Raw genomic sequence first — 529,546 nt, forward strand, 5'->3', positions numbered from 1 at the left:
TGTAAAAACTCAGTGGCTTCAAATGTATCAGAGGCCAAGTGATTCGGTGGGGACACAGTGGTTCGATTAAGTTCAAATAATACAGATCTGATGTGAACCAAGCACAAACACTCACCATATACGAGTCAAAATGAAAAATGTAAAGTATGTGAACTGCGGATAACAATCCCTTATCTTAGGTTTCGATGGCTACCTACACCTTAGTCTAAACTACTAAAATTATTTTGTCCATCGTATCACTTATATCTACATCGGTGTTGCCGTGATATTAATAGTTGATGTACATATTTACTACAATTCATGTAGGAAGAGGTTGACAGACGAAATGCAAATATTGCGTAACCCTATTGCCCAATATACCCCTCCCATGGAAGTTGTCCACTGCCATAACTTGCAAATGTGTCCAACATTATTTTCTAACCCTTTTGGATTACTGTACTGTTCACCTATCGCTGCACTCTTTAAGTTGCCACTTAACCAATTTTATACTTGATGCAACATCGCATTCCGTGACACTTAGCTAATAGGTATATGTCCGTTTATATTTGATTTTAGCTAGTCAAATATTTTGACCAGTTTTTAGGTACCATGACATTTTGACCCATGCAGATAGTTTCAGACTCATTAAAGTCATTAGGCAGAATATGATGACACTGGAGGATGTACTTAAGATCCGGATAATCATCTCATATGCTACCACACTTGGCCTTAATGCAACCTGAGAATGATTAGACATGGTTATAGGAGATACCCTTAGTCTTAGGGATGGTATACATTTCATTTTGAGATTTACGTTCAGACATATAAGTGGCCTACTATATTTCTCTTTTTCTTCTTTTCCTTTTTATTCTATCAATTCCACTTGGTATAATTCTGCATAATTGTATAGGACTTATATGTAGGGAGATAGACATTTTTGATACACAGAGACTGAGAATCTTCTTTGTAACCATGACTATATGAGGCAGCTACTGGCATTGCATTAATCCACTCAGCACAATGTGGGATGGCCTACATAAGGGTCCTAATGAAGTGCCTACGATGACCAGGTGTTTGATGATTTTATAGTACGACTGCATTGGTTTACTTCATGAATGCAACTGCGTTTTAAGACAAACTCTTTTATGCTTTTTATCGTTAATATTGTGGCAACTGTTTGTCATACCACACATAATACGACCTAGACCACACATATGTAACTTATGAATTCAGACATGGTTGTCACATTTTCTTGTATTTTAATTTATTTTATTGTCATTTATATTAGTTAATTATTCTATTAAAAAAAATTCTTCCACTGTTCCACTGCACATACATGTATGCAGTACATTTGATGTGTTGCATGGCCTATTACAACTGTGGGGTATGGTTTTATGAATAATAGTGTATACATATGTTCATACATCATGTTATATTCGAGTAAAACAGTGGAAACTATTAACAACAGTATGACATTGGCAGAAGCATATGTGCCCTAATGTTACATATTGTTTTAGTGATATACAATATGGCTTTTTGAGCCACTTAAATAGTTACCATGATACCTGTCAATTGTTAATGTATGTTCAATATTTTTTATAATAGTACATTTCTTCTACTCATTGTACAGGGGCCTGAAGATGGCATCAGTATAATGCCAAAACTGGTAGCACACAGAAGTTCATAAAATAAAATAAATTTCTACAATACATACGGCTGTTGGTAAATTATTGCAAGGAAAAAAAATGTGTTTAGTTCAACACACGCTGGGCTACAAATTAACATTATTTTCACTTAGCTGAATGTATTCTTTAATATATTTTTCATAGTTTAAAGTTGCCAGCCACAAATTAAAAAAACTCAATTTTTGAACAGTGGTTTTCCAAAGAAAGATTAATTTCTCAGCTTTAATATTTTTTCTACTAGTACACTGTATAGTATAGTTACTTTTTATGGAGTATCAATGGTGAGCAGCTTACAGTTTAAAAAAATACACTATTTTAAAAAATGAATTTTTTAAATTTTTCCGTTTTGTGGCCTGCAATATCTTTGTTGGGGGACCAGATAAAAATCTGAAAATTTCACAGTTAATAGACTTTTGTGATATCAAACTTCAGTATGAATTTCAACTTTGAGATTCAATTGGAAGTTTTTACCTTTAACTTAAACTTCAAAAAAGTTAAATTATTTCATGTTCTGGTACACTTTGGTTAAAAACTGTTAAAGACAGCGAGCTGAAATTTTGTTCACTGTCTTAAAACATGCTTAACTAAACAGCAGACTTCTTTTGTGACTTAACTTTGAAAATAAAATGCTCTTTTCTAGAAAAACCGTAAATTCATTTCCAAAATTTTTTATAATCATACTTACAATTTTTTTGTACCACAATTTACGACAGCACCATCTTTCAATAGTCTGATTTAAAGATGATAGAGTAAAGAATACACAGGAAAAAATAATCTTTCTGCTTTGTTTGTATTTGGAGTAATGTGTACCTGCACCTATGGTGTACGTAAATAATCAGCACAATTTATTTCACTTGCAACAAAAAAATACAATTAAAAAAATGTTTGAGCTAAAGCTGTGGTTCATACATGAAAGGGTCAATCCATACAAAGTGGTCCAAGGAAAAAATAATTGGTTGCTTGACCAGAGAGTGTTGAACTAAATGTATTTCATCTGAAAGGCTTAGGACAATCCACTACTGAATAATTGCAAAAAAATGTAGAATCTTGCAAATACGAAAAAACGCATGTGACCTGGAACAAATATGGCCACCATTTCAAAATAATAAACAATAATTTTTTTAAAAAAATATTTTTGTTATTACTAAACATTGGGGAATTCACCCAGCAAATATAAAATTTTTCTGAGATGGTCAAGCAACCAATTTAATGTTAAGCACAAGAGAACAGATGTTATCTGTAATCCACAGACCGTGTATACAAAAAATTTCTAGGAAAATCTGTAGCTATTCAGTCTTTAAAAACGAAAGTTTGGGAAGTGAGGTCGCCACTTCTTGTTCTCACTTCTGTTGTGTCAGGGGAAGTGATCAGAGATATTTGTTGGGTCATTGTGTAACTTCAAGTTATTGTTGAATAATAACTGTTACTTTCCTGTTAAAGGTTTCTGCAGTTACTTTTAGACTCCCTTAGAAGGAATACCTCGAGGTAATTGTATCAGGATTGTACACACATTGTTAGAGAGCAAAATACACTATCGTTTGTGGAAATTGCAACACCAAGAAGGAAATGCATGAATTCAATTAATTCAACACCACAGGTTAGGTACATGAAAAGTAACAAATCATTACCTTTTCAGATCTGTATATGTCCCTTGAGCCCTACTATTCAGTATGTCGTGTGGGCACTATGTGCTGCAATTAGAGCTGCTATTCGCCGTGGCATTGAATCAATAAGGTTCTGAATATGTTCCTGAGGGATTTCCCTCGATGCAATTTGTATTCGAGCCCACAAATCTGTGACACCAGTTACTGGAGGACCGTGACACACCAGGTGCCGACAACCATACCCACGACACATTCGATGGGCGACGTGTGGTGAATGTGCTGGCCAGGGAAGCAATGGTACCCGTCGCTCTTTGAAGAAGGCCTGTACATTCCTGGCAATATGTGGCCAGGCATTGTCCTGTTGAAATGTGACCTGTGGAGATGCCTGAAGCAGGAGGAGTATGTCAGGCTCCACGACCTCCGTTAGGTACAGGTTGCTGTTCAGAGTGCCCGGAGTACGTACATGAGGCGAGATCTGTTGTAACTGATGGCACCCCAAACCTTCACACCTGGTGCGTGTCCACTATGCCGCTCCACGATGTAGCCCTCCAGGTTGCGCTCATCACAGTACCGCTGGACACGTATACGGCCATCACTGTAGGACATGTTGAAGTGGGACTCATCTGAAAAGATTACACGTTGCCACTCAGCACCACAGTGATGGTGTTCACGTGCCCATTGCAGTTGGAGGAGCTTGTGGTTTTCTGGACAAAGGAAGCCAAGGTAATGGCATGCATGTGTTCAGTCCAAACTGCAGCAGACGGTGACAAACCATGGGTGCAGAAAAGTTCATACCTGTTGCAGTGCCCCAGTGACGAGCCAACACTGTGGATGATGCTGTATGGTCCGTAATGGCCATGCGGACAAGATCCTGTGCTGTGGTCACGTTCCGTGGTCCAGTTTCCGCTCGTTGCTGCACACGACCTTCCTCTATCCCCTGCTTCCACACACACATCACTGTCGTAGCAGCGTGCCCTGTGTGAGCCGAAATGTCATGGTACGACCCACTCGCATGCCGATACTGCTCCCATTGCTGTCGACAAGGCTTACTGGCACTCTGTATTGTTTCCACCTTGTGTGACAGCTCTGCACCAACTAGATTGGGCACAAGACCAACTCTGTCGGACCGTCATGAAAGGGCTGTGCTCGGCGTACGTGTACCCCATCTCGCTGCAAAATGTATCACGTATTGCTTGCACACCGATTGCCACTTCCACCAAGTGTTGCTCCATTCGGATAATTCCTTCTCAGCGTTGCACTTTACACAAACAGCAGTGTAGCTTATAGGGTCATGTTGGTTACGTATCATGTACATATGAAGTCGAACCTTTGCATTCTTCACTACAAAGTTGTATGCTAATTCCATTTTCTTGAATCTTCCTTTACTTGTGGTGTTGTCTAATCCATTTTATTATATCTGCTCTTGTAAATAGTTAAATTTATCACATCTTTTGATGTTTCATTTTGTCATACAATATTTGTAATCTGGTTTAGCAGCAATTTTGGGAAGTGTTTTTGTCATTATCTTTGCACCTGTTTTGTCCTTAGAGATTACTGCAATATCATCAGCAAAAGTGACACATTTCACCCCAGATCTTCAGCTTCCTTGACATAGATGGATTCCTTAGATATTTTTCTCTTGTATCTCTTCATTCCACTGTCTCTTGATCTTTTATAAGACCAAATTGAAGCAAATCGGTGAGAGCCCATCACCCTGCCACACAACTGTGTTAATTCCGAGGGTTTCAAAAACTTTTAGGAATTTAACTTTCAGAGTTATCTCTGTGTGTGTCTGTTCAACTAATAGTCTGCTGGTTTAGTTGATACCTGCTTCTTTCAGTATTAGGAATACTGTGTGCCCGACTACATTATTGTAGGCATGTATTAAGTCAATGAATAAGACAACTGTGTTAAGGTTCCACATTGTTCTGATTCTGAGGATTGCTTCCAAGTTGAAAATTTTTTCTGAACACGATCTATTTTTCTGAACCCTGCTTGGTACTCGTCAATTGTGGGGTCTGCTTGGTCTTTTCTCTTATTCAGCTTTGGATATAATTTTGTGGGTGACTGGAAGTAAAGATTTGCCTTGATAATTATTGGTGTCTGTTCTGTCGCCCTTCTTATGTAGCAGTTGGATTATGGCTTGTTTTCTGTCATCAGGTATTCTTCCTTTCCCCCAGAAATCTTTAATAACCTCATAAATATTTTCATCTTCTTTCTTCCCTCCCAATTTCCCCATCTCAGCTGATATCCCGTTGTCACATGGTGCTCTGTTGTTTTTCAGCTGGACAGTGTATTTTAAGTCTGATGCAGTGACAGTGGTTCTGAAGGTGGGTTTTCCATTTGAGGCTATTTGGAAATTAGTCATTGTGTTAGTTCCTCACAATTTCTAAGATTTTTGAAGTATTTTGTTAGTAACTTACAGTTGTATTTGTTGTTGGAATCAGTTTGCCTGTTGAATCGTTGCCGTGTGGGCTCACTCACTGGCTTGTACCCTGATATTTCTTCTTTGAAGACTTTGTAGAAGTCTGTAGTGTTGTTCTGTCTGAAATTTGTATCTGTTACCTATAGTCATTTTTGTTATATTTTAGCTCCTCTGTTTGAATATTATTTTATGTCTGTCTTCTGATCTCAGTGAATGTGTGTCAGTCTCTCTCCTTTTAGCCGCTGTTAGTCTATGCTCTGCCACTTCATCACATATCTTACTCCACCATCCTGTTTCCTTGTTGTTCTTGTTCTTTCACTGTTTCCACTGTGACATATCTGCTCTCATCCCAATTTCCCATTTCCTTTGTGTGAAGCTTTTTAATGAATTCATTCCTGTTGTCTGAGAGAAAAGGTTTTCAAGTCTATGGACTTTTTTAATTTTGGGTTTGGTTTTTTAGGTTGAAAGCTGTCACTGATTTCTGTCAAAAAGCAGTTCAAATCTATACGTAGTTCTCTTCTGACCAATACATCCATAACTTTTGTATCGATTTGTTTGGTTAATGCCACATTATGCAATTGATATGAGCCTGAAGGTGTATTAGGAGAAGACAAGGTCTTCTTTTCCATGGTAATTTTCTGAAAGAGGTTGACATTAGTTTTAAATCGAACTGTCTACAGAAGTTGATGATCCGTTGGTATTGGGAAAATTTCCACTAATGCCTTGTATTTTTCTTCTCTGCCAATCCATATATTGAAGTCCCTAAGAAGTACTTTTATGTGGTGGTGTGATATTTTTTGATTGTCCATTTTCTAGTTTTTCCCAAAACTATTCGACCTTTTCTGGATTTTTTTCTATTGTCATTGTTGGTAGGTGTATGTGCATTTATGACCATAGAGCCCTTGTTTGCTGATCAGAATGAGAGAATTGATATTTGCTCTGATGGGGACACAAAATTTGCTATGCATTCTGTTAGATTCCGTTCCAAGCATAAGTGACTTTCTGTTTATTCTTTATGGCCTGTTCCCCTTTATAAATCCTGTACGCCTCTGGTTCAGATGAATTCTCATCTCCACATCTAGTTTCCTGGAAATATTGGTATGAGTATGTTGTGTCTGTTTAATACATCCATCAGTTGTTTAGGTTTCCCAGTCTTTAGTGAAGTGTCAATGTTCAGTGTGCCTAGCAGATGTTTTTTCTTAGACCTTATGTGAGACATTCTAGGAAGCTCCAACTCTTTCTTACATGATGTTCTATGTTTTCCAGAATTTGATGGCCTAGTTGCATCGCTGTTTCCAACAATGGAGTACTTTTGCATTCAGTGTTTATGATCATGTCTTCGTTGAAAGTAAATTAGGAAGGGTTGTTAACCCCTTTGTGGGATGTTAAATCTGTAATCAAATTGCCAGATGGGTCTTAACAGGACACCAAGCATGGGAACTAATGCCTTTTGTAGCCAAACACTTTGGTAACAGATGCTATTGATTTTTGCAGCCACCATCTCAGCATGTAGACAGATGCTAATCATGTAGTCACTTGTTGAAGTCAGATACAATATGAATTTTTGTTCTGCTTGGTGCTTTGCCTCTTCTGCTGTATCTTCTGTACTGAGGTCCATCCTTTCCGCCTTTACTACCCATGTGGTAGTGACCAGCTCTTAGAAGTAGACTGTACCGCTTTGGTCATTCAGATCATTGACTGCTGAGCCACGCTGCCGCCCCCTCCCCTGCCCCCTCCTCCCCAACATGTAAAAGCTTAGTCGTTGTGGGGGAGTCGTCTTTATAATATTTCTCATGGTCAGTACTTTCAGTGATGATGTAAAATAGCCACCAATGCTTGATACAGTAAGGGGGGGGGGGGAGAAGAGTAATGACATATGTAAATCATTAAAGGTTATGAAATATAATAAAATAGATAGAGATTTTTATGTGTGTTAAAGTAATAACCACATTGTGCCATCACAGTTGTGATGTGAATTTCCCGAGACCAACCTTCCTTAATTGGTCAAATACTTTTTAATATTTCTTTCACTCTTTCTTCTACCACTAACGAAACAAATATTACACCTCATTGTTGCATGTAGGGACGTATTCATGAATTTTATTGTTCATGTCCAAAACTAACAAAAAATGAAACACAAAATTAAATCTACAACCATAAGCACCACACAGCACTAATAGTTCCAAACCAGAAAATGAATGTATTGCCCATAACTACCAACATCAAAATAACTTACCAACAGATTGTTGTGAACTCTTCCAATATTTGTCTCACAAACAGCACTCAAGAAGTCCAGCAAATCATTAACAGTACTCAAAAAAATGTAGAAGGGAACATCCCACACTAGAGAGTGCCACCACATACCCCAACATGCCCTCTGCAAACACAGTCCATTTGAAATACACTGCAGCAGCATGATGTACCGTGAGACAGTTACATCACAGATCGAAGCAGAAGGACGGTACTTGAAACTTTAGTTGATTCTGTCCAAAAAATTTATTGTGTTATTATATTTTGTATTTAACACTCAACATTTTACCTGTTCCTGTTTCAGCTGCACTTAAGTAATCCACACCTGTCAGCCATATCTGTAGCTTTCAGTCATGCTCTGCATTTCAAATCTTTTTACTCATATGTCAGTTTCCTCACTCCCTTGCTTCATCACCATTAATATTTATTGTGATCTTGTTTCACATTTCTGATTTTTTTTTCTCTTATACTACTCTCAGTTTTTACCTTTCATAACAGAATCTACTAAATTGTGTTGACAATCTATAGTTTGAAAGGAAAAAACTCTCTCTCCTCCCAAACTGTTTCTGTTACCTTTACACTTTCTGCCAGTTTATATCTGTCTGGTTGAAAGCACATCATATCAGCATTTAGAAGGATCCAGATATATATACCCTGCCTTCTTTTAGGATTCATATTCATTTCGAAGCAAATATCACAAGATATCTATAAAGAAAACTGAAATGTAACTGCTCTGTCACTTTCTTTTACAAGCTTTCAGACCTCTGGCACAACATGAAAATTGAGACAGCATTGGAATCTGACCAAATGCCTATATTTATTGGAATAAACTAAAAAGACCAAAATGCTTCCTCTGCAACCACCACATCTTGAATTTAGGTAATTGTGGTTCTTCAAATCATAGCACCCATTTAAGTGTTGGAAGGCAAATGGACACGCATGATAGCTGTTTCATGTTCAAGAGAACGTAGAAAGATCCAAAGGTAAAGAGCTTCCATAACCCTGGTGTGATTCAGGAGTATTAAGACATTTAAGTGTCTTGTCTTTTTTTTTACATTTTATTGTGAGAACTGGATAATTTCATCCTATAGTGCCTGCATCAGTTTGGTTCTACATTTCATTATACGTGAATTCATTGACAACTGAGTACTGTGAGTGTTTTGACAAAATAAGTCATACAATACGCATGTTACCAAACTAATGGAAATGAGTTGGACGTAAACAGCAGAATTTTGGTATACAGTAGAAAAAATCTTTGGAATGTGGCTTAACAGATGATTGATTTTCATGTTTCAGTGTTGCTCAAGCATATCTAAATCAGAAGCGTTTGGATGCTGAAGCAAAGCAGCTTCATCACAGTGCCACTAATTTTGCTAAACAAACACAACAGTGGGTGAGCCTAGTAGAGAGCTTTAGTAGTGCTCTGAAGGAAATAGGAGATGCAGAAAATTGGGCAAGAAGCATTGAAACTGACATGAGAACCATTACAAGTGCTTTGGAATATACATATAAAGGTTGGTTTTATGATTAGTTATTTTATTTTGACTGTTTGTCCTAATCACTCAACTTTCATGTCAAATGTAAATAATAGGAACACTGGTACCATTAGTGGCACTGAGCAATAGATACACACAAACACAAGATGTGCACAAAATGCAGAAATATTTGCACACAAGGATTCAGTTGGAAAAACAAAAGCTTTATTCAGTACAGACTTATGCAGGATAAAGCATTTATTGAAATTTGAATTGTTTTTGTGCAAATGTTATTTTCATTCAGTTTATTAATTTGTGGTGCCCAACAAGAAAATAATCCAAAAGCTGGACATTGCAGCTCGGCTTTCAGACTTACATTGTTTTTCAGATCATGTAGCTACATTGTTTCAACCCAAGTGAGGTCATGTTATACATAGGAATACAAGGGAGGGTAAAGGAGAGGGACAGAATAGAGTACTGCTGAGAAGACATTGTGGTTTAGAGTCCGCACACCTAAAAATCTGACCAAAGTGGCGAGCAGAAAAATGTAGTAGAGATGATTTGGGGGTGGGGGGGCAGCACAAAAAATGGGGTGGCATCAGAATTTTATGTAGTTGTAAGACAAGGATTAGTAGGGATTAGTGCTAGGAAGACAGTGAGTGTGAAGGATGTGATGAAGAAACAGTTCCTACCTGTGCTACTCAGGCAGCATGCTCTGCCTCTGGGTCCTCAAACTTGCTTTTTTTCATGCAGATAAATGTAGTTGATCATAACTACATAGAAACCAATTCAATTAAACTGAGGTGCAGATACTTTTGCATGTGTACAGACACAGTTGTATCTACTTAGGCTGAAAACTGCTTCCTCATGATGATCGATCTCTGGGAGCCCTCAGCTGCAAATAGAAACTATGAGTATCTCTTTGGATATGTTTTTTAACGTACATTCTGCTTTCTTCGTGTCCATGGATAATTTTTTCACACTCCATATAACACCTCTTCATGTTGTAGATATGCTTTTACATCCCAGTCTGATCTTTCTTCTTGTCTGAAATGATATATGTAATCTCCAACCAGCCTGGACAACATGTAAACAGTTTTCTGTTTAAGTGACTAGGTTATAGCAACACACATCATGCAGAGTTTCGATATTTCTAACTTTTTTCAGCATTTGTTTCTCCTTATTTTGTTGCATATTTCGTCACTGATTCTTGTTTTTTAGCAGAAAACAGATGTGTATAAAGCAAAACTATATTCAACACAAGGTGTTGTCTAGGAAAGTGACAGCAAATGGGAGATTATTTTTGGGGAATGAGTGAACATAAGTCACTATTTTCAGTTTTGTTACAACTAAATGGAAGGGAATTGCATCATGTAATATGCAGCTGTAATTATTTTTATTTTTACAGTCAATTTTGGTCAGTCTTATCATCCAAAAATCATAACAGTTATACGTGACTGTATTCCACAATTGCAATAATTAATAAAAATCTCAAAATGCTCCATTTTGTATAACTTGTGACATAACTTATCATGTTCTCATTTGCTACAGTGGAAACTAACAACATGACTAAAACAACTCTAGTCAGGGTTGACTTCAAGATTTTGATTAATTATTGTAATTGTGGACTGCATATAACATCTTGTACAGCTTGAGGGTGATCACATTGTGACCAAAATCAATTGTCAAAATAGAAATAAGTGCAATTGTGTATTGCATGATGCAGTTCCTAAGCTGTATTAAAGCTTTTCAACGTCATCTACAAGACACATTTTAGAACAGCTTAGTTGGAAAAAAATAAGTAATTTTAATGAGCAGTTGGTATTAACAGTACAAATGCAGTTCTTAATAAAATCCATATATCTACATTATTATCTGAAATTTGTCCAAAATATGATAAATGAACTTAGTTCACATCATCATATTATATTCCAAAGCCCATTATTTACTTCTGGTACACATCAGTATGAACTGAAAGCTCTCTATTTGATAAGAATCAATAAATTAATGCTTTTGCTCTCAGCTTGGTGAAAGCTTTTCACTTTGATATCGCTTCAGCACATTACAGTTAATCTCAATACTTATTTTCTGAGACAATTTCTTCATTTGGTCAATAGGTGACATAAAATACCATTCCAGACTTTCCCACAGCAGACTAAAATTTTACATGCCCACCATTTATCAAATCAGTAATTTCTGCTGTAGTAGCCAACAAATGTAACAAATAACAATGAAGCATGCTCAGGATTTAGAACAGATCTTCCATGTTGGCACCAGTCAAAAGATCAGGCTTAATGAAGTGACAGATTTTTTCTTCATGCGTTGCGTGGGGCTACCGATCCTTTGACAATGTAAATATATACAATTCATTGTGAATAGAAGCCCAAACCTCTGTTTATGAATCAGGCTATTGCTCCAGCAGGCAACTAGTCAAAACCTCTTTTGATCCCAAGAATCATGACAGTAGAAACATATTTATCGTCTCAAGAGCAACAGAAGCTACACATTATGAGATAAACATGGAGTTCTTGAGCTTTTCAAAAATATACCTGAAAGTAAGTACTGTCCAGCAATTTTGCCACATAACTAATCAAAGTAAATTCTCTGGTTTCCTAGACATAATGTTAATAATAACTGATTTTTTTTTTCTCCTGTAGCTGATTACTTCCTGTTGTTGTATAGGAAATACTGCTTTTCATGATAGTTTCATACAATTAATCACTTGCTCCTCTGTTTCAGTCTCCCAGGAGTCCTCGTAGAAGACGGAAGTATTCCACTACATTCAAAATTGTAAATAATTTGTCTATGTGTAATAGTTTGTGTCATTACATATTACATGTATACTAATAAAAACTGCATTGTAAATATGAGATTTGCTGAAGTACTACTGGAGATACTCATTTTAAAAAATATACATTCCACAATTTATGTTCTGTTTAAAAAAGCAGTCTGCAAAACTAGCTAAAATTAATCAATTTCTTTGCTGTATCAAAAACACAGTTTTCAATTTCTTGTAGCATACTGACTTGCTTTTTTTTATGCTCTGGCTGTGTGTTGTGGACTTAAGTCCAATAAACTGATATGCAAACATGACACATTTACTTTTCTAAGTGCAACGTAATCTGAAAGCATCTTCCTGTACATCTTACATTTATTTGGCATAAATAAATAAGAACATGCTTTCTTATAAGTAATCTTTCACTATGTTAAGATTTGTAGAATCAGGGAAAAACACAATGTTAAATGCTTACTATACTGTCAGTAAATCAAGGCTTACCTTACTACTCTATGCAGCTGTGCATCATTCAAAATAAAACAGTTAAAATATTTTATGGGCATTTGCATGTTGTAGTCCAGTAAGAAAAGGCTGGGCCTTTCATTTTGCTTGCCTGGAGAATTTCAGAGATGTGCTTCAAAAATTTGCTTATTTTCAAATGTTGATCCTTAGGTGACCTTTCTACTCAAAAAAGGCAGAAACAAAAATCATGTAAAATGATCAGTTCATCATTGTTTGAACTGTGACTCAACTGTTGTTACTGGGTCTTGTTGCTACCATAGTAGATATTAATTGCTAAAGAAGAAGCTAATGTAAGGAAATAACAGTTAACATGAACTGAGACAAGAAGGCAAAAAATGAAACTGTTATACCCCAGCAAATTTTTCTATACTTTCTCCTGTTTGTGTGATTGTATAAAGCGTAATTTTAATTTTTAGATCTCTTCTGACATTAAAAATGTTGTTATGGAAATGAATCCAGAACTAGAATATATTTCTAGGCTTTTGCAACATGTCTTGTTCACTATTAAACCACACCCTACTCCAAATATTCTCCTCTCCACTTTTTTAAAAATTATGCTCACAGTTTCTTCAGAACAGACCTCATGGAAGACGCACTTCCAGGGTTGAGAAAAACATGGGTATTAAAAAAAGTGGGTAAAATTTGGTTTTTTTGTTTTTATTACTAATTAAATAATTCAATTTAAATTACTATGATTAATTTATTCAAGACACTAATCCTTGCTTACAACTACTTTATTAGTGCCTCTTTTCTTGCCCTGCCAGTACTGTATCCATTAAGAGAATCTTCTCCACCTGCAGGCTTGTTTGGTCAAAATAAGATGTAATTCAGGTGAGACCTGAGAAATTAGTGAAGATCTATGAGGTGTGATCAAAAAGTAATGGGATTTTGTTAATTTCACAGGCATCATGCATCTGACTTTAAATTTATTTATTTTTATCTTGTTGGTACACATGTTCCTCTTGTATGTTTGCATTTTCAGCTGTTTGAATAGTTAGTTTATTGTTGACAGCTGAAAAGGTTATACATGTTTTTGAGTGCTCAGTGAATTTTTAATTTCAAAAAAGGTAGATCATAGAATTTGCATTCAGTTTTGCTTGAAAAGTGGAATAAAGTGCAGCAATGCATTCGAAATGTTGACTGTGGCTTTTGGCGAATCTACTATGAGTAATACAGAAGTTTGAGTGGTACAGACATTTCAAAGAGGTTTGAGGAGATGTTGAAGACAACTGCCCTGAATGCTGTAGTACATCAGTTTCTGATGACAATGTGGAAGAAGTAGAAAAAATGGTACTGGAAAGTCACCGAATTACCATCAGAGAGGATGCTGATGTCAGCATATCCTTTGGCTCATTCCAAGCAATTGTTTTTTAATGTTTTGGTCATGAAGCATGTAGCAGCAAAGTTTGTTCCAAAATTGTGGAATTTCGACCGAAGACAACATTGAGTACACACACTTAGGAATTGCTGGATGAAGTCAACAGTGATCCAGAACTTTTAAAGAAAGTTATAGCAGGTGATAAAACATGGGTATAAGATATGATGTCAAAACCGAGGTCCACTCACCCCAGTGGAAATGGCCTGAAGAGCCAAGACTGAAAAAAAAAAAAAAAAAAATTCGAGAAGTTTAATCACATGTGAAGGTTCTTCTCACTGTTTTCTTCGATTACAGTGGGATGGTGCATCAGTTCCTGTTATATGATTATACTGTCAATAAGGAATAATACCTGGAAGTTATTGGCCGTTTGCCTGAAGCAATCCGGAAAAAAAAAAAAAAAAACCTACCAGAATTGTGGCAAAACCACATCACTATAGTTCTCCAGCTCGCACCTCAGTGCTCGTTCATGATTTTTTGGCAAAAGGCGAAACCATTATGTTGCCTCAGCCACTGAATTTGGCAGACATGATTAAATAGTTCAGTTTAAATGACTGCGACTTTCTATTCCCGAGGCTGAAGAGAGCAATGGAAGGACGTAGTTTTGCCACCATTGTAGAGATCAAAACAATCACCGAAGGAGCTGAATACCATAAAGAAAAGTGAATTACAGAAGTAATTCCAAGATTGGAAAAAGTGCTGCCACAAATATTAGGTCTACAACTTTGCTTCCGCCGTTTTGCAATAGACAGCAGTAGCAGCAAGTGGGGTTCGGGTGGTTGGTCATAGGTGAAATACAATAAGCTTAGGCATATGTAAACATAATGCCATAAAAATATTTGTTGATTTGTGATTGCATCATAAGGTTATTCTTGATTAAGTACGTCAACTTATGTACCCATTTCTCATCATTTGTGGGAAGTTTTAATTTTCTGCTTTGACATGAAGAAATTTGCAGCTACGGCTCTTAAAATGCTGGGTAAGACCAATGGTGAGGGAACTATTAGTGGAAGAGTGTGCACAGAATGTTTTCAGTGCCTTAAGAATCGTGATTTTGATGTCGAAGAATGGCATGGTGGTGGAAGACACAACGTTTTTGTAGCTACTGAAACAGATGAAGACAGTCGCAGGACATCATTATTGAAAGCAGTTGATGCATTCGAGCCCAGCACTGAAACACAAACGGCCACAATACAGCGATAGACATGTAAAGATAATTTTGCAGCAAGTCAGTGCTCGACCATTATGTCGCAAAACCCATCAAAATATACATGGAAACATTGAAATGAGAAGTCCTATCCCTCTCGCCATATTCTCAATACATTGCTCTCTGACTACCACCTTTTTCAATCAGTAGCATACAGTCTGGCTGACCAGCACTTCCGATCATATGAACAAGTGCAGAATTGAATCGATTCATGGATCCCCACAAAAGACGTCCAGTTCTTCTGCTACAGGATTCATATGCTATCCAAAAGATGGGAGAATGTAGTGGCTAGCGATGGGCAACACTATGAATCACAATTTTTTTGTAAGATTTTCACAATAAAGCCCTGAACTTCGAGAAAAAATGGCGGAAGCAAATTTGTAGACCTAGTATATCTGAGTAGGATTACTCTGAAGGGGACAAAGTTGATGTTGATGAATAAATAAAGATCTTGTAAGAAAAACAAAAATTCCCACTACTTTTTGATCACAATTTATAAATTTCTGCAGGCTTCCAAAAAGTAGTTAATTGTACACTCATGTTAAGAAAAGAAAAAGAAAACAGAACATCTGGAACAACTAGAGATAGGATTTTCATATTCACAGGACATGTACATTAATATGTTCTGCATAAATGATGAGCATTTCAGTCACCTCAGTCATATGTCCTGTTGCCTGTAGACACAGTGTCTGCCATGGGCCGTTATAATTTGTTCCATGTGTGATGACATTGAGGCGTATAATGAGCAAATGGTGTCCTGTGGTATAACCATCTGTGCTGCATTCCCCTGGTTCCAGACTCCATCTGTTTTGGTTGCCATTAGGTCACATTGCTGCACCTGTTGTTCCACCACATCCCACACATTTTCAATTGGCAACAATTCTGGTGATCTGGCGGGTCATGGCAAAAGTCTGACATATGTGACACCAAGAAGGCACATGTTCATGCAGCAACGTGTTGTCGTGCATTGTCTTGCTGAGAAAAGGTTGCTGGGGTGTTGTGCAGAAAGGTATGGCTACAGTCGCAGGATGTCATTCACATAAGTCATACTGGTAACAGTCCTTGAACACGCACCAACTGTGATTTACGATTGTACCCAATAGCACCCCACACCATAAGGCCATGATTTGTCGCGTATATGTCTTATTTGAATGCAGTCACTGTGATGCTGCTCCCCATCTGTGGCCATCAATTTCAAACAAAAGAACCTGGTTTCATCCAAAAACACTATCTAATGCCATTCCTGTCCCCAGTGATGTCGTTCTATACACCATTGACATCTAGCATGTTTCTGCACATTTGTAAAAGGTAGATGGAGAAATGGATGACACGTACATAACCCACACTGTAATAAATGGCAACAGACTGTCACCTCTGGTAGTGTAGGATGTGTTGCGGCAGAGTCGTGTCGAGACACTTGGTCCCACATGGGCTGTAAAGTACCGGATGGGTGCATCGCATTCTCTCAGGCCAATAATGTGCCTTGTTTCAAACTCATTTATTTAATGGTACATTTATGCACACATCTGCTCAAGGCACACTGATCCATAACCTATGGTTTATAGGAACATCGAGAACCCCAGGTACATATTACTTGTAGGTGGTGTTGCGCCGCGATATTGATGTTTACCTTGAACCTGCGAGCTGACATGGTCCAAATGCTAATGATTTATGCAGAATATACTAACGTAAATTTCATGTGATTATGAATGTCTTATCTCTTAGTCATTCCAGGTGTTCTGTTTTTCTGAACATGAGTGTGCGTTACAGTCATTACTGTATTTTATGGACTATGAGACACTACCGACTATAAGACACGCCTTAATTTTTAAGCAGTTTAAGAAGAAAACATTTTTACCATTTTTATTATTAGATTGCAAAGCCAGGCTAAAGAAAATTCTTAGTTTATAAAATCAAGTGACCTTCAAAGTCCCCAAAAATAATCTGAACCACCACCTCCTCCTCTCACTCTAGAACAAAACTCTTTTATCCACTGACACACTTGTTTGATTGAAGGTCGTTTAAAAGGTCCCTTCAGCGTGAATCATGTTGGGTTTCATCCACCATCCATATGTAAATCCTCTCTCATATAATCATACTTTCAATGGTTTATTTATCAATACGTCAAGAGGTTGCAGTTGTGAAGTAAGTCCTTCAGGAATAACTGCAAATTGTGTATTTCCCTGTCTCAGTTTCTCCTTCACAGAATTTTTCAGGTGACTACTAAACTGATTTAGCACAAGAGAATTCTTCTTCAATAAAGCACCTTTCCTTCTCTCCCACACTCCGTTATTCCATAATTTCAGAAAGTTTTGGCATTGATTGTGATTGAAAATGACCATTGGATTAAGTTTAGCAACATCAACACAACGTGAAAGAACATCAGTTAATGCATTTTGTCATGTCCACTTGTTTTTATAGTTACAGTTTTCACATCTTTCATGGCAACAGTTCCATTACTGGGTACATCAAATGTCAGAGGAGTTTTGTCCAAATTCGCTATTTTGCTTAGTTCTGCACTGGTTTCCTTTCAGTGTTGAATAATAAAGCGATGGAAAGATGATACTTTCTCTTCATACTTTTGTGACATTTTCCGAGATATTTTGGTTTTGGCTCACATGCTAAGTCAGTGACGCTTCATAAACCTATACCACAAACCAACGCCACCCTTAAAGTCTGTTAAGTACCACTGTAGAGCTAGCTTACAAGCATGCAATCAAATCATTTTTGTATTAATTTCAGTGCCATTTTGATGATCACCATGAATCCATTTCAATACATCATCATCTAGCTTTAGCCATTTTGCATTCAGTCCTCTATTTGCACACCTAGTCTTCCTCATTTTTTCAGTTCTTCTGTACTATCCCTTCCCAAATTGTTGCTCAGTTTCCATCTTGTTCTGCACATGCTGTTACTTTCAGTTTATAGTCCACATCATACATATGACTTTTATGTTTTTCCATTACAAAACTGGTTACGAACATAAATATTGTGCTGTTACTGATAACACAGATCACTGTAAATTCTAATTCACCTTCACTGTAGACTGAAATGACACATCACAGGCTAGACAGTGTTCTGTGTTGCGATTGGGGGGGGGGGGGGGGGGGATGTGTGTTAGCAAGCTTGTGAATCCTCACAATTCATGTTCATCACATTGGTGCACTGCTGCTGTCAGCTGAATCCATTGTTGCCAAATAGAGGTAAGTTTCCCTTGAAATCAAATATATGGCCATTTTTAATACTGGTGAGAATTTTAAATCAAACAACAGACATTTTTATATTAATTTCAAGTACAAAGCGCACATGAATTTTCCTGGAAGTGTAAATGTTATTTAGATGTGTTTCTTATATCAAAATAAAAGTTAAAACATGATATTGAGTTTTACTGGGTTTTTTGGCAGGTTGGACAAAAAAAGAAAACTGTGATGGTGTTTTATTCACATTAAATGTAGTTAGTATAATGTTTGATGTGGAACTGTTAGTGTGCACAACTAACTCTATGATAAACAAGTAATTTTCTATGTAATAATGTTAGCCAATCCTATAGGTTGTTCTCGTGAACACTTTACAGCTCTGCATTGTACACTCCTGGAAATTGAAATAAGAACACAGTGAATTCATTGTCCCAGGAAGGGGAAACTTTATTGACACATTCCTGGGGTCAGATACATCACATGATCACACTGACAGAACCACAGGCACATACACACAGGCAACAGAGCATGCACAATGTCGGCACTAGTACAGTGTATATCCACCTTTCGCAGCAATGCAGGCTGCTATTCTCCCATGGAGACGATCGTAGAGATGCTGGATGTAGTCCTGTGGAACGGCTTGCCATGCCATTTCCACCTGGCGCCTCAGTTGGACCAGCGTTCGTGCTGGACGTGCAGACCGCGTGAGACGACGCTTCATCCAGTCCCAAACATGCTCAATGGGGGACAGATCCGGAGATCTTGCTGGCCAGGGTAGTTGACTTACACCTTCTAGAGCACGTTGGGTGGCACGGGATACATGCGGACGTGCATTGTCCTGTTGGAACAGCAAGTTCCCTTGCCGGTCTAGGAATGGTAGAACGATGGGTTCGATGACGGTTTGGATGTACCGTGCACTATTCAGTGTCCCCTCGACGATCACCAGTGGTGTACGGCCAGTGTAGGAGATCGCTCCCCACACCATGATGCCGGGTGTTGGCCCTGTGTGCCTCGGTCGTATGCAGTCCTGATTGTGGCGCTCACCTGCACGGCGCCAAACACGCATACGACCATCATTGGCACCAAGGCAGAAGCGACTGTCATCGCTGAAGACGACACGTCTCCATTCGTCCCTCCATTCACGCCTGTCGCGACACCACTGGAGGCGGGCTGCACGATGTTGGGGCGTGAGCGGAAGACGGCCTAACGGTGTGCGGGACCGTAGCCCAGCTTCATGGAGACGGTTGCGAATGGTCCTCGCCGATACCCCAGGAGCAACAGTGTCCCTAATTTGCTGGGAAGTGGCGGTGCGGTCCCCTACGGCACTGCGTAGGATCCTACGGTCTTGGCGTGCATCCGTGCGTCGCTGCGGTCCGGTCACCTTCCGCCGACCACTGGCGACAACATCCAGGTACTGTGGAGACCTCACGCCTCACGTGTTGAGCAATTCGGCGGTACGTCCACCCGGCCTCCCGCATGCCCACTATACGCCCTTGCTCAAAGTCCGTCAACTGCACATACGGTTCACGTCCACGCTGTCGCGGCATGCTACCAGTGTTAAAGACTGCGATGGAGCTCCGTATGCCACGGCAAACTGGCTGACACTGACGGCGGCGGTGCACAAATGCTGCGCAGCTAGCGCCATTCGACGGCCAACACCGCGGTTCCTGGTTTGTCCGCTGTGCCGTGCGTGTGATCATTGCTTGTACAGCCCTCTCGCAGTGTCCGGAGCAAGTATGGTGGGTCTGACACACCGGTGTCAATGTGTTCTTTTTTCCATTTCCAGGAGTGTATATGAATTTGTGATTATTCAAAGTGCTATGTTCTGGTGTCATTCATCACCAAAATATACCAGATTTTTAAGCAGTAGTTTTTAGTGCGGAATGTGGAAGGGGACATTCATAGAGTTTTAATTATCACTTCAAAAAAGTAGAGTTAGATGGTGGTGTTTGTATGTACATGTCTGAAGTGCTGGTAGACATTGAAATCCCTGTGACAGTACTGTATCACGATGCTAGAGGAGGCGGAACAGAATTGAGCAGCCCACTGATAAAGTGTAGATGGGTAAATCATTTTGTTTTGGCTCCTCTACTGGCATGATGTGGTACTGTTGCACAGGGATTTCAGTGTCTACAATCAGTGTACACATGAACTTGCAAACAAACAACAGTAAGTACTTTTTTGTAGGTGATAAATAAAATTTTATGGTAACCCCTCTTAACTTTCGTTGGTAATATGGCAGATATCCCACTCGAACTTGATCTCCCATCAAACCTGCTGCATTGCGTGTAGGTAGATTCTTCCCTGAGCACAGTGGGTGTTTGAGTAATGTAAAAATTAAGTGGTGACAGGTCTGAAGAAAACCTTTTCACTGACCCAGAAATTGATCACGGAGGAAACCCCAGTCGGGGAAATGTAGGAACTCGTTAGGTAGTACTGATCAGATTGCATTTCATGTTGAGTTCCTCACTGCACAATATAAGTAATGAATAGCTGCTGGTGACTTCATTGTTGCTTTCAAATAGTTAACAGTGAAAAATGTGTGAATAAAATGTGTTTTCAATAACTGTCAATTACTGTTACCTGTCCTCGTATGGCATGTATTCATTGCTCACTTATGATTTAGTTTGAATTTTAAGTAAGCTCTGCATTGTCGTCACATTCATCATATACTATAAGATACTCATACATTTATTCAAATACTTTGGGGCATTTCCTTCATGTTATAAATAAAACAAAAATGAAAAAGATATTAAATGGGGCTGGAGGTATATGTCATGCCTCTGAAAATATAGATGAATGCTGCTTTCACTACATGTCACCCAGCTGCCGTACTGTAGTGCAGACCTGTTAAGGAGGTTGCAACACAAGCACAAGTGCTCGGGCTCACTCGCTGCCTGGAAAGTGAGCGCTTGTGGTAAAACGGGATGGTCAGACATAATCATGTACCGCAAGGGAAATGCAAACTGTGCACTGGCTTCAGAGGAATACCCAAGTGTTAAGTTTGCTGTAGCCTTAGACACAAGCACAGTACTTAGGTGAAGAACAGTTCATTTTAAATTGATGAAAAGCTGCAGTTAGGGCTTATAGACATACAGTGTGACAGTTGTAATAAGTTTCATAATAAAATAAATCTCTCAGATTTTTATAAAAAAAATTTCTTGTCATAAATTTCCAAGACTATAAAACTTTGCAACTGTGATTATGTCAGGGTTTGGATCTACACATTTGTACGAGAGACTTCCGTCCACAATGAAGAGAACAAAATCAATCCACACAACCTCACTGACAGAAATCAACTTAAAAGCGTATCTTCAAATTAGCAGTGCTCAGAAAGTGGTATCAGACATTGGTGCTTTAGTGAAAAGCAAAATAGCAGTATTCATTGATATCCAGTGTTTTGTGTTTAACATTTGAGTGAAAGTCACAAAATACAAGTTGATGTCAATTTTAACTTTATCAAAAAACAGCATTTATCCTAAGACTGCAACAGTCATGAGGAATAATTTGTTTCATACTTACCTGCCCCATGTTCTTCACTTCACCAATTAAAATAAATGTAAGTTTCATTTAATTGTAATTTGTCACAAATGAAACAATCTTAGAAAATAAATGTTTCATAAAAGGCATTAATTAGCCATCATGACAATACATCTCTGTAGAACTAACATCAGTGGCCATAGAACTCACTCACTGAAAACAGTTTCTCTGTGGAACTATGTTATTCTGATTCTTCCCTCCCCTGCCTGCTCCTTCCTGCACTGTTACGCACTGGGTCAACCAGTTGCTCACTGCTGTGGCATGAGCCAGCTTACATGAGTAGATTGGTGGACCATCCTGCTATGATGTCTTTCCTGGCATGCATTGTGTGTCAGTTATTTATATTTGGCATATGCATTTTCAATAAAAGCTGATCTGTAGTATTAGTCTGGGTGGTGTCCATATAGAAAAACGTATTAATTAGATGATGTCATAGATGGTAGGAGTTGAATGTAATGCAGTGGCTCAAATTCCAATTGATCTACCTATAAACAACTGCTTAAGTATATAGTGTTCTGAATATTTCATATTTTAGTGCTAGCTAATTTCTGTGCTGCTAAGTGTACTTACTATTGCATTTTTGAAGAATTTTCAAAATTTGTTGCCTGTTTACTGGTGTGAGAATGGTGGAGTTTGTGTTGCGATTTATATTATCTCATTTTTGTTGGAATATATATGGCTGGAATTCTGAAATACAGTGAGGTATATTGAACAGTGAAAGAGGCAAAATTTGCGACAGATAGTGGCCAATATTTGGTAATTTCTGGGGTTGATCAGTGTAACTAGAATGTGAATACAATGGTATGTTGGTGCGGTACTGGTACAATACCCTCACGTTTTTCAGTGTGGTGTGGCATGTAACATTGGTAGGTTCTATATACGGACTTAAGCCCAAAAGACACGTTACCTTCCAAAAGACCTGTCATCCTGTTGCTTTCAATGATATTTTTTACCTTCACTATTGTGTTGTATGGTTGCCTTTCCAGATTCTCTTGATGCAGTGGACCTACAATGCACTGTCACCAACTCTTTCCATGTGACTTGTTCTCTACCTGCAGGTTGAGGGCTGGAAGAGAGCTTTGTAGTAGTCAATCTATGAAATGATGTGACTGCCTTTAAAGAACTCTTCTGAATTTTGTTTCTCTTACAGGACAATTATGACTCAGGGTGAACAGAATCTCTCATTAATCAGATCATCAACTCAGAACCGAACAGAAGAGAATGATATTTCTCTTCAGCTTTGTTTGTCTGTTTTTGGGTGTTGTTATTGTAGGCAGTGTCCCTTGTCCTATGCCTTCCAAAACCCTGACAAGCCACACCAAAAAGGTGTAAGTGACTCCTTCACAGCAGGTGGAGATGCCAATCCCCATCATGCCTTGGTGATGTTCTGTGCTAGCTTGTCTCACTCCAACACTACTCTACAAACAGTAAACCAACACACATGCAGTAGAAAGTTCTCCACATACTAACTACCTACATGACATTTTCAGTTCTCACAAACATCTTTCATTGACATAAGAGAATAAGAGTGTAACATGTTGTATGAAGAATTCCATGTTACACCATGGGGCAGGGAAGGGAGGGAGGATAGCAGGGTATGGGTGGGACGAGAGAAGTCGTTGCAGCCTGGCAGTGTGTGCAGGAACTAGGTAGTTCCAGGACAAGGCTGCGACACACAGTATCAGGAGGCAGAGGGAGGGCAAAATGGGGAGCTGAAAAGGAGAGGAATAGAGAAGAGGAAGGCTGGTGGTGGCATTGGCAGAGAGTGATGGACAGTTAGGGTGAGGAGACATGAATTGGGAGGAGGTTAGAGGACAGGATGCACAAACTCTGGGGTGGAGGGTATGGGGACAGTAGGTTATCATAGCTTGAGGCTGAGATGACTTTGGGAGTAAATAATGTGTTGTATCTGTGCAGCTCAGAAAAGCTAGTGGTGGTGGTGGGGGGGATCCATATGACCTGGTTTGTGAAGCAGCCATTAATACCAAGCATGTTATGTTCAGTTGCATATTATGCCACAGGGCGTTCCCTTTGCTCTTGGCAACAGTTTGGCAATGGCCATTCATCCTGGTGGTCACACCAGTATTAAAAACTGAGCAATGATTGCAGCAGAACTGGTATATGACATGGCTGCTTTCACACACATGGTACTGCAGAAACACATCTCCATGGCACATGCATCCCAGAACCACTTCTGCTCCCTCTGTAATATACTGTGATTGTACAATCCCAATTACATATGTCACATCCCTGAAATTGAATCCCTTGCACTCCAGCACCTTGAAGAGCATTCCAGGTGCCACCTTCATAAGTTATCCAGTTTGCTGACATATCCTATCCTACCCACAGTGTTTCCTCTCATCAACTGTTTCTAAGCACCCAGACACTGCCTTGCTGACCTTTTCAACTTGCTACATCCATAAAAACTCCCTACCAACACTCCACTAAATCCAGAGATGGAACACACCCAGAACAATGTTGTTAACCTTTCCACCAAAATCATCAGCCCCACAGAAGTTTCAGTCCTATCCAAAAGTCCTCACCATTAGCCGTACACTCAAGCATGTTGGACTTGTCAGATCCCTGCGATGGAAACACTTCTTTCCCACCGATCCTTCTAGCCAAAACAACCTAATTCCAAAATTGAACCCTGCCTCTCCTTGTTCATTCAACCATTATCCTCTCACCTCCAAGTCACCTTCCAGGAGTACCTCACTTCCAACTTGGATTCACCATCTTTCCCCAGGTCCCTTCGTAAGGACACCAACCTTTCAGCTAAAGAAACCACGACCTCAAAACAGATACTGATTAATAATCCTATCTGAGACAAAGGTTCCACCACTGTCATTATGAATGTGGTGACTACCTGGTGGAAGACCTCTTCCAATTGTCTGACTCCTCCATCAATAAACTTTGCCAGAATGATTCCATGCTGTAAGTCCAACATTCCAATCTCTGCTTAAAGCCTTAGGCTCTTCCCAGAATTCCCCCTGAATCCATTTCCCTCCTCACCCCTCACACCCGTCTACATGCTCCCCAAAATGCACAAGCCCAACAATCCTGGACACCCCATTGTAGCTGGTTATTGTGCTCCCACTGAAAGAATTTCAGCTCTCGTTGGCCAACACCCCCTACCAATTGCCCAAAATCAGGCCTCCCACATCAAAGATACCAACCGCTTCCTTCACCAACTCTCCACCATCCCCACTCCTTTACTTCCTGAATCCCTACTCATCACCGTTGATGTCACTTCCCTGTACAACCAACTTCTCTCACGTCTGTTGTCCCAGAGTTGATCATTATCTCTCTCAAAGTCCTTCAGACTCCAAACTAACTAGCTCATTCTTCGTACACTTAACAATTTAATTCTAACACACAGCTACTTCTCCTTTGAAGGGAAGATATACAGTCAAACCCAGGGCACAGTTATGAGCACACATATGGCATCCTCCTGTGTCAACCTGTTACTGGGCCATCTATGGGAAACCTTCCCAGCCCCCCAAACCCCTGGTCTGGTTCAGGTTCACTGGTGATATCTTCCATGATCTGCACTCAGGGCTAAGACACCCTATCCTCATTCCTTCACAACTTTTAAACACCTCCCCCATCTATTTCATCTGTGCTCCTCAGTCCAGTGTGCCATCATTCTGGATGTTGACCTGCTCCTCTCTGATGATGTTCCATCCACACCTTTGTCCACGTTACACCCACCACCCAACATTACCTGCATTTTGATAGTTGCCATCCCTTCCACACCAGAAAACCCCTCCCATAAAGCCTGGCCACCTGTGGATGGCGTGTTTGCAGCAGCAAGAACTCCCGTACACACTATGCTGAAGGTCTCACAAAGGCTTTCATAGACAAGCGCTATCCCCCCTACCATATCCCTGCACACCACTGTTCCACTACTCTCCAGAACCAATTACAAAGGAAGGTTTCCTTCGCCACCCAATATCATCCTGTAATGGAGACTGACCTGACAACATCTTTCGCAAGGGCTGTGATTGTCTATAACCTTGCCCTGAAATGAGGGTCATCCTCCCTAAGATCCTTTCCACCCCTGTCACCCACAAAATCTTCACATCCTTGTCCATCCCTGTGCCTCAGTCCCAACCCCTTGCCACAGGAATAATATCCACAATGGAATTGTGTAAGACACTTCATCAAATAATCCCAACCACTTCTGCCAACTGTTCTACAGACGCTGTGGGAAGACCACTGTCTATCGTTCAAGACCTAGACATGAAGGGCACAGTCAAAGGGTTTCACTTTTTCCTATTAGAGGTTCCACACCTTAATCTTTAGCTAAACAAAAACAACACCTTATCATTTCTGTTTTAATTATGGACATAATTGCTCAACAGTGAATAATGTACAACAGATATTCAAAATGCTGACATGCAGAATGGAGCTATCTTCATTTCAGATAATAAATACAGCAGTTAAATAACCGAACCACCACACTACAGTCAGGATGAACACAACATTAGCGTATGTTAAAGCCTAACTTATTTGTCATTGATGGCTTCATCATTTATACACAACCCTTAGGTCCTCTTCAAATATGTGAACTTTATAACTGTGTGGAATGTGGCATTATCTAGTTATTTCTATGGTCTGGGATGTGATTTCTTACGACAGCAGAAACAGTCTTGTGGTTATATAGCAAAAAGTTTGGGAGAGTGTAATATTATTGGATTTCATATACTTTGCAAATGAGATATTTGTCATAAAAGAAAGGAACAGCCATCGGGCTGTAGTTCGTAAAGATATTAAGCATCTCAGTGCATGTGTAAAGAGACGAAATACTTTATAATGTGCACCTACACCAAGACGCATGTCCAGCATTAAAATATTTCAAATAAACACTATGACCCACTGGGCGCAGATATTTAAATCATTGCCTCAGCACTCGATAGCAATAAGCTGTGAAACATTTGAAAGAGCAATCCATCATTTGTTAAGAAATGTTCTAGAGACTTCATTACCTTTATATGTTTGGTCGCCAACTTGTTAAGAGGTGTTGTGTAGCACCGCTACAAGCTATATTTTATTTAGTGTCAAAAACCATGTAAATCACCAAGCAAAAATGCTTCGGTAAACCGTGTGACACTAAAAAGTACTTACGCGCATGCCAGAACATTTAATTTTTAAGAAATTGCGGACAGACATAAGCAGCGATTGTTGGACTGCTCCATGTAATAGACATAAAAACGTAAGTTTTGTATTCATTGTATATTTGTTAATGTCTATTAGTTTAACGCCTTTGTTCTTTGAGAATATATTGATGCTTCACATATTCTTTTCTTTAAATTCACCACGATGTTTCAATGTATGTAAGCTTTGTTACAAATTCGCTCTTCGTCGCGGTATCTTGATTGTATTCGGGAGGACATTAATGTGATCAATTTCTAATCTGACAACTTTTTAAAAAATTTCACTGTTTTGCACTCAATCCCTTTTTTTTTTTTTTTTTTTTATTTATTCAAATAGGTGCCTTAGGTATTTTCGTCAAAGAATCTGATTGCATGAAGGCAATCTGGGTCAAAGGTCAGTCATGAAACCACCTTCACGTAATCAAACCTTATGTCTCCTGAGCACAATCAAGAACCAACGCATCGGTGATCATCCAAAAGCAGCAAAGCGGAACTGCCACGAGTATGTAATCTAGTGTTATAGGTTGCATTCTTTATCTTGTCGGCAAACATTGCCAGACATTATCATCATTACTGTTATATTTGATTAAATGTGTGCGAGTAGCAAAATCTATAACACTAGAAGAGGAGAGTAAAGTGTCTGAAACTTGATTGTGGAAAATAAGTTAAAATGTGTTTTTTTTTAATAATTATACATGAACATGTCAAAGATTTGCCATGAAACAAGTTTCCTACAGGAAGCATATTCTTGGAAACGGAGTCTTGGCAATTAAGTTATCCTGAAGATGAGGAACAGAAAGATAAGTTGATAATTAAGAGAAATTCAAACTCTTTATTCACCCAGAAAATCTCTATAGAATAATAATGACTGTAGGAACTTATAAAACAATTAAAATGAGAAAATAATGTTTATTTAGTGTGACAAACATTCATGTGGCACTATTTGTTATGGAGCTTTCAAAAGCTGATGTGATTAGTGACTGGACTTGGAGTTTGTATTGTTGCCAGGTATATTAAAATTTTTATTTATCTCTCTTAAATTCTTCTCCCACAAATACATGTTTCTAGAATACAAACACAAGGGAGTGGGAGGGCTGAAGACTTTTGAAAGAGGTGCCTGCGGGAGTCTGTTTGTTGTGAATGGTGCATTGCTCTTTTAGATCTCGTTTGGGTCAAGAAGGTGACTGAGCTAGCAGCACTATCCCAAAATATAATTCCTAACTGTACAATGCTGTGGGCCTGGACAAAATATGCTGTTCGAACACTGTGCAAGCTTGCTTTGTGTACAAGTGTCGGCTGTAGCATAATCTCTTCAGTTGTGCATTTATTTTATGGTGTGTAGCATATAAAATCATATACCATGTGTGTGTGTGTGTGTGTGTGTGTGTCAGTCTTTTTGTTGTGCCTATCTGTTACTGAGCATCTCCGCTATATGGTGAGTAGCAATTTTCGTTTTCATAATATTATTACACATACATATAGTATATCTGCAGGCATAAATGCCTTGATAACTTCAGTGCAGATAAACAGCAGCTTCTGCACATCTTGCAGGAATACAGGACTCGCTGCAAGCAAGTAGGTGAATGGACAGTGGTTGCTACTAGCATGTGACAAATTGAGAATTTGTGTTAGATGGGATGCGTATACGGGTGCTCAGGTTAGTTAAGGCACTCATGTTAAGTGGGAAATCCAGTTTAGACTTCTGGTCAATGCAAATTTTCGACTTGCACCATCAAATTATTTCAATATCCAAATGTGGCTGGGGTCAGTCTCTCCTTCAAAATTTAAAATCATGTTGGAGACAAATGTTTACTAATTATGATTCCAGAGAGGGTGTATTTCCACTGGATTTCATTGCAGCAGAAGTGTTGGAGGCTCCCCCTTTAACAGAAGAGTTGTTTTAGATATATTACTTATATACTGATACTGATACTTATATATACTTATACTGATGGTAAAAGATCACAACCAGAAATAAATAAATAAAATTAATGTTGGCTAATGAATTTTGGGACTGCATTCATCTAAGTAAGATAACTAAGTGAATTAACATTGCAAGGTCACAAGTTCATGTACGCCCAAGGTAAGCCACTGGAAATGTGAAATGCTTGTACAGGGTATACGTAAAGTCTGGGAACACTTTCAATTATTTATTGCACAAGAACCAAACATTGTACAGATATCATAGATATGTCATTTTGAAGAGAAACCCTGAAAGTTTTTTTTTTCTTTTTTTTTCCATGTAAACTGCCACAGCTTAGTTTGGTAATATGCCAATAGCCAGTGCTAGTCAAAAACATGGCACGTTCAGGTGCAGAGTGAGCTTTCTGTATGTTGGAGTTCAACAAAAACAAGTGTGCTACAGCTGTCCAACGGATGTTTAGAACCAAGTACGGTAAGAAGCCACCAACTAGGAAGGCCATTTACCACTGGCACAAAAAATTCGTTACAACAGGTTGCTTGCACCCAGCAAAGAGAAGCAGACGTCCCAGTGTCAGTGAAGTGAATGTGGAGCACGTACGAGAGACATTAATAAGGAGTCCAAAGAAATCAGTGCATCGTGCATTCCGTGAACTTGAAATGGCTCCAATGACAGTGCGGGAAGTCCTGCAACAGAAGCTGGCTATGAAACCATTCAAATTGGAGCTAGTGCAGAAACTCAATGACGACAAAGACAAGAATTTTGAATTTTGTTTGTAGTTGCAACAATTGAATGAGTATGGGGATGGCATTGTTGAGTGCTTAATTTTTAGTGACGAAGCCACTTCCCACACTAATGGGAAAGTGAACAGGCATAATTGTCAATCTGGTGTATAAAGCAATCTTCACCAAAAGCACTGTCACTGGATATTCCTACTTGGACATGTTGCAACAATGCCTCAAATGCAATCGGACTCTCCATCCATCTTACAGTGGGATGGGGCTCCACCCAGTTTTCATCGTGAAGTTCATCCACCCAGTTTTCATCGTGAAGTTCGTGGGTACCTGAACACGGAGCTGCCGCATCAATGGATTGGCCGCGCTACAGAAGAGAACAGCTGTTTCATGAAATGGTCTCCCCGATCACCAGATCTCACTCTGTGTGACTTTTTTCTGTGGGGACACATTAAAGATCTGGTGTATGTACCGCCTCTGCCACATGATGTAGCAGAGCTCTGGGAGAGAATACGGGAAGCAACTGTCACAGTCGACAATGCCATGCTGGGACAGGTACGGCAAGAATTCGATTACTGTATTGACGTCTGTCAGGTCACTCATAGTTCGCCTATCAAATGTTTTTTTTTTTTTTAAAAAAAAGACTTTCACGAGTTTTTTTCAAAATGCAATATGTATGACATCTGTACAATGTTTAGTTCTTGTGCGATAAGTAATTGAAAGTTTTCCCAGACTTTATGTACATCCTGTATACTAATAACCGGTGTAATGACCTGAATGTTGAATGCAAGCATGCATTCTGTTGTGCAGGTGCTGGATGTCAGTTTGGGACTTGGAGCTCCTTGCATGGTGCACTTGGTCGGTCAGTACACAGGCAGTTAATGACGTTTGTGGATAACACTGGAGTTGTCGTCTGATGATGTCCCATATGTGCTCAATTTGAGATAGATCTGGTGATCGAGCAGGCCAAGACAACATGTCAACACTCTGTAGAGTATGTTTGGTTACAACAGCATCACGTGGGTGAGTGTTATCCTATTGGGAAACTCCCTGGAATGCTGTTAATGAATGGCAGCACAGATGTCAAATCACCAGACTGACATACAGTTTTGCAGTCAGGGTGCATGGGATAACCTCAAGAGTGCTTCTGCTGTCATATGAAAACACATCCCAGACCATAACCCCAGGTGTATATCATGTGTGTCTAACACGCAGAAAAGTCAGTTGCAGGCTCTCAACTGGCCTCCTCCTAACCAAAGCACAGCCATTTCTTGCACCGAGGCAAAACCAGCACTCATTGGAAAACACGACGGACTCTGCCCTTTCTTCCAATGAGCTCTCGTACGACACCAGTGAAGTAGCAAATAGCAGTGATTTGGGGTCAGTGGAATGGATACTACAGGATGTCTGGCTCGGAGGTGTCCATGAAGTAACCAATTTTTAATAGTTCATGTGTCACTGTGGTGCCAACTGCTGTCCAAATTGCTGCTGCAGATGCAGTATGATGTGCCAGAGCCATACATCGAACATAATAGTCTTCCCTCTCAGTGGTGCCACATGGCCATCTGGAGCCCAGTCTTCTTGCAACTGTACATTCTTGTGACAACCATTGCCAGGAATCATGTACAGTGGCTACATTCCTGACAGGTCTTTCTGCAGTATCGCAGAAGCAACATCCAGCTTCTTGTAGCCCTATTACACAACGTCATTCAAACTCACATAGGTGTTGATAACAACGTCTTTGTCACCTTAATGGCATTCTTGACTAACATCAATTCACCATGTCCAATCTCAAAGGTAACTAATGCTCTTGACCTTTACAGTCTGTATTTAAAGCAAACCCGATTTGCATCTTCATAGTGGTGCTGCTAGTGCCAGTCTAATGCAACTGGTGTGAAATGTGAATAGACATTATCTGACAGATGTAGAAACATGCCTACCAATTTCTGTTTATGTTGCACAGTTCCTCCTTGATGTTAAGATTTCTTTTCCGTCAGTGTATTTCGATCAGACTAGTCATTTAGCTGGTCTGTAGCTTTATGTAGTTGTCTTGGAGTTTTCTCTGTAAGAAGGATACCAGTGTCACCAGCAAATTTGTGATTCAATGCTTAGACCTAGGTCATTTATGAACAGAAGCAAAAGTATAGATCCAAGACTGAATACTTGAGTTCACATTTTATTTTTCCTGCATCTGAAAAATATGTTCTAGCACTATCACTTAACTGAAGAGTTATTACTACTTATTGTTTTTGATTTGTCAAGGGTAAGAAAAACCATTTTAATGCAGTGCCTCAAATACCAAACTGTTGGAGTTTTTCCAGCAGGATTCCTAGTCAAAATCTTTGCTAGGAAATACCAACAGTATTTTCTTTTTGTCCATTGCTTCTAGAGTGTTTTGCAAAAAACTTCCACTGGCACCAGTTGTACATTTATTTTGCTGGGAACCATGCTGTGCTTCAGAGAGGATTTTGATCATGCCCAGGAATTTTATTAATCTGTTAAACGTGATACTTTCCATGATTTTGGAAAAACCAGATAGTAAAGAGACTGGTCTATAGTTCTCTGCATTTGCTTTGTCACTTTTTTGTGAATAGAGAACACTTTGTCAATTTAAGAAAGTTTGAGAGGATTCCTGCTGAAAGGGATGAGTTTATTATACCTGCAAGGGGCGTTTCAATACTTATAATACATTTGTTTATGATGAAGTCTGGAATACCATTAATTCCCAAGGATATTTTGTTATGTCCTTAGCCAAGTGGTGTAGCAGCCAGTGTTGAAATACACACATTGGAATAACAACTGTTTGTTTCTTAACACGAACTAAACCACATATGGCTTCAGAGGATGAATGCCATGCTACATGATAACAACTGAAATACTGATCCTTGACAATGTCTAACAGACACCCATAGGACGAAATCCATGACTGTTGAATTGGTGAGGAGCAGGGAGGATAAGTGACGACATGGTCCCCTGAGGTTTGAGGTTGGATGCTGATGAGCAGTAAAATGCCATAAGAACATGGTCCCATGAGGTGGTGGCTCACAGGCAGTCCAGACACAGATCCTATGAATCTGTGCCCTTGGGAGCTGCTGATGGAAGTCCAGTGGCATACGGAGCTCGTGGTGAGGGCGAGATGGTACCTCGGTGGGCAGCAAGAGTGACAGGTGTTGGGTCCGTGAAGGAGATTTGTGACAGTTGATGGCCAGTCAGAGCATGGAGCGTTACTGGCTCTTGGGGCATGAAGCACCAATTGAAGTACACTTCCACAGGAGACTACAAGTGCTGTGCCATGTCGACACATTACCATGCAGATGCAAATAAGTGCCAGTGACTGCAGTGCTGTGTACCGCAGCCTGCACGCCATGTATCAGTGGGGCTTGCGCATCCAGATGGTGTGGCAACTCCTACAGGCTTGACAGAAAACAGTTCAGTGACTCTTCTATTGACAAATCAACCTGAAAGATGAGGCAGGGGTTGTACATGGCCCACAAAGCATATCAATAAGTGTGATGGCCAAATATGCAGGGTCACAGCGCTAAATATACTGCACCCCTCGCTCCTTAAAAGAGATGGCTCAGCCATCTCGGAGAAAGGCAGCAACCAAGGGAAGAGACACAACACAGCGACCAGCATAGACTGTCCCAATAACGGGAACAAAACAACAGTACAATTGACCACTGAAAAATATATGCATGAAAAGTTACTAGCATGTTGCTGATTATTGTAACACCTTGCATGCCACAAGCAAGAATCATACATTAAACACTATGCATAAAAACAAAATTGCACAAAAATCTGAATAATAATGTGAGATACCACTACAAGACTGCTGAGCAGTGTTGCAAAACCATTGACATATGAACATGAGAATAGAAAAATCACATAATCATTTCACAATAACTTCCAAAAGCTCAGTACAAGGTGCATGAATATAGTGAACTAAACCACTAAACAACACAAGAAAATTATTCTGACAAAAGAAGCATGCTGTATATGAATATGGGAACAGCAGCTGACCATTGCAGGCAGCAGTGGGAAAGGTTGAGTGTAGGCAGGGCTCGTGGTGAAATATACTTGAAGACGCAACTCAGGGTCCTGAAGAACACATGATGGGATCAGTGGTGCTAGGGGAGACAGTGAGACCAGTAGCAATGGTGCCAGTGGAGACGGCTGGGCTTGCCACAGAGATGGCTGTGGAGGCAGTGGTTGCAAGAGGGCTGGCCATGACAGGGCCGGTGCCGATGGTACTGACAAGAGGGCTGGTGACTACGGGAGGGCCAGCTCTGGGGGCCTGTGTCCAATGGTGTCACATGCAAGTGCTGGGCTGAGGGCAGAGGTATTTCCACTGTAGAACTCCGTCAACAACAAACTGGGTGCCACACAATGCAACAACACTGCAGACAACGTGGCTGAAGGTGGCCCAGCTTGCCACAGACAAAATTCTTGGATTCCCAGTTTGGACACTGTCCATGATCATGCTCACTCAAACACCATGGGGAAGATTGTCCATCGGCACAGCTGGAGGTGATTGTCACTGCAAAAATGAATATCTCACCGTTCCACTAATAAGTCAAGTCTATGTCATCTGGACGAGTCTGGGAAAAACTGACAACACAAACGAAACCCACCCTTGCAATAAAGTGAGCACTGCACTGCATACCTTGTATGCCATTTGCTATAAAGTGCATCTCCAACAGTTGGCGGTATATGGTCCAGTCCTCTTTCTAGCCATCAAACAAATGAAAATTCAGTGCAGATGAATGAGCATCTTACCAAGACATTGCTACCACAATCAAAAACTGTGTGAGCTGAGTGTAACACTCTGCAGCAGTTTCTGAATTTGTTGCCCCTGTAACCAAATGACTTGGATCAAAGACAGTAACGGTGACTAGACAGACAGGATAATTCAAAGGACACCCGAACCCTACACTAAAATACAACTGCTGAAAACAAGTTTCACCAACTTGCAGGTACTGAGAAACTTGGAGAACATATCCAAATGTCTACAAAAATATAGATAACTAAGTTTACATACAATAACTAAATCCAAGAAAGTTATTGTCCAGTACATGGCTGGACACATTTGCACTGTAGTAAGATATTAACAGCCCTAGTGCAGTACACAGTTGGACACACTTCACTGTAGCATGATTTGTGGATTGTGACTAACACCACTGAATACAAACTGGCACAACACAATATGCTTGAATACACTGCTCCAACAAGACGAACTAACACACAAGTGGAAAACCAATTGTTTGAAAACCGCATGAACAGTATAGAAAAAACAAAACCCATCTCCAGAAAAATGATTAATATACATCAAAAACCGTAAAAGAAGTGTGAAGAACAGTCTCATCATCATTGTTACATGTGATGAATGAGAGGAGAGGACACACAAAAAAAACAACTTAACACACATAAGAATTAGCCTCATCATCTTATGTGTAGCAGACAAAACAATGCATTTTAACACACTGAAGAATCAACCTTGTCACCAATTATGTGCTTCGCCATGTAGTGCAGCAGACAGTATTCAAATACACACTCACTTTTCAATAAAAACTGTGTGTTTATTAACATGAACTAAAGTAACTACAGCTTCAGATAACGAATTCTCCCAACAACTTGATAACAACTGAAATGTCAATCCTTGATGATGCCTAACAGGTGCTCTAGGATGAACCCCATAAATGTAGAAGTGGAAGTGAGCAGGGAGAATAAGTAGCAACATGGTCCCATGAGGCTGGCTGCTCGGGGACAGTCAACTGATGAGCAACAATGTGCCACAACGACAAGGTCCTACAAGGGGTGGCTAATGGGCAGTCCAGATGCAGATCCAGCAAGGCAGTGCCATCAGGAGCAGCTGATAGCACTCCAGCATCATATGGGGTTCATGGCAAGGGCGAGACGACAAAAGTTTTGTTGCATCAGTGGTAGGCATTGGGTATGTAGCAGAGACTCAAGGTGACTGACAATTGGTCGCAGCCTGGAGTGTAATTGGCTCGCAAGTGATGAAGTGGTAATCAGAGTACATGTTCGCAGAAGAATACATACATGGTCACTGGACACATAACTGTGTGGATGCGAATAGGTGCCTGCGACTGTAGCACTGTGTACCGCGACCTGCACACCACACATTGGCACAGCGTGCACCTTCAGAGACTGGCAGCTGCAGGAGGCTTGGCAGTAAACAGCCCAGTGACTCTTGTACTTACAAATAAGCTCCAAGGTGAGGCCGTGGCTGTACCTGGCTGTGAAGCATTTTCATAAGTGTGATGGTCAAATATCCAGGAGTGCAGCCCTGTGGTTGGTTTTTTTTTTTTTTTTTTTTTTTTTTTTTTTTTTTTTTTTTTTTTTTTTTTTTTTTTTTACAAGTTTTTGCTATGGGTTTTTTTTTTTTTTTTTTTTTTTTTACACGCACAAGTTTTTGCTATGGGAATGATTTCATTCAGGGTTGTTTCATAGAGAGGAGGCAAGAATTTTGTTGTAGTTGTTTGGACTACCTCTTAATACTAATTATTAGATTTTTGTGTTGTCTGCTTAGTATTGCATGAAGAGATTTGCAGTCTATTGATGTATCAGTAACTTACTTGTTGTCATAATTCAAGGTGACATTTTCCTTTTTACTATTTCCTTCCTGCTTTATTGCTTTCCAAATTGCTTTGCTTTTATTTTCTGACTCTGACATGAGCTTGATTGTAACAGTTAAGAAGGGGGAATATGTTGTTATTATTTCTATAATGGAGCAAATCTTTTTGTGTTGCTTGAGATTTTTTTGTGTTTTGTTATTTATTTTTTTTTTATTTAGACTTGTTTTCCTTACCACGTGTGTTTTGAGAGGAGAAACTGTTTCAAAATATTAGTTGAAGATGCCGCAGAACTTGTCAAAAGTTTTTTTGCTGTCATGGATAGGACAAACTTCTTCCCACCTCTCTCCTGATAATAAGTGATGAATCTTTTTGCACTTTGTGTGTTAAACTTTCTTTTTGTGTGTTAAACTTTCTTGCAGTTAAAATTCTTTTGTGGTTTTGGCTGGGCTGTAAACAGCCTGAGAGGGTTACTCTTGGGCTTCATGATCATTAAAATTTGTATTTATACATTTTGTAGTAAAGGTTGTATTTACAGATATTTGGTCCAGAGTAGTAGCAGTAGTTTTTGTAATTCTTTTTGGGGCTATTGTTTGTTTTAAATTGAATTTATCTGTTAGGTTGAGCAATAGTTCTTTTCTCTCACTTATTCCAAGAAAATCAATGTTGAAATCCCCACATAGTTCTGCCTATTTCTCGCCTGTATGTATCCTGTTTAGCAATGTTTCAAATTTATTGATAAATGATTCAAAGTTCCCATTTGGAGAGTGAAAATACATATGACAACTGTATTTGCACCACTGATTTCTACAACTGTTGGTTCAAAGTTTCTTTCTGCATTGAGAAGAAAATAAAAAAGGGAAGAAGAAAATGGCCAAATACATTGTGTAGAGACATAACCCTCAAGGCTCTTATATAATGAAGTGAAAGAAGATGAAGAATGCAGCACATGAAGGGCTTCAAGTGGATTAAAAATGAGACTTGACGAAGAATTAATGCACTCTGAGCTATTATATGCCAACAATAATTTGGTGGTGGGAATATACTTGAAAGTGAAAAATTTGTGTGAAAGGAAAAGAAATGAAAAAGAATTGTGACAAAGCAGAGACACAGAAAAGTCTCTTAATATTTCTCACTTAATTAAGTAGATCAAAGAACCTATTGTTTCTGGAAAACTTAAATAGCAATGAAGATCAAAACAACTTTTTTGACCAAAAAGGCATATTTCAGAGATTTCAAAAATATGTGGTATTGGAATTAACTGAACAAACAGCTCTCTACCAGCAAAATGCAGTAAACTGACAGTTTGGCAGAACTAAACAATCAGACTGACTGAAAATCAGCTGTAAGAGAATACACTAAACTGAATAATTGCCCATGGGGAGTCGTATGCTCAATTAAAAATGGATGAAGAAAAGTCAGTTAAAGGGGTGTGAAAAGTTGCTTGAATTCAAATCCTAAGCAGCTGCTGTGCAGGAAAAGTTCAAAGCTATGGTACAACAGCCAGAGGTGAATTTCAAAAGGTCTTTTAGTGATGTCACCTAGATACATAGTGAGGTACACTAAAACACTGGAAATGTAAAGCTATTTTGGGGATGAGGTGGCCTGGAAAGCAAAGTGGCTGTGACTCTGTGTCAGAAGGCCAAGTCAGACAAAGTAAATGTGGCTGATTAGACAGGAGTCATCAAAGAGACATAAGGATTGATATAGGAACTATTAGAGTTGGGAGCCACGGAAACCATTTTTGGAAGCCTAGAAATTATGGATGACAATGTACAAAGGAACAACTCAGATTCACACTATGCACAGAAGGAAGACTGAGAACAGGTTGACAATAAATTTCATAAGTTTAAGAACCATATTATTCCATTATTCCACATTCAAATTAAGAGTGTCACATAGTGGGGATTACTGGGTTTCGACAAAGTAACTTGAAAAAGGATTTGATGGAAAAAATGAAGGAGACTAATAATGAGAATTATCAAAGAACAGAAGATAATTTTACAGAGATGATCATAGACTCTGGAAACAAAGTCAGTCTCATAACCAAATTTCTGTAGCCAGTAAAGGTAGACAGTCTTTGGCAGCGACAAGCACATTTATACTGAATTTCATCGGTGACACTGGAAAACCCATAACAGAAGCTGTTTTAGTAGCCCTCAAAATCAAGAGTTATAAAGGGTGATCATAATTAAAGTTCTGGTATCAAAAGGAAAGTGAACCACTGCTCAGAATGACATCAAATATGAACAGTGTACAATTGACGCAGGGGAAAACATCACAAACAAAAAAATTTAATGAAAATTTTACTAAACAGATGGCATTGTAAGTGTCTTAATGTAAATAGGGTCAGCTACAAATGACGTACAACAGCTATGGTTTGAATTGAACATTACACAATTCAATGTACTTGACTGCACAAGTTTTGCAGTCAACGTGGCACTGTTAGCTAAGCCCAAACAGCATAAAAAGCAAAACTACATTGATTTTTAATTATCCTGGGGCCAAAAGCCATGTAAAAAGCAAAATGACATCAGTTTTTAATTGCCTATAGGCCCAAAAACCACATAAAAAGCTAAGTGACATTTTCTAATTGTCATGAGACTGGCATGAGACATGTTCTCTATGCTGTCCACTGTTTTGTGCCACACAGTTGAAAGCGAGAAACAGCATGTTCCACAACAGATCAGAATATCTTGAGAGTTACATTCAGAAACTGTTGCACAGTGTGTACCTTCAGTTCAGCTGTATTTCTAATTGGAGAATTGAACACAACTTCTTTCAGGTAACCTTGCAACCAGAAATCACACATATTACAATCTGTGATTTGGATGGCCAGGCTGTAGGGAAATGAGACGGCTGATAATGCCAGCATTTTCAAAATGCCTCTGCAGGAGCAGGAGCCACTTCACTGTCTGTGCAATGGGTGGAGGAGTGCCAGCTTGCATACAAGTGATACTGACCACAGATCCTCACTGTTGAAGGGTTGGAATGACATTGGTGGGCAAAAGACTCTCATAGCCTTTACCAGTGACGGTATGGGTAACAGGCCCTGCAGGACTCATCTCCTTGAAGAAATATGGACCTACGATAAACCATGCTGCCAGACCCTCACTACAAAGTCACCTTTGCAGAATGATTTGGTACCAGTTAATGTGCCTGTAGATTTTCTGTTGCCCATATTCTGCAATTCTGTGTACTGATATGTCCTTCGAAATGGAAATGGATTTCATCTATCCACAGAACATTCCATGGCTATTCATTGTCCAATTTCAGGCAAGCAAGCAATTCCACAGTGAACACTTGTCTTACTGGGAGGTCAGCAGAAAGCAGCTCCTGAATATGGGTGAGTTTGTATGGGTAGCAATGCATGATGTTTTGTAGGATTTCATGCACTGTGCTCGCAGACGTGTCCAGTGTTCAGGCAATACCTCGTGCACTGCATGTTTGCAAACCACCCTCAACACCCCATGCAGTGCTGTGGCCACACCTTTGACAGATGTCAGATCAACTGTTTTCCTCCCTCTGCCACTTCGCACTTCAAGAGAAGCTGTATTTTTCAAATTTTGTACTCATTTCCTCCAGACTCTTCACATACATTGGACCAGTGCCCTTTTTCATACCCTTGAGTGTCTGGAACTTCTGCAGGGCTACTGATGCACAGTAATCATTCATGTAAAAGAGCTTTACCAGCAGCTTGCAAGCCTTCATGGAGATGTTATGTTGGGTGTCTTGGATGCAAGCTGGATCAACAGCAATGTGCCACTTGTCTGTTGGTCAAAAAGCAAAAATTCTCCCCCTCTGTCATTTCCCCATGCATCAATAATATGCTGTTCACATTTGAAGATAATCTGAGCAGTGGTTCTCTTTCTACAGCGTTTTCAAACTGGAACTTTAAAGTTATGACCAACCTCTAGATTGGAATTGTCTATGATGGTGGTATATCTTTTGAATGTCTCTGTGCTATTAGGAATTGGCTTTTTATTGGAGCGTGAGGCCCTGGTTGATTTTTGTACTGGAATATTACAGTTCACTTATGAGAATGTGGCCAGTACTAGCTAGTTTCTATAGTCTCCCTCATGAGCCATGAACATTGCTGTTGGTGGGGAGGCTTGCGTGCCTCAGCAATGCGGATACCCATACCATTATGCAAACACAATGGAGTGGTATCTGTTGAGAGGCCAGACAAATGTGTGGTTCCTGAAGAGGGGCAGCAGCCTTTTCAGTAGTTTCAGGGCCAGAAGTCTGGATGATTGACTGACCTGGGCATGTAACATCAACCAAAAAAAGCCTTGCTGTGCTGGTACTACTAACGGCTGAAAGCGAGGAGAAACTACAGCCATAATTTTTCCAGAGGGCATGCAGATCTACTGTATGGTTAAATGATGATGGCATTCTCTTAGGTAAAACAGGCCCCCATTCAGATCTCTGGTCAGGGACAACCCAGGAGGATGATGTTATCAGAAGAAACAAAACTGGCACTCTACGGATCAGAGCGTGGAATGTCAGATCTTTTAATCGGGCAAGTAGGTTAGAAAATTTACAAACAAGTGCCAAAGAAACTGGTACAGACATGCGTATTCAAATACAGAGATATGTAAACAGACAAAATACGGCACTGCAATCGGCAACGCCTATATAAGACAAGTGTCTGGTGCAGTTGTTAGATTGGCTTCTGCTTGCTAAAATCAAGATTCAAGTGAGTCTGAACATGGTGTTATAGTCAGCGCACAAGTGATGGGACACAGTATCTCCAAGGTAGCAACGAAGTGGGGATTTTCCTGTAGAGCAATTTCATGAGTGAACCACGAATATCAGGAATCTGGTAAAACATCAAATGTGTGACATCGCTGTGGCTAGAAAAAGATCCTGCAGGAACAGGACCAATGATGACTGAAGAGAATCATTCAATGTAACAGAAGTGCAACCCTTCTGTAAATTTCTGCCAATTTCAATGCTGGGTGTAAGCACATGAACCATTCAATGAAACATCATTGATAAGGGGTTTCGGAGCCAAAGGCCCACTCGTGTACCTGTTTGACTGCACAACACAAAGCTTTATGCCTCACCTGGGTCCGTCAACACCGACATTGAACTGTTGATGACTGGAAACATGTTGCCTGCTCGGATGAGTCTCATTTCAAATTGTATCGAGCAGATGGACGTGTACGGGTATGGAGACAAACCTCATGAATCTATGGCCCCTGCATGTCAGCAGGGGACTGTTCAAGTTGGTGGATGCTCTGTAATGGTGTGCGGCATATGCAGTTGGAGTGATATGGAATGCCTGATATGTCCAGATACGACTCTGACAGGTGACACGTCTGATCACCTGCATCCATTCATGTCCATTGTGCATTCTGATGGACCTGGGTCATTCTGGCAGGACAATGGAACACCCCACACATCCAGAATTGCTACAGAGTGGCTCCAGGAACACTCTTCTGAGTTTAAACACTTCCACTGGCCACCAAACTCCCCAGACATATACATTATTGTGCATCTCTGTGATGCCTTGCACTGTACTGTTCAGAAGAGATCTCCACCCTCTCGTACTCTTACATATTTATGGACAGCCCTGCAAGATTCATGGTGTCAGTTCCCTCCAGCACTACTTCAAACATTAGTCAAGTCTATGCCATGTCGTGTTGCAGCACTTCTACATGCTCGCAGGGTTCCTACACGATATTAGGCAGGTGTATCAGTCTCTTTGGCTCTTCAGTGTAAAAAGGGAAATGGATATGATAAAGTTATATATAGTAGGAGTTAGTGAAGTTTGGTGGCAGGAGGAAGATGACTCATGGTCTGATGAATACAAGGTTATAGATACAAAATCAAATGGAGGTAATACAGGCGTAGGTTTAATAACGAATAAAAAAAAATAGAAATACGGATAACCTACTATGAACAGCACAGTGAATGCATTATTGTAGGCAAGATAGACACAGAGCCAAAACCCACCACAATAGTATAAGTTTATACGCCAATCACTTCACAGATGAAGAGATTGGAGAAGTGTGTGATGAGATAAAAGAAATTATTCAGACAGTTCAGGGAGAACAAAATTTAATAGTCATGGGGGACTGAAATTCGATAGTAGGAAAAGGAAGAGGTGGAAAAAATAGTAGGTGAATATGGAGTGGGGGAAAAATGAAGGAGGAAGCCACCTGGTAGAATTTTGCACAGAGCATAATTTAATCATACCTAACACTTGGTTTAAGAATCATGAAAGAACGTGGTATATGTGGAAGAGACTGAGAGACACCAGAAGGTTTCAGGTTTGTTATGTAACGGTAATACAGAGATTTTGGAACCAGATTTTAAATTTAAGACATTCCCAGGAGCAGATGTGGACTCTGACCACAGATTAAAATGGAAGAAATTGCAAAAAAGGTACGAATTTAACAAGACGGGACGTGGAAATCTGAAAGATCCAGAGGTTTTAGAGAGTTTCAGAGGGAGCATTAGGGAATGATTGACAAGAACAGGGCAAAGGAATACCATAGAGGAGGAATGGGTAGCTTTGTGGGATGGAATGGTGAGGGCAGTGGAGGATCAATTAGGTAAATAGATGAGGACTGGTAAAAATCCTTGGATAACACAAGAGATACTGAATTTAACTGATGAAAGGAGAAAATACAAAAACACAGTAAATAATGTAGGCGAAAGGGAACACAAACATCTAAAAAATGAGACTGACAGGAAATGCAGAATAGTTAAGCAGGGATGGCTAGAGGACAAATGTATGGATTTAGAAGCATATATCACTAGGGGAAAGATAGATACCCATACAGGAAAATTGAAAAGACTTTTGGAGAAAAGAGGACCACCTGTATGAGTATCAAGAGCTCAGATGGAAAACCAGTCCAAAGGAAAGAATGGACAGCAGAAAGGTGGAATGAGTATATAGAGGGCTCTATACAATGGACACTTGAGGGCAATATTATTGGAATGGAAGAGGGCATAGATGAAGATGAGATGGGAAATATGGTACTATGTGAAGTATTTGACAGAGCTCTGAAAGACCTAAGTCAAAACAAGGCACTGGGTGTAAACAAAATTCCATTCGAACTATCAGTTTAATAAGCCTTGGTTGTAAAATACTAATACGTGTTCTTTACAGAAGAATGGGAAAACTGGTAGAAGACAATGTCAGGGAAGTTCAGTTTGGATTCCACAGAAATGTAGGAACACATAAGGCAATACTGACCCTATGACTTATCTTAGAAGACAGGTTAAGGAAAGACAAATCTACGTTTACAGCATCTGTAGACATAAAGAAAGCTTTTGCCAATGTTGTCTGGAATACTCTCTTTCAAATTCTAAAGGTGGCACGGATAAAATACAGAGCCCGAAAGACTATTTACACTTTGTACAGAAACCAGATGGCAGCTACAAGAGTTGAGGGGCACAAAAGTGAAGCAGGGGTTGAGAAGGGAATGAGAAAGGGTTGTAGCGTGTCCACAATGTTATTCAAACTCTATACAGAGCAAGCAGTGAAGGAAACAAAAGTAAAATTTGAAGTAGGAATTAAAATGCTTGGAGGAGAAATAAAAACTTTGAGGTATACCGATGACATCGTAATTCTGTCAGCGACAGCAAAGGACCTGGAAGAGTAGTTGAACGGTATGGACAGCGTCTTGAAACAAGGATATAAGATGAACATCAACAAAAGCAAAACAAGGATAATGGAATGCAGTCGAATTAAATCAGGTGATGTTGAGAAAAATAGATTAGGAAACGAGACATTTAAAGAAGTAGATGAGTTTTGCTATTTGGGAAGCAAAATAAATAGATGATGGTTAAAGTAGAGAGGATATAAAATGTAGACTGTCTATGGCAAGGAAAGCGTTTATGAAGAAGAGAAATCTGTTAACATCGATTATAGATTTAAGTGACAGGAAGTCTTTTTTGAAAGTATTTGTATGGAGTGTAGCAATCCATGTATGGAAGTGAAACATGGATGATAAATAATTTAGACAAGAAGAGAATAGAAGCTTTTGAAATGTGGTGCTACAAAGAATGCTGAAGATTATATGGTTAGATCACATAACTAATCAGGAGGTATTGAATAGAACTGGGGAGAAGAGGAATTTGTGGCACAACTTGACTAAAAGAAGGGATCAGTTGGTAGGACTTGTTCTGAGGCCTTAAGGGATCACCAATTTAGTATCGGGAGGGAAGTGTAAAGGGCAAAGATCGTAGAGGGAGACCAAGAGATTACAGTAAACAGATCAGAAGGATGTAGGCTGCAGTAGTTACTTGGGAATGAATATGCTTGCACATAGAGAAGATAGAGAAGCATGAAGAACTGCATCAAACCAGTCTTTGGACTGGAGACAACGAAAACAACAAGAACAACAACAACAACAACAACAACAACAGTCCGATTCACAAACAATGGTAGTTCATGCAGTTAAAGGCGTGGATGGGGGTTGGATTGTTGCCAGTTCCAAGCGACATTTGTGGTATGCACATCAGAGCCAGAAATAGGATTTTCGCTGGGGGGGGGGGGAGTTTAAATTTGCCCCCCCCCCCCCCCCCCCCCCCATTTCAACCTGCCCCTAAAAAAATCATCAGTTTTATAACAGTAAATTAGGTACTATATTCCTAAATAAGTATCACCATATCATGATATTAACTAATTTTATTGAATAAATTAAAGCCAAAACAAACAAAAAACAAGTTTCAGAAAATATGAGAAATAAAACACAATTACTCATTGTACAATTCATAAATTTAACATTTCACTTACTGATCTTTTTATTTGTGGCAAAAATGTTTTTGACCTCATAATAGTTTATGGAAGCAGTCATTTGTGTTCTATGGCGACTACATTCAGGTTTGTTTGCTGATCATTTCAAATTATTTGGGAATAAAGGAGATCACTCACCAAAAGGCAGAAGTGCTGCATAATCAATAGGTACACAAACAAAAGTTACAGACTTAGCTAGCTTTTGGAATGAAATTCCTTTTTCAAGCTTGTAGGAGAGACACGCACACAAACCCACTCTCCCACTCACATGCACACACCTGTCTCCCTACATTGTGCTCAGTCGACTGCCATCTCTTTCCTGGCCCACGGTGAGTGTACTGGGATGCGGTGCGGTTGCAGGGTGGGGTGGGAGCGAGCATTTGTGCTCCTCAACTAATTTTTAATTAATTTCAGCTTGTTGAAACTGGGTTCTTCAGAGGAAACAGAAGCTGGGATGGTAATGAATATTTTTAAGACTGTAGTAATGTTGGATGCCCCTCTACCAATTTATTTTTATAAATTAAACATAACTTGGATAATCCAGTGGCATGTTGCCAGCCTCTCTCCCTTGCCAGTACAAGGTGCTTGAAGCTTTCATTTCAGAAATAAATTCTTCATTGTTCAGGTCTGCCTAGGTATCTGCCAATTCTGCTTCTTTGGGATTTATGTAATCCACTTCGATTTCTTGAATTTTTGCACCACACAAAATACTAAACTTTGCCTTAATTTTCTCCAGTGCCTTAAACTAATACTCAGCTCCATTATCACTCTGTCAGATATTCCTAACAGGGTCATCCTGAACAAATATTGCTGTGAATGTTCGCAGAGTTCATCCTCTCAAAGCTCACTGGCCATTTTGTGTTTCATCTAATCCTTTTTTCAGAGAATTCCATTGACACGTCATTATGGAAATCAGTAAAACAGCATTAGCAATTAGCAAAGAATAGAATGTCAGTAATGGAGGGGGATTGGCTGCACATCCATCATATCTGAGACTATTTTCTGTCAACTTGGAGGAATGTTAGTTTTACTGAATGGTATCGCTTAGGCTTTTGGGTTCACCCATAGTCTAGGTGTACAGTCTTTAGCTACTAATCAAAATGTCTTGAGTCCAGGGTTTGAGACCAGCTGCTGCTTAAATTCAGAATAAAAATCATCATCAATAGTGACCTAAGATTTATGGCATTAGAAGTCACCCTTCATTCAGACAACAGCCTTATCAAAGAGGGTGGAGGAGCAGACTGAGGTTCAGGGCATCTCTTGCCCTGGAGGTCAGAAACTGTTCCTAAAAGGCGAGGAACCAGCAATGATCAACGGCGTGAGGCTGCAGAAGGCAATCAAAACCACTGCATTAAAGAAATATAATGTTTATCCATAGGACATGTGTACTGTAACTGAAAAGTGTCATTATTGTCTCTCCATTGGCAAAAGATTCCAGACTAGTCCACCATTGGGATCTCCTGGAGGAAACTGTCAAAGGAGAGGTGACGTTGAGAAAAAGATTGAATAACCAACAAAAGGAGAACATTCTATGAGTCAGAAGCTTGAACATGGTACGGAAGGTAGAAAATCTGAAAAGGGAAACCCTAATTCTCAGTCTATATATAGTGGGCATCAGTGAAGTGCAAGGGGAAAGAAGATAAGGATTTCTACTCGGAAGAATATAGGGTAATACATGCCAGCATTCCCAACAACACATTAAGAAATAGACAGTTTATATGAGCATATTGAACATGTAATTTAGTATGTAAAGGGAGATGAAAATCTAACACTCATGGGGGATTGGAACGTGGTTGGAGTAGAAGGAATAGAAGAGAGGGTTGTGGAAAAATACAGGCTTGGCAGTAGGAATGGGAGAGAAGAATGACTAATTGAGTTCTATAGTAAATTTCAGGTGGTAATAGCGAATACTCTGCTCAAGAATCACAAGAGCAGAAAGAATACTTGGAGAAGAGTGGGAGACATGGGAAGGTCCAAGGTGGATTACATAATAGTCAAACAGAGATTTCAAATCGTATATGGGATTGTAAGGTGTACCCAGACACAAAAATAGACTCAGATCATAACTGAGTAATGATGAAGAGTAGACTGAAGTTTAAGACAATCATTCAAAAGAAAAAAATGTGGAAGGTAGTGGGATACTGAAGTACTGATGAATGACAAGACATGTTTGAAGTTCACTAAGATTGTGGATACTGCAATAAGAAATGCCAGAACAGGCAGCTTAGTTAAGGAGAAGGGGACATCTCAAAAAAGGGCAATCACACATGTTGTACAGACAAACATAGGTACCAGCAAGGTAACTGCGAGGAACCCATGGGTAACAGATGAATTATTCAACTGAACATTGAATGAAGGACGTACAAAAGTGTTCAGGAAAAGGTAGGAATACAGCAATACAAAACCATTAGGAATGAAATAAATATAAAATGTGAAATGGCTGAGTGTAAGATGTTAAGAAATCAGAAAAGAAATCATCATCTGGAGGACTAACTCAGCTTTCAGAAAAGCAAAGATGGTTAACTTCAGAGTGCCACATAATAATGATGAAAATATGGTGACCCATTAAGATAAGAAATTAGGGAATTCTCCACAGAATCGGTGAAGGAAGGGACATGGAAAACACTGACAAGGAGAAGGGAGAGGGGAGAGGGTGACAGGACATGTGTTTCAACATAAGAGTGTAACTTCCTAGATGCTAGAGGAAACTGTAGAGGGTAAAAACTGTAGTGAAAAACAGAGATTTTGATACATCCAACAAATATTTGAGGACATAAGATGAAATTGCTACTCTGAGATGAAGAAGTTAGTGCAGGAGAGTAATTCATCATGGGACACATCAAACCAGGCAGAAGACTGATTACTCAAACGAATAGAAAAAATTGTTTATGTGAAGTTAATTGGCTCTGAGCACTATGGGACTTAACATCTATGGTCATCAGTCCCCTAGAACTTAGAACTACTTAAACCTAACTAACCTAAGGACATCACACAACACCCAGTCATCACAAGGCAGAGAAAATCCCTGACCCCACCGGGAATCGACGTGAAGTTAATTCACAATTAGCATAGAATGAACTATCATGTGACGAGAGCAGACTCACTGCACCTGTATCATGTGGGACACCACATCCTTGTCACCTTGGAAGAACTGTAGTTTTATTGAATGGGATCACTTTTTGATTGCACTTGCTTTCGTGTAGTTCTTTGACAATTATTTTTATTAAAATTTAGCAGAAACAAATATTTTATGCTTAATCTAAAAATGAAATTTCACCCAAAATTTGCTGCCTGTGGCAAGTGCCCTCTTTGCAACCCCTGCCCATGTCCAGCCCTCATACACGTACACATGCTTTGTGCTTCAAGGAAGCGTGTTTCCTGTAACTTACATCTCTCATAGCTTATGTACAAGTTGTCATTTATCACCACCATCAGTGATGAACTAATGGAATAAAAATTCATTAAATAATTCAGCATGATAAAGTTTAATGCTAGCATTGATTATGACATTGGCAGCAGAACACTACTTTCGAGCCTACATATTTTGATTGATTACAGGAAAGGCTTGAAGTATCACTATCAACCACAGTACCCTGTGTCAGTTGGGATATCTGAGAAGTGTATTTCATGGGATCCACTGTTAGCATTTTAGGCAATATCTGGACAGGCTTACTCATAAAGAGCAGGAGTAATAAGAGACTTCTGCTACTGATTTAAAATTAATGAACATGTATCACTCTGTGTTTAATTTTACCCCATCTGTGTAACATGCAGACAGACAGTAGAAACAGAGGGGGATAGACAGAATTGAGAAGTGGGTGTATCATTGAAAGTTCAAGATGTTTAACAATAACTCACTGGTACCATTTTTAAGGACAGATGTTCTGTGCGTTTTTATGCTCTAACATTAAGTACTATTGCTCATGTGGACCAAGACTGTCACCCTGTATTTTAAAAGGTGTTAATTCACAAGAGTACAGTTCATTAGCACAATGTACATAATAAAAAGTTATTGGCAAGTACCACTGCATTTACAGTCAAGATCATATATAGAGTGTTCCTATTTAAACATAGGTGTTATCAGTGTTGTGTATCATCCTTTGGGTTGAATATCTCAGTAGGTGTTTTCATTTAATTATTTCTTTCTTTCTTCATTTATTTATTTAGACAGCCATCTGATGCATTTAAACTGATACATTTTGTAATTGGATAGATAAAAAATCTGCTCACCAAATGGTGGCAGGAGAACAAACAAACAAACAAAAGGTATTACAATTTGCAAGCTTTTGGAGCTAATGGCTCCCTCTTCTGGCAGAAGGGTTGAAGGGGAAGGAAGAGGGTTGACGGCAAAGGATTGGTGATGTTTAGCGAAGAGGTAGAGTTTGAAAAGGTCACCCAAAACCCTGGTCACGGGCCTGGTCAGGGGAGACTTACTGGACAGGATGAGAAGAAAACACTGATTACTGGGGAGTGCAATGAACGAGATTTGAAAATAATTATGAAAAATCCGCCTCGATTGCACAAACTACCTGGTGTTTACCTAGGTTTCAGCGTCGGTAACCACACCTTCTTCAGAACAAATATAAAACAGCTTGCCTAAATAGGCATAGTCAAAGGCTAAAATCAACACCTACAGCGGCAAGACCCCATACTCCTGTAGGTGTTGATTTTAGCCTTTGACTATGCCTATTTAGGCAAGCTGTTTTATATTTGTTCTGAAGAAGGTGTGGTTACCCACGCTGAAACCTAGGTAAACACCAGGCAGTTCATGCAATTGAGGTGGATTTTTCATAATTATTTCAATACTTATGATGGCTTATGCGCAACAATGCTGAAAGTTCTGAGATTTGAAAATCTGAGAGCTTAAGGTATAAGATAGGGTAACATACATGACAAGGATTACTACTAAAACACTGTGCATGTCTCAACAAGAGTGAGAAGATAAGTGCTTATATATGAAGGAGGTGGGAGGGAGACAGCCAAAAGCAGGCAGGTCAACTAAATGGAAGTGAGGAAAGGAGTAGTTACTGTGAAGAAATGGTGAGACTGAAGAAATTAACGTAAATTGAGGCAAGGTCGATGGCAAGAACCAAGGTCATGTTGTACACCAGTTCCCACATGCAGAATTCTGGGAAACTGGTGTCTGGGGGAAGAATCCAAATGGTACATGTGTTAAAACAGGCACCTAAAGTCATGAATATCATGTTGTAGAGCATGCTGTCCAAGGCTATTATGTGTTGCCAATACACATCCTCTGCATATGCTCATTCATTCTAACTGGTAACCTGGTGGTAAAGCCAATGTAAAAGGCCAAACAATGGTTACGTAACATCCGGTATATGATGTGTCGTTCACACATGGCTCTCCTTTTGATAGTATATGTGTTGTCAGTTACAGGGTTGGTATAGGTGGTGGTTGGAGGGGACTGGGACACAAGCCATAGGGTTGGGAGATAGGTGCAGGAGGAAAACAGGGTCTAACAAGGATATTGTGGAGACTGGGGGTGTGACAAAAAGCTATTTTAGATGTGGTAGGCAAAATCTCAGACAGAATGAACCTCATTTCAGGGCACCATATGAGGAAGTCATGGCCTTGTTGAAGTAGCTGATTAATACATCAAAGACCACAATAATACAGAGTGACAAATGGTTTACTCCTAAGTTGTTTTTTGGAGGGATAAGCAGTACCAGGACTGGATATGATGGCCTGGGAAATCTGCTTCTGAATTAGGGTGATGGAGTAATTACATTCAGTAAAGGCTGAGTGAGAACGGTGGTGTATTGCTGTAAAGAGTCTGCATCTGAAAAAACATGTTTGCCTCGAATACCAAGACTGTATTGAAGGGAATGTTTGACATGGAAAGGATGGCAACTATCAAAACATAAGTACTGTTGTTTGTTAGTAGGTTTAATGTGAACAGAAGAGTGTAGCTGACCTTCGATGAGGATGAGATCAACATCAAGGAATGTGGCATGGAATTGGAGTAGGACCATTTGAAATATAATTTGGAAGATGTATTTAGATCTTCAGTCGATATGCAAAGATGTCATCAATGTATCTAAACCAAACCAGGGGTTGAAGGCTTATGGATCCCAGGAAAGCTCCCTCCAAATGATCCATGGAGAGGTTGGCATTGGAAAGAGCTATCCTGGTTATCATGGCTGTACCCCTGATCTGTTTGTATGTCTGCCCCTCAAAGGTGAAGTACTTGTTGGTACATATAAAGTTCATTAAGGTGAGCAGGAAGGATGTCATAGGTTTGGTATTACATGGGTACTGGCTGAGGAAATGTTCAGCAACAGACAGACCATGTATGTGGGAGATGTTGGTATAGAGGCAGATGGCCTCAATGGTAACAAGCTAGGTGTGTGATAGGAGTGGGATGGTGCAGATTTTGGACTATCTAGGAAATAGTTGGTATCTTTAACACTGGAGGGAAGTCTTAGTACTACGAGTTGCACATGTTCATCAACCAAGGCAGATATATGTTCAGTGGGTGCTTTCAAGCCAGCATCTATAGGACAGCCATGATAATTGGGTTTATGGATCTTAGGAAGAAGGTAAAAGGTGGGGGTGGGGGGGATAAGAAGTTCTATTGATTGAGGTGTAAGTCCTTGTAAGGGGCGAGGTTTTTAGCAGGGACTGCTGGTCAGTTTGAATCACAGGACGATTTTGACAGCAGATGCTATACATAGAGCTGTCAGACAGCTGGCATGGACCTTCACTTACTTGCTCCTGTCGGTCAAGTACAACAGTGATCCCTCATCCACTGGGAGGATAATGACATAGTCATCGGATTTTATGGAACACAGAGCCTGGAGTTCTGTAGAGCACAGGTTAGGGTCACGTTGAAGAGGCCTGAGGAAGGGTTGTGAAGCAACGCTGGATGTGAGGAATTCTTGGAAAGCTAGTAAGGGATGATTCTGAGGTAATGCTGCTGGATCAAGTCGGAATCGAGGGAGAGTCACCTGTGAAATGATGTGTCATATACCAGCTGTTGTGTAAACACAGTTTAGCCTTTTACATCAGCATGACTACCACCAAGTTACCAGTTAGGATGAATGGGCTTAGACAGAGGGTGTACATTGGCAACACACAATATCCTGTTGCAGAGCACCTTCTACAACATGAGAGTCATGACCTAGGTACCAGTTTTTCAAGACTCCACAAGCCGGAACTGGCACAACATCATGTGCTTGGTTTTCATCACCCGCCTTGCCTTAATTTACATTAATTTCTCCGGTCTCAGCATCTCTTCACAGTAACTATTTCTCTCTTCATTCCCTTTTAATTTTCTACAGCTTTCATTTTCTCAATTGTCTATTTTTCATCATCCCCCTCCCAACTCTGTCACATACAATGCACTGTTGCGGCCACATGTAGTAAGCGTTGCTTCACGCAGTGGAGAATGACAAAACAGAGGCAGCCGGCGATCGCAACATTGCGAAGTAAGTGAGGCACAGATAGCCTTGCTGACAGTTGCAGTCTACCAACAAGCTGACGCAAGGACGCACACAGACCGAGTGCCAAGTGAAGCCTGGAGAGTGCTGAGTAAGGAGAAGTGAGGCCAGCTTGCTTAGTTATACTGCAATATACTGCAGGAGTAATAACAAGAAGCTGCCACCGAGGGTAAAAAACGTCCTCCTGCCTGATATAAATAGTGGAACGACGGCAGCAACGGACAGAAGCCATCAGGAAGCAGTTCAGATCTGAGGACGGATGTGGTCCGTGTTCGAATGTTCAATCTTAGTAGGTGACGATTCTGGAAGTCTGTTCCAGCTCGCAGGAGTCATCCGTTCGCCGCCAGATGTCAACTTCAGCTCTGGGGGTTGGCTCGAGTTTGGTCAGCACCAAGGCTGACTAACTACAGCGAGAACTTCCAGCAGGACCGGCCGCATCGTGGTCTTGGTCACAGGCGCCGCTGGGGACTGACGCCCGGACTTCATGGAAACCCAGCCACGCCGCGTGGTCCGTCCATGATGCGACCTCGCAGACATCGTGACTGACGGCTTCCCAGCCGCTAGTGCAGCAGGCGTCAGCAGCTGACCTCATGGCGATGCGGCTCCAAGTTCATCTCAACACAGGGCATCCTGGCTTAAGTGGAGCACTGGTGGCCTGAGGTTCCCGAGGCGATCAGCAGCGCGAGTTGCGCGCATTGTCGGAGAACCTACACAGCAGCAGCCAGGCGGAGGGATCCGCAGGGCTGGGTAGCGACGACGAGGGAGAAATTGTAAAGAAAGTTAAATAAATAATTGTAAAACTCCACGCCGTCTCAGTCTTTGGCGCAGCCACTGTGTCTGCAACTAACAAGTGCTGCAGAAGCCATAACAAGTGGCCAACAGCCGTGACAAGTAGTGTCAGGTGCACCCACGCCAAGACTTTGACTAGCACCATGCGGAGTAACCGAGAAATACCGAATAGGGTGAGTCCAGCAACTGCCTTCTCTCTATGTTTTCTGTATAGCTAGACATGTCGAGGGTAATGTTAAGGCATGTGAGAGTGTCATTTGAAAGGCCTAGCAGCCTTGTAGACTTATCGCAGATTTGTGGGAATGATAGTCACGTTAACTTAGTACCATCTAAATGTGTAGTGTGTGGATTAACAGGTCACGTTGCTCCTTGCGATAAGTTTGTACCAAGCACTTGTGATGTGTGTGGCTTCTATGGTCATGTAATGGGCTATGTGGTAAGTCTAGATGGCTTGCCATTAGATGTGCTAGGAATTTACTTGCTTCTGGGTAATACAATTTTATTTTTGTGAGGTGAGGTATACCACACTGAAAATGCCAGACACATGTGCAACCGGGACAAGTGATGCCGTAGTCGCATTGACAGAGCAAGTTAAGAAACTGATTGAAGAAAATAAGTTGCAAAATTAGCACATGCAGTGGTTGGAGCAACAATTTTTGCAAAATACTCAATCAGGCTCGGGAAGCGATAGTGTAGAATGGCAGATTGTTCAGCGGCTAATTTGATACCTTCCTTCTTGGGTAAAACATCAGAGGATGTGAATGTTTTCATTGGTGACATACGTAGTACGGCTCGACTCTGTGGCTGGTCGGATGAAATGTGTTTGCAAATGGCGAGGTTACGGTTAGTAGGTGATGCAATGATTTATGTGGCATACCATCAAGGGTTAAAGGATGCTACTACGTTCACAGAGTTGGCTGAGGGATTATTGCAAAGGTTTAGGAAACAAAACAGTGCCAGATTTTTTAGAGAAAAATTGGGGAGGATGATGCAAAAAATGGGTGAAACGGTAGAAGAATTTTCAGACAGAATTAGGAGAACGAATGCGCACACGTATGAGTTAACACAAGATGCGAGTGCAAATGAAGTTCTATTTATCAACTGACATGCCTGCACTGCACAGCCTTTTACATCGGCATGACAACAACTAAACTGGCTGAGCGCATGAACGGACACAGACGAACTGTCCGCCTAGGAGATGCCCAATACCCCGTAGCGGAGCATGCCCTCCAGCATAATTCTACGGACCTAGGAACCTGCTACACCGTATGTGCCATTTGGCTTCTCCCACCCAACACCAGTCCCTCTGAACTGCGGAGATGGGAACTTGCACTCCAACACATCCTTTCATCCCACCATCCCCCTGGACTGAACCTACGTTAAACAATCTCACTCCCATTTACTCTTCAGTCTTCTCCTCTTTCCCTTTCCTCTTAGCCATTCACGCATCTTTTCATCCTACATAGTTGTGTTTATCTTTATACTATATACCTCTTTACTTCTGTATGCATCCTCTTTGGTTTGAAGCTGGCACAGTACTTACAATAGAATATCTTTGGCTTCCCTCTGACAACCATGCCTCCATCCTTGCTACCCTCCCTATTTTCCTTTCCCTGTTGCTTCATAACCTGGGTTGTGAGTAACTGAATCTCCTTTCCCTTCTTCCCTTTCTTTCCCCTCTCTCCTCCCCGATGAAGGAACATTTGTTCCGAAAGCTAGGAACGTAAATTTTCGGTTCTGTTTTATGTGTATCTATCGGCTGTACTGAGCTGAGGTAAGTACTGGCCAGCCCCTCTATCTCTTTGTTAGTATTTGTTCTATTGAAAGAAGCAGAGAATAGAGCTTTAGACGCATTTTTTTCACGATGGATACGGATGGAAAATCCAAGTGACTTAGCAGCAGCATTGCGCATAGCTACACATTTGCAGGAAGTGGATAGCGCCACTAGAAGTTGCAATGACAAGAAAATTTTTTCGTCTTTCAAAGGGTGTTACCGTTGTGGGAAGCAAGGTCATTTTAAGGGACAATGTCGGGAACCGCAGTGTTTCAATTGTCAGAAAATAGGGCATAAGGCACGGCAGTGTAAAGCCAAGAAATGGGTTAATGATACAGCAGGTAAAAAACTGTTAAATGAAAAAGGGAGTGTTCCTGCCGTCAGGAGGCATTCCCAGTAAAAAGAGGTACTCAGAGATTGCATGAAGAGGCGGATTGTAGTTTGATGGTTTGGACAAAAGATAAGTGGCGAAGAGTTTTAGTGAATACTGGAGCACATGTATCAGTTGTCAGTGTGGACCTTGTGGGCAAGAAAGGATTGGAAACTCCGAGATACAGATTGTGCGCAGTAGGTGATAAAAAATTAGATGCACTAGGGACAGCATAGCTCAAGTTTGATATAGGGAACATGTGGTTCCGGGAGCAAATGGAGGTGTTGTCAACTGTGGGACAGGGATTTTCAGCAATACTTGGGTTGGACTTTCTGATTAAACATCACGCCAAAATTGACCTTTCTCAACATACGCTGGAACTCGATGGGAACTTATTCTCAATGGATACAGCCGTTGCAAATGTTTCAGAGTTGCTAGGTGCGCCGATAGCTAAGGTGATACCAACTAAACTGCGTACAAGTGCATTAAAGGTGATTTCATGCGACAAAGTATGAATAGGTACAGGGAAGTTGATCTGGGTACTGGTGGATGTTGATGTGCCACAGCAGGGGTTATTCTTGGTAGAGCCACTACCGAGTAATGAGGTTTTAGATGAAAAGCATTGCTTTATTTGTAGGAGTGTGTCATGGGTAACGGATGTAAATGGGCAGTTTATGGTTCCGGCGAGTTTAGGTAACTTCGGGCGGGATGATGTTGATCTGCCAAAGGGATTAGTAATAGCCACAGTAGATTTAATGGATGAAGAGGACATCGATAGTTCGAGGCTAGACAATGATGTAAAGCAAACCATCAGCACATCTGCACTTCGTGACAAGGTAAATCATTTGAGAGGAAATGATTGTTCGGGTATGGAAGCATTATTACTAAAGTATAAAGCATTGTTTGAAGCACAGGGTATGTTACCTGCTACACCGATAACACAGCAAACACTGCATCATATTCCGACAGGGAATCACACTCGGGTGTATCGTAAGCCATACAGACTACCGAAACAATTACAACCAGTAGTAGAGCAATTAATAGAGCAACAGCTGGAAGATGGGATAATCCAGCACAGTAATAGTCCTTGGTCTAGTAGCGTGGTCCTAGTTCCGAAGAAGACACTGGACAGGTCGAAAAAATTTCGCTTTTGTTGCGATTACAGACATTTGAATGAACGGACAGTGGCGGACGTATATCCGATTCCGAATATCCCAGAAATGTTAGACAACATAGGGCTGTGTAAATTTTTCTCCACTATGGATTTGCGAAGCGGTTATCACCAGATTGAAGTATGTCCGGAGGACAGGGCAAAAACAGCATTTACGACACATTGTGGTCACTTCGAGTATAAAAGAATGCCGTTTGGACTAAAAAACGGTCCAGCAACATTTCAGAGGTTGTTGGATGGAGTGCTTCGTGGGTTGAAACCGAAAAAATGCATGGTGTATCTGGATGACATTATAGTTTTTTCAAGGGCTATAGAGCAGCATGTGGAACGGTTAGAGGAGGTGTTTAAAAGATTAGAGGCAGCACGGCTAACATTAAGTTTGGACAAATGCCGTTTTGCGCAAGCACAAGTAAATTATCTCGGGCACGTTATCAGTCAGGACGGGGTATGGACAGATTCTCGTCTCACTTCTGCAGTACGAGATTTTCCGTTTCCGCAAACGGTTAAACAACTGCAATTGTATATTGGTCTTGCGAGCTATTATTGAAAATTCATACAGGGGTTCACAGAAATAGCGAGGCCACCTACTAAGTTGCTAAGAAAGGGTGTCCCCTTCCAGTAGACGTCAGAGTGCGAGAAAGCATTTCATGAGTTGAAACGGATACTGACATCAGATCTAGTTTTGAAGTTTCCAGACTTTTTGAAGGAGTTTATACCACAATGTGACGCGTCTAATCACACTCTTGGGGTTGTACTTGGGCAAGAAATTGATGGCAAAGAACATCTGATTGCGTTCGCATCTCATCAACTTAACAAGGTGGAACAAAATTACTCCATGACGGAGAAGGAATTGTTGGCGGTAATATATGGGATTTCGTACTTTCCATGTTATCTGTACAGTAGAAGGTTTAAGGTTGTGACGGATCATTCAGCTCTGAAATGGTTATTACGTCTGAAAGACCCAGCGAGTAGGCTAGTGAGATGGGTGCTGAAACTCAGCAAGTTCGATTATGAGGTAATAAACAAGCCAGGTGTGAAACATGCCAATGCTGACGCATTGAGCAGGAAAGTGGCAGTATTACAAGTAACAGGGGTGGCTGAAGATGAGCGGAAAAGGTCACAAGCTGTGGATGGTGACTGCCAATTGTTCAGAAAGCAACCGCAGTTCCTAGTACAGGACGGGTTACTTTGCAGGTCGACGAAATGTGGCCCGCGTGTTGTCGTACCAGCAGCGTTAAGATCTGAAGTTTTGCAACAGGCAGATGACCACTTTATTTCAGGACATGGCGGGAGAAAAGCTATGGATAGGCGGATAGCGAAGAACTTGTGGTGGAGGACATGATGTCAAGACGTGGACGAGTACGTCAGGAATTGTGTGCCATGCACACAGCGTGCGGACTTGAGCCATTAAAAGATTCAGCTTCAAAGATTACCAGAGGCAGACAGACCTTTCCAACAAATCGGAGTCAATGTATTAGGTCCACTTAATAGGAGTGCAGCAGGAAATAAGTATGTGTTAACAGTGATTGATCACTTTTCTAGGTATTTAGTCATGGTCGCATTACCAGATCAGAAAACAAGTATGGTGGCACAAGCTTTAGTTAATAATTGGTTACTCAGGTATGGGATACCTCAGTCCTTAATCTCAGATCAAGGTACTAATTTCACGTCTGATCTGATGAAGCAACTGTGTAAGTTACTGAAGGTAAAGAAACTACAGACTAGTCCATTCCATCCGCAAGAAAACGGACGAACAGAGAGAGTACATCGCACGATCGCTAAGATGTTGACTCACTATGTAAATAGTCAACACACCGACTGGGATGTGAACTTGCAATTCATAACCAGTGCATATAATAGTAAGGTACATACGTCGACAGGATTGTTGCTGTACGAAGTGGTGTATGGGCGGAAGATGCCATCACCTTTTGACATGCTTCGTCCAAGGCTGGGAGCGGAGGGCGAGCATGTAAGGCAATTTGTGAAAACCATTAAGAAAGTATGGCAGAGAGTTAGATGAGCTAACACGAAAGCATTGGAATGACAAGAACGGATGGGAGGTACAACGAGGAAGTTGCCACAGTACAGAGTAGGCCAATGGATGCTACTAGCTAATCCGTATGTTCCAAAAGGGAGAACCAAGAAGTTCACCAACAAGTTCCAGGGACCATACCAGGTAGTAGAAATGACATCACCTGTCAATGTATAATTGCCTACCAAGACAATGGTGATTCACGTTAGTAGAGTTAAGCCATTCCAGGGGGTAGTAGATCCGTGTATATGTACTTCTCCTTCTGGCAGAAAGCGAAAAGAAGTGCCAGAAGCAGATAGTAAACCGGGTATTAACTATAAGTTGCGTTCGAGGGATGTGGAGTTAGCAGTAATTATCATGTGTGTATTATTTTTGTGCACGGGCAGGTGAGTGTGACATTGATGTCACCAAAAAAATTCAGACGGAGTCTGAAGCAGGCAGAGGGAGAGTTTCCAGAGGGGGTAGAGCACGTAGTGCTGGTAATTGAAGCGATTGTGTCACTTTTTTTATCATATGTCTAGGATTAAGGTAAAACAGATCTAGTTAAGGTGTATATAGAGATTAGATTTCCAGTAACTAGTATGGGGAGACAGTATCACTGTTACACAGTGCATCCTTATTCGGTCTGATGGGAATGCATGGGGAAGGGCGTACAGTTCAGGACACAGGAGGTTTTATTAATTTCTAAGGAGGGGGATACTCATGCTACTATGTCGCGTTTAGAGTTGAGTAGATGTCTTACGGAGTCAGTTTCCATTTGTCCATCATGGGTTGTTTTCACGGGCAAGGGGTCGTGTGAGATGCAGTTATTTAGGGTAGAAGCAGAAGCTTCGGAGTGTCGGAGAATAATAGTGAAGCCCACGCCACATTTTCAGCAAGTTGGGAGGCATTGGTTGTATTCTGTATTCACTATGGAGAGGATATCAGCCAAGTGTTATGACAATGGGAATTGGACAGCAACCACGGAGATGGAATTACGGGACAGTGGTTTGCTAATCAACAGGACAAATTGTGAAATAGTAGGGGATCGTTTCAGCTTACCAGCGACAGTCACGGGAGTCACCAAGGTTACAGATACTCATCTGATGGTGTACTGGTTGGCCAGATGCGTCATTCAGTATCGCTCCAGGAGAAAGTTTGACGTATATTAACAACACCTTGGATGCTACACTATTCGATAGATAAACGAGTAGATTCAGAGAAAGATCAAATTTCAATGCAGCAATTATTAAGGCATGTGGAGGAGTACGATACCAGGTGGAAACGTAGCATAGTGACCATTGGTATTTCAACCAGTACTATTACCATGTAGATTGTATTTATCGGTGTTGTATATGTCTTATTAAAATGGAGGATTCAGCATGTTAATGCAAGACCGCTCCATGAGATTCCTGTAGAATGGATTACCAGTGGGGCATGAGTCAGGGCAACCTGGATGTATATAGGGAAGAAGTAGAATATAGGATAGAACTAGAGTAAACGTATAGGGTAAATTCGGTGACGAATTTAATTTTTAGGAGGAGGCAGTGTTGCGGCCACATGTAGTAAGCATTGCTTAACGCAGTGGAGAATGGCAAAACAGAGGCAGCCGGCGATCGCGGCATTGCAAAGTAAGCGCAGCACAGATAGCCTTGCTGACAGTTGCAGTCTACCAACAAGCTGACACAAGGACGCACACAGACCAAGCGCCAAGCGAAGCCTGGAGAGTGCTGAGTAAGGAGAAGTGAGGTCAGCACGCTAAGTTACGCTGCAATATACTGCAGGAGTAACAACAAGAAGCTGCCACCTAGGGTAAAAAACATCCTCCTGCCGGATATAAATAGTGGAGTGACGGCAGCAACGGACAGAAGCCATCAGGAAGCAGTTCAGATCTGAGGACGGACGTGGTCCGTGTCCGAATGTTCAATCTTCATAGATGATGATTCCGGAAGTCTGTTCCAGCTCGCAGGAGTCATCCGTTTGCCGCCAGATGTCAACTTCAGCTCTGGGGGTTGGCCCGAATTCGGTCGGCACCGTGGCTGATCAACTACAGCGAGAACTTCCAGCAGGACTGTCTGCAGCACGGTTTTGGTCACAGGCGCCGCCGGGGACTGACGCCCGGACTTCACAGAAACCCGGCCACGCCGCATGGTCCGTCCATGATGCGACCTCGCGGACATCGTGACTGACGGCTTCCCAGCCGCTGGTGCAGCAGCTGACCTCACAGCGATGCGGCTCCGAGTTCATCTCAACCACAGGGCATCCTGGCTTAAGTGGAGCACTGGGGTGGCCTGAGGCTCCCGAGGCAATCAGCGGCGCGTGTTGCGCACATTGTTCGAGAACCTACACAGCAGCAGCCAGGTGGAGGGATCCGCAGGGCTGGGCAGCGACAATGAGGGAGAAATTGTAAAGAAAGTTAAATAAATAATTGTAAAACTCCACACCACCTCAGTCTTTGGTGCAGCCACTGTCTCTGCCGCTAACAAGTGGTGCAGAAGCCATAACAAGTGGCCATCCATCACAACAGCACTTAGCCTTTTGCTCATAACGATATTGTAGTAGGAATCTCTGTCTTGTGTATTACACTATCTTCCACCTTGAAGCTCTCAGATTTTCAAATTTCATCCAGTGCAGTCACCAGCAATCTGTTTTTCCTTCTCATCCCATCTGATAAGTCTTCCCTGACCTGGGGTTCTGGGTGACTTTTCTGATTTCTGCACCCTTTCTTAAACCTCACCAGTCCTTTTTACCCTTCACCACTCTCTTTCTTCCACTTCAACCCTTCTGCCAGAAAAAGGAACCACTGGCTCCAAAAGCATGCAAACTGTAATACCTTTTGTTTGTGTGTTTTCCTGCTGCTGCTACTTGATGTATATATTTTCTATACATCCAATTACATTATGTTTTCAAAAACTGATTATTTTAATTGATACATTTTTTATCACTATATGTAGGCCTTGACATTTTGACTATATAAGCATATTTATATAGATGAAGATGGTATCTGTTCTTTCGGACCTGTCAAGGGGACATTTGAAAATGTGTGCCCTGACCCGGACTCCTGTTTACATGGCAGACTAAGCCATCAAGGACACAGAGGATAGCGCGACTGCAGGGACTTATCTCTGGTATGCTCCCCGTGAGACCCACATTTCCAACTTACTGTCCACACACCACATTTGTAGTGCCCCTGCCTACTATACTCATTACTCGTGGCAGTCAATCTACTGATTCCCCTAAGAGTTTGAGCAATGTGAGTGCATCCGCACTGAGGAAGATCACTGGCTGATAAGTATTACCTATATGAAGATGTTATCTGTTCTTTTGGACATGTCCGAAAGAACAGATACCATTGGTGATCTTGTAGGTCTCAACTGCTGTGAGTAACGAGTATAGTGGGCAGGGGCACTACAAATGTAGTGTGTGGACAGTAAGTTGGAAATGTGTGTCTCATGGGGAGCATGCCTGAGATAAGCCCCTGCAGTCGCATTATCCTCTGTCTTCTCAATGGCTCAATCGGATAGAGTGACTGTCATGTAAGCAGGAGATCCCGGGTTTGAGTCCCAGTTGGGGGACACATTTTCAACTGTCCCCACTGATATTTAACAATGCCTGTAAACATCTAATGGTCTGGATTTGATTGAAATTTTATATTTATATAGTGTATTCTACAATTTAGTATATATAAAGAACAGATTACAGAATACAGGAAAAACATGCGTGTGTGCGCATGCACGCCCTCCCGCCCCCCCCCCCCCCCCCCTCACACACACACACACACACTCTTTCACATGCATGCACCTGTTTCCGTACGTTGTGCTCAGTCAACTGCCAGCTCTTTCTTAGTCCACGGTGACTGTACTGAAGTGAGGTGGGGGTGTGGAGTGTGCCATGGAGAGAGGCAGTAGGCAGGAGGGGATTGGGGAGAACCATCTAGCGGCTCGTGGGTAAGTGGGGAGCTGTCTGTGGGCTTGCTAGGGGTGCAGGTAGAGGGGGCAGGTGGCAGACAGCTGAACGTGCGATTTTATAGATAAGGGCTTGAGGTAACAGCACACAATTAGATGATGTGGGGGGACAAATTGGGTAGGGGTACCGGGGCAAGGAAGGAGACACACACACACACACACACACACACACACACACACATTGTGTTTGGGGGGGGGGGGGGGCAGTGAGTTACCTTGGTTTAGGCCAGGAAGGTTATAGGAGTGAAGGATGTGCTGTAGGGATAGCACCCATCTGTGCAGCTCATAAAAGCTGCTGCTGCTGCTGGTGGTGGTGGTGGTGGTGGTGGTGGGAACAATCATCCAGATGGCACAGTTTGTGAAGCAGGCATTGAAATCTCACATGTTGTGCTCTGCTGCATGTTGTGTCACTGTGTGGTCCCCCTGTGGAAGACCCAAATGCAAGACCTGCCCAACCCACCCACCCAGCACCGCCTACTCCAGTCCCGTCACAGGCTTTTCCTACCCCATCAGAGGCTGGCCACCTGTGAAAGCAGCCAAGTTACAAACCAGCTCTGCTGCAACCACTGCACAGTGTTTGACACTGATATGACAACCATCCCACTGTCAACTAGAATGACACTCCACTGCTATACTGTTGCCAAAAACAAGGTGGACCATCCAGTGGCACAGCATGCAAGATTTCAATGGCTGCTTCACAACCCATGCCATCAGGAGGAATTTCATTCCAAACACTAGTAAAGTAAAGCTCCGTACCTTTTGTTTGTGTACCTATTGATGACGCAGCACTTCTGCCTTTCGGTGAGTCGCCTCCTTTATTCCTAAATAATTTGTCATTCTCAACCAGAACTTTTTGTACATTAGATTACAGCATAATAAATACATGACATTTTACAGTGTACTGAGGTTTTCTTTGCAGTTTATGAATAATTTTCTACTGTTTAAATTTGCACACATATACAGTGTGTTTCACAATTGCCAGTAGATAAGGAACTCACATCCATAAACGTACTGTTAGGTTCTAAATAAGTTTGAAGATCACCTTCCTCAAATCTCCAACTTCATGGTACGGACACAATGGAGACAATAAGCTATGACTTCTTGTGCTCTATCGGATCCCATGGCAAAGGGCAATGTTTCAAGTTTTCCTTGTCAAGTTCTCTTCTAGGTGATGATGAACATTGTCTTCAAAGTTGAGTGTGCAACATGTCTGTGGAGTACCATAGTCGACGCTCCTAGTTGCAAATGTTTCAGTTTCTTGTAGCCTTTCTTACAGCTGAATGAAAGTGATATGTATTGTCATAATTACAACAATGACTGATTACAGTGGCCTATGCTCTGTCTGCATACCATTAAGTGGGAGATCTGAAATTGATCCGCTCTTGCAAGCTTATTTTGCCTCCCTTTCTAAAAAAGGAGACATAAAACCATTTTAATTATATGGACAAATTTACAGCAACTTCTACCTTGTAAAAGAAAAACAGTGCACACCAGCATGATTTTTGTGACTAGTCACAACGAATGACTTCTTTACAATGTGCATCACAGACAGGATGTTTTTTAATCTACTATGTAGAAAATCACGACAAGCAACCCTGTTAAACAACACAGCATCACCAAGTATACTCTCTTTGACTGGCTATGTTACAACTGATCCTCTCAGATTGAATAAAGTGTGTTGTTGTGTTGTGGTCTTCAGTCCAGAGACTGGTTTGATGCAGCTCTACATGCTCCTCTATCCTGTGCAAGCTGTTTCATCTCTGAGTAACTACTGCAACCTACGTCCTTCTGAATCTGCTTGGTGTATTCATCTCTTGGACTCCCTCTACGATTTTTACTCCCTATGTTTCCCTCCAATACTAAATTTGTGATCTCTTAAGATCCCAGAACAAGTCCTACCAACCGATCCCTTCTTCTAGTCAAGTTGTGCCACAAATTCCTCTTCTCCCGTTCTATTCAGTACCTCCTCATTATGTGACCTACCCTATCATCTTCAGCATTCTCCTGTAGCACCACATTTCAAAAACTTCTATTCTTTTCTTGTCTAAATTATTTATACCGTCCATGTTTCACTTCCATACATGAATGGCTACACTCCATAGAAATACTTTCAGAAAAGACTTCCTGACACTTAAATCTATAATCGAAGTTAACAAATTTCTCTTCTTTGGAAATGCTTTCCTTGCTATAGCCAGTCTACATTTTATATCCTCTCTACTTTGACCATCATTTATTTATTTTGCTTCCCAAATAGCAAAACTCATCTACTTCTTTAAATGTCTCATTTCCTAGTCTACTTCTCTCAGCATCACCTGATTTAATTCAGCTACATTCCATTATCCTTGTTTTGCTTTTGTTGATGTTCATCTTATATCCTCGTTTCAAGACACTGTCCATACCGTTCAACTGCTCTTCCAGGTCCTTTGCTGTCTCTGACAGAATTACAATGTCACTGGCAAACCTCAAAGTTTTTATTTCTCCTCCAAGCATTTTAATTCCTACTCCAAATTTTTCTTTTGTTTCCTTTACTGCTTGCTCAATATACAGAGGTAATAACATCGTGGATATGCTACAGCCCTTTCTCAGTCCCTTCTCAACCATGCTTCACTTTCGTGTCCCTCGACTGTTGTAGCTACTATCTGGTTTCTGTACAAAGTGTAAATAGCCTTTCGCTCTCTGTATTTTTCCGTGACACCTTCAGAATTTGAAAGAGAGTATTCCAGACAACATTGGCAAAAGCTTTCTTTAAGTCCACAGATGCTGTAAATGTAGATTTGTCTTTCCTTAACCTATCTTCTAAGATAAGTCATAGGAACAGTATTGCCTTACGTGTTCCTAAATTTCTGTGGAATCCAAACTGATCTTCCCTGAGGTTGTCTTCTACCAGTTTTCCCATTCTTCTGTAAAGAATTCGTATTAGTATTTTGCAACTGTGACTTATTAAACTGATAGTTTGGTAATCTCGCACCTGGCAACACCTGCTCTCTTTGGGACTGGAATTATTATATTTTTCTTGAAGTCTGAGAGTATTTTGCCTGTCTCATACGTGTTGCTCAACAGTTGGAAGAGAATTTGTCATGGCTGGCTCTCCCAAGGCTATCAGTAGTTCTACTGGAATGTTGTCTACTCTCGGGGCCTTGTTTCAATTTATGTCTTTCAGTGCTCTGCTAAATTCTTCATATCTCCCATTTCATCTTCACCTACATAATAATTGGCCTCAATTACATCACCCTTGTATAGACCCTCTATATACTCCTTCCATCTTTCTGCTTTCCCTTCTTTCTTAGCACTGGTTTTCCATCTGAGCTATTGATATTCACGCAGGTGGTCCTCTTTTCTCCGAAGGTCTCTAATTTTCCTGTAGGCAGTATCTATCTTACCACCTAGTGATATATGTTTCTATGTCCTTACATCTGTCCTCTAGTGATCCCTGCAAGGGCATTTTGCACTTCCTGTCAATCTCATTTTTGAGACAATTATATTCCATTTTGCCTACTTCATTTGATGCATTTTTATATTTTCTCCTTTCATCAATTAACTTAAATATCTCTTCTGCTGCCCAAGAATTCTACTTGCCCTCGTCTTTTTACCTTATTGATCCTCTACTGCCTTCACTATTTCATCTCTCTTCTACTGTATTCCTTTCTCCTGTCCTCGTCAATCATTCCCCAATGCTCCCTCTGAAACTCTCTACAACCTCTAGTTCTTTCAGCTTATCCAGGTCCTACCTGCTTAAATTCCTAGCTTTCTGCAGTTTCTTCAGTTTTAATCTACAGTTCGGTCAGAGTCCACATCTGCTCCTGGAAATGTCTTACAACTTAAAACCTGATTCCTAAACTTCTGCCTTACTATTATATAATCTGTCTGAAATCTTCCAGTGTCTCCAAGCCTCTTCCATGTAAACAACCTTCTTTCATGATTCTTAAACCAAGTGTTATTATGATTAAGTAGTGCTCTCTGCAAAATTCTACCGGGCAGCTGTCTCTTTCATTCCTTATCCCCAGTCCATATTCACCTACTACTTTTCCTTCTCCTCCTATAGAATTCCAGTCCCCCATGAATATTAAATTTTTGCCTCCCTTAACTAGCCGAATAAAGTTGAAGAAAGTACTAGACTTAAAAAAACTGGTTTATCAATCCAACCAATGTATATATTAATAATACACACACCAGATGACTTGGCCTCTAGAAACAATACCAAAGAAAGTTTTTTGTGCTGAATATGGTGAATTCTGCAGCTGTGTAAACTATGAGTGACTGAAATCACAACAGTACTATTACTGCACACTGTCACTGTATTTCTAACTGGGTTCCTTAAGGGCCTCAATACTGCATGTGCAGTGAAAATGTATTTAATTCATTAAATAACAAATGAGTGACTACTGCCATTTTCTGTGACCTTTCAAAGACCTAAGGCCCTTGACTGTGTGAATCATAGCATTCTCTTAAGTAAATTAGAATATTATGGCATTACCAGCAGTGCTGCAAAATGGTTCGAGTTTTACCTAACTAAAAGGAAACAAAGGGTATCATTGTAAAATACCTGTGGAGTAAACTATCGGTATTCATCTGACTGGGAATTAATAAAATGTGTTGTTCTTCAAGTTTCCATTTTGGGTCTATCGCTTTTTCTTGTGTACATTAATGGCCTCTCATATGTTACATTCCCAGATTCTAAGTTTGTTTTGTTTGCAAATGATAGGAACATACCGTAGCAATCAATAGCAAGTCAAGTACCGATTTAGAAATGGCTGCTAATCAAACTTTCGCTCACATTAACAAATGGTTTAAAGTTAATTCACTATAATTAAAGTTTGAAAAGACCACAATATGCAGTTCAGAACCTGTGAGAGATTTCCTTCCAGCAAATGCATAAACATGAAGACATGCAATTTGAAGAGCTTGACATTGTTAAATTCCTGGGATTACAACTTGATGATAAATTCAGTTGGGAAGGTCACACAACAGAACTGCTGAAACGCCTAAACAAGACTGTATTTGTGGTGTGAATTATGTCAGACGTAGGAGATATGAATATAAAAAAACTTTCATATTTTTCTTACTTTCATTAGTGTCATGTGGGACAACATTCTGGAGTAACTCATCAAACCAAGCAAAAGCTTTTAGATTGCGAAAGCACGTAATAGGAATCAATTGTGGGGTGAATTCAAGAACATCATGTAGAAACATGTCAAGGAACTGGGTATTCTTCTCAGTATATTTATTTCTTAATGAAATTTGTTGCACATATATGTATCTTATTTCCAACCGATAACTCAACACACAGTATCAATATGGTACTAGGAATGAGAACAATGTACACAGAGACTTAAAATCACTCACTTTGGTCCAAAAAGGGGTCCAATGTTCAGGAACACATATTTTCAATAAACTGCCAGCAACCATTAAAACTTTGTTTCAGATAAAGCATAGTTTAAACAGAGTTTGGAAGACTTGTTGATAGGCAACTCCTACTCTATTGATGAATATCTTAACAAGGACTGTTACACCAGCTTAAGTAAAAATGTCTGTTAGATTTCAGTTTCGACAGCATTTGGTCACAACAGTCAAAATTCAGTATTCTGTGTATGACAAATTTATTAAAAAGTGCATAACTATGTTCATTCTGACAGTGATACTGTAATGTATTCACACATTTTAACAATCTCCGGACAAATGATCAGGGAAGTGAGTATTATATTCAAATTTTTATGTCTTTTGTGTTATACTTTCTGACTTGGCCCCACATCCATGAGGATCATCTCATTTTTGGATCTGTGGAACAAAACTGAATCTAATCTAACTACTGTATTACTACATGGCATTCTGAACCATAAATAAATGCTGAGATGGAGTGGCTTACATGCCTCATCAATACAGATAGACAAACCGGAGGTACAACCACAATGGAGGAATATCTGTAGACAGTCCAAATAAACCTGTGGTTCCTGCCTCTTCGGTAGTGGCAGGCACACAAGCCCAGATGATTGATTGATTTTGCGTTGTAACATTAGCTAACATGACCGCAATGTATTTATACTGCAAATAGCTGAAAGTGATAGGAAACTACAGCCATTACTTTTTCTGAGGGCATTCAGATCTACTGCATGGTTTAATAATGATGGCATCCTCTTGGGTAAAATATTCCAGAAGTAAAATAGTCACCCAATTAGATCTCTGGGTGGATGCAGGTCAGTAGACGTCATCAGGAAAAACATGACACATTCTACAGGTTGGAGCATGGAATGTTAGATTCCTCAATCAGGTAAGTAGGTTGGAGAATTTACATTTTTAAATACACTGAAGAGCCAAACTTCTTCTATATATAATTTTAACATATCCATTTCCCTTTTACACTGAAGAGCCAAAGAGACTGATACACCTGCCTAATATCGGGTAGGGCTCCCGCGAGCACGCAAAGGTGCCGCAACATGACGTGGCATGAACTCGACTAATGTCTGAAGTAGTGCTGGAGGGAACTGACACCATTAATCCTGCAGGGCTGTCCATACATCCATAAGAGTATCCAGAGGTGGACATCTCTTCTGAACAGCAAGTTGCAAGGCATCACAGGTACGCTCAATAATATTTATGTCTGGGCAGTTCGGTGGCCAGCGGAAGTGCTTAAACTCAGAAGAGTGTTCCCGGAGCGACCCTGCAGCAATTCTATACATTTGAGTGTTCCACTGTCCAGCTGGAATTGCCCATGTCTGTCAGAATGCACAATGGACATGAATGGATGCAGGTGATCAGATAGGATGCTTACGTATGTGTCACCCGCCAGAGTCATATCTAGACGTATCATTTATTTCAACTGCACATGCCCCAGTGCCTCCACCAGCTTGAACACTCTCCTGCTAACATCCAGAGTCCACGGATTCATGAGGTTGTCTCTATACCCGTACACATCTACCCGCTTGATACAATTTGAAACGAGATTCGTCTGAGCAGGCAACATTTTCCCTGTCATTCCAGTCATCAACAGTCCAATGTCGGTGTTGACAGGCCCAGGCAACGCATAAAGCTGTGTGTCATGTGGTCATCAAGGGTGCATGAGTGTGCCTGTGGCTCTGAAACCCATATCAATGACATTTCCTTGAATAGTTCACATGATGACACTTGTTGATGGCCTAGCACTGAAATCTGCAGCAATTTGTGGAAGGGTTGCACTTCTGCCACTTTGAAGGTTTCTCTTCAGTTGTTGTTGGCCCCGTTTTTGCAGGATCTTTTTCCAGCTGCAGTGATGTTGGAGATTTGATGTTTTACTGGACTCCTGATATTTACAGTACACTAGTGAAATGGTCGTACAGGAAAATCTCCACTTCATCACTACCTCGGAGATGCTGTGTTCCATCGCTTGTGCGCCGTCTATAACACCACATTCAGAGTCACTTATATCTTGATAACCTTCCATTTTAGCAGTAGAAACCAATCTAACAACTGCGCCAGATGCTTGTTGTCTTATATAGGCATTGCTGACCGCAGTGCCGTTTTCTGTCTGCTTACCTATCTCTGTATTTGAATACGCAGGTCTTACCAGTTTCTTTGGCACTTAAGTGTGTATAAAAAAGTAAAAGTGGTGGTGGCAGGAAGAACAGGACTTCTGGTCAGATGAGTCGAGGGTTACACAAACAAAATTAATAGGTGGAAGGTGCAGGTTTAGATCTAATGATGAATAAGCAAATAAGAATGCTAACCATTACCAGTCACAATAGAAAGTGATTTTATTTAACACACAACCAGTTGTGGGCTTGTACATATCTTCTAGCTGGTTTACATTCAGGTACAGTTTTCTATATTCTGTGACCGAGATTGACAAAGCTGGTATATCATTATTGTTTTCACACTATACTTCTAACACATTTATGTACAAAAATATTTCATTTTGTACATTTTAACTGTGTTATTCACCATGCTAATTATTGGTGCTTCCATATTGTGTCTTTGATAAAGTAGTGGCACTTCTTCGGGCACAAATGCACTCACAACACATTTACATGTAACGTTATGATAAAAGAGCTTAACTCAAAGGAGTACAGAGATGTCACACATACAGATACATAACAGATACTACAAACTATAAAAAGGAAATTGTTACATGATTCTGGAACACACTGTCATTTACAATATCTAGCATGGTTGCTGGTAAATTACATGAGATTAAATAACATAGGGTTTTTTTTCAGAAAATTGTTAATTGGGAGGTAGCCATGAGTTGCAGTTTTTGATTTTTCAAACAATGGAAAATCCAGGATGGAATGTAACAATATTGTGAAAAGGAAAGTTACTACTCACCATATAGTGGAGATGCTGAGTCACAGACAAGCACAAAAAAAAGACTGTCATAAATATAGCTTTCGGCCAGTAAGGCCTTCGCCAAAATTAGATTACAAACATACACATACACACTCATTCAAATGCATTTGCTTGAGTGTGCATGTGTGTGTGTGTGTCATCTAATTTTGATGAAAGCCTTACTGGCCAAAAGTTATATTTGTGAAAGTCTTTTTGTTGTGCCTATCTGCAACTCAGCATCTCCACTACGGGGTGAGTTTTTGATTTTTAAAATACTTCATTAAAGATGAGTAGAAACGTCTCTTGTTTGCAAGGTCTATTTGTTCAGTGAGTATTAGGTGTGGTGATTTGGAGCTATGGATGTAAATTTCGAGCTCTTCAAGAAGATTCATGTCTATTTAACCTTATATAATTTACCAGCAACCATTCTAGATATTATAAATGATAGCATGGTTCGACAATCATGTAACAAATACATTTTCATAATTTGTAATATCTGCTCTGTATCTGTATGTGTAACACCTCTGTAATTTCACTTATTTCACTTAAGCTCTTTGACAATAACCTCTGTTTTTCAAATGCAAACACATTGTGAGTGCATGTGTGTGTCTGAAGTCACCAATATCTGAGGTACCACTACTTTATCAGAGACGTAGGACAGAAGTACCAATATTTAACATGATAACTAATATAGAGTCAACATGTAAGAAATGAAATATTTTTGTACAAAAATGTGATAAATGTATAATGTGAAAATGACATGGACACATCTGATTTATTAATCTCCAGCACTGTGTGTGAAAACATGTACCTGAATGTATACCATCTGAAGATGGGCAAAAGCCCGAAGCTGATCATGTGGTACATAAAATAGCCTTCTATTGTGACTGGCAGTAGTTATTATTCTGCACCCTATTAAGACTTAGTCACGAAGTTCAACTGCATCCATTATGAATAAAATACATATGAATAAGAATGCAACTAATCTAGTATGAACAGCAAAGACACGAAGACAATACACACAACAGTAGTACACGTTTATATGCCAGCGACCTCCACAAATGATGAAGTGGTTGGAAAACATATGATGGCATAAAAGAATTATTCAGATAGTTGAGAGTGATGAAAATTTTAGTTGTGATAGGGGACTGGAATTCAATAGTACAGTAAGGAAGAGAAGAAAAAATAATTTGAGAACATGGACTGGGGTAAAGGAATCAAAGGGGAAACCATTTAGTAGAATTTTCCACAGGGTACATTTAGCCACTGCAAACACTTGGTTTAAGAATCATGAAAGTAGGTTGTATAAATGAAAGAAATCTAGAGACATGGATAGTTTTCAGTTACGTCAAACAATGGTAAGACAAATGTTGGCCATGAATTGTTCACCGCGTATTTGATTGAAACTGAAGTTGGGCATTTTTGCTACCTGCATTTGGATGTATGTTCTCTTTCACATAGATGGTGGGTTATTCCACTTTTCTTTCCAATTTGTTCTGATGCACCATAAATTTCATCGCATATGGGAACAGAAGAATGTCTACAAGAAAGTAGTAATGCCAAAAAACAATGTCGATTTGCAAACTGACCTACAGAAGATTGATGAATGGTGCAGTCTCTAGCATTTGATTGTAATGGTAAATAAATGTAACATGTTGCAAATACATAGGAATAGAAATCCACTGCTGTACAATACACCACAGATGATAAATTGCTGGAAACAATTTGTACTATAAAATATTTAGGAATAAGTACCAAGAGTAACCTTACGTGAAATGACCACATAAAACATAGTAGAAAAGGCAGACGCCACACACAGATTCATAAGAATATTAAGGAAATGTAACTCATCCACAAAAGAAGCAGCTAATAAGGCACTTTTTCGACCAATTGTTCATCTGTATGAGACCATTACTAGATAGGACTGACAGAAGAGATAAGAGAAGATCCGGAGAAGAGCGGTATGTTTCATCACAGGATCATTTAGTTGGCGCGAGAATGTTGCAGAAATACTCAACAAACTTCATCCACTGGCAGATGCTACAAGAGAAATGTTGGGCCTGATGGAGAGGTTTACTACTGAAGTTTTGAGAGAATACTTTGTGGAAAAAGTTGGACAACATATTACTTCATCCCCACAAATCTTTGGAAATGACCATAATGTGAAAAATTTAAGAAATTAGAACTAATACAGAGGCTTATCAACATCTTTCTTTCCACATGCCGTTCACAAGTGGAACAGGAGTAAGGGGATCAGTCACTGGTACCACAAGTACCCTGAGCCACACATCGGCAAATGGCTTGTGGAGTATTGATGTATGTGTAGATTTTGAAACCAATTCTAAACTGTAAAACTTCTCCAGGGGCATATGTGACCTGACCATAATTTACGAGGGGCATTTGAAAAGTCCATGCAAAGTCTGAGAGATTGCACCACCAGTGCGTGTCGAGGTCATGTTTAGTTTGTAGCTTCTTTGGAAAGAACGCACACCAAGTTTCAGCCATATTGATCTATTTCTTTGTGTTTGGCATTCGTGTGAATCAAGGAAGTCGAGTGATTGTCAAATAATGGACAAAAAAGAATTTTGTGTGATGATTAAACATTACTTGATGGAAGGCAAAACGCCTCAGGAGACTAAAGAGAAGCTCGATAAACATTTCGGTGACTCTGAACCTTTGACTAGAACAGTTTATAAGTGGTTTCAAAATTTTCGGAGTGGTCATATGGGCACAAGTGATGCTGAATGTTCTGGTCACCCTGTGGAGGTTACGACTCCAGAAATCATTGATAAAATCCATAACATGGTGATGGATTACAGCAGAGTTAAGGAGCGTGAGATTGTTAGTGCTGTGGGCATCTCAAATGAATGGGTACATAATATTTTGCATAAACATTTCGACATGAGAAAGCTACCCGCAAGATGGATTCCGTGATTGCTCAAGTTTGACCAAAAATGGAATCGTGAAGTGTTTCAAGGATGGTTTGCAGCTGTTCAGAAAGAACCTGCAGGACTTTAAGCGTCGTTTTATCACTGTGGGTGAAACATGGATACATTACTATACTCCTGAGACCATAGAACAATCTAAACAATGGGTTACCAAGGGAGAATCTGCACCAAAAAAGGGAAAGACCATTCCTTCGGCCGGAAAGGTTATGGTGACTGTCTCTTGAGATTCGCAATGAATAATCCTCATCGACTATCTGGAAAAGGGTAAAACTATTACAGGTGCATATTATTCATTGTTATTGGACTGTTTGAAAACCAAGCTGCAAGAAAAACGGCGAAGACTGGACCGCAAAAAAGTCCTTTTCCATCACGACAATACACCAGCACACACCTCAGCAGTTGTGGTCGCAAAATTAATGGAAATAGGATTCCAACTTGTTTCACATCCCCCCCTATTCTCCAGACTTGGCTCCCTCGGACTACTATTTGTTCCCCAATTTTAAGAAATGGCTGGCGGGACAAAGATTTTATTCAAACGAGGAGGTCATTGCAGCAACTAATAGCTATTTTGCAGACTTGGACAATTCCTATTATTCGGAAGGGATCAAGAAATTAGAACAGCATTGGATGAAGTGTATAAGTCTAAGTCTAAAAGGAGACTATGTCAAAAAATAAAAAACATTTACTGCAAACACGTAAGTAGTTTTTATTTTTGCACTGACTTTTCAAACACCCCTCGTATAGGAATGGGATAATTTCACAAAAACGATAACGCAAAAATAGGGATTTTTACTGAAATTGGCAGTTTTTAGGAGATATTACAAAATTTGTAATTATCCAAATACTCAAGTTATAAATCTGAGGATGTCAGCTTTTTATTAAATCATAACTGATAGTTGTTGAGTACTGAAATTTCATTTTGACTTACCTAAAAGACAACACTGAATATTTTGCAACAACAATGGAATTTGGGAGGGGGGGAACCACATATTTGTGAAAGAAGCACACAGAATTTGTTGACAACACTGAATTTGGCAAGACAAACATGCAATTTGGCAAAAAAGCCAAATTTGGTAAAAAATGCCAAATGGGGAAAAACCATAGAATTTGGCAAAAAATTACAATGCATTTGACAACCACCACAGAATTTGGTGAGAAAAACAAAAAATTGGGCAACACCAAATCTTACAAGAAAACACCACGAAATTTAGCAAGTAACACCACTAATGTGCTAGAAAAACATCAAGTTTTGCAAAAACAATCAAAGCTGCAAAAAATAACACATTATTTGACAGAAAATAAACCGAATTTGGCAAGAACGAACTGATTTGGCAAAAAAATATCAAATTTGTTGAAAAATTTCACCAAATTTGTATAAAAGCCCAACAAATTTGGCAAAAAATTGCACTGAAATGACTAGAAACAATACCAACTTTAGAAACGAAATGAATGTGGTGAAAATATTGAATTTAGCTGAAATAGCAACTAATTTGGCATAAATAACAATGACCTGCCAAAAAAAACAACACCACATTTGACAAAAAAGAACACCGAATTTGGCCATAAATTTATTTTTTCTGTATCTATTTCTTGGTAATGAACTGTAGAGTAAAGCTGAATAAATTGCAGAAAGGTAATACATGACAAAAGGGAGTACAGGTACATATAAAATGAGACTGACAGAAACTGCAAAATGTCTAAGCAGGTATGCCAGGAGGGCAAACACAAGACTTTAGAAGTGTGCATTTCTTGGGAAAAGATTTATTTATTTGCTGTCCATATAGCAACCAGTTTTCAGAAAATATAGCATTAGACACATATTCTGATATAACTGCTTTATTAGTTGTACTTCTTTAGCCACTAAAAGATATAAGAAGAATACAAAGTTGTGAAGTTTTCTGTTTCAATAACAAGCTTATGACTATAAACACAAAGCTTTGTAATCTGAACTCTTCTGTTGAATAACAGCAGTCCTTTATTATTAAGTGCTTCAGTTTATTCATTAATGTAACTATTGTCCTTAATGCCAGTTTTTAGTCTAAAAAGCCAGTCTTTATAGATTGCTAGTGCCCCATCATGGATCTCAATACCATACTAAAGATGTGGTTTTATCAATCCAAAATAAATTTCCAATGGGGTATCACGATCCATGAAGGCTGACACTCATTTTAGCAAATACATATTTGTACTGACTTTCTTACAAATTTGGATCTATTTACACTTCCTATGATTTGTGTTAATCCCAATTACACCCAAAAATTTGCGTATATTTGCATAGCTAATGCCAATGGAGGTATAAATGGAGTAACATCTAATTTCAGAGTATAGTGATGCCAGAAATACATCATCACTCTCTTCTCTTTCTTTACAAATAGATTATTTGCAGTAAGGTAAGTTGACAGAATACTGTAATTGATTTCACTACTGTTGGCAGCAATTTGCATATTACTACCTCAGCTGACAAGGGTTGTGGCATCAGATAGCATACATCACTACAAGTTTGCATCTCAATTAAATCATTAACATACACAAGGAACAGAAAAAGATTTAATAAACTTCCTTGAGGTACACCAAAGTGAAGTATCCTGCAGGTTGATTTATTTGTTAGCAACTGTTCATTCCTTTTTTATATTAACTCAACACTTGTTCCCTGTCTTTTAAATAGGAAATAAGTAGTTTTAAGGCTACTCCTCTCATCTAACATTCTAATTTATGAATTAAAATTGTATAATTCACAGTAGTGAAAGCTTTATTCATATCCAGGAAAGTACCTGTTACCTTGTCTCTTCAATCTAGTTTGTTTAATATGTTAAGCATTGCCAGTGTTGTTACAGCAGATCTTCCTATTTTAAAATTGTGCTGTAGATTGTTGAATATATGGAAATATTGAAGTGTCCGATCCCACCCGACTGCTTTGACCCATGACGTCACAAATATGGCGGAAACGACCATAAACCACGAATCCAATATGGCGCATATGACGTCATTATGTAAACATTATAAAGAAAATACATCGAAAAACAAACACACACACACATTCCACAAAAAGCTTAATGACACTAATGGAACAAGTGTGGGAAATTGGGGTTTTTTGGGTGGGGACAAACTAAATATAAACAAATTTAGACACCCACCCCCATACAAAACCACACAAAATGACGAAAAAAACTGACATCACAAAACTCCCCAAATTCCACTACACACAATATCATCTGGAATCTAACACTTCACTTGATCTATATAGCTCAACAGCTGCTACCGATTCCATAAATTGGGATTGAACACTTCCCTTGACCTACATAGCTCAACAGCAGCTCCCGATTCCATAAATTGGGATCAAACACTTCCCTTGACCTATATAGCTAAACAGCAACTCCCGATTGGGATCGAACACATCCATTGACCTATATAGCTCAAAAACAACTCCTGATACTGGAACACCAACAGCCACAACCACACATTGTAATTGAACACTTCCCTCGACTCCAACACACAACACATACACTAAAAACAAAATAAAATAAAAACTTACCACAACAAAGTTCCGGCGCCACAACCTAGGTCGGCCACCACAATCTCTCTCTCTCTCTCTCTCTCTCTCTCTCTCTCTCTCTCTCTCTCTCTCATACACACACACACACACACACACACACACACACACACACACACACACACACACACACACACAAAAAAAACCACAAACCAACGAAAAAATACTCAACCAAAAAAAGACCCAACCCCCCCGCCAACCTACCCCTCACCCGAAAATAAAAAAACCCATAAACAAAAACCAAATGCAAAATAAAAAAATCTCAATCACACACTACAACTTAACAAAAACTTCAACAAAATAGATCCTCCACAACTAAATCACAAACCAACACACTCCCCCCCCCCCCCCCCCACAAACACTCTAATATGAAATAAACCACCCACCCCACCCTGAGCCGCAGCCGCCCACCCACCCACCGACCCACCCAAACCACCCTAACTAACCACTTTCGGCCTATACATTTTACTAATAGCCCTTAAAAAAAACCGAAAAAAAAAAAATAGCCCTCAGGGACACACTTCCACCAACTACTCATCTAAATGAGACTGGAGGTTGGAAGAGCGCCTCTTCCCACTCTGAAGAACTGACTCAACGGCCCCCCACAGCCCCTCTATAGTATTTGTACCAGCAGCCGTCTCATAATTTTTAAACTCTAAGCTATGGTTAACAACTAAATGATTGAATCCCCTCTCACCCAACTCCCTATATGAAGAAAATGCATTGGAAACTACTGTGGAACCTGGTTATACCCTCCTCAATTAACCCACTAATTCCGCCTTAGACCTCCCTTCCAAAACCCTGAAAACACATTCAGAACACCCACCCACCGGGGAACAACAGTCCCCCACACCCAGACACCAACCACAGATTTACCCCTCCCATACTTCCTTTTCCCAAACTGTGACTCGTCCACCTCCACAACCACTCCAGTCCCCCCCCCCCCCAACTTACCCCTGTACTTAATAAACTCAGAGCGTACTTCACGACAAAACGAAAACCAATCAAGCACGCTCCTCTCTCACACACCAGTCTCATGCGTACAGAAACTATGCGAGGATCTACAACAGAAATAATACATCATCAGTACAATCTCGCACATGCCCAACCTAGACTTCTCGAACCAGGAACCGCGCCGTACGGAACACCAAATGCTATCCTTTCGGCAGTGCCACATATAACTGTCCCTGGTCCGAGACGCTGGAACTTTAGCCAATCTCATTTCTTGCCCACAAATAGAGCACTTTACGATCTCAGCTAACAAACCAAAAATCTGTAAAAAAGCTCCAACAAAGTATTGTCCATCATTGCATGCAGGCGAGTGCTGTTGATCTTATCCTTCATATCCGTACCTGACCAAAAACAACAACCAATTAATTTACTCAAATTAACACACGACCTACAGCGAACAGCACTACATTAACTTTCACACAAAACCACTAAATCGTTAGCTCAATTAAACGAATTCCGCTAGAAACACAGCCAACACTCGAATAATTCAGTGCAATGAGCAAGACCAAAATGAACCCATTACACCAGACAAATTAAAGTCCTGAACACACCACCAGAGGCCACAACACACCATAACACAACGACATCTACAAACACGCCACACTCACAAACCGAACTCCGCGCTGTCATGACGTCACACACCACAACAGCCTCACATCACGGGTCAAAGCCGACAGGTGGGATCGGACGTTTCGGTCAATCCGAATATAAGTGATTCAATACGCCTTGACTCAATTTAATATTACATTTTCTAGGAATTTGCCTAGGTCTGCAGTTAATGATATTTGTCTGTAGTTTTTTAATTTCAATGATTTTCAAGAGGTAGGAAAATGCTCCATGGCACAGGCAGATATTTATTAGGTGGGTCAAAGATTTGACTAATTTTCATCTGTGTTCCTTTAGCAGCTTAGGTCAAATGTCATTTCAGCTGCAAGACATTTTAGCTTGAAGTTTTGGGATGACTGGTAGGAGGTCCCCCTCAGTAATGTCATGGATGAAAAAAGATTGACTAGTGTTTTTAAATACTGCATTTGTGTCAACTGTACTGAACTTATGTATTAATTCCTGACACACTTCTTTTGGGTCATTTGTAGTAAATGATCCTTTTCTGCTCATGACACTGCTTTTTTCCCAGGTACTTTACACAGTTTGTAATTTGTATAAAGATACTGTAATTCAGTACCTCTAAAGTATACATAACACCCTTTCATGTTCTCTCTCAGTTCAATGATTTTAAGAGGGAGATTCCCTGCTTCATAATTGATGTCTTCCTTCATTTATTTTACTATAGGGCACACTTTGTTTAAAGTTCCATTGAATAACTTAATAAATTATTCTATTTATCATACACAGCAGGTAAAAGTCACCTACAGGAAAGTTACAGAGAGGTAGATGCACAAATATCAAAAGCTAAGGTGGCATGTCAGTACGCTGCAAGATGGGCACATTAAATATAATGGCCATTGAAGGAAAATGAACTTAAAGACAATATTATTGAAAAAAAGATGAAGTAGATGAGGATGGGATGGGGTATACAATAAAGCACTGAATGACCAAAGTCAAAACAAAGGCACTGGTTAGACAATATTGCCTCAGACTCATTGACATTCTTGAGATAGCTTTCAGCAGAGATGCCACAGATCACCATCTATCCCACTTTACAGAGCAGACAAGCCTACAAACCCCAAATTCTGTGAAAAGTCATGGACGGCCAGTCATTTGGTGCCTATGGTCATTTCACTGTCCTTAGACTTCTTTCCGTAAATGCTCATGACAACAGCACATGAACATTCCACCAGATTCACCATTTTCGAGGTACACGTTCACAAGCTCTGCATAGTAATAATCTGCCCTTTGTCAAAGTCACTTATTTCAATGGACTTCGCAATTTGCAGCATGTATCTTTGCTTGGGTGAACCCCATCCGTGTCTGTTCAGCTTACATATTTTCGTTATCACGTCACATGCCTCCAATGCCACCAGGCAGCATCCAACGTTGCAGTGGGCAGTGGTCATAATGTTTTTGCTTAGCAGTGTATGAGGCAGACGAAATACCCTTAGTCTTCAAAAGGCATATAATAATACCAATTCCAAAAAAGGTAGGTGCTGACAGGCGCAAAGATTGCTGAAGTAACAATGTAATAACTCATTGTGGCAAAAATACTGACATGAATTATTTACAGATGAATAGATAAACTGGTAGAGGCCGGCCTCTGAGAAGATCAGTTTGGATTCTGCAGAAATGTGAGACAACACAAGACAGTACAGATCCTACAACTTTTCTTAGAAGAAACGTTAAGGAAATGCAAACTTCCATTTATTGCATTGGTAGATTCAGAGAAAGCTCTCACCAATTCGTGGAGTGAAAGGTTATTTACAATTTATACATAAACAGCACAGTTGTTATAAGAGAAAATGCAAATGAAAAGGAAGCTGTCGAGAATGTACTGAGACAGAATTACAGCCTCTCCTCACTGTTATTCCGTCTGTATACTGACAAAGTAGTAAAATTGGAACGGGAATTAGCCTACAGGTTTAGGGAGAAGAAATTGAGGCTTTGAGATTTTCTTAGGGCACTGTTATTTTGTCATGACACGACAAATATTTTGGAAGAACACTTGAACAGAATGAGTAGTGCCCTGGAAGCAGATTATAAGATTGAAATCATCATGTATAAAACAAGAGTGATGAAATGGCATCAGAGTAAATCAGGCAACATCTAGGGATTTAGATTAGGAAATCAGACACTGAATGTAATAAATGACTTTTGATATTTGAGGAGCAAAATACTGAAGATGGCTGAGGCAGAGAGAATATAAAATGTACACTGGTAGTAAAAAGAAAACCATTCTGATAAGAAGATATGATCACATAAAATATAAATTTAAATGTTAGGAACTCTGTTCTGAAGATATTTGTATTAAGTGTAGCTTCGTGTGGCAGTTCAATATGAACAGTAAGCAGTTCAGGCAAGACGATAATAGAAGTTTTTGAAATACAGTGCTCAGAAGAATGCTGAAGATTTGATGGCTGTACAAAGTAACTACTGAAAGGGCACTGAATCCTATTGGCGAAAACAGAAGTTTATGGCGCATCCTGACTAAAAGAAGGGTTCACTTGACAGGACACGTCCCGAGTCGTCATGAAATTTGGTGGCCTAATGTAGTGAAATTGGAAGGTAACAAACTGTAGAGGGAGACAAGCCGCAGTGAGCAGGTTCCAATGGATGCCGGTTGCAGTAGTTGTACAGAGGCAGAGAGATCAGACTAGCATGGGAACCTGCATCAAACTAGTTTTCCCACTAAAAACTACGAGAACACTATAGTAAAGCGCCGGTAACCGAGGGAAAAAAGCTGTGGCCTACAGCTATTGTCGGCATCTACGTGTCCGCTCTGTAGAGAAATTACAACACACACGCAGAATATCCAATAAATAACAAATCAACTCTCATTAAGTGCAAACAAATTTGGTTCTTTTTGTTTCCAACTAGTTTTAAAAGTAACCCATATTTGACACGGACACTTAGGGCAAGTTATTTCCCGTAGTCGACGGCAACGCTACATAATTTCTTTGACCAGAAACGGTTATCTAAAATATTACTAATTGTATACATTTCGATCTTCAAAATAGAGACTGTACATGTCACAATTTCAAGTCGTAAACATTACTTTCAGGCACAAGCACATACACTTGCACTATTAGTTATCATCAACATATGTTTCTTCTTTTTCTTCTTCAAAAACTTGTCGCTTGGTCAAAATATGTTTTTCATCCCGTTCAAGAGCAAACAGGAACAATTTTTTTTATGTACACTGATATCTTTATCTTCGACATATAATGCCACCCACAGAGACTGCGGGTGCCGCCATATTGCCTAAAGGTGGAGTTAGAAAGCGGATGTGGTGTGACAAAAGTTGTCATCTCGTAGAGTTTACTTGAAGGAAAGTGGAATAGTGTTCGCAACAAAATGATCATTGATATTCAACTATGTGGCTACTTTTTAGGAGTTGAAAGTGAAACTGCATCGAATCAGTGAATTTAGTAAGTAATGGGGATTGTGATCGCCCATACGATTTAAGCGTGTAATGGCGTGAACTAAAAAATGCTTATTTTGGCGAGTGAAAGAGGTCACAGTTAATTCAAACCTGAGTTTTCGACCGTCCTCAAACGGTGTGTATACATATGCGGTTGTCAGAAGTTGCCCTTTTAGTGTATGTAGATTTTTTAATCAAACGTCTCATGTCCTTGTAAGGTAAAATTTTGGGTTAATGGTAAAGACCTTCTGGACAAGTATGTGTCATGATCCTAACATGAAGTAGCTTAAGAAAATTTACACCTTAGGTACTCCAGAGTTAATAAAGCTGAATGAATTTGACACTATGATTGGTGTAAAATGCTGCACACTTGACATTTCATTGAGTAAGCCACTCCTAGTGTTAGGCTTCAGATTTTTAAGTAGTATCATACATCTGCGAGTAATTCTTGTTTCGTATTTCGCACCCTGACTGCATTCAGAATTTTGCACCAGTTATTACGGAATTGATATAGATACCACTGTTCTTGGTACAGCTCTACTGTGGTGTCAACTATATAGAAGTTAACTGAACTTGCAACTGAGATGAATGCAAATGTTTATTTTAATAGTGTGTATATAGTACACTAACCAGTGTTTAGTAAAGGCACCTACTAATAATCGTATGCATTGTGGTATGTGAAAAGAAGGGTTTTAGGAAACACCTTGATAATAACTGTGTCAACAAGGTTTTAGAAAATCGTGCAGTAATATGTGATTGTATCATGATGTTGCTGTGACATTAAGCAATATCAAAAAGGTATGCAAGCAATATTTGTTTTCCAAAATATGAACTATAAGTAAATAGATAGCAGTCTATGTGGTGGTGTTCTGCATGTGTTTTCATGTGACACACACATTTTATTTTAATTGTTTGGGCTGTGAACTCAAATGCACAAAAACAAAACCGTACTACTATTCATAGTTATCAGTAATGACATATAGTGTCCTGGTTGTATTAGTTTACCGAATTCTCTGAAGTGAAACAGATGTTTGAAAATATTAATGCTAAGTGTTTGAGGTGTTGTTATATGTCTCATGGTCTCTGTATGTGGCAGTAACAATTAATGCACTGTGCTAGGTATGTGAAGTGTTGCTACTTTCATTGATTAAATATCCTTACAAATTTTCTTGGGTCAACAGAAACATCCGATCTCACGCGTCGGCTTTGACCCGTGACGTAAGGGTGTTGTGGTGTGTGACGTCATTACGGCGCGGAGTTTGGTTTGTGAGTGTGGCATGTTTGTAGATGTTGCCTCGTTGACGTTACCTTAGTAGGAGTTTTAGGGCCTGTAACATATAGTTTACCTTTTTACTGTACTTTTTGTTTTAACGTCGTGTATGAGGCTTTTATCAGTTTGCCATTAGATTGTTCAATCTTTATGGTCTATATGTTTTGTCGCTACTCGTTATGTCTAATGAATCAATATTGTTTTTTTCTTTTTTTTATTTGTTTCTTTTTTTTATCTTTTGATTGACCTACACATTGATCTGTAGCGTAGCCCTGAATACGAGGTTAGGTTGGGAGTTTTTTTTTGGCGGGGGGGGGGGGGGGTCAGGGGGGGGGGGGCAGCCTCCCCCTGCCTGGCCTTGAGTACCACTTGTTTATTATTATCTTTGTTTGCTATCAATGTTAGCAGATTGTTCTTGTGAAACCTTTGTGTGTGTTGTTTTTCTATGTGTTTTCGTCTTTGTGATACGTATGCAACGTTTTTATATCCGCCATATTGGAATTGTCGTTTATGGTCGTTTCCGCCATATTTGTGACGTCATGGGTCAAAGCCGACGGGTTGGATCGGACGCTTCCGTATTTCCATTTTCTTAGCCTACATGCTACTACAGTCACTCACTTCATCATTATTTACTTCACTTCCAGTTACTGAGTGAGGTGGTGCAGTGATTAGCACACTGGACTCGCATTCGGGAGGACGACGGTTCAATCCCGTGTCCGGCCATCCTGATTTAGGTTTCCCATGATTTCCCTAAATTGCTCCAGGCAAATGCCAGGATGGTTCCTTTGAAAGGGCACCGTCGACTTCGTTCCCCCTCCTTCCCTAATCCAATGAGACCGATGACCTCGCTGTTTGGTCTCTTCCCCCAAACAAACCAATCCGATCACTTCCGGTTAATAATGTAACTGGTAACTCTTCAGCTGTTCATTTAAGAGCTTCATTCATTATACACATTCATTATTGCTGGACATAAATGTATTTCAACAGTGCAGCTTGAAATAAGACTGCAGATTATGTGATACTCTTTGGAAGTGAGCAGAAACTCAGTTGATCTCACCTTCTTTGAAACAGGTTAAACGTAAATGGTATGTGACACTTTTTATCCACTTTTCGTTGAGGAGGAAAGTAAGGATGTAGCAGTGTACACATTGAAGGCTGGCCCTAAGTTATCCCAAGTTGCAGGGGGAATCCTCACCCTGTTATCGTCCGCCCGATGCTGAATGATGATTTTCTAAAATGTCAAGGAGGACCCTGCATATGCTGCCCCCCCTCCCGATAAAAAGAATCCAGTAGTATTATCTCCACCAGCAAAAAACAAACGTATGATGTGAAGTGGCTTTAAAAGGGACAATCTTTAGCAATTAAGTCTATTTCAAAGCATAAACTAAAAACTTCTGAGAGCAGCAGCAGCAAAACTTAAGGATCTGGCATAATGTGTCAAAACAGGTGACTGTGTGAGAATATCGTAAACATTAATGCGGTTGGTTGAGCAATGAAACTGCATATCACAGTGCCTGAACCAAATACTAAAGAGGACTAGGATGCACATTAATGGTTTCTGTGTAGTAGACAGTTTGTATAGAATAAGAAGAAGAAGAAATCTCTTACAGGGACATTGGAGATGTCTTGTTATTACAATTTAAGAACAACAAAAATAAAGTAATTCACGTTTACAGGCATGTAAATAGTTACAGGCGTAGCATGACAAGGAGGCGACAGGTATCGATCACGACCTTATAGTACCAACCATCCTGGCATTTGCCTGAAGTGATTTAGGGAAACCATGGAAAACTTAAATTAGGATCGCCACGCTGTTTACAACAGTGCTATCTCATTTAGTTTAAATGTACAGTATTGTTTTACAGGTAAGTTATTTAGTAATGTGAAAGACTAACACTATACTGTTCATTTCTCATTCCCAGTCACTGCGCACAACACATACTGCATGCACATTGTTACATAACATTACACCCATCATCACCAGATGTCAGGACAATTTTGTGCCCCACAACTTCTACATCCACATCTTTTCTCTGCAAACCACCGAGAGGTGTATGGTAGAGGGTACATCCCATTGAACCATTTAACAGGGTTTCTTCCTGTTCCATTCACATATGGAGTGCGGGAAGAATGATTAACTGCCTCTGTGCTTGCAGTAATAGCTTTAATTTTATCCTTACGATTCCTAGAGTAATCATTTAAAACTGGCTCTTGAAACTTTGTTAATATACTTTCTTGGGATAGTTAACATTTATCTTAGAGTCTTCCACTTCTGTTCCTTAGGTATCTCTGTGACACTCTCCCATGACGTAAACAAACCTGTGACCATTCGTGCTGCCCTTCTCTGCATATGTTCAATATCCCCTGTTAGTCCTATCTCATATGGGTCCCAAACAGTTGAGCAATAAGAACAGGTCACACGAGTGATTTGTAAGCAATCTCCTTTGCAGACTAATTGCACTTCCCCAGTATTTTACCAATAAACTAAAGTCTACCACCTGCTTTAATCACAATTGAATCTATGTGCTCATTCCATTTCATATCCCTATAAAGCTGTTACACCCAGGAATTTGTATGAGTTGGCCAATTCCAACAGTGACCCATTCATATAATAGTCACAGGGTAGTGCATTTTTCCATTTTGTGAAGTGAACAATTTTTATTTCTGAACATTGAAAGCAAGTTGCTTATCTTTGCAACACTTTGAAATCTTATCGAGATCTGACTGAATATTTATAAAGCTTCTTTCAGATAGTACTACATTATAGATAACTGCTTGTTCTGCGAAAAGCCTGATTTTTACTGTTAATATTGTCTGTGAGATCATTAATGTACTATGTGAACAGCAAGGGTCCCAACACACTTCCCTGGAGCACACTCGAAATTATTTGTCCCTCTGACAATGACTCTCCATCCAAGATAACATGCTGTGTCCTGCCTACCAAAAAGTTCGTAGTCCAGTCACAAATTTCGCTTGATACCCCATATGATTGAAATTTGACAATAAGTGTAGGTCTGGTACTGAGTTGAGTGCTTTTCAGAAACCAAGAAAAACTGCATCTACATAATTGCCTCAATCCAAAGCTTCAAGTTGTCATATGAGAAAAGTTTCACATGATCAATGTTTTTGGCATGGAGATGGTCATTCTGCTAGAGATACCTCATTATGTTCAAACTCAGAATATGTTCTAAAATTCTGCAATAAATTGATGTCAACAATATTGGATGGTAGTTTTGTGGTTCACTTCTACTATCCTTCTTATGACGGGTGTGACCTGTGCCTTTTTCCGAGAACTGGGCACAGTTTTTTGTTCGAGGGATCTAGGATAGACTGTAGTTAGAAGAGGGGCTAACTCAGCCGCAAATTTAGTATAGAATCTGATGGGTTCCATCAGGGCGTGGAGCTTTGTTCATTTTTAACGATTTCATTTGTTCCTTGACACCACTGACACTAGTACTTATTCATCTTTTCAATAGACCGAGAATTAAATTGGGGCAATTCTCCTGGGTTTTCCGTTGTAAAGGAACATTTGAAAATGGAGTTATGCGTTTCAGCTTTTGCTTTTCGCTATCAGTTTCTGTCTGATTCACTAGGGTCTGGATGCGAACTTTGGTGCCGCAAACAGTCTTTACATATGACCAGTATTTCTTTGAGTTTTGTGAAATATCTGCTGCAGTAGTTGTTGAAACCATCACATATTGCTTTCTTGGCAACCAAACACAGTCATTCAGCATCTCTCTATCTATAACCCTATGCTTTTACACATATTATGCTGTAATCCCTGTTTCTTTAGAAGTTTCTTTACAGTCATTCTGTACCATTGAGGTTCCCTTCCATTGTGAACTGTTCTACTGGGTACGTGCCTCTCCAGTGCTTTGTCAGTTATGCTTTTAAACTTGAGCAAGAGTTCCTCTACATGCTCATGCCCTGTGGTGAAAGTTTCAAGTGCCTCATTGAGGAATGACACTACTGATTTTTTTGTCTAGATTACTGAACATATACATTTTTCTGCTTGTTTTAGTTATCCTTTTTATTTTGGTAATCATTGTTGCCACAACCACGTCATGATCACTGATACCAGTTTCCACGTGGACATCCTCAAAGAGGTCAGGTCTTACTTGCTGCCAGTAGATCCATTATATTTCCATAATGAGTGGGGTTCCCAACTATATGTTCTAGATAGTTTTCAGAGAAGGCGTTTAGTAATGTTCAAGGATGTCTCATCATGCCCACCACTAACAAAACTGTAATTTTCCCAGTTGATTGTTGGATGCTTAAAGGCTGCACCGATAATTACAGTGAGATTGGAGAACTTACGTACAAGTCAACTGAGGTTTCCTCTAAAGCTTTCAGTTTCATCAGGAGATGAATCTGGTGAGTGATAAAACGATCCAGTTTCATTTTATGCCCACCCCTGTTACTGAATCTTGCCCAAACAATAATTTCACATGCAGCTTCAATTTATACCTCAGTGAGTTTGAGTTTCTTGCCCTCTGTGACAAGTACACCACCTCTATATCCCATTTGCCTTTCCTTTCTTTATACACTTAAATTTTCCCCTAAAGTCTTATTGCTATCAATTTCATGTTTCAAACAGCTTTCTGTATCTAGTGAGCTTCATTGCTTTTCACGAGTGTTTCAGACACTGGTACTTTATTGCAAATGCTTCGGCAGTTTGCCATTAGGAATTTAATACTCTCACCTGTTGAGGGATTTCTTTTGATCGTGCAGAGATACTTCCGGGTTTCCTGTAGCTGTCATTATCTTGATTGGATGGAGAGTCGCCTAATCTAAAAGAAACCTTGTGTGCACCCCATACACAGTCAGCTACCTGGGTAGCAGCGTCTGACATTTGGTGTGCACCTGACCTATTTAGGGGAATCGTACAGTTCTCAACCCTATGGCGCAAGTCCAGGAAGTCGCAGCTTAGCTTGTCATTGAACCTTTGAAGTATCTGGTTCAGTCCTTCCACTCAACTTGGAACCAAAGGACCATAATCAGCTCTGGGGACAATACTGCAAATTGTGAGCTTCGTTGAAACTCCACACACAAGGCCGGTCTTCTCAACATTCTCTGCCAGTCACTTGAATGACCCAAGAATGACCTTGGAGCCCAGACAACAGGCACCATTTGTTCCAATGTGCTCCACAATCTGCAAGTGCTTGCACCCTGTCCCCTCAGCTGAATGTCCTCCATGGTTTTTAACTTCCAAGGAGTTCGCCTTTGATCTTGATGGTGCAAATCTTTTTGATCACTGTGACATGCCATTTTTCATTCGATGTTCATGGTGCTAGTTAATAGTTTGTTTCGAACATTCCTTGAAGGTCAACGATGTCCATTTTGTGAAGTGTAATCCTTACGTGCCATAGCATGTTGATCTCTGCGCTCCCAGACACTCATTTTTGTCGCGCTCTTGATGCACAAGGTAAGTCATTAGCAGCTTACATTTTTTTTAATGATATAATTGTTAACACAGCACTTTGAAATGAGCCTTACTAAAGATTGAATTTGTGACCTTGCACACAGGGTATTCCTTATTAGATTGTAGTTTATAAGTTGTAGTCTTCCATATGTTCTTACAACTACATGTACATCTATACACTGCAAACCACTGTGAGGTGCATGGCAGAGGGTCATGGTGTACCAGTTATCAGGGTTTCTTACCATTCCATTCACTTATGGAATGCGGGAAGAATGATTGTTTGAATGCATCTGTGCATGCAGTAATTTTTCTAATCTTATTCTTGTGATCCCTATAGAGTTGTATATGGGGGGTTTCTAAGGTTACCATTAATATTGTCTGCGAGGTCATTAATATACAACATGAACAGCAAGGGCCCCAACACACTTTCCAGAGGTACACCTGAAGTTACTTGTACATCTGACAATGATTTTCCACTCAAGATATGCTGCATCCGTCCTACCAAAACATCCTCATTCCAGTCACAAATTGGACTTATACCCCATATGATCATACTTTTGACAATAAGCGTAGGAGTGGTATGAGTCAAATGCTTTTCGGAAATAAAGAAATCCTGCGTCTACCTGGTTGCCTTGATCCAAATGTTTCAGTATATCATATGAGAAAAGTGCAAGTTTAGTTTCACATGATCAGTGTTTTTGGAATCCATGCTGGTGGACATTGAGGAGGCCGTTCTGTTCAAGATACCTCATTATGTTTGAACTCAGAATATGTACCAGCATTCTACAACAAATCAGTGTCAAGGATATTGGACGGAAATGTTGTGGATCACTTCTTCTGCCCTTCTTGTAGACAGGTGTGACCTGTGCTTTTTTGCAAGAACTGCGCACAGTTTTTGTCCGAGGGGTCTACGATTGATGGTAGTTAGAAGAGGGCCTAACTGACCCACAAATTCAGTATATAATCTGATTGGGATTCCATTGGGCCCTGGAGCTGTGTTCGATTTTAATAATTTCAGCTGTTTCTCAACATCACTCGCACTAATATTTTTTCATTCATCTTTTCAGTGTTATGAGGGTGAAATTGGGGCAGTTCTCCTGGGTTTTCCTTTGTAAAGGAACATTTGAAAATGCAGTTAAGCATTTCAGCTTTTACTTTGCTACCCTCAGTATCAGTTTCTGTCTCATTCGTAAGGGACTGGACACTAACTTTGGTCCTACTAACAGCGTTTCCATATGACCAGAATTTCTTGGGGTTTTCTGAAATATTATTTGATAATATTCTGCTGTAGTAGAAGTTTCTTTAGAATGACTTTATACCAATAGGTTCCCTGCCATTATGAACTGTTCTATTAGGTACATCTCTATCCTGTGCATGGTCAACTATTCTTTTAAGCTAAAGCCATAGTTCCTCTATATGCTCCTGCCTTGTTCTGAAAGTTTCAAGTTCCTCACTGAGCTATGACACTACTGTTTTATCTTTCTCTAGTTTGTTGAACCTATTTACCTTTGTTTTAGTTGTCCTTTTTACTTTGGTAATCATTGTTGCCACAACTGTATCATGATCACTTGTACCAATTTCAGTGTGGAGATCCTCAAAGATGTTGGGTCTATTTGTTGCCATTAGAACCAATATATTTCCATAATGATTGAGCTTCCTAACTTTCTGTTCTAAGTAGTTTCCAGAGAAGGCATTTAGTAATGTTTTGTAGATATCTCAGTCACACCCACCACTAACAAAACTCTAGTTTTCCCAGTTAATTGTTGAAAGTTTTCGGTTACATCAAGGAGATGAGTCTGGTGGGCGATAGACGGATCCAGTTATCATTTATGCCCACCCCTGGTATTGAGGCTTGCCCAAATAATCTCATGTGCAGTGCCAATTTCTATCTCGGTGTATTTGAGTTTCTTGTCTAATGAGACAAATACACCACCTCCATTTCCCATTTGCCGATGCTTTCGATATACACTTAAAATTCCCCCCCAAAATCTCACTGCTATCAATTTCAGGTTTCAACGAGTTTTCTGCATCAAGTAGTATGTGAGCTGCTTTCTGATTTTCATGAGCACTTCAAACTCTGGCAATTTGTTGCAAATGCTGTGGCAGTTAACCATTAGGATTTTAATACTCTTACCGGTAGGAGGCATTTTTTTTATTTATTTATTTATTTTTTAAATCTTACGATGATAATTCCAGGTTGCTTTCAGCTATCGTTAATGGGACTGGATGATGAGTCGCTTAATCTATAAAACTGTTGTATGCACTCACACACAGACAGCTATCTGAGTAACAGCCTGTGATGTGTAGTGAACACATGGTACATTTACGGGGCCCTACAGTTCTCAAAACTAACACAAAAGTCTAGAAAGTCACAGCCTAGCTTGTCACAGAACCTTTGAATTATATGGTTCAGTCCCTCCACTCAACTCAGAACCGAAGGGCCGTGGTCAGTTCTAGGGACAGTGTTGCAAATTGTGAGCTTCATTGAAAATCCGTATGTAAGCCTGTTCTTTCCAAACTTTTCATCCAGTCGCTGAAATGACCCAAATAGGACCTTAGAGCACAGATGAGTTGTTTCAACATTCACCACAATCTGCAGTTGCTTGCACTCTATTCCCTCTAAAAATATGAGTGCTGTAATAGCCTTGTCAACATTTTGAATGTGACTCTCAGGTGTACATATTAAGTGCACCTGGAGTCCTTTCCTGTTGCTTGTTGTCATTTCCCTAAGGGGTGCCATCATTCTCCATATATTTGAAATTCTGATAATTAATAGAACTTAGCTTTTCATATTTTCCTCCTCCTTGACACCGGACAGAACAGTTTCCCAAAAACAGGTGAAGTTAATTCCACAGGCTCAGGTTCAGTGTGAGTCCTTACTGATCCCCATCCACCCTATATAGGACATATGGCTCTACCATTGACACACCACTCACAGTCAAGTATATGAATAATGACAGATCCTGTTCTTTCTGCAGAGGAGACAGGATCCACAATAGAGGATAGTACTTGAGATACCTCTGGTGCCGCTATCGCAGGTACACAGCCCTTGAGAGCTCTTCCAACACACCAGTCCGCAGCAGCTGCCAATCATTTAACAGCAGTCATGGGGATTTCCAGCTGCTTATGAACATCAGCCAACTCATCACATGTTCGAGAACAGCATTCGCAATGGGGCTGCATTTTGACTGTTGCAGTGTATTACAAGGCAGTGAACAAATAACTTTAATTTAAGCCCACTGGTTATCTTTTAATCTGTTGAGCTAAAAAGTTACCGATTCCGTATAAGAATTGAAGCAAATACACAAAACAAGATTTCTGTTAAGACAAGACAAAAACCTTTGGTAAAAGTTACTAGTTTCCTAAAATATTTTGAGGTTAATTCCAGTTGTCATCAAACTCAAAAACAGAGTTAATTTACAATGAATGCAGGTAATATGTAGGAATAATCCTGTTTAATGGAAACTAGATGTAAGAGAATAAGTCTCAAAAACTCACACTTATTTGTGTTGATATACAATGAAATTTGAAATTCAGGAGTGATTTATTGTTTATCGGAACTGTGAATCACACTCTCTGATTTTTTTTTTATTTTTTATTTTTTTTTTTTTGGCGGGGGGGGGGGGGGTGGGGGGGTGGACAACCCCTGTGTATGCAAAACACTTGTACCACTATCTTATAAAAATATAGTTTTCTAAGGTCAGAAAATTCTCAAATATAACCTATTCCTCATGTAATTGTACAATGAAATTAGGGAATGATTGTTTTCAATAAGTGTAGGCCTACTGTTCTCAAAATTTTCAAAAGGGCACAGTTAAGTTTAAGCCCATAATTGAGGATAACAGTACGAGTTTATCAAGGCACTCGCGAATGTTTGAAATTTCACAGTAATTCACAATACAAAACCTGATATATTTGGAAGAATTCTCTGTATTATGTTTTAAAATTGTATTATTTTAGGGGTTGTAATGATTGCTTGATGTTGAATAATAACATTATTATTATTATTATTGTTATTGTCATTTTTCATGAGCGGTCTTAACATTGATACTTACTATTGAATTATTTTTACCATATTTCCACTGGATGGACTATATGGATTCAACATGTACGAGTTTAGTATGTTATTAAGAAAGTGTGTGTGAATTCAGATAATAAACTTTAACTTCATTGACGTGGTATCTTGGTTTCCTTTTAGCATCCCTAAAACTTTTTGTTGGTTTCCTTTATTAAACATCTTCCATATAACTTATTAGATTTCTATATATTTTTTACTTATTTAAGATAGCTGCCTACAACACACTGAATCAAGTAGCGTATTTCATTACACAGCTCAATCCTAAACTCTCATTTTTTAGCTAGTCACGAAAACAATAAAAACTTTGTTTCTGTCTTCTGCTTATTGCATGTTGTAAATGCATTTTTTGTACTTTTGGCAGCATTTAACACCCTCCCCCAAGGCACCAAGTATTCTGTTTTATTGCCATTTAATCTCAGTGTAGCCATTGTACTTGTGCATGTCCACATACAGAGTTTGCTTTTGATGTAGTGTGGTACTGTTCTCTTTTTTCAACTCAGTGACTTTCTTACCGTAAAAATGAGAAAGTAGAAAGCTTGTCAGCTCCTAGATTTAAAAGTATTCCCAGTGAAACTGAGAAAAATGTGTTTTACAAATGAACATCATGAAGGGTATTAGAATTGCTTATAAGAGGCTGCAGAAACATCAGTCCATGTCTGGATCTGCTGTAAAATTGTAGATTATGTGTAGAATGTGTGTAACCTTTATAATTAAATTTCTTGCATGTTTTTTTTCATTATTTTAATTTTTTCTGCAGGGCAATAGGTTAGTGGGTGAGGTGGGAGTAGCAACATGCCGTTCCCACCCCCTCCACCACCACCTGGACCACCTCCACCACCTGTTTTTGGAGGCGGAACACCAAAACTTGCTGGTGATGAAAGTAGGAATCAACTGCTGCAGTCAATTCGGAAGGGCACAACTCTAAAAAAAACTGTTACCTGTGATCGAAGTGCTCCAATAATCTCAGGTAGGCATAAATCATGTGGGTTCTGTCCAAGAAAGTCATGTAATTAGTTTCTGTGCCATTCCAGAGATAGAAGCATATTGTTGTTCAGTCTTTGTTGCAAATGATTTGATGCCACAAGTCACCATGGTTATGTAGGGCTGAATCATAATTTTTCATGCATTTGATATACTGTGTCTTTCTGTGGTAAAATAGGCATCTTAAAATCTTAGATAAAACTCCACGCAGGATACGGAATATGGAGGAATTATATGTGCAAGATAAAAAATCTATTCACCAAAGGGGCAGGAGGAACATCCACCCAAAAGAAAGTTATAATTATGCAAGCTTTTGGAGGCAATGGCTCCTCCTTCCAGCAGAAGCGTTGAGGGTGAAGGAAGACTGGTAAAGAAAAAGGATGGGAGAGGTCTAAGTAAAGGGGTTGATTTCCGAAAACTCACTCGGAACCGCAGGTCAGGGTTGACTTACCGGAGAAGGAAAGACTGATTGCTGGAGACTGCATTGGATGAGATTTGAAAACCTGAGAGCTTAAAGGTGGAAGACACCTTTTATATTGTCAAAAATTGATTGTTTTCACTGTTACATGTATTTGCAAGGCAGTATGTAGCAGTACTATAGGTGACAGCTACTGAAATCACTTAGTATACCATTCCAAATTCATCACTGAGATTACTTTTGACCTGCTTCACCACAAACTGACTTGTGATCTTTGTCCAGAGCCATAGGCAAACTCTACGAACAACCAAGATGTATTATTTGTTGACCATAGTGTAGAACATTGCATTAGGAATCTGGTTAATTGTTTCCCCTGCATACTATCATTCCCCTCCCCAATCTTTGTTCTTGTCATGCTGTCCATCCAACATAACATCTTGACAAAGTCAAGCCACACATTAGGAATAACATAGAATGTGAGAGTTTTCCTGATTTAAGGACAAAAGTAGATACACTATGCCACTTGCTGTTCCTTATATTTGCACCACAGAAGAGATCCTGAAAATTACAAAGTGACCAATATCCACTTCTAAAGTTAATTATTTATACAATCTGAGACAATAGCTGATCCATCTCATTTATTAATGCTCAGGGTACGTGCCTTTACAAACTCTACAAAAAAATTGCTGGACAAGTCATTCAAAACTGTAGACAAACCAGGATGCAACTTCTATACAAACAGGCACCATAAACTGGGAAACATGTGTTTGTCAGAATCTAAAGCAGGCAAGTCATGAGTAGGAAATCTATTGCCATCGAAGTCCAAAGAGGAACCCAACAGCAGCAAATACAGGCAAAGCTGAATACCAAATTATTGCACAATTCTTTATAGAGTACACATAGACTGCTATAGAACATTGACACTCGTAAACAATTAAATGGCTCATAGCAGACTGCAGTTTGTCTTTTATTGGCTCAACTCCAACAAAATCTGAGCTGAAAGCTGTTGAGGAAAAAGGTATTGATTCAACATTTGTTATTACACTAAAGAATATATACATAAGTGCTTCAGCTTCCATTAGACTTCTTCAAGATAGTGAAAAACACAAAATTGAAAGAGGAGTGGGGCAAGGAGGTTCCATGTCACCAAAACTATTCTCATTATTCTTACAGGAAATATGAATATAAACTGGGAAGAGGAATGGATGTGTGTTAATGGAACATACCTAAACCAACCTGTGACTGAACATGGTGTACATATCCCATTGCATAGTCGAACTCTGCCTTGAAAGCATTTTCATGCTCAACATCAGCTGCCCCATCATCATCGTTCTCACTTCGTCATGCCGTCCTCTTCTTAGGTGTGTACTTCTACATCTCCATCTCCATAGATACTCCCAAGCCACCATATGTTGCGAGGCTGAGGGAACCCTGTACCACTACTAGTCGTTTCCTTTCCTGTTCAGTTGCAAATAGAGCGAGGGAAAAATGACTGTCTATGTGCTTCTGAATGAGCCTGATTTCTCGTCTCTTACCTTCATGGTCCTTATGCGCAGTGTATGATGGCGGCAGTTGAATCGTTGGCACAGCTTCAAATGCCAATTCTCAAAATTTTTTCAATAGTGTTTCTCGAAAAGAATGTTGCCTTCCCTCCAGTGATTCCCATTTGAGTTCCTGATGCATCTCCATAACACTTACGTGTTGTTCGAACCTACTGGTAAGAATTGTAGCAGCCCACCTCTGGATTCCTTTGGTGTCTTCCTTCAATATGATGTAGCACAGATCCTAAACACTCAAACAGTACTCAAGAACTGATCGCACCAGCATCCAATAAGCAGTCTCCTTAACAGATGAGCCACTCTTTTTAAAGTTCTCCCAATAAACCAAAGTCGACCATCCACCGTCCCTACCAGAGTTCTCCCATGCTTGCTCCATCTCATATCACTTTGCAACTTTGCACCCAGATGTTCAAATGCCTTGACTGTGTCGAGCTGTACAGTAGTAATATTGTATCCAAACCTTATAGGTTTGATCTTCCTACTCATTCACATTAAGTTAAATTTTTACACATTTAGAGCTAGCTGCCATTCACCACAACAAATGAAAATTTTGTCTAAGTCATCTTGTATCTTCCTACAGTGACTTCGACCACATGGCATCATCAGCAAACAACCACAGGTTGCTGCCCACCTTGTCCGCTAAATCATTTGAGTATATAGAGAACAACAGCGGTCCTATCACCCTTCCACAGGGAACTCCTGACGATACACTTGTCTCTGATGAACACCCACCATCAAGGACAATGTACTGGGTTCTATTACCTAAGAAGTCTTCAAGCCACTCACATATCTGTGAACGTATTCTACTTACTTGACCTTTTTTAACAGCTTGTACTGGGACATCAAGTCAGATACTTCCCGGAAGTCTAGAAATATGGAATCTACGTGTTGCCCTTCATCCATTGTTCGCAGTATATCATGTAACAAAAGCACAAGCCGAGTTTCGCGCGAGTGATACTTTATAAAACAATGCCGATTCACGGACGTAAGCAAGCTCCTCAGTCCCAAGAAAGAGTATTATATTTGAACTTTTATAAAACAATGCCAATTCATGGACATAAGCTTTTCAGTCTCAAGAAAGAATATTATATTTGAACCGACAATAGGTTCAAGGATTCTGCAGTAAACTGAAGTTAGGGATATTAGTCTGTAATTTTACGCCTTCATTATTTTACCTTTTTTATATGTTGTAGTCACCTGCACTTTTTTCCAGTTGCTTGGGACTTTGTGCTGTGCAAGAGATTCGTGATAAATGCAGAATAGGTAAGGGACCAGTGCTGTAGAGTACTGTTTGTAAAATCAAACTTGGATTCTATCCAGACCTGGTGATTTATTTGTTTCTCTATGCCAGGAGTGCTTATTACTACATTGTCTATATGGGAGTCTGTCGGATGGCCAAATGACAGTATGTTTGTACGATTCTCCTGTGTGAACAATTTCATGAATGTGAAATTTAAAACATCAGCTTTCATTTTGCTATCTTCAACTGCCACACCAGACTTGGTCACAAGATCAGTCAGGCATAGCAATTCTGTGTGTGTGGATCACTTCTCATATTTTTGTGTGATATTCCTGGCCCACAAATTCATGGAGTCTTGATAGATACCCTCTTGATCAAGTTGGGAGTTTTGCTTGCAAGACTTGTACTGCTCTTGTGGCCACACGGTGGGTATGTAAATGACTTAGCAGCTGCTCTTACTCATATGTTTGGGAAGCAGATACTAGGTAGTCTCATAACTAAATGACATCTCAGTTGAGTTGAGCAGCTTGAGGTAAGAGCTCTTTAACTGTCCTGCACACTTAATTCAGGTTGATCCTCCATATGCCGAAAGCAGTTGCCTTTTTAGATCACCGATATCCCTTGCTGATTTGTTTACATACTTGACAGTGTACGCTGCACGACTGTACATTTGGAGTGTAAATGGAATGTCCTTTTCTTTTTATATGAGCACATCAGAAGCAAAAGGATTAAAGATGTTGGTCATAATTTGTGGCATGTCTCACTTAAAGGTGAACAGTGGCATGTGCAAGCTAGCTCTGATTATATCTAGATACTCGAGCATGGCCAACTTGGTGGCTATCAAGAACTGGGTGAGGTAGTGTCTCAGCTTTTGGTGCAAATTCTTGGCATGAGTGTGCAGAGCTGAACAAGGCCATCAATCAGTGTTATGGGAAGCAGCTCATGCATCATATCTATGGGCCGGGAAGGCGTGTTAAAATGGCAAGATATTTCGCCAAATTTGGTGCAGGTAAATGTGTACCGAGGAGTCTGTAGAGTGTAGTTGTTCAGCTCTGACATGCCTTCCTTAGCTACAGTAAATAAATCGCTAATGAGTTGCACAGTGTTATTGGAATTCTGTGTGGAGGAAATGGTGGTAGCGGCTGAAAGAGGTTTCGCAAAGGCGCTTCGCAACGCCAGCAAGCTTGTAGAAGTAGATACAACACATCACAGAGTTATTGTTCATTAACTCACATCTTGTAGATCAGTTCATGCCAGTGTTAGCCTTCATGTTTTGGATTTTGCTGACTTGCCATCTCGAGCAACTTCAGCTAACATATTTAATTCATGCTTACTATAAGGAACAAAGTTGGCTTTCGAAGTTGTTGTAGCATCTTACTATTCAATCAATATTGAATGCTGTTTTGTACCATTTTCAGAAATGTCAGATTTCTCTGTATACATGACTCAAGATATTGTTTCTCCTTGATCATGCAACATGTTGTTTTCTGTGTTACCGTAGTACCATCCACGAATGGTGGCATTTTGCGCAGGTCAAGAAACGGACGGTATTGCATTGTTGCCGGATCCAGGCATCAGTTGCGGTATTTGCATACATGTGGTTTGCACTTGATGTAAACATGTATCCTGCAAATTATGTCTCCTACTTGCTTATGCAGAATTTGTCGTTTATCACCACGATCAGTCATGACAATCCCCAACAAATGGAATACAAATTTTCTAAATAACTTACTATGATCACATTGGGTACAAGATTCACAGCAGAACTCTTAGAACACTACTGAATTCTCATTGGCTGTTGGAGAACGCGTGACGTAGATGCGCAGCATGAGCCTAAACCCGACCACCTTTGTTTGTGACTCAAACTGTAACACATCTGAACATGGCTTATATGACTCGCAATCATAGGATCTTCATAACCATACAGATGACATGATGTGGTGTCATAGCCTGATGGTCTCGATGATGCACGTCACTGTTAGTTATCACATATGGTGTGACCATTACTGCTGCCGTAAAGAAATGCACTACACTGTAGTAAGTGGATGAAAGTAACAGCTCCTCCACATGCATCTTGTAGATTATATTCAGCAGCATATTTGATTGTGCTGGAGTTCTGTTGACACACAAATCCTCGTTCCATAGAAGTGTCCTCTCCTTGGCCATTAAGCACTCTGTCTTGACTACGTAGTTGAGCATCTCGATCAGAGCATCATTGTTAGTTGGTGCCTTCTCACTGAGCTCTTTCAAAGCAATTCAGTTGATTGTAATGTTCTAGTGCTGATAGAGTAGGATATTACAGCCATTTCTTCACAAGACCTTATAACCTCTCCTCTAACATACAAAAACATGTGTGTAAGCTGCATCTTTATATTCCATTGAGTAACCATTGACCAAGCGGCGAGACAGCTGTTTAACTGTCTGATCTACACCAATGGGCACATTGATAATTGACCCAACAATTCCCAGTGCACCTCCATGCTCCAAGTGCTTGAGCTGCATAAATATCACTCTGGGTGATATGAGCCAACTAATGATGGTATCCAATGGTGGCAGGTTATTTGGCTTCAGTGGGTACAAGAAGCCATTTGATCTACTTAGTATGGACAACCACCTGCCATCAGGACTCCTAGTAAAATTACTACTTGTATAAAGATCATATAATTGGGGAATGCTTCTGCCAGTATAGTGTGATGTCTAGCCTTTACTCTTTTCAAATTGCATGGGAAGCATAACTGACTGCACACACTGCAAGCAAAGCTGAACTCTCATGCAATGTTGGCCTTGACAAAATAATTTGCACTGTTCACTTGTGATTTTCCATCTCTTGATCTCTGTGATGTTATTGAGCAACCAACCAGTCTACTGTAGCACCCTCCATCAGTGTTCACGTACTGATGCCCAGTGTTTCACCACCGGTTGACAACACAACAATATTTGGTGGTTGGAATATAACTTTACAAAAAGCTAATTTGCAACAGTCATGCACATGTGCCTGCAGTGGTATGATGATAGCACAGCCAAAATGAATACTATATGACAAACATGTACAGACATGATATATCAGTTGTGAGCTCAACCATTGTTCACACATTATAACTCTCATAGTTATTACAATTCAGATCTGACAGTATTTTGCCACTAAAGAAAGTTCAACCAACAAGTAGATAGACATATTCGTCTCAAAAGATTTATCTTTAGATAATAGTCACTGGATGTAATGGTGGGTACAAAGTTCAGAAATCTGGAAATGCGGTCTGTTGATCACACGCCTTTCCATACCGCATTCAAATGATGACATTGACATGTAATGGCTCCGTGGACATACAGCGTAGTGTAGTCTTCAAAGTCTGACATTGGAGACTAATTTTTTCATCACTGTGCCTCTTTTTGTTCACAGATTTGTTTCTGTGTGAGGTTTCACGTATTACTGTTTATTGTTGTCATGATGACATTAGCTTTTCACTTTTTAAATCGGTGATTGGCTCTGTATTCACTGATGATCTTAAGAAAAGTCAACGCATTGCAAACAATTACCACAAGACAATTACTAAAAATGCAGTGACATTGGATAACTATGTTTTTTGGAATCCTGGCATTGAAAGTGAATGATACATAATGATTGTAGTGTCTCATAATTTGTTGTGTATGCTGGTTTTCATGTTGTTGTTGTTGTTGTTGTTGTTGTGGTGGTGGTGGTGGTGGTGGTGGTGGTGGTCTTCAGTCCTGAGACTGGTTTGATGCAGCTCTCCATGCTACTCTATCCTGTGCAAGCTTCTTCATCTCCCAGTAACTACTCCAACCTACATCCTTCTGAATCTGCTTAGTGTATTCATCTCTTGGTCTCCCTCTACGATTTTTACCCTCCACGCTGCCCTCAAATACTAAATTGATGATCCCTTGATGCCTCAGAACATGTCCTACCAACCGATCCCTTCTTCTAGTCAAGTTGTGCCACAAACTCCTCTTCTCCCCAATCCTATTCAATACCTCCTCATTAGTTATGTGATCTACCCATCTAATCTTCAGCATTCTTCTGTAGCACCACATTTCAAAACCTTCTATTCTCTTCTTGTCCACACTATTTATCGTCCATGTTTCACTTCCATGCATGGCTACACTCCATACAAATACTTTCAGAAACGACTTCCAGACACTTAAATCTATACTCGATGTTAACAAATTTCTCTTCTTCAGAAACGCTTTCCTTGCCATTGCCAGTCTACATTTTATATCCTCTCTACTTCGACCATCATCAGTTAGTTTGCTCCCCAAATAGCAAAAATCCTTTACTACATTAAGTGTCTCATTTCCTAATCTAATTCCCTCAGCATCACCCGACTTAATTCGACTACATTCCATTATCCTCGTTTTGCTTTTGTTGATGTTCATCTTATACCCTCCTTTCAAGACACTATCCATTCCGTTCAACTGCTCTTCCAAGTCCTTTGCTGTCTCTGACAGAATTACAATGTCATCAGCAAACCTCAAAGTTTTTATATCTTCTCCATGGATTTTAACACCTACTCCGAATTTTTCTTTTGTTTCCTTCACTGCTTGCTCAATATACAGATTGAACAACATCGGGGAGAGGCTACAACCCTGTCTCACTCCCTTCCCAACCACTGCTTCCCTTCTCCAACTTATGTATTGAACGCAAACAAGGTATATTTGTTACAACATTTTATGTATCTGAACAGTGACATTATTTTTCATTGTATGGGATGTGTGGCATTTAGTTTCTGTAATTATGAAATTTGAGATTCAGATGTAGTCCAACACTTTGATTTTGAATGTCCATTATGTTCCTGAATTGCTCCAAAATTAGGTATTAATTATAATTAATTACATAAATTGTTGAGTATATTTATTAAAGCAATGTTATCAGTCCAAGAAGTGGTAAGATACAAGTGAACTTCCAGTGTCATACTGTTGCCTAACAGAAAATTAATATTTTGTGTTTGTATGACAGCACTAATGTTGTGAAAAGCAACAAATAAGAGAAAAATGAACAAACCCCCACTGTCTCTTTTACATTCAGATTAAAACTTTTATTCCTGACGCATTTGTACACTCTTGCTAGAGCTGTTTATCTTCATTTTGGTTAATTTCAGGTGTCAAAAATTTGTATATATTTAGTGTCTCATATTTGTTGTACAGTTTATACATTGTAATCTCTTTGTTAGTAATGAATGTTGTCCATTGAAGTATATTTTTTACAGGGAAAGTCAAAGGTTCAGACAGCAGTAGTGTCAATGGAAGCACTAACTTCAGCAGCAGTAGCAGCACTAGATTCAACAGCAGCAGCACAGATTTCCCAAAAAACAATGGCCTCGGTGGTCTTTTCAAGGGAGAAATGCCAAAACTGCGACCAACTGGGAGACTAGGTATGTTACTGTCTACATTTCATGGTATGAGTAATTAAATTTATTTATAGTAGCTGTTGCAATTTTGATAACGATAGATCACTGTCGTTGTGCAATAATTGTCTAATGAGGACACAGTATCACTGCTACTTCCTACCATACTGGATACAGATTTCATTACATTTACTTTGCCCCTATTTCTTTCTCTCTCTTAGCATTCTTTACATTAGTATGTTATTAGTGTTGCTTTACCGGCAAATTCTGTTTTTTGATAGATCAGGTAATTATGTTTCATTGTACCACATGCTATTTATATATCTGGCAGTAAATATCAGGATAATTACAAGTGTTGAATAAAACGCCTGTTCCATAAAACGAAGGAAAAAAGATATGGTTTCATGTCCCGTCGATGTCAAAGTCATTGGAGACCGCTGTTCCATACAAACTTTGAGGTGTCTTTCTTAAAGTAAGATAAAGTGGTATGGTACAGTTGTTAGACTTTAGACTTGTGTTCAAGGAGGTGTTATTAACCACAGATCATTTACATTTTGATAGGTGTACAATAACAAAATTTTACATGAAAAATGAACTTTTTTATTTTTTTATGATACCACATTATTATAGAACTCTTCTACTTTATAAACACAGATTCCGATTAGTAGATTCTATGCATACCTCTCAAAGAAACTTTACCAAGTGAGGTGGCGCAGCAGTTAGCACACTGGACTCGCATTCGGGAGGACGACGGTTCAATCCCACGTCCGGCCATCCTGATTTAGGTTTTCCGTGATTTCCCTACATCACTTCAGGCAAATGCCAGGATGGTGCCTTTGAAAGGGCAAGGCCGATTTCCTTCCACATCCTTCCCTAATCTGAGCTTGTGCTCTGTCTCTAATGACCTCATTGTCGACGGGACATTAAACTCTAATTTCCTACTCATCCTACTCCTCAAAGAAACTTTATAGTAGGTCTCTCAGTACCAGGGTTAGTTTGAAAGGAGACCAGCATTAATATAGAAGGGACACAGAGTTGTTGTTGTTTTTTTTTCTGTGACTGGCATGATTAAGTTCAGAATGCCTTTAATTGTTGTCACTGCTTCTTTTCCCACATAAACTGTTTTTACACCAAAAGAGTTGACCCACAAGATATTTCCATAAGTTAAGTGAGATTGGAAGAAAGTTTAATATGAAGACTGAAGCTGTTTCGTACTAACACATGATTTTAACCATTTCGCTGCTGTGGATGTGTATACGTGTCCTGCTACACTGTTCCCTAGGTGCTGTGGATGTGTATACAAGTGCCGCTTGTGTTTTCCTACAGTGCAATGGACATCTGTATGCGTCCTGAGCTTTCACCCAATAGTTTTCAAAAAATTGGCTGATAAGTATTTCATATCAATGGGAACAGCATCTCTCAGTGCAGACATCAGCATTTGGTGAGGAATTAGATTAGGAAATGAGACACTTAAAGTAGTAAAGGAGTTTTGCTATTTAGGGAGTAAAATAACCGATGATGGTCGAAGTAGAGAGGATATAAAATGTAGACTGGCAATGGCAAGGAAAGCGTTTCTCAAGAAGAGGAATTTGTTAACATCGAGTATAGATTTAAGTGTCAGGAAGTCGTTTCTGAAAGTATTTGTATGGAGTGTAGCCATGTATGGAAGTGAAACATGGACGATAACTAGTTTGGACAAGAAGAGAATAGAAGCTTTCGAAATGTGGTGCTACAGAAGAATGCTGAAGATAAGGTGGGTAGATCACATAACTAATGAGGAGGTATTGAATAGGATTGGGGAGAAGAGAAGTTTGTGGCACAACTTGACTAAAAGAAGGGATCGGTTGGTAGGACATGTTTTGAGGCATCAAGGGATCACAAATTTAGCATTGGAGGGCAGTGTGGAGGGTAAAAATCGTAGAGGGAGACCAAGAGACACTAAGCAGATTCAGAAGGATGTAGGTTGCAGTAGATACTGGGAGATGAAGAAGCTTGCACAGGATAGAGTAGCATGGAGAGCTGCATCAAACCAGTCTCAGGACTGAAGACCACAACAACAAGTATTTCATATCAACGGGAACAGCATCTCTCAGTGCAGACACCAGCATTTGGCGAGCAGTAAAGGCATAACAAAAGTGGCCCTCAGCACGTAAATCAGAGAGTGCAGCTGCAGCAGTGAAACGGTTAATTTGCATTGTAAGTAGATCGCATGTGATAGTTTAATGCGTAATTGGTTTCACTGTGCATCCCGTTTCAGTTGTGTGTTCAAATTAATTCCTAGTAGGCATTTGCCTTTTCAATTTGTCTGTGGAGATGGAAGTACAGTAAACCTCGCTGAAAATGGTATCACATGGGACTAAAATAATTTCCAAAATTGAACAAGTTTCCTGACTAAAACAACTCACAAGGCAGCAGTACATAAAATTTGTCAGTTATCGTGTATGAAAGTTGTTGTTGTTGTTGTGGTGGTCTTCAGTCCTTAGACTGGTTTGATGCAGCTCTCCATGCTACTCCATCCTGTGCAAGCTTCTTCATCTCCCAGTACCTACTGCAGCCTACATCCTTCTGAATCTGCTTAGTGTATTCATCTCTTGGTCTTCCTCTATGATTTTTACCCTCCACGCTGCCCTCCAGTACTAAATTGGTGGTCCCTTGATGTCTCAGAACATGTCCTACCAACCGATCTCTTCTTCTAGTCAAGTCGTGCCACAAGCTCCTCTTCTCCCCAGTTCTATTCAATACCTCCACATTAGTTATGTGATCTACCCATCTAATCTTCAGCACATTTCGAAAGCTTCTATTCTCTTCTTGTCTAAACTATTTATCGTCCACGTTCACTTCCATACATGGCTACACTCCATACAAATACTTTCAGAAACGACTTCCTGACATTTAAATCTATACTCGATGTTAACAAATTTCTCTTCTTCAGAAACGCTTTCCTTGCCATTGCCAGTCTACATTTTATATCATCTCTACTTCGTCCATCATCAGTTATTGCGCTCCCCAAATAGCAAAACTCCTTTACTACTTTGTCTCATTTCCTAATCTACTTCCCTCAGCATCACCCGACTTAATTCAACTACATTCCATTATCCTCGTTTTGCTTTTGTTGATGTTCATCTTATACCTTCCTTTCAAGACAATGTCCATTCTGTTCAACTGCTCTTCCAAGTCCTTTGCTGTATCTGACAGAATTACAATGTCATCGGCGAACCTCAAAGTTTTTATTTCTTCTCCATGGATTTTAATACCTACTCCGAACTTTTCTTTTGTTTCCTGTACATCTTACTCAATATACAGATTTAATAACATCGGGGAGAGGCTACAACCCTGTCTCACTCCCTTCCCAACCACTGCTTCCTTTTCATACCCCTCGACTCTTATAACTGCCATCTGCTTTCTGTACAAATTGTAAATAGCCTTTCACTCCCTGTATTTTATCCCTGCCACCTTCAGAATTTGAAAGAAAGTATTCCAATCAACATTGTCAAAAGCTTTCTCTAAGTCTACAAATGCTAGAAACGTAGGTTTGCCTTTTCTTAATCTTTCTTCTAAGATAAGTCGTGGGGTCAGTATTGCCTCTCGTGTTCCAACATTTCTACGGAATCCAAACTGATCTTCCCCGAGGTCGGCTTCTATCAGTTTTTCCATTCGTCTGTAAAGAATTCGCATTAGTGTTTTGCAGCTGTGACTTATTAAACTGATGGTTCGGTAATTTTCACATCTGTCAACACCTGCTTTCTTTGGGATTGGAATTATTATATTACAAAAGTATAAATTTGTAATTAAGCATATATTTACGTACCTTCATTCCTGCACAGTAGATGTTCATTTACTGTACAACAGAACACTTTGACTATTACGCTGACTGCTAAATAATACGGGTACAGCTTTTCTATATTTGTACACTAAATTCATGTATTATTGTATGCGCATATATGTTACTGTTATGTTATTTCGATGTTTTCCCCACATATCAAAGAGGGAAACATGGTTGAATTTCTTGTTCAAAATTGTTTTTCTACTTAATTTTTAGCAACAGCTAGAGAGAATTTGTGTATGGCATAATCCGTATCCCTTTAGGCAGGGGGGTTACCTTCATAGTCTCGGATGTTATGCATATGTTTAGCATATGTTAAAATTCATGAATAAGTAAGAAAGCTGTATTTTTTTGTTTTCTCTAAAAAAAATTCCAGCCCCGAGATACAGGCCTCCAAAGATGACACTGTGAACACAATTTTAAAGATGCGAATTTCAGAAAAAAATTTAAAATGCTGTATCTCTCTTAACAGTTCTAGATATTTTGTTAGAGTTTTTTTTATTTGAAAGATGATTGCTTTATGATTACAGAAGTTTGTTTGGACACATCTGTCAAAGTTCTTTTACTGTCGCCTTTAGAATTTTTATTGTAATTTACAGAAAGATTTTTTTTTCAAAGATTCTAATCCAAAAAAGTTAGATTTTTTTCAGTTGATTAATGCCATAGAGTACTATATTCTCTGTAAAGAACAGCTTCCACTTTTAAGTTGGACAGTTTTATTTTAATTTGTTTAACTTTTAAGGGTAATGTATGTCTTCACTGAAGTTGTTTCTTACTAATTTCTTGTTACAACGTTTATTTCTAATGTCTTTGTTGCAGTTATTTCATATCACTTTCATTGTTGCAGATATTTCTTACACTTTCTTGTAGTTTCTTGTCAGTTTCTTTGTCATGGTTGTTCATTGCAGGCTTCTGTATTGTAGTTGTTCAGTGCTAATTTGTTTACTGAAGAAGCTTCTAAGAAACCTGAGACCATCCAGTGAGTTCTGTGTTTTTGCGTGGAATTTGCCAATTGACACAGTTGTAGTGTTTTTTTGTGAAAAGGACTGTTTAAAATGTTTTCTGACTTGGGCGACACGAAAGAGAAATGCGCTGATTATTTGCATATCCATAAAAGAGTGATATATAAGACAAACAAAAAACACTTTGTTCAATTTGGGAATAAGGGTTATCATTTGAAGACTGTGTTTCAAAGTGAAGATGTTTCCAGTGACGACTTTTTGTGTTCTAAATGTTTTGACAGAACAACAACAATGATAGTATCTGAACAAGGTGAAGCTTCCCATGCTGCAGATGATTCAGATTTTGCATCAATAGAGGAAGAATTAAATACCCTGAATCAGTCAACGACTCTCATAGTCCTGTCAAGAAACTGTGGTCAATGAAGTCGAGTCATACGCTCAGAGCAATTCGGGGATGGTGATTGCATCTTCAACGCGCACGAGCACCTGTTCATAATGCACAGCCTGTGGCGGAGTGGTTGCATGACAATAACATCCCTGTAATAGACTGGCCTGCACAGAGTCCTGGACATCCCTGTAATAGACTGGCCTGCACAGAGTCCTGACCTGAATCCTATAGAACACCTTTGGGATATTTTGGAGCTCTAACTTCGTGCTAGACCCTCACCGACTGACTTCGATACCTCTCCTCAGTGCAGCAGTCCGTGAAGTATGAGCTGCCATTCCCCAAGAAACCTTCCAGCATGTGATTGAACCCTGCAAGCGTGTAAGCTGTCATCAAGGCTAAGCTTGGGCCAACACCATACTGAATTCCAACATTAACGATGGAGGTCGCCACTAACTTGTAAGTCATTTTCAGCCAGGTGTCCAGATACTTTTGATCACATAGTGTACATGACATGCAGTATTAAAGAAACTTTTGCAGTTCATAAGAGCAACTACACAACTTCACATATTGGAAGATCAAAGATTTATGCACTACGACATAAGTGGGTAGTTCCACACCCACCTAGAGATGTCTGTTTATGTGTGTACTGCATGAATTTTGAACTTTGTGTGGTAACTTCGAAGAATTTACTGAAGCACATGACATGTGACACCTTGGTCGGGCGTGTGAAGTCATTATTAATCTGTGATGTAAAGCGAGAGACTTGTTTAAGAGTGTGGTGACTGACCTGGAAAGGGAGGACTGTCTTTAGACACTTGGTCTGGAAGATGTAGCAGATAACTCTGCAGAACTTACATATGCAGACATGAGAGGAAAATAAACTATCAAGAAAACTGTTGCCTTTGACAGTTTCATTGATGGACTTGGTAAATGGTCAGTGAAAGCAGTAACACACCAATATCTGAAGAAATTGCCACAACACATTGCAGAAGTGAAAGGGTCTTTACAGGCTGAAGAACTATGTTTAGTGCTTCACTGTGATTTTGCTGAGAACTGGTCTGTAATTCTCCCTCAAGAAGTACAAGGGTATCATTGGAGTAATGATCAGGTTTCATTTTTTTACAGGAGTGACATATTTTCAAAACAAGACTACAAGTGTTGCCGTTATAAGTGACGACACAGGATATGACTCAGCACATGCTTTGCTAGCAATGCGCAAAATTCTTCGACTGCAAACAGGGGCAGAGAAGACCACCATTATTTCTGATGGTGCACCTTGTCATTTCAAAAATCGTTACCAGCTGTTTGAATTAATTAAATCGCTTGTGCCAACTGAATGGGTATACAGTGCTACTGGTCACAGGAAGGGGCCTTGTGATGGTGTAGGAGGCCTGCTGAAGCACCATGCTGCAAAACATAATCTTTCTAGACCAAATACAACTTTGATTCAGAATGCTGAGAATTTTATGAGAGTCGTGAAATCTTACACATCTACAGCCCTCATTGTTTTGTCCAAAGAGGAAATCGAAGAATTCCTTGAGCAGAAGAAAGAAGAATGGTCCAAACAAACAACTCCCATGAAAGGAATTCAGAAGGCACATTTTTGGACTCACAAAGTGGTGGATAAACTTGTATTGTATGCACTTTAAAGAGCAAGAAAGAAGAAATTTCGTTCATTCAGCCAACACCTCAGAAACTGCAGGATAATATTCAGATTCACAACCTGAGAAGGGGGATGTTTTTGGCATGTGTGTATGACTCTGACTGGTGGATTGCGGAGATTATAGACACCAGTTATGAGTTAAATGAAATTGAAGTGAACTTCATGCTACCACATGGACCAGCTGCTGGATATAGGTTTCCAGCTGAAGGACAACAACAACACAATCAGCAACCACTTCATGTTCACAATGCTTTGACCCCTGCGGGTCCAGGGGTTAGAAGAGGCCCAAGGCATTCCTGCCTGTCGCAAGAGGCGATTAAAAGGAGACTCACATGTTTCGGCCTTTATGTGGTAGTCCCCCATCATGTTTGACGTCCATTTTTCAAAATTTTTCCGAAGAGTAAGCCAATTGAGGAAGAGCGTGTTACATGGTGCATCATGTCCATTGTGCATTGAGATGTTTAGCCCACTTTCTCGCCATACCATTGCAATCCTGCTCAGTCTCCATCTCTTGGGTGAGGAGACACCTTCCTGGGTATCTTTTCCACCATGCACTATGCAGTGTTGCTTTCTGCACCGATGACGACCATGTACTTACTAGCACCTCATATCCAGCATGTTAGCCAGTCGGTTGTGGTGGGGCCGCCATGTACCCTGTTGGTTGTAGCCCCTGACAACATAGGGATCGCTCTGCTGATGCCTGCGCTGTTAATTCCCCACATATGCCATGGAATAGATGCCTATCTCCCTGGGGCATCGGGACTCCTGGCAATGGCCATCCTGCCAGGTGGCCCTTGCTGAGGCTGGGTGGCTCCCGTGGGGAGGGCCCCTGGTTGGAATGGGTGGCATCAGGGCGGATGATACGCCATGGAGTGTTGTATGTCATGTCTTGCTGGTGGTTTGCCGCCAGCAGTCTCTAAGCAGGCAAAGTCTAACTTCAGTGCTAAGAAATATGACCCCAAATCATTCCCCACCCTGGTCACAACATGGGAGGAACGCCACACTAAGGATGACAGTGAATCTTATTCACCCTGGTACCTGATATGTATGGGCATTACTCACTTGTGACAAATTGAGGGATGTTTCTGTTCCATCACCCCCCCCCCCCCCCCCCCCCCGGTATTATATTCCACAGGGACCTTCTTTTGCAGTCTGATGACAAGCTGCGTGCCATTTTAAAGCAGTGAGGTGTTAATTTCGTCCATCGGGGCCTGAGGGATAATCAGGTTGCCACCAGAGCCTTCATCTTATCCTTCGAGGGTGATACACTGCCTGAGAAGGTAAAGGTATGGTATACCGCTGTGACGTCAAGCCATATATCCCTCCCCCAGTGAGGTGCTTTAAGTACTGTACTTCCAGCATGTCAAGATTGTGGGTGTCCATCACATCCCAATACTCCATGTGTCCCGCCTCCCATCTGTGTCAACTGCTGAGAGCACCTTTTACGTTGCTTGCCAGACTGCAGCATTTTACAGAAAGAGAGGAAAATCGTGGAATGTAAGACCCTGGACTGACTGACCTACACTGAGGCTAAGAGGAAATTTGAGTGTCTACATCCTGTGGCTATGACCACCTCTTACGCCGCTACTACGAGAACAGTTGTTGCCCCATCAGTTCCTCGCATTCCTGTCGCCTCTCGGAACCAGAAGACTACACCTGCCCTATTGATGGGGGGGGGGGGGGAGGTGGCACTTCCCTCCCCGTTGCTCCCGCACCACCTGCTTCAAGAGCAACATCCCCCCTCCCCCCCCCCAAACCATTGGGGATACCAGTCCCCACTTATGAGCCTGAAAAGTGTAAGTCTGCTAGTGGGAAAGATGACACTCGCCAGTGGCTGAAGAGCCCAACAGCAACTGGTCAATAGTGCTTCATGCTCATTCTCAGTCCTAGAGACTGAATCACTGAAGTCCTCCCAGCCAGGGAAAACCCAAGGAGCAGCGAGAGAAATCCAAAAATAAGGTTCCCAAGACCAAGGAATTGTGGTGGTACCCACACCACCACTACCTACAAGCACTGCATCTGCGGTCGAAGTGGAGATTTGGGTGTCCACCGAGGACCTAGATCTCACTGGACCCTTAGACACAATGGATATAGACTGCTCAAGCAAAACATTGGTGGCAGCAGGTGACCCTGAGGCGTAAATTGCCTCATTGAATATTCCATGCCTTCCCAGTCTCACGATGATGTCATCCTCCAGTGGAATTACGGCAGTTTTTTCCCCCAACCTGGATGAGCTACGGCAACTGTTAAGCTTTACACCTGCTTTCTGCATTGCCCTCCAGGGAACCTAATTCCCGGCAATGCGGACCCCTGCCCTCCGCAGCTATAAGGGATACTACAGGAACCGTAGCAACTATAATCGAGTGTCAGGTGGAGTTTGCGTTTATGTCCTCAACTCGGTCTGTAGTGAAACTGTGCCCCTTCAAACCCCTCTTCAAGCTGTGGCTATGAGAATAAGGACGACGCAGGAAATAACTGTCTGCAACATATATGTTCCTCCAGATAGTGCAGTATCCCTGAATGTATTAACTGCACTAATTGATCAACTCAGTAAACCTTTCCTACTTCTGGGAGATTTTAAGGCCCACAACCCCTTGGGGGGTGGCACCGTGCTTACTGGCTGAGGCAGAGATGTTGAAACTTCACTGTCTCAGTTCGACCTCTGCCTCTTAAGTACTGGGGCTGCCACACATTTCAGTGTGGTTCATGGTAGTTACTAGGCCTTTGATTTATCGATTTTCCACCCAGGACTTCTCCCATCTATCCACTGGAGAGCACAAGATGACGTGTGTGGTAGTCACCACTTCCCCATCTTCCTCTCACTGCCCCAGCATCAGGCCCATGGACACCTGTCCAGATGGGCTTTAACCAAGGCAGACTGGAAAACTTTCACCTCTGGGGTCACCGTTGACTCTGCCCCACACAGTAACATCAATGGAATGGTTGAGCAGGTGACTTCAACAATAGTTTCTATGGCAAAAAACACAATTCCTTGCTCTTTAGGGTGCCACCCAGCCCCCCCCCCCCCCCTCGAAAGGCAGTACCTTGGTGGTCGCTGGAAGTCACTGCAGCAATTAAGGATCATTGGTGAGCTCCCCAGCAGCATAACTGGCACCCTTCCGTAGAGCACCACATAGCCTTGAAACGGCTTCGTGCCTGTGTTCACCAACTTATCAAACAACAGAAGCAGGAGTGTTGGGAGAGATATGTCTCTACCATTGGGTGCCATATGTCACCTTCCCAAGTCTGGGCGAGGATCAAATGTGTTATCGAGTACCAGACCGCAACAAGTGTTCCCGGTGTTAATATAATGGGTGTATTATCTATTGATGCAAACGTGATTGCCGAGCACTTTCCTAAACACTATGCTCAAGCCCCTGCATCGAAGAACTTGCCCCCCAGCCCTTCGCACCCTCAGACAGAAGGTGGAAAGGAAAGACCTCTCATTCACTACACGCCACAGTGAACCCTATAACGCTCCATTTACAAGAGTGGGAGCTCCTCAGTGCCCTTGCACATTGCCCCGACACAGCTCCTGGGCCAGATCGGATCCACAGTCACATGGTTAAACATCTCTCATTGGACTACAAGTGACATCCACTCGTCATCTTCAACCGGATCTGGTGCGATGGCGTCTTTCCATTGCAATGGTGGGAGACCACCATCATTCCAGTGCTCAAACCTGGTAAAAACCCGCTTTATGTGGATAGATATTGGCCCATCAGCCTCACCAACGTTCTTTGTAAGCTTCTGAAACATATGGTGTGTCGGCTGTTGGGTTGGGTACTGGAGTCACATGGCCTACTGGCTCCATGTCAGGGTGGCTTCCACCAGGGTCGCTTTACCACTGATAATATTGTGTACCTCAAGTCAGCCATCTGAACAGCCTTTTCCAGACGCCAACACCTGGTTGCCGTCTTTTTTGAAGTACAAAAAGTGTATGACACCATGAAGGATAAGGACTTGCAAAGATTGAGGTTAGATGGGTTACAGGAACTAAGGATATGTTGCAGGGAAAGTTTCCAGGTGCATATTTCAGAAAAACCTGGTGTTGATGGGAAGAATTCAGATGGCAAACTGTGGTACACCGCTTGCTCCCTGACGTGATGGCCAGGTGTCTCCTTGCCACAGTTGGCAATGGCCATTCATATGAGCAGACAGATTGTTGGTGGTCATGCCCATGTAAAATGCTGTGCTGTAGTTGCATCTAAGGCAGCCATGCCCTTGATGGGGTACGAAATAGTGTAACAGACCTTTAGTAGACAGTAGTGAGATGTCTTCCATCTCAGTCTTTCAGATTTACATGAGCTGTGGGAAAAGGGATTGGGAGCAGGGATGGAATATGTACAGACACTGATATTGTATGGGTTGTGTGAGTAGTGGGATATCACTGAGGGGGGGGGGGGATAGTGCTGAACATATTTCCCATTTTAGGGTACAGCGAGAGGTCATAGAAACTCTGGTGGAGAATGCAGTTCAGCCTTGTATGATACTGACTCATGATGGGGGCAGTCCTTTGTGGTCAGTCAGTGGGTAGGTGGGGAATGGTAGATGACTGGGAACACAAAGCACGGAAGATTTGTTTGTGGGCAAGATGTGGGGGTAGGGATCTGTCACTGAAGGCCTCAGAGAGATCTGCAGCATACTTAGAGGGGGGTGATCTTCATTGCAGACGCAATGGCCATGGGTAACAAGGCAGTATGGTATGGACTTCACAGTATGTAGTCAGTGGTAGCTGTGGAAGTATAAATATTATTGGTAGCTGGTAGCTCTGATGTGGTCAAAGGTGCTGGTCCAGACAGCCGTGAATTGGAGGTTGATGTCAAGAAAGGTGGCATGGTAGGCTAAGGAGGGCCAGGTGAAGTGAATGGGGTAAAAGACATTGAGTTTCTAGAGGATTGTGGACAGGATAAGGTTTCTAGCAGAAGTAATAGTGGGTGAGAATGTCATTGGTCATGCTGACCAGTAAGGAGGTTGTAAGTTTGGAGTCATTTGGGCACCGAGAGAAGTAGTGTATAGTGGTGGCAAGGTCATGTATATTGGAAATTTTGATATAAAGGAATGTGGCATCAACAATGACAGGCGGTGTGTCTGGTGGTAAAGGAAGATAAAGGAAGGGTACTTTCTGGAAGAGTCAGACAACATACACCTCACATAGTGACCACAATGAGAAAATTCAAGAAACTGGAGTTAATATAGAGGCTTACCAATAATCATTCATGAATGGAACAGGAAAGGGGGATCAGTTAGTGGTACAGAAGTGCTTTCCATAACATTCCATCAGGTGGCTTGCAGAGTATTGATGTAAAAGTAGATAACTGTAATTAGGGAGAGCTGCTAGAGGAAATGGTTACTGTCTTTTATATAGGATGGTAACTTAGAGGTAACAGGCTGAAAATGTTGGCCCACAAGGCAAACACATTTCAATGTGGTCACAGAGCTGGGCCTTGTAGGTGGATGAGATGCTCTCATCTTGTCTTCTGCACCTTGTCTCACTAGCCACAAAGGAACGCCCCTCTTTCTATTCAATACCACCAAGAACTGAAGCAACTGAATCACAGTTTCCTCCGTGGTTTTGACAACTCTCACCTTATTGTGAAATGAGAAATAACATCCTTACTATTCTCCCCACCCCTCACAAAGTGGTATTCTGCCACACACACAACCCCTGCGGGTCCAGGGATTAGAATAGGCCCGAGGTATTCCTGCCTTTCGTAAGAGGTGACTAAAAAGAGTCTCACACATTTCAGCCTTTATGTGATGGTCCCCTGTAGGTTATGACCTCAATTTTTCAAAATTTTCTCGAAGAGTGAACCAATTGGGGAAGAGCGCTTTACATGGTGCATTATGTCCATTGCTCCTTGAGATCTTTAGCCCACTTATCGTCGTCGCACTGCAGTCCAGCTCATTCTCCATCTCTTGGGCAAGGACGCCTTCCTGGGTGTGTTTTCCACAATGCACTATGCAGTGTCACTTTTTGCAGTGAAGATGACCATAGACTTCTTGCACCTCACATCCAGCACAGTAGCCAGTTCATTGTGGTGTGCGGCCGCCATGTACCCTGTTGGTTGTAGCCGCCTGACAACACAGGGATATATCTGCTGATGCCTGCGCTGTTAACTCCCCGTGTATGCGGAGTAGATGCCCGCCACCCTGGGGCATCGGGACTCCCAGCAATGGGCATCCTGCCAGGTGGCCTTTCCTGTAGCTGGATGACGCCCTTGGGGAGGGCCCCTGGTTGGAGTGGGTGGCATCAGGGCACATGACGTGTGATACAGTGTACCATATTATCACTTGCTGGTGATCAAACACCATCAGTCTCTAAGCGTTCAAAGTCTCAGTACAATGCAAGGAAGTATGATCCTAAAACGTTCTCCTCCCTGGCCACACCACGGGAGGAACGCGAGGCTAAGGATGGCAGCGAACCTTATTCACCCTGGTACCTCGTATGTACGAGAACTGATGGGGACTCCTTTGTTTTGATGAAGACACAGTATTTTGTAAAGCATTTGGAGGACAAGTTTGGTGAGGTGGAGGGCTTGTCCAAAACGCGATCTGTGTCAGTCTTGATAAAAACAACATCCTCTGCCCAGTCACGGACATTACTCGCTAACAAGTTGGGAGATGTTTCTGTTACCATCACGCCACACAAGAGCTTAAATATGGTCCAGGGTATTACCTTCCACAGGTATCTTCTTTTGCAGTCTGATGACTATCTGCGCACCAATTTAGAGTGGCAAAGTGTTAATTTTGGGCAGCAACTCCATCAGAGTCCGAGGCATATTCAGGTTGCCACCGGTGCCTTCATCTTGGCCTTCGAGGGTGACACCTTACCTGAAAAGGTCAAGGTGATAGTCTACCACTGTGATGTCAAGCCATATATCCCTCCCCCGATGTGGTGTTTTAAGTGCTGGAAGTTTGGCTATATGTCTTCCTGCTGTACTTCCAGCAGCACATCCCAATAATCCACATGCCCCACCTCCCATCTGTGTCAGCTGTGGAGAGCATCATTCACCTTGCTTGCCAGACTGCAGGATTTTACAGAAAGAGAGGAAAATCGTGGAATGTAAGACCCTGCACCAACTGACCTACACTGTGGCTCAGAGAAAATATGAGCGCCTACATCCTGTGGCTATGACCACCTCATATGCCGCTGCTATGAGAACAGTTGTAGCCTCATCAGTTCCGCGAATTCCAGTCGGCTCTCAGAGCCAGAAGGCTTCACCTGCCCCCTTGACGGTGGGGGGCGCTTCCCCCGCTGTTGCTCCTGCACCACTTACATCGGGAGCACTGCCCCCCCCCCCTGCCCCTCAAACATCGGGTAAATCAGTCCACACTTCTCAGCTGGAGAAGTGCAAGTCTTCTTTGGCTGCTGTCGCCAGGAAGGGGTCCCTTGGGTCACTCTTTTCCCAGGTTTCTGGTAATGGGAAAGATGACACCTGCCAGTGACTTAAAGTGCCCAAAAGCAGCTGGTCGCAGGGCTTCACGGCCCTCCTCAGTCCCAGAGACTGAATCAGTGAAGCCCTCCCAGCCAGAGAAATCCAAGGAGCAGCGAGAAAAGTCCAAAAAGAAGACCCCTAAGACCAAGGAAATTGCGGTGGCACCCACACCACTGCTACCTACAAGCTCTGTGTCTGGGGATAAGGTGGAGATTCTAGAGTCCGCTGAGGACCTAGGTCTCGCCGGACCCTCAGACACAATGGATATTGACTGCTCAGGCAGTATGTTGGTGGCAGCAGGTGACCCTGAGGTGTAAACTGCCTCATTGAATGGTGGCCCAGGTCAGGGCTTCCAATTGCAGTTCATGTCCGATCCCTTCTCTACGAACTGGTGTCCTTGCCTTTACCATTCATGAACACCTCCATGGTGTACACCTAGGCCACGGCTTCGCCTGAACCCTTCACGTGGCCCTAAGGACTCAGTTAATGCTGCGACTCTCTGCTGTCACTTCCTCTCGATTCTCGACATGTACTGGGCCATTAAGTGGTTTACACCGAAGGCTGATGGTCACATTTTCTTTTCCTATGTTCATGGAGGACATATAGAACAGCACTCCTTGTCAGATGGCTGCAGTGTCTTCACTGCAGAACTGTGGCCATATCTTGTGCTCTTGAGCACATCCGCTCATGTCCAGGCGAGTCATTTCTCCAGTGTACTGACTCCTTGAGCAGCCTACAAGCTATCAACCAGTGCTACCCTCATCATCCTTTGGTAGCGACCATCCAGAAGTCCATCTATGCCCTGGAATGGTCCAGTCATTCAGTGGTGTTTGTGGACCCCAGGTCACTTCGAAATCCCAGGTGATGAACTTGCTGACAGGCTGGCCAAACAGGCTACATGGAAACTGCTTGTGGAGATCGGCATCTCTGGAACTGACCTGCGTTCAGTATTACACTGCATAGTGGCTTTGGGAGACAGAGTGGCATAACCTCAGTATGCACAACAAGCTGCTTGCCATTAAGGAAACTACGAATGTGTGGAAGACCTCCATGCATGCCTCTCGCAGGGCTCTGTGGTTTTCTGTCGGCTCCACATAGCCCATATGTGGTTGACGCATGGTTACCTCCTTCGTCACGAGGACCCACCTCAGTGTCGCTGTGGCTCACAAATGACGGTTGTCCATCTCTTGCTGAACTGCCCACTTTTAGCTGCTCTGTGGCAGACTTTTAACTTTCCCACCACCCTACCTTTGGTGTTGTGCGACAATGCCTCAACAGCGACTTAAAGTTTTACATTTTATTCGTGAGGGTGAGTTTCATCATTTGCTCTAAGTTTTAGCATATGTCCTTTGTCCCTGTGTGTCCTGCACCCTAGTGTTTCCAGAGTGGAGGTTTTAATGTGTTGCAGAGAGGCCGGCTTTTCCTTTTTATCCTCATGGTCAGCCAGCCATGGTAACCTGCTTTCTTGTTTTAACCCCCTTGTATCTGTTTCTTGTGTCTTTGTGGTTTTCATGTCCCCTTTTGTCCATTTAAGTGTTTGTTGCCCTTCAGTCGTTGTTGTGGTTTTTCCTTTCATTCTGTTTTGTGTTGTAAGTCTCATTGTATTATTCTCATCCTTGTGGCATTGTTTCCTTTGGAACAAGGGACCGATGACCTCGTAGTTTGGTCCCCCCCCCCCCCCCTTTTAAACCAACCAACCACCCACACAACCTATGCAATATTTATGCCTGTCCCTGTTTCACCCCTGTTCCATACTCCTTTCCTGAGGGCTCAGATCCATGTAAAAGACAGATACGGGACATATTTCATATATCTACCCACTACCACCTACTGCAGTCCTCTCACAATATTTCGTACCCATCAAAGGCAGGGTCTTCAGTAAAAGCAATCATATGATGTGTCAACTTAGCTACAAGCATTGTTCAGCATTCTATGTGGGCATAACCACTAACAGGCTGTCTGTCCACGTGAATGGCCGTAACTGTGGCTAAGAGACAGCTGGACCACTCAATTTTTGAGCATGCTGTGAAACACATGCAACAACTGCTTTGCAGCCTGTGCCATCTGGATTCTTCCCACCAACACTAGCTTTTTTGATATGTGCAATTGTAAACTTTTAGTGCAACATAACCTTCGTTCCTTCATTCTTGCAACCTCCCTTGTCTCAGCCTTTACTAGTCCCTGTCCTTCATCTGCCTCTGTCCCCTTCCCTGCTCTTACTCTGGCCCCACATGTCTTCTATTCCCCCAGTGAACCTGCATAGCCCTTTATCTTTCCCTGCTTGTCTCCTCTCCTTCCTCCCCCCCCCCCTCCCTCCCCTCCCCCAACACCACCCCTTTCCAGTACATTCTCCCAATGCTGCATCTAAAGGCCCACCAACCTATCCATACCACATCCCTGCAGGCTTCCACAGACAGCACAACAGCATCTTCCCTCACACCTACTCTTGTATTCCTCCCCCTCCCCAGCCCATGCTTCTTTGTAGCCCCCATCACCGAACCCAGCAGAGATCAGTGAATATTAACACACATTGCTTGCATTGGAGATATTTGTGTGGTAAATCAACAAATTATGTAGCAGTTGAGAATAAGCTTTGGCTATTTAGGAGAGCTGCCAAACTGAACTTGTTTGTTTAAAGTCAGTTGTTAACAATGTGACATATGGTTACTGATCTCAGGGGCTTTACCCATTGTTTCCTAAGACCAAGATATAGGATCTAAAGAAGTAAACATTTTGTATGTGTGTTAAATGTCTGGCTTTGTATTTACAATTTGATTTGAAGAATTGTGTTGTTCTAGGAGACACAGGAAGTGCATTACAAAACATGACTCAGTCAAGACATTCTCCACCTGCCAGCAATGCTGTAAGTACTCCACACATTTTTTTTTCTAGGTTCTAGGATAGTGTTTTTTAGAGGTACTGCATTAGGCATTATTTAGATACCATAGACAGTGAAAGCTTTCCTACTGGTACTTTAGATCATGTTTTGTAGCCATCACTATAACATGTGTATTTCGATTATTGTCTTTACATCAGAGCAGTTAATGATTTCACTTTGTACCTCTGCAACATGTAAAGTCTATTTATAGTGTCTGTACTTCACATACATTTTAATCAGTGCCATATGCAAGTTTTGTTATATGTCTTTTCATATTACAATTTCTCTGCATTGCCACTCCCATTTAGCATTAGATCATTTCAGTCAGATATGTAACCATCCAGGCTGCTCTGACACCTCCTCCTTCATTTTTGTCTACCCTTATCCTCAAGACAGGTGGGTTTGTTTCATTCTGGGGCGGAGAGACCTCCCCATCCTTTTTAACCTTCCCCGACCTATCCTCTCTCCTCCCCGACATTGGAAACAAAGTTCTGAAAGTAGGTTGTGTTTGTCTTTTACGTTTACATATGTGTGTTGACAGTACTACACATTTCACCCTGTAAAGGAAAATACTGGCAGCAATTCCATCCCACAACTCATTAGTAAACTAGAATATCAGACAGACAGTCATAAACCTTAGAGTGCTGAGTCCTGAGCTTCTGTTCCATTACAGTCTTAACAACAAATAACAAATGCAGACGTAACAAATGTTACCAACAAAAAGTATATCATACTAAAATGGAACCTAAATGGGTTCAGAGCAATGCGGAGTAGCTGAAGCTGCTAGGGCAAGTTAGGTCATTGCACAAGCAAGGTCAATGCAGCATGATTGATTTCTTGTAGTGTCCGTCTTGTTTTGAGTAGTACTTCATTTCTAATTACCTTCATGTTAACAAAAGGTTAAAATCATACCATTTCTTTCTTTTTCTCTGAGCAGCCCATGGTCTGTTCTTTTGGCAAAATTTTAATGTTTATATACTCTCAAACAACTACCGTCTATACTGTGAGACATAATGCTTTATCCATTAATATTAAAACAAAACATTTGACAATTATTAGTACGTCTTCACGTGAAACTGCTTTCTGGTCATACCTATTACTATGCATTTGTTAGTCAAGTGAGCAGTTGCATTGTTTATTATTGTGCTGATTTTCCTTCTTCAAATTGACTGTATGATGACTCCAATTTAGCTTTTACTACACGATACAAAAATTTTAAAACTACTTATTAATCTTGGTGCTTAGTAAATGAATTGGTATTTGATGTGTATGGCTTATAAGTTGTTTGGAGGACACAACTAGTTAAATATAAGACTGCATTTACATGTCCAGTAGTAGTATTCCTCACCAGCGAATGTTGGAGCATTTTATCATAGCAACAGACAATTTCCAATTTGACAGGAAAATGTCTTTCTTAAATCAGAGTTAAATTAGATTCAGTTCATGGATCTGGCTGACCATCACACTGACAAAGTAGTGCATGTCTTTTTCTCTATAGATGTACAAGCAAATTCCACAGGCAATTGCCTTTGTCATGACTACCTTGATCAACATTATTAGATGAAGGCTTACGCGGAAGAAGTCATTGGTTCTAATGAGGTTTTTTTTCTGTACTGTGTTGTAATAATAAACATTTGTAAAGGAAAGAGACACTAATACTATGAGACTTTTCTCTCAATAAGCTTCCGCCCTAGTATGACAAAATTTTTGGTGTGTGTGGGGGAGGGGGGGGGGGGGGCAGGGAAGACAGTAATAACTGGTTTTGTTTAATTTTTTATTCTTTTATTTTCAGAGACAGGATTCCGACAGGCGTCCATATCCTTATGACATTAAAAACAGGGGTCCACCGCCACAACCTCCACCTCCATCTCAGAAGCCATCAATGCCAACAGTAAGAAAATTTATCATATGGAAAATAATATGCAATAAAATTGACAGTTTTATGTGCAGACTGTTTTGTCAATTTTCGTATGCCATTACTTTGTAAACATTTCATAATTATAAAGTTGGAGAGGCTATAAGTAGAGTTTTTAGTACAGTAGTGCTGGTTAGCTTTGCATGGCAGAGAAAGGGCACTGATTAAGGATGTTAAATGCAAGGAGAGAGCTGCCGCATGACAACTAACATAACAAAAGATAGAGCACCTTATTTTTGTATTGGCTTTTTTTTCCTCTCACCATCCTTATTTGTGTAATTCTGGTCACATCATACTGGTCAATTTCTGTGTTGTCATAGGTCATGTAAAAACCTTTAAACATTTTGGTTTGTAGCATGAAGGGGTACTAGAGAACTTAAATCCCAACAGAAGATTTTTTTTTTGAGATACGTTACTTCGTATATACAGAGACAAAACATAATTTGGTTAAGTTTTTGTACAGGTCCATTTGTGAATTAACTCTTGTTTTCCAGCATAAAAGTATTATTGATACATGAAAGTGAATATGACTTATACATCATCACTTCATTGTGCTATGTCTGTTGACACCTTCATAATTGTTTCATTTTTATTATTTTTGTACTGTGTTTATAGAACTCATACTATTACAATAATTGTTGTTATGTGATTAAAGAGCTAACTTTTTAGTGGACTAACTAGTTCATGCTGTGGACTTCACTGCACATATCTTCAACACTTTGCTGATTATTCACATTCAAACAAAAGTTTTATGTTTAAATTTGTGTTGTTTATTGTTAACTTTCATTGTAATATGCAGCTTATGTTCATATGTGAGTATTTTCTTTCTTTGAGTTAGTGATAATTTTGTGAGTGCAAAATATTAAAATTTTCATGTAACTGAAATAAAATTGTTATATGTTATAAGTGCAAAAATGTAAATTTTGGCTTTCGTCATTCGTGTCAGACAGTTCATTTCATAAACTGCTCAAAAAAGTTTTGCACATCTCATGACGCACATAGTTTGCAATTTTTTTAGACTAGAAACATCTTTTAATCACAGGAAATTGAGTTCAGGCACCTGCTTAGAAATTGTCAGTACAGATAAGTAGATATAATGTGTCTATAATAGAAAACATGATAATGCTAATTAAGTACACTGTTCAGTCACCATGTCTCGAAGGGTTATTTCAAGCCTAGACCGCACACACACATTAGTTGTGGAAGTTGCTTGCCAGATTGGCATACGCCACCGTGATGTCATCCATCCATCCATCCATCCATCCATCCATCCACTACCGAAGACATGAAACATTGGAGACTTTCCTCATAATGTGACCCACAGTCAACGTTACCAACTAATGACTGTAACCTGCAAATTATGGATCACAAGAACACCAAATAGGATCCACAGAACAGTGTACTGCCTTTTTTATGGCAATTTGGACAAACCCATCCCAACTGTAGTATGCGAAGGAGATAGTGAAGGCAACACCTGGAATGGAAGTCAGATTGATGGTGTCAGGTTCTTTCCACTGGCAAGTGCAGGATTTGTGTGTCATCAGATGATCGCTGGAGAAGAAAGTGGAGGTGACTTGATAAAAATGCATATCTGAAGCATACAGCGTCATTGGTTCAGCAATGACTTGGGTCAGTCATGTTTCAGACTGTTATCATTTACGGCTTTCTGATGCCTCTCATCGACATCTAAGTTAATTTAAGGACCGTACAATTTGGGGATAGAATCTTCCAAATTAATGAGTAGCCCTACAGTCAGCATTCCATTGGCAAGGTATCGTTTTCAACCAATAATGTATGTGCATTCTGTACCTGTCTTATGAACATTTTCCTCTGGAGGCAAGATTCACATGAGTGGAATGGCCTATGGTAACTGTTGACATGAACCCTACTGAGCATTTTAGAAAAGATGTTAAAAAGTTTGCATGAAAGCTGCTAATTATTTAATGTTGCCTGGCGTATTTATTATGACACACAATGTAATCCAATGAGAACATTCTCCCTTGTGTATAAAATAACATTGCTGCATGGATCACATCAAGCTGGATAATGAAGGTGGCTTGTGAAAAAAGGCAAAGCCTGAAACTAGTTAAAGCCAAAACAAGTCACCCAACATTATACAATTAGCAGTGTTAGTGTAAACTTTTAAAAATGTCTTTTCTTCAATATTTGAGAGCTGCAGGATGTGACATACTGAAAACATTTATACCAATGGAGCATGTTTTTGATAAAGGAAAAATTGAAGAGTACCATCACAGGGATCATCCTCACACATTGGTTGGTTTTAGGAAGGCCACCCAATGAATGGAACATGCTGGAGCAATGACGTATTGTGAAAAGTGTGTACACTGCATTCTAATGAGATCCAAGCATGGGGTGAGCAACATGGTATTGATTTTGATTTCACTGATACGCACATTCAGATATAACCCACTGGAATGTTTTATCAGGCCTTTAGCCTCTGTTTAAGATTATTTTATATAATTCTGAAGAATTAAACAGATTGCTTAACAGCACATTGATTAACTTAAGAACGTTGTTGAATGTATGTTGCATTAGGTAATCAGAACTCTTGAATGGCTAAGATTCAGTTCTGTGAATTTTTTCAACACTCAGCTTGTGCATATGACAGAAATCTGCTGTGACAAGCATTTCTGTTACGTGGGACATCACTCTGATGTAAAAAAGTGATTCATCATTATATATCTTTCTTTTGAAATTCCATTACAGAGAAGTCTATCAAGGTATTCCAGAAAGATTGCATTATTAGCTTCCGAAAATGTAGGTTTCTTCTCCAGAAGAAAGAGGAATTCGTTGGGAGAGGTTGAAAAGGGGAGATGGGGCACTTGGACCCCAAATTAATAGAGCCCCACCCGTTTGGTGGAATGCTGGGACTTAATGACAGCCAGGTCTGTCATTCCTATAACATGGCTTCTATAATTCTAAATCATTAACGAGCACAGGAAGGATATTCAGAGCCACAGCAAGCATAGCCCCATCATACAATTTTCAGAATGTAATAAAATACTCCAAAAACAGAATATCACCAAATTATAGTCTGCAAATAATATCTATTAAAAAAAAAAACATACAGTGGAACATTGATTATCCAAACATCATTTAACCGAACAACCACGTAACTGAAATGTTACTCAGCTGTACTTGTAACCATTTGATCTCTGTTACAATCATTTTGACATTTTAATTATGTCTGAGACAGCAAAGGACTTGGAAGAGCAGTTGAACGGAATGGACAGTGTATTGAAAGGAGGGTATAAGATGAACATCAACAAAAGCAAAATGAGGATAATGGAATGTAGTCGAATTAAGTCAGGTGATGGTGAGGGAATTAGATTAGGCAATGAGACACTTAAAGTAGTAAAGGAGTTTTGCTATTTGGGGAGCAAAATAACTGATGATGGTCGAAGTAGAGAGGATATAAAATGTAGACTGGTAATGGCAAGGAAAGTGTTTCTGAAGAAGAGAAATTTGTTAACATCGAGTATAGATATAAGTGTCAGGAAGTCATTTCTGAAAGTATTTGTATGGAGTGTAGCCATGTATGGAAGTGAAACATGGATGATAAATAGTTTGGACAAGAAGGGAATAGAAGCTTTAGAAATGTGGTGCTACAGAAGAATGCTGAAGATTAGATGGGTAGATCACATAACTAATGAGGAGGTATTGAATAGAATTGGGGAGAAGAGGAGTTTGTTTGTGGCACAACTTGACTAGAAGAAGGGATCGGTTGGTAGGAAATGTTCTGAGGCATCAAGGGATGACCAATTTAGTATTGGAGGGCAGCGTGGAGGGTAAAAATCGTAGAGGGAGACCAAGAAATGAATACACTAAGCAGATTCAGAAGGATGTAGGCTGCAGTAGGTACTGGGAGATGAAGCAGCTTGCACAGGATAGAGTAGCATGGAGAGCTGCATCTAACCAGTCTCAGGACTGAAGACAACAACAACAACAACAACAACAACAACATACAATCATTTGTCTCAACTTTGCTATGTAAAGTAAACTTGCGATATAAAATGCCTGAAGGTAAACATGTTGTCCTTTCTGTGAAAGAGGAATATAAGATTAGTGAACGATTAGAGGAATGTAAATCTGCAAGCAATTTATCTAATACGTTCAAGGTTGGTAAGTCAACAATTACGGATATAAAAATCAGAAGATGAGCATCACAAACTAAGCTTGATTCTACTGATGATGGGTTAACAAGTCACAAAACTAAGAAGCACACCATGAAAACAGAAGGGCAATTTCCTCTCAAATCATACAGGTCAAATGTTCTTGAGTTTGCTGAAAAAATATATGTCAAAGTTCCGCATGATACCTTTCCAAAACTACAATATTCTGATTTTCTTATGATTTGTTAAAATGCTACAGACTATCTAAATGAGAGTATTTGTGAAAATGTCGTAACGAAAGGGAAAATTGAAAAATCATAACAAAGAAACCAAAAACCATAGAGATCTGAATTTCTTTTCAATAAATACTTTGTTCCCAATACCGTGATACATGATTAAAACATACACACTATGAAAATTAGTAACTTTTTGTGATTTTCAAAATTATGTTTTGAAAATATGAATAGTGACAGTATGTGAACTGTCTTGAGAAATGATAAAGTGGAAGGACTGCTAATTTTCAGCTATGAAATTAATGCATTAAATTCTTAAACTGTCAAAATATTTGTACATAAAGATGACAGAATCTGAAATTTTTTGGTTATTTAGAAATTATTTTCACCAAAACCCCTATCCTAAATGTTCTAAAAAATTTCATGATAAGTCAGTTGGTCATTGTACTTAGGGAATGTATAATCAGAGTGGGCAACACTTGTCTGTATAAAATGTGAGAAGTTTTTTAGGTAGACCTAGCTCTACTCTCGAGGTAAAAAAAAAAAATCATTGACACTTAAATATTTAAATTTATTGCTGATTACATTGAGTAAATGTCATGCAAAACTGATATTTCTGAATCAAAGTAATTACTTTATAATGTTATAAGTGAGTGGGAAAACAATTCCTAATTTTGTTTGAAAGCATTTTATAACAAAAAGGAGATACATAATATTTATACCCATTTTTCTTTTTTATGATATTATTCACAAATTATTATTGTCTTCTGTCATGATTTTATTTCTTCATGACAATCCATGAACTAAGATTGCCTATAATGTAACAGTCGACATTACTGTTGAAAAGAGTTCATTTGTTGCTTTCATGTGCTTCTCATTGAACTTCTATATGAACTTAATTTGCACACGGACAAGGATGATCCAACATGAGCAGTACTTGGGAGATGGGAATTGCACACTGTTCTTTTGATGATAGCATTAGCAGGGCCATGAGGTATCATAAAGGAGACAGTTATATCTTGCAACTCACGAGAGATACTTATTATCTGTCCCACCCACCACTGATTGTCAAAAGGAGACAGTTATATCTTGCAACTCACGAGATACTTATTATCTGTCCCACCCACCACTGATTGTCAAACACACAAGAAATGAAGTGATTCACTACAAAGTCTTCTAATATATACTGTGGACCCTGCATTTCACAAACAGTAACAGGCTGCATTTTGTCAAGAACCATTCTTGCAATGTATGTGCCACTCCGGGATGCAACCCAGTAGTAATGACTTGAATGAATTCCTACTAATGGCTTCATAGTAGACCACTATTCTCTCAGTTTTAAATGGAATTCCTTTAATGTACTTTCATTTAGAATTAAAGAGTTTCATGTTTGGTACTCATATTGATATTATCTGTACAAATCCAGTAGCATCTCTTATAGCATCAACAGTTTCATGCTGGAGATTAAATCTTGTTGTTGCAAGATGTTTACAGAGATCTCCTACCCCAACACATGCAATTTTTCCATGATCTGTTGCTGAAAATATTAATTTTTGTCTTAATTCCTGTACTACATTGTTGACCAAGCTCATAAAGCTGAAAGCAGTTTTTAAAATGAGATATTGCACCATCAGTCACATACACATGTTCAGGAAATGCTTGGTCTCTAGATACTATGTCATCAGTTGCCATGCTGACAGCAGAGCATGCATGTGCACTGTCATGAATGAGATCATCACTGACAATAGCGAAACAGTGTGATGTTCCAAGGAAGTGAGCAATACATGTGAATACTGTGATGTGTGCCAGTGATGACTTTGAATTTCCTTCTGCAAAGCAACAAACCAGTACTCAGCAAAGTTGCAATGAAGAACTAATGTGTCAGTATTCCTGGATATGGCTAATTTTACTTCTGCTATGGCCTGTCTTTGAATCTTCTGGATATGATGGTGAGCTGTTCCTTTCATGACCCAATGCCTAACCTCTTTAACAAACTTCCCTGACTCTCACTGTCTTCTTCACCAGCTCTCCCCCTCCCACAGTGCATTGGTTATGTCATTGTCAGTATCCTGAAGGTGTAATGCTTAACAGTCATCACTTCAGCTCCACGGCATTTTGCACACTCCTGCAACCTACTTTTATCTTGTGATTCTTGACATATACACAAAAGCATCAGGGTCATCTCTGTGTACTTCTTCCTGTGACACTGCTTATGGCGAAACTGTTTTCAAATTAGTGAAGTAAATACATGTACATACTTCCTTCACTGGCTGGCATTTTACCCAGTTTGGGATGTAATGAGTAGAATTTTGTGAGATCAGTTTTTAAACTTTGGTTCTCCTTTTTCATTAGGAGATACGCTTCTCCATTTTCTCAAACAGAGATAACATCATCCTGGTTAGGACTTTGCTTCTGCAATCTTTGACACCACTTTGGTAGTATTCCAGAGTAACAGTAAGTGTATCATCTTTCAACAGATGCTCACAGTAAGAATCTGGGCAAGCCCAAATACATTTCTGATTCTTTATTTTATGACCTTTTGAAATAAAATAATGTGAAGAAGTGGGTGTGTATTTCTATATCTGCTGCTTAAGAGTAGCCTATACAAGGGCGATGTACTTGAGGACAATATTATGGAAATGGAAGAGGATGTAGATGAAGATGAAATGGGAGATACGATTCTGCGTGAAGAGTTTGACAGAGCACTGAAAGACCTGAGTCGAAACAAGGCCCCGGGAGTAGACAACATTCCATTAGAACTACTGACGGCCTTGGGAGAGCCAGACCTGACAACACTCTACCATCTGGTGAGCAAGATGTATGAGACAGGCGAAATACCCTCAGACTTCAAGAAGAATATAATAATTCCAATCCCAAAGAAAGCAGGTGTTGACAGATGTGAAAATTACCGAACAATCAGTTTAATAAGCCACAGCTGCAAAATACTAACACGAATTCTTTACAGACGAATGGAAAAACTAGTAGAAGCCGACCTCGGGGAAGATCAGTTTGGATTCCGTAGAAAAACTGGTACATGTGAGGCAATACTGACCTTACGACTTATCTTAGAAGAAAGACTAAGGAAAGGCAAACCTATGTTTCTAGCATTTGTAGACTTAGAGAAGGCTTTTGACAATGTTGACTGGAATACTCTCTTTCAAATTATGAAGGTGGCAGGGGTAAAATACGGGGAGTGAAAGGCTATTTACAATTTGTACAGAAATCAGATGGCAGTTATAAGAGTCGAGGGACATGAAAGGGAAGTAGTGGTTGGGAAGGGAGTAAGACAGGGTTGTAGCCTCTCCCCGATGTTATTCAATCTGTATATTGAGCAAGCAGTAAAGGAAACAAAAGAAAAATTCGGAGTAGGTATTAAAATCCATGGAGAAGAAATAAAAACTTTGAGGTTCGCCGATGACATTGTAATTCTGTCAGAGACAGCAAAGGACTTGGAAGAGCAGTTGAATGGAATGGATGGTGTCTTGAAGGGAGGATATAAGATGAACATCAACAAAAGCAAAACGAGGATAATGGAATGTAGTTGAATTAAGTCGGGTGATGCTGAGGGAATTAGATTAGGAAATGAGACACTTAAAGTAGTAAAGGAGTTTTGCTATTTGGGGAGCAAAATAACTGATGATGATCGAAGTAGAGAGGATATAAAATGTAGACTGGCAATGGCAAGGAAAGCGTTTCTGAAGAAGAGAAATTTGTTAACATTGAGTATAGATTTAAGTGTCAGGAAGTCTTTTCTGAAAGTATTTTACCCGCACTCCTATTTTTGTTCATTATTAAACCTACTCCTGCATTACCCCTATTTGATTTTGTATTTATAACCCTGTATTCACCTGACCAAAAGTCTTGTTCCTCCTGCCACCGAACGTTACTAATTCCCACTATATCTAACTTTAACCTATCCATTTCCCTTTTTCAATTTTCTAACCTACCTGCCCGATCCTCCCCTCATGAACCATGGACCTTGCCATTGGTGGGGAGGCTTGTGTGCCTCAACGATACAGATAGCCGTACCGTAGGTGCAACCACAACGGAGGGGTATCTGTTGAGAGGCCAGACAAACGTGTGGTTCCTGAAGAGGGGCAGCAGCCTTTTCAGTAGTTGCAGGGGCAACATTCTGGGTGATTGACTGATCTGGCCTTGTAACACTAACCAAAATGGCCTTGCTGTTGTGGTACTGCGAACGGCTGAAAACAAGGGGAAACTACAGCCGTAATTTTTCCCGAGGGCATGCAGCTTTACTTTATGGTTAAATGATGATGGCCTCTTCTTGGGTAAAATATTCCGGAGGTAAAATAGTCCCCCATTCGGATCTCCGTGCGGGGACTACTCAAGAGGACGTCGTTATCAGGAGATTCCGTAGACATACTGGCAATACTGATCTTACGACTTATCTTAGAAGAAAGATTAAGCAAAGGCAAACCTATGTTTCTAGCATTTGTAGACTTAGAGAAAGCTTTTGACAATGTTGACTGGAATACTCTCTTTCAAATTCTGAAGGTGGCAGGGGTGAAATACGGGGAGCGAAAGGCTATTTACAATTTGTACAGAAACCAGATAGCAGTTATGAGACTCGATGGGCATGAAAGGAAAGCAGTGGTTGGGAAGGGAGTGAGACAGGGTTGTAGCCTCTCCCCAATGTTATTCAATCCGTATATTGAGCAAGCAGTAAAGGAAACAAAAGAAAAATTCAGAGTAGGTATTAAAATCCAGGGAGAAGAAATAAAAACTTTGAGGTTCGCCGATGACATTTTAATTCTGTCAGAGACAGCAAAGGACTTGGAAGAGCAGTTGAGCGGAATGGACAGTGTCTTGAAAGGAGGGTATAAGATGAACATCAACAAAAGCAAAATGAGGATAATGGAATGTAGTCGAATTAAGTCTGGTGATGGTGAGGGAATTAGATTAGGCAATGAGACACTTAAAGTAATAAAGGAGTTTTGCTATTTGGGGAGCAAAATAACTGATGATGGTCGAAGCAGAGAGGATATAAAATGTAGACTGGCAATGGCAAGGAAAGCGTTTCTGAAGAAGAGAAATTTGTTAACATCGAGTATAGATTTAAGTGTCAGGAAGCCGTTTCTGAAAATATTTGTGTGGAGTGTAGCCATGTACGGAAGTGAAACATGGACAATAAATAGTTTGGACAAGAAGAGAATAGAAGCTTTTGAAATGTGGTGCTACAGAAGACTGTTGAAGATTAGGTGGGTAGATCACGTAACTAATGAGAAGGTATTGAATACGATTGGGGAGAAGAGACGTTTGTTGCACAACTTGACTTGAAGAAGGGATCGGTTGGTAGGACATGTCCTGAGGCATCAAGGGATCACAAATTTAGCATTGGAGGGTAGCGTGGAGGGTAAAATTCGTAGAGGGAGACCAAGAGATGAATACACTAAGCAGATTCAGAAGGATTTAGGTTGCAGTAGGTACTGGGAGATGAAGGAGCTTGCACAGGATAGATTAGCATGGAGAGCTGCATCACACCAGTCTCAGGACTGAAGACCACAACAACAAAAACAACAACAACAACCTGCCCGATTAAGGAATCTGACATTCCACACTCCAATCCGTAGAGCGCCAGTTTTCTTTCTCCTGCTAACGACGTCCTCTTGAGTAGTCCCCGCCTGGAGATCCGAATGGGGAACTATTTTACCCAAGAGGACGCCATCATCATTTAACCATGCAGTAAAGCTGCATGCCCTCGGGAAAAATTACGGCTGTAGTTTCCCGTTGCTTTCAGCCGAAATTTAGTAATGCGAAATATGCAGAACATTGAAAACTTTACACAGAAAAATGTTGCCCACTGTTTTTACACTGACTATGAACATATTAACCAGACAGTATTTTGTGTAATTATCAGAAGTTCTCAGATGAGGGTTTTCGAGTAAATAATTCATAAAACTCATAAAAATGCAATTTTTTTTCCTTTTTAGTAATAAATATGTACGTAATACAGATAGCTGGAGCAGAGAAGATTCATTCATAGTATCTTGTTGTACGACAGAAAAGTTAGCATTCTGTAACTTTCCAAATTAGGGAAAAAAAGAAATTAAGTGGAAAAATTAACTTAAATTCCATATTTTCATCTTAAATTTGTAAGTTAAAGGAAGCCCATAACTGTGCGGGTGTCAACTAAATTTCAACACACTAAGAGGGAGCTTTAACGCAAATCATCTACCAGGTCTCCAGTTTATTAGTTTTATGTTTCTATATAATTTTTTGTTCTCTATTGTTTTAAGAGTTATTTACAAAACATACATTTTTCAAAGGGCCGTACCATGTACAAAAATTAAGATGAAACAAAAATAGTTTATTTCGTAACACTTACAATGTAGAGGTCTAATATACGTTTTTCCAGAGAAATTCATGACTATGAATTGACATGACTTGTACGATTTGAGATGAAATCACCCAGATCTAGATCTAAAAATAAGGGACGTATTGAGGGAAGAAGATTACGCTCTCAAAAACTTTGACAATGGTGACAAAATGTGGGTTAATTGGAAAGCTGTGTGAAGAAAAACCCTTGCTTCACATCATGAATTAGCAGCACCTGGCCCAAAAATAAGCAAGGATTGTTTTATGAAAGTTTTTGTCCCCTCTGTTAAAGCTCATCCGTTAAAGAACGGCAAATGGGAGAAAACATTACTGCTCATTGACAACACACCAACTCATCTGCCATGTGGTATCTTAAACGAAAAGGAAGAGTTCATAAAAGCTCTATTTTTTTCCACCTAACTTAATGTCTTCATTACAGCTCGTGGGATAATACATTACTAAGACTTTCAAACAGTATTACAGAGAAGAATTGTTGTTTAAGTTACTGTTAAAAATGTTGGATTTGAAAGATGCATCCTACATGACTGAACATAATTTGAAAAACTGTCTGGAAGAAAATTGTGAATGTGGTGCAAAGTTCACAAAGTCTACCTAAAAATGACCAACAGAAGCATATGTCTCATATGGTCAGTATGCTAAAAGAATTGTTGCCAAGAATCTGATGAAGAAGACTTCAAGAAAGGATGAATGTCAATGATGCAAATCTGGAACACCAAATTATTCAGCTAAACCTTGTCACTGATAAACCTGACACCACAACAATCTCATTAAGCAGTGTTCCAGAAAATGCAGATGATAATATACGTGATGCTTTTGAAGCATTTACGTGTTTAGATACTTTCTGGTGATGATTTGAAGCTGAAGGTGAAAGTCAGCAGTATCGGATTTCTGTCCTGAAAAAAGTGTGTGGTTCACATGCTAGTAAGTAGGTAGGCTTGCTTGGACAGACCAAAATTAAGGATTTTTTTAAAAGCGTTAATTCTGTTCATATTTGCTGTATATGCAAAATGTATAATCATGTATTACATATCAACAATATTATGAAAATGATGATTGCTGCTCACCATATAGTGGAGATTTTGAGTTACAGACAGGTACAATAAAAAGACTGCTAAACAAGTTTCTTTACTTGTTTAGCAGTCTTTTTATTGTGGTTGTCTGCGACTCAGCATCTCCACTATATGGTGAGTAGCAGCATATCCATTTAACAATACTGTCATTATTCCATCCTGGGTTTTCCATTGTGTTATATATTATTTGTTTACTAGACTACATACATTCCTACTGTAATTGCCTTCATAATAATAAATGAGAATCGTGTTGTTATAAATGTATGTAGTTTTAATTGGTAAATAAAAGTATACAGTTCAATTATCTGAATAAATTGGTTTTCCAATCACCCGTGCCTCCAAATTAGTTCACATAATCACTGCTCTGTATAGTATAAATAGCCACTAGTTGTAGGGACACTTTCTGTAAGTAGTTAACTAATTGTAGATGCTTAACTGAAATTAGAGATGTTTGAAAATTTGACTTGGCAGTAAAGAACTCTTATGTGCAAGTAGCCTGAAGCTTCTCATAACTAATATTGTCATAATATTTATAGTATTATCAAAAGTCATCTTGAATCCACTACAGTTTGAGTCCTATGAAACATGCTTTGTCCTATGAAACATGCTTTTCTGAGACATTTGTTTCAAGCATATGTTCTTTTACAGAGTGCATCGGACTCCGTATTGCAGACGGGATCAGGCCGCTTTAACACAGGTGTACAGTCCTCAGGAAATGGACCACCGTCTTTACCCAGCAAGCCTCCTGTTGGAAGCTATGGAAAACCCAATGTTGCTCCAAAACCTCCATCTGCCAGTTCTCCTGGAAAGCCCTCTCCTCCTCCAAAGAAACTTGTGATGAATGGTAGTAGACCATCAGTGACACGTGCTCAAAGCATGAGGGTGCCTCGCTCTCCACCGGTAGCCCCTCCATTACCTGTATTCCCCCCTGCTGGTAAAGAATTGACAAGCTATCAGAAAGGGACAATGGTTCCACCCGCTTTTCACCAATCGCAGGACTCATTACATCGATATCGTACAAACCCTCCTCCACCTCCACGCACTGCTACTCTACCGTCTAATCTCAGTGGACATAGTATGAAGTCAGTTGCCCCTCTGCCCCCTCCATCAACTCCTCCACCCCCTGCCCCCACTGTCCGTCCGCCAAGGCCACCACAAACTCGACCTCCTCCGCCACCATCACGGATGGGTGCACCGCAGTGCCCTCCCCCTCCACCTCCCACGACAGCGCCACCTCCACCACCGCACAGAACGACTCCTGCTCCTCCACCTCCATCATCACAAGCCAGGCAGGCTCCTTCAGTAAGTATCCTGCTTGTTTTTGTACTACTTTTTCCATTCAAATGCTTTTCATTTAATTGTATGTAAACCTGTGATACTGTAAAAAAATCCTCATTGAGGGTTATTTAAATTGTATAATGTGAATTAAAATGTAAAATGTATAACATAAAAGTGAGCATTAAGAAGTGTATGGTGTTGAAGGCAGAAGGTACTCTTCTGAGCACTACGAGGACTTGTGGTAAAAACCCCAGGAGTACGTACTGAGTATACCCTGCTGTAATAAGATCTATTCTAATTTAGTGGGCTACAGTATGGTGGAAAAAAGTAGACAGAAGGTGGCTACTAAGGAGCTTGCCAAGGTGCAGAGACTGACCTGCTTAGCCTTAACAGATGGAACAAGTAGCTCACCCACTCTGAGATGTAGATCATGCTGGACATGCCTCCATTACACATTTGGATTACAATCAAAACAGTGGCAGGGAATACAGGCTAAAAAATGAAATTAACTGGATACATTTTGGATATCCAGAACTCATACCAATACAGTGAGTGGCAATTCAAGGAATGGTCAGAGAAATGCCGGCTGACCATAAATTAGCTTCCAGCTGTTTCTATTAACCTTTCAGTGTAACACTTGGAAAAAGAGAGTAGCAGAACAACGAACCATCACACCTTTCTGGAGACATAGTCTGGTTGGTTACTGTCAAATCAAAAACAGATGAAGGTGCTGGGGCTGGAGCGTATTAGATACAGCCTAAGCTAAGAGAACAATCTCTCTAGGACAGTTGACCATAGCATTCCAGATGGTAATATCCACGATCAGGGAGAACATAGCATTTAGATATATTCAAACAGCAGGGCAGCTCAACCATCCCTATCAGCCCCTTAAATTGAATCAAAGATCATTGCAGAATGCCATGAAATGTTTGGGATACTGAGCGAAAGCAACAGGGTAAACCAGCTGTGAGTTCATGATCACTTAGTAATTTGCGGCAATGAAAAAGTTGTTAGATCACACAGGATAGGCTCGATGACTCCATTTATTTGGCCAGAGCCTGCCATAACCATCACCATGGTGATGGTAAAATCAAAACTACTTAGCTGGATCAGGAGGCAATACATAGAATATTGGACTATGATCTGAAAACAGAGATAGAGCAAGCTAGTGATCCTGAAGCAATGTTTCAAAAGAAGTTCTTAAATTCTGGACTTCAGGTCACCAATTCCTGAAGAAATCATGCCTGATAAGGTACTAATAAAGGATCTCTTACTACTCTTTAAGGGTACTGGTTAACTTTACTAAAATAACAAGAAGCAAAACTGCACAATAAACTCAGTTTCACTGCGGGCCAAGACCATTTTTGTTTTTGTCTCACTGCGCTAATCAAGTCAAGTGCATGGTGCACTACCATATGTTGTAGGTTGAAGCAGTATTCTTTTGCAGTGATGTATCAGTTTAAGAAACAAATATGAAAATGTAGTACTGTCCTTCGTTCTTTAAAAAGTTAGTGTTGTCGGTAGTTAAAACTGTCAAAGTTCAGAAAGTTGTTGTGCTAGTGATTTAACAACAGCTCTGTGATTTAACACAGGTTTTCAAATATACATATATTGTTTGAGTGTGTGCTGCAAGGTTTCATCTCTGATTTGATTTTGGGGACTATATGTTTTTTAAATGTGTGTTGTTCAGAAAGTTGCATGGAAAGTATCAGTAGAGCCTGTAAGTGTAATAGGTCTATACAAATAAAGAGAGGTAAGCAGTGACAAACCAATTTACTCATAATTAAGAGTATTCTCTTTTGTATATTTGTCAGTATGCATGTCCCTCATAATTTTCGAAACATTTTCCATTTTCCATTTTTACCTCCATGACCCTCCTGAGGTCTGCAGCAGGGCTCTATTTCTCGTATAATTAGCAGTGGCCACAAATTAAAACAGACTTCGAATGTTTGTGAAATAATGAAACATAAACAACAAAATTAAAGATCTGTTAGTGCCCTCCTAAGATGTAATTCATATGCTTCATGTGCCAGGTGTCTACGATGTCAGTTATGAGTGCAAATTTGTTTACATCAGAGAGAGGTATAACTTATGAGTACATAATTGACAGTGTATCAACATTACTTAAAGCTTTGGCATCGAAATAAATTTCCAGTTGTTGAATACCGGACTGACTGCTATAAACATGTACAGCCAAACATAAGAAAAATGGCCATGGTATTCAAGTGGTCCTCCAACATGAACAATGATTATGATTACAAGGAGTTGTTGTTTTGTTTGCCAGCGTATGAATAGACTGCACTTACAAGGCTGTCACATTAAGCACATCTGGAGAAACTTCTGCAGAAGGTACACATCATAAAAAGCTATCCTGTCACTGGTCATCACAGGAACAGCATCACATCTCCTGATTCAGTGACATGTACTTAAAAAAACTCCATAGTAAATTAAAATCAGTTAAGACCCTAAACTCCTCATTCTAGTCATAGAGCAGTTTTTACATTCTTTTGAGGGAATTCTAGAAGGGGTTACAGAGTTACATTGATGAAGACTACTTGCAACAATGGTTGAGATGTTGAATACAGTATAACAGTGTCAAATGGTCTGCAGCACAGAAAGATTGTTAAGGAAAGTTCAGTTTATATGTACATTTTCCTGTTGTAGACTTTCAAGTAGATGGATTGTATATTTTGTTCTGAGAACCCATATCTGTATATGTCATTAAATTCTACTTATACTTTTCTGCATATCCAGATTTAAGTTTTAATGTTCGATTACTGTAGTGAAGTGTGTTTTATAAAAATCTCTCAGAATCGGAAGTAATTTATCAGCTTCATTGCAGTACCGTTAGGCACATGTTCACTTTTGTAGTGCAAACAGCTTCTGTAAAAAGTCCTCATACAAAAAGCAAACAGAACTTCCTGAGGAGACAAATGAATATTTTACAAATATTATTATTATTATTATTATTATTATTATTATTATTTTCAATTATTCCCATTTAAGAGAGCGTTTGAACTTGAATTCCTTTATGATGATTGTTTATGTTTTTATTATTATTATTTATTTCTGTGTATTAGGTGATACATTGTATTTCAAAGTCCATTGTACACTTGTTATGCTTGACTTAAATAGATGTATTTATTAATATTGTTTATTATTATTATTATTATTATTATTATTTTATTATTTTTTTTGTTTAATGGTTTTGGTTTGTTCTGTTGTAGTAGTGTTAGAGAGTGAAAGTCAACATCATTAAAGTGAAGTTATGCTATTGCAGATTCCATGTTCAGCTCCACCCCCACCACCAGTTAGAAATTCGTCAATGAGGAATGGTAATTCTCCAGTTTGTGGTGACATAGAAACAAGATTTGCTGACCATTTTCATGCTGTGCATGAATTTCCACCACCTCCACCATTTAGGAATGTTCCAAAAATATACAATAGCAAAAATGGTAAGTATTAGAGAAAAGCGTGTATTTTTCTTTGATAGAAATTCTTTTGGAAGTTTCTTGTTCACCTGCTGACCGACAGGTATGAAAAATGGTAACTACTGTTCGAAACTATGATGTCTCTGAAATAGAACTTGGTTATGTAGATGATTTCTGTGGCACGTCATTGTAATAAAGTTTTGTCAGATTCCTAACTGCATTAATTGGAAAGTTGTTCATGACATTTTGAGGCAGTATTCCCTGTCCTCCCATTATATAGCAAGAAGAAACATCTCAAAATTCTTGTAGACTTTAGGCATTTAAGTATAAAAGCATAACATTTTGACTTGTGTATTTCCATGTGCATCTACATATACATCCCTGCTCTGAAAATCACTGTGATGTGTACCAGGGCATTTTCCTATTCCATTCACATATGGAGTGTGAAAAGAATGAGTGCTTAAATGTCTCTGCTCGTACTGTGATTATTCTAATCGTGCCTTCGCAGTAGTAAGGGAGCGATATATAATGAGGTTGTAACATATTCATAAATGAAACTCAGTTCTAGAAAATTTCTAGGTGGGTTTTTACGGGACAGTTTATGTCTAATCTTAAAGTGTCTGCCAGTTCAATTCTTTCAAAATATTCATGATACTCTCCCATTGGTCAAATGAACCTTTGACAACATGTGCAGCCCTTCATATTTGTTCAATATCCCCTGTTATTTCTATTTGATATGAGTCCCGCACACTTGGGCAGTATTCCAGGATGTGTGTCATGAGTGTTGTGTATGCAGTCTCCTTTGTAGTCTGGTTGCATTACCCTAATGTTCTACTAATGATCTTCAGTTTGCCACCTGATTTACCTACGACAGAAATAATGTGATTGTTCCATTTTATACTCATATAAATGTTACACACGTGTATTTGTGTGAGTTGAGTGTAGCTGCTTTCCGATAGTACTTCATATGTAGCTATACCATTTGTGAAAAGTCAGATTACTGTTAATATTGTCTGCAAGGTCACCGATACACAACGTGGATAGCAATGGTTCCAACACATTTCACTGGGCACACCCCAAGTTACTTTGACATCTATGGATGACTCTTCTTGCAGGATAAGTTGTGTGTCCCTCTTCACCCTCCCCCCAGTTCCCCCTCCCCCCTAAAAAAAAATCGCAGTCCAGTTACAAATTTTGTTTGCTATCCCATACAATCATACTTTTGATAATAAGTGTAGGTGTGGATGTGGTACAAAGCCAAATACTGTTACTGTTACCCTTCAGATCTACAGTCCTTGAAGGGCCTTGGGCTGCATGTTAATATCCTGTCATTCTATCTGGTCCATTGCTTTCCGTCTCCGTCCTCTGACGCCCAGCTTTTTAATGTCACCCATCTCTTTCTGGGACATCCCTTCCATTGTCTACCTCCATACTTGCCATCAAAATTTGTCTTGCATGCTCTGTCTTCCTCCATTCTGACCATATGTCCTGCCCACCAGCCTTTTTATTTTAAAGGTAGTTACAGTGTCAGGTTCTTCAAAAAGTTGTTTAAGCTCTGCATTCTTACAGATGTGCCAACTTTCTTGGTGGTATATTGGGCCATATATTTTATGCAGAAAGTTTCTCTCCCAAATGCTAAGGATCCTTTCCTCTTTTGTAGTCATGGTCCACATCTTGGCACCATACATATCAACCAATCTTATAATTGTTTTGTAAATGAGGATTTTAGATTTTTGTGATAGAAAAGTGCTTCTAAGCATGGGTAGTGTGGCATAATAGCATGTTTCCTGTTGCTGCTGTAGCTTTCACCTTTGTGCTGATGTCATTTGCCTCTGTGATAGTCGATCCGAGGTACTTGGAAGTGTCTCACACTTACAAACTCCTTGTTGGCTGTCCTGCGATTTGGTGGGTTTCATTGGTTGGTTATTGCAGTATATTTGGTCCTTGTACCTATCTCCAGTTATTGATAGGCATAAGCCAGTACAGCAACGTTTCATGCGAGTAATGCCACATTGTCTGCGTAGGCTAGATACTGTAGTAAGTGATTAAAAATGGTTCCTCCTCTATTTAACTCTGTTTGACGTACAACTTCTTCTACACAGAAGTTGAATAGCAGTGAGGAGATGGTGTCTCCCTGTCTCAGTCCCTTCCTCCCTTCCACTTCTCTGGAGATTCCACCCTGTATTTGTACTTTACACTTGGTTTCACCAAGGGTCATCTTAGAAAGTTTGATGAGCTTCTTAGGTATTCCAGCCTCTTCCATTACATTCCACAATGCCACTCTTGAGATGCTATCATAGGCTTGTTTAAAATCAATATAAAGCTTGTGTATGTTTAATCGATTTTCATAACATTTTTCAAGTAGTATGTGCAGTGTGAATATTTGTTTGGTTGTTGATTGTTTCTTCTAAAGCCACTCTGATAGTCTCCAGTTCTCTCTTCCGCATATGGAGTAAGCCTCCTCGGTAGGATGTTATAGAACACTTTATATGTAGTATTAAGCAGGGAGATCTGTCAGTAGTTCAGAAAGTTTAATTTATCTCCTTTTTTTGTGTATGGGACATGTGATAGCTGTTTTCCATTCCATTGGCATGCTCTCCTCCTGCCAGATACTCAGTATTACTGTATGTATTGCTTTCCACAGTGTTTCAGGGGGTCTTAACACTGGGTCTCACACTGTGCCAAATGCTGTTCAGAATTGAGAAAACATTTGAGTTCACAATATGTTTTGAGATTCTATGAAAAATTATTGTCAAATATATTGGATGGCAATTTCATGAGTGGCTTCTGCTACTCTTCCTGTAAACAAGTGTGACCTGTGTGTTCTTCCAGCTATTGGGCACAGTTTTTTGATCAAGGGTAGATTATAGTAAAAAGAGGGTCATTTAGAAGTTTTAAAGTCTTTTCTCTCATCTGTGTGAAATGTGAGACATTCTGAAAAGTGCATCCTTTAAATTATTATTTGTTCACAAAAGAAAATATGGAAAAACTTACGCTGATGTAGGTAAGTAGTTTATGACAAATTGAGTTCTACATGGAAATAAATGCTGTCTCAACAAATTTCAATTATGAAATCATCTTTAGTGGATATTAGCTGAATGACTCTCATCTTGAAGCAGCAGGATTGGGAAACTTGGTATATGTTTGGTGATAATGTCACTCCTCTTTGTCACTGCAGGGGGAGGGGGGTCTAGACCCATACAAAACATTAAACAGAATAAATTTGAAAATATGTACCATTTCTTCCTTTGTTGTTATTGTTGTTGTCTTTCACATCGTATATCGCTACCTGTGTAAACTGTATTTATCAAACAATTCACCTTTCACTACTCTACATTGTATTTTCAGATCTATCTTATCACTTACAGGACATGCTCCTAAAAGAAAGGATATGAAATCTACCAAGGAAATTTTTTTATAGCAAAAGGCAGGGTTGCATGGGTGCATGTGAGGCAAAATGGGGCTAACGATTAGTGAAGTTGTTGCTCAAGTGAAAATGTAAAATCAGAATTTGCAAATCTTCTGACAAGAAAACAATGAAGGGTGATTAAAAAAGGATTGATACCTATTAGTTTGGAGAATAGAGAAAAGAAGGCTCATAGTAATAGTAGTGAGTAGGCAGGTAAATAGATAGCTAATTGTTTAAACCAAAACAAGGTAAGAAATCTTTGTGTTAAAGTTGGTGAGAAACACCATCTTTAGAAGAGTGAAGAAAAAGTTGTAAGGAAATGGAGGCTGTCTGTGAAAGTTTAAAAAGAGAAGAGGAAGAGAAATAAGAAGAGGGAGACAAGGACAGCAGGGAGGAGGCAGAGGACGAGGAGTGGCATTAGTGGGGGACAAAGAGTATATGCAATAGTAGACGTTAAGTTTAGGATGGATCTATATTGTAGGTTAATTATATGATAATGGAAATACTTACGTGGAGAGTTTTCTCCCTGTATTGAATCTTGGCTGATGTTTGGACAGAAATGTGTTTTTGAAGTTAAAATTTCCCTACATTGAATTCAAAACACTGGTCAGGCATGACGACTGGTGGCAGGCAGGTCTATGAAGTACAAGTTACAGTGGAATTGGTAATAAGTTTGGATGCATGCAGACAAAAAATATCATTAGATCCTATTTGATTATTTAATGATTTCGTGGTGAGAGATGAAGAGCTGGAGTATATTGTTTGGAGAAGATGTTGGTTAGAAGGGTCTGATTTCAAGACATGAATTAATAAAAGTCACAGTGACAGAATGCCTCCACAATTCCTCAGTTACCAAATTAATTATCCCTTGAAGTCTTAGCATGTGCTCTGTCAGCCTATCCTTTCTTTTAGTGAAATTGTTCCATAGCTGTAAAAGAGCCCAAAGTATTAGTGTAAGATCAAAGGAATGCCCACAAAGATGAAAAAATTCGAATCCTACTGATCAGCTGCTAAAGCATTTGCAACAAAGAGACAGAGTTTCAAGTATTACTGAAAAGGAGTGATGTTCATGTAATAGTGGGTACAGAAAGCTGGTTAAAACTCGAGATGACAGCAGTGTGGTTTTGACACAAATCCACTGAGATGGAAATGGAAACTGCATTGAGATTTTTGGATAAGAGTCATTGTCAAGTTTGGGCATAAACTTAAAATGTGGAACATCGAAGATGGAATAATGACAATATTCTTTTCATAATTTTGGGCATAAACTTGTAATTCGACCTTCCTATTGAAACCAGACTTCTCTCTCAGTGTAACCAAAAACTTCAGAGGAAACCTCAATTCACTAGTAAGTAAATTCCCTACCCTTATTTTCACCCTCAGAGGAGAATTCAATCATTGAACAACCAGTTCATAAAATTACAGTTTTGTAAGTGACAGATCTGACAAAAGTACTGCAAAAAAATACTAAATACCTTCTCAGAATACTATCTACAACAGACAGTTTGGAAGCCCCCTCACGATGGAAATACATTTGATCTAATGACAAGAAATAGATCTGAGTTCTTTGAAGATCTCTACATTGAAACTGATATCAGTGAATGTGAAGAAATTATAGCAGCAGTTACTACCAAAATACAAAGGTCAACTAAAACAGTTAGAAAGAGATTTCTATTTTCAGCAAACTAGGTAAAAGGCGGTAGTGCCATACGTCAGTAAGGAACTTGAAATATTCAGCTCTGGGTGGGAGTATTGCAGAACTATGTGTGAAGTACCGCGCACCACTGAAAATATGAATACAATAGATATTAGTGTTAGTGGTGTTGAGTTGAACAAAGCTCTAGGTTCCAGTAGAATTTCTGTCAGATTCTATATAGAATTAGCAGCTGAGTTGTCCCCTCTTTTGACAATAATATATTGTAGATGCTTCAAATAAAATACTGTGCCCAGTAGTTTGAAGAATGCTCAGAAGGGTAGCAGAAGTAATCCACAAAATTAAATTCCAGTTTCCTGATGTCCACCTGTTGTAGAATCTTATAACATATGCTGAGCTCAAACGTAATGGACTTTGAACAGCATGACCTCTTCCACGTCAACCAACATGGATTCTGAACACTTCAGTCATGCAAAATCTAAATTGGACTTCTTTCACATGATCTCCTGAAAACATAGATCAAAGCAATCAAGTGGATTCACCCTTTCTTGACTGCCAAACAGCATTTGATTCAGTTCCACACAGTGTGTGCTAACAAACATACAATCATATCGAGTATCAGACTATATTTGTGACTGGATTGAGGGTTTCTTGGCAGAGGACTCAGCATTCCATATTGGGTGGAGAATCATCAACAGAAGTTCAGTTAGCTTCAGGCGTCCCACTGGGAAGTTTATTGGGACCCTTGTTATTCATGTTCTATATTAATAACATGGTAAATAATGTTAATAGTAAATTTGGACTTCCAACAGGTGATGCAATTATTCATAATGAAGTACTATCTGAAAGATGCTGCATAAATGTCCGCTAGCTCTTGATAAAATTTTAGTGTGTTACAAATATTGGCAATAACCTTAAAATGTACAGAAATGTAAAATTTTGCACTTCATAAAACACAGGAAGCTGTACATTATGACTACAGTATTAATGAATCGCAATCAAAATCTTTCAACTCATACAAAAACCAGGTGTAAAAATTTGTGGGATTTAAATGGAATGATCACATAGACTAATTTGCAGGTAAATCAGGGGGCAGACTTCAGTTCATTGGTAAGACACTAGGAAAATTTAATCATTTTACAAAGTAAATTGCTTACAAAACATGAATGCAATCCATACTACAGTGTTGCTCAGATATGTGGTGCCCATAACAAAAAGGAATAACAGAGAATATTAATTGTATACAAATAATGGGTGATGCAATGAGACCTGAACTGGCAGACACCTATAATAAATGCAATATATCCCAAGTAACTTACAAATTTTCGAGAATCAGCTTTGAGTGAGGAATTTAGGAATACATGTATTACAAACAGGTATATATTGCTCCCGTTGGGCTTTGTCAACTTTTTTTCTCTGTAGTATTCTTGTGTGGCACTATATAACAGAAATTTCTTTTCTCATCTTGTCTGTCGACCATCCACCTTTCAGTTCCGCGTGGTACTATAATCCAGACAGATACTTTCAGAAAAGTCTTACTGAGACAGAATTTATGTTGGATATCAACATATTTGTTGCTATCTGCATTTTTATCACATTTATTTCTGCCATTGTCAGTTATTTTCCTGCCCGAGTAGTAATCTCATCTACTTGTATTGTCTCAATTCCTAATCAGTTTTCTTCAGCAATACCTGGTTTAATTAGCTACATTGTATTACTGTTGTTTTACTTCAGTTGATGTTCATAATATGATTTAGTTTCAAGACAGTATCCAGTTTGCTCAAATGATTTTGCAGGTTCTTTGCTGTATCTTACAAAATTACTATGTCATTCCAGGCCTTAAGGTCTTTCGTGAACTTGAATTCTTTTTCAAATGTCTCTCTTGATTTCCTGTACTGCTTGCTTAAAGTACAGATGAATATAACAGAGAATAGGCTACAATTATGTTTCACTCACATCCCAAGTCAGTTTGAACAAAATGGATGTACAAAATTGTTGAGACTTTCGTGACTTTGTTGATGTATTGCCTGTTGAGTTCTGTTCTGGGTTCTTCAGCTGATGTTTTGCCGGCACATGTGGCTGGAATTTTAGGATGAACCTTTGACAATCCCAGCCACTCGTGCTGGCAAAACGTCAGGAAAATTGTGAAACAAACATCAGCCAAAGTACCTGATACAGAAGCCAACAGGAAATACATGAGAAAGGGGTGTTTTCCTCAGAGAAGCAAAAAACTACATAGGAAGATTCTCCTGGAAACTAAGTGGGAAATTTTCCTTGGGGGAATGAACTATTACTTCTATAGGTCATTATTCCTTTGTGTTCATGAATTTTTTGACAGTATTTTCATGATAAGTCAAGATTTGTATTTTAGATACTTTTGCATTCTAAAAATGTCTGTAAAGCATTCACAGCATTGTAGTCAATAGTTTGTCTCTTGTTTCCTTTTTTCTATTTCTTTTCTTATTTTTACACCTACTTTTTCTGTGTTGCATGTGTGTTTTAACACTAATTAGTGTGTCATTTTTGTCATTCCAGTGTTGAAGCAGCAAGCTTCGTTTTCAGCAAAGCAGCAAGCACCACTACCACCCATGTTGCAGATTGGCAATAAAATGTGGGCAAATGATAGTTCCACATGTTAATCTTGACTAGAAGTAACAGGTCTGTAGTAAAACTATACTTCAATGATACTCAGAAAAATACAGGCTGACTGTTCAGTGGAGCAAATTGTTTTAGTAGACACTTGATTCAATTCTATGAATCTACTTTTGATTAGCACTTCACAAAGATCTAAAGTGTCTCTATCGTACTCTTTGTTGTAGCTGCTGTTTTTTGAGATGAAGGCATTTCAAAGAGAGGAGCAGATTTCATGCTTTTTTTAGTAGTGAGAACTGTGTTGTAGACATACACTTCACATGCTGATACTTACATTTGAATGTTTCCTTAGATTGGTTAGAAAGGCAAGAAGAATTGCCAACAAGTGAGAAGATTTCATGTGCCATATGTTCCAAAACTGAGTCTGTCATTTAAGTGCTTTATGGGATTTATTGCTGTTCTAACAAAAATCATCCCCATTGCATATAAATGTGTGAAGGCACAAAATATTCTGTTGAATAAGGTTGAAATAGCACTGGCCATATGCATGTGTCAAATGAAAACTTCAAGCAAGTATGAGAAGCGTTTACTGGTTGTTTTGCCAAATCTGGCCAGATTCAAATAACCTTCTGTGTGTTTACACTTAAAAGATCAGCAGTACTTCACTGAAACCATTCCTAGATAATGGTTCAGCATGGCCGGTGATGTCCTAGCTCACTAGATTATACCCCAATCAGTTTCTTTGTATGGAGTTATGCAAAAGGTGTTCATAGATTTCAAGCCAGCTTCACTGAAAGAAATGGTATGTCTTACACTGAAGCACCAGACAAACAGCTGTAGGCATGCTTATTTAAATACAGAGATATGTAAACAGGCTGCTACAATGACAGGCTATTAAGATTTAAGAGAGTTTGAAAGTGGTGTTACAGTTGGTGCATGAGCGATGGGACTGTATCTCCAAGGTAGCGATGAAGTGGGGATCTTCCCATACGACCATTTCATGAGTTTACCGTGAATATCAGGAATCCACTAAAACATCAAATTTCCTACATCGCTGCAGCCAGAAGAAGATCCTGCAAGAACGAGACCAACGAAAACTGAAGAGAATCCTTCAGCGTGACAGAAGCACAACCCTTCCACACTTTGCTGCAGATTTCAGTGCTGAGTCATCAACAAGTGTCAGCGTGCGAGCCATTCAGCGAAACATCATCGATATGGATTTTTGGAGCTGAAGGCCCATACATGTACCCTGGGATGACTGCATGACACAAAGATTTACGTCTCGCCTGGGCCTATCAACACCGACATTGGACTTTTGATGACTGGAAACATGTTGCCCGGATGGATGAGTGCCATTCCAAATTGTATCGAGCAGATGGATGTGCACGGTATGGAGACAACCTCATGAATCCATGGACCCTGCATGTCAGCAGGGGACTGTTCAAGATGGTGGAGGCTCTGTAATGGTGTGAGGCTTGTGCAGTTGGAGTGGTGACCCCTAATATGACTCTGACATGTGACACAATTATGTCAGATCACCTGCATCCATTCATGTCCATTGTGCAATCCAACAGACTTGGGCAATTCCAGGAGGACAGTTCAACACCCCAAACGTACAGAATTGCTTTAGAGTGGCTCCAGGAACACTCTTCTGAGTTTAAACACTACCACTGGCCATCATACTCTCGTGGCATGAGCGTTATTTAGCATATGTGGGATGCCTTGCAACTTGTTGTTCAGAAGAGATCTCCACCAGATGTTAGGCAGGTGTACCAGTTTCTTTGGCTCTTTAGTGTATAAGAACTATTCTGACCTGCATGACCTACAGCCATTTTGCAGGTGTATGACAGAGTATACAATAAACAAATAAGGACAAAAATTTAGCCCTTCTGTCAGTGACAAGTAATTATTGTGTATACATTGACTGCAGTAAATTAAAAAAGTCTGCCCTTTCATTTTGGAAGACCTCATATGTATTTATTTGGAAAAAGAGAAGATTGTAAATAACAGTGTATTGTGATGGCAAAGTGAGATCATCTCAGCCTGGCACAGATGCAACATCAATATCAAGGAAATATTGGTTTTGTTATTTGTTGTATAATGTCATTAGTTAAGTGTCAGCTTGATTGGCAGAGCAGCTTTGTTTATAAGGCTATTTGTAGTAGTCATTTTGGGTGTGTTCCATCCAAATAAATAAACTAGAGTAATTTGCTGTTGTAATAATATGTTTCGGATAAATCAAATGCAAATTCTTCCAAAATTGAAGAAGATTTATGAAAAGTTTGGTCCTTCATTTTAAAAAATTAAGAAGTGGCGGACTGAATTCAAATGTAGTTTTACTTCTCTCAAAGATGATGCACGTGAAGAGCATCCCAATCTGCAGTCAGCTAAGAAAACACTGAGCTGTGCAGTGTGGTATTGGGTGTAAAAATGGCTTGCGTAACAGACTTGTCAGAGGGAAGAGTACTAGTACGTTTTTAACTACCGGTAGAGGAAAACTCTAAGGGTGTTGCATTTGTTGAATATTAACAAAAAATAAATAAATAAATTTCTCAGCGATATTAGCCTTGTATAACTAACGCAACCTATCTGATTTTCTGCATCAGTTTGTTGGATGCTCAGTGCAAAGAAAGGTGTCGCCGTTTTCAGCTTCCAGTACAGTTACATCCATTATTTTGTGGGGTGGAATGGTAGTTTCTTGTTGATTACTTTGCATTTGCCCTGTAAGTAGGAAAACCAAGGTATTTTTAAGTTCAATTATTGGGACATAGACATACTCCACAGATTTGACACCCTCTGACTTCCACCAATTCACACCCTAAAGTAATTAGTAACTGGAAAACATTTTGAATTCAGTCAAGACGTAATGGCTGCCATACATGGATACTTTCAGCATACTTCTCAGAATCATACTTTACAAATGGTATCTACATCTACATAAATATTCCGCAAGCCACTCTATGCTGCATGTCGGAGGGTTCCCGGTACAGCCCTTCCTGTTTCACTAGCTAATAGAGCAACAGAGAAAGAACTGTCTGTATTCCTCTGTATGAGCCCTAATTTCTCATATCTTATCTTTGTGGTCCTTGTGCGCAATGTATGTTGGCAGCAGTAGAATCTTTCCACAGTCAGCTTCAAATGCTGGTTCTCTAAATTTTCTCAATAGTGTTTCAGGAAAAGAACAGCGCCTTCCCTCCAGGAATTTCCATTTGAGTTCCCGAAACATCTCCATAACACTTACATGTTGTTCGAACCTACCAGTAACAAATCGAGCAGCCTGCCTCTGAATTGCTATGATGTCTTCCTCCAATCCAATTACTGGCAAAACAGTGGACGTAGCATCCTAGCAAGAGCGCATTCATAAGAAAATTCTTTTTTTACTTAGAAAAGTAGGCTTTTATTGCAAGCACAAGTTTTTCTGACCATTTAGTGACATAAGTGACCATAAATAGTTGAACATGGGTACATAATGTATTCTGCAAATGGAACATGGAATGAAAAAGTTATGTAATACATACATAGTGAAGAACAGTATCCTTGTGCTATCAACTTTTATTCCATAATATATTAATGATAGATCATAGAAGTCATGGTTTGGTGAGATTCATGAAGCACTTTTTTGAGGCTGTGATAGAAATCAGTTTGTTACTTAAGTGACTTGTGATATTACAGACGTAAAACTCTGATAGGTTAAAGATTGATTCACACATCATGGAACAGAAAGGAACGTTAAAACATTGATAGTGTGTTTCTAATGGCAGCATTTACACAGACAGTTAACAAGACAGAATGAAACGTCACTGTCAAGAATTATATGTAAGAAAGTGCTGATGTTGACAAGCGACAGACAGCAATGTGTATTAACATTGGAAGTTAACATAATCTTGCCGCACTCACTCATGTTGCAGTAGTAGTGGATTTTATGTCTTCATGATCTTTAGTCCTTGCTTTGTTTTTGTGACACATTGTGAATGTACACAATGATATTGGATATTTTCTTGAGAGAGTTTTCTCACAAAAGAGAACAAATATGTGAGAGCAAAAATATGTTCATGATTGATAATATCTGTACAAAAGAGAAAACTTGCACAATGCATAAATAAGAACTTAATACATTAAAGAGTTTTCATTAAAAATGCCTTTTTGGATAACAAAATACTCGGCTTTAGTGAATGTGAAAAATACAGGGTCTTTAAAATAATAATAATAATATTTCACTACTGCTGTTCCTTCCCCTTCATCCTCTTCCAGTCCATTCTCAGATCTGTTTTAACTATTACTTTTCTCTTTCCAGTATTGAATGAGGCAGCAGCATCATGGTCTCTTTGAGAAGGGATTCTTTGGAAGTGCTGTTTGCTGCTTTCCTTTTTCTAAAAGTCAGAAGCTGGTGTGATTATACTTCCATGGTGCTTTAATCCCAGGAGACTGCAAACTTTGAAGAATGTTATAATTATGTTTTGTGTTTTTTTCTGGCTGTGGTTAAACTGCATTCGTTATTAATGCCATTGAGAGCAAGCACAAAAGTATGTTTAAATGTGACCTCATTTTGGCTCATCCTGTATAGTGGCTATGTGTTAACTGAAAGACTGACTGTTGTTTCCCTCTGTATCAAAGTATATATACATATATATAAATAGCAAAGCAGTTGTTCACTGTTTAGTGCTTTGGTTTAATACGTAGTGAGAATATAGCAGTTTGCTGTTTATTAAATTGAAACTCTATATTTTAAAATGACAGATGACTATACGTGATTCTTATTAGAACAGCATTGTTGTCGTCTACTCAAAAATGCTGAACAAGTTTTGGAAAAAAAGAGTTTGGATTAACTTTTAATTGTGTACTTTACTATTAGTTAACAGTAATTGCTGTTTTTCAAAAGAAGAAATGTTGAAGTATACTTTATAGTATTGTTGTATTTAATTGTTTATTAACTTATTTTTTTTTTCAAGTGTAGAATATGTTTGTGCCTTTTGGTCCACATATTTACCTGCAATCTGCTGCAGTTTAAGCAGCCAGCTGTGGTGTACAGTGCTTTAAAGTTGTTGAAGTTGGTCTGATATCTCTTTCAAAATGTATTAATTTTTTTAATTCACTTGAACTGTATAATCTCATAAAGCCACTATATTTGCATATAAATTGCCCACTAGAGTATTTGAAAAATTACTAATTCTTTTAAGAAACAAATAAATATTCTGTGCTTATGTTAAAGATTGCACATCTTTGAGGCTATGCAGTGTTATATATGTTGAAATTAATAAAAGCAGTATAGGTGAATGTCATCATATGTAGTTCCACCAGTAAAACATGTGCATACTTCAGTAGGTGATATTTTACAGAGAAAGTTGGTGATTACAGATTAATATGTGTTACACCTGGTATTCTTATGACACAAACTCTCTGAAGTTTCGCTGTATTTTATAAGATTGACAAAGATGGCTTGCATCTTGGTCACATACACATGCTGCATTGAAGTTTCAGGCACAGCCTTCACTGCAAATAATCCTTGTCAATAAAATGAGTAGTAATTTGCATTCAAAGTGAAACTGAAAAAGAAGAGGGTGGGGGTGGGTTGAAAATGCATTATAACAACTTCCAAGTTAGTGAAATCAGTACGTGTTCTGAAAAAATCAATAAAAATTTTCTTGCAATTTTCTAGTCATATTCTACTGTCAGTTGATAACAGCATTTTGAATTTGTTAGTTGCCTAATAAAAACTTTTTGGGGGTGTTTTTTGTATGGGATACTGTTTAACAGAGAGAAAGACAGGTGTGAAGATGCTAGTGGGTAAAAAATGTAATGATTGTATGGTGGTGTTGGCCAGGAGATCCAGGCTGGAATTGCTCGGCCACCTGGTGCGCTAATGGGTTGAATGTAAAATCTTTACATCACATGCATTGAAGTCTTGTGTATCTGACTGGGCAATTCATGTCCATAGGATGGAGAAAAAAATTGTGGGAAATTTGTCTAAAGTTCTTTTTTTACAATTTTTATTCATTGCAGATAATATTATTTACAGATTGTTGCCTAAATGGAGAGCTTTCTCTTGTCATCTTATGAAAGTAATATCACCTCTCTCTCTCTCTCTCTCTCTCTCTCTCTCTCTCTCTCTCTCTCTCTCTCACACACACACACACACACACACACACACACACAAAATTAACCCACTAATTATAGTGTAAAGTCTCATGAGGAGTTTGGTGACAAGAGCAGTCAAAGTGGGCCTGAAGAGAAGAAAAAATAAGATGCTGCAAGAGTGAGAATATCTATTGAAATGATGATTGTTTCCAAAACAGTATTGATAACATACAAGCACTATCAGTTTTTTTGCTGCCGTCTTTGTTGACTTATCTGTTCCTCTTGAGATTGTTTGGATAGTTCCTCTGTCTTTTCAGAACTTTCTTTATGGCAGATGATAAACTATGTACCAAATGTGTTATTTTATTATTGACAGCACTTCCATTTGATATTTTTAAGGGATGGTGGATTATAAGATGGTTTGCTTTGGTGATGGCTTGTTTCCTTTGTAGTATTCCTTTTTGTATTTGTGTTGCAGTTTTGAGTTTACTTCCCTTGCACAACTGTGAATTACCGTAACTGTACTGTTTCATTCATATCTTGTAACAGTGAACTATGCATTAATTATTTGGTGTCAGAAATAATTATTTGCTGTCACTAAATTTATCTGAGCAGTTTCATGTATGATGTTCCCTTACAGTTTAACAATTTCAAGCAATTTAAGAAAAGCACAAAGAAACAGAACTGAAATTGTTTTTCAAAGACCATCTCTCAGACTTATATTTTAAATGGATAGAACAGAGTGCAAAAACTTTGGCAGCTGAAGATAACGTGTGGGTCACAGGAAAAAGTAGTTTGTTCCAGCAACCAATTAGCTCCCCCTAATCAAAGTGCAGCTTGCTCCTGATGTTCAGTATTAGTTAAGGCTCTCCATCCCCTCCCTAAATTTACACATTCCTTATGTAATGTTTTAACTATAATGAATGTTGCTTTAGCCTCACAATTACAATGTCACCAATATTGTCGAAACTACTATTATGTTTTGATACTCTTTGCAGTAGCAATTGAGTACCTAAATCAAGGTGAATAATTTAGTATCATTCTCAGCTTAGCCTCTGACCAGTTGTGGAATTGGTTCAACCTTAACAATGAAGAATGCACTTCACACTATTATTAATAGTGAATTGTTTGGATTTCCTTTTTCCTAACTTATTTTCCCTTTGTCTCCTTTGCGTAACACAATTTTGCACTCCACTTGTTGGTAGACATCAGATGAAGATATGTCCTATTTTGGTCATTGTATTTGCTGTAGTATCTGCAGCTGTAACTTCCTATAATGAGGACAAGGAAGGTAAAAATTACTTGCAACACATATTTGAATAACTGCAGTATTGTGACATATTTTCTAGTGTCATCAGACTTGTATAGGACATCAGCACATCATATCGCTTTTTATTCATTCAGTTTTAAATTAAAATGTAAAATACCACTGAGGAAAGAAACCAAGTCCAAAGTAGTGACTGGATATCTGGCCTTATAAAAAAGTTGAGGAATAATGTGGACCATTAGGAACACAGAAATTTGTTTTCTGAATTACCAACTTGTATGGATTTCAATAGAAATAATTGCATAACGCACTTTGTATCTTCCAGCTACTGTTGTCCTGTAAGTTATTAATGTAATGACAACCAGGCTGTCACTGTTAACCTAGTCACTATATTTTGGCAGTGACTAATTTTAATGGAAGGATATTAGACCTTATGTTAATAACCCAATCCCAGTGCCTAAAGTGCACAGAACTATGTATTATAAAAGTCTTGTAAATAATTGTATAAAGAAAACAGAAATGCAAATGCAACTTATTGTATGTGTTTAAAAATAAAATTATTTTTATCCTCTAAACACTGTAATGATTGAACTGAATGCCCTCTTTATTTTATAAAATTATAACATTTCCAATAGAATCTCTACAAGTCCTCTTTAACCAAACTGTTTTATATAACAGAATAATGAATTCAAATAGGAAAACATCAGGACAACTTTCTTGATGATGATGATGATGATTGATTTGTGGGGTGCTCAACTGCACAGTCAGTAGTGCCCATACGAACTCCCAATTTTTACCAGTCAATTTTCTTTTCACAACCCAATCTAGTGACTCTCACAGATGATGATGATGATGATGATGATGATGATGATGATAACACAAACACCCAGTTCCCGGGCAGAGAAAATCCCCAATGTGGGATCCTGTGATCTTATCTTTGTTATCTATCATATTTGTATATCAACAAGTATATGCATCGGGAGTTGAGGTGGCCAATAAATATAATCAGACATCTGGAAAAAGATAACACACAAGTTTATTTAGGCTGCATACACTTAATAACAGAGATATGTACAATTTTGAGTGCTGTATATTGTTCTGTGTTGCTGAGTATATGCATAGAAAGTTCTTGATTGTAACAAATAGTCTTGAATGTTGATACTTATATACATCACTGAATATCAGTAATGTTCAATAGTTTCATGCTGTACTGATATAATGTCATCTTTCCAGTCCTCTATACTAATGTTGAGAAGTCTATTGATGCACTAATACTTAGGGGCGAAATTCAGAGTGTTGTTACATAAAAAGATGTGATGGCCAATTGGAGCTGCACAATGTGAGGTCATGCGATTTTAACATCCTCTGGTGACTGGTATGTGTGAAACCAGCACTCAGAGAATGGCGTGCGCAGGAAGAGCAAGTGCTAGCACATTGGCGATGGGTTCAAAAGTGTCATCTCCCATGTAGCAATGAGCAACTTGGGGGGGGGGGGGGGGGGTGCAGTCGACGAAGATGCCTGCGACACTAACATTGTGATAATCACTATGTGGAGAAAGATATGCGACTGAAACGAATAGTATAGATATATTAGATCCTCTACTTGCTTGGGGTTGGTGAGGGCCTGTATGTTCCGTGGGAGTCTCCAAGTCAACAAATGCATGATTATTGTCTTAAACTTGGTATCTAAGGATTTACATTTACAGAACCACTGACATGCCTGATTTACTCACTACTGTAGCTGCTGGAAGATTGTGAGAAAAGTTTCCGATCAATAATGTCCTTAACATTTTAAATGGGCAACATGTCAGGTTAATGTGTGGCCCATGAAACAATGATACGCGTTGTTCTTCAAAGAAGACTTACACTTTATCCACCCATTATTAGAGGACTCGTTGACCCAGGAATCATACAAAAGCATATCATTATGGCAATCAGCACACTGTAATGGCAGTCATGTACAGAGTTGAGGAAGCTGTCATCACAGCATTTGTCCACCTCCATAGCTGGGTGTCAGTGCAGCTAATTGCCCTGCAGTGGACACAGATGTGGGAATTGATATGGGGTGCACTTAGCCTCATTAGGCCAGCTGAGGAGCTACTTGACCAATTAGTAACAGTCCCAAAGTCAAGAAACCCAACGACAGTGGGACAGTAATCTGCTGACCACATGCCCTTTCGTACTGCCATGATTTTCAACACACAGTCACCATTAGCACGTCTGAAAATATCTGCACACTTACTCGCTGCACCATACTCTGACATGCACCAACACACCTCTATGAATGTGGACTGCTGCCAGTGCCACTGTGTGACAACCTCAGGTCAAAAGCACCGCACGGTCATACCCTGAGGTGATTTAAACCTTCAGACCACCCAACAGAGTGTTGTTTCACGATGTATCAGCGTTATCCTTAATTTATGAGCATGAGTGTATATCAATAGATCCTGGTGGACAAGAACAAATGAGCTATGTTACAAGCATTAAAACAAGAGTGGTGGTGTAAAAAATCTGAACGTATGTCATTTTTAATTTTTCTGCCGCTCCTCAGATTACATTGTGGCATAATATGAAATATATTTTTGGCACATTCAACTGATGGCTGTATGAATTAATACATTTTGTTTGGCTATGCAGATAAAACTTACCAGTACCTACACAACTGACTCCTTACTGCATACTGACGTCCACTATCACTGGACTGCAGGATACATAGTGGTGCAATTCAACAGTCAATTTTCTGTCTTTAAACATTTTAAATTATGATTTTTGGTATGTGTAGGTACAAAAGACCTTTATTGGTTGCCAAATTTTTAATTTGTTCTTTGCCTAGGACATGTCAGCATTATAATATGTAGATTTATGTTTACCGGCAATTTACGAGCACATTTCAAATAAATTTTCTGCTCCCCTTACTGGAGTATAACCATTGCCTGCTATTGACATGGTTAAGCACATGCATGTCATATGATCTACACTGTGTGTGCACTTTGTGAGTTCATTGGTATGACAGCTACATAGGCTGTCCAAAGTTGTGATATTTCATTTTTTATCATGAAGGTTGCTGGGAAAGTGTACATCACATTGCTTCAAAGTGGTGTGCCGTGGCATGTGCATACTTGAATTATCGATGCTGTGATGAATAGGCCCATCATTTATGGGCCAGGGTATTGGTTCCCCATCAGAATTCACATATTCCAGTGATTGAACCCAACTCATGCATTCAGCATCATGTCGACAGTTGATCAAGGTCAAAGAAAATTTGCAATGTTTTCTACTTTATTTGGAAGCCTCCTGTTTGTAAAATATCTTTTATCCCACAACTCTACTGAGGGCTGAAATGTCTTGCTTTTGGTAAGCACTTGCATATGTCTATCATTTCGACACACGGATAAACTAAGTTTGCTGTGTTTGTTAAGCATTCCTATAACTTCACAGTTCCTTTTTGAGATGTGATCTTCCAACGTAGTCATGCTCCAACAATGAAATACATACAAATGAATTTTACAATGCATCATTATTGTCGTAAACTAGGTATCTAAGGATTTACGTTTATAAAACCACTAACATGCTGGGTTTACTCGCTACTTATTCTCATTCAGTAATCATTTTGGTGTCAGTTACATTTCTTGCCATAAGGGCACCACTCGAAAATATTACTACTATATATTCTTTTATACCTTCATCGTCCGGGGACTGATGACCTGAGATGTTAAGTCCCATAGTGCTCAGAGCCATTTGAACCATACCTTCATCGTCCCTTGGATATTTTCAGCATTACATTACGATTTTATAACATTTTGCAGCCTTTTGCTCAAGGTCAGTCCCTTTTATTTTAAATGTTCATTATGAGCAATTGGTATTTTTAAGTTTCATATTCACATAGTTTTGCTTTACATAAGACAATAGTCAATCAAATTTAAGTTTCATCTTTCAGTATGAAACAGGACAACATGTGTACATAAGTTTCACATGATGTGCATAAACCTCCGTTTATCCATCATAACTCATGTAAGTGTCTTGTCATCCTAGATGCTGAAGAAAACTTCATAGCATGTAAATCATAAGCCACCATAGCTACACCTCTTGCAATTCTATGAGAAGGTGTCTACTAGCCTACAGGAATGGTTATATGGGAAGGCAGCAGCATTTATTTTACTCTGTTACTACAGCCCTTCGTGTATCTATAAGAGCCGTTGAGTACATTATTCGTGAACATTTACTTGTTTTTGTATTAACTCATTTAGTGTTTCCTACCTACTGATAAATTCTGACAATACAACACGGTGTTATAACTGTTTGAGAATACCTGCAATGACTGTCATTCATTGTTTGTGACCTATACCTTTTTCACTACAGGGTATCAGTCTTGTGTATTATGTGGTGTATAAATTTGTTTTTACAAAGATTGTGTCAGGGAATAGCTGTAAGACAGTGTTTGGGTAGCTCATGATCATATGTAAATGCACCATGAACACACATGCTTGGCGCTCTGATAAGCAACTTATGCATATAGTATCTGGTCTGATCACTTGTGGTTTGAAAGCACAAGACCATCTAACGTACTGTAGCTCTTCCATGCGCCCAAATTCACATGCATATTTTTAAACTATTTTTTAAAATTATTTATATTATGGTGCGGACCTTTTTCCTTGGTACGTAACACCTAACCGCTGTGTTCCTTATTTATCCCAGGACGTGTCCATGCAACCTTAGGGTAAGTCTTTCCGCTTCCGGGATTGGAATGACTCCTTACCCTCTCCCTTAAAACCCACATCCTTTCGTCTTTCCCTCTCCTTCCCTCTTTCCTGACGAAGCAACCATTGGTTGCGAAAGCTAGAATTTTGTGTGTATGTTTGTGTTTGTTTGTGTGTCTATCGACGTGCCAGCGCTTTCGTTTGGTCACATCATCTTTGTTTTTAGATGTAATATAGTGTGTGGTATTCTTTCATATACTTTTTTTTTATTTTGTCCACTGTAAATATTCCCGAGATTAATTCTTCTCTCCTTTTAGTTTTAGCTTTGTAGTGTAGACTCTTCATTTCTATCATAGTTAACTCATATTGTAAAGTTCCTAAAATACAATTTGGTTGGCTGTTACTTGCTAAGCTGCTTCAGTCTGTCATTGCATTGGACTACACTGCGCTGTGCACATGTGCAGCGGCTGTTGACTTGTAAGCTAGCCCCACTGTGTGTGCGTAGTGTCTCCCTCTCTGCACTGCATCACATGTTTTGTGTCTCAGGCACATTACTCCAGAGTGTTTAGAGAATGTTCAGATTATTAAAATAAATCTTGCATTCGGCGATAGAAGTGTTTTCAGAGCCTTTTTATGGACATTTAATCATAATCTGAGATAACTAAAACTTATATGTTATTCAATTAACAAACATTAAATAAGCATATGAAAATCTTTCAAATACTAAGCATAAAATTGTGATATACAGGTTAAAATGAACTGTCACCCTTTTTTTTTAATCCTATGCTAACTTTTCCTAGTGCACAAATTCCCACAAATCCTTATGTGGATAGAGCCTTTTTCCTTTCCACAGTTCATGTATAAGTTTCTGGATGTAGGATTTTAGATATGACATACTTATATACAGAAGTTGCCCTTTGTAGTTCAACTTCCCATACTTTGTAGATTTTGGGTGTGGTCTTAGTTAGGAGTACCTGTTGTCCCACATGGAACTCAACATTGCTTCCTAATCTCTTATAGTATGACCTCTTCCTTTGTTCTGCCTTTTCCTCAAGATTGAGCAACACCTAGCATATTTTATCCTCAAGTGGCATCTCTTTCCTAAGAGTTTTAGGTGGTGGTTTTTCCCTGTCATCTACCTGTCTTCTTCCAAACATTAATTCATGCGGTGTAAATCCAGTAGAGATATGTGGAACACTGTTGATGATTTGTTGGAATGGCGTAATATACTCAGTCCATTTTGTGTGTGTTTTTATGGGTATAGGTGTGGATGTTTCTATTGTATTCTTTAAATATTCTCTCTAGTTGTCTTGCCTGTGGGTGGAGTTGAAACACTAGTATGTTTTTAATTCTGTTAGTGTTAATGAATTCTTTCTGTTGGTTACCTACAAAATATGATGCATTATCAGTTAATAATATTTCTGGCTTTCCTACGCTCAAGAGAGTCTTCTATGATTCTTCTAATAATGTTACTTGCAATCACCGACTGCACAGCATACAGTTTGACATATTTTGAAAAAATGTCAAACAAAGCAACAATATACTTTATGCCTCCTTTCCTGTGTGGATACTGTGTAGCTAAATTAATATGGGCTTGTTTGAATGTTTTGTCTTTTGGCATACAATATATTTTTGTATCAACCGAAGGACCTTGCTTTGCAGATTAGAGCAGTAACAGTAGGTGCACTTGGAAACACCATAGTGACCCCAAACATTCTGAGTGTGTAATATAAAATTGTTCACATAGTCATGGCAGACAAACATTCCACTGGCTTTGATTTGGGTAGTGTCAGTGAAGCAATACTCCCATGTAAATCGTAAAAAATTTCTTTACAATATCATTGCCATTTTGTAATTGTTTCGATCTTACCTTTCACCATCTCAGATCTGCTTATTGCAGCTGTTCCATATTCTTACACATCTTAATGTATTATGGCTGTTGTGACTTATCTTGCATTTAAAAAAAAAAAAAAAAAAAAAAAAAAAAAAACTAATTTCTGAATTATGTTCCATAAATTCTAGGAATTTGTCAAGTCCCTGAGATAGCCTTGACGAGGCATCTGCAGTTACATTTTGTCTGCCCTCAGTATATACAATCTCGAAGTAGAACTCTTTCTAATATGAGCACCACCTGGCTATTCTCCAGTGTAACAGTTTGCAAGTTACAAGGAAGAACACAATAAACTATAGCATGTCTACCCCACAGACAGTATTCAAACTTTTTAAACGTCCTTATTACCGGAAGAGCCTTGAATTCTGTTACAGAATGTGGCCATTCAGACTCGGATAATGCTTAACTAATGAATCTAATCACCTTGGGGATAAGCTCCTCAGCCTCATCAGTGATCTGGAATGCTAAAGCACACAGCTGTTGCGTGGACGCATCAGTATGTAAACAGAAATCTTAAGCCATATCAGGATGGTGTAAAATATTGGCAGTCAATAGGGTTTCCCTTATACTATCACAATCAGCCTGACACTGGTCAGTCCTTATCCATGGGTGGTTTTCTGTTAGGAGATTTAACAAGGCATCACTATTTGAAAAATTTTTTGGGCACAAATTTTATAAAAAATGATACTAGGCCTAGATATGCCTTTAGCTGCCCCTTATTCCTAGGTACATGACAGTGTTTGTTTGCGTGAAGTTTCTGTGGGTTTGGGAGTATACCTTGTGGAGATTTTATGTGGCCAAGGAATTTAACTTTTTTCCTTACCAAAATGGGATGTCATTAGATTAGCTGTGACTCCAAACTCAGAAAACCAGTGTAGAACTTGCATTAACAGCCTTAGATGTTCTGCTCAGTGAGGGTGGCTATTTGCAGATCATTGACATAAACAATGAACCTGCTAAATAATTCAGGCCCCAGAATGCAATCCAGGGAGGAAATGAACGTGCCTGTGCTTACATTCAGGCCGAATGGTAAGATGCAGAATTCTTAACTTCTGCCCCTCCACTCAAAGGCTGTATATTGTCAGCTATCCTCATGTAATGCGATCTGCCAGTATGAGAGTCCAAGATCTATTATTGTGAGATATTTGACATTACAGAATTTTAATAACTGTTCCCCTCGGTTGTCAGGGCACATCCTAACTGTTACAGTAACTTTATTTGTCCCTTGGGCATCAAAGATGGGGTTGACACTACCATCTGGCTTACCAATAGCCAAAATAGGTCTACAGTGTAGGGAGAAACAAGGCTATATAATTTTCCATTCTTATCATGCCATTAATTTCGTTTTTCACTGCCTCCTCCTTCGCCCATGGAATGGAATATGAAGAGAAACAGGAAGTTTCATAGGTGTACATCACGATTTTATATTCACATCCTTTTATTATGTGAGGGCATCTTCCAAAAACATGCGTGTCTATCAGTTCCTGAAGCTCCTCTTTTTTGTCTATGGCCAAACATGCAGAATCACTTCACTTGTTGTGTACGATGTTAGGATCTACGTCCTCTTCTGGTAGCTGTTCAACCCCTTGTATATTTCAAAATATAACAGCTGGATAAAATAATTGTACATAGATATTTGAGATGTGCTCTTGTTTATTTTCATTCAAGTTTCTTGTAACCAAGTCTACTGAGAATCATTGGTAATTTATTGTAAAATGGCATTTACCTTTTCCTATATCAATTTGTGCTTGATATTTCCTAAAAATGTCCATACCAATATGGCAATTTACTATGAATTTCACAACTGCTACAAAATATATTGTAAAGAAAAACTATCAGGTTTAACAGGGGTTGCTTGCAGTTTGGCTCCCTTAGACTAGCTTCCAGCTGCTGCGTCTATTTTGCAGTTCTGAAATGGAAGTGTTGGTAAGCACTCTCACTTTTGCAACCCCTTCCATTGGTTTAATTAGCTTTATGCCCCATCCCCTCCATTGGTCATCAAATGGGGACCTATCAAGACTTGTTTAAGTTTTCCTGACTAACCAGGGTACTGACCTCTTGACGTGAGGTAATGTCAACCAAGTGCACTTTGTGTTCTGGTTCCTCCAATTGGTGTCTTGTGCAGCTCTTTATTTGAAATCTTGATGGCCTTGTCCACAATTTGAAACATAATTGTGGTTTGTTGACTATAAGCAGCTGCTGGCAGACTGTTTGATACTATGCTTTTTGCCCATGCCAACTGCCACACAGGTTATTATTGTTGCTAGTTGGTAGTGCATCGTGCACCTGCTGGCTGTATGCTCTCTGATAAGCATAGCCCAATTGGTTAGAATTTTGTCTTCGATTGTTCCTGTAACCTTGTTTGTATTTTTGGCATTTCCCATTGCCAAAGTGGTTCCTATTACCATTGTTGCAAGGTGGGTATGGTTGCCAACTGTGTTAGTTATTGTTACCATTTCCATCTTGCTGTTTCCTTAATCTTGGGAGCTCAACTTGTGCATTGACATTTTGTGTTTGCACTGGCCCTTTCTCATAAATAAAGGTGGACTGGGAGAGTAAGGCCATTCACTATTGTAAAAAAATGGAACACCTAAACCCATCCTTATGTTGTCAATTATAATGTAGCTACCATTTTCAGTGCTTCATTGCACCATATTTAGGCCTTGCTGATGCTGAAGGAATTATCACAGTCCATATAAACGATGCATCAGTGGTCAACAGTTGGTTTACATAGGCCATATGTTGGCCACTTATGCATCATATAGATGGATTGCGATAAACCCTCCAGCATCAACTAAGGTTTGAAGATGGTACATTGAAGCCTCAAAACTGGTAGCTACACAATAAATGACGACATAATGGCAGCTGTAGGTGTTTCATTTTCTTACAAAAAGTACTCTGTCATGTTCTGGAATGGTAATTAATCTTCCACAAATGTGGGCAGGTAGATGGCTTTTCAAAATCTTTTACACATTCACATGGGGGATTGGATTCGTCCAGCATTGAGTTTTATTCAAATATTTCCCAAAGTATTTTCTTAGCCCTCCATGTTTGCTACTGAATGGTGACGGATTAAAAATTTAATGGTGCAACCTCTCCCCTACCGCAGCAGACCAAAATTTATCCAAAAATATTCTCTAGAACTGTTCATAAGTGTGGCATTTTTCTGCCATGCTCATGGCCCATAGCAAGACATCGCATTGCATGCATCCTACAACAAAGTGGTTCTGTTGTGTCTCTTTCTAATTTCTAGGCAACACATTACAAAAGGCCCATATGAGCACCACTGGGTTCATTCTTTGACCTTACGATGAAAAAATAGGGAACTATCTATGCCGTAATAAATCTTCATCTGCTAATAAGGTGGAAAGACACGCAACACTGCCTGTTGCCAGTGTGGCATTGTTTTGGTACAAGGGATTATATTCTGAGAATGGCAGCATGACAGGTATAGTAGTCAGCAGTGCCTGCTGCATCTTGTAACTCCTATCTACTTCATCTGATGGGCTTGTAACAAACTGCAGATAGGTACTACAATTATCTGTCCGGTCTAATGGCACTTGACTGCTTGGCGTCAGATTTTCTTTTTTAGCTTTTGCAGAATTGATTAGGCTACTCCGCAACTTTTCCTCCACTGTTTCAATGCCTGAATCTATCCTAGACAATAGTTCATTCTCTTTTTCCTTCATCACCCCTTCAACTACTTCATGTAAGTTCTGTGTTCCTGAAGTACTGTTTGTGGAAGGGTACTACCTTGGTCTAGCATGCCTGCTTCAGCCGTATCCTTAATTCTCTTACATCTTTGTTATGTCTTTCCTGCTTCTTTTGCACATACTGGATGTTTAAATTTAAATTATCTAGTTGCAATGACAATTCCTGTACCTCTTTTGGGAAACCTTTGCATTCTGACTCAACTCATTTACAGCACGTGTCACAGTGTCCAAATTCTTACATATTTGCGATTGTACCTGTATCATTGTATTTAGTACATCACTTACACCTTTTAACTTACTTCCCAATTGTCCTTGTACCTTGTCTATCAAAGACACTCTTTGATTAAAGTCATTTATATCCTATGAGAAACTCTGCTTTTAATTCCTTTTTGATGTTTACAAGTTTACCCATTAATTCATTAGACAAGTCAACATGTAAATTCCAAATAAGACCCTTGAACTGCAATGTTAAACAAAGACCATCAAATGTTTGCTTTTGTTCCTTTGTAAGATCATTTTTTAAATCATTGAATTTTTGTGTTTGTGTATTGAATTTTGCATCAAAGTATCTTGTTCTCTCTTGCATTAATTGTGTCATATCGGGGTACTGGGTGTGCCCATCATGTTTCATTCAGTTATGTTCCCATTAGGTGTCTGTCTCCCAGGGGAAGTATAATTTAAAGAATCTCTGCTATCGCGCCTTTCATTCTCACCATGGAAGAAAATTCTTACCATTTCATCTACTGTAATCGTCATAGCATTACGAATTACAGCATTACTGTCGTCTTGTGTCCATAACATTTGAAGGATATAGTTGGCTGTCATCAAAGCAACTGACGTTTTCAACTTCACTGTCATTTCTTGTTGTCTGTATTGGCGACATCTTGTGTCTGCATGTTCGCTAATGGACTACCAACAATGGAGCTACCTGATGTACTTATTTTTTCTACTTTCAATAAAACAATTGAACAGCTGAAAATTGTGGAATAAAATGTCCTTTTTGTAATTGTGATGATGCCACTTCACAACCTAACCTGTAGTGCATCACTGACATATACTAAACTTCTTGTTAGCATGACCTAACTGGACACACACTTCTCAACATCAGAATAATTTCTTAACATAAATATCTGTCTTTTTGAAAAGATTGCTTCAAATTGGGGTGTAAATTGGAAAAGGTGGTATGAGTGCTTTTGCAAGAAGCCCTACTTAGTGCAGTTTACTTAGTGCAGTTATGAAAGCGATATGTCATAAACTTTCCCACCTTCAAGTCGCTCTTTTTAGTCTTCTCAATATTAATTCTTCAGTTAATCTTTTCTGGTTTATACATACGATGCATCTGCCTTCCTCTGTTATGATGGTAATTATATACCAACCATGAGACCAAAAAAAGACCACGACAATATACACAAAGATTTTAAAATATACAATTATGTAACATTTAAACAAGAGCCTGGTCCTTTCTCTCCATGGCCCTACCCAAGGGGCAGTCGTCATTGCATAAAAATACAGTTAATTTGGCGAGAGAGAAAGTTATTATGATAGTATCGGACTTCAGTCTTCCACAACATGAACTCAAAATGATTAGTCTTGAAAGTTCTCTTCTTATTAATGATAATTATCTCTTTTCTCTCATAGAACGACAATGTTGATGATGATGCAGTGGTCGTCTTCTTGAGGATTATTCCCATGCACCCAAAGATTTGCTGCCATGGTTCATGATGCATGCAGAGGCGGACAAGTGTACTTAAAGCTTATAGAAATAAAATATTTTTCTTTCATGAGCTATGCATTTTTAGTTGTTAGATACTTAGAAAACAAATATACGTCCATAGACCACAGCGGACAAGAATGGAAGAGCTGTGTTACAAGCATTAAAACAAGAGTGGTGGTGTAACAGATCTGAAGGTACATGTTTTTAATTCTTCCATTGCCCTTCTGGAGTACATTAATGTGGCATAATATGAATTAAAATATCTTTGGTGCATTCAACTGGTGCCTGTATGAATTGCTCTATGCAGATAAACCTTATAGATACCCACACAGTTTCCATTATACAGATTGTTATGACTCATTCAGAAGCTGGTATTGCACTTAATCTCATATAATGACTAGCAAAAAATGCTGCTGTCAGAACACAAAAAGGGCAAATGTGTTTCTCTTTAAAAGGCAGGACAGAAAAGTGGGGAACCAGCTACCTTAATTCACATTCCACCTTCCTCACCAAAAATTTTGGCATGCGGACATATTCACGCTCTGTTAAACGAGAACATTCCAAATCCCTTAAAGTATCTATGTCTCACTGTCTCTTTTTATGCTCTTTGGTTTACAGTATATCCCAGTGCAATTGTCTCCTCCATCTCTTACATTGTCTCCTCTTATCTTTCTTTTCCACTGACACTGTCTCCATAATAATTAAGCAGCTCAAAAATTCTGGAAGGGGGGGATGGGGGTCCAACTTATCTTTTTTCCCAAAAACCCACATTTAAAATTTTGGTCAAAAATGTGCCCTCTCCTATACCAACGTGTTAAAGTCTGCATCTAATATGGTCCAGGCTTCCCAAGTCTGTGTACGGTCTCTTCCATCTTTAGCTCCCACTCTCCCATGTCCACCCACTTTTTTAACAGCCACTCTCTCTCTCGTTGGCCATAAATGTCCCCTATCTCTTTGACTTCCACTGCTTCTATTTTCATACATTTCTCTCTCTCTCTCTCTCCCAGTACCACTTCCTCTCCCCAGCCATCAGTCTTCTCTCTCTTATTGTCCCACTGGCACTCTCCCGTCCACTATAGCTGTCTGTCTAAGGAACATATTCAACAGTGTAGGAAAAGACAGATTGCTATTTACCGTAAAGGAGACATGTAAAGCTGCAGACAGGCACTATCAATAAAGCTTTTTCCCACAACCAGCCTTCATCAGTAAAAAAACACACACACACACACACACACACACACACACACACACACACACACACACACGCGCGCGCGCTACTACCAATTCCAGCATCTTGGGCCAGAATGCTACATCATGTTGGACACAAACAGCAATCCAGAAGGGCAGGGAAGGGAAAAGGATGGTAGTGTAAAGGTGGAAACAGAGACAAATGCTGTTTGGTGGAGCATGCAGGGACTATACTGCCAACAGGTGCAGTGTCAGGAGGTTGTGGAGCAGGGATGTGGGGGGGAAAAAGGAGAGGAGTGGGGATAAATGGGTGGATGCATTGGCAGAGAGCTGCAAATAAACAGGGTGGGAGATGAGAGTAGGGAGGAGATGATAGGACAGAGGGGGCAGAAACTATTGGGTGGAGGGCAAAGGGGCAGCATGTTACCATAGGTTGAGACTGGAATAATTACTGGAGCAGATAATGTGTTGTAAGGATAACTTCATCTGTGTAGTTCAGAAAAGCTGGTGGTGGAGGAAAGGCTCCATATGGCTCAGATAGTGAAGCAGCCATTGAAATCAAGTGTGTTATGTTCAGCTGCATGTTGTGCCACAGGATGATCTACTTTGCTCTTGGCCACAGTTTGGTGGTGGGCATTCATCCTGGTGGACAGCTGTTTGCCTGTCACACCAATACAAAAAGCTGTGCAATGATTGCAGCAGAGCTGGTAAATGACAAGGCTGCTTTCACAGGTGGTCCAACTTGTGATGGGATAGGATAAACCTGTGACAGGACTGGAATAGAAAGTGCTGGCTGGGTAGATTGGGTCTTCCACATGGATAGTATCCTTGTGGCAAGGGGTTAGGATTTGGAGTGGCATAGGGATGGATTAGGATGTTATGGAGGTTGGGTGTGCGATGGAACACCACCTTAGGAGGGGTGATAAGTACCTTGCGTGGGATGTCCCGTATTTCAGGGTACAGTGATAGGTAATCACACAACTGGCAAAGGATGTTGTTTGGTTGTTCCAGTCTGATGTGGTACCGGGTGATGAAGGAGACACTATTTTGTGGCTGGTTCTTGGGGGTGGTGGGAGGATTTGGAGTGTGAGGGGTAATGGCATGCAAGATCTGTTTGCAGAATATGTCTCAGGGATAGTGTGTCTGTCTGTGGAGGCCTTGGTGAAACACTTGCCTTGCTGAGCAAGGGAGTTTTTGTTACAGCAGATATGCCACCCCCGCGTGGCCAATCTTGCTGGGAGGGATTTTTTGGTGTGAAAGGGATAAGAGCTGTCAAAATACAGATACGGTTGGTGGCTGGTGGGTTTAATGTGGACAGAGGTGTGGATGAAGCCATCAGAGAGAAGGAGGTCAACATTTAGGAAGGTGCCATGCTAGGTTGAGGAGGACTACATGAAGCAGATGGAAGAGAAGGTGTTGAGGTTGTGAAGGAACAAAGATAGGGTGTCTTGGCCCTGAGTCTATATCACGAAGGTATCATCAATGAACCTGAACGAGACTAGAAGTTTGGTGTTTTGAGAGGTTAGAAAGGTCTTCTCTAAATGGCCCATAAAGAAGTTGACATAGGATACCATGTGGGTGGCCATGGTTGTGCCATGGATTTGTTTATATGCCTTCCCTTCAAATGAGAAGTAGTTGTAGGTTAGGATAAAGTTAGTTAGGTGTATGAGGAATGAGGTAGTGGCTTTGGAGTCCGAAGGACATTGGGAAAGGTAGTGTTCAATAGCAGTAAGACCATGGGCATGAGGGATGTTGGTGTACAGGGCGTTGGCGTCAACAGTGACAAGTAGGAATTGAGGAGATAAGGAGGTGGGGATGGTGGAGAGTCAGTGAAGGAAATGCAAGTCTTTCAGGTGGGGAGGCTAGGTTATGGGCAATTGGTTGGTGGTGTTAGTCAACAAGGGCCAAAATTCTTTCAGTGGGGACACAATAACCAGCCACAACTGGGTGTCCAGGATTGTTGGGTTTGTGGATTTTGTGGAGCCTGTATAAGGTGGGTGTGCAGGGTCTCATAGGGGTGAGGAGGGAAATGGGTTCAAGGGAAGGACGTAAGGCTTTAAGCAGGTACTGGAGTTTATTATGGACATCTGGGATGGGATCACTTTGGTAGAGTTTATAGGTAGAGGAGTCAGATAATTGGTGGAGGCTTTCTGCCTGGTAGCCATCGCAATTCATAAAAATAGCCATGCAACCTTAGGTGGGAAGGGGGGGATAATGTTTGGAGATGGTTGTATGAACTGGAAGAGGCAGGGTTCAGTGTTGGAAGTAAGGTCGTTTTGGTTGGAGGGATTGGTGGCAAAGATGTGCCTCCACTGCAGGGATTGTGAGGAGGAGAGTAGTTCTTTGATAAGTCCAGCATGGTTAAATTTGGTGTAGGGCAAAAGATAAGGCATTTGGATAGGCCTGAAACCTCTGTGGAGCTGAGGGTTTTGGTGGAAAGGTTAACAAAAGTGTCACAGATGTTAACAAAAGTGTCACAGATATGTTTTGGCTCTTGATGTGGTGGAGAGTTGGTAGGGAGTTTTGGGAGATGTAGCAAGTTGAAAAGGTCACCTAAGCAGAGCTTAGCTGCTATGAGTGGTGGACGAGGAGGAACACTGTGGGTGCAGTAGGGACTGGATAGTGGTGCCCCAAGGCAGCAGTCGGCTGCAGCAGGTTGGATAACTTATAGAGGTGGTGTCTGGAATGCTCCTCCAGGTGCTGGAGAGCAAGGAATTCAGTTTCAGAGACATGATATATGGAGTACGGATTGCAGAGTAGTAGTACCTTGCAGAAGTGGTTCAGGAATGCCTGTGCCATGGAGATGTGTTTTACAGTATCAAGTTTGTGAGGGTGAGGGATTGGCGGCATATGAAAAGGTGTAGGTCATTGTATAAAGAGGGGTGGGATCCAGAGAAAGGAACCTTTACAGTTAGGTCATTTGGGGGGATTCCATGGTTTAGACAGCATTGGAGAAACACGGCGTGAGACCAGGTTTTAGCCAAGGAAAGGGATATTTTTCTGAACTGGTGTAGAAAGATGGAGGGTCCATTGTGGCAGAAATAGTGTAAAGGAAACGGAAATGACACAGAAATGGGCAAAATAGGTGCTGATGATTGTGAGAGGAGCTGGATAACGAAAATACTCCTAAAGATGAGTAGAAATTTCGTAAAGACACACAGAAACATGCACAGATGTGCAAAAATATGCACAGATACATAAAAATATCCAAAAATACACGAAACCATGTAAAAATATGAACAAATATGTTAAAAAAGTTCAGAAATGTGGTTGAAAAGGAGCAATAAGGTATGGGAGTGTATGTGTGTTGCAATAAGTGAAGAGAGAGAGACAGAGAGAGAGAGAGAGAGAGAGAGAGAGAGAGAGAGAGAGGGTGGGAGGAATGGGTTAGGTTGAGGATCAAAAATTTGTGTGGCTTGGGAAGATGTGGAAAGCAAAATGCTAAAGTACATCAGGATGAGGGATGATGTGGGATCAGTAAGAATAAATATAATTGTAACTATCAAAGGAAAGTATCAAAGGAAAGAATTTGGGACATTAGATGCTGCATCAACAACCCACGTGGTCACAAAGTCTGTGTTATGTGCAGATGATCATTGATACAGTGTAGCTCCTTGATACATTGTAGCTCAGAAGTAGATGCAGTTTGGAAAGCAGTGGGTAAACACAGGAATGAAGAGAAAGAATGGACACTGACAAGAGTAGTGCTATAGAGAAGAGTAAAAAAGAAAGAAAGAAAGTATGGAAGAAAGCCATTCAGCAAAAATCAAATGGTGGAAACTCCAGGTAGAAATATGAACAATGTAAGAACAGAACAGACAGATTGCTACATACCATAAAGAAGACAAGGAAGGTGCAGACAGGTACAATTAAAGGACATTCATGCAAAACTTTTGGTCACAACCTTCATCAGGAGAAGACAGAAACACACACCAATCTCTCTCTCTCTCTCTCTCTCTCTCTCTCTCTCTCTCTCTCTCTCTCTCTCACACACACACACACACACACACACACACACACATATATATATATATATATATATATATATATATATAAAGAAAGATGATGAGACTTACCAAACAAAAGCGCTGGCAGGTCGATAGACACACAAACAAACACAAACATACACACAAAATTCTAGCTTTCGCAACCAACGGTTGCCTCGTCAGGAAAGAGGGAAGGAGAGGGAAAGACAAAAGGATTTGGGTTTTAAGGAAGAGGGTAAGGAGTTATTTCAATCCCGGGAGCGGAAAGACTTACCTTAGGGGGGAAAAAAGGACAGGTATACACTCGCGCACACACACACATATCCATCCGCATATACACAGACACAAGCAGACATTTGTAAAGGCAAAGAGTTTGGGCAGAGATGTCAGTCGGGACAGAAGTACAGAGGCAAAGATGATGTTGAAAGACAGGTGAGGTATGAGCGGCGGCAGATTGAAATTAGAAATTAGCGGAGATTGAGGCCTGGCGGATAGCGAGAAGAGAGGATATGCTGAAGGGCAAGTTCCCATCTCCGGAGTTCTGACAGGTTGGTGTTAGTGGGAAGTATCCAGATAACCCGGACGGTGTAACACTGTGCCAAGATGTGCTGGCCGTGCACCAAGGCATGTTTAGCCACAGGGTGATCCTCATTACCAACAAACACTGTCTGCCTGTGTCCATTCATGCGAATGGACAGTTTGTTGCTGGTCATTCCCACATAGAACGCTTCACAGTGTAGGCAGGTCAGTTGGTAAATCACGTGGGTGCTTTCACACGTGGCTCTGCCTTTGATCGTGTACACCTTCCGGGTTACAGGACTGGAATAGGTGGTGGTGGGAGGGTGCATGGGACAGGTTTTACACCGGGGGCGGTTACAGGGGTAGGAGCCAGAGGGTAGGGAAGGTGGTTTGGGGATTTCATAGGGATGAACTAAGAGGTTACGAAGGTTAGGTGGATGGCGGAAAGACACTCTTGGTGGAGTGGGGAGGATTTCATGAAGGATGGATCTCATTTCAGGGCAGGATTTGAGGAAGTCGTATCCCTGCTGGAGAGCCACATTCAGAATCTGATCCAGTCCCGGAAAGTATCCTGTCACAAGTGGGGCACTTTTGGGGTTCTTCTGTGGAAGGTTCCGGGTTTGAGGAGATGAGGAAGTGGCTCTGGTTATTTGCTTCTGTACCAGGTCGGGAGGGTAGTTACGGGATGCAAAAGCTGTTTTCAGGTTGTTGGTGTAATGGTTCAAGGATTCCGGACTGGAGCAGATTCGTTTGCCACGAAGACCTAGGCTGTAGGGAAGGGACCGTTTGATGTGGAATGGGTGGCAGCTGTCATAATGGAGGTACTGTTGCTTGTTGGTGGGTTTGATGTGGACGGACGTGTGAAGCTGGCCATTGGACAGGTGGAGGTCAACGTCAAGGAAAGTGGCATGGGATTTAGAGTAGGACCAGGTGAATCTGATGGAACCAAAGGAGTTGAGGTTGGAGAGGAAATTCTGGAGTTCTTCTTCACTGTGAGTCCAGATCATGAAAATGTCATCAATAAATCTGTACCAAACTTTGGGTTGGCAGGCCTGGGTAACCAAGAAGGCTTCCTCTAAGCGACCCATGAATAGGTTGGCGTACGAGGGGGCCATCCTGGTACCCATGGCTGTTCCCTTTAATTGTTGGTATGTCTGGCCTTCAAAAGTGAAGAAGTTGTGGGTCAGGATGAAGCTGGCTAAGGTAATGAGGAAAGAGGTTTTAGGTAGGGTGGCAGGTGATCGGCGTGAAAGGAAGTGCTCCATCGCAGCGAGGCCCTGGACATGCGGAATATTTGTGTATAAGGACGTGGCATCAATGGTTACAAGGATGGTTTCCGGGGGTAACAGACTGTGTAGGGATTCCAGGCGTTCGAGAAAGTGGTTGGTGTCTTTGGTGAAGGATGGGAGACTGCATGTAATGGGTTGAAGGTGCTGATCTACGTAGGCAGAGATGCGTTCTGTGGGGGCTTGGTAACCAGCTACAATGGGACGGCTGGGATGATTGGGTTTGTGAATTTTGGGAAGAAGGTAGGATTCCTTGAAGCTCCGCCTGGACATCAGGGTAAGGAGCCATTCCAATCCCGGGAGCGGATTTCCATAATCTGCCACCACCAAACCACCATTTTAATACGTCCTCACGTAGTTTTTTCGAAATTTTCCCGTATTTCTCCACCCTTTAACGTGTTTTGGCGGCAACACAACCACCTAACCTCTATGCACATCATTATCTACCTACACAAGTTCACCACAGGATCAACATAGCCCAGCTCTAACCAACCCTTTTCTGCCTTTTTTCACACCAGATCTCCATTTGCTTTCTAGTTTTACCTTTATCTCTCCCCATATATTTTTATATTTATTTTCATTTTCATTTCAGCCTCGTGTTCCACTTTCCACCTTCTAGTACCATGTCACCCTCACAACACCTCCACAATGACCCCATTAAGTTTTATTTACATTCCCTCCGCAAACATGCCTTCGCCCTAGCCAGATTACACTCCCATATTTTATTTTCTCAGGCTTGTCTGACATTTGGCATCACCCCCAAAGGCCTCACACTTAAAGTTCCCATCTCTGGCTGCAACCCTTCTTTCCATCAGTCCCTATACCAGTTCCAAACCGAACAATCCATTGCCCTCACCCACCTAATCCTTCACCTACACATCCACTCAGCCAATCAACACACCCATCAACTCCTGTCCCTAATAAAAGTCCTCAATCTTTCCTCTCCCACATCCACACCGGTTGTTCAGAGCATCCTCCTACAGGCCAACCGTAAATTAGAACAGCATGCCACCCTCCACCTTAAAAAACTATCCAATCTCCTGGTTTCCCAACTCCGGAAAGGCAACTCACTCACCCTTCACAACCTTTCCAGCAAACCTCAACCTCCTCTCACTGCACACAAACCCAGTCGCTCCCATCTACTCAATCTCCCACTTCCAGCTCCACTCCCTCCAAAACCTCAAAATTCCAATCAACACAATCTGGAACCACAACACCCCAATTCAGTAGTTAACCTCTCCTCCAAACCTCTCTCCCAATCCGAAACCTCTGTCCTATCCAAAGGCCTCACCTTCAGCCCCACTCCCAGATTTAACCAAACAGCCCTTGTCAAAGATTTACTGTCCTACACCCGTACTCTCTGCTGGAAATATCACTTTGCCACGAAGAAAAATGATCCTAATCCTACTCCTAATGATCCAACTCCCCAAGATACTATCCAAATTGAACCATGCCTGGAACAGTTCTGTCCTCCGTCACAGCGGGACCCACCTCCTCTTCCTCAAAATCACCCTCTCCTAACCTTCCAGGAATTTCTGACTTCCAGCCTTGCCTCTCAATCCTTCTTAAAAAACCTTAATCCTACTCCCAACATCACCACTGCTGAAGCCCAGGCTATCCGTGATCTGAAGGCTGACCAATCCATCGTCATTCTTCCGGCGGACAAGGGTTCCACGACTGTGGTACTTGATTGTTGGGAGTATGTGGCTGAGGGACTGCGTCAGCTTTCAGACAACACTACTTACAAAGTTTGCCATGGTAATCCCATTCCTGATGGCCAGGCGGAGGTTCAAGGAATCCTCAGAACCTTAGGCCTCCTACAAAACCTTTCACCTGACTCCATCAACCTCCTGACCCCACCAACACCCCGCACCCCGACCTTCTACCTTCTTCCCAAAATTCACAAACCCAATCATCCCGGCCGTCCCATTGTAGCTGGTTACCAAGCCCCCACAGAACGCATCTCTGCCTACGTAGATCAGCACCTTCAACCCATTACATGCAGTCTCCCATCCTTCACCAAAGACACCAACCACTTTCTCGAACGCCTGGAATCCCTACACAGTCTGTTACCCCCGGAAACCATCCTTGTAACCATTGATGCCACGTCCTTATACACAAATATTCCGCATGTCCAGGGCCTCGCTGCGATGGAGCACTTCCTTTCACGCCGATCACCTACCTAAAACCTCTTTCCTCATTACCTTAGCCAGCTTCATCCTGACCCACAACTTCTTCACTTTTGAAGGCCAGACATACCAACAATTAAAGGGAACAGCCATGGGTACCAGGATGGCCCCCTCGTACGCCAACCTATTCATGGGTCGCTTAGAGGAAGCCTTCTTGGTTACCCAGGCCTGCCAACCCAAAGTTTGGTACAGATTTATTGATGACATTTTCATGATCTGGACTCACAGTGAAGAAGAACTCCAGAATTTCCTCTCCAACCTCAACTCCTTTGGTTCCATCAGATTCACCTGGTCCTACTCTAAATCCCATGCCACTTTCCTTGACGTTGACCTCCACCTGTCCAATGGCCAGCTTCACACGTCCGTCCACATCAAACCCACCAACAAGCAACAATACCTCCATTATGACAGCTGCCACCCATTCCACATCAAACGGTCCCTTCCCTACAGCCTAGGTCTTCGTGGCAAACGAATCTGCTCCAGTCCGGAATCCTTGAACCATTACACCAACAACCTGAAAACAGCTTTTGCATCCCGTAACTACCCTCCCGACCTGGTACAGAAGCAATTAACCAGAGCCACTTCCTCATCTCCTCAAACCCGGAACCTTCCACAGAAGAACCCCAAAAGTGCCCCACTTGTGACAGGATACTTTCCGGGACTGGATCAGATTCTGAATGTGGCTCTCCAGCAGGGATACGACTTCCTCAAATCCTGCCCTGAAATGAGATCCATCCTTCATGAAATCCTCCCCACTCCACCAAGAGTGTCTTTCCGCCGTCCACCTAACCTTCGTAACCTCTTAGTTCATCCCTATGAAATCCCCAAACCACCTTCCCTACCCTCTGGCTCCTACCCCTGTAACCGCCCCCGGTGTAAAACCTGTCCCATGCACCCTCCCACCACCACCTATTCCAGTCCTGTAACCCGGAAGGTGTACACGATCAAAGGCAGAGCCACGTGTGAAAGCACCCACGTGATTTACCAACTGACCTGCCTACACTGTGAAGCGTTCTATGTGGGAATGACCAGCAACAAACTGTCCATTCGCATGAGTGGACACAGGCAGACAGTGTTTGTTGGTAATGAGGATCACCCTGTGGCTAAACATGCCTTGGTGCACGGCCAGCACATCTTGGCACAGTGTTACACCGTCCGGGTTATCTGGATACTTCCCACTAACACCAACCTGTCAGAACTCCGGAGATGGGAACTTGCCCTTCAGCATATCCTCTCTTCTCGCTATCCGCCAGGCCTCAATCTCCGCTAATTTCTAATTTCAATCTGCCGCCGCTCATACCTCACCTGTCTTTCAACATCATCTTTGCCTCTGTACTTCCGTCCCGACTGACATCTCTGCCCAAACTCTTTGCCTTTACAAATGTCTGCTTGTGTCTGTGTATATGCGGATGGATATGTGTGTGTGTGCGCGAGTGTATACCTGTCCTTTTTTCCCCCCTAAGGTAAGTCTTTCCGCTCCCGGGATTGGAATGACTCCTTACCCTCTTCCTTAAAACCCAAATCCTTTTGTCTTTCCCTCTCCTTCCCTCTTTCCTGACGAGGCAACCGTTGGTTGCGAAAGCTAGAATTTTGTGTGTATGTTTGTGTTTGTTTGTGTGTCTATCGACCTGCCAGCGCTTTTGTTTGGTAAGTCTCATCATCTTTCTTTTTAAATATATATATATATACACACACACACAAAAACTGCCAACTCCAGCATCTCAGGCCGGAATGCAACATCACATGGGATCAAGCAGCAATCTGGAAGGGCGGGGAAGGGAAGGGGAAGGGATTGTAGTTTATGGGTGGGGAGAGAGATGAACACTGTCTCCAGGGGCTAGACTGCCAAAAGCTGCAGCGTCAAGAGGTTGTGAGGCAGGCAGGAGGAGAAAAAAAAGGATCAAGAAAGAGAGAAATGGGGAAAGATGGGCAGATGTTTTTTGGCAGAGGGCTGCAAGTGAACAGGGTGGGAGATGAGAATGCGGAGGATATGATAGGACAGAGGGGGTGGAAACAGTTGGGTGGAGCATGGGGGACAGTATGTATTGTAGGTTGAGGCCAGGATAATTACAGGAGCGGAGAATGTGTTATAAGGGTAACTCCCATCTGCACAGTTCAGAAAAGCTGGTGGTGGAGGGAAGAATCAAGATGGCTCAAGTTGTGAAGTAGCCATTGAAATCAAATGTTTATGTTCAGCTTCATGGTTTGCTACACAGTAGTCTACTTTCCTAAGCCAGGGCTTAGATTACCTATCATCGTGCTGTGAAATGATACTCCTATCCGAGATACTTACCATTGCTCCTAAAGTGGTGTTCCAATGATCACCCAACCTCCACAACATCCTAGTCCATCGCTATGTTACTCCAAAGCCCAACCCCTTGCCACAAGGATCATATCCCTGTGGAAGACCCAAATGCAAAACCTGCCCAGTCCACTCACCCAGCACTTCCTGTTCCAGTCACAGGTTTATCCTACCCCATCATGGGCTGGGTCACCTGAGAAAGCCATGTGGTTTACCAGATCTGCTGAAATCATTGCACAGCTTTTTATATTGGCATGACTAATGACCAGCTGTCCACCAGGATGAATGGCCACTGCCAAACTGTAGCCAGCAGCAAAATAGATCACCCTGTGTCACAAAATACAGCTGAACGTAACACACTTGGTTCCGATGACTGTTTCATTACCCGAGCCATCTGGATCCTTCCCTCCACCACCAGCTTTTTTGAAGATATTTTAAACTGTGCAGATGGGAGTTATACTTACAACACATTCTCTGCTCTCGTAATTATTCCAGCCTCAACCTATGGTAACTTGCTGTCCCTATGCCCTCCACCCAACTGTTTCCTCACTCTCTGTCCTATCATCTCTCCCCATTATCATCTCCCACCTTGTTTACATGCAACCCTCTGCCAACACATCCACCCGTTGTTTCCCTGCTTCTCTCCTTTTTTTGTTATTTTTTTTTTTTTTTACCAAACTCCTTGCCCCACAACCTCTTGACACTGTGCCTGTTGACAGTCTAGTCCCTGCACAATCCACCAGACAGCATTCGTCTCTGTCCCCACCCATACACTACTATCCATTCCCCTTCCTCGCCACTGGACTCGCATTCGGGAGGACGATGGTTCAATCCTGTGTCTGGCCATCCTGATTTAGGTTTTCCGTGATTTCCCTAAATTGCTGCAGGCAAATGCTGGGATGGTACCTTTGAAAGGGCACGGTCGACTTCCTTCCCCGTTCTTCCCTAATCCGATGAGATTGATGACCTCGCTGTCTGGTCTCCTTCCCCAAACAACCCAACCAACCTTCCTCACCCCCTCCAGAGGTATTAAGTATTATGTGCATAAATATAGTAATTTACAACCTCGGGGTCTAGTTAATGGATAATGATATTCAAAAGAGTTTTGATTTTTCCTGATAACATATTCTTGAGAATACGTGCTAAAATTGTTGATGATTTGCCATGATTAGAAATTACAGTAGAGGCAATCACCATTATTGGTAATGAATGCAGATTTTTGAAAATGAGAAAATGGCATTTCTAGATGAATGTGTAAAGAATCTACACATAAAATTTGAGCTATTTGCTATTGTTAGTTATGTAGATAATTGCAGGCCCACAGTGAAAAAACTGCTTAAAACCGTTTCTGCAGTTTGTTGCATTAGTGTGGTAACTTTTAAACTGTGGGTATTGATAATGGATAACAATATCAAAAAATGTTCCCCAAGAATATCGTCTTAAGAGTACATGGTAAAAATTTTGATAGTCTCCATGAACAGAAATTATTCAAGTAGCCATCCCAAAAATTATTACTTTTGGTAACCAAAATTTACAGTTTTTTGGGGTTTCCTCAGAATTGCTTGTGAACAAATGGTGCATTTGTAAGCTGCCGTAAGGTCAACAGTGTTTAGCACAGTGGACTCACATTCAGGAGGATGATGGTTCAAACCTGTGTCCAGCCACCCAGATTTAGGTTTTACACGATTTCTCTAATCACTCCAGACAAATGGTCCCTTTAAAGGACACAGCTTATTTCCTTCCCCATCCTTGACACAATTTGAGCTTGTACTCAGTCTCTAACAATCTCAATGTTGATAGAACATTAAACCCAATCTTCTTTCTAAGGTCCACACCGAACCCCACCCAATGCAAAAGAACCAACTGATCTGCTTAATTTGCGTGATGTATAAATTTTGATCCTGTATTGTAAGACAGCTACATTATGCCCATACTTCTGATAAATATACAAATGATAAATATACACTAGGCCAAGGGTTATACAAAACACTTGACCCCTTATCTCTGTGATCATCAGAATCCAAGATATGACCCTCTGAAAAACTGCATTTAGCGCACGGCTTTTCAGAACATATTGGTACTGTGCACAGACCAATACTGCACCCGTCAAAGTTGGTGAGGCATACCTGGCACTTGCTTTACCCATTTTATGAGAACTATTCACTGAATGAGTTTACTGTAAAACTAGTCTTTCCTCCCACAGAAGAGGTGTCACTGCTGGGCTTATATGTATGCCTCTCTGTAATAATAACCCATAATGTACACTACGTCTGTGAGACAGCTGTCTAATTTCCTGGTGGTCATCGTTCCACCTTTTCCGTCCATGTACCCTTCAGTTCGAGTGCAGGGAAGGTGAGGTGCTGCTCACCTTATTTCACTTTCAGTAAATGCTTAGTAAAATTGCAGGGCTGTCTCACTGACGTATGGTTCCAGTTCCACAATCATTATTTGCAAGACGTGTTTATCAACATTTCATGTTTATTGTGATAATTATGGTTTAATATATTTCCATGTTTAGCAGTCTTTGTGGTGTGCCTGTCTGCAGGTTAGCGTCTCCTCTGTATGGTGAGTAGCTGTGTAGTCTTCTCATAATACTGTCGTTATTCCAATGTCAATTTTCCATTGTTTGATTCAGTTGTTACGTACAGTTCCTCATAATTAATGTTGCTATGCCGGAGACAAGGTAGCCCCTGCGGACCGGAAACCCATATTACACCCATATTACCCTAAAGCACATCCATATCTCACCACTGACTTCTAGTATCAGCTGCACGCAGTTGATATCAACAAGTGTATGGGCCTGAAGATGACGTTGTTACAATGTTAAAACTAGTTGCCCTAAAGCACGTCCATATCTCACCACTGACTTCTTGTATCAGCCACATGCAGTTGATATCAACAAGTGTATGGGCCTGAAGATGATGTTGTTACAATGTTGAAACTAGTTGCCAAAATAAAATCAACACCTTAAATACAGCTGGAGGAATTTCTTCATTTTTAATATAAAGTGATAATGATATTAATTCAAAACAGAAATTTGATGACTATGGAATGGAGGTTATTGGAACATGTGAAGATGGTCTAAATATAAGTCAGTCAAATCACCATGATTCCTACATTTATGATGAGGGAAACTGTTTCAAATGGAGAAAACATAACCGTCAACTGAAGTCAGAACAGAGAACATAATACCAGGCTACTGATGTGTGATTTACAGCTAATGTCTTGAGTAGGAATCCAGATGTTGGAACAAGTATGGTGGTCTTCTTTTCACTGAAGACAATTTAGATGAGAGTGGTTGAACAATAGAACTGGTAAAATGAAAGTACTCACAAAAGAATCTATCTTTTACACATGATATTTATGTCCTTGAGCTGAAAGTTTTCATAAGCTTACTTGGATTCATAGCAATCTCCAAATCTGGGAATGAATCCATAGATAATATTTTCTCAGTGGATGGAACGGGGCACAATATTTTGATGATTTTTTTTTGTTCATTTCAACGGCTCTTTTATTTGAGAACCCAGAAAACAGGGAAGAATGGAAAAAAGAAGATGTGATTGCCACAGTGTCAAACATTTTTAGCAAATTCATTCGGAACTATCAGCAGTGTTACTCTCCAGGCTGTACTATGAGTGGCAGTCAAATGAAAATTGAATTCCTGCCACAAAGGTTCCATGGAATGGTTACATTTAAATGTAATCACCATACATGTTAAGAAATTAATCCCACTGGGAGACAAGACAATCAATTCCTGTTTTGTAGAATGCTGTCAGTCACTCCCAACTGCTCCACTCTTGCAATTCCTCATCCAACTGAAACCCACACATGCCTTTCCTCAGGTCACCAAAGATGTATCACATGGCAATAGATCTGGGCTGTTACGGAGCATGTCACAGTATTTCCCAACCACATCACTGAAGTGTAGTCTTCATTTGATTGGCAGTGTGGGGACGGGCACAATAGTGCAACAGGATGATTCTATATGACATTGTTCTTGGGCGTTTTGACTTTTTTGATATACCACAATTTCTGCAAACTGTCTTCATAGTGTTTCACATTGATTATGGTTCTATGACCGAGGAACTTGATGAGCTGAAGGCCCCTTCAGTCACATGAGCTGGCCATCATGACCTTACTGGAACTTGTGTGAACAGCTTTTGATTTCTTTGGGGCAAGTGAGATGTGGGATGTTTCCACTGTTGGCTTTGCCATTTGCCCTCAGACTGTCAGAATGCTGCAGATGGAGTCATCCTGTTGCACAATAATGCTTGCGCCCACACTGCCAATCAGACAAAGGCTATGCTTCAGCGATTTGGTTGGGGAACACTGCAACATCCTTCTTACAGCTCAGATGTTTCAACTTGTGATTTTCACACTTTTGGTGACCCAAAGGAAGATATGTGTAGATGTTGGTTTCACTTAGATGAGGAACTGCAAGAGTGGATGCAGCTATGGATCTGTCAGCAGCCAACCACGTTCTACGAAACAGGGAATTGATCATCTTGTTTTCCAGAGTTAAATGTGTTAACAAGTAGGTTGATTACTTTTTAATGGAACCATTCCATGGTCTCATTGTAGTGGGTGTTTGGTTTTCATTTGACTGCCCCATATATATGTATTTAAGAAATTTCTTTGTACCTGCCAAGAAAACCAGTGAAATATGGGTTAAGAATTGTATGTACAACAGACTCTAGGACCTAGTACATCTACATCTACATCTACATGGTTACTCTGCAATTCACACTTAAGTGCCTGGCAGAGGGTTCAAAAATGGCTCAAATGGCTCTAAGCACTATAGGACTTAACATCTGAGGTCATCAGTCCCCTTGACTTAGAACTACTTAAACCTAACTAACCAAAGGACATCACACACATCCATGCCCAAGGCAGGATTCGAACCTGCGACTGTAGCAGCAGCGTGGTTCCAGACTGAAGCACCTAGAACCGCTCGAACACAATGACCGGCGGCAGAGGGTTCATCGAACCATTTTCATACTACATCTCTACCATTCCACTCTTTCTCTTATTTTATTATGATGATCATTTCTCCCTAAGTAGGTTGGTGTCAACAAAATATTTTTGCATTCATCTACATCTACATGACTGCTCTGCAATTCACATTTAAGTGCTTGGCAGAGGGTTCATCGAACCACAATCATACTATCTCTCTACCATTCCACTCCCGAACAGCGCGCAGGAAAAACGGAACGCCTAAACCTTTCTGTTCGAGCTCTGATTTCTCTTATTTTATTTTGATGATCATTCCTGCCTATGTAGGTTGGGCTCAACAAAATATTTTCACATTCGGAAGAGAAAATTTGTGACTGAAATTTCGTAAATAGATCTCGCCACAACGAAAAACGTCTTTGCTGTAATGACTTCCATCCCAACTCACGTATCATATCTGCCACACTCTCTCCCCTATTACGTGATAATACAAAACGAGCTACCCTTTTTTGCACCCTTTCAGTGTCCTCTGTCAATCCCACCTGGAAAGGAACCCACACTGCGCAGCAATATTCTAACAGAGGACGAACAAGTGTAGTGCAAACTGTCTCTTTAGTGGACTTGTTGCATCTTCTAAGTGTCCTGCCAATGAAACGCAACCTTTGGCTCGCCTTCCCCACAATATTATCTATGTGGTCTTTCCAACTGAAGTTGTTTGTAATTTTAACACCCAGGTACTTAGTTGAATTGACAGCCTTGAGAATTGTACTATTTATCAAGTAATCGAATTCCAACGGATTTCTTTTGGAACTCATGTGGATCACCTCACAATTTTCATTATTAAGCGTCAACTGCCACCTGCCACACCATACAGCAATCTTTTCTAAATCGCTTTGCAACTGATACTGGTCTTCGGATGACCTTACTAGACGGTAAATTACAGCATCATCTGCAAACAACCTAAGAGAACTGCTCAGATTGTCACCCAGGTCATGTATATAGATCAGGAACAGCAGAGGTCCCAGGATGCTTCCCTGGGGAACACCTGATATCACTTCAGTTTTACTCGATGATTTGCCGTCTATTACTACGAACTGCAACCTTACGGACATGAAATCACGAATCCAGTCGCACAACTGAGACGATACCCCATAGGCCCGCAGCTTGATTAGAAGTCGCTTGTGAGGAACGGTGTCAAAAGCTATCCGGAAATCTAGAAATATGGAATCAACTTGAGATCCCCTGTCGATAACGGCCATTACTTCGTGCGAATAAAGAGCTAGCTGCGTTGCACAAGAACGTTGTTTTCTGAAACCATGCTGATTACGTATCAATAGATCATTCCCTTCGAGGTGATTCGTAATGTTTGAATACAGTATATGCTCCAAGACCATACTGCAAACTGACGTTAATGATATAGGTCTGTAGTTAGATGGATTACTCCTACTACCCTTCTTAAACATTGGTGCGACCTGCGCAATTTTCCAATCTGTACGTACAGATCTATTGGTGAGCGAGCGGTTGTATATGAGTGCTAAGTAGGGAGCTATTGTATAAGCGTAATCTGAAAGGAACCTAATCGGTATACAATCTGGGCCTGAAGACTTGCCACTATCAAGCGATTTGAGTTGCTTCGTAACCCCTAAGGTATCTACTTCTAAGAAACTCATGCTAGCAGCTGTTCATGTTTCAAATTCTGGAATATTCCATTCGTCTTCCCTGGTGAAGGAATTTCGGAAAACTGCATTCAATAACTCCGCTTTAGCGGCACAGTCGTCGGTAACAGTACCATCGGCACTGCGCAGTGAAGGTATTGACTGCGTCTTGCCGCTTGTGTACTTTACATACGACCAGAATTTCTTCGGATTTTCTACCAAATTTCGAGACAATTTTTCATTGTGGAACCTATTAAAGGCATCTCGCATTGAAGTCTGTGCCAAATTTCATAATTTTAGCCAATCTTCGGGATTTCGCGTTCTTCTGAACTTCGCATGCTTTTTCCGTTGCCTCTGCAACAGCGTTCGGACCTGTTTTGTGTACCACAGGGGATCAGTTCCATCTCTTACCAATTTATGAGGTATGAATCTCTCAATTGCTGTTGCTACTATATCTTTGAATTTGAGCGTCATCTCGTCTACATTTGCATAGTCAGTTCGGAAGGAATGGAGATTGTCTCTTAGGAAGGCTTCTAGTGACACTTTATCCACTTTTTTAAATAAAATTATTTTGTGTTTGTTTCTGGTGGATTTGGAAGAAACGGTATTGAGCCTAGCTACAATGACCTTGTGATCACTAATCCCTGTATCAGTCATGATGCTCTCTATCAGCTCTGGATTGTTTGTGGCTAAGAGGTCAAGTGTGTTTTCGCAACCATTTACAATTCGCGTGGGTTCGTGGACTAACTGCTCAAAATAATTTTCGGGGAAAGCATTTAGGACAATCTCGGAAGATGTTTTCTGCCTACCATCGGTTTTGAACAAGTATTTTTGCCAACATATCGAGGGAAGGTTGAAGTCCCCACCAACTATAACCGTGTGAGTGGGGTATTTATTTGTTACGAGACTCAAATTTTCTCTGAACTGTTCAGCAACTATATCATCGGAGTCTGGGGGTCGGTAGAAGGAGCCAATTATTAACTTCGTTCGGCTGTTAAGTATAACCTCCACCCATACCAATTCACACGGAGTATCTACTTCGACTTCACTACAAGATAAACCACTACTGACAGACACAAACACTCCACCACCAATTCTGCCTAGTCTATCTTTCATGAACACCGTCTGAGACTTCGTAAAAATTTCTGCAGAACTTATTTCAGGCTTTAGCCAGCTTTCTGTACCTATAACAATTTCAGCTTCTGTGCTTTCTATTAGCGCTTGAAGCTCAGGGTCTTTCCCAGCACAACTACAACAATTTACAACTACAATTCCGACTGTTCCTTGATCCAAGCACGTCCTGTATTTGCCATGCACCCTTTGAGATTGCAGCCCACCCCGTACCTTCCTGAGGCCTTCTAACCTAAAAAACCACCCAGTCCACGCCACACAGCCTCCGCTACCCATGTAGCCGCCAGCTGAGTGTAGTGAACTCCTGACCTATTCAGCGGAACCCGAAACCCCACCACCCTATGGCGCAAGTCAAGGAATCTGCAGCCAACACGGTCGCAAAACCGTCTGAGCCTCTGGTTCAGACCCTCCACCCGGCTCTGCACCAAAGGTCCGTAGTCGGTTCTGTCAACAATGCTGCAGATGGTGAGCTCTGCCTTCATCTCGTAAGCAAGACCGGCAGCCTTCACCAAATCAGATAGCCGCTGGAATCCAGAGAGAATTTCCTCAGATCCAAAGCGACACACGTCATTAGTGCCGACATGTGCCACCACCTGCAGCTGGCTGCACCCTGTGCTCTTCATGGCATCCGGAAGGACCCTTTCCACATCAGGAATGACTCCACCTGGAAGGCACACAGAGTGCACACTGGATTTCTTCCCCTCCTTAGCCGCCATATCCCTAAGGGGCCCCATTACGCGATTAACATTGGAGCTCCCAACTACCAATAAGCCCACCCTCTGTGACTGCCTGGACCTTGAAGGCTCAGAAGAGAAAGTTGGTGAATGAAATTTCCTAAACAGATCTCGCCACAAAGAAAACCGCCTTTGTTTCAGTGACTGCCACCCCAACTCGCGTATCATATATCAGTGGCACTCTCACCCCTATTGCATGATAACTCGAAATGAGCTGCCCTTCTTTGCACTTTTTTGATGTCCTCCGTCAATCCTACCTGGTAAGGATGCCACACCGCACAGCAGTATTCCAGCAGAGGACGGACAAGTGTAATGTAGGCTGTCTCTTTAGTGGGTTTGTCGCATCTTATAAGTGTTCTGCCAACAAAGTGCAGTCTTTGTTTCACCATCCCCACAATATTATCTATGTGGTCTTTCCAATTTAAGTTGCTCATAATTGTAATTCCTAGGTATTCAGTCAAATTGAGAGCCCTTAGATTTGTGCGATTTATCGTATACCCAAAATTTATCGGATTTCTTTTTGTACCTATGTGGATGACCTCACACTTTTCTTTGTTTAGTGCCAATTGCCACTTTTCACACTATACAGAAATTCTCTCTAGATCATTTTGTAATTGGAATTGATCGTCTGATGATTTTACTGGACAGTAAATTATAATGTCATCTGCAAACAATCTAAGGGGGCTGCTCAGATTATCACCTTGATCATTTATGTAAATCAGGGACAGCAGATGGCCTATGACACTACCTTGCGGAGTGCCAGATATCACTTCTGTTCGACTCGATGATTTACCGTGTATCACTACGAACTGTAACCTCTCTGAGAGGAAATCATGAGTCCAGTCACACAACTGAGACGATACTCCATATGCACGCAATTTGATTAATAGCTGCTTGTGAGGAACGGTACCAAAAGCCTTCTGGAAATCTAGGAATATGGAATCGATCTGAGATCGCTTGTCGACAGCGCTCATTACTTCATGGGAATAAAGATCTAGCTGTGTTGCACAAGAACGATATTTTCTAAATCCGTGTTGGTTAGGTATCAATAATTCATTTTCTTCTAGGTGATTCATAGTATCTGAGTACAGTATATGCTCCAAAATCCTACAGCAAATTGAGATCAGTGATATGGGTCTGTAATTCAATGGGTTATTCCTATTTCCTTTCTTGAATATTGATGTGACCTGACCTACTTTCCAGTCTTTAGGAACAGACCTTTCATCAAGTGTGCGGTTGTATATGATTGCTAAGAAAAGTGCTATTGTGTCTCCTTACTCTGAAAGGAAACTGATTGGTATACCATCTGGACTGGAAGACTTGCCTTTCTTAAGTGATTTGAGTTGTTTCGCAACACCTAAGGTATCTACTGTTATGTCACTCATGCTAACAGCTGTTCTTGTTTCAAATTCTAGAATATTTACTTCATCTTCTATCATGAAGGAAGTACAGAAAACTGTATTTAGCAACTCTGCTTTAGTGGCACCATCATCGGTAACATTTCCATCGCTACCGCACAGTGACGGTATTGACTGCTTTTTGTCACTGGTGTACTTTACACATGACCAGAATCTCTTTGGGTTTTCTACCATATTTTGAGACAAAGTTTCATTGTGTAAACTATTAAAAGCATCTGGCATTGATGTCCGCACTAAATTTCGAGCTTCCGTAAAATTTAGCCAGTCTTGGAGATTTTGCTTTCTTCTGAATTTGACACGCTTTTTTTCATTGCTTCTGCAACAGTGTTCTGACATTTTTTGTGTACCATGGTGGATCAGTCCTGTCTCTTATTAACTTATGCAGTATGAATCTATCTACTGCTGTCAATACCGTATCTTTGAATTTGAGCCATATCTTGTCTACAATTACATAATTAGCTTGGAAGGAATGGAGACTCCCTCTTAGGAAGGCATCAAGTGAATTTTTATCTGCTGTTATATATATATATATAAAAAAAGAAAGATGATGAGACTTACCCAACAAAAGCGCTGGCAGGTCGATAGACACACAAATAAACACAAACATACACACAAAACTCTAGCTTTCGCAACCAAAGGTTGCCTCGTCAGGAAAGAGGGAAGGAGAAGGAAAGACAAAAGACAAAAGGATATGGGTTTTAACGGTAGTGTTGAAAGCGGAAAAAAAAAAAATTTTTGGTTATGGTTTGGAAGTGGGTTACGTATTGTTACGTACTATTGAGTATATATCGGCGGGATAAAATTGTATACTGGATTACGGTAAAAAAGGAGAAGGTGAATAGAAAGTAAAACTGCTGGCAAACCATAACCAAAAATTTTTTTTTTTTCCGCTTTCAACACTACCCTTCCAAACCATAACCAAAAATTTTTTTTTTTTCCGCTTTCAACACTACCCGTAACCCACTTCCAAACCATAACCAAAAATTTTTTTTTTTTTCCGCTTTCAACACTACCGCGTAACCCACTTCCAAACCATAACCAAAAATTTTTTTTTTTTTTTTTCCGCTTTCAACACTACCGTTAAAACCCATATCCTTTTGTCTTTTGTCTTTCCTTCTCCTTCCCTCTTTCCTGACGAGGCAACCTTTGGTTGCGAAAGCTAGAGTTTTGTGTGTATGTTTGTGTTTATTTGTGTGTCTATCGACCTGCCAGCGCTTTTGTTGGGTAAGTCTCATCATCTTTCTTTTTAAATATATTTTTCCCACGTGGAATGTTTCCCTCTATTATATTCATATATATATATATATATATATATATATATATATATATATATATATATACATATATATATTAAAAAAACAGCATATATATATATATATGATGTTACTTACCAAACGAAAGTGCTGGCACGTCAATAGACACACAAACTTACCTTAGGGTAAGTCTTTCCGCTCCCGGGATTGGAATGACTCCTTACCCTCTCCCTTAAAACCCACATCCTCTCGTCTTTCCCTCTCCTGTTCGGTTTGGAACAATCCATTGCCCTCACCCACCTAATCCTTCACCTACACATCCACTCAGCCAATCAACACACCCATCAACTCCTGTCCCTAATAAAAGTCCTCAATCTTTCCTCTCCCACATCCACACCGGTTGTTCAGAGCATCCTCCTACAGGCCAACTGCAAATTAGAACAGCATGCCACCCTCCACCTTAAAAAACTATCCAATCTCCTGGTTTCCCACCTCCGGAAAGGCAACTCACTCACCCTTCACAACCTTTCCAGCAAACCTCAACCTCCTCTCATTGCACACAAACCCAATCTCTCCCATCTACTCAATCTCCCACTTCCAGCTCCACTCCCTCCAAAACCTCAAAATTCCAATCAACACAATCTGGAACCACAACATCCCAATTCAGTAGTTAACCTCTCCTCCAAACCTCTCTCCCAATCCGAAACCTCTGTCCTATCCAAAGGCCTCACCTTCAGCCCCACTCCCAGATTTAACCAAACAGCCCTTGTCAAAGATTTACTGTCCTACACCCGTACTCTCTGCTGGAAATATCACTTTGCCACGAAGAAAAATGATCCTAATCCTACTCCTAATGATCCAACTCCCCAAGATACTATCCAAATTGAACCATGCCTGGAACAGTTCTGTCCTCCGTCACAGCGGGACCCACCTCCTCTTCCTCAAAATCACCCTCTCCAAACCTTCCAGGAATTTCTGACTTCCAGCCTTGCCTCTCAATCCTTCTTAAAAAACCTTAATCCTACTCCCAACATCACCACTGCTGAAGCCCAGGCTATTCGTGATCTGAAGGCTGACCAATCCATCGTCATTCTTCCGGCGGACAAGGGTTCCACGACTGTGGTTCTTGATCGTCGGGAGTATGTGGCTGAGGAACTGCGTCAGCTTTCAGACAACACTACTTACAAAGTTTGCCATGGTAATCCCATTCCTGATGGCCAGGCGGAGGTTCAAGGAATCCTCAGAACCTTAGGCCCCCTACAAAACCTTTCACCTGACTCCATCAACCTCCTGACCCCACCAACACCCCGCACCCCGACCTTCTACCTTCTTCCCAAAATTCACAAACCCAATCATCCCGGCCGTCCCATTGTAGCTGGTTACCAAGCCCCCACAGAACGCATCTCTGCCTACGTAGATCAGCACCTTCAACCCATTACATGCAGTCTCCCATCCTTCACCAAAGACACCAACCACTTTCTCGAACGCCTGGAATCCCTACACAGTCTGTTACCCCCGGAAACCATCCTTGTAACCATTGATGCCACGTCCTTATACACAAATATTCCGCATGTCCAGGGCCTCGCTGCGATGGAGCACTTCCTTTCACGCCGATCACCTGCCGCCCTACCTAAAACATCTTTCCTCATTACCTTAGCCAGCTTCATCCTGACCCACAACTTTTTCACTTTTGAAGGCCAGACATACCAACAATTAAAGGGAACAGCCATGGGTACCAGGATGGCCCCCTCGTACGCCAACCTATTCATGGGTCGCTTAGAGGAAGCCTTCTTGGTTACCCAGGCCTGCCAACCCAAAGTTTGGTACAGATTTATTGATGACATTTTCATGATCTGGACTCACAGTGAAGAAGAACTCCAGAATTTCCTCTCCAACCTCAACTCCTTTGGTTCCATCAGATTCACCTGGTCCTACTCTAAATCCCATGCCACTTTCCTTGACGTTGACCTCCACCTGTCCAATGGCCAGCTTCACACGTCCGTCCACATCAAACATACCAACAAGCAACAGTACCTCTATTATGACAGCTGCCACCCATTCCACATCAAACGGTCCCTTCCCTACAGCCTAGGTCTTCGTGGCAAACGAATCTGCTCCAGTCCGGAATCCTTGAACCATTACACCAACAACCTGAAAACAGCTTTTGCATCCCGTAACTACCCTCCCGACCTGGTACAGAAGCAAATAACCAGAGCCACTTCCTCATCTCCTCAAACCCAGAACCTTCCACAGAAGAACCCCAAAAGTGCCCCACTTGTGACAGGATACTTTCTGGGACTGGATCAGATTCTGAATGTGGCTCTCCAGCAGGGATACGACTTCCTCAAATCCTGCCCTGAAATGAGATCCATCCTTCATGAAATCCTCCCCACTCCACCAAGAGTGTCTTTCCACCGTCCACCTAACCTTCGTAACCTCTTAGTTCATCCCTATGAAATCCCCAAACCACCTTCCCTACCCTCTGGCTCCTACCCCTGTAACCGCCCCCGGTGTAAAACCTGTCCCATGCACCCTCCCACCACCACCTATTCCAGTCCTGTAACCCGGAAGGTGTACACGAAAGCACCCACGTGATTTACCAACTGACCTGCCTACACTGTGAAGCGTTCTATGTGGGAATGACCAGCAACAAACTGTCCATTCGCATGAATGGACACAGGCAGACAGTGTTTGTTGGTAATGAGGATCACCCTGTGGCTAAACATGCCTTGGTGCACGGCCAGCACATCTTGGCACAGTGTTACACCGTCCGGGTTATCTGGATACTTCCCACTAACACCAACCTGTCAGAACTCCGGAGATGGGAACTTGCCCTTCAGCATATCCTCTCTTCTCGCTATCCGCCAGTCCTCAATCTCCGCTAATTTCTAATTTCAATCTGCCGCCGCTCATACCTCACCTGTCTTTCAACATCATCTTTGCCTCTGTACTTCCGTCCCGACTGACATCTCTGCCCAAACTCTTTGCCTTTACAAATGTCTGCTTGTGTCTGTGTATATGCGGATGGATATGTGTGTGTGTGCGCGAGTGTATACCTGTCCTTTTTTCCCCCTAAGGTAAGTCTTTCTGCTCCCGGGATTGGAATGACTCCTTACCCTCTCCCTTAAAACCCGTATCCTTTTGTCTTTCCTTCTCCTTCCCTCTTTCCTGACGAGGCAACCTTTGGTTGCGAAAGCTAGAATTTTGTGTGCATGTTTGTGTGTCTATCGACCTGCCAGCGCTTTTGTTTGGTAAGTCTCATCATCTTTCTTTTTAAATATATATATATATATATATATATATATATATATATATATATATAATAGAGGGAAACATTCCACGTGGGAAAAATATATCTAAAAAGAAAGATGATGAGACTTACCAAACAAAAGCGCTGGCAGGTCGATAGACACACAAACAAGGTTTTAAGGGAGAGGGTAAGGAGTCATTCCAATCCCGGGAGCGGAAAGACTTACCTTAGGGGGAAAAAAAGGACAGGTATACACTCGCGCACACACACATATCCATCCGCATATACACAGACACAAGCAGACATATGTTTCCCTTTACAAATGTCTGCTTGTGTCTGCGTCCCCGGACTGAGGTTTGGGGACCTGGGAGGTCAAGCATGACGAAAGTGGCGGCTGAGCACACGATCATCACCAAACGATGCGCTCAAGAGATCTTTCACGTGTCTAGCAATATGGGATGGAGTGCCATCCTGCATAAACATCGTATGTTCCAGCAGGTGTTTATCAGCCAGGCTGGGGATGATGTGATTCTGTAACATATCAGCGTACCTCTCACCCATCACGGTAGCAGTTACAAACCCAGAATCACTCATTTCATCGAAGAAAAAAGGCCCGATAATCGTAGATGTGGTAAATCCAACCCATACCGTGACTTTCTCGTCGTGCAATGGAGTTTCCACAACAGTTCTAGGATTTTAGGTAGCCCAAATTCTGGAGTTGTGGGTGCTGACAGACCCTCAGAGTGTGAATTGAGCTTTTTCAGTCCACAACACGTTACTCAACCAATCATCATCTTCTGTCATCTTTTGAAATGCCCACACCGAAAATGCCCTCTGCTTCACTAAATCACCAGGTAACAGTTCATGATGCCGATGGATTTTGTACGGATAGCATCGTAGGGTACGCCTAAGTGCCAACCAAACAGTAGTTCATGGAATGCCAGTGCGACTGCACGAGCGCTGACATCCCCGTGCATAGATGAACCCACTACAGTCTCCATTTCTTCCTGAACTGTCTCAGCAGCATTACGCCTTGTGCTCGGCCGGCCACTATGGAGTCTGTTGTCTAAACAACCCATGGCTTCGATCTTCAAAATCATTCTCACCACAGCTGCATTTGTCAACGGACCTTTACCCATTCGAATCCCCTTCCTATGGTGATAGGATCGTAACACTGAACTAGCACATTCCCCATTCTGATAATACAGCTTCACTAAAAGTGCCTTTTTAGGTAATGTCAACATGCTGTGACTGCTGGTGCATCTGATTCTCTCTCTCATTACAGCTCCTTTTATACATGATTGTCATGCGCAGTCAATGACGTTTTGCTGTTCAGCGCCACCTGTCGGACATTTTGTGAACTTTTGTATTTTTTATTTTTTGTTCTAATAAAACCCCATGTCATTCCAAGCATGTGTGTCAATTTTTACCTCTCTGTCTACATTATTGTGTGGTTTATTAAGTTTTCAAATTTATACTGACTTTTTGATCACCCAGTATTTTCGCCAACAAATCAAGGGTAGATTGAAGTCTCCACCAATTATAACTGTATGAGTGGGGTACTTATTTGTAATGAGATTCAAGTTTTCTTTGAACCATTCAGCTATTATATCGCCTGAGTCCGGGGGTCGGTAGAAGGAGCCAGTTATTATTTCGGTACGGCTGTTGAGTATAACCTCTACCCATAGTAATTCACAGGAACTATCTATTTCAACTTCAGTACAAGATAAACTACTACCAACAGACACTAACATGCCACCACCTACTTGATTTAATCTATCCTCTGTAAAAATTTTGGCAGAATTTATCTCCGGCTTTAGCCAGCTTTCTGTTCCTATAACGATTTCAGCTTCAGTGCTTTCTATCAGTGCTTGAAGCTCTGGTACTTTCCCAACACAGCTACAACAATTTACAACTACAATACCGACTGTTGCTTGGTTGATTCTCGTCATTTCTTTGCCCTGTGCCCTGTGAGACTGGAACCCTTTTTGATCTTTCCCGAGACTGTCTAACCTAAGAAACTGCCCAGTCCACGCCACACAGCCCCTGCTACCCATGTAGCCACCTCCTGTGTGTAATGGACACGTGACCTATTTAGCAGAACCTGAAACCCCACCACCCTATGGCGCAAGTTGAGGAATCTGCAGCCTACACGGTTGCAGAACTGTCTGAGCCTCTGATTCAGAGCCTCCACTCAGCTCTGTACCAAAGGTCCGCAATCAGTCCTGCCGACAATGCTGCAGATGGTGAGTTCTGCCTTCATCTCGCTAGCAAGACTGGCAGTCTTCACCAACTCAGATAGCCACCGGAAACCAGAGAGAATCTCTTCCGATCCATAGCGACACACGTCATTAGTGCCGACATGAGCCACCACCTGCAGTTGGCTGCCCCCTGTACCCCTCATGGCATCTGGAAGGACCCTTTCCACATCTTGGATGACTCCCCCCAGTATGCACACAGAGTGCACATTGGCTTTCTTCCCGTCCTTAGCTGCCATATCCCTAAGGGGCTCCATCACCTGCCTAACATTGGAGCTCCCAATGACAAGCAATCCCACCCTCTGTGCTTGTCCGGACCTCTCAGGAAGGCCCAGTATTTATAAAGAATGTTTCAGAAATACTTTAACAGACTTTGGGGACTTTCTTACACCAAAATACCAGAAAACAAATGTCCAGTAAACAAAGCCTCTAAAATGTATACCTTAAGAGCTACCAGCACTTGTCTAATAGAAAAGATGAGTTTCACAGTATCAAAGATAAACAAGTGCTCATAGCTGTCATCGTATGAATTTTAGAGCCCAGATTTACTAGATTTTTTTTTATTTTTATGAAGGGAACCTGTTTGTGAAAGTATTTTTGAAACACATTGTACATGACCTTCATTGTGGCCTCTAACAAATTTGAAACTTCACATCAAAATGTGGCTATATCCTTGAAAATTTCCAGCACTTTTGTTTCTGATTCTTGGTTGCTTATGAAAGACTGGCATAGCATAGGATTAAAAATTAGAAATATTAGTTCTACATTTTTGAGAAATATAGAGAAGTCCACATTTTCTGATCATCATTTGCGTATCTCCTAAATTTCCTTTTTGATTATTAATGTTTTTGTATGTTACCTTGCTGTCATGTTTGAAAATACATGTTGTAATTAGTGGAGTTGAATAATCAACTGAAAAGATAAGACAATGTTGTACAATTCAGTAGTAAAACTCTGGAGTCTAGCAGACACCATGATACCAGTTACATTACAAAATCATGTAATACCAATAGAGGGTTAATCACTTATTGTTGGTACACTGTTATATACCTCCTCTGAGTTTGGATTTGTTTGGACTGCTAGAAGGCTGATTAATGCATAGGTATTGTGTTCAATTCTCTCTTGCTGCATGAAACTAAGATGATATATAAGTGAAGAATGTACACAAAATTTGGAACAAAATCTGCAAGGAAATACTAGTAGTACACAACTACAACTGGCTACATAGATTTAACTTAATTTTATCAAAAGGAGAAAATGAAAGAACTGAAACTACAGCTATACAGAATGGCTGGTCAGTACTTACTTTCAAATAGTAATACTGTTCATTTGCAGTTCAATGGTACTGCAGTTTTGTATCCTGAGGATAGCAATGGCTAGCAACTGTGTCTTGTAATTTTATATATTTAACTTGAGGTCATCTTTTAAACTTTGATCTCTTTCCACCTCCCCACACCTGCATAATATACTTTCTACTGTACACATTTGTCCCTCTCTTTTCTTAACTATCTGTGCTGCCCTTATTCACCTTGTATCCAACACTACTATTACTCGACTGAGAGGTGATATCTAGCTGACCTGCCAACCAGTTACCAGTGCTAAAATTATCCATCCAGAAGAGAATGGATTCAAATGTTTGATATTATTGTAATATCTTTTGACAGATCTCTCCCTTCTACCAAGATGCCACTACACTAGCCTACCAAGGGAATGCATTAAATAACATTTAAAGGACAATTCACCAGTTATGTGTGTGTTTTGTTCATCAGAGTTTGAGACTGCTTTGTCACAGATGGGCAACAGCAATCTCATTCCACATGATATAGCCGCTCCACAAACACTGCTTGCCTTTCCTCAGAGATCTGTAAAAAATACAACCTATAACAGAACTCTGCCAAACTAAATATAATAAATACTAAATATAAACTAAAAATAATAAATAAATAAATAATAAATATAATAAATAAATATGTCTGCTTGTGTCTGTATATGTGTGGATGGATATGTGTGTGTGTGCGAGTGTATACCCGTCCTTTTTTCCCCCTAAGGTAAGTCTTTCCACTCCCGGGACTGGAATGACTCCTTTCCCTCTCCCTTAAAACCCACATCCTTGCCTCTTTCCCTCTCCTTCCCTCTTTCCTGATGAGGCTACAGTTTGTTGCGAAAGCTTGACTTTTGTGTGTATGTTTGTGTTCGTTTGTGTGTCTGTCGACCTGCCAGCACTTTCATTTGGTAAGTCACATCATCTTTGTTTTTAGGTATATTTTTCCTTCGTGGAATGTTTCCTTCTATCATAACTATATATATATATATATATATATATATATATATATATATATATATATATATATATATGAAACATTCCACGAAGGAAAAATATACCTAAAAACAAAGACGATGTGACTTACCAAATGAAAGTGCTGGCAGGTCGACAGACACACAAACGAACACAAACATACACACAAAATTCAAGCTTTCGCAACAAACTGTTGCCTCATCAGGAAAGAGGGAAGGAGAGGGAAAGACGAAAGGATGTGGGTTTTAAGGGAGAGGGTAAGGAGTCATTCCAGTCCCGGGAGCGGAAAGACTTACCTTAAGGGGAAAAAAGGACGGGTATACACTCGCACACACACACATATCCATCCACACATATACAGACACAAGCAGACATATTTAAAGACAAAGAGTTTGGGCAGAGATGTCAGTCGAGGCAGAAGTGCAGAGGCAAAGATGTTGATGAATGACAGGTGAGGTATGAGTGGAGGAAATTTGAAATTAGCGGAGATTGAGGCCTGGTGGATAACGGGAAGAGAGGATATATTGAAGAGCAAGTTCCCATCTCCGGAGTTCGGATAGGTTGGTGTTAGTAGGAAGTATCCAGGTAACCCGGACGGTGTAACACTGCGCCAAGATGTGCTGGTCGTGCACCAAGGCATGTTTAGCCACAGGGTGATCCTCATTACCAACAAACACTGTCTGCCTGTGTCCATTCATGCGAATGGACAGTTTGTTGCTGGTCATTCCCACATAGAATGCATCACAGTGTAGGCAGGTCAGTTGGTAGATCACGTGGGTGCTTTCACACGTGGCTCTGCCTTTGATTGTGTACACCTTCCGGGTTACAGGACTGGAGTAGGTGGTGGTGGGAGGGTGCATGGGACAGGTTTTACACCGGGGGCGGTTACAAGGGTAGGAGCCAGAGGGTAGGGAAGGTGGTTTGGGGATTTCATAGGGATGAACTAAGAGGTTACGAAGGTTAGGTGGACGGCGGAAAGACACTCTTGGTGGAGTGGGGAGGATTTCATGAAGGATGGATCTCATTTCAGGGCAGGATTTGAGGAAGTCGTATCCCTGCTGGAGAGCCACATTCAGGATCTGATCCAGTCCCGGAAAGTATCCTGTCACAGGTGGGGCACTTTTGTGGTTCTTCTGTGAGAGGTTCTGGGTTTGAGAGGATGAGGAAGTGGCTCTGGTTATTTGCTTCTGTACCAGGTCGGGAGGGTAGTTGCGGGATGCGAAAGCTGTTGTCAGGTTGTTGGTGTAATGCTTCAGGGATTCCGGACTGGAGCAGATTCGTTTGCCACGAAGACCTAGGCTGTAGGGAAGGGACCGTTTGATGTGGAATGGGTGGCAGCTGTCGTAATGGAGGTACTGTTGCTTGTTGGTGGGTTTGATGTGGACGGACGTGTGAAGCTGGCCATTGGACAGGTGAAGGTCAACATCAAGGAAAGTGGCATGGGATTTGGAGTAGGACCAGGTGAATCTGATGGAACCAAAGGAGTTGAGGTTGGAGAGGAAATTCTGGAGCTCTTCTTCACTGTGAGTCCAGATCATGAAGATGTCATCAATAAATCTGTACCAAACTTTGGGTTGGCAGGCCTGGGTAACCAAGAAGGCTTCCTCTAAGCGACCCATGAATAGGTTGGCGTACGAGGGGGCCATCCTGGTACCCATGGCTGTTCCCTTTAATTGTTGGTATGTCTGGTTTTCAAAAGTGAAGAAGTTGTGGGTCAGGATGAAGCTGGCTAAGGTAATGAGGAAAGATGTTTTAGGTAGGGTGGCAGGTGATCGGCGTGAAAGGAAGTGCTCCATCGCAGCGAGGCCCTGGACGTGCGGGATATTTGTGTATAAGGAAGTGGCATCAATGGTTACAAGGATGGTTTCTGGGGGTAACGGATTGGGTAAGGATTCCAGGCGTTCGAGAAAGTGGTTGGTGTCTTTGATGAAGGATGGGAGACTGCATGTAATGGGTTGAAGGTGTTGATCTACGTAGGCAGAGATACGTTCTGTGGGGGCTTGGTAACCAGCTACAATGGGGCGGCCGGGATGATTGGGTTTGTGAATTTTAGGAAGAAGGTAGAAGGTAGGGGTGCGGGGTGTCGGTGGGGTCAGGAGGTTGATGGAGTCAGGTGAAAGGTTTTGTAGGGGGCCTAAGGTTCTGAGGATTCTTTGAAGCTCTGCCTGGACATCAGGAATGGGATTACCTTGGCAAACTTTGTATGTGGTGTTGTCTGAAAGCTGACGCAGTCCCTCAGCCACATACTCCCGACGATCAAGTACCACGGTCGTGGAACCCTTGTCCGCCGGAAGAATGACGATGGACCGGTCAGCCTTCAGATCACGGATAGCCTGGGCTTCAGCAGTGGTGATGTTGGGAGTAGGATTAAGGTTTTTTAAGAAGGATTGAGAGGCAAGGCTGGAAGTCAGAAATTCCTGGAAGGTTTGGAGAGGGTGATTTTGAGGAAGAGGAGGTGGGTCCCGCTGTGACGGAGGACGGAACTGTTCCAGGCAGGGTTCAATTTGGATAGTGTCTTGGGGAGTTGGATCATTAGGGGTAGGATTAGGATCATTTTTCTTCGTGGCAAAGTGATACTTCCAGCAGAGAGTACGAGTGTAGGACAGTAAATCTTTGACGAGGGCTGTTTGGTTGAATCTGGGAGTGGGGCTGAAGGTGAGGCCTTTGGATAGGACAGAGGTTTCGGATTGGGAGAGAGGTTTGGAGGAAAGGTTAACTACTGAATTAGGGTGTTGTGGTGCCAGATTGTGTTGATCGGAATTTTGAGGTTTTGGAGGGAGTGGAGCTGGAAGTGGGAGATTGAGTAGATGGGAGAGACTGGGTTTGTGTGCAATGAGAGGTGGTTGAGGTTTGCTGGAAAGGTTGTGAAGGGTGAGTGAGTTGCCTTTCCGGAGGTGGGAAACCAGGAGATTGGATAGTTTTTTGAGGTGAAGGGTGGCATGCTGTTCTAATTGGCGGTTGGCCTGTAGGAGGATGCTCTGAATAGCCGGTGTGGATGTGGGAGAGGAAAGATTGAGGACTTTTATTAAGGATAGGAGTTGATGGGTGTGTTCATTGGCTGAGTTGATGTGTAGGTGAAGGATTAGGTGGGTGAGGGCAATGGATTGTTCAGTCCCTATACCAGTTCCAAACTGAACAATCCATTGCCCTCACCCACCTAATCCTTCACCTACACATCAACTCAGCCAATGAACACACCCGTCAACTCCTATCCTTAATAAAAGTCCTCAATCTTTCCTCTCCGACATCCACACCGGCTATTCAGAGCATCCTCCTACAGGCCAACCGCCAATTAGAACAGCATGCCACCCTTCACCTCAAAAAACTATCCAATCTCCTGGTTTCCCACCTCCGGAAAGGCAACTCACTCACCCTTCACAACCTTTCCAGCAAACCTCAACCACCTCTCATTGCACACAAACCCAGTCTCTCCCATCTACTCAATCTCCCACTTCCAGCTCCACTCCCTCCAAAACCTCAAAATTCCGATCAACACAATCTGGCACCACAACACCCTAATTCAGTAGTTAACCTTTCCTCCAAACCTCTCTCCCAATCCGAAACCTCTGTCCTATCCAAAGGCCTCACCTTCAGCCCCCACTCCCAGATTCAACCAAACAGCCCTCGTCAAAGATTTACTGTCCTACACTCGTACTCTCTGCTGGAAGTATCACTTTGCCACGAAGAAAAATGATCCTAATCCTACCCCTAATGATCCAACTCCCCAAGACACTATCCAAATTGAACCCTGCCTGGAACAGTTCCGTCCTCCGTCACAGCGGGACCCACCTCCTCTTCCTCAAAATCACCCTCTCCAAACCTTCCAGGAATTTCTGACTTCCAGCCTTGCCTCTCAATCCTTCTTAAAAAACCTTAATCCTACTCCCAACATCACCACTGCTGAAGCCCAGGCTATCCGTGATCTGAAGGCTGACCGGTCCATCGTCATTCTTCCGGCGGACAAGGGTTCCACGACCGTGGTACTTGATCGTCGGGAGTATGTGGCTGAGGGACTGCGTCAGCTTTCAGACAACACCACATACAAAGTTTGCCAAGGTAATCCCATTCCTGATGTCCAGGCAGAGCTTCAAAGAATCCTCAGAACCTTAGGCCCCCTACAAAACCTTTCACCTGACTCCATCAACCTCCTGACCCCACCGACACCCCGCACCCCTACCTTCTACCTTCTTCCTAAAATTCACAAACCCAATCATCCCGGCCGCCCCATTGTAGCTGGTTACCAAGCCCCCACAGAACGTATCTCTGCCTACGTAGATCAACACCTTCAACCCATTACATGCAGTCTCCCATCCTTCATCAAAGACACCAACCACTTTCTCGAACGCCTGGAATCCTTACCCAATCCGTTACCCCCAGAAACCATCCTTGTAACCATTGATGCCACTTCCTTATACACAAATATCCCGCACGTCCAGGGCCTCGCTGCGATGGAGCACTTCCTTTCACGCCGATCACCTGCCACCCTACCTAAAACATCTTTCCTCATTACCTTAGCCAGCTTCATCCTGACCCACAACTTCTTCACTTTTGAAAACCAGACATACCAACAATTAAAGGGAACAGCCATGGGTACCAGGATGGCCCCCTCGTACGCCAACCTATTCATGGGTCGCTTAGAGGAAGCCTTCTTGGTTACCCAGGCCTGCCAACCCAAAGTTTGGTACAGATTTATTGATGACATCTTCATGATCTGGACTCACAGTGAAGAAGAGCTCCAGAATTTCCTCTCCAACCTCAACTCCTTTGGTTCCATCAGATTCACCTGGTCCTACTCCAAATCCCATGCCACTTTCCTTGATGTTGACCTTCACCTGTCCAATGGCCAGCTTCACACGTCCGTCCACATCAAACCCACCAACAAGCAACAGTACCTCCATTACGACAGCTGCCACCCATTCCACATCAAACGGTCCCTTCCCTACAGCCTAGGTCTTCGTGGCAAACGAATCTGCTCCAGTCCGGAATCCCTGAAGCATTACACCAACAACCTGACAACAGCTTTCGCATCCCGCAACTACCCTCCCGACCTGGTACAGAAGCAAATAACCAGAGCCACTTCCTCATCCTCTCAAACCCAGAACCTCTCACAGAAGAACCACAAAAGTGCCCCACCTGTGACAGGATACTTTCCGGGACTGGATCAGATCCTGAATGTGGCTCTCCAGCAGGGATACGACTTCCTCAAATCCTGCCCTGAAATGAGATCCATCCTTCATGAAATCCTCCCCACTCCACCAAGAGTGTCTTTCCGCCGTCCACCTAACCTTCGTAACCTCTTAGTTCATCCCTATGAAATCCCCAAACCACCTTCCCTACCCTCTGGCTCCTACCCTTGTAACCGCCCCCGGTGTAAAACCTGTCCCATGCACCCTCCCACCACCACCTACTCCAGTCCTGTAACCCGGAAGGTGTACACAATCAAAGGCAGAGCCACGTGTGAAAGCACCCACGTGATCTACCAACTGACCTGCCTACACTGTGATGCATTCTATGTGGGAATGACCAGCAACAAACTGTCCATTCGCATGAATGGACACAGGCAGACAGTGTTTGTTGGTAATGAGGATCACCCTGTGGCTAAACATGCCTTGGTGCACGACCAGCACATCTTGGCGCAGTGTTACACCGTCCGGGTTATCTGGATACTTCCTACTAACACCAACCTATCCGAACTCCGGAGATGGGAACTTGCTCTTCAATATATCCTCTCTTCCCGTTATCCACCAGGCCTCAATCTCCGCTAATTTCAAATTTCCTCCACTCATACCTCACCTGTCATTCATCAACATCTTTGCCTCTGCACTTCTGCCTCGACTGACATCTCTGCCCAAACTCTTTGTCTTTAAATATGTCTGCTTGTGTCTGTATATGTGTGGATGGATATGTGTGTGTGTGCGAGTGTATACCCGTCCTTTTTTCCCCTTAAGGTAAGTCTTTCCGCTCCCGGGACTGGAATGACTCCTTACCCTCTCCCTTAAAACCCACATCCTTTCGTCTTTCCCTCTCCTTCCCTCTTTCCTGATGAGGCAACAGTTTGTTGCGAAAGCTTGAATTTTGTGTGTATGTTTGTGTTCGTTTGTGTGTCTGTCGACCTGCCAGCACTTTCATTTGGTAAGTCACATCGTCTTTGTTTTTAGGTATATTTTTCCTTCGTGGAATGTTTCCTTCTATTATAACCATATCATTAATTTGAAACCAACAATTACGTTTGTTATTGTCGCCTTTGCATTTCGAAATCTTTCCTGTCGTCTTATTTCTCTTTTTTCTCTTTATTTTCTCTTTCTGTTTTTACCAGTAGTTTCACTTTGTATTCACCTTCCCCTTTTACCGTAATCTACTATACAATTTTATCCCGCCTATATATGCTCAACAATACGTAACCCACTTCCCAACCATAACCAAAATATTTTATTTTCCGCCTTCAGCACTACCGCTGCTATAAAATCCACCGTTTCTAGTTCAACAACAGCTGCTTTCACGTATTTAACAACCATTTCGGCCAGTTCTAATAACTTTAACTTTATTTCCACTTCCGTTTTTCGCACTTCACTGATCATTTTAGCCGCTCCCCACAGGTTTTAACGTCATTATTTCTACAATTGTTAGCCCCATTTTCGTAATCTTTCACCACAACACCTCTCCTTTAATACGTTTTTTCGAAATTTTCTCGAAATTTTCCCGAATTTCTCCGTCCTTTAACGTGATTTAGCGGCAACACAACCACCTAACCTTTTTGCACATCGCTGTCTACCAACCCAATTTCACCACAGGATCAACTTAACCAACACTTTTTCGTCTTTTTTCGTACCAGATCTCCAATTGCTTTCTAGTTCACCTTTATCTCTCCCCATATATTTCTATCTTTCTTTTTCATTTCAACCTGATGTTAAACTTTCCACCTTCTAATACCATGTCACCCTCACAACACCCCCACAATGACCCCATTAAGTTTTATTTACATTCCCTCCGCAAACATGCCTTCACCCTAGCCAGATTACGCTCACATATTTTATTTTCTCAGGCTTGTCTGAAATTTGGCATAACCCCCAAAGGCCTCACACTTAAAGTTCCCATCTCTGGCTGCAACCCTTCTTTCCATCAGTCCCTATACCAGTTCCAAACTGAACAATCCATTGCCCTCACCCACCTAATCCTTCACCTACACATCAACTCAGCCAATGAACACACCCGTCAACTCCTATCCTTAATAAAAGTCCTCAATCTTTCCTCTCCCACATCCACACCGGCTATTCAGAGCATCCTCCTACAGGCCAACCGCCAATTAGAACAGCATGCCACCCTTCACCTCAAAAAACTATCCAATCTCCTGGTTTCCCACCTCCGGAAAGGCAACTCACTCACCCTTCACAACCTTTCCAGCAAACCTCAACCACCTCTCATTGCACACAAACCCAGTCTCTCCCATCTACTCAATCTCCCACTTCCAGCTCCACTCCCTCCAAAACCTCAAAATTCCGATCAACACAATCTGGCACCACAACACCCTAATTCAGTAGTTAACCTTTCCTCCAAACCTCTCTCCCAATCCGAAACCTCTGTCCTATCCAAAGGCCTCACCTTCAGCCCCACTCCCAGATTCAACCAAACAGCCCTCGTCAAAGATTTACTGTCCTACACTCGTACTCTCTGCTGGAAGTATCACTTTGCCACGAAGAAAAATGATCCTAATCCTACCCCTAATGATCCAACTCCCCAAGACACTATCCAAATTGAACCCTGCCTGGAACAGTTCCGTCCTCCGTCACAGCGGGACCCACCTCCTCTTCCTCAAAATCACCCTCTCCAAACCTTCCAGGAATTTCTGACTTCCAGCCTTGCCTCTCAATCCTTCTTAAAAAACCTTAATCCTACTCCCAACATCACCACTGCTGAAGCCCAGGCTATCCGTGATCTGAAGGCTGACCGGTCCATCGTCATTCTTCCGGCGGACAAGGGTTCCACGACCGTGGTACTTGATCGTCGGGAGTATGTGGCTGAGGGACTGCGTCAGCTTTCAGACAACACCACATACAAAGTTTGCCAAGGTAATCCCATTCCTGATGTCCAGGCAGAGCTTCAAAGAATCCTCAGAACCTTAGGCCCCCTACAAAACCTTTCACCTGACTCCATCAACCTCCTGACCCCACCGACACCCCGCACCCCTACCTTCTACCTTCTTCCTAAAATTCACAAACCCAATCATCCCGGCCGCCCCATTGTAGCTGGTTACCAAGCCCCCACAGAACGTATCTCTGCCTACGTAGATCAACACCTTCAACCCATTACATGCAGTCTCCCATCCTTCATCAAAGACACCAACCACTTTCTCGAACGCCTGGAATCCTTACCCAATCCGTTACCCCCAGAAACCATCCTTGTAACCATTGATGCCACTTCCTTATACACAAATATCCCGCACGTCCAGGGCCTCGCTGCGATGGAGCACTTCCTTTCACGCCGATCACCTGCCACCCTACCTAAAACATCTTTCCTCATTACCTTAGCCAGCTTCATCCTGACCCACAACTTCTTCACTTTTGAAAACCAGACATACCAACAATTAAAGGGAACAGCCATGGGTACCAGGATGGCCCCCTCGTACGCCAACCTATTCATGGGTCGCTTAGAGGAAGCCTTCTTGGTTACCCAGGCCTGCCAACCCAAAGTTTGGTACAGATTTATTGATGACATCTTCATGATCTGGACTCACAGTGAAGAAGAGCTCCAGAATTTCCTCTCCAACCTCAACTCCTTTGGTTCCATCAGATTCACCTGGTCCTACTCCAAATCCCATGCCACTTTCCTTGATGTTGACCTTCACCTGTCCAATGGCCAGCTTCACACGTCCGTCCACATCAAACCCACCAACAAGCAACAGTACCTCCATTACGACAGCTGCCACCCATTCCACATCAAACGGTCCCTTCCCTACAGCCTAGGTCTTCGTGGCAAACGAATCTGCTCCAGTCCGGAATCCCTGAAGCATTACACCAACAACCTGACAACAGCTTTCGCATCCCGCAACTACCCTCCCGACCTGGTACAGAAGCAAATAACCAGAGCCACTTCCTCATCCTCTCAAACCCAGAACCTCTCACAGAAGAACCACAAAAGTGCCCCACCTGTGACAGGATACTTTCCGGGACTGGATCAGATCCTGAATGTGGCTCTCCAGCAGGGATACGACTTCCTCAAATCCTGCCCTGAAATGAGATCCATCCTTCATGAAATCCTCCCCACTCCACCAAGAGTGTCTTTCCGCCGTCCACCTAACCTTCGTAACCTCTTAGTTCATCCCTATGAAATCCCCAAACCACCTTCCCTACCCTCTGGCTCCTACCCTTGTAACCGCCCCCGGTGTAAAACCTGTCCCATGCACCCTCCCACCACCACCTACTCCAGTCCTGTAACCCGGAAGGTGTACACAATCAAAGGCAGAGCCACGTGTGAAAGCACCCACGTGATCTACCAACTGACCTGCCTACACTGTGATGCATTCTATGTGGGAATGACCAGCAACAAACTGTCCATTCGCATGAATGGACACAGGCAGACAGTGTTTGTTGGTAATGAGGATCACCCTGTGGCTAAACATGCCTTGGTGCACGACCAGCACATCTTGGCGCAGTGTTACACCGTCCGGGTTATCTGGATACTTCCTACTAACACCAACCTATCCGAACTCCGGAGATGGGAACTTGCTCTTCAATATATCCTCTCTTCCCGTTATCCACCAGGCCTCAATCTCCGCTAATTTCAAATTTCCTCCACTCATACCTCACCTGTCATTCATCAACATCTTTGCCTCTGCACTTCTGCCTCGACTGACATCTCTGCCCAAACTCTTTGTCTTTAAATATGTCTGCTTGTGTCTGTATATGTGTGGATGGATATGTGTGTGTGTGCGAGTGTATACCCGTCCTTTTTTCCCCTTAAGGTAAGTCTTTCCGCTCCCGGGACTGGAATGACTCCTTACCCTCTCCCTTAAAACCCACATCCTTTCGTCTTTCCCTCTCCTTCCCTCTTTCCTGATGAGGCAACAGTTTGTTGCGAAAGCTTGAATTTTGTGTGTATGTTTGTGTTCGTTTGTGTGTCTGTCGACCTGCCAGCACTTTCATTTGGTAAGTCACATCGTCTTTGTTTTTAGGTATATATATATATATATAAATATATAAATTATGCATCAATTTATATGCGGATTTCCCAGCTATTTATTGCTGTTCTTGGTTTTTCCTAAGTCAAATATTTTGTTCAATAATATTGATTCTGTAAATGCTACTTTACACTTCTTTTTGCTAATAAACATACAGGTAATTTCCCTCCTATAGGGTAGGGGAATGTATGGTTAATACACTGGAGATGATATACAAGTATCACGCTTTTATTAGATGATGACACATTACACTGTGTGCACAATGTAACATGCTCTAGAGCAAACTGCCTGTCCCACATTCCACACTTCCATGTGGAAATGGTAGTCAGCAACCCCATTTGCTGTCTTGTTCTCACAGAACTCCCCACTCCTTACTACAGTGCAGAGTACTGGAGTATGTGCTGCGAGATCAACATTGTCAAGCAGCGAGTGCTATAGCATGAGGTACTGGGGACTTGAGGAGATACTACATCTGCTATTGACAGTGGTGGACCACTTGAGGGTGGTGGCAGCACTAGCAGTGGCATAACCAAGTGTGGCAAGAGGCATGGAGAGTAAGCCTGGTGGGTGACAGTGAGCTCATAAGTCATGGGTGTCAACCGTAATAGTTAGCAGGTTGCGAGCCAGGTGGGGATGAGTTGTCACAAGTGTCTTCATCCTAAAGAACAATTGGGTTGTCCAGGGTGGAGGAGCTCCATGCATCCTTCAGCTTATTGAAGGAGTGCTGTTTATTTCAATGTTGAAGGTGTGTCAACCCAGTTTCAGCACCATGAATGGCTCAATATAGGGCAGTCGTAAGGCCAAACATGTGATGTTGTCACAGAGTATGGCATAAGCATTGTCTGCAAGCTTTATGTGGATGAATGGCTTTGGGGTCAAGTGCACAGAAGAGGGAGGCATTAGCATATTACAGTTATGATTTTTGACAGGTTGCACCAAAGCATGGAGTTCGGTCAAGTCAGGCATGGGAGATAGTAGAACAAATTCTGCTAGCAATATGAGAATCTCACCATGGAGTATTCCCCTGAGCGAGGCATGTAAGTCATCTCTGATTGCTGTACACACACTGAGGAGGACCCACAGAAGGGCTTCAGTCCATGCATCCCATGGCACATGATTGCCATCTTCATCATACAGTGCTACTCTTCCATTAGCCTATTGCTCTGGGGTGGTGCACAATGGTATGATGGCAAGAGATGCCACAGAAGTTACAGACTGATGACACCGATTGGTTGTGATTGCACCCAGGCAACTGAAACGGGATGTTAAAGTTACCACGACAACTCGGGCAGTGATTTCCACCCTGATATCTGTGACCAGCACAGCTTCCATGCAGTGTGAAATGTGATCAAACATGGGGAATAGAAGTCTTTACCACTACAGCACAAGCAGGGGTCAAACAAGGTCCAAATGCAGGTGACGGAAAGTTGTACATGGTTGTCGAAACCATTTGGGGGCATTTATGTGTGGTGGCTCACCTTTCCACACTGGCTCTCTAGGCATTCCTGCATGGCAGTTGCTCCTGATGCCTGACCAAACAAAATTCTCAGTGATCAGCTGGATTATTGGCTTAACTATTAGATGAGCACAGTTGTGCTGACAATCAAAGATGGCCTTTGCATCAATGTGGGGAGGAGCAGTCAAAGCCTGTGCCGGGACATGTCACAGAGGACTCTAGCATCTGAACTGAGAATTGGACGGCGTTAAATTTTGAGACTGGAAGAACTGTCATTGAATAAGTAAGAAACTGTTGGGTCCCACTCTTGCTCGTCAGCTGTAATCTAGAAGGAAGATCATGTGCATGCTTGAGGGGCAGTGGGTGACAATGTTGTCTGCTCCGTGCAGGTAACAGACATTGGTGGGGGACTGGGCAATGAGACAATGTTGTCTGCTCCGTGCAGGTAACAGACATTGGTGGGGGACTGGGCAATGAGATAAAGATGGTAAAATTGTAGTGGGATGACAGTTGCCGATAGGTGATGTATGGCATCCACCAGTGGTTTTAGTCAGTGTATATGATGACATGACAACTCTCAATGTCCTCCCAGAAGTAGCCCACAGCCTCATATACTGTGAGCAACTTGCAATCAAAAGCAGACAATTTTGTTTGAGAAGCTGCTAGTTTCTAGGAAAGGAAACAGAAGGGCTGCATATCATCTGACACTTGTTGCTGGAGGACACTCCTGTACCATACCTGTACCACAGAAGGAAGTGAGAACAAGTCTAGGGCATCATTCATGGCTTTGAAAGTTGGAGGAGAAAATGAAGATATCATCTAGGTATGCGTAACAGAAATTGAGCTTGTAAAGCACCTAATCAATAAATCATTGCCATGTTTCAGAAGCATTCTTCAGTCCATACAGCATGACAAGGAACACTAACAAGGCAAATGGCATAATATGTCGAGGTACCCAGATACGGAATGGGATAACATTGCCATCGGCAGAGCTTGTGTAGTAAGCATTTCTGCCACTAGGCATGTACAGCACAAGTAATTGCCAGTTAAGTGCTACCTGTGTTGTCAACCTGGCTTGTTCTGTTCATCTGCAGCGATTGTTTTTGCTAGCACTGTTTTGCTCTTGTTTTGTTTTTTATGACAAGTGAACAATGTACAGCTGTGAAATTTTGTTTTCCACTCAGTAACTGCTGAGACTGTTTTAATGTTGAGAAGTGTACAAATGTTTTGCTCAGTTTAAAAATGGGGACATGTTGACTGATGACAAACTTCATTCTCGACGTCCATCAACTGCCCAAATCGATGAAAATATTGAAACGTTCATTCCCCCAGCTCAGACCGACAATCAAATCTTTTATTTTGAGGTTCTAAGACCACATAACAATGTTCATAAAAAAAGATCGAATTTTTGGCAGACATGAGACTGGGTCTTCCATCATGACAATGTTCCTGCACACACAGTGGTCTCTGCTAGGCAGATTTTGGCTAAAAGTGGCATGGTTTCGTTTCCCCACACACCTTACTCACATGACCTGGCTCCGTGTGACTTTTTCTTATTTCCACACACGAAAAGAGGCTTGAAAGGACACTGATTTGACAACACTGAAGAAGTCAAGAAAAAAGCAGAAGAGGAGCTGTCAGCCATTTCTAAAGATGACTACTAAAAATGTTTCAAACAGGAGAAGCATCAGTGGGACAAAAGTATTATTTGTAATGGAGAGTATTTTGAAGGGGATAAGTCTGTTTTGTAAACAATATATACACTCCTGGAAATTGAAATAAGAACACCGTGAATTCATTGTCCCAGGAAGGGGAAACTTTATTGACACATTCAGATACATCACATGATCACACTGACAGAACCACAGGCATATAGACACAGGCAACAGAGCATGCACAATGTCGGCACTAGTACAGTGTATATCCACCTTTCGCAGCAATGCAGGCTGCTATTCTCCCATGGAGACGATCGTAGAGATGCTGGATGTAGTCCTGTAGAACGGCTTGCCATGCCATTTCCACCTGGCGCCTCAGTTGGACCAGCGTTCGTGCTGGACGTGCAGACCGCATGAGACGACGCTTCATCCAGTCCCAAACATGCTCAATGGGGGACAGATCCGGAGATCTTGCTGGCCAGGGTAGTTGACTTACACCTTCTAGAGCACGTTGGGTGGCACGGGATACATGCGGACGTGCATTGTCCTGTTGGAACAGCAAGTTCCCTTGCCGGTCTAGGAATGGTAGAACGATGGGTTCGATGACGGTTTGGATGTACCGTGCACTATTCAGTGTCCCCTCGACGATCACCAGTGGTGTACGGCCAGTGTAGGAGATCGCTCCCCACACCATGATGCCGGGTGTTGGCCCTGTGTGCCTCGGTCGTATGCAGTTCTGATTGTGGCGCTCACCTGCACGGCGCCAAACACGCATACGATCATCATTGGCACCAAGGCAGAAGCGACTCTCATCGCTGAAGACGACACGTCTCCATTCGTCCCTCCATTCACGCCTGTCGCGACACCACTGGAGGCGGGCTGCACGATGTTGGGGCGTGAGCGGAAGACGGCCTAACGGTGTGCGGGACCGTAGCCCAGCTTCATGGAGACGGTTGCGAATGGTCCTCGCCGATACCCCAGGAGCAACAGTGTCCCTAATTTGCTGGGAAGTGGTGGTGCGGTCCCCTACGGCACTGCGTAGGATCCTACGGTCTTGGCGTGCATCCGTGCGTCGCTGCGGTCCGGTCCCAGGTCGACGGGCACGTGCACCTTCCGCCGACCACTGGCAACAACATCGATGTACTGTGGAGACCTCACGCCCCACGTGTTGAGCAATTCGGCGGTACGTCCACCCGGCCTCCCGCATGCCCACTATACGCCCTCGCTCAAAGTCCGTCAACTGCACATACGGTTCACGTCCACGCTGTCGCGGCATGCTACCAGTGTTAAAGACTGCGATGGAGCTCCGTATGCCACGGCAAACTGGCTGACACTGACGGCGACGGTGCACAAATGCTGCGCAGCTAGCGCCATTCGACGGCCAACACCGCGGTTCCTGGTGTGTCCGCTGTGCCGTGCGTGTGATCATTGCTTGTATGGCCCTCTCGCAGTGTCCGGAGCAAGTATGGTGGGTCTGACACACCGGTGTCAATGTGTTCCTTTTTCCATTTCCAGGAGTGTAGCTTTTAAAAAATAATTCCCATTTTTTTAGACACCCTTCATAATAACTGTCTTGGCGACATTGTCCAGGTATAGGGGCATTAGATTTTATGCCTTGTGGTAGTCAACCACACTAAGAACAGTTGCCCCCATGAGCATATGCGTGAAATTTTGAATGTTCCGAATGGAGTGACTAATGAATCGTTTGGGAGCTAAAGTGTTCTGTAGTCTCAAGAGAGCTGGACAGAACATCTTTATTAGCAATCAGCTTATTGGGGCAGACCTCAGAACTATCTGAAGGATAAACAACATGTGAATGCAACAGTTTGTCCACAGCTACATTAGCAGAGGAATGTAGGCACAAGACAACATGGCTTTTGAAGAATGGGTGGGCCCGTCATCATACCACTCCTGATTGCACACTGATAAAGTGTAACTCACTGTGAGTCAGCTGACACAGCATTGTTGAGCCAGTGCACTCTGTGGTCCAGCACTCATGAGGGGATCTTCGCATGGACTCTGACAACATCAGGTTTGTTCAGGGTAGATGCCAGCTGACAGGGTGGCGGGAGTGGCTCACTAACAATATTGTGCTGGCTGTGCTGCATACCTGTAAACAATCTGTCCACTAAGGCAAGTTTCTTGCCCAATGGTTCTGCATCATGCTCTGTAACTGCTAACTGTAGTTGAGGTGGGAGTTGGACAATCGCCAGCATACAGAGAATCAGGTCCAGCATCAAAGTGGGGCCCACCAGGGAACATAATTGGTGCCCCAGTTCAGGGGGAGACATCTGGACAGAAATGCAAAAGTGTAGGTTGAGATGCACAGTGGCAATGTGCTGCACAGTCTGATGATGGTTGTAGCATGAGAGCCGAATTGTAATGTATTATTCGTGCTGCCAATAGCATCTGCGGCAATGGTTGTGCACGTGAAGGGATTGCATCTGATGACGGTGATTGTGGTGTGGAACATGCAGCTGGCACGATATCTGTCAGCAGTAACACCAAACATCGAATATCATTGAAGCTTGCTGGAGTAGGAATGCAAGTTCAATAATGGCACCGTTTATGGCAATCATTATGTTGCACTCACTGTGCCTCGCAAAAGAACATTTCCCCTAGCATCCTGGTCTGTTTTCCACATTGTGTGCTGTTAAAGAAAATGAGAACATTGAGTGGTGGCAGGTCCTGATGAAAACAGAGCAGTAGAGCTGAGAGGGACAGCTGACGCAACAGGTTTTATGTCCAGTGGTGCATTATTAATTCACAAGGAGGGGACTTGGTATGAAATTTTGTGGTTACAACAAAATTCACAGTAGTTGGGTCAACATTGTAGGAAGTTTCCCTCATATAGGATAGGGGAACTTATCAGTATTACACCGGATGCTATATACAAGTATAATGCTTTTGTTAGAATGCAATACACTGTGTACATAATCAGGTTCTCAAAACCTACAGCATCAAAGACAAAAGAAAAGTGGTGTCTTTCTCTAGAAAACCAAATATTATGGTGCCTAATGATCTTCAGCAAGCAGAGAAAAGATTTACTTCACTGGAGAAGAAATTTACGGAGGACAGCAAGCTGAATCATGTATGAGATGTAAAAGATTGACCACATTAAAAGTAGACACGAAATCATCCCTTCTGGACAGACACTGAATCACATTTTATCTGCCAAATCATTCTGTAAAGGAAGAAAAGTTAGATGTCACCAATGGAGGACTGTATTCGATGGTCCACTACATGAGAAGAATGGGCCTTGATTTACTCCATGAGATTCTTTCAATATTACTGAGATTCTGTCTATATTTTAGTAGCTTTAATTGCTGATGTTTAATATCAGCATTTCTGCAGAGAGTTCTTCACAGGAAGGGCAGCGATGTCACAAGGTTTTTTTGGTGCAAAGTAATTATGGATCAACACAAGGAAACTTTTGTATTACAACTGATAAAAAGATTATATATGACTTCACCTGGCTGCATGTACAGCTACACTAAGTGATCAAAAGTATCCGGACACCTGGTTGAAAATGACTTACAAGTTCAAGGTGCCGTAGATCAGTAATTCTAGAATTCGATATGGTGTTTGCCCGCCCATAGCCTTGATAACAGCTTCCACTCTCGCACAGGCATAAATTGAATCAGCTGCTGGAAAGTTTCTTGGGGAATGGCAGCCCATTCTTCAAGGAGTGCTGCACTGAGGAGAGGTATCGATGTCGGTCGGTGAGGCCTGACATGAAGTCGGCGTTCCAAAACTTCCCGAAGGTGTTCTATAGGATTCAGGTCAGGACTCTGTGCAGGTCAGTCCATTATGGAGATGTTATTGTCATGTAATCAGTCCGCCACAGGCCATGCATCAAAACAGGTGCTCAGTAATGTTGAAAGATGCAATCGTCATCCCCGAATTGCTCTTCAACACTGGGAAGCAAGAAGGTGCTTAAAACATCAATATTGGCCTGTGCTGTGATAGTGCCACACAAAACAACAAGGGGTGCAAGCCCCTTCCATGAAAAACATGACCACATCGTATCACCACCGCCTCCGAATAGTACTGTTGGCACTACAAACGCTGGCAGATGACATTTACCGGTCATTCGCCGTACCCACACCCGGCCATCGGATAGCCACATTGTGTGCCATGATTCGTCACTCCACACAACGTTTTTCCACTGTTTACGTTCCTTACACCAAGCGAGGCATTGTTTGGCATTTACCAGCGTGATGTGTGTCTTATGAGCAACTGCTCGACCATGACATCCAAGTTTTCTTACCTCCCACCTAACTGTCTTGGTAATTGCAGTGGATCCTGATGCAGTTTGGAATTCCTGTGTGATGATCTGGATAGATGTCTGCCTATTACATATTACAACCCTCTTCAACTGTTGGCGGTCTCTGTCAGTCAACAGACGAGGTCAGCCTGTACGCTTTTGTGGTGTACATGTTCCTTCATGTTCCCTTAAATTCTTCACGTGTGTGGCCATAGTTGCTTTATAATTCATGAGGGTATTTTTTATCCATCATTGCAAACTACAAAAATGTGAGATGTTTTCACCAGACGCGTTTCGCTTTATTGAGGTAAAGCATCATCAGTGGTCTGTAATTAATTTTTTTGCATTTTGATTTGCTTTTTATATCAGAAAACAGTTCATTAAGAAGAGGTTGGTTTGTGCTTATGGTGATTTTTCAGCTGATTTCTCACTTACATCGGGAAATGCCATCTGCTAGCACATCATTGTTTTCCTGTGTTAGACCCTGATAATTTTGGTCTAATTTTTGTGCATAAAAGTGTGTTGTGAGAAATGCATAGTGCTGCAGTACATCTAAAAATTAGACCAAAATTATCAGGGTCTAACACAGAAAAACAACGATGGGTTTCAGATGGCATTTCCCGACGTAAGCGAGAAATCAGCTGAAATATCACCACAAGTACAAATCAACCTATTCTTAACGAACTGTTCTTCGATCTAAAAAGTAAATCATAATGTAGAAAACTGATTTACAGACCACTGATGATGCTTTACCGCAATAAAGCGAAATGTGTCTGGTGAAAACATCATGCATTTTTGTAGTTGCAATGACAGATCAAAAACAGCCTCATGAATGCTTCATGTTTCCACTTCACTATAAAATTGGAAACAGTGGACCTAGGGAAGTTTAGGAGTGTGGAAATCACGCACACAGACGTATGACAAATGACAACCAATCAAATGACCATGCTCGAAGTCCATGAGTTCCGCGGAGTGCCCCATTCTGCTCTCTCACAGCTGATATAGAGTACCTGGCAGCACAATGCACCTAATATGAATAACATATGTTTTTGGGAGTGTCTGGATACTTCTGATCACTTAGCAAGGCATCTTACGGTGCATGGCAGAGGGTTTCCTGTACCAGAACTAGTCATTTCCTTTCCTGTTCCACTTGCAGGTGGAGCGAGGAAAAAAAAAGACTATCTATATGCCTCCATATAAGTCCTAATACCTCATATCTTATCTTTGTGATGTAAGAAGGCAGCAGAAGAATTGCCCTGCAGTCAGCTTCAAATGCCGCCCTACCCATTTGGACTTACCTACAGCCCATTTCTTCTTGCAGCCACACTGAAAGAACTTGCTACAATGCACAAAACGAATTTTCCTTGAACTGCTTTAATTGTTGGCAGTAACATGTATATGGATGATTCTGTAGAAGGTGGTGAAGATGAAAATGCTGTGATTAACTTTTAGAGCTTACATCACCCAAGGGACAAATTAGTCTACCAGTGGCAAAGTGGGCCACAAATTTAAAGCCAACTGATTGCCATTTTTCAGTCAGAAAGTGTCGTGAACACTGGAGATATGGAGGTACTTGGAGTGCATTGGAACATGAAAGCTGATGCGCTCAGTATTGTACACAACAGTGCCACTGACAATAATATAAATGCCCTGACACCAAGAGATAAGTCACTCGAAGCACTGCCAGATTCTTTGACCCACTGGGTTTGTTGTCACCTGTACCTCTCACTGGAAAAATTATTTTACTAGAAATTTGGTCTAGAGGAACTGAATGGGATGGGGTCTTACCTCTTGATCTTGGCAAATGCTGCCAAATGTGGATATCAACTATGCCATCAGTTCGCACATTGGATTCTGTTTCTGAAGACAGTGAATCAGAAATCTGACATTTATGTATGGTGCAACACTAAAAACATTATATCAGTCCATTTAGTTTGCAGTAAAAATAGACTAGTAAGTCTTCCACAGTTGGAACTTCTAGCAATAGTTCTTGAATCAAAACTGGTGTGTTATTTCTGTGTGGCCCCGGGCTACAATGCAGGTCATGCAACATTGTGGACTGACTCAACTGCAGCCTAAGGCTGAATAAAACATGGCCTAAGTGATGGAAGACCTTTGTGTCAAACCGTGTTACGGAAGTTCAAAACTAATGAATCCATCACAGTGGAGACACTGCCTTGGTGAAGCAAACCTGGCTGATCTAATCCCAAATGGTATCACAGAAGATAGGGTTCCATGGGTCTGCTTGGTTAATGAAGAACTGAAAACAATAGCTACTATTTATACAGACAAAAGATCTTTCCTTGGCAGGAAAGAAGAAATTAACAGATCAAGTCTTAATGATAAATATAAGATACTATCTTAACAGCTAAGCGATATAGTAACTGCTACAAACTGTTGTGAATCGCAGGATGGGTACTTCACTTTCAACAGTAGTTAATGAAAGAAAATAGGATATCCAGAGAACTGACAGCATCAGACTTGGGTGAAGCTTGAAGAAATTGGGTTAAAGTTGTTTAACTCCTCGTTACAACAATAGGCCTCTACCATGAAATTCTAAGACAGCTAATTTAATCCCCTCTTGGATAAATGTGTCTTTGTGGATCCAATTCTTCTCAATGGACGGTATCATTTCACCTGTTTACTGGTGCAGCAGACTCACCTACATCACTTTGGGGTAAATGTAGTGTTATATGAAACAAGAACAGAATTCTGGATGTTTATAGCTTGACAGCCAATTAAACATGTCCTACATCACTGCCTACCTTGCAAGATGGTGAAAGCTCACTTTGCTCAACAAACTGAGGCTTTGTTACGAGCTGAACGAGTCTCACCATTGAAACCATTTGATGTCACAGGTACTGACTTTGCTGGCCCATTATATGTCAAGACAGGGACAGGTAATAAAGAAAGCACATATTGCTCTATTCATGTGCACAACAACATGAGCCCTATATCTGGAACTATGCTCAAACATGTCAACTGACAGATTTCATGAAGCCATACAAAGGTTTGTGGACAGACGAGGAGTACCCAGCACAATTTACAAGGACAATGCAACAACCTGCCATTCCACACAAACATAGAGCTAAAGGAGCTCTGGTAGGCTCATGGCATGCGAGAGACACTAGTACCTCTCCCAGCACGTTATCACATGGAAATTCATCGCCCCACATGTGCCTTAGTGGAGAGGACTCTGGGAAGGGATGGTGGAATCTGTCAAATTCTCTCTGAGAAAGGGTTTAGGATAGTCAGAGTTGGATGAAGGAGGTCTCAACACCATCCTAGTCAGCATAGAAGCAGTGTTAAATTCAAGACCCTTTATGCAAAGGGGAGAGAAATCTGAGCCACTGACACCTGCACATTTCTTTGGAAGTGACTCTCAAACGTACGCACAGGTCCAGAACCACCAGTTAAAAATAATTTGTCCAAGCTATGAAACCAGAAGGTGACAGAACATTTCTGGAACAGTGGAACAAAGAGTACCTGATCCTGCTCACTTCCATGAAAATCATCAACAAAGGACAGGTTTAAGAAGATTTCAAGCTGGGTGGTGTCATTCTTCTACAGGAGGATGTTCATCCATGACTTGTGGAGAAAGCCGTAGATAAAAGATTTTCATGAGGGAAGAGATGGGAAGATATGAACTAAAATCTTGTGAACTTCTGAAGCATCCATAATTTCACATCCTATTCTGCTGATCATTTCTGTAGAAGTTGACTAGTGTGGTGAGGATGTTGCAGGTTAATGTGTGTAATTGTAAACACTTTGACAGTACTAATTATCCGTGACTTGATCTGTTGTATATTCCATGTCGTACCCTCCTTTGTGAGAAGTAAATTAATGTTTTATTGGAATCATGGTGTTGCGTGTCCATAATATGTGTAGATCTGCCTGTGTGTAATTAGGTATTACATACTGTTACTCAAACTGACACATATGAACAGCTATAGCTTCTAACACAGTGATTACTGATACTGCTCACTGAAACTATCAGATCAAATACGTGTGCAGACTCCTCCAGATGCCTACTCACCGTTAATGCAATTTGTACAGTAAGAGTTGGGTTTCTGATGACTGCTCTCCTGAAGTCGCACACCAACTGCATAGTAAGCAGTCATTACAATTCCACTGAAGAAACAGCTGAATGGGACATGATGAAGCAGCAGAGGGAAACAGGAGTATGAATTATTTTGCTGCTGAGTCATGCTCCATCCGAGTGTGTGATTTTTCATTGGTATTCATAGGCTTGACTGTGTGTGTGTGTGTGTGTGTGTGTGTGTGTGTGTGTGTGTGGTGGGGGGTGGGATGAGGGGGGTTGGTGGCCGGATTGCCCAGAGCAGCAGAATTCTGTTTACATTTCAGTTTATCCTTCTTGTCCCTGTGAGGTTTTGGTTTCTATCAGGACTTTTCTGTCTTGACCCCTGGGACAGAAGAGGACCATTCTTTTCTATTACCCACAACCTGTGGCTCTTTCAGGCACTGGTTGGTGGTACAATGAATCATCCTCCTCTAACATTACCTTTTTCTTATAGAGATAACATACCATGTATACTATCAATTCTCGCATAAGTTAAAATTATCTCAGCTATTTCACTAAAAGGGTTCACATGATTTTGTATACGATGTATTACATTTCAGGCTAAAATGTATACAAAAGAAATTAAGGTCGATATATACTTACAGTTAATCTTCTTTTAAAAATACGAGAATTACAAAATCTGTGGCATACTTAAAATTCATATTATTAATTGCACAATCTAATGCTACTAATTAAATTTTTTCCTACATTTATTTATGAAATAATGATATAATTTGGTAAAGATTCTCCTCTTGTCAAGAAAGTTTGTAAACTCTCTTGCTTTGTAAACTCTTTGGAAATTGCGAGTACTGCAGAATGTAAGTAGTAGCAGGCATGCCTCAGATGGAAGTAGATATTTTTACGAGTTTTTCACAAACAATGTAATTATTGGTTTTTTGAATGTGGAAATTTTGAAGTTGGTGTGCTTTAGAAGAATGGGACAATATAAAAAGATATTCATATCAATAGACAACTCTTTATCAGTTATTTTGTCTTCAAGAACCAGCAATGGTAAATCAAAATTTTCAGCAGCAAGAATGTACTCCTAGACAACAAGATTTTGAGCCGCCAACAACAACAACAAAAAATCAAATAAAAAAAGTTGTTCTCTTATAATCTTACTCCTCTCAAAGTTTTCAAAATTTGTGCAAAGAATGAGAACTTTAATGGTGATGTGAGGGAGGGTAAGATTACAGTGGCAAACTGCTTGTCTCTTCCCTAATGATGCCAGAAGAGTATATGACATCTCTGGGTGCACAAATAGGATGGTTGCCATTGGTACTGTGAGTGTGAGGATTGAGAGAGCTTATGGATAATGAGTAATGAATGTGATAGAGAACAGTAACAAAGGCAAACATCACTGGCTTTTATGATGGAACAGATGTCCTAGACAAACTGAAACAGAGAAATGTTTTTGATGGAATAACAATTATGTGAAAAGGACAGACTCTTATTTACCACAGAGGAAGCATTGAACAGCCGAAAGGCACATTAAGAAGAGTTTGAGACAGAGAAATGCCAATCTATTCAGGGGAAACTATTCTAGAGGAGTGCAGGCTTTCTCGGCGAATTTCATATATGAAGTCTTCATGGGTTGTCAGCAATGATGATATCCTCCTCAAAGTGTTCTTCAAGTAAAGCCAGGGAGTCTTCTACTGGTACTCATGTGAATTGAAGCTGACTAGTAGGTCTTCATTTTCCAGCTGCATGCCCTGTAGTACTTTCACAAACTATATCAAATATGCAGTACAAACGGATTTTGGGACTCAGTAATCAGAGCGTCCATAGAAATAAGGTTCCACGACAACCTAATCCACTGCAACAGTGGCTACCATCTCAGCACAGCGTGGGAGCCTGCAGTCAGGAAAATCAGAGAAGAACGTTCCGTTCCACCAAGGGCCACAGACGGAGCAGACAGAGATGGATGCTGGGTCACGAACCCCGCACACGTGTGACACAATGTATCCACCGAACAGACTCCATCACAAAGACATCATCGTATCAGTGGTCTCCTTGATCTAGCAAGGCACTCCACATTTTAAATTTTATTCATCTCCACCTTTAGCAATCCAGACTCTGGGAAACACTTGGTCCTAGTAGCAAATGTTTCTCCCTATGACGTGTTGTTGTAGTGTGGTCTTTTGACCAGAGCCCACATTTGTAGAGTCCACATATTGTGACCTAGGATGGCATCACTACAAGCATCTCTGCCTACAACAACTTTAACAACCAATTCTGCTGCTTCCACCCTCGTTGTCTCCAGAACTGCCCCTGTGCAGCTCAGCATGGACTGAATGCTGGCATTGTCCTTGCTGGTACCACAAGACCTTTACAACACAACTATGACCAGGCAGATTAGGTTGCCCCAACAGACAAAACTGAAGATCTTCTGAATTGGGCACTATTTAGACATTTTAAATTGAATATTAGCTCCAGTCATACCAGCAGGCACAATTGCACAATTCCAAGTCATCAGGTCCCATCTTTGACATCTGGCACAAGCCACAGAGGAAGAACGGCCACAACAATGCCTGTACATCATGGGGACAGGAGAAGACTCGTTATACACTGACACTCATAACTTGTTAAATATGGCAGACTGTTTTTGACATACTCCATATCATTATAATTGTGATGGTCCCAATGATTAAACACTTTCGTATTGAATAGTTGTTGTTCAGAAGAGTACAATATAAGATCCCTTGTTTTACAGAAGTGTCTTATTTATTTTGATAGTTGGATATTGGATTTTGTTAGATTAGATTACATTAGATTTACTTTCATTCCAATTGATCCTTAGTGAGGAGGTCCTCCAGGATGTGGAACATGCCAGAAAAACAACAATACATGACAAATATTTACAACTAAAACAAATAAGCTAATGTACCATTACACAGGTCCCAAGTGGAATGATCGTCATTTTTTAATGAACACTATATGAAAGAGTCATTTTACAAATACTAATGCACTGAATTTAAAATTAAAAAGTTTATTTATTTATTTATAAGGTAATAAACATGTAATACAACTACTATAATACTTATTTACAATGAACACATTACTGCACTGAAATGGTGCACACACACACACACACACACACACACACACACACACAAAAAAATCAGTTGGTTTTACTGAGGAATTCATCAATGGAGTAGAAGGAGTTGGCCACCAATAAATCCTTTAGGCTTCTCTTAAACTGAATTTCATTGGTTGTTAAACTTTTTATGGCTGCTGGCAAGTTATTGAAAATGTGTGTTCCTGAATAATGCACACCTTTTTGTACAAGACTAAGTGACTTTAAATCCTTGTGAAGATTATTCTTATTTCAAGTATTAATTCCATGAATTGAGCTGTTGGTTTGAAAAAGTGATATATTTTTAATGACAAATTTCATTAAGGAATAAATATATTGGGAAGCAGTAGTTACGGTAGTATCTCTAGTTCCCTAAACAGGCTTCTGCAGGATGTTCTTGAGTTCACACCACATATAACTCTTACTGCAAGTTTTTGTGCCTGGAAAACTTTAGCTTGGCTTGATGAATTACCCCAAAAAATAATCCCATATGACACTATGGAATGAAAGTAAGCATAGTATGCCAGCTTTTTCATTTTTATATCCCCTACGTCTGACAAAATTCGCACTGCAAACAGAGATTTGTTAAGACGCTTCAGCAGTTCTGTGGTGCGCTCCTCCCAGTTGAATTTATTATCTAGCAGTAATCCAAGATTAAAACTATGTGCCCGACCGAGACTCGAACTCGGGACCTTTGCCTTTCGCGGGCAAGTGCTCTACCATCTGAGCTACCAAAGCACGACTCACGCCCGGTACTCACAGCTATACTTCTGCCAGTACCTCGTCTCCTACCTTCCAAACTTTACAGAAGCTCTCCTTGCAGTTTCATATCAGCGCACACTCCGCTGCAGAGTGAAAATCTCATTCTGTAGTAATCCAAGAATTTAACACTGTCCACTTCTTCTATCTTCTTGTCATTGTATGTTAAACATATACTTGTGGGACACCCCTTACAAGTTCTGAACTGCATGTAGTGTGTTTTTTCAAAGTTAAGTGACAAAGAATTGGCTAGGAACCAGTGATTAATGTCCACAAATATTTTATTAGCTGATCTTTTTAAGACTATACTCATTTTGCTATTTATTGCAATGTTTGTATCATCGGCAAACAAAACGAACTTGGCATCTGGTAATGTTACTGATGAAAGGTCGTTGATATACACAAGAAAAAGTAAGAGCCCCAAAATGGAACCTTGTGGGACCCCACATGTAATTAGTTCCCAGTTGGATGATGCCTGATAGCTTGATACATGTCTCTTTCCTAATAACACCCTTTGTTTCCTGCCAGAGATATAAGATTTGAACCATTTTTGCAGCATTTCCTGTTACACTATAATATTCTAATTTACTTAAAAGGATATTGTGATTTACACAGTAAAATGCCTTAGACAGATCACAAAATATACCAGTTGCCTGCAATTTTTTGTCTAATGAATTAAGCACATTTTCACTGTAAGTGTAGATAGCCTTCTCAATACCAGAACCTTTTAGAAATCCAAACTGTGACTTTGACAGTATGTTATTTGAGATAAGATGGTTATAAAGCCGACTGTACATTACTTTTTCTAAAATTTTTGAGAATGCTGGCAACAGTGAAATTGGACAGAAATTTGATGCTATTTCTTTATCTCCCTTCTTAAACAATGGCTTAACTTCAGCATATTTCAACCATTCAGGAAATATTCCACTGATAAACGACTGGTTACACAGATAGCTTAATATATTACTTAGCTCAGAATCACATTCTTTAATTAACTTTGTTGATATTTCATCATACCCACTAGATGTTTTTGATTTTAAAGATTTTATGATGGACATTATTTCTGTTGGGGTAGTGAGGGTCAAATTCATATTATGGAAGTTACTTGAAATGTCTGGTCTGAGATATTCCATAGCAGCATCTATCGAACCTCACAACCCCGTCTTTTCAGTAACAGTTATAAAATGTTTGTTAAAAAGTTCTGCAACACTATACACATCTGTCACCAATGTATCATTTACTCTTAATGCTATTTGTTCCTCTTCATGTCTGGTTCTACCGGTCTCCTCCTTCACTATATCCCATATTGTCTTTATTTTGTTATCTGAAATGACTATCTTTTCCTTGAAATATGTTTGCTTTGATGTCCGTATTACAGTCTTTAATATTTTGCAGTATTTCTTGTAATGTGCTATAGCATCAAGATCGGAACTGTTTCGGATTGATAGATACAGTTTTCTTTTTGTTTTACAAGATACCCCTATTCCTCGAGTAATCCATAGCTTCTTTGTAGACTTTGCTCTAACCTTGGTAAGTTTTGGGGGAAAACAGTGTTCGAATAAGGTAAGCACTTTATTAGCAAAAGTGTTATATTTTTCATTCATGCCATGAGCACTGTAAACATCAGTCCAGTGAATGTCTCTGAGGAGTGTCCTAAAATAATCAATTTTTGGCTTATTGATTACCCTCTTGAGCTCAGATTTAACAGATTTTGTATCCTGTTCAGTATTAACATTTAACAGAAGGAACTGCATGTCATGATCTGAGAGGCCATTGACTATTGTCTTTGTAATATAATTTTGTTCATTGGACTTTTCTATAAAGATATTATCAATGGCTGTTTGTGAGCATTGGCTACCCTAGTCGGGAACTTTACAGTGGGAATTAAGTTGAATGATTGTGTTACTAACTCAAATAAGTTCTTATTGGGAGGGTCTTTAGGGAAATCTACATTGAAATCACCAGCAACCACTATTTCTTTGTTTTTGTTTGTTAAATGGGCCAGTACAGCTTCAAGGTGGTTTACAAACAGATTAAAGTTACCTGCAGGTGCTCGACATACACTTAATATAATGAAGGATTTTTTGTGAAATTCTACTTCTGTTGCACATGCTTCCATATGCTGTTCTAGGCAAAATTTGTGAATGTCTATGTTCTTAAATTTATGACAGTTCCTGACGAATGTGGCAACTCTTCCTTTCTCCATTTCTGATCTATAAAAGTGAAATGCTAACCTAAACCCTGTAACACTTAAAAGTTCTATACCAGTGGTCACATGATGTTCAGAGAGGCAGATTATGTCAGCTGGGTTTGAAGACTAATTCATCTACGCAGATAGTTAATTCATTAATTTTATTTCTCAGTCCTAGAATATTTTGATGCAATAAAGATAGCTGACATTTTGCATTAACTGAGTTAAAACTGGGTAGAGTTAAAATATCTGCTGACTGTTGAAAATTCTTAACCAACAGCTGTTTATGCTGATGTAATAAGCCGGAATTCTGTTTTTTTTTATTTCTTTCTCAAATTGAAGGTTTGTCTCAGTTCTAACCTCTCTTAAAATTTGCTTTCTTTCTGTCCTCCCTACCCTAAAAAAGGGTCTTTTCTGAATCCTACAACCACTGGTATTTTACCACTCATGACAGTGCCTCCCCCTTTAACTTTCCTGCTATTTCCCCAGCCAATTTACCCTTCCCCTTCCTGTTGAGGTGAAGGCCATGCCTAGTGTAATCCCACCTACTGAGAGAATCAACAGGAAGCACACCAACGTGTGACCCAGCACCCGACATAAGCAGCTGTTCCAGCTCCAAATTAAATCTCTTGACAGAAGAGTTCAAATGAGGTCGGTCATGGCGCCCAAGAACAGATACAAACACAACATTAGTACGCTTCGATGCTGATGCAATCTTTGCCAGGTCACACTCTATACTGTACCCAGGATCTCTGTCAATACTGTTACCTGCCCCATCCACTATAACCACATTGTCTTCCTTAGTGAAATCTTTGCAAAGTGATCCTAAATCCTCTGTCACCTGCTCCAGACCAGCACTAGGTTTAAAAAATTGGTGACCTGGTATTCTGATCCTAGTTCATCCTGCGAAAGTTGGCCAACACCTCTTCCATGGGAACTACCTAACAACAACACTTTCTTTCTCTTTACTGACTTCCCTACCTTCTTACTTTTCAATTTGCTGCTGAAAGTTTTTTGTGCCCTGTCTACACCTGCAACTGCTTGAGGCTCACCAGCTTCTAACTGAGGCAACAGGTCAAATATAAAACTTCCTGGCAGATTAAAACTGTGTGGCCGACCGAGACTCGAACTCGGGACCTTTGCCTTTCGCGGGCAAGTGCTATACCATCTGAGCTACCGAAACACAACTCACACCCAGTCTCACAGCTTTACTTCTGCCAGTATCTCGTCTCCTACCTTCCAAACTTTACAGAAGCTCTCCTGTGAAACTAGCAGAACTAGCACTCCTGAAAGAAAGGATACTGCGGAGACATGGCTTAGCCAAAGCCTGGGGGGATGTTTCCCGAATCTGCCAGGAAGTTTCATATCAGCGCACACTCCGCTGCAGAGTGAAAATCTCATTCAGGTCAAATCTATTTTCCACATTCACCATGAAGCTGTCAGACAAAGTTCTAGGCCTGTTCCTCCTGTTGCCACTTCCCACCTCTCTTTACCCTTCTTCCTCCTTAACCTGTCAAGATCTCCCCTGGCCTTGTCTAACTCAGCCTGAAGGGCGGCAATTTTCCCCTCCTGTTCTAGTATCTTCCTATCTCTACTACAAATCCTACAAAACCACTGACGAGTCTCATTTACTCATGTACTCTTAAACGTCTCACAGTAATGGCAGCACTTTGGAAAATGAAGTTCAATCAGGAGAAGATGACGAATGTCCTGAAATAATAAGGTAAACAAGATTGAATTAACAGGAAATCTTAGCTCCCAATCAGACTTTATTTTGCCAATTAGTATCATGGTAAAGAACCAGCAGAACATTGCTCTCTTTCTTCTTACACCAGTTTCATTATGCTGGGATATCGGCTATTCACTTTATTCATTCGGGTTAAGTATGTACTGCTCCTAGACTTTGGTCGCATTTCTGGATGTCTTTAGGTAATCTATGGGGCAGTGAAATAATACTGTCACATTATTCTAAGGGCGGAAACTTTGCCTCATTTAGTTGTAGTTGTGCACTACTGTACTCACAATTCTGAGTTCAATAAATAACTATCACAAACAGAACCATTTACTACTCTGAAGATAGATCTCACATGAAACCTAGAAACGCATAGCTGAATTCCAGTGCATTAGGAGTGTTGCATTCAAAGCATCAGATGTATCTGAGAAGGGACTGTATAACCAATTGTTTTATTTCAACTGTCATTCACCGCCTCAGTGCATTGCTCAGTCTCTTTTGGTACAAACTGCAGTTTTCAGATGGCTTAGTCAGTTATCTATGTGCTTCTCATGTGTGATGTTTCGGAATGGCATGGAACCAGTACAACATATTTTCTTAATAAAAATACTGCTTCATGAATGTTGATTCATGTTTAGCAACTAAAAACTCCCTCCACAACACAAGCACATAGATTACTTTCTTATTATTGTTGTGACATTTGCCTGCTTTATTTCCTCCGAGTCAACGTACTGCGTTGTTATAATGGCTGAAATATGGGTGTGGAAGTTCAACACTGACTACTTTAAATGATGCAGCCAACAGGTGCACATTTGCGTTTCACAGTTCATTACTTTCACTGTTCACAAACACCCCCCCCCCCCCCCCCCAAAATATACACAGTTAATTTGACCAGTTAACTATTGTTTAACTTTCGATAAGCCTCATTAATAGATTGCAGGCAGTGGTTTACCATTGAACATCTACAAGCAGTAAAAGCCTAACCACATAGTTCACAGTTCTTAAAGAATAAAATGGTACACATGGAACAGACACTGTCATTGTTTTAACACATGGCCTATTTGTGATACAATTATTTCACAGTTAAGCTGATGCATTGTCGTTGATCTAAACATTACGTTTTTTGTCTGAAACTTAGCTGTGGACTGACTGTCTCTGAACCAAAAATCAGGGCCTTATATATCCTCATAAAAATAGGTACTGAAACTACACATTGTTTGATGTTTAATTTAGAAGATTTACAATTAAAAGTTAACTCCTTCAATTAACTACATACTGCAAAAAATTGTGTCTTTTTAACAGTTTCTTTTATTACAAGGGTTAAGCCTTATTGTTTGTTTAAATCATGAAATTGACAAATTTAGTTATGCAAACAATACTTTCAACAAAATTGTTAGTTACTTTGGAATTAATTAAGAGCTGGCATGTTTTCGAATAGAGCCAAATAGATCCTTTAAGAATACTGTTAGTAGAAAATTTATATTTGTTTATAAGTAAACAATAGAATTTAAGTTATGAAACAATTACTGATTTCACCCTATAACAAAAGGATAGTTAGGAATAGTCAAAATAAATTAGGAAATTGATGACATACACAAAAGTAGATCTTGTGTTATATTCTTTAAAACTGAAGGCCAACCTTTCTCTTTTATGAAAACACATATTCTACTCATTTGTTGTTGTGGTCTTCAGTCCTGAGACTAGTTTGATGCAGCTCTCCATGCTACTCTATCCTGTGCTAGCTTCTTCATCTCCCAGTACCTACTGCAGCCTACATCCTTTTGAATCTGCTTAGTGTATTCATCTCTTGGCCTCCCTCTACGATTTTTACCCTCCACACTGCCCTCCAACGCTAAATTTGTGATCCCTTGATGCCTCAGAACATGTCATACCAACCGGTCCCTTCTTCTCGTCAAGGTGTGCCACAAACTCCTCTTCTCCCCAATTCTATTCAATACCTCATTAGTTATGTGATCTACCCCTCTAATCTTCAGCATTGTTCTGTAGCACCCCATCTCGAAAGCTTCTATTCTCTTCCTGTCCAAACTATTTATCGTCCATGTTTCACTTCCATACATGGCTACACTCCATACAAATACTTTCAGAAACGACTTCCTGACACTTAAATCTACACCCGATGTTAACAAATTTTTCTTCTTCAGAAACGCTTTCCTTGCCATTGCCAGTCTACATTTTATATCCTCTCTACTTCGATCATCATCAGTTATTTTGCTCCCCAAATAGCAAAACTCCTTTACTACTTTAAGTGTCTCATTTCCTAATCTAATTCCCTCAGCATCACCCGACTTAATTCGACTACATTCCATTATCCTCATTTTGCTTTTGTTGATGTTTATCTTATATCCTCCCTTCAAGATACTGTCCATTCCATTAAACTGCTCTTCCAAGTCCTTTGCTGTCTATGACAGAATCAGAATGTCATCGGCGAAGCTTAAAGTTTTTATTTTTCTCCATGGATTTTAATACCTACTCCAAATTTTTCTTTTGTTTCCTTTACTGCTTGCTCAATATACAGATTGAATAACATTGGGGAGAGGCTACAACCCTGTCTCACTCTCTTCCCAACCACTGCTTCCTTTTCATGCCCCTCGACTTTTATACCTGCCATCTGGTTTCTGTACAAATTGTAAATAGCGTTTCGCTCCCTGTATTTTACCCCTGCCACTTTCAGAATTTGAAAGAGTATTCCAGTCAACACTGTCAAAAGCTTTCTCCAAGTCAACAAATGCTAGAAATGTAGGTTTGCCTTTTCTTAATCTACCTTCTAAAAAAAGTCGTAGGGTCAGTATTGCCTCACGTGTTCCCAATTTCTACAGAATTCAAACTGATCTTCCCCGAGGTCAGCTTCTACCAGTTTTTCCATTCGTCTGTAAAGAATTCGCGTTAGTATTTTGCAGCCGTGACTTATTAAACTGATAGTTCAGTAATTTTCACATCTGTCAATGCCTGCTTTCTTTGGGATTGGAATTATTATATTCTTCTTGAAGTCAGGGTATTTCACCTGTCTCATACATTTTGCTCACCAGATGGTAGAGTTTTGTCAGGACTGTCTCTCCCACGGCTGTCAGTAGTTCTAATGAAATGTTGTCTACTCCCGGGGCCTTGTTTTGACTCGGGTCTTTCAGTGCTCTATCAAACTCTTCACGCAGTATCGTATCTCCCATTTCATCTTCATCTACATCCTCTTCCCTTTCTATAACATTGCCCTCTTTATATTCATACAAGTGGTTCTCTTTTCTCCAAAAGTCTCTCTAATTTTCCTGTAGGCAGTATCTATCTTACGCCTAGTGAGATAAGCCTCTACATCCTTATATTTGTCCTCTAGCCATGCCTGCTTAATCATTTTGCACTTCCTGTCGACCTCATTTTTGAGACGTTTGTATTCCTTTTGCCTGCTTCATTTACTGCATTTTTATATTTCCTGCTTTCATCAATTAAATTCGTGTTAAATGGCAATTAGTCAGAAATGAAAAAATGAATTTTAAGGAGGCAGATGGCAAAACAAGAGGGGGAGTAAAAATATCCCAGCTTACTTTGTCACATTGTGATTTAGATTTAACAATGACACACACACACACACACACACACACACACACACACACACACACACACACACACACACCTACCTTTAGTAACTGTACTAAACATTTAAGAAAATTTAAGAGTTATAACTTGGTTTCACTTAGTGAGATCGAAGAAAATGTGTCTATGGGGATTAAAAAGAAATTAGAAAAAGCCTTTTAGGTAAACCAGTATTGAAAAGGAATAAATGCCAATTAACCAGTCTACACTCAGAAATCCGAAACGGGAGAAAAATGTTACCCTTCGATGTGAACAAAGTACTCTCAGAACCTAAGAGCTTGTGTAAATCACGATGTTGACGAAGCTTTTTTTGGCACATCATTATGTTTTTTATACTTTTGAGATATGATTAACAGGGACTATTTTTTTCCCAATTGATATCTTTATTCTCTATTTAAGTTATAAGCATCATTAAATCAACAAAGTCATCATTTGGCCACAAAAGGAAAACTCTTTCCTTGCTTATTAGCTCTTTTTTGCTTTTCCTGTAAGCATTCACAGAGAATCTGATCTATAGGTCATGAGTTTCACTGTTTGAATCTTATCAGAGAATTTTAACAATACTCTTCCAAGTTGGGAAGATTTATTTCTTAAACCAAATTATTGCCATTTTGTTTCAGATCGATGGACATTTGACACATCCTTTTGATCAGTTTATCTTATATACTCTCCATAGCACCATTCCTACAAAAACCAACACACATTTCTATCACATGTTTGTGGAGTGCATCAACAAATGAAATAATTATCTGCAACTAATTTACCAAGTTTCTAAAGAATGAAGTGGCCTCTTATGAGCAAAAGGAAAACCATTGTCAATGTAAAGCTCATATTTCAATCAATGGAAACTCCAGGTAGGAATATCAACAATGTAGGAAAAGCCAGATTGCTACTTACCATAAAGACATGTTAAGGTGCAGACAGGCACAATTAAAAGACTCTGACATGCAGCTTTCGGCCACAGCCTTCCTCAGTAAAAGAAACACATACCATTCACACTCACAAGCAAGCACACCTCATGCACACAGGACCGCCAACTCCAACATTCCAGCTCGAGATGCTGTAGCTGGCAGTTGTGTGTGAGTGAGGTGTGCTTGCTTGTGTGTGTGAATGGTATGTCTCTCTTTTACTGATGAAGGCTGTGGCCAAAAGCTTTATGTAGTTGTCTTAATTGTGCCTGTCAACAAATAGACATGTCTTCTTTATGATAAGTAGCAATCTGTCTTTTCCTAAATTGTTAGAGCTCATTTATATTTCAAAATCAAAGTTAATTAAAAAAAGAAAAAGAAGTAACTTTCATGGCGTTGAGAATACGAAGATAAATTATTCATAAAAATGTGAAAGACTGCACAAATGTAACTACGAGGAACAGACAGGATCAGCATACCTTTCTTCCATTGTCCTTATAAAGGTATTTTTAGGGTGAAATAAGAAAATACATAAGCCAACTAAAGTTTCAAAACAAATGTATGTAAAACTTTATTTGATATTTTATAAATATGGTAGTTTAACAGTTCATAAATAAATACAACCTCTGTTTCATTTACAACCAACAATAGGTTCTTGTGCAGCATTGTGGAATTTCATTTCAGTTGTGCCTCTAGCTCTCGTTCAACAATCTTCCTGTATTCGTCAAATCCACCTTCAATACTTTTCACTTTCCCACCTCCACATACCCAAAGTTCTTTACAAACCATTCGAATAAGGCGTTCGTCATGAGACACAAGAATAACCCCACCCTAGAAAAAAATATCAATGTGATTAGTAGTAATATTACTATCAGCTGCAGCATGAAATAAATGATAAACATTTGACAACTAGAACCTGAAAAATCATATTACTTAAATGTGGTAAGGTTAAAGTTCTGAAAAAGCAGCAGCAGCATCTGACTCATGAACTTTTTCATATAGTTAGTACACATCAAGAACTTTACAGTTGGGTGGGGTTAAAATTTTCATAAATATGTCTTTATACACACAACAAAAAAGTTTTGCATCACCTCTATACCAAAAGTTCCAGAACCACACAGAAAATTGGAATAGAGATAAACATCATTTCCACCCTTTTATGGCTCAATACTTGAATGTTGTACCACCATACAGTGAGACCTTCAGAGTTGGTGGTCCAGATTGCTGTACACACCGGTACCTCTAACAACCAGTAGCACGTCCTCTAGCATTGATCGATGCCTGTATTCATCATGGCATACTATCCACAACGCACTGTTTCTCGAGATTGCCCCAATCCAAAAGGCGATCCAGCGTAGATTCCTCAGAGTGGTTGGTGGGTAACGTCATCCAAAAACAGCCCTTTTCAATCTATCCCGGGGCATGTTCGGCAGGGTTCATATCTGGAGAACATGCTGGCCACTCTAGTGCAGCGATGTCAATCCTGAAGGAAGTCATTCACAAGATGTGCCTGATGAGGATGCGAATTGTCATCCATGAAGACAAATGCCTCGCAAATATGCTGCCGATATGGGTGCACTATCGGTCGGAGGATGGCATTCACATATCATACAGCCATTTCGGCACCTTCCATGACCACCTGTGACGTATGTCGGCCCCACATGATGCCACCCCAAAACAGACGGGAACCTCCACCTGGCTGCACTCTCTGGACAGTGTGTCTAAGGCCTTCAGCCTGACCGCGTTGCCTTCAAACAAGTCTCCGATTGGCTGGTTGAATGCATATGTGACACTCATCGGAGAAGAGAGCGTGATGCCAATCCTGAGAAGTCCATTCGGCATGTTGTTGGACCCATCTATATTGCACTGCATGGTGTCGTGGTTGCAGAGATGGACCTTGCCATGGATGTCGGGAGTGAAGTTGCGCATCGTGCAGCCAATTGCTCACAGTTTGAGTCTTAACATGATGTCCTGTGGCTGCACAAAAAAGCATTATTAAACATGTAGGTGTTGCTGTCAGGGCTCCTCCGAGCCATAATCCATAGGTAGCGGTAATCCACTGCTACAGTAGCCCTCGGCAGCCTGAACGAGGCTTGTCATCGACAATTTCTGTCTGTACCACACAGGATGCAAAGGATGGATTTTACAAAGTTGTAATACATGGGTAAAAAAACTGTGGATAAGAACATTATGTAGTGTGTGTGTGTGTGTGGACAGAAGATTTTTGTGGTGTGAGTATCAGATTTTTGACAGTATTAATCTTGTTTTGTGGTACAGCTTCACGAAATCACATCCTTAGTGAAACGTCTTATTGAAGGGTTCCAGGCCTGGCTACTACTTGTTTCAGAGGAGTACAGTACTGACTGTGCTGAACCACAATCCCCACAGAACTTGATTGGGCACAAGTTCATATAACACTTCCAGAACATGGATTATTGTTATACCTGTTTAACAAGTGAACCACTATAAATCTCTCTTAATTTCTTCTGAACGAGGATTAGGAATGAAGTAAAAAGCAAAACATGAGAAAACACGAAAAAAAAATGCTATTCTCATTGAATGAACAAACTTTCAGTTTAGAATCTGCAAAGACCCTTTAAGTGGATGCAGATTATGATGACAATGGAATGATTAATTACATTATGATTCATGAATATTTCTCCAGCTTAAGAACTGGTGTTCAATGACTACCATAACATTACTTACCAACTGAAGATTTATTGCACAGATACACAATGACAAGCAACAAGAAGAACCACCACCAACCAACCCCCCCCCCCTCCCCCCCTCTCCAACTCCAGTTTCCCAAGTGCGGTGTACAAGCACTTGCAACCTTGTCCTGTCTTCATACATCTTTTGCTTCAGGACAACTTCCAATTTGCGTCCTCCTCCCCTGCAACTGATATTTCAGTCTCTATCCAGCATTTTCTTGGTCTTTCCCGTGGTCTTCTTCCTATGAGATTCAGGTTGAAGTACTTTTTGGCAGGTCTTTTGCTGTTCATTCTCATTTTGTACCCATACCACTGAAGCCTGTGTTTGTTTATGACACTGGTAACAGGAACCTCAATACCAGTTCCGTTTCTATTCTCCTCATTCCTGATTATGTCCCTTCTAGTTTATTTGATTCAGAGTTCTAATGAATCTCATTTCTGTTTCCTGAATTCTGCTGAAGTCTTTTTCTTTAGTAGGGTACATGTTTCTAAATCATTTGTAAGGATTGGTACTAAACAGGTGTAGTACATAGTTGCTTTTGCTTTTTGTGGTATCTTATTGTCCCAGAAAAGATTTCTGATTTGACTTAAGAACTGTATGCTTTTTATGTCCTGCTGAGTACTTCCTACTTAACAGTGTTGTCTTTCGTGATCATGCTACCTAGGTACTTGAAATGGGAAACAGATTCTACTTTGACTCCTCCAAGAAATATATTAGAGGTAGTTCTTGTCGGCTGATGGTCATTTCTATCATCTGTGTTTTGCTTATTTTCATTCTTAAATTTTTGAACATGTTATTCCAATAATTAAGCTGCTTCTGTCCCTTGCCATACTATCAAATCATCAGCAAAAACCAGGGTATGTGGTCTGCTGTCTGTTTTCTTAATAAATTTTATTATCTTGTCCACTACTGTTACACACAGCAATGGTGAAAGGGCACTTCCTTGTTGGACACCTCTTTCGAACCATTCCGATTGTCTGTTGCCTATCGGTGAATAAAATTTCAAGAATTTATCATACAACATATGTGCCTCATTGCACACTACTATTTGCAGGGGAAAAAAACCACACTCCCTCCTTTCAATATCTCTAATCTTTACTCATTTACGAGATAGGACGATTATGACAACATGATTTGTGATGCGCAGGGACGCAAAGGGACGTGTTGTGTGCAACTATTTAGGACATAAAACACAACAACTCAAGAATTAAATGAGATACCCTTCTGCTCTCAATTTTAAATAAAATTTTGATACCTTATCTACATTTAATTCACTCCAATGTGTGAGCTAAAATCAACTATGTCCAAAGTTTATGCACTGTGTTTCTACCCCCGCAAACACTCTAAAATTTCATATGAAGTTTTACTTAAGTTGATGCAGCACAGTACACACGCCAGGTAACAAACAGAAATACAGTTCTTTGTCGAGTGAAGATTTGAGATTGTAATATATGCAAAAATCTTTTTTTTCCACCAAATAGTTTTCGAAAAATTGGATTATTGATATTTCGTATCAGCCAGAACACCATCTCTCACCACAGACACAAGCATTTGGCGAGCAGTATAACCATGACAAAAGGAAGTAGAAACACATAGGCTCGGCTAACCGTGAGTTCTGCTGCAATATAGTATATTTACTGCTCAAAGGGTATGGGATGTCACACAGCGAGGCTGTACCATGAACTAACTTTGTCATGAGACTAGGTACAATCACATTCAAATTCAAACTAATGCATGTTGTTACTAAGCAGTGCAAGCATGAAAATTGATCACAAAAAGTGATAACAGAAATTAGCTTTGTAGGAAATCAAGAAAAATGCTGTTTACAACATTAATTTTACTGACAATGAGAACCAGAAAGGTGTGATAGTGTCGACAAAGAAAGCAACGGAAGGTGAAAGATGTTTGACAACCAGGAGTTAAATCACTCAATGGTGAGTAAATTAGAGAAGGATGCGGACAATCTCAAATGGAGCAGGATTCAAGTATGCGTTTGAAAGCAGAACAAGTAAAACGCACATAAATATTTCATTCATGATATCGATAAATGTATTATTAGACAGCAATTTCTGCGATGTCATAAACAACACATAGAAAACGGTCTCTGCACAAGTCAAACAAAAGTTGTGTTCTAGACCAGGAAATAAACATTGAGAAACAACTGTTACATCTATGGAATTTGATTTTAAAATATGTTTGAATAAATTAGTCATTATTTTTCAAACACATTACATTGTGAATAAATGTTGAAAAGTGATAATAACCAACAAATACTGTAAACAGCATCAGGAAACATTTCATTGTTAAGAAAGTAGAGTTTTGCTTCATTGTCATTTCTTATCGACAAATACAACAGGGAAATTTCCATCACGCAAAAATCAATAGAAAAAAATTAAAAATACTTACAGACAAGGAATGCTGAATTTTTGGTATTAACTACGGAGCACTAAAGTTCTCTTTATTATATTGACAAAATTTGGCAAGAAAATCGTTCCCTCTCTATTGCCAACATACCCTCAAACAAAAGTGTACACAACTGGTCTTGCAACTTTGCAAAAAGTAAGACTCTTAGTTGTCACATCTTTCATAGCACTCTCTGACCTGAAAAAATGTCTAATGTCTCTGCTACTAGTACATAAATGTGTGTCACCTTGCCTTTTAATGAAATGCTACTTTGTTGACTAACTTGTCAATGTTGATGCTTTATGCATAAAATACGGGAAAGGCAACCACTCACCTACAAGAGACTTGTGTGTGGCGCATAGACACATGCAACAGAAAATAGTACAGTGAATACTGTTTTTTGTCCAGTATATCAATGCGCCACACATCACTCTACTGTAGATGAGTGGTTGCCTCTCCCTTATTTTAAGTATTGGTCAATCATGGAATCTCTATTATTGCTACATAATTTTGGACTGGATCAGATTCTGAATGTGGCTCTCCAGCAGGGATACGACTTCCTCAAATCCTGCCCTGAAATGAGATCCATCCTTCATGAAATCCTCCCCACTCCACCAAGAGTGTCTTTCCGCCGTCCACCTAACCTTTGTAACCTCTTAGTTCATCCCTATGAAATCCCCAAACCACCTTCCCTACCCTCTGGCTCCTACCCCTGTAACCGCCCCCGGTGTAAAACCTGTCCCATGCACCCTCCCACCACCACCTATTCCAGTCCTGTAACCCGGAAGGTGTACACGATCAAAGGCAGAGCCACGTGTGAAAGCACCCACGTGATTTACCAACTGACCTGCCTACACTGTGAAGCTTTCTATGTGGGAATGACCAGCAACAAACTGTCCATTCGCATGAATGGACACAGGCAGACAGTGTTTGTTGGTAATGAGGATCACCCTGTGGCTAAACATGCCTTGGTGCACGGCCAGCACATCTTGGCACAGTGTTACACCGTCCGGGTTATCTGGATACTTCCCACTAACACCAACCTGTCAGAACTCCGGAGATGGGAACTTGCCCTTCAGCATATCCTCTCTTCTCGCTATCCGCCAGGCCTCAATCTCCGCTAATTTCTAATTTCAATCTGCCGCTGCTCATACCTCACCTGTCTTTCAACATCATCTTTGCCTCTGTACTTCCGTCCCGACTGACATCTCTGCCCAAACTCTTTGCCTTTACAAATGTCTGCTTGTGCCTGTGTATATGCGGATGGATATGTGTGTGTGTGTGTGTGTGTGTGTGTGTGTGTGTGTGTGTGTGTGTGCGCGCGCGCGCGCGCGCGAATGTATACCTGTCCTTTTTTCCCCCTAAGGTAAGTCTTTCCGCTCCCGGGATTGGAATGACTCCTTACCCTCTCCCTTAAAACCCATATCCTTTTGTCTTTCCCTCTCCTTCCCTCTTTCCTGACGAGGCAACCGTTGGTTGCGAAAGCTAGAATTTTGTGTGTGTGTTTGTGTGTCTATCGACCTGCCAGCGCTTTTGTTTGAAAAAAAAAAAAAAAAAAATATATATATATATATATATATATATATATATATATATATATAGTTATAACAGAAGGAAACATTCCACGAAGGAAATATATATATATAAAAAAACAAAGATGATGTGATATATATATATTTATTTATTTATTGATGTGGTCACCGGGAATCAAACCAGAGATCTCAGCATTACCAGCCGAATATGCTAACCATGGTCAATTTGCTTTTGCAGCTATGATATTGCTTTTTGTGTTGTGACATTAGGAAACTAACTGCTGTGTACTGCACCAAAAAGTGTGCGACTACTATTAGAGGAGAAATACTGTGATGGATGTAGAAACTGAAAATATAATGGAATTGGTTGGCATAGATTCGAGCAAATGACCTGAATTGTCATCCATGATAAACAGCAAATGACAAATCAACAGTCACTGATGTGGAAAGCAGTGACATTACTAGGGAAGATAGTTTCATAGATACTGCCAATGAAGCATTGTGAGCAGTTAATGTGAAAAATGTACGTTCTGTTTCTATTCTGCTTCTAAATGGGTACTTCACTTGGTGGCACTCTATGGTTAGCACATCGCAATGCTCCAATTGTAAGATTACTGGAGAGAGTGCTAATGCTACCTTATCACCCTGCTTATCAGGGGTAAATACAGTGATGCTGCCACTGTAGCCAGGTTACCAGTTTGGTCTGCTGAGTAATACATGAATCCATTTTTAAAACAGCAGCATACCAGACACAACAACATATCTTTAAAATACTATAATCTACTTGGCTTTAAATGTAGTGAATATAAGATAGATTATTCTGTAAGCACCAAAAATATATTAACAGTAGTAGCCGTCAGCAGTATAATTAAAATATGGGAATATTTCTGGAAAACACTATATGATCTTTTGCTATATTACCTATGATAGAATAGGAAATTATTAAATAACTGTCTATGTGCCTTCTGGTATTAAAAATGTTGAAAAGTGAAACTGTAGTAACTGGAGATACGAGATAACTGACAAAGGCTGGATCAAAGGAGAAGAATTATATTTTAGAAGCAAATATTCATCACTTTACATTTAGACTCTGATTTTCTGCGTGAATTTAGTGTCTCTCATGATACGGCCACAGCGAAGAAGGCTGAATCAGCAAGATGTTGAAAAATTCAGACAAGGTCATTGTGCAGGAAAGGGCTACAGTACAGTGATTTTGGTTGCGCAACTGTACAACATAAAAAAACTTTATACTTTTGCGATCACAATTATCAAAGTGAAGACTGGGCTGAAAGTTTCTTTTCCAAAGTAGGTTGACAGATTATTTGAAAAGTTATATTCAAATACCATAATTTAGTGTTATGTGATTTATGTGCATACAACATTTATGAAGATGATGAATCAACATTGATTTCAAGTCAAAACAATGCTTAAATAACACATTAAGTGCCGTGTCAGCCACTGGTAACTGACACTAAACTTTCCATTCAGGCTGCGACAGTTGCCAGTGACTGACAGTGTAAAATTCAATATATATAATGAAACAAAATTACACTGTTTTAAATTACAAGGGCATACTGAAAAGTAATGCCTCCAGATTTGTTATGTGGCAACTCCTAAAGCTTTTTAAATAAAACCGATGCTGTAGCCATCAATTGTGGTCTGGTATTGTCATGCTGAAGGTGAGGGTGCTCCAGGTCTGAACAAATTCTTAGAATTTGTTATTTTGGTTTTCTGAGGATCTGTTTCTCATGCACTGACATAGTTATGTTCCACACTGCCATGCTACAATTCGGAAACCTCTAGCAGCAGAGGGTGGCAACTTGTGTCAGCAGAGTGGGAAAGTCAACCAAGTAATATGAATGACATGTACAAGTAATATCTCAACTGATATTGAGAACTGAATAAAAAAATTGGAGCCATTACCTTGCAGCACAAGCTTGTACACTGTTTCGCGTAACTACTTACAGTTTATTTTACTGTTACTTAAAGTTTTATTTATTGCACAACCGTATAATTAATGTGCTTAAATATTTCTGACCAAACAATTTTAACATACTTTATTGAAACACAGTAAAGACAAAAACCGTTGCCCTTCATGTATATCACAACATGCAGCAACTTGTTTAGTCCATTTTCTGGCCATTTCTCTATCACATTGTGCTGCATTTTCTTTACAGTTCACATCTTCACACTGTACAATCTTTTCCGAGTTGTTCTTTTTAGAGTTTGTGTCTTTTATTTTAGTATTTGCAATACTTCTAGATGGAACGTCTTTACCCCGGCAATTTGTGAGGTGCATAGCTAACTTTTCCTTGAATTCAGTAATTCCAATTGGCGATATTTTTATACAAAATGCAAGCATTCAGAATTGCAGTATCCAGTCAGAGCTCAAAGGCACTTCATGGATATGCATAGTGGATGCTACAGGCAATGCTTTGGTCAAGTAATACAGCAAATGCCTTCCTCTGTGAAAGTCTACTACAATTTGTGGTTTCAGATTGTGTTATGGTTGACTTTCAACATTTAAAATATCTGATGAATTCTCTGTGGACAGCAGTAGTCTGTCCCACTTTTTTTCCATTTTGAAGTACTTATTCCTATTTTATTCTTGTTCACAGTTATTTTTTCCCATTTTAACTTTTTTGGTACTACTTGCTGCAGATTTCCCCATCAATCTGAACATAATGTTCCCACTAAATGTATATTTTTGAATAATTTGTCTGCCAATTCCAAACTCTTAAACCAGTTGTTGGTGTACAGCCTATGTCTCTTACTGAATAAATCTCTACACAGAGACATTACAATTTTAATGGGCATAGTGTTTTCCTTTTGTGGAGTTTTCCCTGTATACATACAAAGGGCGTATGTGTAACCACATCCACATCACAACTTAAATATTTTAATTCCATATGTGAGGTGTTTTTGTTTTAAACAATATCTGAATATAATTTGGACACAAATGGAATCAATAATCCATCAATACTTACAGCTTTCGATGGACTATAAATTTTTTTCCAAAGTGTGTGTAAGTGGTTGTATTTTCGACACATGTCTAGAACTATTACTCTTTCAGGACATGACTTTTATTTAAATTTTTCATATATGCAGGATCGTGGAGTCATTATAAATGTAAGGATGGTAGTCTAACAAACTGCATCCATAGAATTAGCCTAAAATTCCACTTCAAATCGTTCCGTACGCATAGTCCCAGATATTTTACAGAAGTAACTGCTACCAGTGTTTGTTCCGCTATCATATAATCATACAATGAAGGATCCTGCTTTCTATGTATTTGCAATGCATTACATTTGTCTATGTTAAGGGTCAGTTGCCACTCCCTGCACCAAGTGCCTATCCGCTGCAGATCTTCCTGCATTTCGCTGCAATTTTCTAAAGGTGCAACTTCTCTGTATACTACAGGATCATCCACAAAAAGCCGCATGGAACTCTCCATTGAGAACAACATGCTGCGTTCTGTTTGCTAAAAACTCTTCAATCCAGCCACACAGCTGGTCTGATATTCCGTAGACTCTTACTTTGTTTATCAGGCAACAGTGAGGAACTGTACTGAACACCTTCCGGAAGTCAAGGAAAATAGCATCTACCTGGGAGCCTGTATCTAATATTTTCTGGGTCTCACGAACAAATAAAGCAAGTTGGGTCTCATACGATCGCTGTTTCCATAATCCATGTTGACTCCTACAGAGTATATTCTGGGTTTCCAGAAATGACATGATACGCGAGCAAAAAACATGTTCTATAATTCTACAACAGATTGATGTCAGAGATATAGTCCTATAGTATTGCGCATCTGCTCGACAACCCTTCTTGAAAACTAGAACTACCTGTGCTCTTTTCCAATCATTTGGAACCTTCCGTTCCTCTAGAGACTTGCAGTACACTGCTGTTAGAAAGGGGGGGGGGGGGCAAGTTCTTTCGTGTAGTCTGTGTAGATTCGAATTGGTATCCCGTCAGGTCCAGTGGACTTTCCTCTATTGAGTAATTTCCCTGGACACTTATTTCGATGTCAGCCATTTTTTCGTTTGTGCGAGGATTTAGAGAAGGAACTGCAGTGCGGTCTTCCTCTGTGAAACAACTTGGGAAAAAGGTGTTTAGTATTTCAGCTTTATGCATGTCATCCTCTGTTTCAATGCCATTATCATCCCAGTGCACACAGTATAATATGTCACTTGCTGCTCTGTCCCTACCACCTGTCCTAAACATCTGAGTGTCCCAGTCTATACCTGGGAAACTGAAATCTCCACCTAAGACTATAAGATGCTGAGGAAATTTATGTGAAATGTATTCCAGATTCTCTCTCAGTTGTTCTGCCACTAATGCTGCTGAGTCGCGAGGTCGGTAAAAGGAGCCAATTATTAACCTAGCTCAGTTGTTGAGTATAACCTCCACCCATAGTAATTCACAGGAACTATCCACTTCTATTTCACCATAGTCATTTTTCAAATGACTGTCGAATTTCCAATATAACAATCTGTTCATCAGACAGTCTTTCAATAATATAACATCACTCAAAATCTTCAGTCTGCACCCAGTCCTGGTTGTGTTAGTGAACACACAGACTTACGTTGAGGCTGTTCCCAATGACTGCTCATGCAATAGCTAAGCCCAAGTTGTTTGCAAAAATGTGTCTATCAGTATCTGCGAAAACTGCGTAATGCTGATGTCTAAAAACTTTTAAGTGATTTCTTTAACTCTAATGGATATTTTGACTGAATTGTTTTATGGCTGGTAAGAAGCTTGGGCCGTCATTGTCATTTGAAGAAGTTATTGATGAGCATGGTGACTCAGTAAGAACTGAATAACTGAACTATTTGCAGTGTATATTTACCTGGTGGATTACTACAAGACAGTACTGTAAGTGAACTGTGATGGTTAGTATGAATATGAACAGTGAGTGTTTGAGCCACACTTAAATATTTGCTGAGTCCTTGGTAGACAGTGTTTTATGAGCTTGTGTTTCAATAACTTTACAATTTACCCTGGGTAATTCTGCCACTGAACTCTTGGTTGTTTGCGAATGCCAACCTGACTGTATATGTTAATCTCACAATACTGAAAAGTAGTTATTGTCCAAACAATAGAACATCTAAGGATAATAAAATATGTGAAAAGTGGAACCAAAATTGTGGTGGTGTGTATTTTTTTCAGCAAAATTCATTACATACTGGATAAGATTTCCAGCTGCAAGACAAGAGACTGAATTGCTACTGAGAAGGCAACAAAGATTACAAAAATCAGGTTGGCACCCTTACAACATGCTACACCTGTCTACCATCAGCTCACACCAGCTGTTTCATGCTTTGGGATGGTACACTGAGTAATCTGGGGCAGTCAAGTTCACACAACCTCCATAGGCAAGCAACAGATGTGGCCTATCCGAACTCTAATGGGGTTCACTTCAGCAAAACCCACTAGGTTCTATTTAAGTAAGGTAACATTTATTGAGCAGTTGACTACTGTATTTCAATTAACACAGTGGTCTTTTACACTAAATTTCATTAACTTGGGAGCAACTTAAATATACTTCATTAACTACTAGCACCATCAAATTATTGTCAATACTATTTCTGTGACTTTTTAATTACTATTAGTGAAGGGAGTGATGGCTACTACTCTCGTATTAAGAAGTCATCAAGAAGAAAAATTGTGCAGACATTTGCATACCGAGCAACAAAAAAGCATGGAGTAATTTCTCAGACAGAGACAAAATTTTCTTAAATGAATGAAAAATTTTCTCAAATATATAACAGATTTTCTAGCATTGATGATAAACTGCAGACAGACTTTGTGGAAGATAAGTTTGAGACAAAAGTTGAGCATTTACATACCACACACAACATTCTAGTGTGTGTGTGTGTGTGTGTGTGTGTGTGTGTGTGTGTGTGTGTGTGTGTGTGTGGTGGGGATTAGTAAATGCAACTGGTAATTTAAATCACGTTGTGAATAAGAATGTTGAAACATGTACAGTCTTCAGAAATGAAAGGCAACCACCACAGAAGTACACACAAATATTAAGGAATGTTTACTCCAGGAGGAGCACAGATAGAAGGAAATAAAGTAACATTGGACTCCTGAATAATACAAAATGGGCGACATAGTTCTTGTCCAAAGCCATAGATGTAGTATAGAAAGTGAGAAAGTAGTTAAAAAAACCTCTGTCCACTACATGCATGACCCTTTGTGGTTATCAGTATGTCACACCCCAATAGTGTTAGTTGTAATGGCACTTGTTAATGTTTCCAAAGAGGTAGACATACGATAAAAAAAGGAAGTGACCCACTGCAGCAGAGATGCTGTTGAATGAGAGTGATGTGACTTACTTTTTTTCTTTTTTCTTTAAGTCATGAGAAAGAGAGGAGACTGTGTTGTGTCATGAGTAAGAAAATACACAAACATTTTTATCACTCTTCATATTGTAACTCTTTTGTTAATAACATAGGATTTTGGCTTAATATAAAGAACATGAAGTGAATCACAGTGCCTGTCCATTTATTTGACAAACAGTTCATCTCATTGTATCAAAATACGAGTTTCTTTCATTAGGTGACACAGTCAACAATTAGAAACTTCCAAGGTGGCTGTATTCGAGACGACCATCGCAGCAGAAGAGGTACTAAGAACTTAAAGCTTTAAACATGGCAGCGTAGTCAGTGACCATTTATAAATTAAAGTGAAAGCAATTACAGCCCTTGGTCACAAAATTTAAGTCTTTTGGCCAGGTTTCGACACTTATAAGTGCCTTCATCAGAAATCAAATATTCAAATTAGGCTATAGCACAAGTACAAAATTATGGGAAAATTTTTTTATACAAAAAGTGTAAGTACTGACTAACAGTACAAGAAAGAAACAGTCCTTACATGTCACATATAAGATAAATATGAAGCAACAAGGCTTTAGTCAAAAATTTAAAAAAGAATACATGGAAGGCGAGCCACTATGGGCTGCTCATACATATAAAGCCACACACCAAACTGAGGCATCCACATTAGCAACTGCGGGCAGGTGAACATTATACCAAGAGTGCCATCTAGTAGCCTAAACGTAAGTAGGCTACTTAACATTTAAAATATACACAGATGAATATTAAGATGAACAGTATTTAGTACATAAACTAACAGGTGAAGTCATGGTAACTTTTTGTTTATATAAAAGCTTAGTACAGTTTGAAGACTGAAAACTGAATAATAATACAAAAAGAAACAGTACTTACATGCCACATATAAAACAAATATCAATCGATAAAACTTTAGACACAGTTTTAAAGTAGAATGCGTGAAAATCAAGCCACTACAAGCTGCTCGCATATGTTGTGCTACAGTTAGCATCAGACTGAGACTCCCGCGTAACAACTGTGGGCAAGTGAACATCCAACGAGAGTGCCATCTAATAGCCACAAGTACAAACTCGGTACTTAACATTCAAATAAAGGCAGACGAATACTATGATGAACATTATTCAGTACATGACGTAAAAGGCAGTATTTTGTTTGACAGCAGCAGATAAGGTAACATTTTGTCTACATCAGAGCTCAGAAGTACAGTTTTCATCCTTTAAACACCATTATAGAAAATACAAAGAGGGCTGAATAACACAGCCTGTAGAAGAATGAGATAACATGAAACACAGCCAATATAAACCATTTAATAAATGAAAAATCATGAGTTGATTTAGATGGAAAAAAACATTTTGGTAACTGCATGAGGAAACCCGAGATCAAATGTCAAGTAACGACTTTATATCGTTTAAGAAGTTTTTATTATGTAATTGTAGCTGCTCATTGAGAATGAGGCTTTCATTTCAAGAAAGGTGTTTAAAGATTTCTAATTCTTCAAAAATGTCTAATATATGCCCTTTCTTCTTAGTGTGCAAAATGTTGATATTGTGAACAGTAATCAGAAGGTGGTCGGCGAAAGACAAATTTTGGGTACTAGTGCCATTTTTCTTAAAAGATATTCTTTATATCTGGTTGGAAAGGCACATCCTGTTTGTCCTATGTAGTAAGGAGAGCAGGTGTCGCAGAAAATCTTATAGACGGCAAAATTTTTTAAAGAGGAACGAGTTGATTTTAAATTATGAATGAAGGTTTTTTTTTTTTCTTCAAATTATTACTGATGGAAAAGGTAATGTTACAGTTGTATTTATTACAAAGAAGACGCTGAATCTGATAGGACATGGGCCCAAGGAAAGAATAGAAAAATATTTTTTTGGGTTGGATTCAATTATAAAGGTGCCAAGCATAGTCACTCTTAACAATTTTCTTTTTAAAGATGTCATCCACTATGCCAGGTTCATATTCATTATTAACTGTTATAGTTTTGAGTAACTTAATTTCTTCATTGAATTTTTCTTTCGAGAGTGGGATAGAAGTAGCACTATGAATGGCAGAGTGAAAGAAAGTGTTTCTATGAGGTGGTGGGTGCATGGAAGGTGCAGGTACAACCTGATCTGTGTATGTTTCTTTAGTAGTCAAGCTACTTCTCACTGTTGTCATACCCTATGAACTAGAGAAAGCTCTGCAAGTGTGGCTAATTTGAAGCCATGTGCAAACAATTTCTAGTCAATACTTTATTTTTATTTATTGTTTTTGTTTACACCTGAAAGAGTTTAACATTTTTCTATACACAAAATAATTTTAATTCTTATATTAAAATTTATGGTCTGCCAGCTATGGAATAAATATTTTATGTAATAGCATAAAAGAAGTGGATTACTTAAATGCCAAATGTTGTTGTCCAAATGTCAACAGAACCCATTTTTGTAATAAAATTAAGGTACGGTCATTGGAATGTCAAGTAAACTTCTTACTGTAATAAGTGGAAGATTGTGGTCAGTCAGATGTGACAGATCCCTTAAAGTAGAACCTAACTGCATACAGCATGTATTAAGCTTCGGTTGTAAAGAAAACAATGATAAATAATTATATGGAAATAACAGAAATTAGTAGAACTGATTCCATTAAAGTCTACATAGTAGCCTGCCTTAGAGAGAAAAATAAGGATAACAGTGAATATAGTAAAAAATACGTATATGCTAACTTGATATAATTCATAAACTATTAGCTTTCAAAAGGAAACCAATAATTATACGGTTGTTTTCAGTATATTTTTAATTGAACGGAACAAAATAAACATGATTATTACTGAAGTATTTGTTGTCTAACTAAAAGGAAGGATTATTCTTATAATATTTCATTATCAAGCTGATTGGCTTAGAAAGCAGAAACACACACAAGGCAAGTGTGAGGAGAGAGAATTTGGATGAATTCATAAATTTTTCTCATAAACATTTGAGATGTGAAATTTTCCACACTTTTATAGTCTATAAATGAGCAAGCATGTGTATAATTAGTTTCCGTTATACCTCTAATAATAAATAAATGGGACCAAAGCACTGAAGAAAGATTTCATTTCTACGCAGCTGGTATCTTGCGTATGTTGAAATAGGGTTTTGTATTTTTATACATGTCTGAGGTACTTAGTGGGCAGCGTGGGACAGATAGTAGAGTATGAGCTTAGTCACTGTTCAAACCAGAAGTCTGAACTTTTATATAATGGAAGTTCATCAGTCAGAAATGAAAGAACTATTTTAATTGACGTAAGAGAAGAATAAGAAATTAAATAACTATTGACGTGCAATCTTGTATTAAAATGTTCAGAAGCAAATAAGCAATTGTCAAAGAAACTAGATAACAGATGAAGTCCAAGTCCAAATTTAGAAAGGAGAAGAGTTATACAGGATGGTTATAATTAACTTTCACTTACTGAGCCAATGTGGACAGGGAACTACGAAACATATGGGTACCCAACTGTATATGAATGATGTTCAGACTAGGCACTGCAGTATTTTTGTTGTTCTTAGTTTAGTGTCATGACTTGCCATTGGGCAATGGTGCAGGTATAGCGAAATATGGCTGAAACGCACGTATCAGAGTGCATTTACAGTTGCAGTCACTCAGCATGGGTCTGGACAAGGAGAGCAGCACTTCACTGGTAAAGCTCTTTTATTGAAAATCACATCCCTCCAACAGCATTGCTCCTCCTCGTGTGTATTGACGTATGAAAGAAATACAAAACAGGAATGCTGGGCTGAAGAGAGAGTAAGGTTGGTTGGTTTAAAGGAGGGGGAAAGGGACCAAACTGCGAGGTCATCGGTCCCTTGTCACTGGTAAAAAAATTACAGAAGGGAAACAAGAAAAGAAAGGTAACGTACAGCACAATAACAGGAGAATGGAAGAACCAGAAGAACAACAGAAAGACAATCAACACTACTACGTACAAAAGAGGAAAAGAAAACCACAGACATAAGCAAGAAACACGTAGAAGGGAGGGACTCTGGCCTCCACCAGGACTTGGTCACCGGACTCGTCCTAAAAGCTCCCATACTAGGCGAACTCGACAGTGGAGCACTGGGCCGAGTAAACGCAACACTGAGGGTGCTGCTGAACCATATACCAGACAAGAGCTCTGTAGAGCTGCAGCAGCGTAGAATGTTCTGTACCCCAGTTGGTGTTGGTCAGGCAGTAGAGGACATTGAGGTACTGCCAGCACTTCTGCTTAAGCTGACAAAGGTGAGGAAGCTAAGCCAATCTGGCTTTGAAAGCCAGTCCTAAGAATAAATATGTCTCCACTAAAGTGAGTGGATTGTCTTTCAGGTAAAGTTCTTGTTCCGGATGAATGCCAACAGAAGTTCATAACACACGACTTTGCGACCGAAAAGTGGAAACCATGGGCTAGAGCCCATGACTGTGGCTTGTGGACAGCTCACTGTAGGTGCCGCTCGGCAACACCAGTACTGGTGGAGCAGTACGACATGCAGAAGTCGTATGCATACAGAGGTGACATGGACGGCCCTACAGCTACTGCTAGACCATTAATGGCCACTAAAAATAGAAAGACACCCAATACAGAGCTCTGCGGGACCCCATTCTTCTGGATATGGGAGGATAGCTATGCGAGGCACCAACTTAGACACAGAAAGTACAAAGCGGCAGAAAATTTTGGATAAAAATCTGAAGCAGACCTCTGAGACCCCAATTGTATAATGTGGCAAGGATATTTTATGTCATCAGGTCATGTCAAACACTTTTCGTAAATAAAAAAAAAAATTAAAAAAAATAAAAATAAAAAAAAAAGACGGTAACCAGGTGTTGGTGTCTGGAAAAGGCTGTTCGGATGGCAGACTCGAGGGACACAGGATGATTAGTGGTAGAGCGATCATGGCAGAAGCCACCCTGACATGGAGCCAGTAGGCCACGTGGCTCCAGGACCCAACCCAACTGCCAACACACCACACGTTCCAGCAGCTTGTAAGCTACTGGAACATTGGCGAGGCTGATGGGCTGATAACTATCAATATCAAGTGGATTCTTACCGGGTTTGAGCACCGGATTGATGGTGCCCTCCCACCACTGCGATGGAAAGACGCTAATTCACCAGATCCGGTTGAAGATGAGAAGGACATGTCGCTTGTAGTTAGACGAGAGATGTTTTATCATCTGGCTGTGGATCCTATCTGGCCCAGGATCATATGTCAAGGCAATGTCCAAGGGCACTGAGGAGCTCCCACTCTATAAATGGGGCGTTACAGGATCCACTGTGCCGTGTAGTGAATGAGAGGACTTTCCCTTACAGCCGCCATTAGACAGTGCGAAAGGCTGGGGAGAAATTCTCTGATGCAAAGGCTCGAGCAAAGTGCTCAGCAAAGCTCTCGGCAATTGTGATTATGTCAGTAGATAACACTCCATCTATGTCAACACCAGGAACACCTATTGGGGTTTAGTGTCCGAAAACACATTTGGCCCTTGCCCAGACTTGGGAAGGTGATGTATGGCACCCAACGGTCACAACGTATCTCTCCCAACACTCCTGCTTCCGCCATTTGGTAAGGTGGTGAACGCAGGCACGGAGCTGTCGAAAGGCTATTAGGTGCTCCAAGGAAGGGTGCCGCTTATGCCGCTGTAGAGCTCGCTGACACTCCTTAATTTCTTTTGTGACTTCCGGCGACCACCAAGGGACTGCCTTTTGCCAGGGGCACCCTAAAGAGCGAGGTATCACATTTTCCATGGCAGAAGGGATTGTTGTAGGCACTGCTCAACCATCACATTGAAGTTCCTGTGTGGGAGAGATTCAATGGTGACAGCAGAGGTGAAAGTTTCCCAGTCTGCCTTGTTTAAAGCCCATCTGGGCAGGCATCCGTGTGCCTGATGGCTGAGCAGTGACAGGAAGATGGGGAAATGGTCATTACCACACTGCTAATCATGTGCTCTCCAGTGGATAGATGGGAGAAGTCCTGGGCTGCATATTGATAAATTAATGGCCGATTACCTGCCAAGAGCCACAGTATTTAAGAGGCAGAGGTCAAACTGAGAAAGTAAAGTTTTGACGTCTCTCTGTCGGCCAGTAAGCACGGTGCCACCCCAAAAGGGGTTACGGGCCTTAAAATCTCCAAAAAGTAGGAAAGATTTAGAGAGCTGATCAATCAGTGCAGCTAATACATTCAGGGATACTACACCATCTGGAGTAAGATATAAGTTGCAGGCAGTTATTTCCTGTGTCGTCCTTATTCTGACAGCCACAGCTTCAAGAGGGGTTTGAAGAGGCATAGTTTCACTACAGACTGAGCTTAGGACATAAACACAAACTTCAACAAACTCTCAATTATAGTCACTATGGTTCCTGTAATATCCCTTAGCTGCGGAGGGCAGTAGTCCGCATTGCCGAGAACCAGGTTTCCTCGAGGACAATGCAGAAAGCAGGTGTAAAGCTTAACAGTTGCTGTAGCTCAGCCAGGAATTGGAAAAAACCACTGCAATTCCACTGGAGGATGACGTCATGAGACTGGGAAGGCATGGAACATTCAATGAGGCAGTTTACGCATCAAGGTCACCTGCTGCCACCAACTTATTGCCGGAGCAGTCTATATCCATTGTGTCTGGCGAGATCAAGGTCCTTGGCGGAACCCAGAATCTCCACCTCATACACAGACGCAGAGCTTGTAGAAAGTGGTGGTGTGGATGCCACTGCAATTCCCTTGGTCTTGGGGATATTCTTTTTGAATATCTCTCGCTGCTCCTTGGGTTTCCCTGGCAGAGAGGACTTCACTGGCTCAGTCTCTGGGACTGAGGATGAGCGTAATGTCCTACGACCAGATGCTTTTGGGCTCTTCAGCTACTGGCAGGTGTCATCTTTCCCACTAGCAGAAACCTGGGAAGCGCACTTCTTCGGTGCAGAAATGGGGACATATCCACAATGCTTGGGGGGGGGGGGGGGGGGGTGAGGTGTTGCCTCCTGAAGTAGGTGGTGAGGAGCAACAGGGAGGGAAGTGGAGAATGAGCAGAAGTGCATAACCACATTGATGAAGGATGGGCATGATGGACACAATGCACCATGTAAGGTGCCCTTCCCCAATTGGCTCGCTCTTCCCAAAAATTTTGAAAAAATTGAGGTCAAACCCTACAGGGGACCATCACATAAAGGCCGAAATGTTTGAGACTCCATTTAGTTGACTCTTATGACAGGCAGGAATACCTCCGGTCTATTCTAACCCCCGGACCCCCCAGTGAGGGGGCTAAAGGAATCTCACTATTTTCAACCTGTAATACAAACATGGAAACAACGTGGTCCAATACAGGATATAAACAACTAATCAAAAATTGAGTGCAGCAGTAATCTTTATATTTATTACATAAAAAATTTCCAATGGAAGATCAGTAATAAAAATTACTCACAGTGAATTTATTTATTGCTTTTCCTAGGGCTTCAATGGTCTCTATGTCTAGATGATTTGTTGGTTCATCAAGCACCAAGAAGTTTGGATTTCCCATACACATCCTGGAAAATGCTACTCGCGACTTTTGTCCTCCAGAGAGACTTCCAACTGTCTGGAGGGCCATGTCTCCAGTAATACCAAAACTTCCCAGCTGCCGCCTGTACTCTTCTATGGGTTTACCTATGAAGAACAAAAATTTTGCAATAAAATAATGCAAAAATTCCGTGTCTAAAATTACACATTTTCCTTCATCTGCAGGCATACACACAAGCATGGCTGCAGCAAATGCTAAAATAGTCAGTGATAGAACCAACAACATAGAACACATTCAGTGTCTGTAACAATACTTCTCCCCACCCATAATACTAAATATAATGAACCATTCCATAACTGTAAGACACGAATTTAAGAAAATATATCAAGCACCTGGATAAGAAGACTGGAGTAATTCCACTGATGAGACATTCATTTCCAACTGATCCACATGATGTTGACTAAAATAGCCAAATTTCAAATTCCGATGAACGTGCCGCATTCCCTTTGTGGGTGTCAGCATGCCCATTATGATTTTAAGTAGAGTCGTTTTACCGGCTCCATTGTCACCAACCTAAACATAATGCTAACATCTTCAAATAATCATGTAACTTTAAGTATAAGTATGCATGTTTGTACTGTACTATAATTATAAGTAATACTACTCTTTTTATGATCTGTTAAAAAGTAATGGAGCAACTTTTCAGTTTGGCACATATGACAATGAACTGAAATAATTAAAAAACATTGTGGCTGGGTGCTACATATCTACAACAACATGGTTGTCTTAACATCTGAGCATTCCCACTATCATGTTTATGAATAATGAAATTATACACAAATTACTGCAGAAACAATGAAAAAGGAGGATGAATTAAATAATAATACTGTGCAAATTTTTGATTCCCAAAACCCAAACAATTTTAAAATATTATTTTCTACACCAAAACAGAACTGGACAGTTGATAGTTATTTAATTAAAATAGGACATACTATGCAAATTCTGGAGTCTAATGTAGCACCAAGGTTGACATCAGTGAAAATTGGCATCTCAGACGAGTATCCAAAAGATACTTCATTAATCTGTAGAATTGGTGGTGACAGTGGTTCAGCATCAGGAAATTTCAGAACAACTTCAATTTCTTTCTCTATGGGTTTGAGTTCTGGCCTGAAAAGCATAGTCAAAATATTAATTTCTGTTGTGCCACATTAACAATTTCGAAATGTTTGGAAAAACATAAAAACATATCCTAAGACAAACATAATTAAGAAAAGGAATCAATCTGCAGTTAACACAACGTGTTTCAACTGTGTGACAAAAGAAGGCTGCTTAATATGTGAAATATTTACATCTATCTCCAAGTTAAGTAACACCATTGTCAAGGCAGTTCTGTAAATTATCATAATACTAGGATTTTTATATTATTATGAAAAGGAAAGTTGCTACTCACCATATAGCAGAGATGCTAGGTCACAGATAGGCACAACAAAGAGACTGTCACAAATAAAGCTTTCGGCCAGTAAGGCCTTCGTCAACAACAAACAAAAACACAAACACACGAAAGCGCGCGTGCAAATGCAACTCTCACACACACAACTGCAGTCTCAGGCAACTGAAACCACACTGTTTGCAGCAACACCAGTGGCGACTGGGTGGGGGTAAGGAGGAGGCTGGAGCAGGGAGGGGGAGGGATAGTATGGTAGGGGTGGTGGACACTGAAGTGCTGCAGGTTGATGGAGGGCAGGGGAGAGGTGGAGGGGCAGGGTCGGGGGTGACTGATGGAGAAGGAGAGAAGTATGAAGACCAGGTGTGATGGTGGAATTACAACTGTGTATTGCTGGAATGGGAACAGGGAAGAGTCTGGGGAGTGAGGACAGTGCCTAACAAAGGTTGAGGCCAGGAGAGTTACGAGAACACAGGATGTGTAGCAGGGAAAGTTCCCACCTACACAATTCAGAAAAGCTGGTGTTGGTGGGAAGGATCCATACAGCACATACTGTGAAGCATGTCATTGAAATGTAGGATGTCACGTATGGCAGCATGTTCAGCAACAGGGTAGTCCACTTGTTTCTTGGCCACAGTTTGTCAGTGGCCATTCATGTGGACAGACAGCTTGTTGGTTGTCATGCCTACATAGAATGCAGCACAGTGGTTGCAGCTTAGCTTGTAGATCACATGACTGGTTTCACAGGTAGCCCTGCCTTTGATGGGACAGGTGATGTTTGTGACGGACTGAAGTAGGTGGCGGTGGGAGGATGTATGGGACAGATCTTGCATCTATGTCTACTATAGGGGTATGAGCCATGAGGTAAGAGATTGGGACCAGGGGTTGTGTAAGGATGGGCGAGTGCATTGTGTAGGTTCGGTGGACGGTGTAATACCACTATGGGAGGAGTGGTTAGGACATTTCTCGTTTCAGGGCACGACGAGAGGTAGTCGAAACCCTAGTGGAGAGTGTAATTCAGTTGCTCCAGTCGTGGGTGGTACTGAGTTATGAGGGGAATGCTGCTCTGTGGCCTGCACTTCACTGTCCACCACCCCTACCACACTATCCCTCTCCCTCCCTGCCCCGGCTTCCTCCTTACCCCCACCCAGTCCACTCCCATCATTCAATGGTGGTGCTGCTGCTAGCAGTGTGCTTTCAGTCACCTGAACTGCAGTCGTGTGTGTTTGTGTCTCTTTTGTTGACGAAAGCCTAACTGGCCGAAAGCTTTATTTGTGACAGTCTTCTTCTTGTGCCTATCTGCGACTCAGCTTCTCTGCTATATGTTGAGTAGCAACTTTCCTTTTGATAATAGTGTTAAGTTCCATCCTGGATTTTCCACTGCTTGATTTAGGCTTTTAATATTTGTGACATTTTCTAAATAATAGCTTCAGGGGTATTAAGTTCTTGCTCTGAGGTGAAAGATATTTTTGTCAAACTTTCTGCACCTGTCATCCAAAGATGTACTGAGATTTCAACCCATCTCTGCAATATCCTAATTCACAAACAACAGAATCCACAATAATTTTTTAACGTGGGTCATGCATCTGGAAACTACTTTGTGCCAAGCATTTCAAATGTATCCCCTCCCCCTTTGAAAATTATTTCAACCCTGTCAATGAGAGTACCCTCAAAATAATTGCATAATCTATGTGTAATTGTCATCAATGTGCCTTTCACAGAGGGTGGCTTTAAAACAACTAACAATTAGAATTAATTCTAACTGATGCAGCCTTTTCTTAACATCAATACGTAAAATAATTTCTGAAACTACTTCACTACTGAAGCTATGTGTGTTCCCTCTTGCTGATGTGAACCCCAAATCTTCATCACAGACAGTTAACTACCGAACACCTATATTGCCATAGTCCATTACAACTAAACCTTTTTTGGTCTGTTCTTTCTTCTTCTTCTTCTTCTTCTTCTTCTTCTTCTACATATATCCAACCTCAAATCTCGAAAGTTCTCTTCTTCAAACATTTTCTGCCACAACACTGACACTATATGCCCTTCAAGCAGTTTTCACGGTAGCAATCACTCAATACATTTTTTACAATCTTAAGTGACACAGCATTACTGATAAACAGCTACTGAATTGATGATAGGCACACACAAGACAGAAAACTTGCTCACTTTCTGAGTGGTGGGAAGAATCTCTGGTAGGATATCCATTTCAGGGTATGACCTGATAATCACAACCCTGGCAGAGGATATGGTTGTCATTCCAGTCCAGGGTGATGGGATGGGTGGGCAATCCTTTCTACCTGATTCTTAGGGACGTCAGATTATTGGGGATATGTGATGATATGGCATGGGAAATCTGCTTGTGGACTAGTTTTTGGGGTAGTCCTTCTCTGTGAAGACCCTCACGTGAGATACCGGGCAGTAGAGTTTGTGTCACTGTAAATTCTCCATGAACAGGCAGCCAAGTTCTATGGGAGAGATTTTTGTGTGTGGAAGGGATAATAGCTGATGAAATGTAGGTACTACTGGTGGTTAGTGGGTTTAATATGGACAGGGGTGTGGATGGAGCCATCAGACATATGGAGCTCTACATCCATGAAGGGGCACACTGGATTGAAGGGGATCAGGTCAAGTGGATAGGAGGGAAGGTGTTGAGATTGTTAAAGAATGAGGAAGTATTTACAATCTACCAGGCTTTCCCTACTATAGATGAACAATTATTTCTGTTAGACGATTAGTGACAAAGAGTTGTAATAAAAGAGTGATGTAATTTTAGGGGTACATACCCCACTTGGTACAAACAGAAGTCTTACAGAATCACTGTGTGTGTGTGTGTGTGTGTGTGTGTGTGTGTGTGTGTGTGTGTTTTAAGACCGCTTTCTCTTATGAATGGGTAGAGGTGTCAAGTTGAAATTTCAGTCACATACTAAGGTATATCGTTCTTTAGCAGTGTGAAAAATTTAAGCTTTTAAGTCCATCCAATCAAAAGCTACGGCAATCTGTATCACGTATTCCATTACCCACAAACTCGCTCATCAAAACCTATACAGGAGTTCCCACTGACCTATAAAAATAAAATTTGGCAAGAAGCAAGGCTTCACACAACAAGTAAAGGAAAAATTCAAAAATAGTTAATTTGTAAGTATACCACATACATATTTTTTTGCCATTTATTGTCTGCCTGCCTGTCATGACCCCTTGTCCTGAGGAACAGTTAGAGATATCAAATTCACACATAAAAATCCATAAATGAATTATCTAAATAAATATTGGGCCTGGTGATCTAGCGGTAAAGCACTTGGATGGGAATCAAAAGATCTTGGGATCGAAATATGTCAGATCACAGATTTTTCAGTCTGTTTTCAGCTAGCCTTCTCCTCTCAATATTGTGAAGAGTCACCAAAAATGTTAAATTTTAGTCCTCCTTGCACTGCTTCCATAACTGGGGTAGGTTAGGACATGTAAGTTGCCAAAGTGGTGTCCAACAAATATGTACAAGAGGCCACTGAGCTACATGAAATAATCATGAATATACATAATTAAGTTCATACGGAACCTCCCAGAATTAAAGTCCTATCAGCACTGCTCTCTTCTTTTTTTAATTATATGCCAGTAAGTGGATGTTCTTATCATTAGTTAAATAAAACCTGAAGCTGGGCTCCCTTGCCCCCCCCCCCCAAATAGTACAACCAGCTGAGTGATTCTGACAACACACAGAGCAGATGTGTTTTAACACCATTCAAAGGCAATGGGAGCCTAATTTATATTGTTGCCTCATGAGGTGACATCTGAGGATCCAGTAATTATTTAAACATGGGGGCTTTTTATTTGTTAAGATATAATAAACAAGTGTGTTGTCATCTAAACTCTGAAAACTGGTTTCTGGTTTCACACAGCTCTACACTAGTCTGTCCTGCACAAACTCCACCTACACATAACTGTTCCAACTCACATGAAACTCATTTGTTTACTATAGACAATACTTAGTATCTGTACAGTTGTTTGCCTAACAATTCCCTCCGTTACCAATCTGACCATTGCATAATGCTACAGGATGTGCTCTGTATCAACCTATCCCTTCTTTTAACGACGACCTAACATACACTTCTTTTCTCACCAAGTCAATTCAGTATCTGTTCATCAGTTGCACTTCAAATATTTTTAGAAAAGATTTTCAAACACTTAAACTTACATTACATATCAAAATATTTCTCTTTCTCTTTTTTTTTTTTTTTTTTTTTTTTTTTTTTTTTTTTTTGCTTTGCTTGCAATTACTTATATCATTTTTACTTTCACTTTAGTCAATTGTTTAGCTGCCCAAACAGCAGAACTCCTACTATGACAGTTTCAATTAGTCACTGTTGATAGTTGTCTATTTTTGTTATGTGCAGTACTCATTCATGACAGTAGTTTGCTATGCAATGGGCTGCAAATGTTGAATTTATTTGAACTGGAAATTACTAATCACAATTAATACAGAAATGAGGCTGCTAACATACAATGAGGAGGTAAGTATAATAAATATGCATTCCTTTTGGTCTTACCCCAGAGAGCACAGCAACAGCTGAGTAAAATACATACAAGTGATGTGTGGACAGAGAGACTAATGAATTCCTACCAGAATCAGGGCTGTGTGTCATGACCAAACAGAATATACTTTAATAAAAAACTGTGTCAGTTGCAAAATTAATACACATCCATAAATAACAGGAAATAAGGCTTCCAATTATGTAAGGTGGGAAGACTAATAGTCTATGATGTGAAAGCACAGTATACCAAATAACTGAACGACAATGTAAACAGACTGCATTTAGGAATGAAAGTATTTACATTTAACAACAAATAATTATTTCTAACCTGTGTGTTGATACTGCTTGATATTAGACAAAAAAACATGAGCTTCCACCACCACCACCACCACAATCCCCCCCAACACCTAAAGGTTATGCCTTGTTGCTGCAAGGACTGCATTTTGGATAGTTACTTTGAGGTTTCTTGCTCACTGGCTGCTTTTAAAACATCATTGGATGTTCTGCCTGTAAAGGGGGTCATTATTGGCCTTCTCCAAATCCAAATTTCAATCATTTCTAAGCTACTTCTGTCCATCTTCACCCGTGCTCAGTTTTCACAGCCATTCAGCTGTGTGCACTTGAGGTGAACAACTGATAAATTGTGTTTTTTTTAATTTTCTATAATAAATTTCATTACTGATCATTATTTTCTTTCACTGACAGCATGCGTTTTTGCTGTTGTCTTCAGTAATTAACATGCCTAAATAACCCTTTTCTTTAATAATTCTATTTATTTTGATGATGATGTCAACTGTTTTCATTTTTTTGTTTATTATTATAATTTTGGTCTTCTGCATATTAACATTTACCTTCACAATTGTTGCCAATTTAGAAAGTTTTTTCCGCATACACAAGAAATGTACATACATCCTTCATCTCCTGTTCGCAATGATTATGTTATGTAAACTTTTTGGTTTTAAATTTCTTTGGCAGAAAATGTAACTTATTTACTATACAACAATGACATTTTGTGACCGATTTACAACAGGAAGCATTATCAATTTTCAGTACCACAATACAGCAAAACTACTGCTCAGTTTGCACTGTAAGTATTTTTACTATCTTCACACAAACCTGTAAGTTCTATCATTAATTCGCTCAACTATCAACAGTTCAAACCACAACATAAGCTCTTGGCTTCCTCACATGCTGCTGCAAGAAACCACAAATGCTTTTCACTACCAACAAGCATGTAGAGGATGCCATCCATCTGACAATGCTGGTTGACCATCAGAACATTTAGTGGATAAAATAATACTTCATAACTGATGCAGAATTATATATTTTTTAAAAATGTCACTGTCTGCTTCACGCACGGACCAAGGTGAAGAAGATTTTATAACGTGTTCTTTCATAAAAAAAACTCTAAAACAGTGATCAATAATTTGTACTAACTGGTTAATTTTAAAAGGCTTACAAGTTCTTGAGCACTTTTTTTTATATAGCTTTGTTCACATTCTGTGTAACTGTCTTGTTCCATCACATGTCAAAGGATGGTACGATCAGCGGATGAACAGTTCCTGCAGGTACATGCAATCAGAGTCTAAAGATATTTGGAGAATAGGTTTAGTAAGTTCATTTGCAAATTTGAGAGATGCAAAAAGTAAAATAAATGAGAGGTGCTGCAACACTTTCCTACTGTTCCTTCACGCAAAGTGAAAAGTGATAACATTCCAAAATGGAAAATTAAACTCCACGTGAAAAAAAATGTTGATAAAAAGAGTGGGAGCAATAGGAACAAAAAATGAACTAAAGACAGAAAAACTGCTTTTACAGTGTAACGAACAGGCAACAAACTCATAATACTGTGGGAATGAAAGATTAATTCCCAAGGGTAGCTAACTGGAGAGAGTAAGATCAGGGAACGATGGAATGGGTACTAATAGAAATCAGCAAGTGCATGAGAGGGAGAAAATGACTGTATTTGATGAATATAGCTGCAAAAGACAGCACTTTTGTGATCTTTGAGACATTGTATGGTTCCTTCAATAGGTTATTAAAATTAATATTGTGCTTTTATGTAAAATACAATGCAGACCTATTTAATAACAGGCAATACATCACAATCTACTCCTATGCATCTGAGATACTTACAGTTTTTCAAGCATCTTGATTTTGCTCTGAACACTTGAAGCCCTGTTTGCATTATAGCGAAATCTGTCAATGAATTCTTGAACATGGGCTCGATGTTGCTGTTGAGCCTCAAACTCCCGCTGCTGATTTCGTAATTTTTCTGTTTTAGTCTTCTCAAAATTCTCGTAGTTCCCCCTGAAATTAACAATAAAAACAAAATAATACAACCAAACAGTTATTATATTTATCAAAAGGTGAGCTCCAGGAAGTAATTGCTGATACTGTATGAATGTAACAATGACGTGCTCCAATCAATACATTTTTTGAAAAAATATCATTCTGCATTAAACTCATTCCTCATTCATCACAAGTAGAATATTTTACAGCTTGCAGAAAGAGAGGTAAACTACACTAACAGCAAGAAACAGATGGCTTTATTTAGAAGAAAAGAAACAACTATCCATCCTTTTCACTGTGCAGTTTTGCTTGCACATTACACTTTGCAAGTGTGAGGCATGGATGCACTCCTTTAATCAACATTTCTGGAACATATGCTTTATTACTGAAATAATGATTATTAATTTGAACTTACCTGTAAGCTTCTATACGTTGGGAATGTAGGTGAAGAATATCAGTGGGCACTGTGTCAAGAAAGTGCCTATCGTGAGAGACAACCAGTAACGTGGTGGGCCAGTTCTGTAAGTAATTCTCTAACCATATGATGGCTTTTATATCCAACATATTAGTAGGCTCATCAAGTAACAGCAGATCAGGTCTGGAACATCACAAACCAAATAATTACTGAATTTTAACTAGCATTACACGGTACATGATCAATAGTTTAAACAAGAAGAGTATAGCGGTTTTCGAAATATGGTGCTACAGAAGAACGCTGAAAATTAGATGGACAGATCACGTAAATAATGAGGTGATACGGAATAGAATTGGAGAGAAGAGGAATTTGTGGTACAACTTGACTAGAAGAAGGGATCGGTCGGTAGAACATGTTCTGAGGCATCAAGGGATCAGCAATTTAGTATTGGAGGGCAGTGTAGTGGGTAAAAATCTTAGAGGGAGACCGAGAGATGAATACACTATGCAGATTCAAAAGGATGTAGGTTGCAGCAGGTACTTTGAGATGAAGCTTGCACAGGATAGGGTAGCATGGAGAGCTGCATCAAACCAGTCACTGGACTGAAGACCACAACAAGAACAACAACAACAACAACAACAACATGACTACAAAAAGCAATAGTCTGCAAATGACCTGTCCCAACAGATTAAAGCTTTGTATTGGACCAAAACCTGTTCCTTGCACTTCATGGAAAGTGACGAAAAAATTTAGCCATTGGAGTATGCCTCACATACCAACTCAAAGCTATATTAAGTACCTTTCTCTCATTTTCCAAAGCACCACCACAGCTTCCCAGCATACACTGCTTCAAAAGTATGCCAGGTAAAAGACTTAACACAGAAAGGAATAGAAAGACATAGCAGAGAATGCCTTATTCCTGTCTAGAAAGTTGTCCAACAATAAAGGATCACCTCTGCAGTGTGTGGGAAAGTAGGAAAGATATGTATTCTCAGTCTGTATACTTAAGTGTAAATTTTCCATGTGCACTTCTATACCTCAGTAGATAATTTCCCCTAACTATGGCCAGTGTGGTCAGAGTTGTTCACACATTGAAACATTTGTAGATTTTGGTTTTTGGAGCAATACTTAAGGTAATTAGGACTGAATAGAAACATTAAAGAAGAGAATGAACTTTTATTTCCTCAATAACATGTCTTTTCTGGATGCAAATTGTTTTAAAATATCCTGCACACCAATAAAACGTTTCTTCTCAAAGACATCTTATCATGCATATTCCACACCTCGTTTGCCTTCCTTCACTGTGGTTGCCAAAAATTCTGGAAAATGCCTGGCTATGAGTTGCTTCTGCTGTCCAAGGTGAGCATCCAATTGTTCTTTGAGACTAATCACAAATTCGAATTGCTATTTTTTGCCACAATGTTTTTTGTATAGAACATACGCATCGAAGCATGCAACATTGACTTATATTCTGACAATATTTTTTCAGTCTACTCTTGGCCATTTGTTAACTTTGCAACTGGGAATTACTCCTATCCATGCATACACTACTCTTTTTGTAATGCACTACAAAATTTGGTTTTTGCACAATGCCACTCCTTGAATTTACTTCTTGTAACATATCATAATGGAAAAGTGTGACCATTTTGACTAGTCTCTCATCCTTCCATTTTATCATCATCTGCTTGTTTCTGTACGCAATTACATGTTTGCTCTTCTTCAGTTTTCCACTATCCCTGAAGGTGGGGAATTCCTTTTTGTTTTTCTGCACTGTACAGACATTATCAGTGTCTGTATAGTCTGTCAACCAAATCTAGACCAGTGTTCCACTTGTCACAGTTCGCTCAGAAAGAGTTACTGTACTCACTGTGAGCGAGCACCAAAACCAATTTGAGAAGTATTGGCCTTCCCATTAGAAACATGACACAAAATTTGTGGACTGATATCTGTCCAACTAATTACAAACAAGCAGGCCACTGGCAGATATATTTATGATGCCAACTTAAATGGTTAAGTAAAGCTGTAAGATGTTCTGATGTTTTGGCAGATAGACTACTGCCTGTGAAAAAGCAATGACCCAGGCAAATCCAGCCTAGCACTTTTGCACTTGGCATGTTTAGATGTACTGCCATTTATATATCTGGATGCTGACAACTCTTTTACATATACAGCTGAAATCACATACCAATTTTACGGTACCAGTTAAATTTTGGTGGATATGTGTATTTGTGGTTGCAGTCTCTTATTCCTGTTTAACATTCAACTATTTGTCAGCCATGACTGCCTGTTATTCTCATCAACTTTTTTGCCCCCTATATAATCCCAATAAATTTCATATCTGTAATAGAACTGTAACATCCTTTTGATTAAAAAGGAAGAAATTATGGAGAAGCTAATTAGAAGTGAAAATGAGGATAACCTGTATCAAAAGGAAAAGCAGTTTGAGAAAACTGTAAAATTATGTCACAAATCACTACTTCTTGTCTTCACCCCCCCCCCCCCCCCCAAACACACACACACACACACACACACACACACACACACACACACACACACAATAAATACATAAATAAATAAATAAATACAGTACTGCCGACAAACACGTAAAAGTATAAACACTATGCTAGCTTTCAGAACTAATAGTTCCTTTCTCAGGGATGGATTGCGACAGCTAGGATAATGTATGTACTTTTAAATGTGTTTATTGGTACTGTATGAAGGTAACTTCTTTGATGGTAATAACAGCCATGATTTCCACAAAATGTCAACTAAACACACAATTTTTGCCTTTTACAGAATTGTGTTCTATACAGGCACAGTAGATATACATTCAGAATCTGAAGAGTGTACAAATGTGGTGAACCAGTTGGAAACTGAGTATGTACAATAAAAATATTCTAGTAAAGAAAATTTATTTCAATCTACTTAATGACCTTATGAATTCAGGACACTATGAACTAGAGAATGAACCCATCATTGTATCATTTTTCTCAATTTTTCTGATCAAAGATCTGACAAAATATATAGGAGATGAAATCTATGGATTTTATTCCACTGTTATTAATAATCAAAAATGCAATTAACCTGGCACATTTGCAAAATGTAAAGCTACAGGATTTGGGGCATGCAATTGTAGTCTGTCTCCTAATGGTTAAGATAGAAAAAGCTCAAAATTAATGATACAGAAAAATGTGCATTTGATCATTTCACATTTTAGCAAACTAGTCCTGATACTGTTTGGCATTAATTCTGAAAATTTATCATTAATAAACTTTAATATTGCTTCACAGAGCTTTTCCTTTGTATCGATAATTCAGCAGTGACTGAGGCAGCTGTCATTCAAATGCTGATTATCTTCTAAACAATTTATGTCAACCAAATGAAAGCCAGTTTCAGACTGACTGTCCTGTACTTTAATGTGTATATACGTGAAAACAGAATAACATAAAATGGATTTCACAATTTGGTTAGAAGTAGTGACATAAAGGCAACTGGTATTTAAGCCCAGATTCACTGTTTTTGTTTCACAGTCAATACAACCACAATCAGCACACAGCAAAGCATTGTTAACACACAGCTATGCGTTTGAAATCACACTGCATGGTAACATTGTTTTATCAAGTATTGCAGGCTTAATAAATATAATAACCGACACGTCTTTAGGAAGGTTTATAAAATAGATAATATTAATATCATAACTGATAATGCTAACTGAAATAAAGGCACAACAGCAATAGGTTCTGAAACCAGGGGAATATAGTTTATGTCTACTACGTGATGCTTTCCACAAAGAGATGTCGCAAAGGAGAAGTCTGGATGTAACCTGCCTATGACACACGAGAAACGCTTGAGATGGATATATCAGGAAAACAGGAGAAAAAGTTTAGGAATCACAATATGTTGTAATTTACAAATTTAATATTGGGAGAGAGGAGCTAAATGAATAAATATCACAAAATTGGAAGTTTTCCACAGAAATTCCACTCCAGGTTGCTGCACAATATTATATCTCCTGGTAGTGCTTCTGCCTTCTTTATGTCAACAAGAATGTCTGACATGTATACAAATTAAGAACTCTAGTACAATGACTCCCTTGGCTAAGGTTGTCCAGAGTAAAATGATACCTTCTGAAGCTATACAGGAAGCAAGGCAGAAGATTCTTTCTTTCTAAAATTCATACAAAATATCTGCTGATCAGTCACCTAACAGTCTCTCTCAGATAAGTGTTTATAAGAATACTACAGTAACTACTCAGAGATGTGCAACCTTTCCGTAGTTTTAGGAAAGAAATCACAACTACCCTTTAGATGCCGACATTCTTCTTGTAACCAGATTTCATTAAAAAGTTCCAAGAGGATTTCCATTTGCTTCAGTATTCAGCTACATCAGCATCCCAAACTGAATTTTGTCAGGGCCACTAACTGTCTTCATACAGACACTATAGATTCTCATACAAAGAATGGCAATTATACATCCTGTTATAACATACTGTTGAGTATGATTTTGTTTTCTTCAGGTCCACTAGACAGTGTTGGCATATAATATCTTGTCCCCCATTAGACATTACAAATATATATTGCCATAACCTGTCCAATGAGGTGGTGTAGTAAGAACAGCCTGCTAAATGGCTGCTACTACAGTTTTACTTTTTCCTTCCAGAAATTGTTATACACAGATCAATACTTGTAACAGTATCAATACAGAGAAGTATTTACTACCACTCTTCTTCATAACATTATTCTTTAAAAAATTGTTAGAAGTAATTTTTCTTTGACCTAAATAAAGTAATGAAAAACAAGACAGAATCTTCTTCCTCACATACCCTTTGAGAAAGGGCAAGTAATGATGTGCAAATATCAAAGGTGTCCAGCACTTGGCAGAGGTCATTCCTAAATGTAAGTCTATATGCACTAACATAAATTAAATATTGGCTCAAACTAACATTTTTTTTTTGTTCCAGACTGCTTACATGATTCACAAGACTATATTTAAGAAAGTGTATGAAGATCAAATTAAGAAAGCATCTTACCTTGAGAACAACGCTCTCGCCAAAGCGAGTCTCATCCGCCAACCACCTGAGAATTCTTTTGTGCAACGCTGCTGCATTTCAGTGGAGAACCCAAGACCATTCAGAATAATACTGGCACGTGCTGGAGCTTTATCAGCTTCTATATTTTGCAGCTGAGTGTAGACATCAGTCAACTCTTGAGTCAATTCAGGTTCTGTGCACCTGAAAAATAAATATGACCAGCAATATGTTTTATAAATATAAATATTTGTTCAATATCAACTGCTGTTCTTAAACTTTTGTATTAATTACAACTGCAGCTAATAACTAAGCTAATATTTAAATAATACTTCTTATAACATACTGTCAGATATGCAACACAGCAATCAAGCTGTAACTTCTGAAAGTAGCAAAGGCAATGTGACTATAGCACGTTTATGTGCAAGAACACGAAACTACTACTAATAGTAGTACTAGTACTACTATGCAGTCCAGAATATTGCTGAAAGTAAGATGCTTTAACACATCAAATGCTTAAAACAAATACAATGAGTTTCTTCAGAGAAATTTTCCATATATTTTTGAACACTCACTCAGTTGTATGGATTTACATCATGTTTATCTCCAAAGTACTCCAGTAATTGTTGTACTTGACTTAAAAGCATATTTTTGTAACTGAGATTTTGTATCAGTTAATTACTTGTGAAATTTATATGGAGGGTTTCAATTTTGAGTGAACCAACAACAAATTGCATGTTTCAAGACATTCAGCTCCAAAGTTAACCACACAAAAATGTTGACATATTGAAGGTAGTTAATGACATTCAACAGACTCCTAAGATATATTCATTGGTGTTTACTGATTTTTTTTTAAACGATACACATATCAAGCATTTAAAAATCATGGTCGTAAAAAGGAAGTAAAATGAAAATTTAACTATTTACTGTCTTATCACAGATGTTACCTTTGCAACAGTCTAGTTTCATTCATATGCACAAAATGTGTGCTATTAAGAGACAATGCCTTGCAAAATTTAAACAGACTTTTGAAGAATCTCATTCACCTTCTGACAACACTACTACAGTGTAATATCCAACCATCTGTGTGACATCTGGTATGTTCTTGTAAAAATCATGGTAAATAGGGTGAATAAGGCACAGTACTGACAAGATGTTTCTTCTTTGGACATTAAGTGTCCATCCTTTGGGATACTTCAGGTTCTGTGCATTGTGAAGTGTGTTGTCATTGTAATTCTACTTAAAATGTATTACATTGGGCTCCTCTTTGTTTATTCTGATATATGATATGCTCATCCAAGCTACAGTTAGTCCATAAACTTTTTTCTTGTTTATTAAAACTGATGTTAAACTGTCAGAGCTGAAAAAAACTGTCACTTTTCATTTCCACCACATGGCTCTGCATGTATTGATTGGGGGCTTTCTTGTGCTTCACCTTTGCAGTTTTAAAGCATTCTTCCAAGGATAAAATTTTTGTTTGTGTAAAACTACAGCATGTAAGTTATCTATTAGCATTTTCATGAGGCTGGCATAGCATACATAAAAGTTTTAAAAACAATGATTTTTTCCATATATTTCATATGGCAAAGTGAACCGATTATGTTACTGAAGCTCACACTGTTCATTGGCTATAATGATCAATTGAAAACATGTCTTTCAATGCGTACTCTACAACATGGTTAATACTTCACCCCCTAGAGGGCAGCACAGCAAATTATCATGTAGTTAGTCCACTTTTGCATATGACAATAGACTCACATAACTGTACACCACAAGCAACCTAGTACAGAATGTATCTTTACTACTTGACTGACCCAGGAGTTCCACATATTTGCCACTGGAACTACACTCAACATCATCACTGTCATTTGACTTGTTAACTTTCATCTATAAGATGGCTTGCTATCTTTTGTTCTCTCCTCCTTGGAAATGATCCGTTTAGGACATACAAGAATACCAAATAAATTTCTCCATATTATGTAGTTAATTATACGCAATTTTTTCAAGAGTGCATAAATGATGAAATGGAATTATTTTAGAATGTGCAAATAAATATTAGTTTTCTGACTAACTCGTTTGTATTTCAAGAAGCATTATAACATATGAGAGAAAAGGCAATTTTGCAACTGTTCATTCCAAAGCTTCTCCGTACTGAAGGTAGAGCTGCTACCATATGTTTCTCAATAACATTTCACTTCGTGAGCTTATAATCCCACTAAATTTCTTCACAACAGTTTTTTGCGAAACAAAACTGACGGAAAAAGAGAAGGGTCTCACTATGACAATTACTGAATACGAAAGGAGGAAGTATAGAACCAGTACCCAAAACAGCGAAGTCAGAATGGAAACAAGACTAGGAATGTTGAAATCTAAGAAGGAAAGACAATAGCCCCAGCTCCAGGATATCTTCCTGGGCAAGAGTGCATCAACAGTGGACCATGTGATAGTGATTTTCATCGATCTATGTAACTGACATCACCAGCTTTGCCCCCGCAGGCTCTGAAAACTGGTCTCAACACCCTACTATTTAAGACCAATGTTGATTATGTGTTCATCGAGAGATATGTTTGGGGGAGAAGGGGTACAAGTACAAGTAGGACTCATGCTTGGAAGATTCTGTACAAATGTAATTATGTATGACTTAGAAGCTTAAATTATTTACACGGTCAAGAGGCAAGAGACATTAGTATTTGAGAAATTTTAACTTTATGCATCTACCCATTCCTGACAAAGAAAGGTATTAACAGACAGATGGATGGATGGATGGATGGACAGTCAAAGTGATCCTATGAGGGCTCTGTTGTGACTGATAGAGGCATGGAATACTAAAAATAAAACACATTTAAGGGGAGCCGGAGGTGGTCAAATCCAAAAAATTACGATTTTTTTTTGCTACTGAAAATTAATTGGAACATTCCTCTTTAATGTAAACTTTGAATTATTGTTCTACTCGCCCTAGAAGTGGACTAATTACCATTTCCCCCCATGCCTGCAGAGGAAATGGGTGGCCACTGAATGCATCTAACACCCTCTCGTGACTTCCTGGCGAACTGCTTGGGATTTTCCCGGCCTGTTACGCATAGAGCGCCTTATGTTACGCATACAGCGAGTGTGCAAGGGTTGGCTACATTGTTTTCTGCGACAAATGAAGCGCTAAGAGCGTGGAACATCGTCTCTTTGCTGTTTACCGTTTCGAATTAGTTCAGTGTTGCGCCTGTTGTTGGTAGCATTATACTTCTTGTGTAAAGCGTTGTTCTGGTTACAATGCCACATTTTAGTAACTGTGTATATAAGAAGAGGAAGAACGTAGGGAAAAGAAAATTAACACTAATACCAAGTTGCGATACTACAACTACTGAAACAGTGCGTTATTCTGCTAAGCAACACATGGCTGGCCATAGCCCTGTGACATCTTCTAGCAAGAAGCTGACTGGTGGAAGTGACAGATTTTGTGAATATGTTAGTGACAGTGATGATATTAACGAAGTACTGAATATTGGATTATCATCTTCTGTGCTGAAAGAAAGTGTTCTGTGCAAAATGTGTTCAAGTGTAGGAGTGGGACTAGAGATAACAAAGCACTTTGGTTTAGCTTGTGAGATGAAGATAATCTGTGCATGTTGCAAGCATCAAGTGACTTTCTACAATTCACATGCCAGTCTCTTTGGTGAAAATGGACGATCTAGAGTGTTTGATGTGAATGTTCGACTTGTGTATGGTCTTCGATCCATTGGAAAAGGGTCTGCTGCTGGTAAACTGTTTTGTGGTATTATGAACTTGCCATCACCTCCAAGCAAATTTGGGTACTACTGTGAACTGGTAGGATCCTCTGTTGAAGATGTGGCTTTGAAAACCATGAAGGAAGCAGTGGAGGAATCTGTAGAAATGAACGGTGGTTCTAGAGATTTGGTAGTGGCATTAGATGGTTCCTGGCAAAAGAGGGGTCATAAATCCCTGAATGGGGTTGTAACTGCTACTTGTGGTGATAGTGCAAAAGTGATACATGTTGCAATATTATCAAAACATTGTAGGTGCAAAAATAAAATCAAAGGAGAGCACAGTGGAACCTGTGAGGCAAATTTTAGTGGATCAAGTGGAGCAATGGAAGTGGACGGAGTGAAACAAATTTTTGAATGTTCAGTTCCCAGATACAACGTTAGGTACAAATACTACCTTGGGGATGGTGACTCCAAAGGTTTCAAGACTATAGAGGAACTGAAACCATATGGAAATGAATTTGTAGTTGAAAAGTTGGAATGCATTGGGCATGTGCAAAAGCGTATGGGCGCTCGGCTTCGAAGGCTCACACAAACTTTGGGTTCAAGTAAGCTCAGTGATGGAAAGACAATAGGAGGGAGAGGTACGCTTACTGAAGAGGTCATTGAACGTCTACAGAGATACTATGGGTATGCTATAAGGCAAAATACTAGTAATGTTAGTGACATGCGAAAAGCAGTGTGGGCATTGTTCCTCCATACTGCCTCTTCCAATGAATACCCTCAACACAGCCTGTGTCCAAAAGATTCCTGGTGCAAATATAATGCAAAAAAGGACTATGATCACAAACATGGTTTGCCAGCAGCTCTGATAAATGCAATAAAACCAATTTTTCATGGCTTAGCACAGCCAGAATTGTTACACAAATGTCTACACGGAAAGACGCAGAATCCTAATGAGAGCGTAAACAATTTGATTTGGAAAGTGATTCCTAAAAGGGTGTTTGTAAGCATAAAAACACTGCACTTTGGCATTTATGATGCAATAGCAACCTACAACCAAGGGAACAGTGTGAAGTGTGAAGTTCTGAAGGCATTAGGATTTACAGCTGGGGTGAACACTGTACGAGCACTAAGAAATATTGACAGAGAAAGGATAAGACGAGCAGAAAGAAGAGAAAGGCATATAAAGTATGATGGAACAACAGGCCAGAAAAGAAGACAGAAGAGGAAGCTTTTGGAGGATGAAGAAAAAGACCCTGATAATCCATCCTATAGTGCAGGTATGTATTGAGAAACTTTGATAGCCATTTCCCGTAAATTAGAATTTTTCGAATACAAGGAACATTTTCTCAAAATCCACTCAAGCTAGAGAGATGAAATTTTTATACAGCATCCCTAGTGGTCAAACTTACATTGTAACACAGCCATTTGGCAATATGTTTAGTTGTTTCATTTCAGTTTAATTATAAAGCAATTATTTGTAAAAAAAATTTGGGTCATTAATAAAAAAAAAAATAATTGGAAGGAAACTAGAAAAGATATTCCAAAATCCCTCTCTCATAACTGCAATACTAAACCACTCTATATGTAAAAAAAAAATTCAAATTTTTCTATTTGGTAGTTTATTCATAAATGTTCCTCCAACTTAGTGATTTTAACATGGGCAGCATAGGCACCTCCGGCTCCCCTTAAGAGTTTTATCACAGTACACTTTACCAGCTTACTTTTCATTTGCACATATTCAAACATGATCTTGCAACATTATCAATGTAATTTTCCTCTTTGTGATGGAACTTTTGTGTAAAAAAACTACAGAAAAATAAATTAATTTTGGAATTCATTGTAGTGCTTACATATTCACTTAATTATTGAACAAGCATACAAGCTTGTAATAACCTTAAAGAGTCTTCAAATCTGTTGGTTTTCTATATTATTTCTACTGAAACATTTGCCTTTATAGTTTTCATTTACCAATGATTGTCTGGCAGAAAAGCTTAAATTTTAGCTTTTAAGAAATCCATGGATGTATAAACACAAGTGACTCACGTTAGTTTAAACTATGTGGACCCAAGGGAGAAAATATAGCCTACAACAGTGCTCACTTAGCAAATTTTAGGAGCTTCAGATGATGATTTCTACATGGAATACTCTCATGAGTGGTCTACGAATGATGCAAGACCCCCATGGCTGGAGTTATAAGTAATGACATATATCCTTTTAATGGGGGATACAACTAACAATTCTAAATTATCTTCAGGGTCATACAAATGACGACTTTGTACTCTCTCCACAACAGGGCCTAAAGAGATACATGCAACATTCTCCAAGGGGTGTAACCTGTCATATAGTGACTCCCCTCAGAAGTAAATGTAAGTAAATGCTTGAACTTACCTTAAGATGGGTCACAAAAAAACTAGTCAAAGCTCTCAAAACAAGTACATAGGTACACACATGAGATCATCTCAACAGGTGTAGTATACATGACAACGAAGCTCTCAAAAGGGGCGGGAAAGGGGGGGGGGGGCAGACATAGGTTAACAGGGAAATGACTAATAGCGAAACAAAAGTGGGATCTTCAGTGTGCTTGAACAGCACAGAAATATTGTTATAATTCCTGCACGTGTGACAACATTGAATACATCTATAATCAGGTTGTATCTCTACTTATTTGAAACATAAATAATGACATACTTTCCTTAATAGGGTGTGGATCATAACATGCACTTCATCCATATGGTTGAAGTATGAATAAAGATGTTTGCATCTCTTACGACAGGGTGGCTGTAAGTAAGGACTATTCTAAAAATGAATGACAGTAATGAAGGTCAGTAAAAAAATCCCATTCCCATCATCCCATGTTAAAATTAATCCATCATCTCTTTGTACCACGTGCAACGGCCTTGCCGCAGTGGATACACTGGTTCCCGTGAGATCACCGAAGTTAAGCGCTGTCGGGTATGGCCGGCACTTGGATGGGTGACCATCCAGCCGCCACGCGCTGTTGCCATTTTACGGGGTGCACTCAGCCTTGTGATGTCAATTGAGGAGCTACTCAACCGAATAGTTGCGGTTCTGGTCAAAGACAACAATCATAACGACCAGGAGAGCGGTGTGCCGACCACACGCCCCTATCTGCATCCTCAACTGAGGATGACACGGCGGTCGGATAGTCCCGATGGGACTGAAGTCTGAGTGCTGCTGCTGTCTCTCTACCTCATACCATTTACAAACCAATTTCTTCACCTTATACCCCCATCTCACAATATGATAGTAAAAGAAAATTTGGTGATAACGTATGTAGGATAGTATTGGAGGGTGGAGATGAGGGTAAGGAAGACCATTGTATTGAAAATTACATGTGGAGAAATACAAGGTGCTCCCTAAAAGTTCCTAGGATACATCAATAAATAAAATTACACTTTACCTGGATCTTATTCGCCACAATCACCTTCAATGTAGTCCCCTTGGTAGTTTATACACTGCTCCCAGTGATTTTTCCATGTACTGATAGCTCCATGGAATCAATTTTTTGTGAGAGAATTTACTATAACTCGCAATTACACTTGAATCCCCTGGACTGAGTGAAATCTTCAGCCTTTCAACTTTAGTCTCATTATGGGGAATTAAACCTTTCAACTTTAGTCTCATCCTGGGGAATTAAAAAAAGACACACCTGATGTCAGGTCAGGTGAATACAGTGGATGAGGATGAGTGGTCATTTTGTTTTTCCACCACAAACTCCAGGATGATCAGAGCAGTGTGTGACATGGCATTGTCATGGTGGAGAAACCAGGCACCCATGTGCCATTTTTATGGACTTCTCTTCTTACATTCTTCCTCAACCACCTCAGACATCACTGTAGAACATTGCACTGACTGACTATGAGGGAAGTACTTCTTATGGACAATTCCTTCAATGTCACAGAAACAGGTGAGCACAAGTTCACTTTACTCTTCAGTTGCCATACTTTCCTGCAATGGGACAACAGACTCTCCCATTCTGACGACTGCTCTGTTTTGATATCATACTCAAAAACCCAGCTTTCATCTCTAATAAAAACCTTCGAAAGAAAGTCTGGTTAAATTTCAAACCTTTCTTGAAGTTCTCTGCAGACTTCCATGTAACGTTATTTCTGGTGGTTGCTGAGAATTCATGGCATGAACTGCACCAATCCGTCACATATGTGGTTTGTTAGATAAAATCCTCTGACACATACCAAAAGATAGCCCTATGATATTGCATGCATCCTGGATAGTCTGGCTAGAATTTTACAGCACCATATTCCAAGCAGTAGTAACATTTTCAGGTGTAACACTGGCTGACAGCCATCCTGAATGTCACTCATTGTCAACATATTTTCTGTCACCTTGAGAATATTTAAACCTGTTGTAAGTTTGCTGAGGACCTAAGGCATCTTCCCCAAATGCTTACTTCAACACGCTGCGTGTTTCTACAGCAGTTTTTCACAGTACGAAATAAAAGTTTAAGGACATGACAATGTAAAATGCACACAAAACTATATGCGGCCACCTAGCAGAAAGTCACTTGAGGCATTGGGTCACGAAAGGAAGCATACAGTACCACCTGGTGGCATTCCATCATACTAGATGGTTCATCCCTATGAAATACCAAAACCACCTTCCCTACCCTCTGGCTCCTACCCTTGTAACCGCCCCCGGTGTAAAACCTGTCCCATGCATCCTCCCACCACCACCTACCCCAATCCTGTAACCTGGAAGGTGTACACGATCAAAGACAGAGCCACGTGTGAAAGCACCCACAAGATTTCCCAACTGACCTGCCTACACTGTGAAGCCTTCTATGTGGGAATGACCAGCAACAAACTGTCCATTCACATGAACGGACACAGGCAGACTGTGTTGGTTGGTAATGAGGATCACCCTGTGGCTAAACATGCCTTGGTGCACGGCCAGCACATCTTGGCACATTGTTACACCGTCCGGGTTATCTGGATACTTCCCACGGACACCAACCTATCAGAACTTCGGAGATGGGAACTTGCCCTTCAATATATCCACTTATCCCATTACCCACCAGGCCTCAACCTCCGCTAATTTCAAGTTGCTGTCCCTCGTACATGACTTGTCATTCAACAACATCTTTGCCTCTGTACTTCCGTCTGGACTGACATCTCTGCTCAACCTCTTTGTCTTTACATATGTCTGCCTGTGTGTGTGTGTGTGTGTGTGTGTGTGTGTGTGTGTGTGTGTCTCCTTTTTTCCCCCTAAGGTAAGTCTTTCCGCTCCCGGGATTGGAATGACTCCTTACCATCTCCCTTAAAACCCACATCCTTTTGTCTTTCCCTTTCCTTCCCTCTTTCCTGATGAAGCAACTGTGGGTTGCGAAAGCTTGAAATTTGTGTTTGCGTGTGTTTTTTGTCTCTATCAACATACCAACACTTTCGTTTGTTAAGTTACAGAATCTTTGTTTTTCGATATATTTTTCCCATGTGGAATGTTTCCCTCTATTACATTCATACTAGATAGACAGGTAGACTCATGAGCTTCAAATATGCTGGGGGTAGCACCTCATACAACAATGAACTCCAGTCTGCTGTCATCATTCTACAAAAATCACAAAGAATGTGATTCCCCTGAGGAAGCATGGTACATAGTTACAACTACATGCCAGTGACGTCGAAAAGAGTACCCCCATAATCATTCGAGGATATATCTGTCGACCCATGTACCTCAATTTGCTTACCGCAGGTGTGAAGCCACTTATCATCCATCTCAAAACATCTTTTTTGTTTCTTCTTGGTTCTCCATAAATATTTAAATTTATCATTATTTATAATACACATTCTAAACTTAAAGACACAATTGAACCTTGTTCTTTCCTTCTGTCGATAATTTTTCCAATTAGTATTAATGTTAAGTCATCACTACACAATGCTATAATAAAAACAGTTAAATCAACATCCAGTACTACCAGACTTTCTAAGCATTTCAGCCAGAGCTGTATACTAAATTACACAATCTCTCCCAAATATATTGTTTACTGGCAATACCTGCTGAAGAAGGTGTATTAACAGACAACTCAATATTTATTTGAATCTTTCATTCAAGTAAATCATTATCACATTCCTCCAAAGTTGTGAAAGTGGAACATGTTATGCCACTTCTCTTTAACCTGTATCTTGCTTTGAAATCTTAAGTCTGACACTAGGGTTTCAAACCTGTATCTGGTATACAAATTTTCAGATTTAGCTTCATAAATGCATTCATAATGCAATATTTGCATATAAGCTTTCACCCTCCCCACGGGGTCGACCTTCCAAAAATGCTGAAATACTTTTTTTTTTTTTTTTTTTGTTTTTTTTTTTTAATTTCTAACCAAGATACCAAATGGGAATTTTCACAGTTTTAGCTTTAAAAATGTTTCATAATGTATTACTTCCATAAAACTTTTTACCCCGTATTTCACCCCCTTGGGTGCTGAATTTCCAAAAACTTTGAAACATTTTTTTTTTATATCTGGGGGTAATGCAGGAGTAGGTGTAATAATGAATTAAAAAAAAAAAAATAGGAGTGCGGGTAAGCTACTACAAACAGCATAGTGAATGCATTATTGTGGCCAAGATAGACACGAAGCCTATGCCTACTACAGTAGTACAAGTTTATATGTCAACTAGCTCTGCAGATGATGATGAAATTCATGAAATGTATGATGAGATAAAAGAAATTATTCAGGTAGTGAAGGGAGACGAAAATTTAATTGTCATGGCTGACGAATTCAAGAGTAGGAAAAGGGAGGGAAGGAAACATAGTAGGTGAATATGGATTGGGGGTAAGAAATGAAAGAGGAAGCTGTCTGGTAGAATTTTGCACAGAGCATAACTTAATCATCGCTAACACTTGGTTCAAGAATCATAAAAGCAGTTTGTATACATGGAAGAATCCTGGAGATACTGGAAGGTATCAGATAGATTATATAATGGTAAGACAGAGATTTAGGAACCAGGTTTTAAACTGTAAGACATTTCCAGCAGCATATGTGGACTCTGACCACAATCTATTGGTTATGAACTGTAGATTAAAACTGAAGAAACTGCAAAAAGGTGGGAATTTCAGGAGATGGGACCTGGATAAACTGACTAAACCAGAGGTTGTACAGAGTTTCAGGGAGAGCATAAGGGAACAATTGACAGGAGTGGGGGAAAGAAATACAGTAGAAGAAGAATGGGTAGCTCTGAGGGATGAAGTAGTGAAGGCAGCAGAGGATCAAGTAGGAAAAGGCAGCAGAGGATCAAGTAGGAAAAGGCAGCAGAGGATCAAGTAGGAAAAAAGACGAGGGCTAGTAGAAATCCTTGGGTAACAGAAGAAATATTGAATTTAATTGATGAAAGGAGAAAATATAAAAATGCAGTAAATGAAGCAAGCAAAAAGGAATACAAACGTCTCAAAAATGAGATCGACAGGAAGTGCAAAATGGCTAAGCAGGGATGGCTAGAGACAAATGTAACGATGTAGAGGCTTATCTCACTAGGGGCAAGACAGATACTGCCTACAGGAAAATTAAAGAGACCTTTGGAGAAAAGAGAACCACTTGTATATCAAGAGCTCAAATGGAAACCCACTTCTAAGCAAAAAAGAGAAAGCAGGAAGGTGGAAGGAGTATACAGAGGGTCTATACAAGGGCCATGTACTTGAGGACAGTATTATGGAAATGGAAGAGAATGTAGATGAAGATGAAATGGGAGATACAATACTGTGTGAAGAGTTTGTCAGAGCACTGAAAGACCTGAGTCGAAACAAGGCCCCGGGAGTAGACAACATTCCATTAGAACTACTGACGGCCTTGGGAGAGCCAGTCCCGACAAAACTCTACCATCTGTTGAGGAAGATGTATGAGACAGGTGAAATACCCTCAGACCTCAAGAAGAATGTAATAATTCCAATCCCAAAGAAAGCAGGTGTTGACACATGTGAAAATTACTGAACTATCCATTTAATAAGTCACAGCTGCAAAATACTAACGCAAATTCTTTACAGACAAATGGAAAAACTGGTAGAAGCCGACCTCGGCCAAGATCAGGTGGATTCCGTAGAAGTGTTGGAACACGTGAGGCAATACTGATCTTACGACTTATCTTAGAAGAAAGATTATGAAAAGGCAAACCTACGTTTCTAGCATTTGTAGACTCAGAGAAAGCTTTTGACTATGTTGGCTGGAAGACTCTCTTTCAAATTCTAACGGTCGCAGGGGTAAAACGCAGGGAGCGAAAGGCTATTTACAATTTGTACAGAAACCAGATGGCAGTTATAAGAGTCGAGGGGCATGAAAGGGAAGCAGTGGTTGGGAAGGGAGTGAGACAGGGTTGTAGCCTCTCCCCGATGTTATTCAATCTGTATATTGAGCAAGCAGTAAAGGAAACAAAAGAAAAATTTGGAGTAGGTATTAAAATCCATGGAGAAGAAATAAAAACTTTGAGGTTCGCTGATGACCTTGTAATTCTGTCAGTGACAGCAAAGAACTTGGAAGAACAATTGAACGGAATGGACAGTGTCTTTAAAGGAGGATGTAAGATGAACATCAACTAAAGCAAAACAAGGATAATGGAATGTAGTCGAATTAAGTCAGGTGATGGTGAGAGAATGATATTAGGAAATGAGACACAAAGTAGTAAAGGAGTTTTGCTATTTGGGGAGCAAAATAACTGATGATGGTCGAAGTAGAGAGGATATAAAATGTAGACTGGCAATGGCAAGGGAAGTGTTTCTGAAGAAGTGAAATTTGTTAACATCAAGTATAGATTTAAGTGTCAGGAAGGCGTTTCTGAAAATATTTGTATGGAGTGTAGGCATGTATGGAAGTGAAACATGGACAATAAATAGTTTGGACAAGAGGAGAATAGAATCTTTCAAAATGTGGCGCTACAGAAGAATGCTGAAGATTAGATTGGTAGATCACATAACTAATGAGGAGGTATTGAATAGAATTGGGGAGAAGAGGTGTCTGTGGCACAACTTGACAAGAAGGGACCAGTTGGTAGGACATGTTCTGAGGCATCAAGGGATTACAAATTTAGCATTGGAGGGCAGCGTGGAGGGTAAAAATCGTAGAGGGAGACCAAGAGATGAATACACTAAGCAGATTCAGAAGGATGTAGGTTGGAGTAGTTACTGGGAGATGAAGAAGCTTGCACAGGATAGAGTAGCGTGGAGAGCTGCATCAAACCCGTCTCAGGATTGAAGAGAACATCAACAACAGCAAATCTGATCTGGAGTTTTTATCAACTTAGAAGCTTATAACCAAAGCAATGTTTCACTTGGGATTCATCTCAGTAACAGGATTCTTTTATAGTTACTCTTCCACAAATTTGCTGTTCTACATACATACTCACAACTGTAACAACGCAAAGAAATAATGAATCTATACGTGATATTGCTCTTAATACATCAGCAGTCAATGGGAACCACAACAACTTTTTCGCTCCATGTTTGTCGATCCTGATCACGAATTGTCAGCGTGAAGTTGACCAGAAATTCAAGCTAGCCACTAACGAAATACTTATCAGCCGATTTTAAGAAAACCATTTCGAGAAAAAAAATTGATACTTTCACATCTTACAGTATCAACAATATTCAAAAAAGGATTGATTGCTACGCAGTGTAAAGATAATGTGTTGAGTTGCAGACAGGCACAGTTTTTTTTTTTTTTTTTTTTGTGGTTTTAGGGCGCACAACTTCAATGGTCATTAGCGCCCTGACTACTCTAAAAATGCACCGTGAGCCACAAGTTGACAACAACAACTAAAAGGAAAAACACAATAAAAGACAGACTGACAGGCATAGGATTAAAAAACTTCATCAAATGTCCTTAGCGAGGTGTGTCAAATTGATAAAACAAAGAACACGAGCAGCTGCTCGTGGGTCATCCGCTAAAATGTCATCGAAAGTATTAGGCAGGTTAAGATCGAGGCGCAGTTGGTTAAGATCGGGACAGGACATTAAAATGTGTCTAACCGTCAGCAAGTGCCCACATGGGCAGAACGGCGCCGGCGCAGCCGTCAGCAGATGGCGATGGCTGAACCGGCAGTGTCCAATCCTTAACCTTGCTAAAACGACCTCCTCCCGCCGAGAAGGGCGTGAGGAGGACGTCCAAGCCACGGGAAGAGGTTTTAAGGCCCGAAGCTTGTTGTCGGTAAGTGCAGCCCAATCGGCATGCCACAGCGACACAACGCGCCGACAAATGACCCTGCTAAAATCGGACGAAGGGACACAACAAGAAGCTGTCCAAGGCTGGAGGACCGCAGCCTTGGCCGCGGCATCTGCAGCTTCATTCCCAGGGATACCGACATGGCCAGGAACCCACATAAAGCTAACCGGCGGACCGACGTCCACCAGCCGCTGAAGAGAGCGTTGGATCCGGTGTACGAAAGGGTGAACCGGGTACGGATCACTGAGGCTCTGGATGGCGCTCAGGGAATCTGAGCAGATGACATAAGCAGAATGTCGGTGGCGGCAGATGTAAAGAACAGCCTGGTAGAGGGCAAAGAGCTCAGCTGTGAAGACCGAACAATGGTCATGGAGCCGGTATTGGAAACTTTGTGCCCCGACTATAAAGGAACACCCGACCCCGTCATTGGTCTTAGAGCCATCTGTATAAATGAAAGTCATGGTGATGAACTTCGAACGAAGTTCCAAAAAACGGGAGTGGTAGACCGAACTGGGGGTGACCTCTTTTGGGAGTGAGCTGAGGTCAAGGTGAACGCGGACCTGAGCCTGGAGCCAAGGTGGCGTGTGGCTCTCGCCCACTCGAAAGGTTGCAGGGAGTGAAAAATTAAGGTGTTGAAGGAGGCGACGAAAGCGAACTCCAGGGGGTAGCAGGGCAGAGACATACAACCTATATTGACGGTCAAGAGAGTCGTCAAAAAAGGAACGATAAGACGGATGGTCGGGCATTGACAGTAGCCGACAGGCATACCGACAAAGCAGTATATCGCGCCGGTAAGTGAGTGGCAATTCGCCAGCGTCAGCATGAAGACTCTCTACGGGACTGGTATAAAATGCTCCGATCGCAAGTCGTAAACCCCGATGTTGTATGGAGTTGAGGCGGCGTAAGATGGATGGCCGTGCAGAGGAGTATACGAAGCTCCCATAATCCAGCTTGGAGCGGACGATCGACCGATATAGACGAAGTAGGACGGTTCGATCCGCTCCCCACGACATACCACTGAGAACACGGAGGACATTTAAAGAACGGGTACAACGGGCGGCCAAATATGACACATGTGGAGACCAGCTAAGTTTCCTGTCAAAGGTAAGGCCTAAAAATTTGGTTGTTTCCACGATTGGGAGAGCAACGGGACCAAGTCGTAAGGACGGTGGGAGAAACTCTTTGTAGCGCCAGAAGTTAATACAGACCGTCTTCTCGGCAGAAAAACGGAAGCCATTGGCGACACTCCAGGAGTAAAGACGGTCAAGAGAACGCTGAAGACAGCGCTCCAGGACACGTGTACGCTGCGCGCTGCAATAGATGGTAAAATCGTCCACAAAAAGAGAGCTTGATACATCAGCTGGGAGGCAATCCATTATTGGATTGATCGCGATGGCGAACAGAGCGACGCTCAAAACTGAGCCCTGTGGCACCCCATTCTCCTGGCGAAAGGTGTCGGACAGGACAGAACCCACACGTACCCTGAACTGTCGATCCATTAAAAAGGAACGAATAAAAAGAGGGAGGCGACCGCGAAGGCCCCATGTATGCATGGTGCGGAGGATGCCCGCCATCCAACAGGTGTCGTAAGCATTCTCTAAATCAAAGAACACAGCCGCGGTCGGGCGCTTCCGCAAGAAGTTATTCATAATGAAGGTCGACAAGGTAACCAGATGGTCAACAGCAGAGCGGCGCCTACGAAATCCACATTGGACATTGGTAAGTAGGCGTCGAGACTCAAGCAGCCAAACCAATCGAGAGTTAACCATTCGCTCCATCACTTTACAGACACAGCTGGTAAGTGAGATAGGTCGGTAACTGGAAGGCAAGTGCTTGTCCTTCCCCGGCTTAGGAATCGGGACAACAATAGACTCGCGCCAGCATGCGGGAACATGTCCCTCAATCCAGATGCGATTGTATGTACGAAGAAGAAAACCTTTACCCGCAGGAGAAAGGTTCTTCAGCATCTGAATATGAATAGAATCAGGCCCTGGAGCGGAGGACCGTGATCGGCCAAGTGCGGTTTCGAGTTCCCGCATGGTGAATGGGGCATTATAACTTTCACAATTCGAGGAGCAAAAGTCAGGTGGCCTAGCCTCCTCTGCCTGTTTGCGGGGGAGGAAGGCAGGGTGGTAATGAGCGGAGCTCGAAACCTCGGCGAAAAAGCGGCCGAAGGCATTGGAGACAGCCTCAGGGGCCACAAGGACTTCATTCGCGACCTTCAAGCCAGAAACTGGGGAGTGGACCTTAGTGCCAGATAGCCGGCGCAGGCTACCCCAGACAACAGAAGAAGGAGTAAAACTGTTGAAGGTGCTTGTGAAAGCAGCCCAGCTGGCTTTCTTGCTTTCGTTAATAATACGACGACACTGAGCACGTAATCGTTTATAATTAATACAATTCGCCACTGTAGGGTGGCGTTTAAAGGTGCGTAAAGCACGTCGACGAGCACGTAAAGCGTCTCTACATGCTGCGGTCCACCAGGGGACCGGTACGCGACGTGGAGAAGAAGTAGGGTGAGGGATGGAATATTCAGCAGCAGCGAGAATGACTTCCGTGAGGTGTGCGACCTGACGATCGCAGCTTGTGAAGGTTTGATCCTGAAAGGTCGCCCTGGAAGAAAAGAGCCCCCAGTCTGCCTTGGAGATGGTCCAACTAGAGGAGCACGGAGAGGGAGTATGCTGCAGGAGATGGATAACACACGGGAAGTGGTCGCTCGAATAAGTATCAGCAAGTGCATACCACTCAAACCGGCATGCAAGTTGGGGAGTACATATAGAGAGGTCTAAATGGGAATAGGTATGAGATGTGTCCGAAAGAAAAGTAGGGGCGCCAGTATTAAGGCAGACAAGATTGAGCTGGTTGAAAAGGTCTGCTAACAAGGAGCCCCTCGGGCAGGATGCTGGAGAGCCCCAAAGGGGATGGTGGGCATTGAAGTCTCCAGTTAACAAAAATGGTGCAGGTAGCTGAGCAATAAGTTGCATCATGTCTGCCCTGGTAACGGCAGATGACGATGGAGTGTAAACGGTACAAAAGGAAAACGTAAAAGTGGGGAGAGTAATGCGGATGGCGACTGCCTGCAGGCCGGTGTGCAACGTGATGGGATCGTAGTAAATATCATCCCGGACCAGCAACATAACCCCTCCATGAGCTGGGATTCCTACCATAGGGGGTAGGTCAAAACGCACAGAGGTGTAGTGTGCCAAGGCAATGTGATCGCATGGGCGTAGCTTCGTTTCCTGGAGGGCTACGACGAGCGGACGATGCAAGCGGAGCAGCAACTTCAAGTCCTCTCGGTTGGAGCGAATGCTGCGAATATTCCAGTGAATAAGTGCCATCGTAAGAAAAGGAAGATGAGAGAAGGGGTCACCTCGAAGGCCGCTTAGGGCCTGGCTTCGAGCGGGCACTGCCGCCGCTATCAGCAGGCTGACAGTCATCGTCCATGGGGTCTATAGGGTCATCGGCCATCTCGGGAGGATGGCCGGGAGGGGGAGCTTCCTCCGCCGGTGAACGGCCAGATGTACGGCTACCGGCGGTGCGGCCAGGCGAAACGGATGACGGCCTGGGGCGGCAACCGCTGGGTGGCGCAGGAGAAGAAATGCGCCGTGGCGGAGAAGGAGAACAGTGCTTCCTATGCGCCTTTTTGGAAGGACGTTTGGCGGAAGTACCGGTCGAAGGCTGGGAGGTCGAGGGACGGAGGAAGTCTGCACGGGATGGTTCCTTCTTGAAGGACCGTGCATCTGACTTCGGGGTCTTCAACTTAGCAGAAGCTGAGGAAGTGGCTGGTGTCTGTGGTGTGATGGGAGGAAGAGGAGACGTCGACCGCGCGATCTTAGCACTGGCCGAATGGACGACCGTGGTGCTGAAGGTCAGATCGCATGTCTGGGTTGCGACCTCCCGGGTAGTCCGAGGAGAGGCGAGGACAGTACTATATTTCCCCGCTGGGAGCAGCGTGGGCTTCCTACTAGCCAATAGCTTGCGAGCAGCCGAGGTGGACACTTTCTCTTTGACACGAATTTCTTGGATGCAACGTTCGTCCTTATAGACAGGACAGTCGCGGGAGGATGCGGCATGGTCACCCTGACAGTTCACACAATGAGGAGACGGAGGTGGACAGTCACCCTCATGGGCATCCCTGCCACAAGTGACACATTTAGCCGCATTGGAACAAGACTGTCGAGTGTGATTGAAACGCTGACACTGGTAGCAGCGCGTAGGTGTCGGGACATAGGGGCGAACAGAAATAACCTCGTAGCCCGCCTTGATGCGCGATGGCAGCTTAACACTATCGAAGGTCAAGAAGAGTGTCCGGGTCGGTACAAGGTCGTTGTTGACCTTTTTCATGACCCGATGGACAGCCGTCACGCCCTGCTCAGCGAGGAAAGATTGAAGCTCCTCGTCAGTCAATCCGTCGAGGGAGCTAGTATAAACTACACCACGAGACGAATTCAAAGTTCGGTGGGCCTCCACCCGGACAGGGAACGTGTACAGGAGGGTGGCCCGAAGCAGTTTTTGTGCCTGAAAGGCACTCTCAGTTTCGAGTAATAAGGTGCCGTTACGCAACCTGGTACAAGATTTGACAGATCCGGCTATGGCATCAACGCCCTTCTGAATAACAAAAGGGTTGACAGAGGAAAAATCCTTTCCGTCCTCAGTGCGAGAAACTACGAGGAACTGTGGGGCAGGCGGTAGTACTTTTGTCACTGTTGGCTGGTCACGTTTCCGTTTTTGGGTCGAAGTCTAAAGCGATGGAGTAGAATCCATTGCGGAGGAATCCCCCATGATTGCCAGCGTCTCCGATGGCGCGCTCCTTCCTTGTGGGGACCCTCTCAGAGGGCACTCCCGCCTTAGGTGAATGTTTACACCTCAGGTCACACCTCCCGAGAAACAGACGGAGGGACCAATCGGCATGGTCAGAAGGTATCAGCTCAGGCAATCACCCCTCCCCGGGCCTGGCCTTTACCAGGGGGTACGCGCGTGCCTTACATGTCTACCCAGGGCGGGGACTTACGCGTTACCCCGTCACCGGCTACGCGTGCGAACGCGTGGGTCGGCCTTCAGACACGCACAGGGAGGAAGGAAGAAGAGGAAAAAGAAGAGAGAGAGGGAGAAAGAGGACAGACTGTCTCAAACGCCGAGGCGGAGACCAGAGAAGGCAAGGAGAAGAAGGCAATGAGAAGGCAAGGAGAAAAAGGCAATGAGAAGGCAAGGAGAAAAAGGCAATGAGAAGGCAAGGAGAAAAAGGCAATGAGAAGGCAAGGAGAAAAAGGCAATGAGAAGGCAAGGAGAAAAAGGCAATGAGAAGGCAAGGAGAAGTCAAGGGAAAGAGTAAGGAAGACAGTGAGGTGGAGAAGAGCAAAGAAAGGGACAAACAAAAGGAAGGAAGAAACGAGAAGTGAAAAACCAAAGAGACCACGATTATAGGTCGTGAAACCGTCCGTCTCCGGACGCAGGCGCTAACTACCCCCGTGAGGGGGATGGACTCCTTTTAGTCGCCTCTTACGACAGGCAGGAATACCTCGGGCCTATTCTAATCCCCGGACCCGCAGGGGGGGCAGGCACAGTGAAAATACTATTACACATTATAGCATTATACAACACCTTCAGCAAAGAAAAAATACACACGTTCATATTACCAAGCACACCTCATGCACACATTGCTGCTGCCACCAGCAGCTCTGACCAGAATGTGACTGCCATGTGAATAGCCAACTGCAGTGGAGCGGGGATGCTGTCTGGGTGGGGGGAAGGGGGGGGGGGTGCAGGGACAAGGTGGCAGCTTGGCGGGGACCAGAAAGAGCTCAATGGGGAAAAAGATGGACAAGTGGATTGGTAGAGGCGTCACACGTGAGGCTGAGGGGACGAGAATAGGGAGAAGGTGATACCACAAGAGGGTGGAAGAGTGTTGGGTGGTAAGTATGGGGAGAGTAGGTTACTGTATGTTAAGGTAAGAATAATTTAAAGAGCACAGAATGTGTTGTAAGGATAACTCCTGCCTATGCAGTTCAGAAATGCTAGTGATGGAGGGGAGGATCCAGACAGCCTGGGATGTGAAGCAGCAATTGAACTCAAGCATATTTTGTTCAGACACATGTTGTGCCACTGGGTGGTCTACTATGGTCTTGGGCAGAGTTTGGCGGTGGCTATCCATCTTATTGGATACCCAGTTGGTAGTCATACCAATATAAAAGCTATAAAATGGATGCAGCAGAGCTTGTATATGACATGGCTGCTTTCACAGATAGTCTGACCTGATGGAGTACAATAAGCCTGTGACAGCCCTGCAATAGGAAGTGGTGTCAACAGTGACTAGCATTGAACCAGAAGGAAAAGGTGAGTGGCAGCACCAACATCCCTCATGCTCATAGCGTTGCCACAATTTAACATTACCTGCTCCCAACATCCTTCAGACTCCAAACCCACTGTATCATTCATCATACAACTAACTAACTTTATCCTACCACATAACTACTTCTCCTTTGAAGGGAAGGTGTGCTCCCTGCTGCCGTTGGATAAGCAGCTGCAGCAGCAAGTCGTATACTCTTAGCTCACTTATTTGTTACACAGTTTAATTCTTAATTTCTTTGCATGTTTTTGGTACTTTCATTGTTTAATTCATAAATTTCGGGCGTATTATAGTATTTGAGAGTGTAGCATCGCATTTTAGTACCTGAATAGTGTAAAATCGCGTAGTCTCCTTCCGCTGCCGAGCAGTGTGTCAGCAGTGCGCAAGTAGCAGCATTACTGGATCTATTAGGCAATCTTATATTTCAATAACCGTTTAAATTTTGTGTCGAATTATTTGTGCTCTCTGTAGATTAGTTCAGACGTTCTTTGCACAACAGTTTTTAGCATGGATAGGAACTGCAACTGCTGTGTTCGGATGCAGGCTGAGTTTGCATCCTTTCGCTCCCAGCTTCAGGCAGTGTTGGCTTCGGTCACACAGCTTGAGGCTGTGGCCAATGGGCATCACTGTGGGGGTCCGGATGGGGGTTTGTCGGTGACGGCCAGCTCGTCCCACGCATCCCCCGATCGGACTACGACTGTGGCTGCCCGGGATACTGCCCACATTGAGGCTGATCCCTCACCTGTGGTAGAGTGGAAGGTCGTCTCGAGGTGTGGCAGGGGGCGAAAGACATTCCAGAGGGCTGAATGGAAGGCCTCTCCAGTTTGTCTGACGAACCAATTTTAGGCTCTGTCTCAGGCTGATACTGATCTTCGGCCGGACATGGCTGCTTGTCCTGTTCCAGAGGTTGCCCCTCAGTCTGCAAGATCCTGGCAGTCGCAGAGGGTGGGCTTACTGGTAGTTGGGAGCTCCAACATCAGGTGCGTAATGGGGCCCCTTAGGGATATGGCAGCAAGAGAGGGGAAGAAAACCAATGTGCACTCTGTGTGCATACGGGGGGAATCATTTCAGATGTGGAAAGGGTCCTTCCGGATGCCATGAAGAGTACAGGGTGCACCCATCTGCAGGTGGTCACTCATGCCGGCACCAATGATGTCGCTATGGATCGGAGGAAATCCTCTCTGGCTTCCGGCAGCTATCTGATTTGGTGAAGACTGCCAGTCTCGCTAGCAGGACGAAAGCAGAGCTCACCATCTGCAGCATCGTCGACAGGACTGACTGCGGACCTTTGGTACAGAGCCGAGTGGAGGGTCTGAATCAGAGGCTGAGACGGTTCTGCAAGCGTGTGGGCTGCAGATTCCTCGACTTGCGCCATAGGGTGGTGGGGTTTCGGGTTCCGCTGGATAGGTCAGGAGTCCACTACACGCAGCAAGCGGCTACACGGGTAGCAGGGGTTGTGTGGCGTGGACTGGAAGGTTTTTTAGATTAGATGGCCTCGGGCTAGTACAGAAAGGGCAACAGCCTCAAAGGGAGCGGGGCAAAGTCAGGACATGCGGGGAACAAGCAGCAATCAGTATTGTAATTGTAAACTGCTGAAGCTGCATTGGTAAAGTACCGGAACTTCAAGCACTGATAGAAAGCACCGAAGCTGAAATCGTTATAGGTTCAGAAAGCTGGCTGAAGCCAGAGATAAATTCTGCCGAAATTTTTACAAAGGCACAGACGATGTTTAGAAAGGATAGATTGCATGCAACCGGTGGTGGCGAGTTTGTCGCTGTTAGTAGTAGTTTATCTTGCAGTGAAGTAGAAGTGGATAGTTCCTGTGAATTATTATGGGTGGAGGTTACACTCAACAACCGAGCTAGGGTAATAATTGGCACCTTTTACCGACCTCCCAACTCAGCAGCATTAGTGGCAGAACAACTGAGAGAAAATTTGGAATACATTTCACATAAATTTTCTCAGCATGTTATAGTCTTAGGTGGAGATTTCAATTTACCAGATATAGACTGGGACACTCAGATGTTTAGGACGGGTGGTAGGGACAGAGCATCGAGTGACATTATACTGAGTGCACTATCCGAAAATTACCTCGAGCAATTAAACAGAGAACCGACTCGTGGAGATAACATCTTGGACCTACTGATAACAAACAGACCCAAACTTTTCGACTAAGTGCAGAACAGGGAATCAGTGATCATAAGGCCGTTGCAGCATCCCTGAATATGGAAGCTAATAGGAATATAAAAAAAGGGAGGAAGGTTCATCTGTTTAGCAAGAGTAATAGAAGGCAGATTTCAGACTACCTAACAGATCAAAACGAAAATTTCTGTTCCGACACTGACAATGTTGAGTGTTTATGGAAAAAGTTCAAAGCAATCATAAAATGCATTTTAGACAGGTACGTGCCGAGTAAAACTGTGAGGGACGGGAAAAAACCCACCGTGGTTCAACAACAAAGTTAGGAAACTACTGCGAAAGCAAAGAGAGCTTCATTCCAAATTTAAACGCAGCCAAAACCTCGCAGACAAACAGAAGCTGAATGATGTCAAAGTTAGCATAAGGAGGGCTATGCGTGAAGTGTTCAGTGAATTCGAAAGTAAAATTCTATGTACCGACTTGACAGAAAATACTAGGAAGTTCTGGTCTTACGTTAAATCAGTAAATGGCTCAAAACAGAATATCCAGACACTCTGGGATGATAATGGCTTTGAAACAGAGGATGACACGCCTAAAGCTGAAATACTAAACACGTTTTTCCAAAGCTGTTTCACAGAGGAAGACCGCACTGCAGTTCCTTCTCTAAATCCTCGCACAAACGAAAAAATGGCTGACATCGAAATAAGTGTACAAGGAGTAGAAAAGTAACTGGAATCACTGAACAGAGGAAAGTCCACTGGACCTGACGGGATACCAATTCAATTCTACACAGAGTACGCGAAAGAACTTGCCCCCCCTTCTAACAGCCGTGTACCGCAAGCCTCTAAGTCTCTAGAGGAACGGAAGGTTCCAAATGATTGGAAAAGAGCACAGGTAGTCCCAGTCTTCAAGAAGGGTCGTCGGGCAGATGGGCAAAACTATAGACCTATATCTCTGACGTTGATCTGTTGTAGAATTTTAGAACATGTTTTTTGCTCGCGTATCATGTTGTTTTTGGAAACCCAAAATCTACTCTGTAAGAATCAACATGGATTCCAGAAACAGCGATCGTGTGAGACCCAACTCGCTTTATTTGTTCATGAGACCCAGAAAATATTAGATACAGGCTCCCATGTAGAGGCTATTTTCCTTTACTTCCGGAAGGCGTTTGATACAGTTCCGCACAGTCGCCTGATAAAGTAAGAGACTACGGAATATCAGACCAGCTGTGTGGCTGGATTGAAGAGTTTTTAGCAAACAGAACACAGCATGTTGTTATCAATTGAGATACGTCTACAGACGTTGAGGTAACCTCTGGCGTGCCAAAGGGAAGTGTTATGGGACCATTGCTTTTCACAATATAAATGACCTAGTGGATAGTGTCTGAAGTTCCATGCGGCTTTTCACGGATGATACTATAGTATACCAAGAAGTTGCAGCATTAGAAAATTGTAGCGAAATGCAGGAAGATCTGCAGCGGATAGGCACTTGGTGCAGGGAGTAGCAAATGTAATGTATTGCGAATACATAGAAAGAAGGATCCTTTATTGTATGATTATATGATAGCAGAACAAACACTGGTAGCAGTTACTTCTGTAAAATATCTGGGAGTATGTGTGCGGAACGATTTGAAGTGGAATAATCACATAAAATTAATTGTTGGTAAGGCGGGTACCAGGCTGAGATTCATTGGGAGAGTCCTTAAAAAATGTAGTCCATCAACAAAGGAGGTGGCTTACAAAACACTCGTTCGACCTATACTTGAGTATTGCTCATCAGTGTGGGATCCGTACCAGATCGGGTTGACGGAGGAGATAGAGAAGATCCAAAGAAGAGCAGCGCGTTTCGTCACGGGGTTATATGGTAACCGTGATAGCGTTACGGAGATGTTTAGCAAACTCAAGTGGCAGACTCTGCAAGAGAGGCGCTCTGCATCGCGGTGTAGCTTGCTCGCCAGGTTTTGAGAGGGTGCGTTTCTGGATGAGGTATCGAATATATTGCTTCCCCTACTTATACCTCCAGAGGAGATCACGAATGTAAAATTAGAGAGATTCGAGCGCGCACGGAGCTTTCAAACAGTCGTTCTTCCCGCGAACCATACGCGACTGGAACAGATAAGAGAGGTAATGACAGTGGCACGTAAAGTGCCCTCTGCCACACACCGTTGGGTGGCTTGCAGAGTATAAATGTAGATGTAGAACAATGTAGTGGCACAGTCATGAGCAACCACTTGCCACCCTCCTATGGCAATCTGTTTGTGGGCCACCTAGAGGAGGCTTCCCAAGCCTCCAAAATGCCAGGCCCCTAGTCTGTTTCAGGTACACTGATGATATCTTCATGATATGGACTAAGGGCCAAGATACCTTAATTCCTTCACAATCTCAACACCTTCTCTATCCTCTGCTTCACCTGGTCCTCCTCAGCCCAGCATGCCTCCTTCCAGGACATTGACTTACTCCTCTCCAATGTATCTATCCACACTTCTGTCCACATTTAGCTCACTAACCACCAATAGCACCAGTGTTGAGAGCTGCCATCCTTTCCACACCAAAAATTCCCTTCCATACAGCCTTACCAACCGGGGACAGCATATCTGTAGTGACAAGAGCACTCTTGCCCAGTATGCTGAAAGCCTCACCAAGATCTTCACTGACAGGAACTATCACCTGGACCTAGTCTGCAAACAGATTTCCTATGCCATTTCCCTACATATATCCAATTCCCCCCCCCCCCCCCCCCAAGAGCACTCTACAAAAAGACCTTTGTTGGGATTCTCATTACCTGTCATCATGCCCTGAAATGAGGGGCACCCTACCCAATATCCTTCCCACCCTTATGAAGTAGTGTTCCATTGGCCACCCAACAATCTAGTTTTTCCGTATGCCACTCCCAGTCCCAACCCCCCTATCACAGGGCTCACATACGTGTGGAGCACCAGGATGCAAGACCTGTCCAAACCATCCACCCAGCACTTCCTACTCCAGTCCTACCCCCAACAGAAGCTGGGCCACCGGTGAAAGCAGCCTTGTTGTACACCGAGGTGACAGAAGTCAAAGGATACCTCCTTGGCAACCTGATATCAGTCTATGTAGCTATAATGCATTCTAAAGGTTGTAGTAAGATGTTAACAGTCCCCTGAAAATGATACAGGACCTGTATTTACCCATTCAATGATGACTGGAAGATGTTTTAAATCTCAAGTTTTCCTAAGTCGTATTAAGCATGGTAATATGTTCCGTTTCTGGTATTTCCATATTTTGTCTTCCCCTGTACATAAACAGCTCTACGCATGCACTGACCTGCAGTTCGAAGAAACACTGCAGAATCATTTCAATAGGTTCTTAATGTCTGAGTTTACATATTGTGACTTAATAACAAACAGGTTTTAATTAAAGCTAAGTATCCCACACAAAATAGCATTAATATTAAAATGTCCAAATCCATGTGGATTATACATCATTGTAGTTGTGAAAGTAAGCTGTGGCTAAAACAAGTAACGAGTTATAGGTCATTAGCAGCTGCTGTATTTCTCTAAAATTATGTCTGCCCTTATGAAACGTAAAGCAGTTACTGATATTATTGATATAAGGCAGTTAATTATAAATTCTGGTAGGAGCCTGAGCTCATTTATGTGATCAGTATGTTATACTTCACTTAATAATTCAAGTTCAATATTAAAGTGTTTATGATCGTACCTGATTCAGAGCCTGTTAAGAAACATGTCAGCTACTTGAGATGAGAAACTGGACAGAGCTGTCAGACCAGGTGCAGCTCTTATTACTACATCAAATTTTGAGTCTCTCAGCTTATGGAAAAATCAGAACAGAGGTACTTCCAACAAGAAGCAGCAGAAGTAAACATTACAGATAAAAGTAACTTCCATTATTGTAGACAAAAAAAATCATATAATGTGGAACAGAATTGGAAACTGGCAGACTACAAAAGAAAAACACTTAGAAACATCAGATCTGTGTTAAATTCACGGGAATGGAAGGCAATTTAAATGAGAACTGTAGGACAGTCCTCTGGGAAACCAACTCAGGGTGCAGAATAGCTGAGGTCATACATACCAAAAACTTTTCTAGAAAGTTAATTAGAGCAAAAAAATGAAATTTAAGAATGATATTACTGAAACTAAATTAAGTTCTCTCCAACTCACAATCCAAAAGGGAACATAAAAGGAAAATGATAAAGATGATTGACTACACTGTTCTAAACAAAATCAAGGAGTAGGGAATGGATCGGAATAGTAGTGGAGGAGAAATGAAAGTTGTGGTTGTGGGCCAAAGAGACAGACCTGGAGTTGAAACTTGATAAGTGCCATGGACAGAGCTGTATCAAATGCAAAAAGACATCTACATAGAGGACCCAGAAGTGACTGTCAGTTCCACGGAGATCACAACTCTCTTTAATTTTAAAGTGGGATAAACAATCAAAAACCTTATATTGCTGCTTTAAAGGTTCCATCAAATAAATGTAGACATTTGTAATTGCACGGAGCACCAGTCCCGAAAGTTGACAGAAGATGTTCCATAACGCTTATTATGTTTATAAATACCAATGGGTTCCCTGAGATTTTGAGGTGACATGTGCACATGTACAGGGTGATTATAATTAAAGTTAAACTTTCAAACCACTGTAGGTAGAACACCACTGTTCAGAATGACGTCAAATTGCAATGGAATATTATCAGAGAAGGGGGGAAACTTATGGCAGAAGAGAAATAAATAGTTACAAAATGTATCAATAGATGGCGCTTTAAGGGTCATACTTTAATAATGGTCAACTACAAATGACAAATGAATCGTACAACAATGCCTAAGATGTGTTTGATGTTAAACTGTGCTACTCAGTGTGCATGGGTGTACAGGTGTGATACTCTTGGTTACGTAAGCCCATCCACGACAGTAAGGTCATATCACATCAGATGGGAAAAATTGATTTTCAATTGTTCTGAAGCCAAAACCACATAACAAGCATTACTCACTTCGGTTTTTAATTGTCCTGAGGCCAAAAACCCCATAAAAAGCATCAATCAAGATCAAAATGGATTATTAATTTCCATGTGACTGGCCCAAAACATGTTCCATATGCTGTCCTCTGGTTTCTGCAACAATTCGAAAGCGAGAAACAGCACATTTCACAACTGATAGAAGTGTTTCTGGGGTCATGTTCACAATGTGTTGTGTAATGCATGCCTTCAATGCAGCTAAGTTTGCAATCTGAAGACTGAATACATCATCTCTCAGATAGCTGCACAGCGAGAAGGCACAAGGTTTAAGATCAGGTGATCAGGACAGCCAGGCTGTAGGGAAACGGCAGCTGATAATTCTAGCATTTGGTTGGTTGGTTTGTGGGACTAAAGGGACCAGACTACTAGAGCCATCGGTCCCTTTTTCCACGAACTTGAAACACCCACAAAGAATAAGAACAAACAATGGAGATTACAAGAGACAACACAGGACAAGAAAGACACAGAGAGCAGAAAAAAAAGGAATTACAATCACACAGAGTGTGACAGTGGTTGGCCGACCATAGAAACAAAAAAGAAAAAGCCAACCACCAAGAAACGCACTAAAAACCCCAGTCTAAAATTGTATGCCAAAGGCCAGACTCAACACAAAAAAAGGACTAACACTTAGATCAAGCGATAAAAACCCCCTGCACAAATAAAACTCAAAACTAAATCTGCCATCGCAATGCCATCTGATAAAAGTGCAGGAAGCGTATCAGGCAGCACAAACATCTGCCTGAGTGGAGTTAAAAGTAGGTAGTCCAACAAGATGTGGACCACCGTCAAAGGTGATCCGCAGCAACATAAAGGTGGGTCCTTGTGGCACAATAAATAGCTGTATGTTATCCAGGTGTGGCCAATGTGCAGCCGGCAGAGGACAAGAGTGTCCTTGCAAGAGACCTGCAAGGAGGAGCGCCATGCACCGATAGCCTCCTTTATGGCCCGAAGTTTGTTGGGTGAAGGAGGGTGCGCCATTCTTCACCCCAGGTGCATAGTACCTTCTGCCGTAAAACTAACCTGAGGTCACTCTCCAAGGCTGGTGCACCAACAGTATGTTTGGCCAGCGTGTCAACACGTTCATTTCCTGGAATGCCGACATGACCTGGGGTCCACAGAAAAGACCACAGAGCGGCAGCAAGGGGCAAGAGTATGGAGGGGCTCTTGGATAGCCATCGCCAGAGGAGAGTTAGGAAAACACTGGTCAATAGCTCCTAAACCGCTCAGGGAGTCACTACAGATAATGAAGGACTCACCTGAGCAGGAGCAGATATACTGTAGTGCACGAGAGATGGCGACCAGCTCAGCAGTGAAAACACTGCAGCCAGCTGGCAATGAGTTGTTCATAACGATCCCCTACAGTAAGAGCATAACCGACATGACCAGCAACCATCGAAATGTCAGTATATACTACGTCAGAGCCTTGAAACATGGCAAGGATTGAAAGAAAGCGGTGGTGGAGGATCTCAGGAGGGACCGAGTGCTTGGCGACCTGTGGCAAATCTAAACGAAGGCATGGGTGGGGCACACACCACATGGGTATACGCAGAGGGGCCCGGAAAAGATGTGAGAGAGGGAAAACCTCAAGCCCAGGGGAAGAGCTCTGATGCGAACCGCGATCGTACACCCTGACCAAGCGGCCATTCTGGAAGATGGCCGACCGACCGAGGGAACAGGAGATGATAATTGGGATGCCTGGGCAAGCTACAAACGTGTGTAGTATAAGTGGCCAGTAATCATTTGTGCCAGAACCGCAATGGAGGGACACGTGCTGTTGACAGGGCTTGTCTGCGAAGCTCCAGTGGTGAGTCAGACCCCGCTGTGAAGGATGGGGTCCAGCAACCGCAATGCGGAAGGTGATGCCGAACCATAAGCCAGGCTCCCATAATCTAGACGGAACTGAATTAACGTCTGGTACAGCCGTAGAAGTGTAGACTTTTTTTTGTTTTTTTGTTTTTTTTGTTTTGGGTTTAGGGCGCAAAACTGCTATGGTCATTAGCGCCTGGTCTGTGACTTAGGAAGCAGTAAAAAATCGAAAACGGAAACCAGCAACAATGGGAACGAAAGTCATAAAATTGGAGAAACTAAAAGCAGAAGGAAGGCTTAAAAATTCACTACAAAAGGGGGTTGGTTGTCCCAAAGAAAAAAAAAACTTCAAATGACTGACGTCATTTCACTGGCACGAATGACCTCTAGAACGCGATCGGCCGATCGCGTGTAATCTGCTAAAATTGCCGATATATCAGGCGACAGCTGTAGACGGGCGCGTAATGGAGTAAAATAGGGGCACTCAATTAAAAGGTGTCTTACCGTCCACAACTGAGAGCAGTGGGGACAGAGTGGGGGAGGATCGCCACTTAAAAGATGTCGATGGCTAAAAAGACAGTGCCCTATCCGGAGTCTAGTTAAAATTACCTCCTCCCGACGACGCGTTCGGGAGGAAGAGGTCCAAGCACAAGGAAGAGTTTTTACGTCCCGCAATTTATTTTGGGGAAGTGTCGACCAGTGCGCACGCCATTAATGAACAACACGACGACATAAAACGCTCCGGAGATCGGCGACGGGAATCGATTGAATTGCTGGCCGAAGAAGAGAGACTGCAGCCTTGGCTGCAATATCGGCCGCCTCATTTCCGCAGATACCAACGTGTCCCGGGAGCCAGAGGAACGCCACCGAGACGCCCCCCAGGTGGAGCAAGCGCAGACAGTCCTGAATCCGGTGGACCAGAGGGTGCACAGGGTAAAGAGCTTGGAGACTGAGGAGAGAGCTGAGAGAATCTGAGCAGATAACGTACTGTATCCGCTGATGGCGGCGGAGGTAGTGGACAGCCTGGAGAACAGCGTAAAGCTCCGCAGTATAAACCGAACACTGGTCGGGAAGCCGAAAGTGATTTGGGGTGTCGCCAACAACATAGGCACTCCCTACACCTAACGATGTTTTCGAGCCATCGGTGTAAATAAATGTGGCTTCCGTCATTTGTGCACATAGAGCAGCAAATGCCCGACGATAAACAAGTGTAGGGGTACCATCCTTGGGAAATTGACAAAGGTCACGGAGCAGGCAGATCCGGGGACGGAGCCAAGGCGGTGCTGTACCCCAAGTTGTCAAGAAGGTTTTAGGAAAGCGGAAGGAAAGAGAATGGAGCAATTGACGGAAGCAGACTCCCGGTGGTGGTAGGGAGGAGGGGCGGCCTGCATACCCTACATCAAAGGAGGCGTCGAAAAATATGTCATGGGCTGGATTAGCAGGCATGGAAGACAGATGGCTGGCATAACGACTCAGAAGGACTGCTCGCCGATTGGACAGCGGAGGTTCAGCAGTCTCAGCATAAAGGCTTTCCACAGGGCTGGTGTAAAAAGCTCCAGACACTAAACGTAATCCACGGTGGTGATAGAGTCGAGACGCCGAAGAATAGACGGCCAAGCAGAGGAGTAGACTATGCTTCCATAGTCCAATTTCGAGCGCACTAAGGCGCGATAGAGGCGGAGAAGGACCACTCGGTCCGCTCCCCAGGAGGTACCATTCAGGACACGGAGGGTGTTGAGGGATCGCAGACAGCGAGCCGAAAGATACGAAATGTGGGAGGACCAGCATAGTTTTCTGTCAAACATAAGACCCAAGAATTTAGCGACGTCTGAAAACGGAAGGTTGACAGGTCCTCGATGTAAGGAGGGTGGAAGAAACTCCTTACGTCGCCAAAAATTAACACAAACGGTCTTACTGGGAGAAAAACGGAAGCCGGTTTCGATGCTCCAAGAGTGGAGGCGATCGAGACATCCTTGAAGACGTCGTTCAAGAAGGCTGGTCCGTTGAGAGCTGTAGTAGATCGCAAAATCGTCCACAAAGAGGGAGCCCGAGACATCAGGAAGGAGACAATCCATAACTGGATTGATGGCAATGGCAAATAGTACAACACTCAGCACGGAGCCCTGGGGTACCCCGTTTTCTTGGGAGAAAGTACGGGAGAGAGTAGTGTTCACCCGCATTCTAAATGTGCGCTCTGCCATAAATTCGCGAAGAAAAAGGGGCAGCCGACCTCGAAAGCCCCAAGAGAACAGTGTGTGGTGGATGCCTGTCCTCCAACAGGTATCGTATGCTCTCTCCAGATCAAAAAAGATTGCTACTGTTTGGCGTTTTCGGAGAAAATTGTTCATGATATAAGTGGAGAGAGCAACAAGATGGTCAACTGCAGAATGATGCTTTCGGAATCCGCATTGGGCAGGTGTTAAAAGACTGCGGGATTCCAGCCACCAAGCTAAACGGTAATTCACCATACGCTCCAAAACCTTACAGACACTACTCGTGAGAGAAATGGGGCGATAGCTAGAGGGGAGATGTTTGTCCTTTCCAGGTTTTGGAATAGGAACGATGACAGCTTCCCGCCATCGTCGGGGAAAAGTACTATCGGTCCAAATTCGATTATAAAGGCGAAGGAGGTAACGCAGACTATGGGTTGATAAATGCAGCAACATTTGGACGTGGATACCATCTGGTCCTGGGGCGGAGGAGCGAGAAGAAGAGAGTGCATGTTGGAGATCCCACATGGAGAATACAGTATTGTAGCTTTCGCGATTTGGAGAGGAGAAAGCAAGAGGTCGCGCTTCCGCTGCACGTTTCTTCGGGAGAAACGCTGGCGGGTAATTGGAAGAGCTCGAAATCTCAGCAAAGTGCTGACCCAATGAGTTAGAAATTGCGACGGGGTCCACTAATGTATCATGCGCAACAGTGAGCCCAGAGACTGGGGGGAAACTAGGCGCGCCTGAGAACCGTCGAAGCAGACTCCAAACCTCCGAGGAGAGAGTGAAGGTGTTGAATGAGCTAATAAAGAATTTCCAGCTGGCCTTCTTGCTATCGCGGATGACGCGACGGCATCGCGCACGGAGCTGCTTATAGCGGATAAAGTTGGCCAAAGTAGGATGGTGACGGAAAATGCGAAGAGCACGTCGCCGCTCACGTATTGCGTCACGGCATGCCTCGTTCCACCAAGGAACTGGGGGGCGCCGGGGCAATTCGGAGGTGCGTGGTATTGAACGTTCCGCAGCTGTAAGAATAATGTCGATAATATGTGTGACCTCATCGTCGACGCTGGGAAAGCGACGGTCATCGAATGTCGCTAGAGACGAAAAAAGTGTCCAATCGGCTTGGGCAAACTTCCAGCGTCGCGGGCGCATATATGGCAGTTGAGGCTGCAGTCTAAGGCCACATGGAAAGTGGTCACTCGAGTGTGTATCATCAAGGGCGACCCATTCGAAGCGCCGAGCTAGCGGAATAGTACCGACCGCAAGGTCCAAATGAGATAAATTTGTCGTGGAGGCAGACAAAAATGTGGGGACCCCAGTGTTGAGGCAAACTCGATCCGCTTGGTGGAAGACGTCTAACAATAGGGAGCCACGTGGACAAGGATGTGGAGATCCCCAAAGTGGGTGGTGGGCATTGAAGCCCCAACCAGCAAATAGGGGGGTGGAAGCTGACCAAGAAGATGAAGGAGATCAGCTCGTGCCATTTGTGTGGACGATGGAATGTATACAGTACAAAGAGAGAACGTGTATCCAGAGAGGGAAAGGCGGACGGCGACAGCTTGGAAAGAACTGTTTAAAGGGATTGGGTGATAATGGAGAGTATCATGGAGAAGAATCATGAGTCCTCCATGGGTGGGAGTGCCTTCAACAGAGGGGAGGTCATATCGGACGGACTGAAAATGAGGGAGAACAAAGTGGTCATGGGGACGCAGCTTTGTTTCCTGAAGACAGAAGATGACCGGCGAGTAGGATCGTAAGAGGATCGACAATTCATCCCGATTGGCTCGAATGCCGCGGATATTCCAGTGGATAATGGACATAGGGTGAACAGAAATTGAAGGAATGTGACCAAGAGTGCAGTCAACTCAACGACTGATCAGAGCTTGCGACCGACAGCATGGAGTGGCATTCAGCCGAAGGCAGAAGATCCTGACCCATAGGTTGGTCAGGAGCAGCTCCTGCCACCAGCCATCGGCCGGTTGACCGGCCACCAGCAGTGCGCCTCGGCGACACAGAAGACGGCCGAGGGCGATTTCCGCCAGGTGGTGCTGTAGATGGGACACGCCTTGGCAGAGAAGGAGAGGAACTGGATTTCTTTGTAGCCTTCTTGGAAGTATGATGTTTAGATGAAGGAGGAACCGATGGTTGTGAAGTTGCGGTACGTAAAAACTCTTCACGAGTATGCTCTTTTTTCGAAGACTTGGTGTCTGACTTTTGGGCTCGAGATTTAGCAGAACCCGACGAAAGGTGAACCATAGAGTGGGCAGGCGAAAGTGGTGAGGTTGAACGGGCGATCTTTGCGCTGGCCGATCTGACGACCGCGGCACTAAAGGTGAGGTCGCAAGTCTGCGTGGCCGCCTCCTTTGTTGGCCGAGGAGAAGCCAGGACAGTGCTGTATTTTCCTGTCTGAGGCACGGTGGGCTGTCGACTGGCGAATAATTTTCGAGCAGCAAAGGTCGACACCTTTTCCTTCACTCTGATTTCCTGGATGAGCTTTTCGTCCTTAAAAACAGGGCAATCTCGAGAGGAAGCAGCGTGGTCACCCATACAGTTGATGCAGCAAGGGGATGGAGGTGGACAAGCACCCTCATGGGCATCCTTGCCACACGTAGCACATTTGGCCGGATTGGAACAGGACTGGCTGGTGTGATTGAACCGCTGACATCGATAGCAACGCGTAGGGTTGGGGACGTAAGGGCGAACGGAAATTATCTCATAGCCCGCTTTGATTTTCGATGGGAGTTGAACTTTGTCAAACGTCAAGAAGACAGTGAGGATTGGAATGATGTTCGTGTCAACCCTTTTCATAACTCTATGAACAGCCGTTACGCCCTGGTCAGACAGGTAGTGCTGAATTTCTTCGTCAGACAATCCATCGAAGGATCGTGTATGAACGACTCCACGCGAGGAATTTAAGGTACGGTGCGGTTCCACCCGGACAGGGAAGGTGTGGAGCAGAGAAGTACGCAGCAATTTTTGTGCCTGGAGGGCACTGTTAGTTTCTAACAACAGGGTGCCATTCCGTAATCGGGAACAAGACTTTACAGGACCTGCAATTGCGTCGACACCTTTCTGAATAATGAAAGGGTTGACCGTGGAGAAGTCGTGACCTTCGTCAGACCGAGAAACAACAAGGAACTGTGGCAACGATGGAAGAACTGTCTGTGGCTGAGACTCAGTGAACTTACGTTTGTGAGCAGACATAGTGGAAGGTGAGGAAACCATTGCGGAAGAATCCCCCATGATTACCGGCGTCTCCGATGGCGCGCTCCTCCCTTGTGGGGGCCCTCACTGAGGGCACTCCCGCCTTAGGTGATTGTTCACATCTCAGGTCACACCTCCCGACAAACGGACGGAGGGACCAATCGGCACTTTCAGAAGGTATCAGCTCGGGTAATCACCCCTCGCTGGGCCTGGCTGTTACCAGGGGGTACGTACGTGTCCTACCTGTCTACCCGGGGCGGGGAATTAAGCGTTACCCCGTCACCGGCTACGCATGGAAGTGCGTGGGTCGGCCTTCAGACACGCACAGGGAGGAAAAAAGAGAAAGGAAAAAGGAAAGAAGAGGGGTCTCAAACGCCGCAGCGGAGAAAAGGGCAAAGAGAAGAGGAAAGGAAAAGAAAAGGACAGAGGAAGGACGGAGACTTGCAAGTGTAGAAAGCAAGGAAGTTGGAACAGTTTCGAGCGTCCGTCTCCGGACCTAGGCACAAACCATACTCCCAGATGGGGAGAAAGGGAAGCAAAGAGCCAGAGGTGAGGGGAGGAGGGGCGAAGATGCGGGATGGGGAAGGATGCGGAAAGAGAAGGTATGCAGCCCGGAAAGGAAGGAAGGCCACATTAGCTCGGGGTCCCGTGCTCCCTACGCACGTATCCACAAAAGAGTTGTGGACCCCCTGGGGGGAGAAGTGTAGACTGATCGACACCCCTGCTGGTGTGACTGAAGCAACAAAGAGCGTTAAGATGCTGCCAGCATGTCTGTTTAAGCTGCCGAATGTGAGGGAGCCAAGTCAATCGAGTATCAAAAACCAATCCCAACAACTGATGCGTCTCCACCACAGCAAGAGGTTCGCCGTCAAGATAAAGCCATGGCTCAGGATGAACAGTGTGTCACTGGCAGAAATGTATAACGCAGGTCTTCGCTGCTGAAAGGAGAAAGCCATGCGCTACAGCCCAAGACTGTAGCCTTTCGGATAGCGCCCTGCAGTTGCCGTTCAGCAGCTGCAATGCCAGTGGAGCTATAGTATAGGCAGAAGTTGTCAACATACAAGGAAGCTGAGACAGACGTTCCCACCGCTGCAGTGAGCCCATTAATTTCAATCAGAAAGAGGCAGACACTTATGACAGATCCTTCCAGTACCCCATTCTCCTGAACTCTGGAGGAACTGTGGGAGGCCGTAACTTGCACATGGAAGGAACGAAGCGACAGAAAATTTTGTATGAAAATCGGGAGCGGACCTCGAAGACCCCAACCATGAAGCGTGGAGAGGACGTGATGTCGCCATGTCATATCGTACGCCTTCTGCATGTCAAAAAACACTGAGACCAGATGCTGACGGCGGGCAAAGGCTGTACGGATGGCAGACTCCAGGCACACCAGATTAGCGGTGGCAGAACGGCCCTTACATAACCCACCCTGAGACGGAGCCTGAAGGCCCCGAGACTCAAGTAGCCAACTCAACCTCCGACTCACCATGCGTTCGAGCAACTTGCAAAGAACGTTGGTGAGGCTAATGGGGCGGTAGCTGTCCAACTCCAGTGGGTTCTTGCCAGGTTTCAACACAGGGCTTACGATACTTTCCCGCCATTGCGACGGGAATTCACCCTCAACCCAGATACAGTTGAAAAGGTCTATGAGGCGTCCCTGGCAGTCCACCGAGAGGTGTTTGAGCATCTGACAGTGGATGCAATCTGGCCCGGGAGCTGTACCATGGCAAGCGGCTAGTGCACTTTGTAATTCCCACTCACTGAATGGAGCATTGTATGATTCAGGGTGGCGCGTGTGAAATGAAATGCTCTGACGTTCCAACCGCTCTTTCAGGGAGCGGAAGGCCAGTGGGTAATTCGCAGAAGTGGAACTCTGAGCAAAATGCTCTGCTAAGCGGTTTGCAATTGTGTTGCAGTCAGTGCAGACTGCTCCATTCAGTGAAAGTGCAGGTACGCTGATGGGGTCCGATAGCCATAGAGTCGCCTAATCTTGGCCCAAACCTGCGATGGAGAGGTACAGAGGCCAGTGGTGCACTCCTGCTTATGTTGGCGAATGAGGCAGCGGGCTCACGCACGGTGCCGTTTAAAGGTGATGAGGTGTCCCAATGAGGGATGCCGTTTGTGACGTGGGAGTGCCCGCCTGCGATCTTTAATCACCTCAGCGATCTCGGGCGACCACCAAGGCACAGTCCTCCGCTGAGGGGACCCAGAAGAACAGGGAATGGCAGATTCTGCGGCAGTAACGAAGCTGGTGGTGACATAGTGAACCACTGCATCAATGGTGTCATTGGAAAGAGGCTGAATAGTGGCAATGGAGGTGAACAAATCCCAGTCAGCCTTATTTACAGCCCATCTGCAGGGGCACCCAGAAGAGTGACGCTGTGGCAGTGACAGAAAGATCGGAAAGCAGTCACTACCGCACAAGTCATCATGCACACTCCAATGGACAGATTGTAATAGGCTAGGGCTGCAGATCGCAAGGTCAATGGCTGAGTACGTGCCATGTGCCACACTGAAATGTGTGAAGGCACTATTCTTTAAAAGAGGAAGGTTGAGCAGTGCCAAAACTTGCTCAACGATGCTGCCTCGGCCTGTTGCCACCGATCCACCCCACAGAGGGTTATGGGCATTGAAGTCGCCCAGTATCAGAAAAGGTGGCGGCAATTGGGCTATCAGTGTAGCCAGGACATGCTGCAGGACATCACATCCGGTGGAAGATAGAGACTGCAGAAGTAACAGCCTGAGGCATCCACACCCGAACAGCGCCAGCCTCTAAAGGTGTTTGTACAGGGACAGACTCGCTGTAAAGAGAGTGAAGGACGTAGGTGCAGACGCCACTAGATGCCCTCTCATAAGCTGGCCGGTTCTTATAATAACCCCGATAGCCACGGAGGTTGCAAGTGCTACTCTGAGATGAAGAGGTTAGCACAGGAAAGGAATTCGTGGCGGGCCGCATCAAGCCAGTCAGTAGACTGATGACAAAAAAAAAAAAAAAAAAAAAACACAGAGTGGGGGTTCGCATCGACTGAAAACAAGTTTCCTGAAGAGCAATGCAGAGGAAAGGGTAAAGGCTGAGAGGTTGTCGGAGCTCAGCAAGATGGTGGAAAAAACAGCTGCAGTTCCACTGCAGGATGACATTGTCGATAGCCGAGAAAGGCGTGAAGGGACCGAGGAGGCAGATTACACCGCTGGGTCACCTGCTGCGACTGAGTACCGATGGGAGCGACATCCACCATGCATGAGGGCCCAGCGAGATCAAGGTACTCAGCGGACGCCAGAATCTCCACTGCATCGTCAGACGCAGAGCCTGTAGGTAGTGGCGCAGTGGGTGCCACTGCAATTTCCTTGATCTTAGGGGTCTTTGATTTCGATTTCTCACACTGTTCCTTTGGTTGCCCTTGCTAGGAGGGCTTCTTTGATTCTGTCTCCAGGACTGAAGAGGACCGTGAAGCCCTACGACCAGCTACCTGGGGCTTCTTCAGCCCCTGGCGGGTGTCTGGTTTGCCATTGGTAGGAACCTGGGAAGGGAGTGACCCAAGGGATCCATTCCTAGCGAGAGAAACCGCTTCTAAGCTGAAAGACTTACGCTTTTCTAGCTTAGAAGTGGGGACTGGTGTCCCTGATGGTTTGGGTGGGGGGGGGGGGGGGGGGGGGGGAGATCGCTCCCAAGGTAGATGGTGCGCAGAAGCAACAGGGAGGGAAGTGCTCCCCACCATCAAGGGGGCAGGTGTTGTCATTCGGCTATGAGAGCTGACTGACTGGTGCATCGGATGTAGCTGTAACAGGAGTGACAGTGGCAGCATAAGATGACATGTGCACGGGATGAAGACATTCTAATTTCCGTTTAGCCTCAGTGTTGTATTTCATTATTTTCTGTTCCTTCTGTAGAATGTTACAGTCCAGCGAGCAAGGGGGATGGTGCTCTCCGCAGTTGACACAGATGGGAGGCAAGGCACATGGAGTATCAGGATGGGATGGACGACCACAACAGCGACATATGAGGCTGGAAACACAGTGGAAAGACATATGGCCGAACTTTCAGCATTTAAAGCACCGCATCGGGGGAGGGAAATATGGCTTGACATCACAGCAGTAGACCACACCTTCACCTTCTCGGGTAATGTGTCACCCTTGAAAGCCAAGATGAAGGCACTGGTGGCAACCTGATTATCCCTCGGACCCCAGTGGACGCGCCGGACGAAATGGACACTTCACCGCTCTAAGTTAGTGCGCAGCTCGTCATCGGACTGTAAAAGAAGGGCCCTGTGGAAGATAATGCCCTGGACCATATTTAAGCTTTTATGGGGTGTGGTAATAACAGAAACATCCCCCAGCTTCTTACAAGCAAGTAATGGACGTGACTGGGCAGAGGATGCTGTTTTTATCAAGACTGACCCAGACCGCATTTTTGACAAGCCCTCCACCTCCCAGAACTTGTGCTCTAAATGCTCTATGAAGAACTGAGGCTTCATGGACTCAAAGGATTCCCCATCAGCTCTCGTACAGACTAGATACCGGGACAAATACGTCTCGCTGTCATTCATAGCCTTTCATTCCTCCCTTGGTGTGGCCAGGGAGGGGAACGCTTTGGGGTCATAGATGTTTGCATTAAAGTGAGCCCTCAAATGCTTAGAGACTGCTGGTGGGTGGCCACCAGCAAGAGAAGATGTGCCACACTTCATTGCATGTCATCCAACGTGATGCCACCTACTCCTAACAAGGGCCCTCCCCACGGGCACCACCCAGTCACAGCAAGGGCCACCTGGCAGGATGGCCATTGCTGAGAGTCCCGATGCCCCAGAGAGATAGCCATCTACTCCTTGGCATACGTGGGGAGTTAATGGTGCAGGCATCAGTAGAGCAATCCCTGTGTTGTCAGTGGGCTACAACCAACAGGGTTCATGGCGGCCTCACCACAACGGACTGGCTACAGTGCTGGATATTAGGCGGCAAGTGGTCCATGCTCATCGTCAGTGCACGAAGCGACACTGCAGAGTGCATGGCGGAAATCGCAACCAGGAATGTATCCTTGCCCAAGAGATGGAGAACGAGCGAGACTGCAATGCAATGATGAATAAGCTGGCTAAAGGTCTCAATGCACGATGGACACAATGCACCAAGTAAGGCGCCCTTCCCCAACTGGCTCGCTCTTCGGAATAATTTTGAAATATGGTGGTTAAACCCAAGAGGGGACCATCACGTAAGGGCCGAAACATTTGAGACTCCTTTTAGTCGCCTCTTACGACAGGTAGGAATACCGCAGGCCTATTCTTACCCCCGAAACTGCAGGGGGGGCCACAACCCATTTTTCAGCCAGTGTAGCAACGCAGTATGTTGCCACCGAGGACAACAATAAACAAAGGAAGAAAATTAAAGCAGGTGGAACCGCCACAACCTTCATCCATGTCAAACTTGCTAACCACTAGCAATACCTCCACTTTGGCAGCTGCCACCGCTTCCATAGCGAAAGTCCTTTCTGTACAGCCTAGCCGACCATGGTCATCACATTTGCAGTGAAGAGCAGTCCTCAAAATATACTGAGGGTCTCACTGAAGCCTTCACTGAATGTAATTATCCTCCCGACCACTTACAAAAAGAAATCTACCGTGCCTTATCTTTCCAGTCTCCCACCACCTCCCGAAGTCCCACCATCTGCCACACAGGAGCAATCACCTCGTAAATCAGCATCACCAAGGACTGGAGCAACTGAATTACATTCTCTGCCAGGGTTTAAATTATGTCCCTGAAACGAGGAATGTCATGCACACTGTCCTTCCCACCCCTCCCACAGTGGTATTCCACTGTCCGCCTAACCTACACAATATACTCTTCCACCCTTACAACTCCTGTTCCCAATCCCTTACCTCATGGCTCATACCCCTGTAATAGACTTAGATGCAAAACCTGTCCCACACATCGTCCCACCACCACCTACTCCAGTCTGGTCACAAACATCACCTATCCCATCAAAGGCAGGGCTACCTGTGAAACCAATCATGTGATCTACAAGCTAAGCTGCAAACACTGTGCTGCATTCTATGTAGGCATCACAACCAACAAGCTGTGTCTGCATGAATGGCCATGGACAAACTGTGGCCAAGAAACAAGCAGACCAGCCTGTTGCTGATCACACTGTCAAACATTATACCCTTCATTTCAGTGACTGCTTCACATGCTGTGCCATATGGATCTTTCCCACCAACACTAGCGTTTCTGAATCGCGCAGGTGAGAACTTTCCCTGCAATATATCCTATGTTCCCGTAACCCTACTGGCCTCAACCTTCGTTAGTCACAGTCCTTAAACATCCAGTCCCTTCCCTATTCCCATTTCAGCACTACATAGCCGTCATTACACCATCACACCAAGTCTTTTCATTTCTCTCCATTTCCACTACTCCCCCCCCCCCCCCCTCCCTACCTCTCCCTGCTCTCTGTCTAACCTGCAGCACTTCACTGTCTGCCACCCCCACCATACTATCCCTCCCCCTCTCTGCCCCAGCCTCCTACTTACCCGCACCCAGTCGCCACTCCTATCATGCACTGGCGCTGCTGCTTGCAGTGTGGTTTCAGTTGCCTGAGACGGCAGTTGCGTGTGTGAGTTGCATCTGCACAGTGAATGAGTGAGTGACTCTTCCACTGTTGATGTAGGCCTTAATGGCAGAAAGCTTTAATTGTGAGAGACTTTTTGTTGCGCGTACCTGTGACTAAGCATCTCCGCTATATGAAGAGAATGCAGAGGGAGGTTAGAAGGGTGATATGATACTGTGTGAAGAATCTGACGAAGCACTGAAAGGCTGAAGTTGAAACAAGGCCCCGTGAGTAGACAACATTCCATTAGAGCTACTGATAGCCTTGGGAGAGCCAACCATGACAAAACTCTTGCATCTGGTGAGCATGATGTATAAGACAAATGAAATACCCTCAGACTTCAAGAGGAACACAATAATCCCAACTCCAAATAAAGAAGGTGCTGACAGGTGTGAAAATTAATGAACTATCAGTTTAGTAAGTTTAATAATTGGCTGCAAAATACTAACACGAATTATTTACAGAAGACTGGAAAACTCGTAGAAAATCACCTCGGCAAACATCAGTTTGGATTCCAGAGAAATGTAGGAACACTTGAGGCAATACTGATTCTATGACTTATCTTATAAGACAGGTTAAGGAAAAACAAATCTATGATTACATCATCTGTAGACTTGAAGAAAGCTTTTGGAAATGTTGACTGGAGTATTCTCTTTCATATTCTGAAGGTAGCAGGGGTAAAATACAGGAGGTGAAAGGATATTTACAATTTGTACAGAAACCAGATGGTAATTATAAGAGCTGAGGAGCATGGAAAGGAAGCAGTGGTTGAGAAGGGAGTGAGACAGGGTTGTAGCCTATCCCAGATGTTATTCAATCTGTATATTGAACAAGCAGTAAAGCAAACAAATGAAAAATTTGGAGTAGAAATTAAAGTCTAGGGAGAAGAATAAAAGCTTTGATATTTGCTGATGACATTACAGTTTTGTCAGAGACAGCAAAGGACTTGAAAGAGTGGTTGAATAGTATGGACAGTATCTTGACAAAAAGATATAAGATTAACATCAACAAAAGCATAACAAGGATAATGGAATGCAGATGGATTAAATCAGGTGATGTTGAGGGAATTAGATTAGGAAATGAGACACTTAGAGTAGTAGATGAGTTTTGCTATTTAGGAAGCAAAATACGTGATGATGGTTGAAGTAGAGAGGATACAAAATGAAGACTGGCAATGGCAAGAAAAGCATTTCTGAAGAGAAATTTGTTAATGCTGAGTATAGATTTGAGTGTCAGGAAGTCCTTTCTGAAAGTATTTGTATGGAGTGTAGCCATGTATGGAAATGAAACATGGATGATGAAAAGTTTAAACAAGAAGAGAATAGAAGCTTTTGAAATGTTGTGCTACAGAGGAATGCTGGAAGATTAGATCGCTAGATCACATAAGTAATGAGGAGGTACTGAATATAATTGGAGAAAGGAGAAATTTGTGGTACAACCTGACCAAAAGAAGGGATCGGTTGGTAGGACACATTGAGGCATCAAGGGACTGCCAACTTAGCACTGGAGGGAAGCATGGGGGGTAAAAATCATAGAGGGAGACCAATAGATGCATACAGCAAGCAGATTCACAGGAATACAGGTTGCAGTAGTTACTCGGAGATGAAGAGGCTTGCACAGGTTATAGTAGCATAGAGAGCTGCATCAAACCAGTCTTTCAACTGAAGACAACAGTAACATGCATAAAGTAGATGCACTTTGAGTACTGCAGGGGCAGTGGTATGTAGGGTTTGACTTCACAACAGTAAATCATTGTCTGCCTCTTTTCTAGGGCCATGGTCCCATTGAATACTACAGTTCAGTTAAAATTACTCGATAGTCTGCATTTCATACGAAAATTTTTATAAAAGTTTACAAATCAAGGGGCCAAGTAACAAATACACTCTGAATGAACCAAGGATAGGACTCTTGGAAATTGCTGATAAATATCTAGAGAGCACCATGAAAATTTTATGAACAACAGGATACAAAAGATTGACTTACACAACTACACAGTAATTTCTGCATTTCCCATTATATCAGTATGCTCTTGAAAGCTCCCCTAGACAAAATCAATAAATTAGGAGGAGGAGCAGGGAAGAAAGGCAAAAAAGAAGGAAATTAATACTCATACTAATGAATACTCTCACCCATTATTTAATTTTGTGCTGATTTCCTTTTCTTTAGCAATTAGTCTTTCACGGACAGTATCACACTGGAGAACACTCTGCAATGCAGTTGTTTCATCTCCAACCACTTCCTGCTCCACATGGAGAACAGATATGTGTGAAGGTATCCGCAGTTGTCCACTGAAAAGAACAATTAGTGTTGTTAGAACTATGGCATTCTCATTTAGTGTATTTACAAGATATATTAAAGAAAATACACAAAAACTGTGTAGTGGATATGACTGTAACAGTAGGTAAATATTCACTCTCCACTAACCTTGATATCATCCTCAAAAGAGTAGTCTTGCCAAGACCATTTCTTCCCACAAGACCATACCTTCTTCCAAACGCCAATGTGAGATCAGCAGCCTGCAGCAAGACCCTTCAAATTTCAACGAATACACACACATCATGAAACATTTATCATTAATTATTTAATTTTACTTGTTCATTATTACTAATGAAAGTTCTGCAAAAAATTTGAAGTATTAGTCTCTGTAGGGGATAACTAGTATGAAGGACAATTAACAGAAAGAAAACTGTCCATGGTCTTTCCAAAGGAACAATTCCATTTCTCACCTTAACTGCTTTAAGAAAAATCACAGAAAACTTGAATCATGATGTCTACATGGGTATTTGACCTTAACTCCTTCCACAAGGGAGTTGAGCAAGCTAATCACTGTGCCCTTTCACTCGGCAGATGCAGTGGATCCCTAACAGATGGTCACTGAAAATAAGAAGTGGGAGAGAGAGAGGCATCGTTTAAATGAAAATAAGGAAAAGGGAGCCTCAAATGACTTAACACAAAATTTATTCAAATTATAGCTACCATAGCAGTAAAATGAGTCTACAATGGCTAACAAAGAATCAAAAGAAAAATGATCATTATCACAAATTCTGACACTGTTAGTTGCCTTCTATCACATTAAGCATTCACTGTTTATTGTAACATTTAAATTTAATTTCCTATCTACAATTTTTCCACCAATCATTATCAGGATTTCTGTGCAACAATTTTCACTTTAATGCAGGCTGTTATACATTTATTTTCACATTTTGTATTACAAATGATAACTGTTACTGCACAAAGTCTGCGTAAGTCCCTTTTCTTGAGAAGAGAAAAAACGTACTTCAGGAGCAAACTCCCATTATCAAGTGTCAGTTAATATTCATTCATTCATTCATTCATATGTCCGGTCAGCATTTCCAGAAGGTAGCAACTCCGATGGCCTTGTTGCAAGGAAGAAGCCTCCCCGAAGATTGTATGGATTACACAATGAAAAAATCAGTACAGTCGGGCGCACCCTGGGCAACAATTCACATTAGCAGCAGCTGATTCTTCCACCACCAGTCAACACAGAAGTAGTGTCAGTTAATCACTGAATGTAATTAACAGACTGTGCTCCAAAATTCACTGTAGCCAAATCAGAATATATCTTAGTGTTCATTATTGTGTACTACTTTACTCCAAATAGGCAACCGTATAGAGCGTGAACCCAAACTCTGACAAAATTTTGGACGTTGTTCAGGGATATTGTCCGAGTATTTTGGTATAAAGGACTTGTAGTTTCTGGTGGCATAGTAAAAAGTAACTGCATTTCCATGTACTTATGGAAATACGGTTCTGCCTTGAGCAAACACAGGTTGTTCTTGTTTTGACAATGAGACATGTTTGGTGACGTTTCACTAGCAGTGGGTTCATTTATTTTCTTAGTAACAGATACTGATTTTATGCGGCCTTCTGACACTTTCAATACAACTAATATTTAGCTTCAGTTTGTCATTTTTTGTTGATTTCACTCTTCCATGCCTGTATAGGGTAAGTAAACTGCACTTTCCAAGTGTGTGTGAGAAAGAACATTTTACATAACATGTAGCAGCACGAAATAGCAAAGTCAACAAAAAAATTACAAACTGGACCAACATATCAGCTGTGCTGACAATGTCAACACTGATATACAGCAGTATGGATAGGTTTACTAATGAACAGTTGGCTGATATGCACCTCATTTTGGGTTCACACAATACAATGGAAAAGTAGCACAATGACACTGCTGAGCTGTTCCCACAGTGACAGCATTCACTTCACAGCACTTTCACACCTGGCATTGTAGTACAACTGTTTTGCATTGCATACCAAAATTCAAAGTCTGGGGTTTACTCTGTATAAACACTCCCCCCACCCCCGCCCCCACCCTCATAGACATACAGAATTAATCCAATGGCAAAGTCAGGCAAGAATTAATTCTTATTTTTCCTATTCTGTTGCAACCAGCAAATTTTGCCACAAATTTGAAGAAAAACCAAAATCTGTGGACATGGTAGCTAGATAAAAGTATAATTATCAGCCTGTTCACATACTGTAATTCAAACAGTAATACAAAATATTGTATATGCACAGGAGAAAAAAAAATTGCATATTCTAATTACTACTGCCAAGAATTATGTGACTAATTGACAATTCATACAGTACACAGTTTTTTAATACAGGTGCTGCATGAAAAATCCAATAGTCTGCTGTAGCTGTATTTATTCAGGCCAATTATAGATCCACACAACCGGTTACGCAGCTTTTAAGTTGCATCTTCTGATGAATATCTGTACAGATTTTTTTTTTTTTTTTTTTTTTTTTTTTAGTAATGCTTTGATAATAAGGAACTGAAGTTATCTGCGATACCTTAAAGTACTGAGGTACTAGACTTAAACTTGGAGGAAAATATTACACATCAAGTTCAGAAATTAGGTGTGGATCACACATGCCCCACAAAGAAAGGCCTTACACATATTTAATAAATATAATTTGCAATTTCATACCAAAAGAAGGTTATTTACAAATGCTACGTCATATAGTGTGGGGAGTAGTTACCCAACTGATGTGGAGCACCTGCCAAAAATGGGACAGACCTGTGTTAAAATCAGGAACTGTTATCAATTTACTGATTAAAATATGTTCTTGTTGGCCTACATCAAGTAACAGCAATGTCCCTCATATATGTTACACAGGCAAGTACTGGTTTCTATGATAATTTAAGAATAAAATAATATTAGTCATGAAAAATAGTAAAATTAATGTATTGAAATCTAGTGAAAATTATTTTAACTGTTTTAGGGGCCAGCAAAGACAAAGGAAGAGGCTTACTCTGCTGGTCAAAATTAGCAAAAGCTAACACACTCATGTGCATTTGTCACCAACATAGCAGCTGACAACCAAGCTATAACATCCCTAGCGTTGTTGAAGGGTGTGCTGTGGCTGCCGTCCCGGTACTGAGACTGTGACGAAAACTGAACTAATGCAGGCAACCCAGAAGGTATGAAAAAACACAACACTAGTGCTCTGCAGAGGAACTGTGGTCATCTTGCGAATTATTACACTCTACTCTCTGTAACACTTATATTTCAAATTGGATAATGCTAAATATAGTTATGTTGCTAAGATGAACTACTTATTTCTAAGTCATTAAAACAGTGTATACAGTAAATGGAGCAGATGGCCTTCAAGTGGACTGCCAGTGGGACTAAACATGAGTATTAACACAAAAAAGCTGAAATTAGCTAACCAACTGGTTAGATTTTGATACCCCTAACTTCAAAAATTTAAATAGTTAAAACTGGCCAATAAAGCTCAGTGCCTCAACTCTGGCTATTGAGTGTATTATTAGGGGACTGTCTTATGGACTTTATCATATGTATCTCTTCAAGTACATTTAAAACATCGCACTCTCTTTATTTATGTACCATCTCCAGGTTGTTGTGGAGATCTGAAATATAATTTTGATTATGTAATAAATGAGATGTTAGCACTGATTTCGAACTGCTCACTTTGAGATATTCTTTAAAGCGAATTGTGAAACCACTACCCGTTTGCCCAATGTACTTTTGAGAACAATCATTGCAGGAAATTGAATAAATCCCTGTGTTCTTATATGGGTTACTGACTGGCTGTTCCCTGTGTTATACTTGGAACCTACATTCTGAGGGATAAAAAAACACAGGATTTATGTTATTCTTTTTTCAATGTTTACCTATTCTTTCTGAAAAGGGACCATAGGGAACGTGGTGGTAGTTCTTAATGTCCTGGCTAACAGGTGATAAAGGGGTAGAAAATGTGGAGTGGTTATTGGAAGAACACGTCATGTTTAATACTTCCTAATTATTATTGGGAACAAAATTTATATTGTAACCATTAGCTACTGCAATACTGCTGGATAACATCTATGATGGGCATTGTCTGCCGCTTGACAAAGGCTGACAAGAACACATTTTAATTAGTACAGTGATGACAGTTTGTGATTTTAACACAGGTCAGTCCCATTTTTGACAGTTGTTCCATGTCACTTGAGGACGGTCCCCGTCTTTTCAGTTTTAGTCAATACTTTACTGTTTTTACACAAGGATTAGTTCTGGTTTCTAATTCTATTCCTTCATTTTTAGACATGAAACTCACCATATAGATGACGGTCGTTTTGTTTTATCAACTGAGGATTCGTTTTTATCAATTGAGGAGGGCTGTAAACTTTGCCTAACCATGCCAACCGTTACTCTGCTGCATTCCGTAACTACTCCCCACACCATATGACATACCATTTGTAAATTAACATTCTTTTGGTATGAAATTACAAATCACATTTATTAAATATGTAGGCTGGAACTTAAATAGTGGCAACACTGCTGTGGAGACACTATGCATTGAAATTTACTATTGTCGCTGATAGCACACATTGTCGACATACCCACTTTACCTTTGAGCAAATGGACTTACCCGTCCTACATGACGCATGCGCCCAATGAGGGAAAAACAGTCACTTGTGAGCGAGCAGTCTAACGTAACGGTGTCACTATGTTTTCGAAACAGGAACAGTGGAGCTTGATCAAGATTGACTGTACCAGAGGTTGTACAACACGACAGTGTCACCAAGGTCTTCAAGAGGCAGGCGGGGAATCGGCATTGCCATACATAACAGTGGCACGTTGGGTAAAAGCCTTTAACGAAGGTCGGCAAACTGTGGCAGACATGCATCGGGCAGGTCGTCCTAGCATCTCTGAAGAAGAAGTGCATGATGTTGCCGCGTTAGACAACAGTGATCGACACTATACGATTCGTGAGCTCACCCATGAAATCAGATTAGCACATACGACTGTGCTTCACATCTTTAAGGAACGCCTGGGCATGTGAAAAATTGCATCACGATGGGTTCCGCATGACTTGATGGAAATGCAGAAATGGCTGTGTTGTGACGCTGCTCAGACGCACTTGGAGTGCAAAGGAGAGGCTTTCTTACGCCGTATTGTAACACTTGAGACATGGGCCATATCTCAAGAGCCAAAACTGAAATGCCAATCCAGCAAATGGCATCATTATGGGTCACCGTGAAAATCTAAAGTGTGTCGGAGCTCCAGTATGGTGATTCTCGTGTACAACTGTGATGGTGTTATCCTAATGCATTACGATCCCCCAAGGCAGACTGTCAATGCACAGAATTACTGTTCATTTTTGGAACATCACTTGCAACCAACTTTGCGAAAGAAGTGGCGACACTTTCTGCGCAACCCATCCATCATTTTTCAAGACAATGTGCAGGCGCATACAGCGCAAGCTGTGGCTGCTCTGTTCGGTCGATGGGACTGGGAAGTACTGTACCATCCACCATACTCCCCGGAATTAAGTCCTTGAGACTCATTTGATTCCGAAGATGAACGAACCACTTCGTGGCATTCACTTCAGAATTGCTCCAGAGATTTGACAGGCAGTAGACAGCTCCATTCGCACCATCAACAGAACAGGTTCTGTTAACAGTATACTATGCCTTCCACATTGCTGGCAACTACTTTGAAGAACAATAACAGGTGCAAACATGTAACTCCTCTTGTTTCAGTTGTGAATATATAGTTGCCACTATTTAAGTGCCAACTCTCGTATGTATAAGCCTGTTCTTTGTGGGGGCGTATGTGATCCACATCTAATTTCTTAACTTGATGTGTAATATTTTCTTCCAAGTTTAAGTGTAGTCATTTAGTACTTTAAGATATCTCAGGTAACTTCAATTTCTCATTATCAAAGCTTTAATTAAAAGAATTATTATGTACTGATATACAACAGAAGATGCAACTTTAAAGCAGTGAAACCTGTTGTGTGGGTCCGTAATTGCTTTGAATAAATACAGTTGCAGTGGACTGTCAGACTTTTCATTCCACATTATACTTAATAATTTCAACACCTGTATTAAAAAAAATCTGTTTACTGTAAGAACTGTCAGTCAATCATATAACTATTTTAGTTGCCACTCCTCCAGTTCTAAAATTATTTGTACTGCCAAGAAGGTAGATTAGTTACCTGTTACCATAAGCGACATCAAAGTTTTCTATGCGAATGTCCTGAGTCCGATTGTTGCCTTTATCCTCCAATTTTGTTTCCTTTTTGCTAGTAACTTGCGAAGCAGTTGCTGTTTCTAACCGCGGTCCTGTTGTTGCTTGATTTCTATTCATTTGCATATCCAAGCTTCTTTTCTCTTGCTTTTGTTGTAGCTTTGCTTCAGCTTTCTCAAGTTTCTTTGCATCAACTTTCTGTATAAAGAATTAAAAAGATTTCTAAAACAACATTAATATGACAGTTTAAAGATTTTTTTCAAGAACGAGTCAAACTTCCAATGACAAACTGTTGTACAGCAAATCATTATATGACAAGTATTACCATTTGAACACTACTTACTAATCCAGCATCTCTAGTCATCATCCAAATGCTTTTGATGTCTTGCACATTGTCTTCCAAATTGGCAGCCATAGATGCAAGGTGAACAGGAGCATTGAGAACTTTAGTTGGCCCATGGTTTAGTAAATCAGACTTATTTGGTTTTAGAATTCCTAAGAGCCTTTCACATATATTTCTGAAACAAATTAAACATTATTTGAAAGTTATAACAGAACTTTACTGCAGCCTGTAAAGGACTGTGAAATAATAGGTTGAAGTTAGATATACAGGCAGTGCCAGCCCAGCAGTTTTTTGATAAAGTATATGGATTGACAATGCGTCAGTTTTGGAGTCAAGGGAGGATAATTTTAGGTTACAAATCACCATCTTTGACAGTTTCCAGCCTATGGCTGGATCTGTAGGTTACAAATGAGAGGTGGAAAAAAATGTGTTTCCAGTGTCAAAAGTGAAATAACATTCATCATATGTAATTCCTAGTTTGGCAGTATTTTGCTATACAGTTTCCCAGTCCTAATAATATTGTGACTGTTACTGCCATTAATTGAAGCTTAAGTGGTATGAAATTCAACAGTGTAGTACCATACTGTAGTATACTACAAGCATTTACTGCAGAGAATATTTAGTTCATCTAGTGTTAGTGACATAAGCCAGAAATTTGATCGAATTATGAAAGTATGTAGGAGTGGTAAAACCAAGGTGCTGAAAATGGAGTGAAGAATGCCTTCCAGCTGGGTTATTTACAATAGTGCATGAGAAGGCTAAAAATGTAATGGATAGCAATTGGACTGACAATAACAAAATCAGGTGAGAGAGAGATAATCAGGTCAGCAGTTGAGTGTGCCATGGGCCCCTGCTTGTGACAGGGAGCACTCCTCCAACTGTCCCACCAGTTACCCCTTACAGTGAAAGTGTTACAGAGGGTACTGCATCCAGTATTCATCATAGTACTATCCCTACGACAGAAAATAGAGTATGCCAGAAAAAAGATCAACAACACAACTAAAACAGAGCAGAAGAGTGATGACCTAGTCAGTTGGCAAAGGAGTCCCATACACCCAGGATGCAGCAGGGTTTAAAATAATATATCTGAGAATAAAAATGACTTCAACAAAGAAAATGAACTAGTTGTTTAAAATATTATATCTGAATATAAAAACCACTTTCAAGAAGAAAACAGAAAAACAGTTTTACTGTCTGGAAGTCATCTTCCAATCTTAGAGTCAAAGAATCACGAAGACCATGCTTAGCATGGGGAGCCAAAAGAAGAGGGATTCCACCAGGATGTGAGCTACAGTGTATACGACTCTCCAACAGCATGGGACTGGCTCATTACATAAAATGAAACCATGGGTTAATCTGATACGACTAGTGTTGACGTGACATAGGACTGAGTATGCCTTCCAGAAGGAATGACAATTATCCCATGTCACAACAGTCTCAGACAGTTTAGGGACAAGAGTCTCTTCTGCACCAGCAAAAATGCAGTTGGGATCATCAAACCTAATGTTGGGGGTGTAATTGCTTCTCTAGCCAAACAATCGACCAGTCATTCTCTGAGGTATCCACAAGACTTGGGACCCAGAGGAAGACTGCGCAGACACTATGACTAAGGTCAGAAAGGAGATTACGAATTACACATCACAGGGTGACAAGAGTCAATGCAAATTAGTGGTTTAGGGAGGCCTGATTAATAAAACATTTGGCTCTGTTAATGGCTAACAGTTCTGCTGGATAAAAACTACAAGCTCCCAGCAACAAATGTTCCTGATCAGTGGTAGATGTAAATCTATATCTTGTACTATCCATAGTTTTTTAACCGTCAATGTAAATAACACTAGCACCTTGATATTCCTGAAGAGCTGAGGTGAACAGATGCTGAAAGATAATGAGGGTGACAAACTTTAGGTCCTTAAAATAGATTGGTTCTAATCCGTGGTAAGGGTACTAACCGAGGTAGGCACGCATGAACACTTGGGGTAACTCTTTCTATGAATGTAAGATGGAGGTCTCTGCAGAGGGTGTCGAGATGCATCCCAAATGGTAACCCCACCCAAGGGCATGTGTCAGGGGGTTGACAGCCCTTGTATGCAAAAAGAATTGGCAAGCTGGATGATTAGGAAACTGTTAGATGCTGACTGCACAGGTGAGCAAGAGTTAGTACTGTCAGTTGAACAGAAAGATCTCCATTATAATGAGAGGACTATCTAAGGTACTAATCTTGAAGTCTTACTTCATGATGAAGGACTGAGTCCAACAATGGTGCCACTGAGTCATAAATCTGGTACCAACCACAGTCCAATCGAGATGAGACCAGAGCCTAGTAAATATGGAGGAGAATAGTGTGATCTGTATCCCAAGAGGTGCGGGTAGGAAACTAGAGTGATAGCTTTTGCATGCAACTAGGCTTTAACAAATATGGAGGAGCCATCTAAGCTTTTTATCAGAGAAGATACCCAAAAATCAGGACTGTGTAACAATGTCCAAGTGCTGGTACCCAAGTAGATTTCTGGGTCAGGACAGATCATGTTACAACAACAGAAATGCGTGGCTCACACTTTCTCAGGAGAGAACTGGAAACCATGATTGCTTCCATACAAATCTCAACATCCAACAACTATATTTTGGTTGTTGCAGCTTTCCTGGTGGACGTTCTGTAACCCTTCATCCCACCTGTAACTGTGCCTGGCTAACTCAGGGAGTACTATAGTGGACATGGCCCCAAACTTGTTACTTCAATATTATGTACTGCATGTGAAATAATGCCAAGAGGCATGTGTACACATTGGATTCTACCGCACGTAATCACTATGTTCAAAAGTCATTGATCGATGTGGTTCCACAATGACTTTCTATACTTTAGCACGATTCCATTATCAACTTCATAAAGAACGTGGATTCGTAGTGTTGTAATGTATTTCAGTGCTTGAACATTCCGTAACGTTACGACTGACCTAAGTCACACCAAATCGTACATAAAAAGATGCTTTCGAGATATTTTTATTGCGCTGTTGACACGAAATGACATATTTTCGACGCTAACATGTTTAAATACGAAAACGAATTATGAGTAGTGTACACTGAAGTGCGAAAGCTTACCTTATTTCTACTTCACTTTTATCGCTTGCCGCTTCATGAAGAACTTCTCCAATTGCATCGTACAGTTCTGTGCCATCTTCGAAATCGTCTGCACTGCTTGACAAAATTCCTGGATGGGGATTAAAAATGAGAAAATACAAATCAACAGTAAGGTTACCGAGCACAAAATCAGTTTTTCAAAGTCCATTGTACCGTATTGACTTAAGTTTAAGGTAAGTTAAGTGATCGATTCAGATTACGCAGGTTTATTTTATATATTACATACTTCACTATTAAATACGATTTCCAAAATTCAAATGAGTAAAAAAACTCTTGCTATGTAGAAATAATAGTTAGTTCTGTGCAGCTAAATTGATTGCAAAACAATATTACATTATGTATTCTTATTCAGTACACTACCTTCCACATACTGATACAACTCGTCATCAATTGTCGGGAATTGAGATTTAATATATTCACCGCTGGTTGCTGCCATTATTCCATTAATACTATTTCTCGTACCCGCAATCCCTCACGGCTTTTGACAACACTCACACTAGCGTAACTTCATCACCATCAAAGACCTTCGCAAGAAATCAACAAAATTGGAGGGTAATTTTTATATTATGGCTGTGCAATTAAGCAAACCAAGTTAACTATGTAATGTTGCGCTTTTTAATTGCGTTTTTTGGAATTGCGATCTTCAGCGTATTCTTCGCGATTGTAAGACTGAATGCAAATGAAACGTTTTATGGTATATGGCAATCGTTTAAAAAGTCGGTGGAGATCTCTGAAAAAAACCGCCACGAGATCTTTGCGGTACAGTAATGACACACGTGGAGATCTTTGGTGTGCGGAGTTTGCTAGTGATGGTGCATATACACCGGTGTTTACCGTGAGGAGAAAACTTAAGACATCAACACGAAGAGGTCTATCAGAAATTGTGCGATGGCTGCTGTGGATTTGACTCGCTTCTTGCCTGGTATAAGGATTCCATCTCACGGAGATAAGATATACAAAGACGAGTGCGTGTTCTCCTTTGATACTCCAGTGAGTAATTTCGCGCTCTGTGTATGCCACATTCTTCAACTTGTTCTCTGTGACATTTCAGCGTGTTGCAAATATATGTTGAACAAGTAACGAGCACATTTACATTTGTGGAAGTAGCCTAAATAGTGGAAAGTATGTAAACGTGCCATTCACTTGAGTGCTCAATATGATATGCCATTAAAAAAAGGAAGTCTTCCTTTTCCATGAAACATTTTCTTTTTACTCGTACCAAACAGAAGTATTTCGTTTTTATGAAAGGACCATTATTACAGTAAAAAGTTTTCGGGATTTATTCTTGTATTAGGCCCTCCTGATGTGTGTAAGCACTGTCATAATTTACAGTAGGTGTGTCTTATTTGTCTTTCGTGGCTATGAACTTCAATTTTCCCTGTACTAGCAAGACAGATAAGGTTGCGAACACTTTAAAATACATTCCATTGCATGTACTACAAATCAACCTTCAAATATTGTTAAGTCATGTTTTGCAAGACAATGTTAACTTTTCTCCCTGTAACAAGCCTTTTGCACAGTGTGAAGTATACTGTAGGGTAATTTACATATTGTACTACTACTGTTAAGGGATAAGTTGAAGAAAGACAAACATACATTTAGGCCTTTAGCATTTGTAACTGTAGAGAGAGCCTTTGAAAGTTTCAACTGACCTACACTCAATAAAATTTTGAAGGTAGCATGGGTGAAATACAGGAGAGTGAAAGGTTATTTACTACTTGTACATCAACCAGACTGCAGCTGCAAAGTTAAGAGTCAAAGGACATGAAAGGGAAGCAGTAGTTGAGAATGTAGTTTATTCGTCTCATAATGTACAGTGACAAATCAAAGATTTTTGTACTGGAAACACGTCAGATGTCAAGGGAGTGACACGGTTGTAGCTTATCCCAAATGTTATTCAGTCTGTACTTTGTGCAAGGTCAATAGAGGTGTTACTGAATTCTCAAACCTATGAGAGATTATGTTCACTGCCATTGATACCAGTTACCAGGGAGCTTGTCAGTTATAACAAACAGAACGTTGCACTGTTGGAACAATTTACGGCATCTGCCTCTTACAATTCAGGAGCCGTTCCCTTAAATTGTTGGTGGTTGCTGATACCAGTGTTGAGAACTCATTTGAGATGGATGCATTTCAGGCATTTGGATTTTCTATCACCAACACAGTTCAGCCTTTGTCCAATCAGGTACCATATTCTTAATTGGAAACATTACTCAAGGAGTTTTTGGACTTGTTTTCTGAATATATAGGGTGTGCTTAGAATTTTTCTGCCAGTTTTTGCCATGCACATCCTATTCCTGTCACCCTGAAAGATCAAGTGAAAGCATAATTGAACAGACTTAAATCTCTAGGAGTGGCGCAACCTGTTACGGTTAGTGAATGGTTGTCTCCACTGGTTATAGTTTGGAAGACATCAGGAAAAGTTCACTCCTGTGGTGACTTCAGTACCACTGTCAATGTGCAGTCAATCATGTACATGTGTCCTCTCCCACACCAGGAGGAACTATTGGTGAAAATATTGGTTGGCCAATACTTTCCTAAAATTGATTTTTCTGAAGTGTATCTGCAGGTTCCTGTGGACGAAGAGTCTCGGTGAGTTCTGGTTTTGAATACTCTTTTTTGTTCTCTGTCAATATTTGCACCTTCCTTTTGGTGTGGCTAACACCCCTGCTATTGTCCAGTGATTTTTAAAGCAATTGACTATGCCTGTTCCAGATTGCATTTATTATCTCTATGATGTTGTCTCGGACTTCTCCACAGCCAATCATGTCAAAAATTTGCACACTATGTTTTCTGTCGTACAGTCTGCAGGATTTCGGTGTAACCTTGTGAAATCTCAGTTTTTTTCCAACCTTCTGTTGTTTATTTGGGGTTTGAGGACTTGCTGTTCACTCTCTGCCAGCCCACATCTCTGCTGTTATGTCCATGCCTCGCCCCTCATCCATGAAGAAGCTTCAGGCCTTCCTAGGGAAGGTAGCGTACATCCATAAATTGCTGCCAAGGGCAGCCACATTGGCCCCACTTTTTTCCAGTTTTTCAATTTGGTCTTACCTTTTATGCCTTAACTGTGTGTCTTTGCTCATCATTTGACTCCCCTGACTAGATCCGTCCACTTTTAGCAGACCCTTTTTCTTCTGTGACTCACTTCAGAATCGTAGGACTGCTGACCTCACCATTTGGTGCCATATCCCCCCTCAATTAATCAGTCAATCAGTTTTTCACTCAGCCTATCCATTGGATGATTTTCTTGGTGCTGATCATGCTTGGTTTTGGTTGGTTGGTTGGTTTGGAGGGAGGAGACCAGACAGCGAGGTCATCAGTCTCATCGGACCAGGGAAGGATGATGAAGGAAGTTGGTCATGCCCTTTCAAAGGAACCATCCCAGCATTTGCCTGAAGTGATTTAGGGAAATCACGGAAAACCCAAATCAGGATGGCCAGATACGGGATTGAACCGGCATCCTCCCGAATGGTTTTGAATTGTGATTTTTAACGTTTTTTCTGGCATTTCATACAACTTTTCATCCAGCATTACATGGTCCTCGTTGTTGGGTTTGTGTATCTTTCTTCTTCCAAACTGTACACACCGAGCATGGTGGCACAGTGGTTAGCACACTGGACTTGCATTCGGGAGCACGGCAGTTCAATCCCGGGTCCAACCATCCTGATTTAGGTTTTCTGTGATTTCCCTAAATCACTCCAGGCAAATGCCGGGATGGTTCCGTTGAAAAGGCACAGCCGACTTACTCCCTAATCCAATGAGACCGATGACCTCACTGTTTGGTCTCTTCCCCCGAACCAACCCAACCCATCGTCAATCAAACTGTACAGAAGGGCAGACTGTGTGTAAGGTTGCCCAGTGCGGTATACATTCAGTTTTTTGTGCTTTTCTATCTTTGCATCATTCCTTTCTGGCAAAAGTAACACACCCAGAACCCAACACAGTAGCCATCCTGTTGCGGTGGCGTCTAGTACCTGTACTGTGGTAGCCCCCCTTGACCATGCAGGGATCACAATATTGGTGCCTGAGCTGCAAATTCCTTGTGTATGCAAAGTAGTATGTGCCCATCGTGGCTGAGGCATGGAGACTCCAGGCAACAGTTAACCGGTCAGGTAGTTGGAAAGCCCTTGTTTGAAGGGAGAAACACCAACATACAGATGACTCGTGAATGGAATGGATTAAACTTTTGTCTACTGGGAGCCTCAAGGCCCCAGAAATCTCTTTCAAAGGGAACAGTTGCTACAATGTGTGGATAGATAATTCCAAATTGTTTGTTTTTCTGGCTATGCTGTGGGAGGTGCCTAAGGCTGAGATACAAGGACAGATATACTCCCCACAATACTTAGTTTGCACTAGGATTGTCAGGGATTCCTTTTTGACCACACAGCCAGTATTCTTTGCTGAACAACTCTATGGACAGATTTGGGAAAGTAGCTGCAATTTCAAAAGTGAAAAGTGAATCATTTCTGATTAGAAGGATATCCCCTGCTCGGTCGTGTGCACTCCTCACCAGTGGCAATCTGGTTGACATTCCTCACCCCCACTCCCTCCCCCCAGCCATAGCAGTCTCAATACGTATAGGTTACCATCTTCCTCTGTCACTTTCTACTGACCAGTAACGAGTTACATCCAATTTGGAGGAGCGGGGTGTAAATTTCATCCAGCCTTGTGCAGTGGGACGAAAGGACAGTAGCGTTGATATTAGGGCCTTCATATTGGCCTTTGAAGGCAACTCATTACCTGAAATGGTCAAGGTGATGGTTTATCGATGCAATATGGAACGCTGTCCCCCCTTCCATGCCATGCTTCAAATCACGAGATATGAGCACGTCTTCACATTGTAATGCTAACCCTGTCTATAGGGATTGTGGACATCAGTTGCATAAGAATGCTCATTGCACCCCTCCCCATTGGTGTCAGCTGTGGGAAGCACCATTCCCCATGTTCACGAGACTGTACCATCTCCCAGAGAATTAAAAAAAAAAAAAATCCAAATATAAAAGACCCTTGAGCGACTCATATATCAAGAGGCCAATAAGCAATGTGTCCATTTGCGTCTCATACATATGACGACGACATTAGCTACAGCTACAATGCCATCCTCTCTAGTGACAGTACCCTTTCCCTTTGTGCCTCCCACTTCAGGCTCCCTTGTTGTGGGGAGCTGCCTTCTAATGTTCCTACAATCCATTTTGAGAGCTTGACACTCCGCCTTCTGGTGTCCTCAACCCTGAGCCAGAGCATCAACACCCTCTTCAGTCACCTCACACAATGGAGGGGTCCCTCGGAACACTCCCTTCCCAGGGTTTTGCTGATCAGCAACCAGATTCCAGCCAGTGGCTGAATGAGCCACATATTGCTGGTCATAGGGCTTGTTTTTCCTTCTTTGTCTGTTTTATCCATGATGGTGGTTTCTACTCCTCTCTGTGAGGTAGGCCACATTATTGGCCTCATTGGCTGCTTGAGGGATTGGAGGACTCCCCCCCCCATCACCTGCTCTGATCTAGGGGGCCCAAAGTTGCCCTTGCTCAGTGGTCCAACATGGCTCCTGCCCTTCCCTCCCCTCCTTTTGAATTCTTATTTCTTTATTTCTGTCATTGGTTTACTGTCTCACTGTCATTGTTCTCTTCCAAGAGATTTGATCAATTTGTTTCTAGTTTGCTTGTTGTAATTGGGACGAGACGGTGAGGAAACACCGGTCGGGAGTAGTGGGTGTGTCCTGGGGGCCTCCAGCTGATTCCTGGATAGAGAAACACTCTCATCTTCACTCTCTTACAGTTTTCTCACTTTTGCTTGCATCTTTCTCTTGGTTTTATTGATCCACTATTACAGTAAGATTCATCAGGGTTTATCTTTCATGTCCTTTCTCCTAGAGGACTGTGCGCCACTTGACACATATAGGATGAGGAACTGATGATCTCATAGTTTTATCTGTTTAATCCCATCAATCCACCCACCTCTCAATACTGTGAGGACTTGCTAGAAGGGAAACGTGTTCCATGTTAAACTGTAGATAGCTTCTTACCAGTTGGATAAAGGTTAGGGAAAAGCAAGTTACCAAAGTGACTTGCAAATGGTGTGTTCTGGTTGTTGAGTTGTTGTTGTGGTCTTCAGTCCAAAGACTGGTTTGATGCAGCTCTCCAAGCTGCTCTATCCTGTGCAAGCATCTTCATCTCCAAGTCATGACTACAACCTACATCCTTCTGAATCTGCTTAATGTATTCATCTCCTGGTCTCCTTTTATAGTTTTTACTCATCATGCTTCTTTCCAGTACTAAACTACTAATCTCTTGATGCCTCAGAATGTGTCCTAGCAACCGATCCCTTCTTCTAGTCAAGGTGCATTACAAACTCATCTTCTCGCCATTTCTATTCAGTACCTCCTCATTAGTTACGTGATCTACCCATCTAATTTTCAGGATTCTTCTGTAGCACCACATTTCAGAAGCTTCTATTTTCTTCTTGTCTAAACTGTTTATCGTCCATGTTTTGCTTCCATACATGCGTACACCCAATACAAATACTTTCAGAAAGGACTTCCTGACACTTAAATCTATAATCGGTGTTAACAAATTTCTCTTTATCAGTAATGCTTTACTTGCTATTGCCAGTCTACATTTTACCTGGTGTACCAGTATGAAATTAGCATTTTTTTTTTTTTTTTTGTGAAAATGAAACACTAATTTTGAATTGGAAAGTAAAAACATTTTATTCAAATTACTGACCATTGCTTTCTATACATTTTGACCACCTTTCTGGCAATTTGTGGATACCATGACAATAGAAATGTTCATCTTTTGAAGCAAACCAATCAGACACCCAATTTTCGACTTCTTCGTAGGAATCGAAGTTTTCCTCAGCCAATGCGTGTCCCATTGATGAAAACAAATGGTAGTCGGAAGGGGCCAAGTCTGGTGAATACGGCGGGGGGGAGGGGGGTAGCAGCTCCCAGCCAAGTGTTTTGATTGTATTCTGAACCAGTTTTGCTGTGTGTGCAAGTGCATTGTCGTGTAAAAAAATTACTTTGCCATGTCTTCTGGCCCATTCTGGTCTTTTTTCGATCAATGCATAGTTCAAATTGATCATTTGTTGTCTGTAGCGATTAGTATTCACAGTTTCACCGGGTTTTAGAAGCTCATGGTACACCACACCTTTCTGATCCCACCAATTACAGAGCATTGTCTTCTTGCCGAATCGATCTGCTTTTGCAGTCGATGTTGATCGTTGTCCGGGATTAACCCATGATTTTTCCCGTTTAGGATTCTTAAAATAAATCCATTTTTCATCGCCAGTAACAATTCGATGCAAAATTGGTTTTCTTTCATGTCTTTGAAGCAAAATTTGACAAATGGTTTTTTGGTTTTCCATCTGTATTTCATTCAATTCATGTGGCATCCATTTTCCACATTTTTGGATCTTTCCCATAGCTTTCAAACGGTCAGAAATTGTTTGTTGTGCAACGTTTAGCATTGCTGCCAATTGCTTCTGACTCAAAGTATCATTCTCATCCAGTATTGTTTGCAATTTGGCGTCTTCGAACTTTTTTGGTGGTCTTCCACGTTCTTCATTTCTTACATCAAAATCGTTATTTCTGAACTGTTGAAACCATCTTTTGCATGTTGCTTCTGATAGAGCAGGATCACCATATGCCTCGACAAGCATTCAGTGCGACTCTGGAGCACCTTTTTTCAAATGAAAACAAAAAATTAATGCTTTCCGCAAATCATCACTTTCTGGTACAAAATTCGACTTTGTTAACACGATGAAAACATATGATGATGTTTGTTCCATGACTTGATGTATACTAAATATCTTTGACAGATGTCATACCAACCAAACAAAAAAAATTAAGGCTCGTTCATAACAAATGTTCCCTATCGACACATTTGCATCTTAAAGCTCATTACATACCGGTACACCTGGTATATCCTCCCTACTTCAACCATCATTAGTTACTTTGCTTCCCAAATAGCAAAACTCATCTACTGCTTTGTCATTTCCTAATCTGATTCCTCAGCATCACCTGATTTAATTCGTCTACATTCCATTATCCTCATTTTGCTTTTGTTGATATTCATCTTATATCTTCTTTTCATGATATTGTCCATACCATTCAACTGCTCTTCCAAGTCCCTCGCTGTCTGTGACAGCATTACAATGCATCAGCAAACCTCAAAGTTTGTATTTCTTCTCCCTGGATTTTAATTCCTACTCCAAATTCTTCTTCTGTTTCCTTTGATTGCTAAATGAAATGAGCATGTGGCATTGCTTGCCAGGAGGCCACCTCCGGGGAATTTCGGCTGCCGATTGCAAGTCTTATTTCAGTCGACGCCACATTGGGCGACTTGTGTGCCAGTGATGAGGATGATTTGATGATGAGGACAACATAACACCCAGTCTACAAGCAGAGAAAATCTCCAGCCTGGCTGGGAACCAAAGCCCGGCCCGATACATGGGATATACAGAGGGAATAAAATCGGGGATACGCTTCAACCCTTCCTCACTCCCTTCTCAACCACTGCTTCACTTTCGTGCCCCTTGGCTCTTATAGCTGCCATCTGGATTCTGTACAAATTGCAAATATCCTTTCTTTCCCTGTATTTTATCCCTGCCACCTTCTGAATTTGAAAGAGAGTATTCCAGTCAACGTAGTCAAAAGCATTCTTTAAGTCTACATATGCTATAAATATAGATTTGTCTTTCCTTAATCTCTCTTCTAAGGTAAGTTATAGGGTCAGTATTGCCTCTCGTCTTCCTACTTTCCTATAAAATCCAAACTGACCATCCTCAAGGTAGGCTTTTACCAGTTTTTCCAGTCGTGTGTATAGAATTCGAGTTAATATTTTGCAACCGTGACTTCTAATGGAATGTTGTCTACACCCGGGGCCTTGTTTTGACTTGGGTCTTTTAGCACTCTACAACATTCTTCACGTAGTGTCATATCTTTGATCTCATCTTTATCTGCATTCTGTTTCGTTTCCATAATATTGCCCTCAATTACATCGCCCTTGTATTGACCCTCTGTATGCTCCTTCTACCTTTCTGCTTTCCCTTCTTTGCTTGGAACTGGTCTCCCATCTCAGCTCTTGATACTCATCCAGGTGGTCATTTCTCAAAGGTCTCTTTAATTTTCCTGTTGGTGACATCTAACTACACCTAGTGATATATGCTTCTACATCCCTGCATGTGTCCTCTGGCCATTTCTGTATAGCCATTTTGCACTTCCTGTCACTCATTTTTGAAATGTTTGTATTCCATTTATCCTGTTTCATTTACTGCATTTTTGTATTTTCTCCTTTCATCAATTAAATTCAATATCTCGTGTTACCCGAGGATTTCTATTAGTCCTCGTCTTTTTACCTACTTGATCCTCTGTTATCTCCAGTATTTCATCTCTCAAAGATACCCAGTCTTCTTCTACTGTATTCCTTTCCCTTTTCTTGTCAATCGTTCCCTAATGCTCCCTCTGAAACTCTCTACAACCTCTGGTTCCTTCAGTTTATCCAGGTCCCATGTCCTTAAATTCCTACCTTTTCGCAGTTTCTTCAGTTTTAATCTACAGTTCGCAACCAATAAACTGTGGTTAGAGTCCACATCTGCTGCTGCAAATGTCTTAAAATTTAAAACCTGGTTTCTAAATCTCTGTCTTGCCATTATATAATCAATCTGAAACCTTCCGGTGTCTCCTGGTCTCTTCCACGTATACAGTCTTCTTTCTCGATTCTTCAACCAAGTGTTAGTTATTATTAAGTTATGCCCTGTGCAAAATTCTACTAGGCAGCTTCCTCTTTCATTCCTTACCCTCAGTGCATATTCACCTACTACTTTTCCTTCTCTTCCTTTTCCTACTATCGACTTCCAGTCCCCCATGACTATTAAATTTTCATCTCCCTTTATTATCTGAATAATTTCTTTTACCTCATCATACATTTGTTCAATCTCTTCATCATCTGAGGAGCCAGTTGGTATGTAAACTTGTACTATAGTTGTAGGCATGGGCTTTGTGTCTATCTTGACTACAATAATGCTTTCACTATGCTGTTCATAGTAGCTTATTCACATTCCTATTTTTTATTCATTATTAAACCTACTCCTGCATTACCTCTATTTGATTTTGTATTTATAACCCTGTATTCACCTGACCAGAGGTCTTGTTCCTTCTGCCATCGAACTCCACTAATTCCCACTATATCTTTGATCTTTAACCTACTCCTTTTCCTTTTTAAATTTTCTAACATACCTGCTCGATTAAGAGATCTGACATTCAATGCTCTGATCTGTAGAATGCCTATTCAGGATCCACATGTTTGCTTGGCCGGAAATAGTTTAAATTAAACTATTGAGTTATCTAAATGTTTTCTGATTTTTAATCACAACTGTACTCAGTGTCCCATAAACAAAATTACTGCTGCAACAGACAAATCATGTGGCTGTAAATACTAAGTGCTATCCGTGCAAAGCTGGATGGGTCGCTATTTAAATCTATGCTGAAGTTTTTCAGGAAGTTATCGAATCATTTTAAATGTGCACACCAGTCAGGCAGAGAGACTGTCATCCATACTCTTTAACTGCGCTTTCAAAAATATGATCCAAGAATGGGAAAATGCAGTACTAAAAGTTGGAAAAAATCAGAAAGTGAAACTAGGACCAACAAGGAGAGTCAAAATCAGCTGTATTTGTCAAGGCATAAATTTAGCTGGAATTCAGAGAAAACTTTTTGGAAAAATTGATGAGATGAGAGGCTTTAAAAAAAATCTACATTCAAAACCAAGTACATGCCAAACATTTTGGATGTTTTGAAATCAGTAGACACAACCTTTGAAATGATAAAAAATGTTCAAAAATTCTAAATTATTGGTGACAAAAATATAGAAAAAATGTTTTTTGAAGAAGATGCCCAAAAGAAAGAACTTTACAACCAAAATCAAGAACTCTGAATGTTTTCAGGAAAGCAAAAAATCAATTGCCAAATAATTTTCACTGAGGAACACAGCAAATAGAGGAAGTAGATGAAGAATATTGGGAAGAAAGAAAAAGGGACATCATCAGAAATAAGAAATCATAATTAATTGTATATTTCCCATAAGTGTGACTTTAGACAGAAGATTTATACGTGTGTAACTCTTAATATGAGCTTTTTTGTAACTGTTACTGTGAATAATTGATACAGAACCAGCAACATTAAAGAACTGAAGTTTTGCTAATTACGGTTCTATTTGAAAAGCAATTGTAATTTCTATTTGTAATTATACTAGTCTCTACATTACTATAGAGAGGCAGAACTGTTCTTCTCCAAAACAATTCATGGCATTGTCATGGTCATGTAGATCTTCAAGGCAGATCTTCTTTTGCTTCCACTTTAGGAATAGTGGTCAAGTCTCAACACAAGATGTCCCTATTAGAAACAACCACCATGAGACTCTCATTGGTTGCTGAGTACTGAAGAGGTGAAGTAGAGCTGTAAGTAGATATGTATGATAGTTATGTGCATCATAGCATGGGGGGGGGATGTGAACGTAATCATTGAATGCGATCTTAATGCAAAAATGCCCATTTAGTTCTTGACACTAACCTTTTATTTTACCTGTGGCTATTCATTCAGACTTAAAACGTGGTGTTGATCACACCACTTCAGAATTAGAAAAATGAACCTTGCCAGTTATTTTATGTACTGCAGATGTGCACTCAGAGCCTAACCTTCCTACATAATGTATGCTTTTAAAGTGATGAGGGTGGAGCTTGTGGTGTATGTGTGAGTGTGCGCGAGCGAGTGAGAGGGCGATAGTTAAGAGAGAGAAATTCATGGTTTTAGTAATAAGCAAAGCTGAAGTGAAACTATCATTTTAGTTATAAACATTTGTGTACATCACTGTAATATTTCTCCAAAAACCTATTCCAGGAGACTGAAACCGGGTTATATGTCTGCTTGAATACATTTTTGGGCCTAGGGGCAGATTTTGTCGAGCAGCATTATCGAAAAACAGGGAATGCTGTTTTCCTGCACCTTACAAGACTGAAGAAGGAGGTAAGTTCGTTATCATGTAACAATTCTGTTGATATCACTTGAATTAATTTTCGATTTAAATATTTGTATTTGATGATAAAAGGATACTTACGTGTTCACATTAGAATAGTTGGAATATAGTGAATGTTGTATGCTTTAATAAATTTGTTGTTGCCTTTAGCAACAAAAAAAGAATAAAACACTTTGAGGGGTAGTCATAATGCTTTAACCAAATCCTTGCAAAAGTAGTTTCATAATTATTTTTTATTTGCTTGTGGGTACAAGTGTTTGCAATTCCTGATATCCATTGAAATCCCTACATCACAGTATAGTGGCATACCTTTAGAGGAGCCAAAATTAAATGACAAGTCCATTGATAAAATAGTGATTGGCTGTACCATTTTGTTTTGGCTCCTATAGTGATGGGCCACTGTACTGTTGTGCAGGGCTTACAGTGGGTATCAGGAGTTGCAGACGTGTACAGGCAAAGAAACAAAAAATGATTTTGCAACTATATTTTTTGAAGGTTACAGTTACAGAAGGGAGGAGATGCAATTATGAAAAAAGTACATGAACTTGTGACCAAATTTGAAACGAGAATGCCATCTGGTTGAAAAGCAGCAGTCATAGTACCAATCCATAAAAAGGGCAATAATTATAGAGGTGTCTCCTTGATTAGCACAGCTTACAAAGTGTTCTCAGATATTATCCAGAAAAGACGGGAACCATTTTTAAGAGATAATAGATGAGAAGCAAGTGGAATTTATGAAAACTCAATCCACCACTGAACACATATTTGTGTAGAAAGAAGCAGTATCAATATATTGGGACTACAACAAAACTATGGCAGTATTGTTTGTTGATTTTAAAAAGCGTATGATAGCATAAACTGAGAAAAATTGTGGAAGAAAATGCAGAAGTTTGGGATACCAAAGAGATTACAAATCTTGTAAAAGTTCCACTGGAAGGCTGAAAAGGGATAGTGAAAATGTTGGCGAATATTCCATGGCTTTTAACCAAAAAACATGAGTCAGGCAAGGAGATTGAATATCACCATTCTTTTTCAGTGTAATGCTACAAGAGGCACTGGATGCTACAAGTGAAGCAGAGGAGGGAATTGGATTAGGAATAGAAATGAATGGGCCTTTGCAGATGATGTAGCACTAATTGCTGAAAGTATATATGACCTGAAAATACGGGCAAGAAAGCTGTTTCTAAAGGCAAAGTAAATTGGATGAGAGGTAAACAAAGAGAAAACAAAATTCATGAGTGTAGAAAGAAATTACAAGACAAAAAGGTGGGAGATGTTACAGACCAATGATGATGTGATTGAAAAAATAGAAGAGTTTAAATATCTGGTGGTTGTAGCAAATAACAGAAATGACGAGAAACAAGAAATAAAAGTGGCATCCAGAGAATCGTATTCACTCAACAAATTGCTGTCATCCAAAATTTTGTCAAGAGGAACCAAGATAAGGATGTATAAAACTGTAATCAGACCCGTATTATTATGAGGCGGAAATATGAAGATTAGATTAGTACACTGAGAGACATCTAAAGCTTTCCAAAAAGAAAATCCTGTGGCAGGTATCGGGGTCAATTTGTGAGGGAGGAAAATAGCGAAGAAGGAACAACAGATAGGTATATAATGAGCCACAAATTTTTGTGGGAGGCAATCAAGGAGGCTGGAAGGGTTGGGCACATATATGGAAGAGAGGAGGGATCAGAATTGAGAGAAGTATCAGTGAAGAAACCTGTAGAGCAAAGACCTTTAGGCAAACTGAAAATAATATGGAAAGATCTTATGGCCAAGGAGCTTCAGACATTTGGAGCAATGCAAGATAAGGGTGGTACAGTGTGGAGAAGGCTTCTTGATGAGGTCAGAAATTGACTTAGGTTTGTGGGGCCACGAGAGTAATAGTAAAATAGTTAAATCCGACTACTCCCCAAATTAAAAATGTTTTTCTTCTCCTTTTCAAGTTCAAATAAGAGTTGTACTATGTATTTTATATAAACTGTAACTCATTACAGTTTCCTAAATGCCTTTATGTGGAAAGTATGAGGGAGAAAGCAAAAAAAGCAAAATTAGTTTTAAACATCATAATGCTGGCAATCAGTCTTATTTAGCAAAAAAATGCTGTTTTTGAAGTCTTTTATTTACAGTTGAGCACATGAATTTTTGTCATGCTAGAAGCTCTGTTAACAGCAAACCATTTAGTGGGGGTTTTTACATAACATGCCTCTTCAGTTAACTAACTCTCAAATGGTCAGATATGAACTAAATTTCCTCTTCAGAAGTTCCATCATTGTCATGTTTGGGAGCGGTAGGAACATCACATGCATTTTTAGATAAATCTCATGTCCACTTTGTTGCACACTATTTTTTGCTGTTGTCGAATATGAAACATTATTGAGAAAGGAAATGCCCCTTTTGTATCTTTAATTCAAAAAGAAAATTATCTTGGTTTGAAACAGAACAAACACAAAAATAAAGAACACTAACTCTAGGATGATTAATATGATGAATAGAAACACACTTTTAAATAGATATATACACTACAAGTTATTGTAATAGTGTATTGCAGGAAGTAATTTGTACCAAAATTATGAACTCCGTGTCCTGTTCTATTCATGAATGTGTTGAAGAAAAAATGACTGTATATATCTCCTGATGTTGCTTTTGTGGTCTTCACTTCTAAGATTAGTTTCTTACAGCCCTCCATGCTAGTCTATCCTTTGCAGGCATCTTCATCTCTGAATAACTATTGTAACCTACCTCTATTTGAAACAGTTCACTGCATTCATATCTAGGTCTCCTTATACAATTTTTACTCCCCTCACTTCGCTCCATTACCAAACTGACAATTCCTTGATGCCTCAGGTTGTGTCCTGCCAACCAATCCTATCTTGTAATCAAGTTATGCCACAAATTTCTGATTTCTCCAATTCAGTTCATTGCCTCTTCATTAGCTATTCAATCTACCATCTAACCTTCAACATTTTCCTGTCACACTGTACTTCAAAAGCTTCTATTCTCTTCCTGTGTAAAAATCTTATTGTCCACATTTTTCTTCATATAAGGTTATGCTCCAGACAAGTACCTTCAGAAAATACTCGCTAACACTTATATTTCTATGGTGTGTTCTAGGAAGAATAGTTAACATTCAGAGATATGACAGGAATGACCATTCAGAGCAAAAAAGTCTAGTAAACATGGACTCTAAATGTGCTCATTAAGAGCTATGAGCACTTGCTCAGTAGAAGAGGTATTTCACAATAGTGAAGATGAGAAAGTGCTCGTAGCTCTTTTAGAGTCCATGTTAGACATTTTTGCTTTGCATCATAGTTCATGTCAGTCCCTTATTATTGACCATTCCTCCTGGGACACTCTATATTAGAGCTTAACAGATTCATCTTTTTCAGAAATGCTTTTCTTGCTACAGCCAGCATACATTTTATATCCTCTCTATATCGCCGTACAAGTAACAAAACTCGTTTATTAATTTTAGTGTCTCATTCCTAATCAGATTGTCTCAGCATTGCCTGATTTGATTAGACTGCATTCCATTAGTCATGTTTTACTTTTGTTGATGTTCATCTTATAACATTTTTTTTTCCCTTCTTCAAGATTGTATCCATTCTGTTCAGTTGCTCGTCGAAGTCAACTGCACCTCTTACAGAATTACATATCATTGGCAAATGTCAAAGTTTTGTTACTTCACCCTGAACTTGTAATTGTTTTTCCAAATTCCTTCTTGATATCCTTCACAGCTTGCTCAGTGTACAGATTGAAAAACTTTGTGGATAAGCGGCAATCCTATCTCACTCGCTTCCCAACCACTGCTTCCCTTCCGTGTCCTTAGACTCGTGTAACTGCAGAGTGGTTTCCGTACAAGTTGTAAATAACCTTTTGTTACCAGTATTCTATCCCTGCTACATTCAGAATATCGTAGAGATTAGCCCAGTCAACACAGTCAGAAGCTTTTTCTAAATCTGGAAATGCTGCGAACAATAATATGCCTCCCTTGTAAAATAAGTTTAGGGTCAATATTACCTAGCATGTTCCTACACTTCTCTGGAACCCAAACTGATAGTCAGCTTTTAACAGTTTCTCCGTCACCTGTCAGCACCTGCTTCCTTTGGAACTGGAATTATTACATTCTTCTTTAAGTCAGAGGGAATATTTTCTGTTTTATGTGTCTTGCATAACTGGTGGAATAGTTTTGTCATGGCTGCTTCTCCAAAGGATCTCGATAATTCTGAGGGAATGTTATCTACTTCAGGGGTTTTGTTTAGACTTAGTCCTTCAGGCTTCTGTCAAATTCTTCTCGCAGTATCATATCTCCCATCTCTTAATTTGCTTTGTTTTACCTATCTATCATATTGCCTAGAAGCTCATTTGCCATCCACCCACTCCAGGGGGTTCACCACTCTTTGGTGAGTTTGTGCTTGGCTATCACAAGGTCCTAGCCTTTGCAGCACCTCTTCCCTTTTGATGCTGCGTGTGTTTCCTTCTGCTATCCTGCCCCCCCCCCCCCCCCCCCCCCCCACTCCTCCTGTGGGGAATTTGTCTGGAATATTTTTGGGAATGTGTACCGAGGTTTTAATAGCCTGACACCAGGCAGCCCTTCATCTGTTTTTTCTTTCTTTCTTCGTTCTCCATCTTGTACAGTTACTCCAGTTTGGCATTTGAGGTTCCTCTGTTTCTTGTTCCTCCCTGTGCACTCCTTGAGGCTGACTCGTGCATTTGACACATAAAGGTGGCAGGGTTATGCGTAATTCCCAGCCCTCGGTCGACAGGTGAGGTTCGCATGTACCCCCTGGCACAGGCCAGGCCCAGGGAGGGGTGATTACCTAAGCTGTGACCTTTCCAAATTGCCAATTGGTTCCTCTGTCAGTAGTTTTGGAGGTGTAAACAGTCACCTGAGGGGGGTGAAACCCCTCCGAGGGGCCTCCCAGTTGGAAGGAGTGTGCCATTGGAGACTCTGGCAGTAATGGGGTATTTTTTCACGATGAGACACTCACCGTCATCTCAGCCTCTGTCTGCCGTCATCTCAGTCTCTGTCTGCTAAACACAAACAGAATAAGGCTAAAGATTCAAAGACTCTCCAGTCACACCACAGGGTGCTATCATGTACTAAAGACCGTCAGTCCTTTGCTACTGTTAATTCATTTATTATTGAGAAAGATGTTGATGCAGTTGCTGGTCCTGTGAAATCTTGCTCTCATCTGTGCAATGGAACTTTGGTTTTGGAAACCAATAGTGATTTTCGAGCCCAGCGACTGTTTGCAGCTTCTCTCCTCCATGGCTATCCTGTTCATGTTGAGGCCTATCGAACAATTAATTCTTCACGTGGTGTTATTACATTTGGCTGCTTGATGGTCTGACTGAGAAAGAACTCCACAATTAGCTCACTGATCAGGCCATCACTGCAGTGCACCAGGTAATGAAAAAGGTTGATGCCACCTTAGTTCCTACGTGCACTCTTTTTCTCATGTTTGGTTAAGTAGTGCTTCCATTGAAGATCAAATTAGGCTTTGAAGTCGTCACAGTCCGACCATACATTCCAAACCTGATGCATTGCTGCCAGTGTCAACATTACAACCACACTCGAATGTCCTCTGAAAACACTACTAAATATTTTACTTATGGTAGGGATTATCACAAAGGCAACTGCCTGCCTCCTTCCCCCTGCTGTATCAGTTGTAATGGAGACCATGTCACATCATCCCGGGAATGTCCCATGTATCTCAGTGAGCGGGCTATCCAAGAGATCTGGGCGAAGGACAAAGTACCTTAACCTGTCACTTGAAAGTTGTTGGCTAGTCAAAATCCGTGTGTTTTATCATCTAGCACTTACCATACCTTTCTTGCTATGCCTTGCTCCATGGAGGACATGGCCGTGCAGACTTAAAACCTCAAATTCAGCACTGTGGTTATCAAATCACCCAGTATCACAGTACCATACCTGTCTCCTTGTCTTCCAGCAGTGCACCAAGCCACCAAATCTTTGCCCCTGGCAGTGAAATCCTATGCTTCACAATCGGCAGGCCGGGAAGATCAAAGGAAATGCTCCCACAAAGACTTCTCACATCCCTCCAGCCGACAAACATCAGAGTCTTCGTCCTCCAATCACAAACACTATAAAAAAAAAAAAATCAAACAAAGAGAAACAGTCGTGTCCTTCACTGACTCGGAGATCGTCTTCAATGGTGTTTCTGCGTGATAGCCTCCTCCAGCTGACCTCCATTTCGCCAGTGCACACTGTCAACCATTCTTCTGCCATGGAATCCGCAGGCCAACTCAGTGAGAGTGCCAATGACTCTGTAGATCTCATGGGACAGAATCCTCCAGCCTCTACGTCCTGTAGCAGTGAGTCTTTGAAGGCTGGTGCTCGGCAGTCACTGAGTTGAAAACTCTTCATTTTTTCTCTCCTCCCCTTTCCCTGTCATGACTGTCCTCCAATGGAACACTCATGGCCTTAGACCTAACAAGCAGGAATTACAACTGTTCTTGGAATTGCAGCATCCCCGTATTTCTGTCTCCAGGATACAAAATTGCATCCTTGCGTGCGCTTTGACCTCTTGCATTTCTTTCCGGTCCGCTTTGACCTTCCCCCTGAGAATGACATTCCATCTCATGGGCGAGTCATGCTGCTCATTCAGAATGGCATTCGTAGTGAAACCATCTAGCTGAACACTCAGCTACAAGCTGTTGCAGTCGACATTTTCCTTCTTCACTTCACCCTTTTTCTTTGTAACATCTACATCCCTCTGTCATTCAGGGCCACCAGGGAAGCCTTCCTCCAGCTTATTTGTCAACTCCCTCACCCCATTTTGCTGCTCGGTGACTTTGATGCGCACCATCCCCTTTGGGGGCTAACCCAGGACCTGTCTAAGAGGTGCTCTATTGGCTGACCTCAATCAACCCAACCTCATCTGTCTTAACGCTAGAGCACCTACGTTCCTTTCAGACTCCACGCACAAATTTTCCCATTTGGACCTCTTGTTCTGCACTATCCAGCTTGCTGATCACCTCAAGTGGTCCATTCTCTGTGGCGTGGACTCGAGTGACCTATTCCCATGTGCTATCAGTTTTCTGACTCCTGCCCCACCTATAAGTGTAAACCCAATTGCCACCTGTCTAAGGTAGACTGGAGACTTTACTCCTCCCTGGCGACCTTTGCTGAACAACATTTCCCCGGTTGTGATGCTCAGGTAGAATACAGTACAAACATTATTCTTACCATCGCAGAATGTTCCATTCCTTGCACTTCATCTTTACTGTGACGTGTCCCAGTTCCGTTGTAGGCTAATATATGCTGCAATGCGATTTGCATGCGGAGACTTGCTCCCGCATTTTTAACTGTCATCCTTTGATGGTGAGCTGTATTCATTATAAACAGTTGTGTGCTTAGTGTCATTACATTCTTCGGCATAGCAAAAAAGCCAGCAGGATTTCATTTACAAGTTCATTTAACAGTTCCACACTCTCTTCCATCGTGTGGGCCAACCTCCAGCAGCTCTCTGGGACCAGGTTCCATTCCCCAGTTTCCAACCTGACCATAGCAGATATGTCATTGTGGACACCAATTACTATCTCCTACACCCTAGGCTGCTGTTTTGCAGAGATTTAGAGTTCCACCCTCTACCACCCTGCCTTCCTCCATTGGAAACGAGTGGAGGAGGCTCAAGTGATACCCTTCTCCTCACAGAATTATGAATGCTAAAATGCCGCCTTTGCTATGTGGGAGATAAGATCATACTCTCAATTCCTCCCAATCTTCCACCCCAGGGCTGGACAATGTTCTTATTCAGATGTTGCAGCACCTTTCTCTTGTGGGCCAGCACTTTCTCCTTCATTGGTACAGTTGCATCTGGACAGAGGGCACATTTCTCAGACACTGCCATGAAACCACACTGTCATACCCATATCTAAGCCAAGCATGGACTACCCCATTTCTCTTGCCAGCTGTTTTGCAAGGTGATGGAATGTATTGATTCATGTCCAGCTGGTATGGTGGCTCGAGTTTCGAATTTGAATGTGCCGTTTTGCAGTTGACCATCTTGTCACTTTGTCAACCCATGCCATGAACGGTTTTGTGTGGAAATACCAGACTGTGACTTTGTTTTTTGGTTTGGAAATAGCCTATGACTGATATCCTCCGTACTCTCTACACATGGGGATTCTGAGGGCCATCTGCCCTGTTTCCTTCAATAATTTTTAAAAGACAGGGTTTTCAAGGTAGGCTATGTGAGAGTTCTGTTAGACACCTTTATCCAGGGAAATAGGGTGTCTCAGGACTCTGTCCTGAGTGTCGTCCTCTTTACTATAGCCTCTCCTGCAGGACAGCTCCGGCTCCCTTTTTATCGACAATTTTCTGATATGTTGCAGTTCTCCATGGGTGGATTTGTCTTCTTGAGTGGCATCTTCGGTGACGTCTTGATTGTTTTTACTTGTGAGGCATCAACAGTGGCTTTCGCTTTTCCACTGACAAAAACAGTTTTTATTAATTTCTGGCGCAATGGGTTTCTTTACATCTTGAGCCTGTTGCTCTTCTGTTCAATGAAACTACGAAATTCCTGGCACTCGTGCTTGATAGGAAGCTTTCTTGGTCCTCCCACGTGTATTTCCTGGCCGCCCGCTGCACCTGGTGTCTTAATGTCCTATATGTTCTAAGTGGTACTTTCTTGGGAGCAGATTGGACTACCCTTCTCCATTTGTACCGATCCCTTTTGCATTCGAAACTAGACTACGGATGTTTTGTTTATGCATCTGCACATCTGTCCATCCTGCACTGTCCAAGTGCAATCCACGATTGTGGAATCTGTTTGGCCACTGGTGCCTTTCACACTAGCCCAGTTAAGTCTCTTTGCGGGAGCTGCCAAGCTACCACAGTCATACTGGCATAATGTTCTACTAAGCAGATATGCATGCAGTTTGTCTGCAATGTCCGGCCACCTGTCCTATTCTGCCTCATTCGATGACTCCTTTGACAGCCAGTGTGAGGTGCATCCCTCTTCTGTTACCTCCTGAAGTTTGCTTTCAGCTATTGCTCAGGCAGCTTAAATTCACACCACCTGCCAATTTTCTGATGGTTGTGAACCCTTCACCACCTCGGCTTCGGGCAGCGGGCCCTTCTTGGACTTCATTTGCTTCCTAAGGAAACTACTCTAGATTCGATCTATCTCTGTAAGTTTCTTGACCTTTGCTGGGAACTTAACGATAGTGCCTTTGTGTACACTGATGGCTCTCCGACCGATGGTGGTGTCAGGTGTGCCTTCGTCAATGGCACTGACGATTTTCGGTATCTGCTTCAGTAACACAGCTCAGTATTTGCTGCAGAGCTCACCACCTTGTATCAGGCAATGCAGTACATCTGGCGACACAGGCTTTTCAATTGTCATCTGCTCTGATTCTCTCATTGTCCTTCAGAGCCTCTGTGTGCAGTACACAGTCCATCCCAAAGTGCAACGGACCAATGAAATCTTCGCCTGCTCACTCTCGATAGACCCACTGTGATGTTAATGTGGGTCCTTGCTCACATTGGTCTGACAGAAAATGAGGCTGCTGACACTGCTGCCAAGTTCTCCCATTCCCTCTGATGATCTCCGTGTTGCCCTCTGTCAGCAGGTGGTGTCACTTTGGCATCACCTCTGATCTACCCTTCATGGGAAGAAGCTACAGAGAATTAAACCTCTCCCTGTGGCTTGTTCATCCTCCTCTTGGCCCTCTCACTGTGAGTAGATCATTTTAGCTAGGTTGTGTATTGGCTTTTTAGCCATCACCAGTTGTCAGTAGTGATCCTACACCACTTTGTCCGTATTGCCTTCAACCTTTGACATTTTGTGGCCGAATACCCAATTTGTAACACTTATGTTGTAATGTGTGTATGCCATCTTATGTGGGCTGTCAGCAGCGTTTTAACTTATATCCGCAGTAGCAATATGGCAAAGGACATTGTGGATCTTTCTCCAAGAGGAAGTCCTTGTTTGTAGCTCTCTTTCCTTCCATCGATTGGGCTGAACGTGTAGTTGTTGTTAACTCGTGTCGGGGAATGAAGACTCCTACGCCATCTGTTGGTTTCTGTTAAGTCTGTACGTTGTGCTGCCCTCTGCAGCGGATATATTTCAATGGTAACTGTAAAATGGACGTGTGAGAATAAAGGTGTGTGTGAGCAGAAGTTTTACTGTGTCCTTGATTTCACTAGTGTGTAGCAACATTTTGATGCCGAAACTCGGGAGAACATGAAGAGATAGAGTGCTACTACACATTAAAGAGGACTCGACGCCGGCGGAGAAGGTTTTGAGCGACTTCAATCTCAAAATCCGCTCACGTCACGCCACGTTCAGCTCACACAGATAAGTTGCGGCATTGCTCTGAAACTGTAGCAAAGGACACTGCGGGGCGATTGATTTGTATGTGATGTTACTTGGTGCATGTTTGTTGGTGGCAGAGCAATAGAGGGCAGTTGGCGTATTATTTGCAAAGCACAAATGGGACTTGCTAAAGTATTGGTAGACTGCAGCGCCATCTGTTAGCAACAGCGACCACTACTAAAGGTCGCGGAAGTTGAAAATTGCACGGTCGCGTCATCTGTTGAGAACTACAAACACCACTAGGGGGCTGCTAACAGTTCACACCCCAGGACAGCGCCATCCCTTAGCGATAGCATCCAACTGACGGGGTGTCTTGACCTTGAACGCACTCTCGCGTCAGAAAGCAAAACCACCAACTCACCATGGCAGAAGCAGTAGCTACGAACTTGGGGAGGCTGCGCCGGAAGCGGACGACCTTGCGATCGAATGCGACGCGTTTCATCAGCCAAATAAACGCCTTCGATGGTTCTACAGCTGCAGAAGAAGTAGAACACTTCCAGGAACGCCTTCAGGAAACAGTAGAAGAGTTGACCCGACTCAACGATACAATACAGGACTTGCTGGATGACTCTGAATACGAAGCCGACACGGAAGCTTGTGAGGAATATACTGATAAATGCAAACGGGCCCTCCGAAAGGCGAAAGGCCTTCTAGGAGGAGCGCGCTCAGGAGACAGAAACGCGACGTCAGCGGCTCAACAGCACGCCTGTATGGACATAAAATTGCCTACTATCAAACTGCACCCATTTTCGGGAGACATAGAAGCTTGGCCTCGATTTTGGGAGCAATTCACAGCTTCCATAGACGAGAATCCGATGGTGTCAACAATGAACAAGCATGTATTCCTCCGTGGTTACCTTGATGGGGAACCTAAGGACTTGGTCGATGGCATTGCTGTTACAGCTGATACATATGAGCAGACTAAGCAAATTTTGAAATCCAAATATGGGGATAAGAACAGAATTATCCAAAGTCACCTGGATTTCTTGGAGAATCTTAACACTTCGAATTTAGGCAGTCCAGAGGCTCTCAATTCCACCTACATTGAGTGCCATAAGCGCATCCAAGCACTACGAGCACTAGGAGAAAATGTGGACTCTTATGGGAGAGTGCTTGCACCCAAACTTCTTCGAGCCTTTCCTGAAGAAATTTGCAAAAATTGGCTTGTTCATGCCCGAAGGCAAAAGATTGAAGAAGGGAACCTCACCCACCTTATGGAGTTCTTAAATGAAGAGGTGGAAGGAGCTATCAACACACGCAAAATTCGTGGAGATACTGTACCACGCGAAAATTACGTACCAACAGCATCTGCCTTCCATGTAAAGGTTAAAACGAAGAGGGACAAGAAGAAGCAACAGAATTCAGAGCCCTTCTGTGTGTATTGCGGCGAAAGAGGGCACTGGGGCCAAGACTGCCAAAAGATTGCAAGCTTGCAGGCAAGAATCGACGCCCTCAAGACAATGAACCGTTGCTTTCTATGCCTGAGACGTGGCCACAACAGAAATCAGTGTTTCAAACGGGGAAAAGCGTCCTGTGCGAAATGTAAGGGGGAGCATCACATTTCTATCTGTAGTAGCCATACCACAACAGTAAATAAAATTGAAACTATGACTTCTAACTTCACATACCTGCAGACTGCTCGTGTGAGTATCACAGGACCCACTGGTAAGAGCAAACAGACACGTGCCATGCTGGACACAGGGAGTCAATCGAGTTTCATTCAGCATTCACTGATCGAATCTCTCCAACTAAGTGTCATTGGAAGCACTACTCTCGAGATAACTACTTTCGAATCCAGTAACAGTTCATCACTCTCAAGGAAGAAGGTGCAGTTTAATATGATGGGGTGCTCCACTAATTCCCACATATCAATAACAGCCTTTGAAAGCACAAATAATTTTTCACAGCAACCAACAGTGCCACAAGATGTAGGAGATATGGCCTTGAGGGGTGGTACACCACTCGCAGATCCTAAAGGAGACAGTGAAGATCTACCTATTGAGATCCTGATTGGAGCTGATTATTACTGGAGAATCGTGACTTTGGAACAACCAATCAAGGTATCACCATCATTGGTTCTTCTCCCAACAATCTTTGGATATGTTCTCAGTGGAAACAGATCTAGCACCACCATCAACAGAGCAACTGTCAACTTTATTCAGGGCAGCTGCAGTGATATATCTGATGAGTCAGTGCGCCGATTTTGGGACCTGGAGACAGTCGGGATAACAGGACATCAAGAGCGAGCATTAAAACCCATGGACCACCCTATTTATCAGGAATTCCGAGAAACATACTGTGTGGAATATGGCCGCAGAGTTGTATCTCTGCCTCGAAAGAAGGATATGCCTCTCTCCCGCAACCGCACAACTGCTGAAGCGCGTCTTCGCTCCTTACAAAACAAGCTGCGAGGGGGAGGCTGGTGGGAACGCAGGATAGGCTCAGTCAAGCGCTGCCTGAGGAAAGTTCTTGGTCGCTCCCAGGTGGATGAAGAGAGCTTAAACACCACCTTGATCAGCATAGAAGCCGCAATAAACTCACGACCCATCACTCAAGGAGAGAGCGACACTTCATTGACGCCAGCTCACTTTCTAAATGGTGGGAAATTAGTAACAATTTCATGTGAGCCAGAGCCAGCAACTAGAAAGGACCTTGAAAAGGAGTTCCGACTCAGACAAAAGGTCAATGACGACATCTGGCGCAGGTGGAAGACAGAATACCTCCTGCTGTTAAGGCAATATCATGAGGTAAAGGGATACCCTTCGCAAAGGAAACCGAGAATTGGAGATGTGGTTCTGCTCCAAGAAGTCAGCAAACCACGGCACTTGTGGAAGAGGGCTGTGGTAGAAGAAGTGCGGCATGGCAGAGACAGTAAAATACGGTGCATCATCCTCTGCCAGCCAGATGGTATGAAGATCTGTCGACTGGTCCAGCTGGTCATCCCCCTCGAGATGGACCAGGGTGGGGAGGATGTCGGGGAATGAAGACTCCTACGCCATCTGTTGGTTTCTGTTAAGTCTGTACGTTGTGCTGCCCTCTGCAGCGGATATATTTCAATGGTAACTGTAAAATGGACGTGTGAGAATAAAGGTGTGTGTGAGCAGAAGTTTTACTGTGTCCTTGATTTCACTAGTGTGTAGCAACAACTCGTTTTTCATCTTAGTATTCTAAGGTTCTGACATGGACTCTTATGACGTTAGTTGCTTTTGCATTGTAAGACAAAACAAAACAGACATAATTTCCTGTCTATAGCCCTCCAATATAGTCCTTTCACATTCCATCTTGGAATGGAACAGTGTGGTTTTTGGATATGACTATGTCCACTCAATACACAATTCAGACTTGCGTGTGTGTCGTGGGATGGGGATGTGGCAGCAACTTTTACCTGCTGTTGTTCAATTTATCTGTTGTAGTGGACTTGCTATGCAATGTTTCTGAACCGTGATCTACGTGACACAAAAATGAGACACAGATCTCCACTACATCTTTAACTGTTTGGGGGTTTAAATTGTCAGCCACACCCTTTGCTCCTTGACCTCTAAGGCACTGCCAAGCTGCAAAGCCTAAAGAAAAAGTACTCCACCACAGCAGGTGGAAAGGTGTATCGACTATAGTGTCTTATCGATGTTCAGAGCTGACATCTCGTACACCTCATTTGCACATGTAACAAAGCAGATCGGATGCTCCACACTTGTCAACTACATTAAACAAAGATTCCAGTTTGTACAAGCATTTTAGGTTGGCCTAAGTGCTCAGAAGGTGAACATGTTATCCTATAGGATAGACATGTTACACCACAATCTTAAAGTTTTGTCTTACCTACCGCAATCTCTTACCTTAATCCTATATTCCTTGTTGGAGGTACATGAGGGAAGTAATGAGAGTATTGCATAGTCAACCTTGAATAGTTGTTCTAAAATTTATCCAATATGGTTTCGCTAGAATAATGTCACCTTTATTCCACTTATTAGTTATGCTTCCAGCTAATTCGCCCTAATTGTGACCTGCTAGGCTGTTTGAATGGTCCAGTTACTTGACTTTTTTTTAACTTACTCATTGAAGCAATGAGCCTGACTATAAAAAGTAATTCTGAATAACAACTCCTCAAAAGAGCCAATGTATGAAAATATTGTACATCAAAAACTGTCTAGTTCCTGGTACGTGAGGCAATAGAAGGCACATTGCAGGATTTTGCTAGTTTTGAATCTAGCAGGATATCAAGTATTTGAGCTCTGAAACTTGTATTTACTGTTTAAATGGAATGTTGCAACAGGGTGCCCAGTTGCAAAATTTTAAACTGGGTGAATATAAACAAATCTTATAAAAGTAAATGAGAAAACCAGGGACAGAGAGATTGGCTTCCAGTCAGCACTCTGGCATTTTTGACAACTTCATGATGCAGTTAGAATACTTTAAGGCATGATATGTTTCTCTGAAGATGAGGCCGTATGTGAAACCTACAGTTACAGATAAAGGGACGTAAGATGAAAAGTTAGGGCCCATGTACCATCATGTGTCATTTCCTGTTACTATCTTATTGGCATAAATACTTCTGAAATTGGTAGGCTTTTGGCAATCACAATTTCAGATAATTACAACACAGATTTAGTAAGATATCAGATCTCAATAATATGGCAATAAAACAAGTAGGCATTGATTAATAAGACTTACAACTAACCCAAATTATGAAACAGCTCTTAATTTAATTAAAAGAGAACAGGTGGGTCTTCAGTAATAACAGCCTCAGTTAAATAAAATTACCAAACACAAAGCATTCAGGTCTTCAGTGATAACAGCTTCAGTTAAGTAAGATTACAAAATAGAAAACAGGCAGGCTCTTTTTTAATAATTGCTTCAGTTAAGTAAAATTACCAAATAGAAAACAGGAGGCCTTCTTTAATAATGGCTTCAGATAAGTAAAATTACCAAATACCAACAGGCAGGACTTCAGTAAGAAAATGACAGTTAAGACCTCAAAATCCAAAACTTATTTGAAATGCATGTATCGAAGCTGAAGCTTGCCGGTTCCAAAAGGGGCCCAGAATTCAGCCCAATGAGACTAGCTTCAACTCTCTCAGCGGTGTGCCACGTCCCAGAGCTGGCTGACCAGGCTACGCACAAAGACAGCACTCGAAATCAGCCACAGATTCAAATCAGCCCACAAATATGCCCAGCAATCACTCACCGGACTTCATGCTCTAGACACTTGCGCAATTGCTCACCTTACTCACTGGGTGGACCTCTCACACGGTCGTCCTCACTCCATTACCTCTCGCCCCGCCACAAGAAGCCCTGTCCCCATCAACAGGCTCAAGCAAACATGTTAGTGGCCTCAGACAGTAGGGACATAACACGACAGATGAGCTAGTGGCACCAGGAATTCAAAAGGTGATGCCAGCAGTTCATAGTAAATATGTTTCTGTTACTGATAAATCAGATATATGTACAGTATTTAGCAATCATTTTCTGAGCATTGCTGGTGAATTAAATAAAAGTTTAGTTTTTACAGGGAATCGTACAGCACTCTTGGCAAATGCCTTTCTGAGATTGAGGTCTGAAATACTCCTCTGTGATACAGACAAGGGGGAGATTGAGTCAATAATTAAATCATTGAAGACTAAGGACTCTCATGGATATGAGTTAGCAATATTTGTAATTTTTCCCTTTAGGAATGGTCAGTTTCCTGAATGATTAAAGTACTCAGTAGTAAAGCCGCTTTATAAAAAGGGAGAAAGGGATAATGTAGACAATTTTAGGCCTATTTGTAAGACATCAGTGTTTGCTGAAGTTATTGAAAAGGCTGTGTATATAAGGATAATTGATCATTTTACATCTCACAATTTGCTAACAAATGTACAGTTCAGCTTTAGAAGTTGTTGAACAACTGAAAATGCTGTATTCTCTTTTCTCTGTGGGGTACTGGATGGGTTAAACAAAAGGTTTCAAATGCTAGGCATATTTTTTGATTTAAGTAAGGTGTTTGATTGTGTTGATCACAAAATATTGCTCCAGAAGTTGGACCATTACAGAATGTGTGGAGTAGCTCACAATTGGTTCACCTCTTACTTTACCAACAGACAGCAAAAGGTCATTATTCACAGTGTTGAGAATGGCTGTGATGTGGGGTATGAGTGGGGTACGGTCAAGTAGGGTGTGCCGCAGGGATCAATAGTGCTGGGGCCACTCATGTTCCTTATTTATATAAATGATATGCCCTCTAGTATTATGGGTAACTCTAAAATATTTCCGTTTGCTGATGACACTAGCTTGGTAGTAAAGGATGTTGTGTGCAACATTGGCTTGGCTTCAAATAGTGCAGTTCATGACCTAAGTTAATGGCTTGTAGAAAATAAACTAAATCACAGTAAGATTCGTTTTTATTGTTTCTAAACCACAATTTAAAAAAAAAAAAAAAAAACCCTGACGTTTTAATTTCACAGAATGGGCATATGATTAGTGAAACTGAACAGTTCAAATTTCTAGGTGTTCAGATAGATAGTAAACTGTCGTGGAAAGCCCACATTCAGGGTCTTGTTCAAAGACTTAATGCTGCTGTTTTTACTATTCAAACGGTATCTGAAGTGAGTGATCATTCAACACTAAAATTAGTCTACTTTGCTTATTTTCATTCACTTATGTCATATGGTATTATATTTTGAGGTAACTCTTCACATTCTAAAAGGATATTTTTGGCTCAGAAACGGGTGGTTCAGGCAATAAGTGGTGTAAGTTCACGAAGCTCTTGTTGACCCCTGTCCACCAGTCTGGATATTTTGACATTGGCCTCTCAATGTATATATTCCTTACTGTCATTTCCTCTTAACAATATTAGCTTATTCTCAAGAATAAGCAGCTTTCACTCAGTTAATACTCGGAAGAAATCAAACCTGCATTTGGATCAACTCTTGTGCAGAAAGGAGTGCAGTATGCTGCTGCATCCATTTTCAGTAAACTACAACTAGAATTCAAAGATCTTAGCAGTAATACATGCACTTTCAAATTGAAAGTGAAGAGTTTCCTCGTGGGTTACTCCTATTCTGTCAAGGAGTTCCTTGAAAAATTAAGCTGATTCTTATTGTATTGGTGGTTGTGTTTTCTTAAGCTTATGGCTTGACTTTTTTCGGGTTCATAAACATTTTATTTTTATCTGTTATTACTTTTTTGTTGTAATTTCATGTACTGACACGTTCCATGACCTTGGAGATTTGCTCCTCAATTTGGTCCTACAGAACTTGATGTGTAAATAAAAATAAAATAAATAAGCAATCCCACCATGGCTCAACCTCCTCCCCTTAAGGGGCTCCGGAACGCCCTACACTTGCAATGTTAAAATAATGCTTATAAATTACATCTTTCCTCACAAAGTATTTGAGGTAGGAAGTTGAACTTTTTACAGATTATTTATTGGAATATGGGCTACAACTTAACACAGGGATTTTACAAAATTTTAGTTCAGTTATTAAAGATTATTTTTTTCAATTGTAATGAAAATTCACAACATTTTTTTGCAATTTTTTATTTATATATTCAAAAATATACAGTTTTTTGGAAAAAGGCTGTGTTAAATTATGCAGGAGGTACTGTGTAACATTTACTGAAAGTTTGAAACAAATATGTTTGGGAGATCCTTAGAAAACATGTAATTAGTATGAGAAAATAAAAGTTTTGGGAATCGAGCAACAGAGATTGGATTAACTTTTTAGTGCATTCCAGGTCCATAGGGTGGGTTATCTTCATCCTCTGCAAACTCCTCCTCCAGCTTCCTCTTGTTCCTCCTCCTGTTTACTCTTGCTTGTATTTCTAGACTCTTTACAGCCCTGTCTGCAGCCCGAAGGCGTTCCTTGTCTAAAGCAAGCATCGCTCGTACCATGTTAGAATGGTATTATTTACAGTAATAACACATACCTTTGGCTTTCCAACATTTCTCCTTTTCTTAAAAGCCTTCAGAGGATTTCTAATAACTTTACTTTTACTCATTATTATACTTCAACAAAACAGAGACTCAAGGAACAGAATTACGAATATTTTCGAGATAACGACAGAGATAAATAAACATGAAACAATCGACAATCACACCAGCGATATATATTGAACCATCACAGGTTAGCCACAACACATACTTTATCTCACATCACTAAAATGTACCTGATGAACACGGACGTTAATAATGACACCATTTGACAGTAGTTTAACAGCGCCACAGTGGGTCACGCCCATGTAGAACACATTTCAAAAAAAATTTAAAAATAGTTGTAGTCTTCGGAATTGAATAAATTATATATCTATTAAAAGGTAATAGTCTGCAGATTCAGAAAACGCAAAAAAGTAAAAAATGAACTTTTCATGATTTTGAGCCTTTCCGGAGCCCCTTAAACCAATGGACCCCTTTCCAGCCTACAGAAGAAGAAGAAGAAGAAGAAGAAGAAGGGGAAGGGGAAGGTTAATTAGCAGGCTTAAGTTGATTAAGTTGCACCTTGAGGACCTTACCAGTGACCAGATGCCGACAAACAAGTTAACTGGACCCAGAATTTTGAGGATAGAGCTTGGGCCTATGAAACGAGAAGTGACCTGGCCCATTCCCAATTTCCCTAAGATCTTCAGGAGTAACTCATGAAGACAGGATGTTGTTGCTATCCCACAAGTTGGGTAGAGGGGAATTGATGGGATACACAAACAAGAGTAGTATGAACTGCCTTGGATACTTTGTGGTGCACAGTGCTAAATGCAAAACTGAACCAAGCCAAGGTGGTATCCCACTTACTCGGAAACTTATAATGGCAAACGATCAAAGCTGACTTAAGGTTGCTGATTCACTCTCTCAGCAAAAGATGCCTGGGGATAATATGGTGTAATGGTTAGGTGCTTAACAGCATTACAAAAGCAAAACTGCTTAAACTGTTTGGAAACAAACGCTGGAGCATTATCACTAACAAGAGCCTAGGGGGTCCAAACCAGCTGAAGATGTCGTCAGATGTGCCATGGTAATGGCTGCCATGATCTCATGACTAGGGATTAACCAAACAAATCTGGAAAACGCATCAACAACCACCGGAGGATCGGAATATCTCTGTTCCCCTTCTTGGTAAGAGGAAGCGGCCCTACGTAATCGATAAAAAGTTTATCCACAGGGTTCTACTCTTCCTCTGATTGTAACACCCCTTTGGAGGATTATTACTGGGTTTAGACTTCTTACAGGCTTCATACTCACACACTATTCACCTGATATCCTTATATAACTTCGGCGAAATGAGGTGAGCATTATCCTTTTCCAAGGATTTATAGAGGCACAGATGTCCTCCCAATAGAAAATTATGAAAATAATGGAAAACAGGAGGCACCAGCTCCTGAGGCAAACAAATTTTAAAATCCCCAGCTTCGTTAACACGTTCATGTAGTATGCCAATCCTGATGGAATAGTCACTAACCTCACCATCAGATAAGAGTTGTTTTCTTAACGGACCCTGCAACAGATCTTGATCCTGTTTGATCTTCAAGGTCCACAAACAACTGGGAAACTTCAGCTAAAACGGTACACACAACCAACAGAGTGAGACTCACTAACGCCCTTGTTCTCAACAGCCCCCTCCCTCCTGAAAAAAGTGACTGAGGGCGTCGGTGACTTGGTTGTCAGATCCTTTTATGTGTCGCACCTTGAAATGAAATGCAGAGATGTGGATCGCCCACCTGCTAATCCTACCAGTTGTCCTAGGTCGAGCCAACACCCACCTTAGGGCCTGATTGTCTATCTTGAGATCAAACTCCCTATGCTGAAGATAGAACTGAAACTTCACTAAGGGGAAAAGCACATCTAGTGCCTCGCACTCATAAACGGCATAATTCATCTTGGGACCAGGCAACTTTCTAGACACAAAAGCTAATGGGCATCTTGTACCTTGATCCTCTTGCAACAACACTGCAATAATACCAGAATGTGAGGCATCAGTTTGAACGATAAATCTTTTGCCAAAATCCAGGACAGCTAAGACTGACAGATTGGTAATAGCAATCTCGATAGCTTAAAAGCCCCCTGTTGACTCTCACCCCAGACAAATTTCTTCCCCTTCCTATGTAATTTATTCAACGGAGCAGCCATCTGGTCAATAAATCTGGCTATCTCCTTCCTGTTTCAAGGCTGAGGGAATTTCTGCAACACCTTAATTCAGTCCTGGTCAATCCTAGTGCCACCCCTGGAAATTAAATGGCCTGGAAAGGACACCTGTTTCCTAGCAAGTATAATCTTGGATGGCTTAATGGTCAACCCTGCATCCCAAAACTTGGAGAGGACCTCCCAAAGAAGGAAAATATGATCCTCAAATGACAACATCATCAAGGTAATTAAAGACACAAAAAAACTTAGTCATTCAGGGTATGATGTAACAAATGAGACAAAACCGCCTCTCCAGTGGACAAGCCAAACAGCATCCAGTTGAACTCATAAAAGTTCCAATCCATGCAGAATGCAGTGACATGTTTAGACTCTTTGGTAAGAGTGATCTGATAAGGAGCTTGATTGAGATCAAGCACCGTGAACCACTTAGCCCCTGAAAACCAGGTAAAGCAGTTGTGAAGATCTGGCAAGGTGACAGATTATAAGATAACCTTTTTATTAAGGAGTCTATAATTAACCACCAGCCTGTAGTTCTGGCCCTGCCCTTTAGGAATGAGAAAAAGTAGTGATGCATAGGAGATGTAGACAACCCAGTGACTCCCTCCTTCCACATACTCACCAATTTCTGTCTCAAGATTTTCATTTTGGATGGCGAGAGGCAATAAGGAGACTGTCACACCAGAATATTGTCAGCCAAGCATATGTGGTACTGAATGATGTTAGTGAGCCCTCAACTTATTTGAGAAAGCCTTGGGAAAGTGCTGTAATAAACTCAACAATTGCCCTGCCTGATCCAGCACAAGACGGACCACACCAAATTCATTGGAGCTACAATTCACCGAATCCCCCTTACTTGTGCAGCGGAAGAGCAAAAGGATGTCTTGTCACTAGGTGAAAACCAAAGAGAGAAGGTGTGGCTTGCAAAGTCGGGAATTAACCCAGTTTTCTGAATAAATTCACACCCGAGCAACAAATTGAGTGCTAGATTTTTAACAAGCAAGAGCATAACAGGCCATGAGAAATTGCATGTGGACAAATTGCCACACAAATCGCTGACCAGAGGCAACTCATGCCCATTGGCCGCATGATATCTCTGAGGGCAGGGACGCGCTTAAGATAATTTCCACAAATGTCCTAACTCCAAATACCAATTAAATTCAGTAGGGACATGGAGCTACCAGAATCCAACAGCGTGCACATGGGTTCTTGTCCAAGACGGGCACTGATAAGAGAGGGCAGATCTGGAGAGAGCTTGAATATGCGCTCCCCATGGAGCACGCCTCCGATTAAAACAATCCTCCCCCCTCTTCATCACCTGTCATCGTTTGCTGGGTCTAGGAGCTCTTGTTATGGAATGCTTGCGCACCAAGTGATCGTGGATGCGGCACTGAAAACAACCTTTCCCAGAAAATGTGTTGGATGCTTCAGGAGCCCTATTAATTCTCGAGATGGTCAGAGGAGCTTCCAGGTGCTCCTCACACCTGTGCTCATCATCGGCAAATGACAAGGGTTCAAGCGAATCAACTTACGTTCGCAATTCCCAGAAGCTAGTGGGACAGGAAGAAAAGGCAAAGTGCGACCTAACCTCAGCACGCATGCCCACCAAAATGTTTGATACAGTATGGAGTTTCAAAGTGACATACCAAGAGCTAAGGTGGCTAGGCACACTCTCTCAACATACTGTCTCAGCAGTTCAAATGATGCCTGCACCCACCAGTAACGTTTGTGTTCAAGCTCGTTCTGCACCCACAGAGAGAGCTTCTTAGCGACAGGCAGTGCCCTTAGTTGTCCTATTGAGCTCTCCAACTTCAGGACTTAGGAGATTAATCACTCAGAGTGCCTTTCACAAGGGGTAAAGTAACGCTAATATCACATGGTGAGGCATCCCTAGGGCACCTGCATGAAATTCAAATCACACCAACAGCCACAAAAATTGCTGAACACGGCCCAAGGTATTGAGTGAAAGCTGTGAAATACCGTTGAGTAGGCACATAATTGGTTGGGTAGTCCAGTGAAATGATTAGCTGTAAGACTACCTAAACCTTGGCCCCCAGACACCTGGTCATAGAAGTGATGCGTTGGGGGTAGCTGCTGTACTTGCTCCTGGTTCCTGACTTTCCAAGCTTAAGGATGCTTCTTGGACCTGCAAATCCCTCACTCAACCACTCAGCTGTCCCACCCTGGACTGGCTAAGTTGCAAGGAGGTTATGACCCTCCAACAATTCCCCAAATGTGCTAGGTGGGCCTGAATTCTACCAATTTGCCCAACAGTAGGTTGACTGTCCTGCAAAAAGGACAGGTTTCACTGCACCTCATCCAATGCCGTGGATGTATTATCGAGAGAAACACTTACCTCCACAATGATGCTTGCCAAAACTCAAAGCAGGGTGCCCAACCTGCCCACTAGATCTGGAACTCAACCCTCAGTGCTAAGCTCCCGAATTTTAAGCTCATACTGCAGGTGCTCCATCTCTGGATATCTGATTCCAGGGCAGCCCCTTGGATCCATAGCAAGCTAGGTACCTGTGAACAACGGAATAAATTAATACAAGCCTTCATTAATAACAGTTTCAGTTAAGCAAAATTACCAATTACAAAAAAGGCAGGCTTTCTTTAGTAACGGCTTCAGTTAAGTAAAATTACCAAGTAAAAAACAGCCAGGCCATCAATAATAACTACTTCATTTAAATAAAATTACCAAATAGAAACAAGTAGGCCTTCAGTGATAAAAGTTTCACGTAAGTAAAAGTACCAAATACCAACAGACAGGACTTAAGTATGAAAATAACAGTTAAGACCTCAAAATCCAAAACTTAACTGAAGTTCATGACTCGAAGCTGAAGCTTGTCAGTTCCATAGGGGGCCCAGAATTCAGCACAGCGAAACTGGCTTCAACTCTCTCATCGGTGTGCCACATCCCAGAGCTGCCTGTCCAGTTTACACACAAAGACGGCACTCGTAGTCAGCCACAGATTCAAATCAGCCCACAAATATGCCCAGCAACTACTCGCTGGACTCCGTGCCCAAAACGCTTAAGCAAGTGCTTGCCTTACACGCTGGGCAGACCTCTCACACTGTCATCCTTGCTCCATTACCACTCCCCAACTCGCCATGCCACAACACACCCCTCCCCATCGACAAGCTCGAGCAAAGATCTTAGTGGCCTCCAACCAGAGGGACATCAAATGACAGATCGAGCTAGTGGCGCCAGGAATTCGAAAGCAACGCCATCAACCCCGCCACTGCTCCATATGTAAATCCATCTGGTGTTGAAAGCGTCTATGGCATTTAAGAGTTGGACAATTTGACTTATGAGGCATTTACAGACAAGTAAAATAACATTCTTCTCTGTAAATGTGCCTCATCAATCTGGGAGTTATTCTCTTTGGAGTTAGAAATGATGAATGCTGAATACGAAGAGGATTTAGCATGTAACAACATGAATAACTTTCTGAAAACTTAGAAAAATTTCAAGTCTTACATCCAGTTTTTGCAGTGTGTACACTTGCCTTTCATTTTCTGCTGTTATAAGAGGTGGACACATAATAAGTTTGTCTGTGCAAGCTGGATTAGTATTATTATGTGGATTAAACAATAAGTTGTGAAAGTAGTTTGAAGAGTTTAGGACAATTTAATAAGAGGTAATTTTCATAGTCTAATGATGTAGAATGATTTCACATAAACATTGCAAATTAATTTTTAAATGTGGCTACATCCTGAACATTTATAATTGCTTTAAGAAAGAAAGATTATATTGATCAGACAGATAATGAAATGTTACTGTGTAATAGATACATGTTGTGAAGGATTTTTGGTAGCTTAGCTTTGATGTCAAGCTCTGACTGAGGAAATGGTTAGTTTAGGAAATAACACAGGAATAGATGACAGTTCTGGAACTGCTCATCCATGTAGGTGTATTACATTAAGAAATATTTGTACTGTATGGAACTGGAGACCCAGAAACGACGGAGACTTAGTCCCCACCATAGCCCTCAGCGGTTCACAACCCAACAGGCTACAGCAGTCCACGCACCCCACCGCCACCCCACACCGAACCCACGGTTATTGTGTGGTTCGGCCCCCAGTGGGCCCCTACTGGGGAATGTCTGGCACCAGACGAATGAAACCCCAATGTTCGCGTGGTAAAGTAATTATGGTGTATGCATACATGGAGACAGTGTTTGCACAGCAATCGCCGACATAGTGTAACTGAGGCAGAGTAAGGGAAAGCAGCCCACATTCGCCGAGGCAGATGGAAAACTGCCTTAAAAATCCTCACAGACTGAACGGCACACCGGACCTCAACACTAATCCATCGAGCGGATTTGTGCCAGGGACCAGCATGCCTTCCCACCTGGAAAGCAGTGTGTTAGGTCGCATGTCTAACTGGGCGGGTTAAGAAATATTTACGTGTCAGGAAGAGGAGTGGAATATGATTACTTTCACCATAGAGAACATTGACATAACTGAAGGACATAATCCCATGAAACTGTTTCACTTCAAAATGAAGCAGAGGAAAGTCCAGATTGGAATATCAACTATTATAAAAAGGATAGATTGCTACTTACTGTTGAGATGACACCACAGGCACAATGGAAAGACTGTTACACCAAGCTTTCAGCCAAAGGCTTCTTAAGGAAAACTCACTCTCTCTCTCTCTCTCTCTCTCTCTCTCTCTCTCTCTCTCTCTCTCTCTCTCTCTTCAGGCACACGTGACCACTATCTCTGGTTGCTTCAGCCGAACTGCAAAAGTGTAGTGAGTGATAGCAGCATTTGGGAGTGGGTCACAGAAGGGCAAGGGGTAGCAGAGTATGGATTGGGGGGTGGGCGGGAGAGAACAGTGTTGCCTGGCAGTGTGTGCAGAGACTACTGTAGAGGGCAGCAGGACAAGACTCAGGCATAGGGGAGGGAGGGAAAAAGGGAATGGAAAAAGAGAGAAGCAGAGAGGGAGAAAGATTGGTGGGTGCATTGGCAGAGACAGTGAGTGCAATGAGGGTGATAAATTTGGAGGAGGTGACAGGAAAGGGGAAGTTTTGGGGGCAGTAGGTTATTGTAGGTTGAGGCTGATATAATTTCGGAAGTGGGGCATGAGTGGTAAGGATAACTGTCATCTTTATACTTCTTATTCCAGTTCTGTCACAAATTCATAGTACCCATCAGAGGGCAGCCCACCTGTGAAAGCAGCCATGTCATATAGCAGCTCTACTGCAATTGCTGCGTAGCTTTTTTATATTGTTATGACTACCAACCAGCTGTCTTACCAGGATGAACAGCCACCACCAAATTGTGGCCAAGAACACACTGGACCAACCTACTGCCCCCACACTCTCCGCCCAGCAGTTTCTCTGCCCCGCTCTGCCCTGTAATCGCCTACCTATTCCCATCCCCTTACCCGCATTGTGCTCACTCTCTCCCAACACATTCACCTGTCTTTCCCTGTCTCTGCTTCTCCTATTCCCCTCTGTGCCCCCAGGCCTTTGTCAAAAGTACACACACACACACACACACACACACACACACACACACACACACACACAGTCTCTGGCAGCTGGAGCTAGACTTAATTAGCTTCTTTGTCTTCTGTTTGTTTGTTTAGGCTGAACTATTTTCTGTTTTTCTGCACCCCATCAAAGACTTCTTTGCTGAAAAACCCAAGAGCCTTTGAAACTTGGCCTAAGTTTAGTCTTTATAAAATAAACAAATACAGGTTTTTTATGTATACTTTTTGCAGATTAGTATTTATGTAAAATAAGGGAAAGGCAGCCACTTACATATAGAGGACTGGTGCATGGCATACACAAATATGTGTCAGAAAACAGTTAATACTGTGTGGCTGTATGTGTGAATGTGTGTAATCATAGTAGAGAAACCTCAACAGTTAGTATTAACAGTTTTCTGTTATGCTTTATTATGTGCCACCTGTATAGGTAAGTGGTTGCCTTTCTCTTGTTTTACATATTTTTCCATTAAGGGATTTCCATTTTTGTTACGAAATATAAATTTTGTTATTGTGTGGTAATATTTTCATAAATATTGGTTACAAATACAATTATTATTGTTGTTTAGATTGCTACTGAACAGCAGGGAGATGGACCAGAGAAAAAAATTACAAGGCTTGCAATTGGTGTTGAAGGGGGATTTGATCCTGATGCCGGAAAGAAGAAATTTGAATATGAAGATTCATATTCCATTGTGGTGTTTCCATCACGCGACACCATAAAGTGGCCTAATTCTGATCTACCGGAAAAGGTAAGAAATGTTGCCAGTTGATTGTATATCATAATAACCACTTTCATGCAATTTTATTTTAAGTGTTCTGTTTAAAAATATCTTATGGTAATGTACTCATGTTTACAGTTTGTTACAACAGTGTTATAAAAATGGCACAATGTATGTAGTACAGAGAGAGGGTAAATTCTTCACAGTTGTTGAAATTGAACCAGTTTAAAAAGAAATTATACCTGTTGTCTCAATCACATGCATCATAACATGTATCCCAGTGGAAGATGCAGGAGGAATACCTGTTCCATATATCTGTCCACAAACTGTTATTCCACCCAAGTCACTAATGCTTCCTACCTTCATCAGGGCAAGGATACCTCCGAAGACAGCCATATAATCTGTCACCTTCCTTCCCTCCTGCCAATTTTCTTTATCCAGCCAATGAATGAATGGTTGGGATTGGTATAGTACTCCTCCAATTATGCAGAGAACGGCCCTTGATAATATGTAGACTATTATTACAAAGCGTTCACCGCTCCCGGGGGCAGTTTTTGGCTGTATTGCAAACTTTTCCTAGGGAGGAGTCCATGTACCATTCTGCCCGTCCTGCCTAGGTCAGATCTCACATCATACTTCAAAGTGTTTGTGCATTGTGCATCTGAGGTAGGATGTGAGAACGAACCCTATACTCAACTTGTCGGCTGTGGAAAACCAACTGAAAATCACACACAGGCTGACTGGCAACACTGGCCCATGTCATTAATCGATCTGGGGCTGGTGTGCCTCTCCATGTCCCGGAATCGGACACTTCAAGGGCTCAGCTAGCCAGGTGGATAAACTAACAACTTAATTCCGACCACTACCAAACATTTTACATCAAAAGTGCCTCTCTCAGGTTATCTACCAAGATATGTGGCTATTGCAAACTGTGTCCTACCAGACCAGATAGTTGCATGACATGCTGTTCAATATGATGTGTGAAACTTAAATGCTGCTTCATGACCTATCATCCAACATAGCCCACACTCAGTCCCATACCACGCACTGAATATAACTTCTTTTCAATTGCACCAAGTGGGCAGGCACGTTGCTTAACCCTTTTGACTTCTTTTCAGGAGACATAGGGTTTGAATTCATGTACAGTCGCCCAGACTTGGATTACACACACAATTAAAGCAAGTGCTGGAATGACAATGACACTGGCCGTTTTCTACCCATCTTCTTCCTTCTGATCTGTTAATGTTTGTCTCATTTGATGGACTGTGAGGTATCCTCAATTACATGATTATGTTCCATCTTGAATTTTACATTAATTTATGAGGATGCCAGCCATTAAGAACCTAAATTATGAATGACGGATGATTAACAGTTAAGATTTGATAGTAACTGTGGAATGAGGAGCTTCTCTTCAAATTTTGAACTGCATAATGAGTAGCAGCCAATAGATGTGTCAATGATAACAGTTAAGGAGCCTGTGAAATTAAGCAGAGAAAAATTTAAGAAGGGATGGTAGTAGATAATAGAATAACTCAATATAATTCAATATAGTTCAATGAAAAAGTGATAATTAGAACTTGTTACACACCTGAGGAACAAACAGTAGAAATGAGAACAGCAGAAGAGATGGGTAGCGAGAAGGGTAAGAAAACTGTAGGGTAAAATGGAAAAATGAAATGAACAAGGTAAGGCATCAAACATGGCCAGGTGATGCCATTCATATTTGGTAGGTTGCTTGTCTACAACCTAAAATGAAAAACACTTAAGATATTTTGGCTCAAAGGTCTCCCCATCCTCCATTCCTACCCCTCTCCCTCCATACCCCACCTGCATTTGAGAAAATCATACCCAAAATCCATAATGCCTAATCGACTCAAAACTGATGGGATCAATAGGCAGTTGAATATTGACTTGTGTGGATTCTGCAAACGCGTATTTTCTTAGAAAAGAGAGAACTTGTGTTTGGCTCCCAAATGCGTTCTGCTGTTTTTCATTTGTATTTTTTTCCATGTCAAAATTTCTGGTAAAGCAGTCAGTGAAAAATAACAAGAAGGTATGCAAATAAATTTCTCAAACAACTAGAATTAGTAAAGAATTAAAATTTAAATCCTGGCTGTCTTACAATGGCTCTTTCACTTACTCTGTTAAATGTCCTGTTTTCCTTTGAACAACTACATAGATAGTTCTGGTCATATAAACATTTGAGATAAATATACTTGTGGCACCAAGAACAATCTTCATACATCAGTACTGTTCCTTCTAAAGATGTGGTGAAAAAAATTTGGTTTACATTCAAAAATATTTCTTTTTCGGGAATTAATTTTAATGCATAACGTCGCCTGGAAAATCAGTGTTAAAAGTTGTTCATGAAATGCATCCATATAGTTGTGCAGTGGTGGGTTTCCAGATGCACATTTCAATTATGCGCGTACTTTGTTATTTTTTGCTTATTAATCACTTATTAACACTTCTCTTCCTGCAAGTTTCGATGTGTAAAAAAAATACAAATTAAAAATCTGCAGGATACATTTTAGAATCGGACATGTTCTCTGTGCCCCAGCTAAAAATTGTGGTTACTACACCTGTGGTGCTTTCATTGAACAGCATTTATTGTATGGGTACGTAAGTGCCAGTCATAGCAGTTTCTTTCCTCAATTTCTAGGAAAATGTTTTTTCTGGACCCCACAAAGGATGAAAAATGCTAATTTTTCAACTATATGAAAAGCACAATTGCTACTCACCATATAGCAGAGATGTGACTCGCAGATAGGTACAACAAAAACACTGTCACAATATAAGCTTTCAACCAACAAGGCCTAAGTCGAAAATAGTCACCACACCCCCGTGTGTGTGCGAACGCAACTCTCTCACACGACTGCAGGCTCTGGCAGCTGAAGCCACACTTCAGCTGCCAGAAGCTGCAGTCGTATTGTTGCATTCCATCCTGGATTTTCCATTGTATCACTTTTCAACTATCTACATATCCTGTCAATTCTGAGTCAGTTACATGTTTTGAACTACAGGCAAAAATCAAACAATGGAAATCCAGGATGGGATTGCGACAAAACAGGGTGGGATATTATTACTTCCCCTCTTGTTTTACCATCTGCCTCCTTAAAATTGTTTTTTTTTTTTTTTTTTTTTTTTTTTTTTTTTTTTTTTTTTTTTTTTAATATATAATTACCATTAACATAGGTGAGTATAATCTGCATTTTTAGAAGAGAAAGGTTGCCCCTCAGTTTTAAAGAATATAACACTAGACCTAATTTTGTGCTTAGTTGTATGTACAGTATGTAATTGATTTTGTAACTTATTTTGACCACTGTTACTCCATATCTTTCATTATATGGCGAAATCAGTAATTGTTTCGTAACATAAATTTTGTTGTTGACATATAAACAAATATAAATTCTGTACTAAGTAGAAACATTTGGAGGAACAACTAATAGCATTCTTAAAGGGTCTATTTGGCTCTATTTGAAAACATGTTAACAAAGCCAGCCCTTAATTCCAAAGTAATTAACAGTTTTGTGACAAGTATTGTTTGCATAATTATAGTTGTTAATTTAATGATTTAAACAAACAATTAGGCCAAATTCTTGGAGTAGAAGAAACTGTTAAAAAGAAACAACTTTTTGATGTATTCAGTTAATTTAATGAGTTAAGTTTTAATTGTAATTTCTGTACATTTAACTTTGAACAATGTGTAGTTTCAGTACCTATTACTGTGAGGATATATAAGGGCCCGATTTTTAGTCTCGAGACAGTCAGTCCACAGCTGAGTTGCAGATGAGGAGCCTGTGTTGGTTAGAACAACGACAATGCATCAACTTAACAGTGAAATAAGTGTTACACCAATGGGCCGCGTGGTAAAACAATGACAGTGTCTGCTCCATATGTACCTTCCTATTAATCAAGAACTGTGAACTTTGTGGTTAGGTTTTTACTGCTCGTAGATGTTCAGCAGAAAACTATTGTAGCAGTATGTGGATGTTCGCCTGCAACCTATTAATGAGGCTTAACGAAAGTTAGACAGTAGTGCTCTGGCCATAAAACTGTGTATTATTGGGGGGAGGGGGTTGTGAATAGTGAAAGTAAATAACTGTGAAACACAAATTTGCACCTGTCAGCTACATCATTTAAAGTAGACAGTACTGCACTCCCACCCCCATTTTTTCAGCCAGTATGTCTACACTGAGGACGATCAACAAAGAAATAAAGCAGGTGAGCGTCATCACAGGATGTAACAATATTGTGAAAAGGGAAGTTGCTACTCACCATATAGCAGAGATGCTGAGTTGCAGATAGGTACAACAGAAAGACTGTCACAAATATAGCTTTCGGCCAGCAAGGCCTTCGTCGAGATAACACACACACACACACACACACACACACACACACACACACACACACACACACACACACGTGAATGTAGTCTCAGGCAACTGAGGCCACACTGCAAGCAGGACCCTTTTGCTATCTCCAACAGCCTGAGCTGCCATTTTGTGGAAATTTGGAACTCTTCCCACCATCACCCTGCCTTCCTCCATCGGAAATGAGCGGAGGAGGCTTGGGCAATGCCCTTCTCTTCTTAGAATCGGGAGTGCTATAATGCCACCTATACTATGAGGGACCTATATCATGCTGTCAGTTCATCCTGATCCTCTGCCTCAGTGCCCGATGCTCTCCACTTTCAGATGTTGCAGCACCTTTCACTTGCGGGCAAGCACTTTCTGCTTAATATATACAACCTCATCTGGGCAGAAGGCACATTTTCTGGATGGTGCCGTGAAGCCACTGTCATACCCATACCTAAGCGCGGTAAGGACAAAAACCTTCCTTCTAGCCACCACCCCACCTTTCTCACCAGCTGTGTTTGCAAGGTGATAGAACATATGATTCATGCTCTGCTGGTATGGTGGCTCAAGTCTTGCAATTTACTAACAACTGCACAGTGTGGATTTTGAATGTGCCATTGTACGGTTGACCATCTCATTACTGTGTACAGCCATGTTATGAATGGTTTTCTGTGGAAATCCCAGACTGACTGTGTTTTTCAATTTGGAGAAGGCCTATGGCACCTGCTGGAGAACTGGTATCCTCTATACTGATTACACGTGGGGCTCCCGTGGCCCCCTTCCCTGTTTCCTTCAGGAATTTTTAAAAGACTGAGTTTTCAAGGTGCATGCGGGTTCTTCAGTGTCCGTGTGACTCAGGGTTCTGTCCTGAGCGTTGTCCTCTTTGCTATTGCCATTAACCCTATAATGGCCTGTCTCCCGTCAGGCATTTCCAGCTCCCTTTTTGTTGATGATTTTGCTATCTATTGGAGTTCTCCATGGACCTGTCTCACTGAGAGGCGTCTTCAGGGATGTCTTGATCATCTTTAGTCCTGGAGTGTCAACGGTGGCTTCAGTTTTTTCTGCAACAAAACCGTCTGTTTGATTGTCTTGCAGTGCAAGTGGTTTCTCCTACCATCTTCACATCTTGGGCCTCTTCCGTTCATTGAAACTACAAAATTCCTGGAGCTCATGCTCGATAGGACACTCTTGGTCCTCCCATGTGTCTTATCTGGCAGCCTGTTGTACACGGTCCCTCAATATCCTGTGTGTCCTCAATGGCACTTCCTAGAGTGCAGATTGAACCACCCTCCTTCGTTTGTATGGGTCCCTTGTCAGTTTGAAACTAGACTATAGTGCTTTGCTTATGTGTTTGCACGTCCGTCCCTCTTACGCAGCCTCAACACTATTCACCATCATGGCATCTGTTTGGCCACTGGTGCCTTTTATACTTGCTTGATTGAAACTCTGTATGCTGAAGCTGCTGAACTACCACTAGCTATGGCTGTGAATTTCTGCTCAGCAGGTAGGCATACCACTTGTCTGCCATGCGTGGCCACACATCCTATGCCTCCTTATTCGATGATCCCTTGATCACCAGTACGGGGTGCGTCCCTCTTCTCTGTTACCTCCTGGAGTCCACTTTCGACACTTGCTCTGGTGGTGGCTTAACCTCACACTACCTGCAACTTCCCCGGTAGGTCTGAGCCCTTCACCACCTTGGCTCTGTGAAGCAGCCCTTGTTAACCTGGGCCTTCATTCGCTTTGTAAGGACACTGCTCCATACTCACTCTATCACCTTCAGTTTCACAACCTTCGCATGGAACTTCGCGGTAGTACATGTGTGTATTTTGCAAGGAGATTTGGGCTTGGTAGATATGGTTTTGCAGGTCTATATTGGTGGAATCTGAACAGGTGGAGGTCATTGTGAAAGGAGGGGTGGTGCCAGAGGTGGCTAATTTGATGGTAAGGCCATTGTGGGAGATACTACGAGCCAAGCAACAATGCAAGAACAGTAAGTAGGACTGGTTTCTGGCTATGGATAAGGACACCTTTCCGTATTGATGCAGATGCAAGGATCCATGGTGGTGGGCAAAACGCAAAAAATTACGTAAATAACATAGAATCATGTCCGAAAAATTTCTCCTACAGTAAAATTCCAAATTCTTGGAACCCATAACACAAATTGAAACTCTTGCCCTCCAGGAACTATAGCAACATGCAAAATACCACTTCAAAAAACTTTCCACCCTGCTCACTTCCTACTCCTGCCTTGGAGTACCATTGTCCACCCCCTCTACCACAATCTCCAATTATCATCCATGTCCCCTCATAGCTGACAAGCCCTGTCTTGCAGACCTACTACATTTACACCACCCTCCAAAACTCACTCCCACCTCCACACACAATGTCCGCCGCTCGTGGTCTCGCGGTAGCGTTCTCGCTTCCCGAGCACGGGGTCCCGGGTTCGATTCCCGGCGGGGTCAAGGATTTTCACCTGCCTCGAGATGACTGGGTGTTTGTGTTGTCCTCATCATTTCATCATCATCCAGGAAAGTGGCGAAATTGGACTGAGCAAAGATTGGGTAATTGTACGGGCGCTGATAACCACGCAGTTGAGCGCCCCACAAACCAAACATCATCATCATCACCTCCACACACAATCAAGAACGTAAGCTGACCCAAAGCACAGTCAAGAACCTTTCCTCCAGAAACCCTAGTCCTTTCCAAAGTTCTCACCTTTTGCCACACTCCCAAATTCAATCATGCAGGACTTGTTAAAGACCTTCTCTCCTTTTCCCAGTCCCTTCAGTGGAAACACTTCATCATCAACCCTACCAATCAGTCTCAACCAAAGACCAATGTTGAACCCTGCCTAACTCAGTTCACTCTTCCATCCATGATCCACCCCCACTGCCCACAGATCCCCCCCCCCCCCCCCTCCGTTAACTTTCCAGAATTTCTTAACCGCAAACATTGCCTCACCATCATTCCCCAAATCCCTCAACATGCAATCTAATGTTACATCTGCAGGAAGAACCGCACTCGACCTTATAAAGCTACCTGCTGATAAAGGCTCCACCACTGTTGTTTTGAACCACAAGGATTATCTGGCAGGACTCTGCCAGCTGTCAGACACATCCACCTACAAACTTGCCACGGCGACCCTATTCCAAATCGAGCAGGTTCTCCAGTCATTCCTCAGATCCTTTGACCCATCCTAGAATCTCTCCCCGGAGTCCATCTCTCTGCTCACCCCCTACCATTCCCCACACTCCCATCTTCTACATGCTTTCCTAAAATCCATGAACCCAACCACCCAGGGCACCCCATTGTGGCCGTTACTGTGCCCTGTCTGAGAGAATCTCTGCTCTCGTAGATCAACACCTTCAGTTTCTCCACCGGCTCTCCACAGCTCATGTCCCTTTACCACACAGTGCCCTGCTCGTCACTATTGATGCCACCTCCCTTTACACTAACGTCCCTAATGTCCATAGCTTTACCACTATAGAACACTACCTGTCCCAACTCATGACAGATTCCAAACCAACAACCTACTTCCTAGTTGCCATGACCAACTATATACTCACCCACAATTACTTCTCCTTTGAAGATTACCTACAAACAAATCTGGGGTACGGCTACGGGCACCCGCATGGCACCATCCTAAGCCAATCTATTCATGAGCCATTTAGAGATGTCTTTCCTAATCACCCAGGGTCCCAAACCCATCATCTGGTTCAGATTCATTGATGATCTCTTTGTGATTTGGATCAACGGTGGGGATACCCTATTCACATTCCTCCAGTACCTCAACAACTTCTACCCCATTTGCTTCACCTGGTCCTATTCAGCCCATCAAGTCGTCATCTTAGATGTTGACCTCCACCTCAAAGATGGCTACATCAGTACCTCCGTCCATATCAAACCTACTAACCACCAACAGTACCTCCACTTCGACAGCTGCCGCCCATTCCATACTAAGAAGTCCTTTCCACACAATCCAGCCACCCATGGTCATCGCATCTGCAGTGACGAGTGGTCCCTCTCAAAATATACCAAGGGTCTCACTGAAGCCTTCACAAACTGTAAATTATCCTCCCAACCTTGTACGAAAACTAATATCCCATGCCTTATCTTTCCAGTCTCCCACCATGTCCCAAAGTCCCACCATTCAGCCACAGAGGAGCAGTCCCCTCATAACTCGGTACTGGAGCAACTGAATGCCATTCTCTGCCAGAATTCTGACTGTCTGTAGTTGTGCCCTGAAATGAGAAATGTCGTGCCCACTATCCTTCCCACCTCTCCCACAGTGGTATTCCGCCATGCACTGAACCTCCATAATATACTCGTCCATCGCTACACAACCCCTGCTCCCAATCCCTTACCTCATGGCTTATACCGCTGTAATAGACCTAGATGCAGGACCTGTCCCATACATCCTCCTACCACCACCTACTACAGTCCAGTCACTAACATCACTTATCCCATCAAAGGCAGGGCTACCTGTGAAACCAGTCATCTAATCTACAAGATAAGCTGCATCCACCATGCTGCAGTCTATGTGGGTATGACAACCAACAAGCTGTCTGTCCGCATGAATGGCCACCTACAAAAAGTGGCCAAGAAACAAGTGGACCACCGTGTTGCTGGGCACGCTGCCAAACATGACATCCTTCGTTTCAATGACTGCTTCACAGCCTGCACCATATGGATCATTTCCACCAACACCAACTTTTATGAATTGTGCAGGTAGGAACTTTGCCTGCAATATATCCTACATTCCTGTAATCCTCCTGGCCTCATTCTTCATTAGTCACCGTCCTCTCCCGTCCAGCCCCTTCTCTCTTCCCATTCCAGCACAACACAGCCCTCGTCCTTCCATTGCACCCAGTCTTTTTACTTCTCTTCTTTTTCAACAATCCCCCCCCCCCCCCCTCTCCATCTAACCTCGAGACTGCACATAGCTGCCCTACCCTCTTTCCACCTCATCTGTGTGCGCTCCCCAATAGCACATCGACATCGCTGTCCACCACACCTACCCTACTATTCTCCCCCCCCCCCCCCCCCCCCCAGCCCCAGCTTCCACCTTACCCCCACCCAGTCACCACTCCAATCATACACTGGTGTTGCTGTTCGCAGTGTGGCCTCAGTTGCTTGAGACTGCAGTCACGTGTGTGTGAGTTGCGATTGCTTGAAGAATGTGTGTGTGTGTGTGTGTGTGTGTGTGTGTGTGTGTGTCATCTAATCTTGATGAAGACCTTACTGGCCAAACAATATATTTGTGACAGTCTTTTTGTTGTGCCTATCTGTGACTCAGCATCTCTGCTATATGGTGAGTGGCAACTATACTTTTCACAATTTTGAACTACAGGGGTGGCTTTCTCAAAACGAGCAATAATATGAGGGGCGTTCAATAAGTAATGCGACACATTTTTTTCTCAGCCAGTTTCAGTTGTAAAACGTTTGGAATTTCTGTGTGACATCATGAAATATTCCACTTCATCCGCTGTAATTTCATGGTATTCAGATAGGTGGTGGCACTAAGTCTTCAAAATAGCATCAGTAATGGAGGTGCGCCCCAAGCAGAGACCTGTGGGTGAGATTTTTTTTTTTTTTTGTGAAAAACCAGAGCATCGCAGATATTCATAGGCACTTGTAGAATGTCTACAGAGACGTCACAGTAAACAAAAGCACCACGAGTCATTAGGCAAGGTGTCTGTCATCTTCACTACAAGGTCACGCAAACCTGTCTGATCTCCCATATGCCAGCAAACCACACACAGCTGCGATACCAGCAATGTTAGAACATGCCGACACTCTCATTCGATGTGATCAATGGATCACTAACACCCACCATGCTGCTCAACTGGATGTCCCTGTTGACTGTTGACAGTGCTTGACCCACTGTTCCACTGTTGGGGTATTCAAAGATGTGTGCCCTCTGGGGTCCCGTACCACCTCTTAGAAGACGATAAATAACGACAAATGACTGTCTAAGTGGAATTGCTTGCATATTACGAGGCTAATTGCAACAATGTTTTATTGATCATCATTAGAGGCAATGAAACATGGGTTTATCACTTCGAACTGGAAACAAAATGTCAATCCACATCACCTCTTCCTTAAAGAAAGTACTCTCAGCCAGTAAATTCATTGCAATGATCTTCCAGAATTCTGAAGGGGTTTTTCTGTTTGATGTTCTTCCTCATGGTGCAACAATCAGCTCTGATGTGTATTGTGCTACCCTCAGGAAATTGAAGAAACAACTTCAGTGTGTTTGTGGCCACAAGAAAGCAAACGAACTTCTCCTTCTCTGTGACATTACAAGGTCTCTTACACAACTGTGCACCAGACAGAAGCTCATAAAACTTCAATGGACTATTCTTCCTGAACCACTGTACACCCTAGATTTCTCACATTCAGTCCATCTGTTTGGCCCAATGAAGGATGCACTCCATGGGAAGCAGTACGTGGATAATGGTAAGGTTATTGATGCAGCGAAAAATTGGCTCCATCGTTGACCAGTAGAATGGTACCCAAGCAGGCACACAGATCCTCCCAGTAAGATTGCGTAAGGCCATCATATTGAACAGAGATTATGTTGAAAAATAGGGATGTGGACAGAAGAGTAGGGAATAATATGCTGTTTTGGAATTTGTATAAAACCAGTCTGCTTTCAGAAAAAAAACTCTTCATTACTTACTGAACACCCCATATGTCTTAGTCTTTTGTTTTAGTTGATACACAAGCAACTTGCTAAATGTCACCAGTGTGTTCTGTCTTTCTCACACCACAAATTATAGCTGTTCTCCTCGTCAACAATGCCTAGCACGTAAGGACGTAGTTGCTGTCTATGACACCCCGTTGAGAAGTTAACATATAAGTGGTGATCAAAAAATTTCCGTTGGAGGCCATTGCTGCTGCCTAGCACGATTACTACATTTTATAGACTATAAGATACACTTTTTTCTTCGAAAAATTGCCTGAAAAATTCAGGTGTGTCTTATACTCAAAATTAATAAAAAAAAAAGGTCGAGTGTTTAATTTAAAATTCCCACTAGGTTTAAAAATGGCTATATATTCGATGCCATAGGAAACCTATCTCTATCTGGCAACATCGGATTCAATTCGCAGCAGCAATGCACCAATGCAACAGACATTAATTGTGGGGATTCACAGACTTACTAACACTGTTTCCCTCCTGCTGTGCCACAACAGACCAAGTGCACTGTCTAGCCTATGATATGTCACTGCAACCTATGGTGCCAGCGAACTTTAATTGAAAGTGATTTGTATTGTTGGTAACAGCACATTATTTTTGTTGGGTAGCTAGTTTCCTAATGGGAAAAATAAAAGGTATTCATTTGGGGTGGCCTACAGATTGAAAATAATAGCATAAGCGGAACAACATGGAAACAAAGCAGCAGAGCAGCATTTCGGCCCTCCACCAACAGAAAAAACCATTTGTGATTGGCGGGCTAAGAAGAACTGAAAAAAATGAGAAATACTAAAAGTGCAAATAGAGGACTGAATGCAAAATGACCAAAACTATATGATGATGATGATGATGATGATGATGATGTATTGAAATGGATTCAAGAACACCGCCAAGATGGCATTGTAATTAATACAAAAATGATTCAAATACATGCTCATAACTTAGTGCTACAGTGGAACTTGACAGGTTTTAAGGGTAGATTTGGTTGGTGCTACAGGTTTATGAAGTGAAGTGTCGCGGACTTAGCATGCGAACCAAAACCAAAATATCTCAGAAAATGCCCCAAGACTATGAAGAGAAAATATTATCTTTCCATCACTTTATTATTCAACTTCAAAATAAAACCAGTGTGGAACTAAGCCAAATCGTGAATATGGAAAGAAACTCCTCTGACATCTGATGTGCCGAGTAACAGAACTGTTGCCATGAAAGGTGCTAAAACGGTAACTATAAAAAACAAGTGGACATGAAAAAATGGACTACACTGTTGACCTTTCATGTTGTGCTGGTGCTACTAAATGTAATCCAATGATCATTTTCAAGCACAAGCAATGCAAAAACCTTCTGAAATACTGCCAGGTGTCATTGTTCATGTACATGACAAGGGATGCAGGGACAGGGTTTGTATGAAATTATGGGTTAACAGAGTGTGGGAGAGAAGGAAAGGTGCTTTGTTGAAGAAGAGTTCTTTTCTTGTGCTTGCTCATTTTCGTAGTCATTCAAAAAATTCTGTGAAAGAGAAATTGAGATTGATGTTATTGTGGGAGGATTTACAACCTCTTGATGTCTCGATAAATAAACCAGTTAAAATTAATATGAGAGAGAAATGGAACAAATGGGTGTTGGATGAAACCCAACAAGAATTCATGCCTAAAGGAGCATTGAAACGACCTACAATCAAACAAGTGTGTCACTGGATAAGACAGTTGTGATCTAGAGTGAGAGAAGACATTATTATTGAATCTTCCAAGGATTGTGGCATAACAACACTCTCGATGGCAGTGAAGACCCTCTTATATGTGAAGAGGACAATGATGATGAATGAGGAGAAGGAGAAAGTTCAGATGACGATTTTCAGGGATTTTAAAGGTCTGTTTGATTCTGTAACAAATGATTTCTTTAGTCTGGCTTTGCAACCTATTAATAAAAAAATGTTTAAAAATTCAGGTGCATCTTAGTCCATAAAATACAGTAAGCGTCAACATGTAGGCGAGGGATTAGTGTGGCATTTGTATTTTTTCAATGTGCATGCAGTAAATGCAGGAATGTGAACTGTGGCAATGTTATTACCCAATACATCCAAACCATACCAAAGTACTGTTGTTCTTTTCTTGGCTGCCAGAGGACAAATACTGGTGGGCATCCATTGGAGAATGAGGGATGTATATTGGGCACCATGTCTGCCAAAAACCACCACTGTGGAATGGTGTGTCAAGTTTTGTGTGACAAGCGTTACTGCTGCTTCATGATAATGATGCATGTCCCCATATCGCAAATTCCATAACATAGAAATTACGCCAACTCAAGTGGAACATGCTTGAGCAACCACTCTGTAGTCCTAACCTCTCTCTGTGTGATTATCACACCTTCAACCCCTTAAAAAGGCCTTGTAGGGTCGATGATGCCTGTTGGAAAAGGGCATGCAGCAGGCAGTTGTGGACTTCTTGACACAGTAGGACATGGTGTTCTTCTAAACGGGTATCCTCAACCTGGTGTGTTGGTTGTGGTTGCCCCAGTGCTGATGGTGATTTTGCCTGATTGGCATACCGATTGTGGGCTGTACAGCCTTCAAATGGAACCTTTCTGATCGTCCCTTATACATGGAATATTGTCAAGCCACATCCGCACCTGCCACGCTGTGCTGCAACGAATCATGCAAATGCAAAAAAAGAAGTTTGGCACAGTATGTTGCATCTGGAATGGATGTCAGACCACTCTGCTTTGCGCCCCCCCCCCCCAAAAAAAAAAAAAAAAAAAAGCGTGCAGTTTTGGTAAATCAAAGGAAGTGGTTTGTTCTTGCATGGCTCTGTTTGGTTGGTGTTGCTCATTGCCCATGCAGTGAACATACTGCGCAGTTGTGCACTGCTTTGCATTGTTCTGCATTGCTCTGCAGCTTGCATTTGTGCACAATGCATCTGTTGTGGATGTGGCTTCACTTGTTAACATAATTATTGCCTTATTTGTTGTTGTCACACATAATGGACATTGTCATCCCAGTGCTAATATGAAAATCTACATTGTATCTTCAGTGCACAAAAAACAGATTGTATGGGGGGAATAATGCTATTAACTGCAGTTTCATATGTTACATTTCCCTATATAAAGCTTTGGTCACTAAATATTCTCACCAGTTTGAATCTTCCAATAGTTCTGATGATGGAATGAAGTGGACACTAAAAGGTAATAATAGGATGTTGAACACAACAGTGTCTCCTCCAATGAGATGACACCCTAGTATGTGAAGCTTGTGGAATACCGCTTCCAATGCAGCACATTTTTTGCCAGATGCACTGTTACGCTGCTGGGACTTGCACTTACTCTTTGTTGACAGAGAGACAGATAAACTTCAAAATTTTACAAAGTGTCAGCCGCAGCCATAAAGAAATTGTAAGTCTGTTTACTGATGTACATGAAAATCTTCAAGGTATGTAAAAAAAATCTCAGTTAAATTCTCAGAGGAAACAGATACGGTTACTGGGGTACATTCCACATCAAAGCAACATTGTATGATGCCAATTCAGGCAAAGCCTTTCTCAGTGGATGGTGTGAGGCTGTGATTTAGATTTATTTGAGTGTCGTTTCAATATTTAAAGTTCTTGGTGTTTAACTTCATTACAAATTATATGACATGCAGTCTCTTTGCATAGACTGCTCCTAAATTAATTTCACATTAATTTACAGTTGCTCTCTGGAAGTTGGTGTATCCTCTGTTTAATACAGAAATTGTGTTAGTTTCCACTTGTTCCTAATATAAATTGTTCACCTAAATTTTTAATACAGGTCTTACCATAAATATTGCTAGAGTCAGTCAAACATTGCTTGGTAGTATCCACAATTACTTTTAAACACATACTCAGATACCCAAAATCGAGAGTACAATCAAAACTTGGTTTTCTAATGAAACGGTAATTCTACCAGGACAATATAAAACAAAACATCAGAACAACATAGTTTATCCATTCAGTATCTCTTACTCCGTTTTATTGTTTGTAAGACCTCCAGAATGCATCTAATGGTTAGCACCAACACCACTACTACAACTTTGGGTAGTTCATGATCAGCGGAATACAGCGGGCCCAACCCACTAATAGAACAACATATAATCAGCAAAATATCTATCATTATAAAAACTATTAATAGTAACAGTACAAAACCTCACTTGTTGAAATGTTCAGGCCAAGAAGTTTGTTTTGATACCTCTTTCCCATTACCCTTGTGTGTAATTATCGTCTGTGTAACATAAAATAATTGTTCACTCCATTATACGATCTTCAGATTATTGTCTTAAGGACATGCATACCGACAGAGTTAAAGTGATAAGATTATTTCAATAGAATCCATAACAGTCATGTTTCTTAACAATACCAGACAACAATCACAACAAACTGCATTCATGAGCAGAATACCAAACAAATCTACAAAGTATACTTAACAGAGTACATCTCTCAGGCTTAACCACATTATACAGTTCAATTTAGAATCTTTGCCCATTCATTTTGAAAAAAGTTTATATTCTTAAATATTAAACCACTGCTCAAACCACAGCTGAGCAACCAGTGGCCCACGAGCCGGATCGAGCTGGTGATTGGTTTCATCTGGTCTGTGGAAGAAATTTCTGGGAGAGAGTGTGTGGAGGTAATTGGAACATTGCAAATGTTGAAATTGAAGGCAGTTTGTAATGAATTAGCTGCAACCAGTTGTGTTCATAAGTTTTTATTTTTCTATTATATTATATCAAGATGCCTGGCATCTTATTCTCAGATGTTTACATTTATTTGCATGTCATGAACATTGTTTTTTAACTAAGTGTTGCAGAATTTTATGACAAGTTCTTAAGACAGCTGTTATTAATTGTTGTAAGTAAAGATAGAATGTTCATGGTGCATTTAAAAAATATATAAAAAATTGAAGAAAGGGGTGAACATAAAATGGATGTAGTCTTGAAAACACATTCTTAAGGTCTAGTTTGCTGGTGTAGTGTGTTGGGAAAGGGGTACAATTCGCATTGGTGCATTACCACGAAAACATGCTCTAGGAGCACTGCTCTTGCGTCACATGTCTAGGAGGCCCACGAACTTAATTAAGTATGTGAATCATGCTCACAGATCATCATAGGTTGCCCATGCAGGCTTAGATGGTAAAATTTTATTCAGTTTTGTAGATCTTACAACACACATGAATTCTATGCGCCACAGAAAATCAAACAATAATCATTCTGTCACCTTTTGGGACCCATTTGAATTCTTTAACTGTAACATCAGTGAGATTTCTGCTACTAGCATCTCTCCATCAAAATTTGTCAGGTTTCTGCAGTAAGGCTGTACTTCTGAATAGCCTGAGATATGGGTCTTGCTTACTGTATGGAATAAAAGGAAGGTTCATAAGGCGAAACATCTGAACATGCAAAAAAAAAAAAAAAAGAAAGAAAAGGAAGCTACAGAAATTAAGAAGAAAGAAAAAAATGTTGCCCAAAACTCTGGCACACTGCCTTAGGATCCCCTGTGCAAAAGAGCATCTCTCCACAGCCCTGGAGGATATTGATTTTCATTAATCCTACGGAACAGAAGCCTTCAGTCTTGTCTACAACCCTTAACTCTGGTCGCAGCAACCTGCTGTTGAACTGATAAAGACTCGCCCATGTTTCTTCACCTACGACTCAATATATTGCTATCACCCCATCTCCCCAGCTTCCTCACTGCCCACATATTCCCCACATCTTTATTGGCCCCCTCCCATCAAGCCATGTCACAGCTTCCTTACTTACTGCCCTCCTATTCCTCAGCTCCCTGAACACCATGTCTGTTCCCCAGCTTCTGAAGTGCCTTTTTTTCCTCTTGTTCCTGATTGCCCCTCTTTTTCTGACATTCCTGGCTGCCCCCCCCCCCCCCCCAAATACCCATTTTCCTGACTGATGCCCCTCTCACTTATCCCCATGTTCCTGACTAGACTACCCCCTTATTCCCTTGTTTCTGACTGCACTCTTTTTCCCCAGCCTTTTTGCTGTCCCCTTTTCCCCCGGCTTCCTTGCTGCCTCTCTTCGCTCTGTACCAGCTTCCTTGCAGGGCCCAGTTTCCAGTTTTCTTACTGCTCCCCTTTCCCCATGTTCCATCCTGTGCCTCTTCTTGAGACCCAATTTCCCCTCCTTATCACTTAGGGACTAAACAGTAATATTATTCTTCAGAAGTAATGTATAGGATCACAAAAAAGTGTTGTTACTAATGGATGTTGAATGAACTGCATTAGAGATAAACTTTGAGATACAAATTTCAAATTACATAAATATCAAAGATGATTTTCTGAATGAGGTGTTGCCACTGACTATGCCAAGAAATTTTCTTATTGCAAAGCTAAGTTTTACATTTACCATAAATAAACTAATAGATAGCAAACAACTTAAAGCACGGCTATCTGTCACAATTATTTAATGAAATAATTCCACCAATAGTTTGAACATTTTTCATTGCATGGAAATTAGTTGGTGATGGTGCACCTCTGGGAATTGTATAAAAAGTCTTAAACCTTGTATACCTCATACTATGCAAATTATTGAACCAAAGGGCGTATTCTCAATTGTGTAGCTTAACTATTTCATGGAACACATCACCTCAAAAGTGACAAAGTCTTCTGCAACCTCGTCTTAAGATTTCCACCATCTTCAACTTACTTAATCCCTAGAGACTAAATACAAAATACTGGGAACTAATAATTTGTGGAATTACCTAGAAGATGTTTAGACATCTATGCACAAAATTTGAACAGAATCTTATGTAATAAAGTGGGAACTGCTAGACCACTGGGCATTGTATGCCATTCACAAATGGGGAGAGAGAGAGAGAGAGAGAGAGAGAGAGAGAGAGAGAGAGAGAAAGTCGGTCATTCACCTTATCTACAACTAACCTTACGTGCTCGTTCCAATTCGTAATTCGTCACAATGTTACATGTAGATATCTGGCATGACTGTTTCAAGCAGTGCACAATTTGTATTGTTTTCAGGTCTTAAAAGGTTTTTTCATACTTATCTGCATTAAATTAAATTTTCTGCATTTGGAGTAAGTATCTGTTCATCACAGCAAATAGAAATCCAGTCATCATCTTGTATTCTTCTACAGTCACCCAAGGATGACATTTTCCCATACTCTTTGGCACCATCAGAAAAGACCTGCAACTTACTACTCACCCTAACCGTTAGACCATTTATGTATACAGGGTGGTCCATTGATAGTGACGGGGCCAAATATCACATGAAATAAGCATCAAACGAAAAAACTACAAAGAACAAAACTTGGCTACCTTGAAGGGGGAAACCAGATGGCACTATGGTTGACCCGCTAGATGGTGCTGCCATAGGTCAAACGGATATCGACTGTGTTTTTTAAAATAGGAACCCCCATTTTTTATTACATATTTGTGTAGTACGTAAAGAAATATGAACCTTTTAGTTAGGCCACTTTTTTCACTTTGTGATAGATGGCGCTCTAATAGTCACAAACGTGTAAGTGTGTGGTATCATGTAACATTCCGCCAGTGTGAACGGTGTTTGCTTCGTGATACATTACCCATGTTAAAATGGACCATTTACCAATTGCGGAAAAGGTCGATATCGTGTTGATGTATGGCTATTGTAATCAAAATGCCCAACGGGTGTGTGCTATGTATGCTGGACGACATCATCCAAGTGTTCGGACCGTTCGCTGGATAGTTACATTATTTAAGGAAACAAGGAGTGTTCAGCCACATGTGAAATGTCAACCACGACCTGCAACAAATGATGATGCCCAAGTAGGTGTTTTAGCTGCTGTCGCAGCTAATCCGCACATCAGCAGCAGACAAATTGCGTGAGAATCGGGAATCTCAAAAATGTCGGTGATGAGAATGCTACATCAACATCGATTGCACCTGTACCATATTTCTATGCACCAGGAATTGCATGGCGACGACTTTGAACGTTGTGTACAGTTCTGCCAATGGGCACAAGAGAAATTACGGGATGATGACAGATTTTTTGCATGCCTTCTATTTAGCGACGAAGCATCATTCACCAAGAGTGGTAATGTAAACTGGCATAATATGCACTATTGGGCAACAGAAAATCCACGATGGCTGCGACAAGTGGAACATCAGCGACCTTGGCGGGTGAATGTATGGTGCGGCATTATGGGAGGAAGGATAATTGGCCTCCATTTTATCAATGGCAAACTAAATGGTGCAATGTATGCTGATTTCCTACGTAATGTTCTACCGATGTTACTACAAGATGTTTCACTGCATGACAGGATGGCGATGTACTTCCAACATGATGGATGACTGGCACATAGCTCGCTTGTGGTTGAAGCGGTATTGAATAGCATATTTCATGACAGGTGGATTGGTCCTCGAAGCACCATACCATGGCCTGCACGTTCACCGGATCTGACGTCCCCGGATTTCTTTCTGTGGGGAAGTTAAAGGATATTTGCTATCGTGATCCACTGACAACACGCGTCAGTGCATTGTCAATGCGTGTGCGAACATTGCGGAAGGTGAACTACTCGCTGTTTAGAGGAATGTCATTACACGTATTGCCAAATGCATTGAGCTTGACGAACATCATTTTGAGCATTTATTGCATTAATGTGGTATTTACAGGTAGTCACGCTGTAACAACATGCATTCTCAGAAATGATAAGTTCACAAAGGTACATGTATCACATTGTAACAACTGAAATAAAATCTTCAAACGTACCTAAATTCTGCATTTTAATTTTATAAACCTACCTGTTACTAACTGTTCATCTAAAATTGTGAACCATACGTTTGTGACTATTACAGCGCCATCTATCACAAAGCGAAAAAAGTGGTCCAACTAAAACATTCATATTTCTTTCCATACTACACGAATATGTAATAAAAAATGGGGGTTCCTATTTTTAAAAATGCAGTTGATAACTGATCTATGGCAGTGCCATCTAATGGGCCAACCATAGTGCCATCTGGTTTTCCCCTTCGAGCTAGACAAGTTTGATTCTTTGTACTTTTTTGTTTGATGCTTATTTCGTGAGATATTTGGCCCGGTCACGATCAATCGACCACCCTGTATGGAGAACAAGAGTGGTCCTATCACAATTCTGTGGGGAATTTGTGATGATACCTTTGTCTCTGATGAATACTAACCATTCAGGATAAAATACCAGGTTCTGTCACTTCAGAAGTCTTTGAGCCACTCACATATCTGGGAACTTACTCTGTATGCTCCTTCCTTCATTAAGTCTGCAGCGGGGCATTGTGTCAGACATTTTTCAGAAACTTAAGAATGTTGGATCTGCCTGTTGCCCTTCATCCTTGATTTGCAGAGTATTGTGCAAGGAAAGAGAAAGCTGAATTTCACACGAGCGAGTCTTGCTAAATCTGTTCTGATTTGTGGATAGAAGCTTCTGTCTTGAGGAAATTTATTATGTTTGAATTTAGAATACGCTCAAGAATTCTGCAGCAAACCAATGTTAATTAAGGATATTGTCTGTAATTTTGCATGTCCATTCTTTAACCTCTCTGATATACAGGTGTCACCTGCACTTTTCCCAGTAGCTTGGGTCTTTACTCTGGGTGAGAGATCCACAATAAATACAGGTGAAGTATGGGGCCAGTGTCAAATTAGGATTCCATCTGGACAGGGTGACTTACTTGTTTTCAACCCTCTTTCAGTTGCATCTCAGCCACAGGGATGCCTATTTCTGTGTCCTCCATATGGGAGCATGGAATGACCCATTTGCTTTTATCAACATTAATAAGTAAAACATTGATGCTTGTCATATGTGTCACTTTATCAGATTTGGACAATCAGTATCTCTCTCCTAAACAGGTGCAGGAATGTGTCAAAGCTATTCTAGCTGCAGAGTCAGCCACAAAACTAGCTGAACTCGAGGCATTAACAGGCACATGGGACGGTGAAGCAAGAATAATATCAAAGTAAGTTTGAACCAAATTTTACATGTAGATGCATGTATGTACAACAAATATGCTACAATCATACTCTATTTTTCTTTCAAGGCATGCAAATAATCTTCTTCAATTAAATAATGGCAAAAAGATTCCTCCAAGTGGATGGAAGTGTGAGAAATGTGATCTCACTCAGAATCTGTGGCTCAATCTAACAGATGGAGCTGTTCTTTGTGGGAGAAAATTTTTTGATGGCTCTGGAGGAAATGACCATGCTGTTGAGCATTATCGTGAAACAAGTAATATATTTGTATTTAATTATAGCTTATACTGGTCTAATAGATTTTCAGGTTTTGATATTGTGTCTGAATCATGTTTTGATTTGATTATTAACAGGACTTGAAAATGTAAATTTGTTATCAAGAAGTTTAATACACTAATTCCTTTTGTAAAATACTAATTCACTCTTGTGAATGTAAACAGATGAATAAGTAGAAAATGCGGACTAGTGGTGAGTGGCCTTGCATAATTGAATTGTGTGGGATATAAAACTGTATGTTGGAATGACATCGGATATGTGGAGACGTTGAGAGCATAAATTTTGGAACATTACTCCGTTCAGCTCTTGAGTATTGTTCTCAAAAATTAACATTACTTTTACTGGCAAAAAATTGTGTAGGATATCAGGACAATGTCCCTTGACGAGCTGAGGAACTGTTGTTGGTAGTGTGATGCTTGTTATATATCTCCATGAAGAGAAGCTGCAGATGGAAGGTCTGGGTACAGTAACAGGCAAGTGATGCTAACATTCCTTTGAATAACGCAACCCCCAAATAATTTTTCATTGCTGCCACATACCTATTGGGGGAGGGGGTGGGAGACTTCTTCCTATTAAAACCAGGTTACCGAAATACCAAGGAAATGTATATAGTGTTGGAACCATGGATCCCTTTTTAGAGTATTTACAATGACACTCTGACGCCATGGTGACAGTAGTCTCTCATTAACCTTAAGAGAGTGAAGGCCTAGCACCTGGTGAAGTGAATGCTGTGCACTATGTACTAATTTTGGTACGGTGAAACTGTAACTGGTGAATCTGAGCAGTGTTTTCTTGAGCCTGATAACTGAAATCTGCATCGTAACGTAATCACTTATGTGAGCATGGGCTTCATTGAACATTTAAGAATTTTGAATGAAGTTCACATTTTCATTGACTTCCAGGAATATAGTTCACAGTTGTAGGTACATTAAATAAGCCGTCATTAGAATAAAATTGCTGTACAATCTGCAGTTTGTGAAGATACTGAAATGGAGTGTTCATCAAAAATTCTGACATTCTGAGCTGCAATGACTAGGCAGTCAGCTGGTATGAGTAAACAATCTTTCACACCAAGTGACAAGGACCTTTTAAGATGTCAGCTTGCACAGCATCAGTATATTCAAGGAAACATATAGACCATACGACACCTGTAGGCTGTTTCTTCACAGTTAAACAGATTCTTAAAAATAACACCCTGCATTTTGATAGTGTTATGAAAGACAAGCATGCAACATGGTGTAATAGTAGTGCAAAAACTCATGCTGTGTGTGTATCACACAATCAGCAAAACACATGTAGAGAGACTACAAACCTGGAGCTACTCCATGGTGAAGAAATGTTCCATTCTGCTACCTGTGCAAAGCAGTGCCTAGCTCATCATATATTTTTATTTGAATGACTGGTTTTGGCTGAGTTCAACCAACTTCAGATCTAAATATTCATGATTTGGATTTGCAGCGCCTTCTGTTTACTGTGTTTGCAGTTAAATTTGTTGGAGGTAAGGTCTGCCAGTTATGCAGAACACCGTTTTTCCAAGTTTCGAAACGTGTTTCAGGACCTCTGTGGCATAATCAGTGGAGTTCTGTTTTATTTAATCTGTAATGTGAACATTTTTACTAAATGATTACAAAATTATGTGGATATTCGTTTCTTTTTGTTAGTACCTCTGGACCACCTGTATATTATTTATTACAGGTAGCTTGTAATCTACAACCAAAATGGTGTTGATGAGAAATTTTGTTAGGAGTTAACCTATCATTTTATGCACTAAAACGTAATTTAGTTTGTCATGATATTTCGCATCTATATTCATTGTTACTTACGTTGTTGTGTGGCAAGACCTTTTTCATCGCAGCATCAAACACACTGTAATTGTGGTGGTTGTGTGTCCCATGTCCCAGCCCAGTCAGTGTACATATGGTCACCACTGAGTTTGGCACCAAATTTGAATTTTGTTTGCATTTTTTCTGTTGTGTGTGTGTGTGTGTGTGTGTGTGTGTGTGTCGCGCGCGTGTGTGCGCGCGTGTGCGCGCGCGCGCGTGTGTGCGCGCGTGTGCGCGCGCGCGCGTGTGTGCGCGCGCGCGCGTGTGTGCGCGCGTGTGCGCGCGCGCGCGTGTGTGCGCGCGCGCGCGTGTGTGCGCGCGCGCGCGTGTGTGCGCGCGCGCGCGTGTGTGCGCGCGCGCGCGTGTGTGCGCGCGCGCGCGTGTGTGCGCGCGCGCGCGTGTGTGCGCGCGCGCGCGTGTGTGCGCGCGCGCACTTGTTAGCTAATTGTGTAGCCTTTTACATGGTGTTCCTTTTGTGTGTAAAAAGTGTGTCTCTACTGAGTGTAGTGTATCCATTTAAGACCTATTTCCCTTCTGCTGTTGCCTTCGGTATGTGGAAGTTTTCCTCAATGGTCAGTTTGCTGTATAGGCTGTGTCTAGATTTTAGTGTTCTTCAGTCTGCTTCTATTGTAGTTGGGTGGTGATTGTGGGCTATTAGGTGGTCAGCAATTGTGCTATGGGAGCTGTTGCTTTTTAAAGCTCTGAGATGTTCAGAATATTAGGTTTTGAAGTTTCTGCATGTGTGTCCTATGTACGCTGACTGGCAAGTGTTGCATGTGAGTTCATATATTCCTGATCTGTTAAATTTATCCGTGGGTGTTTCTTGTGTTCTGACCTTTTTCTGTGTTGTGCTCTCTGTCCTGTATCCTATTTGGAGTCCCTGTTTCTTTAATATGTTGCCTATTATGTGAACAATCTTGTTATTGTAGGTGAGTATGTGCCATTTCGTTTTGTGTGTTGTGTGTGTGTGGTCATTGTTTGTGTTCTGTGTTGGGTGAGGACTGTGTGTGTGTGTGTGGGGGGGGGGGGGGGGTGTATGCTCTTCTTCTTAGACTTTCATTTGGGTCATCTAAGGACGACACACCAATTTCAATGCTTTCTTCATTGTTGTTCTTCCTTTTTCCTCCAGTATTCTTTCATCTTATCACTATGTATCCTTTTTCTCTCCTCGGATCATTTTGACCCTGTCTTCTTCTCCCTCCTGCCTTGGAATCCTTCCATTTTTAACACTTTCCTCTTGAAACTCTGTCTTTCTATTGCATCTTTTTCACTTATATTGTTTCTTTCCAAATCTTTCCTAACTTCTTGAATCCAGGCTATGTTGACTTCTTGTCCCAAAGATGTAAAAATCTGTTCGGTTAACCTGTTGCTGTTCATCCTGTATAAGTATCCAAAAAATAGCAGTCGCCTCTTTCGTAGTGTTTCATTTATGTTTTCTATGTTGCGGTAAACTTCTTCATTGCTTTTTAATTTCCATACCTCTGTATTTTTTGGTGGTCAGAGTATTTTTCGAATGATTCTTCTTTCTAGGACTTAATGTTTGTGTAATTTGGAGTTCAGCACTAAACATTCACATGCATAAAGACATTCTTGTTTTACTTCTGTGTTGTAGTGCTGCATCTCCAAATTTTTAGACAGACCCCATTTGTTGTAGACATTCCTAGTTATTCCATAAGCGCTCTCCATTTTATGTACTCTTTCTTCTATAACGAATTTTTCTAAGCCATTTTTTTGGATAATTTCTCCCAAATATTTAAATTTATGTACCCTCTTTATCTGGCCAATATATGTTTCTAGCGATTCTGGAGCATTTTTTATAATTGTCATAAATTTTGTTTTTTCTACTGGTATTCTTAAACCTGCTTTGTTGGCTATTTCGTCTAAGAGATTGATTTGTATTCCAGCATTTGTTAGGTTTTCAGAAAGAATAGCAAAATCATATGCAAATGCTGAACAGTGAATTTCAATACCTTTGTTTTTAGTTCCCAGTGTGATTGATGATAGCTTCTCTTCTTTTAGTTTTTGGTTCCATTCTCTTACTATTTTCTCTAGTATGCAGTTAAAGAGTAATGGAGACAGGCAGTCACTTTGCCTTACATCTGTTTTTATGTTGAATGCCTTCGATATTTCACCCTGAAACTTTTCTTTTGATTTGGTGTCTGTGAGTAGTATGTTCATTTTTTTACTGTTTACATATTTTTTTATTTAATTTAACTACCATATGGGTATCATAACCATTTTCTACTGCTATTTCGTTTATTGTGTTTAGTTCTTGTTTGTAATTCTGTTTGTTCATGGGTGTTCTGGAGAATGAATCTGAAGTTTGCTTGCTTATGTGTCAGTGGGTGGTTCGATAGGTTGTGAATGGTGGTGCTTGTGGTTGTCGGTTTCTTGAATATTGCGAAGTTGTGTGTGTTGTCTGTTTATGTATGGTGAGATGTGGAAAATGTAGGGTGGTGTTAGTTTCTGTTTCTAATGTGAAGTTAATTTTTGGGTGTAAGGTGTTCATTTCATTGTGTAGCTGTTCTATGTGTGTATGTGGTTCATCAGTCAGGCATATTATGTCATCGACATCGTGGTACCAGTATATGACTTTGTAGTTTTTTGGTTTTATTATGTGTCTGAAAATCATGTTCTCCAGGTTGTTCATAAATATGTTAGCAGTTATGCAAAAAACCATTTTGCCAAGTTCCCAAACATGTTTCAACACCTCTGTGGCATCAACAGTGGGTTTCTGTATAATTTAATCTGTAATGTGAACATTTTTACTAAATGATTACAAAATTATGTGGATATTTAGTTCAAACAACAATTCTTTTCTTTTCATTATTACCTTCACACTCAGTTTGCATGGTTTTTCAGGACCCGTATATTATTTATTAACTGGCGGACCTTACATCCAACAAATTTAACTGCAAACACGGTAAACACAAGGAGTTGAAAATCCAAATGACGACTGTTTTGTCGCCCAGCCAGGCATTCCCCAGCAAGCTTTACATCAAATACAGAAACACCTTAATGAAGCTACAGAAGACAACTCTCAATATAAAGTTTAATAAAAATTGCCTAGCTGATAATATAATTCCAGACTATATCAAAAACTCTGTGAATAGCATGTCATCTGCACCAAAGAAAGTGAAAGAGAAGTGGTGATTATGCGGCTAAAGCAAGAGATTAGGGAATTGTATGCTAAAAAGCAATCATTCAACACTGAACTTTATGAAACACATTTAGAATTGGCCAGCAAATTTACAATACCAGTTCACATTTTGGAAATTACAGAGAGAGAAAAAGCATACGTACAGAAAGTAATGCAAGAAAAACAGGAGAAACGAAACAGAAAACTCAACAGAATAACTAACAGCAAAAACACACCCACTGAAACCAATCACAACCAACAATATAAATTCCATGACAGCATCATTAACCTAACTGACATAAATCTTACCAAACAAGGAAAGAGCCTACTAGAAAAAGGGCCAAAACACTACATTAACACAAAAATATAACACAGAACAATAGAAAACCTCATAACAGAATCAGAACACATTATAAAGGAACAAAAAAAGACTGAGCACACCAAATTTTAATGCAAACTTGACAAGAGAATTAGTAGCTGCGGAAATAAAATGGATAATCAGAACGCACAAATCCACCATTATTTCTAATAATAGAACATCAGAGGAAATCACAGCCAACAAGCTAAAACAAAAATTAAAACAGAATAATGCCACAGTAACAAGAGCAAATAAAGGGAATATTGCTGTAATTATGGATGAAAAAGAATACTTAGAAAAAACACTAGATTTTCTCAAAGACAATAACATCACAAAACTGACCAGTGACCCAAGTAGCAAGGACCAGTAAAACTTTCAACAAACATTGAAAAACTTTCAACAGACACTGAAAAACATCAAAAATACATTCTCAAAAGACCAGGTAAAAAGGATGACACAGAAAAAGCACCTGCCCTAAATTCCCTACCAAAGGGTTTACAAGGATAATATCCCATTAAGGCCTGTCATCAACTTCAGAAATGCTCCATCCTACCACCTAGGACAACATACATACGCACACACACACATTACTAAAAAACATTGCACATTTTTGATAACAGGAACCTGGAAAACTCTAAGGAATTAATCGACAGAATCAAGAACATACGCATAGCAGACACAGCAACCCTCATACCATTTGAAAGCACATCAATGTACACTTGTATTCCAGTAAATGAAACAATCAACATCATCACACAAAGATTAAAACAACAAGAAAACACATTGGACACACGCATCAATTAAATAACAACCATAACATCACAAAATTATGATGTGTTCAACAAAGAATTTTATTCTCAACATGAAGGACTGCCAATGGGATCACCAATTAGTGGCCTCCTAGCTAACATGTTTATGAACAACCTGGAGAAGATGATCTTCAGACACATAATAAAACCAAAAAACTACAAAGTCATATACTGATACCGTTTTGTCGATAACATAATATGCCTGACTGATGAACCACATGCACAAATAGAACAGCTACACAATGAAATAAACACCTTACACCCAAAAATTAACTCCACAGTAGAAACAGAAGCCAACACCACCCTACATTTTGTAGATCTCAGTATACATAAAACAAACAACACACACAATTTCACAATATTCAGGAAACCGACAACCACAAGCACCACCATTCACGAACTATCGAACCACCCATTGACACATAAGCAAGCAAACTTCAGATTCATACCCCATAGATTAAACAGAACACCCATGAACAAACAGAACTACACACAAGAACTAAACACAATAAAACAAATAGCGGTAGAAAATGGTTATGATACCATATGGTAGACAAATTAAAATAAAAAAATATGTAAACTGTACAAAAATGCACGCGCGCGCGCACACACACACACACACACACACACACACACACACACACACACACACACACATTCTCACCCAACACAGAACACAAACAATGACCACACACACAAAATGAAATGGCACATACTCACCTACAATAACAAGATTGTTCACATAATAGGCAACATATTAGAGAAACAGGGACTCCAAATAGGATACAGGACAGAGAGCACAACACAGAAAAAGGTCAGAACACAAGAAACACCCACGGATAAATTTAACTGATCAGAAATATATCAACTCACATGCAACACTTGCCAGTCAGTGTACCTAGGACACACATGCAGAAACATCAAAACCTAATATTCTGAACATCTCGGAGCTTTAAAAAGCAACAGCTCCCATAGCACAATTGCTGACCACCTAATAGCCCACAATCACCACCCAACTACAATAGAAGCAGACTTAAGAACACTAAAATCTAGACACAGCCTATACAGCAAACTGACCATTGAGGAAAACTTCCACATACCAAAGGCAATAGCAGAAGGGAAATAGGTCTTAAATGGATACACTACACTCTGCAGTGACACTCTATTTAACACATTAAAGGAACTTCACAAAAAAGACAACACAAACAGCTAAAAAGTCTATATATATACACCCCTGGAAATTGAAATAAGAACACCGTGAATTCATTGTCCCAGGAAGGGGAAACTTTATTGACACATTCCTGGGGTCAGATACATCACATGATCACACTGACAGAACCACAGGCACATAGACACAGGCAACAGAGCATGCACAATGTCGGCACTAGTACAGTGTATATCCACCTTTCGCAGCAATGCAGGCTGCTATTCTCCCATGGAGACGATCGTAGAGATGCTGGATGTAGTCCTGTGGAACGGCTTGCCATGCCATTTCCACCTGGCGCCTCAGTTGGACCAGCGTTCGTGCTGGACGTGCAGACCGCGTGAGACGACGCTTCATCCAGTCCCAAACATGCTCAATGGGGGACATATCCGGAGATCTTGCTGGCCAGGGTAGTTGACTTACACCTTCTAGAGCACGTTGGGTGGCACGGGATACATGCGGACGTGCATTGTCCTGTTGAAACAGCAAGTTCCCTTGCCGGTCTAGGAATGGTAGAACGATGGGTTCGATGACGGTTTGGATGTACCGTGCACTATTCAGTGTCCCCTCGACGATCACCAGTGGTGTACGGCCAGTGTAGGAGATCGCTCCCCACACCATGATGCCGGGTGTTGGCCCTGTGTGCCTCGGTCGTATGCAGTCCTGATTGTGGCGCTCACCTGCACGGCGCCAAACACGCATACGACCATCATTGGCACCAAGGCAGAAGTGACTCTCATCGCTGAAGACTACACGTCTCCATTCGTCCCTCCATTCACGCCTGTCGCGACACCACTGGAGGCGGGCTGCACGATGTTGGGGCGTGAGCGGAAGACGGCCTAACGGTGAGCGGGACCGTAGCCCAGCTTCATGGAGACGGTTGCGAATGGTCCTCGCCGATACCCCAGGAGCAACAGTGTCCCTAATTTGCTGGGAAGTGGCGGTGCGGTCCCCTACGGCACTGCGTAGGATCCTACGGCCTTGGCGTGCATCCGTGCATCGCTGCGGTCCGGTCCCAGGTCGACGGGCACGTGCACCTTCCGCCGACCACTGGCGACAACATCGATGTACTGTGGAGACCTCACGCCCCACGTGTTGAGCAATTCGGCAGTACGTCCACACGGCCTCCCGCATGCCCACTATACGCCCTCGCTCAAAGTCCGTCAACTGCACATACGGTTCACGTCCACGCTGTTGCGGCATGCTACCAGTGTTAAAGACTGTGATGGAGCTCCGTATGCCACGGCAAACTGGCTGACACTGACGGCGGCGGTGCACAAATGCTGCGCAGCTAGCGCCATTCGACGGCCAACACCGTGGTTCCTGGTGTGTCCGCTGTGCCATGCGTGTGATCATTGCTTGTACAGCCCTCTCGCAGTGTCCGGAGCAAGTATGGTGGGTCTGACACACCGGTGTCAATATGTTCTTTTTTCCATTTCCAGGAGTGTATATACACATACACACACACCCACACAATAAATTGATACACTACACTCTGCAAAGACTCACCATTTTACACACAAAAGGAACACCATGTAAAAGGCTACACAATTAGCTAAGAAGCACACACACACATAGAAAAAATGCAAACAAAATTCAAATTTGGTGCCTAACTCAGTGGTGACCAAATGTACACTGACTGGTTTGGGACATGGGACACACAACCACCACAATTACAGTGTGTTTTGGTGAAGTGAAAAGTGCTTTTATGGCTTTATTTTGTGAAAATATGTGTTATGTTTGTGTGCTTCGTAACACCTCACCACGATGCTGAGATAAAAAAGGTCTTGCCACACAACAGCGTAAGTAACAACGAATATAGGTGCGAAATATCACGACACACTAAATTAAGTTTTAGTGCATAAAATGATAGGTTAACTCCCAACAAAATTTCTCATCATCATCTTTTTGGTTGCAGATGACAAGCTACCTGTAATAAATAATACACAAGTGGTCCTCAAAAACCATGCAAACAGAGTTTGAAGGTACTATTGAAAAGGAATGAATTGTTGTTTGAATTAAATATCGACATAATTTTGTAATCATTTTTTAAAAATGTTCAAATCACAGATTAAATAAAACAGGAACCCACTGGTGATGGCACAGAGGTGCTGAAACATGTTTGGGAACTTGGAAAAATCGTGTTTTGCATAACTGGTGGACCTTACATCCAACAAATTCAGATCTAAACTGTGAAGACAATCTTCTGCATGCTTACGATCACAGGATGGCTCATTTCAGCAAAAACCAGTTCTTACAATAAAAGTATGTGAGCTAGTTGGTGCTTTGTTCATAAAATTATAAGGAAAAAGTCACTGTTTTCTGCTTCTGACTCATCGGTTTTCTGCTACACAGGTTGATTAATTTTCCAGCTACAGTGTCAGATTTGCTTATTTGCCTGTGATAACCTTCATAGGAAAAGGCTGGTTATTGCTTGAATTATAACTTCAAGGAATTGCAATCTTCTAAAATGTGTTGCACAGTGACTGTTCCGAAGTTTGAAGACACGTAATAAGATACCACAGAGTTTTGCTGCTGTAATAATTGGATCTCATGATGACTGCAAAGCCAAAATTTTTATAAAATAGCATTTTGTTAAGGCACTGGTTTTTATAATCTAATCCGAGATTTTTGTCACAGGTCCAAACAGCATCATTTCATTTAATAAATAAACTTCCCTAAATAATTATCATACACATCAGTATTAAGTACATGAGGTAGTTATTGCTCATGGTAATGTTAGTCAAAATGCTAATTTGTTAAACTAGTTGACAAAATATTTAACTGTGATTTCAGTTCCTATTCTTTCGGGTCACATTTTAAAATTTGTATTGTAATTTATATGCAGATACGCATTGCTTCATTTGAGTAACAAGATACTATTCAGACCTTTATTGCCTTTATAAATATGGACATCTAAATAAATATTATGCTTTGATTTTTATGTTGATTTTTTTGTTGTACGGTACGTTCAGACTATCCCCTGGCAGTGAAGCTTGGAACAATAACAAAGGAAGGAAAAGCAGATGTCTTCAGCTATGATGAAGATGATATGGTTGAAGATCCCAATCTTGCACAGCATTTGGCTCATTTTGGCATTAATATTGCCCACATGGAGAAGGTATGCATGATACTTTTAATTTGAAGATATTCACTTGATTTCATCTCAGATGATCATTTGTATGTGTACATTATATGTTAAGGAAATTATAAAGTTGGTGAGATTTCTGAATTTCAGAGACCCTTGTGATAGTGAAATGAAGCAGCTCTTAAGGTTTCTTCTTGTTAAATTTTATTTCTTTCTAGATACCTCAGATTGTCTGCAGTACTTGTTGAGATTTTTGGTGTCCACATTTACATCTAAAATAGTTTGGGAAACACAGTGCATTTAAAACACAGCACATTTATTACGAATAGTGTATAAACATCTGCTTGTCTGTGTATGTCCAGATGGATATGTGTGTGTGTGCGCGCGAGTGTATACCTGTCCTTTTTTCCCCCTAAGGTAAGTCTTTCCGCTCCCGGGATTGGAATGACTCCAGAAAGATGATGAGACTTACCAAACAAAAGTGCTGGCAGGTCAATAGACACACAAACATACACACAAAATTCAAGCTTTCGCAACAAACGGTTGCTTCGTCAGGAAAGAAGGAAGGAGAGGGAAAGACGAAAGGATGTGGGTTTTAAGGGAGTCTGCTTGTGTCTGTATATGTGTGGATGGATATGTGTGGATGGATATGTGTGTGTGTGCGAGTGTATACCCGTCCTTTTTTCCCCCTAAGGTAAGTCTTTCCGCTCCCGGGACTGGAATGACTCCTTACCCTCTCCCTTAAAACCCACATCCTTTCGTCTTTCCCTCTCCTTCCCTCTTTCCTGATGAGGCAACAGTTTGTTGCGAAAGCTTGAATTTTGTGTGTGTGTTTGTGTTCGTTTGTGTGTCTGTCGACCTGCCAGCACTTTCATTTGGTAAGTCACATCATCTTTGTTTTTAGGTATATTTTTCCTTCATGGAATGTTTCCTTCTATTATAACCATATCATTAATTTGAACCCAACAATTACGTTTGTTATTGTCGCCTTTGCATTTCGAAATCTTTCCTGTCGTCTTATTTCTCTTTTTTCTCTTTATTTTCTCTTTCTGTTTTTACCAGTAGTTTCACTTTGTATTCACCTTCCCCTTTTACCGTAATCTACTATACAATTTTATGCCGCCTATATATGCTCAACAATACGTAACCCACTCCCCAACCATAACCAAAAAATTTTATTTTCCGCTTTCAACACTACCGCTGCTATAAAATCCACCGTTTCTAGTTCAATAACAGCTGCTTTCACGTATTTAACAACCATTTCGGCCAATTCTAATAACTTTAATTTTATTTCCACTTCCGTTTTTCGCACATCACTGATCATTTTAGCCGCTCCCCATAGGTTTTAACGTCATTATTTCTACAATTGTTAGCCCCATTTTCGTAATCTTTCACCACAACACCACTCCTTTAATACGTTTTTTCGAAATTTTCTCGAAATTTCCCCAAATTTCTCCGTCCTTTAACGTGATTTAGCGGCAACACAACCACCTAACCTTTTTGCACATCGCTGTCTACCAACCCAAGTTCACCACAGGATCAACTTAACCAACACTTTTTCGCCTTTTTTCATACCAGATCTGGCTTGTGTCTGTATATGTGTGGATGGATATGTGTGTGTGTGCGAGTGTATACCCGTCCTTTTTTCCCCATAAGGTAAGTCTTTCCGCTCCCGGGACTGGAATGACCCCTTACCCTCTCCCTTAAAACCCACATCCTTTCGTCTTTCCCTCTCCTTCCCTCTTTCCTGATGAGGCAACAGTTTGTTGCGAAAGCTTGAATTTTGTGTGTATGTTTGTGTTCGTTTGTGTGTCTGTCAACCTGCCAGCACTTTCATTTGGTAAGTCACATCATCTTTGTTTTTAGGTATATTTTTCCTTCATGGAATGTTTCCTTCTATATATATATATATAAACTAAAAGAAGAACGCACAATTATGAGAAAGATTTTAGGTCCAAAATTAACAGAAGAAGGATACCGGATACAATCAAGAAGAACCACAGAAACTATATCAAACCTGGCAGCAGACATAAGAAGGCGAAGATTAAAATTTTATGGACATGTCACTAGACTTCCCCCCACACGACTCACCAACAGAATTCTCACTTACATAGAAGAAGTCAAATCAACAACACCATGGATTAGCCAAGTAAAATTAGATTTACAAAAAGCAAATATTGAACTTAAAGATGTCAAAGATAGAAAAACTTTTAGAAATAAGGTGGAAAAGTGGGTTGTATTGTCGGAGAAGGAAGCACTAAAGAGACCAGGAACAAAATGGACAGAAGAAAGAAAAAGAAAACATGGAGAACGAATGAAAGAAGTATGGAAGAAACGACGTCAGAAAGCTTTGCGTGATCCTTCTGGGTCCATTCGCGATAAGTAAGTAGTATGAATATATAAAAAAAGGATAGATTGCTACGCATCACATAGACAAGGCATTGAGTTGCAGACACGCACAATGGAAAGAATGCTAGAAATATTTCACTTTTCGGACAAAGTCGTTCAGAAGTAGAAAACTCCCACACATTCATGTAAGAACAATTTACACACATGGTCACTATCTTTGGATACTAAGGCCTGACTGTGTCTGTGTCTGGTGTTGGCAGCGGTCTAGCTGGTTTGGTTAATAGGGTAATGAAGATGCTTGCAGGGGGAGAGGGAAACATAGCAGGGAGTGAGTGGGGGAAGGTGACAGTGCTGCCTGTGGGAATGTGGGTGTACATAGTGGGACAGGATAGATACAGATGTAGTATTGGAAGACTGTGCAGGGGGGGGGGGGGGGGGGGGGCATTTTTAGTATTGAAATGAGAGCAGGGATTTTTGCCTGACAAGGCATATGGAGACCCCACTCATGTGAGGTGGAGAGGATGTGGTGCCACCATGTCATAAGTCTTTCATAGGTCGAAGAAGACATAAATAAGATGTTGACATCGGTCAGATGCTGTCCAGATGGCAGACAAACCAAAACTATTTCAGTGGTATTGTGAAAAGCTATTTAAAATTTTATCATAACATGAAGCAACTGCTAATGACTATCCCTTCTTGATTATGGGAATCAACAGAGACCCAGAACTGGGGTCACAATTGCAGCTTGGCTACAGTGTCTCTACTCTGAACTTCAGCTTCCCCCACTGTCACCACTTGTTTGGGAGCAGTCATGTACGCCCCCATGGCTTGTACCACGACCTTGGATCTGTCACGATTTGCCCTTTGGACTGAAAGATTCAGTTGACCCCGTGGTGTTTTACCATCTGTTCCAGGCTCCTTCGATGCATTTCCAAATTCAGAAGTGGTATACACTGATGACTTGGTGATCGATGGACGGACGAACCAGATTTGCATACGCATATGCAGGGTACAGTGACCTATGCTCCTTACCAAATGGGTGCAGTGTCGTCTCTGCTGAATTGGTGGCCATTGAACGGGCCTTTAGCCATTCTCGTTCTTACACCAGCAACATGCTTGTAATCTGCAGCGACTCTCTAAGGAATCTTCAGGCTATAGACTAGTGCTACCTTCATCACTCATTAGTCACGACTATCCAGGATCTTCTTTCTGACCTCCATCAAGCTGGACAACCAGTTGTCTGTGTTTGGACTCCTGGACGTTTTGGGTTCTCGGGCAACGAACATGCTGACCACTTGGCAAAGTTGACTACTAAGATACCAATTGTGGATTTGGGGTTCCACAACTGGACATTTGGTTTACTCTACATCATCAATTCTTGGATGTCTGGAACTCAGAATGGTTCACCCTAGACTCTCCAAACAAACTGAGGGCAATAAAGGAGACAACGACCATGTGGGAGTGTTCCCTTCATGCTTCTTACGGGGAATCCACTCTCCTTTGACAGCTATGCATTGGCCACACTTGGCTGACCCACAGCCATATTCTTCAACATGAGGACCCACCTTACTGCTGATGTGGTGTCTGCCTGACGGTGGCCCACGTCCTGCTAGACTGTCCAGATTTGGCTGTTTTGCAGCAATATCCTAAACTTTCTGACACACTACCTCTGGTGTTAATGGACAATGCCAAAGTAGCTGATTTGGTTTTACATTTCACCAGCAAAGGTTTTTTCTGCACGTCTCTGAGAGGTGGGAAATTTCAGTCTCATTGATCACCTGTGGTGTTGGAGGGGCACGCCTCACCTGATCTGGCTCAGGAGACCCATGGTGGCCCTTGCTCAGCAGTCTGGCATGGCCTAGCCAGTACCCTTCCCACCTTTTTATTCTCCTTGTTCTTTTATGTTTGCTGTTTTCAATATTTTATCTTTCCTAAAATTTTATTATCTTGTCTGTGTTGCGTGTTTCCTTGGAGTAAGGGACAGTGAGGTGGTGCTGATTGGATGCGGAGGCTGCTTCTCCCACCACATACCCAGGCCTTGGGACCTCAACTGCATTCTCGGCGGAGCAGCTCGCCTACCTTTACCCCCTCTCATCCACTCTCCTACTTCTCCTTGATTTTATCTCTGTCTTATTGTATCTTACTTACAATTGGGCTTCCCAGGATTTGTATTTTGTATCGTCCTTCTGAGGTTTTTTCCTGATTTGATACATACAGGATGAAGGGACAGATGGCCTTGTACTTTGGTACCTTTAACTCCAACAATCTATCAACTGACCAACCACCAAAGTAGATTTTCAAGTTTGTGCAAATTTATTTTCACTGTCCTTTTTGATGCTGAATAGCTTTTATGTGGTAAACTTCACATTGGTAACAAAACAGATCATTAAACCTGCATTGACTACCATGAATCTAAATTTCACCAAGAATGGCATTAATGGTTGGTGCATACCTAATAAATGTCCAATTAAAACTTTTTGCAAGTGACTTAACATGACAAAAGTTCTGCGGTGAGTGACTGTATGAATATTAATCTATGAAAGCACAACCAGGACTGACTGACATGGAACTTTGCTTGATGAAAACTGAACTTGACTGACTGTATACAGGGTAGACCAGAAGTCATAATTGGAAATGTTTAATGGTGTTATATTGAAACAAGAAGCAACATGAAAGGCGTACGGGAACATGAAATGACTCCCTAGCTCTAGCAGAAATTGTATTTAACAGAAAAAGATAAATACATGAATGGAATAATGCAGAAACAAATGTTCGTACATACTTCTTGCGTATTTCAAACACTCTATTCCTATGCTGACCATTATTCTCAGTGCAGAAAATAACATTAGGAGGGTGTTGGTTAATTTCTTCATAATAATGATTGTTGTCTATCTCCCAGATATCTACATCTACACATATACTCCACTAGCCACCAAGCAGTGTGTGGCGGAGGGTGCCGAAGTCATATTCCCCCACGCCCCTCCTCTCTGTTCCACCTGTGGATTGCACGAGGGAAAAATGACTGTCTGGACACCTCAGTATTTCCCTTATATTATAATGGTGATCATTGTGCGATTTGAAAGTTGGTGGTAATATTATGTGCTCTACATACATATGAACATTTCAAGACTGGGAGCTAAGATACATATCATATTCATTTGTCATCATAACCTTACAGCAAGCTGCTAATTTTGCAAAATCTGCAAGTAACTGTTCACACAAATCATGTTGATTATTAATATCATGATCACGTAATTCATTGATGCCACCAGATCGAAATGAACATAAACTGCCTTCCTTCATCTGATGACACATGGAGGTTCTAGGAATGTTCATCTCCTCTGACTGCTTCCTTGACGATTTTTCTGGTGAACAAAGTGATGATGCTTTTAGACACCCAGTGACTTCGTTGTTGTCTTTAGTGCATAGACTAGTTTGATGCAGCTCTCCATGCTGCTCTGTCTTATGCAAGCCTCTTCATCTCTGAATAACTACTGCAACCTACATCCTTCTGAATTTGCGTACTGTATTCATCTTTTGGTCTCCCTCTACGATTTTACCCCCCACACTTCCCTCCATTACCATATTGGTGATCCTTTGATGTCTCAGAATGTGTCCTACTAACCAATCCCTTCTGATTAGGCTGTGCCACAAATTTCTTCTCTCTCCAGTTCTATTCAGTACTTCCTTATTAGTTACATGATCTACCCATCTAATCTTCAGCCATCTTCTGTAGCACCACATTTCAAAAACTTCTATTCTCTTCTTGTTTAGTTTAAATCGTTTTGTCCACATTTCACTTCCATACATGGCTACAATCCATACACATACTTTCAAAAAAGACTTCCTAACTCATTAAATATATATTCAATGTTAAGAAATTTCTTTTCTTCAGAAAGGCCTTTTCTTGCCATTGTCAGTCTCTACTTTGTCCATCATTAGTTATTTTGCTGCCCAAATAACAAAGTTTATCAAGTGACTCGTTTCTTAATCTAATTCCCTCAGCACCATCTGATTTAATTCGATTACATTCCATTATCCTCATTGTGCTTTTGTTGATGTTCATCTTATATTCTCCTTTCAAGACACTGTCTGTTACATTCCAATGCTCTTCCAAATCTTTTGATGTCTCTGACAGAATTACAATGTCATTGGCAGACCTCAAAGTTTTTATTTCTTTTCCCTGAACTTCAATCCGTACTCCAAATTTTTCTTTTGTTTACTTTACTGCTGGTTCATTGTACAGGTTGAATAACATTGGGGATAGGCTACAACCCTGTGTCACTCCCTTCTCAACAACTGTTTCTCTTTCATGCCCCTTGACTCTTTATAACTGTCATCTGGTTTCTGTACAAATTGTAAGTAGCCTTATGCTCTCTGTATTTTATCCCTGCTGCCATCAGAGTTTCAGAGAGAGTACTCCAGTCAACATTGTGAAAAGCTTTCTCTAGGTCTACAAATTCTATAAACATGACTTCATCATCATTGTCATATGTCTTGGGTCTTCCTGTGTATGGTGGATCTGTCACCAACCCTGTTGCAAAGGCTTTTCTTTCCAATTAGCCTCTGTTGGGACTTTTTTGAAACAATTAAAAAAGGTTTTTCCTAATTTCCTTAAATGTCTCACACATTCATTCCTTTTAATGCAACCCTATGCTAAGAACATGTTCTTCAGTCGTGAATCCAGTTGCATCCTCCATTACGACTCAGATGCTTACACCAGTATCACCTTGATAGTAAGTTGGAACAGCAAATCAGAGCATGCTTACATGCCGTGGCATTCACCAGAACCACAAGCAAAACAATGATCACATGCCGTATTTTCATGGCATTGTAATTTGGCACATCACGGAACATTATTTTCAACGTAGAATACATTTCCAGATCCATGTAATGGCAAAACTGCATGTTAAGTTATTTGAATATTTTCAGGTTCTCACTTCTGGCCTACCTCTGTACATGTAACTGGAAAATGTATGTAGGTTACAGTAGCGATTTGGAGGTGAAGAGCATTGCACAAGATAGACTAGCTCTCCAGCTGCATCAAACCAGTCGTACTGTTATCAACAGCTTGTAAACTGCATATTGAATAAGAAGGTGTAGAAATATGTAGCTTGGGGATTTCGTATCTACAGAGTATACATATAGTATATATATTGCTTTTGGAACGGAGTAGAAAAGAAAAAACGTTCAGTAGAGAGGTTATATTATAGCGAGTGTAGCTTTTCCACCTGTTTAATTTTCATTTCTTCTTGAGTCACATTCATTCTTTAGACCTCCTGAAATTTTTAATATTTTGATATCTGCTTTTCAGTACAGCAAGTTCACTTTTTAGAGAAGTAGATGCCTCGCCAAGACATACGTAGATGCAACTTGTGATGTATTCGCTTTAGATGATGCTGTTCCTGTTGACTCAGAATATTATCCTTCACATAAAATTCTGAAATTTCAAGTTTTGGGTATAAAATAAATGAGGTTGGGTACTTGGAGCCCTCAAGTAATGTTAAAAGTGTGAAGATGTTACTAACATTATCTTTTTACAAAAACTGTATGGATATAAATCCTGTTTGCATCTTGCTCTGTTAAACATGCTATAAAATTTACAACACAGTTGTTATTTTCTCTTGTGCCAAGTAAAGTACAGAAGCTTAAAATATTGTGGAAATAACACTCCATATATAACACAACTTCAAGCTAGCTGTTCCTCAAAGTAATTATAGATAAAAGAAAGTCATTTTCATCCTTTAAATTTCCATTCTCTGATATAAAAGATTTAATATGTTTGTATTTACACTTCGTAGGGTTAAGAAAACAGGTTTCGCCATTACTTAGGTTTTTCTTTAAATCAAACATAACTTCTGTCCAACTGGTTTAGCCGTACCCGACTGTGGACATGAATCAGATGATCACCAGATTGAGAAATCGTGTAGGAAACGCTATCACTTACAGTTTCACAGAAACATATAACATCTGGCACTCATCTAATGTATCTAATTCTGTAAGGGAACTATTTGTTGCATTTTCTGATTTGCAGAAATTCACTGCAGTGGAGAACAACTTGCATTCTTATGCATTCGAAACTAAGAAAATAACATTCATTCTGTTACACAACTATCCTACTATTTGCCGCTGTTTCAACTTTCTCGTGCACCCTTCTAATCCAACATTGAAAAGTTCTCAAGGGTTGCAGCCAGCTCTACCTTACTCGTGATAAAATTGTCATCTGTTTGGAATCTTCTATTGAAATCGGAATAAGATTATGGAATAACTTTAACTGTGTATTATTATCAGTGGAGTAAACAATAATAAGACATGAAAGAGTTATCAACAATTAGCCGTAGTATGACACAGTTTCTAGTAGAGAAAATGCAGTGTTTGATATTCTTACTCTGTGGGACTGACCATTATAATTAGAAAAGATTTTTCAGTGTGTTTATTAATTTGACTTACTGAACTGTGAAGAAAGGCAGTGCAAGATTTTTCCGGGAGATAGTTAAAACATCACCATGGTAGGATGATGATTTATATTATTTCTTAAGTCAACATCTCTTTTTCTCAACCCATACTAATCATACAGGTATGAATGAGATATTGTTAAAAATGTTTTTTTAACTGGCTTATGGCATTACATACCAGTTTTGAACTAAGACTTACTATTTGTGGAAAAATTTAACATAAAAGATACTTTTAACTATAATAGGTAAAATGGGATACCTTTATTTTACGAGGCTAAGGTATTAATCACGAATAAGATACTCCCTTTTCATATTATCTTATTAAAAATACCATTTTATTTGCTTTAAATTACTTATTAACTGGATAATTTGCATGCAATATTGTCATATATAATAACCATGACCACTAAAATAAACTAGTCCATTATCTCTGCCTGTCATACAAGTTGAGAGAAGGAAAGTTGCTACTCACCATATAGCGAAGTTGCGATACTCACAATAAAAAGATTCACACAATCATAGCTTTCGGCCATTAAGGCCTTTGTCAGCAGTAGACACACATATACACAAGCATACTTACGCAAGCGCAACTTGCACACACGTCTGCAGTCTTAGAGAGCTGAAACTACACTGCGAGCAGCAGCATCAGTGTATGATGGGAGTGGCGACTGGGTGGGGGTAAGGAGGGGGCTGGGGTGGGGAGGGGAAGGGATAGTATGGTGGGAGTGGTGGACAGTGAAGTGTTGCAGTTTAGACGGAGGGTGGGACAGAAGGTGCGGAGGGGTAAGGGGGTAAGTAGCAGAAAGGAGAGAAATAAAAATAAAAGAAATTAAAAGACTGGGTGTGGCGGTGAAATGAGGCTGTGTAGTGCTGGAATGGGAACAGGGAGGGGGCTGGATGAGTGAGGACAGTGACTAACGAAAGTTGAGGCCAGGAGGGTTACGGGAACCTGCCAATTCAGAAAAGCTGGTGTTGGTGGGAATTGCGCGGGTGGGAACTTTCCCTGCAGTACATCCTACGTTTCCGTAACCCTCCTGGCCTCAACCTTCGTTAGTCGCTGTCCTCACCCATCCAGCCCCCCTCCCCCGTTCGCATTCCAGCACTACACAGCCGTCATTTCACTGCCACACCCAGTCTTTTAATTTCTTTTATTTTTATTTCTCTCCTTTCCGTTACCCCCTCCCCCCTCCGCACCTTCTCTCCTGCCCTGCATCTAGACTGCAACACTTCAATGTCCGCCACTCCCACCATACTATCCCTCCCCCTCTCCACCCCAGCCTCCTCCTTACACCCACCCACCCAGTCGCCACTCCCATCATGCACTGGTGCTGTTGCTGGCAGTGTAGTTTCAGCTCTCTGAGACTGCAGACGTGTGTGCAAGTTGCACCTGCGTGAGTGTGCGTGTGCGTGTGTGTATGTGTGTCTACTGCTGACAAAGGCCTTAATGGCCGAAAGCTATGATTGTGTGAATCTTTTTATTGTGCCTATCACAACTCGGCATCTCTGCTATATGGTGAGTAGCAACTTTCCTTCTCGTTACATTCCATCCTGGATTTTCCATTGTTTGTCATACAAGTTGACTTTCTAAACAAATATACTTTCTGAAATGATAAGCAGATTTGTCATTGTCACCTTGAATTGTAATATACCTGTTGCTGCTACGACCTAATGTTCTTACTGTAATTGAAAATATTGTTTGATTTAAAGTTATAGGTTATGTGGCCCTTCTGACAGTCCTTGACTTCTGTCCGGTGAACAATCTGGGACAAACATTCTGAATGCAAAACACATTTTTGGACACATGGAAATGAATATACAAGAATGTATCATAAATTCATCGTTATTAATTCACATTGTTAGTTCATTTTTAAAGCTGTTTTTTTCTTCATTCCCCCAAGTATCTTTATCCCAGTGACTACACTTATTCTAAATACTGTCATTATTTAAACTACAAAAGAGTGAAAGTTATGCACAGTCCCCTGATACAACACTATTACATTAAGTAAACATTGCTTATGTTTTGTATTCAATAATTTTGATTATTCCACTGTGGTCTGCATTTCACATAAATGTTCAGTTAAGTTATTGGCAGCTTTCAGATTTTTTTCTTTTCTTTCAGACGGACAAGTCAATGGTTGAATTAGAATTGGATTTGAATCAAAGAGTAGGTGAATGGAATGCTTTGCAAGAAGCTGGCAGTAAACTTCAACCACTGTATGGCCCAGGATACACGGGACTCGTGAATCTTGGAAACTCTTGCTATCTAAACAGTGTGATGCAAGTTGTATTCTCGATTCCAGACTTTACTAAAAGGTATACGTGCCCTAATGTTAATATTACTTATTTATTTCTTTTATTCAAGTACGTTAAAAAGTTTGAAGTTGGCTCAGTTTTTACATCTCTTTATTGGTTGCCTGAAATATGCAACTATCATAAGAATAAACATTACACTATGTATTTTTTTTGCATTTGTTGGAATTTTGTTGGATTTCGATTCACTTAGCAGAAACGAAGCTGTCTAGGGCGCAATCGATACAGTGCCGCACTGTCGCCTGATAAACAAAGTAAGAGCCTACGGAATATCAGACCAGCTGTGTGGCTGGATTGAAGAGTTTTTAGCAAACAGAACACAGCATGTTGTTCTCAATGGAGAGATGTCTACAGACAAAGTAACCTCTGGCGTGCCACAAGAGAGTGTTATGGGACCATTGCTTTTCATAATATATATAAATGACCTAGTAGATAGTGTCGGTAGTTCCATTTGGCTTTTCGTCGGTGATGCTGTAGTATACAAAGAGGTTGCAGCATTAGAAAATTCCAGTGAAATGCAGGAAGATTTGCAGCGGATAGGCACTTGGTGCAGGGAGTGGCAACTGACCCTTAACATAGACAAATGTAATGTATTGCGAATACATAGAAAGAAGGATCCTTTATTGTATGATTATATGATAGCGGAACAAACACTGAAAGCAGTTACTTCTGTAAAATATCTGGGAGTATGCGTACAGAACGATTTGAAGTGAAATGATCATATAAAATTAATTGTTGGTAAGTCGGGTGCCAGGTTGAGATTCATTGGGAGAGTCCTTAGAAAATGTAGTCCATCAACACTCATTCAACCTATATTTGAGTATTGCTCATCAGTGTGGGATCCATACCAGGTTGGGTTGACAGAGAAGATAGAGAAGATCCAAAGAAGAGCGGTGCATTTCATCACAGGGTTATTTGGTAGGCGTGATAGCGTTCCGGAGCTGTTTAGCAAACTCAAGTGGCAGACTCTGCAAGAGAGGGGCTCTGCATCGCGGTGTAGCTTGCTGTCCAGGTTTCGAGAGGGTGCGTTTCTGGATGAGGTATCGAATATATTGCTTCCCCCTACTTATACCTCCCGAGGAGATCACGAATGTAAAATTAGAGAGATTCGAGCATGCACGGAGGCTTTCTGGCAGTCGTTCTTCCCGCAAACCATACGCGACTGGAACAGGAAAGGGAGGTAATGACAGTGGCATGTAAAGTGCCCTCCGCCACAAACTATTGGGTGGCTTGTGGAGTATAAATGTAGATGTGAATGTAGATGTAGATGTCAAGTACAATAATAAGGATACGTTTTATGCTGTGCATTGCACGCACTTTGGCTTGGTGATAATATGAGACAACAGTGCTACTGCCACATTTAACTTTAAGATGTGGAGAGATGAGCAGAGAAATAAAACAGTTTTGAATGTCATTTAATTTTTAATAGTAATGATATACTATATGACAAGACTTTGGCAATATGTTTCCTAGAGGACTACATGAAAAAAATAAGATGCTCTTGTTCTTAGCTAACATAATATGTGTGATGAAAATTCCTAACGTAAACACTGGGTAATTTTTCCACATGAGCTGTGTGCGATGGAAATGCGTATTGCAAGGATTTCACCATATAGTTAAATTTTGAAGCCACAGAAGGTATTACTGTCATTTGGTAGTCTCTGAACTCTTTCCATATCGGTTTCTGAGAAATACATTTCAATACAAGTACCGGAACTGTTATCTGCTTCATTGATAATGGGGTAATCAATATCAGACTGCCCAAAACCATCCAAGCACCGCATTTTCTCCTCTTATTTTAAGACGGGTGTTTCTGCATCCCACCAGCATTTGACAATGATGTGTGACAAAGCTTTGTGCATTAATTTCAGTACATCTGGCAGCTTAAATGTCTAGTTACTTCTCATGACAAATCCTGTAACTTGCCCCCAGATCAGTTCTGTTGGGTTCAGATTGCAGTGGTATATTACAAGCTGTAAAAATGAAACATTTGTGCCCAGTGCCATTAAAATTATTGTTTTCCATGTTTCTATTATGTTTATCACTCTTGGTGGTTTGAGACCCCATCTGTGATATAAAACAATGGACATAGTCAAAGTAAAGAGAAATTTATTTCACATTTTTTCCCAGAAATTTATGTTGTGATTTCTTAATTAAAACACCTTTGTTAATAATATTTTACATAGTATCGATAATTAAGAATTTATATTTGCAATGAAACTGGAATATTGCATGTGATGTGTAGTTAGAAACAAGTAGTAGTGCAGTTTTTATTAAAAAAATTATGGTTCGATATGTTAATCAGCATATATTTGATGAATTTTATATTTAAATGGTACAGGTATCCAAACTGAACATAAAAAAGTAAAGACCACACAGCAAGATTTGAACCAGCGATCTATAGTATACCTGATTAACATCCTCCAGTGCTACCGATTAAGCCACACGTCTCATTTACAAAAACACCTTACTTGTAGTAAATACAGTTTCTCGAAAAACTTCACAGAAGATTTTTCTCTGTAATCCTGTGCAAAACATGAACAGCAACTTGTTTCTCACCGTTTCACTGTGGAGCAGGAAGCACTGTCAGCCATGTTCGCAGGACATTGAACAGTATGACTGACAGATCAGAACTAGCATTTGCAGAAACTGTGACTGCACATGATATTTTAATTAAACTATGTAGCTGAAGTATAATTAATAAAAACATTGGCTGTTAATACAAAGTAATATCTATTTCATTTACAGTAACATAGTGATAATGTATTTAATACATAAATACAACCTACTTCAAAGAGCGTAACACCACCAGTGTACATATGCTACGGATCAGTGTACATGTGCTACAGCTGCTGACCAATTATTGAATTTGTGTCTGTTTGCGTCAGGTTTATTCATATGATGAACAAAGTATAGCACTCTGGAATTTGGATTATAAAAGTCACAGTTCAGTACTGTTGCCATAATTTTGGCTCCAGCTTTGCATTTAGTGACCGAGCTTAAGAGTAACTTTCCCTATACATTATTTTGCTTTCATTTTATTAGTTATTTAACCTTCTTAAAACAATTGGATTTTAGATTTAAATCTCCATGGCTCTTCATACCGTACTCATTTGTCATGGTCTGTAGTGTACTACAATCTTCATGCTTAGTTTTCTGTAATTAGTCGGTCATGTTACTGCACAGTCTTAATTGGTTTCAGTGTTTGTTCTCAGCCTTGTTCTATTTATTTTTTTACTTCATCCTTGTAATTCCTATGAGACATTTTGCAGCCCTTCTATCGATTTTGTCTTCATTTGTCCTAAGTTTAGGGTCTTATAATTATGTATTTTAGATTTTGTTTTTGATGCTTTCATAATTCTCCTTCATTGCTCGTCACTTTCCCAAAACCAGTTTTGAACAGCTCCACTAGTTCAGTCTCAAATCACAGAACTTTACAGAGCACTTCGAATTTAACAGTTTTCCCTAGCAAACAAATCCACTTTCTTCTTGGAGAATTTCAAGACTAGTCACTGGACTTAGCACCCTGTAAACCTAAAGCGTGGTATGTTCAAACAATCCAGGATGAAATAACAACAACTTGGAAAGGATAGAGTGCTACTCACCACATAGAGGATGCGGTGAGTTGCAGACAAATACAAGGAAGAGGACTGCTAAAATTTTAGAAGTCTTGTTGATTATGCCTGTCTGCAACTCAGCGTTGTGTTGTAGAGATATGAAAACATTTTCCTTGTGTAGAGCCATGTTGTGGAACAGCCTGATGACTTGCTAAGACATTTGAATGGTTTCCATGCTAACATTAAATTTATTTTGGAGGTAGAAAAGGTTCAACAGCTGGTTATGTGGAATGGTGAGAGCTTGGTCATGTCAAAAACAGACCTGCATAGACCAATACGTGCACACATTTCCGAATCATCAGAACCAGAAAAGAGAAATTATTAATTTGCTCATGATGCACACAAGGCAAGTTTGTGATCTGCAGTATCTTTGTTTGTTTTTTTACAACATGCTCTGTTACAATATTTGTTTAATTCTTGTGTTCTGTAACGATGAGGGGGAGAAGGAGGGGGAAAGGGAGGGAGGGTGTGAGTGTGAGAGTGAAACCCAGTGCCAGCAGTCTACTTGTTGCAAATAGTGCCAAGGGGACCACCAAGCTTAACATCGCCAGCCGACAGACGAATTACTGTCAACAGTGTCACAAGCCCTCACTTCATGAGAAACTATGGAGAGATTTGGTATTTAATCTAGAACATAGCCACAAAGTCCTGCTGATCAGGAACTTCATACCACCACCTCTCCTCCCCCCTGCCACCAATATTGGCAGTGAAAATTTTTTGACTGCCAGCATTTGAACAGCTTACCCTTGAGTTGAGCACCACTGCACAAGCGTACATTAATGACCGCACCCATGGAGGTGGGTCTGCAGTACCTTGAACGTGATATGCAACACCGGAGTGTGTTCGGAGGAGCAGTAGGTATGCCACCAGTTGCACAAGACATGTCAGCGAAATCTAATGTCAGGGGGAGTGACATATCGGAAGAAGAAATGGTGGATATTACCTACCTGCAATGCATACCCGAGGTGGCAGACAAAGTTAGCCCTGTATAGTGCTAACATAGGTCTCAGATTAGCAAGGAAGAAAAGGGATCCCCTCAGAATGTTAGGAACATACCAAATGGGAATGACAGTACAATCCATCAATACCAGGGTCTACATCTACATGGATACTCTTCAAATCACATTTAAGTGCCTAGCAGAGGGTTCATCGAACCACCTTCACAATTCTCTATTATTCCAATCTCGTATAGCGCGGAAAGAATGAACACCTATATCTTTCCGTACAAGCTCTGATTTCCCTTATTTTATCATGGTGATCATTCCTCCCAATGTAGGTCAGTGTCAACAAAATATTTTTGCATTTGGAGGGGAAAGTTGGTTATTGGAATTTCGTGAGAAGATTCCGTCGCAACGAAAAACGCCTTTCTTTTAATGATGTCCAGCCCATATCCTGTATCATTTCTGTGACACTCCCTCCCATATTTCGTGGTAATACAAAACATGCTGACCTCCTTTGAACTTTATTGATATACTCCGTCAGTCCTATCTGGTAAGGATCCCACACCGTGCAGGAGTATTCTAAAAGAGTTCAGACAAGCGTAGTGTAAACAGTCTCCTTAGCAAATCTGATAAATTTTTTAAGTGTCCTGCCAATAAAATGCAGTCTTTGGTTAGCCTTCCCCACAACATTTTCTTTGTGTTCCTTCCAATTTAAGTTGTTCGTGATTGTAATACCTAGGTATTTAGTTGAATTTACAGCTTTTAGATTACACTGATGTATCATGTAACCAAAGTTTAATGAGTTCCTTTTAGCACTCATGTGGATGACCTCACACTTTTCCTTGTTTAGGGTCAAATGCCACTTTTCGCATCATTCAGATATCTTTTCTAAATCGTTTTGTAGTTTTTTTTATCTTCTGATAACTTTATTAGTCAATAAACGACAGCATCATCTGCAAACAACCGACCGAACACAAACGATATTGCAGTTGAGACTGGTGGAGAAATGCTGTGTGAGGCCGACCACAAATAAAATTCCCTAACCCGCATTGTCTCGCTGGATTGGAGGTACCATATGAGTTCATTGAGGGAAGCCTTAGAAATTCACAAACATGACAATAATTTCGGCAAGAGAAAAACAGGCCTCAAGGTAAAAGGATCCTGTATCTCCATGCTGCAGTGAACGACTATTGCAGGTAACAAGGGCAGAAACACAGTGGTAATGATCAGGGAAAAGCTCTGCCATCGGCATGAAAGGCCACGGGCTCATCTCCAGTCTGCCATATGCAATGTATGGTGAACTTTTGGCAATGTCAACCATCCATGCTGGTGTAAAATGAGAAGAATCATTAAACTGACATTGGCCAAAGATCCTGAGACAAAAGTCAACAGGCAATATACCAACAAGTGGTCACAAAGACCTCAACAATTTTTTAATTCCATTAAAATTGTTTAAGTTGCTCTTGAACAGTACATATTGCAAGGCTGCAATTGGCTCTCATTCTCCACTAGCTTTAAAAAGTGTCTGAAAAACTGTTACGTCCTCTTCACTCTAAAGTAAAGGGACTTTTTATAATTGGCCTATAAGCAATCAGTCTTCATCTGGCCAAAATTTTGCAAAGTAAGATCATACCTACTTTGCAATACACACTGTTATAAAGCCTGTCATTGAATGACTTTGCATTTTTTTGCTACCTATGTATTATTTGATAGACCTTTGTTTGACACAGTATACTGAAATCTTTCACTTTGTCAGCTGCCCTATCGGTTGTAAATAAAGTGTCCACTTAACCATGTAGCCGGTAACTTATTAAGTGTGTACCCTTTCGTATTTAAATATAATTCCTTGCAAACTCAAGACATTGTTCCACATTTACTTCACATTGTTGTTGTTGTTGTTGTTGTTGTTGTTTTGTGTGTGTGTGTGTGTGTGTGTGTGTGTGTGTGTGTGTGTGTGAATATTTGTGTGAATGTGTATGTATATTTACAATCATGATTTTTATTTCTAGGTTTTTTGATGAAGCTCCTAAAATATTTGAAAATGCTTCAGCTGATCCTGCTTCAGATTTTGTTGTGCAGATGTAAGTAATTTGTAGATATGTTTAGGTTATATTTTTGCTCATTTACACCATGAAATGTCACATAGGCATTTGTTTAGAATACTGTGTACATTTTATTGACTTAATCTGCTGTCATACAAGTACATTTATCACAATAGTTTACATTTAGTTGTGCATAGTCAATAAATAGTTTTTTAATAACATGTGATACTGAAGCATGTGAGATAGCACACATTTTTGTAATTTAGTATTGGCAGGAGCAGATTTTTTGTTACTGTTACATAATGATTCTTGAAACATACAGTCACCATAATCATGTTATTAACAAGACACTCCCTATTAAAGTGAAAATGCAAAAAAAAAAAAGTCAGTTTTTGGTGTATCAGGAGTGCTTTTGTCTGAACACTTCATAAACGTTCAACTGCTGAGATCATTGAAATCATTTATTCACGTAATTTACTGGTTTCGACAATTCTCTATTGCCATCTTCAGATCTGTAAAAGATGGGACTGAAAATGGTAGACACAGCAACTAACATAACAGCACACACAATTACATTCCAGATTTACTATACATAGAATAACAACATATCTATGTTTACGTCATTACGCAATCTACTCATTCAGTACAGTAAGTTGTGCTGTGTAATGTGTGTCCATGTTAGTATCATGAGCTACACTAGAAGTCGGCATGAGAAATGTACATACATGTTATTGCTCCAATTACAAGTGCTCACATTCAACACCACGTTTCAACTGACAGATCCCAGTAAACCCTTTACCAAATAGTGTGTGAAGGAAAATTTGATAGAAAGTTATAAAGAATTTTTATACAATGTTCTAAAAAATTTTCTAAAATGGTATACAAATGTTTTTGTATAAGTTATGTTTTATGAAAGTTCATATGAGTTTACAGGCAATTCTTTAAAACTGAAGAATATTGATGTGGCTTGTATCTTATGATGATAATTTAGGTATGCGTAATTACACTGAAGAGCCAAAGAAACTGGTACATCACGGAGCACACAGAAGTGCCGCAACACTACATACCAAGGACTCAACTAATGTCTGAAGTAGTGCTGGAGGGAATTGACACAGCGAATCCTCCAGGGTTGTCCATAAATCCGTAAGAGTACGGCACAGCACATAGCAAGGCATCCCAGATATGATCAATAGTGTTCGTGTCTGGGGAGTTTGGTGGCCAGCGGAAGTGCTTAAACTCAGAAGAGTGTTCCTAGAGCCACTCTGTAGTAATTATGGATGTGTGGGGTGTCACATTGTCCTGCAGGAATTGCCCAAATCCATTGGAATGCACAATGGACATGAATGGATGCAGATGATCAGACAGGATGTGTATGTACATGTCATCTGTCAAGAGTCATGTCTAGATGTATCAGGGGTCCCATATCACTACCAATTGCACACGCCCCACACCATTACAGAGCCTCCACCATCTTGAACAGTCCCGTGCTAACATGCAGGATCCATGGCTTGATGAGGTTGTCTCCATACCCGGACATGTCCATCCACTCAATACAATTTGAAACGAGACTCCTCTGACCAGGCATTGTGTTTCTAATCCTCAAAAGACCAATGTCGGTGCTGCTGGGCCCACACGAGGTGTAAAGTTTTGTTTTGTGCAGTCATCAAGGGTACAAGAGTGGGCTTCTGGCTCCAAAAGCCCATATCGATGATGTTTCATTGAACAGTTCGTACGCTGACACTTGTTGATGGCCCAGAATTGAAATCTGCATCAATTTGTGGAAGGGTTGCACTTCTGTCACATTGCATAGTTCTCTTCAGTCGTCATTGGTCCCATTCTTGCAGGGTTTTTTTTCCGGCTGCAGCGATGTCAGAGATTTGATGTTTTACTGGATTCTTGATAATCACGGTACACTCGCAAAATAGTCAAACAGGAAAATTCCCACTTCATCGCTACCCGGAGATGATGTGTCCCATCATGCATGCGCCGACTATAACACCAAGTTCAAACTCACTTAAATTATTATAGCCTGTCATTGTAGCAGCAGTAACTGATCTAACAATTGTGCCAGACACTTGCTGTCTTATATAGGCGTTTCCGACCACAGCGTCATATTCTACCTGTTTACACAACTCTGTATTTGAATACCCATGCCTATACCAGTTTCTTAGGTGCTCCAGCGTATGTGGAATAGTAGATCCATGCCTTAATCAAATGTGATATTCATTCTACCGCTATGCCACCTGATGTACTTATGTATCTCTAAGAATGTTTATGCTGGGATCTGTCATTTGTAAAGTCGTGACAAATGTGAGCCCTGACACAATAATGTGTGTGTACACAGCTGTTATTTTAAAATGGACATGCCGACCTCTAGTGTAGCTCACGGTACTAACATGTACATACATTGTACAGCAGCACTTGTTGTATTGAAGGAGAAGATAGTGTGATGATGTTCCATGTATCTGTAATGATGTAAACATAGGCATGTTTTTATTCCATTTATTGCAAATCTTGGATATAATTATGTGAGCTGTTACGTTAGTTGCTGTATTCTAGCATTTTCGGGCACATCTTTCGCAGATCCGAAGTTCGTAACAGAGAAGTGCTGAAACAGGTAATTTATATGAGTAAATGATTTTAGCGATCTTGGCAGATGAAAATTTGTTCAGTGTTCACAATACTACGAAGCACAACCACACTGACAAAGTCACAAGTGTATGTACTATTGTCTAACTTGGATCGGTAGGTAACTGGAGGATATCACCATAAAGTAACAGTGATGTTCAAAACTCTATGCAAGAACCAATTACAGTGATGAACCTCAGACTGCCATACCTTCAAGTGAGGTAGCCTAAGCCTGTACAAAATATGTCAGTTCCCAGTGGCCTTTAAAATAATGTTTCTTATCCTAACTACTAAACTTTCTGGAGGAATGGTGATAAGCACCCTTAATATACATAAGTGCTGTTGGAGATCTATTGATGTTGTTTTGTTTTGATGCTGAGACTGATGTCCTGTTTAGAACACATACAACAGTATTTCATAAATGTGACCCTGTAGGAGCTAAATAGGTTAAAGAGTGACTGTGCTGTCTAGTGTCATTGTTTTGTGGACTTCAATGTGCCATTAATGAATGTAATGTACTCTCTCAAATTTTCAGGGCAAAACTTGGTGTTGGACTTCTCTCAGGAAAGTATTCACAACCCCCAAAAGACAGTGATGCAGGGGATGAATCTCAGCCAGGAATTTCTCCACACATGTTTAAGAACCTTATTAGTAAAGGGCATCCAGAATTCTCCACAAAACATCAACAAGATGCTCAAGAATTTTTTATGCACCTTGTGAATACTCTTGAGGTAATTAACATTTTAAAATTACCTTGATCAGAAGTTAAGCTCAGTCACACAGTTCGTGGCCAGACTGAATCATAAGTCATGAGAATAGTAGTATACTGACAGTGGAGAGCAGAATGTATTATCTAGAACATAAATGTCAGTAACTTAAGTGAGCAGGAAGGGAGGGGGCGGGGGAGGGGTTCCACTGTTAGTGATGTTGGGTGGGTATACATTAATAAAAAGAAAGTACATGTGCAGGGGAAGATGGAATGTGGAAACAGATGTCAGTAGAACAGAGAAATTTTCAACTCATAAGAAAACTAGGTACAATAAAACCTCTTTTTCCTTAAATGGATTTTTTTTCTTAAATAACGGGTTATCTCACTTTGTAGATCACATAAGCGATCATTTTTTCAAGTATTGTTTTATTCAACTAATGACACAGAATGAGTATCACAAGGGAACCTAAAAAAACTCCTTAAATATTGTAGAAAGTCTTGAAACGCCCCATGTACTTAAATATCTGTAATGGCTTTAAATACTTTACAGAAATTGGCTTCAACTGCTAATTATGCTGCACCAAAGCCAGAAGCTTCAAAACTATTCTGTGATTTGTATTGAGCTATAATCTGTAAAATGCTCATCTTCATTACTTTCTTTCTTTTTGGTAATGAAATCCAGCTTTGTTGAAAACCACTTTAGTGTTTAGCTTTCATAGATTGAATTTACCAGAGTCCATAGTTGTAGGTGACTCCTGTATTTAGCAGGAAAAGCACAGTGTTAACATTCCGCTTAAATGACGATGCTTTAGATGTAGAGATCATCTCTTGGTAATAAAAAAAAAGAGTCCTTTTGCCTTTGCTCCAGTTGTGTTCTCTAAACTACTGAGTAAATCTCCAAAAAATTCTGCAGTCATCCAAACATTGCTGCTAAAGGTCAGTTTTAGCTTTTACATGTTCAAAAGATACCTTAGTTTACACTTTCCAGCTGTTAATGGTGGAAAGTTTTCATTTACAACAATATTATCACACTTCAGTGCCATCAGTTTTTCATTGCTCATTTTATCTTTGTTACATATTTTGTCTTTGACAAAAAGATTTCTGAGGGAACTTGGCTCCACAGTCTTACTATCGTATTTACTCGAATCTAAGCCGCACTTTCTTTCCAGTTTTTGTAATCCAAAAAACCGCCTGCGGCTTAGAATCGAGTGCAGAGTACGCGGAAGTTCTGCAAAATATTGGTAGGTGCCGCCACAACTAACTTCTGCCGTCGAATATATAGCGCTACACAAGCATGCTTTGCAGACACTGGCGCCAAAACCTCTGCGTCAGTAAATTTAAAAAAAACGGGGTGGAAGACGAGCTTTTTTCTCCGCCCCGAGTTTCGCCCACTGCATTTCCTACATTATCCAACGAAGTAAATACAAATTCCGTATTGTAAATCTTCGAATGTAGCAGCATTTCAATGAACAACAAAAATCCTACTGGCAAGACTGTTTGGGATGTTAGTCAATATGGCCAACGCCACGTTTTGAATTTTTTCCTACCTGTAAGAAGAGATGGTTGCTAGTAGGAACTTTTATGAATTGTGAATCACATGCAGTATTCTCTTCACCATAAGAATAATGCGAATATAAACATTTTGCCATTTATTCTTTCGTGTTTGCTTCTATCTCATTTAAATCCTGTCTGCCTAATAAACTATGAAACTAGAGTGAGACAACAGCAAACGCGGAAGGATATTTATATCCTTATTTCATGTTTATATTCGTATTATTCTTATGCCTAATAGTGATACAGTCAGAAGTGAAGCACGACAATTGACTAGATTTTTAAATCTAAGATGACTCTAATTTCTGTGCAGAATGTAATGTACTAAAGAGGCGCCTGCAAAGATTTTCAAACGGAGAAAAATTTTCGCTATACTCTCGTTCAGAAAATCTTCTATCATCTGCAGTCTATTATTTGGTTCTTGTTGATCATTATCAAAGAAAGCAGCAGTGTAAGTAACAACAAATAGCAGTCTCTGGCCATTGTTTCGCTAATGAGATGATTCCTCCCCCTCTCTCTCCCCCCTCCCCCCCCCCCTCTCTCTCTCTCTCTCTCTCTCTCTCTCTCTCTCTCTCTCTCTCTCTCTCTCTCTCTATCTATCTCCCCCCCCCCCCCTTTTATATATATATAGTAAGCGGCGGTAGCGCGCACAAAAGCAAGCCATGCCGCGAGCGGCGACAGGCCATAAACACTCATTATCAGAATGCGGAAACAATGCATGACGCAGTACAGTAATGCATTTTCAGCTTAGAGTGACGTAAACACCTATAACAAAGACAAAGAGAACGGCACTTATCAGATCAAAGAAAAATAAGTTATTAATTCAAACCAGACGAAGCACGTGGAAAAGGAAGGGTACCCATATAAATACGGACGGAGCGCCTGACTCAGCAATGGCTACCTGGTAAAGCTTAACCTGCTAAGCTTACGACTCGAACCAAACTACTGTAGCTGTATCGTCATTCATTCAGCCTAAATTGTGTCTCATATTGCAATGGACCAACTTTGTTTCGATTTGGAGGTGCGGCCTAAAACTTTTCTCTCCCCCATTTTGAATCTCAAATTTCAGGTGCGGCTTAGATTCGAGTGCGGCTTCGATTCGAGTAAATACGGTATCTAGTTAATCTTAGAGCCAATAAAACATTTGATATGATCGGTCTTCAATCCTGTTCTACAGCATGATTTTTTGCACCTTTTCTCATGATACATTTCGGTGTGAAGGAATGTTTTCACTACTTATTTATGAATATTTTTTGAAGATGGGAACTTCTGAATGATAACCTAAGAATACTTTTTGTTTCTAATACAGCACCTCCTTTAGCTTCAGTATTTGGAACTGTGTTACGCTACACTGCAAGAGCAAGGTGGCACCAAACCGTATTTTTTGCAATGATAAGTTAATGTTAACTTTCCAGCTTTACAAATAATAAGTTATTTTATTAAATAGCATCATTTGTTCTTTTACTGACACGCAGATAATAAAGGTGTAAATTTCGATATTTTGATGAATATCATAATGTGATGTTAACTTCTTCTTTTTTTTTTAAGAAAAAAAAGGTAGTTTGCTTTTGCAATTCATGAGTATTTCTTTAATTTATGTGAAACAAGTGCTTCAGAAATAATTGCGATTTTTTAAAGTACTGAGCATATTATGGTGAGTTCATTAGCAATTTTAATTTGTGAGCTTTTGCAACATCTCAGTAACTGCAATTAATGTAAACATGTGGAAACTGATTGTAATGCTTCGTCCTACAGATTCTGGAAAAATGTGAAAGAGATTTTACTATCAGTATGTGTAGCACAGAAGTGACAATCAGTTTTCTAGTATTTACGTTTAAACTGAAATTTCCAAAATGGTACAGCAAGAAGTACATTTAACTTAAAATAATTGAATGAAAAATACTTGAGATTCTAATTGTGTCCAGGGACACATCACATGCAAAATATATTAAATGAAATCATAACTGGCATTAGCAAATATTTTACTATCAGAAGCGAAATCATTTTTCCTATCTGCAAATATAGACTACCATTTTATAATGGGAACAATAACGAGAATGTGTTGTCATCCCATGCTTAGATTTCAAGGCAACACCTGTGGCATCAGATGACATGATCTATTTCACACAGCACAGCCAGATTTGAACAGCAACTTCCATGTAAATTGTTAGATTCTGATAATTTAAAATATTATTATTGATCTCACTTGGATGTTTTTGTCACGTTGTATCTATGTTTCACAAATCTGTGCCTTTTATTTCCCAACTGAAGGGCAGGGATGTTCTAAAGTAAACAAAAATTACTAATGCTTATCAACTTGTTTAATTTGGTCCGATGACTTAACCCGCCACAACAAAAACAAATACCAAAGCGAGCTTTAAGGAAAAGTCAGATTTGTGAAAACTAGTTTTGAAAACTTTACCAAGCACGGTGGCGCAGTGGTTAGCACACTGAACTCGCATTTGGGAGGACGAGAGTTCAATCCTGCGTCCGGCCATCCTGATTTGGGTTTTCTGTGATTTCCCTAAGTCACTCCAGGCAAATACCGGGATGGTTCCTTTGAAAGGATATGGCCGACTTCCTTCCCCATCCTTCCCTACTCCGATGAGACCGATGACCTCGCTGTTAGGTCTCCTCCCGAAACAACCCAAACCAACCTCTAAAACTTTTTTATGGCAGTTGCACCTGGCAGTTAGAAAATTCATTAAATGCCTGAAGTTTTTAAATTGTGATATTATTAATATTGGAACTGTAATATAAAGGAAAATATCACACCATTTTAAATTGTACTCACCAGTGAATAAAATAATACACTCCTGGAAATGGAAAAAAGAACACATTGACACCGGTGTGTCAGACCCACCATACTTGCTCTGGACACTGCGAGAGGGCTGTACAAGCAATGATCACACGCACGGCACAGCGGACACACCAGGAACCGCGGTGTTGGCCGTCGAATGGCGCTAGCTGCGCAGCATTTGTGCACCGCCGCCGTCAGTGTCAGCCAGTTTGCCGTGGCATACGGAGCTCCATCGCAGTCTTTAACACTGGTAGCATGCCGCGACAGCGTGGACGTGAACCGTATGTGCAGTTGACGGACTTTGAGCGAGGGCGTATAGTGGGCATGCGGGAGGCCAGGTGGACGTACCGCCGAATTGCTCAACACGTGGGGCGTGAGGTCTCCACAGTACATCGATGTTGTCGCCAGTGGTCGGCGGAAGGTGCACGTGCCCGTCGACCTGGGACCGGACCGCAGCGACGCACGGATGCACGCCAAGACCGTAGGATCCTACGCAGTGCCGTAGGGGACCGCACCGCCACTTCCCAGCAAATTAGGGACACTGTTGCTCCTGGAGTATCGGCGAGGACCATTCGCAACCGTCTCCATGAAGCTGGGCTACGGTCCCGCTCACCGTTAGGCCGTCTTCCGCTCACGCCCCAACATCGTGCAGCCCGCCTCCAGTGGTGTCGCAACAGGCGTGAATGGAGGGACGAATGGAGACGTGTAGTCTTCAGCGATGAGAGTCGCTTCTGCCTTGGTGCCAATGATGGTCGTATGCGTGTTTGGCGCCGTGCAGGTGAGTGCCACAATCAGGATTGCATACGACCGAGGCACACAGGGCCAACACCCGGCATCATGGTGTGGGGAGCGATCTCCTACACTGGCCGTACACCACTGGTGATCGTCGAGGGGACACTGAATAGTGCACGGTACATCCAAACTGTCATCGAACCCATCGTTCTACCATTCCTAGACCGGCAAGGGAACTTGCTGTTCCAACAGGACAATGCACGTCCGCATGTATCCCGTGCCACCCAACGTGCTCTAGAAGGTGTAAGTCAACTACCCTGGGCAGCAAGATCTCCGGATCTGTCCCCCATTGAGCATGTTTGGGACTGGATGAAGCGTCGTCTCACGCAGTCTGCACGTCCAGCACGAACGCTGGTCCAACTGAGGCGCCAGGTGGAAATGGCATGGCAAGCCGTTCCACAGGACTACATCCAGCATCTCTACGATCGTCTCCATGGGAGAATAGCAGCCTGCATTGCTGCGAAAGGTGGATATACACTGTACTAGTGCCGACATTGTGCATGCTCTGTTGCCTGTGTCTATGTGCCTGTGGTTCTGTCAGTGTGATCATGTGATGTATCTGACCCCAGGAATGTGTCAATAAAGTTTCCCCTTCCTGGGACAATGAATTCACGGTGTTCTTATTTCAATTTCCAGGAGTGTATATCAGGAAAGCAAATTGAAACACAGTGAACAGATAAAGACAAGGTCCATAACTAGGCCTTAATGCATTAGAAAATCTAGCTGTTAAACTACCAAACGGAAGTTAATCAGATTTCGGAACTCAACACTGAAAAATTATTTTGAAACAAATCATCCAAACCTCTTGTCAGCTATTATGCTATCCAGTTTCCAGAATTAATTTTTAACCACTTCAAGAAAATTTACACTAATCTTTTCTCTGCTCCATAGCCCATAAATATGTTAAACCCCAATTTTTAAAAAATTGATTAGAATAAAATTAGTGTTAGCCCTACTTCCAACTGTAATAAACCATTCACTCCTTATAAAACAGCAGTAAGCAAACTACTCCTATTAATAAGTTGGAATATTTATGTTTGTTCCACTTTCTATCTAATGATGTACTCCACAGTTTTTAATTAACCCAGTGCTCATTGTCTCAAAGAATTTCCACTTTGTGTTATTAGTCTTGAATTTGTCATTATCCAGCTTCTCCTTATTATTTTGAATTACAGCAAACTATTGATGGCAACCAATGGATAATGTTATACCTAACCAAAAGATTACAGGAAGTTGTACTTCACTAATTCCTGGGGACATAATTCTGATTAAAGAGAAATCACATATGGGGTTCCCCAAGGCTCAATTGTAGGTCCACTATTGTTTCTCAAATATGTAAATGATCTTCCGTCTAATACACAACAAGCAAAATTAGTTCATTTTGCAGTTGACACTAGTATTTTAATCAGTCCAAGCATACATACAGAAACAGAAGAAATGATAAAGTTCTTAAAAACATCACAGAATGCTTTTCTGCAGATGGTCTCTCCTTCAATTCTAGAAAGTCACAACATATTCAGTCTTGCACATCTAGAAGTACTAAATCAGTGAAGTGTAACACAGGGTGAGGAAATAATAAGTAAGGTGGAAACTTCAAATTTCATAAATATCCACATTGATGAGAATTTAAATTGGAAAAAGCTTGTTTTGGAACTCCTAAAACAAATTATTTCAGCCGCAGTCTAATAAATACAGTCATAACACACTCCAGTGTGAAAGTTGTTACCTTTTCACAGCTGGAGTGACAGCACTCCAACTGGTGAGAAAGCAGGCAGTCACATGCAGCATAAGGATAATGTTCATTTTTTAATTATTTTCTACTTTATTAACAAAATAGTTGTTATAATTGCACATTCCATATGTTAGTAAATTACCAAGACACAGGAATTATTGTGAAATACATGCAAAACCAACCGAATCCCCCTGATTCAATGATATATGCTACAACTTATTCATGAAGAAATACTTTCAGATATGTGTGTATTTGCAGCTTACTCCACTGAAAGCAAGAGAATATAAACATGTGTTTCATGCATGCGAAGCCTATATTTCTGTTGTCTGTTGTTATCATCATAGGCACTTCTGTTGACTTGACATTTTTTATGGAGTTGAGTGATTCCCCCATTCTTAAATTTTACACAGCTTTCTAATACACAGATAATCTCGTAAATGTAAGTAATTTTGTTTCAAAAGTGAATATGTCCCAGATTCTTGCCATAAGAGGCTCAAATTTAGCAACACTTTTTTTTTTCTTCCCCCCCCCCCCCCCCCCCCTCCCCTGTGTTGGGAAACAGTTTTATTGCTTTTGCCGATTTATCATCACATCTGTGTTGTTTTCTCTGAAGCTACAGCTGTGGTGGCTTATTTTGTACATTAATTAATGTATGTATTACATTCCATATAAGTTTCCTGTGTTCCAAATTCACTAATTTGGCTGAAAGTGTAGCAGAAGGAATTCCACTTTGTTGGGTAAATATATAACTTCTTTCTGCAGAAAGTCAGGTTGTCTGATGTTTACTAGCAATTTTTTGTCATTAAAGGAAAATGACGTTATTCAGTAAATATCCGAACATTACAAGTGAATCATAAACAAACAGTCCTGTAATGTACCATTTTGTACCTTGTAGGATCCTTAGGAAACTAAAGAATTACAAATGTAGTGTCATTTTGTAGTTCTTGTCAATCTTTATGGCACTGCATAGACTCCTTACTTTAAAAACTATGTTACAAGTCAGTATAAATTTTAGTATTCGCACTCAACTAATATCATATTCAGAAGTGGTATTTTGCCGATTTCCTTAAGAGTTTGAGACTGATGTGCATCTGCACCGAAGAGATCATTGGCTGTCTTCATGTTATTTGTATAAATGTGGTGTCTGTTCACCACACTGCAAGTAATGAGGATAATGGCCAAGGGCCCCTACATTCATAAGTGTGTGGGTAAGTTGACAATTTGTGTGTGACAGGAGGCATGCTAGGGTAGTGCATGCAGTTGCAATGACCACTGTGTCCAGTTGGCTTAGTGGTCAGAGCAGTTGCCTATTAAGCAGGAGACCTGGGTTCAGATCCCAGTCCAGCACAAATTTCCATCTTTCCTCATTGGTTTACATCAATGTGCACTTGCATACAATGTCTATAATTCATTTGTGTCTTCACTGAAGTTTTGTGTACCTCAGGGGACTAGCAGTCCTGGAAAAAAGTGTGTTGCGAGTCATGCTTGAGTAACTCAGTTGGTAGGCTCCAAATTTTACATTGTTTCAATTAAATCTTTACTATCAGCCCCAGAGAAATGGGGAATGATTCACCCTCTGAGTATTTGTATACTGAATAACATGTATGTCAATACTGCTCTTGTATTCATCAAGATCGTGAGGAATTCCGAATTAAAAAAAGTCAGGTAAAGAATTTCTGTACCCCCAAAGACAGTCTTCCAGCAAATTTCCATAGCCTCAAACTGGGAATGTGTGTTACAGAACATACTCAACCATCTTCATTTTGATGATGATATTATGCTACTTGCACATAGTGCAGGTAAACTTCCAGCACCGAATGGAAGAACATAATCTCTTTGATATTTTCACAAACATCATGTCACTGTTCCAATCTGTTACTGTATTCATCAACACTTGAGTGTGTTAAAATATAAACCGTCAATAGCCATATCTGAAAATGTGCAAAATTAACAGTTTTTAGAGACCATATGGCATAAGTACAGTTGTTTCACACTGAAAAATGTCATAATTCGTTGTGTATTTCACAATTAATTTGTTGTGTATTTCACAATTATATATGTTCTGTGACTCGCACTGTAGGAGAAGTGAATTAAAATCAAACTCATTTAGCATGTAAGACCATGTGCCTATTCGCTTACATAAGAACAAACTGAAGTTTTGACTTTTGGCAGAGAAGAAATGGTCCGTTAATGCAGAAACCATTCAGACAATGATCATTTTGTTCTGGATTTGCTGACTTTATCCTCTGTAATGTTTTGTAAGTGTCATGTATCTTCTCACCAAAAGTGAGGCACCTTCATCAATAGCGTTACATGTTTATTTTAAAATGAGTTTTTCTATTATGAGTGATTTAGGGGAGTAAAGAAAATGACTCACCAAATAGTGAAATCATTGAGTCATTGACAGCCTGGGTATGCAAGATAAATGCAGGATGGATAGACTGATGCATAGGATAGGGATGCAACGCATGGACACCAGAATTGGGGCATTTATGCAGTGCACAATGACAAAGGTGTGGAAGAATGGATTGAGAGGTGGTGACAGAACAAAGGAAGGGAAGACTTTTGGGAAGAGGATATGGGTGGGGTGCAGGAGGTTAGTGGAGATTGGGGCCAGGAGAAATGTAGGAACGAAGATACAATGCAAGGATAACCCACATGTACCATTTCAGAAAAGCTGGTGCTGGGTACAATTCTGATGGTGGGGGTTGTGAAACAGCAATTGAAATTGAGCATTTTACACTCAGCAGTGTGTTCTACTGCTGAGAGATCAACTCTGCTCTTGACCACAGATGGGTGGTGGCCATTCATTCTGATGGACAGTCGATTGGTGTTTACACCCACAAAATGATGTGCAGAAGTTACAGCAGAGCTAGTATATGATGCAGTTGCTTTCACAGGTGGCCACGTCTCTGATGGGTCTGGATAAGCCTATGACAGGATTAGAGTAGGATGTGCAGGGTAGGTGAATCGGTCAGGTCTTACAACTGGGTCTTCTACAGGAATATGTTCCCTGTGGCAAGTGATTGGGAGTTGTATGTTATGTGAGTTTCAGAATACGATTTCAAAGAAATGAGGCAAGGATAATGGGTAGGATAGCCCTCATTTTCAGGCACAGTCAAATATAGTCGTAGCAGTTGGCAAAAGACATGGTTCAGTTACTCCAATCCTGGATACTGGGTGATGGGGAGGGTGCTCTTTTGACACTGATTCGTGGGTATGGTGGGAATATGAGTGTGTGAGGATATGTTATGGAAAATCTGTATTCTGAATAGGCATGAGGGATAGTGCCTTTCTGTGAAGACCTTCGTGCAACCTACAGCATATTGCACAAGAGAATTCTAGTCTCTGCAGATACACAGTCCACGGTGGCTAGGCAGTGTTTTTTCTTTGAGAGACAAGAGCTGTACAAATGCTGGTACAGTTGATGGTTAGTGGCTTGATGTGAATGGAGCCGTAAGAGATGAAGATCATTGTCCAGGAAAAAGTTACATTGGGGTGAGCAGGACCAGACAAAGCAAATAAGAAAGAGTGCGTCGTCAATCAGAGTTGTGGGGAAGACCTACAATGATTAAAGAAACATGTTATAAATGTGCTATGGAAGCAGATACAGCTTTACTGCAAATTTAAACATAGTCAAAGCATCATGGACAAACAATAACTAATTGAAACAGAAGTTAGCATTAGAAGGGCTCTGTGTGAAACATTTAATGAATTCAGAAGTAAAATTCTGTCTATTGACTGACAGAAAGTTGTAAGAAGTTTCTGTCTTACATTCAATCAGTAAATGGATTGAAACTATCTGCTCACGCACACTGGGACCATAATAGCATTGAAACAGGGAATGACAAAAATGGCAAAATACTGTACTATGAGTGTGTCTTTCTCCAAAACTGTTTCACAGAGGAAAATTGCAGTGCAATTCCTCCTTTAAATCGTCTCTCAAACAACAAAATAAATGACCAAAGGGTAGAAAAGCAAATGAAATCTCTCAATAGAGGAAAAGCTCCTAGACCTGACAGAAACCAGTTTGATTCTACACAGAGTATGCGAACGAACTTGTACCTCTTCTAACAGCAGTGTATCATCAGTCTCTGGAAGCTCGAAGAGTTCCAAACAATAGTAAAAAAGCATAGGTTATTCCCGTTCTCAAGAAGGATTGTTGAACCGATGCACAAAACTATGTGCCTGTATCTGTTATGCAGGTCTGTTGTAAAAGTTTGACATGTGTTGTGCTCGTGTGTTATGACTTTTCTGGAGATCAAAAATCTCATCTGTAGGAATCGACAGCCATTCAATACGGTCCCACACTGCTGCCTAATGAACAAAATATGAGTTTACAGAATATCAGACGAACTGTGTGGTTGGATTGAAGAGTTTCTAATGAACGGGACACAATGTGCGAAATTCAGTAACATGTGCAGAGGATCAACCTCGGTGCAGGGAGTGGCAATTGACCCTCAACATAAACGAATGTAACATATTGTGAATACATAAAGACTCTTTATCAAGGATTACATGATTTCAGAACAATTATTGGAAGTAATTGTTTCCACAAAATATCAAGGAGTATGAGTCTGGAGCAGTTTGAAGTGGACAGACCACATAAAGTTAAATGTGGGTAAGGTGGATGCCAGTCTGTGGCTCATTGGAAGAATCCTCAGGGAGTGTAGCTCATCAACAAGGGAAATTGACCGATTCTTGATTATTGCTCATCAGTCTTGGATCCATATCAGATAGGATTGATAAGAGGAAATAGAGAAGATCCAAAGAAGTCCAGCATGTTTTGTTAGAGGTCCATTTAGTAAGCAAAAAAAGTCATGGAGATACACAGCGAGCTACAGTGGTGGAAACTGCAAGTTGGGCATTCTGCATCACAGTGTGTTTTACTGTTAAAGTTTCGAGAGCATACATTCCTGGAAAAGTCAGTCAATAAACTGATTCCCCCTAAATATATCTTGCAAAAACACCATGTAGATAAAATTAGAGATTGGAACACACAGAGGCTTACCAGGAATTGTTTTTCCCACAAACCTTATGCGACTGGAAGAGGGAAGGGGGAAGTGACACCGGTACTCAAAGTACCCTTCACCGCACACCCTAAGGTGGCGTACAGAGTACAGTTCAGATGCAGATGTAGAGGCTGTGGAGGAATGTAGATAAATGTGGCCCTGTGTATCATAAAGGTATCTGCAAGGCAAAGTGTTTATGTGTGATGATGTAAATGATTACATGTATAAGGAAAGAAGTAGTGGGTTTGGAGTTAGAAAAACATGGGGAGAGGTGGTATACAGTAGTCTCCAGGCTGTGAGCATGGGGGTTGTTGGTGCAAAGGGAAGTGGCATCAACAGTGATGAGTGGGGGATCCAGGTAGTCAGGTGTCATCCCTTCCTCTTCAACGATCACTCCCTTACAGTCTCACCAACTGTGGATAGTGATGAAAATTCTCTTGCCCAATATGCCAAATGTCTCTCAAAGACTTTCAGACAGACAACATCCACCAAACCTAGTCCTCAAACAGATTCCCTGTGCCATATCCTTACACACCACTCATCCTCCAACCACCTAAAACCTCGCCAACCACAAGCTGCAAAGGAGCACCCTCCTTATCACCTGATATCATTGCGGACTGGGCCAATTGAACCATGTCCTGCACCAGGACTTTGGTTGTCATTGTGCCCGGAAATGAGGGACATCCTAAGCTCTTTCTCCCCCCTCCCCCAAGTGGTATTCTACTATGCACCCAACCTACACATCCTGGTCTATCCTTATGCCACTACTACCTCTACCCCTTGCCACAGGTGTCATATCCATGTGGAAAACACCTGTGCAAGACCAGTCTGGTTCCTCCATTCAGCACATGCTATTCCAGTCCTGTCACAGGCTTACCTATACCATCAGAGGCAGGGCCACCTGTGAAAGCAACCATGCCACATACCAACTCTGTTGACATTTCTGCACAGCATTTAATCTGTGCATGGCCACCAATCAGCTCTACACCAGTATGAATGGCTACCACCTAACTGACCAAGAACAGAGTTGAGCAACAAGTGGCAGAACATGATACTTTGCACAACATGTTCAATTTCAGTGGCTGCTTCGCAACCAGTGCTATTTGGATCCTTCTTCCCGACAGAGGCAGAAATCCAAATGTACCCCTCTGATCAGGGTGTCATTGCAGTCCATAGGGTGATGAAAAAGGTAGGTGCATCCCTAGTGCCCACATGCACTCTTTTTCTGTCGTTTGACAAAGTAGTGCTTCCGTCAGAGATCAAAGCAGGCTATGAAGTTATCACAGACTGACTTTACATTCCATACTCAAATGTCCTATCGACACCCGGCCAAGTGTGTAACCTGTGGTAGGGGTACTCACAAGGGTGATTGTCTGCCTCCTCCTCACTGCATCAAGTGCAGTGGTGACCATACAGCCTCCTTCCAAGATTGTCCCATGCATCTTGATGAGCGAGCCATACAGCAGATCTGGGTGAAGGAAAAGGTACCTTACCCTGTTGCTCTCAAGTTGTTGGCTAATCAGAAACACTGCGTTTTACCATCTGGCATTTAACAGTACTGTTCTTGCTACATCTTGTTCCACGAAGAACATGGCCACACAGACATGTGATCTCAAATTCAGCACTGTTATTGTAAGGTCATCCTGTGTCACATTAATATCCCCGTCTCCTCATCCTCCTCCAGCTGTGCAACAAGTCACCAAACTTTCACCTCACATGCTACACCACCGGCTAGCCTGAAATTACAGAAGGAATAATCCTGTGATGACTTCTTATGTCCCTCCAGCCAACAAACATTTGAATTGTCATCTGCTATCCTCGTCAACAGTGTCGCCAAGTGATATCCTCACCCGGCTGACCTCCATGTTGCCAGTGCGCACTGCCAACCATTGTTCTTCCTTGGACTCCGCAGACTGACAGAGGGAGAATGCCGATGCCTCTGTAGATCTTGTGGAGCAGGATCCTCCACCAGAAAAAGTTAAGTCTCCGAAGACTGGCACTTGGCAGCTGCTTAGGTGGCACACTTCATTTCTTTCCTCCTCCCTTTTCCTTGTCATGACTCCAGTGGAACATTTTCTGCCAGAAATCCAATAAATAGGAATTACAGTTGCTCTTGGAGTCACAGTGTCCACTTATTCTCTGCCTCGAGGAAATAAAATTGCGTCCTCGTGATCACTTTGAGCTCTCACATTTCTTTATTTCCGGTCCACTTTGACTTTCCCTCTGAAGGTGGCATTGCATCTCATGCGGGAGTCACGGTGCTCATCAAGGATGACATTCATAGTCAAAACATCTCAGTGACTACCCAGCTTCAAGCTGGTGTAGTCCACATTTTCTTTCCTCACGTCACCTTTTCCCTATTTAGCATTTACAATCCTCTGTCGTTCGGTGTCATCAGGGCAGACTTCCTCCAGCTTATTGAGCAACTCCCTCACCCCTTCCTGCTGCTCAGTGACTTTAATGCACACCATCCCCTTTGGGGTTCTCAGAGACCTGTCTGAGAGAAGCCCTCTTGGCTGGCCTTCTCAATCAGCTTAACCTTATCTGCCTGAACACAGGAGCACCCACATCCTTTTCAGACTCCACGCACACCTATTCATATTTGGACCCCTCCTTCTGCATTGCTCAGCTTACCTATCATCTCAAGTGGTCCATTCTCTCCGACACGTACTTAAGCAACCATTTCCCGTGTGCTATCCATTTCCTGAATCTTACCCTGCCTATGTGCACACCTAAATGGCAGCTTTCTAAGACTAACTGAAAGGCAACCTTCAATGAACATTAGTTCCCTAGTTGTGATTTCCAGGTAGACTACCTTACCAATGTTATCCGTACCACTGCAGAATGTTCCATTCCTTGCACTTCATCTTTACCTCACCATGCCCCAGTCTCCTGATGGACTGAGAAATGCCACAACACAATTTTTACCCATCAGCCTACGATTGCAAACTCCTTTTGTTACAAACAGTTGTGTGCGCAGACATTGCGTTCTTCGGGATAGCAAAAAGAACTAGTTCTTCTAATAGTTCCACTCCCTCTTCTGCCATGTGAGCTAACCTCTGGCATCTCTCTGAGGTCAAGGTCCATTCCCCAATTTCTGGCCCGACCATAGCAGATGATGTCATAGTGGACCCTATTGCTATCTCCAACACCTTGGGCTGCTATTTTGCTGAGATTTCAAGCTCTGCCCACTCTCACCGTGTCTCCCTCCATCAAAAACAAATGGAAGAGGCTCAGGTGCTTTCCTTTCCTTCTCTTCTCAGAATCGTGATTGCTGCAGTGCTGCTTTTGTTATTAGGGAGCTAGATCATGCTCTCACTCCAACCCATTCCTCCGCCCCAAGGTGAGACGATGTTCACATTCAGATGTAGCAGGACATTTCTCTTGCAGGCAAGCACTTTCTCCTTCATACATACAGTCACATGTTGGGCAGAGGGCACCTTTCCCAGACACTGGCTTGGAGCCACTGTCACACCCATACCTAAGCTTGGTAAGGACAAACACCTTCCTTGTAGCTACCTCCACATTTATCCCAACAGCTTTGTGTGCAAGGTGGTGCAATGTGTGACTCATGCCCGGCTGGCATGGTGGTTAGAGCCTCGCAATGTACTAACCACTTAACAATGTGGATTTAGAGTGCACTGTTCTGCAGTTGACCATCTCGTCACTTTGTCAACCCATGTAAGAAATAGTTTTCTGTGGTAATACCAGACTGTGGCTAAGTTCTTCGATTTGGAAAAAGGCTAGAGGACTGGTATCCTCTGTACTCTCTACACGTGGGACTTCAGAGGCCGCATGCCCCATTTCCTTCAGGAATTTTTAAAAGACCAAGAGACCAAGTTTTCAAGGTATGCATGGGTTCTGCCATTTCGGACACCTTTATCCAGGAAAACGGCATGCCTCAGGGTTCAGTCCTGAGCGTTGTCCTCTTTGCAATCGCCATTAACATTATTATGGCCTGTCTCCCACCAGGCATCTCCAGCTCCATTTTTGTTGACAATTTTGCAGTCTATTGCAGTTCTCCATGGGCTTGTTTTCTTGAGCAGTGTCTTCAGTATTGTCTCAGTCGTATTTACTCGTGGACCATCAACAATGGCTTTTGCTTTTCCATGGACAAAACCATTTGTATGAATTTTTGGTGGCGCAATTGGTTTCTTCCACCATCTTTTCATCTTGGGCCTGCTGCTCCTCCGTATATTGAAACTACGAAATTTCCAGGCCTCATACTCAATAGGAAACTTCCTTGGTCCTCCCACATGTCTTATCTGGCTGCCTGCTGTAACCAGTCCGTCAATGTCCTGCATGTCCTCAGCGGTACATCCTCGGGAGAAGATGGGACCGCCCTCCTCCATTTGTACTGGTCCCTTGTCCTTTTCAAAGTAGACTACAGGTACTTCATTTATGCATCTGCACGCCCGTCCACGTATGCCGCCTCAATACAATCCACCATTCATGGCATCCGTTTGGCCACTAGAGACTTTTACACTAGCGGGTTTGAGTGTCTGTATGCAGAAACTGCCAAACTACCGCTGTGATTTTCTACTCAGTACCTAAAGACACTACTCCAGACACTCTATCACTGCAAGTTTCTCAACATTCACACGGATCTTTGTGATAGTGCTTTTTGTACACTGATGGCTCCCGGACAAACCATGGTCTCGGGTGTGCCTTCATTGTTGGCACCGATGCTTTTCGGTATTGGCTTATGGAACACTGCTCAGTATTTTTAGCGGAGCTCTTTGCCTGTATCAGGCCGTGCAGTACATCTGGCAACACAGACTTTTAAATTGTGTCATTTGCTCATACTCTCTGTGCTCTTCAGAGCCTCTGTGTGCTGTACATCGTCCATCCCTTAGTGCTGCAAGTCCAGGAAAGCTTTCATTTGCTCATTCTTCATGGAGCCCTGTTATATTTATGTGGGTCTGTGGTCACACTGGTCTGATGGGCAACAAGTCCACTGACGCTGCTGCCAAGGCTACAGTCCTTGAGCTTTGGCCCGCTAGTTCTTCCATTCCCTCAGATGATCTCTGTGTTGCCCTTTGTCAGCAGGGGATTACTGTTTCACATCACCACTGGTCTTCCCTTCATGGGAACAAGCTCTGGGGAATTAGACCCCTCTCAGCAGCTTGGCCAACCTCCTCTCGGCCCTCTTGCCATGAGATCATTTTGGGTAGGTTGCATATTCGGCACTGTCTTTTTAGCCATTGCCATTTGTTAAGTGGTCATCCCCCACCACTTTGTGCTCATTGTCCTCAAGTGTTGACTATTCACCATTTCCTGATGGAATGTCCTTTTTTAGCAAACAACGTGCAAACTGTTGACCATGTTTTACTTTTTATCCATCATAGCAATATGGTAAAGGACATTTAATCTTTAGTTTAGGACCTCCGTTGTCTCTATGGAGTATTGTATGGACCTTTCTCCAAGGTCATGGCTGTAACTGTGTTTCCTTCTGTCGATTCATTTTTAACCCCTTTTTTGTCTTCACATTCTGTGGTTCTGACATGGGTGCGTATGATCCTAGTAGTTTTTACGTCCTAAAACAAAACAAACAAACAATTTCAATATGAATATGTACATATATGTGTCTTTATTGCAGTGCCATCTTCTCTGTGGGTGCACTCAATCATCTGAACCCAGGCGGGACTCGTGAGCAAATAGAGAATAATGGCTGGAGAACACTACATGTGTAGGCTGCAACATGTGGGAATTTGTGGTGGGTGGGAGGCATTTTCAAGTGACTGAAGCAATTAAGGCAGCCATTCTAGATAAGCAGAGCATTTGTATTAGAACCCCAGTCCGGCATAAATTTTCACATGTCACTCTTGCACTTAATGCATTGCACGTATGCAGCTGAGATCAGAAAATTTCTGTTTCATTGCATATATAAAACTTCTTTAAATTCTCTTCCCATTCCACCAACCTAGTTTCAGATCCTAGAGCTCTGCATTTTGCCCCTAAATAGCAGTAGAGGCAGTTGCTGTTCTAAGATTCATGTTGTGGCTGAGCTGAAGTTAGAGTGCACTCAGTCCACTATTCCCAGTGTTTGTTCATCTGATCCACAATACCGATATCCCAGGAAATGGCTCATGTTAATCAGTTACTCCACTCCTCCTATCACTTGCACTTGCTTAATGGTGCTTGTTAAATAGAAATGTGGAACTACCTGAAAGAATTGGTTTATGCAGCATCTTCATAATGTAATAGCTATGGAACCATTAGACACCATCCGAGGAAGGGTGCATCAGTTCATGACCCTATGGTGCATGTGTACTTAAAAGCAAGTAGAAGACAATTTGATAATTTACTAATAAGTTTTAGACTTCAGTATTATATAAAAATGTTCTTTCATTGATAACTCAAAAACAAAATATTTATGAACAATTGTTTTTATAGGTCCTTTCATTTACATTAATGTGAGAAATCTGCCCTCAAAGTACGTTAAAGGAGTGTTGATAGTCTTATACTTTTGCTACTTTCAAAAAGAAGAAAAAGTGTGAAGTAGAAAGACTTCAAAATGTAACACATGCCTCTCTGTAATGCAATATAATAACAAGTAATTTGTCTATTTGTTGCTTACTGATATTTCATAAGATTTATTATTGTAGAAGATGTATGATACAATAATATATGTATGCACATATTTCTAGAAATTGGTGGTGCAGTGCTTGCATCAAATATGCTACCATTGTCAGTGTTGCATATTTAATGTTATGAGAGCATAGTCTTTAACAGCCAGAGACAATTTCAGTCAAATTATTTTGGGTGTGGGACCTTGTCATATGTGGTTAAATTAATGACGTTTCAGGTGCTACTGAAGGCAGCATTCATAATCCTGATGAAGCTGCCTGCAGTAGCAACTGATATACTGGTAATTTTATCAGATGTCCAAAAGAATTTATTGAAGTATTTCATATTATTTATAAAAAAATGTGGTAATATGTTTGCAGAGGAACAGCCGTCACCAAAAAAATCCAGCTGAATGTTTTAAGTTCTCTGTAGAAGATCGTTTCCAGTGTACAAAATCAAAAAAGGTGAAGTATACATATAGAGCAGAATACAGCCTTCCTCTGGGAATTCCACTTGATGCAGCCATAAACAAAGAGGAAGTCACAGCATATGAGGCACATCGAGCGGAAATGGAAGCCAAAGGCCAACGTGTGTAAGTTGTCTTTATTTTGTTAATGTTGTGGGAATAGAAATTTCAAGGCTTCAAATTACTTGAGCAATATGGAGAAAGTTTGATTTCTTTGTGTATGTTGACAAGTCTTCAGACATTTATGTTGAAGGGAATGAAGATTCTCATAAGGTATCACAAGGTGATCTTGAAGATAATGACGATCCAATGTTGAAGAGTACAGTTTTTAATGACAGCTGCAGTATTACAACAGTGCTATATAACAGACCATGAGTGTTCTTCAGTTTTATCATCTACTTATTCTGTTTGATGGTACCAATCATAGCTATAAGTTTTACTTGCTTATTTTACTAAGTTTAAGGAGGCAAATATGTTATTTGTTAGATTCTCCTCAGCTAATGTGAATCAACACTACTACTTACACTGTTCTAACTTATCACAATTCTCTTACTCATTAACATGCACATTCTTTTTTAGGTTAATCAGATGATGTTCACAATGATCAAATATGGTTAATGAACTGAATAAAACAAATTTATGATTAAAGACTATTCTGATTTCCAATCATTCTCTTGTGAACATTTAATGAAAATTATGTAGGTATATGCAGAATTATGAAGGAGAGAAATAAATTATGTGGTCTCATCCAGAGAGAAAAATCTACAGTCATTGCACGGATGAAGGCGAAATAAAAGGAATATATTCATGATGTGAATGGCAATGCTTGGACTCTGTAGATGGTCTGTATGGCATTACAGTGAATGCACATTAGACACTAGCTTTACACACAAGGTTAAGAATGAAGGGGGTAGAGGAGAAACCTGTGAACATGACACAGTTAAATGGCAGTGCAGTCACACTGCATATGACTTCGTTAATATTTTACATTTCTCAGCAATATGGATCACAAACGAATCACTTTTTGTGTATTATTTAATTATTTTTGGCACATTGAAGACCACTTGATTTTTATCTGTTACAAATTTTCAGCATACAGATTGAAGTCGACAGTTTCAACGATTTTCGCATGTAAGTTGCCATGCAATCATGGCTTATTTAGTTATGTATTTGGTAAAAGGTCGGTCTCTCTCTCTCTCTCTCTCTCTCTCTCTCTCTCTCTCTCTCTCTCTCTCTCTCTCTCTCTCTCACACACACACACACACACACACACACACACACACACACACACACACACACACACACACACACACTGACCATAATAATGTAGTACTTTCGCAGCCGCATTGTGAAAATGTGGAAACTCTGCCTGAGGAAAGCAATGTAGGCATCCTGGACAGTTTTAACATAAAAGGATTTGTCTTTAAAATGGGAATTACCTTGCAGATCAGTCAGTTATATATGCACTTGCACTGGGGTGCTTTCATCCGAAACAGTAAATGGTCTAAAAGACACCTTGAAAACAGATGTAAGACTGGCAGTGTCATCCAAACAGTTCTGAAACTTTTATTAATTCTTTCGAGGCCACAATGAGTTCTTCAAACCTAATGTTTTCTTTAACACAGTTGTGCTTAGGGAACTGGACTGTGTTTGTCAGTGTGCCCCTTCTACAACATGATTTTCTGTTAAATGCATCCCAATCAAATCGGAAAGAAGTTATTTCTCTTCTTTCAACGTCATAGACTGCACAGTGTGCAATCAAGTCCACTTAAAATTGTGTGATCTGCAATTCGATTTGGATGTTCTAATTTTCGTTCCTGCATTCCTTTTTACTTCATAAATTCAACAATAGCAAGTTTTAAATCACAAAATCATTCCAGGTGTGCCCCACGACTTAACCAATGTACTTTGCAGTTTTGCTCTTTATTCAGTTCCACTGAAAACTGTTGCAACTGACAGTAGGATAATGTGTGTGACTTTAAAAATTGTACTGTTTGTACCAACAATTTTGTCACTTACTGTGTGCCTGCAAATGTAGCACAAAGTGCTTCTTGATCTACAGAACAATGAATCCCGTCTGCCGATTGTTGTAATTTTGTGCTCATTCATTGTCAACGAAACGGTGAAATTCTTTCTGCTTGGTACTGTAATGTCATTTCGTAGAATGTTGTTGTACCCATTGCTGTGTGACTGCGCAATATATGCTTTGAGAATTCTTATCCCTACCCTCCACCATTCCATTGATTTTTAAAGGCATGTTATGATAGATCGCCGACTACCTCTTTCTGTGCAAACAGCCACTGGACCTGTGAACATCCTTCATACGACGACCAAATAGCGAAGGATAAACAGCACTGACACCGCGATTCTGCTGAACTGAAGAAGAGCCATGCTGACTGAAAAAAGTTACATCACAATACTAAATGAAAATGTTATGCTGTAGGTGGTACTTCTGAGAAGGACTGAGCAAAGTCAAGATGGTCCAAACCTGAAAACATCATTGACAACTTCATTATTAAAGTGTTGAATGATTTAATTCAGTTAGTTCATTTCCTCTTATAGTGGGCAGATAAAAATATTAATGTGGCACAAAGAACTAGGTCTTCTTCCCTAGGTTTACATAAGTCTTTAACGCATGCCATTAATAATAATGTCCTACCCTACATAGATCTTATCTTTATGGGAAGTGATAAGTTAAATACATTTTAGATATAACAGACAGAAGGCATGGAAGACAGTGGTTCAGAGAACCTTGCTGTGAACAGAGTAAGAATCATACACTCGAAACAAAAACTTTAAGCCCATGGATTCTATTTGTCTTGGTAAAAGAGTATTTTGTTGTTTCAAACATAATATTGAGTTAGTTACTATTATAGACCTGACAGGACTGGATGAGTGGGCAAAATTCTTGCTGTTAGATGTGCTTCAGCAAAGTTGTTTTAGGATTACAGACAGCTTGGTGAATGGTTCTTTTGGAAAAATTCTGGGTGCGTTTGAAATCTGATGTCAGCACCTTGTCATTGTTGGTAACTTTGACTGAAAGAAATTGCATGTTTTTTTTCCTGATTCTGGACAGCAGCAGTAAGCAGTCTTGCCTCAGCCACCAAATAATACCAACAGTCATAGCTTATCACACAGTGAGCATAGAACAAAATATGGCCAATGCTGCTCCCCTGGATCAGCTAGAAGTCTCATGACTCATGGTTCTGGTAGCTGAAGTATGAGCAAGGAAGGTTTTCTTACCACCACCCTAGTGGACACCTGCAACGGTGCAACCAAAGAAGAAATTGCAGGGATGAAATAGGTAAAATTGTGTTTAGTGATGAACACCAATTTTGCTTTGGTGCCAGTTGTCAGTGCCACACTAGCATATTATTGCAACAAAGGAGCAATTGCGTAAGAGGCCAAAAAATTACAAAAAATCTATATCTGTTGTTCATTGTATATCTCTGTTGTCCATTGAATGAACATGAAGCACTGCAGTTACATCCAGCTCATCCAGCATATTTTGCTGGCAGTCTTTCCATTTCTTTTTAGTGTCTTTACTGTGCTAGGTTCCTTATCCATGCTCAAAATTAATTTCTCAAGACTGGTATCAATGTGTCATGTCCTGCAGTAAGATCTTAAGCTGATTTACATAGGAACAAAGAAAATAAGTAATATATGTTAGAATAGTATCATTATTGTAGTAACTCAGTTATGGGAACATTGATAGTCCCATTTCTATTTTATTAATACTCTATCTTTTAAACTCCCTGCACATCATTTTTGTATTTCATTATCTTTGCAAATGAAGTGAGTAAGGGGAAAGAAATCAAAGGTGTTAATTATGGAAACCATATCTCAATTAAAATTGTATTACTAGTCATTTGGCTTAAGAATTTAAAATATAAATTGCTTCCAGGGACCCAGGTCAAATTGTGCGGCCAAAAATAAAATTATTCTCCTGCTTGGAAGCATTTACTCAACCAGAAATCATAACTGGTTTCTACAGTACAGCTGTTAGTGAGAAGACCACAGCTCGGAAGTAAGTGATACAAGGAATCCCTTGTTCTTTGAATTTAGCCGCCTTTTGGTCATAAAAATCTGTATGGTAATATAACCCTTACCCTTAAACTGCAAGGTTGAAACATTTTTTGTGTAGAAATCTTCAGTAAATAGGCACATTTATGAACTGTTTTTTGTAGTCTTCTTGCTTAATTACAAAAAGGATTTTATGTTATTGGATTATAAATTACTGCCTTTTTTCTGCAATGCATTCACAGCTTTCTAAAGTCCTTTGCTGTATATGGATGTGGAAACTAAAAAAAAAAGTTATTACACAAAATTACTAAGTTTTGGGAGGATTGTATTATTAAAAATCTATGGAAGATTACTTTTAGTATGTGTTTGTAACTGCTGCTTCCTTACAGAAACACTACTGAAATAACAAACCGCCTTCTTGGACCTACTGTGAAATAAAGAGATACCTTATACATAGTAAATCAGGTTCAACACATGAAACTCTTTTAGAAGTGTGTGAACGCAAGATTTAATGCTACAGAGAATCTGTTGCCAGATGACAGTTGAGATGGAATGCACAACATTGCAGGAGAAACCATTTGGAATACCTTTGGGATACTGCACTTTAGGTGAACCTGTGTAGTATTGGGTACCTTGGGTGCAGGTCAGATAAATATTGGCAGCAAGAGCTTTCAGCTGGTTAGCTAGGCTAACTTGATAGAGTAAAGAGGGTGTGTGTGGGATTGGGGGGGGGGGGGGGGAGGAGGCCCTTGAATATGATAAATACTACTACTTATTTTTGGTATAAAAGGAAAATGTTCAATAACTTTTGAGACTCACATTTAATTTATTGCTGTAATCCATACTAGCTTAATTGAGGATTCTATCTAACTGAATAGGAGTAGAGAATTGTAGGGTTTTATGCAGGAACAAGAATGCCTTTTTGTGGTAAGTGGCCAATGAAATGTGAGAGTTGAGGTTTAGAACAGCAAAGACAGGAGTATTGATGCATTCAGAAATGTGGCTGCTGACCAAGCAATTTGTTTGTATCCTGAATATGGTACTTTCAAAGTTGTAATGTTTGAAGTGTGATAAAAATAAGAAACTAGGCTAGCATTAAACACACATCATATTCATTCATACTCAAATTATTATCGGCAGTCAATTTTTTCCCGTGTATGTCAGTACGCATTGATGCAAAATGCAGTATTAAAGCTAACACAATATACTTCCCTTGACCATAACTTTTTCTACTGTTAATGAAGACTACATAGACTACCATACCCATTTACATCTACCACTACTATTGTCCTACAACTTGGTTCCCTCCTGTCTATCACTAGTATACACTATAACTAATTCAGATAATTACAACACCAGTTTTTTGTCTGCCACATTGCACAAGACACTCCCATATCTCCCCGGTCCGTGGGCATGCCCTGCTGGTACCTTGGCCACTGCAGAAGGTTCTGGGGTGAAACCAGTCTCTTCCATTGTCTGCCAGTTTCCTGTTTGCAATGGATAACTTTCCTGTTCGGAGGAAGTATCATTGTTCCCAGTGAGGAGTGCAGCCTTGTGCCGCGCAGCATCACCTCAGTTCTGGCTCCTTGGCTGGCAAGACACAGCCCATGACTATACTTCCATACTGGTATTGCTGTGATCACCTTGCATGTGCTGTTAAAAGGCATTTCATCTGCTGCTTCTGTTGAGCTCAAATGTCTCCCCTGTGTTGCTTCTCAATTTTTCCATCACAACCACCTGTAGTACAGCAAACAGGGGTTGACCCAATCCTTCCTTGAAACAGTGTCAGCAATATTGTCCAAGATCTAATATTTAGTCTCACAACACAGTATCTCCGTGATATTAAGTCCTCCGTGCTAATTCAGATTATCAGCAACATCAGCCTACAGTGGATATCCCCAGATTGTATGTTCTGGCAAGCCTTCTTCACCACACTCAGGCTCGTAGGTTAGTCTCCCACTTCGATGCCAGTAGGTGGCGTTAGACTCATGACTCGTCAAGAAGCATCAGGCCTCTGAAAGGATACAGGAGCTTCATTCTCAGTCTCTGTTTTAAGTTTGGAAGAAAATCATAGATGTTTCTCGCTGTTTGGGCTTCATCCCATTATTACTGTCTCAGGAGAAGGACCTGATTGTGGATTTGCTGCTTGTTTGTAGTACATATTCATGTTAAATTCTTCACTTCATGATGTTCTGTGTTTAACAACTATATTGCCCCTTTTTCTCATATCTGGAGATAGTGGCCCGAGTATTACTTGCAATGCCTCAACTGACAAATTACTAAAACTTCCTGTCAACCAAATTAGGATTCCATGCTGCACCCAGTTAACTATCCTAGCTGGTGATAATGAGCTAAAGTCTGCACCCAAGCACTCCCGCAGTATTCCATGACTGCAGTAAAAAAAAAAAATACTGTTATACATTCTTATTGTCTTTGTGGGTAGTTTATAATTGTAACTGAGTAGTCTAATAATGTTGTTCATCAATTTCCTCCCTCTGTTGTTCATTTCTTCAATATGTGCATTATAATTTTGTCACTCGTTCAAAAGCTGCCAAGGTATATGGCGACACATATTTATCTTTATGGATCTGTTGCGTGATTTCATGATTGGATGTCTCAACTGATATAATTTGTGAAGGGCTGTGCTAAATCCTTCTTCAGGTTGCTATGGGAGCTTCGCTTCACAAGGAGCACAACATCATCAACAAATGCAGCCACTCCAACAACTCCTTTGTTTTCGTGCAACTTTCTCAATACCTATCCTGTAGCAGATTGTAGGACACAGGGCCACTTATGAATCCATGCAGCATTACAGCCCCTGGTTTCGATGTACAAGTACAACAGAAGTTCAGCTTTCAGTTACTCAGCCTTGCACTGTGTTAAATATTGGAGTTAATCTTTCTTGACCATGTTCAGATTTCTGGTCCTCTGGGCGTAAGCAACAACAAAATTTTTGAAGTTTTTGTACATCAAGAGACACTACTGTGCGTAAAAGCACTTTCACGTGTCTTGGTAAAAATGTTAACTTCACAGAAGTTGTCAATGATAAAATCTATCTCTGGAATGTACAGTGCCATAAATAATCTCTGATGGAACTGTCAGAGTTTCGTAAATTCTCATCTCAAACTGTTTTTAAAGATGCATGGGAATTTCCACTCAACCCATGTGAAATGACTTTCTGTATACTCTTGCAAAATAAATAATCACTTTATGCTTCTCAAATGAACAGTTGGACAAAAATAACCTTTACTTTTTGCTGACTTTATTATATTGAGGCGAATGCACAACAGGCCTTGCCAGTAAGATAGGCAAGCTAACTGCTACATAATCTTATTATGAGTCAGTCAATTAACACAACAATATTCATTTATTTTTCAATTACTATTATGTTTGTGAGTAATTCAATTCAGGGTAGAGAGCGGCAACAGACATCGGCGGAATCTTCTTCTCTGCACTGGCCATTGGTTAGTTTGCGACATTGAATCCTGATGCATCTAACACTAAATGTTACAACACATCAGCCTTCTGAAATTTTTTTTGCAGAGGTCTCTCGTGAGCATGATATTTGTTTCTCTGCTTGTATACAACATTCAAGGGCAATAGAAAGTACCTCAAGTGGTCAAGAAGTACTGGGTGATCTAACACCCCTACAATATTTACAACATTAATGTGTGTTATCACGTAATCTACAGAATCTTCTGTTGACTTCTAACTTCTGAACACACATTGTTGAGAGTTCATTCCATGAAGCAGTCTTTTTCTCCTGTAGTCTACCACGCTCCTCCAGCATTTTTCCTTAAAGTACAAAGAAGGGAATTTAGAGCCACGGGATCCTTCCCTTCTCCTTTTTTTGAAATAATCACATTTGCTAATATCTGGTATTCTTCAATGCAATAAAAATGCTTTATAGAATTGGCACATCTACATCGATACTCTGCAAGCCACCTGACGATGTGTGGTGGAGGGTACCTTGAGTACCTCTATCGGCTCTCCCTTCTTTTCCAGTCTCGTATTGTTCGTGGAAAGAAAGATTGCCAGTATGCCTCTGTGTGGGCTCTAATCTCTCTGATTTTATCTTCATGGTCTCTTCGCGAGATATATGTAGGAGGGAGCAATATACTGCTTGACTCCTCGGTGAAGGTATGTTCTCGAAACTTCAACAAAAGCCCATGCCGAGCTACTGAGCGTCTCTCTTGCAGAGTCTTCCACTGGAGTTTATCTATCATGTCCATAACGCTTTCGCAATTACTAAAGGATTCTGTAACGAAGCACATTGCTCTCCTTTGGATCTTTTCTATCTCTTCTATCAACCCTATCTGGTAGGGATCTCACACCAGTGAGCAGTATTCAAGCAGTGGGCGAACAAGTGTACTGTAACCTACTTCCTTTGTTTTCAGACTGCATTTCCTTAGGATTCTTCCAATGAATCTCAATCTGGCATCTGCTTTACCGACGATCAACTTTACATGATCATTCCATTTTAAATCACTCCTAATGCCTACTCCCAGATAATTTACGGAATTAACTGCTTCCAGTTGCTGACGTGCTATATTGTAGCTAAATGATAAAGGATCTTTTTTTCTATGTATCCGCAGCACATCACACTTGTCTACATTGAGATTCAATTGCCATTCCCTGCACCATGCGTCAATTCGTTGCAGATCCTCCTGCATTTCAGTACAATTTTCCATTGTTACAACCTCTCGATATACCACAGCATCATCCACAAAAAGCCTCAGTGAACTTCCAATGTTATCCACAAGGTCATTTATGTATATTGTGAATAGCAACGGTCCTACGACACTCCCCTGCGGCACACCTGAAATCACTCTTACTTTGGAAGACTTCTCTCCATTGAGAATGAGAATGACATGCTGTGTTCTGTTATCTAGGAACTCTTCAATCCAATCACACAATTGGTCTGATAGTCCATTTGCTCTTACTTTGAGGGGAACTGTATCGAATGCCTTGCGGAAGTCAAGAAACAGGGCATCTACCTGGGAACTCGTGTCTATGGCCCTCTGAGTCTCATGGACGAATAGTGCAAGCTGGGTTTCACACAATCGTCTTTTTCGAAACCCATGAGGGTTCCTACAGAATAGATTTCTAGTCTCCAGAACAGTCATTATACTCTAACATAATACATGTTCCAAAATTCTACAACTGATTGACGTTAAGAGATATAGGTCTGTAGTTCTGCACATCTGTTCGACGTCCCTTCTTGAAAACTGGGATGACCTGTGCCCTTTTCCAATCCTTTGGAATACTACGCTCTTCTAGAGACCTACGGTACACCGCTGCAAGAAGGAGGGCAAGTTCCTTCGCGTACTCTGTGTAAAATCGAACTGGTATCCCATCAGGTCCAGCGGCCTTTCCTCTTTTGAGCGATTTTAATTGTTTCTCTATCCCTCCGTTGTCTATTTCGATATCTACCATTTTGTCATCTGTGTGATAATCTAGAGAGAGAACTACAGTGCAGTCTTCCTCTGTGAAACAGCTTTGGAAAAAGACATTTAGTATTTTGGCCTTTAGTCTATCATCCCCTGTTTCAGTACCATTTTTGTCACAGAGTGTCTGGAAATTTTGTTTTGAACCACCTACCGCTTTGGCATAAGACCAAAACTTCTTAGGATTTTCTGCCAAGTCAGTACATAGAACTTTACTTTCGAATTCATTGAACACCTCTCGCATAGCCTCCTCACACTACGTTTCACTTCGCGTAATTTTTGTTTGTCTGCAAGGCTTTGGCTATGTTTATGTTTGCTGTGAAGTTCCCTTTGCTTCCGCAACAGTTTTCTATCTCGGTTGTTGTACCACGGTAGCTCTTTTCCATCTCTTACAATCTTGCTTGGGACATACTCATCTAATGCATATTGTATGATGGTTTTGAACTTTGTCCACTGATCCTCAACACTATCTGTACTTGAGACAAAACTTTTGTGCTGACCCATCAAGTACTCTGAAATCTGCTTTTTGTCACTTTTGCTAAACAGAATAATCTTGCTACCTTCTTTAACATTTCTATTTACGGCGGAAATTATTGATGCAGTAACCGCTTTATAATAGCTGATTCCCTGTTCTGCGTTAACTGTTTCAAATAGTTTGGGTCTGTTTGTCACCAGAAGGTTTAATATGTTATCGCCACGAGTCGGTTCTCTGTTTAAATGCTCAAGGTAGTTTTCAGATAATGCACTTAAAAAAATTTCACTGGATTCTTTGTCCCTGCCACCCATTATAAAAGTTTGAGTCTCCCAGTCTATATCTGGCAAATTAAAATCTCCACCCAGAACTATAACATGGTCGGGAAATCTACTCGAAATATTTTCCAAATTGTCCTTCAGGTGCTCAGCCACAACAGCTGCTGAGCCAGGGGCTTATAGAGACATCCAGTTACCATGTTTGAGACTGCTTTAACCATGACTTTCACCCAAATTATTTCACATTTCGGATCTCCGTCAATTTCCTTCGATACTGTTGTACTTTTTATCGCTATGAACATGCCTCCCCCTTCACTGTCCAGCCTGTCTGTGCGGTATACATTCTAATCTGAGTTTAGAATTTCATTACTGTTTACATCTGGTTTCAGCCAACTTTCTGTCCCTAGTACAATGTGGGCGTTGTGACCGTTTATTAATGAGAGCAGTTCTGGGACCTTTCTATAGACGCTCCTGCAGTTTACTATTACCACATTAATATTGTTATTCCCTGTTGCTTTTTGCCTACTACTACCTAGTTGCGTCTCGGGAGGCATCTTGTTGGGCCTAGGGAGGGAATTCTCTAACCTAAAAAACCCACATGTGCACTCCACATGTACTCCGCTACCCTTGTAGCCACTTCCTGCGTGTAGTGCACGCCTGACCTATTCAGGGGGACCCTACATTTCTCCACCCAATAGCGGAGGTCGAGAAATTTGCTCACCAGATCTCCGCAGAATCGTCTGAGCCTCTGGTTTAAGCCTTCCACTCGGCTCCAAACCGGAGGACCGCGATCGGTTCTGGGAACGATACTACAAATAGTTAGCTCAGATTCCACCCCACAAGTGAGGCTTTCCGTCTTCACCAATTCCGCCAACCGCCTGTATGAACTGAGGATGACCTCTGAACCCAGACGGCAGGAGTCATTGGTTCACCCAGTGCTCTTTATCGCCGAGAAATTTGCTCACCAGATCTCCGCAGAATCGTCTGAGCCTCTGGTTTAAGCCTTCCACTCAGCTCCAAACCGGAGGACCGCGATCGGTTCTGGGAACGATACTACAAATAGTTAGCTCAGATTCCACCCCACAAGCGAGGCTTTCCGGCTTCACCAACTCCGCCAACCGCCTGTATGAACTGAGGATGACCTCTGAACCCAGACGGCAGGAGTCATTGGTGCACCCAGTGCTCTTTATCGCTGCCGGCAGGGCCGCCTCCACATCTCGGATGAGACCCCCTGGCAAGCAGACAGAGTGAACACTGGCCTTCTTCTCCGACCCATTCGCTATCTCCCTAAGGGGCTCCATCACCCACACAAGTGTAAACTAATAGGCATATGAAAGGTGTGTAAAACTTCAGTAATGATATCATCAAGACCAGATAATTTGTGCCTTTTCAGTTTCAGAATTTATTTCTTTGCCTACGTTTATGAAAATGAAAAAAAAACTATTCCTCCTCCATCTTATGCTTCCCTACATTTATTCCACAGTTCTGTGTTCATCAAATTTTTCCTCTGCAGTGTCATGTGGGAAATATGGATCTATCAGTACTTGTGCAGAATGTTGTTTTTTCTGTCATGTGCCATTGCTCATTAGAGCTGATAGCATTGTTGGAGATTTTATCTTTTGGCAGATCCCATGAGTCAAGATGCCGATTTGGTGGCATGAATCAGTTTCAGCTCTCTATTCTTGCATGCCGCAGGCCCAATCTGTGAGCTCTTTCTTGCACAGTACGGCCTTTCTCGTAGAATCTTCTTGTTTATCTGTCTTCTGCTCTCAGTCTTTGGAGACCCTCCTTTCCTGGTACTTATGAACTCCAGCTTGTTTGTCTTATGACTGCTATTGTACCTTTCTTTGCAGTGCGAGTTTGAGCTTTCTTGCCCAGTTTGTCACCTACCTCCACCAAGTCTGGACAAGGGAAAATATTCCTGGGGGTTTCAATAGGCTCTCATTACGTTGAACTGTCTGTTTAATGTGTTTAATTGATTGTTGTCTCTTGTGTATTTCTGCAGGAGTCAGCTGTAAAGATAACAAGATTGTGATCACTTGTGGTGAGGCCTCTTTCAACCTTCCGGGTTCTGATCTTCCTAACTGCATGTTCATTAAGTATTGTGACATCTATACTGAACTGTGCACCAGCCCTTTCTTCACATGTGGTAGGATTCCCACTTCAGTTTGCCACTTGCATATTCAATTCCATTCTGGCTTCCTACAGTCATTGTCTCCTTTGTCCTGCACTGAACTAAACCATAACTATATTGTTGAACTGGAAAGACAGAAATCAAACTTTCAGGGATTATCAGATGTGTTTATTACAATTGTGTATGTAGCAGTGTGGTCACCGTTGCTGAGGATCAAATGCTGTTCTACCATGTGGTGTAATCAATTGCTTGTACAGCTTCTCAATATCATATACCATATTACATCTATGAAAAACTAAGCAACGATTTCTCCAAAGGCTGAGGGTCAATAAGTAAATTTTTTGATACCAGTTCAATGTAGTTCCCAACATTGCGTAGAGAAAACATTATAGAGTTTTCTTCTGGGTGTTTGATTCTTATATGTCTCAACACTGTTAGTAGACTTGGGGATTCTTCTAGTTTGGCAAGATGTGTGTCTTCAGGTCCTTCATAGATCTGATGTAGGTATATATTTTGCCATTGGTATGTTTCCCTCCTACTGCTTAGAAGCTTTACACCTGCTCCTTCAGCGCATGTTTTTATTCTAAATTAAAGTTGCACATCACTGTCTATCTGGATTCAGGTTTGGTATTACGAACTATTGATTGTATTGATTCACAAATTTAAGGTGTGTCAGTATCTCTTCTATTGAACTTTATTCTCATTTTGGCAATGTTCTCTTCCTTCACCAGCACTTAACTACACTGGCATCGTGTTTTGTTGTGTTTCCTGTCTTTAACATCATTGTGTTTAATAGATAATTTTAATGACTAGTAACCGTCCCCAGCTTTGGAACAAAGTACCCTTTGCCACGCAACATTGGTATGAAGCACACCTTACCATACAAAATAGATAAACACACACCCTGCACTGTACGGAATTAGTGCGAAGCACATTGCAGCTCTCAATACGGTACAAACCACTGTCCACCTATCAGTGCTGGTGCAGAGCGCCCTCTGCCCCTCAATGCTGGTGTGGAATGCCCTCTGCCCTCAATGCTGATGCGGGACATCCTCTGCCGCTTGGCGTGGGTACGGAAAGCCCCCTGTCACTCGGCGCAGGTGCGGAACACCCTGTGCCCCAACGCACCAGTACAGAACACCATCTGCCCCGCAGTGCCAGTACGGAACCCACTCACATAATTTTTGACCACATACCATATATGATAGAGGAATTAAATTATGCATTAACCTGTGACTTATTTCAGCTGTAAAGAATGAGCCTTGTTGCCAGTATTGATTTGTGTTCTTTTTAATAATAGTGTAAATCTTTTTTCTTCACATTATCACTTCAAACTGACTTCTCTTCGGAAGCATTTAGAAAATAATTCGTGAATACTCACCTTTAATGGAAATGTTGGTTGCAAGTTATTGAACTTACATGCTTAAATGTAGTATGAGCATTTTGGAAGATTTCCTTTTTTATCAGCTATACATGATTGCAGATCTTGTTTGACTTTTTTGAATGATGTGGCTGAGATTAGTACAAAAAACTTCATTATTATAATTATGTACTTTATAATGTAAAGGTACACACAAATCGTCCCTTCAACCAGGCTTACATGTTTAGAGAGAGAGAAACTGGGTTGATCCCTCTCAGATCACTGTCAGTTTATTTGCCATTTTGAGATTGTTGTATTTGGAATGTGGCAGTTTTAATTAGCCCGCACAGTTTCCAGTCAATGCTGCACTGACATATGAATGGAGGAAGAGTAATTGTACTTTTCACTTCAATGATGTGTAGCATACTCTTACACTTGATGCATTACATTATTTTAAAAACTAACACTATCATTTGTGATTAAATTATACCTTATATTTGCAACAATTTTTGTGTTGCTGATGGGCGTTCTTGGGCACCTCGGTATGATCCTAAAGTTTCTGGAAATCTCACTGGTTCTTGATTTCCTCCTTGTTTTTAACCTGACAGTTTAAAGGTGAGCAAAACTATCTCTTTACACTTGGTTTACCCATGAACAAGTAACAGAGAATGTAGATTCACATGCCTATTTGTGAACATTAACTACACCAGTATGTAATTTGAACAATGGAAGAAGCAAAGGTAACAACTCACCATATAGAATGAGATTTTCACTCTGCAGTGGAGTGTGTGCTGATATGAAACTTCCTGGCTGATTAAAACTGTGTGCTGGGCCGCGACTCGGACTCGGGACCTTTGCCGAGTTCGAGTCTTGGTGCGGCACACAGTTTTAATCTGCTAGGGAGTTTCAACTCAACATATAGTTTGAGGTGTACAGTGCATAAACAATACTGAGAACATTCTGGTGTAAGTAGGGGGGATGTGCACAGTGACTTAAAGAAGTGGACTGGGAGGGGAGACAGAACAGGGGAGTGGTGGGACTACAGAGAAGGGTGTGAGTACAGAATGAGTGAAGTATGGTCATGGTGACAGTGTGATCATAGTAAGAGGGACTATGACAGTGATTAGTGCATACAGGAGCCATGAAGGTTATGGGATCAAACATCATGTTGCTAGGACAGCCCCCACCTACATGATTCAGAGATGCTGGTGGTAGGGAGAACTATCCAAATGCACAGGTTGTGAAGCAGTTACTGAGGCCTAGCATGTTATGCTCAGCAGCATGTTCAGCTTCTGGGTGGAAAACTCTGCTCTTGGCCACATGTCGGTGAAGGCCTCTCATATGAGTGGGCAGACTGTTGATTGTCATGCCAACAGAAGATTCTGTACAGTTGTTACAGCAGAGCTGATAGACAATTTAAATGCTTGTATAGGTAGCCTTTCTTGGGATAGGGGAGGCTCTGCTTGTGCTACTGCAGTAGTTCCATATATGAATTTGTATTATATATATATGATGTCTGTTATTTTGGTCATCTTCAAAAGAATAGGCACCACACACACACACACACACACACACACACACAATGGAAGAAGCAAAGGTAACAACTCACCATATACAATGAGATTTTCACTCTGCAGTGGAGTGTGTGCTGATATGAAACTTATATTTAACAGAAAGATGATGAGACTTACCAAACAAAAGCGCTGGCAGGTCGATAGACACACAAACATACACACAAAATTCTAGCTTTCGCAACCAACGGCTGCCTCGTCAGGAAAGAGGGAAGGAGAGGGAAAGACAAAAGGATATGGGTTTTAAGGGAGAGGGTAAGGAGTCATTCCAATCCCGGGAGCGGAAAGACTTACCTTATGGGGAAAAAAGGACGGGTATACACTCGCGCGCACACACACACATATCCATCTGCATATACACAGACACAAGCAGACATTTGTAAAGGCAAAGAGTTTGGGCAGAGAAGTCAGTCGAGGCGGAAGTACAGAGGCAAAGATGTTGTTGAAAAACAGGTGAGGTATGAGCGGCGGCAAATTGAAATTAGAAATTAGCAGAGATTGAGGCCTGGCGGATAGCGGGAAGAGAGGATATGCTGAAGGGCAAGTTCCCATCTCCGGAGTTCTGACAGGTTGGTGTTAGTGGGAAGTATCCAGATAACCCGGACGGTGTAACACTGTGCCAAGATGTGCTGGCCGTGCACATAGGCATGTTTAGCCACAGGGTGAGCCTCATTACCAACAAACACTGTCTGCCTGTGTCCATTCATGCGAATGGACAGTTTGTTGCTGGTCATTCCCACATAGAAGGCTTCACAGTGTAGGCAGGTCAGTTGGTAAATCACGTGGGTGCTTTCACACGTGGCTCTGCCTTTGATCATGTACACCTTCCGAGTTACAGGACTGGAATAGGTGGTGGTGGGAGGGTGCATGGGACAGGTTTTACACCGGGGGCGGTTACAAGGGTAGGAGCCAGAGGGTAGGGAAGGTGGTTTGGGGATGAAATCCTCCCCACTCCACCTAGAGTGTCTTTCCGCCGTCCACCTAACCTTTGTAACCTCTTAGTTCATCCCTATGAAATCCCCAAACCACCTTCCCTACCCTCTGGCTCCTACCCCTGTAACCGCCCCCGGTGTAAAACCTGTCCCATGGACCCTCCCACCACCACCTATTCCAGTCCTGTAACCCGGAAGGTGTACACGATCAAAGGCAGAGCCACGTGTGAAAGCACCCACGTGATTTACCAACTGACCTGCCTACACTGTGAAGCCTTCTATGTGGGAATGACCAGCAACAAACTGTCCATTCGCATGAATGGACACAGGCAGACAGTGTTTGTTGGTAATGAAGATCACCTTGTGGCTAAACATGCCTATGTGCACGGCCAGCACATCTTGGCACAGTGTTACACCGTCCGGGTTATCTGGATACTTCCCACTAACACCAACCTGTCAGAACTCCGGAGATGGGAACTTGCCCTTCAGCATATCCTCTCTTCTCGCTATCCGCCAGGCCTCAATCTCCACTAATTTCTAATTTCAATTTGCTGCCGCTCATACCTCACCTGTCTTTCAACAACATCTATGCCTCTGTACTTCCGCCTCGACTGACATCTCTGCCCAAACTCTTTGCCTTTACAAATGTCTGCTTGTGTCTGTGTATGTGCGGATGGGTGTGTGTGTGTGTGTGTGTGTGTGTGTGTGTGTGTGTGTGTGTGTGTGCGCGCGAGTGTATACCTGTCCTTTTTTCCCCCTAAGGTAATTCTTTCCGCTCCCGGGATTTGAATGACTCCTTACCCTCTCCCTTACAACCCACATCCTTTCGTCTTTCTCTCTCCTTCCCTCTTTCCTGACGAAGCAACCGTTTGTTGCAAAAGCTTGAATTTTGTGTGTATGTTTGTGTTTGTTTGTGTGTCTATTGACCTGCCAGAGCTTTTTTTGGTACACACAAAATTTCAAGCTTTCTCAACCCCCGGTTGCTTCATCAGGAAAGAGGGAAGGAGAGGGAATAATGAAAGGATGTGGGTTTTAAGGAAGAGGGTAAGGAGTCATTCCAATCCTCTCCGCTAATTTCAAGTTGCCGCCACTCATACCTCCCCTGTCATTCAACAACATCTTTGCCTATGCACTTCCGCCTCGACTGACATCTCTGCCCAAACTCTTTGCCTTTAAATATGTCTGCTTGTGTCTGTATATGTGTGGATGGATATGTGTGTGTGTGTGTGCGCGAGTGTATACCTGTCCTTTTTTCCCCCTAAGGTAAGTCTTTCCGCTCCTGGGAATGGAATGACTCCTTACCCTCTCCCTTAAAACCCACATCCTTTCATCCCTTTCATCTTTCCCTCTTTCCTGACGAAGCAACCGTTTGTTGCAAAAGCTTGAATTTTGTGTGTATGTTTGTGTTTGTTTGTGTGTCTATTGACCTGCCAGAGCTTTTTTTGGTACACACAAAATTTCGAGCTTTCTCAATCCCCGGTTGCTTCGTCAGGAAAGAGGGAAGGAGAGGGAAAAATGAAAGGATGTGGGTTTTAAGGAAGAGGGTAAGGAGTCACTCCAATCCTCTCCGCTAATTTCAAGTTGCCGCCACTCATACCTCCCCTGTCATTCAACAACATCTTTGCCTATGCACTTCCGCCTCGACTGACATCTCTGCCCAAACTCTTTGCCTTTAAATATGTCTGCTTGTGTCTGTATATGTGTGGATGGATATGTGTGTGTGTGTGCGAGTGTATACCTGTCCTTTTTTCCCCCTAAGGTAAGTCTTTCCGCTCCTGGGAATGGAATGACTCCTTACCCTCTCCCTTAAAACCCACATCCTGTCATCCCTTTCATCTTTCCCTCTTTCCTGACGAAGCAACCGGGGGTTGCAAAAACTCGAAATGTTGCGTGTGTGGGTTTTTTTTTTTTTTTTAAATTGTGCCTATCTACCAGCGCTTTCCCGTTTGATAAGTCATGGAATCTTATATATATATAATTTAAAAAGAAAGATGATGAGACTTACCAAACAAAAGCGCTGGCAGGTCGATAGACACACAAACATACACACAAAATTCTAGCTTTCGCAACCAACGGTTGCCTCGTCAGGAAAGAGGGAAGGAGAAGGAAAGACAAAAGGATATGGGTTTTAAGGGAGAGGGTAAGGAGTCATTCCAATCCCGGGAGCGGAAAGACTTACCTTAGGGGGAAAAAAGGACAGGTATACACTCGCACACACACACACACATCCATCCGCGTATACACAGACACAAGCAGACATTTGTAAAGGCAAAGAGTTTGGGCAGAGATGTCAGTCGGGACGGAAGTACAGAGGCAAAGATGATGTTGAAAGACAGGTGAGGTATGAGCGGCGGCAGATTGAAATTATAAATTAGCGGAGATTGAGGCCTGGCGGATAGCGAGAAGAGAGGATATGCTGAAGGGCAAGTTCCCATCTCCGGAGTTCTGACAGGTTGGTGTTAGTGGGAAGTATCCAGATAACCCGGACGGTGTAACACTGTGCCAAGATGTGCTGGCTGTGCACCAAGGCATGTTTAGCCACAGGGTGGTCCTCATTACCAACAAACACTGTCTGCCTGTGTCCATTCATGCGAATGGACAGTTTGTTGCTGGTCATTCCCACATAGAAGGCTTCACAGTGTAGGCAGGTCAGTTGGTAAATCACGTGGGTACTTTCACACGTGGCTCTGCCTTTGATCGTGTACACCTTCCGGGTTACAGGACTGGAGTAGGTGGTGGTGGGAGGGTGCATGGGACAGGTTTTACACCGGGTGCGGTTACAGGGGTAGGAGCCAGAGGGTAGGGAAGGTGGTTTGGGGATTTCATAGGGATGAACTAAGAGGTTACGAAGGTTAGGTGGACGACGGAAAGACACTCTTGGTGGAGTGGGGAGGATTTCATGAAGGATGGATCTCATTTCAGGGCAGGATTTGAGGAAGTCGTATCCCTGCTGGAGAGCCACATTCAGAATCTGATCCAGTCCCGGAAAGTATCCTGTCACAAGTGGGGCACTTTTGGGGTTCTTCTGTGGAAGGTTCCGGGTTTGAGGAGATGAGGAAGTGGCTCTGGTTATTTGCTTCTGTACCAGGTCGGGAGGGTAGTTACGGGATGCAAAAGCTGTTTTCAGGTTGTTGGTGTAATGGTTCAAGGATTCCGGACTGGAGCAGATTCGTTTGCCACGAAGACCTAGGCTGTAGGGAAGGGACCATTTGATGTGGAATGGGTGGCAGCTGTCATAATGGAGGTACTGTTGCTTGTTGGTGGGTTTGATGTGGACTGACGTGTGAAGCTGGCCATTGGACAGGTGGAGGTCAACGTCAAGGAAAGTGGCATGGGATTTAGAGTAGGACCAGGTGAATCTGATGGAATCAAAGGTGTTGAGGTTGGAGAGGAAATTCTGGAGTTCTTCTTCACTGTGAGTCCAGATCATGAAAATGTCATCAATAAATCTGTACCAAACTTTGGGTTGGCAGGCCTGGGTAACCAAGAAGGCTTCCTCTAAGCAACCCATGAATAGGTTGGCGTACGAGGGGGCCATCCTGGTACCCATGGCTGTTCCCTTTAATTGTTGGTATGTCTGGCCTTCAAAAGTGAAGAAGTTGTGGGTCAGGATGAAGCTGGCTAAGGTAATGAGGAAAGAGGTTTTAGGTAGGGCGGCAGGTGATCGGTGTGAAAGGAAGTGCTCCATCGCAGCGAGGCCCTGGACATGCGGAATATTAGTGTATAAGGAAGTGACATCAATGGTTACAAGGATGGTTTCCGGGGGTAACAGACTGGGTAGGGATTCCAGGCGTTCGAGAAAGTGGTTGGTGTCTTTGATGAAGGATGGGAGACTGCATGTACTGGGTTGAAGGTGTTGATCTACGTAGGCAGAGATGCGTTCTGTGGGGGCTTGGTAACCAGCTACAATGGGACGGCCGGGATGATTGGGTTTGTGAATTTTGGGAAGAAGGTAGAAGGTAGGGGTGCGGGGTGTTGGTGGGGTCAGGAGGTTGATGGAGTCAGGTGAAAGGTTTTGTAGGGGGCCTAAGGTTCTGAGGATTCCTTGAAGCTCCGCCTGGACATCAGGAATGGGATTACCATGGCAGACTTTGTAAGTAGTGTTGTCTGAAAGCTGACGCAGTCCCTCAGCCACATACTCCCGACGATCAAGTACCACAGTCGTGGAACCCTTGTCCGCCGGAAGAATGACGATGGATTGGTCAGTCTTCAGATCACGGATAGCCTGGGCTTCAGCAGTGGTGATGTTGGGAGTAGGATTAAGGTTTTTATAAGAAGGATTGAGAGGCAAAGCTGGAAGTCAGAAATTCCTGGAAGGTTAGGAGAGGGTGATTTTGAGGAAGAGGAGGTGGGTCCCGCTGTGACGGAGGACGGAACTGTTCCAGGCATGGTTCAATTTGGATAGTATCTTGGGGAGTTGGATCCTACTCCTAATGATCCTAATGATCATATCGATGTGCTTTTTATTTCTGAAGAAGTCCTTTTGGCTGAAAGCTAAAATGTTTAATGGTCTTTTGATTGTGCTTGTCTGCAACTCAGTGCCTCCTCTATGTGGTGAGTAGCAATACATCCTTTTCATTATATTGTTATTATTCCATCCTATCTTTCCATTGCTTAAACTATTACATACGTTACACAGTATTTGTTTTCATATATGCAACACCTCGTTTGCTACATTCACAAACTATAAAAAAAAAAAAACGATCGCAGAATCCTCTTTCAATCTGCCCTTCCATGATTACAATTAGTGTACAACTTCATGCTTGTCATAAGCAAATCTCTGTAATCATGTTAATGGTACATCTTCAATAATTGAGTCTCAGAACAACACTTAAATTCTTTATATGTCTTACTGATTGGGTCAGCTTAATTAAGTTTGTATACTTTTCATATTATTGTTATTCTGTTCTGGTTTATCCATTGTTTAAATCATTGAGGGGCAGGTGTAATGCCATAAAAATTTACCGTAGAGGGGCATGAACAGTAATTTACATGTCTCCAATTTGATCTACATGTAACACTTTAGTTTTACTATTGTGATATGTTTTCTACAGTAGGCTTGTAAAAAATCCACCTTAACAACAAAAAATTAGTATTAAAAGTGGTCAAGTAAGTTACCACCACACCATTATGGTGGTCAAGTTCAATAGTTGATGGAACAGTTTTTGCCTGCTCTCAGGTACACAGGTACTGTGCACACTAAACGCATCCACACAGTATGGGCACGGCTTTTTTTTAACTGCCAACTGCACATCTTCCGTTGGAGAACTGCTCCATTTCAATCTCCTTGTGCAGAATGAATTCATTTGTTACATAGTAGTCTACAAAATGAAAGAACATTCTCATCCAACATTTCTAGCTTTTTCTGTCTGTAGCATAGTCTGACTTCAGTGGATCGAAATTATCTACATAGTTCATACTGGAATTGTAATCTTTAAACACAAGAGGGCAATTGATATTGGTTATTGTTCCAGCTTTCATTCCGGGACTTAACTGTGGACACACATGATGCTGCATGATGCTCATGTTGACTGCCCTGTTATCCTTATAGCTAACTACTGTATCATTAATAATTCTGTAATCGAATTCCCCTCTCTCAAGTTCCTTATCCCCCTTGCATTTTTCCTTTCTCGGATTTATTGTTCCGCAAGTGTGGAGACTATTTGACTATGTTCTTCAACAGATCAAATGACGTAAAATAATATTGTGTAAAAATAATGATTCTTTCTTTCCACGAAGGTCTCCGGTGGAACTTTTCTTTTATAAATATCAGAATTCAAGTTGTATAATGCTACATCACATAACATCCACATTTTCTACACTCTGTCTTTATAGCTTTCTCTTGTGCACTGTTTGAGAGAAGATTTGCCTATGAATTCAACCATTGCTTCATCAGTAGTGAGATTCTGATGTGTTGTATAGCAGTCTTGGAATTTCCTTTTCAAATGATCTAACAATGGATGTAGTTTGTATAGTTTTTCATAATTCTGACTGTTTTTGTCAAGAACCACAGAATTATCTTTGAGGTGCAAGTTACTCAGTAACCAACCAAATCTTTTTACTGATATTAGCTTTGATATATAACTTTCGCCAAGGTCTGGGTCAGTGCTGCACTAATCTCTGTAGCTAGGATTTTTAGTGATTCCCATGTTAAGTTTTATTCCGATAACTTTTTATTTCATGTTTGTTGGTGGGGGGGACAAAATATTTGCCAGTCTATGTTGTATACAGATTGGCTTGAAACACCCTGGTTTATAAGTGTTTCATCAAAAAACCTGACTAAAAATAATGATTCTTTCCATAAAGGTCACTGGTTAGATTTAGAACCAGTTTCGATCCTAACCCTACTACTGGAGATAGTGAAGCTTCTCAGCTGGCTGACTGTCAGTCAGTTTAAACTTTGCCCATAATCCTTCTATGTCTGTCGTACTGGAGTTGAATGATAACCATTCATTGTCTAAGTGGGATCCTAACAACTGCTTTTTTTTTTTTTTTTTTTTTTTTTTCTAGAAGTAATACTTTCCTAGTCTTCCTGAGTGATTTACTAACTTTAGTAACCATTGTCGCTACAGCATGTTAACCTCCCAGTTTCTATGCTACACAGTCAATAAGGTCAGCCTGTTTGTAGGTACAAGGTCTGGGTTGCGTAACTAGATGTTCACAGCCCTTTTCGAAAGTGTTCAGAAGTACGTCCACAAGACTGTCTGCCCATACCACATGTAGGGAATCCATTGACATTCCAGCCTGTATCTGGTAAGTTAGTCACCTCCAAAGAATATTGCTTGGTCTCGGCATCTCTGCTATACTGACCGTAAACTTTCCTAGGATGACTCTAAACCTGTCACTTCAGAATCAGGTGGCCAGTAAAAACATCCAACAATTAACTTCATTTCTCCTAGATCTGTTATACATGTCCATATAATTTCACTGTCACACTCAAATTCAACCTCAGTAGAGACAATATTTTCGTTAACTGCACTGAACACACCCTCTCTTATAGCGTATAATCTGTCTTTCCATAGTACGTTCCGTGAATTGCTAAATATCTCGGAGCTTTCTACTTTATGTTTCAGTCACCTCTTGGTCTCAAGATTAATTTGAGTGCGAGAAGTTTCCTGGAGAGCATTACGTATCGGAACTTCGTGACGAATACTTTGACAATTTATTGTTAAAATTTTGACAAGCAGTGTGTGACTTTGTAAGCAATCTGATTTCTCACTCTGCGTATCGACTGGCAAGCGTTCATCAGAGGACCTCAGGCTAAAGCCGAGCGTAAAGAAAATGCCATGTGCACTCGACAAGTACTCTGCTAATAGAATAGCTTCTTCATTCGTGTAGTGCACAGGTGAACTATCAAGGAGAGCCCTACAACTCTGCACCCTATAATGCATGTCCAAATACAATGCTATCTAGCAAAGGTACCCTTGTCCTTTGTGCTTTCTGTGTTGGGCCCTCGGGGGCCACTAGACTAGACCAGACCTGCTCCTTTGGTGATTGAGAGCCCCACTTCTACTGCTTGCCCCACATCCAGGGTGACTACCGACATGTCAGGGACATAGATCCCCAGCCCCCAGCTGGAAGATCATCACCCATCTCCAGCATGTTTCACCAGCGCAGGGTCTCTTGGAACACTCTCCTCGCATGATTTTGCTGATCCTGCAACCAGATACCAGCCAGTGGCTGAAGGAGCCATGGGCTGCTGGTTGTAGAATTACATTCCTCCTCTTTCCCTGAAACGAAGGTAGACAAACCCTTACAGACATCAAAATCATATAAGAAAAAGACAGGAGGACAAGCAGCAGTCCTCCAAGGAAGGCGATTGTGGTGGCCCCCGTGCCACTAGACCCCACATGTTCCACCTTGTATGCAAGGCAAAGTTCGTGGTAGCTCCTGTGGCACTGGATCTCCCTACACAACTTGATTCATTATCGATGCATATTGAGGCCGTATCCTCGCAACTGGTGGTGACAGCAGGTGACTCTGGGGCATGACGTGCTTCCTGGGTCCATTCACACTCAAACAGGAGACTGATAGTGTGTTTCTTCTGGAACACTTGCTGTTTCTTCCACCACCTGGCTGAGCTACGTTGTTTCTTGTGTGTTTCCTATGTTTCTTGTAGCGCCCTCCAGGAAACTTGCATCTCAGCACTGTAGATCCCTACCCTTCACAGCTCTTGTGGCAATATTAGAAAGGGCGCTCTCTGTGAAAGTGTGTCTAGCAGAGTTTGTATGTATGTGCAGAACTCTGTCCACAGTGAAAATGTGCCACTCAATAAGTCTTTGGAGACTGTAGCTGTTGGTGTGAGGACATTTCTGGATTGTACCGCCTGTAACCCCCCTCATGGTGAAATATCTCAGAATGTGTTGTCTGCACTGATTTTTCAGTTCTGCCACCCCCCTCCCCCCACCCTCCACCCACCCACTTTCACCCTCTTTCTTAAGTTTGACGTCAGTGGCCGGCGGTAACCATTGACCACAACAACATTATGCTTGCAGAGCTCTATCTTTTTCCCTGGAATACTGGTACACCTACACTCTACACTCAGTGTGACATACGACTCTTGCTTGGCCATTGATTTTTCCATATGCAGCCCTGGTCTTCCCCCTCCATCCACTGGAGAATTCATGATGACCTGTATGACCACTACCTCAGTGTCACTCACCTGGGTATCCTCCCAGATGGGCACTCAACAGTGCTGATACAGATACCTTCACCTCTGGCGACACTGGTGGACCTTCAAAATCACCGTAGCCATTAGAGATTGCAGATGATCTCTCCAATGCCATAAGCGACATCCATCAGTGGAGCATCTCATTGCCTTTAAACAGCTCTGTGCCCTGGTCCAACATCTAATAAAACAACAGAAACAAGAATGCTGGGATTAGTATGTTAGTACCATTGTACTGCAGATTCCTCTTCCTCAAGTTTGGTCAAAGAGTCAACGCCTTTATGGACACCAGCCGCTCACAGGTTGAATAGCGTTGCCTATACTGACTCGGACACTGTCACCGGTCATTTTGCTCTGTATTATGCCTGGGCCTCTGTGTACAAGAATTATCAACCTGCATTTCATGTCCTCAAACAGCAGGTGGAGTTAATTCACTTACCTTTCACTACACTTTACCTAGAACCATATAATGCTCCAATCAGTGAGTAGGAATTCATCTGTACCAACTATGTTGGTATATTGATTCTCAGGATTTGTGGTTCTGTCCCAGGATGATTTTCACCAAGGCCATTCTCCTGTTCACAATTTGATATGGCTGGCGTCTGCTATCTGGTCAACTTCTGCCCAGTGTCTAAATTTTATCACTCACTTTTTCAACATGCAAAGGACTTATAACACCACATGGCATCATCACATCCTCGTTACCCTACATAAGTGAGGTCTTCAGAACTCGCTCCTGAGTTTTGCCCAAAACTTTCTTACAGTACCAGTCCTCGCCCCCCCCCCCCTCCCCCACCCCCCGGATACAAGAGAATGGGGTCCGACAATGCCCTGTATTGAGTGTGCCTCTTCTTCTTAGTGGCTATCAGTGGTCTAGCTGCAGCTGAGGGGTCAACAGTGGCACACTGTCTGTACGCTGATGATTTTTACTTTTACTATTGCTCCTCGACTCTGGGTGTTGCTGAACACTGACTGCAGGATGCACCCTTTGCTATCAGTTTTTGGCTGCCAACACATGCATCATGCACTCGTCACCATCATGCTGTCCATCTACAACCAGAATTCTATCTTGGTGACGATTTGCTCAATGTGGTGGAGTGTCATCAGTTTTTTGAGATTGCTCATTGATGCCCAATTAATGTGGCTTCTCCACCTTCACCAACTTAGGCAAAGGTGCTGGTCACACCTTAATATTCTTTGCTGCCTCAGTAACATCAACTGGGTTGCATATCGCTCTACGCTTCTGAAACTTTAGAAAGCTCTTATTCTGTCATGTCTTGATTGTGGCCATCTGCCATATGGCTTGGTGTTGCCTTCAGCATTGCAGATGCTGGACTCGATACATCATAATAGGGTCCAATTTCAGAGAGGTGCCTTTTGGACTAGCCATTTAACCAGCCTACACTTGCAGACTGAGTCCCTCCACTACAAATCAGAAGCCAGTTATGCGATACTCACTCTGTCCTACCCTGAGCATCTGAACTACCGTGTTATTTTTCTTGGTAGGGAGTTCAGTCTCCTGTAACAGAGGCCCAGAACCAGAGGGTGGTACCTGGCAATTAAAATGTGAATTTAATTTTTCCACACTGAAAATTTTCTGAATTTTGCAGCAGTAAATTGTGCTCCATTATCAGATAGTGTTTTGCTGGGCTTCCCTAATCCTAATAGCGGTCCCATGGGTTAGATGTCATTGTACGGGTTGTAGATTTTTTTCATTGGCTGTAATGTTACTAGCTTAGACCACCCTTCAGTCACTAAAAGAACACATGCCTTGCTCGTTGCCCCCTAGGACGATGTGGTTTGTTCACAAAATCCCTGAGTGCTTCTGGTATTACTGTATGTAAATAATATAAATCCACTAATTCTGTGCTTATCTCGTGTCTGACATATTCAAAGTATAAGCAAGCATTACTACATGTATATTTTGTAAAAGGACTCTCATCTTCACTGTATGCAATGTAGAGTGTACCTCAACTTGAGGAGCAGTGATATAAGTTATTTATCATTGAGTTACAGCAGGTAGTAACTTATTAGTATTAGTAACAGACATTACTAATGTGTCAGTAGTTATGGATTATGGTAAACTTTCAATGGCAACAGAAGTTATTAACATATTAAGCAGTAAATCTCTATTAAATTCAAGTTCTCCACTGCCAGTCGTTTCCCCACTAGCTTCTACTTTCTCCAGTTGTGGTTTCATTTTATTTTTAAATAATGTACATATGTCTAGGTTCTTAATCGTGATTTGTTCTAAAGTTTTTTCTATTTCTATTAATTCTGCTTTTAATATTTGATCTTTATTCATTGGAGTCTTCTTTATTGAAATAATAATGTATACATTTTAAATATTGCTAAGTTTTCTTCATTAAAATTTAAATGACCACTTAAACTGTGTATCTATTTAAATCCAAATTCCATTTTTTTTATTAATTTATCAATCTTACCATAGCTGGGAAGTGAACATGCTTTGTCTAGTTTGGTTTCCATTGTATCTAGTCTAGTTTCAATTTGTGAAAGTGTTATTGTTCAGAGTCTGCATATTTTCTTCCATTGTCATATTGTCTCCTATCAATGCCATGTTCTTTGGTAAAACAGTGAAAAATGAAGAATGATAGTAATGTGTAGGTACGGCATGTAAGTATCTACGTGCCTATTATTGTATGTCTTGAAGTTACGTAATTGCAAGTGACGCTGATGTTATAATTGATTGAAAATTTCTGTCTCAGCCACAAATGTCTGTATGACTACAAAATACCATTATTTAATTTGTTCATTAAATTTTGTTTTTACCCACTGGATTGTACTGCTATTGGCAAATGCTCACTGCATGGTAGTGTTAGTTGTAACTCTTGTAGCTGGTGTTGCTGCATGCTGGAAACGACACCTTGTAGCAGTTCACTGAACTGCAGCTGAGTTGCCAACTTGTGCTCAGTCATTCAGAATACAAACTGTGTTGTGTTGAACTAATATTGATTTACGATATCCTTGTGCATAGTATCTGTGACATAGCATTAGTTCTTTTCGTATGTGCTTGGTTATTTGTTTGAACCACTCGGATTAGTATTGAATGGTCCAAGTACTACTTTTATGTTCAACTTCTTTCAATGAATCATTGTGTATTGTTAGTATATTGTTACAGTTTCTGTGTTATTCACTCTCAATGTAACTTTCAGATGAATTGTAAACATCAAATAAACTGTATAATTCTTCTTCAAAGTTAGTATATGTCATTTTTCTTGACATTTATGTTATGTCACTTGATATTTTAATGTTCTGTAGTTGCTTCTCTTGAATACCGTGTACTAGTGCCGCCACAAAAAATTAAGACTGCTGATCTTTTCCATTTAAATATTCTTGTATGTTGTTCTTGTATATTATTTCTTGGTGATAAGGACCAGTTGTATTAATCTTGAAGTATAATTTCTTGGTAGTTGTGAAGTATTTGTAATCTGAAGCTGCTAATCATCTTGTGATTGGGCTCTCCATCTATGAATAACAAACGGAATCTGCATCCATTTGAACCTATTTACTGTGTTCATCTCTTGGTCTACTTCTGCAAATCTGTCTACTGAAAATGACATGACATTGTGTGAACACCAATTGGAGCAGTTTTGTGTACCCTAGTTGGCTTTTTGCTTCTGTTTTGGCTGTTCAAACTGTACACTGCAATAGCATTTTAATTGTGTACATCAACATTAATGACACGTCATGTAAATGGTATGGTATAGTATGGTATGAGAGAGGAAAGTAATGAGTGATTGTTGTTATAAAAGAAAACATAAGATACAGCTGAATAGCTACAATTGCTTCCACAGTAATCTCCAAGTGAAGACTTCTTTTTTAATCTATTTAAGTATAGTTGGCATTTGACTGCCCTTTGACATACATTACTGACCAATTTGCATTGTGGCCTCCTAACTTAGTCTGGATAGGTCTGTTAGCACCAGCTCTCATCCCCTATGACAGTTCTGTGATATAGATCTTAGTCATAAATGTCAATGAAATGTCCAACAGTTTCCATCCATTTCGCATTTTGTTTCAGCAAATTTGTATGGTACACTACAGGAACAGAGCTCCTGCTTTACAGCATTTGTTAGTGATTTCATTGACACTTCTGTAGCTGATGCTCATCACTCCATCAATAGTGTGCACAGTCATTAATGTGCTAACATCTGTTGCAACTTCTTGGTTTAGTTCGTTATTATGCTTCTTGACAGTCATACTAATCAATTCACATCTGAGTTCCCTGTCCTTTTGAATAGCATGGCTTCTGTCTGTATACATGCATCAACACCAGTACCACCATCACTCTTTTTCACAATTTTGAATGTATTTGATGAACATTGTGGCAACAAAAGTCATGGATAGCGATATGGACTTACACAGATGGCGGTGGTATCATGTACACAAGGAATAAAAGGGCAGTGCATGGGTGAGCCTGTTATTTGTGCTCAGGTGATTCATGTGAAAAAGTTTCTTGCATGATTATGTCCACACAATAGAAATAGACTTTGAGTGCATAATGGTAGTTGAAGCTAAATGCATGGGACATTCCATTTCAGAAATCATTAGGGAAATCGAGATTCCACAATCTGCAGTGGCAAGAGTGTGCCACAAATACTAAATTTCAGGCCTTACTCTCACCTTGGACTACACAGTGGCCGATGACCTTCATTTATCGGCCAAGAGCAGCGGTTATTGCATAGAGTTGTCACTGCTAACTGACAAGCGAGTGAAATAACTGTAGAAATCAATGCGGGGTGCACATCAAACATATCTGTTAGGACAGTGCAGCATAATTTGGTATTAATGGGCTATGGCAGCACACTACTGACGCAAGTACCTTTGCTAACTGCACAACATTGCCAACAGTGCCTCTCCTGGGCTCTTGACCATATTGGTGGGACCCTAGATGACCGGAAAAGTTGGTAAGAGCTGATGATAGGGTTAGTGCAGCCCACACAAAGATGTGGACCCAAGTCACTAATAAGGCAGTGTGCAAACTGGTGGTGACTCAGTAATTGTGTGGGTTGTTCTTACGTGGAATGGACTGAGTTCTCTGAATTTTTGGCGATTTGGAAACCATTTGCAGCCATTCATGGATGTTATGTTCCCAAACAACAATTGTATTTTTATGGGTGACAGTGCACCATTTCCTTGGGCCACAATTGTTCGCAATTGCTTTGAAGAACATTCTAGACAGTGAATAATCTGGCCACTCAGAATGCTCAACATGGATCCCATCAAACATTTATGAGACATAATTGAGAAGTCAGTTCATGCACAAAATCCTGCACTGGCAACACATTCGCAGTTGTGAAGGGCTGTAGAAGCAGCATGGCTCAGTATTTCTGAAGGGGATTTCCAATGACTTGTTGAATCTATGCCATGTTGAGTTGCTGCAATACACTGAGAAAAAGAGATCTGGCACAATATTAGGAGATATCCCATGACTCTGGTCACTTAAGTGTATATCCGTTGCTCCATCTCAGTATGACTTTATTCTTCACAAAAATTGTATTAACTGCTCATAAAAGCCAAATTTGCTTAGCTTGATGTGTTCAACTGCATGGCATTTCTCACTATGTAACCTCGTGTATTAAGCACACACTTATAATAAGAAAAATTCCAAGGTAGTACACCAAATATGTTCAGGGAGTGTAATTAGCATGTTAGTGGATGTCCAGAGTGTGAACTACTCCAGAATATGGTGTATTGGTTTTTTGTTGATGTGATAAAAATTGTTGAATAAAACAAAAAATTTGGTAAAAATATTGTTTTCTTAGAAGCTGGTAAAATCGTGTAGTTCAAATGCTTACAAATTTCATCATGCACCTCAATATCAGTACAGCGTTGTTTGTCTGAAATCATTGTGTGCAATGCTGTGTATGCTGTCTCAGGGGCACTACTTCTTTATAATAATATATCAGAGTACAGTCTAAATAACCTACAACTGCAATTAAAAATGTGTGTTCATTGATTTATATATGCCCATTTATCTTTTGCTCAAAAGGACAACGAGGCTGGCTTCATTTCCCGATTATCTCCTTATACATTTGAAGAAGTTTACTCTGCGTGATGATTGGGTACCTATCAAACTGGATGTAGCTGTGGAAATGCCAGATACAATAGATCTTGCTGCACTTCGTGGTGGTGGCCCGCAGCCAGATGAAGAACCTTTACCAGAAGCACCAGCTACCATAGAAATGCCTCCTCTGGATGAAAATCTGATTTCACAGCTTGTAGACATGGGTTTCCCACCTGAAGCCTGCAAACGTGCTGTCTATTTTACTGATGGTGCTGGTTTGGATCAGGCTACAAACTGGTTGATGAGTCACATAGGAGATTCAGATTTTTCAGATCCATTTGTTCCTCTGGGTACCAGTTCTGGACCAAACAAAGGTTAGTATATTGAAGTTAACTTGTCTAAATATCATGCCCCCCCCCCCTCTCTCTCTCTCTCTCTCTCTCTCTCTCTCTCTCTCTCTCTCTCTCTCACACACACACACACACACACACACACACACACACACACACACACACACACACACACACACACACTCTCTGTGATGTCAGTCTTTCAACAACAAGATTGCATAGTGATTTTACATTCTTTTTTTAAGAACTTCATTTACAAATCGTTAAATAGATATTACAAATACTAAATACAAGGTGTTTAGAAATCCCCATTACAAACTTGTAGGGCTTGTAGAGGGGAGTGAGTAGATAATATTTTGAAAATATTTGGAAAAAAGGACATTTTGTCAATTGAATGAGTGATTATTTTGTAAAAATTGTTTGTTTATTTATAGACACAATCACATTCTTATGACGCAGTTATAAACGGTTTTGGCCATACAACGACCATCTTCAAATTTAAAACAATAAAGAAAAAAATTTATATTAATACCTAAAAATTAGTGCAATATTTAACCAGGCTTATTAGTAATCTATCTGAATTTATGCAAAATACATAGTTCATACCTAAAGGCGGCATGCACTGAATACAGGTTCACGTGTTGTCAAACTAGCTATAAAATGTAAGACACCGGTCTTATATAGATATAAAAATTTTGTTAGATTTTGAATTGGAACTGATGATTGGAAACATACCATTTCCATGCTACAGCTATTTGAAAACATGTTGGTAACACAACCTCTTTTACAAGTAATTGTTTAGGCACCCAACCTAGTGCATCACTTGTTTTACAGTTCCACTCATTAATAAGCAAAGAAATTGATTGTGTACTCTCTTCAATGTATGCAGTACAACCTCTTCCAGTTCTGCTGTTTGGTGTCTCCTTCGAGCACCACAGTCACAGGAGTGAAGGTGAAGGTACCCTTTCTCAAAGCCATTGCATAACTACGGCAAAAAAGGTACGCGATGGAGTTGGACATTGTGAAGAACAATCTTGACAAAGGTGACAAGCATCTCTTCCATTACCATGAGCTTCGTCATTCGGAAGGATCATGTCGGTTTATTCCGCAAACGAGTACTCAACCATGTTGTTCTAAGTCTCACAGACACATGATGAGGCTCAAACCATGTCAGATGCCAGATGACATCAGCCAATCCGACGTACCCCCCCCCCCCCCCCTCCTAAAGAATACCCTGTTGCATACCTACCTAGCAGACACATTTTCAAATGGCTGCATCTCAAACGGTTCCTGTTCGAAATATTGTGTACTCGTTCCCCTCTCCAAGAACATCTTGTAAATCTAGATCTCTTAACCAGTCCTCAGATCTTGGTGTTACCAAATGCAGTTCATTGAGTAGGCAAGGAAATTTGTGCAATAAACACTCTTCAACCAGGTGCTGCATAGTTTGCATGACAACTGTACAGTTTCACACGGGCGTATTTTCGAACTCCCATTTGTACAAACAAGCACATTCATACCCTGCATGGAATCAATGCAAAGCAATCCATAGTATAATGAGAAGACCAAATCTGATCAGTAATCATGTGAGAATTTGGCGGAGGAAACTTCTACCAATCCTCTTTCAGTTCTTGACACACATCATACCTGTATGTAAGAGCCACATCTTGCGTTGGCAAGGATGGTTTTCTGTATTTGTCTGTTAGCAGGTACATTTTGTATCTGATTATACAGTTAGCTTAGTGTCGGGTAAGCAAAGGCATTAGAGGAATTTGTAGAGAAACTATTGCTCAGGTTTAGAAAAATAGTTGATCAAGCACTCGGTAGATGTGTTCCTAGTGTAATGTGTCGTGATGGAGAGGACACTCCATGGTATATAATCAGTTTGAATCATCATAAGGAAACTTCAAAAGAAATAGTAATTACTGTGTCATAGGTGTACACTAATTATAGTGCTGAAGATAGCCAAAAGCTTTTCATTCAGCATTTCTCTATCAAGAGAGCAATGCATGAAGCCTCCAATAACTACCATAGCAGAACCTTATTGAAAAGTCTCTTACAAATAAAAAGAAAACCTGGTGATATGAGAAGCCTGTCAGTGTCACCAAAGTTAGTGCCGTGACACTCATGGATGACACAAGAATTGGAAATTCACAGTGTTGAACTCAGTTTTCAAATTTTCCTTTACAGAAGAAGATGCAAGAGTACAAGCCCTGTTCAGTTCTTGCAGCACTGCAAAGATGAATGATGTAGACACTACTTCCAGTAGTGCTGAGGAACACTTGAAATCACTAAACTGAAACAAATATGTAGAGCCTCATGGCTTTCCTGTAACACACCATAGATTCTCCAACAAAAATCTGTGCTCAGTCATAGAAAGATACCACAGGCCACACCTATCTGCAGGAAGGGTAGAAGAAGTAATTGAGAAAACTACAGACAAATATAATTGAAATACATTTGTTGTGGAGTCTTATAACATACTCAACATAGTCAATAGTGTCGTATTTAATAAAGGACTGTCCTCTTCAAACTGCTGTCAGTTATTGTTTATTTTGGTTTACTTTGTGTGTTGCTTCTGGGTTAACTTCATTTGAAATAGACATATTGTAGTACTGACAAGAAGTTTACTGGAGCTGTTCACCATACTCGAGATCTGTGAATAGAATGCCAAGGGTTCATACAGTCACTAGTAATTTTATCCTCACATTCTTCACATTTAGGCATGTGAAGTAAAAATTTATCATACTATAATTATATGGCTAAATTAATCTTTATGTTTCCCCAGGTAAAAGTAACTTCGAACCTAACGAAGAATTCTGTACAATGATTATGTCCATGGGATTCACCCGTTCACAAGCCGTAAAAGCACTACAAGCAACAGACAACAATGTTGAGCGTGCAGCAGATTGGATCTTCACTCACCAGGCTGAGCTGGATGCAGAAGAGGAAGCACCACCAACAGCCTCATCATCAGAACCGCAGTTTCGTGATGGTGACAGCAGTAAGTTTAATACAAGCTGTAATTTTTTAACTGAGGATCATACAGTGTAATAGCTGGGTAAAAAGTGTCCACATAGAATAATTCTTTAATAAAGCTTTGATGTTGTGTGCCTCATAAAACTGCACAGCACTCAGTTTGAATATAGGTTCCTTTGCAATGTTGAGATACAGCTATATTGTGGACACAAATGATTATTGATTTTTTGATAGACTGAAGAGGTTTCATGTTTTAATTAGAGCCGTTGAAAGTAAAGAAACTATATTTTAATTTTTTCATAGGGAAAGCTGTGTTGTTCAACAATGGTGCTCTGTACTAATTACATTGGTTGATTCTCAGTGCTTCATGATCATAGTGCACTTTGATGATTTCTTTAGCCATTAGGTTGGATACCATTAAAAAAATTTTTTTTTTTTTTTTTCATTATTTGTTGCCCCTGCAACAGAAATTAGATTGCAGTAGCACAAAAAGCTGCATAGAGTGAAGTGATAAACCTCAAAATAGTCACATACAGTGTGGAATGACTGTACCTAATGTTAGGTCTTCTTTTGCCTGCTTTTCAATAACAATCTTTTTTTGATGAAATATAGGAAGTACGTCTGTGATGTAATATCAAAATCACAGTTCAAGCAGTGAAGCATTAAATTTTAATTTGGATGTGGGAGGTGTTTATAACAAGAAGTGGTATGCTATGAAGTCCCAAAAGTTCCAAATAACACTAGTATGTAAAAAATTATGGACCATTAAGCATTATCAAAATACACTGCTCAAAATGCTTAATGGAACATGACTATCGGTGTCAGCCATACTTCATTGATCAATAATTGCGGTTAGCATACTGGACTCGCATTCGGGAGGACGACGGTTCAATCCCGCGTCTGGCCATCCTGATTTAGGTTTTCCGTGATTTCCCTAAATCGCTTCAGGCAAATGCCGGGATGGTTCCTTAGAAAGGGCACGGCCGATTTCCTTGCCCATCCTTCCCTAATACGAGCTTGTGCTCCGTCTCTAATGACCTCGTTGTCGACGGGACATTAAACAGTAATCTCCTCCTCCTTTCCAATAATTGCGGACTGGGTATGTTACCAAATTACACCTTTTCTTTCACAAATTATGTACACAACAAAATATTGTTACATCTTCGTTCATTTATCTAACAAGAACTGAAATGTCATTCATCCTGCCATCTTGAATGCTTTCAATAGGATTTTGGGAGCTTGTAATTTGTGTGCCCTCCATAAATGTTTCACTGCCTACATTGGAGGCTACCCTGTGGTATTCGTACCCTTCTTGATAGAGAGCACTTCATAGTATGTGAAGAATCTGTGGTGGAAGAGGATGACCACGAACGCATTTCTCAAACTTTACCACACAGGCTTGATGGGGTTTAGGCAAGGACATACTGTTGGTCACTCCATTACTTCGATGTCCAGGTTTCACAAGATATTGCTGGTGACATCCGCCATGTGAGCTCTGGCATTATTGTGCATGAGAAGAAATTCAGGGCCACCACCATATGCAGCAACCACATGGCTGCCTGGCAGTAAGGTGATTAAGGGTGATGAGATCCTTGTAGCTGTCAACACAAATGCCTTCCCACACTATCACAAACCTTGGACTGAATGTCAATTTCATGGACAATGTGTGGTAGGTACCATATCGTCGCCACACAGGAACACAGCTATCACCTTGCATCAGATGAAATATGCACTATTCTGTGAATAACCTGTTTCACCAGTTACAAGTTTTTCAGCTGATATGGGAATGGCAGAACTGAAGGTGAGTTCCAAGATGTCTTGTCAAGTGGGATGCTTGAACAGGGTTTCTGGATCATAAGGTTCTTTCTCGTAACCTGTTCCTTAAGCTGTCGGCACACGGACCGTGCTGTCGAACGTTAACGTTGAGCATGCCAAGTTCAACGTGCTGCTGAACGCTCAGGAACGATGCAACTTGTGCATACAGTACGTGGGCCCCAATGTGGTATATGCAATCGCAACGCACTCCAGCGGCAGTTAAGGGATGTTTCTAGTTTGTAAATCACACTGTTTACTCAACGGGCCCGCATAAAATTCCCACGTTAGCTCTATTTAAAACGCACATTTCCTCCATCGTCCATGAAAAGGAAAGTACCATGTCCAGTCAGTAAGGACACAGGCTTATAAAAGTTCCATTACAAACAGTGTGGTACAGATTTGGAATACTTCTCCGCATAAGAATAATAAATAATGTTTATTATTTCATCATTCCCACATTTTAGAAAAACCCCAAGGTCAGTCTTTCTTGATCACTGTTCCTACCCAGTAGCAGAATCTTTGCAACATGTGAATTCTATCTATCTATCTATATCCGAATCCCGCTCCAGCTACTGCCGGGTCTGGGTGCTGACGGGTCCTCTCCATTTGGCTCGGTCCTCCCACCACTTTTCTTCCTCCACTTGCTGCCAGGTCACACCTCTGCTTTCAACAGATATTCTCACTCCCATTTTCCACCGTGTTCTTGGGCGCCCTCTAGGTCTTTTCCCATCCATCTTTAGTTCTTCCATAATTTTGGGGAGTCTCTGCCCATGCATCCTCTTAACATGCCCATACCATCTTAATCTCTTTCTTTCAATTTCTTCTCTCATACTTTCTTGTTTGAGGTCCTTTCTAATATCTACATTCCTTACTCTGTCCATTCTTGTTTTTCCCTTAACTGCCTGAGAAATTTCATTTCCCCTTCTTGCAGTCTGCTCCAGTCCCTTTCTTTCATTGTCCATGTTTCTCCACCATAGGTGACAATAGGGAAGTAATAATTCTTACACATCAGGAGTTTTGCTCTTTCTGAAACTTCATTATTCCAAATCAGATGTTTTATTGTTTGGTAGAAATTGCCTCCCTTCTGTAACCTCCTATTAATTTAGTTAGTTATTCTTCCATCCCTAGATATTTCACTCCCTAAATAAGTGAAACTTTCTACCACTTTGAGGGGTTCTCCATTCAAGATAATATTTCCATTGATTCCTTTCTCTCTTCCAAATACCATTACTTCACTCTTATCTTTATTTATTTTTAATCCATACATTTTCATTATTTCCTTCCACACATCAACCTGTAACTGTACATCTACCTCTTTATCACCCCATATTACCATATCATCTGCAAAAATCATCTTTTTGTCGTTTTCTTTTACTATATCTTTAACTGCCCTATTCATTCCCTCCATCACAACATTAAAAAGCGCAGGAGATAGAATACTTCCTTGCTTAAGTCCTTGTCTTATTTCGAAGTATTCAGAGTTCCCCAATGGTGTTCTAATTCTACAATTGTGGCCTCTGTACATTGTCTTTATAACATTAATGTATCCATCTTCTATATCTATCTTCTTCAGTTCTTCCCAGAGTCTTTCCCTGTCAACTGAGTCATATGCCTTTTCTATGTCTATAAAAACCATTATCACCCTTTTGTTATACTCCCAACTTTTTTCCATCAGTTGACGGATAGAAAATATCAGGTCGATTGTGCTCCTTCCTTTCCTAAACCCATGCTGTTCTTCACTCAGCTCCTTTTCTATCTTTTCACTTATTCGATTTAGTAAAATCCTTTCAAAAATCTTGGCTGTATGACTCATGAGGGTTATTGCTCTGTAGTTTTTACAAAGTCTTTTATTGCCTTTCTTGAAGATGGGAACAATGTCTCCTGTACTCCAGTCGCCAGGTATTTTACTATTTCTCCACACGCTTGATAGTACTCTATACAGCCACTGCATTCCCACTGGACCTGCTGCTCTTATCATGTCCACTGATACTTCATCAGGTCCTGGGGCTTTCCCCCTATTCATCTTCTTCACAGCTTTTTCCATTCCTTCCTGTGTAATTTGTCCTAATTCTGCTTCCCAACTTCTCTCAATTTCTCCATTATTTGTTGTTTCCTCATGTACCTGCTCCTCAGCGTTTAACAGCTTCTTAAAATGTTCTTTCCAGAGATCTTTTATATTCCCTGGATCTTAAATAATGGTACCGTCCTCTGTTTCCATCTTTACTGGTACTTCAGAAGCCTTCCTTTTATTTTTCATCATTTTATAGAACATTTTCTTATTGCTCTTCACATCTTCTTCAAGTTTTTTTGTAAACTCTTCCCATGCCTTTTTCTTTGCTGTTTCCACTATTTCTTTGCACTTCTTCTTTTCCTCTATATATCTTTTATGGTCTTCGTCATTTTTAGTTTTCCACCATTTTCTCCATGATCCATTTTTTCTTCTAACTGCTTGGATTATGGTATTATCCCACCAACTTGTCTGTCTTATTTTTTCCTTTCCAGATGTTCTGCCACATACTTTTTGTGCTGCTTCGACTAAAGTGTCTTTGAATAAACTCCATTCTTTTTCTACATCGCAGAAAACTTCTTTTGGAAATTTTTGTGTTATTAATTCTCTGTACTTCTCAGCACATTCACTCTCCTTCAATTTCCAATCCCGTATCCTCATCACTTTCTTCTGTTTTCTATTTTTCACACACTGATTCATTTTCCATTGTCCCACCAGTAATCTATGGTCTCCATCTGCACTCACACTTGGAATTACCTTCACATTTGTTACTTTCTCTCCCCATTCCCTATCTACTAGAATATAATCAATTACACTCTTCGTTCTTCCATCCCAACTGTATCTGGTGATAACGTGACTTTCTCTCTTCATAAACCAGCTGTTTGCTATTTTCATTCCATTCCTCTGGCACAAATCCAGGAGTCTTTCCCCTTCTTCATTTCTGCCTCCATATCCAAAACATCCCAATACTTGCTCAAATCCCTTTCTGTCTTTGCCTACCTGTGCATTAAAATCTCCCATCACTATATTAGCACTCTTTATGTGGTTTTCTAACACATTTTCGAAGTCCATCTTCTCTTCTTCGCTACATCCCACTTGAGGTGCATAAATCTGGATTACTTTTAGTGTTTCTTTTTGGAATCTCAGGTTTAAGATTATGAGCCTGTCTGATATATATCTCACATTTTCAATACAGCTTTGTACATTCTTATTCACCATCACTGCCACACCATTTCTTCCAGACCTGTTATTCCCACTCCAGTATAGTTTTCCTCCTCCTCTCAAATTCTTATCACCTCTTCCCTTCCACTTTGTTTCGCTTAATCCCAATATATCTAACTTCCTCTCTGTCAGTATATCTGTCATTTCTTCCATTTTTCCATTGAGGGTTAATATAGTAAGGGTGCCAATATTTAGGCTATTTTTTAGTCCAGTTGGTTTCATCTTCTTGTACTGATGAATGTCATCAGGTCTCCCATCATTCGCACCAGTACTTGAAGAAGCAGTGGGGTCAAATCCTGAGTGGTTCGTTCCGAGGCTCGTCTGTGTTTTGAAAGCAATATATGAAGACTTTCCTACTGGCTTGACATGTGAATTACGAAGCGTAAAAGAAAAAGGAGCAAAATATCTTTATACAAGTAGTGCAAGCTGTATAGTAGATTAAGCCAATCAAACAGTCATCCCTCAAAAAAAGGTGAACTTATATTTACATAACATTAAATATTATAGTATATACTTATATTAAACTAATGATAAAGTATCAGAACCTAATAAAAACACGAATGTTAGGAAAAAAATTTTGGGAGTGTCAAGACATGAACCACCGCCACGACAAACAATTCACTACGAAATGGTGATTCTGCTCATTATGCTAAACCAACAACACACCCTTTCCTGCTAATCATAGTATGTTAGCGCTTGCTGAAAACCTTAATCATAGATATGTTACTAATTGAAATTTAATTATAACAAATTGCACCAAGAACAATGCGTTTTGGGTGGATCTTCAGTGTGTCGCTGCCTTCAAATAGCCTACTCTCCAATACGCAAGTTACAATAATTCTTTTGCCATGAATATGATGTTTCTCATTATTTTATTGGAATGAATCACACATTTAACAACGGTTTTTCCAGTGATTCTCAATTTGCTGGTGCTCAGAAACGGCATAGATACATATAGGCTTGAAATGAATGCCAATATGGTGCCTCCCAACTCTGTACTGAAGAGAGACGGCGTGCATGTGACGTAGGTGGCGTTGTGCCATCTCCTTGGTCAACGCTCATACGCACGCTCAGAATATCTGACATGCCAGATATTGCTCTGCATGTTCGGAAAGACTCCCGAACGTGCTATTCCATGCTATGATGTCAGAAACTCGGCACGCTCAACGCTCAACATTCGATGCACAGTCTGTGTGCCGATGGCTGAACATGCTATTCCATGCTATGACGTCGGAAAATCGGAACGCTCAATGTTCGGATGCACAGTCCGTGTGCCGACGGCTTTACAGTCTGATCCGACACAGCATGTCCAATGGCTCTTCATGTTGCAGTGCTCTGGGGGTAGCCATATGATGCTGCAGTGTAGAGATGGCCAGATATCAATCTTCATCTGAGGTTGTAATGTGTCATTCAATGACCTTGTCCAACTCAACTTGTGTACTGACCTGTGTGTCTGTAACATGCCCACAACATGTGGATGACAGGTGGAGAGACATTGGCATGCCAGAAAGTCCATCCTTCTTGGTTCAAACAGACTGACCTAGCAACTAGCACTGCCATTAATATCACATTGCATCTGCTTTGTTGAATGCAACCTCCATAAATGACAACTGTCGTCTGTGTATCTCACTAGGAAAAAATTGGGACACTGGTATTCACTTCCTTCTGCATCTCCATCTATACTATGCAAACCATCACAATGTGCATAGCAGAGGGTACATCCCACTGTACAAATTATTTGGGTTTCTTCACATTTCGTTCTATAATGGAATTTCCTATTCCTAAAAGTATTAGAGAAGTGAGAAGCTTCCTTGGATTATCTTCTTATTACCGGTGTTTTATCAAAGACTTTTGTATCAAAGCCAGGCCACTCCAAGAGTTGTTAAAAGCCAATGCTAAATTTATCTGGGGTGGTGCTCGACAAGATTCTTTCAATGTGCTGCAAAAAGCTCCGACCAACTGACCCTGTACTTGGTCTGTATGATTAGAGAGCACCTATAGAACTACACACAGATGCCAGTGGGTATGGGATTGGTGCTGTCCTGGTGCAAATTTCGGATGGAAAAGAGAAGGTTATAGCCTATGCTTCTAGGACACTTACAAAAGCTGTTACGATAGGATCTGCAAGGGATTTTTCTGGCCAGGTTTATTTAGGAGTGTCCGTCACTATGTGTCGTACTGTCGAGTGTGCCAAAGGAGAGAGGCAGTTCCTCAGAAACCACGTAGCCGACTCATACCAATTCCACAAGCCGAAACACCTTCCCAGTCTGTTGGGATTGACCTCCTCAGATGATTTCCAACATCTGCTAGTGGCAAAATAGATGGATTATTATTTGCACTGATTATCTGACAAGCTATGCTATTACAAAAGCGGTGAAAACAGCCGAAGTATTTGATGTAGCCATATTCATCGTAGAAGACATTGTATTAAAACACAGTGCCCCCAGGTCTTTAATTACGGATCGAGGGAAAGTTTTTCAATAGAATCTTGTGACAGAGATAAACCGTCGGTGCAACATTACTCATCACATAATGACTGCCTATCATCCGCAAACTATTGGGCTTACTGAACGCCTTAATAAGACCTTGGCCAACATGCTATCACTGTTGAGCAGAGCAACTGGGATTAGGTGCTACCTTTCATGACGTTTGCCTACAATACTGCCAAACAAGACACGACAGGATTTACGCCATTTTCCCTGGTGCATGAGTGTGAGGTGACGACGACGATTGACACTGTGTTTCTATTACATCCTTATGACATGGACGACGACTACATAGGAAACTCGGCAGTTAGCTCGACTCCACACACTGCAGGCTCAAAAAAACGATCGCCAAAGGTATGGCGCGAGCCACCGCCCTGTTGTCCACCAGCCTGGTGACCTTGTCTGGATCTTCACTCCTGTTCGGTAGCTTGGTCTCTCTGAGAAGCTCCTCAGGCGCTACTTTGGACCTTATAAGGTTGTAAGATAGTTGTCTGATGTTACTTATGAAATTGAAGATTTCGACCCTGACACAAGACAACGAAAGATCAGAGATACGGTCCACGTCCTTCGAATGAAGCCCTATAAGGATCCTGCAGCCCAGAGTAAATTCGAAGCTCCAGCGACAGGCAACAAGCAGAAAGATGAAGGAGAGTGTAGCAGCAAAAGAAATTTAAAGAAGATCACTTCCAGGGCGAGAATCAGTCATCAGGAGTTGGAGTATGTAGAACCGATGACTCGTTCCCGGACTAGGAGGATGTAACACAGAGACGCTGTTCCCTTGAGGAGGGAGCAATGTTGCATAAGACGCTGAGTAGCACCCTGGTGTAGTGATTATGATACTAAACTGTTGCATGGAGGGTTATGAGTTCATACAATTTTAATTTCTATATTTGGTTTGAGTACATTCTAGAACTATCCACAAATGTCAAGAATCATTGTACTAGAATGTTCTGTAGCCATATATATAGTGTATGTGTTCTGCTGGACGGAGGCAGTTCGCTCCGTGCTCTTGTATGTGCATGTGCTGAATAAACCTTCATTAAGTGAAGTTAGTGGTAGTCATTCATCTAATTACACCTTCTTCTACATGACAATATTACAGTCATAGGGTACTACATTCTTCTGTTTTGTGAAGTCACAATTTTACATTTCTGAGTGTTTAAAGCACATTATCAATCTTTGCACCATTTTGAATTATTATCAAGATCTGACTGAATATTTATGCAGATTCTTTCAGACATCGTCTGCAAAAAGTCTGAGGTTACTGTTAATATAGACTGCAAGGTCACTAACACACACGGTGAACAGCAAGGGTCCCAACACATTTCCCTGAGGCACAGCTGAATTACTTCTACACCTGATGATGGCTCTCCATCCAAGATAACATGCCGTTTCCTCCGTACCAGAAGGCCTTCAATCCAGTCACAAATTTTACTGGATACCCCAAATCATACATTTGACAGTAGATATAGGTGTTGTACTGAGTCAGATGCTTTTCGGAAATCAAGAAATACTGCGTCTACTTGACTGCCTTGATCCAAAGCTTTCAGTATGTCATGTGAGAAAAGTACAAGTTGTGGTTTCACGTGAGCGATGTTTTCGGAATCCATGCTGGTTGATATTGAGGTGGTCATTCTGCTCAAGATACCTTATTATTACAGACTGCATTATATGCATCATAAAAACCTTAAAATATCCGTGAAAAATGCTTAAAAATACTCGAAAAGTGTCGAAATATGCAAGCTCAAATAATAAAAAAATGTGGTAGTTACTGTGTGCGTTATATCTCAAAGTTGAACGTGTGCATTATATCTCATACACATTATGAGGAAGAGCGCCAACCACGCAAAAAATCAGTACATTTAGAATGCTGATTCCATTTTCTGAATACTTTGTGGGATTATTTTCTAAAAATTTGTAAAATGAGGACACATACAGTGTTTCAAGAATTGTTCCTTCTTTGCTATTGTTGCCAGTATCAAGGAGATGGGATGTGAGTTAGTCGATATGTTAAGGACCAACTTCGAGATATATCGCTTGCAGAGGGGCACACTCAAAAACTCCATAGTATTTTATTTAAAAATAAGCATACAATCATGAAATCTGTTGAACAGCATTAACTTTTAATTAATTCGTTCAGCACCAAACTTTGAGTTTCAAGCTTTTTAATACTTGCAGGTATATGAGAAAAATGAGTGCTAATCACAGCAATGCCTTTTTTAATAACGGAATCATTAAAAGCTTCCTTGCATGGCCAAACTGCCAAAGTCTCTGCACTATCTAAGTCATTCACTACTCCTCTAATGGCCTCGAAATGTTGATTGTAAAACAACACAGCTTCGATCCATGTACCCCAAGAGTTACCACTGGTTTGGGAGGTAAAGGCACATTTGGTAGTTTTTCTTTGTAGGTCTTGATGTGACCAGGAGCCTTTAGAAACACTTTCTTTGTGGATGAAATCAGTTTATTTGCATTCACAAACATGGAACAGACTTCTTCAGCAAGGCAGTGTACTCCATGAGGAAAGCACGTCACTTGACTCAAATTGGGATAAAATACTCAGAGGGCTTTTCCTGCTTTGATCATATAGGGGGCAGCACCTGAAATAAACAACACATCCTTTCATCTGCAGAAGATTCTGGACATATTTTTCTAATACCCTCATTCACAAATTTGGGGATCGTAAAATGATTTATTTTTTCAAGTTATTTGCAGGCAGCTAAACAGAAAAAAGACTGCTATTCTTTTAAAGCGCCAACAATTAAATTTGCAATGTAATGGCCACAAGCATCTGTAGATTCATCAACTGAAATCCAGATAATGCTGTTCTTGAGTTCATTGCGTATTTCTTCCAGAACATTTACGTAAATTGTCGGTATTTAATTTTTACACATTGTTGATTCATTTGGCATATTTTGATTTAAGCAATATTTGCACAGGAAGCCTTTGAGGGTAGAGTTTGTGAGTTTGTGAAGACAGATATTGCTTGCAGTAAATGCTTCACATAGGTCCATGATAAACAGACTTTTTTGGTTACCTTTGGACAAATCCCTGGTGTTGCAACTCTCTGTTGAAAGATGTTGTAGTCATGGTCCTTTCTACTGCATTCCTGCAGTATGAAGACTTGTCTTGACATGCTGGTCTATTTGAAACTTTTTTTTTTTGCAAAAAGCATTTTTCTCACAAGCTCGACACTATAAAATAATTCCGTAGTATGTAAATGTTCCAGGATGATCAGCTATCTACAATAGATGTTTCTTTTTCAGATGGCACGGCATACAACACGTTACACACTACACGTCATAAAGAAGTTCAGCTGTGTGACGTGCGACTAAAAGCTTGCGCAGTTTAATTTAATTGTTGCCAACACGTTCAGTATGACAGTGGGTGGGGGCACAGGAGCAAAAGCATTGACTCTGCCTGTTCTTGTTCCTCTTCTATAGTGATTTTGCTAGGCAGTGGCCTCTCTACATCTAATCTAGCTCGAGCTAGACACCGCCCATCTAAATTTTTAAAATACTGTAAACATAGAGTGAAAATATGCATCACTAGTTTTTAGTCAAAATATGCAATAACCGGTGAAAAGGAGCCAATATGCAGCATGCAAATGCATATAATCCAGTCTCTAATTGTTATGTTTGAGCTCAGAATTTGTTCTAAGATTCTACAACAAATCGACGTTAGGGATATTGGACAGCGGTTTCATGGATGACTTGTACCACACTACTTATAGACAGGTGTCACCTGTGCTTTTTTTTAAAGAACTGGGCACTGTTTTTTGTTTGAGTGATTCAAGATAGATTATAGTTAGAAGAGGTTTAACTCTGGTGTAACTTAAGAGTAGAATCTGATAGGGATTCCATTGGACCCTGAAGCTTTGTTCGGCTTTAACGATTTCAGCTGTTTCTCAACACCACTGACACTAATACTTATTTCGTTCATCATTTCAGTGGTACGAGGATTAAGTTGGAGCAATTCTCCTGGGTTTTCCTTTGTAAAAGAACATTTGAAAATGGAGTCAAGTGTTTCACCTTTTGCTTTACTGCCCTCAGTTTCAGGTCTCGTTTCAAAGGACTAGATACTAACTTCGATGCCACTAATAGCCTTTACATACGATCAGAATTTCTGTGGGTTTTGTGAAATTCATTTGACAGTATTCTGCTACAGTAGTAACTGAACGCATAATGTATTGTTCTCTTGACAAGCCAAACACGTTCTATATCTGTAGCCCTACACTTCGTTTTACACTTATTATGCAGTAATCTCTGTTTCTTTACAGTGACTGTATAACATGGAGATTCACTCACATTGTGAACTGTTCTACTGGGTACATGTCTATCATGTCTATCCAGTGATTGCTCAGTTATTCTTTTAGATTTGAGCCATAGTTCCTCTACATGCACCTGTCCTGTGCTGAAAGTTCAAAGTTCCTCACTGAGGTATGACACCACTGATTTTTTGGTCTAGTTTACTGAACATATGTGTCTTCCTGCTTGTTTTAATTGCCCTTTGTACTTTGGTAATCATTGTCACCACAACTGTCTCGTGGCCACTGATACCAGTTTCGAAGTGGACATCCTCAAAGAGGTCAGGTCTGTTTGTTGCCATTAGATTGAATATATTTTTGTCACAAGCAGTGTACCTACACTGCTCTTGAAATCATTCCTGCATGACTCATATTGTGGCTAGATAAGAGAGAAGGCTGGAAAATATTGCTCAATAATTTTACTACCAAAAATTTTAATAAGGAACAAAACAAAACAAAAATTCACAGTTTAACTTGCATCTTTTACCTACTTTTCTACATAGTAACCAGTGTTCTCAACACATTTCTCCCATCTGGTGCCAATATCGATATGTGCTCTTTGTAGAAGTCTGTTGAGTTGGAGTATAGCCATCTGCAGTTTGCTGATTTCACTTCCGCATCTGTCGTAAAATGTTGCCCGGCCAGGAATTTTTTGATGGGTCCAAACAGATGAAGGTCCAACAGAGCAAGATGAGGATACTGGTGCACCTTCCGCCCAAATTTGGCAATTTCCTCATGAAAAGGAGCAGCAACGTTGAAGCGAACGTTGTCATGAAGAAGTTTGACACCGTCAGCACATTAATGTTATGGCGTTCGTCACAAGACACGACGCAACTTAACCGAAGTTTTTTTTCCACGCAGGGGAACCAGTGGGTTTCCACTCTTTAGAGGTCTGCTTGGTGTAGGCCTAAATCTCATCACCAGTGACGATTCCTTTCAGAAAGTCAGTCCTGTCTGTAGCATAATGCATTAAGTGATCCAAGCTTGTCATCATTCACTAGCCCTTGTGATTGTCTGTCGGGTTCTTAGACATCCAGTGAGCACAAACTTTACGAAATTTCAGTGTTTAATGAACAATATCATACACTGTACAATAGGAAATGTTGAACTGCTGCAATAAGGTTTGCAGTTGTACACGTCAGTTCTTCAAAATTACTGCCTCAGTGGCTCCAGCATTCTACGGGGCTGCAGTTGTTACCGCCTACCTGGACCCTGATAAGTCACTAAGGTTCAGACTGCCCTATTAGAACAACACCCACCACCTGGAGACATTGTTACGATCCGTACAGATGTCCCCAAACATGCTACACATGTCCTTGTGAATTTCACTTTGTTTATGCCCTTTGGCCCACAAATATTGAACTGCACTTCGCTGCTCTTCACAAGTTGATGATGGTAACATGTGTGCCATGTTTGTTTTGTAATTGAGGAGTCTCTCGCTAGAGTTACACATGAAAACAAAATACCCACTGTTGCACAAACTTCAAACTGTATTTTCATGACATTTCACCACTCCAGTTGCAGTACCAGGGGAGAAAAAAATTATTGTGCATTACTTTCCGATCCTTCCTCGCATGATGTAAACATGAAAAATGTGATAGCCGAATGTAGACTGTTGCATGTTTTTTGTACACCCTGTCCATGATGTAGTCATTAGTCACTTCACTAATAACTAGCAGTTTGCATCTCTGAATAACCAAAGCAATACGGTGTTGCTTCATAAACATATATCAACAGTATAAAATTGGTCTTCTCTGTGGACATGCCCACAAGGCTTCATAGCTTCATACAGTTGTCACCACACACACAGATTCATCTTTGGGGACTAAAACTGTGACCTACTGGGTTAAAATACCTTTTCTCAGTCGATTGCACTGTGATTTTTGGCAAATATTCCCCAAAAAGTAATTAAGTTTGTTCTTCATGCTAAGTTTGGTGAACAAATTACTAAGAAAGTCTAGACTTGTAATGGTGGGTGGATGATCCTTTACTCTTGACTAATTTTAAAATATGTGCAGATGGGCAATGCCATATTTGATTTTCTCTCTCTGAAAGTGAGTTCCATGTGCTTTAACTTTGGTGAGAGATATTGAGAAGTAATATCAATGGTGTGAGCTTAGTGCACTGAACATTTCATAAACATTAAACAGTAGTCATGTGACAAAAATAGGATATCATTGTTTACATTTGGAGATAAGACCAAAACTTTAATATTGCACATATTTTCCTGTTCATGTGTGTTTGTAAAGTAGCAGCAGTGGTGGTGATTTATGAATGAAAACTGAAATTGGTCAGAGGAGGGAGTACCACAAAGGTCAAATTATAGTTGCCATATTAGCAAGAGATCCTGATTATTATTGAGGCACCGTGCAATGAATGTACAAAATTGTGAGGCAAATTTATGTGACTGAGTGACTTTATATTTGAGACAAGTCATGCATAAATTGAGTAGTGTGGGTGTGTATTGTAATCTGTTGAATACATGTACATTTTAAGCAGTTTTCACCTGCGGGTATGCTTTGTGGGACAGTCGGTTATTGCCCGTGTTTGTTTTAAAGTACTCACAATAGGAAACTGTGTCTGAATACCTATGATATGGAGAACGTGTGTGTGTGTGTGTGTATGTGTGTGTGTGTGTGTGTGTGTGTGTGTGTGATATATATATATAAAGAGAAAGATGATGAGACTTACCAAACAAAAGCGCTGGCAGGTCGATAGACACACAAACATGCACACAAAATTCAAGCTTTCGCAACAAACGGTTGCTTCGTCAGGAAAGAGGGAATGAGGATCACCCTGTGGCTAAACATGCCTTGGTGCACGGCCAGCATATCTTGGCACAGTGTTACACCGTCCGGGTTATCTGGATACTTCCCACCAACACCAGCCTGTCAGAACTCCGGAGATGGGAACTTGCCCTTCAGCATATCCTCTCTTCTCGCTATCCGCCAGGCCTCAATCTCCGCTAATTTCTAATTTCAATTTGCCGCCACTCATACCTCACCTGTCTTTCAACATCATCTTTGCCTCTGTACTTCCGCCTCGACTGACATCTCTGCCTAAACTCTTTGCCTTTACAAATGTCTGCTTGTGTCTGTGTATATGCGAATGGATACGTGTGTGTGTGCGCGAGTGTATACCTGTCCTTTTTTCCCCCTAAGGTAAGTCTTTCCGCTCCCGGGATTGGAATGACTCCTTACCCTCTCCCTTAAAACCCACATCCTTTTGTCTTTCCCTCTCCTTCCCTCTTTCCTGATGAGGCAACCGTTGGTTGCGAAAGCTAGAATTTTGTGTGTATGTTTGTGTTTGTTTGTGTGTCTATCGACCTGCCAGCACTTTTGTTTGGTAAGTCTCATCATCTTTCTTTTTAGATATATTTTTTCCACGTGGAATGTTTCCCTCTATTATATTCATATCATTAATTTGAACCCAACAGTTACGTTTGTTATTGTCACTGTTACATTTCGAAGTCTTTTCTGTCGTCTTATTTCCTCCTTCTGTTTTTGCCAGTAGTTTCACCTTGTATTCACCTTCTCCTTTCTACCATAATCCACTATACAATTTTATCCCGCCGATATATACTCAATAATACGTAACCCACTTCCAAACCATAACAAAAAAAAATTTTTTACGCTTTCAACACTACCGCTGCTATTAAATCCACCGTTTCTAGTTCACAAACAGTTCCTTTCAGCTATTAAACAACCTTTTCGGCTAGTTTTAATAACTCTTGCTTTATTTCCATTTCCGTTTTTCTCACATCACCGATCATTTTTAGCCGCTTCCCACAGGTTTTAACGTCATTATTTCTTCATCAGACAATTGTTAGCCTCATTTCCATAATCTGCCACCACCATACCACTCCTTTTAATACATCCTCACATAGTTTTCTCGAAATTTTCCCGAATTTCTCCACCCTTTAACATGTTTTGGCGGCAACACAACCACCTAACCTTTATCCACATCGTTATCTACCTACACAAGTTCACCACAGGATCAACATAGCCCAGCTCTAACCAACCCTTTTTCGCCTTTTTTCACACCAGATCTCCATTTGCTTTCTACTTCACCTTTATCTCTCTCCATATATTTTTATATTTATTTTCATTTTCATTTCAGCCTCATGTTACACTTTCCACCTTCTAGTACCATGTCACCCTCACAACACCTCCACAATGACCCCATTAAGTTTTATTTACATTCCCTCCGCAAACATGCCTTCGCCCTAGCCAGATTACACTCCCATATTTTATTTTCTCAGGCTTGTCTGACATTTGGCATCACCCCCAAAGGCCTCACACTTAAAGTTCCCATCTCTGGCTGCAACCCTTCTTTTCATCAGTCCCTATACCAGCTCCAAACTGAACAATCCATTGCCCTCACCCACCTAATCCTTCACCTACACATCAACTCAGCCAATGAACACACCCGTCAACTCCTATCCTTAATAAAAGTCCTCAATCTTTCCTCTCCCAAATCCACACCGGCTGTTCAGAGCATCCTCCTACAGGCCAACCGCAAATTAGAACAGAATGCCACCCTCCACCTTAAAAAACTATCCAATCTCCTGGTTTCCCACCTCCGGAAAGGCAACTCACTCACCCTTCACAACCTTTCCAGCTAACCTCAACCTCCTCTCATTGCACACAAACCCAGTCTCTCCCATCTACTCAATCTCCCACTTCCAGCTCCACTCCCTCCAAAACCTCAAAATTCCAATCAACACAATCTGGAGCCACAACACCCCAATTCAGTAGTTAACCTTTCCTCCAAACCTCTCTCCCAATCCGAAACCTCTGTCCTATCCAAAGGCCTCACCTTCAGCCCCACTCCCAGATTTAACCAAACAGCCCTTGTCAAAGATTTACTGTCCTACACCCGTACTCTCTGCTGGAAATATCACTTTGCCACGAAGAAAAATGGTCCTAATTCCACTCCTAATGATCCAAATCCCCAAGACACTATCCAAATTGAACCCTGCCTGGAACAGTTCCATCTTCCGTCACAGCGGAACCCACCTCCTCTTCCTCAAAATCACCCTCTCCTAACCTTCCAGAAATTTCTGACTTCCAGCCTTGCCTCTCAATCCTCCTTAAAAAACCTTAATCCTACTCCCAACATCAGCACTGCTGAAGCCCAGGCTATCCGTGATCTGAAGGCTGACCAATCCATCGTCATTCTTCCGGTGGACAAGGGTTCCACGACTGTGGTACTTGATCGTCAGGAGTATGTGGCTGAGGGACTGCGTCAGCTTTCAGACAACACTACTTACAAAGTTTGCCATGGTAATACCATTCCCCTACCTTCTTCCTAAAATTCACAAACCCAATCATCCCGGCCGTCCCATTGTAGCTGGTTACCAAGCCCCAACAGAACGCATCTCTGCCTACGTAGATAAACACCTTCAACCCATCACATGCAGTCTCCCATCCTTCATCAAAGACACCAACCACTTTCTCGAACGCCTGGAATCCCTACCCAGTCTGTTACCCCCAGAAACCATCCTTGTAACCATTGATGCCACTTCCTTATACACAAATATTCCGCATGTCCAGGGCCTCGCTGCGATGGAGCACTTCCTTTCACGCCGATCACCTGCCACCCTACCTAAAACCTCTTTCCTCATTACTTTAGCCAGCTTCATCCTGACCCACAACTTCTTCACTTTTGAAGGCCAGACATACCAACAATTAAGGGGAAAAGCCATCGGTACCAGGATGGCCCCCTCGTACGCCAACCTATTCATGGGTTGCTTAGAGGAAGCCTTCTTGGTTAACCAGGCCTGCCAACCCAAAGATTGGTACAGATTTATTGATGACATTTTCATGATCTGGACTCACAGTGAAGAAGAACTCCAGAATTTCCTCTCCAAGCTCAACTCCTTTGGTTCCATCAGATTCACCTGGTCCTACTCTAAATCCCATGCCACTTTCCTTGACGTTGACCTCCACCTGTCCAATGGCCAGCTTCACACGTCCGTCCACATCAAACCCACCAACAAGCAACAGTACCTCCATTACGACAGCTGCAACCCATTCCACATCAAACGGTCCCTTCCCTACAGCCTAGGTCTTCGTGGCAAACGAATCTGCTCCACTCTGGAATCCCTGAAGCATTACACCAACAACCTGACAACAGCTTTCGCATCCCGCAGCTACCCTCCCGACCTGGTACAGTAGCAAATAACCAGAGCCACTTCCTCATCCTCTCAAACCCAGAACCTCCCACAGAAGAACCACAAAAGTGCCCCACTTGTGACAGGATACTTTCCGGGACTGGATCAGATTCTGAATGTGGCTCTCCAGCAGGGATATGACTTCCTCAAATCCTGCCCTGAAATGAGATCCATCCTTCATGAAATCCTCCCCACTCCACCAAGAGTGTCTTTCCGCCGTCCATCTAACCTTCGTAACCTCTTAGTTCATCCCTATGAAATCCCCAAACCACCTTCCCTACCCTCTGGCTCCTACCCTTGTAACCGCCCCCGGTGTAAAACCTGTCCCATGCACCCTCCCACCACCATCTACTCCAGTCCTGTAACCAGGAGGGTGTACACAACCAAAGGCAGAGCCAAGTGTGAAAGCACCCATGTGATCTACCAACTGACCTGCCTACACTGTGATGCATTCTATGTGGGAATGACCAGCAACAAACTGTCCATTCGCATGAATGGACACAGGCAGACAGTGTTTGTTGGTAATGAGGACCACCCTGTGGCTAAACATGCCTTGGTGCACGGCCAGCACATCTTGGCACAGTGTTACACCGTCCGGGTTATCTGGATACTTCCCACTAACACCAACCTATCCGAACCTCGGAGATGGGAACTTGCTCTTCAATATATCCTCTCTTCCCGTTATCCACCAGGCCTCAATCTCCACTAATTTCAAGTTGCCGCCACTCATACCTCACCTGTCATTCAACAACATCTTTGCCTCTGCACTTCTGCCTCAACTGACATCTCTGCCCGAACTCTTGACCGAGCGGGGTGGCGCAGTGGTTAGACACTGGACTCGCATTCGGGAGGACGACGGTTCAATCCCGCGTCCGGCCATCCTGATTTAGGTTTTCCGTGATTTCCCTAAATCACTCCAGGCAAATGCCGGGATGGTTCCTCTGAAAGGGCACGGCCGACTTCCTTCCCTAATCCGATGAGACCAATGACCACGCTGTCTGGTCTCCTTCCACAAACCAACCAACCAACCCGAACTCTTGTCTTTAAATATGTCTGCTTTTGTGTGTGTGTGTGTGTGTGTGTGTGTGTGTGTGTGTGTTTGTGTGTGTGCGCGCGCACGAGTGTATACTCGTCCTTTTTTCCCCCTAAAGTAAGTCTTTCTGCTCCCGGGATTGGAATGACTCCTTACCCTCTCCCTTAAAACCCAAATCCTTTTGTCTTTCCCTCTCCTTCCTTCTTTCCTGACGAGGCAACCGCTGGTTGCGAAAGCTAGAATTTTGTGTGTATGTTTGTGTTTGTTTGTGTGTCTATCGACCTGCCAGCGCTTTTGTTTGGTAAGTCTCATCATCTTTCTTTTTAGATATATTTTTCCCATGTGGAACGTTTCCCTCTATTATATATATACCGTAATTGTGATGAAAGATGTAATATCTGACACCATACATAGTTCCACCCTTAAAATATTTCAGTACACAATAAATCACTATTTTGCTGCATGTCATGGCTCCAAATTCAATGTTTTCCAGGATGCTTTCACTTTAGTGTTCTAGGAAGCCATTTCAAAATGCTGCCACAGCATAATTTGTTTAAATTGAGATTCAACAAAGCCGTAAATGTAGGCAAGTGACTTCTCAGCTGTGGCATTGGTCGCAAACAAGCAGAATGCCTCTCTATTTCGCCCTTCAGAGATTTAAACCAGGTTCGTTTCAGATATTTGATGGGAACAAATATTCTATTCTGAGCGTCTGAGTGCTCAATAATAGATATCTTCATTCTATGCTGAGAGCACAATAAACTTACCAACATCTTGACTGCAGATAATAGTGATACGATATAGGTACGTAGTATTTATTATTGAATGCTTTGTGTAGTAAAGATGCAGAAAAATAAGCAGAAGAAGACGCGCTCTTCAAATGCCTCCATAGCAGAAATAATTTCTGGCTGGAAATTAACTTAGGCTACTATAAAGACGTAATTGAAGGTAAAGAAAATTGTGGAAAAGGGTTGCCATTAGCTTTAATTAATGATAGATAGAAACAAACTGTAACTGGAAAAGTTTAAAATTGTGTTATATAACGAACAGAAAAAGACCTAGACATCTTTCGTGCTTTACAGTTATCTCATGTTAGTTCTATTTATTGCACAGTAATTTCATTCACTCGGAACCTCAAGACTAAATTGTTGATTATTTAATTCTAAAAATAGGTTTGCTGTGTGTCAGAACATGCCGAGGTCATTGGAATTCATTGCCATCCTCAGTACACACATTGAAATAATGATACCTCACAATTAAATGAAAACAAACAATAAACACCACATGATAAAATAAGTGTAAGCAGTTATGAGACATGATTGGATGTCAGTATAACTTCATACATGTACACACCATCAGTAGGCACGTAAGTGTTAAGAGTTGCAATTCTATATGACATCTAGGACAGACACTAAGAATGCATTAGTATTGTTTGTTTTTAGTGTTGTTAACAGGTCTGGTAGTATATATAAGGGGCATGAACAGCATCAGATGTTAAGTGCTGAGGTGTAGCTAGTGGCTTGCAGTCTGCACCATATACCAGCTCTGTCGTGGTGACAAAACTTCCTACATTCTCTGACAAGAGTTTTAAAAAAAATCAGGAGAGGATGCAGTGGTGGTGCAACGTAACACTGACAAGTGGGCTCATGCTGTCAAGTTCTTTTTAAATTTGACTTTATTTTGTAAACACCTAAGTAGCATCACATACCCTCTCAGCCCATTAAGTTTCATTTCGTTTCCTCCTCCTCCTTTTGGATACTTCATTTGTTTTGGCAGGCAGTGTAATTCTCAGCAGCTAAGGTTCCTGAGACAGATTACTGTCTGCTGCAGTGGATCAGAATGCTGTGAAAACAGCAAGAAGCCTATTCAGGCAGTATGGCTTCAAAACATAATGTTGTCATGATTAACTTCCTGACAAAGTTCAAATCAAACACGTCATTCTTAGGCCTTAGGCAGTGTGGCGCATTTGTCTATGAAAACAGACTGTGGCATTCATCAGATTTGCAGCTTTCTTCCGAGCATGATGCAAACATAGGAACTGTTGGTCTCAGACTTAGGCTGTTTCCTGTGTGGACAAATTTTCAGTAGTTAGAAAGCCATCATTACTCATTGTTAAAGAAACATATCGACATCAAAACTTGCAGAGGAATATATTTCCATATTCTGCTAACTGATTGATAAAGAAGCCACTGCTGATTGACCTACATGTACTTACTATTCCAGTTCATCTACACACGAGGCTGTCATAACAGTTTACACTTGATGTGGTCAAGAGTGTGTGGTTACTGTGTTAGAGACTGGCTGGTGTTGAAATGCGCACACTTATTTTTCACTACAAATAGTTCAAAACTTCTCTTTCATACTCTTACACTAAATGTCTATGAAATGCTTAGCTTTATTTATGAGTTGTCACCAAAACTTCTTATGGGAGCGCTTATTATCTGCACTCGTTACGTAGATCACTGATAATTTCCTTAATGTAACTTTACAGAGTGAAAAAAGAATTATTTCAATCGCCAGCAGTGTTGGAGTAGCACATTCGCATATTTGCTTAAAATGTTTTTGTTGAGAAAAACTTGTTTACTTGTTTTAAACCTCTGTCTGTGTAAAATGAAATAAATAAATTCCATTGCCAAGTTGTGAAGGGACAACTGCAATTGAATTTTGGGAAATTATACTTCCTTCTTCAATGAGAGAGAGCCATCTGTTCTTCAACAAACAAGGAAGACAGGTTTCCTTCTAATTCTTCATTTTTCTCTCTTGACTTTGATTTATTGAATTTTTTGACTAGATATGTTTTTAAGAATGTTTTTCTCTTCCTATATGTACTGGATGATAACAAACCAGTTTGAAAACTCAGCTTCCATTTGTAACTGTGGACCTGCTATCACATTTCATTTTGAAGTGAGGGCAATTAGCCATTTTACATTATTTTAATTCTTAATATTTTATATGTAGATTAGTTAATTACAATATTTTAATATTTGTGAATTCTTTTTCAGAATATCAGCTAGTAGCCTTTATATCACACATGGGTACATCATCAATGGTGGGTCACTATGTGTGTCATATCCTACGTGATGGGCAGTGGGTGATTTACAATGACAATAAAGTGGCTCGTTCTGAAAACCCTCCAAAGGAACTTGGATACTTGTATCTTTACAAGCGTTTGTGATTTAAAACTTGAAATACTGAAGTCAATAGTGAAACTCCATTCCTATCGTCACATGTTTAATAAAAGTGTGCATGCTGACAAGTTTTTTAAAATGTTGCCTGCATTTTATTTTATTACTGCCAAATACTCAACTAGTAAGTCTGTATTTAATACTGAGGAATGTGCTGTTACTTATTTATGAACTTTTGTACTTTGCTGGCAAATGAGAATAGCCAATATCCATTTGCTCACTCAAAATATTATTTAACTGCTCACAGTATTAGTACTAGATTATATTACTGAATTCAGATGTGTACAGAGCAGTAAACAAATACACAATATAAATTTTTGTGAATTTAACAAATATGGTTATCTGAATAACAACAATAAACTGTTTTAAAAGTTACATTATGTTTTCTTAAAAACGTGTCATTTATTTGATTCTGTGTTAATTACAGAGTTTTTTAAAGAAATTAAAACAGTATTCATAAAGTAATCATATATTTCAGAAACATTTCCAAAAAAACTTATGTATGTTAATAATGAATTGTTTAAGCTGTTTATATTAGAAGTAACAAGACATGTATGTAACACATTGAAATGTAATTGACATTTCAAATAGAATTGTAAGACCTCCTGTGCACCATATTATCGGAACATTTATATGGAAACATTACACCTGCTAGTAACAGGTCTGTGACACTTTTAAGCCCATTGATGCAGGGTGTGAAAACACTGCAAATAACATATGGCACAAAACAGAACGATGCCACCCACCAAGAAATGAATATGAGCACTATGAACCAGAATGCACCATTAACAAATTCACCAGTGCCTGCACCCATTGCCTGCAAAGAGAAGAAATATCATGTTAACTATTTGTATGATGAAAATAATTAATGCTGTTTTGATTTTAATAACTACAATGTTTTGTGTTTACTGGGACTGCTATAATCCCTTTTAATCACTATCACATTCTTGCTTATTATACATCCATTGTGTTCCTTATGCAAGTAAGTAGACATCAGTTGTCATGTGATACTGGCAGTTCAGAATTTAAGTCCCCTCCCCACAAATTTTAATTAAATGAGTTTTGTCCTACAAAACATACAAAGCAAATCAATAGTGTACTGTGTCACGTTGGGAAGTGAGTAATAATCCTCGATAAATTGTTCTGCTAGCTTGTTGTCACAGATGATTGATTGTAACTGGGTATTATTGAATCCAGCTGACACCTGTGTTCTAAAATGCAGTCAATTTTCCCTCTTCAGCAAACTTGGGGAGAACAAGTAACAATTTTCATCAAAAAGCCAGACACCCAAGAACATGTCTGTGACCCTACAGATTGCTGGTTGGATGCACAATGCCAGTTCAGCAGGTGTACTGGGTGGGGTGGCAGTTGTCGGATGAGATGAGTAGAGAAGAAGAGAGGTGGGAGGAAGGTAGGGTGTTGGGGGTGGGTAGTTAGTGGCTTGGAGGGAGACAGTTGGTTTGTTGGCTAGCGTTTCAGGAAGGAGGTGTGGCAATTGTACAGGCTAAGAGTGTGATGCAGGGGTACTGAAGACAGTGGGGAGCTGTGTATGATGAAGGTAACATGAAGATATATAGCAGAAGGGTATGGTAAGGCATAGCAAGAGGAAACTGTTGGGTAGAGGAGTAACAGAGGGTTAATGGAGACATGGGAGCAAAGGAAGTGTTGCAAGGATAACTCTCGTCTGTGTGTGTGTGTGTGTGTGTGTGTGTTTGTGTGTTTGTGTGTGTGTGTGTGTGTGTTGGGGGGGGGGGGGGGGGGTGCTGGAGGAAAGGGTCCAGATGGTCCATGTTGTGAAGTGGTCATTGAACTTGAGCATGTTATGCTCGGATGCATATTGTGCCATTGGATGGTCAACTTTGTTGTTGGCCACAGTTTGTTGATGCCAATCATGTTGGCAAACAGCTGTTTGGTTTCATACCAACATAAAAAGTTGTGTAGTGACTGCAGCAGAGATTGTATATGACACAGCTACTTTATGACTGCCTCTATAAAGGGATAGGACTGGGCTAGGAAGAATTGGGTGGGTGAATTGGGCAGGTTTTCCATCTGGATGTTCCACAGGGATATGTTTCCTGTCACAAGGGATTGGAAGTTTTTAATAGGGATAGATAAGGTGTTTTATAGGTTGACTGGTGACGGAATACCATTTGGAACGAATATCATATGGGACGGACTGATAAAAACAGTTTTAGAGGGTTATGTAGAAGGGAAAAGGAAGCGAGGAAGGAAGAGATTCCAGATACTGGATGACATGGTGGACGGTGCAACATACAGCAGCCTTAAGAAGGAAGCAATGGATCGCAGAAAATGGAGAGGCAAAGGACCTGCTAATATAGCAGATAACTGATGATGATGATGATGATGATGATGATGATCATCATCATCATCATCATCATCATCATCATCATCATCATCATATGGGTAGGGATGTGTCTCATTTCAGGGCTTGATGATAGTTGATAAGCTCTGGCAAAGCATATGGTTGTGTTGTTCCAATTCAGGTTGATATTTCGTATGGGGCAATCTACTTTGTACCTAATTCTCGTGTGTGTGGGGGGGGATTACGAGTGTGTGAGGAAGTTTGTTTGTGGTCTGTCAAGGCCTTCATGAGACCTTCAACGTACTGGGCAAGGGAGTTCTCATGTGTTGTCCACAGGTGGAGAAGTTGCATGGGAGAAATCTTTGATGTGGAGGGGGTGACAGTTGTCGAAATTGCAGGTACTGTTGGTGGTTAGTGGATTTAGTACAGACAGAGGTATTGATGGAGCCATCAGAGGTGTGGATGTCAGGACAGTGGTACATTGAGCTGAGTAGGACCAGCTGAAGTGGATGGGGGAGAGGCTGTTGAGGTTCTGGTGGTATGAGGATTGTGTGCCTGGGCCTGAGTCTAAATCATGAAGATGTCATCAATGAATCTAACAAGACAAAGGGTTTGGGGTTTTGAGAAACCAGGAATGTTTCCTCTAGGTAGCCCGCAAAAAGGCTGGTATGTAGGTTTGCACAGTGTGGTCAGTCTGAAAACCATGCAAGGGTGTAGCAGGGTAGGTTTCACTCAGAAATAATTGTAGAGCAAAAACATTCGATATGTTGTGACGTTTCCGATTTAAGTTAGCCAATTAGGGGATCATGTTGCAGATTTGAGCAGCCTGCCAGAGACATTATTGCCGAATGTGTTCTTCATTCGGTTTACTCAAATCAAAAAAGAGTGATAAAAAAAATGGACATTCAATGGTAGAAAGGAACCAACAGTTCAACGTCTTGTGTGCTACCATCTGTGCTGTGAGAATAGCTGACATTAGTGGTACCAGTTTGTGAGGCAGAATTGTATCTGTTAGTTATTCGACCATATTTTTAAATCTTATTTACAGAATTGATTTTGTTGAAAGTGTTGAACATTTACCTGCGAATTTACATGGAAAAGGTGTGATATGGTGACTGAAGCAGGCTTGATGCACACTTCTCACAGTAGTGAAGGTAGTGGTGACATGGTGTGTCTTTTGGTATTCCTTCAAATTATGCTTATATGCATCAAGAAGCCCACATAATTTACAATGTAAGATTTTCTAACCACATTTAGCAGTTGATGGAAGATAAAGGGACACCAGAAGTTTTGTTATTAACAGAGTTGACACTGGATGATGATACATGTGGAACATTCAGTTTGAAGAAAGAGTTTTCGATATAGGTGTTGCAAATCCTACAACCACCTTGATGGCCATTGGTAATGCTTTGGGAGTAACTAAAGTTAATCTTGTTTTTTAAAATTATGTCTGAAAATCCAAATTTTGAAAGGATGGTGGTGTGGCATCTTTCACCAAAGGAGGACCATTCAGCTCTCAAAACACCCCATTTGGAACAAAAATTCACATGGCACCTATGTTAATTCGTATCGGCATAAGTTTGGCATGAACATTTGTCAGGTATTCAATGCAACTGTTTGTTGGATCCTATCCTACTTCATCTCGATTTAAATAGACACTTATTTACTGTTCCATGTAAACATGCTTCCATTGCATTTAGAAGACGTTTCCCTGGTGGTCTCTCAGGTAATGAGATTCCAACAAGAGACACCACTGCACTTTGCTGTTGGAGTGCTTGGGCATTTACATGTGATGTACCAGAGAGGTGCATTGGCCAACATTGTCCAGATCCTGGCCAGCTCATTTGCCAGATCTTACCCCCTTTAGATTTATATCTGTAGGGCATATGAAGAAAGTTCTCTACGTGACTCCAGTAGACAGAATCGAAAAGTTTCTTGCGAGCATATAGTTAGCCTTTGATGAAATAATGGAAACATTTGGTTTCGATAAACTTGAGGACTTCATGAGGTTGCATTGCAATGCTTGCAATCAGATTGGAGGAGATTTGCAGCAACTGTTGTGAAAATTGTTGTTCTCATTCTTGATTATTTTGTTGTTACATTAATGACTGGAGAAAATGACAGATTTATTGCTTCATAATTATCATTATATTCCCTGTATTTGTTACATTTATAGCTATTGACAAAGTATGTAGTGTATTGCTTTTTCATAATTATACCCAAAGAGTTATATATTATTGGAATTTTGTCACGTGAAACCATAAGCAATTATTGAACGTTGTAGGTACTGTAGCTGTTGAAATAAATGTATGTGTTTGTGGTCAACTTCTCTTGAAATCAGCCACTCTTCAAAAAACAAAAATAAACAAAAGAGAAGAAAATAAACTCTTCACACAAAGGCAGTTAAAACATTAATGAACTGTAACAGTTTCATTTGCTATTTAAATCTTTGTATATCTCCTTTGCTCATGGAAGCCATGTTTAAATATGAATTCCCTCCTTTTTGTGGAAAATCATACAGATGATTTACACAACTGAAATACATGAAAAAAAGCAGACAATGTTTTTCTTCTGGATTCATCAAGGGGGGGGGGGGGGGGATAAATGTTTTTGTAAGTGTGGAAGATTACACACCTTTATCTGGAATTTAGGCTGAATCTGTGAGCATTCTCAAAAATCTGTCTTATGTTAGCCTAGCTTCCAAACATAGCTTTTGTCCACCTAGCTTAAATTTACCACTTCTAAAATAGCCACATTTTAACTGCTAATGAGCATTTGAATAAGTGCTAACTTATGGACTCATATTACCACATTTTAGTGTGTGTGAGAGCTGTTTACAATTACCAGTTTTTAAAGATAATATGTTGCACTCTTTTGTAGGAAAAATTTTAAAGGTTTCTCCTGTTCCTGAAAATGTACAGTAGAAGTAATCATTTAAAAACACAAATTGCCGGTTTCAGGTACCCTAGAACCAAATGTCAATAACTCCTTGAATGCACAATGTAACTCAAATTAAAAGTAAAATGCACTCGATTTTCAATTTTGTCCTCGTATGGCCCACATCCAGTACACTAGCTGATGCAATTTGCATTAGTTGTCCTTACATGTTTCACAACACCGCCTCTTACTGCCTGCTTCGTTCTGCGTGCGCAATGACCTGATTGGCTAACTTCAGTGTTAATTAAATCAGGAACGTTGTAACATATCAAATGTTTTTCTTAACAGTTATTTATCAATGCAACCTATCCTGCAAACCTTTACCTTCCCCTCAAAGAAGTATTAGTTGTGTGTCAGGATACGGCTGCTAAATCCACGTGAGGAATGAGGTGGTGGGTTTTGAGTCGGAAGAACTTCAAAAGCAGCAAGATCATGGACAAGAGGAATGTTGGTTGATATGGAGATGACATCAACAGTGACAAGTAGACGTCCAGGAGGTGAAGGTGTGGAGACGGTGGAAAGTTGGTGAAGGAAGTGATGAGTATCTTTGATGTGAGAGGCTGGGTTCTGGGCAGTTGGTTTAGGTGCTGATCAATAAAAGCAGAAATTCTTTCAGTAGGAGCACAGAAATCAATTATGGTGGGACATTCAGGATTATTGGGTTTTATGGATTTTGGGAGCATGGAGAAGGTGGGCTGAGGAGGGAGATGATCTCGGGAGAGAACTTATGGTATGTCCTAATTTTAAGTGTAGAATGACGGAAGACCTAAGAAATGGGCGAAAGACTCACAATTTAGTTACTTTTGATAATGCTTCCACAGGTGATACAGAATTTGAAGTTGGTTCAAGGGAACACACTAATCCCATCATCCAATCCACCACCTTTTTAGGTTCCTATTCTGAATAGAAGGATAAGGAGAAAGGCACATCAGCACTGTTACAGTGTCATCCTTAGCCACAAACATTTTTTTCTGCTCAATGGCCTTTCCGGGTTCTGCCCAGTAGGAAGTTACCTATCATCACCATTTCAGTGACAATTTCCCAGTTTGGATCCATCTACCAGTTCAAGCAGTTCTTGAAAGGGAATTACTGAGATTGATGATCATCAATGCAGACTCACACTGTACAGCTGTTAGATTTGTTGTCGCCCTCTTTCCCTCCCTTCCCATCGAAGTCAGCATCCAGGAACCTGTGGATCACATTGTAAGCACGATCAAACACGTTGCTGATTCTAGTCCTCATGTTGCTTTAGCCCATCTGTTCATGAAACAATAAGTGTCACTCAGAAGTCTGTTCAGGCATGCTGCACCAGGAACGGTTCAATTGCCAACCAATTGCACATAATCTCAGTCACAAGGATTGAGATTTATCAATTAGAGCAAAACAGATGATACTGAATGTTCCTATAGCCAATCAATTGTTTCACTGGCTGTACAAAAGTATGAAGAGCTGTCACAAGGAGTTCTGGTAACTAAAGCAGGTCTCCCGTAGTAGCTTTCCAGCATTCCATCAGCACTGAGCAACCAAGAAGAATTACATCACCACAAAGTGACCATGTAGAAAGGTAAGTTGCTCTTCTGATGATATACCAGTTAGTTGTACAACTGCCCAGTGTCTGAAGCTAAAGATATTGCCACTGATGATGACTGTATCCAATATAGTGTGCTACGGCAACTTACAAATGAATTAAAAGTAAATACTCTCAGCTCTTTCTAAGAAGTTTGCGAGGTGGTAAATTTGACCACACTATGGGAGGGTTGAATGTGCTTCAGTAATAACAGAAGTGGTTCATTAACGTGTTGATTGCCTTGAGGCTTTGTGGCATGCCCTAGCCTCACCTGGCAGTGAAATGTCCATCACTGTGTGTGTAACTGTTAATGAACTGTGTAGGAGAAACTTAAAAGTGAATAGCTAACTGTCAGCTGGTCTAGCTTCTGTAGTCTGTTTCCTCTTAATCCTTTTTATCCCAACACTTTTTAGATACCGAGCTGAGGTTCTGGCAGATTTTAACGAAAGAATGGTAAAGGGTTGCCATTTCTAGCTGCGACCTCATTGGGACACTCTGAGGTGAGGGGGTGTAGAAATGAAATAAAAAGTTTGCTTAATATAACAACTGTTGCATTCCCTTAGTTTCAGTAAACTATTGAACAACTAAAGGAAACATCTTTTCAGCCTTGTGGTTCAATACATCGGTGCCTATGCCATAAAATGAAACTTCTTGCAGCTCTATGCATTTGGACATGGAGTGTGGTGTGAGAATATTTTTAACAGGCACTGTAGCTTTGGCCCTGGCTGTAGATTGCTTTGTGGCAACTTTGGAGCTGGGATACGGTGTGGCATTTTTTATGGTGCAGTCAAGAGAATTGAAGGACTGCTGATGTTTGACAACTTTATAAGCTGATGCTGATGATGCAGTAGCAATGAGTAATTCTTCCTGGATATCTTCTGTAATCATGAATGTAGAAATAGGCTTTCATTTCGATGCCACAGCGAATCTATTTGAATGATGCCTCACATCTGTTTTACCTCCATGAGTTACTGAGATGAAACAGCTACAAATCTTACTCTACGCTTCCTGATCCATGTGTCCTTTTTTGACAAAAGGCCACACTCTTGTATAATCATCAGAAAAATGACACTTCCTCTATCCCACATGTTGTTGTTGTTGTTGTTGTTGTTGTTGTTGTTTTCTTCAGTCCTGAGACTGGTTTGATGCAGCTCTCCATGCTACTCTATCCTGGGCAAGCTTCATCTCCCAATACCTACTACAGCCTACATCCTTCTGAATCTGCTTAGTGTATTCATCTCTTGGTCTCCCTCTACGATTTTTACCCTCCACGCTGCCCTCCAATACTAAATTGGTGATCCCTTGATGTCTCAGAACATGTCCTACCAACTGATCCCTTCTTCTTGTCAAGTTGTACCACAAGCCCCTCTTCTCCCCAATTCTATTCAATACCTCATCATAAGTTATGTGATCTACCCATCTAATCTTCAGCATTCTTCTGTAGCACCACATTTCAAAAGCTTCTATTCTCTTCTTGTCTAAACTATTTATGGTCCACGTTTCACTTCCATACATGGCTACACTCGATACAAATACTTTCAGAGTAGACTGTCTGACATTTAAATCTATACTTGATGTTAACAAATTTTTCTTCTTCAGAAACACTTTCCTTGCCATTGCCAGTCTGCATTTTATATCCTCTCTACTTTGTCCCTCATCAGTTACTTTGCTCCCCAAATAGCAAAACTCCTTTACTACTTTAAGTGTCTCATTTCCTAATCTAATTCCCTCAGCATCACCCGACTTAATTCGACTACATTCCATTATCCTCGTTTTGCTTTTGTTGATGTTCATCTTACGCCCTCCTTTCAAGACACTGTCCATTCCGTTCAACTGCCAAGTCCTTTGCTGTCTCTGACAGAATTACAATTTCATCAGCGAACCTCAAAGTTTTTATTTCTTCTCCATGGATTTTAATACCTACTCCAAATTTTTCTTTTGTTTCCTTTACTGCTTGCTCAATATACAGACTGAATAACATTGGGGAGAGGCTACAAACCTGTCTCACTCCCTTCCCAACCACTGCTTTCCTTTCATGCCCCTCGACTCTTATAACTGCCATCTGCCTTCTGTACAAATTGTAGATAGCCTTTCGCTCCCGGTATTTTACCCCTGCCACCTTCAGAATATGAAAGAGAGCATTCCAGTCAACATTGTCACAAGTTTTCTCTAATTCTACAAATGCTAGAAACGTAGGTTTGCCTTTCCTTAAACTTTCTTCTAAGATAAGTCATAGGGTCAGTATTGCCTCATATGTTCCAACATTTCTACGGAATCCAAACTGATCTTCCCCGAGGTCAGCTTCTACTAGTTTTTCCATTTGTCTGTAAAGAATTCACGTTAGTATTTTGCAGCTGTGACTTATTAAACTGACAGTTCGGTAATTTTCACATCTGTCAACACCTGCTTTCTTTGGGATTGGAATTATTATATTCTTCTTGAAGTCTGAGGGTATTTCGCCTGTCTCATACATCTTGCTCACCAGATGGTACAGTTTTGTCAGTACTGGCTCTCCCAAGGCTGTCAGTAGTTCTAATGGAATGTTGTCTACTCCCGGGGCTTTGTTTCGACTCAGGTCTTTCAGTGCTCTGTCAAACTCTTCACGCAGTATCGTATCTCCCATTTCATCTTCATCTACGTCCTCTTCTATTTCCATAATATTGTCCTCAAGTGCATCGCCCTTGTATAGACCCTCTATATACTCCTTCCACCTTTCTGCTTTCCCTTCTTTGCTTAGAACTGGATTTCCATCTGAGTTATCTTGATATTCATACAAGTGGCTCTCTTTTCTCCAAAGGTCTCTTTAATTTTCCTGTAGGCAGTATCTATCTTGCCCCTAGTGAGATAAGCCTCTACATCCTTACATTTGTCCTCTAGCCATCCCTGCTTAGCTAGCCATTTTGCACTTACTATCGATATCATTTTTGAGATGTTTGTATTCCTTTTTGCCTGCTTCATTTACTGCATTTTTATATTTTCTCCTTTCATCAATTAAATTCAATATTTCTTCTGTTACTACTGTATTTCTTTCCCCATTCCTGTCAATTGGTCCCTTATCCTCTCCCTGAAACTCTGTACAGTTTATCCAGGTCCCATCTCCTTAATTTCCCACCTTTTTGCAGTTTCTTCAGTTTTAATCTACAGTTCATAACCAATAGATTGTGGTCAGAGTCCACATCTGCTCCTGGAAATGTTTTTCAATTTAAAACGTGGTTCCTAAATCTCTGTCTTACCATTATATAATCTATCTGATACCTTTTAGTATCTCCAGGGTTCTTCCATGTATACAACCTTCTTTTATGATTCTTAAACCAAGTGTTAGCTATGATTAGCTGCGCAAAATTCTACCAGGCAGCTTCCTCTTTCATTTCTTAGCCCCAATCCATTTTCACCTACTATGTTTCCTTCTCTCCCTTTTCCTACTCTTGAATTCCAGTCACCCATGACTATTAAATTTTCGTCTCCCTTCACTACCTGAATAATTTCTTTTATCTCATCATACATTTCATCAATTTCTTCATCATCTGCAGAGCTAGTTGGCATATAAACTTGCACTACTGTAGTAGGCACGGGCTTCGTGTCTTTCCATCCTTAGACATTTTCATAGGCTACAATAAATTTATTAGACAGTCAACAGTAACACCTGAGTCATCAAAGTACACATCACTATGTACTTAAAGCCCTATACATCCACAGTAAAACTTAAGTCATTACTAACTTGCACTCATTGTTCATATTATGTTTAGAATGAATCATCTTATCAGATCATTAATCAAATGGAAACTGCCCAGTTGTTACGTGTGGCACTGCTTAAATAGTTCCAGCCCCATACTACTGGAGAAGTCTGGTATTTTCTCAAATGCTGGTGCTAGATTTAGAAGGTGTTTGCATTGTCGATACAGTATACATAACATTCAACACCATCTGTGAGACAAACTTGGCAACATAAACTTGATGACATCAATGAAACTGAGGCTTCATTTAAATGTTGTGCTAATAGATGGTGTTACTTCAGTACAGTACTGGATCAAATTTTAAATTAATTAACCAAAAGGCCACTTCAGGTGCTCTATAGAAATTGTAGTCTTGGAAACTGCCATTTAAATGTAATGGATATATACTGGTGCATGCATATAACTGAAGATGAAAAGTGTATGTGTACAGGTACGTTATAAAACTTACTACAGAGAACTATTCTCCAGAAGACATAAGCACAAGTCCGGTAGGTTGAAAGTCTATAAAAGTTTTTTTTTTTTTTTTAATAACGAGGTAACTTAGTGCAAAAGTTGAACTGCAGAGATAGGTAGCACAGCTTGGATATGTCATGGACTGCTTGCACAGCATGTTTATATACATTTAGATGGATACAGTAACAAATTTGTGGAGTAACTTTAAAGAAGTTTTCATTAACAGGGTGGCAAATGTCCAAGAAACTGGTGCTTGTAAGTGTACATTACTCATTGAGCATTTTTTTAATATAAATTTTTAGATGGACTTCAATTTCTATTTCTTCAATAAAGTCATAATGTATCCTTTTCTTAATGCATTAAGGATTATGAGGATGTTTTAGATATTGGCACTGCGTGACTGGTTCTCTTGTATGAGGTGAGCTGCAAAGGTGAATTTATTTCTTACTTAAAAAACCATCTGTCCTGTTTTGCATGACGTTAATGTAGTATACGAAATGCCATAATAGTGAAGGTTGAGATTTATATGCCATCAGTATGTTACTCATAGAAAGTTTTAAGGAACCTAGTTACTGCAGAACATCATATAATCCTGCTCAGTATACAAAAGCTTTCTTTTGTTCTGCAACAAACTGGCTCTGAAACGGCCACTATATGCTAATGAAATAGAATTTACATGGTTATGAAACATAGCCAGAATAACAGCTACTAGCAGGATAGTTCATGAAATTTATGATGTCACAAAGTTGAAAAAGAATCAGTTGAAACAAATCAAGTTGCTACATAAAAACCAATTTGTTGGCACTTACTTTCTATGGTCAAGTATCACACAGAATCAGCAAACTTGAACATAACAATAACATACTTAAATCACAAGCTTCATTATTATGTTATTCACTATTATTATTTCATACACAGCATTAACAAAATGCAAAACTTACACCAAAACAGTAGCATATACAAAATTTATTGCTCTGATTGTGTAAAACTAGCTACACTGTACAAACAGGATGGAATTTTAAAATGTGTTACAAAGAACACACAGAACTAAAAAGAAAACACACACAGAAATAAATGCATCTTTGCAGTTCACCTCATACAAAGGATCAGTCACACAGTGTACAATATCAAAAACAACCTCGTAATTCTTTATAGAATGAATAAAGGTTCCATTATGGACTATTTTGAAGAAACAGAAATTAACGCCCACCTAAAAAATCAAAAATAAAACATGCTCAATGAGGAGGGCACACTTACAAGCACCAGTTTCTTGGACATTTTCCATCCCATTATTGATAACTTCTTTAAAGTTACTAGCTGCAGTTCGTAACTGTATCTAAATGACATCTAAATGTTTATGAACATGCTCTCTAAGCCGTCAATGACACATCCAACCTCTGCAATTCCCTATAGTTCAACTTTTGCAGACTAAGAATATATTTCTACACTTGACTTGGATAACCTGTCCGCTGCAACTCTGTTAAGATATTTATTAAAAAGTCTCTAAATTATAAAACACACAAACTGTAATTTTATATGATGAATTCTTATAAATTCAAAGAATAATTATAACATACTGAATTATACAGTCTTGAGGCACCCTTATTATCATTAGACAAGCAAGAATTTAAATCTACTAGACCTGTACTTAAATCTTCTGTACATTACTTCTCTTCAGTAAGGTTTATAATCTATCTGTACATATACACAATCAATTATATACATGTATATACCCATTATATTCATATGGGAGTTCCAAAACCAGTTGACAACGGCTTAACAGAAAAGCCGAAACCAGTAGTGGAGTAAATAAAGTTTTACAGAGCAACTGGGGTGGCCTTTTCATTAATTAAACAAACAGTTGTAAAGCACAAGGAGAAACTAATAATTTTTAAATGATTACAGCTATATAATAGTTTCACATATAGGTATAAGCATGGGGACAGCCTTGACTTTTCCCTGAGAATGTCCTCAAGATCCATGTACTGTTTTCTATACTAGAGGTTTGGGGCACATGCGAATTCGGGGAAATGAGGTAGCAGATTTGACAGCAGAGGAGGTAGCTGTTGAAAATCCCGAGGCCCAATGTGTTGTTGTAAATATTGTCATCTTGCCGTTGAGGCGTAGCGCCATGGATTTGTGAGTAGAAGAGTGGCTGCACATACAGACAATGAGCTGCAGCTGATAGTTAACTACTTGACCAGGTGTACCTCATCCTGACTACTTGGGGACCTTCTCACTTGTCTACAGGGAAGCCAATGATGCAGATCGTCCTACTCCAGGGAGAGTATGTGTGGTATTTGTGGTGTTCAGGTGCTTTATCAGTTGGGATGAACGGACACAGACAGTGTGTGTATACTGGCAACACACAATATTCTGTCACAGACAATGCTCTACAAAATGACCATTGTGACCTCAATGCGTTGTTTCAACATGCAAACTCCCTGGAGTGTTCTCCCAGACACCAGTTTCTCAGGACTTTGCACGAGGGAACTGGCACTTCAATATGTCCTTGGTTCTCGCCACCCACCTGGCCTTAATTGACATAAATTTCTTCAATCTCAGCATTTCTTCACAGGAACTATCACCTTTAAGCTCTCAGGCTTTCAAATCTCATCTGGTGCAGTCCCCAACAACCAGTCTTTCCTTTTCATCCTACCTGGTAGTCCCCCAGATCTGCAGTTCAGATGACTTTTCCATAATTCTCCACATTTCCTAAACCTTGCCATTCAATTTTCCTTAATCCTTCTTCCTTCCCCTTCCACCATTCCATCAGAAGAAGGAGCTACTGGCTCCTACAGCTTGCACATTTTTTAACGTTTTTGTGCTTTACTCATAGGCCACTTGGTGAGTAGATTTTAATCGATCCAATTATAGTCTCAAAAATTGTTTAATTTGTTGATATATTAATTCTTAACTGATTTGGTTTATTTTACCAGATGCTGCCTTGTATTTAAGTATCTGATGAGAGGATTGTGGTACCACTTCCAATATTTTGCAAATTTTCTGATGTTCCCTAATTAACTTATTAGGGTCTAGATTTTAGTATTTTGTTAGGGTGGTTGGCTCATATAGGATTTTAGCAATCAGCAGCCACACTTTTCTGGGTTCAGCAGATTTTAGAACACACATCATTTTCCCAGTCTGAGTGACTGTGCCTTCTGCTAAGTTTGTATTTTTTGCTGTTCCAAGTTTTACATGTTTTAACCATATTAGTCTGTGATTCTTTAGGAGTGGTATTAATAAGCTGACAGTTACATGCCCTAATTGACATTAATGAAAAGTACTTTTCAAAAGAAATAAGCAACCTTGAGTAGTATACTTTCAGTACGATCTGTTAAATCTTGGACAAGGACTCTAACCTTTCCATACAGGCTTTGGACAGATTGTCATAAAGTATAGCATTGACAAATTTTTAATTATTGTACTTTTAAAGTTCTACTGATGAGAAAAAAGTGGTTTAAAAGTTTTTTTAAGACCTTCCTTGACAAATTGTTATGTAATTGTAGCTCCCAAATAAGTACAAATTATGCTGAGAAATTAAATTTTCGGTCAATTATGACATTTCTTAAATAACTCTGTGTCTACTTCTTTCTTCATGACGATTAATCTTAAAGCTAAACTACATTACACAAACACTTACGTAAGTGTGAGCTATGGTCATTTAGACAAGAGTATTTGTGCACAAAGCAGGTTACTCACCGCAAGAGATGTGACATTGGAATTAAGGAATGTAATCGAAAACATTCAATCACCCTGTATAAAGTACTAAAAGTGCTGCATATTTACCCTTAGAGACGGCATCTCCAAGAATTTCAGCATCTCGCAAGTTAAAATGCAAGCGTAACAACGGATTTGAGAAACAATATCATTTACACAGTATTCAGCGTTGTTTCATCGCTGCGTTTTCTGTAGATACAGATTGAGAGTTGAATTTTCGCGGACATTGTTGGGTAGAACAGCGACTCGCGTCTTTTTTTTTCGCTCCAGCGTTTATTTAAATAAGTGCGCGTTCATTATTTTAAATTTCTGTTCTTCCTGGGCAATCTGTCGGCTCTACTGCGTGGTTTATTTATAATATTCACTACACTCAAGTAAGCTGCATAAATTTCAGCCATATACATATGCACATGATGCGTTTTTGGAATTTGTTTGATTATATTAGCTACGTAATTAGAGTTCCGTTACTTTTAACATTCGCAGCACTTAAATTACTGAGAAAAGAAGCACAAAACGATGGGAACACCCTGAACATCGTTCGTCTCTTCTAAGAGGGTTATATTTCATAACATCCATTTAAAATGTTAACATGGGTATCCCCAAGTAACTTGTGAACCAGGGTTCATTGCACTCAATACTTGAAAGAAGCAGTGATCTGAAGTGACCGACAGCCTTTACATAGCGCCTGAGAAATACCTAGATATGTAGCAGCTCAAGAAAACATACTATTCGTGTTCCAAAATTAACTTCAACGGGCCGTCTGTTGGAGTTAACGCTTTACCACGCCCCATCGTTATATAAGGAAGCGTTTTCTGTAATTTATACCGCTACAAGTGACAAAGCTATGACACCAACGATCTTCCAGTTATGTTTCACTGAAACAACTCATTACCTTATCTTTTTCACAGTTGGACGTCTGGACTGCAGCACGTTTGCCGTGTAAACAACGCCACCACAGCGATGCGCTTTAGAGAAATCTCGCCCAACAAGTCGCTCCTGGGTGCGTCATACGAAGGTACGCCCACTTCGAAGCTGTTGTAAGGAGGTGGTCGGGTGGAGGGGGAGAGTTAACGGGGCAGACAGACATTCCTCCAGTTACGTAACAGAGCGCTTCCGCAGTACCTGCTGTTCCTATTAGATCTAACGGATACAGGTGGGGCACTAATGAGTCAGTTCGGAATATTCGTACATCTGTCTTACTAATGCATGTCACCACAAGTGAAAAAGCCAACAAGCATATGGTGTAAGATGTTTGACCAGTCATCGGAGCTTAGTAACAGGTAGCGATGTAATAATGAATACTTTCAAACTGCACGGAAGTGACACTACCTTGCGGGAATACACTGATGAGACGAAAAATTATGACCACATCCCACCATGAGATTGAATGCCGTTTGGTGGCGGTCTTGCTGGCTTTCGAGGCGATAAGGAAAATATACACTGAGATGACAAGTCATTGGACAGATGGCGTTCTTTATCGCATACACAAGGTGTAAAATGGCAGTGGGTTGATGAAGCTGTCATTTGTGCTCAGGTGATTTATATAAACGGTTTCAGACACAGCTTACGGCCACACGACGGGAATTAAGACCGTACGTGGAATGGTACTTGGAACTAGACGCACGGGACCTTCCATTTCGGAAATTGTTAGAGAATTCAATATTCCGAGATCCACAGTGTCAAGAGTGTGCCGAGAGCACCAATTCTGGCATTATCTGCCACTACGGACATCGCAGCGGCTGACGGCTTAACGACCATAAGCAGCGGCGTTTGTTTAGAGCTGTCAGTGCTGAAAGACAAGGAACACTGTGAAATAACTGCATAAATCGATGTGGAACGTATGACGAACGTATCCGTTACAACGTGCGGCGAAATTTGGCGTTAATGGGCTATGGCAGCAGACGACCGACGCAAGTGCCTTTGTTAACAGTACATCATCTGCTGCGCCTCTCATGGGCTCGTGACCATATCGGTTGGAACCTAGACGACTGGAAAACCGTTGCCTGGTCAGATGAGTCCCGATTTCAGTTGGTAAGAGGTGATAGCAAGGTTCGAGTGTGGCGCTGATCCCACGAAGCTATGGACCCAAGTTGTCCACAAAACACTGTGCAAGCTGGTGGCGGCTCGATAATGACGCGAGTCTACATCGAATGAATCGATCATTGACTGGAAGTGATTACAGTGGCGGTCACAGTTTAGACTGTGGTGGCGGTTCGTAGATACACATTCTGGGTGTTCACAAATTTCTAAATTCAGGTAAATATGAGAGTGCGAAATTAATAGCGTCTGCTGTTTATCTAATCAACATATTTATACAACTTCAGCCGCTGTCAATAATAATAATAATAATAATAACATGCGTCTTGTTTAAAAAAAGGAAGAATTGTTTTTGTGAAATTTTGTTGTTTCGTACACAATTAAGTACGGCCGTACATAATTAAGAACGAAATAATGTTTAAGCTTCCGTTACTCTCCGTTTCGCATTTTTGTGTGAGGGGGAGTTTTCTCGCTTTTTTGTTTTTTTCGGACAGATGTGCGAGATCTCTGATTTGTTAACGAATTAACTTCTAGGCACAAAATCAGACATTCTTACGTTGCACCCACAAACCGACTTACGCTTTTTATACAGTTCTTTGTTAAATGTTCGCTTGTAGTCACACTTATTTGATTTCATCACTTTCTCAGACAATGAATCTATTTAAGCGACTATCAGAGAAACCAATGAGACAGCTTTTCGTGAATGTTCAATTATATGTCCAACCTGGGCCTACAGTCTAGATAACTATAAGATCAACAGATGCCAGAAGCACGAATAAATGCTGGTGTCTCACAATCGACGTTGATGTGCTTTATGGTTCTCAGCGCTTCAAATGGTTTATTCTATGATAAAATCCAAAACTTCATGTACCATATCTCATCCAGAATCCCACAAAATAGGTTTTCTCTCAGTATAACTATAGTATATACTCAAGTCCGATCTGATTGTAGCATATGGTGTGTGAATTCGCATATGTTGGGAGTGTGCTACCACCTAACAGGATTTATGGCGAACGTAGATAAGTATGCTGCAGTGTGCTACCACGTGATGGCACTGACGTACACTAGTAATTGAGTGGTAAGTGCCCACCATGAAACGTGCACATTGTTTATCAAATCCGTATGTATTTGGCCCGTTAGACAATTACTTCAAGCCAGTGGCGGACGCGCAGAAGCTCCTTAAAACGTGCAAAACTGATGGTGTGCTACGGAACCTGATGTGAAGTTTCACCGAGTCTAGTGCAGCAATACGTAGTACAGCGCTGTAGATTTAGTGCCGTGTATTTCAGATTATCGCATCTAAATTACGTTTAAAAACATTAAAAGAAAAATAATTAATAAATCCGCAAGGTGTCAAGTTAGGATGTTCGCGTGCTCTTGTGCTCTTACACAGCAGTCACCGCTGAATTGTTATATTCGGCTAATAGGAGACCATCTGCAGCCATTCATGGACAGTGCGGCACGTCAGTGGGCCCCAATTGTTCGCGATTGGTTTGAATAACATTCTGGACAATTCGAGCGAATGATTTAGCCACCCAGAACGCCCAAGATGGATCCCATCGAATATTTATGAGACATAATCGAGAAGTGGCTCTGAGCGCTATGGGACTTAACTTCTGAGGTCATCAGTCCCCTAGAACTTAGAACTACTTAAACCTAAGTAACCTAAGGACATCACACACAGGATTCGAACCTGCGACCGTAGCGGTCGCGCGGTTCCAGACTGTAGCGCCTAGAACCGCTCGGCCACTACGGCCGGCCATAATCGAGAAGTCAATTGGTGTAAAAAATCCTGCAATGGACGGTTATAGAGGCAGCATGTTTCAATAATTCTGCTAAGGACTAACGTCGAGTTGCTGTACCACGCCGCGTACAAGGAAGTCGTACAAGATATAAGGAGGCATCCCATGACTTTTGTCTCATTGTGTAAGTGGAGCAGAGATAAATGGGCAGTCATTCTAGCTATGACACGGGCCGCAACTGGGGAAATCTACTGATATAAACACTTTGACGAAGGGCTGGTCGTTGTGGTCTGCAATGGAAAGTGGTTGAAGGATGCTAATACCAAGAATAAAGATGACAAGCTGTTGGACGTCCGCGCCTTCTCACAGGACATCAAGTTAGGAAGCTTGGCCGCTCTGTACAGTAAGATACGCGACGACCTATAGTGGATTTGACGACTGTCTACAATGCTGGTGTTGACAGTGTTTCGGTTCATATTGTTCAGCACATATTTTTGAACGTGGGGCTCCGCGGCAGACGACCCCTGCATGTTCCCATGTTGACCCAACGATAGCAGTGGACACGGGACTATCGAGATTGGACAGTACATCAATGAAATGTGTCGCCTGGTTGGATGAGTGACATTTCTTGTTACACCAGGTAAAACTCGGGTCCCGATAACCCATCATTCAGGAGAACAGCTGCTCGAAACACCCACCTGTGATACAAGTCGGTGTGGGCAATATTGTATTATGACTGACATTCGCCTCTACTTCCGTAGGACCTGTGGAAGTAAGCGAAGGCACCGTGACAGCTATGGACTACTTGAGCATTACAGCAGAAAACCTACATCCCTTTATACGTGACGTCATCTCCGATGGGATGTCATCTTCCAGCAAGGTAACTCTCAATGCAACATAGCCTTAATCGTGCAACAGTAGTTTGTGGAGCATTGTAGTGAAGTCACGTTGATGTCTTGGCCACCAAATCCACATGATCTGAACCCGATGGAACACACCTGGGACGCATCGGGCGCCAGTTCTGCGTCCACAAAACACCGGTCCGTTATTTTACGGCAGTTTCGTGATCTGTGCGTCGACATCTGTGCCACTTAGCCCTGGAAAACTACCAAGGACTTGTAGAATCCATCCCACGCAGAATGGCTACTATTTTGTGGACCAACGCGCTGTTAATCAGGTTGTCATAATGTTGCGACAGTCAGTGTTTGACATGTGCAACACGCTTTTAAATAAGTTGTCGTTATGTTTTGATAGTCAACATTTGATATGTGAGAGTGTGTTAAAAGTCGAGTTACTTCTCCCAGGTTTGCTTGTGTGGAAGTTGACGTGCAGTCAGATTGCAACGAGTCATTGACGAAACAATACAGGTGTGTTTACATGCACATGCGACCGGAACAAATACAAGAAGTGATTCGATAATTTGGCAGATTTTGACTGTATCAGCAAACCGGCACATACGGTATGTGGGGCGTGGTGTTGACTAGCTTCTCCCAGTAGTAAGAAACTTTACTGTTAATCTTCCGTACTGACACTCGACGTTTTCCAAAACAGTATCTATCTTCTCAGTCAGGCAAGAAGTAGTCAAAGGGACTTGTTTCATAAAAGCTACGTCGCCTATTGGAAAAAAAATTGTACCGATCCGTAACATTAACATTCTGATTTTGTAATAAAGTGAAATATGAATGCTAGGGTCGATCTGGGACAACCGGGAGATCCGGCAAATACCCGGAAATTTTTTCATCTGGGAGAAAACCGGGAAAAACCCGGGAATATTTTAGAATTCCGGAAATTTTTCATTGTTTTAGTTTTCAGCTAAATTGTTGTGATTGTGACTGGTAAGAACCAATACTCTAACAAAGGATATTACTGTATCCCGCTATTGCAGAATAATACTGCAGCAACAAAACGAGAGAAAAAAAAACGAAAATAAAACTAAAGTTGCAAAGGAAATGCGCCGTACAGAACAACAAAACAAAGTGCTCATACAAGCGTCCAACAGCACAATGTGTCAGAGGCTTTAGGAAGACTATGCAATGCTTCCTAACAACAAATTACCTCCGATGACAACTGTTTAAACTAGATTCGTTTGTGCAGTGGAGGGCAGGCTCTTGCGCATGCGCAGTTGAGTCGCGTATGATGAGTACCTTCTTTCGCTTCTGGTTACAAGTATGGCTGGGCGCCATTGCTTAATATTGCCCCGGTTCGGAAATATAGTAAATCTGGCGCTTATGCCCAGAACAGTCTGAGCTGTGGTGGGGAGATGGATTGTCTCCACCTGACCTGTGTTTACGTTCAGTGATTTGGTTTGTTTCCTCTTCGTTTATTGCTCTCACGTTAAATGATAACAAACGGATTTTTGCGGCTGGGAGTTATCAAATGAATTAAAATACGTTCGCATAATTACGGAAGGCCAAAATATGTTATTAGTTTTAGATTTTATTTCCACCTTCCTGACAGTCAAGCATTAATCGCCTTGGGGAACAATGAAGTTATTTTTGTCGGTTTGCTAAAGAGATTTGGCTTTCATTAATCTTTTCTGTTTTATTTGAAACGAAGTGTTTAATTTCACACTATTGGCTAGTTTCAACTGTTCGCTGCATTTCAAGTGCATGTATGGCATTATGCCATAATAAAGAACCGAACATGGGATAATACAGTACTGGTACTCCAAGAAAATTTACATACGAATCTGGACATATGAATGTGCATTTTAAGCCGAATTATGCTTTTTAGCATGGTTCACGAAATTCCGATGCTCTTGAAGTATCCTCCGATGTCTTGTTTCTTTTATGACATAATGTAAGATCTTTTAATGTTTTACACGTACGAATACATGGGCTTCCTGCGTCACCATAGCTGTGTAATCGCGGTGACGCCTATTATCTGGCGCTCTCTTCCAGCTGCTGGAACGAACCTATTTCTAACAGGTCGCAGGAAAATATTGCGTATGGCGATTTGAAAAGCGTTACATTCAAACCAAATTTCCTTTTACGCACGATGAATTATGTGCGAGAATGTACGATGAATTACTTAAATCACAAAACGTTTGACTCTCATTTAAAAATCAGCTCTTTGAGGACGACCATTTAGAAGAATTTCGAGCCCAGAAGATCAAACATTTACGTCGTTATTAAAAATTTTCCTGGCACATTTATGTGATGTATCTTAGTGTAACACGCGCAAAAAGATCAACATTATATGAGGAAGCTTAGCTTCTCTTCCAGCTTATTAATCTTAGAGATCAATATTATATGTGAATGCTATGTATATTAATTTAAACCATTAACTTTTCTTATTTGTGGCTTACTACATCACGTGTCCGTGCTGTCATCAGCTGGCGAGATCACGTGACAATGAGCTATGACTGGCTTACAAAAGCGCCTCGGAATCTCAATTTCAATGCTGCAGAAAGTGACATGAGGTGTTTGGTGGAATTCAAATTTATACCTTCGTAATACGGAAATATGCAGCGTACATGTTGCTGCACATCAAAGGTCTTACAAAACGTCGGTATATAAAAACATAAACATTCAAAGAATTGATGAGTTTTACAGTGCAGAGGAAGAGTACACCGACACTTAACATGGAAAAAGTGTATTTTCACCCGGGAGAAAGTGTATTTTTAACCGGTAAAAATCCGGGAATTTTTTTTCCTTGTCCACGTATACACCCTGAATACGTATACATTTTCTGTAACCATTCTTTATACAACATAACACTTTTTCCACGTATGAAACAGTCGTGGCTTCTCAGATCTAAAACCGTTGCTGAGCCTGGTGCACAGCTGCAACAGCGCGTGTGTAGCCTGGTTGAGTGCTGGAACAGCTACGAAACACGTATAGTCAACGTAAGAGGTTGTAGGATAATTAGGTATTTTGGGTATGAAGCTCATCGGAGACAAATCATTGTGCTAGCAAGACCACAGATTTGAAGTTTTGACAGCAGCGCAATGTTTCACGTGAAATACAAAAAAATTAAAAATACTACATAATTGCTTCAAACTTTGTAAAAAAAAAAAAAAAAAAAAAAAAAGAGTTGGACGTCTTTTTGCTGACATCGGGATTTCTGCATCTTAGTTCTTAGGCTTCTTTGTTTCATGGTTATATGTAAATACACAATAGGTCCAGTTTGTTTGGTCATCGGGCTTCTGACTAGTTCCATGCGGCGCGCCTGAATTTCTCTATTGCGCCAGCCTCCTCATCTCAAGGGTAGCACTTGCATCCTATGTCATAAATTATTTGTTGGATGTATTGCAATCTCTGTCTTCCCCGACAGTTTCTACCCTCTACAACTCCCTCTAGTACCTCGGAAGTTATTCCCTGGTGTCTTAACCCATGCCCTACTAGCCTGTCCCTTCTTCTTGTAGATGTTTTTCACATATTTCTTTCTTCGCCAATTATTCAATAGTTATTAGTTCACCCTTTGATTCCATTTCTCTTTTCACTCCATGACAGCGTACATTCGTGCAACTTTCAGCACCTAATGCTCAAAAAAATGGTTCAAATGGCTCTGAGCACTATTAACATCTGTGGTCATCAGTCCCCTAGAACTTAGAACTACTTAAACCTAACTAACCTAAGGACATCACACACATCCATGCCCGAGGCAGGATTCGAACCTGCGACCGTAGCAGCCGCGCGGTTCCGGACTGCGCGCCTGGAACCGCTCGGCCACTCCGGCCGGCCAACATTTTCTGTGTTCCTTCCAATTTAAGTTGTTCGTAATTGTAATACCTAGGTATTTAGTTGAATTTACGGCTTTTAAATTAGACTGAATCGAAGTTCAACGAGTTCCTTTTAGCACTCATGTGGATGACCTCACACTTTTCGTTATTTAGGGTCAACTGTCACTTTTCGCACCATTCAGATATCTTTTCTAAATCGTTTTGCAGTTTGTTTTGATCTTCTGATGACTTTATTAGTCGATAAACTACAGCATCATCTGCAAACAACCGAAGACGGCTGCTCAAATTGTCTCCCAAATCGTTTTTATAGGTAAGGAACAGCAAAGGGACTATAACACTACCTTGGAGAACTTGTAATGTCCCCACAGAAAATTACCCTCTACCACGCACCAATTAATCATTGTCAATCAAATCATCCACATTTATTCACTTTTGAAAAGTATCTGATCGGATTTTCTAGTAATATATGCGCCGACAGCTCGTCGACGCCAAAGTATTTTCTAGTACGTTTATTCTTTGGAATAACAGAGATACATGTATGTATTCTCCATGGTTGTTAGACTGGTAACGAGGAGAGCTTCGGAAGTATCTGTTAAAAGATTGACGGGTTTCTAAAAGAGACATATTTGTTTTTCTTCTCGCTAAAGCGAGCTATTAACATTTGTGCCACTAGCGGGTTGTTTGAAGAGAAAGAAACTGTAACGGAAAATAATTAAGACTTGGAACCAACAGAAATCTGGACATGTAATGGAGATGGATTGAATATACAATTTCCTTCATAAATAAGGTTTGTGACCCCTTTTATTCTGGAGTGAATGAACGAATGAGTTCTTTGTCTGAATCATTGATGATCGCGTTGGCCCTGTAATTAGTGGGGAAGTTTCAGCTGTGTCGAAGAGAGCCTGCAATCACCGAGTCTTTGTTAAATCGTCCAAAAAGGCTTCGTACACATCTGGAATTCGAAATCTTTCGTAAAAGGAACGAATTGTTCAAACGATTGATTTTCCCAACTGAATGCAGCGCTTAACAATAATAATAAATGTAAAGATCTCTTACAGCAAGCCAGCCGCTGAATACTAAGAAGAAGGGCTCCACCAGAGATTCTATTTGGCTGATTTCACGTAATGAAATATTATATTTAAAACTGTACATAGATAAAGGAGAGAGAGGGAGAGAGCGAATGAAATTAGAGAAAATACTAATAATCCTCCATTAGTCTAATTTTTCGCCTGTCTTATCACGGATCAGCCTAAAGACAAAACGGGAGGCCCTTACTTTACTGTATAGATTTATGTGTGAAAGTGAAGGGATCTTAAAGGCAACAGATACACGTGTATACAGACAAGACATTACACAAAGTTAGCGGCAAGCTGCATTCATGCATCATTCAGCATCTATTCTCCTTACATTAATACATTATAATGGCGATCGTGACAGGACACGTTTTTGGACGTTGCTAAAATAATTTTGTTCTCTGTTTCATGTGAACTACGACGAGCTAACTTAACTGACGCTTGGAAAAGAGAGGAAATACTCGCAGTCAAATTAAGTGGTTCTACAAATAAGAACACAAGACAACACGCTGGGCGCAGAGAAAAGGCCAGATCTATAATTATATTATTAAAGCTTGCTAGTATAGATGAAGTATACGCTTTTCTGTTTAGTATTATTGGATATTTGAACATTGATTAATTGTGTTCATGCTAGATGTAGTTTGATTGACCTGCCCCAGTTGCATTTATCTGTATAAGTACAGTAAGAAAGTAGCCACAGAAGTACTATTGTGTGAACGGAGTTACATATAGTGACAGTAGAAGGGAGTTATATATATAAATATATATATATATATTTATATATATATATATATAGTAGTACAGTAGAACATTTATATGGTTTTAACTAGGGCAATGTTTAGGATGAGTCAAGCAGAGCATAGCAGCACGCAACAGCCTTCAGCTGTTAGCACTGACAATAATGATGTAGTAAGAAGTGTTGTAGAACCGATTGCTACAGATAGCGCAATAGAACGCCCTGTAGACACGGAGGGACATGTAACAGCAAGTACGCAACATGGATTAGATCCATTGGTAATTATCATGAGACAGATGCAGATGATAACCGAGAGCATGAATAATATGAAAACCGACATTAACGCGAAATTAGCCTCAGTTACTGAAGGGCAAAAGGATTTGAATACAAAATTAGCCTCAGTTACTGAAGGGCAGGAAAATTTGAAAACCGACATTAACGCGAAATTAGCCTCGGTTACTGAAGGGCAGGAAAATTTGAAAACCGACATTAACGCGAAGTTAGCCTCAGTTAATGAAGGGCAAAATGATTTGAACGCGAAATTAGCCTCAGTTACTGAAGGGCAAAATGATTTGAACGCGAAATTAGCCTCAGTTACGGAAGGGCAGGAAAATCTGAAAACTGAGATTAAGCAGCAGTTACAAGACAGTTTTTCCGAATTAGAGCAGCGGATAGAGGCGAAGACCAAGGAACTCAAAGATCAGGCTGAAGAGACGGAACGAAAATTAACGGCACAAATAGAATTTGTGAAAGCTCAATGTGAGGAATCTACTCACCGCGTACGTGTAGAAATGAAGGAGTATGTGGCTATTAAGATAGATACTGTACAGGAACAGGTGGAATTGGTTCCGCAATTAGTACAAAAGCAAGACGCGATGTCATGTGCAATTGCGCAACTTCCTGAATTGGCACGTACGCAGACTAACTTAAAGGAAAGTGTTGAACATCTGACAGAGCGTCAAGACGTTATAGACCACCAAATTAACGTATTAACGGGTAAATTATCCGAAATCACATTAGAAAACAAAAGGCTAATGTGTGAAAACGTTGAGCAAAATGTTAAGGCAGCATTCCAGAGTTTATCTGGCAAGCAGGAAGAGAATTTGTTTGCGACAGCAGTTAGGGGCTGATTTGGAGCATTGGAAACTAACGATAGAAGAGTCGATGCCTTCGACCATAGATACTAGTAGACTGGCCTTGCTGTGCAGAAGCTATAGAGCTGGTGTGGCTCCAACATAAACCACGTGACTGTTGGCAAAACGTGGCGGGATTTCAAATCAGCGGTCTGCCATCCTATGTTTGTATCGTATTTTACCCACATTTCTCAGTTGACTGCCAAACGCTTCCAACAAAAATTACTTTTTTATTTGCGAAAAATTATGTCAGAACTACATTTGACCTGGGTTTGTTCACAGTACCATTTATAAAATCTAACAAATACAGCGAACGCCCCTCTCGTGGCCAGCGGGACGAAATTACTATAAACTATCAATTAAAGTAAAATGTCGTTACAATTCTTTTAAACGGTAAGAGTGGGCTCGTGTCAAAACTTCTAACATTGGATTCGCCGCGTTTTGAGCTCTAGTCACTTGTAAAAGAAAATGGGATATGGGAATTACGTCAACTATAGGTGCCAAAATTGTCGACTTTAGGAGCAGGTCTATTTTAGAGTATCAATTTTAGATGCACTCTAAAGGTTCAGTTCCTATTATTTTTACAAAAGTTTAAACTATCAGTTAAAATAATGATGTTTTAGATGAAAGGTGAGACTTTGAAGTTTCAGAAAATAATTTTAGAGCCTACATTTATTTAATAGTATCAGAAGGTAGAAAAAAATTCTCTTCATGTGTCGACTATAGGTGCTCTTACGTTATTATAATCTCACTTGTATACACAAAAAGGCGCGTATGTGCAGATGGCTTAAAGTTTTTCCATTTCAGGGCCTGTATCCAAAGCTGCCTTCGGTTTTCATCCTTAGGGAACCTATGAGTAGGAACGAGAAACAATTATACTTACTTCTGTAACCGAATTATCACAGATACTTTCGAAAATGGAATATGAGTCTGACTTTACAGGCATCACTTTCAACGCTTTAATTTGCGTGATACTCTATTTCAAGTGTAAAAAACATAAAAGTCACTTCAGCAGATTTCCATAAACGCATCTGTACCATCATAGGAGCACTTACACGTGAAATGTAATGCCATTTCCCCCGACAAAACGCTGAGTACAGCCGTAAGCGCAACACGAAACAACCATGTTTTGCCAACATTCACGTGACTTTAGCCCTGAGATGTTGGAGCCACGAAAATGACGTCAGGGCCAGTCTATTATATTTATGGTCGAAGGTCGATGCGTACTTCACAACAAAGCTCAGAACAAATGAATACAGGCCAGCAGCAGAAGTTGGCAGCGACTATAGAGCCAGTTACTGCCCATTCGCACACAATACCGACTTGTGTAAGTAATTCAAACATTAAATTGCCACAAGCTGGTTGTTCGCGTGAATTCTTATCTAACGGAGATTACGAAAGCCTTTGCCATGCCGAAGAAAAAATGATAAAGCATCGGCAATTCCAGATTTTTAACCGTGACAAAAGGAGGGTCCATCCAATTGTTTTTATTCGAAGTTTCAGAGGAGTGCTACCCAGAAATTGGTCGGAGTGGCAGAAGATCAGTTTTGTTACAGGATATATACAAGGTTCGGGGGCGATCTGGGCCTCGGACATAACTTCTGTTTGCTCGACATATGACGATTTTGAGAAGGCGTTTTTAGCAAAGTTCTGGTCAGAAGGGGTACAGGAACGCCTAAGGCAGGAGGTGCTCTACCCAGAGCCTTTCTCTTTTTCGAAAGGAAGCCTTAGAAAGTATTTCGAAAAATATATAAATAAAACAAGATACTGGGACAGACCTATGCCCTTGCCAGACATAATAAACATAGTTAAGGCAAGACTACCAACTAGCATCCGGAATCAATTGATTTACGGCAACGATAAAGACTTGGAGTAGTTCCTCACGACGTTAGACCATATATATATTATCGAGGAGAACAACCAGAAAGCTCGTAATAACAGATTCCAATATAGGGAGATAGAACCTCCGCCAAACGGTAGGCAAGGGAATGAACAGAGATCGTTAAATAATGGAGAAACCCCTCAAAAGCTCAATAGTAATCCCGGCAATAGTCTTGCGAGGGGTTATCCAAGGAACAACAGGAACGGGAAAAGATACAATCCCGTGTGGGGGAACGAAAGAAATTTCAGACCCCAAGCCTGGAATAATAACAATAATAGAAAGTGGAATCAACCGGGGGGAATGAATTCAAATAACCAACATCAGTGGGGACGGACATCTGCGAATCAACCGGTAATTACCGAAGTGACGGATGATGTCAACCAGCAAACAAATCAAAATCCAACAAACTTGTAAGGACCCACTCGTGCCCCGGAGGAGCGGTCAACAATTGGTTGAGGGGCAACAGGATATGTGTACCCATGCTAACGTATAATGATGGACGATTACTGGCAGATGAACTGACCGAGGACTTAGAACCACAAGATGGGGATAAGGAACAGGTGGCAGTAGCCGAAGTGCAAGTCATTTTGGAGACCGTACCTATAGTGGCGGTTTTAGACACAGCTGCAACCACAAATGTTATTTCGGAGGCACTATTCAACAAGATCAGAAATATAAGACGAGTACCAATTTTTCCAGTTCAAAATTGCAGAATAATAGGCGCCGTTGGGGCTCGATCGGCTAATGTAAAAGTGCAGTTACTACTTAGTGTAGAAGTCGGAAATGTAGCAATATTAAGCACATTCCTTGTTGTGAAAAATTTGGTGGTAGATTGCATTATCGGAGTCGACAGCCTATGTCAATACGGATGCAGAATAGATTTTAAAACAGGAAAAATTTGGTTGAATGTTAATAAACAAGAAATTGAGTTGGAGTTGTTGAAAAAAGAAAGCCTTACGAGAAAATATAATAGTGGGATCAGTGTGCAAGTAATCAGGACGGCACAAAATTCGAAAGAGCACGTAATTAATGAGTTCCTGAGTTCCAAGTCAAAGAAGATTTCGGTCAATTAGTGTGTGAAAAGTTAAGTGAATCCGACTGCATTATAGAAGATCAGAAGGAGCAGCTCAATGAATTATTATTAACGTATGAAAACGTGTTTGATGAAAGGCCAGGAGTTATTAAGGGATACATATGCCATCTCTACGTTAAGCCGCACGAAACGTATTGTAGAACTTTCTATCCTGTTCCCTGGAGGTTAAAGGCTCAAGTTCAAAAAGAAATAGATCGCATGTTGAAATGGGGTTTGATCGAACCCTCTACAAGCCCATGCTGCTCCCCATTGTTGGTCGTGCCAAAAGCAAATGGGACTGTTAGACTGGTACTCGACGCCAGAGAAATAAATAAAATCATAATTCCAGTAAGAACACATCCGGAAAACATAGACGAACTTATACAACGGTTCCATGATGTCCAATATTTGACGAGCATTGATTTGCGGAGCTCTTATTGGCAAGTCAAGCTGGATGAATCATCACGGAAATATACGGCTTTCATTTATTCTGGAAGAAGTTACCAATTTACTGTAGTTCCTTTCGGACTCAACATTAGTGCTGGAATCTTTATAGCAGCTCTAGATTATGCACTAGGCCCAGAACTCAGAAGCAGGATAACAGTGTTTGTTGATGATTTGCTTATTGCATCGAAGACTTGGGAGGAGCATATTACCTTACTGAGCCGGGTGTTGGACGTGTTCAAAACCATGGGAATAACTGCTAACCTACAGAAATCCCATTTTGCAGTAAACAGAATCAAGTTCCTGGGGCATATAATTGACGCAAAGGGAATTTTACCAACCAAGGAGAAGCTAATTGCGATTAGTAAGTTTTCAACACCCAGAAATAGGAGGCAATTAAAAGGGTTTATGGGTCTTGCCTCATTTTTTCGAAGATTCAGAACAAATCAGGCCATGAACGCAGCAGCTCTAAATAGTCTGCTGAAGAAGGATGTGCCCTGGCTCTGGACATTAGAGTGTCAAGAAGCATTTGAAGAGATAAAGAAGCAATTAGTAAATGCACCGCTTTTGTACCATCCGGACATGCAAGAAGAATTTTAGTTGTCAACATATTCGTCGAATGTGGGTATTGGAGCGTGCCTTTTCCAAGTACGCAAGATAAATGGACAACTCACCTTCTGTCCTATTGCGTTTGCTAGTCGTGTTTTATCCAACTGTGAACGAACTTACACGACGACAGAATTAGAGGCTCTTGCGGTCGTCTGGGGATTTAAAAAATTTCATTATTATCTATATGGGTCAAAGACTATCGTATATTGCGATCATCAATCATTAACGTTTTTACAAATGTGTAAACTGTTACACCCCAGACTGGCTAGATGGACTCTCGCTCTGCAACAACACCAATTTAAGATCGTACATGTCTCAGGACAGCAAAACATTATTGCTGACGCTCTATAAAGGTCACCGCAGGGTTTGACCAAAGAGATTGAAGTAAATAATAACTCAGAATTCCCTGTATTGCTGCTGCAGGAAAATCCATTTAAGACGTACTACGTCAATTTGTGTGCGCATATGGCACAGTTACAGAAAAGAGATGCTCAATGGGGAAGTGCCATTCAAAGGTTACAACAGCAACCTCCGGATCAGATGGCAAATTATTACAAGCTGGTAAATGGCGTATTATTTTTCCGCTGTGGAAGGCCAAACAAAGTCCGTTGGTGTGTTTGTATACCTGAGGCGCAACTAGAGAAACTCGTATGGTTCACCCATTTAACCTGGGGACATTTTGGTGCGACAAAATGTGCAGACAAGATAAGTGGGTACTGTTATTTTCCCAACATAAAGCGCAGAGTGCATGAGGTCTTGAAGAAATGCATAATCTGTCAAAAAACAAAGCCGGATTCAAAAGGAAGTAAGCACCCATTATGCTCTATATTAGTCCAAGAACCAAAGGAATTAATTTCGTGCGATCTGTGTGGACCGTTACCTACTTCAAGAGGTGGTGTTAGATATGTGTTGGCATTTCTCTCAATGTGTGTACGAAATACGTAAAGCTATACCCGATAGAGGCGGCTACAGCCAAAGTAATTGTGTTAAGATTGACAAGGGATTATCTTCCACATGTTGGTATACCGAAAGCGATCATAACAGACAATGCTAAGATATTCACGGGACTCCGATGGAAACAGGCTTTGTCTCAAGTCGGTGTGAAACACATACTAACATCATTTTACCACCCACAAGGCAATTTGGTTGAGAGAATTTTTAGAGAGTTCAATCGATTTATGAGGACGTATTGCCATAATAAGCAGACTGCGTGGGCAAATTATGTGGAAGAGTTTGAACAGATATACAACAACATGCCCCACTCCTCCACTGGATATACACCTCATGAATTGATGTTCGAGGCAAAAGAGGAAAACTTCTGGACTGAACATATGCCCAAAACTCAGGAAGCTGAGATGCCTTGGGAAGAAAAAATAAGACAAGCCATCATAAATATGACGCAAAAGGCTGATCAGAGAAAACAACAATATGACAAATTAATCAAGAGGGTACAGTCGTACCACGTCGGAGAGAAGGTACTAGTCAAAAGACATACCAAATCATCCTTAATAAAGAAGAGTATAAAGAAATGGGAGTTATTATATACTGGCCCATACATCATTCTACAAATTCCGAATCCTGGGGCTTATCTGTTAGCATACCCGGGATCTAACAAAATTAAAGGGTTATTTTCCCATAACGACTTGAAAAAATTTAATGAAGATTAGAAGATAGGGAGGAATGGTGTTGCGAGTGACAGAGATGAACGCTCGTAAAAACATAACAATAAACTGTGTGTGTGTAGTGTTGGAAAACTTTAAACGGAAATAATTAATCAGTGACACAGATTATAGAAATAGTGACTAACTATTACTATCGAGTGCTGCAAAGAAGATAGTGGAGATAGGCTTCACCTGTGTTTGGGTAAACATGGAACGTTAGCATTGCTAATGTCATCAAGATTTATAAAGGATCTGACTGACCTTCAAGAAGAATGAAATGTTTCCCGAAAATGACGCTGCATAATCAAAAGAGGTTCCCAGTGAATGTTCATATATAATTTCAAGTGCACGCTTAGATGTGTAAACGTGTGAAGGGACGCGTTTAGGCAGTGAATCATGAGTGACGGTTAACGCCGCAAAGATAATTTCCCGCGCAAAACAGTTGACGTCGGCGCGAGAGTTAGAATCGATATAGACGACACAGATATGCTTTGTAAGAGACTCGCATCAAACGCGAGGGTAAACTGATTGATGTTGGAAAAAAAGTGTTATAATTAGACGTTGAGAGTTCTTGATTTATTGTTGAATGTTAAAAGAAAGTAATATTCATAGAATTAGTAGTTATTTAATGGGTCTTGTTCGTTTTGGAATTTTGTTTGAAAAATCCATTTCCATATATGTGCATGTATGAACGCCGGATGAATCAGAGAATAAATGAAAGAAGTGAATCCGCATTCCTCAATGCTAATAACTTTTACATTACAGCAATCAAGCGGAGAAATATATGTATTTAGGATAAAAATTTTTTGAGTATAGATAAATTATATGACTTTTCAAGGAAATGATGGATTATGTCTTTGTATAAAATGAACCACACTTTCCATTATTCGATGATTTGAATCCAAAATCTACTGCAAGTTGCATGAATCCTTTTAAATTACGAAGAATAAATCATTGACAGAAAATGTGTCAGAATTTTTGGACTTATAAGCACAAGTGGTGATGCAAAGTCCAAACGAAAAATTCAAACTAGTGTAAATATGATGATGTTTCCGGCAACAGCATTACTCAATGGCTACATTCCTTGCAGTACATCGTAAGAAAAAGGATGCATGAAGCCATAGGGATTTTGTTTTCAAAAGGGAGAATCTTGGACGGTGCAATCTAACCAGTTCTTTTACAGGAAGAGTTTCCCTTTCGGTAGACCCTGATAACAGTTTCATGAAAGATCGTCTTCCTTGGTTGTGCACAGCAGACATAACACCTTGGTGCACGTAAAAGCAATACAGCCGCGGTACCTGTCTCTTCATTTCTTCTGTTTTCAATATTTCTTTTCTTCGTCTGTCTTAAATATATTTTTTTTTTCAATCGGAGGACTGACAATCATCACTTCCGGGTTATCCACACTAATAGATAGCTCGCGAAGTGTGTTCGGTAAATCAAAATTAAGCTCACAAACTTCGCTCGCTGCGAGGGGCATTGTAATGTCCCCACAGAAAATTACCCTCTACCACGCACCAATTAATCATTGTCAATCAAATCATCCACATTTATTCACTTTTGAAAAGTATCTGATCGGATTTTCTAGTAATATATGCGCCGACAGCTCGTCGACGCCAAAGTATTTTCTAGTACGTTTATTCTTTGGAATAACAGAGATACATGTATGTATTCTCCATGGTTGTTAGACTGGTAACGAGGAGAGCTTCGGAAGTATCTGTTAAAAGATTGACGGGTTTCTAAAAGAGACATATTTGTTTTTCTTCTCGCTAAAGCGAGCTATTAACATTTGTGCCACTAGCGGGTTGTTTGAAGAGAAAGAAACTGTAACGGAAAATAATTAAGACTTGGAACCAACAGAAATCTGGACATGTAATGGAGATGGATTGAATATACAATTTCCTTCATAAATAAGGTTTGTGACCCCTTTTATTCTGGAGTGAATGAACGAATGAGTTCTTTGTCTGAATCATTGATGATCGCGTTGGCCCTGTAATTAGTGGGGAAGTTTCAGCTGTGTCGAAGAGAGCCTGCAATCACCGAGTCTTTGTTAAATCGTCCAAAAAGGCTTCGTACACATCTGGAATTCGAAATCTTTCGTAAAAGGAACGAATTGTTCAAACGATTGATTTTCCCAACTGAATGCAGCGCTTAACAATAATAATAAATGTAAAGATCTCTTACAGCAAGCCAGCCGCTGAATACTAAGAAGAAGGGCTCCACCAGAGATTCTATTTGGCTGATTTCACGTAATGAAATATTATATTTAAAACTGTACATAGATAAAGGAGAGAGAGGGAGAGAGCGAATGAAATTAGAGAAAATACTAATAATCCTCCATTAGTCTAATTTTTCGCCTGTCTTATCACGGATCAGCCTAAAGACAAAACGGGAGGCCCTTACTTTACTGTATAGATTTATGTGTGAAAGTGAAGGGATCTTAAAGGCAACAGATACACGTCTATACAGACAAGACATTACACAAAGTTAGCGGCAAGCTGCATTCATGCATCATTCAGCATCTATTCTGCTTACATTAATACATTATAAACTCCAGAAATCACTTCTGTTTTACTCGATGACTTTCCGTCCATTACTACGAACTGTGACCTCTCTGTCAGAATATCACAAATCCAGTCACATAACATAGACGACATTCCATAAGCACATCAATTGCACTACGATCCGGTCCCGGCGGAGGTTCGAGTCCTCCCTCGGGCATGGGTGTGTGTGTTTGTCTTTAGGATAATTTAGGTTAAGTAGTGTGTAAGCTTAGGGACTGATGACCTTAGCAGTTAAGTCCCATAAGATTTCACACACGTTTTGAACATTGTTTTCACTACGAGCCGCTTGTGTGGTACAGTGTCAAAAGCTTTCCGGGAATTCAGGAATACGGAATCTATCGGAAATCCCTTGTCAATAGCACTCAGCACTTCATGTGAATAAAAAGCTAGTTGTGCTTCACAGGAACGATGTTTTCTAAACCGATGTTGGTTGTGCGTCAATAAACCGTTTTCTTCGAGGTAATTCATAATGTTCGAACACAATATATGTTCCAAAATCCTGCTGCAAATCGACATTAACGATATGGGCCTGTAATTTAGTGGATTACTCCTACTACCTTTATTGAATATTGGTGTGACCAGTGCAGCTTTTCAGTGTTTGGTACGGATCTTTCATCTAGGGAACGGTTTTATATTATTGTTAAGTATGGAGCTAATGCATCAGCATACTCCAAAAGGAACCTAATTGGTATACAGCCTGGACCGGAAGACTTGCGTTTATTGAGTGATTTAAGTTGCTTCACTACTCTGAGGATATTTTCTTCTACTTTACTCATGTTGGCAGCTGTTCTCGATTAGAATTCTAGAATATTTACTTTGTCTTTTTGTGAAGGCATATCGGAAAGCTGTGTTTAGTAGCTCTGCTTTGGCAACACTGTCTTCGATTGCTATCGCGCAGAGAAGGCATTGATTGTTTCTTGCCGCTAACATAGTTCACATACGACCAGAATCTCTTTGGATTTTCTGTCAGGTTTCGAGACAAAGTTTCGTTGTGGAAACTGTTATAAGTATCTCGTATTGAAGTCCGCGCTAAATTTCGAGCTTCTGTAAAAGATCACCAATCTTGGGGATTTTGCATTCTTTAAATTTGGCATGTTTGTTTCGTTGTTTCCGTAACAGTGTTCTAACCCGTTTTGTGTACCAAGGAGGATCAGCTCCGTCGTTTGTTAATTTATTTGGTATAAATCTCTCAATTGCTGGCGATACTATTTCTTTGAATTTAAGCCACATCTGTTCTGCACTTACATTATTAATTTGGAGTGAGTGGAGATTGTCCCTCAGGAAGGCGTAAAGTGAATTTTTATCTGCTTTTTTGAATAGGTATATTTTTCGCGGATTTAGGGATTACAATATTCAGTCTCGCTTCGACAACCCTGTGTTCGCTAATCCCTGAATCGGTTTTGATCCTCGTTATTAACTCAGGATTATTTGTTGCTAAGAGGTCAAGTGTGTTTTCACAACCGTTTACTATTCGCCTGGGCTCATGAACTAACTGCTCGAAATAATTTTCAGAGAATGCGTTTAGCACAATTTCGGATGATATTTTATGCATACCTCCGGAATTAAACATGTATTTTCGCCAACATTTCGAGGGTAAATTAAAGTCATTACTAACTATTATCGTATGAGTTGGGAACGTGTTTGAAATCAAACTCAAGTTTTCTTTGAACCTTTCAGCAACTGTATCATCTGAATTGGGAGGACGGTAAAAGGATCCAGTTATTATTTTATTGCGGTTGCCAACAATGACCTCTGCCAATACTAACTCACAGGAAGATTCTACTTCAATTTCGCTACAAGTTAAACTGCTTCTGACAGTAACAAAGACGCCACCGCCAACCGTGTTTAGCCTATCCTTTCGGAACACTGTTAGGTTCTTCATAAAAATTTCGGCTGAGCTTATATCCGGCTTTAGCCAGCTTTCAGTGCCTATAACGATTTGAGCATCAGTGCTTTCTATTAGCGCTTGGAGCTCTGGTACTTTCCCAACACAACTACGACAATTTACAACTGTTATACAAATAGTTCCTGTATCTACTTTCTTCCTGTGTTCATCCTGCAACCTTTGTGGCTAAAGCCGTTCTTGTGTTTTCCTGAGACCCTCTAACCTAAAAAACCGCTCAGTTCACGCCACACAGCCCCTACTACCCATTTAGCCTGCGTATAGTGGACACGTGATCAATTCAGCGGAACCCGAAACCCAACCACCCTTTGGCGCACGTCGAGGAATCTGCAGCCTACACGGTCGCAGAACCGTCTGAGCCTCTAATTCAGACCCTCCACTCGGCTCTGTAGCAGAGGTCTGCAATCGGTCCTGTCGACTATGCTGCAAATGGTCAGCTCTGCTTTCATCTTGCAAGCAAGACTGGCAGCCTTTACCATTTCTGTTAGCCGCTCGAAACCAGAGAGAATCTCTTCTGATCCAAAGTGACACACATCGCTGGTACCGACTTGAGCAACCACCTGCAGTTGGCTGCGCCCTGTGCTCTTCATGGCATCCGGAAGGACCCTTTCCACATCTGGAATGACTCCACCCAGTATGCACACGGAGTGCACATTGGTTTTCGTACCCTTCTTGTGAGCCAAGTCCCTAAGGAGCCCCATAACGCGCCTAACGTTGGAGCTCCCAACCACCAATAATCCTGCCCTCCGTGACTGCCCAGAGCTTGCAGGCTGAGTGGTTTCCTCTGAAACAGGACAGGCGACAGCATCTGGCTCAGCGATAGTGTCAGCCACAGACAATACCTGGAACTTGTTTGTCAGAAAAATGGAGGGGCCTTACGTGCGGTCGGCTGGGAAGCCATTCGCCGCCTGCTTCGCTCGGGGGCGACCTCCCACTCGACCACAGGTGAGGGGTCATCATCAGTGCGAGCAGTAACTGGGTTGGTCACCGGTGAGGACCGATCGAAGGACTCGGACGTGCTGGACGTCCGTTGGATCCCCACGGCCAGCCCACAACAGTGGTGCCTCAAACTGTGCGACCGAAGTCATTACAGCTTGAAGCTGAGAGCGAAGTGTCACCAACTCGGCTCGCATCCGCACACAACAATCGCAGTCCCTGTCCATACGAAAGACCGTGGAAAACTAAACTATGCAGATAAACGGACTATCGGCACGTGCTGCGCAACTCTACTGTAGACCCTGACGAAAACGCACGGACTGTGTCTAGTAATACGCAGGTATTCAGAAACCTAACTACCGAAGCACTCGGGTGAAACTAAATAATTTGCCCCTGATTAGAAACTTGTAATATGTCACAAAATCGGTTTACTTTCCGACGCAAACGAAAGCGTGAGAACTGTGGCTATTAGATATTAAATTTATATGCAGAAACTCAAGAAACTAAACTATTAAAGCACACAGATGATGTAATAAAAGTCGCTCCTGGTTAGGAACTCACAAATATCACGAAAGTGGTTACTTCCCTGTTGCTGCGCCTGTCTCGGTCGGCTGCTACTGCCTGGGAAACATTGCGTACCAGTCCGGAGTCATTCGACTTCTAATGATTCCTTCGCTCGCTCACAGGAAAGGGCCATGTGCGTATAGCAGATGAATCGTCAAGAGGAAAAAAAAAAACGCAGTGGCAGGCCTACTTATAACGCTGATCGTTGATGAAAAGTGTACTCTGGGAAGCGACAGGACTGGAGATCTGCATCAAACTAACAGTCAAAGGACCGAGAACAACGTAACAGTTCAGATAAACATCGATTTTGAAATAGTAGGAAGTTTCCCCCCCCCCCCCCCATGAACCATGGACCTTGCCGTTGGTGGGGAGGCTTGTGTGCCTCAGCGATACAGATAGCCGTACCGTAGGTACAACCACAACGGAGGGGTATCTGTTGAGAGGCCAGACAAACGCGTGGTTCCTGAAGAGGGGCAGCAGCCTTTTCAGTAGTTGCAAGGGCAACTGATTTGGCCTTGTAACAATAACCAAAACGGCCTTGCTGTGCTGGTACTGCGAACGGCTGAAAGCAAGGGGAAACTACGGCCGTAATTTTTCCCGAGGGCATGCAGCTTTACTGTATGATTAAATGATGATGGCGTCCTCTTGGGTAAAATATTCCGGAGGTAAAATAGTCCCCCATTCGGATCTCCGGGCGGGGACTACTCAAGAGGATGTCGTTATCAGCAGAAAGAAAACTGGCGTTCTACGGATCGGAGCGTGGAATGTCAGATCCCTTAATCGGGCAGGTAGGTTAGAAAATTTAAAAAGGGAAATGGATAGGTTAAAGTTAGATATAGTGGGAATTAGTGAAGTTCGGTGGCATCAGGAACAAGACTTCTGGTCAGGTGACTACAGGGTTATAAACACAAGGTCAAATAGGGGTAATGCAGGAGTAGGTTTAATAATGAATAGGAAAATAGGAATGCGGGTAAGCTACTACAAACAGCATAGTGAACGCATTATTGTGGCCAAGATAGATACGAAGCCCACCCCTACTACAGTAGTACAAGTTTATATGCCAACTAGCTCTGCAGATGACGAAGAAATTGAAGAAATGTATGATGAAATAAAAGAAATTATTCAGACAGTGAAGGGAGACGAAAATTTAATAGTCATTGGTGACTGGAATTCGAGTGTAGGAAAAGGGAGAGAAGGAAACGTAGTAGGTGAATATGGATTGGGGCTAAGAAATGAAAGAGGAAGCCGCCTGGTAGAATTTTGCACAGAGCACAACTTAATCATAGCTAACACTTGGTTTAAGAATCATGATAGAAGGTTGTATACATGGAAGAACCCTGGAGACACTAAAAGGTATCAGATAGATTATATAATGGTAAGACAGAGATTTAGAAACCAGGTTTTAAATTGTAAGACATTTCCAGGGGCAGATGTGGACTCTGACCACAATCTATTGGTTATGACCTGTAGATTAAAACTGAAGAAACTGCAAAAAGGTGGGAATTTAAGGAGATGGGACCTGGATAAACTGACAGAACCAGAGGTTGTACAGAGTTTCAGGGAGAGAATAAGGGAACAATTGACAGGAATGGGGGAAAGAAATACAGTAGAAGAAGAATGGGTAGCTTTGAGGGATGAAGTAGTGAAGGCAGCAGAGGATCAAGTAGGTAAAAAGACGAGGGCTAGTAGAAATCCTTGGGTAACAGAAGAAATATTGAATGTAATTGATGAAAGGAGAAAATATAAAAATGCAGTAAATGAAGCAGGCAAAAAGGAATACAAACATCTCAAAAATGAGATCGACAGGAAGTGCAAAATGGCTAAGCAGGGATGGCTAGAGGACAAATGTAAGGATGTAGAGGCGTATCTCACTAGGGGTAAGATAGACACTGCCTACAGGAAAATTAAAGAGACCTTCGGAGATAAGAGAACCACTTGTATGAACATCAAGAGCTCAGATGGAAACCCAGTTCTAAGCAAAGAGGGGAAAGCAGAAAGGTGGAAGGAGTATATAGAGGGTCTATACAAGGGCGATGCACTTGAGGACAATATTATGGAAATGGAAGAGGATGTAGATGAAGATGAAATGGGAGATACGATACTGCGTGAAGAGTTTGACAGAGCACTGAAAGCCCTGAGTCGAAACAAGGCCCCCGGAGTAGACAACATTCCATTGGAACTACTGACGGCCTTGGGAGAGCCAGTCCTGACAAAACTCTACCATCTGGTGAGCAAGATGTATGAAACAGGCGAAATACCCTCCGACTTCAAGAAGAATATAATAATTCCAATCCCAAAGAAAGCAGGTGTTGACAGATGTGAAAATTACCGAACAATCAGTTTAATAAGCCACAGCTGCAAAATACTAACACGAATTCTTTACAGGCGAATGGAAAAACTAGTAGAAGCCGACCTCGGGGAAGATCAGTTTGGATTCCGTAGAAATACTGGAACACGTGAGGCAATACTGACCTTTCGACTTATCTTAGAAGAAAGATTAAGGAAAGGCAAACCTACGTTTCTAGCATTTGTAGAATTAGAGAAAGCTTGTGACAATGTTGACTGGAATGCTCTCTTTCATATTCTAAAGGTGGCAGGGGTAAAATACCGGGAGCGAAAGGCTATCTACAATTTGTACAGAAGGCAGATGGCAGTTATAAGAGTCGAGGGGCATGAAAGGAAAGCAGTGGTTGGGAAGGGAGTGAGACAGGTTTGTAGCCTCTCCCCAATGTTATTCAATCTGTATATTGAGCAAGCAGTAAAGGAAACAAAAGAAAAATTTGGAGTAGGTATTAAAATCCATGGAGAAGAAATAAAAACTTTGAGGTTCGCCGATGACATTGTAATTCTGTCAGAGACAGCAAAGGACTTGGAAGAGCAGTTGAACGGAATGGATGGTGTCTTGAAGGGAGGATATAAGATGAACATCAACAAAAGCAAAACGAGAATAATGGAATGTAGTCGAATTAAGTCGGGTGATGTTGAGGGTATTAGATTAGGAAATGAGACACTTAAAGTAGTAAAGGAGTTTTGCTATTTGGGGAGCAAAATAACTGATGATGGTCGAAGTAGAGAGGATATAAAATGTAGACTGGCAATGGCAAGGAAAGCGTTTCTGAAGAGGAGAAATTTGTTAACATCGAGTATAGATTTAAGTGTCAGGAAGTCATTTCTGAAAGTATTTGTATGGAGTGTAGCCATGTATGGAAGTGAAACATGGACGGTAAATAGTTTGGACAAGAAGAGAATAGAAGCTTTCGAAATGTGGTGCTACAGAAGAATGCTGAAGATTAGATGGGTAGATCACATAACTAATGAGGAAGTATTGAATAGAATTGGGGAGAAGAGAAGTTTGTGGCACAACTTGACCAGAAGAAGGGATCAGTTGGTAGGACATGTTCTGAGACATCAAGGGATCACCAATTTAGTATTGGAGGGCAGCGTGGAGGGTAAAAATCGTAGGGGGAGACCCAGAGATGAATACACTAAGCAGATTCAGAAGGATGTAGGTTGCAGTAGGTACTGAGAGATGAAGAAGCTTGCACAGGATAGAGTAGCATGGAGAGCTGCATCAAACCAGTCTCAGGACTGAAGACCACAACAACAACAGGAAGTTTTCGCACTCTGCTTGAAGAAATGCCGGATAAAATGTTACGCAAATCCAGTAATAAGCACAAGGCAAGTGAAAGATCATTCAGTAGGTGTTATGAAGAACTGAGATCACATTCGTCGGAATTTTGGAACTACACCAGTCTGTAGATCAACGGCTCTCATTATGTATTACAACGCCGTTCTTCATAGTAATTAGATTTTATTTAGTTGAAATATAATCGACATAGTCAGTACCCCATGGTTCTCTTTGTTGAATTCACAAATTGCAGTTCACACAGTCGACTTAAAAAAACAACACACGAGCAGGTGGACATGCAGAACTGTATGTGTACGCCATCGACCGGTAATTTTGTGTCTCCCAACAGATTTTAAAGTATTGGCAGATTTTTCGATCGCCCATGCCCGTACTTGTGTATAGCACCATTGTGGTAACAAAACGGTAACGTAAATGGTCGCCTGAAAAATCGTCCGTAGTATAAGCAGGTATGTTGGCTTGTTATGACATCACTCTTAACAGCGTCCCATTAGTTGCGAACCATGAATGAGTCACACACAAATTTACGTCCCAGCATTTCTCTCCTCTCTATTTTATACTGTACATGATCTGCACTGTAACTTGTAGCACTAAGCCGATGAATGCGTAACACGTTCAGGATGTTACTATTAGGGGGCACAGCTCGCCCTGTTGTTCTACTTACAGAAGGGATTTGTTAAATATATTTCACGTGAGTGGAAAAATAGGAATATTTATATATCAGGTGTCCCCCACAGAATATTTTTAAGTGTACGTTTTACTTCTTAATTTATTGAACATTCATTATAGAATCTCAATGTAAAGAATCTAAGTTAGCACAATGTCTGATCTCCAAATATTCAGTGAAGTGCGAACATTATAATTAACTGTGGGAATCAGTTTTGTTGAAATTAGGCTGCTAACACGTCTAAAGACAGCTTGCAAAAGAACAAATAATAAAATCCAAGGTTCCTGTATTTATTTTATGTGCATCGTGTTGTCCTCATTTACGACCTTTCTCTGCGTGATGCAGCACATGTTAAAATTCTAACTTTTGTTGCTTCGCTTCGTAACTAACATTTCAAATCAATGAATTTATTACCAGCTTCATTCTCCTCAGTACTAGCTCAGAAGCCAAAATATATGTGTGTCCACATTCGTTTTACACTGACTACACAATGCCGTGAGCAGTGACGCAACGGCAATAAAGAAATAAATTTTATGATAACGCGGCGAAAACAGCTGACATCGGGGAAGGTGAAGAGGAGAATTTGTTGCTTAGGCACGCTGTTCAAGCCAAGTTGTCGTAACTAACAGAAGTATAAACGGAAATGTGAAAAACTCACAATGAACATTTCAAAAAGTGTTCCTGAAGTTTCTAGTAGGGAAGTAAATCCATAAATTTCCATTGCCACCAGCTTCCAACAAAAGCTGTTTGGTGTAATAGTCTGCGGCATTTCATTCGATTAGCAAGGAAAAACTCTCATAACAGCATCTGGAATTTTGTAGCATGAAGTCACGAATGCTCTTCCGTTCCCAAATGTACTCTCATTTGCTATTTTCGTTTCGTTAGCAGACCCTTTTATCTTAATATGAGGATTGTTAATTGGATCAAATGTGTGTTTTATAAGCCGCCGAATATACATTAAGAGCAAAAATGAGGACCACTAAATAAGAAAAGCCTCGTATTAACTATGTTATATTCTCACCTGGATTTCAAATAACAAATGTTTGACATTGCAAATAAGTCCAGGTATTGGTAAAAAAAAGATCGTTACTAGTTGTTTTCTGTTGACAATTTACCATTACGTTAAACAAACGCATGTCACCTTCTCCAGCATTTAGCAGTTTGAAGATATGCGCAATCTGATGAGAAGTATCTTGACATCCCTGTCTAATGCAGAATTGACCACTAGATGTGACGAGAAGCAGAGCAGCCAGTATAAAAGGAGGCTGCGAATAGGGAAGCAGAAATAGCAAAATGGATCGATCACGGGTTCCCAGCGCCTTCTTACGTCGACTAGTGCCGCGCAGGGTAGCCGAGCGGTCTGGGGCGCCTTGTCACGGTTCGCGCGGTTCTCCTCGTCGGAGGTTCGAGTCCTCCCTCGGGCAAGAAGTGTGTGTTGTCCTTGCGTAAGTTAGGTTAAGTAGTGTGTAAGCTTAGGGGCCGATTACCTCAGCAGTTTGGTCCCATAAGACCTTACTACAAATTTCCAAAATTCCGTCGACTAGTCACTGGGTGTCACATGAGTAAAACATCCATCAGGGACATTTCAACCCCCCTGAAACTGCCCAAGTCGACTGCTGGTTATGTGCTTGTGAAGTGGAAACCTAAAGGAACATCCACAGCTAGACCTGATGTACTGACGGACAGGACTGTCGAGTACTGCGGAGGTTGGTTGTGAAAACATCACATGAAACCAGCGGAAGGAATCACTCTCGAGTTCCAAGATGCTACCAGCAGTCCATCTAGCACAATGACTTTGCGTAGGGAATTAAAACAAATCGGGTACAATGGTCGAGCAAATCATCATAAGCCAGACATTTCTTTAGCCACTACTAAGTGACGCTTGAGGTGGTGTAATGAGCGACACTACTGAACAGTGGATGACAGGAAAGGAATGACTTCGAGGGATGGAGTCGGCAGCTCGTGGTCCAGTGGCTAGTGTTGCTACCTCTCGATCACGGGGTCCCGGGTTCGGTTCCCGGCGGGTTGGGGATTTTCTCTGCCTGGGGTCTGGGTGTTTGTGTTGTCCTCATCATTTCATCATCACCCTCATCATTCGTGACTGTGGCTGGATTGGACTGTGAAAAAAATTGTACTGGGAACAAAATTGGGACTTTATACGGGCCCTGACGACTGCGCAGTTGAGCGCCCCACAAACCAAACATAATCATCATCATCATCATCATCATCGAGGGATGGATCACACTACACTTGTGGCAATCCAATGGAAGGGACGCATTTGGCGAATGCTTGGAGAACGTTACTTGCCAACGAAGTAGTACAGAGGCGGTTGTGTTGCGGTATGGGAGTGTTTTTCGTCGTTAGGGTGTGGTCCCTCTATTGCGCTTAAGCAAAAACTAAGTGCGAAAAGAGATGAACACTTTTTGGGCAGTGTGTACTGAGTACAGAAGAGGAACGGTTTGGAGAAAAAGCATGACAGCAAACCATGTCATACAGCATTATCTGCAGAGGCGAAACCGGGGGTGGCGTAACCGGGGGTGGGGTTCGTCTGTGAGGCTGCAGCACCCCTCCCCCAGAACTATTCCTGTCCCCGTCCAAAAAAAAAAAAAAAAAAAAAGGTAGAGAAGAAGATTCTTTGCAGCATAGCTTTCTGATGTAAGTTCCGAAAATTTTCTCTCTATTGTAGTTGGAATTGCATTTTAATATATTAAGAAAACACGTATAGAGAGTTTGAAGATGACACAACGATACAAAATTTCTATGAACTTAGCTACCCTCCCCAGACCAAAACCCTCGTTTCGGCTCTGAGCATCTGTAAGTTCAAAATGGTTCTGAGCACTATGCGACTTAACTTCTGAGGTCATCAGTCACCTAGAACTTAGAACTAATTAAACCTAACTAACCTAAGGACATCACACACATCCATGCCCGAGGCAGGATTCGAACCTGCGACCGTAGCGGTCACGCGGTTCCAGACTGAAGCGCCTAGAACCGCACGGTCACAACGGCCGGCGCATCTGTAAGGCAATGGTTTGTGGACAATAACATTCCCTGAAACGAACTGGCCTAGCCTGCGCTGCCCTACCTAGATTTCCAACTTCAACCGAATGGTACACATTTGAGATGAGTTAGAACGTCGACTTTGCTCAGACTGCAGTGCACAAGGTGAATACCTTCTCTGTTTCGGATGCCATTCCTCCACAAACATAAAGATACCGCTGAAAGTGACCTCGGCAGAGTTCAAGCCAACAAAAAGGCGAAGGTTGGACATACCACGTATTAATGTCCCGTAATAGGCGTCCAGATACTTTTGATCTGGTAGTGTATGGTTTCTGCATTATTCATCATCATTCGCGTAAGCACATAAAAACTCTGTCACGGCAAATGTTGTTTCAGGTGGCTGTGTTTTAGGAACGTTCAA

The 529,546-nt window shown here is 41.0% G+C and overlaps 4 protein-coding genes across 5 annotated transcripts in view; 3 read left to right on the forward strand and 1 right to left on the reverse strand.

Moving 5' to 3' along the window:
• LOC126174853 (biogenesis of lysosome-related organelles complex 1 subunit 1) overlaps positions 1-13,204 on the forward strand; it is a 17,109-nt gene extending 3,905 nt beyond the window's left edge. The window contains exons 3-4 of the mRNA XM_049921245.1: positions 9,240-9,457; positions 12,158-13,204. Of these exons, the coding sequence (XP_049777202.1) occupies positions 9,240-9,457; positions 12,158-12,177 (238 nt within the window). The 3' untranslated portion in view covers positions 12,178-13,204. The remainder of the gene's footprint in view (positions 1-9,239; positions 9,458-12,157) is intronic.
• Positions 13,205-81,947: 68,743 nt separating this feature from the next.
• LOC126174854 (WAS/WASL-interacting protein family member 2-like) lies at positions 81,948-154,041 on the forward strand. 2 transcript variants are annotated; one of them, XM_049921246.1, is made up of 9 exons: positions 81,948-82,578; positions 94,099-94,308; positions 102,762-102,926; positions 119,973-120,037; positions 121,845-121,943; positions 134,409-135,062; positions 138,319-138,493; positions 146,068-146,190; positions 150,419-154,041. In XM_049921246.1, the coding sequence occupies exons 2-8, from the start codon at positions 94,134-94,136 to the stop codon at positions 146,169-146,171; spliced, it is 1,437 nt and encodes a 478-aa protein (XP_049777203.1). In that variant the 5' UTR covers positions 81,948-82,578; positions 94,099-94,133; the 3' UTR covers positions 146,172-146,190; positions 150,419-154,041. The 2 variants fall into 2 exon arrangements, with proteins under 2 accessions (XP_049777203.1, XP_049777204.1); XM_049921247.1 differs by having other exon boundaries at positions 82,569-82,707.
• A 76,298-nt stretch (positions 154,042-230,339) lies between these two features.
• On the reverse strand, positions 230,340-317,709 carry LOC126174857 (ATP-binding cassette sub-family F member 3). The gene is made up of 13 exons (XM_049921254.1): positions 317,533-317,709; positions 317,134-317,242; positions 314,038-314,212; positions 313,663-313,892; positions 307,609-307,713; positions 307,314-307,472; positions 263,981-264,181; positions 258,952-259,134; positions 258,381-258,554; positions 251,261-251,435; positions 250,661-250,841; positions 250,194-250,414; positions 230,340-230,629 (listed from the first exon to the last, which is right to left on the reverse strand). Exons 1-13 carry the CDS (start codon positions 317,606-317,608, stop codon positions 230,474-230,476), a joined length of 2,145 nt encoding a protein of 714 aa, XP_049777211.1. The 5' UTR covers positions 317,609-317,709; the 3' UTR covers positions 230,340-230,473.
• Positions 317,710-317,938: 229 nt separating this feature from the next.
• Positions 317,939-484,413, forward strand: LOC126174856 (ubiquitin carboxyl-terminal hydrolase 5). The gene is made up of 14 exons (XM_049921253.1): positions 317,939-318,162; positions 329,072-329,197; positions 355,731-355,913; positions 376,777-376,883; positions 376,965-377,152; positions 387,481-387,626; positions 398,517-398,710; positions 405,275-405,346; positions 408,471-408,666; positions 427,482-427,693; positions 431,472-431,594; positions 458,466-458,854; positions 461,619-461,834; positions 483,856-484,413. Exons 1-14 carry the CDS (start codon positions 318,061-318,063, stop codon positions 484,026-484,028), a joined length of 2,427 nt encoding a protein of 808 aa, XP_049777210.1. The 5' UTR covers positions 317,939-318,060; the 3' UTR covers positions 484,029-484,413.
• Positions 484,414-529,546: the final 45,133 nt, after the last annotated feature.

The sequence above is a fragment of the Schistocerca cancellata genome, chromosome 3 (assembly GCF_023864275.1).
Source record: "Schistocerca cancellata isolate TAMUIC-IGC-003103 chromosome 3, iqSchCanc2.1, whole genome shotgun sequence".
NCBI lineage: Eukaryota > Metazoa > Arthropoda > Insecta > Orthoptera > Acrididae > Schistocerca > Schistocerca cancellata.

Bases quoted from the DNA above. Each gene is read 5' to 3' on its own strand.
- LOC126174854 (XM_049921246.1), top strand. From the start codon at position 94,134: ATGCCGTTCCCACCCCCTCCACCACCACCTGGACCACCTCCACCACCT. The intron at 102,927-119,972 runs GTATGTTACTGT...GTGTTGTTCTAG, and splicing joins GCGACCAACTGGGAGACTAG to GAGACACAGGAAGTGCATTA. The intron at 138,494-146,067 runs GTAAGTATTAGA...TTGTCATTCCAG, and splicing joins AATATACAATAGCAAAAATG to TGTTGAAGCAGCAAGCTTCG.
- LOC126174856 (XM_049921253.1), top strand. From the start codon at position 318,061: ATGGCTGCTGTGGATTTGACTCGCTTCTTGCCTGGTATAAGGATTCCA. The intron at 318,163-329,071 runs GTGAGTAATTTC...AACCTATTCCAG, and splicing joins TGTTCTCCTTTGATACTCCA to GAGACTGAAACCGGGTTATA. The intron at 398,711-405,274 runs GTATACGTGCCC...TTTTATTTCTAG, and splicing joins ATTCCAGACTTTACTAAAAG to GTTTTTTGATGAAGCTCCTA.
- LOC126174857 (XM_049921254.1), bottom strand. From the start codon at position 317,608: ATGGCAGCAACCAGCGGTGAATATATTAAATCTCAATTCCCGACAATT. The intron at 258,555-258,951 runs GTAAGTTCAAAT...TGTTAATTTCAG, and splicing joins CAACGTATAGAAGCTTACAG to GGGGAACTACGAGAATTTTG. The intron at 250,415-250,660 runs GTGCTTGATATA...TGTTCTTCATAG, and splicing joins ACTCCAGTCTTCTTATCCAG to GTAAACCCATAGAAGAGTAC.